This window comes from Bufo bufo, chromosome 6 (assembly GCF_905171765.1).
Source record: "Bufo bufo chromosome 6, aBufBuf1.1, whole genome shotgun sequence".
In the NCBI taxonomy this organism is placed as follows: Eukaryota; Metazoa; Chordata; class Amphibia; order Anura; family Bufonidae; genus Bufo; species Bufo bufo.
This window is the reverse complement of record NC_053394.1, coordinates 258,518,446-259,095,161: the sequence shown is the minus strand read 5'-3', so window position 1 is coordinate 259,095,161 and position 576,716 is coordinate 258,518,446. Positions and strand designations below refer to the sequence as shown.

Sequence of the window (576,716 nt, the reverse complement as noted above, 5' to 3'; positions counted from 1 at the left end):
CCCCCTGCTAGGGGAAGGCGGGTGTGCTGGGCACGTCTCTGCTGGATGTGCTCAGGCTAAGCCAAGCCAGAGCACCTTCAGCTCTGCTGGATGTGGAGGCCACAGCTTAGAGCCTGAGGAGCCAGGAGGACAGTTCCCTGGCATAATTAAGAGACAGACTACAAAGAGAGAAGTTGCAGCTACGTTAGAAGAAGCTAAGTTACACAGCAAGCCTGTCAGCACAGCAGAGCCAGAGAGCAACAGATGTAGCAGAGTTGAATTTGCCTGCCAGAGATTTAATGCCAAAGCCTGCTGGGACCAAGACAAAGTTTGAAGATTGTGTCTGATGAAAGTCTATCAAAGTAAAGCTGCTATTCAACTTCATCACAAGGTCTGGACTCAATTCTTTCTTTCAAATCCCTCAATTATTCCCCCTATTTGTCTTCTTCAGAGCCAAAGCCTGGGGTCCAACCGTATCCAGGTAGGAGCACCGTGACACTCACTTACACTAGAAGGGACATTTTAGGGCCACCCTATACCACTCGGCCATTCCTACACCTGGGTATCGACACCATTACAAAAGGGGCCCTGGGAGTTTGCCGCTTCTCTGCAGGTCTTAGAAGTTGTTCTTCTCATGATCAAACCTCTATACCTAATAGTGAAGTTGATGCCCATGTAAAGACGTCCAGACATACAGGCTGAGCCATGTAAAACTGTGTGTCTGCCCCTGTACACAGCTAAACATCAGTGAGACTAGTATTTAAGAATGAGTGATGGTAATATCCACAAAAACTGACAATCCATCCTGTGAAAACGTATCGGATTATTGGCCGCGTCTGCAACTGACATGCTGCACAACGTGCATTAAATCATGACCTATTTCACACTGGGCACACGCTCTCTCACTTATAAGTATTTACCCAAGCCTCATTTACTCAAACGGAAGCTTCCTTCCAGAAAATAATTACATCTTTTAAGCTATTCACCGATCATTGAGCACATACATCAATATATTTTTTAGGCTGATCCTGAAGTTGCTAATGGAAGACTACTGTATGTAAAAAAAAAATAATAATAAAAAATTGTTACTAAAATTCATAGTCACAAAAATTGATAGTGCTATGTGGAGTTGGCACGGTTGCCATATGCAAAGTGTCGTCATCAATAAATGTCAAGCAGTTAAACATGACATGGGTCTAACAGCTATCTCTTCTCTTTGTACAGGTATATATGCATCTTAGTAACTCTGCTTGCTGTACATACCATGCTTACTTATGATATGCATCTTAGTAATTCTGCTTGCTTGCATCTTAGGGCTCATGCAAACGACCATTGTTTTGTGGTCTGCAAAATAGTGGATCTGCAAAACATTGACACTGGCCGTGTAAATATATGGGAAAGATCAGCACCTGTTCTGTGTTTAGAGAGGCTCCTGGTTTTGGCTCAAAATCACTGATGGAAATCACTGACCAAACACTGACTGTGGGAATAAAGGCGGGTTTACACCTCCCGATGTTATAGCCGATTGTCAGGAACGTTCATTCCTGACAGTCGGCTGCTTGTTTAGTGAAGGAGACGGCTCAATTTACATGCAGCAATCACCTCCACAGTATGAAGACGAGTGATCACTATCACTCCTCCCCATACAGAAGCATTGTTTCTGGGCAGCAGATCGCTGTTTAGACAGCACGATCTGCTTCCCAGAAATAATAATTGGTGGCCCTGTACAAACCACAGGATCACCCGATGAACGAGCCTTTTGCTCCATCATCGGGTGATCGGCAGCACATTTAAACGGGAAGATTGTCGGGAAGAAGTGTTCACAGGAACGTTCATTCCCAATAATCTGCCCGAATATTGGGCAGTGTAAAACCACCTTTAGGCCTCTTTCCGCGCAGGTGCAATGCGTGACATGAACGTATTGCACCCGCACTGAATCCGGACCCATTCATTTCAATGAGCGTTGTTTATCACGCATGGTCTCTGTAGTCTGTGAAAATCGCAGCACTTTCTAGCCTTTGCTTTTTTCACACAGCCTTTCCTCCATAGAAGTGAATGGGCTGCGGATGCAATGCGTTGCGTTTTTAACGCAAGCAAGTTAGCAACAGTGAAGGGATTTTCAACAGGAAGTAGTGTTTTTCTGTGTGTGGCTCCAGGTAGTGCAGTGAGGAAAGTATATTTGGAGAGGTTCCTGCCCTAGCAGAGCAAATTTCATAATGTCAAAGGCCACAAAAGCCATGGATGTGGAGAGGTTGATTGTCCTAGTCTAGGAGAGGCCCTGCATTTGGGACACATATTCTGAGGAATATCACAGCCGCTACAAAAAAGATGCCGCATGGTTGGAAATTACCCAGTAGCTGTTTGCCAGTGTATGGGCCAAAACTAAAGACCAGAGCCGCCAGAGTTTGGGTAAGTGGCCAATCTATACATGTGTGATCCTTGCTGTCCTCCCTAGCATAGCACATGACATACGATGTCCTCCCTAGCATATGTTTTTTTGTAAAAGTTTCCTTTGTTGTCATTTTTTTTTTTAAGTGGATGAAGTCACGAATAGTTGGCGGAGAATAGAGCGCTCCGCACCACTCAATTACATGCGAGGAGGAGAGTGGTGAAGGACCTCGCACCACAGTGGCCTCTCTCCCCGCAGCTTCGGGAGTTGATTCCTCCCCACTTTTACCTTACCTACAAAGTGACAGAAAACGCCATATGCCTACAGCCGAAGCATTGGTCAATACGCAGGTGCTAGACTATTTGTCTAGAGCCCACCAGGAAGACCACTTCGAGCTGTATGGCAGGACTCTGGTGTCTCATTTGAGGAACCTGCCTCCAGAACGATTGTTGCGAACACAAGCTGCTATAGGAATCCTTCTGGAGGCAACTCCTCCTAATGACCCCACAGAAATAATTGTGCCACTTGAAAATTGGCGCACCCATGGGCACCTGACTGGACCCCGGCCAATGACAACTCCCCCGGTTTACCAGCGGCCGACACAATACCCTCCTCCAAAGGAACATTATGGCCCACAAAGTCGGCCATATGGGCAAACCTATCATGGCAAGACTGCCTATGCCTAGCTTATCCCTTCCGCATCAAAACCAGGCTCATCTCAACACTCAGTTCCCCCATCACAAACCACTCAGTTTTAGGGTCCACTGTCGCCACCTGGGCATTTTTTCAATTTGTAATTATTATTTTGTCTTTATTTATTTTTTGTTACCTTAGAAAAAAGTCAAGTTGATGACTCTGTATAAACAGATTTTTATCTTTATGCATTTTATTTTGTTTTCTTTATTATATACAGTGCCTAATGATATTTATGTAGGACAAACACATTAAACAGATTAATATTTTGCAACGTTTAAAATACATTAATATAACCACACAATAAGACACAATATAAACATGATTTTTTAAAAATTTACACACAATATAACATTTCTTAAAAACAATATTAATCAATTTGTAAACTTTATTAAACATATATTTAGTTATAATACATATCTGACTCAAACAATACAAATCCAACCACAAAGGCTGTTGCACTTTCAAGACCAAATACAGTCCAAGCAGACTACCGCAGTAAACAAAACCATTGTTTGATGCCACATGCAATATGGGACGCCATGTATCGCTAATGGCCTTGATCGCATGTAACAGTACCCTCACCTTGTAAGGGGTAATATATCCGGAGGTGCGACCATACATTCTCCAGGACGGCTACATCGGGGACTAACCAGCCCATATAGATGTAGCACTAGCCTCGTGTCCCCTGATGAATCTGGGGCTATATAAATAGATGAAACGCATAGGGACACATATATCTATTTATCTGAGCACTTATGTTTAGGTTTCCTAGCACTCTTTAACTATCAGTGGTAGGGCTCTACCCTTCTGCCCTTTCTGCAACATTATACACACACAGACCAGACGGTGAGAAGTCGGTGTGGCCACAGATTGTGGAATACAGCAGAATCCCCATTTTTCTGTGGGAATGGGAACAACCTGATTGGGTGAGAGATTCAAGCAAGGCCCTACCTGTACACGTTCTCCGGTAAGAAGTGTATACCTTTATGAATGCTGGTTTATCCTTTTTAGGCATAAGCACACTTTCATGGTAGGGAATTGTTTGTGGTACTGGCCCGTAAGGGGTGGTGTCTATGAATAGTATTTTCTGGGCTTTTGAATTTTAAGGTATAACATTAAAAGTTACATTTTACTACTGCACTTTTTATAATACATATCTGCCACCAAAATAACAATGAGTTCAATGTTTATTATCCACACGATAGTATACACAATACAGATGGATTTTATTGACATGACACATGTAATGATAGTGTTGAGGAATTATTAATGAGGCCAACTAACTTTATTAATGATGATGCTGATACTGGCATACATATAGTTCCAAAATTTGAACATTATATTAATGAGGTATTAGTACATATTTCACATTCCGTGTTCAAAACAATATATGTCAGCAAAATATGAAAGCACGCAACCACGTCAAGGGTCCTCATTATCTTGTGAGTCCCTAACTAAAAAATGCAAAAAGTAACAAAAAAAAAACCATCCAGGTTTTAAAAAAATAAAAAAAACAATATCTGGCAATTACAACCTTCCATGTGTCGAGTACTGCTGCTGGAAAGGGACAGAACCGAGAGGGGACATAAAATAATCAGAAAATAACTCCCTTACTCTCAGTCCAGCAGATCCTGATCCTCCAAGGTGGAAAGGGACTCTTTCAGATGCCGACCTATCCATTTGGGCGTCTTCATCAGGAGAAGACTCATAGGTACGTATGTAGTTGTAGAGCACTACACACGCTTTGATGACAACATGCACATTTTTGTAAGCCGTGTACCGGGGTGGGCTCCCCAGGATACAGCGAAGTCATGAACGTGGAAAGCAACTCCAACACCAGCTTTTGCCAAAACAAAATTTTACTAATATGTGATAATAAACACAACCACAAATGCTGAGAACATAAAATACATTTACATGCACCCAGCCTAGAGGATGAGACCCCTGTGTTGCACAGCAAGGCTCCCTCTGATGGATGCCGGAGGAGATTTTTGGTAATATACCTACTGGCGGGCACAACTAAAACTGCCTCGCCATACCTATTATTACCCTAAAGCTAACACAAACAATTGTTTGCGTGCTTAGTACGGGCTGGCCTGCGGTGCAACACAACAGTTTACAATCTTACCGTGCTCTATATTACTCCCCCTCCCATAACTAGTCCGGTAGCACGTACCTGATTATAAAACCTGAGCAAAACACTGAACTGGATAGAGTTCATGGGGGTGTTTATCAGCTCTCAAATGTGCCATGTCCCTATAGTACCAGTAGCAACTCTTTAGACCTGACACAAAGCAGAGACTCTAACTAGCTAACTACAGGCCTGGTCTCTGTTCTAGGCACCAACACTGCAGTGTGATGCGTGCACGATCTTACCGACCCGGATCTGTTCTTTATCCACTGATGTCTATGAACTGAACAACCAGTCTCTCCAGAAAACATGAGGTCCCTCAGGGTATGCAGCTTTGTTCCTTAGCTCTTGTCAGCCTTCCTGGAAACAACCCTCCTTTCTCTGGACAGGATCTGGGTCTTGGACAATGATCGGCTTCACTCAGCTGCAGCTGTGGTCACCAGGGGCGTTGCTACGGTCTCAAAGGATCCGGGGCCCAAGCCCCAATAAATATGGCCCAGTTCTCTAAGGCTACTTTCACACTGCTCTGGCGGGTGAACAGCCTGACAGATCCATGCTACTGCTAGTGCACCGTGCCGCCGGATGTCCGCTCTGGCCCCATTCACTATAAAGCTGCATACCCTGAGCACAGCAAACATGCCGAGAAGCAGCCCACCTCTTTGCATGTTTGTCGTACCCAATTATAGTGAATGGGGCCAGAGCGGACTTCCGGCAGCACGGTGCACTAGCGGTAGCACGGATCCGGCAGGCTGCTCACCCGCCAGAACAGCCTGCCGGAGAAGGCTACCTCTAGTGTAAAAGTAGCCTAAGTTGACCCTCCCCCCATATGCTGCACTCACTATACAGCAGCACATACCTGTCACATCCGGTGCCTCCAGGTGATGTCTCCTCTGATGTAGATCTTCTCTGTCATCATCTTCTCCACTCAGTCCAGACAACTTCTTTCAGCTGCACCTCGTCTCTGCAGAGTGTGACACACAGACATCTTAGCTTCTTCACATTTCTATCATCATCCCCCAACCTGGAGTCCCTACAGTGTTCTCCTGCTGCTCGCTGTGCTGCCCAATACCCCCAAATACTATCCTGAAGTGAAATGAGTGCTGTACAGATAGCCCCCCCCCCATAGTAATTGTGCTCCTCATAGTCCCACCAATAGTAATTCCCTTCTAGAGTGTCCTCATTAGTAATACTGACCTCTACAGTGCCCCCAACAGTGATAATGCTCCCCAAGAGTGCCTCTATTAGTAGAAGAGCCCTCCAGTATTAATAATGCCCACACAGACCCCTCAGTAGTACTAAGGCCCCCATAGTGCTCTTTTTAGAAATAAGGCGGATCTATAAATTACTCCTACAGAGCCCCCAGTAGTAATAAGAACGCCTAATGTCCCCTGGATTTAAAATGCCCCCACTGTGCCCCCAGCATTTATATTGCCACCTCCTGTTATAATGCTCTCCCCTGCAGTGCCCCCTGTAGTTATATTCCTCCTCTTAGTGTCCTCACAAATTATAATTCCTCAGCCCCTCCACCATAGAGTCCCATGTAAATAACACCACCATCAACATACAGTCCCATGTAAATAACATCACACCATCTCTCCAGCCCCCTCCAATATACAGTCCAATGTAAATACCATCCCTCACTGTCTGTCTACAGCCCCCTCCAATATACAGTCCCATGTAAATAACATCAGCCGCTCTCCAGCCACCTTCAACATACAGTCTCATGTAAATAACACCACCCCCTCTCCAGTCTCCTCCAACATACAGTCCCATATAAATAACATCACTGCCTCCCACAGCTGGCATTAACATAGAGTCCCATGTAAATAACATCACTCCCTCCCACAACCACCATCAACATACAGTTCCATGTAAAAATCCCTCCCTCCACAGCCGCCATCAACACACAGTCCCATGTAAATAACATCACTCCCTCACCCAGCCACCATCAACATACAGTCTCATGTAAATAACATCACTCCCTCCCCCAGCCACCCATCAACATACAGTCCCATGTAAATAACATCACTCCCTCCCCCAGCCACCATCAATATACAGTCCCATTTAAATTACATCACCTCCTCCCCAGCCTTATCCAACATACAGTCCCATGTAAATCACTCCCTCCCTCAGCCACCGTAAATAACATCACTCCTGAACATTTAGTCCCATGATAACATCCCTCCCTTCAGCCCTAACATACAGTCCCAGTTAAATAACCACAACTCCCAGCATTGCTCTGCCTCTCCCTTCACCCCATAAGTATTGATAAAAACTTTTGTTATTGACCAAATACTTATTTTCCACCATAATTTGCTAATAAATTCTTAAAAAAATGGACAATGTGATTTTCTGGATTTTCTTTTCTCATTATGGCTCTCGTTTTTGAGGTATACCTATGATGAAAATTACAGGCCTCTCTCATCTTTTTAAGTGGGAGAACTTGCACAATTGGTGTCTGACTAAATACTTTTTTGCCCCACTGTATACCGTATATAGATAATACTATTACGTACTTATACATAGAACAGGTAATGTTCAGAATACACAAGCCATAGACCAAACATCCTACGGTTGGCAAACAGTGGGTCATTCATGTATGAGTCTGATAATATAGTCTTACCTTAAAGTAATAATGAGACATTCTTCAGGTGACACACTCCGCCGCATGTTGGTGTCCTGGAAAGTCAAGGAAGGCCACAACTCCCCCAACAGCCGATCAAAGGTAGCCACTGACATGCGTCAATAATTGAAAAACTTAACAGGGTGCCCACGGACATCAGAATACAAGGGAACAAATTGACCTTTGCAGGCCCGGTGTGAAATGATAGGCTGCACCCACATCCGCTTCCTCCGCGGTTCCTCCTCTATCATTTCTGGCAGCTCTCCAAAACAACGGAAGACCAGTGCAAGAACACATGATCAGTTGACGATAAGGGGAAAGTAGAGATCCTGCTAAGGAAAATCCAAAAACCCAACACACAAACAAGACAAACAAACCAATCTCCACCAAAAAGTGAACTTTCCCACCCCAACAAAATGCATGATAGGGTTATTTATGTGTTTACAGTGACCAGGTGACTCCAGAGGATGGTTGGAAAAAATGCAATAACGCAATGCAATCGCATACAAAACAGACAGCACACGCAAGCAAAATTGCGCAATTATCACTGAATGCATCCGGACCTAATCCTTTATGCTCGTGTGAAAGAGGCCTTAGGTATCTCTGCTTGCTGTATATCCCATCCTGCATAATTATCAAACACTTACTCATGGTATGCATCTTAGGCCACATGCACATGACCGTATGTATTTTGTGGTCTGCAAAAAACGGATCAGCAAAAAATACGGATGACGTCTATGTGCATTTCGTATTTTGCAGAACGGAACAGCTGGCCCCTAATAGAACAGTACTATCCTTGTCCGTAATGCGAACAATAATATGACATGTTCCATTTTTTGTGGAACGGAAATATGGAAATACGGAAACGTAATGCACACGAAGTAACTTCAGTTTTTTTTTTTGCGGACCCATTGAAATCAATGGTTCCGTATATGGTCCGCAAAAAAAAATAGGACGGACACGGAAAGAAAATACGTTCGCGTGCATGAGGCCTTAGTAACTCTGCTTGCTGTACATTCCATCCTGCATAATCATCTAACACTTAAGGCCTCTTTCACACGACCATTTTTTTTTTCTGTTTACGGGTCGTTTTTTGCGTTCAGTATACGCTACCATTCATTTTAATGGTTCCGCAAAAAAAATGGAATGTACTCCGTATGCATTCCGTTTCCGTATTTCAGTTTTTCCGTTCCGTTTAAAGATAGAACATGTCCTATTATTGCCCACAAATCACGTTCCGTGGCTCTATTCAAGTCAATGGGTCCGCAAAAAAAAGGAACACATACGGAAATGCATCCGTATGTCTTCCATATCCGTTCCATTTTTGCGGAAACATCTATTGAATTTTTTTTTGCCCAGCCCAATTTTTTATATGTAATTACTGTATACTGTATATGCCATACGGAAAAACAGAACAGAAACTGAAACACAATGGAAACAAAAAACGAATGCGTGAAAAACGGACCGCAAAGCACTGAAAAAGCCATACGGTCGTGTAAAAGAGGCCTAAGGCTGTATAAGACAGGCAGATTGTCTGCCAGATGATCGCTAACGAGTGTTTGTGATAGGATTTACATTGCACGGGTATACTATATTATTCTTGCATTATGTTTTATTCACTTTTCATGTTACCTTGTACTGGTTTTAATCCCTGTAATATAAGATTTTGGATCGCTTTCCGATCATGTGATTGATGTTTGTAGGCGGCCGGATTGCAGAGGTGTCTCTCTCTGCTCGATCATGATGATGACGGGGTCTCTTGCGTGATGCACTGTCACGTGATGGTGGGCACAGTCCGGATTACGTTATTACGTACGCCGGCTGTTCCCTGATGAATGTGGTGTTTGGGAGTGTCCCCCAGGAGTGATGCGGCATTATCAATTTGGCACCGGCCTTTGGATAGGTTGTTGCAAGGTGGGTTGAGAGTATATAGGGCTAGTTTAATGGCAGTTGCATTGTGCCCTTTGAAAAAGCGTGACAGCGAAACGGACGTCGGGCCGTTCCTCCAGCCAGGTCTGGTATCATCATATATGTTCATGCTGTTCACTGTTGTCTGTGTTTTTGCCACCACTACAGCTGTTATTCAATGTATGGTAGGTGGCCCTTACCCTGTCTGATTTTTTTGTTTTATACATGCCACTATTGTGGCGTACCTATATACATGTATGTAGGGCCACACTTGGCACATTTCCTTTTCTGGTGTATTGCACATACAACAGTGATCTTTGCAATATTATTCATAACTGCATTTTCCTTGGATCTGGAGGTTTTATCCTCACTTCTCGGCATTTCTTGACTTTTTATCATGTATGTCATTGTATCTGTTACAATAAAGATGGATTTATTTGCTATTTGCGTGTTGGTTTAACTTTATATAGGAGTTCATCATTCTACTGGAACTACCCTCACCAAAGTGACAAACAACCTCTTGACAGCCAAATGCAACAGTGACTACTCTCTACTAATTCTTCTGGATCTCTCTGCAGCATTTCCCACTGTAGACCATCATCTCCTGCTCAGCATGCTCCAATCTACCCGCCTTAGGATAAGAACACCGCTGTCTCTTGGATTTCTTCATATCTCTCTGGACACTCTTTCAGTGTATAATTTGCTGGTTCCACTTCCCTTTCTCACCCTCCGGGTTTCTCAGGGTTCAGTCCTAGGTCTTCTCCTCTTTTTTCTCTACACACCCCTTATTGCACATGCTATGAGCTGATTTGGTTTTCAGTACCATCTCTATACTGATGACACCCATCTATAAACTTCAACCTGTGACATAATCTCTGACGTACTTCAGAACACCAGAGTCTGCTGTCTATAACATCATGTCTCTGTCTGAAATAGAATCTTTAAAAAACTGAACTACTTGTGCTTTCTCCATCTACTAACTTACCTAAAACTGATATTTCCCTCTCAGTGTGTGGCACTAACATAACGCATGCACACCACGCCTGCTGTCTCGGTGTGTTTCGACACTGATCTTTTCTTCACCCTTTATATTCAATTGTTTGCCCGCTCATGCCTCCTGCACATCAAAAACATTTCTAGAATCCATCCTTTTCTTACTGTAGATTATTGTAGCTCATTACTAGTTGGGCTCCCCCTCACCAAACTTTCCCCTCTCCAATCTATCCTTAATGCAGCAGCCAGGCTCATCTACCGCTATTCTGATGCCGCAGCCTTGTGCCAGTCTTTGCATTTGTTGCTCATACAGTACAGGATTCAATTTAAAGTGCTCGTTCTCACCTACAAAGCTCTCCACAGAGTTGTACCTCCCTATATCTGCCCCTCATTCATATATATCACCCTACCTGTGCCTTACATTGTGTACCATATTTCAAACCTCTCACTCCTGTCTTTAAGACTTCTCCTGAGCTGCAGCAGTTCTCTGGAACACCTTACCCCAAATAATTGGGTGAATTCACAACATAAACAAATCACAGAAAAAAAAATATAAAACATCCTGCACGATATAATGAATGTTGCGGATGTACATGGCTACATTTATACACTCACAGAAAATAATGCACTATAATAATAGATGCAAGCATAACATATGGACTAAGCCCTACCTCTATTGATAAAATCTGAGACACTTGGTCAATACATTTTGATCAAAACACATCTAAGCCCACCTACCAAGCGACAAGGTGGTCTCAGTTCATGCGGGTCCTATGCCTAACCTGCCAATGCCGTTATGCATTTATGTTCAGGAGCGCAGACCCCGCACATATAGTGTGTTGCTCCTAGTTACCTCCATGTGCAACAGCAACCGGTGGGAGGAGGAGCACACACACCTATATGTACCATCTTATCAAGGTCATCTATTAGATAGGTGGGACAAAAGTGCACATGAATACTACTCCCAAAATAGGAGCGTATTCACAAATGAAGGTTCCACTCCTTCAAGACAAGTTAAACAAATCACAGAAAAAAATAAATAAAACATCCTGCACGATATGATAATGAATGTTGCGGATGTACATGGCTACATTTATACAATCACAGAAAATAATGCACTATAATAATAGATGCAAGCATAACATGTAGGTTAAGGCTGACATGTCAGCCTGCATTTGTGGGAGGGGCGTAGGCGCCCTTAAAAGGAGGCATGCCCTCTCCCCATTTGCGTGTGTTTCTGGTGCCTTTTCCCGCCTGACGTCACGCCCCGTCCTGCTGTGCTGCTGTGCAGGTAAGTTTGCAGAGGGTTCCCCTCCAACGCTTCCCGCTTAGCTGTCGGGGTAAGTTTCACGTTCCGCCGCACCCCTCTCCGGCGTGTCCAACCCACCCCCCCCCCCCCGGTCCGGTCCGCTCGCCACCCACCTCGCATCCCGGTTGGTACGCCCGGCTCGTCCTTGCTCAGGCGCCGCCCTGAGCAGATCTCGCGGGACGCCGGCAGCGCTTCCGTTGCCTTGACAACGGAGCTTGCGTCCCGGCCGGCCTCTGCTGTCGGGCTCTCGTCCTGGCACCGGCCGCCACAGCAGCTCAAACCCCCCTCGTCTGGCTGGTCCTGGCGCTCTCCCCACGGGCGGGTCCGTCTAGACCCAGGGGTGCCGCTTCTTTCCACGCAGCCACTGGCCGGCGGCCGGCTGCTGTTCACCAGCAATAAAGTTATAAATAAAAAATAAAAAAGACAGCATTGGTTTACACACACTGGTTCTTCACAATAAGCCCCATCACAGGCCCTCGCCAGCACACACATATCATAGCTGCTTGCCAGGGTCATGGCACACCACTAGCTCCCACGTGCCCTCCCCTGTCTTGCTAAGCAGCAGACCAGTCAACCCTCCACACCCCACGGCAGCGGTTCCGCTACCTCACACCTCAGCTCCCACAAACACAGTCTCATCAGTTCACAGGGACACGCAGTTCCCTGGTTCAAGGGTCGTACAATGGCGTAGCAGGGGCCACCCCCCCGCTACTGGTTATTGTTGCAGACTCTGGTTACTCTGCCGTGCTTGCCATCCATCGTCTGCCAAGGTTCTCAACGAATTCCACCCGCTGCGAACACCGCCATTCTGCTCTGCCACATCTACGGACGTTGTTCGGTAAATACTTATTTTTTCTATGTCATATCATGCTCCGCCATGTTTGGGGCCTATTTTGTGTTAGGTTTACGTATTACTTGTCATCTCATTGCCCTTGGCGCTACGGGCTTACGTTTTCCCTCATACCATACCGGTTCCCGGTCGCGCTTCAGGCTCACGTTTCAGTTTCGCCAGAGCCGGGGTCAGGGACAATCAGTTAAAAAAAAAAAAAAAAAAGGGGGCTTATTCTCATGTTTGCTGTCTGTTTTCCGTTTGCAGGCTCACTTGTTGTGTTCTTTCTGTTGCCAGTTATGTTTCTGGCTCACGTTTCTGTTATAACATGTCTGCTGCCTGTTACGTTTCAGGCTTACGTTTTTCTCTGTCTAGCGTCAGTCACTTTCCTGGCTCACGTTTTCCGTTATTTCATGTTTGTTGCCCGCCACGTCTGCATGCTTACGTTTTTCCGTTTCTCTTGCCGGTTCCTCTCCGGTTCACGTTTTAATATATGTCATGCTGCCTGTCACGCTTCAGGCTTACGTTTTTCCAATTGTCGCCTGTTACGCTTCAGGCTTACGTATCTACTGTACCCCGTCTGTTGCCTGTCACGTCGTCAGGCTTACGTTTCTCCCATGTTTTTATTCCCTGTCACGCTGCCGGTTTTACGTTTTCCATTACCGGTTAGAGGTCAGGATCATGCGGTTAATCACTATTCTTTGTCGCTATCATTGTTTTTCAGGTTCGATCGATATTATTTTCTACGGTACGACCCCAGGTTTGGTGTTCTTTCCATGTGTTTACTCCCCTGTCAATGGCCACGTCCTCGTAGCGCTTACGTCTTGTTTTCACTTTTAGGTTGGTAAGGTCTTCCACAGTAGTACCCCCTTCATAGCTCTAGGCACTCGCCCGCCCCAGTTCGCTCTTCATCACCATTCACGGCTCGGGTGTCGTCGTTCTGTCACGTGGGGTCTCCAGCTCAGATGTTAATTTTTTGTTTATCACCTCACAGCCACGATATGTCGCAGATTTCCAATATCGAGGAAGCCCTGTCCATCCCGGAGACACCCGCATCCGAGCGGCCCAGCTCCTCATCACTGAGGAGTTGGACGATCGCTAAGTTAATTGCGGAGCTTAACAGAAGAGGGATCCAACACCCCGCTTCCGCCCGGAAAGCCGAACTATTCAGGCTACTCACGGCGGAGCCAGCAGCCCAGGACTTGGAGCAAGTCTCCATGTCCACTCTGCAAGTGTCTCTGACACAACTGCACGCCATGATGAACACTATTGCCTCCTCAGACGTGCAGTCCAGACTCCTGGCCGTCGAGTCTCACCAGGGACTGACATCCGAGCGTGTCGCCTCTCCATTGCCGGTTGCCCCCGCGGCAGGGTTGGTTCCCCCAGGTAGGGTTCTTGGCGCACCCGAGGTAGCTCCGGCCCACTTTATCCCCAGCAACATCAAGAAGGACATTTTAGAGGGCAAGGACGTCAACCTGGCGTCTATTTTGATAGCAACCCATGACACAGTAGAGAGCAAGACCATTGCTTGCGGCGACATGTCCATCGTCCTCAAAGCGAGGGACCCCTGCCTCAACAGGAAGCTAACCTGGCGTTTAGCTTATACAGGGACGTCATCTGCTCCGTCCACCCTGAGAGGCGGGAAGAGTTGGACACTTACCTATACAGGGTCACGGATTTGGGCCACAAGTACGGTGGGCAGGCTTTTTACGATTATCATCGCTCGTTCTCAGCTAAAGCCGCTGCCTCGCTGGTCCAATTCCAGCACCTCACGAACTGGGCGGTTATGGACATGGAGCTTTTTTGTCGACATTTCGCGTGCCTCAGGGCACCGGCATGTACGTCATGCCAGTCCATTACTCACTCGTCGGATTGGTGCCCCAACTCAGGTCCCTCCACATCCCAGGGCAGATCCCTCCGTAGTAGCTCCGGGTCCCTCCAACGACCTGGCGCTACCACGGATAAGTTAGGCCGGCCAATAGTTTTCCTGGGCAACAGCCAGGTCTGCAATAATTTTAACCAGGAGGCTTGTTATTATAACAAGTGCAGGGCTCTCCACGTCTGCGCAGGCTGTTTCAGGGCTCACCCGCAGACGGCGTGTCCTCAAAGAACAAGGCCATCCTGACTAAGCGGGGTCAACGTGGTCTTGTTAGAGTCCCTGTTGCGCGAGCACCACATTGGGTGCAGTTCCTGGTCTCCGGGTTCACCACCGGGTTCCACACGGGGCTGGTAGCTCTCCCACAAACTTCCTGGGAAGGGCCCAATCTACTGTCAGCAAGCAGGGACCCTGAGCCGGTGGGGACCCTGATCAAGTCAGAGTTGGAGAAGGGGTTTCTCATCGGCCCCTTCCCCTTCATTCCATTCGACCTCTGGAGGATCAACCCTATCGGTATTGTGACCAAGCAGTTCACAAATAAAAAACGTTTAATCTATGACTTGTCGGCACCTCATGGCTCCAGTGTACCCAGTCTTAACTCCTTAGTGCCATCTGAGGAGTTCTCCATGAGCAACGCCACCATAGACGAGGCCATACAGCTGATCCTCCAAGTAGGTCGGGGGGTGTGGTTGGCAAAGGCAGATATCGCCGACGCCCTCAAGCTGCTGCCCATTCATCCACGGCTCTGGGGGTTCTACGGCATCAAGTGGCAAGATCAGTACTTCTTTGCCAATCGCCTGACGTTCGGGTCCAAGAGCAGTCCCTGGCTGTTCGACCAGTTCGCTCAGGCATTGCATTGGATCCTGGTCAACCACTGCGATTGCCCTATGACCATCCACTACTTGGATGATTTTCTCATTATCGAAAGCCCAGACCGCCAGCCTTGCAAACTCCAGGCTCTGCTGCAACTGTTCGGCCGACTCAACGTTCCGGTGGCAGCTTCAAAAACCGAAGGGCCCGCCACGGTAATCACCTTCCTAGGCATAACGCTAGATACAGGGAAGATGGAGGCCAGGCTTCCAGCTGAGAAATTGGCAAAGATCAAGGCAGCCATTTCAACTGCGGCGGGCTGCAGGACCTGCACCAAGGTCGAGTTGCAGTCCCTTTTAGGCATGCTCAACTTTGCCACCAAAGTCATGCCCCAGGGCAGGGCCTTCATGTCCAGGCTTCTCCAATTGCTCCCCTCAGCCCCAGAGCAGGACACCCTCGTCACCTTAGACGCCCAAGCCATGGCCGACTTGTCCATGTGGGAGAACTTCCTGGCCTCTTGGAACGGAGTCTCGTTGTTTGTTCCTCGGCTAGGGCCAGAGTCCACCTTGATTTTCTCGGACGCCGCCGCCTCCGGGGGGTTCGCGGCGATCTGTGGGAACCAATGGTTCGCGGGCCCTTGGCCACCCGAGGTATCAACAGCCAGAGGCGCTTTGCAGTCATCCCCTTTGCTGGAGTTCTACCCAGTCGTGGCGGCAGCCCAGGTGTGGGGCAGCCAGTGGGCCAATTCTTCTGTGGCGTTCATCACTGATAATCAAACAGTGGTGGACATCATCACCAAGGGCAGGTCTCAGTCACCCCAGATCATGTCATTCGTCCGCAGGCTGGTCTGGCTCTCGCTGGTGTACAATTTCCACGTAGCATGCAAGCACATCCACGGGGTTCACAATGTGGCCGCAGATGCCCTATCTCGTTTTAATTACGAAACTTTCTTCCAGGTCATGCCAGAGGCAGACCGTGTGGGGCTTCCTCCTCCGACGTACCAATTGCTAGTGTTGGATTAAACCCTTTTATTAATTCAGCAAAAACATTGATGCAGAAATCTTTGTCTCACAACACTGCCAGGAACTACAGGACCGCCTGGAACACCTTCAACAGGTTCAGGGGCCTACACCCAAGTCAAGACACCAACAAAACCACGTACATCACAGCTTTCATAGCCTTCTGTCATTTCGATCTCAAGCTGTCCTTCAACACCATTAAATTGTATTTGGCCGGAGTCCAACATTTTTCCATGTTGGAAGACCCCGAAAGCAGGTCGGTTTTTCTATCCCAAGCAGTCAGGGCAACCCTTAGTGGGGTTCAGAAAAGTAGTATCACAGCCATCCCGAGCAGGCAGCCCGTATCTGGGGAACTATTTAGGAAACTCTCAACCTCCCTAGATAGTCTTCCTTTTGGGCTCCTTCCCAGCACAGTCATCAAGGCTGCCATGTACCTTAGTTTCTATGGGTTCTTAAGACCCGGCGAAGTCACCCGCACTTCAGCTAGGTCCAAGGGCCTCACCAGGGGTCAACTAGTCTGGCACCACGACCATTTCTCCCTGCACCTCCTTACTTCCAAAACCTCGCAGGTAGGTCCACCAGTGGAGGTGGATTTCTTCCCTTCTGCCAACTCATGGTGCCCGGTCCAGGTACTCAAGCGTCTGCTGTCGGCTCTGGGGGACTCCGCCCCTGACCAACCATTGCTCCCGTTTCAGGCTGCAGCCCTCACCGCTTCGCAATTTATCTCACACGTCCGCACTCTGGCTATGGGTTGGGGTTTCGACCCCAAGGCCATTTCAGGGCACTCATTCCGCATTGGAGCTGCATCCGCAGCTTCAAAACACAACGTCCCCGGCCACATCATCCGAAAAATGGGTCGCTGGCGCTCCTCATGCTTCACACGATACATACCTAACCCCCAGGTCGAGATATCCCAGGCTTTCCACAAGTTGGTTTTGTAATTCGGTTCACTGCCAATAAAGGTTTTTTCCTCCCTACCTGTTTGTCTTTTTGCCCCCTTTTAGGCTTACCCGCGGCATGGCTAAGGGCACCTCTCCAGCCATATCAGGTAGGCATGGTGGTTTTCCTCTGTCAGGTTCGGCACGTTCAGGCACGAGCTCGGCCGTAGCCTTGACCACAAGTAGGTTAAGGCTGACATGTCAGCCTGCATTTGTGGGAGGGGCGTAGGCGCCCTTAAAAGGAGGCATGCCCTCTCCCCATTTGCGTGCGTTTCTGGTGCCCCACCCACCCTCCCCTTTTCTCTTTTATACTCATCAGGGTATGCCCCCTTTTAGGCTTACCCGCGGCATGGCTAAGGGCACCTCTCCAGCCATATCAGGTAGGCATGGTGGTTTTCCTCTGTCAGGTTCGGCACGTTCAGGCACGAGCTCGGCCGTAGCCTTGACCACAAATGGACTAAGCCCTACCTCTATCGATCAAATCTGAGACACTGGTCAATACATTTTGATCAAAACACATCTAAGCCCACCTACCAAGCGACAAGGTGGTCTCAGTTCATGCGGGTACAACGCTAAACCTGCCTATGCCGTTATGCATTTATGTTCACAACATACACCGTTTTAAGCACGCCCTAAAACATCTTTTTAGGGAGACCTGTCACATCATTATCATTCTTCTGAACCTGATCCATCATCAAACACTTTCCACCATACCCCAAGCACTCAGAAGCACTAGAGATATCAGCTGGTGGCTGGCTCATGCAGCTTTATATATAATCCCCCATTTTGTTTAGATGGCTGGAACATTATACTTGTTTTAATTGTTGATTAAGGCTGTATCCACTGCTGCTTTCACACTATCTTCTTTGGATATTTTTTAAGGGATCGCTCTCTCACAGGGTGTCACAATCACAGACTTCTCTGACAACGGGGTTCAAGTCCACAAGGTGCTTCATTTTGGCACTTCAGCACCATTGCACACATAAACATCGAGAATAAAAACCTGCCCGTCTGAGCTCTACCTAATACACGTGTTGTCTCTACCTCACCTATTGTCATGGTCTTACCTGCTTGCTGCTCTCCTTCGTTTGACATGTGCTGGCGGCCTCCTCCTTCCCCTGGGAGGAGCTGGATGCCTAGCTCATATATATAGGAGGTCTGTGGCTTCAGTTCCTTGCTTGGTCCTCTTGTGTTCACATGCTTCTAAGACTGCTGCTGCTTCTGGTTCCTGATCCTGGCTTCGTCTGACTACCCTGCTGGTTCCTGATCCTGGCTTCGTCTGACTACCCTGCTGGTTCCTGATCCTGGCTTCGTCTGACTACCCTGCTGGTTCCTGATCCTGGCTTCGTCTGACTACCCTTCTGGTTCCTGACCTCTGGCTTCGCAAAGACTCTGCTCGGTTTCACCATCCGTTTGGACTTTTGCCTTACAGCTTTATTTTCAATAAAGCCTTCTTATTTTCACTTATCTCTTGTTGTACGTCTGGTTCATGGTTCCGTGACATTAGGACCAAGCCATGAATTCTGACGGTACAGGGCCATCCTCGCTACCCACGCTGGTTGCCAGACTTGATCAGCAGGATCACCTGTTGGGTCGGTTCGCTGTGGCGTTGCAAACCCTGCTTGAACGCACGGCTCATTTCGCTCCCGTTGCCGATGGGTCGGTTGTCGCTCCTGGGCTCGCTCCTACTGCCGCTCCGGTTGTTGCGCCAGAGTCTACCCCGACACCTGTTGTTGCGCCTGCGGTGTTTCGGGGTATGACCGGTTCTGCCCCTCTTCCACAGCGCTTTGGGGGAGAGCCAACTCAGTGCCGAGGTTTCCTTAACCAGGTGGGCATTTATTTCGAGTTGCTGCCACATGCCTTTCCTACTGAGAGATCAAAGGTGGGCTTCTTGATCTCGCTGCTCTCGGACAAGGCCTTGGCCTGGGCCAGCCCTTTATGGGAGAACAACAATCCGGTGGTTGCCGAGTTTTCCGGTTTTGTTGCTTCTCTTCGGAAGGTATTCGAGGTGCCGGCTCGTGCTGCCTCTGCTGCGAAGCTCCTTATGTCCATCAGACAGGGTTCACGATCCGTAGCTGAATACGCCATTGAGTTTCGTACCCTGGCAGCAGAGGTGGGCTGGAATAATGAGGCTCTGGTCGCTGCTTTCTCTCATGGTCTCTCGGATGCCTTGAAGGATGAGGTTGCAGCTAAGGACCTACCAGTTGAGCTCGAGTCTCTTATTTCTTTCCTGATTTTGATTGACACCAGACTCAGGGAGAGACCTTCCTTTAAGGAGAACCTGCGGAGGTCTTCTAACAGATTGGTGCCTACGTTTGCTGTCCCACCCGTGCCTCCCTCTCCTCCCACGCCTCCTGGGGATGACTTGTCTGGGGGTGAACCCATGCAGCTGGGGTTTGCTCGCCTGTCCGAGGGGGAGAGGGCACTCCGGAGACGCGAGGGCCGATGCATGTACTGTGGTCTCGGTGGGCATTTTCGGTTGGCATGTCCGAACTGTCCGGGAAACGCTCGTACCCTGAGATCCTGTCGGGGGCAGATCTTGGGTGGAGTCTCCTCGTCCCCGGTTTCCCGTGTTGACAAACCACTGATCACTGTTGTCCTCTCCTGGGTCGGGGGCTCGGTGACGACCCAGGCGTTGGTGGACTCTGGTGCTGGTGGTTTGTTCATTGATAGTGTGTTCGCTGCCGCCAATTCCATTCCTCTGCAGGCTCGAGGTTCCCCACTGGCTCTTGAGGCGATAGACGGCAGACCCCTTCTGCCGCCACACGTGACTCATGAGACCCTTCCAGTGGGGATAGCCATTGGTGCCGTTCACAGAGAGTCGGTCTGCCTCCAGGTTATTTTGTCTCCACACTACTCGGTGGTCTTGGGGTACCCCTGGCTCCAGAAGCATAATCCGACTTTCGATTGGAGATCGGTCGAGATCCTCTCGTGGTCACCGCAGTGTGGGGCTAGTTGCATCCATGGGTCTGTCAAGTTGCTGTGTACTTCCTCGGACTCTCTGTTGCCTCCTGAATACGAGGAGTACCGGGATGTATTCGATAAGGTGCGCGCGGTTGCCCTACCTCCGCACCGCCCATACGATTGTGCCATAGAGTTACAATCTGGTGCCGTTCCTCCTCGTGGCAAAGTCTATCCACTGTCGGTAGCGGAGAATGAGGCCATGGAGGAGTACGTGAGGGAGGCGCTTTCACGCGGACACATTCGCAAATCTTCGTCCCCGGCAGGGGCTGGATTTTTCTTTGTGGAAAAGAAGGGCGGTGAGTTGAGGCCTTGCATCGATTACAGGGGTCTCAATCGCATCACGATCAAGAATGCTTACCCAATACCCTTGATTTCCGAGCTGTTCGATCGCCTTAAAGGGGCCACGGTCTTTACCAAACTCGACCTGAGGGCGGCATATAACCTGGTAAGGATCAAGGCGGGCGATGAGTGGAAGACCGCGTTTAACACCAGGACCGGTCATTACGAATCCTTGGTTATGCCCTTTGGGTTGTGCAATGCGCCCGCAGTCTTTCAGGAATTCATCAACGATGTTTTCCGTGACCTGTTGCAGCAGTGTGTGGTAGTCTATTTGGATGACATCTTGGTATATTCTGAATCCATGGAGGCCCACATTCTGGATGTCAGACGAGTGTTGCAACGGTTACGAGAGAACAAGCTGTTCGGTAAGCTTGAGAAATGCGAATTTCACCGATCCCAGGTAACCTTCTTAGGTTACATCATTTCCGCTGAGGGGTTCTCCATGGATCCTGAGAAGGTTTCGGCTGTCCTACAGTGGCCCCAGCCCAGTGGTCTTCGTTCCCTGCAGCGCTTTTTGGGCTTCGCCAATTATTATCGGAAGTTCATCAGGGACTTTTCCATGCTGGCCAAGCCTCTCACGGATCTGACCAGGAAGGGCAGTAATTCCCAGGTCTGGCCGCTCGAGGCCATCCGAGCTTTTGAGGCCCTAAAGTCCGCCTTTGTGTCGGCTCCGATTCTGTCGCATCCCAACCCTGGGTTGCCCTTTGTCCTCGAGGTGGACGCGTCTGAGACGGGAGTAGGCGCCCTTCTGTCTCAGCGTAGAACACCAGAGGGTCCTCTGCTTCCTTGTGGGTTTTACTTCCGGAAACTGTCTTCCGCGGAGTGCAACTATCAGATTGGTGACAGGGAGTTATTGGCCATCGTGCAGGCCCTTAAAGAATGGAGGCACTTGCTCGAGGGTTCGGTGGTTCCGGTTCTCATCCTGACGGACCACAAGAATCTGACCTACCTTTCTGAGGCCAAGAGATTGACACCACGTCAGGCCAGATGGGCTCTGTTCTTGTCACGTTTTAATTACGTGGTCTCCTACCTACCCGGTTCCAAGAACATCAGGGCGGATGCCTTATCACGGCAGTACTCCGAGCTGTCCAGGGAGGAGTCGATTCCGACTTCGGTCATACCTCCGAATCAGATCCTGGCCGCCATTCGCACCAGCCTGACCTCTCCCCTGGGTGAGCAGATTTTGGCGGCTCAATCTGGTGCTCCCTCTGGGAGACCCAACGGCAGATGTTTTGTGCCTGAGGAGTTGCGCACTCGGTTGTTGCGAACCTACCATAACTCCAAGACCGCGGGGCATCCTGGAAAGAATCAGCTGTCCTGGGCTGTTTCACGTCTGTTCTGGTGGCCTTCCCTACGTTCCGACATCGCCGCATATGTAGCGGCATGCTCCGTTTGTGCCCAGAGTAAGTCCCCTCGGCACCTTCCGTTGGGCCTTCTGCAACCCATAGCCACCGGGGAGCGCCCATGGTCACACCTGGGGATGGATTTCATTGTGGACCTCCCTGCATCCCGAGGCCATACGGTCATTCTCATGATTGTGGATCGGTTTTCCAAAATGTGCCACTGTGTTCCTCTCAAGAAGTTACCCTCTGCACAAGAGTTGGCCACGATTTTTGCCAGGGAGGTCTTCCGGTTGCACGGTTTGCCTAAGGAGATTGTGTCGGATCGGGGGAGTCAGTTTGTGTCCAGGTTCTGGCGCGCCTTTTGCTCCCAGTTGGGGATTCATCTCTCCTTCTCCTCGGCCTACCACCCTCAGTCCAATGGGGCCGCAGAACGATCCAATCAGGCCTTGGAGCAATTCCTTCGTTGCTATGTCTCCGATTACCAAGACAATTGGGTTGACCTCCTGCCTTGGGCTGAGTTTGCCAGGAACACGGCGGTGAACTCTTCCTCTGGGACGTCTCCCTTCATGGCCAATTATGGGTTCCAACCTGCCGTGTTACCGGAGGTATTCTCTCCCCAGGATATTCCGGCTGTGGAGGATCACCTTTCCGTCCTACGTGCTTCTTGGGTACAGATCCAGGAGTCCCTTGAGGTCTCTGCGCAGCGCCAGAGACTCCAGGCTGATCGCAGACGAGCGCCTGCTCCTTCCTACCAGGTCGGAGACCGTGTATGGTTGTCCACCCGCAACCTCAACCTTCGAGTGCCCACTCCCAAGCTGGCGCCTCGCTTTGTTGGTCCCTTCCGAGTGCTTCGCAGGGTAAACCCGGTAGCCTATGCCCTTGCGCTTCCTCCTGGCATGCGGATCTCCAACGTGTTTCATGTCTCCCTGTTGAAGCCACTGGTGTGTAATCGTTTCACTTCCTCGGTTCCTCGGCCTCGTCCGGTCCAAGTGGGCAATCGTGAGGAATATGAGGTGAGCAATATCCTGGACTCACGCCTGGTCCGCGGTCGGTTGCAGTTTTTGGTCCATTGGCGTGGTTATGGTCCAGAGGAGCGTTCCTGGGTTCCCTCCGCAGATGTCCATGCTCCTGCCTTGCTCCGAGCCTTCCACGCACGCTTCCCTCAGAAACCGTTTTGTGCTCCGCGGAGGAGGGGCCCTTGAGGGGGAGGTACTGTCATGGTCTTACCTGCTTGCTGCTCTCCTTCGTTTGACATGTGCTGGCGGCCATCTTGGTTTCTGGGTTTCTTGTAGCCTTCCACCCTGCGGCTCCTCCTTCCCCTGGGAGGAGCTGGATGCCTAGCTCATATATATAGGAGGTCTGTGGCTTCAGTTCCTTGCTTGGTCCTCTTGTGTTCACATGCTTCTAAGACTGCTGCTGCTTCTGGTTCCTGATCCTGGCTTCGTCTGACTACCCTGCTGGTTCCTGATCCTGGCTTCGTCTGACTACCCTGCTGGTTTCTGATCCTGGCTTCGTCTGACTACCCTGCTGGTTCCTGATCCTGGCTTCGTCTGACTACCCTTCTGGTTCCTGACCTCTGGCTTCGCAAAGACTCTGCTCGGTTTCACCATCCGTTTGGACTTTTGCCTTACAGCTTTATTTTCAATAAAGCCTTCTTATTTTCACTTATCTCTTGTTGTACGTCTGGTTCATGGTTCCGTGACACCTATAGAGTGCCGTTCACACACGGGATTAGATTTGGCTTCCTCAGCCATATACGGTCCAGCAGCCTCCAGGCTGTGACCACACCAGCACCCTTGGGGGAGATGGTCCAGTGATCCTCCCGACTTTCACCGTGCGACCGTCTTTCCGTAGGCGACACTGGGCAACCCAAACTTCAGACTTTACAAAGCATTGTGGCCCCTCAGCCTCCTGGCTGAGACCACACAGAGCCTCTCAGGCTCCCCTCTCTCTCAGGCTTCCTCCCACCTTTCTCCTTCCAAGTCATACACAGAGGGTTGTTTCATCCCTCCTTGATTACAGCAGCAGGCCTCACCTGCGATCACCACCGGCAAGAGACAATACATGTAGTGGAAGGGTGTGGACTGGCAGATCCCACTACCAAACCTATCCCCCAGTCCACATTAAATCAACATCTAGACAAAACTGTCTCAGCAAACTACACTTAGCTGAAACCACCGCAGCTTTCTGGATCTCAGTTATCTCACCCAGCTGAGGTATCTGGGTGGGATATACATGCCTCCCAGCACTTATACTGTACACATCACCACGATATATATATCTATAATCAGGCATTAGATTGGATATTTTATTGTAAGATACCTGACACCTCTTGCCTCATATAGTTATGACACCTCCTGCCAAAGAATACCTAGTATAATAGTATTATTTGCCATTTGATGGCCCAATAACACTGCTATACGGTTATCTAAATAAGCAAGCTATACAATGTCACCACCAACATACACTGCAAAAATGATATATTTACTTAAGTAGCAGTGTCACACATACATGCCACTTTATACTGCCCAAATACCAGTTCCAAACAAAATAATTAAATCATAATGTTATGTAATAGTCAAAATAGTCTAAATAATGTAGTAAATAATTATAATTATATATTTAAATCATTTTCACAAGCCATCGCTGCGTGGCCAGCTGAAGTGCCCCCTTCAGCAGAGATGACTCCTACATGCTGTGCGACCACACAAGTTGCTTAACCCATAAGACCAGCCCTGAGTGTATATACAAAAGTATATAAACTCAAAATCAAATGTTAATGCTGGTTGTATCAGATAGTTGCCAGATGAATGCTTGTTTGGTGGATCCCCACATATACACATGTATGCTCTACTTAGTTAAACATGACATGCCTGCTTTAATGATGAAAATGATGATCAGCCGGCACTCCGTAACCAATGGCGTGGTGCTCGCGTCCGAGATCACGATCTCATAAATATAGTAAGGAAAGACCGGCACTCACTGTAGCTTGAAGAAAAGGAAATCTTTATTGTCACATATAATCCGTGACGCGTTGCGACTCACATCTGGAGCCTTCCTCAGACGTATAGGATATGGTACAAACAGAAATAAGCACACGGCATTTAAATAGCCTGCCAAGGCGGAAATGACATCACATTACCATGGTGACGATACCAACAAAACAATTAAACAATTAAGATGTAGCAGGTGAAGAAAATGAAGAAAGGATCCCAGCCGCAATCAATTGACAATTCAAATAGAAAGTATTCCATAATAGCAGTGATAGGGTTAAATGAAGTTTCAAAATAATGATGCCGCTGGGATGTCTTCAAGTTTTCTAAAAGTAAAAAGAAAACAAGTTATTTGATACATTGGTTTGCAACAATGGTACATGTTATTCTATACAAAAGGGTTATACAACAAAAAAAATATATATATATATATCTCACGGGAACTGGAGATTCACAAAAAGCTGTGGAGGTCGTACTCGCGGTTCAAGCCCTTGGGTTCCAATGTTTGCAAAGTGTGAATCCAATAGGACTCACGCTTTTTCAACATCTTAACCCTGTCACCACCTCTACGGGGTTGTGAAACATGTTCTATTATCTGGAACCGCAGTTGCGAAATATTGTGGTTACAACGTTCAAAGTGGTGCGGTATAGGTAGAAGCAGGTTCTTTTTCCGTATGGTAGATTTATGTTTGGAAAAACGATCCTTCATGCGCATCGAGGTCTCGCCTACATATAATAAGCCACATGGGCACTTTAGTAAATAAACAATAAAGTTGCTATTGCAAGTGTAGAAACCCTTGATGGGAAATTGTTTGCCTGTATGTGGGTGTGAGAAAGACTCACCTTTAATCACGCTGGAACAGTGTATGCAGCCTAAACAGGGGAAAGTGCCATTTTTAGGTGTAGATAAAGTCATTTGTCGTTGTATCTTGTGAACACTGCCAATATCAGCCCGCACCACCATGTCACGTATATTTTTGTTCCGTTTAAAACAGATCAACGGACGATTCTGGAATTCCTCAACTGAGGGATAAGCCCTAGATAATATATTCCAATGATGATTAATAATTAATCTGCATTTGTGGATCCAAGGGTGGAATTTTGAAACAAAAGGGATGCGGGATTTTTTTTATGGTTTTATCAACTGTAGGAAGGGCCTTATTCCTCTCCTGATTAAGTAAAGAAATGGGGTAACCGCGATATCTAAACCTATCGCTCATCTCGCTGAGGCGAGTTTCCTTGATATCAGTCTGAGAAACAATTCTACGGATCCTCTGAAACTGCGAGTGAGGTAATGCTTTTTTTAAAGTGGGGGGATCGTTGCTAGAATAATGTAGAAGAGAATTTCTATCTGTACTCTTAATATGCAAATCAGTTACTAGCGATCCATCTTGCCCTTTTATAACCACCGTATCAAGGAAACTAATCCTATTGACATCATAGTGTAGAGTGAATTGAAGTTCACTCCACACTGAATTTAAATAATCAGCGAATTGAAGAAGGGTTCCAATGCCGCCCCGCCACACGCAAAACACATCGTCAACAAATCTTCGCCAAAAAATACAATGGAAATTGAATAAATCATTAGGATAAATATATTTGTCTTCGAACCATGACATATATGTGTTTGCGTACGGCGGTGCGGCATTCGAACCCATCGCGGTCCCACAGCATTGTTTGTAAAATGTATCTTGGAAAAGAAAATAGTTCTCATGTAGAATAATTTCTAGTAAATCCAGAAAAAAAGATTTTTCACGTATATTGTAAGTAGAGAGGGATAATAGCCAATCAACCGCACGTATACCCTTAGAATAAATAATAGAGGTATATAGCGAACATACGTCAAAAGTTACCAGCAAATCGTCATCCTGTAATGCCAGTGTCATAATTTGTTTAAAAAAATCCTGAGTATCAAGGAGGAAAGAAGGCATGATTTTAGTCAGGGGTGTCAAAACCTTATCAAGCAGAATAGCTGGGGGGGGACAGAATAGAGTCGGTCAAAGCAACAATTGGTCGACCAGGGGGCTGATTAAGGGACTTGTGTATCTTGGGAAGTGTATAAAACACCGGCGTGACAGGATGATGATTGATCAAGAATTGGCCCAACTTTGGGTCTATAGTTTTATCCTGTAGATATATGTCCACTACGGTACAAAGCTTATTTTTAATAGCAAAGACAGGATCCCCTGGTAATGGTTGATAAACCTCAGTGTTAGCTAGTTGTCCCAAAATTTCAGAGGTATAATACTCTTTGTCCATAAGGACAAGAGCCCCTCCTTTATCTGCAGGTTTAAGAATCAAAGTGTTGTCCTGTATTAAATCATGAATAGCTTGTTTCTTAACCTGTGAGAGATTATGGGTTAAATGACACCCACTTTGTCTCAAATCCCGCAAAGCTTGTGAAATATCACATTGGACAAGGGCAATAAATGTCTCAACAGGATGGTAGGATTTTGGCGGTTGAAAAGTACTTTTCAGCCTTAAACCAAAATCCTGTAACTTAAGTAAAAATTCATCAGCATTAACATTCACATTAGCAGTCTTGTCAGGAGTAGAAAAATGTGCCTTAAGTCTAATATTACGAAAAAAACGCTGGCAGTCCATGTCTAGTTCAAAACTATCAAGTGGAGCTGTAGGACAGAAGGACAGGCCCTTTTCAAATACATTAAGTTGCACAGGACTCAAGTTTTTAGAAGAAATATTAAAGACTAAAGTTTGATGTGAGTCTGTACCTGAGAGCGTGTTGTCCTGGGGGCATCGAGACCGCCGATAATGACGTCCTGCTCTTCTGGTATTCTTCTTGATGGGGGTCGTTGTCGGCGTCTTCCTAAAAAAGTAGGCCGTTGGGTTCCGGTAGTAGAATCGCTGCCAGACCCAGAAAACATGGAACCAGTGCGACGTTGTGGGCGAGTAAATAGAGGAGTTGCAGTACCTGACAAGTCCTGCCATTTGTAGATACGCTTATTCTGATAATCCTCAGAATCCCTGATGAACTTCTGACGTTTATTTGCTTCAATATCCTTCCTTAGATCAGTGCAGATTTTTTCAACCTTTAGTTTCAAGGTAGTTAATTCATCCGCCGGCAATGCGTCTTTTAATTGTGTTTCAATAGACGCTATTTTTTGTTTGCTGGTAGCAATTGCCTCTGTGAGGAATTCAATAGTTAGAACCATAAGGTCCGTGGAGCATTTATTGAGGATGTTGGCAAAATGAGTACAATATTTAATATTGTCGCAAAAGAAAGTGGGTCGAAGATGGACCCTTAATCCACGTGGAATGCGCTGTAAGCGGCAGTATTCAGCCAGGGTGGAGACATGCAATTCCCAGGAGGTTAACCTCCTCAGCTCTTTCTCCAGTTCTCGCCCCCGAAATTCAGTGGGAGGAATCTTTAGAAAGTCCACATTAGCAGTAACATTGGACACGATTTCACGTGCCCTTTCATCCGTGTAAGAAAAGGAACTCATGAAGGAAAAATCCACAGGTGCTCGCGCTGAAGACGGAATGAATGATGAAAATGATGATCAGCCGGCACTCCGTAACCAATGGCGTGGTGCTCGCGTCCGAGATCACGATCTCATAAATATAGTAAGGAAAGACCGGCACTCACTGTAGCTTGAAGAAAAGGAAATCTTTATTGTCACATATAATCCGTGACGCGTTGCGACTCACATCTGGAGCCTTCCTCAGACGTATAGGATATGGTACAAACAGAAATAAGCACACGGCATTTAAATAGCCTGCCAAGGCGGAAATGACATCACATTACCATGGTGACGATACCAACAAAACAATTAAACAATTAATTAAGATTTCCTTTTCTTCAAGCTACAGTGAGTGCCGGTCTTTCCTTACTATGCCTGCTTTCCCCATGTAATAACTGTTCTGGAGCTTCTATTCTTTAGTGTTGAGCACGAATATTCGAAAAGCGAATTTTTATAGCGAATATCGGCACAATATTTAGAATATAGTGCTATATATTCGTAATGACAAATATTATTATTATTTTTAATTTTTTTAACACAGTACACATCAGGTAATCTACCCTCCCTTCTTCTAGCTTGTGGGCCATTGAGAAGGCTTTGTCACAGCTTAGCAACATCTCTAGCAACCAATAGAAAAGTTGCCTGCCCCTTACTATACAAGTTGCACGTATTGCGAAAAAATATGCGCATCATAAATTGCCGAAAATTCGCAAGCCCAAATATATTGGAGTACTCTATCTGCATATAAAGCTATTATAATATTCTGCCGTGTCAACCATTTTCTCCAGTCTCAGGAAACTTATACCAGCTTGAAAAATGTAGCATAAGTGACCCACGCCGGTATTTCCAGTTGGGGGGGGGGGGGGGGGGGGGTAACTTCTAGTCGAAATAATACAGGAATGGCACAATATAGAGCTATAAGAATAGATGCTTCAGAATTGTTATTACATGGGGAATGTATGAAGCGATTAAAGAAGGCATGTCAGGAGCGATGAAAGGTCCTCTTTAAGCATGCAGGCATTCTCTATTGGGAGAGGGGAGCAAGATGCTGCTGTTTATCTCCCTGAGAACAAAAAATCAGGTATGTTGAAATCCAAGAGCCTGATCCTTCTTTGCTAACGGGAGAGAGTTGGGAAAGCCCATACAGTTTGATTGGTCAGCCGATCTCAGCAGGATTGGTGGAATCAGCCATCATTAATATCATTAATCTAGTCAGCAACTGTGTTGTGCAGTTTTGTACTGAAACTAGTGTGGATTATGAGATTTTCTGGAATATCAGATAAAGGATTAAAGGAATTTATATAAAATGAAGTGGCATGACATGAGCGCTTTTTGAAATGAAAATATCACCTGAATATTTTTGCCAATATATTTAATATCATGGCACTGAAAAAGGCCAAATCATACTAGACCAGCAAATCTGCAGTAAATCAATACACACCAGCAAAGAAAGAAAATGTCACAGCAGCTTGACTCTTACTATCCCTGTGGCATGCAAAGAGTCATAGTTCTTTGGTCCGGTCAGCAGTGCGAACTGCCATTCTTGATTAGGCTTGTGAGATGAATACCATTATAACTGTATTTATAAGGTGTCCATAAGGTTATATAATGACATTATATAAGAATATTTTCCCAGACAACACCATTGAGATGAACTGATGTTTTTTGACCCTATGTACGCCATCCACTGGCAGGAATGAGCACAGTTTTTAGTATTGATAAGCTTCCGATACATTGTGGTTTCTATAGTGATGATGAATCTTTCCTTCTCTCCACTTTGCTGTTAGGCGCTGATTGTGAGAGAGAAGTTGTTGCCATGACAACCTACTTCATGTAAATAATTTCTAAGCCTTTTTTTCCCTTATAATAAATCAGAGCACCTCTGTATGTTTATGGGACATCCTTTATGTGATTTCAACATAGGAGAGTAATAATATTCCCAAAATATGCTATCATATTTGCTTTTGGATATACTGTTGTATTTGGAATTTATTTATTTATTAACTATATATATATATATATATATATATACCGCAGTGCTTTATTTTTTATGACATTAGCATCACACTGTCCCCAATGGGGCTCACAACCTAAGGTCCCTATCAGTATGTCTTTGGAGTGTGAGAGGAAACCAGAGTTCTCGGAGAAAACCCACGCAAACACGGGGAGAACATACAAACTCTGTGCAGATGTTGTCCTTGATCGGAATCGAACCTCGGACCCCAGCCCTGCAAGGCACCATTTTACAAATATTTTGTTTATTTTCTTATCTGTATCCATTAACCTCTGACGTCTCTGCCCAAAAATGAATGCTAAGTTATGGTTCTGAGCTTACAATTATTTAAAGTTTACAATCTACATCATGTTAAGAGATCTGCTGCAATCTGAAGACACTATGGTTCTTGAAAGAAAAAAAGAAAAAATAACCAAGGGAGAATTATGTGAGGATTAGGATCCACAAATGTCCTAAACAGAGACAGTATCCAATGGAAGAACACAGCAGCACTCACCATCTGGCATTAAAACCTTGTTATTCGGCAATTTGTCATGTTGTAAACACAGCCCACAACCATTTCACGCACTTCCATGTCTAGTCAAGGCCACGCATTAACAGTAGCCCCACCCCCAATAAATGCACGGAACGTGGCACTTGTGACCAACAGGAGCGTCCACACTCCGTGCAGTATCTTCAGAAAGACTCAAGTCAAGACACGAATCCGTAGTCCAGTAATCTGGGTTCCATGACTGATTCTGTGTCTTCTCCCTTTTCTTCACTCCTAAGAAAGATGCGACCATTATCAAAGTCTTTTTTTCCTTAGAAACGCATCCTTTTTCTGTTCTTTTCTTTCAGCATTAATCAGTATTTCTTTACTGGACATCCTACGTCTGCACTCAAATGGGTTTAAGCCCCCTAACTGCAACTAGACAGAGACAGGTTAATATGCAGTAATAAGCAGTAATTAATTAACTTAATGATGCAGTTTCATCAGTCACTTTACCTGCTCCACTGCCATCTCCTGGACTGAACTGGGGCACATGCCACAGAAACAAATTTGCAACGCGGCCACATAGACAATGTCTTCACCCTTGATGAGAAATTACACACTGGACATACTACATTGACCTCTATTTTCCATAGGATATTTGAATATTGTCTTCTGTCCCATGCCTGAACACTGCTTTTTAGGTCCTATTTCTGACTGAACCACTGTAGGACATCATTCCGAAAAACGAAAATTTATTTATCTAAAATTTAATTTCCCCTAGTGTGTAAGCAGCACAACTTTCCCTATCTTTAATAAATTCAGTATTGCTATATAAAAATGCACTGGCTCCTTCCTCCTGCTCAGCTTTATAGGGTCCATAATGATTGGTTAATTGGTTAATTGATTGAATGATCATTACTGTTTATTAGCCTGTCCCTATCTAGTTGTACCTATGTAGCTTTAACCAGTTCCTGTCTGTGCTGCCTACGGACTACAGTAAATTAAAATTTAATGTAAATAAATTCTAGTTTGATCCACTTTCTTCAAAAAGTTTTTAAATTGCTACTCTGTCAGACGAGTTTTTAGCTCCATTTTAGATTTTTTGAATTCCTCTGTGACCTGAGCATATTCCTTTTTCGTCCATATCAGAATCAACCCCATTAAGTTTAATGAATGTTGGATACGTACTTGTTTCCATTCAGCTACAAAGTTAATGTCCTCTTGAAATTGAGAAATCTGCTAGTACATCTGTAACCCTTGCGGCATTCGGTTACTATCCGTACACGTTTGGAAGGAATTAACAGTCCAGAACAATTTCACCTCCTTTTCAGACTGAGACATTATGTTGTATTCCAAATTGCTTGTTGTTCCCACAATACTTCCCCTCCAGAGACATATGAAATATAGGAAAAGTGTACAGAAAATGTACAGAAAATGTGTGTGTATATATAGGAGCTTGGTCATAGTATAAAATCTATCTATCTATCAATCACCTTGATTCATATAACTGAATTGCGTTTCTGGGACTTTCCACCAGAGCAGTCCCGCCAGAAGAGGCTGTGTCTTCATCGCTGCATGCTTATCATGGGACCACACCGGACCAGGTGAGTGGAGACTGTCCTCCCCTTTCCTGTTCATGTGCCATAACACTGATCCCTGACCATAGCCTTATTACTATTCCTAACCCAAATATTAATTCTAACCCTAATAGTGTTGGGCACGTATATTCGAATCGCAAATATTAATCGTGAATATCGGCACTTCGAGAATTCACAAATATTTAGAATATAGTGATATATAGTCATAATTTCGAATATTCTAGATTTTTTTTCATCAATAACCTCCTTTCTTTCTTGTGGACTAATGAGAAGGCTGCAATGTCTTTGTCTGAGCTTAGCAACATCCCTAGCAACCAATAGGGAAGTTGCCTATCCCTTACTATATAAGAACCTCCCCAGCAGCCATTGTATGTAGTATTTTGCAGTTCTGAGAGAGACAGCAGTGTTATTGCTATGCCCTCTGCTTTCCTTTGTCATTACATTAGATAGTTAGTTAGCTTTTATATATATACAGTACAGACCAAAAGTTTAGACACACCTTCTCATTCATAGATTTTTCTTTATTTTCATGACTATGAAAATTGTAGATTCACACGGAAGGCATCAAAAATATGAATTAACACATGTGGAATTATATACATAACAAACAAGCGTGAAACAACTGAAAATATGTCATATTCTAGGTTCTTCAAAGTAGCCACCGTTTGCTTTGATTACTGCTTTGCACACTCTTGGCATTCTCTTGATGAGCTTCAAGAGGTAGTCCCCTGAAATGGTTTTCACTTCACAGGTGTGCCCTGTCAGGTTTAATAAGTGGGATTTCTTGCCTTATAAATGGGGTTGGGACCATCAGTGGCGTTGAGGAGAAGTCAGGTGGATACACAGCTGATAGTCCTACTGAATAGACTGTTAGAATTTGTATTATGGCAAGAAAAAAGCAGCTAAGTAAAGAAAAATGAGTGGCCATCATTACTTTAAGAAATGAAGGTCAGTTAGTCAGCCAAAAAATTGGGAAAATTTGGAAGTAAGGGCTATTTGACCATGAAGGAGAGTGATGGGGTGCTGCGCCAGATGACCTGGCCTCCACAGTCACCAGACCTGAACCCAATCGAGATGGTTTGGGGTGAGCTGGACCGCAGAGTGAAGGCAAAAGGGCCAACAAGTGCTAAGCATCTCTGGGAACTCCTTCAAGACTGTTGAAAGACCATTTCAGGGGACTACCTCTTGAAGCTCATCAAGAGAATGCCAAGAGTGTGCAAAGCAGTAATCAAAGCAAAAGGTGGCTACTTTGAAGAACCTAGAATATGACAAATTTTCAGTTGTTTCACACTTGTTTGTTATGTACATAATTCCACATGTGTTAATTCATAGTTTTGATGCCTTCATAGTCATGAAAATAAAGAAAACTCTTTGAATGAAAAGGTGTGTCCAAACTTTTGGTCTGTACTGTATATATATATATATATATATATATATATATTACAGATAGATAGTGGGAGATAGTCAGTGTAGGTTAGATAGTGATATATTGTAACTGATAGGTGTAACGGGGTGCCAAAGGCACACTCGGTCTCCCATCAGCCGCAGACCTGCTGCTTAGCTTCGGGAGCGAGGATCTGTGTTTGGCCTCGTTCCCAGGGCGGCTTTGCTAGCTGGGAGGCTCCCTGCTCCTAGGTCTGCCTTGAGCGCAGAGCTGATCACTCGGTGCTCAATTTGTCTGTCTGTCGGTCATGTGACGCTGGCCACGTCACATGACCCTCACTCCCCACTATAAATACAGGCAGCCTGCTGGCCACAGGTTGCCTGTTAATTTTAAGTATCTGGTGATTGTTTTGTTCCTGCATACTTACCTGATCCTGTGTTCCCTGACGATTCTCTGCCTGCTCCTCCTGTACTGCGCATCTCTCCTGGTATTCTGACCCCGGGTTCCACCTGACGATTCTTTGCGGACTCCTGTTGTACTTCGTTTCTCTCCTGGTATTTGACCTCGGCTTTTCCTGACTATTCTCTGCTCATTCCTTAGTACTGCGTAGCTCTCTAGGTATTGACCCGGTCCGTTCACGTTCCGTTATTTGTCTTGTCTGTCTTCCCAGCACGTATCCTAAGTTAGGGACTGCCGTCTATTTTTCCCCTGTAATTAGGACTTGCGAGGCAAGTAGGCAGGGCCAGGGGTGAGGGGGGAGCGCAGTGGTCACTATCCTCCCACCTGTGTGTAGTATACGTTACCATCACAGATTAACAGGCCGTAACTAGGGATGAGCGAAGCCGAACTGTATAGTTCAGGTTCGTACCGAATTTTGGGGTGTCCGTGACACGGACCCGAACCCGAACATTTTCGTAAAAGTCTGGGTTCGGGTTCGGTGTTCGGCGCTTACTTGGCGCTTTTTGAAAGGCTGCAAAGCAGCCCATCAACAAGCGTCATACTACTTGCCCCAAGAGGCCATCACAGCCTTGCCTACTATTGGCATGGCTGTGATTGGCCAGTGCAGCATGTGACCCAGCCTCTATATAAGCTTGGGTCACGTAGCGCTGCACGTCACTCTGCTGATACAAGCGTAGGGAGAGGTTGCTGCTGCGACGTTAGAGCGAGATTAGGCAGATTAACTCCTCCAAAAGACTTAATTCAGTGATCGATCTCCAGTTGTGGATCATTGAAGTGCTGATATTTAATTGCTCACTTTTTTTAGGCTGCCCAGAGCGTTTTTATATCACTTTTTTCTGGGGTGATCGGCGGCCATTTTGTGGCTTGTGGTGCGCCAGCACAAGCTACCACCAAGTGCATTTAACCATCAATAGTGTGGTTATTTTTTGCTATATCCTACATCAGGTGCAGACTGAGCCTGTGTCACCCAAGTGCATTTAACCATCAATAGTGTGGTTATTTTTTGGCCATATACTACATCAGGTGCAGGCTGAGCCTGTGTCACCCAAGTGCATTTAACCATCAATAGTGTGGTAATTTTTTGCTATATCCTACATCAGGGTCAAGCTTTCATCAAGTGCATTTAACCATCAATAGTGTGGTTATTTTTTGGCCATATACTACATCAGGTGCAGGCTGAGCCTGTGTCACCCAAGTGAATTTAACCATCAATAGTGTGGTTATTTTTTGCTATATCCTACATCAGGGTCACGCTTTCATCAAGTGCATTTAACCATCAATAGTGTGGTTATTTTTTGGCCATATACTACATTAGGTGCAGGCTGAGCCTGTGTCACCCAAGTGCATTTAACCATCAATAGTGTGGTTATTTTTTGGCCATATACTACATCAGGGGCAAGTTGAGCCTGTCACCCAGCGCCTAAAAAATAGGCCTGACATTTCTATTCCTCCAAATCAGTACAGTTTTAGCTGGTCAAATTATTTGTAGTGACCGTAAAAGCACAGTTTTTGTTCTGGGTTGAAAAACTATTCCCAAATTTGCCATTCTCAAAATTAGTAGTTTCTGCTATATCAGGCCTACTTTAAATCTATCCCAAAAAGGATATCTTAGATTGAAGGTGCTGATAGTGTCATTCTGAAAAACTTAACACACACGCTACCGTGCAGATACCAGTCTAATTCTGTGATTAAAGGTATATCTGTCACACAGCGCGTAAAAAATAGGCCTGACATTTCTATTCCTCCAAATCAGTACAGTTTTAGCTGGTCAAGTTATATTTAGTGACCGTAAAAGCACAGTTTTTTTTCTGGGTTGAAAAACTATTCCCAAATTTGCCATTCTCAAAATTAGTAGTTTCTGCTATATCAGGCCTACTTTAAATCTATCCCAAAAAGGATATCTTAGATTGAAGGTGCTGATAGTGTCATTCTGAAAAACTTAACACACACGCTACAGTGCAGATACAAGTCTAATTCTGTGATTAAAGGTATATCTGTCACACAGCGCGTAAAAAATAGGCCTCACATTTATATTCAACCAAATCTGTCATTACTTGTGTGCCTGTATTAGTGTAATACGGTACCTAAATAGATAGCCAGACAGTGTTAGGTGTCTGTAAAAAAAGGCCTGAATTTTAATTCAATACATTGGCCCGAATAATATTTTTCTTATTGTGGTGAACGGTAACAATGAGGAAAACAACTAGTAAGGGACGCGGACGTGGACATGGTCATGGTGGTGTTAGTGGACCCTCTGGTGCTGGGAGAGGACGTGGCCGTTCTGCCACAGCCACACGTCCTAGTGTACCAACTACCTCAGGTCCCAGTAGCCGCCAGAATTTACAGGGATATTTGGTGGGGCCCAATACGGTTCTAAGGATGGTAAGGCCTGAGCAGGTACAGGCATTAGTCAATTGGGTGGCCGACAGTGCATCCAGCACGTTCACATTATCTCCCACCCAGTCTTCTGCAGAAAGCGCACAGATGGAGCATGAAAACCAAGCCCATCAGTCTGTCACATCACCCCCATGCATATCAGGGAAACTGTCTGAGCCTCAAGTTATGCAGCAGTCTCTTATGCTGTTTGAAGACTCTGCTGGCAGGGTTTCCCAAGGGCATCCACCTAGCCCTTCCCCAGGGGTGGAAGAGATAGAATGCACTAACGCACAACCACTTATGTTTCCTGATGATGAGGACATGGGAATACCACCTCAGCACATCTCTGATGATGACGAAACACAGGTGCCAACTGCTGCGTCTTTCTGCAGTGTGCAGACTGAACAGGAGCTCAGGGATCAAGACTGAGTGGAAGACGATGCAGGGGACGATGAGGTCCTAGACCCCACATGGAATGAAGGTCGTGCCACTGACTTTCACAGTTCGGAGGAAGAGGCAGTGGTGAGACCGAGCCAACAGCGTAGCAAAAGACAAAGAGGGAGCAGTGGGCAAAATCAAGAGCACCCGCCGCCAAGAGACTCCGCCTGCTACTGACCGCTGCCATTTGGGACCGAGCACCCCAAAGGCAGCTTCAAGGAGTTCCCTGGCATGGCACTTCTTTAAACAATGTGCTGACGACAAGACCCGAGTGGTTTGCACGCTGTGCCATCAGAGCCTGAAGCGAGGCATTAACGTTCTGAACCTTAGTACAACCTGCATGACCAGGCACCTGCATGCAAAGCATGAACTGCAGTGGAGTAAACACCTTAAAAACAAAGAAGTCACTCAGGCTCCCCCTGCTACCTCTTCTGCTGCTGCCACCTCGGCCTCTTCTGCTGCTGCCGCCGCCTCGGCCTCTTCCTCCGCCTCTGGAGGAACGTTGGCACCTGCCGCCCAGCAAACATGGGATGTACCACCAACACCACCACCTGCGTCACCAAGCATCTCAACCATGTCACATGGCAGCGTTCAGCTCTCCATCTCACAAACATTTGAGAGAAAGCGTAAATTCCCACCTAGCCACCCTCGATCCCTGGCCCTGAATGCCGGCATTTCTAAACTACTGGCCTAGTCATTTAGGCTGGTGGACACACACAGCTTCAAACAGCTCATGTCGCTTGCTGTCCCACAGTATGTTGTTCGCAGCCGCCACTACTTCTCCAAGAGAGCCGTGCCTTCCCTGCACAGCGAAGTGTCCGATAAAATCAAGTGTGCACTGCGCAACGCCATCTGTGGCAAGGTCCACCTAACCACAGATACTTGGACCAGTAAGCACGGCCAGGGACGCTATATCTCCCTAACTGCACACTGGGTAAATGTAGTGGCGGCTGGGCCCCAGGCGGAGAGCTGTTTGGCGCACGTCCTTCCGCCGCCAAGGATCGCAGGGCAACATTCTTTGCCTCCTGTCTCCTCCTCCTCCTACTCAGCTTCCTCCTCCTCTTCTTCCACCTGCTCATCCAGTCAGCCACACACCTTCACCACCAACTTCAGCACAGCCCGGGATAAACGTCAGCAGGCCGTTCTGAAACTCATATGCTTGGGGGACAGGCCCCACACCGCACAGGAGTTGTGGCGGGTATAGAACAACAGACCGACGAGTGGTTGCTGCCGGTGAGCCTCAAGCCCGGCCTGGTGGTGTGCGATAATGGGCGAAATCTCGTTGCAGCTCTGGGACTAGCCGGTTTGACGCACATCCCTTGCCTGGCGCATGTGCTGAATTTGGTGGTGCAGAAGTTCATTCGCAACTACCCCGACATGTCAGAGCTGCTGCATAAAGTGCGGGCCGTCTGTTCGCGCTTCCGGCGTTCACACCCTGCTGCTGCACGCCTGTCTGCGCTACAGCGTAACTTCGGCCTTTCCGCTCACCGCCTCATATGCGATGTGCCCACCAGGTGGAACTCCACCTTGCACATGCTGGACAGACTGTGCGAGCAGCAGCAGGCCATAGTGGAGTTTCAGCTGCAGCACGCACGGGTCAGTCGCACTGTGGATCAGACACACTTCACCACCAATGACTGGGCCTCCATGCGAGACCTGTGTGCCCTGTTGCGCTGTTTCGAGTACTCCACCAACATGGCCAGTGGCGATGACGCCGTTATCAGCGTTACAATACCACTTCTATGTCTCCTTGAGAAAACACTTAGGGCGATGATGGAAGAGGAGGTGGCCCAGGAGGAAGAGGAGGAAGAGGGGTCATTTTTAGCACTTTCAGGCCAGTCTCTTCGAAGTGACTCAGAGGGAGGTTTTTTTCAACAGCAGAGGCCAGGTACAAATGTGGCCAGACTGTCACGGCCATGCCCATGACCGTGACTCCTTTACCGCATGCAGTTGCCTGCGGTTTTGTATGGGTGTTCAACCACGGGTGAGGGCCGCTTGTCTGTGGCCTCACTTGTGGTTGCCACGGGCAACCAGTGTTGTATTTTGCAGCAGAGCAGCCTGAGCGTCGCTAGGCAGCTTGCTGCCCTGGCATGCGGTCACACCTAGCAACATTTATGTTAGGTGTGTGTATGTTATGCACGTTGTATGTATTGTGTGCACTTCCCATTTATGTGTCTTTCCTTTCTGTGGTACTGGAAGGGTTAACTTCCTTCCCAGTGTGTGTGTGATGTCACTGGGTGTGGCCACTTGGGCCTATATAGACCCTCTCTCTAGCAGGGCTCAGTAGGTTGCTTCAGTCTTGCTAGCTGAAGCAGCCGCCTGTGTTTTCCATCCGCCTGTGAGAGCCACCACTGTGGTCATAGTTTATGTTTATGTCTTCTTGTATGTCATGTTGTTTGTGATGTTCTGTTGGGACCTTCCTTGTTACTTTGTGCAGTTTACGGTTCTGGATTCCTGTTGCACAGGGATCCAGTCAGCAAGGCTGTGGCAGGTTGGTGGAACCTCTAGTTCGCCTGCCATACCCGTAAAGCTGTTTGTGTTCCCCTTTTTCCCAACAGCTTGGCCAGTGAGACTCCTGCTCCTCCGCGTCTAGGAGGAGTAGGTCGTCTTACCCTGACTCCTAGCGCAGGGACCGGACGGAGGGTGAGTTAGGGATCCGAGGTTCCTGCGCATGGGTCCTCCTACCTTTAAGGTCGGCCCATGCAGTTAGGAGTTAGGGTCAGGGTAGGGACGCTGTTAGGAGGTGACCTGCTCCCTATCCTGTTCTCCTGGCCGAGTAGGCCAACAGCATCTGGCATCGCACGGCTGAGGATTTCCCCCATCCTCAGCCGTGACACAGACAGGGCTCACTACTGGAGGACGAGGAGGACGAGGATGAGGAGGAGGTGGAGGAGGACGAGGATGAAGCATGTTCACAGCGGGGTGGCACCCAAAGCAGCTCGGGCCCATCACTGGTGCGTGGCTGGGGGGAAACACAGGACGATGACGATTCGCCTCCCACAGAGGACAGCTTGTCCTTACCTCTGGGCAGCCTGGCACACATGAGCGACTACATGCTGCAGTGCCTGCGCAACGACAGCAGAGTTGCCCACATTTTAACGTGTGCGGACTACTGGGTTGCCACCCTGCTGGATCCCCGGTACAAAGACAATGTGCCCACCTTACTTCCTACACTGGAGCGTGATAGGAAGATGCGCGAGTACAAGCGCACGTTGGTAGACGCGCTACTGAGAGCATTCCCAAATGTCACAGGGGAACCAGTGGAAGCCCAAGGCTAAGGCAGAGGAGGAGCAAGAGGTTGCCAACGCAGCTGTGTTACGGCCAGCTCCTCTGAGGGCAGGGTTAGCATGGCAGAGATGTGGAAAAGTTTTGTCACCACGCCACAGCTAACTGCACCACCACCTGATACGGAACGTGTTAGCAGGAGGCAACATTTCACTAACATGGTGGAACAGTACCTGTGCACACCCCTCCACGTACTGACTGATGGTTCGGCCCCATTCAACTTCTGGGCGGCCAGCGTTTTGTCTGAACGTGTATTCAGCACGGCAGGGGGCGTCATTACAGACAAACGCAGCCGCCTGTCTACAGCCAATGTGGACAAGCTGACGTTCATAAAAATTAACCAGGCATGGATCCCACGGGACCTGTCCATCCCTTGTGCAGATTAGACATTAACTACCTCCCCTTAACAATATATTATTGTACTCCAGGGCACTTCCTCATTCAATCCTATTTTTATTTTCATTTTACCATTATATTGCGGGGCAACCCAAAGTTAAATGAGCCTCTCCTCTGTCTGGGTGCCGGGGCCTAAATGTGTGACAGTGGCCTGTTCCAGTGGTGGGTGACGTGAAGCCTGATTCTCTGCTATGACATGAAGACTGATTCTCTGCTGACATGAAGCCTGAATCTCTGTTATGGGACCTCTCTCCTCTGCCTGGGTGCCTGGGCCTAAATATGTGACAGTGGCCTGTTCCAGTGGTGGGTGACATGAAGCCTGATTCTCTGCTATGACATGAAGACTGATTCTGTGCTGACATGAAGCCAGATTCTCTGTTACGGGACCTCTCTCCTCTGTCTGGGTGCCAGGGCCTAAATGTGTGACAGTGGCCTATTCCAGTGGTGGGTGACGTGAAGCCTGATTCTCTGCTATGACATGAAGACTGATTCTGTGCTGACATGAAGCCAGATTCTCTGTTACGGGACCTCTCTCCTCTGTCTGGGTGCCTGGGCCTAAATATGTGACAGTGGCCTGTTCCAGTGGTGGGTGACTTGAAGCCTGATTCTCTGCTATGACATGAAGACTGATTCTCTGCTGACATGAAGCCTGAATCTCTGTTATGGGACCTCTCTCCTCTGCCTGGCTGCCTGGGCCTAAAAATGTGACAGTGGCCTGTTCCAGTGGTGGGTGACGTGAAGCCTGATTCTCTGCTATGACATGAAGACTGATTCTCTGCTGACATGAAGCCTGAATCTCTGTTATGGGACCTCTCTCCTCTGCCTGGGTGCCTGGGCCTAAATATGTGACAGTGGCCTGTTCCAGTGGTGGGTGACATGAAGCCTGATTCTCTGCTATGACATGAAGACTGATTCTGTGCTGACATGAAGCCAGATTCTCTGTTACGGGACCTCTCTCCTCTGTCTGGGTGCCAGGGCCTAAATGTGTGACAGTGGCCTGTTCCAGTGGTGGGTGACGTGAAGCCTGATTCTCTGCTATGACATGAAGACTGATTCTGTGCTGACATGAAGCCAGATTCTCTGTTACGGGACCTCTCTCCTCTGTCTGGGTGCCTGGGCCTAAATATGTGACAGTGGCCTGTTCCAGTGGTGGGTGACTTGAAGCCTGATTCTCTGCTATGACATGAAGACTGATTCTCTGCTGACATGAAGCCTGAATCTCTGTTATGGGACCTCTCTCCTCTGCCTGGCTGCCTGGGCCTAAAAATGTGACAGTGGCCTGTTCCAGTGGTGGGTGACGTGAAGCCTGATTCTCTGCTATGACATGAAGACTGATTCTCTGCTGACATGAAGCCTGAATCTCTGTTATGGGACCTCTCTCCTCTGCCTGGGTGCCTGGGCCTAAATATGTGACAGTGGCCTGTTCCAGTGGTGGGTGACATGAAGCCTGATTCTCTGCTATGACATGAAGACTGATTCTGTGCTGACATGAAGCCAGATTCTCTGTTACGGGACCTCTCTCCTCTGTCTGGGTGCCGGGGCCTAAATGTGTGACAGTGGCCTGTTCCAGTGGTGGGTGACGTGAAGCCTGATTCTCTGCTATGACATGAAGACTGATTCTCTGCTGACATGAAGCCAGATTCTCTGTTACGGGACCTCTCTCCTCTGTCTGGGTGCCTGGGCCTAAATATGTGACAGTGGCCTGTTCCAGTGGTGGGTGACTTGAAGCCTGATTCTCTGCTATGACATGAAGACTGATTCTCTGCTGACATGAAGCCTGAATCTCTGTTATGGGACCTCTCTCCTCTGCCTGGCTGCCTGGGCCTAAAAATGTGACAGTGGCCTGTTCCAGTGGTGGGTGACGTGAAGCCTGATTCTCTGCTATGACATGAAGACTGATTCTCTGCTGACATGAAGCCTGAATCTCTGTTATGGGACCTCTCTCCTCTGCCTGGGTGCCTGGGCCTAAATATGTGACAGTGGCCTGTTCCAGTGGTGGGTGACATGAAGCCTGATTCTCTGCTATGACATGAAGACTGATTCTGTGCTGACATGAAGCCAGATTCTCTGTTACGGGACCTCTCTCCTCTGTCTGGGTGCCAGGGCCTAAATGTGTGACAGTGGCCTGTTCCAGTGGTGGGTGACGTGAAGCCTGATTCTCTGCTATGACATGAAGACTGATTCTGTGCTGACATGAAGCCAGATTCTCTGTTACGGGACCTCTCTCCTCTGTCTGGGTGCCTGGGCCTAAATATGTGACAGTGGCCTGTTCCAGTGGTGGGTGACTTGAAGCCTGATTCTCTGCTATGACATGAAGACTGATTATGTGCTGACATGAAGCCTGAATCTCTGTTATGGGACCTCTCTCCTCTGCCTGGCTGCCTGGGCCTAAAAATGTGACAGTGGCCTGTTCCAGTGGTGGGTGACGTGAAGCCTGATTCTCTGCTATGACATGAAGACTGATTCTCTGCTGACATGAAGCCTGAATCTCTGTTATGGGACCTCTCTCCTCTGCCTGGGTGCCTGGGCCTAAATATGTGACAGTGGCCTGTTCCAGTGGTGGGTGACGTGAAGCCTGATTCTCTGCTATGACATGCAGACTGATTCTCTGCTGACATGAAGCCAGATTCTCTGTTACGGGACCTCTCTCCTTTGCCTGGGTGCCTGGGCCTAAATATCTGACAATGGACTGTTCCAGTGTTGGGTGACGTAAAGCCTGATTCTCTGCTATGACATGCAGACTGATTCTCTGCTGACATGAAGCCAGATTCTCTGTTACGGGACCTCTCTCCTCTGCCTGGGTGCCGGGGCCTAAATATATGACAATGGACTGTTACAGTGGTGGGTGACGTGAAGCCAGATTCTCTGCTATGGCATGAAGATTGATTCTCTGCTGACGTGAAGCCAGATTCTCTGCTATGGGACCTCTCTCCAATTGATATTGGTTTATTTTTATATATTTTATTTTTATTTTAATTCATTTCCCTATCCACATTTGTTTGCAGGGGATTTACCTACATGTTGCTGCCTTTTGCAGCCCTCTAGCTCTTTCCTTGGCTGTTTTACAGCCTTTTTAGTGCCCAAAAGTTCGGGTCCCCATTGACTTCAATGGGGTTCGGGTTCGGGACGAAGTTCGGGTCGGGTTCGGATCCCGAACCCGAACATTTCCGGGAAGTTCGGCCAAACTTCTCGAACCCGAACATCCAGGTGTTCGCTCAACTCTAGCCGTAACCTAACCACTGTTTCATGAATCCTCTGGTGACCCTAACTGACCATGTCTCTAACCTGACACAGATGGTGCAGGAGCTAGGGGAGAAACTCTGTTCTTTTGAGCTAGGACAAGGTACTTCCATCCCTCAGGCCTCCAGTCCACATTTAGAGCCCCAGATTAAGCTTCCTGAGCCCTTTTCTGGAGATCGGAAGAAGTTTCTTTCCTTTAAAGAAAATTGTAAACTTTTTTTCCGTTTGTGCCCCGTATCCTCTGGCCCCGAGAGTCAACGCGTGGGCATTGTCATTTCCCGGTTACAGGGTGATCCCCAGGACTGGGCATTTTCTTTACCTGCTGACGCCAGTTGTTTAACATCAGTGGAGGTTTTTTTTCAGGCTCTGGGTACCCTGTATGATGAACCAGACAGGACACTGGTAGCCGAGATTGCTCTAAAGGTTCTGGTTCAGGGCGATCCACCTGCGGAGGAGTATTGCACCCAATTCAGAAGGTGGTGTGTTCCCTCAGGATGGATTGAACCAGCACTTAATAGTCAGTTCAGGTCAGGTCTGTCTGATAACTTAAAGGATCTTCTAGTGAGTTATCAGCTTCCAGAGACTCTAGAGGAGATGATGACCCTTGTAGTCCGACTTGACCGACGGGTTAGAGAGAGACGACAGGAATGACAGTTCTCTTCTCAGATGGTGGTCCAGCCTGAGGTCTATCCCAGAAACAATGCTGAGATCTCTACCGAAGAATCCATGCAGGCCAGCATGACTCAAGGGAATCTGCGCCGCAGATGTGGAGTGTGTTTTTACTGCGGAGATCCTGACCATTGGATCAACCAGTGTCCTATGAAGGCCCTCTCCGTTAAGTCTCCCAAGGCAAGGCAACCTAAAGACCAGGTACACCCTGATATTACGAAATGTAAGCTTTTGGTACCTATAACAATATCTCTGGGGGTTAATAAATGGCCGGGTAAGGCCTTTATTGACTCTGGTTCAGTGGCCAGCTTTATTGACTCTGAGTACGCCATTAGACTGGGTATTCCAATTTTTTCTCTTCCTACACCTATCCATTTCATGGCTATTGATGCCACTCCCCTGGTAGGTGGTATGGTGAGGTCATGTACCTCAGAGATTTCTTTAACCATGGGGGTGTGCCACTCTGAGAAACGTTCCCTCTTAGTCCTGGAGAACTTACCGGTCGAGGTGGTACTAGCGTTGCCTTGGCTCCGATTACACAACCCCACTATTGATTGGTCCATGGGGGAGTTGGTGAAATAGGGACCAAAGTGTGACTCGTGCTTGTCTGTGGTACAAGCTGGGGTCTCAGTAGAATCTGATATATTACCCACAGTAATTCGGGAATATTCTGATGTGTTCTCATCACCTACCCCGGAGGTTCTACCACCCCATAGACCTTATGATTGCGCCATAGATTTAGTAGAAGGTGCCAGGTTTCCTAAGGGGCGTATTTATAATCTCTCTAAGCCCGAACGCAAGGCCATGGAGGATTATATTAAGGAAAGCCTCGATAAGGGGCACATTAGACCTTCTGTCTCTCCTATGAGAGCGGGGTTTTTCTTTGTTAAGAAGAAGGATGGTGGTCTTAGGCATGGGCGTCCGCAGAAATTTTTCCAGGGGGGGGCATAATTTTATTGACATTGAAACGGGCATGTGTATGAAGCCTAACTGCAGATATAAGAGGGTGGAACGGAACCCCGTTTGTGTACAGGGACTAAACTTTAAAATAGGAAGCCACCACAAAAGGAAAGACCAATTCTTCTTATTTCACTTGAATGTCTATTAATTCTATATTATTTTTGCACCCTTTGTTATAGTCTCAGCAATATGTTAATTTGCATTTTGTCGCCAACAAATGAAATGTTGTGTTCTGTACCTGAACGCTTCCAGGCTTTTGTCATATGTAACTTACAAGCAGATGGTCTGCAGAATACCAGGCCTACCACCAGTATTACCGCCTGCCTGCCTGGTCACCCTGACCAGGCGGGCAGGCGGTATATGATTGAAGGGGCAATACTGCCTGGTATATGGACAGCAGAGATGGCCAAGTAGGTGGCAGTCAGGGTGCTTATGAAGGATGAATTGACCATAGACAGTACTGCCCAGAGGATGCCATATCTGCTGTCCATATAATACCAGTATTGCCCCTTCATATACCGCCTGGTCACCCCACACCTAACACTCAGGGAGTACTCTCATCAATAAAAACAATAATAGGTTTAATCGTGGCTGGCCCACACATCTGGTTCATCAATAAAAAATACAAAAAAGAAAAGTCAGTCCTGTGTCCCAACACGGACAATTACTTGCGCTGCTGCTGGTCCCGGAATAGTGTGGTAGGTCGTTCACACCGGTTTATACAAATCAAGGGGTTTTGGAACCGCTCTGCTAGAGACTATGTCTCCCGGTCAACAGTGGATGGCATAGGGTATCAGCCCCTCTCCTCGACACCCAAAGGATCCGATCTTCCCCAGACCTCCTCCTCTACAGGGTTTAAAGAAAATAGGCAGAATAGTGAAGCACCCTTTGCAATCTTTTTATAAAAGGTTTTATTCTACTCACAAGAGTCGGTAGACAAAAAGCATATAGTACAAATCAATCGTCACGTTCCTGCCCGACCCGGGTTTCGCTGCCTCGCTTCTTCAGGGGCGATAACTGCGCATGCTTGCAGTCGGGCCCTTTAAATAGCCCAGCTGATCTCATTACATAAGCCGGTATAGTTCCGGACCGTATACTAAATTTTCAAACAACGGTTGCAAATCGTACATAATAAAAATACAATTAATGATCCTTTATACATTCATACTTAAAATAAACATTAGAATAACAATAAAAAGAGAGTTTCTCTCGCTGTTACAAATTCATTTGCATATATACCCTTTCGGGTTACCGCAATTACATACACTCAGTACATTGTTCCAGCCTCCTTTCCAAAATTACTATCCCACATCATAACGGTACCATCTAATCTCCTAGATCCCTCCAACTTTGTCTATAGTATTCATAATGCCGTCCCCTAGGCTCCGCCCACTCCTGGAACGTCATTCAGGTATTCTCCACCCACTCCTAGAGCGTCATTCAGGTACTCTCGACCCCGCCTCCACCCCTTGACGCCCACATCACGAAGCACCACCGCCCAATTGGACGGTCAGGACAACATGACGTCGCTCAAAGGTCCTTAAGATGCCAGGTCAAGAAAAGCCGAACGACGCTACCGGTGAGAACACTTTACAGTATGCATGGCTTCAAATCAAATTCAATGTTCAGCCCACTTGGTTGTAGGGTCCCTAGCTGATAGATCCACTCTACCTCTTTTTTGTTAATCTGTGCCAGCGAATCCCCTCCTCGCCAGTGTGGCTTGACAGTTTCCACTCCAGCAAATTTTAAGCCCCGCAGATTTTTTCCATGCATCAGCTTAAAATTAGCTGATACACTGTGGGTCATCAGGCCTTTTTTGATGTTCCGTAGGTGTTCTTGTATCCTAACCTTCAACTTCCTCACCGTCCTACCCACGTACTGGAGCCCACATGGGCACTCCAGCACGTATATGATGCCCTCATTTTCGCACGAGCAGTTCCCTCTTATGCGAAACTCCACCCCATTCTTTTTGGATACCATATAGTTAATATTTTTCTGCCGTTCTTTTGAGTTCCGATTTTTACACCCTGCACAAAATCCGCACCAGGTAAATTTTCCTCCTTCTTTATTCATCTTTATATTCACTGGGGGGATGGCACTGTGTACAAGTTTTGTTCTAATGCTAGCCGCTTTCTTAAAAATAAAAGAGGGGTTTGCAGGTATTGTTTTTCCTAATATTCGATCGTTCTTTAATACTCCCCAGTTCTTTTTCACCATTTTCTTAATATTGTCAGACATAGAGCAAAATTTGGTAACAAAAGAGAACCTGTAGTCCCTATCTACCTTTTTCATTTTTCCTTTCATGTGTTCCTTTCCTCCCCCTTTTTCTATCTCCACATTTTGTATACACACGTCCAGACTAGCCTTCATCATAACCTCTTTCCACAAATCTGTCTTTTAACACCCTACATTGTGTTCTATAGTCACACACTTCTGTACAATTACGGGCCATGCTCTTGAACTGACCCTTCGGTATGTTCTTGAGCCAAGATCGGATCCTTTGGGTGTCGAGGAGAGGGACTGATACCCTATGCCATCCACTGTTGACCGGGAGACATAGTCTCTAGCAGCGCGGTTCCAAAACCTCTTGGTTCATCAATCAGTCTGGAGATTTAATTTGTGGACGTTCATACAGAAGAAACTGTATATTGTGTGGCACAGTGTATGCTGTATGTGTATAACATAAATATATTTTACATGAAAACTTACAGTTACTTGGCTTGGCCCTTGGGGATCTCGGACGCCACTTCCACACTTTGGCCGGGGGCTCGGCGGAGCTGATGGGTTTTATCCTAATGAGAAAGATTTCATAATAAGGATTTGGAGAAGGGGCAGAGGGATAGCAGAGCAGGGAGAGGCTGGTGCTGCTACTAGGGGGTCATACCATGGGGGAGTAATAAAGCCCACCATAATACCCCCCAGTAGAAATAATTCTCCTTATAATGTGCAAAAAATACCCCCTTGTAATGCCCCAGGTGAGCTAATGTCCCCATAGTGCCCCCATAATGTACCAGTATAAAATACCTCTATATAGTGCCCCCAGTAAATGCCGCATAGTGCTCCTCTCCCCCCTTCCTCCTAGTGCCCCCATAATGTACCAGTATAAAATGCCCCATATATAGTGCCCCAGTAGATTCCCCTCAGTGTCCCCCATAATTTGCAAGCATAAAATACCCCTTCTTAGTGCCCCCCATAGTATTCCTCTCCCCCTTCCCCATAGTACCCACCATAATGTGTCCCAGTATAAAATACTACTGTACAGAGCCCTCCATATAACATACCACTTCTTTGTAGCTTCGCCCTCAGTAGATGCCCCTATAGTGCCCACCAATAATGTGTTGGCAAGAAGTGCCCCCATAGTGCCCCCAATAATGTGCCAGTAAGAAGTGACCCCATAGTGCAACCTAATAATGTGCCAGTAAAAAGAGCCCCCAATGATGCCCCCCCGGGCCCCTGCCTTAATGTCACATTTCTCCCCCTCCATGTCACGTCACGTCACATTATTTCTCCCCCTCTCCATCATGGCAGCACACTTCCCACCCGTGACCCTCCACAAGCCCCCCCACCCCCCCCCCCTCCATGGCACATTTCCCCCCTCAGGCTCGGGCCCCTCCATGGGCCAGTGTCAGCAGCACATCTCTCCCCCCCAGGCACATTTCTCCCACACTCCATCACATGGGCCAGACCAGTGGCAGACCTGGGATCCATCATGGATCCCATGTCTGCCACTGGTCTGGCCCATGAGATGGAGTGGGAGAAATGTGCCTGGGGGGGGGGGGGAGAGATGTGCTGCTGACACTGCCATCACCCACCATGTCATCATGATCCATCATCATCCATCCACTTGTTGATATGATGTACTTATGTTGTGAATCTGATTTAGCTTTCTTTTTCTTTGTACAATATAAAGGCTGTAATAATGTTAACTTACTACTTCTGTGACTGTTGGACAGTTGGAATAGGAAACTTCTTCACTTGTCTTGGAACTTGTTGGAGCCGTTACTGAACTTGGCTCAAGGTCAGTGACAGGCAGCTCTCTTCTGGGGGCGGAGCTCACTGGCAACATCACGTTCAGTGCCTGTGCTATGCGGCAGCTGCTCCAGCAGCCACTGTCTGAGTCTAGAGTCTAGACAGGCAGGCCAGGCAGCGGAGCTCAGGCCGAGCGTGCGCTCAGTCAGTGTGCTATCAGCTGTTGTTAGCTGGCCGGCGGCCGCCCGCACCCCGCAAGGCCGCAACTAATTAGTAGTAACTTTCTTACTTAATAGTACTGGGTTAGTTGCGGCGCCAGGGGGGGGCACTTGCCCCCCCTTGCCCCCCCCTGCGGACGCCCATGGTCTTAGGCCTTGTATCAATTACCGGAAATTGAATAAGATCACTATCCAGAATAGATACTCTCTCCCATTGATTCCGGATTTATTTACCAGGTTCTGGGGGCAACCTGGTTTTCTAAGATTGACCTGAAAGGGGCATATAATCTAATCCGAATCAAGGAGGGAGACGAATGGAAAACGGCGTTCAATACTCCGCCAGGGCACTTTGAATATCAGGTTATGCCTTTTGGACTCAGCAATGCCCCAGCTGTGTTCCAAAACTTTATGAATGATATTCTTAGAGAGTTTTTAGGTAAATTTGTCATTGTCTATCTTGACGACATTTTGATATTTTCTCCTGATTTCAAATCTCATGTTAGACAAGTATTAGAGGTGTTGAGGGAGAATCAGTTGTCCACTAAACAAGAGAAATGTGTCTTTGGTGTACAGGAGATACTGTTTCTAGGGCATGTCCTGACCCCTCACGCCTTCAAGATGGATCCTGGTAAAGTACTAGCTATTAAGGAATGGGTAAGGCCTTCATCCTTAAAGGCCTTACAACGGTTCTTAGGTTTTGCCAATTACTACCGTAAATTTATTAAGAATTTTTCAGTAATTGCTAAACCGTTGACCGACCTTACTAAGAAAGGGGCGGATTTGGAGAACTGGTCTACTGAGGCCATTACTTCGTTTGAAACACTAAAAAAGGCATTCAGTAGCGCTCCCATTCTGATCCAGCCAGATCAGGAGAGACCTTTTATTGTGGAGGTGGATGCGTCTGAGGACGGCGCAGGAGCAGTCCTTTCACAAGGTCCTGCTAGTCTAACTAACCTGAGACCGTGTGCATTCTTTTCCAGAAAATTTTCTTCCACAGAGAGAAACGACGACATAGGGAATCGGAAGTTGCTGGCCATTAAGTGGGCATTTGAGGAGTGGAGGCATTTTTTGGAAGGGGCAAGGCATTGTGTAACTGTTGTCACTGACCATAAGAACCTTATGTTTCTCGAATCTGCTAAGAGGTTGAATCCCCGTCAGGCTAGATGGGCACTGTTTTTTACTCGTTTTGAATTCTCCATTACTTTCAGGCCTGGAAGTAAAAACGTGAAGGCTGATGCATTATCTCGGAGCTTCCATGCTTTTCAGCCTACAGAGGCACCGCCTGAATCCATCCTACCAGCAAATATCTTCGTAGCAGATCTAACCCAGGATATCTCGGCTCTCATTTAGGCTGAACAACATCTGGCACAGGCACCCACCCCAACAGATAAGTTGTTTGTCCCCATACCATTTCGTCTCCATCTGGTGAGTCTCATCCTCGGGTGAGTGTCATGATTCTGCCTTTTGTGGACATCCTGGTTTTGAGGGCACTAGAGAGCTGGTTTCTAGATCCTATTGGTGACCCACTCTATTTAGGGATGTCAAGTCCTACGTGTCAGCCTGTGAGGTTTGTGCTAGGTCTAAGACACCTAGGACTCGCCCTGCTGGTAACCTATGACCCCTACCCATTCCCAATAGACCCTGGTCCCATATCTCGATGGACTTTATTACTGACCTGCCGCCGGTGGAGGGTAAGACTGTGGTTTGGGTAGTGGTCTATAGGTTTAGCAAGATGGTTCATTTCATTCCTCTGTCTAAACTCCCGAATGCCAAGACCCTGGCATCTATTTTTGTGAAAGAAATTGTACGGTTACATGGTATATCAGAAAATATTGTATCTGCCAGGGGTGTGCAGTTTGTGTCCAAATTTTGGAGGGCTTTCTGTCAAAGATGTCAGATTTCATTGTCTTTTTCCTCCGCCTACCACCCTGAGAGTAATGGGCAGACTGAACGCCTTAATCAGTCTGTGGAACAATTCCTGAGGTCGTATGTTGCTGATGACCAGCAATTATGGGTTAAATACCTTCCGTTGGCTGAATTTGCTTTGAATAACCATGTTAATTCTTCTGCTGGGGGTCTCCCCTTTCTTTTGTAACCATGGTTTTCATCCCCGTTTTCATTCTGGGTCATCTGTCTCCTCCTCTAACCCTGAGGCGGATAGGCTCTCTTCTGAACTGTGCACAGTTTGGGCCCGGGTTCAAATGAACCTAGAAAATGCTCAAAGTTCTCAAAGACTCAAAGCCAATAGGAAACGTTCAAGGGGCGCAAATTTTCTGGTTGGGGATAAGGTGTGGTTATCCTCCAAGAATCTCTCTCTCAAGGTAGATTCTAAAAAATTTGCTCCTCGTTTTATTGGACCATATAAGATCATGGAGGTGATTAACCCAGTATCGTTTAGGTTGGAGCTGCCCGAGTCATTCCACATTCATAATGTGTTCCATAAATCTCTACTTAAAAGATATGTTGAAACAGTAGTACCATCAAAAGCCTCGCCTCTGCCGGTTCTTGTTAATGATGCTGTCGAGTATGTGGTGTCAGGGAGGTTCATGCTCCTAGACTTGTTCGAAAATTTCATTTAGAACACCCTGAAAGGCCATCGCCTGAAGTCTTGGGTCCGGTGGTCCCTCGTAAAAAGGGGGGGTACTGTAACGGGGTGCCAAAGGCACACTCGGTCTCCCATCAGCCGCAGACCTGCTGCTTAGCTTCGGGAGCAAGGATCTGTGTTTGGCCTCGTTCCCAGGGCGGCTTTGCTAGCTGGGAGGCTCCCTGCTCCTAGGTCTGCCTTGAGCGCAGAGCTGATCACTCGGTGCTCGATTTGTCTGTCGGTCATGTGACGCTGGCCATATCACATGACCCTCACTCCCCACTATAAATACAGGCAGCCTGCTGGCTACAGGTTGCCTGTTAATTTTAGGTATCTGGTGATTGTTTTGTTCCTGCATACTTACCTGATCCTGTGTTCCCTGACGATTCTCTGCCTGCTCCTCCTGTACTGAGCATCTCTCCTGGTATCCTGACCCCGGCTTCCACCTGACGATTCTTTGCGGACTCCTGTTGTACTTCGTTTCTCTCCTGGTATTTGACCTCGGCTTTTCCTGACTATTCTCTGCTCATTCCTTAGTACTGCGTAGCTCTCTAGGTATTGACCCGGTCCGTTCACGTTCCGTTATTTGTCTTGTCTGTCTTCCCAGCACGTATCCTAAGTTAGGGACTGCCGTCTATTTGTCCCCTGTCATTAGGACTTGCGAGGCAAGTAGGTAGGGCCAGGGGTGAGGGTGGAGCGCAGTGGTCACTATCCTCCCCCCTGTGTGTAGTGTACGTTACCGTCACAATACGTTCTGCTGTCCATACATAGATGCTACATACATAGTGCTGTGATGTCACAAGTTAACAACAATACTGCACCAATCACTAATAAGTAGTCAGACCTGTTAAAATGTGAAGTTGCACGTATTGCACCAAAATATTCGCATCATTAGTGTCGATTTCGCAATCGCAAATATATTGGAGCACTCTATCTGCATATAAAGCTATTGTAATGTTCTGCCGTGCTAACCATTTTCTCCAGTCTCAGGAAACTTCTAGCAGCTTGAAAAATGCAGCTATAGTGACTCACTCCTGTATTTCACGCGCATTACGTGAATATTTCATTGCCGATTTTTCGCGATCAAGAAAATAATCTCTAATTCGCAAATATATGACGAATATTCTACCAAATATTCACGAAATATTGAAAATTCAAATATTGCCCCTGCCGCTCATCACTAAACCCCAATACTGACTCCTAACTGTAATACTAACCCTAATAATGACCGTAACCTTAATACTGACCCGAATATTGTTTCTAACTGTAATAATGACACTAATCCTAATACTGGCCCTTATTTACTAACCCTAATAGTAACTTTAAAACTATTGCTAATACTAATCCTAACCCTAACACCAACCCTAACCTTATTACTGACCCTAACACTGCCCCAACCCTAATACAACCTTAACTATAACCCCAATACCTCATGTACCTCACATAGTGACCATAATATATGACTGTCCAGGTATAGCTGTACCCACTGCATCTATTATACCTCATACCTGACACACAGTATATAGCAGTATATAGAGCAGTGTACTGATACATCAGGTATGAGTTATAATAGATGCAGTGTGTACCTCGTACCTGACGTATCAATACACTGCTTTATATATCTGTAAAGAATAAATCAAGGCAACTGGATTTACTGTAGATTTCTTGAAAACATTTCACTCGTTCTTCCAACGAGTGAAACGTTTTCAAGAAATCTACAGTAAGTCCAGTTGCCTTGATTTATTCTTTACAGATATACCATGACCTGGATAAATGAGAACCTTCACAGACATACTGCTTTATATGCTATATACTGTATCTGCACCCACTGCATCTTTTATATCTTATAGCTAATGTATCAATACACTTGTATATGCTAAATGTCAGGTACAAGGTATAACAGATGCAGTGGGTACAGATATATAGTATATACAGAAGTGTACTGACATGTGAGATATGAGGTGTCATTTACAGTCAGGTCCATAAATATTGGGACATTGACACAATTCTAACATTTTTATCTCTATACACCACCACAATGGATTTGAAATGAAACGAACAAGATGTGCTTTAACTGCAGACTGTCAGCTTTAATGTGAGGGTATTTACATCCAAATCAGGTGAACGGTGCAGGAATTACAACAGTTTGCATATGTGCCTCCCACTTGCTAAGGTCCCAAAAGTAATGGGACAATTGGCTTCTCAGCTGTTCCATGGCCAGGTGTGTGTTATTCCCTCATTATCCCAATTACAATGAGCAGATAAAAGGTCCAGAGTTAATTTCAAGTGTGCTATTTGCATTTGGAATCTGTTGCTGTCAACTCTCAAGATGAGATCCAACGAGCTGTCACTATCAGTGAAGCAAGCCATCATTAGGCTGAAAAAACAAAACAAAGCCATCAGCAAGATATTAAAAACATTAGGAGTGGCCAAAACAACTGGAACATTTTTTAAAAGAAGGAACACACCGGTGAGCTCAGCAACACCAAAAGACCCGGAAGAACACAGAAAACAACTGTTGTGGATGACCAAAGAATTATTTCCCTGGTGAAGAAAACACCCTTCACAACAGTTGGCCAGATCAAGAACACTCTCCAGGAGGTAGGTGTATGTGTGTCAAAGTCAACAATCAAGAGAAGACTTCACCAGAGTGAATACAGAGGGTTCACCACAAGATGTAAACCATTGGTGAGCCTCAAAAACAAGAAGGCCAGATTAGAGTTTGCCAAACGACATCTAAAAAAGCCTTCACAGTTCTGGAATAACATCCTATGGACAGATGAGACCAAGATCAACTTGTACCAGAGTGATGGGAAGAGAAGAGTATGGAGAAGGAAAGGAACTGCTCATGATCCTAAGCATACCACCTCATCAGTGAAGCATGGTGGTGGTAGTGTCATGGCATGGGCATGTATGGCTGCCAATGGAACTGGTTCTCTTGTATTTATTGATGATGTGACTGCTGACAAAAGCAGCAGGATGAATTCTGAAGTGTTTCGGGCAATATTATGTGCTCATATTCAGCCAAATGCTTCAGAACTCATTGGACGGCGCTTCACAGTGCAGATGTACGATGACCCAAAGCATACTGCAAAAGCAACCAAAGAGTTTTTTAAGGGAAAGAAGTGGAAGGTTATGCAATGGCCAAGTCAATCACCTGACCTGAATTCGATTGAGCATGCATTTCACTTGGTGAAGACAAAATTGAAGGGAAAATGCCCCAAGAACAAGCAGGAACTGAAGACAGTTGCAGTAGAGGCCTGGCAGAGCATCACAAGGGATGAAACCCAGCGTCTGGTGATGTCTATGCGTTCCAGACTTCAGGCTGTAATTGACTGCAAAAGATTTGCAACCAAGTATTAAAAAGTGAAAGTTTGATTTATGATTATTATTCTGTCCCATTACTTTTGGTCACTTAACAAGTGGGAGGCAGATATGCAAACTGTTGTAATTCCTACACCGTTCACCTGATTTGGATGTAAATATCCTAAAATAAAAGCTGACAGTCTGCAGTTAAAGCACATCTTGTTCGTTTCATTTCAAATCCATTGTGGTGGTGTACAAAGCCAAAAATATTAGAATTGTGTTGATGTCCCAATATTTATGGACCTGACTGTATATCTTGTACCTCACATATCAGTACACTGCTGTATATACTATATATACCCGCTCCATCTATTATCACTTTTACCACGTAACCATCGGCAACATGTGTGACATCACACCTTCTGTTCCCCACTCTATTCTAAGTTCTACCGAGTATTATAATACAGTATGTACACACTGTATTCAGGGAGCGCAGCAAAGAGGTACTATGCATAAAGGGGGCACAGATAATAGGCACTATACCTAAAGGGAGCACATATAAGAGGCACTATACATAAAGGGGGCACATATAAAACACATAAGAGTCACTCTACATAATTGGGCCAAGTATAAGAGGCTCTGTACATAAAGAGGGCATATATAAAAAGCGCTTTACATAAAAAAGGCACATATAAGAGGCATTTTACATAAAGGGGGCACAAGAGTTTTTTTTACATAAAGGAGCACATGTAGGAGTCTATATATATATATATATATATATATATATAAATACATTGCTCAAAAAAATAAAGGGAACACAAAAATAACACATCCTAGATCTGAGTTAATTAAATATTCTTCTGAAATACTTTGTTCTTTACATAGTTGAATGTGCTGACAAACAAATCACACAAAAATTTGAAAATGGAAATCAAATTTTTCAACCCATGGAGGCCTGTATTTGGAGTCACACTCAAAATTAAAGTGGAAAAACACACTACAGGCTGATCCAACTTTGATGTAATGTCCTTAAAACAAGTCAAAATTAGGCTCAGTAGTGTTCGTGGCCTCCACGTGCCTGTATGACCTCCCTACAACTCCTGTGCATGCTCCTGATGAGGTGGCGGACGGTCTCCTGAGGGATCTCCTCCCAGACCTGGACTAAAGCATCTGCCAACTCCTGGACAGTCTGTGGTGCAACGTGACGTTGGTGGATAGAGCAAGACATGATGTCCCAGATGTGCTCAATTGGATTCAGGTCTGGGGAACGGACGGGCCAGTCCATAGCATCAATGCCTTCGTCTTGCAGGAACTGCTGACACACTCCAGCCACTTGAGGTCTAGCATTGTCTTGCATTAGGAGGAACCCAGGGCCAACCGCACCAGCATATGGTCTCACAAGGGGTCTGAGGGTCTCATCTCGGTATCTAATGGCAGTCAGGCGGCCCTCCAAAGAAATGCCACCCCACACCATTACTGACCCAATGCCAAACCGGTCATGCTGGAGGATGTTGCAGGCAGCAGAACGTTCTCCACGGCGTCTCCAGACTCTGTCACGTCTGTCACATGTGCTCAGTGTGAACCTGCTTTCATCTGTGAAGAGGACAGGGCGCCAGTGGCGAATTTGCCAATCTTGGTGTTCTCTGGCAAATGCCAAACGTCCTGCACGGTGTTGGGCTGTAAGCACAACCTCCACCTGTGGACGTTGGGCCCTCATATCACCCTCATGGAGTCTGTTTCTGACCGTTTGAGCAGACACATGCACATTTGTGGCCTGCTGGAGGTCATTTTGCAGGGCTCTGGCAGTGCTCCACCTGTTCCTCCTTGCACAAAGGCGGAGGTAGCGGTCCTGCTGCTGGGTTGTTGCCCTCCTACGGCCTCCTCCCTGTCTCCTGATGTACTGGCCTGTCTCCTGGTAGCGCCTCCATGCTCTGGACACTACGCTGACAGACACAGCAAACCTTCTTGCCACAGCTCGCATTAATGTGCCATCCTGGATAAGCTGCACTACCTGAGCCACTTGTGTGGGTTGTAGACTCCGTCTCATGCTACCACTAGAGTGAAAGCACTGCCAGCATTCAAAAGTGACCAAAACATCAGCCAGGAAGCATAGGAACTGAGAAGTGTTCTGTGGTCACCACCTGCAGAACCACTCCTTTATTGGGGGTGTCTTGCTAATTGCCTATAATTTCCACCTGTTGTCTATCCCATTTGCACAACAGCATGTGAAATTGATTGTCACTCAGTGTTGCTTCCTAAGTGGACAGTTTGATTTCACAGAAGTGTGATTGACTTGGAGTTACATTGTGTTGTTTAAGTGTTCCCTTTATTTTTTTGAGCAGTGTATATACAGTGCCTTGCAAAAATATTCACCCCCCTTGACTTTTTTCGTATTTTGTTACATTACAGCCTTAAGTTCAATGTTTTGTTAATCTGAATTTTATGTGATGGATCAGAACACAATAGTCTAAGTTGGTGAAGTGAAATGAGAAAAATATATAAATTAAACTATTGTTTAGAAATAGAAAACAAAAAATTGGTATGTGCGTATGTATTAACCCCCTTTGTTAGGAAGCCCATAAAAAGCTCTTGTGCAACCAATTACCTTCAAAAGTCACATAATTAGTGAAATGATGTCCACCTGTATGCAATCTAAGTGTCACATGATCTGTCATTACATATACACACCTTTTTTGAAAGGCCCCAAAGGCTGCAGCACCTAAGGAAGAGGCATCACTAACCAAGCACTGCCATCCCAAGGAACTCTCCAAACAAGTAAGGGACAATGTTGTTGAGAAGTACAAGTCAGGGTTAGGTTATAAAAAAATATCCAAATCTTTGATGATCCCCAGGAGCACCATCAGATCTATCATAACCAAATGGAAAGAACATGGCACAACAGCAAACCTGTCAAGAGAGACGGTCGCCCACCAAAACTCACGGACTGGGCAATGAGGGCATTAATCAGAGAGGCAGCACAGAGACCTAAGGTAACCCTGGAGGAGCTGCAGAGTTCCACAGCAGAGACTGGAGTATCGGTACATAGGACGACAATAAGCCGTACGCTCCATAGAGTTGGGCTTTATGGCAGAGTGGTCAGAAGAAAGCCATTACTTTCAGCAAAAAAACAAAAAGGCATGTTGGGAGTTTGCGAAAAAGCATGTGAGAGACTCCCAAAATGTACAGAGGAAGGTGCTCTGGTCTGATGAAACTAAAATTGAACTTTTTGGCCATCAAAGAAAACGCTATGTCTGGCGAAAACCCAACACATCACATCACCCAAAGAACACAATCCCCACAGTGAAACATGGTGGTGGCAGCATCATGCTGTTGGGATGTTTTTCAGCAGCTGGGACTGGGAAACTGGTCAGAGTTGAGGGAAAGATGGATGGTGCTAAATACAGGGATATTCTTGAGCGAAACCTGTGATTTGAGGCTAGGACGGAGGTTCACCTTCCAGCAGGACAATGACCCCAAACACACTGCTAAAGCAACACTTGAGTGGTTTAAGGGGAAACATGTAAATGTGTTGGAATGGCCTAGTCAAAGCCCAGATCTCAATCCAATAGAAAATCTTTGGTCAGACTTAAAGATTGCTGTTTACATGTGCAAACCATCCAACTTGAAGGAGCTGGAGCAGTTTTGCAAGTAGTAATGGGCAAAAATCCCAGTGGTAAGATGTGGCAAGCTCATAGAGACTTCTCAAAAGCGACTTGGAGCTGTGATTGCTGCAAAAGGTGGCTCTATAATCTATTGACTTTAGGGGGGTGAATAGTTATGCACATTGACTTTTTCTGTTATTTTGTCCTATTTGTTGTTTGCTTCACAATAAAAAAAACATCTTCAAAGTTGTGGGCATGTTCTGTAAATTAAATGATACATATCATCAAACAATCCATGTTAATTCCAGGTTGTGAGGCACCAAAATACGAAAAAAGTCAAGGGGGTGAATACTTTTGCAAGGCACTGTATATACAGTCAGGTCCATAAATATTGGGACATGGAAACAATTCTAAATTTTTTGGCTCTATACACCACCACAATGGATTTGAAATAAAACAAACAAGATGTGCTTTAACTGCAGACTGTCAGCTTTAATTTGAGGGTATTTACAGCCAAATCAGGTGAACGGTGTAGGAATTACAGTGTAGGAGTGTGTATATACAAATTCCTTTTAGGAGGGCATTTTTAGACATTTGGATTCCAGACTTCTTCTCACGCTTTAGGGCCCCTAAAATGCCAGGGCAGTATAAATACCCCACATGTGACCCCATTTTGGAAAGAAGACACCCCAAGGTATTCCATGAGGGGCATGGCGAGTTCATAGAAGATTTTTTTTTTAGCACAAGTTTGCGGAAATTATTATTATTTTTTTTTTCTCACAAAGTCTCCCTTTCCACTAACTTGGGACAAAAAGTTTAATCTTTCATGGACTCAATATGCCCCTCAGAGAATACCTTGGGGTGTCTTCTTTCCAAAATGGGGTCATTTGTGGGGTGTTTGTACTGCCCTGGCATTTGAGGGTCTCCGCAATCATTACATGTATGGCCAGCATTAGGAGTTTCTGCTATTCTCCTTATATTGAGCATACGGGTAATGAGATTTTTTTTTTCCGTTCAGCCTCTGGGTTGAAAGAAAAAATGAACGGCACAGATTTCTTCATTCGCATCGATCAATGTGGATGAAAAAATCTCTGCCAAAAAAAAAAAGAAGGAGGGGAAAGGCGTCTGCCAGGACATAGGAGCTTCGCCCAACATCCAAACCCACTCAGCCCGTATGCCCTGGCAAACCCGATATCTCCATTCACATCAATCGATGTGGATGAATAAATCATTGCCTGGATTTTTTTTTTATATACAAAGTGTTTGCCAAAGCATATGAACACCGCCCCTCAGCTCATATGCCTCGGCAAACGTATCTTTTTTACTGCAGAGGAGAAATCTCGTCTTGCAGCGCCGCATACACCGACTTTTGTGTAATCTGACAGCAGCGCAATGCTTCTGTCAGAATGCACATCAGTGCTGCAGCTCGTTCATCGGTTGGTCCACCTAGAAGGTAAAAAAAAAAAAAAACAGGCCGCAACGCAATAAATTTATTAACATTAAGTTTATATAACATTTGAATGGAACATTAACTTTTATAAACTTAAACTTTTTGAACAGAACATTAACTTTTTTGCTTACCGGTGATTTTTTTTTGTGTTTTTCTTTACCTTTATAGGACAAACCTTTCCTTCCCCATGGGACAATGTGCAAAGCGCAAATCGCCCAGAGATGTGGCGAAGTACATTATGCACTTTGTCCCAGGTGAAAGGAGAGGTTTGCAGCAGCTGTGAGTGAAAGGGCCCTAAGAGCCCTGTGTGCCTGTCCTGTGTAACGCAATCCCTATGCTAAGTGTACCTGTGTGTGGTACTTCCGAAAACACTCCCCTAAGCATAGGGCAGGGTGGTCAGGGCAGTCAGGACAGAAATAGCGGGTGTCACGCCTTACTCTTCCTGAAATTTGAGGAAGGATCCTGTTCTCCCAGCCTTACTGTAGAGAACAAAACTATTATATACAGCCAATTGAATTATATATACAGACACCTTCTTATACCAGCGTCTGGTGCGGCGGGATACTAAATAAGGAGCCAACATCTGGTCATTGAAGTCCACCCCTCCCATGAGAAAATTATAGTCATGGACTGAGAGGGGCTTTTCAATGACACTGGTTGCTCGTTCTATTTGGATTGTCGTGTCTGCGTGAATGGGGGAGAGCATGTAAACGTCACGCTTGTCTCTCCATTTCACTGCGAGCAGTTCTTTGTTACACAAGGCAGCCCTCTCCCCCCTTGCAAGACGGGTGGTAACGAGCCATTGGGGGAAGCCCAGGCGACTAGGTCGCACGGTGCCACAGCAGCCAATCTGTTCTAGGAACAAAAGCCTGAAGAGGGGCACGCTTGTGTAGAAATTGTCCACATAAAGATGGTACCCCTTGCCAAATAAGGGTGACACCAAGTCCCAGACTGTCTTCCCACTGCTCCCCAGGTAGTCAGGGCAACCGACCGGCTCCAGGGTCTGATCTTTACCCTCATAGACTCGAAATTTGTGCGTATAGCCTGTGGCCCTTTCACAGAGCTTATACAATTTGACCCCATACCGAGCGCGTTTGCTTGGGATGTATTGTTTGAAGCCAAGGCGCCCAGTAAAATGTATAAGGGACTCATCTATGCAGATGTTTTGCTCAGGGGTATACAAATCTGCAAATTTGGTGTTAAGGTGGTCTATGAGGGGCCGAATTTTGTGGAGCCAGTCAAAAGCTGGGTGGCCTCTGGGACGAGAGGTGCTGTTGTCGCTAAAGTGCAGGAAACGCAGGATGGTCTCAAATCGTGTCCTGGACATGGCAGCAGAGAACATGGGCATGTGATGAATTGGGTTTGTGGACCAATATGACCGCAATTCATTCTTTTTTGTCAGGCCCATGTTAAGGAGAAGGCCCAGAAAAGTTTTAAATTCGGAAACTTGGTCGGAAGCTTCCCGGGTTGGCGGCTATAAATTGAGTGGCATACCGATTTGTTTCTGCCACGACTAAGTCCAAGAGCTCCGCAGTCAAGAACAGCTGCCGATCCGATCTGAGCTGTCTCAACCTGAACCTTAGACTGGGTGGTGAAAGGGGGAACTACTGGTGCGGCTGAAGTTGGGGGCTGCCAATCAGGGTTTGCCAGCACCTCAGGGACTCTAGGGTCTCTACGGGCCTGTCTGTGCGGTGGCTGCGACGGGGGAACTAATGCACGTGCCACCGTACCAGTTTCAACTGCCCTTCTGGTGCTCGCCACTTCACCATGTTATACGGCAGTGCTGGTACTAGGTCCAGGATGGGCTGCGCTGCTGGTGTATGCCTCACCATGTAATCCGACCGCGTAAGCCCCACTCTGCTGCCCTTGAAGTGGATCCTGCGCAACCTGTGGTCTAGCAACACGGGGCCGGGTACGCCTGGTGGTATCAGGGACCTCAACCTCATCGTCTGAACTTTGGGTCAGACTGCCACTGCTTTCTACGGGTTCGTATTCTGACCCGCTGGATTCGTCAGATGAGGGTTCCCATTCCTCATCCGACTGGGTCAGAATCCTGTAGGCCTCTTCAGAAGAATACCCCTTATTTGCCATTTAGTCAACTAAATTTAGGGGGTATTCCCTGAGACTACCCAAGAAAAAAAGCAAGCCTGTCTTACAAATGGGAGGCTAGCAAAGTACCGGAAGCCGCTGCGATTGATAAAAAAGATCAAAACTGATTTTTTTTATCGCCGCAGCACTTGTAAAGCGATTGTGCAGTGATAAAAAAAAATTAAAAAATTGTCACTGCGGCGGGGCGGGCGTGGGTGAACGCACGTGTGGGCGACCGATCAGGCCTGATCGGGCAAACACTGCGTTTTGGATGGAGGGCGAACTAAGGTGACACTAATACTATTATAGATCTGACTGCTAACTACCTAACAAAGGGGCCTAAACTAACCTAAAACCTAACCGTCAATACTAGTGGAAAAAAAAAGTGACAGTTTACACTGATCACTTTTTTTCCCTTTCACTAGTGATTGACAGGGGTGATCAAGGGGTTAATTGGGGTGGTGAGGGGTGATCTGGGGCTAAGTGTAGTGTTTGGTGTGTACTCACAGTGATGTGTGCTCCTCTGCTGGGACCAACCGATGAAAAGGACCAGCAGAGGAGCACAGAAGCCATTTAACACATTATATTTATAAATATAATGTGTTAACTGGCTTGTGATTAGATTTTTTTTAAATCACCAGCCTGCCAGCGATGATCATTGGCTGGCAGGCTGGTGACGAAATACTCCTTTAACTTTTGCCGGGCCGCAATGCGCATGCGCGGGCCGGCTGTGAGCGTAATCTCGCGTCTCGCAAGATGACGCAACGACGCGTCAAGGAGGAACAAAACGACCGCCTCGAACGCAATCCTGCGTTAGGCGGTCCGGAGGCGGTTAAAGATGTGGCACTAGTTTGTCCTTAGCATACACAGTACTGATGTGTTGGTAAAGCGAGAAGTTGAAGAGATCTGCTCCGCAAAATCTGTAGAGACAAGTGATGGCCGGGAGATGTTATCAGGGTTGTCTGAGTCGGATGAAGAAGAACTCAGGAGGAGACGTCACCCTTAAGTCACTAAATGCAAGTGTTTATTCTGCCACTGACTACATATGATGATCACCTGGATGTTCTACAGCTGATGATGGGTGGTAGCATGCAGTTTTATGAAACAACTCCCTGCATACCTTTACACCTGTTCAGGCCATGCTGGGATCTGTATTTTAACATTGTACAAGCTTATATGACAAGGGCTGACCTGACTACTCAAATGGTATCTCTACTGAACTTTTTAAATCTGGTGATGTATATATGTACTGCACATGGTTCTGGGTACTGCATTTATGTAGTGAACTTGGTTCTGGTGCTGTACAGATGTAGTACAGTTAGCACACATGCTTGTTTCAAGATAACGCGATGAGTTAAGAAATTTGAGTTAAGAGTTTGTGTATTAACCCTGCTTACATCTGTATTTGACTTATGGGTTTGGTTCTGGTGCTCTATTTATGTAGTGAACTTGGTTCTGATACCGTTATGACTTATGGGTTTGGTTTTGGTTCTGTATTTAAATAGTGAACTTGTTTCTGGTGCTGTATTTGTGTTATGAACATGGATCCGGTGCTATATTTTTGTAATTCACTTGGTTCTGGTGCTGTATTTGACTTACAGACTTGGTTCTGGTGTTGTATTTATGTACTGAACTTGGTTCTGGTGCTGTATTTGTGTTATGGGCAAGGTTCTGGTGCTGTATTTATGTAGTTGGTTCTGGTGCTGTATTTGACTTACAGGCGTGGCTCTGGTGCTGTATTTATGTAGTGAACTTGGTTCTGGTGCTATATTTCTGTGTTAAACAGGCATCTAATGCTATACTTTGAAGTAATACCATACATTCACATCTGCGTTCGGGCCACTGTCACAGATTCTGCCCTGCATGCAAGACGTTTTTGTCCAGTAAAGAAGCAGCATCCTGAGCACCCCTTATTATAGGCAATGAAGTCTGTTCATTGTGACCTCTTTCACTATATGAGCAGCAGAATGTTGGGAAGGGAGACTTCCTTCCCGACAATCAGCTGCTTAGGGCTCTTTCACACCTGCGTTATTGTCTTCCGGCATAGAGTTCCGTCGTCGGGGCTCTATGCCGGAAGAATCCTGATCAGGATTATCCTAATGCATTCTGAATGGAGAGAAATCCGTTCAGGATGCATCAGAATGTCTTCAGTTCCGGAACGGAACGTTTTTTGGCCGGAGAAAATACCGCAGCATGCTGCGCTTTTTGCTCCGGCCAAAAATCCGGAACACTTGCCGCAAGGCCGGATCCGGAATTAATGCCCATTGGAAGGCATTGATCCGGCCTTAAGCTAAACGTCGTTTCGGCGCATTGCCGGACCCGACATTTAGCTTTTTCAGAGTGGTTACCATGGCTGCCGGGACGCTAAAGTCCTGGAAGCCATGGTAAAGTGCAGTGGGGAGCGGGGGAGCAGTGTACTTACCGTCCGTGCGGCTCCCCGGGCGCTCCAGAGTGACGTCAGGGCGCCCCAAGCGCATGGATCACATGATCGCATGGACCACGTCATCCATGCGCATGGGGCGCTCTGACGTCATTCTGGAGCGCCCCGGGAGCCGCACGGACTGTAAGTATACCGCTCCCCCGCTCCCCGCTCCTACTATGGCAACCAGGACTTTAATAGCGTCCTGGGTGCCATAGTAACACTGAAAGCATTTGGAAGACGGTTCCGTCTTCAAATGCTTTCAGTACACTTGCGTTTTTCACCTCCCTTACTGACACCCTGGGAGGTGCTTTTTGCCAGCATGAGTACCTCCAGCTGTTCTCACCTGTGGTGGAATAGGGGTGTGGACCGCACTATCAACCCTTCCTTGCCGCTAACCTGTGTGAGACCTGTCACTGTCTCACAACCTATATAAGTGGTGCCTGAGCATCAAAGGTCCTTTTGTCCTGCAAAGGTTGCAGTTGTTTGTGCCTATATTCTTGCATCCTTGACCTGTGCTTGGATTCTGGTCTTTGTTTCCTGTTTGATTCTTATCTGTCCTGTTTTATTTTTCCTGCTGCTGACAAGGATTGCCTAACCTGTACCTGAGCCGCCTTCCCTGACCAATTGCTGGTATGACTTCACCTCTGCCTCATCCTTTGGTCCTGCACTGTTTCTCCTGGTTACGACTCGGCCTGTTGACTATGACTGTACCTCTGGTACCACCTGGACCAGCTGCTTTGTGTGCCAATCAGATCAGGCCAATTGAATTGAGTGGTGCTGATCTGCAATATTAAGCACAGTTGCCATGCAATGTACAGTGCTTAGGGTGGCCATTCAGACCACCCTCAAAAGCTGGACTTTAGAACCCTGACTCCGCTAAGCGAGGGTCCTGCGAATCCAGGAGATAGGTCAGCAGAGGAAGGAGGAAAAACAAGGGTGCACATAGTGGCTTGGTCCTGCTCTCTGTGCACTGAACTGTTCATTTCAACATGGATTAAAAGTACAGTACTTTTTCTCCAGAATGAAGCAATGGATTGCTAAAGTGAAAGGTATCATTACATACAGCTGAGTTAGCCCTACAAGACATTATGCATAGGTAACTAAATCTTTGATGAAAAAATTAAGGGGCAGCAGCGATTTGCTCCTTCATCTTTCATCGGCTCTGCGAAGTATATGGGATGTGTGTACTGCACTCTCCAAAAAAAAAAAAAAAGACAGAGTGCAAGGCACAGAAGTATTTTTTGCTACTGGTGGTTTTGTTTATTAGGTGACTTTTTTTGTCTTTCTGACTTCTTTTCAAAAGCTAATTACAGAACCGATTATAGTGGGTCAGACTGCAGTAACTAAATAGTGGGCTAAACCCTTTTAGTCTAGAGAAAATTAACAAGTAATCGGTAGCTTATTTTACTTATTTAAAACTTAACATTTAATTTATGTCAATAGGTAAAAGATAGGCCCTTAAATATTAAACACTCAAAGGAAAGTATATAATTGTTGTAACCACTGGTTACACTAGTCTCCTGAAAAAATGGACGGAGATGGGAAGGGACCATATATAGGGATAGCGTTTATAACAGATAGGGTGAGGGGTACGTAAGTACCAAGATAGAGAGACACACTGCTGGGTCCAAACCCTAGATGTCCCTATCTCTGTCTATTCTCCCCACTGTCTGATGCAAAATCCCTAGATTCACCCTCCCTGAAGGTGGACTGCCCAGCTTTGCCCGATAGACAGAATAAATGGTCCTGTGATGACCTGGATCTCTACCGGGTGTGGGCACTAAAGTTGGCAAAAAGAACGTGGTGATTAGAGTCCAGGTGAAGATACAGTGCTGATGTACGAAGCCTGCGACTCCTGGTCTAAACCATACACGTGTAGATGTAGTTATCAGAGAGATACAGTGACCCGACGCGTTTCCTCAATGATGTCTGATTTATCAGGGGACAAGATTGAATCTAAGAGGCTCCCTGGTATAGGGGTGCCTCTTTCAGCCAATACACGTGACCCAGGATAATTCCTAATTAATAATCTTGAGTCCTGTATAGACTCCGACTATATATGAATTGCCATCCGGTTATGTGTCACAACCCGGATAGCAAATCAAGAATAATCACAGCCGTTATAAAGGTGCATAAATCGGTGTGACTTTAATCCAAATATAGTGAGCACACCACATATAAAGTTACATACATATCACATTAGGTTAAAGTGTCAGTTTAGTTTGTACTGTAACAGACCTCTGCTAGTTGTAATCACCAGCATAGATTGACGATCTGTGCAGTGCTAGAAGCTTAACAATACTGAGTCATTGTGATAAACAAGTATGTCAGCGTGGTACACTTATCTGTCCAGTTCTAAATGGCAACTGTTCCCAGATGTCGGTAGGTTGAAGGTGCTCCTTGGCGTCCCGCGTGTAGCAGTGGCAATGGAGCCGCATTCGCGGGTCATTTAAAAAGGCTAGGTAGCTCCGCCCCCTCAACGTCATGCAGCGCCGCCGTCATGTGGTTTCTCAGCTGTTCGGCTTCAAGTCACATGACCGCACTTCTTACTATGATGCTATGTATAGAGGCGTGTACTGTCGCCAGGCAACCATCAGGGTAATCGGCCTCCTTGATGAAGCCGAGATCCAAGCATTTCAGGTAACCCAGCAACCCGCCGTCTGACTAATAGCTGATCAAACGACGAACACTCTCTTGCGCATGTGTGAGGCGGGTATGTTGTGGTGCAAAGGTGAGGTCAAAGGGCAAGTTTGCTAAAACTTTGCTACCACCGAAATACAATGTAATTTCCACCTGGCTGCCTAGTTTACAGTTCACATAGTGGAATGTCAGAGTTTATAAGGTAGTTCCTCAAAATTACTGTCGTCCCTAAGCAGTAGCTATAGCACCCTTTCAACGAAGGGGCTCATCCTTCATAGGTGTCCAAACCAAGTTTAGAGTAAAAAAGGCTTATTATATCCCCCAAAGCATATTTATTGTTAGTGCTGTGCGAACACAAGGGGCGGAGAATGTGATCGGATTATGTATCCTGTTTGTCAGAGAGAGATGCTACGGCTCTATATAACAACTGAACGACAATTGTTCGTTCAAACCCGTAGGCACCACTGTCTGAAGATGGAAAATCCACCATGTCTCTCTCTGCAAAATCTTCTGATCCCAGTCTCCTCCCCTGGTTGGTCTTGCAATGGTTTCAATTCCCATAAATTTCAAAAATGACGCATCACCTCCATGCATCATATTGACATGTTTTGCCAGGGATGTGTCTCACCCACCCGTCGTCGCAGTTCACGGGTGGTTTTCCCTATGTATTCAAGGCCACATCTACAGTTTGCTCTATAGATCACTCCTTTAGTGCGGCAATTGATAAAATGTCTAATTTGATAGGTTTTGCCGGTGACATTAGCGCGGAATGACCGTCCCTGTGTAATGTATCGACACGCCACACAGCCACTACAGTGAAAGCAGCCGATCGGGCGCTGGAGCCATATCTCTTTAAGATCACGTGCCTCACTGTAGTGGCTGTGCACTAAGCGATCCTTAAGGCTAAGGCCCCTACGATAGGTGACCTGTACCCTCTCGGGGAGCACCTTTTTGATGTCCGGATCAATTAGGAGGACCTCCCAATGATTCCTCAGTATCTGTTTAACCTCGTTTAAGGCATCATCAAAAGTGCCTATAAGGCGTATACATCCACCCTCAGTTTTTTTCGGTTTAGGATAAAGGAGATCCTCTCGCTTGCTCTCACATGCTCTCTTGAAGGCCAATTTAAGCACTCTATCAGGGTAACCCCTCTCCCGAAATCGACTTCTCAAGTCATTGGCCTGCTCTTTAAAAGCCTCCCAAGTGGAGCAGTTCCTCCTGATACGCAGGTACTGTCCCACCGGTATTCCCTTTTTCAAGGGAGAGGGATGATGGCTACTCCAATGTAGGAGTGAATTGGTGGAGGTGGGTTTCCTAAAAGTGCTTGTTTGTATCAAATCTTCCTTGTCCCTTGAGATCAAGATATCAAGAAAGGGCAGAGTGTCCTTTTCAAAAACTGAGGTGAATTTCATGTTGATGTCATTCACATTTAAACCTTTGACGAAGTCATAGAAGTCTTGTTCTCCCCCTTTCCAGACAACAAAGACGTCGTCGATAAACCTTGCCCAAGTAATGATACATGGGGTGTATATGCTGGGAACATCACCGAAGACCAATGTCCTCTCCCACCAGCCCAGGAACAAGTTAGCATACGACGGGGCACATGAACTCCCCATCGCGGTGCCCCTGATCTGGTGGTAGAGGACCCCGTCAAACAGGAAATAATTCCTTGTGAGGACAAAGTTTAACAGTCGCAGGACAAAGCCATTATGTGGATAAAACTGTTGTCCCCTAGTAAGGAGGAATGATTGCACTGCCCTCATACCTAGTTCATGGGGTATTGAGGAGTAGAGGGCCTCAACGTCGATTGAGGCCAATGATGTCTCCGCCTCTAGACTGATTCCCTCTAGACGACCAAGAAGGTCACTCGTATCCCTTAGGTATGAGGGCAGTGTTTTGACAAAAGGCGCCAGGATGTGATCTAGGTAGATCCCCAAATTTTGGGTCAGGCTATTCACACCTGATACAATTGGGCGCGCTTTGACCGGGGTACCCCCCTTATGAACTTTAGGCAAGCTGTAAAATGTGGCTACCGTGGGGTGTTTTTTATATAGGTATTCAAATTCATCCCCAGATATCAGATTTTCAGTCTTGGCCTGTCGCAATATACCAACTAGATCCTTCTGATAGGCGGCAGTAGGATCACCACCCAGTCTCTCATATGTCTCTTTGTCATCAAGTAAGGTCTGGCACATGTTTCTGTAGTCATTAGTGTCCATCAAGACAATATTGCCCCCCTTGTCTGAGGGTTTGATAGTGAGATTCTTCTTTTTCTCAAGATCTAACAATGCTTTATATTCACTTATACTACAATTAAAGCCACCATGCAAAGAGGTAAGATTAGATAGATCCCGGCAGACTTGGTTGACGAAAACGTCAATACATGTAGGATCCCCCAGAGGAGGCATTTTAATGCTCTTGTTTTTGAGCCCAGTAAAGGGACCTTTACCCTCATGAGGGGTACTATCACTCAGACTGTACAGGAGGCGGACATCTTGAAGGATATCAGGTGAGATACCCATCTCTTTGCTCTCTCGTTTTGCAATAAGCGCAAAGTGTTTCCACCATCTGAGTTTTCGAGCAAAGAGATGGATATCTCTAACCCAATTGAAGAGGTTAAAGCTAGGGGTAGGAACGAACGAAAGGCCTTTACAGAGTATGCCCATTTCTGAATCCTGAAGTAGCTGGTTAGAGAGGTTAATTATTTGGTTGCGTTGCCTAGCGGCCTGTTGGTCTGAGGGGGCGACTTTTGAGACCCTCGAATGCGCAGAGGGTATGGTGCTTAGTTCTGTTTTTTTTTTGTTTTTTTGTCATGGTTACATCTATTTAACTATACAGAAAAAATGGCAGAAGAGAAAAAACAGTACACAGAGCCATTTAGAAAGAAAAAAGCCACTTAAATATGCCACAAAAACAGCACCAAAAACCAAAGGTGCCCTAAAAAAAACACGAGCTTATTCTGACTTTTTTAATGATAAAAAAAATGCTAGTTCAGAATTCATGGGTGTTAAGATTTTCATAATGAATTATTTTGTTATGGTCTTTCTAAGTCTGTTTGATAGTTCTGATGGATATTGATGGAAGATGGATATCTGGCTAGTGCCTTATACTCTCTACTTGACTAAGCCTATATTTATTATGTGTATGTGACCTCTGACCACTTGACATTTGCTATTTTATGAGTGGATTTTTAACCTGCTTATTTTTTTTATTGGTTTTAATATTTTTGGGGGGATATTTAATAAAACCTTGGATTTTCTTTTTGGCTTTATGGTGTTGTGTGCCATTTCACTGTAGAAGGTGCGTTTCTAATTGGGTTACACAATTGAAATACATTGATTGATGCCTAGGTTTGTAGGTTTACTAATACTCAAATATGGTTATAATAATATTTGTTCAGTTATCTCCTTCCATATTAAGAGACACTAATTTCTAAAATGACAAAAGGCCAAATAGATCTAGTAAATGACCAAAATTTTTTTATGTATATAGGAGCTAGTATATGTATGTGATCAGCTGTTGTGCCATTTTTTCTCAGTAAAGCTATTGCGTTCTTAGCATTAGAGCAGCAGGGAGCAGATTGTCTGAGAATATTAAAAGTGGAGAATTTAAATATATTTAGAAGAATCTCTCTCATGTGTTTAATAGATCTAATACCATTAAAGGGGTTGTCTGAGTGTTTAATACTGATGACCTATCCTTAGGATGATCCGTGGGGTCCTGATCCCATCCTTACCATGCCAATTTTTCTGTTTTAACAAAATGCCTATCTAACAGCAAAAAACTATCTAATTTCTGAGCCAACCTATATGTATTTAATATTTCACGGGACACCATAGACCTTTCTTTTGTACTTTTAGATGACAAATATATAAATATATTTTTAATATTTAAGAAAAATGGAACATTATGAAAACAATGTATATTTCTCTTCTCTTTTTTTTAACAATAATTTTTATTGAATAGTTTTCATAAAAATAGGTTACAGAATGAATGAATAACAATCACATGTACATGTTTGAAACAAGGAAAATTAAGGCACTTGTGAAGCATCTAAAGTTAGAAGTTATTGCACATCATATGACAGGGAATATTATGCCAATAAGGGAATAGATCATATCAGGTACATATATAATGAGGTAAGTACTTGCATGCAGAAATATTTATCAGAGAGCAGAAAACTTATACTCTAATGGATGCGTTAGGAGGTAGTTTACAATTACTATGATTTAGCCACACGTTCCAGTTCTTTAGGAAAGAAGATTTCGAGTTCCTAGATGATGCCCATAAACCTTCATATAAGCAGCTGTTATCCAGAGTTCTAAAAATTCTGTTAATATTGGGGAGGTTTCCAGATTTCCAGCAAGCAGCGATTTTTAGCCGGGTGGCAAATATTAAGTGGCTGGCTATAGACCTGAAGTGGTAAGGAAGGTCTATAAGACCAACAGAAAGAAGAGCCATCTTAGATGAAGGTCTAATAGAATAACGTATATAGTGAAGGACCGGCACTCTACATCTATCAGTAATGTTGAGTAAGCAGTATACACAGATGGTATTTAAAAATATATATTTATTTTTATAAAAATACGTTTAAGAATGGAGCATAAAAATATAGAAGTTCTAAAGATGTAGAAGTTCTAGAAGATGAAATTCGAAAAATATATATGGATCTTCTGAGGGATAAAGTTCAAAATAAAAATATATAAGATAAAAATGTTGGTTTGCAATAGGCAGCGGTGGAGGTGCACAGTAAAAAATGCGCAAGGGAGAGTGTGAGAATGCGGTGATTGTCTGGTGGTGACAATACAGTAGTTGTCTGGTGGTAATTTTCACCTTCTGTAGGTACAATATATGGCTGTGTCCATTTGTGTACAGTTCATCACATAAAAAAAAATAAAAAATTGTGGAAGTAAATATATATAAGCAGACCGGAAAGAGATAAATAGTAAAAAAATATATCTAAGCGAAAAAATATATATAAAAATTTTGTAACAGTCAGGTGCTGAGCTTAGTGTGGCGTCCCACACATTGGAAAAAGCTGCACCCTGACTGTGTACCTTCTTTGTGAGGTTTTAGATGTCCTGGCTAGAGTTGAGCGAACACCTGGATGTTCGGGTTCGAGAAGTTCGGCCGAACTTCCCGGAAATGTTCGGGTTCGGGATCCGAACCCGATCCGAACTTCGTCCCGAACCCGAACCCCATTGAAGTCAATGGGGACCCGAACTTTTGGGCACTAAAAAGGCTGTAAAACAGCCCAGGAAAGAGCTAGAGGGCTGCAAAAGGCAGAAACATGTAGGTAAATCCCCTGCAAACAAATGTGGATAGGGAAATGAATTAAAATTAAAATTAAAAAAATAAAAATAAACCAATATCAATTGGACAGAGGTCCCATAGCAGAGAATCTGGCTTCACGTCAGCAGAGAATCAGTCTCTTCATGCTATAGCAAAGAATCTGGCTTCATGTCAGCAGAGAATCTGTCTCTTCATGCCATAGCAGAGAATCTGGCTTCATGTCAGCGCAAAATCAGTCTTCATGTCATAGCAGAGAATCAGGCTTCACGTCACCCACCACTGGAACAGACCACTGTCACACATTTAGGCCCAGGCACCCAGGCAGAGGAGAGAGGTCCCGTAACAGAGAATCTGGCCTTATGTCAGCGCAGAATCTGTATTCATGTCATAGCAGAGTGCAGTGTACTCAAGTTAGGTTTAGAAATGTTCCTGGGTGTTGTAGTGCAATAGACACTAACCTGAGACGGCTGACTCTCTGCAAGGGCAGGTGATGATGAAAAGTGTTCGTGACGCCAGTGCCAATTAAACGGTGGCACGCCGTTTGCTGATAGCAGGAATAACTGAGGAACCACGTGATGTTAAAGCAGAACTCAAACTTTAGTAGTCATCATATAGGGACATTAACGGAAACGCAGTTCCTTTGCAGACAGTTGTTTTCAGTACATTTGATGCAGGCAATATATGTATAGCAAGGTGACTTCAGAGTGTTAAACACAGGATTTGTAGTACAGGCAGCTTGCACTCTATTCCTGACTGATCCTGGAACATAGAAAATCTTCTCCAAGGCCCAATACCCTAGCTCTGGCATATATCCTTGGTTTTATCTTTATCAAGTACCTCCTCTGTTGTCTTGAGTACCTCTTGCTTTTCTGAGCTTTGCCTCTGTCTCTCTCTCAGCTTCCTCAGGCTCTTTAATTGAGGTGTTCCTGCTTCTGCATAGGTGAACTCAGGAGGGGAACCTTCTCTTTAAATCTGGAACCCGGTTACAGGGACTGCAATACCCTCTCCTGGTCTGCAGGCTTCAGGCCTGGACTTGACTCAGACATTGTCTAGTCTCCAACTACCACTCTAGACTGTAGACTCTAGACTGACTTTCCTTTCCCTGACTGGGCCTTATATAAACTAGGGCTCCCTAGCTCCCTCTAGTGACTAAGAGCTGAAATGACACCCCTAGCAGGCCTGTACATGCAAGTTTCACAGTAACAGGGAAATACATAGCATTACATTACATTTTATAAAGATGACTTATACCAACTTCCCCATAAATAAGGGGACACGACAGCACAACAAGTGACCCTTTTGTAGTGACGGGCATTACAGTCCCCGTACACTACATACCCCACTGCTTTAAGCTGAGTACGACCTCGTACTCCATCAGGGCTCGCCCAACTGGAATCTCTACCTGAAACAGAAAAAGAGACATGCAGGCATACATATATGTAATTCATCTGCATTTACATTCATATCAGGTCCAATTGGCAAAGGTGAAGGTTGGTGACAAGGGGCGTCGTTCTCTTCTTCTCAGGATAGTAAATGGAACTGGGGCGCTGACCTGGCACAGCGTAACATTATAACCAGGATAGTCCATGACAATGAATAAGTCCATAATAGAACAGCAAAATAGATAAAACAGTATAAAAGTTCTTGGAGGCTCAAAGAACAAACATGAGTCCGTACCCAGGTTATTTTCCTATTAAATCACAGAGGCTCTCGTGCGGTGGAGTCCATCTCTGGGCACATTCACTTTAAAAAGAGTAAGAATCTCAGATGCTCAGGTTCTTTTGAGTCTGTCTCCGGGCACGGTTCCTTAGTATCAAGTTGCACAATATAAAACAAGTGTTGTAATACCCCTGATCAACCTGAAAAGGGGGTTAAGGTAAAAGGTGCAACAAAGGAACAGGCACAACTTGGCGTGGGATAGCAAAAGCAGGCAGGAGATCCTGGAAACAAACTTGGCTTTGTTGACCTTGTGATTTCAGTGGTTAACACCTACCACTGAGCCGTGGATGAACTGGCAGCAGCAACAAACGACCAGGAAACATAGGACTCCTGTCCTGGAAGGGTTAATAACATCATTCTTTGGTGAAATAAATCAAAGGCCTAGCAGGCTGATTCACAGGGGTATATCGTCATTACCCGGCTCTGCTGGCAAATACGGCCTGTAGTAGTCCTCTACAGGAGGATGGGCCCACATAACGGTGTTAGGGGGCAGCTGCAAGGTAAAGGGGCCCCTAATAGGTATTGGCCCCATGGGCCTAGGGGTAAACCCTTGGGTGGACCGTACTGGTCCCGGCATGATAATTGTGGGATGTAAGACAGTTGGTATCGCCGCCGCAAGCGGTCCGGTGGGCTCGGTGTAGCAACTCACAGGAATAACGGGTCTTCCTTGGGGCCTTGACGGAGCAACATTAGCAGACGGTGGTTTACGGGTGGTGACAGGCACCCTTACCTCGTCCTTCTTTGGCGGCGTCTGGATCCTGGTGGTCGCGATCTTGCGCAGCTCCCGCAACTTCTCCTCCAGCCGGACAATCTGTTCACCGATGCTCTCCGTGTCAGAGTCGCTGTCATCTGCTGGTGCCGCCTGCGCAGGTACAGTCAACGATGGCGCGGACTCGGCCTCTGCAGGTTCTGGTGATGCATCGGGTCTCCGACCCCTCCGGATGTTCTCAAAGGTATTGCGAAGTCCTTTTAAGTTTTCCATATCTTGTATGGTCTTCTCCCGACGAGGCAGCTCGGGGGAAGGATAGGGGCTCACCCATTTTTCCAACACGGTTGGCTGCCAGAAGACGTTAGGCCCAATGAAGGAGCTCCGCTCCTGGAAGGCGTGATGGGCCGGCTCTGGAGAGCGTTCCGGTTCCCGCTCGCAGCCAGAGTAGTCTTCTTCTTCTGCCTCCCAGTCCTCAGGTTCTCGCTTGGGACGGGTCACAGCAGTTGCATAAGGGCCTCTCAGGCTCTCGGCAGGGGTGAACTCCACTTCCTCTCCCTCGCGGAGGCTGTGCTGATAGGAAGGGAGGTAGTCTCTCTTGACAGATCTTCTGTTAACATATAGGTCTCTGCCAGTCAGGTAATCTTGTATGAACCCGTAGCCACGGGCTTTGTCAAAGGACACCACCAACCCCTTTCTCCTTTCCAGGCGGGGTTGGGTGTTGGTGTGTCGTTCATGGATAGTCTTGGTCAGTTCCTCATAATAGATTTTGGTCTTTGTATTCCGCTTTATAGCGGCCTCCCGGATCTCTGCCATTAGTGAAGACCACTTGAAAGAGGGCTGAAAGAAGTCTCTCCAGGAGCCATAGCAGGGCTCCGGTTCTTTCTCCCGTGGCGGGCAGGCGGGTTTCTCCGGTCCCGGAGAGTAGGCCGGTGGAGCCTCTTCTGGCTCTACACCAATATCATTAATTTTTGGTATTTCAGGCGCGGACGTTGCAGCAAAGCGGTGCTCACTCTCCAACATGCTCGATCCTTCTCAGGAGAGCGATAGGGTGGCGCCCACAAGTTCAGCCAGCTCCTCCCATTGCACTGGGAGGCCGCCCCCCAGGTATTCCAGTATGGGGAAGGCGGCGTCCATGCTGGCAGACATGCAAATGTCCAGATAAGCAGTGGCGCCTGACCTTGAACTCCTTCCCGCTTTTTCATCAGAAGGGCGCCAACTTTTCCCGCTTTTTCGGGATGAAGATGACGCAGCAGCTATTTCAGTAGCCTCAGCGGCCATCTTTAGCAAAATCCGCTGTCTATTCACTGACAGCAAGCAGGATGATAAAAAGTCCATAAAACCACACTCCGGTGTGGCGATTTCTTTCCTCTTGATAGCGCAACACTGCACAGCGCTTTTTGGAGGTTTTAGGCACACTTTGGGTATGTTTTTCAGTCCACAAAGTCCACTTTAATAAAACAGGCAATTTGTCACTTTGGTCACAGGGCAACTGTATAAGGCACAAAGTTCACGCTTCTTGCACTAGAAAGCGTGCGTATCCTGTTCGTGACGCCAAAAGAGAGGTGCAGCGTACTCAAGTTAGGTTTAGAAATGTTCCTGGGTGTTGTAGTGCAATAGACACTAACCTGAGACGGCTGACTCTCTGCAAGGGCAGGTGATGATGAAAAGTGTTCGTGACGCCAGTGCCAATTAAACGGTGGCACGCCGTTTGCTGATAGCAGGAATAACTGAGGAACCACGAGATGTTAAAGCAGAACTCAAACTTTAGTAGTCATCATATAGGGACATTAACAGAAACGCAGTTCCTTTGCAGACAGTTGTTTTCAGTACATTTGATGCAGGCAATATATGTATAGCAAGGTGACTTCAGAGTGTTAAACACAGGATTTGTAGTACAGGCAGCTTGCACTCTATTCCTGACTATCCTGGAACATAGAAAATCTTCTCCAAGGCCCAATACCCTAGCTCTGGCGTATATCCTTGGTTTTATCTTTATCAAGTACCTCCTCTGTTGTCTTGAGTACCTCTTGCTTTTCTGAGCTTTGCCTCTGTCTCTCTCTCAGCTTCCTCAGGCTCTTTAATTGAGGTGTTCCTGCTTCTGCATAGGTGAACTCAGGAGGGGAACCTTCTCTTTAAATCTGGAACCCGGTTACAGGGACTGCAATACCCTCTCCTGGTCTGCAGGCTTCAGGCCTGGACTTGACTCAGATATTGTCTAGTCTCCAACTACCACTCTAGACTGTAGACTCTAGACTGACTTTCCTTTCCCTGACTGGGCCTTATATAAACGAGGGCTCCCTAGCTCCCTCTAGTGACTAAGAGCTGAAATGACACCCCTAGCAGGCCTGTACATGCAAGTTTCACAGTAACAGGGAAATACATAGCATTACATTACATTACATTTTATAAAGATGACTTATACCAACTTCCCCATAAATAAGGGGACACGACAGCACAACAAGTGACCCTTTTGTAGTGACGGGCATTACAGTCCCCGTACACTACAAGAGAATCAGGCTTCACGTCACCCACCACTGGAACAGGCCACTGTCACACATTTAGGCCCTGGCACCCAGACAGAGGAGAGCGGTCCCGTAACAGAGAATCTGGCCTTATGTCAGCGCAGAATCTGTCTTCATGTCATAGCAGAGAATCAGGCTTCACGTCACCCACCACTGGAACAGGCCACTGTCACACATTTAGGCCCAGGCACCCAGGCAGAGGAGAGAGGTCCAGTAACAGAGAATCTGGCCTTATGTCAGTGCAGAATCTGTCTTCATGTCATAGCAGAGAATCAGGCTTCACGTCACCCACCTCTGGAACAGGCCACTGTCACACATTTAGGCCCAGGCACCCAGGCAGAGGAGAGAGGTCCCGTAACAGAGAATCTGGCCTTATTTCAGCGCAGAATCTGTATTCATGTCATAGCAGAGAATCAGGCTTCACGTCACCCACCACTGGAACAGGCCACTGTCACATATTTAGGCCCAGGCACCCAGGCAGAGGAGAGAGGTCGAGTAACAGAGAATCTGGCTTCATGTCAGCACAGAATAATACTTCATGTCATAGCAGAGAATCAGGCTTCACGTCACCCACCACTGGAACAGGCCACTGTCACACATTTAGGCCCCGGCACCCAGACAGAGGAGAGGTTCATTCAACTTTGGGTTGCCCCGCAATATAATGGTAAAATGAAATTAAAAATAGTATTGAATGAGGAAGTGCCCTGGAGTAGAATAATATATTGTTAAGGGGAGGTAGTTAATATCTAATCTGCACAAGGGATGGACAGGTCCTGTGGCATCCATGCCTGGTTCATTTTTATGAACGTCAGCTTGTCCACATTGGCTGTAGACAGGCGGCTGCGTTTGTCTGTAATGACCCCCCTGCCGTGCTGAATACACGTTCAGACAAAACGCTGGCCGCCGGGCAGGCCAGCACCTCCAAGGCATAAAAGGCTAGCTCTGGCCACGTGGACAATTTGGAGACCCAGAAGTTGAATGGGGCCGAACCATCAGTCAGTACGTGGAGGGGTGTGCACAGGTACTGTTCCACCATGTTAGTGAAATGTTGCCTCCTGCTAACACGTTCCGTATCAGGTGGTGGTGCAGTTAGCTGTGGCGTGGTGACAAAACTTTTCCACATCTCTGCCATGCTAACCCTGCCCTCAGAGGAGCTGGCCGTGACACAGCTGCGTTGGCGACCTCTTGCTCCTCCTCTGCCTTCGCCTTGGGCTTCCACTGGTTCCCCTGTGACATTTGGGAATGCTCTCAATAGCGCTTCTACCAACGTGCGTTTGTACTCGCGCATCTTCCTATCACGCTCCAGTGTAGGAAGTAAGGTGGGCACATTGTCTTTGTACCGGGGATCCAGCAGGGTGGCAACCCAGTATTCCACATACGTTAAAATGTGGGCAACTCTGCTGTCGTTGCGCAGGCACTGCAGCATGTAGTCGCTCATGTGTGCCAGGCTGCCCAGAGGTAAGGACAAGCTGTCCTCTGTGGGAGGCGTATCGTCATCGTCCTGTGTTTCCCCCCAGCCACGCACCAGTGATGGGCCCGAGCTGCTTTGGGTGCCACCCCGCTGTGAACATGCTTCATCCTCATCCTCCTCCACCTCCTCCTCATCCTCGTCCTCCTCGTCCTCCAGTAGTGGGCCCTGTCTGGCCACATTTGTACTTGGCCTCTGGTGTTGCAAAAAACCTCCCTCTGAGTCACTTTAAAGAGACTGGCCTGAAAGTGCTAAAAATGACCCCTCTTCCTCCTCTTCCTCCTGGGCCACCTCCTCTTCCATCATCGCCCTAAGTGTTTTCTCAAGAAGACATAGAAGTGGTATGTCATCGCCACTGGCCATGTTGGTGGAGTACTCGAAACAGCGCAACAGGGCACACAGGTCTCGCATGGAGGCCCAGTCATTGGTAATGAAGTGGGTCTGATCCGCAGTGCGACTGACCCGTGCGTGCTGCAGCTGAAACTCCACTATGGCCTGCTGCTGCTCGCACAGTCTGTCCAGCATATGCAAGGTGGAGTTCCACCTGGTGGGTACGTCGCATATGAGGCGGTGAGCGGGAAGGCCGAAATTATGCTGTAGCGCAGACAGGCGAGCAGCAGCAGGGTGTGAACGCCGGAAGCGCGAACAGACGGCCCGCACTTTATGCAGCAGCTCTGACATGTCGAGGTAGTTGCGAATGAACTTCTGCACCACCAAATTCAGCACATGCGCCAGGCAAGGGATGTGCGTCAAACCGGCTAGTCCCAGAGCTGCAACGAGATTTCGCCCATTATCGCACACCACCAGGCCGGGCTTGAGGCTCACCGGCAGCAACCACTCGTCGGTCTGTTGTTCTATACCCCGCCACAACTCCTGTGCGGTGTGGGGCCTGTCCCCCAAACATATGAGTTTCAGAATGGCCTGCTGACGTTTACCCCGGGCTGTGCTGAAGTTGGTGGTGAAGGTGTGTGGCTGACTGGATGAGCAGGTGGAAGAAGAGGAGGAGGAAGCTGAGTAGGAGGAGGAGGAGACAGGAGGCAAAGAATGTTGCCCTGCGATCCTTGGCGGCGGAGGGACGTGCGCCAAGCAGCTCTCCGCCTGGGGCCCAGCCGCCACTACATTTACCCAGTGTGCAGTTAGGGAGATATAGCGTCCCTTGCCGTGCTTACTGGTCCACGTATCTGTGGTTAGGTGGACCTTGCCACAGATGGCGTTGCGCAGTGCACACTTGATTTTATCGGACACTTGTTTGTGCAGGGAAGGCACGGCTCTCTCGGAGAAGTAGTGGCGGCTGGGAACAACATACTGTGGGACAGCAAGTGACATGAGCTGTTTGAAGCTGTGTGTGTCCACCAGCCTAAATGACAGCATTTCATAGGCCAGTAGTTTAGAAATGCTGGCATTCAGGGCCAGGGATCGAGGGTGGCTAGGTGGGAATTTACGCTTTCTCTCAAATGTTTGTGAGATGGAGAGCTGAACGCTGCCTTTTGACATGGTTGAGATGCTTGGTGACACAGGTGGTGGTGTTGGTGGTACATCCCATGTTTGCTGGGCGGCAGGTGCCAACGTTCCTCCAGAGGCGGAGGAAGAGGCCGAGGCGGCGGCAGCAGCAGAAGAGGCCGAGGCGGCGGCAGCAGCAGAAGAGGCCGAGGCAGCAGCAGCAGAAGAGGTAGCAGGGGGAGCCTGAGTGACTTCTTTGTTTTTAAAGTGTTTACTCCACTGCAGTTCATGCTTTGCATGCAGGTGCCTGGTCATGCAGGTTGTGCTAAGGTTCAGAACGTTAATGCCTCGCTTCAGGCTCTGATGGCACAGCGTGCAAACCACTCGGGTCTTGTCGTCAGCACATTGTTTGAAGAAGTGCCATGCCAGGGAACTCCTTGAAGCTGCCTTTGGGGTGCTCGGTCCCAGATGGCGGTGGTCAGTAGCAGGCGGAGTCTCTTGGCGGCGGGTGTTCTGATTTTGCCCACTGCTCCCTCTTTTGCTACGCTGTTGGCTCTGTCTTACCACTGCCTCTTCCTCCGAACTGTGAAAGTCAGTGGCACGACCTTCATTCCATGTGGGGTCTAGGACCTCATCGTCCCCTGCATCGTCTTCCACCCAGTCTTGATCCCTGACCTCCTGTTCAGTCTGCACACTGCAGAAAGACGCAGCAGTTGGCACCTGTGTTTCGTCATCATCAGAGACGTGCTGAGGTGGTATTCCTATGTCCTCATCATCAGGAAAAATAAGTGGTTGTGCGTTAGTGCATTCTATCTCTTCCACCCCTGGGGAAGGGCTAGGTGGATGCCCTTGGGAAACCCTGGCAGCAGAGTCTTCAAACAGCATAAGAGACTGCTGCATAACTTGAGGCTCAGACAGTTTCCCTGATATGCATGGGGGTGATGTGACAGACCGATGGGCTTGGTTTTCATTCGCCATCTGTGCGCTTTCTGCAGAAGACTGGGTGGGAGATAATGTGAACGTGCTGGATCCACTGTCGGCCACCCAATTGACTACTGCCTGCACCTGCTCAGGCCTTACCATCCATAGAACGGCATTGGGCCCCACCAAATATCGCTGTAAATTCTGCTGGCTACTGGGACCTGAGGTAGTTGGTTCACTAGGACGTGTGGCTATGGAAGAACGGCCACGTCCTCTCCCAGCACCAGAGGGTCCACTAACACCACCACGACCATGTCCACGTCCGCGTCCCTTATTAGATGTTTTCCTCATTGTTCCCGTTCACCACAATTTTGAGAATGGCAAATTTGGGAATGGTTTTTCAACCCAGAAAAAAAAGTGTGCTTTTACGGTCACTACAAATAACTTGACCAGCTAAAACAGTACAGATTTGGTTAAATAGAGATGTGAGGCCTGTTTTTTTTTGCGCTGTGTGACAGGTATAGGTTTAATCACAGAATCAGACTTCTATCTGCACGCTAGCGTGTGTCTTAGGTATTTCTGAATGAAACTATCACTAGCTTCAATGTAAGATATTCTTTTTGGGATAGATTTCAAGTAGGCCTCAAATACCAGAAACTAGTTAATTTGAGAATGGCAAATTTGGGAATGGTTTTTCAACCCAGAAAAAAAAGTGTGCTTTTACGGTCACTACAAATAACTTGACCAGCTAAAACAGTACAGATTTGGTTAAATAGAGATGTGAGCCTGTTTTTTTTTGCGCTGTGTGACAGGTATAGGTTTAATCACAGAATCAGATTTCTATCAGCACGCTAGCGTGTGTCTTAGGTTTTTCTGAATGACACTATCAGTACCTTCAATGTAAGATATTCTTTTTGGGATAGATTTCAAGTAGGCCTCAAATACCAGAAACTAGTTATTTTGAGAATGGCAAATTTGGGAATGGTTTTTCAACCCAGAAAAAAAAGTGTGCTTTTACGGTCACTACAAATAACTTGACCAGCTAAAACAGTACAGATTTGGTTAAATAGAGATGTGAGGCCTGTTTTTTTTTGCGCTGTGTGACAGGTATAGGTTTAATCACAGAATCAGACTTCTATCTGCACGCTAGCGTGTGTCTTAGGTATTTCTGAATGAAACTATCACTAGCTTCAATGTAAGATATTCTTTTTGGGATAGATTTCAAGTAGGCCTCAAATACCAGAAACTAGTTATTTTGAGAATGGCAAATTTGGGAATGGTTTTTCAACCCAGAAAAAAAAGTGTGCTTTTACGGTCACTACAAATAACTTGACCAGCTAAAACAGTACAGATTTGGTTAAATAGAGATGTGAGCCTGTTTTTTTTTGCGCTGTGTGACAGGTATAGGTTTAATCACAGAATCAGATTTCTATCAGCACGCTAGCGTGTGTCTTAGGTTTTTCTGAATGACACTATCAGTACCTTCAATGTAAGATATTCTTTTTGGGATAGATTTCAAGTAGGCCTCAAATACCAGAAACTAGTTATTTTGAGAATGGCAAATTTGGGAATGGTTTTTCAACCCAGAAAAAAAAGTGTGCTTTTACGGTCACTACAAATAACTTGACCAGCTAAAACAGTACAGATTTGGTTAAATAGAGATGTGAGGCCTGTTTTTTTTTGCGCTGTGTGACAGGTATAGGTTTAATCACAGAATCAGATTTCTATCAGCACGCTAGCGTGTGTCTTAGGTTTTTCTGAATGACACTATCAGTACCTTCAATGTAAGATATTCTTTTTGGGATAGATTTCAAGTAGGCCTCAAATTCCAGAAACTAGTTATTTTGAGAATGGCAAATTTGGGAATGGTTTTTCAACCCAGAAAAAAAGTGTTCTTTTACTGTCACTACAAATAACTTGACCAGCTAAAACAGTACAGATTTGGTTAAATAGAGATGTGAGGCCTGTTTTTTTTTGCGCTGTGTGACAGGTATAGGTTTAATCACAGAATCAGATTTCTATCAGCACGCTAGCGTGTGTTTTAGGTTTTTCTGAATGACACTATCAGTACCTTTAATGTAAGATATTCTTTTTGGGATAGATTTCAAGTAGGCCTCAAATACCAGAAACTTGTTATTTTGAGAATGGCAAATTTGGGAATGGTTTTTCAACCCAGAAAAAAAGTGTGCTTTTACGGTCACTACAAATAACTTGACCAGCTAAAACAGTACAGATTTGGTTAAATAGAGATGTGAGGCCTGTTTTTTTTTGCGCTGTGTGACAGGTATAGGTTTAATCACAGAATCAGACTTCTATCTGCACGCTAGCGTGTGTCTTAGGTTTTTCTGAATGACACTATCACTAGCTTCAATGTAAGATATTCTTTTTGGGATAGATTTCAAGTAGGCCTCAAATACCAGAAACTAGTTATTTTGAGAATGGCAAATTTGGGAATGGTTTTTCAACCCAGAAAAAAAGTGTGCTTTTACGGTCACTACAAATAACTTGACCAGCTAAAACAGTACAGATTTGGTTAAATAGAGATGTGAGGCCTGTTTTTTTTTGCGCTGTGTGACAGGTATAGGTTTAATCACAGAATCATACTTCTATCAGCACGCTAGCGTGTGTCTTAGGTTTTTCTGAATGACACTATCACTAGCTTCAATGTAAGATATTCTTTTTGGGATAGATTTCAAGTAGGCCTCAAATACCAGAAACTAGTTATTTTGAGAATGGCAAATTTGGGAATGGTTTTTCAACCCAGAAAAAAAAGTGTGCTTTTACGGTCACTACAAATAACTTGACCAGCTAAAACAGTACAGATTTGGTTAAATAGAGATGTGAGGCCTGTTTTTTTTTTGCGCTGTGTGACAGGTATAGGTTTAATCACAGAATCAGACTTCTATCTGCACGCTAGCGTGTGTCTTAGGTTTTTCTGAATGACACTATCACTAGCTTCAATGTAAGATATTCTTTTTGGGATAGATTTCAAGTAGGCCTCAAATACCAGAAACTAGTTATTTTGAGAATGGCAAATTTGGGAATGGTTTTTCAACCCAGAAAAAAAAGTGTGCTTTTACGGTAACTACAAATAACTTGACCAGCTAAAACAGTACAGATTTGGTTAAATAGAGATGTGAGGCCTGTTTTTTTTTGCGCTGTGTGACAGGTATAGGTTTAATCACAGAATCAGACTTCTATCTGCACGCTAGCATGTGTCTTAGGTTTTTCTGAATGACACTATCACTAGCTTCAATGTAAGATATTCTTTTTGGGATAGATTTCAAGTAGGCCTCAAATACCAGAAACTAGTTATTTTGAGAATGGCAAATTTGGGAATGGTTTTTCAACCCAGAAAAAAAAGTGTGCTTTTACGGTCACTGCAAATAACTTGACCAGCTAAAACAGTACAGATTTGGTTGAATAGAAATGTCAGGTCTATTTTTTAGGCGCTGGGTGACAGGCTCAACTTGCCCCTGATGTAGTATATGGCCAAAAAATAACCACACTGTTGATGGTTAAATGCACTTGGGTGACACAGGCTCAGCCTGCACCAGATGTAGTATATGGCCAAAAAATAATCAGACTGTCGATGGTTAAATGCACTTCGGTGACACAGGCTCAGCCTGCAGCTGATGTAGTATATGGCCAAAAAATAACCAGACTGTTGATGGTTAAATGCACTTCGGTGACACAGGCTCAGCCTGCAGCTGATGTAGGATATAGCACAAAATAACCACACTATCGATGGTTAAATACACTTGGTGATAGCTTGTGCTGGCGCACCACAAGTCACAAAATGGCCGCCGATCACCCCAGAAAAAAAGTGATCTAAAAACGCTCTGGGCAGCCTCAAAAAAGTGAGCAAGTCAATAATAGCACTTCAATGATCCACAGCTGCAGATCGATCACAGAATGAAGTCTTTTGGAGGAGTTAATCTGCCTAATCTCGCCCTAACGTCGCAGCTGCAACCTCTCCCTATACTGATCATAGCAGAGTGACGTGCGGCGCTACGTGACTCCAGCTTAAATAGAGGCTGGGTCACAGGCTGCACTTGCCAATCACAGCCATGCCAATAGTAGGCATGGCTGTGATGGCCTCTTGGGGCAAGTAGTATGACGCTTGTTGATTGGCTGCTTTGCAGCCTTTCAAAAAGCGCCAAGAAAGCGCCGAACACCGAACCCGAACCCGGACTTTTACGAAAATGTTCGGGTTCGGGTCCGTGTCACGGACACCCCAAAATTCGGTACGAACCCGAACTATACAGTGGTGACCTCCCTCTAATACATGCCAAAAGAACTCTACCCTGGAAGCGCTTCCTAACAACCGACAAAGACCACCAGCGAAAATCTTCAACCAAGTCCGGCAAGGACAAGCGAGACGCCAAAGAAGTGACGTCATACCCACGCGGCACGCCGAGAAGACCGGGAAACAGACACAACAGAGCGCATCGAGATCGCTCCAACAGCCAGGACATCTAAAACCTCACGAAGAAGGTACACAGTCAGGGTGCAGCTTTTTCCAATGTGTGGGACGCCACACTAAGCTCAGCACCTGACTGTTACAAAAAAAATTTATATAAGTTTTTTTATATATATTTTTTCGTTATATATATTTTTTTTACTATTTATCTCTTTCCGGTCTGCTTATACATATTTACTTCCACAATTTATTATTATTTTTTTTTCTGTGATGAACTGTACACAAATGGACACAGCCATATATTGTACCTACAGAAGGTGAAAATTACCACCAGACAACTACTGTATTGTCACCACCAGACAATCACCGCATTGTCACACTCTCCCCTGCGCATTTTTTACTGTGCACCTCCACCGCTGCCTATTGCAAACCAACATTTTTATCTTATATATTTTTATTTTGAACTTTATCCCTCAGAAGATCCATATATATTTTTCGAATTTCATCTTCTAGAACTTCTACATCTTTAGAACTTCTATATTTTTATGCTCCATTCTTAAACGTATTTTTATAAAAATAAATACATATTTTTAAATACCATCTGTGTATACTGCTTACTCAACATTACTGATAGATGTAGAGTGCCGGTCCTTCACTATATACATTATTGTTATAAACCGCCTTTCTGACCGGGTGAGTCAGTTCAGAACCAGAGCACCTACCCATTGTATAGATCAGGTGAGCCACCAATAACCCACCTTTCTTCTTCTCTAATAGAATAACAAGCTAAAGATGAGATGAACTTAAATATTGAGTCCCATAAACATTTGACTGTAGGGCAGTCCCACCACATATGTAAATATGAGCCAGGAGCTTGGCCGCATCTCCAACACTCTGGAGAAAACTCAGGGAAAATCCTATTTAAGTAGAGAGGGGTTCTGTACAATCTATATAATATTTTCCTTGCCCCTTCTAAATGATCAGAGCATTTAGAGAGTTTAGATACGGAGGTAAAAGCTTCTTTCCAATCTGAATCCGTGAGGGCAGAGCCCAACTCAGAATTCCAAAGCTCCAAGGTATGTTGTAAGGGGTTTTTACTTGATTCTTTAATAGTTGATAGCCTTTAGTGATTCCTTTGTCCAGGTTTTGGGACATATGTATCCAATCCAGCAGTGCGTCGTTATGTGAGATACAGCTAAAAATTCTTGGAGATTGCAGTAAGTGTCTTATCCTTAGATACTTATAGAAATCTGAGTTTGGGATATTAAAATCTCTGTGCAATTGAGCAAATTCAACAAAGATACCATCCTTCCTCAGTTGTTTAACATCAGTGATACCTGAGGCCACCCAATTATTTATCCGTAAATCTGGGATGGCTAACTCACAGATTTCCAGAGGCATTGAGGAAACTGAAGTGGGAATTAGCTTTTTTATTCTAGCAATGGAATACCAGGTGTTGTGTATTGCAGTCAGAGTTGACAATGAAGAGTTATTTTTGATACCAAAGACCGCTGTAGCGGAAAGACGTAAACTTATATCATGAGATCCCATTAAACTTTTTTCTAATGAAACCCATTTTTTTGAGATGTCATCTTTAATTAGATATCTCAATTGGTCGAGTATAGAAGAGGCGTGATAATGTTTAATAGAGGGGACATTGAGACCACCTGTTTTGAGTGGTTTGCTAAGGATAAGTGCTTTCACTCTGGGTTTAAATTTCCCCCAGATGTGGCGGTTAATTAAGGATTGAAGCTTGGTTATATAACCAGTGGGGATGGTAATTGGGATATTACGGAACATATAAATAATTTTGGGAAGGATGACCATTTTAAGTGCAGCTATTCTTCCTAACCATGAGAGAGAGTCCATCCTTAGGTTATTTAAAGAATCACTAATTTTATTATATAGAGGCCAGAAGTTAACCTTGAATAGTTTGTTGGTAGGGAAAGCAAGTTGGATGCCCAGATATGTCAAAGATCCATCAGCCCAGGGAAATTTATATGAATTGGAAATTAAACGTTTGGTAGTCGGAGATAAACCTAAGTCAAGTATTTGGGACTTGTTGATATTTATTATATAGAAGGATGCTTTGCCAAACTTGGAAATAATGTCATTAATAGCAGTTAGTGCAGTAGTTGGATTTGATGTTATAATTAAAACATCATCTGCGAAAAGACCTATACGATGATCTGTGTTTCTAACCCTTTAATAAGCGGGGAGGATCTAATATGTTCCGCAAAGGGTTCCATTGCAAGAGCAAATATCAAGGGTGACATAGGGCAGCCTTGTCTGGTTCCATTCTTGATATTGAATGGGGCAGACAGAAAACTAGACGAGTATATAGAGGCACTTGGATTAGAATATAAGGACATAACTGCGGATAGGAAGAAGTCCCCAAATCCAAACTTTTTTAAAGTTGCATAAATATATTCCCAGTGTATTCTATCGAACGCCTTCTCCGCATCCAATGAAAGAAGCAGAGAAGGCATCCGGGTGGCATATGCCACGTCTAAAAGATCTATAAACCTTCTAGTACCATCTGATGATTGTCTGTTGGGGACAAAACCAATTTGATCATTGGAAATTAAAGAAGGCAGGATGCTAGATAACCTTTTTGCCAATATTTTCGCAAAGATCTTTATATCAGAATTTAAGAGAGATATAGGTCTGAAGTTAGCCGGTTTATCTGCAGGTTTACCGGGTTTTCAAAGCGTAATAATCAATGCATTTAGCATGTCTTTTGGGATTGAGTTTTGCGCTGCTATTAAATTAAAGGTTCTATTCAGGAAGGGATTTAAAATGTGTGAGAAGTTCTTGTAATATTCATTTGTAAGTCCATCTGGACCAGGGGATTTATTATTTTTGAGGGAATGGATTGCCTCAGAGATTTCTGAATGCGTGATTTTAGAATTAAGGGATTGGTTTTGGGTTGGGGATAAGGACGGGAGGGAGATGCCACTAAGGAAGTCATTGATATATTCAGTAGTAGGTTGGACAATGTCAGTTGATTTTTCCAAGTTGTATAGATTTTCGTAATAATTGGCAAATTCCTCTGCTATGTGTTTTTTGCCTTGAGTATCATATAGAAAGGGAATTCTTGTCTTGACTTCTCTTTTTTAACTCTATTTGCTAAAATTTTTGAGGCTTTGTTACCTTGAGAGTAGTGATCTGATTTAATTTTACGAAGATGGAATTCATGTTTTTCATGAAGATGAAGGTAGAGGTGATGTCTGGCTGTTTTCAATTTGCTGAAAATTTTAGGGTCTAGAGAAGATTTAGAAGATTCCTCCAGGGTCTTAATGTCAGCTAGTAATGTGCTAAGATTTCCCTTCTATTTTTCTTCTGAATAGCCGCATGTTTTAGCAGTACACCTCTTATAAACGCCTTGTGCGCGCTCCATAATGTGGTATCTGATACCAAATTATTATCATTAGTCTTAAAATATTCTTTTAATGAGTTTTCTACATCCGTACGTATGGAGGAGTTTTGGAGCAAGGAATTGTTAAGTCTCCACGGAGAGTATACTCTATTATTGTACATGTCGTCTGAAAGTTATAAACGCATGGTCAGACCATGTTATATTGGAAATAGATACCTCCAACACTTTTTGAAGAAGCCACTTATCTGAAATAAAGAGGTCAATTCTAGAGTATGTGTTATGTGGATGTGAGAAAAAGGTGAAATCCTTTTCATTGGCATGATGGACCCTCCAAATATCAAGGAGCCCTTCCTGAAATAAAAAATCTTGAAGGTGCGAGTTTTTAAGAGAAGGAGGGTAGCTTATCAATTGAGGAGTCAGGGCACATGTTAAAGTCGCCACAGATCAATAAAGATCCCTGTTTGGAGTCTTGAGCCAGTTTAATAGTTTGTTTGATGAAATTTATCTGATCGGAGTTAGGAGCATAAAGGTTCACTATTGTGTATCTAGAGTTGTTTATGTCACATATAATGATAATATATCTATCCTCTTTATCTGATATTATAGTATGACATTGAAAGGCAATAGTATTCTTAAAGCCTATAATCACACCCTTCCTTTTTTTAGTAGCTGGAGAAAAAAAAGTGTGCGGAAAGGAGGGGTGACAGAATCTGTAGCAGTCCTCCTCATTAAGGTGAGACTCTTGAATACAGATAATGTCAGCTCTCTGTCTTCTCACCTCATTCCAACATGTGGAACGTTTAAAGGGACTATTGAGACCCTTAACATTTGCTGAGAAGATCTTTATACCTTTACTGGCCATCTTAAAGTTTCAGAGCAACATGCTAGAGTCTCTGATCTGAGTAAGCTATATAGAAGTACATGTATAAAAAAATAAAGTACCCAGATGTTACCGTATAGTAATTGTGGGGACCGTAGAATTGTACCTTTGTTTTCAAGTATTTGAGGAGATAGAGGTAGGCCTCTTGTGTGTAACCTTGTAAAACAATAAATTAAAACACAAAAAATAAGGTAAGTAATAAATAACAATAACATAATAATGGTCTAACAGTGACCACAAATTGTGATGTTTATCACTTAGTATGAGAGGCGTAAAGGAAACAGTGGATTAGGGAATATGAACACTTAGATGGAATATGTGTTCTGAGAGGTAGAGCAGCAGGGTGTGGAACCCCGTAAGACTAGTATAACATGGTAATAAGCTTAAGATACTATAGTTACTGTTCAGAATGGAAGTCACGGAGGATTTCTTCCTACTTTGGTCCACTCTGGTGTTAGGTTCAGATGATTTCTATCAGAAGAAGACCTATTAGAAGGAGAGTTCATTGCTTTGTCTTTGTCTTTGGTGCCCTCTGGTGACACAATGATGTTCCATTTGGAAAAGGCTTCTGATGCTTCCTGAGGAGAAACTAGAACAGTTGATGAGTTTTGATATCTCACAATCAGCTTAACAGGGAAACCCCATTTGTAGGGGATATTGTTATCCCTTAGTGCTTTGGTGTAGATTTGGAAATCACGCCTCCTGCTTAGTGTCGTTGGTGAGAGGTCGGTGAATAGGAGGACATTACAGAATCTTTCAGGAATATCTTTCCTCTTTTTTTGAGCTTCTCTCATCAGGGAATCTTTTAGATGATAAAAGTGGATTCTGGCAAGGACGTCCCTGGGAATAGAGGCTGGTAGCGCTTTAGGTTTAGGAACCCGATGTACCCGGTCAATGATTAACTCTGATCCAGGGGTATCTGGTAGATATGACACGATAAGGTCTGAAATAAATTCTTGTAGCTGAGAGTCCAGAAGAACGCTTTCAGGAATGCTTTTGAATCTGATGTTATTTCTTCTGGAGTGATCCCCCAGATCAGCAATTTTAAGTTTAATGGCTGCTATGTCATCCTCAACCACATTGTGATTATCTACCAGAGAATTAGGAGCTGTAACAAATTACTAAATTTTTTCTTCTAAATGTGCGGTTCCTTCTCCTATAGCCACTATATCTGCATGGATAATAGAGATTGTCTCTTTAAAATCTCCATGAATAGATCTTTTCAGATCTGCAAGCATGTCCTGCATTGTGGCTACTGTTAGACCAGGTTCTTTGCCTGGAGAAGCATTGTAAGTATCAAGGGGAGGATTATATGGTTGTTGGTCACTCACCCTCTTTTAGGTTCCTGTGATGCTGGAGGGCTGGAGCCTGCTGAAGAGGGAGACCCAGAAGATCGCTGGTCGCCTGTGGCTGCAGAAGAACGGAGTTCTCCTTCTGTGTGGCGGGAATCGGCGCCATTTTGAGAAGACCCGACGGCTGGATGGAAGAAAGTCGTCATTTTCTGAGGCTGTGCTCCCTTCTTCCTCCCCCTCGTCATCATCAGCAGTGCTGCAGGATCCAAGGGTGTCCAGGGGCAGGTAAGTATGAGAATTGTCGCTGTAAATTGTTTGCTTTGTGCCGCTGGACGGAGTTCCACAGACGGAGCTCAGGCACTATGCGTCCTCTCCTCCAGGCATCCAGCCACGCCCCCCTTCTCTTCTCTTTTTAATTTTCTTTTCTTTTACAAAAGATTTCAAGACAAAACTTTCTAAAATCATTACTGTGTGTTTATAAGTTGTTCATAAGTTGTAGGCAGACAGTAGTCCCATATCTGGTGTTGTATGGGGAGCACTTGCAATAAATCAGTTCTGCTTTATGTCCAATGGAGATATAGGACATAATCTCTCGTTCTCTCTAGTTGACTTGTCTGTTAGATGCATACTGTATGTGTATTCCAGGTAATATGTAGTGGCAGTTCAGATAATTCTGCTGTTAGCAATAATGTAGCCCTTGAATCTCTTCTCACCACTCTGGGCGCTGTTGCTCTTCTTGTCTCTTTATGAATTAATGTGTCTTGCAGGATATGTCTAATATGCCATCCTTGTGGTCAGCTCTGCGAGAGGTGAAAGAAAAGGTAAGATGAAATTAGTTTGACTCTTCAGACCGCCTTTTCCAGAAACACCTATGAGGAAGGAGCTTGCCCTTTTGTACTGGATGCCAGGCAGTTTCCTTTTTTTTTCTTAGCGGGAGATCTCTGGATTAAAAAAATTACCTTTCAAATGTAAAGTGCGTCCAAACAGTAATTGGTATGCGTGAATAACTCAAACACATTTCAAAGCTTTCTAAACTCCATCCACTCCATTCTGCATAAATATACACTGCCTGTCCCCAAAAAAAGTTGCCACCAAAAAAAATATAAAGATTCTCAATGGGGTTAAGGTCTGGACTCTGTGGTGGTCAATCCATGTGTGAAAATGATGTCTCATGCTCCCTGAACCACTCTTTCACAATTTGAGCCTGATGAATCCTGGCATTGTCATCTTGGAATATGCCCGTGCCATCAGGAAGAACAAATCCATTGATGGAATAACCTGGTCATTCAGTATGTTCAGGTAGTCAGCTGACCTCATTCTTGGAGCACATACTGTTGCTGAACCTATACCTGACCAACTGCAGAAACCCCAGATCATATCACTGCCCCCACAGGCTTGTACAGTAGGCACTAGGCATGATGGGTGCATCACTTCATCTGCCTCTCTTCTTACGCTGATGCACCCATCACTCTGAAACAGGGTAAATCTTGACTCAGCAGACCACATGACCTTCTTCCATTGCTCCAGAGTCCAATCTTTATGCTCCCTAGCAAATTGAAGCCTTTTTTCTGGTTTGCCTCACTGATTAGTGGTTTTCTTACGGCTACACAGCTGTTCAGTCCCAATCCCTTGAGTTCCCTTCGCATTGTGCGTGTGGAAATGCTCTTACTTTCACTATTAAACATAGCCCTGAGTTCTACTGTTGTTTTTCTTCGATTTGATTTCACCAAACGTTTAAGTGATCGCCGATCACGATCATTCAGGATTTTTTTCCCCGTCACATTTCTTCCTCGAATACGATGGATCCCCACTATCCTTCCAGTTTTTAATAATGCGTTGGACAGTTCTTAAAGGATAACTGTCACATTTGGACCCTAATTTAAATTTTCATATATGTAGTTAGTAATAACATGATATTCCAGAATAAGTTACTATTAGACTGACTTACCCCATATTTAATAAGATTCAGCCCTTAGCAACCAGTCTGCATAAAACTGCAATCTCACTATTCAGTTAAGATGGCCGCCACTGCCCTCACCCTGAGGCTAATCCCGCCTGCCCTCACTAGCCAGTAACAATAGCCCCCCAAAAGTGTCAGTAACCAGAGCCCTCCCCCTAAAGGGTTAATCTCCTGCAGCACAAAGGGGTCCTCTTACCACATGTTGCTTTCATTTATACACTGAGCAGATGGCAGATCTCTCTTCCCTGTTGTGCGCTGATTCAACTCTGCCTTCTCCAGCTCTGCTGAGTGAGGGAGCGTCTGCCAAGCACAGGGACAGGGAGAAGTGCACACAGCCCAGGCACTGTTATTAGCTGCTGGGGAGGACCTGGCTTTAATCATTTACTTACAGTCCCTGGCTGTCAGTAATGTGACCTTGCACGCAGCCTGCTTCTGAGTCCTCCGTCCTTCAACAGATAGACGGACCATGCCTAGCAACCCTATTTTAAGCACAGGTAAAAGTAGGCAGTACAGGGGAAAAAAATGTGGAATTAAGGGGTAATTGAATACACAGTGAAAAGTTGAAATAGGGCCACCAAGGAGATATTAATCACCACAATCCAATACTCCAAAAAATAATAATATGACAGTTATACTTTAACCGAATTTTAGTAGTTTCTGCAATCTCCTTAGATGTTTTCTCTGCTTGATGCATGCCAATGATTTGACCCTTCTCAAACAGACTAACATCTTTTCCACGACCACGAGATGTGTCTTTCGACATGGTTGTTTAAGAAATGAGAAGCAACTCATTGCACCAGTTTGGGTTAAATAACTTGTTGCCAGCTGAAAGATAATCGCCCATGCAGTAATTATCCAATACGAGGCTCATAACTATTTGCTTAGTTAAAACTACATGGTGACTTTTTTTTTTGGACAGGCAGTGTATATAATAAGTTTTTTCTTGTTACTTTTTGTAGACCAGGGTATCCCTAAAAAGTTGACCAGAATGGATAGTGCAGCATAACATTGCAATCTCTACATATGTATCCTTATATGTTACCCAGATGGATACTACTGGCATGATGTTTATATCCAACTTCAGGATTTGTGACAATGTAGATTATAGAATAGCAACATCCAATAAAACATGAATCAGTATACATTCATTGTGGTGAGGGCTCTTTTTTGTGGGGCAATAAGTAGTTTTTATTGATACTATTTTGGGGTGTGTATGACTTTTCTATCGCTTTTTAGTAAAAAATTTTGGAAGGGTTTCTGTCACTCCAATTTTTGCTATCAAACAGGCTGACATTATAGACCTGAAAATGTCACCTGAATTTAACTCTGCATTTCTTTTATTTAAGTATGCCCCCGTTTTCGTGTAATTTTAACTTTTATTATATGCAAATGAGCCTCTAGGAGCAGGGGGGGGGCATTGCCTCTAGGAGCGGGGGGGGGGGGGGGGGGGCATTGCACCTGCTCCTAGAGGCTTCGTTCGCCCACCTCATTTCCACGCCCTTCTGTCTTGATTGATAGGGCCAGGCCAGCTTTGGTTCTCCTGCTGGCCCCGTCTGCCGTGTAAATCTCGCGCCTGTGCCGTCCCGTTCAGTATTTGGCCCAGGCACAGTGGGAAAGCTGGCAGATGTTGGACCAATTGTTAGAAAATGCCAGAGGCTAAAGATGACTGTCAGTCTCCCTAGGACTGGGGCTCCATGCATGATCTCACCTCGTGGGGTATCACTGATGATAAGAAAGGTGAGGAATCAGCCCAGAACTACAAGGGAGGAGCTGGGACCACAGTTTCAAAGGTCACTGTCAGTAGAACACTACGCCGTCTGGTTTCAAGTCATGCATTGCACAGAAGATTCCCCTGCTCAAGTGATCACATGTCCTGGCCTGTCTGAAGTATGCCAATGACCATCTGGATGATCCAGAGGAGGCATGGGAGAAAGTCATGTGGTCAGATGAGACTAAAGTAGAACTTTTTGGTCTAAACTTCACTCGCCGTGTTTGGAGGAAAAAGAAGGATGAATTTCAGACCCCTCCATGATTTCTAAGTGGGAGAACTCTCAAAATCGCTGGGTGTTCAAATACTTCTGTTTCTCACTGTATGAGTTAACTAACTATCTGTTGTAATTGAATAAGGAATCTAGATGACTCAGCAAAGCACAGAGCACAGCAATGACACTGCTCTCTCTCTAAGAACTGCAAAAAAACTGCAGAAAATGGCTGTTGGGGAGTTTCCTATATAGTAAGGGGTAGGCAACTTTCCTATTAGTTGCTAGGGATGTTGTTTAGCTCAGACAAATATATTGCAGCCTTCTTATTGGCCCACAAGCAAGAAGCAGTGAAGGTACTGATGAAAAAAAAAAATCTAGAATATTCGCGATTACGAAGATAAAGCACAAATTTCTAGATCTTCGCGAATTCTCGAAGTGCCGATATTCACGATAAAAATTTGTGATTAGAATATTCGCGATCAACACTATTCCCTATTCAAACATGTCTGCTGCCTCCGATGGAGATTGGAATGTCAGGATGGTTCAGTCTGGTTGGAACACTCTAAGTATAGCAGGGTATATAAAAGCATATATATAGCATTATATAGTCACGAGCACAGAGGAGAGAGTGCTTTGCGTCTTTTCGTAACTTCTGCTGAGAACTCACCAAAGATAAATAGGCAATGTCCCTTGAAGATAAAACCATTATTTCAGCTTTTGAAGGCTCTCAGAATGTCTGTCTTGCCTGTATAATCTAGATACCGAACTACGACAGGGCGAGGTCTTCCCTCCAGACCCACCGAGCCCGATGACTTGTCAGATATCGTTGGTCTCAGGTCTGGGCCCTTCTGTGTGTCTGTTCAACAGTGCACTGCCTTTGTATGCCCAGAAGCTGGTGTATCGTTCACATATCTTTCCCCGCTGTTGGATTGATTCAGGAAAACCTAGGATCCTGAGATTTTTTCAGCGTCATCTATTCTCTAAAGCTTCTATAAGTTCCCATAGACACTTATTCTCCTGTACCACTATTTACAGAGGCTGTTGCCTTTCCCAGTTCATGCTCCAGAGGTTGCACTGTAGATTCTACAGCCTACAGGCATTCTCCTTTCACATAGATATCTGCTTGCAGCTGCTTCAGAGAGGCCCCCACTGTGGCTGCAACTATGCTCTGGATGTCAGTAGAAATAAGTTTGGCCACCTCAATAGAGATGGCCCGAATAGTTCGCCGGCGAATAGTTCCCGGCGAACATAGCTTGTGTCACAGCCAGTCAGCTGAGAAGCTCTGACAGGAGCCTTTCAGATCCTCCTCCTTGAATTTCTTTGTTTTGGTTGAGTTCCTCATCTCGTTAGTCTATCTCAGCTGTCATGCAGTTGGACTGATTGCTGCCCTTTAAGTTCCTCCCTAGAATGCAGTAGTGTGCGGCTTATACAACTTCCTGGAGTGTGTGTGCATGCTGTTCCTAGTTCTCAGTCCACAGTCCCCAGTCGTCTGCAAGATAAGTGCTGTTTATGTATTTATGATTTTCTGTTTTCTGGATCCAGGTGACCCTGACTCCCTCCGTGTCTGTGTAGGGAGCCGGTGGTCGTATCCTCTCACTATTGTAGGGTCTTCAGGTGTAAGATAGTCGAGGTACGTGGATATGCGCCCATCCACCTTTGGGGTGGTCGCATAGGCTGAGCAATAAGGGAGATCGGCAGGTCTCATGCAGGGGTCTCCCTTTTGTTCCTTAGTTGTGGATCCAGTGAGTCATTGTTTATATTGTATTGTCTTGTTTCCTGTACACCATCCGTGACATTATAAGCCGCCAAAACCGTCTCAAGCATGGATCAAGTTTCACTTTTGGCTGAACGCCTCCAGGGTCTTTCATTGGAGGTAGCTGATCTCCGTAGGATTTTTTCTCAGTTTCAAGTGACTGGTTCAGCTTGCGTTCATGGAGTTTGTGCTGAGCCTAAGATCTCGCTCCCGGATACGTTCTCTGGGGGTAGTGAGAATTTTGTGCGTTTTAAAGAGGCTTGCAAACTCCATTTTCGCCTTCTTCCCCATTCCTCTGGTGATGAAGAACGGAGGGTGGGGATCATTGTATCGCTGCTCAGGGGTAACGCTCAGTCTTGGGCCTTTTCGCTACCAGAGGGGGCACGGCCCCTCCGCTCAGTGGATGAATTCTTTTTAGCCCTGGGTCAGATATATGATGATCCGGATCGTATTGCTCTGGCTGAGTCTAAACTACGTCTGTTATGCCAGGGTAAACAATCCGCAGAGATATACTGCTCAGAATTTCGGAGATGGGCAGCTGATACTGGTTGGAATGATGCTGCACTCCGAAGTCAATTTTGCCAGGGTCTTTCAGAGGGATTGAAAGATGCATTTGCCTTTCATGAGAGGCCAATCTCCCTGGACTCTGCTATGTCTCAGGCTGTTCGTATTGACAGGCGTCTTAGTGAGAGAGGAGAGATCTCTCCTTCCTGTCATACTCAGTCCCGGGACAGTGCAGCGGTCTCATTCTGTGCGCAGGGGTCTCAGTCACTGTCAGCCCCTTCTGAGCAGGAACCCATGCAGCTGGGGTTGATTGCCTCAGACAATAGAAGATTCAGCCCGCATGGGAGGGTTTGTTTTTGTTGTGGAGGTATAAATCATTTGGCAAATGTTTGTCCCTCTAGGAGATTCAGGCAGTTTTCTGGGAGTAATAAAGAGACAAAAAGGAAAAAATCTTTTAAAAATGTTCCGTCTGTTACTATTGGCAGGGTTGAGGCGGAAATTGAAGGTTTTCCGTTTGCTTGTAGTTCTCGTTTTGTCCTACCTGCTAGGGTGGCGCTAGAGAGCAAGAGCATTTTTTGTGAGATTTTTGTGGATAGTGGAGCAGCTGTCAATCTCATTGATAATCAATTTGCAATAACTCATGGTTTCCAGGTATGCACTTTGGGAAAGGATATTCCTGTTTTTGCTATTGATTCCGCTCCACTTTCTCAGAAATCATTAAAGGGCATAGTTCACAATATCCGTTTAATTGTGAGTGATGCTCATGTTGAGGATGTGTCATGTTTCGTCCTTAGCGGTTTGCCTACTCCTCTAGTGTTGGGACTACCCTGGCTCACTAAACATAACCCCACCATTGATTGGCAAGCGAGGCAAATAAATGGTTGGAGTGACTTTTGCAGAGAGAATTGCCTCATAACATCTGTTTCTGAGGTTTCTACTAAGACTGTACCACCTTTCCTCTCTGAATTTTCGGATGTCTTCTCTGAGAGTGGAGTTCAGGATTTGCCTCCGCACAGGGAGTATGATTGCCCTATTAATCTCATCCCAGGCGCCAAGCTGCCTAAATCTCGTTTATACAATCTCTCCCAACCTGAGAGGGTCGCTATGCGTGCTTATATCTCTGAGAATCTGAGAAAAGGACACATACGACCCTCGAAATCACCTGTTGCCGCTGGCTTTTTCTTTGTTAAGAAAAAAGATGGTTCTTTAAGACCTTGTCTGGATTTCAGGGAGCTGAACAGTATCACTATTCGTGATCCTTATCCGCTTCCTCTGATCCCGGACCTGTTTAACCAGGTTGTTGGGGCTAAAGTCTTTTCCAAATTAGATCTAAGAGGGGCATACAACCTGGTCAGGGTCAGAGAAGGAGACGAATGGAAGACGGCTTTCAATACCCCTGAGGGCCATTTTGAGAATTTGGTTATGCCTTTTGGTTTGATGAATGCCCCAGCCGTTTTTCAGCATTTCGTGAACAGCATTTTTTATCATTTAATGGGAAAATTTCATTAGTGTATTTGGATGACATTTTGATTTTTTCTCCTGATTTCAAGACTCATAAGAAACACTTACGTCAGGTCTTGCTCATTCTGCGGGAGAATAAATTATACGCAAAACTGGGAAAATGTGTGTTTGCAGTTCCAGAAATTCAATTTCTGGGGTTTCTTCTCTCCGCTTCTGGTTTTCGCATGGACCCCGAGAAGGTCCACGCTGTGCTTGAGTGGGAGCTTCCTGAGAATCAGAAGGCGCTGATGCGTTTTTTGGGCTTTGCCAATTATTACAGGAAATTTATTTTGAATTATTCCTCTGTTGTTAAACCACTCACTGATATGACCAGAAAGGGGGTAGATTTTTCTTCCTGGTCGGTAGAGGCGCGTAAGGCCTTTTCTAATATCAAGGAGAGTTTTGCTTCCGCTCCCATCCTGGTACAACCTGATATTTCCTTACCCTTCATAGTTGAGGTTGATGCTTCTGAGGTAGGTGTGGGTGCGGTCTTGTCTCAGGGTTCCTCTCCTGCCAAATGGCAACCGTGTGCCTTTTTCTCAAAGAAACTCTCCTCCGCAGAGAGAAATTATGATGTGGGAGATAGGGAATTGTTGGCCATCAAGTTGGCTTTTGAGGAATGGCGCCATTGGCTGGTGGGAGCCAGACACCCTATTACCGTGTTTACTGACCATAAAAATCTGGCCTACTTGGAGTCAGCCAAGCGTCTGAACCCGAGACAGGCCAGATGGTCTTTGTTCTTTTCAAGGTTTAATTTTGTTGTCACGTTCCGCCCTGGGGTTAAGAATGTGAAGGCAGATGCCCTGTCACGTTGTTTTCCGGGAGGTGGGAATTTTGAAGACCCGGGTCCCATTTTGGCTGAAGGTGTGGTGGTCTCTGCTCTTTTTCCTGAATTGGAGGCAGAGGTGCAGGCAGCCCAGTCAGAAGCTCCTGATCTTTGTCCTCCTGGGAGGTTGTTTGTGCCTCTCGCTTTGAGACACAAGATTTTTAAAGAACACCACGATACGGTCCTCGCTGGGCACCCGGGGGCAAGAGCCACACTGGATCTCATCGCTCGGAGATTCTGGTGGCCTGCGCTTCGTAAGTCGGTTGAGGGTTTTGTGGCAGCTTGCGAGACTTGCGCTCGTGCCAAAGTCCCTCATTCACGGCCATCAGGTCCTCTCCTCCCTTTGCCCATTCCTTCCCGTCCTTGGACACATCTGTCCATGGACTTCATAACGGACTTGCCTCGTTCCTCAGGGAAGACTGTGATTCTGGTGGTGGTGGACCGTTTTAGCAAAATGGTGCATTTTATCCCTTTTCCTGGTTTGCCCAATGCTAAGACACTGGCGCAGGCATTTATTGACCACATTGTCAAATTGCATGGTATTCCTTCAGACATAGTCTCTGATAGGGGCACGCAGTTGGTTTCCAGATTCTGGAAGGCTTTCTGTTCTCGCTTGGGGGTTCGGTTGTCATTCTCTTCTGCTTTCCACCCGCAGTCGAATGGCCAGAGGAGCGCGTCAATCCGAATCTGGAGACATATCTGCGCTGTTTTGTGGCGGAGAATCAGGAGGATTGGTGTTCTTTTTTGTCCCTTGCTGAGTTTGCTTTAAATAACCGTCGTCAGGAGTCCTCTGATAAGTCACCATTTTTTGGTGCATATGGGTTTCATCCGCAGTTTGGGACTTTCTCGGGAGAGGGGTCTTCTGGTTTACCTGATGAGGACAGATTCTCCTCGTCTTTGTCATCTATTTGGCAAAAGATTCAGGATAATCTAAAGAGCATGAGTGAGAGATATAAGCGTGTGGCAGATAAGAGACGTGTGCCTGATCCGGACCTGAATGTTAGTGATCTGGTGTGGTTGTCTACCAAGAATATCAAATTGAAGGTTCCCTCCTGGAAGTTGGGTCCTAGGTTTATTGGGCCTTACAAGATCCTGTCTGTCATCAATCCTGTTGCCTACCGTCTTGATCTTCCTCAGACTTGGAAGATCCATAATGTTTTTCATAAGTCCTTATTGAAACCTTATGTTCAACCTATTGTACCCTCGCCTTTGCCTCCTCCTCCGATTATGGTTGATGGAAATCTTGAATTTCTGGTCTCTAGGATTGTGGATTCTCGTCTTGTCCGCGGTTCCCTCCAGTACCTCGTTCATTGGGAGGGTTATGGTCCTGAGGAGAGGATGTGGGTCCCAGTGACGGACATTAAGGCCTCTCGTCTCATCAGGGCTTTCCATAGGTCCCATCCTGAGAAGGTGGGCTCTGAGTGTCCGGAGTCCACTCGTAGAGGGAGGGGTACTGTCACAGCCAGACAGCCGAGAAGCTCTGACAGGAGCCTTTCAGATCCTCCTCCTTGAATTTCTTTGTTTTGGTTGAGTTCCTCATCTCGTTAGTCTATCTCAGCTGTCATGCAGTTGGACTGATTGTTGCCCTTTAAGTTCCTCCCCAGAATGCAGTAGTGTGCGGCTGATACAACTTCCTGGAGTGTGTGTGCATGCTGTTCCTAGTTCTCAGTCCACAGTCCCCAGTCGTCTGCAAGATAAGTGCTGTTTATGTATTTATGATTTTCTGTTTTCTGGATCCAGGTGACCCTGACTCCCTCCGTGTCTGTGTAGGGAGCCGGTGGTCGTATCCCCTCACTATTGTAGGGTCTTCAGGTGTAAGATAGTCGAGGTACGTGGATATGCGCCCATCCACCTTTGGGGTGGTCGCATAGGCTGAGCAATAAGGGAGAGCGGCAGGTCTCATGCAGGGGTCTCCCTTTTGTTCCTTAGTTGTGGATCCAGTGAGTCATTGTTTATATTGTATTGTCTTGTTTCCTGTACACCATCCGTGACAGCTTGTTCGCATTCGCCGCGGCGGGCGAACATATTCGATGTTCGGTCCGCCCCCTATACATCATCATTGAGTAAACTTTGACCCTGTACCTCACAGTCAGCAGACACATTCCAGCCAATCAGCAGCAGACCCTCCCCCCAGACCCTCCCACCTCCCGGACAGCATCCATTTTAGATTCATTCGGAATCTGCATTCTCAGTGAGAGGAGGGACAGTGCTGCTGCTGATTCAATAGGGAAAGCGTTAGCTAGGGCAGTGATCTGTGTCCACAGACTCATGTGCTGTAAGGACAGCGTCCTGACAGCACCCCAAAAAGCCCTTTTCAGGGCTGGTACATCAGTCTGCTTTTTTTATTTTATTTTATATATACATATATTGCAGTTGTCTGCCCGTGTGTGAGAGGCTGCAGGCTCAGTCACAGACAGTATTGTGTGCACACCATTCATACAGGGTGACAGAAAATACCTTGCAGATAAAAAAAATTCTATTTTATATTTTTCTGTTATCTAATCCCATTTGCAAGCCCGTGTGTGTCAGGCCCACACAGACTGTATTGTGTCCGCTGGCTAGTGGCTAGACCTCCACTTATACCGTTACAGGGTGTCATTTACTCACAAATACCTCGCAGATAAAAAAAAAATTATATTTAATATTTTTCTGTGATCTAATCCCATTTGCAAGCCCGTGTGTGTCAGGCCCACACAGACTGTATTGTGGCCGCTGGCTAGTGGCTAGACCTCCACTTATACTGTTACAGGGTGTCATTCACTCACAAATACCTCGCAGTTAAAAAAAAATTCTATTTAATATTTTTCTGTGATCTAATCCCATTTGCAAGCCCGTGTGTGTCAGGCCCACACAGACTGTATTGTGGCCACTGACTAGTGGCTAGACTTCCACTTATACCGTTACAGGGTGTCATTCACTCACAAATACCTCGCAGATAAATAAAAATTATATTTAATTTTTTTCTGTGATCTAATCCCATTTGCAAGCCCGTGTGTGTCAGGCCCACACAGACTGTATTGTGGCCACTGACTAGTGGCTAGACCTCCACTTATACCGTTACAGGGTGTCATTTACTCACAAATACCTTGCATATAAAAAAAATATATATTTAATATTTTTCTGTGATCTAATCCCATTTGCAAGCCCGTGTGTGTCAGGCCCACACAGACTGTATTGTGTCCGCTGGCTAGTGGCTAGACTTCCACTTATACTGTTACAGGGTGTCATTCACTCACAAATACCTCGCAGATAAATAAAAATTATATTTAATATTTTTCTGTGATATAACCACAGTTGCAAGCCAGTGTGTGTCAGGCCCACACAGACTGTACTGTGCCCACTGCCCACCACTTATATAGGGTATATACCTTGCACGCATAGTAACACTTATCTAATAAAAAAATGACAGGCAGAGGCAGGCCACGCTGCAGGGGTCGTCGTGTTCGTGGTGCTGTGATTTCCACTGGCCCTGGAATAATGCCCAGTGTTCATAGGCCACGCACCCTGAACCCAAAAAATTCTGAGAAAATAGTTGACTGGCTTACACAGGACATCCAATCTTCAACACACCATCCTCCTCCAGCTCAGCTTTGGTCACTTGCTCTCAAGTTACCACTCTCCCGCCCGCCGCCGCCACCACCACCACTACCACCACAGCCACCACAGCCGCTTCACTTGATCCCTCAGAGGAGTTATTTACACATCATTTGGATGAAATTAGTGATGCGCAACCATTATTGTCAGAGGATGGAGATAAGAGGGATATGTCACAGTCAGGCAGCATTACACACATGGACGTACAGTGTGATGATGATAATGATGTTGTACCCGCTGCTGCTTCCTTTGCTGAGGTGTCAGATACAAGTGAAGTGGTTGATGATGACGATGTGTCCGTGGATGCCACGTGGGTGCCCGCTTGAAGAGAAGAAGAAAAGGGGGAAAGTTCAGAAGGGGAGACAGAGAGATGGAGGAGACGAGTTGGAAGCAGGGGGAGGTCGTCGCAAGGAGCTAGTGGCACAGTCAGATAGCATGTATCGGCACCCAGGGTCAGCCAGACAGCACGCCAATCAACACATGCTGCTGCCACCACCAGAATGCCGTCATTGCAAAGCTCAGCAGTGTGGCATTTTTTTTTGTGTATCTGCCTCTGACAACAGCGATGCCATTTGCAACCTGTGCCAAAAGAAACTGAGTCGTGGGAAATCCAACACCCACCTAGGTACATCTGCTTTGCGATGGCACATGATCGCACATCACAAATGCCTATGGGATCAACACATGATGACGAGTAGAAGCAGCACACAACCTCAAAGCCACCATCCTCCTCCTAGTCCAGCATCTTCAGCCACGTCAACCACTGCTGTCCTCCTTGCCCCCTCTCAACCACCCGCCACTCCGCCTCTCACCTTCAGCAGTTCCATCTCATCTGACCACAGTCAGGTGTCTGTAAAGGAAATGTTTGAGCGTAGGAAGCCAATGTCCCAGAGTCACCCCCTTGCCCGGCGTCTGACAGCTGGCTTGACGGAACTCTTAGCCCGCCAGCTTTTACCATACCAGCTGGTGGAGTCTGAGGCCTTCAAAAAATTTGTTGCTATTGGGACACCACAGTGGAAGGTACCCGGACGATTTTTTTTTTCAAAAAAGGCAATCCCAAACCTCTACTCAGTGATTGAAAAGAAAGTCATGGCATCTCTGGCATACAGTGTTGGGGCAAGGGTCCATCTGACCACTGATACCTGGTCTTCAAAGCACGGTCAGGGCAGGTATATCACCTACACTGCGCATTGGGTCAACCTGCTGACGGCTGACAAGCCTGGAATGCGTGTCTCTACAGCGGAGTTGGTGACACTGCCACGACTTGCAGGCAGGCCTACTGCCACCTCCCCTACTCCTCCTACTCCATCCTCTTCCATAACCTCCTCGGCTGAGTCCTCTTCTGCTGCGGCGTCTGGCTGCACATCAACTGAATCCCCCCAGCTCCCCAGGGGCTATTCCACATCCCGGATACAACAGTGTCAAGCTGTCTTGGGGTTGACTTGCCTGAAAGCAGAGAGCCACACCGGACCAGCACTCCTGTCCGCCCTGAAAGTACAGGTGGATCAGTGGCTGACCCTGCACCAACTGGAGATCGGCAAAGTGGTGTGTGACAATGGAAGCAATTTGTTGGCGGCATTGAATTTGGGCAAGTTGTCACATGTGCCGTGCATGGCACACGTGTTGAATCTCATCGTACAACCCTTTGTGTCTAAGTACCTAGGCTTACAGGACGTCCTCAAGCAGGCCAGGAAGGTGTGTGGCCATTTCAGGCGTTCCTACACGGCCATGGCGCACTTTTCAGACATTCAGCGCCGAAACAACATGCCAGTGAGGCGCTTGATTTGCGACAGCCCGACACATTGGAATTCAACACTCCTAATGTTCGACCGCCTGCTCCAACAAGAAAAAGCCGTCAACGAGTATTTGTATGACCGGGGTGCTAGGACAGCCTCTGTGGAGATGGGAATTTTTTTGCCACGTTACTGGACGCTCCGAAGGCACCATCAGTCGCACCGAAGGCACCATCAGCGAAGTCATCCCATTTGTTTTCTTCCTGGAGCGTGCCCTGCGAAGAGTGCTGGATCAGGCTGTAGATGAGCATCACCACCAGAAACAGCCTTGTCATCATCGCTTGCTGGACCTGTGGGAACGCTGGAAGAGGAGTGTGAGAAAGAGGAGTCAGAGGAGGAATGTGGCTTTGAGGAGGAGGAAGACCAACCACAGCAGGCATCCCAGGGTGCTCGTTGTTGTCACCTATCTGGGACCCGTGGTGTTGTACGTGGCTGGGGTGAAGAACAGACCGTCAATGACATCAGTGAGGACGAGGAACGGGAAATGAGTAGCTCGGCATCCAACCTTGTGCAAATGGGGTCTTTCATGCTGTCATGTCTGTTGAGGGACCCTCGTATAAAAAGGATGAAGGAGAACGACCTGTACTGGGTGGCCACGCTACTAGACCCCCGGTATAAGCAGAAAGTGGCGGAAATGTTACCAACTTACCGAAAGTCAGAAAGGATGCAGCAGTTCAAAACAAAACAAAAAAATATGCTTTACACAGCTTATAAGGGGGATGTCACAGCACAACGGGAATCTAACAGAGGAAGAGGTGAAAGTAATCCTCCTCCTACCACGACCACGGCGGCAAGGCCAGGACGCTTTACAGATGTGTTGTTGATGGAGGACATGCAGAGCTTTTTCAGTCCTACACATCGCCACAGCCCTTTGGGATCCAGCCTTAGAGAACGACTCGACCGACAGGTAGCAGACTACCTCGCCTTAACTGCAGATATCGACACTCTGAGGAGCGATGAACCCCTTGACTACTGGGTGTGCAGGCTTGACCTGTGGCCTGAGCTATCCCAGTTTGCAATAGAACTTCTGGCCTGCCCCGCTTCAAGTGTCCTGTCAGAAAGGACCTTCAGTGCTGTCACTGACAAAAGAAGTCGCCTCGGTCAAAAAAGTGTTGATTACTTCACCTTCATTAAGATGAATGAGGCATGGATCCCGAAGGGACTGACAGTGGGGGATACGTTTGACTAACAAAGGGCCTGATGACATACCTTGGCCTCAAAATGGTCCCCACTCTGCTGTATTTAATGTCTGCATACCGGATGACTTTCGTGAATTCTCCGCCACCAACTAGGGTTCAAGCCGCAATGTTTTAGTCACCTTTCTGCCTTGAAAACATAAATTTTTCCGGCCGCTGCTACAACAGCGGCTGCAACAATAACATTATTTTTCAGGCATGTGTACATGCCTAATTTTTCTGGCCTCTGGTGCTGCACTGTGGCTGCAAAAACAAAAAAACACATACAAGTGTCAATTCCCCTTCGTGATCGTTACCTTGTTGTGGTGAAGGGGCTTGCATATCACAATGAAGCGATCATCACCTCTATGAGTGTGTTGGCAATGTTGCCACACCCCAGATGATAAGGCCGTTGCTTCATTATGATCAGACCAAAAGCGATCGGCTGGATAATTTTTCATAGAAAAAACATACATTTTTTTATATAGTTTTTTTAAGTTGTATGGGTGGGTTTTTAATACATAAAATAAAAAAATCATAATAAAGTCTCTTAATAGTTTATTAGAAATAATGCATACAATTTAAAAAATCCCCATCAATTCCAATACAAAGCAAGTACAAAGCTCAGAACTAAATTATTCCAGGATGTCGTAATGGTTCGTTAATTCGACAATTGTTAATCAATTCGACACACGTCCCCGGATAGGGGACGTAACAGGGATTAAACTGATAAGGAATAGTACTAGTTAAGACACCACTCATATAGGGTGTCACAGCACATTGCTCCGTGCACGCGCAGAGCCCCAACTTGGGACTGAGTAAGAGGACCGACCAAGCTGCTTTTTTGCATCTCCCGGTTCCTAAAATCAATTCATTTTGGTGTATCAGAGTTTGGTCTGTCACTGTGAAGGCAGTCGAAGGTACCCGGCCTGATATGGGACGTAACAGGGATTAAACTGATGAGAATAGTACTACAGAAGATAGCACTCATATCAGGTGTGACAGTAAATTGCACGGCGCAGACGCAGTGACCGTGGTGTGGATTCAAACAAAGAGGAGGGAGCCAGCATTTTTTTTAACCATCTCCCCGTTCGAAAAATCTATTTAATAATTTGACCCCAGATTGGGGACGTAACAGGGATTAAACTGATGAGAATAGTACTACAGAAAATACCACTCATATCAGGTGTGACAGTAAATTGCACGGCGCAGACGCAGTGACCGTGGTGTGGATTCAAACAAAGAGGAGGGAGCCAGCATTTTTTTTAACCATCTCCCCATTCGAAAAATCTATTTAATAAATTGACCCCATATTGGGGACGTAACAGGGATTAAACTGATGAGAAGAGAGAACTACAGAAAATACCACTCATATCGGGTGGGGCAGTAAATTGCACGGCACAGACACAGTGACCGTGGATTCAAACAAAGGGGAGGGAGCCAGCATTTTTTTAACCATCTCCCCGTTCGAAAAATCAATTCAATTCACCTTTCGGGGACCCTTGGTGTTGTACGTGGCTGGGTGGAGGAAGAAACCTTCAATGACATCAACGGGACATGGTTAGCTTGGTATCCAACCTTGAACAAATGGGGAGTTTGCGGTTGGGCAAATGGACTGTTTGCGGTTGTTTGCGGTGCATTAAAAGGGGAGTTTGGTCTGTCAATGTCTGTGAAGCGGGCGTAACCCTTACACTACCTGATCGATACAACATCATACCTGATCGTATACACACACTGGATGTTTTAAACCACGTTGTTCAAAAAAAATTGGATTGTTAGGTGATTTATGCCCTTTATGGATTAAAATCCCATTCTGCGTCAACTACATAATTTTCCATGGGAGTTTTGCCATGGATCCCCCTCCGGCATGCCACAGTCCAGGTGTTAGTCCCCTTGAAACAACTTTTCCATCACTACTGTGGCTAGAAAGAGTCCCTGTGGGTTTTAAAATTCGCCTGCCTATTGAAGTCTATGGCTGTTCGCCCGGTTCGCCCGTTCGCGAATATTTGCAGAAATTCGCATTCGGCGTTCGCGAACAGAAAATTTTATGTTCGCAACCTCTCTAGTCAGGACATTGGTGGTCCAGCATGACTTTGTCACCGAGGGTAAGGGTACGAGTGAAACCGTACTGTGTGCCAGAGGCCCAGAGACAAGTTATTAAAGAAGAGGTACAGAATATGCTTAGCCTAGGAGATATCAAGGAATCCAAGAGCGAGTGGGCTAGTCCCATTGTGTTGATTCCAAAGCCGGACAGATCGTTACGATTTTGTAACGATCTCCGGAAATTGAATGAAGTGTCGAAGTTCAACCTTTATCTAATGCCCCGGGTTGACAAGCTGATTGAAAGACTGGGCCAGGCCCAGTACTTCACAATGCTGGATTTAACCAAGGGTTATTGGCAGGTACCTCTGACAGAGTCAGCAAAAGAAAAGACCGCCTTTGTCACACCGGATGGACTTTACCACTTTGTCGTTTTGCCTTTGGGTTACATGGGGCCCCCGCCACTTTCCACAGGCTAATGGACATAGTCTTAAAACCTCATTGGAAGTACTCATCCGCCTACTTGGATGATAAAATTATCCATAGTAGCGACTGGCAGTCTCATTTGTCCCATGTGCAGGCAGTCTGGACTCACTCCGAGATGTGGGCTTAACTGCAAATCCTCCAAATTGTACCACAGGGCTAGAGGAGACTCGTTATTTGGGGTACATGATTGGCTGTAGGATCATCAAACCTCAAATAAACAAAGTCGAGGCCATTCAAAAGTGGCCCCGACCTCTCACGACAAAGCAAGTTAAAGCATTTCTTGGCATAACTGGGTATTATAGGCAATTTATACCTTATTTTCGCCGGGAGGGCTGCACCCCTGACCGATCTGCTGAAAGGAAGAAAGTCAGTCAGGATTCGGTGGAATCTTTAGGCAGAAGAAGCATTTCAGGCCCTGAAATTGTCCCTACTGTATGTGAACAGCCCATTCTGTCCAACCCCAACTTTAAGGACGCGTCTGAAGTAGGGCTAGGAGATGTTCTGTCTCAAAAAGTGAACGGAGATGAACAATCCATCACTTATTTCAGTAGAAAGCTTACCCCAGCAGAACTATAGTGTAGTGGAGAAGGAGTGCCTAGCCATCAAGTGGGCCTTCGAGTCCTTACGGTACTACCTGCTGGGGCGACATTTTCGCCTGGTGACGGACCATTCACCATTGGTTTGAATGAGAAATTCCAAGGAGAGAAATGCTCGGGTCACCAGGTGGTTTCTCTCCTTACAGAATTTTTATTTCTTGGTGGAACATCAAGCTGGAAAACTACAGGGTAATGCGGATGCCCTGTCATGCCCATATATGAAGGAAGGTATGTATCTCCCAGAATGGTGCTGGAAACCTATTAAGGAGATACATATTGTGGTTTGCTGTGGTGCACCTGAGACGTGCCTTCAAGGTACCCAGCCTTGGTGGAGTGGAAGCCAGAAGCTAAAGTGTCCAGTAAGATAGATAGTAGACTATCTAAAATTTTAATAGGTATACAATTTCAAGGGCTAGACCAAGAGTCCACAATATGTACCACACTTTGAAAAGTTGCATGTCTCCTAAATGTTGCAGAAATGTTGCAAAAAAAGTCACAACTGGCCTTCATGCAATGTTTTTATACTAAAAACCTGGCGTATCTGCTTTGATAAATGTCTCCCTAAGTATTTTAAAGTAATCTTGTACTGTGTAAAAATCACTCTGAAGATATACTTTTGAATTGTTTTATTAGACAGTATCAAAGACTTTCTCTAATTGTGAAATAATGCACTATTTCTCTGTTCACCTCTGTACACCATCTTCACAATGACCAGTATGACTGTTTTAATAGAGACATGATTTTAGTTAGGCAAAAGTTAAATTAACAACAAAAGAGACAAAATAGAATACAAATTCATATCCGTAAATGAGTAGACTGTAGTCCATATAGTCCATATTGCATTTTTTTACAATTGTTGAGGTCGAACATTTTTATCCTCAGCTAATGATACAGATTTTATAAGGGGTTTCCCTGTGTACAATGTATTTTCATCTTAGAATGTTATAAAAATATTGCCAGGAGACTCCTTACATTCTAATAGGTGGAGTTCTGACCTCTGGAAACCAACCAAGCCCAAGAATATAGAGACCAGGGTCCATTTGACCTTTTCACTGCACAGTGGCGCTCTTATTCACCTTCTGCACAAGGAAGAGTAATACAGCCACTTTTATATAGTAGTGAAGTCATGAATTACCGTTTATTCTACAGTGGTTACAGATTTCCTGCTGTATTTGATGCCAAAGAGGAGATACTTTCTCCTTCTAGGTGGAAGCTTTATCAATGGCTAAATCATTGCAAAGGGAATCCTGACAACGTTAAGCCAGAAGATAAAAGCTGGGAAGCATACTTGCCATGAGAATTTGACTCTACTCAGATCTATTCATTGTAAGTAATTGCAATGCATTTGTGCTGTGGTTATACTGACTGCATATATGAGTGTCATAAAGTGCATACAACTCCATGCCACAAGTGAAGACTACAGAGGTTTCTTTATTGGTAGTATGGTTGTATATCCACACCAGATCTTTCTAATTACTCTTATTTAAAATGACCTATCCAGGTTGGAAAACTATGATAGCTGGATGATCTTATTCTATGCCTTAAAAGGGGTTCTGTGGGATTTTCATATTAATGGTCTTATGATAGGTCATCAATATGAGATCGAAGGGTGTCTGACACCTGGCACCCCCACCCCCGATCAGCTGCTTGAGGAAGCCACCGCACTTACTAGAGCTCTAGTGAGTGCTGCGGCCACCTTGGAGCTTATCAAGCACAGCAACGTCCAATGGATAACAGTTGTGCTTCATATGGCAGCTCAGCCCCTTTCACTTGAATGTAACTGAGCTGCGCCTGCGTTTTTGATGATCTATCCAGAGGAAAGGCCATCAATATCAAAATCCCAGAAAACCTCTCTAATCATCTAAAACAATGGTCCCCCACCAATGGACTGTGGACCATCTGGTAATAGTCTTCAGGGAGTGCTGGCGTTGAATGGCGGAAGCAGGAACTATTGGTTCCTGTGCCCTGCCATTCAGCCTTATTGGCTGAAGGCCTCTAGGATCCTGCTAAGGTGCAGGATTGTTGCAATTACATCATCGCGACATCCTGCCCCGGGTCACAGGTGCATGACAATGTCATCACACCACCATAGACCTGGCACAGGGGGATGCAATGTCGTTCGTGGCCACCTGTACCATAACGGAGGCATCTAGGTCAGCAGGCCGGAAGAGGCCTGCATAGCAGGCATCCTGAGGGAGCTAAGTATTTAGTTTTTTTGGTTTGTGAGCACTAGGGGGAGGGGTTAGTGCATTATACACTGGGGGGTTCTATATGTAAGGAGGCACTACTGAGGGAGGGGCTATATTTAAGGCGACCACTACTTGGGAGAAGAAAGGGATACAAATGAACTCTTAACAAGCTCTGCCTTTTTCTTTATAAAACATTATTTAATCATTAATTTTACCACTTACATGTATAAGTTCCACAAGGTGACTTTACTCTGATTGCTTCCACTGTACAACTTATATAGTGCAATATACTGTATTTTGCTGTCAGTAGGAAAATAACAGTAAATCTATTATGCTGAACCTCTGGCACAGCCTAATAGCCATACACAGAAGGCAGACTTGGGGGACTTCACTGGACCTCAGCCACCATATGAATACATTGACACCCCACTTATTCTCGCTGGTGTCAATAGGTGACAGATGGAGCCCCTCCATCTAAAACCACTTAGAGGAATATAAATGGTTAAATGGCAGGGATCAGCGGTTGCGCTGATCTGAGCCATTACAGCAGGAGCCCAGTTGCCATAAGACAGTTGAACTTCTGCTCTTCCCTGCACAGGAAACCCATCTATTGCTTAGACTAGACTAGAGTAGGCTTGGTCTAGGCCAGGGGTACTCAACTGGCGGACCGCGGTCCAAATACGGACCGCGGCCGCCAGTTGTCCGGACCCCGGCCATCCTTCAGAGCGCTCCTCCTCTCCTGCACACTGTGTGTCACTGTCCCGCCGCGATCCTGCGCAGCCTAAGTTCCCTTCAGTAGCACAGCACAGTGGAGAAGGAAGGAGTCCCTCCCTCTCCACTGTGACGCGGCCACCACTACCACCAATGGGGAGATAGCAGGGGAGGAGGAGGGGAGGAGCTGTCGCCACTGCGCCACCAATGAATGTAAAACATAAGTATAGGCAGCGGTATCACAGACCCGGAACGCAGGGCATGCGATACGCGGCAATTAACCCCTCAGGTGCCACAGATCGCATGCCCTGTTATTGAGGCCGGGTGCCGGGTCTGCAGACAATTGTATGAAGGAGTTAAAGAGGACCTTTGGTGGGTCCAAAGAATATGAACTTAATAGCAGGCTGCATAGAGCGGCGCCCAGGGATCTAAGTGCACTTACTATTATTCCTGGCCGCCGCTCCGTTCGTCCTCTGTGGCCCCCGGTATTTTCAGCATTCAGAGCAAGGAGGAGGAGACGCCAGTGTCTCTCCTTCTCCCTGACAGCAGCGCTGTCCAATCACAGCGCAGAGCCAGGGAGGTTTTTTTTCTCCCTGGCTCTGAGTTCTGTGCTGTGATTGGACAGCGCTGCTGTCAGGGAGAAGGAGAGACACTGGCGTCTCCTCCTCCTTGCTCTGAATGTTGAAAATACCGGGGGCCACAGAGGACGAACGGAGCGGCGCCCAGGAATAATAGTAAGTGCACTTAGATCCCTGGGCGCCGCTCTATGCAGCCTGCTATTAAGTTCATATTCTTTGGACCCACCAAAGGTCCTCTTTTTAATTACATTCATTGTTGGCGCAGTGCTCCCCCCCCATTATCACTGGCCACAAGTCGTCGCCCCCCCCTTCCCCCCCTTCATTGTTATATGGTGGCCACAGGGTCCCATCCCCTCCAGTGGTGGCAGTGGCAGATTACACTGCTGGGGCTCAGATCGTTACCATGGCAGCCAGGACACTACTGAAGCCCTGGCTGCCATGTTCAGCTCCCTGCTGCTGTGTGTACAGAGCACAGGGCAGCAGGGAGAGTGTGAGCTCCTATTCACCCTGATAGAGCTCTATCAGGGTGAATAGCACAAGGGATGAAAAGATCCAGGTTCTAGTCCCTAAGGGAAGAAATGGTTATTAAATAAAAAGTAAAAAAAAAAACACCAAAATACTAAAAGTTTAAATGGCCCCCTTCTCAGTTTTACATATAAAATTTACAAACAAAGAATAAACCTATTACATATCGCCATGTCCCAAAAAGTGTGAGCTATTAAAATAATAAAAAATATTCCCGCTCGGTGAAGGCCGTAACAGAAAAAACAAACTCTAAACCACGCAATTCGCCATTTTTAGTCACCTTGTCCCCCAGAACATGTCCCTGGATGTGAGAGGCATGTGGTGCTGTTTTTTCCTATATGTAGTGCTGGCTCACTACTGGGACCTGCGTCTCATCTTCTCAAAGTCCTTTTTTTTTAAATTATATACATTTTAAATTTGGCGACTAATAAATTGTAATTTGGCTCCTAAATTTATTAGTTTAGGAGCCAATGGCTCCTGGTCATTTTTTTTTTGTCTGGAGCACTGCACATGTAGCGCTCCTCCTCTCCTGCACACTCTGGTACGTGCAGGAGGAGGAGCTTACCGGCGCACTTCCTCCTGCCCCAGGGGCGCAGTGAGACAGGGCTCCCTCCACATGTAGCGCTCCTCCTCTCCTGCACACTCTGGTACGTGCAGGAGGAGGAGCTTACCGGCGCACTTCTTCCTGCCCCAGGGGCGCAGTGAGAGACGGCTCCCTCCACATGCAGGCACCAGCGCTTTCTCCCTCAGTGCGCTCACAGGTCCCTCCTCCCCTGCAGCAGCGGCAGGTAAGGGAGCTTCAAGCTCCAAAGGACACTTACGTGCTGCTGGAGAGGGAGGGACATCACCACTGCCACCAATGAAATAAATGTCACATTTGGGAAGGAAGGGGGGCGTGGAGAGGGCTACAGAGAGGCGGGAACACGTCACTGACTGCAGGAAAGGACTCCAGTCAGTGTCGTGTTCCCATCTCTCCTGGGCCATCTTCTTTAAAATTAAAGGTAATCTGATTAAATAAAGTGATTAAGCCCCATCAAACCATGATAGTTTTGTTCCGCATCAAATTCCCATTATTGGGGCATTGCATGCGGACCCCTTAGTTTCAATGGAGTGGAAAAAGATGCAGACAGCACACAGTGTGCTGTCTGCATCTCTTGTGGCCCCATTGTGATTAAGGGGCCGCATCCAATCCCCCAATAATGGGAATTTGATGCGGAACAAAACTATCATATGTCTGTTCTGTGGCTTGGGTTGCCACCCGGCCAGTAGTTCACCAGCAAGGCTGGTATTTTAGTTCCCTTGCCGGTGCCAGAATTTTCCTGTAAGGACTGTTAGGGTACTTTCACACTTGCGGCAGGACGGGCTGCCACTCCCCATTGACTATAGCGGGAGTGGAGCTACGGCGCAGCATGGCAGTGCACGGCGTGAGGCCGCCAGGCGAAAAAGTCGGACATGTAGTACTTTGTCTGGCGGCCTCTCACCGTGCTGCGCCGTAGCTCTGCCCTCATCCCCATTATAGTCGATGGGCACAGAGCAGCGGCACGGCGAAGTAGTGGCAAGATGGATCTGACAGGGTGAGCAGCCTGTCGTATCCGTCCTGCTGCAAGTGTGAAAGTACCCTTACTAATGAGCACTTCCATCATAGAACGCCCATTAGTACAGCCTTTACCTCCACCGCTACTTGTGCTAGTAAAAAAATAAATAAAATTACGGTACCTCCATTTGCTGACACTGGAGAACACTCCCTGCTGACTAGAAGCTCAGGACAGGACCTACAAGACGTCACCACGTTGGAGCACCGGTCCTGAGCTTGCAGTCAGCAGCGAATGTTCACCGCAGCCAGGTGAATGCTAATTCTTTATTTTTTTTGCAAAAGCAGAGAATGGGGGCACTAATGGGGACATTATTCTTACTGGGGGCATTATTCTTACTGGGGCACTAATGTGGCCATTACTAATTCTGGGACTTACCCGGGGCGCTCCACTATAACGTCAGAGCGTCCCACGCGCATGGATCACATGATCGCATGGCATCTTTACTGTTGGCGTTCAGCTCGGACCTTCACCTGACTGCAGACCCAGGTATGTGGACCTTTAATAAAACTAGTTGAGTACCCCTGGTCTAGGCTAAGACAACACTATAAAAAGAGTGCCGCCTAGCCTCAGACCTTTAATGAACTTCATAAAAAGTAAAGGTGGGCCGAATCCAATTTTTCCAAATCCGAAAAGGTTCTCGAATATATTGAATCTTCCGAATCTCGAATCCTACGAATCCTGTACATAAGAATTGTGTGAACGGTGTATGAAACAAAGTGATCCAAATTCTATATTCTTTTAATATGAAAAAATAAAGAGTCCTTACTTTTTTAACAAAGTATTCGTCAACACAGTTCACGGGTAGGGAAATAGCAGGAGTCTCGGGAGGCGCGGGGACGTGACGTTGCGACGGGATTATTCGGATTCGAATTTCGTAAATTACATCGGGATTCCAGTCCACGAATCCCATGAATCCAGCAAAATTTGAGGGATTCGTGGATTTGACGGATTCGTCATCCCACCTCTAATAAAAATAAATATTAGCGATTATTAAGGGCAAGGACGCTGCAAATTTTTTTTTTCATTTTTTCATCCCCACATTTCAAAAGCCATAAATTTTTCTGTTGCTGTACTATATGAAGGATTTATTTTTATTTTTTGAACATAAGTTGTATTTTAATAACAACTTATCTTCAAAAAATAAAAATAAATCACAATGCACTAATGTATGGTATAATTCTTTTTATAACTTATTTGGGTTGACGGTGTAAAAAACACTGCAAATCAGCCACTGTTTTTATAGTTTCATTTTTACAGTGTTCACTCTTAGGTAAAAATAACATGTTAATTTTATGATCTTAATACCACATTATATAGTTTGTGTGATTTATTTTTAATTTTTTTAGGACTCTAGCTTTTGTCTAATTTTTGGATATATGTGGCCTTTTATTATAATTATTTTTATTTTTGGGAAATTTTGCAGTGGGGACGTCTATGGCATTTACTGCCCATGATAAACAACATTATTTTGCAATATTTTGGACAGATATGATACCAACTATGTTTATATAAAATTTTGAATTTTATTTATTTATTTATTATTTTGGAAAACTTTAGTCCCCTAAGACGACTAGAACATGTGAGCATACAGTTTTATTAGCATTCTATTATATCCTGCTAGAGGCAGAATGTAAAAAATTCTGTAACATGGCATTGTGTCCCCCTGATCCATCAAAGGGGTCCCAACTGGGGGACAGAGCAAACCCCATCACACTGTCTAGGAGCTCAAATGCTGTAGTCACTATTGACCATAACGTTTCATGAGTTAAACTGCTGGGATAAGAGTTCTCTCTGATCCTGATAGTAATATCAAGTGATGGCACAACCATAGCTCTTAAAGGGCTTTTCTGGTAAAAAAAGATGTTTTAACAAGTTCCCACAGCATGGCCCCTAAACATACAATTCCTACTTACCTGCTACATGTTGCTTCGGTTTTCTCTCTCCATCTTCCGGTCCCAGCACTGTTTACATTCGGCGCTGCATGGGCATGGTTATATGCACCAACCATGATTGGCTTCAGCAGTGACATGCTGTTTGGGGCCACATCACCGCAGAAGCCAGTCATTGGCTGGAGCAGTGCATGTGACCATGCCGATTGACAGCTGAACATAGAAGATGGAGAGAGTGGAGGCAGCAGCGAGAATTGGAACTGTGTGAAACAGGTGAATATGAATCTTCTTTTTCAGTGGTCATGCTGTAGGAAATTTTAAAAATATTTGTTACCAGAAAACCCCTTTAAAGTCCATGCCAATGCCACTGTGCTGTACCATTACATTATTCAGGCCAACTAGATACCTGTAGTGATGTAATAGTACATTTCAGGCTGGAAAGGGGTTGCAAACATCTGGACTGGACACAAATTTCCTAGAACTGCTGGTAAAAGTAATATCCCACATAAATTCCTTTTCATGTGACACTTTTAGGATGCATTTATAGTGAATGATGATTCAGTGAATGATTTATGTTAGTGAGAATGGTTATAGCAGAAGTAGCTTTTTTGCCATATTTATAACCTATTAAATTTATTAAATTTGCACACAAAAAAAACTACATCCCACCAGCATAAAATGTAAGCAGAAAACCTAAACAAAAAAGCATCACATCTTTTCCAAAAAATATGCAAAAAAATGTGCAACAATTTAAACAAATGATGTGTGACAATTGATAAATTTGTCTAAAAGAATATGAATGACAAAGAATAAACCATTATTGATATACAGTCAGGTCCATAAATATTGGGACATCGACACAATTAAAAATTTTTTGCCTCTATATACCACCACAATGGATTTGAAATGAAACGAACAAGATGTGCTTTAACTGCAGACTGTCAGCTTTAATTTGAGGGTATTTACATCCAAATCAGGTGAAAGGTGTAGGAATTACAACAGTTTGCATATGTGCCTCCCACTTGTTTAGGGACCAAAAGTAATGGGACAGAATAATAATCATAAATCAAACTTTCACTTTTTAATACTTGGTTGCAAATCCTTTGCAGTCAATTACAGCCTGAAGTCTGGAACACATAGACATCACCAGACGCTGGGTTTCATCCCTTGTGATGCTCTGCCAGGCCTCTACTGCAACTGTCTTCAGTTCCTGCTTGTTCTTGAGGCATTTTCCCTTCAGTTTAGTCTTCAGCAAGTGAAATGCATGCTCAATCGGATTCAGGTCAGGTGATTGACTTGGCCATTGCATAACATTCCACTTCTTTCCATTAAACTCTTTGGTTGCTTTTGCAGTATGCTTTGGGTCATTTTCCATCTGCACTGTGAAGAGCCGTCCAATGAGTTCTGAAGCATTTGGCCGAATATGAGAAGATAATATTTCCCGAAACACTTCAGAATTCATCCTGCTGCTTTTGTCAGCAGTCACATCATCAATAAATACAAGAAAACCAGTTCTATTGGCAGCCATACATGCCCACGCCATGACACTACCACCACCATGCTTCACTGATGAGGTGGTATGCTTAGGATCATGAGCAGTTCCTTTCCTTCTCCATACTCTTCTCTTCCCATCACTCTGGCACAAGTTGATTTTAGTCTCATCTGTCCATAGAATGTTGTTCCAGAACTGTAAAGGCTTTTTTAGATGTCGTTTGGCAAACTGTAATCTGGCCTTCCTGTTTTTGAGGCTCACCAATGGTTTACATCTTGTGGTCAACCCTCTGTATTCACTCTGGTGAAGTCTTCTCTTGATTTTTGACTTTGACACACATACACCTACCTCCTGGAGAGTGTTCTTGATCTGGTCAACTGTTGTGAAGGGTGTTTTCTTCACCAGGGAAAGAATTATTCAGTCATCCACCACAGTTATTTTCCGTGGTCTTCCGGGTCTTTTGGTGTTGCTGAGCTCACCGGTGCATTCCTTCTTTTTAAGAATGTTCCAAACAGTTGTTTTGGCCATGCCTAATGTTTTTGCTATCTCTCTGATGGGTTTGTTTTGTTTTTTTCAGCCTAATGATGGCTTGCTTCATTGATAGTGACAGCTCTTTGGATCTCATCTTGAGACTTGACAGCAACAGATTCCAAATGCAAATAGCACACTTGAAATGAACTCTGGCCCTTTTATCTGCTCATTGTAATTGGGATAACACACACCTGGCCATGGAACAGCTGAGAAGCCGATTGTCCCATTACTTTTGGTCCCTCAACAAGTGGGAGGCCCATATGAAAACTATTGTAATTCCTACACCGTTCACCTGATTAGGATGTAAATACCCTCAAATTAAAGCTGACAATCTGCAGTTAAAGCACATCTTGTTCGTTTCACTGCAAATCCATTGTGGTGGTGTATAGAGCCAAAAATATTAGAATTGTGTTGATGTCCCAATATTTATGGACCTGACTGTATGTGGGCCAGTTTGCTAAAAAATTTGGATAAATATGTATACAATGCAATAAATAAATGAATAAAGCTGATGGACTTCATAATATCTGTAAAGGTATGAAAGAAATGTAAAGTGTCAGTGAACAAAGGGCTTGTCCCATGACAAACACTTATCCCTTGTCTTCACAATAAGGGATAAATGTCTGATCAATGGGGATTTGTCTGCTAGGGCCCCTGTCAATTACATGAATGGAGGTCCGGTGTTCCCCTTTCTGAATGGAATGGATGGGCCGAGCTTTTATATCTTTTCTCCTGTAGATTAGGGATAAGCGTTTACCATGGGACAACCCCTTTAATATATATAAATTTTGAGCAGAAACTTACTTCTGAAGTTTCCAAATCTTTATATTAGCAATTAGAGATGGTCTTGCGATTTGCCCAGCGATCGTTTCGCGGCAAAATTTGCTCGTTCGTGATTCGACGAACATGCAAACATATGGCGATATTCGCACGCGCCATATTTCTTTACATAGCGCCAAACTTTTACCCATGACACATCCATTAGGAGGGACAGGACAGCCAATTGAGACATTTCTGCACATGGACACACCCCCAACCCTATAACAGAACCTGATCTGTCAGCCATTTTACATTCTGTTTTTTGCCAGTGTAGGGAGAGGTTGCATTTTGGAGCAGGGACAGTTAAGGACACCAAATGCTAGCTAATAGGGCCACAAAAGTCCTTTTAAGGACTGGTATAGGTTTTTCATCGATAGGTGTGATATAGAGGGGTGTGATATACTTATAATATACAATTTAAGTACTATATAAGTATATAATTGGTATATAACACCCCTGCTTCAATCAGTTTTTTTGGGGGGGCAACTGGTATATCACACCAGTAGAAATTATTTGTTTCAATGGCGTTTGTCACTGTGTAGCTGAGGTAACACAGCTAAGCCGCAAACAAATGCTGCACTACCCAAATTCACTATAAAGAAAGTATATTTTTGGTATATCACACCCCTGCTTCAATCAGTTTTTTTAGGGGGCAACTGGTATTTCACACCAGCAGAAATTATTTATTCGAATGTCGTTTGTCACTATCTGTAGCTGAGCTAACGCAGCTATACCGCAAACAAATGCTGCACTACCCAACCATACTATATAGAAAGTATATAATTGGTATATAATACCCCTGCTTCAATCCGTTTTTTTGGGGGGCAACTGGTATATCATACTAGTAGAAATTATTTGTTCCAATGTCGTTTGTCCCTATCTCTAGCTGAGGTAACGCAGCAAAACCGCAAACCAATGCTGCACTACCCAAATGCACTATATAGAAAGTATATTTTTGGTATATAACACCCCTGCTTCAATCAGTTTTTTTTGGGGTGCAACTGTATATCACACCAGTAGAAATTATTTGCTCCAATAGCGTTTGGCACTCTGTGTAGCTGCAGTATCGCAGCAGAACTGCACACAACTGCTGCACAATACAAATGCACTATAATATACTTTCTATGTTAGAAAGTATATTATAAGTATATTACACCCCTCATTAAGTCACACCTATCGATAACACATCTATACCAGTCCTTAAAAGGACTTTTGTGGCCCTATTAAATTAGCTAGCATTTGGTGTACCTAACAGTCTGTCCCTGCTCCACACAGCAACCTCTCCCTACACTGGCAAAAGACTGAATGTAAAATGGTGGCCAGATCAGGTTTATTTATAAGGTAGGGGGTATGTCCATGTGCTGAAACGTCTCAATTGGCTGTCCTGTACCACATGATGGACGTGTCATGGGTCAAAGTTCTTCACAATGTAAAAGAATATGGTGGCGGCGGACATCGCGATATGTTCGCCCATTCAGCAAACCGCGAACGAGCAAAGTTTGCCACGAAACGACCGCCGGGCGAACCGCAAGGCCATCTCTACTAGCAAACACGGGCAGAGAAAGTACATAACTTTTACTGCCCACTGGGAGAACCTTCTGACAGTCATCAAGCATGTAACCCGAGGCACCCGTGTGGATTTGGTGTTACCACCACGGATTGCATGCAGGCCTGCCTCTTCTTCTCCTCCTCCTACTCCATCCTCTGTCTCCTCATCGGCTAACTCCATCTTTTCCACTGCTAACGCCTCTTCCGCTGCACCACCCAAGCTCCCCAGAACCTATTCGATTTGCCAGGTGAGACATTGCTATGCTGTGCTGCGACAGTTGTGCATGGAAGCCAAACCACACCGGTCCTGCACTCCTTTAAGCTCTGCGGTCACAGGCCGATCAGTGGCAAACCCTGCTCAATTTGACAGTTGGTAAAGTAGTGTGGGACAACGGTGCCAATCTGCACTGGAACTCCATCTTGTATATGCTTGATAGGCTGCTCCAGCAGAAACATGCCATTAACGACTACCTGTACGAACTCTGCAGCAGGACAGGTTCTAGGGAGCTTGTTTTTTTTCACTGCGCCAGTAGCTGCTCATGCGCGATGCATGTAGACTTCTGCGGCCATTTGATGAGACCACCAAACTGGTCAGTCACAGCCAGGGCGCCATCAGTGACATCGTACCTTACGCCTTCTTTCTGGAGCGTGCATTGCGTCGTGTCATTGATCAAGCCGTCGAGGAGCAGGAGCTTGAAGATGAGGAAGTCGCAATGCTGAATGAATTCCGGGGGGGGGGGGGGGGGGGGGGCTACTCCATCTGAGTCAAGTCAGCAGGAGTCTGAAGAGGAGTCAGAGGAGGATGGTGGTTGGGGGGAGGAGGAGCAAGAAGAGCAGTGTTTAAACTTTTCGGGGATCCCTGGTGTTGTCTATGGATGGGGGGAGCAGACTGAGGTCGACATTCTGTTGGGCAATGAGCTGGAGCCAGGGCGCTCTACAACTTCCAATTTGGTGCAAATGGGAGCCTTCATGCTCCATTGTTTGAAGAGGGACCCCCATACTGTACTGGGTGGCAACATACTTAGACCCCCGGTACAAACACAAAATGGCGGACATGTTACCACCATCACAGAGGGCTGTCAGAATGCAGCATTTCCAGGCCTTGCTGCGAGAGATACTGCATTCTGCTGTTGCGGGCACTGGCAGAGGAATTTCCACCCACAGCGAAACAGGTGCTGGTACCAATCCTACTGTGCCTGCAAAAAGAGGGCAATTTGAAGATGTGTTGGTCACTTCGGGTATGAGATCATTCTTGCAAACAACCCATCGACAGCCGCCCTCCGGATCCAGCCTCAGGGCACGCCTAGACCGACAGGTGTCCGACTACATAGGGTTAACGTCTGATGTGGATGCTCTGAAAAGCGAGGAACCCCTTGACTACTGGGTGTACAGGCTTGACCTGTGGCCAGAGCTGTCCGAAAGGGCGTACAGCGCAGCAGGGGAGATCGTGACCGATAAGCGCACTCACCTGGCTCACGACAGTGTGGACTACCTCACATTTTTAAAAATGAATGAGGCATGGATCTCGGAGGAATTCAACATCTGTGATGACCACGTGTAATTGAATTTCCTCATGCCAGCCCACACATATCCGTCACCACCCAGAACAAAAAATGGTCCTTGCCTTATGTATATACAGGGGCATAAAAGGCCTTTTATGTCAGGTGAATGCCTAATTTTTGGGGCCTGTACTGGCCGACAGTTACATATTTATCCTGTGATTGCCTAATGCACCTCCAGCCACAGAATCCAAAGTTCTGTGCTGTCAGGTGAATGCCTATTGGCTAATTTTTGGGGCCTGTGCTGGCCGACAGTTACATATTTATCCTGTTACCGCCTAATGTACTTCCAGCCACAGAATCCAAAGTTCTTTGCTGTCAGGTGAATGCCTATTGCCTAATTTTTGGGGCCTATACTGGACGACAGTTAAATTTTTTTATCTCTAGCCACATAATCACACCCCTTTCTCACTCCTCTGCCTCTCATTATGGTGACGTATGAACCGCATTCACCATAAGGACCTTCTAATGTCACAGGGTCATGTGACTGTGCCCCACCCTGTACTGTGCCCCTCACTCCTTACTGTGCCCCCTTATACCCTGCATTTTGTGCATTTTGCCCTCTTAACACACCCTGTGCAGTGCCCCTAGTCATTCCCTGTACTGTGCCCTCTTATACCCTTTTATCCGGTCACGGTATGGTGGTGCTATCCAGTCACTGTACAGAGGTGTTATTCGGTCAATGTATGGCGGTGGTATCCAATATCTGGATGGCCATAACTGTATCCCTTTCCCTGCCCACGCCATTCTTTTTAAGACCTGGCATGAGCGGGAAAAATATGCAGATTGCGGTGCTAAGGACCTTTGCGCCGCAATCTGTGTCAGAAATACGCCTAACATAGACGTATTTCGATATAATAAATGACCACCTAATTGTATTATTATTCGGGGGTAGGGCTAATATCTTTATATTATATAGATTCTAGTGTATTATACTGTGCCCTGTATTTCCCAGTAGAAAATGATCCTTGGGAAACACAGTCCTCATTCCTTACCACCAGGACCAGGTAGTGCTCTGTCAGTACATAGCTGCCTCCCCTCTCCGCCACGGTGCTCTGCTGTGTACTGGTGCTTATTCTGACACTAGAGCTGGGTTCACATGCAATTTTTGCCACCCATTTAATGCATACCAAAAATGTATACGTTAACAGATGCCTCAGACTGATGCCGTACAGTGGTGTCCGTTCACCATACAGTTCCATGGTAGAAAAAAAAAATACGTTAATGTATGCATTTTTTTAATGGACTCTGCAGGATACAAAAACGTGGAATGCTGCACATTTGTATACATTAAACCGATAGAAAATAAAAAATTTCTAGGCTCCAGCAGGGCACATTTTTGAGAGTTTCCCTTTAAGACGCATAAAAATGGCCCCTGATTTTTGCCAATGATCCTCTTCTGGTATATCACTGTCCATGTTGTGGGACTATTTGTGTACTTCTAGTAAGTGTTTGCTGGTGAATGGGGCCCGCTGCGAACGCGCGGTTCGCGAACATTTGATCGCGAACGCGCGAACGCGAATCTTCCCGGCCAATGTTCGTCCATCACTATTCACAATGTTCTATTCTAAAAGCTCTGTGCCCTTTTATCAACCATTAAAAGAAAATACACATTCAGAAACATTTGCACCTTATTTTGAAAAAGTGTTCAGGTACTTTAGTATCTCAAAACAATGCGGAAGTGATGACATGTGTGACACCTAGTGATTAGGTCTGATGGTTTAAATCTCAAGGTTAACTTCTTAAGCTTTGCCTTTAATGTGTTGATTTCCTTATCTTGCCAACCTGGAACATCTCATGAAATTTCAACTATTACAAAGAACCCCCTCCATTATATTATGTTCTTACATCAACCGTACGTTTTCCTTTTCATGGAAAAGCAAAATAATTAGCAGAGGCAACCTAATGAAAAAGGTTGTGTCACTTGTTGTAGATGCCTCACATACATTCAGAAAGGTCATGGGCACTCTTAACAGAGGGAAAACATAGAGCAGCAAAACTATTAAGCACTGCTTAATTTATCCTAAATTGTTTCTACAAGTGCAAAGAAAAGCACTCCTGAGAAAATGTTTTACACAACATCACAAAATGGCTGCCATTCCTCCAAGCATCATAGGGCAGCCTTTCTAAAAGAGTCTTCCTATATTATATTTAGTGTGTTCATAGTAAGTACTGTGCACTATCAATGCTTCATCTGTTTGTTTTTTTTTCATTTTGTTCTTCATATTTTCCTTCGGGAGTTTCCTAAACATGATTGTTGTACAAGCCGTGCTGTAGCGTTCGACAATCCATAGAATAATATCTATATTATCAGAAGTTTTTGTCCCATCCTGATAGCTCATCTGGTGGATCTTCAGCTTCAGGGAGAAAATTGTCAAAATAGCTGTGATCTGTGATTCCCTTTATCTAGTAGAATAAGGACAAACATTAGTGATGCATGGATAATGGTCTTCGAAGACCTATATACTGAAAGTTACAGCAGAAAATATTAGACCTGGAAGCCAAATCAGAGGATTAGTTTGCTACTCTGTCTAAGGGTTTTTCCAGAACTCGGTGAGGGGGTCCCACAAATCAACTTTACTTACATATAACTTTTAGGTTGAAGAAAGTTTGCAATACACTTGCTATCCTCAAGTTGCGTAGATCGTCTGCTTGGGAACCTGGTCACATGACCTACATACATCAGGTCCTTTACCAGTATGCTATTCTGGGCTGTGGATGGGATTACTTTCCCTGGCATATGGACAAACTACTGAATCCACTTAATCAGCATACGTGCCAGGGAGTGGAATAGCTCTGGCCCCTTCCACAGCAGAAGTGATGTCCATAGCCTAAGCCAGAATCCTAGTAAAGGATGTGACATTGGTGGAAACAGGATTTTCATAAGAAGAGTATCACATGACTGGGTTTCCTAAGCAGCCGAGATCCACCTAACTTCGGGATGGTAAATATATAACAAACTACATGACACAAGTCTGGGCTATTTAATGCTTTCTCTGCCCTCACACTGAATATCTCTGATCATGCTGAGGCAAGTGCAATGCACAATGTGGTTAAATTGGCTCAACATTAAATAATACGTGAAATGTGAAAAGTTTGTGACTTTTATCCATGGGAAAATGTTTTGAAGGCATTCCTTCATGACAAAAAGATTGGCTTCATCATAGGAATGTAGAATAGACATAAAGAGATATTCCCATCTTAGACATGCATGATATATCTACAGGATATGCCATAAATATCTGATAGATGACTGATACATGCAAGCATGCTCATCTGTTTTCGAAGCTCCCACAGAAGTGAATGGAGCGAGCTGTGCGTGCACATCTGCTTCATCATTCACACATGCTCAATGTGCACTCCTTCATTTCGGAGCCCTGATCTGGAGATGAGTGGTTCCCAGATGTGGGACCTACACCTACAGTATTTGACATTGATGCTATATCCTAGTGATAGACCTTCAATGTCTGAGATGGGCCAACAACTTTAAGAGAAAAAACACAGGGAAAGTTAGCGCTAATCCACCACTGGATGCAAAAGGAAGATCCATTGTAGTTTCCAATTCTACATGACCTTTCCATAATGCACTCATGATGGTAATATGGTCATATTCATATTTGAGAACTACTAGGCAGACCACAGGCTCATATTAATGTTATGATTATTATCAGAGATCACATCAAGAATAAGAGGTTTCCCAATAGTCCAGAGAGCAATAAAAGGTCAGTAGACAGATGCATCAGCATTGGTTGGACTTTGTGTTCAATTAGAAATAAACTAATTACACCACAAAGAACACAGATGCCATGACTGAAGCATCAATAAAACGGCTTATTTTCCCTCTAAATATATTAGGAAAATGAAAAATAAGTTGTTTTGTGTAAATTTAATTTGGCACCAGCTTAGGAATTGATTTTAGTTTAGGAATAAATTCATATTCTATTTGCAATGCAGCATATTCTTTTATGTTTTTTGAATTAGAAAATAATGTCTACATTTCATGTCATACATATCTCTACAATCACCACTCCTTTCTATGGCCTTTGAATTAGCAAGAGTAGCACATAAGCTTTTTAAATTTGTAGCAGTTTTATATTATTTTATACATAATTTGTCATAACATATAGACCCACCTCTCTTTTCAGTGGTGACAGTAGTTTACGGTTACGTAGTCCTTCCCAGTTAAATCCTTGGAACCATCTGTAAATAATAAGACATTATTGCAATTATACATTATACACTGCAAAATTCATTAATTTGCTTTTCATTTCATTAAGCTCATCCTCAAGTTAACCGTTCATCTTCGGAACCATTTTTTTATTCTATCGTCCAGTGCATCTTCAATAATAAAAAAAAAATTATGCAATTTTGCAAACCATCTTAATTAAAAAATGACATGGTAACAATAAATAAACTCTACCTAGTATTATTCTGCAGGCTAATTGTCATCCATTGCCTCCTAATTCTTACCAATATACTAACATTTGATAAGGTAAGCAAACAGTAGAGGACAGATGGAAATGAATATGCCTGCAGAACAGACTACACAAGGTAGGTTAGTTTGTTGTCTGCCTCCATGGAAACATATAGATCTGTTAATGAGCTATAGACACAAAACAAATGGAAATTGATAATTAAATGAATTTGCAAAGTTGCTTCATTTTTCATGTCAGATGCACTTAAAATACAGAAAATTGGTTGGGAAGGTGAACATAAGGGTGTGGGAATGGATAAGTGATATAAGATATTGTAAAAAAAACATTTTTTTTGACAAAAAACAAACAAAACACAAAACAGACTGACAATATACAAAATCTATTAGAAATACCATTGGCACATCATTCCTAGTTTGCCTTAGATATAAAATGAATAAAATGCAGCTGGATAAATAACATTGCAATTACCTATAGTCATTCACATGTATTAGTAATATTAAAAAAATAATTATTGCAATATTTATACTTCAGAAGGGTTCTTAGGATGTCATCAATATCTAATTAGTGGGGGGTTCAACTCCTGGCATCCCCGCTGATCAGCTGTTAGAAGGGGCTGCACATTCAGGTGAGTTTTATGCACCTTCCATGAGCCATGATGTCACGTTGATCAGTCACATGGTGTCACAGTCGTTACCTCTGGCTGTGACCTTCTGTCTATGCTCTCGCTGCAGCTCCGTTTCTGTGTGTTCTTTGATTCCTTATGGGTTAACTCCCCTGTGTGCCTATTAGGAGTTAATCCTCTGTCTGCTCCATGGGTGTGGCTTCTCTGCTGCACCCATGGAACCTGTATATAAGGCCTCTTTCACACTACCGTTTTTTTTTTCCGTTTTGCGGTCCGTTTTTTGCGGTCCGTATACGGTCCGTATACGGAACCATTCATTTCAATGGGTCCGCAAAAAAACGGAATGTGTTCCGTATGCATTCCGTTTCCGTATTTCCGTTTTTCCGTGCCGTGAAAAGATAGAACATGTCCTATGTTTGTCCGCAAATCACGGTCCGTGGCTCAATGCAAGTCAATGGGTCCGCAAAAAAAACTGAACACATACAGAAATGCATCCGTATGTCTTCCGTTTCCGTTCCGTTTTTTGCTGAACCATCTATTGAAAATGTTATGCCCCGCCCAATTTTCTCTATGTAATTACTGTATACTGTATATGGCATACGGAAAAACGGAACGGAAAAACGGAACAGAAACGGAGACACAACGGAACCCAAAAACGGGACAACGGATCCGTGAAAAACGGAACGCAAAACACTGAAATGGACATACTGTAGTGTGAAAGAGGCCTAAGGCTGAGGTTTCCTCAGTTCTGTGTCAGCTCTCCTGGTGTGTGTTGTCTTGTCCTGCTCCTGGTTTGTACTCCCTCTCCCATGCTGCTGACCCATGGGATCCGTGTCTGTCTGTCTGTGCTCTGTGGGTTTCCTACTTGTTCATTCCCGTCCTCTTTGATGTCCTCTTTCCTGTGTTTCTGTTATCTGTTCTGCCAGTTATGTTTTAGTTACCTTGTGTGTATTCATGTCTCTGTTCAGCAAGTCCTTGCTGCACCTTTCTTTGCAGCAGAGTGCCATGCGCAAGGCCATGCAGTTTACTATTGGTGGAGCAAGTCCTTCTCTGCTCATTGTCACTCCTGTTTCCTTGCTATGTATTCCTGCTTGTGTTATTAGTTGCCCTGTTTGTATTTGCCTGTCTATGTTATGTATGCCTATGTGCTGTCGGTACCTTCTGGTACCTGTTGTCCATTCGTTCCTGCTGTCACTGTCTAGTTCACGCTCCGGAGTGGACCCTGGCAACTTCCTGCTGCAAAGCCTAACCCTACCATCTGGGGCCCTAGTGAATACCAGGAGTTGCTTAGTCACGCCCCTCTGGAGTATTACTAGACAGTGGTACATAGAGCTCATGTTTTGTCTGTGCTGCCTTCCCTGGTTTTTGTTTGTGCAATAAACTCTTGTGTGTCTGTACCTGATTTCAATTTGTTTATTGCTTGACGATGCGGTGGTCTCTCCTGGGACCTCCTACTCGTGACACATGGCTTTTGCGCAGCTCAGTCCCATTCCTGTGAATGAGATTGATTGATTGAGCCATAATACCAAGCACAGCCACTATACAAAGTATGGCACTGTGCTTGGCATACTATGAAGAGCCTGCACCCCTTGGACAAGGGTTTGCGGTTCCTTCAAACAGCTGATCGGTGAAGGACCCGGGATATAGACTTCCATAATAAAACGATTTGTCATCAATAGTTAATTTCCAGAAAACCCCTTTAAAAAGAATTTAATTTATCTACTGTCATGTTTGCATACAATCATTTGATGTATTCCTCTAAAATAAATATATTGCTGCTAAGAAAATCCATATTACCTATAGTCTGTCAATGGGACAAAGACTACATTAAATTGCTAAAAACAATTCAGACTATCTAGTCACCAAACTATAGTCATTTCATAGGTTGAATTATTAGGTTGCATACAGATCAATCAACTAAATAACTGACAATATTGCGCATAGAAAACTGCTATTCCGCAATGATGCTGAAAATAGTGGTTTGTTCCCACCAAATCTTACTTTCTTGAAGACAGAAATCCATTACATTATTAGAATGGTAGAATAGGGAAAACTACATAAATTATTTAGGTCTCTAATTGAGAAAACTTTATTGAGGCTGAATCCTTACAAAGCCATAGTTTGTAAATGATTTTTTAAATCTCAATTTATAGTGCCTTGGAAAAGTATTTATACCCCTTGAACTTTTCCAAATTTTTTCACGTTACACCTACAAACCTAAATGTATTTTATTGGGATTTTATGTGATTGACCAACACAAAGTAGCAAGTACTGTATGTGTGAAGTGAAAAAAAATAATGATACATGGTTTTCAACATTTTTAATTAATAAAAATCTGAAAACTGTGGTGTGGATTTGTATTCAGCGCCCTGAGTCAATTCTTTGTAGAACTACCTTTCGCTGGAATTACAGCTGCAAAATATGTCAAGCTCAGTCAGATTGGACGGAGAGCAATTTTCAAGTCTTGCCACAGATTCTCAATGGAATTTAGGTCTGGACTTTGACTGGGCCATCTTAACACAAGAATATTCTTCGATCTAAACCATTCCATTGTAGCTCTGGCTGTATGTTTAGGGCTGTTCTCCAGCTGGAGGCAAACTTCTGCCCCAGTCTCAAGTCTTTTGCTGCCTCTTCCAGGTTTTCGTCCAGGATTGCCCTGTATTTAGTTCCATCCACCTCCCCATCAACTCTGAACAGCTTCCCTGTCCCTGCTGAAGAAAAGCATCCCCTCAGCATGATGCTGCCACCACTATGTTTCACTGTCGGGATAGTGTGTTCAGGGTGATGTGCATTGTTAGTTTTCTGCCACACATAGCATTTAGACCAAAAAGTTCAACTTTGGTCTTATCTGACCAGAGAACTTCCTTCCACATGTTTGCTTTGTCCCATACATGGCTTGCGGCAAACTGTAAACGGAACTTCAAAAATGGCTTTCTTCTTGCCACTCCTACACAAAGGCCAGATTTGTGGAGTACACAACTAATAGTTGTCACAGTTCCCCTGGCCGGTGCTGCCTCAATGCAGCAGCGGCGTCCGGTTGCCAGGGGAAACAACATTGTGATGCAGCCCTCTCAGCTTGGGGCCAATGAAGGAGCACATATGAGCATTAGGGCATAAGTTTGTTCAGCTCACAGCTCCACCCGGTGTGTAGGGAAGCCAGCTGTAGATCATTCCCAGCTCTCTATAAGTCTGGCTCGGCTGTCACTGCTATATGACTACATTTTCTGGCTTTTGGTGATTTGGTCATGTATTGCTCTCCAGGTTTTTTACTTCTGTGTCTGGCTCTCATTTGCTTCTGCAGCCAGCCAGTAGCGCAGGGGCAACACGTGAGGTGCACGGTGGACCGATGAGGGGCCAAATGATAACACACAGTTCATCAGTTTACTCATGGTTAGCAGAAAGCCTCCCTTGGCTGGCAGCACAGTGTTGAGGTGGACAGCACGAAATCCTCCGGGGCACGCTCTGTGGTAGGGAAGCATCAGCCTAGATGGTGGTTAAGGTGCCCTTGATGTTATGGGTGCTTAGGGTGCTTGTTGTGGCTGAGGCTCTTGATGGTTTTTGTCGTGACGCCAGTACCGTTAATGGTGGTACAACCAATAGTGGTAATAATGAGGTAGACAGTGGTAAGATGCAACTCACAACTTTTACTGTTGATGACTTTGGTTGCAGCAGTACAAAAATGCAGTCTCTTGATGGTACAGAGTTGATTCTGCAAATCCACTGTCTCTAGGCTGTTCAGCTTTTAGTTTGGAGTAGTGGGTTAGGTGTACCTTGTTCCTATTGATGTGCTGGGTCCTATTCCTTGTCTTTCCCTACAAGCTGAACATTTGGACAGGAAAACTCAACTGTCTCTCAGAAGTATGGTGTGGCTGCCAGAAGCTATAAATCCTCCACCATGCAAAGGTGTCTGTGGCCCTCAATAATGGCTCTTATCACCAATGATTCCTTAGGAAGCTTGTTTCTATTCCAGGGAGGCAAACTCTTCTCCTACTGGTCAGGGATGCAAGTCTATAGTCCGGCCACAGAAGGAAAACGCTCTTCTGCGCCTCACATCTTAGTACAGCCTCATAGCGAAGTTGGCTCCACTCACTAATCTGTGTCATGGAGTCTTCACTCTACATTTTCTCCCACTAATCTGATCTGACCTCCTCAGATCTGCTCTCTTCTCTGACTACATTTTCCCATCTGCTATGATCTGAACTCAGATCTCCTCCCCATCTAGTGGTGGGATGTATAAATTACACCTAATCTGCCTGGTAACAGGGATTTTGCAGATACATAAATACAAAGTCATACAATACAACATAATACTGTTGACAAGGTAAAAAGTGCATTTAAGAAGTGCCCACACACACATAGTGGGACGCTGCACTTCCAGTGTTTTTGGGACTTTGTTGACCGACTGGCTTTTCACCCTGGTACCGTACGACTACTGTAATTGTGTCTCTTTGTTTATACCCTGTTTGTTTGTCGCTCCCTCACATACGTAGTGTAGGGAATGTAGGCCAGTTGTGGGGTCACCATATGGGGTGACTGTGCAAGTAGCAGGGATAGTGGGTCTGGGGAGTTTTAGGGCTACGCTTTCCTTGTGTGTGCATGCTACATTGCAGTCATATTTCGACAATAGGTCTCCTGTGGACAGATTCTCCCACCTGAGCTGTGGATCTCTGCAGCTTATACAAAGTGACCATGGGCCTCTTGGCTGCTTCTCTAATTAGTGCTCTCCTTGCCTCAGCTATCAGTTTAGATGGATAGCCATGTCTTGGTAGGTTTGCAGTTGCAGCTGCTTCCATTTTTGGATGATGGATTAAACAGTGCCTGTGAGATGTGAGATGTTCAGAGCTTGGAATATTTTTTTTTATAAACTAACCCTTCTTTACACTTCTCCCCAAATTTATCCCTGACCTGTCTTGATGAGTTCGTTGGTTTTCGTGATGCTGTTTGATCACTAATGCTTTCTAACAAACCTCTGAGGCCTTCACAGACCAGCTGTAGTTATGCTGAGAATAAATTACAAACAAGTGGACTCTATTTACTAAATAATTTACTTTTGAAGTCAGTTGGTCACACTGGCTGAGCTTCATATATAACCATGTACTTTTCTACCTTAAAAAAAGTATTAAAACATCACCTGAACCTCTTAAAGGAGCTGTCCCACTTTCAGACTCTTTAGGGCAGCCCCCCCTCTCCTTCAAGACCTGTGAAGCATACTTACCTGCTCCCTTACGCTCAGTTTCTGCTCTTTCAATTTGGCATGCTCCAGTCTCCTGTTTGTCAACTTCCATAGTGGACTGGGTCATGTGTGGTGCTGCAGCGAATGACTAGCTGCAGCAGTGACATGTCCCCCAAGCAGCACTCCAAAAGGTGACAAGCAGAAAATCAGAGCATGACAAACCAAAAGGAACCTGAAACCACGCAGTGAGATGCAGGTATATATGCTTTCCTCCACAGGTCCGGTGGGTTGAAAGCTGGACAAATACTTTAAGTAGGGTGAGGCAGCTCTTTATCTCAGTGTTGTGAAGTAACTTGTTCTCCTGTGTGATTAGGACATGTTTTGTGTGTACTAATAGGACAGCGGCCATCTTGTTTCTCCTAATAATTGCTCCCCAGACAAAACAAGCCATTATAAATAAAGGTATTTGGGAATATATTTATAATGAAGTAATATTTTAATATTTTCATTTTCTTAATTCCAGGAGAACCCCTTTAAGGATGGAGCCAAGACTCCTGGCTATAACTGGTGATCACAAGGGGGTTTTAGAAGCCAACCTACTGAGTTCTTGTCAATTGTATCTATTCTTGCTGATTGTAGCTCACATTTACAGTAGAACCTTGACATCCATGCAAAGAAGCAGATTATAAGATTATCCTAATTATAACCATAAACATACGACCTTTACCCTCCTTATAAGGTGACCCAAATGGATGAGTATAATAGTAGTAAATACAGTGTACAGTTATACTTACTTGTGTTTCCTTATGTCACTGATGCCATTTTTACGATTCCCAAGTCTTTCTGCAGGGTTTATCCTACAATTAAAAGAACACCGATTTAGACATTAGAAAATGCATATAATTAAAAGTTTTTGGGGGATCAGCATGATGATGGCATATCCTTAGGATTGGCCATCAATATAAACTGCTTGAAGGAGCTGATCAATTATATAAAGGGCCTATGATGCTTGTGCGAGTTCTGCAGCCTATTCGATGTATACCATGGCCTATCTACTTGCACATTATCTACTCAGTAGTGGTGGTGTAGGGTATTTCAGTTTCATCCTATTCAAGTGAACTAGATGAAGCTGCACTACCTTGCACTACACTATTACTACATATACATAGTACAGAAAGACAGGCTAAGGGAAACAATGAAGAGGCCATAAAGTGCTTGCATGAGCACCATATCTAGTGTTGAGCGAAACTAAGTATTTTAGGAAAAATTTGATTCTAAACAAAGCCGAATGTGTCGTCACAAATCATTTTCCAAAAATGGCAGCTGGAGTTGTCTTAGAAAGAATGGGAAAAAACAAAAAATACTCACCTCATCCACTTGCTCGCGCAGATGCAGTCCGCTCCTCTCTTGATTGAAACTGCCGAAGGACCTGTGCGGAGCGTGATAACACACCGCGTACTCCTAGTGTGATCACATGGTGACTAAAGTTCAGCGAACCTGCCTTTTGGCAGGTTCGGGGTTTAAGTGAATTACGTAATGGATTCCATTCTCACAGAATCCATAATGTAATTCAATGCCGGCATGCCAAACGGAATGTGGAATCTAAGTGGCTGTTAAAAATGGTCCCATTGATAACCGTAGCCCTTTCAAACACCTGATTGGCATAGGCGCTGAGAGACAAACCCCACCAATCTGATATCCATATGCTGTCCCAGGAAGACTCTGTTTACCCAAATTACATGTAAAATCTATGTAAATCCATACTTGTTATGGTATGATGAGCCGATATTTAGCAATGTTCCCCAAATCTGGCAATCAGAATAAATCCTTGCCCCTTCTCCAGAAGTCTAGTACCCATCACTTGTAACATTACTTTGAAGAAAAGTCTCCAGGCCCAGGCTTGTTTCACATCTCCGTCTGTCCTGTTCTATGCTGAAACAACTTGATGGATACTGCTGCCCCCCAGACCTTATTGACTATTATGGGGTTCAGTAGAGATCCTGCCGCTAATTGGCAAATATGCCTGGAATTGGCAATAAAAATAGCCTCAAATGTGTTCAATCAATCAACATCTTGCGGCAAAGAGTTCTATAATCTCAATGCTCTTACAGTAAGCAATCTATGTTTCTGTTGAAACAGGTGATAATTTCCAATGGAAAGTGTATTTCTTGACTCAACCCAATCTGCTAAAAACTATCATGCTGTCTTCTCTATGCTTAAACTGGAGATAGATATGAGATATACTATATGTTCCTTTGGATAGCAGTTATTTCTCTTGTCTTTGCCATAAACATGCATGCTTAGCAAGCGTGCCAGTTTTATTTCAGTGGGGAGAAGGAAAGAAGCTCTTGCCTGACCATTCTGGTAGCAGTCTACATCCTATGGAAAGTAATAAATCCAGCCCCAATGCACAACCGATCTTTGACCAATCCCACCAAACCACCATATTGAGATGGCTTCTATCTTAAGTGTATGGCAGTTTAGGATACAGCCAAAAAGGGTGGCCCTGACGTGGCCACCATACAGGCAAGAACCACATGGCTATGTAAGTCATGGTGGTATTCTATTAGCCCATTATAGGAAATGTGTCACCAAAAATTTTCTCAGGCAGTTAAAGCCAGATAGTAACACATTTTTTAAATATCTTTTTATTTTCTGATTGCAGAATTATTTTTCCTGAACATGGTTATGTGGGCTGCCATCTTGCCTGAGCTGTTCTTAAAGGAAATGTGTCACCAAAAATTTCATTGGGCAGTTAGAACCAGATAGCGACACATCTCCTTTTTTTCTAATGGTTAGCACATACAGGTTACAAAACATTAAGATCAAATATGAGCCCAAATATAGTACAGGGCACTGCCAAAGACCCTAACCAAAACCTACTCAGTATACAATAAATATACCTACACAGAACAGACTGAGATTAAACAGGCTTCAAATAAAAAAAATGTACTTTATTAAATACACAAGTAAGGGTGGGTTCACACTAGCGTTAGGGATTCCGTTATGGCTTTCCGTTATAACAGGGTTATAACGGAACATAACGGAATTCATAGGATGGAATGCAAAACGGAAGCCTTTAAGAGGCATTCCGTTTTGCTCCATCCTAATAGAAGTCTATGGGAAAACATAACGGATTCGTCTGAGTCCCGTTATGCAAGACGGAAAACAAAGTCCTGTCGACAGGACTTTGTTTTCCGTCTTGCATAACGGGAACCAGACGGATCAGTTTTGATTCCGATAGACTTCTATTAGGACAGAGAGCAAACGGAATGCCTTTTAAAGGCGTCCGTTTTGCATTCCGTCATAATGCAAGTCTATGGGCAGCAAAACGGATCCGCCCTTCCGTCTTATGGATTCCATTATGTTAAGCCATTACGGAATCCCTAACGCTAGTGTGAACCGACCCTAACATAAATAAAAAGAGACATGATGCACCAAATGTAAAGTGCGGACTACCCCTGAGGAGATTGTATTAATATACAGTACATGTATGAGGAAAATAACAGGGATCATATAAATACAATATCCACAAAAAGGGAACCGTAATTAGTAGAGTAAGGGTACTTTCACACTTGTGTTAGAGGATTATCCGGAAATCCATATGCAAACGGATAGCATTTGTTTCCGGATCCGGATGCAGATCCGGCTGACAAATGCATTGAAATACCGGATCCGTCTCTCTGGTGTCATCTGGAAAAACGGATCCGGTATAAAAAATTTTCCCATTTTTAAAGGTCTGCGCATTCGCAGACCGGGAAACCGGATCTGGTATTTCGGAACACTTGGTACCGGATCCGGCATTCTAGCAAGTGTTCCGGAAGCATGCTGCAGTATTTTCTCCGGCCAAATACTGTAAGAGGGACTGAACTGAAGACATCCTGATGCATACTGAACGGAATGCTTTCCATTCAGAATGCATTAAGATGAAACTAAAGCGTTTTTTTCCGGTATTGAGCCCTTTTGACCGAACTCAATACCGGAAAACTTTAACACTAGTGTGAAAGTACCCTAATACCCCAAAAACATGAATACATATATGGAAAAGCATAAATGCATGGGCTCCACTACGGTAATAATATTAACCACTTAAGGACCACAGGTTTATACCCCCCTAAAGACCAGGCCCTTTTTTACAAATCGGCACTCCACAACTTTAGCGGTTTATTGCTCGGTCATGCAACTTACCGTACCACCCAAATGAATTTTACCTCCTTTTCTTCTCACTAATAGAGCTTTCATTTGGTGGTATTTCATTGCTGCTGACATTTTTACTTTTTGTGTTAATAATCGAAATTTACCGATTTTTTTTTGCAAAAAAATGACATTTTTCACTTTCAGTGACATCCATATATAAATTTTTCTCTAAATTTATTGTTCTACATGTTTTTGATTAAAAAAATGTTTGGGTAAAAAAAAAAAATGGTTTGGGTAAAAGTTATAGCGTTTACAAACTATGGTACAAAAATGTGAATTTCCGCTTTTTGAAGCAGCTCTGACTTTCTGAGCACCTGTCATGTTTCCTGAGGTTCTACAATGGCCAGACAGTACAAACACCCCACAAATGACCCCATTTCGGAAAGTAGACACCCTAAGGTATTCGCTGATGGGCATAGTGAGTTCATAGAACTTTTTATTTTTTGTCACAAGTTAGCGGAAAATTATGATTTATTTATTTTTTTCTTACAAAGTCTCATATTCCACTAACTTGTGACAAAAAATAAAAACTTCCATGAACTCACTATGCCCATCACGAAATACCTTGGGGTGTCTTCTTTCCAAAATGGGGTCACTTGTGGGGTAGTTATACTGCCCTGGCATTTTAGGGGCCCAAATGCGTGCGAAGTAGTTTGAAATCAAAATCTGTAAAAAATGGCCGGTGAAATCCGAAAGGTGCTCTTTGGAATGTGGGCCCCTTTGCCCACCTAGGCTGCAAAAAAGTGTCACACATGTGGTATTGCCGTACTCAGGAGAAGTTGGGCAATGTGTTTTGGGGTGTCATTTTACATATACCCATGCTGAGTGAGAGAAATATCTTGGCAAAAGACAACTTTTCCCATTTTTTTTATACAAAGTTGGCATTTGACAAAGATATTTATCTCACCCAGCATGGGTATATGTAAAATGACACCCCAAAACACATTGCCCAACTTCTCCTGAGTACGGCGATACCACATGTGTGACACTTTTTTGCAGCCTAGGTGGGCAAAGGGGCCCACATTCCAAAGAGCACCTTTAGGATTTCACCGGCCATTTTTTACAGATTCTGATTTCAAACTACTTACCACACATTAGGGCCCCTAGAATGCCAGGGCAGTATAACTACCCAACAAGTGACCCCATTTTGGAAAGAAGACACCCCAAGGTATTCCGTGAGGGGCATGGCGAGTTCCTAGAATTTTTTATTTTTTGTCACAAGTTAGCGGAAAATGATGATTTTTTTTTCTTACAAAGTCTCATATTCCACTAACTTGTGACAAAAAATAAAAACTTCCATGAACTCACTATGCACATCACGAAATACCTGGGGGTGTCTTCTTTCCAAAATGGGGTCACTTGTGGGGTAGTTATACTGCCCTGGGATTTTAGAGGCCCGAATGCGTGAGAAGTAGTTTGAAATCAAAATCTGTAAAAAATGGCCGGTGAAATCCGAAAGGTGCTCTTTGGAATGTGGGCACCTTTGCCCACCAAGGCTGCAAAAAAGTGTCACACATCTGGTATTGCCGTACTCAGGAGAAGTTGGGCAATGTGTTTTGGGGTGTCATTTTACATATACCCATGCTGGGTGAGATAAATATCTCGGTCAAATGCCAACTTTGTATAAAAAAATTGGAAAAGTTGTCTTTTGCCAAGATATTTCTCTCACCCACCTTGTGTATATGTAAAAAGACACCCCAAAACACATTGCCCAACTTCTCCTGAGTACGGTGATACCAGATGTGTGACACTTTTTTGCAGCCTAGGTGGGCAAAGGGGCCCACATTCCAAAGAGCACCTTTCGGATTTCACTGGCCATTTTTTACAGATTTTGATTTCAAACCACTTCTCACGCATTCGGGCCCCTAAAATGCCAGGGCAGTATAACTACCCCACAAGTGACCCCATTTTGGAAAGAAGACACCCCAAGGTATTTCGTGATGGGCATAGTGAGTTCATGGAAGTTTTTATTTTTTGTCACAAGTTAGTGGAATATGAAACTTTGTAAGAAAATTTTTTTTTAAAAAAATCATCATTTTCCGCTAACTTGTGACAAAAAAAAAAAAAATTCTAGGAACACGCCATGCCCCTCACGGAATACCTTGGGGTGTCTTCTTTCCAAAATGGGGTCACTTGTGGGGTAGTTATACTGCCCTGGCATTCTAGGGGCCCTAATGTATGGTAAGTAGGTAAATGACCTGTGAAATCCTAAAGGTGCTCTTTGGAATGTGGGCCCCTTTGCCCACCTAGGCTGCAAAAAAGTGTCACACATGTGGTATCGCCGTATTCAGGAGAAGTTGGGCAATGTGTTTTGGGGTGTCTTTTTACATATACTCATGATGGGTGAGAGAAATATCTCGGCAAAAGACAACTTTTCCCATTTTTTATACAAAGTTGGCATTTGACCAAGATGTTTATCTCACCTAGCATGGGTATATGTAAAATGACACCCCAAAACACATTGCCCAACTTCTCCTGAGTACGGCGATACCAGATGTGTGACACTTTTTTGTAGCCTAGATGCTCAAAGGGGCCCACATTCCTTTTATGAGGGCATTTTTAGACATTTGGATCCCAGACTTCTTCTCACGCTTTAGGGCCCCTAAAATGCTAGGGCAGTATAAATACCCCACATGTGACCCCATTTTGGAAAGAAGACACCCCAAGGTATTCAATGAGGGGCATGGCGAGTTCATCGAATTTTTATTTTTTTGGCACAAGTTAGCGGAAATTGATATATATTATTTTTTTCTCACAAAGTCTCCCTTTCCGCTAACTTGGGACAAAAATTTCAATCTTTCATGGACTCAATATGCCCCTCACGGAATACTTTGGGGTGTCTTCTTTCCAAAATGGGGTCACTTGTGGGGTAGTTATACTGCCCTGGCATTCTAGGGGCCCTAATGTATGGTAAGTAGGTAAATGACCTGTGAAATCCTAAAGGTGCTCTTTGGAATGTGGGCCCCTTTGCCCACCTAGGCTGCAAAAAAGTGTCACACATGTGGTATCGCCGTATTCAGGAGAAGTTGGGCAATGTGTTTTGGGGTGTCTTTTTATATATACTCATGCTGGGTGAGAGAAATATCTCGGCAAAAGACAACTTTTCCCATTTTTTATACAAAGTTGACATTTGACCAAGATGTTTATCTCACCTAGCATGGGTATATGTAAAATGACACCCCAAAACACATTGCCCAACTTCTCCTGAGTACGGCGATACCAGATGTGTGACACTTTTTTTGCAGCCTAGATGCTCAAAGGGGCCCACATTCCTTTTATGAGGGCATTTTTAGACATTTGGATTCCAGACTTCTTCTCACGCTTTGGGGCCCCTAAAATGCCAGGGCAGTATAAATACTCCACATGTGACCCCATTTTGGAAAGAAGACACCCCAAGGTATTCAATGAGGGGCATGGCGAGTTCATAGAAATTTTTATTTTTTTGGCACAAGTTAGAGGAAATTGATATATATTATTTTTTTCTCACAAAGTCTCCCTTTCCGCTAACTTGGGACAAAAATTTCAATCTTTCATGGACTCAATATGCCCCTCACGGAATACCTTGGGGTGTCTTCTTTCCGAAATGGGGTCACATGTGGGGTATTTATACTGCCCTGGCATTCTAGGGGACCTAAAGCGTGAGAAGAAGTCTGGAATATAAATGTCTAAAAAATTTTACGCATTTGGATTCAGTGAGGGGTATGGTGAGTTCATGTGAGATTTTATTTTTTGACACAAGTTAGTGGAATATGAGACTTTGTAAGAAAAAAAAAAATAATTTCCGCTAACTTGGGCCAAAAAAATGTCTGAATGGAGCCTTACAGGGGGGTGATCAATGACAGGGGGGTGATCAATGACAGGGAGGTGATCAGGGAGTTTATATGGGGTGAACACCCCCCTGTCATTGATCACCCCCCTATAAGGCTCCATTCAGATGTCCGTATGTGTTTTGCGGATCCGATCCATGTATCCGTGGATCCGTAAAAAACATACGGACGTTTGAATGGAGCCTTACAGGGGGGTGATCAATGACAGGGGGGTGATCAATGACAGGGGGGTCATCAGGGAGTCTATATGGGGTGATCACCCCCTTGTCTTACAGGGGGTGATCACCCCCCTATAAGGCTCCATTCAGCTGTTCGTATGTGTTTTGTGGATTTGATCCATGTATCCGTGGATCCGTAAAAATCATACGGACGTCTGAATAGAGCCTTACAAGGGGGTGATCAATGACAGGGGGGTGATCAATGACAGGGGGGTGATCAGGGAGTCTATATAGGGTGATCAGGGGTTAATAAGGGGTTAATAAGTGACAGGGGGGGTGTAGTGTAGTGGTGTTTGGTGCTACTTATTACTGAGCTACCTGTGTCCTCTGGTGGTCGATCCAAACAAAAGGGACCACCAGAGGACCAGGTAGCAGGTATATTAGACGCTGTTATCAAAACAGCGTCTAATATACCTGTTAGGGGTTAAAAAAATCGCTTCTCCAGCCTGCCAGCGAACGATTGCCGCTGGCAGGCTGGAGATCCACTCGCTTACCTTCCGATCCTGTGAACGCGCGCGCCTGTGTGCGCGCGTTCACAGGAAATCTCGGCTCACGCGAGATGACGCCAATCGGCGTTAGTGTAGCCTGGGAGCCCTGCAGCGATGACGCCTTTCGGCGTTAGCGTAGCGGCAAGTGGTTAAAGTGTATGTGCAAATATACACCCAAAACGTTCCCTCATGTTTTTGGGACATTACTCTACTAATTAAGGTTCCCTTTTTTTGGGATATTGTATTTATATGATCCCTGTTATTTTCCTCATACATGTATATTAATGCAATCTCCTCATTTGGTGTATCATGTCTCTTTTTATTTGTAACTTGTGTATTTAACTTCTTAAGGACTTATGACGTACCGGTACGGCATGTTTCCCGAGTCCTTAAGAACCCATGACGTACTGGTACGTCATAACTTGAAAACTAGATTGCGGCGTGGCGGGCGTTAATAGGAACAGGATGTCCGTTGAAATAATTCAGCGGGCATCCCTTCACAACGCCGGGGGAGGTCATGTGCCCCCCCCCCGTATCGGCGATTGCAGCAAACCGCAGGTCAATTCAGACCTGCGGCTGCGTTTCCGGTCCATTCGGGTCTCCGGTGAACCGATGAACCGGAAAAAGGACGATGATCGGTGGTGTGATTACACACCACCAATCACAGTCCGAGCATTTGGGGGCGATGGTGCTGTCCTCGGTGCTGATTGGTGCGGGGAGAGAGGCGGGAGATTCAAATTCCTGGCGTTCCTCTCTCCCCTCCTCCTCGTGCTGGTGCTCCTGTACTGTGAGGACTGTTCTGCACCAGCTCCTGTGACCCCCCCCCCGTCGGCACCCATCACCCTCCTGCACCCATCACCCTCCAGGTAGGTTAGGGTCAGTGAGGGAGAGGCACGATTAGGCAGGGATAGAAGGGAGAGTTAGTTAGGGGGGAAAAAAAACTAAAAAACTTTAACTGATTCAGTGTTTCTGGTGGTTGGGGTCCACAGCACTTAGCTGTGAGACCCTAGACCCACCCAGGAGGAGTGCTTCACTGAAATTGATTTTTCTAGTTTTTTTTCAGTGACCCATTTGTGAATCTGATGATGGAGCACATGAACCTGTACGCCCAACAGTTCATTGATCAGCACCCGGGCTCCTTTTTGGCTAGACCCGTTGGCTGGACGCCGGTCAGTGCAGCCGAGATGAGGACGTTTTGGGGCCTCATGCTGCACATGGGTCTAGTGAAAAAACCGAGTGTCAGGCAATACTGGAGTGGGGACCTCCTCTACCAGACCCCACTCTACAGTATGGCCATGACACGCCGCCGGTTTGAGGCCATCCAGAAATAGAGAGGTCGCAGTTGATGGGTCTCTCGTTGCTTTCAAGGGGAGACTCAGTTTCCGCAAATACATTCCCACTAAGCGGGCGAGGTATGGCGTGAAAATATACAAAATTTGTGAGAGTCGCCCCACTCTGGGTGTTAGCGGGAAACTTGTGTGAGACCTTATGCACCCACTGATAGATAAGGGTTACCACTTGTACATGGATAACTTTTATACTAGCATTCCCTTGTTCAGGTACCTTGCCGCCAGATCCACGTCCACTTGTGGGACCGTGCGGAAAAATCAGCGTGGCCTCCCTGCCCACCCCCTCCAGGTACCTATCCCCAGAGGTGAGACCCGTGCCCTTACCAGTGGAAACCTGTTGCTGGTCAGGTATAAGGACAAGAGGGCAAGAGGGATGTCCTTATACTGTCCACAATCCACGGTAACAGCACCACCCCCGTCTCTGTGCGAGGTACTGCGGCAACGGTCCTCAAGCCCGATTGTATGGTCGACTATAATCGGTAAAGGGGAGGAGTTGATCTCTCTGATCAAGTCCTCAAGCCATATAATGCCAGGCGCAAAACCCGGGCATGGTACAAAAAAGTTGCGGTCTACTTGATACAGGTTGTCTTGTACAATGCTTTTGTACTATCCCGAAGCGCTGGCAGCACAGGGACATTCCTCCAATTCTATGAGGCAGTCCTCAAGGACCTGATTTTTTCAGACCAGGAAAGAGCAGGCCGGATTACCTCGGGAATTGGAGGCGCCCAGGTCATCCCTGGCCAACATTTTCCAGGTGTGGTCCCCCATACTGGAAAGAAGGGACGAACCCAAAAAAGATGCAGAATGTGTCACAAGAGGGAGATACGGAAGGACACAACCACTCAATGTGACACTTGCCCCGATCATCCGGGCCTCTGCATTATCGATTGCTTCAGGGAGTATCACACTTCCATGGAGTACTAAATTTCTATAATCCCCAACAGTCCCCTAGAGAATATAGAAAACTATGGCTCTCAGACTTTGGAGACACGGAAACAATTTTTTTTCCCCAAAAAATATTAGTTTTAGTGCTGGCATCCTCAAACTGCGGCCCTCCAGATGTTGTAAAACTACAACTCACAGCATGCCCAGACAACTTACAGCTATCACCAGGGCATGGTGGAAATTTACAACATCTGGAGGGCCGCAGTTTGAGGATGCCTGCTTAGTGTCTCCAAAGTCTGAGAGTCATACATATTGGGCATAGCCGCATCCGTAAAAATCTTCTCTATAAAAATACCCCATAAACTAGCCCCTCGATAAACGCCGTCAAAAAAATCAAATAAAATCTACTTATGTAAAAAAAAGGCCATTTTTATTGTCACCTTGGATCCCAAAAAGTGTAATAACAAGCCATTAAAAAGTCATATGCACCCCCAAATAGTGCCAATCAAACCGCCAAAAATGAGCCCCTACATTAGATAGTCGCCCAAAAAAAAAAAAAATGTAGCTCCCAGGCTATGGAGATACTAAAATAATTTTTTTTGTTCCTCAAATGATAATATAGTGTAAAATCTAAATAAATTTAAAAAAGTAGACATATTAGGTATCTCCGCGTCCGTAAGAATCTGCCCTATAAAAATAACATTTAACCCAACCCCCCCGGATGAACAGCATAAAAAAATTAAATAAAAAACTTGTAAAAAAAAAATATTTTGTCACCTAACATCACAAAAAGTGTAATAGCGAGCGATCAAAATGTCATATGCACCCCCAATTAGTGCCAATAAAACCGCCATCTCATCCTGCAAAAAATTAGCCCCTACATTAGATAGTCGCCCAACAAAAAAAATAAAAACTGTAGCTCCCAGGCTATGGAGATACTAAAATAATTTTTTTTTTGGTTCCTAAAATGATAATATAGTGTAAAATCTAAATAAATTTTAAAATGTAGACATATTAGGTATCACCACGTCCGTAAGAATCTGCCCTATAAAAATAACATTTGACCAAACCCCTTGGATAAACAGCGTTAAAAATATAAGATAAATATGGTGTCAAAACACCAATTTTTTGGCAAAATTTCCATTTGAATCCTTTTTTTTCGGTAATAAAGCAAGGGTTAACAGCCAAACAAAACTAAATATTTATTGTCCTGATTCTGTAGTTTTCAGAAACACCCCATATGTGGTCGTAAATGGCTATATAGCCACATGGCAGGGCATAGAACGAAGGGAACGCCATATGGTTTCTAGAAGGCAGATTTTGATGGACTGGTTTATTTACACCATGTCCCATTAGAAGCCCCCTGATGTAGCCTAGACTAGAAACTCCAAAAAAGTGACCCCATCTAAGAAACTACACCCCTCAAGGTATTCAAAAGTTACTTTACAAACTTTGTTAACCCTTTAGGTGTTCCACAAAACTTAATGGCGAATGTAGAAACGATTTTAGAATTTAAATTTTTTGTTACCTTGCCTCAAAAAAGTGTAATATAGAGCAACCAAAAATCATATTTACCCAAAACAACAACCACCTTATCCCGTAGTTTCCTAGATGGGGTCACTTTTATGGAGTTTCTACTCTAGGGGTGCAGCAGGGGGCTTGAAAGGGTACATGGTGTAAATAAACCAGTACAGCAAAATCTGCCTTCCAAAAACCATATGGCGTTCCCCTTCTTCTGTGTCCTGCCGTTTAACCATATAGTAGTTTACGACCACATATGGGGTGTTTCTGCAAACTACAGAATCAGGGCAACCCATATTGAGTTTTGTTTGGCTGTTAACACATTTTTTACAGTAATAAAGTAAGGCTTAAAATTGAATATTTTCCAAAAAATAGAAATTCCAAAAAAGGACATTAACTCTTGTGGAACACCTAAAAGGATAACAAAGTTTGTAAACCCAGTTTTAAATACCTTGAGAGGTGTACCTTCTTAGATGGAGTCACTTTTTTGGAATTTCTATTCTTGGCGTGCAACGGGGGGCTTGAAATGGGACATGGTATAAACAAAGCCAGTCCTGCAAAATCTGCCTTCCAAAAAACATATGGCGTTCCCCTTCTTCTATCTCCTGCCGTTTAGCCAAATAGTAGTTTACGACCACATATGGGGTGTTTCTGCAAATTGCAGAATCAGGGCAACCCATATTGAGTTTTGTTTGACAGTTAACCCTTACTTTATTACTGAAAAAAATGGAAACATTTCCAAAAGTTCGAAATTCTAAAATTGTTTCTCCATCTGCCATTAACTCTTTTGGAACACTTAACCACCTCCGGACCGCCTAACGCAGGATCGCGTTCCGGAGGTGGCAGCCCTGCGCAGAGTCACGCATATATGCGTCATCTCGCGAGACGCGAGATTTCCTGTGAACGCGCGCACACAGGCGCGCGCGCTCACAGGAACGGAAGGTAAGAGAGTTGATCTCCAGCCTGCCAGCGGCGATCGTTCGCTGGCAGGCTGGAGATGTGTTTTTTTTAACCCCTAACAGGTATATTAGACGCTGTTTTGATAACAGCGTCTAATATACCTGCTACCTGGTCCTCTGGTGGTCCCCTTTGTTTGGATCGACCACCAGAGGACACAGGTAGCTCAGTAAAGTAGCACCAAGCACCACTACACTACACTACACCCCCCCCCCCGTCACTTATTAACCCCTTATTAGCCCCTGATCACCCCATATAGACTCCCTGATCACCCCCCTGTCATTGATTACCCCCCTGTCATTGATTACCCCCCTGTCATTGATCAACCCCCTGTAAAGCTCCACTCAGATGTCCGCATGATTTTTACGGATGCACTGATAGATGGATCGGATCCGCAAAACGCATCCGGACGTCTGAATGAAGCCTTACAGGGGCATGATCAATGACTGTGGTTATCACCCCATATAGACTCCCTGATCACCCCCCTGTCATTGATTACCCCCCTGTAAAGCTCCATTCAGATGTCCGCATGATTTTTACGGATGCACTGATAGATGGATCGGATCCGCAAAACGCATACGGACGTCTGAATGAAGCCTTACAGGGGCATGATCAATGACTGTGGTGATCACCCCATATAGACTCCCTGATCACCCCCCTGTCATTGATCACCCCCCTGTCATTGATCACCCCCCTGTCATTGATCACCCTCTGTAAGGCTCCATTCAGACATTTTTTTGGCCCAAGTTAGCGGAATTATTATTTTTTTTTCTTACAAAGTCTCATATTCCACTAACTTGTGTCAAAAAATAAAATCTCACATGAACTCACTATGCCCCTCACGAAATCCAAATGCGTAAAATTTTTTAGACATTTATATTCCAGACTTCTTCTCACGCTTTAGGGCCCCTAGAATGCCAGGGCAGTATAAATACCCCACATGTGACCCCATTTCGGAAAGAAGACACCCCCAGGTATTCCGTGAGGGGCATATTGAGTCCATGAAAGATTGAAATTTTTGTCCCAAGTTAGCGGAACGGGAGACTTTGTGAGAAAAAAATATCAATTTCCGCTAACTTGTGCCAAAAAAAAAAAATTTCTATGAACTCGCCATGCCCCTCATTGAATACCTTGGGGTGTCTTCTTTCCAAAATGGGGTCACATGTGGGGTATTTATACTGCCATGGCATTCTAGGGGCCCCAAAGCGTGAGAAGAAGTCTGGTATCCAAATGTCTAAAAATGCCCTCCTAAAAGGAATTTGGGCACCTTTGCGCATCTAGGCTGCAAAAAAAGTGTCACACATCTGGTATCGCCGTACTCAGGAGAAGTTGGGGAATGTGTTTTGGGGTGTCATTTTACATATACCCATGCTGGGTGAGATAAATATCTTGGTCAAATGCCAACTTTGTATAAAAAAATGCAGCCTAGGTGGGCAAAGGGGCCCATATTCCAAAGAGCACCTTTAGGATTTCACAGGTCATTTACCTACTTACCACACATTAGGGCCCCTGGAAAATGCCAGGGCAGTATAACTACCCCACAAGTGACCCCATTTTGGAAAGAAGACACCCCAAGGTATTTCGTGAGGGGCATGGCGAGTTCCTAGAGTTTTTTATTTTTTGTCACAAGTTAGTGGAAAATGCAGATTTTTTTTTTTTTCATACAAAGTCTCATATTCCACTAACTTGTGACAAAAAATAAAAACTTCCATGAACTCACTATGCCCATCAGCGAATACCTTGGGGTCTCTTCTTTCCAAAATGGGTTCACTTGTGGGGTAGTTATACTGCCCTGGCATTCTAGGGGCCCAAATGTGTGGTAAGGAGTTTGAAATCAAATTCTGTAAAAAATGACCTGTGAAATCCGAAAGGTGCTCTTTGGAATATGGGCCCCTTTGCCCACCTAGGCTGCAAAAAAGTGTCACATATCTGGTATCTCCGTACTCAGGAGAAGTTGTGGAATGTGTTTTGGGGTGTCATTTTACATATACCCATGCTGGGTGAGAGAAATATCTTGGCAAAAGACAACTTTTCCCATTTTTTTATACAAAGTTGGCATTTGACCAAGATATTTATCTCACCCAGCATGGGTATATGTAAAAAGACACCCCAAAACACATTCCTCAACTTCTCCTGAATACAGAGATACCAGATGTGTGACACTTTTTTCCAGCCTAGGTGGGCAAAGGGGCCCATATTCCAACGAGCACCTTTCGGATTTCACTCGTCATTTTTTACAGAATTTGATTTCAAACTCCTTACCACACATTTGGGCCCCTAGAATGCCAGGGCAGTATAACTACCCCACAAGTGACCCCATTTTGGAAAGAAGAGACCCCAAGGTATTCGCTGATGGGCATAGTGAGTTCATAGAACTTTTTATTTTTTGTCACAAGTTAGTGGAATATGAGACTTTGTAAGAAAAAAATAAAAAATAAATCATCATTTTCCGCTAACTTGTGACAAAAAATAAAAAGTTCTATGAACTCACTATGCCCATCAGCGAATACCTTAGGGTGTGTACTTTCCGAAATGGGGTCATTTGTGGGGTATTTGTACTGTCTGGGCATTGTAGAACCTCAGGAAACATGACAGGTGCTCAGAAAGTCAGAGCTGCTTCAAAATAGCGGAAATTCACATTTTTGTACCATAGTTTGTAAACGCTATAACTTTTACCCAAACCATTTTTTTTTTACCCAAACATTTTTTTTTTATCAAAGACATGTAGAACAATAAATTTAGAGCAAAATTTATATATGGATGTAGTTTTTTTTGCAAAATTTTACAACTGAAAGTGAAAAATGTCATTTTTTTGCAAAAAAATCGTTAAATTTCGATTAATAACAAAAAAAGTAAAAATGTCAGCAGCAATGAAATACCACCAAATGAAAGCTCTATTAGTGAGAAGAAAAGGAGGTAAAATTCATTTGGGTGGTAAGTTGCATGACCGAGCAATAAACGGTGAAAGTAGGGTAGGTCAGAAGTGTAAAAAGTGGCCTGGTCTTTCAGGGTGTTTAAGCACTGGGGGCTGAAGTGGTTAAAGGGTTAACAAAGTTTGTAAACCCAGTTTTTGTTTTTTTTGTAAATTCTTTATTTAGAAAGAGTTTTCAATTTAGAAAATAGAAGTAACAAGACGAGTACAATCAAATATTTGCAAGTTAGATTCACAGCTTGCCTGAGTATACTCAAATGGACAGTCCCCATTCAAGTAATAGCAAATATGCTTCAATAGGTTATTACAAGTAAAGAAAAGCAAGAGTGTAAACATTATCATATTATAGTATCAGGGCTACAGATGATTTAGAACTTGTTGAAGCCAAGTCACTGAGGATTCTGTAAAAGAGGCGAACTGTAAACCTTCAGTTCTCATATGGCAGTCGTACTCTTGAATAGCGTGAAAAGAAAAATAACAGCAAACAGAACAGACGGATGGGTCCGAACCTGGGCCTTGAAATTTGCGTGGGAAAGTGTACTGGAGGTAAGTTAGGAAGTGTTATAGGTGAGTAACCTAATACCGGTTGAGACAGAAATTGTTGGGATGTGTTTGACTTATACATGGGCACTAAACGTAAAGTGTTTGGAAGGGTTAAAGGTATTCCGCTGTAAATAGACCTGTATACATTGTATCTGGTAAGTGAGGGCACGAGGGTGAAATGACCAAACTCAGGGGAGAGTGCACTAGATCCTAAGTCTCTATATAAGTTCTATAGAAGTCTAACCATGGTTGCCAAACTTTTAGAAAGGCATCTCTTTTGCCCTTTTCCCATCCCACCATTTCTTCCATGAGGCAAATTTGATGAGTCTTATCTAACCATTCTTTAATGGTTGGTGGTTCTGAACTTTTCCATTTGGTGGGTATAATATATTTAACTGCTGAGATCATATGTGTGGCCAGGCTGTTAGTGGATGGTCTGAAATCACTCTGTGGCAACCATAGTAGGATGAGAGCTGGGGATAATGAGACAAGAGAACTGCAGACTTTATTAATGATATGTTCTACTTCCTTTCAAAAATTTGAAATTTTATTACAGAACCACCAGATGTGAGAGATGAAGCCTCACTCTTCTTGACATCTCCAACACTTATCCGAAGGGGAGAGGTGAGCTGTGTGCAAAAAATCCGGAGTTTTATACCATCTTGACAGAATCTTGAAAGAGTTTTCCTGAATGCGGATACACCTAGAGAAGCCATGAGAATGCTTTAATATTACTTTAACCTCTTCTTCTGACAAAGAAGTCTGCAGTTCTCTTTCCCATGCTCTTAAATAAATGGGTTTTCCACAGGAGGAGTCTAACATCAATTGGGAGTAAAGCCTTGAAAGGGTTTTAGAGGGGGAATTTGGAATTAGAGTATAGTTTTCAAGCCAAGTGGGATCATTTGGGATTGCGCGTTTAATTTCTTATATTTTTTGCAACAAAGCTCGAGGTCCATCTCTACAAGCATGGACCTTAAATGACTAGGTATGTAGGTTTGGTCAATCTTTAGGAATTCCGAGAGATCTGTGGCTCTAGCTAGGTCAGAAATCTTAAGGTCTGTTTGATAAAGCCATGATCTGTGGAAATCACCTCCATCTTTGTTGAGGTAGTATGGGAGGACAGACAGAGGGGCTATGGGAGATAATTTGTTAGAAGACATTGACAGGGCCTCGGATCTACCACAATATTGAAACATGCAACGTGTTAGGGCACTGAGGGGAAATTTTTTCTTCTTGGTGGGTGCATGAACCCAGAGATAGCGGATAGTATTATCGTCTAATAGGGCTTTTTCTAGGTCAACGTGTAGGGCCTTGTTGTTGGGTCTGGCCAATTCGATCCACCTTTCTAACTGTATGGCATGAAGATAGGTCTTTAAATCGGGAAGGGATAATCCACCTTTATTAATTTTCCAGATGAGCAGGGGATATGCTAGTCGTGTTTTTTTGTTAGACCAGAGAAAGTTACTAAATAATATGCGAAAATCTGAGAAATATCTGTTTGATAGTGGTATGGGTAGACACCTTAAGGTATATAAAATCTGTGGCAAGACATATGTGGATAACAGATTTTTCTTACCCAACCATAAAAGGAAGGGGAGTTTAATTGAAGCCAAAAAGGACTTGATTTTACTAAACAGAGGGGCGTAATTAAGTCTAAAAAGATGTAAGGGATTCGCTGGGATCATGATTCCCAGGTGTTTAATAGCCTCTTTCGGCCATTGGAAAGAGGTACAAGATTTAAACACTGTCATGTGTCTTTCCGAGGCGGAAATATTAAGTATTTCGGATTTGTCATAATTGACTTTGAAATTGGAGATTTCTCCAAAGTCCGAGAAGATTTTGATCACCTCTGGAATTGCGTCTTTAGGATTTGTTATAAGGAGAAGCAGGTCGTCCGCAAAGGCTGCCAGTGAGTGAGTTTTCTCATTCACTTGGAGACCCTTTATAGCCTCAGAGGTTCTTAGTTTGCATAGTAACAATTCTAGGGTAAGAATGAATAATGCTGGAGAGAGAGGGCAGCCCTGTCTCGTTCCGTTCGAGATATGGAAAGGCGGTGAAAGGGTACCATTAATAAGAACTCTAGCAGAGGGTTGTTTGTAAAGTGAAAAGATGGCTGAGATAAATAAGGTCGGGAAGCCGAAATGGCGTAGCGCACTGTCTATAAAAACCCAGTTGACCCTATCGAATGCTTTTTTCAGCATCAGTCCCCAGGAGTGTTAGTGGGATTTTGTGTTTTTTTGCGTAATATATAGTATGCAAGACTCTGCTAACATTATGTTTACTTCACGTCCCTTTACAAAACCCACTTGTTCTTCGCCAATAAGTCTAAGGAGTAACTTCGCTGACTTAATAGCTTGGCCCATAATTTAATATTAACATTAAGCAAGGAAATTGGTCTGTAGCTGCTACATTTAGTGGGGTCTTTTCCTTCTTTAGGAATAACAGTTATGTGAGCATTTAGTGACTGTGGGGGGAGGGAATTCCCTTTTAATAAGGAGTTGCATAAGTCCACAAATTGTGGAGCAAGGATGTTTTTAAATAGGTATACTTGCTAGAACTTCTAACACCTCCTCTTCCGTTACTGGGGAGAGCAGCATGTCCTTTTCAGATTTTTCCACTTTCGGGACTTTAACCGCTTCTAGGAAGGTATTTATTTTAGCAAGTGTTTGGGCTGGGTCGTCAGAATGTAAGTTGTAGAGAGATGAATAAAATCCAGCAAATTCTTCCGCTATTGAAGGAGTATTGGTGAGCTGATGACCTTTTTCAGATTTAATGTTGGAGATGAAAGCTTTCTCTCTTTGACCTTTAAACATCTGTGAAAGAAGTTTAGAACCCCTGTTACCATGAATGTAAAACTTATACAAACCGGATTCCAAAAAAGTTGGGACACTAAACAAATTGTGAATAAAAACTGAATGCAATGATGTGGAGATGGCAAATGTCAATATTTTATTTGTAATAGAACGTAGATGACAGATCAAACGTTTAATCCGAGTAAACGTTGATTCCAATTTTCACGGTGTCAACAAATCCCCAAAAAGTTGGGACAAGTAGCAATAAGAGGCTGGAAAAAGTAAATTTGAGCATAACGAAGAGCTGGAAGACCTATTAACACTAATTAGGTCAATTGGCAACATGATTGGGTATAAAAAGAGCTTCTCAGAGTGGCAGTGTCTCTCAGAAGCCAAGATGGGTAGAGGATCACTAATTTCCACAATGTTGCGCAGAAAGATAGTGGAGCAATATCAGAAAGGTGTTAACCAGCGAAAAATTGCAAAGACTTTGCATCTATCATCATCAACTGTGCATAACATCATCCAAAGATTCAGAGAATCTGGAACAATCTCTGTGCGTAAGGGTCAAGGCCGTGAAACCATACTGGATGCCCGTGATCTCCGGGCCCTTAAACGACACTGCACCACAAACAGGAATGTTACTGTAAAGGAAATCACAGAATGGGCTCAGGAATACTTCCAGAAACCATTGTCAGTGAACACAATCCACTGTGCCATCCCCGTTGCCAGCTGAAACTCTACAGTGCAAAGAAGAAGCCATTTCTAAGCAAGATCCACAAGCTCAGGCGTTTTCACTGGGCCAGGGATCATTTAAAATGGAGTGTGGCAAAATGGAAGACTGTTCTGTGGTCAGACGAGTCACGATTCGAAGTTCTTTTTGGAAATCTGGGACACCATGTCACCCGGACCAAAGAGGACAAGGACAACCCAAGTTGTTATCAACGCTCAGTTCGGAAGCCTGCATCTCTGATGGTATGGGGTTGCATGAGTGCATGTGGCATGGGCAACTTGCATGTCTGGAAAGGCACCATCAATGCAGAAAAATATATTCAGGTTCTAGAACAACATATGCTCCCATCCAGACGTCATCTCTTTCAGGAAAGACCCTGCATTTTTCTACAAGATAATGCCAGACCACATTCTGCATCAATCACAACATCATGGCTGCGTAGGAGAAGGATCCGGGTACTGAAATGGTCAGTCTGCAGTCCAGATCTTTCACCTATAGAGAACATTTGGCGCATCATAAAGAGGAAGGTGCAACAAAGAAGGCCCAAGACGATTGAACAGTTAGAGGCCTGTATTAGACAAGAATGGGAGAGCATTCCTATTTCTAAACTTGAGAAACTGGTCTCCTCGGTCTTCAGACGTCTGTTGAGTGTTGTAAGAAGAAGGGGAGATGCCACACAGTGGTGAAAATGGCCTTGTCCCAACTTTTTGGGGATTTGTTGACACCATGAAATTCTGATTCAACATATTTTTCCCTTAAAATGGTACATTTTCTCAGTTTAAACTTTTGTTCCGTGATTTATGTTCTATTCTGAATAAAATATTAGAAGTTGGCACCTCCACATCATTGCATTCAGTTTTTATTCACGATTTGTATAGTGTCCCAACTTTTTTGGAATCTGGTTTGTATTTAGCTGATCTAAGGGCTTTCGCCGATTTAATGTTTAGTAGGTCTTTCAACTGGCATCTTAATTTAAGGATATCACTATAGTCTGAGGGAGTGCTTTTATTAATGTTTTCTAGGGCAGAAATTTGGGCTATTATGGAATCTATCGTCGCTGACCTTTGTTTGCGCACCCAGGTTCCTAGGGATATAAGTTCTTCTCTAATAAATGCCTTATGAGACTCCCATATCATGGCCTTATCCATAAGGGGGGTGTTGTTTAATTTGAAAAATGTTTCAAGTTTTTTCTCTAGCCTACTCCTATCCTTTTCATTCTCTAGAAGGGTTTCATTGAGTCTCCATGACCAAGCTTTAGGGGGGAGACCTTTCAGCTGAACCACCAAAGAAACAGGGGAATGGTCAGAAATCGTGATCTGTCCAATAGTAGAGGATTTTAGTCTCTCTAGTATGTGGTTGGAGATGAATAGGTAATCTAAAGGCTGGTAGGATTTATGGACAGCTGAGAAGAATGTATAGTCCCTGTCTCCCGGGTGAGCCAGCCTCCAGGTGTCCGTTATCTGATGAGCAGATAATGCTTTTCGTAGTTTACGAAGTTGCCCAGGTGAATATTTAGGGGCACTGGAGGTGGAGTCCATGGCTTGATCTAGTACTAAGTTCAAATCTCCTCCTAGTATCAATATTCCCTCTCTGAAATCCTGCAGAGAACTTAACATCTTAATTAGCCAAGGTATTTGTTTGGAGTTGGGGGCATATACATTAACTAAGGTCATTTTGTTACAAAAAAGTGTACCTTTTAGGAATATGTACCTGCTCTCCGGGTCTATGAATTGCGCCTGGGTTTGAAAGGGGACATTGGCACCTATTCCAATAGAGACTCCCCTAGAGGCCGAAGAGTGTGTGCTGTGAAACCATTTTGTATATTGTTTAGAGAAAAGGGCGGGAACATGGTTATGTCTAAAGTGCGTCTCTTGTAGAAACAACAGGTCTGCCCTCTCTCTCCTAATCATTTGAAAGACCTGGCTTCTCTTTTGGGGAACATTAAGCCCATTTACGTTTAGTGAGGTTATCTTTAGAGGATCCATAAGGTATAGGGGGTTTTCATAGCAATACAAGAAGCTACCTTCCAGTAGAACAAGTGTTTCACGACATAAGACTCATTCTAGAGAACTATATACAGGGTAATTAAGTACAGAATTGAGCATGTTAGTGCTCATTTAAATAGTAACACAGGATAGGAACCTCCTGCAAGGGAGAATATACAGAGAAAAGGAGGGGGGGAGGGTAAAGAAGAGAAGAAGGAGGTAGTGTAGAATAGTATGCTGAAGATCGGGAAAACTCCCCCCCAGTACCATCAACAAATGACTATGTACATTTGTGTTATATTGTTATCCTAAGCCCATAGTTTCCAACCATTTCTGTACCTCTTGTGGAGAAAAGAAAAAACTAACTTTATCATTGTGCACCACTCTAAGTTTTGCCGGGTACAGAAGGGAGTATTTAATCTCAGCCTGGCGTAGGGGGAGAGGGAGGGGGGGAGGGGATACGGAGTATACGCCAGTTGGGTAGGATGTTCAAGCCCCTTTTGGGTCGACGGCATCATGTGAGGGTTGGGGGGGGAGGGATCTGGGAGAGGGGGGGTGGATAGGGGAGGACAAGGAATATATATATATATATTTTTTTATTTTATTTTTTCTACCACTGGTACTTGGATATACACTATGAGAAGTAAAAAAATATGATCCATACTAAACTTTTATGTTGGAATGTGAGAGGCCTTGGGGAGAATTTTTTTTTTTTTACAGTATTTTATATCATTGGAGATATTTTCCAGCGCTTGTTTGTCTGGTAGAGACTCATATGGTTAGAGACAGACTAAAACTTGTTTAAAAGAAAATGAATAGCTCACCAATTCCACTCTGTATTCAGTGGGTATAGCAGGGGGGTTAGCATTATTATCCATAAGGATATTATGTGTTCCATAATCTCGACGAACATTGATGTGGAGGGACGGTATATATTCTTATACGGATATTTTGAAAATGTAAAATGTGTACTGGCTGGGGTATACATTCCCCCACCTTATAGACACGAGGTGCTCTTAAAACTATATGAGTTTCTGTTAGACAAAGGTGACTCTTTATTAATATTAATGGGGGATTTCAATTGCACAATGAATAATGACTTAGATAGAGTAACAAAAAGTGAAAATCCCCAAAAAACGGTAGTTACTCCGCTGAAAAAACTAATACAAGAATTTGGGTGGGGGGACATATGGAGGATTCAGAATCCAGAAGCAAAACAGTACTCGTGTTATAGTAAGAGCTACGATTCTTTGTCAAGAATAGACTTGATATTTGGTAATCAGTTAACACTACAAAAAAATATAAAGGTCTTGTATGAACCGAGATGAATCTCAGATCACTCTCCAGTATTGGTAAAGGTGGGTTTGAAAGTCGAGAATCTGAAAGGGAAGCGCAAAAACTACATGATAAATCCCATATGGCTTAATTTAATAGGTAAAGAAAATCAAATATTAAAGGATTTGACTTTCTTTTTTCAAATTAATAAGGATACAGCTGGAGTGAATGTGGTTTGGGACACTGCTAAGGCCTATGTAAGAGGACTGATAAATAAAAAGATTATTGAGCTTAAAAAAGGATATAACAATAAAGAGGAAGATTTAAGAACTAAGGTGATAAATAAGGAGGCACAGATGACAAGGGAACAAACACAGGAAACCAGTGGATAAAGACGAGTGGATAAAAGAGGTTAATAATTATGAGAACTACATCAAGGAAAGGGCGCAGAATAAAGAATTATTTGTCAAAACTAGGAATTATTGGGAAGGAGGTAAACTGGGTAAAGTCCTATCCAAGATAATTAAGAACATGGAGGCGGTTGAGAATATCACCGCAATCAGAGGAAAAGATGGCCTACTATATAATGATCAGGAAAAAATACGGGATATATTCAAGACCTTTTATAAAGAACTGTACTCAGCAAAAACCCAGATACATGGAGAAGAGATGATAAAATATGTGCGAGAAATAGGAACCCCAAAACTCAATGATGATCAACAGACAGCATTAGACCGCCCTATATCCGTAAAGGAGATATTAGTAGCAATAAATGAAGCACCATCTGGTAAAACACCAGGCCCGGACGGTATTCCAAATGAATTATATAAAAGAGATAAAGAATTCTGGGCAAATAGACTTATGGAAGTATTTGAATACTCAAAAGGTACAGGATGTCTCCCAGAGTCTATGGGAGATGCGACGATTATTTTAATCCCAAAAAAAGATAAGGACCGATTGGATCCCATATCATACCGCCCAATTTCACTCATGAATAATGACTGTAAAATTTTGGCTAGGATTTTGGCGAAAAGGTTGAGGAAGGTCATAGTACATCTGATCCATCAGGACCAAAACGGATTTATTCCGGATAGATCTACAACAATGGGCTTGCTTAGGGTCTTTGCAAATATCCAGTTTACAGAGAATAATAAGGAGTTGTGCTCTATTCTATCATTAGATGCGCATAAAGCATTTGACTCTGTGAACTGGGACTTTGTATGGGAAGCTATGACAAAATTTGGTATTGGCCCAGGCTTTATAGACTGGATGAAGATTATATATAAAGATTCCAAAGCCAGAATATCAGTTAATGGTATATTATCTGATAGCTTCTGTATAGAACGAGGGGTGAGACAGGGTTGTCCTCTCTCCCCCTTGGTTTTTGCCCTGACAATAGAAATCCTGGCTATAAAGGTCAGGCAGGACGTGGATCTGCGGGGCTTTGGACTAGGGGGGAGTGAGGACAAAATCTCTCTATATGCAGATGATCTGCTCTTCTTCCTGGATGATACAAATAAGGATCTGCAACGTGTCATGTTGTTGGTGGAGGAATTTGGTAGACAATCGGGTATACTAATTAACTGGAATAAATCGACTCTGTTTCCTCTGAATGACAAGAATGTGATCTCAGAGGCAAAATTTAAGATTCTTAGTCCCCAGGACAGTTTCAAATACTTAAGTCTGGAAATATCTAAGGACCCTAATAAATTTATAGCATTGAACATTAAACCATTACTTGATAAGATGAAGGAGAGGATTAAAGTCTGGAATAAACTACCAATAAACAAAGCAGATAGAATTGGACTAATTAAAATGATACTGCTACCTCAGTTGCTCTACGTCATTAGGAACAGTCCCATTTACTTGGGGGAATCGGTTTTTCATGACATAGAGAAATTATTCAATGTCTTAATCTGGTCAAACAAAAGGGTAAGGAAAAAGATATATTGGCTTACAAGATCTTACGAACAAGGTGGACTAGAGGTCCCAGATATCAGATTGTACTATATGGTAGCTAATATTGCAACAATGATGAATTGGGCACAGGTGGACTTTCTGAGCCATCTGGTACATAAGAGTCAGGGTGGCCTACCGGATATATTCACATTACTCGAATCAGGACAACTGGAAAGTACGCACCTATATAAAATCCCATTGGAAAAATTATTGGTGAGGGTATGGAGTAAAGTCAAAAAGTCACTGAATTTAGAGGGGCAGATTAAAGTCACACCATTATGGTAATGCTACCTTTTAGAAAGAGCCCAAATATTGGACTGATAAAGGTTTATGGCATATTTCGCAATATTTTCAAAATGAAACACTGAAGGATAGGGACACATTATTAATGAATGTAAGGGAAGATAGACAAAGTTATTTTAGATATATTCAGTTGGTGGACATTGTCAAAACGGTTATAAAAAAAGGAAGATATAGTGATAAAACCACATGAGGTGATTAATTATATACTAGGCTGGAAAGGTAAGCACAAATTGGTGTCAAGCTTGTATAAAAAGATACGAGAAACTAGAAGTGAGGGATTTATTTGTAATAGTAAACCAAAATGGGAGAATGATATAGGGATAATAACAGACGATCAGTGGGGAAAATTTTGGTGTTTTAAACCATATCTGAGGAACCCCTCTCATAGGGTAACTCAGTTTATGATATTACACAAAATGGCTCAAGAAAGTTTCAGCTAAAACGCCTGGACTATGTCCTAGATGTATGAATGTTAAAGCGGACATTATCCATATGTGGTGGAGGTGCCCAAAGATTCAACTATTCTGGTGCAGTCTGATTGAACTAATCGGGGATATTTTTAGTTTCAAAATCCAATGGACGGCTTCTGTATGTATTTTGGGTGAAATTTTCTGTGAGCTATCAAAGGACAACAAAATTATGTTATATAAATCATGTTTTATAGCTCGTTTATTGATAGCAAGAAGATGGATGCGCCCTGAGGTACCAACAATAAAAGAATAGGAAAATTTGATGAACTTCAATTGTATAATAGAAAGAGTAGGATATATTAAGAGTAACAAAGGTTATAGACATGAGAAAATTTGGGCTCAGTGGTTAAAACATATAAATAAATAGATATAGATATATATATATATTTTTTATTTTATTTTATTTTATTTTACCTGTTTGTTTTTTGTCCTCCCCCCTTCCTTTCCCGGTGGATATAGGGTGGGGGGATACGGGTTTGGGAAGGGTGGGATGGGGGGAGGGGGGAAATAAGGAATAAAGGTTTAAAGGTAATATAAGTAATGTGCTATTTACTGTAATGTACTGGATGGGTTAAGTATCTCCATGTAGGGGATGTTTTAGTGGCAGGGGAATGAATACACTACTACTCTTATCGGTGTAATTGTATTAAGCACTCTTACTTCCTCTTGGTTGATGCCTGATGTTTTTATTATGTAATTGTTAAATGTATTATTACAGTTCTTTTTGTTCTTTGCTGGATTAAATGAAAAATAAATGGAAAAAAAAATAAAAAGAAGATCAGGAAAACTAGTGAAAGGATAGGAGTGAGGGTGGAGAAACTGTGAGGTAGACAAAGCCTGTGTGAGCTCTCACAGCATTCAGCTTATTAAGACAATCTGGGAGGAGAGGGAGGGAACAACAAACAACATGCGCTTGTATTTCAAAAAATTACTCCCCCCCCCTCCCAGCGTCACCCAGTGGGTTCCCACAAAGGAGATAATTGAGTCGTCCATTCTTCTCATGGACAACCCAACCAGCACAGTGTAATGGGGAGAAAGATCTCAAATAAACAACTAGTAATGTCAGAGAGACTGAGCACATTATAACATATACAGTCGTGGCCAAAAGTTTTGAGAATTACATAAATATTGGAAATTGGAAAAGTTGCTGCTTAAGTTTTTATAATAGCAATTTGCATATACTCCAGAATGTTATGAAGAGTGATCGGATGAATTGCATAGTCCTTCTTTGCCATGAAAATTAACTTAATCCCAAAAAAAACCTTTCCACTGCATTTCATTGCTGTCATTAAAGGACCTGCTGAGATCATTTCAGTAATCTTCTTGTTAACTCAGGTGAGAATGTTGACGAGCACAAGGCTGGAGATCATTATGTCAGGCTGATTGGGTTAAAATGGCAGACTTGACATGTTAAAAGGAGGGTGATGCTTGAAATCATTGTTCTTCCATTGTTAACCATGGTGACCTGTAAAGAAACGCGTGCAGCCATCATTGCGTTGCATAAAAATGGCTTCACAGGCAAGGATATTGTGGCTACTAAGATTGCACCTCAATCAACAATTTATAGGATCATCAAGAACTTCAAGGAAAGAGGTTCAATTCTTGTTAAGAAGGCTTCATGGTGTCCAAGAAAGTCCAGCAAGCACCAGGATCGTCTCCTAAAGAGGATTCAGCTGCGGGATCGGAGTGCCACCAGTGCAGAGCTTGCTCAGGAATGGCAGCAGGCAGGTGTGAGCGCATCTGCACGCACAGTGAGGCGAAGACTTTTGGAAGATGGCCTGGTGTCAAGAAGGGCAGCAAAGAAGCCACTTCTCTCCAAAAAAAACCATCAGGGACAGATTGATCTTCTGCAGAAAGTATGGTGAATGGACTGCTGAGGACTGGGGCAAAGTCATATTCTCCGATGAAGCCTCTTTCCGATTGTTTGGGGCATCTGTAAAAAGGCTTGTCCGGAGAAGAAAAGGTGAGCGCTGCCATCAGTCCTGTGTTATGCCAACAGTAAAGCATCCTGAGACCATTCATGTGTGGGGTTGCTTCTCATCCAAGGGAGTGGGCTCACTCACAATTTTGCCCCAAAACACAGCCATGAATAAAGAATGATACCAAAACACTCTCCAACAGCAACTTCTTCCAACAATCCAACAACAGTTTGGTGAAGAACAATGCATTTTCCAGCACGATGGAGCACCGTGCCATAAAGCAAAAGTGATAACTAAGTGGCTCAGGGACCAAAACGTTGACATTTTGGGTCCATGGCCTGGAAACTCCCCAGATCTCTAATCCCATTGAGAACTTGTGGTCAATCCTCAAGAGGCGGGTGGACAAACAAAACCCACTAATTCTGACAAACTCCAAGAAGTGATTATAAAAGAATGGGTTGCTATCAGTCAGGAATTGGCCCAGAAGTTGATTCAGAGCATGACCAGTCGAATTGCAGAGGTCCTGAAAAAGAAGGGCCAACACTGCAAATACTGACTCTTTGCATAAATGTCATGTAATTGTCGATAAAAGCCTTTGAAACGTATGAAGTGCGTGTAATTATATTTCACTACATCACAGAAACAACTGAAACAAAGATCTAAAAGCAGTTTAGCAGCAAACTTTGTGAAAACTAATATTTGTGTCATTCTCAAAACTTTTGGCCATGACTGTACATTCCCTTAGTCGGTGGAGGGGATGAGAGGTCTCTGCACATTACCATTACCATTACCTCATTGCTAAAGACAAAGTAAACCCTGTAGTAGATGCAAGTACAGGATTATTTGTGATCTATCCCTATGTAGCTCTGAACTATAAGGAAGCCTGAGAAGATACAGAGGACTTCCTTAGCCTGAACTAAAGGTTGTGATATAGTTTAGATAGAGGGCATTAAAAGGTTAAAGAGGCAATGGCAATGGTGAGGCGGACAAACAATAACTATGTATTTCAACAGCAACATGTCATACATATTGGACTCTAATAGGATATGATGGAGGTCAGAACTGGCACCGTGTTACCCGTATTCTGCCCCAGAGAAAGAGCAGGAGAACAGATTAAGGTGATACTCCACTTTCAAGTGTCCTTAACCCCTTAAGGACACAGCCTTTTTACACCTTAGGACCAGGCCATTTTTTGAAAATCTGACCAGAGTCCCTTTAAGTGCTTATAACTTTAAAACGCTTTGACTTATCCAGGCCGTTCTGAGATAGTTTTTTCGTCACATATTGTACTTCATGACACTGGTAAAATGGAGTCAAAAAAATAATTTTTTTTGCACCACAAAATACCTAATTTAACAAAAATTTGGAAAAATTTGCAAATTTCAAAGTTTCAGTTTCTCTACTTCTGTAATACATAGTAATACCCCCAAAAATTGTGATGACTTTACATTCCCCATATGTCTACTTCATGTTTGAATTGTTTTGGGAATGATATTTTATTTTTTGGGGATGTTATAAGGCTTAGAAGTTTAGAAGCAAATCTTGAAATTTTTCAGAAATTTACAAAAACTCAATTTTTAGGGACCAGTTCAGGTCTCAAGTCACTTTGCGAGGCTTACATTATAGAAACCACCCAAAAATGACCCCATCTAAGAAACTACACCCCTCAAGGTATTCAAAACTTATTTTGCATACGTTGTTAATCCTTTAGGTGTTGCACAAGACTTATTGGCAAATGGGGAGGAAATTTGAGAATTTCATTTTTTTGTCTAATTTTTCATTTTAACCCATTTTTTCCACTAACAAACCAAAGGTTAACAGCCAAACAAGACTGTATCTTTATTGCCCTGACTCTGCCGTTTACAGAAACACCCAATATGTGGCCGTAAACTACTGTACGGCCACACAGCGGGGCGTAGAGGGAAAGGTGCGCCGTATGGTTTTTGGAAGGGTGATTTTTATGGACTGGTTTATTTACACCATGTCCCATTTGAAGCCCCCTGATGCACCCCTAGAGGAGAAACTCCCTAAAAGTGACCCCATCTAAGAAACTACACCCCTCAAGGTATTCAAAACTGATTTTACATACGTCGTTAACCCTTTAGGTGTTGCACAAGAGTTATTGGCAAATGGCGATGAAATTTGAGAATTTCATTTTTTTGCCTAATTTTCCATTTTAACCCATTTTTTCCACTAACAAAGCAACGGTTAACAGCCAAACTAGACTGTATCTTTATTGCCCTGACTCTGCTGTTTACAGAAACACCCCATATGTGGCCGTAAACTACTGTACGGCCACACAGCAGGGCGTAGAGTGAAAGGTGCGCCGTTTGGTTTTTGGAGGGCTGATTTTGCTGGACTGTTTTTTTGGCACCATGTCCCATTTGAAGCCCCCCTGATGCACCCCTAGAGTAGAAATTCCATAAAAGTGACCCCATCTAAGAAACTACACCCCTCAAGGTATTCAAAACTGATTTTACAAACTTTGTTAACCCTTTAGGTGTTGCACAAGATTCAATGGAAAATAGAGATACAATTTCAAAATTTCACTTTTTTGGCAGATTTTCCATTTTCATATTTTTTTTCCAGTTACAAAGCAAGGGTTAACAGCCAAACAAAACTCATTATTTATGGCCCTAATTCTGTAGTTTACAGAAACACCCCATATGTGGTCGTAAACAGCTGTATGGGCACACGGCAGGGCGCAGAAGGAAAGGAACACCATATGGTTTTTGGAAGGCAGGTTTTGCTGGACTGTTTTTTTGACACCATGTCCCATTTGAAACCCCCTGATGCACCCCTAGAGTAGAAACTCCATAAAAGTGATCCCATCTAAGAAACTACACCCCTCAAGGTATTCAAAACTGATTTTAAAAACTTTGTTAACCCTTTAGGTGTTGCACAAGATTTAATGGAAAATAGAGATGCAATTTAAAAATTTCACTTTTTTGGCAGATTTTCCATTTTAATATATTTTTTCCAGTTACAAAGCAAGGGTTAACAGCCAAACAAAACTCATTATTTATGGCCCTGATTCTGTAGTTTACAGAAACACCCCATGTGTGGTCGTATACTGCTGTACGGGCACACGGCAGGGCGCAGAAGGAAAGGAATGCCATACGGTTTTTGGAAGGCAGATTTTTCTGGACTGTTTTTTTTGACACCATGTCCCATTTGAAGCCCCCCTGATGCACCCCTAGAGTAGAAACTCCAAAAAAGTGACCCCATTTTAGAAACTACGGGATAGGGTGGCAGTTTTGTTGGTATTAGTTTAGGGTACATAGGATTTTTGGTTGCTCTATATTACACTTTTTGTGCGGCAAGGTAACAAGAAATAGCTTTTTTGGCACCGTTTTTTTTTTGTTATTTACAACATTCATCTGACAGGTTAGATCATGTGGTAATTTTATAGAGCAGGTTGTCACGGACGCGGCGATACCTAATATGTATACAATTTTTTTTATTTATGTAAGTTTTACACAATGATTTCATTTTTAAAACCCAAAAAATGTTTTAGTGTCTCCATAGTCTAAGAGCCATAGTTTTTTCAGTTTTTGGGCGATTATCTTAAGTAGGGTCTCATTTTTTGCGGGATGAGATGACGGTTTGATTGGCATCTATTTTGGGGTGCATATGACTTTTTGATTGCTTGCTATTACACTTTTTGTGATGTAAGATGACAAAAAATGGCTTTTTTTACACCGTTTTTATTTTTATTTTTTTACGGTGGTCATCTGAGGGGTTAGATCATGTGATATTTTTATAGAGCCGGGCGATACGGACGCGGCGATACCTAATATGTATACTTTTTTTTTATTTATGTAAGTTTTACACAATGATTTCATTTTTGAAACAAAAAAAATCATGTTTTAGTGTCTCCATAGTCTAAGAGCCATAGTTTTTTCAGTTTTTGGGCGATTATCTTGGGTAGGGTATGAATTTTGCGGGATGAGATGAGGGTTTGATTGTTACAATTTTGGCGTACATGCGACTTTTTTGATCACTTTTATTAACTTTTTTGGGAAGTAAGGTGGGCAAAATTTCAATTTAATCATAGTTCTTTATTAGTGTTGAGCGAACAGTTCGAGCATAGTTCGGGTCCGTACCGAATTTTGGGGTGTTCGTGACACGGACCCGAACCCGAACTTTTTCGTAAAAGTTCGGGTTCGGGTTCGTCGTTCGGCATGTATTTTGGCGCATTTTGAAAGGCTGCAAAGCAGCCAATCAACATGCATCATACTACTTGCCCTAAGATGCCATCGCAGCCATGCCTACTATTGGCAAGGCTGTGATTGGCCAAGTGCAGCATGTGACTCAGCCTCTTTATAAGCTTGTGCGCACGTCGGGACGTGCTCACTCCCGATGTGAATAGAACAGGGATAGACGCAGCTGATGCTAGGGCGAGAATAGGCAGGGATAATTGAATAACTGGAAGCAAATTTCTCTCCTCCACCTGTGATTCATCTGAACAACTGCAGCTGAGCTGCTTTTTTGATAGGGATTGGCTATTTTTAGAGTGGCCAGAGTGATTTTTCCATCCACATGTACCTGGGCTGACCGCCGGCCGCCATTTTGCGACTTGTAGTGCTGCAGCAGAAGCTGCCACAGTGTGCATTCCAAAGCTCCAAACAAGTCAGACATCTACACCTGGGATTCAGACCAATAGCGATTTAGCAGCACAGTCCAAGGCTATTTTTTTTAAAGGTTGTGCAGACCATTTTGTGGCACATGTTACTGGGCTGATAGGCGGCGGCCATCTTGGGACTAGTGCTGCAGCACAATCTCTCCCAACGTCCATTAATCACTTGTAATAGTGGTCTGTGCCATAGAAATCCTACATCAGGGACTTGGGTGTGCTTGTGTCACCCCTACTAATACCAGTCCACCTGTAATCCATACAGTGAAAAGCCATAAAGTATTCCAGTGAGGGAATTTTTTTTTTATTTAAAAAAGGCCAAGTTAGTTTATCTGGCGTTCAATATACTAGATACAGTTAGGCCTGCGTTTCATACATCTGGAATTAGCAAACTAATGTGCTGGGGTTGGGAAAACATATATGTACCCATACTAGAATCTGTCAAAGAAAGCGGTACTCACATATAACAGTCATTCCATCTGTAATCCATACAGTCAAAAGACTGAAAGTATTCCAGTGAGGGAATTTTTTTTATTTAAAAAAGGCCAAGTTAGTTTATCTGGCGTTCAATATACTAGATACAGTTAGGCCTGCGTTTCATACATCTGGAATTAGCAAACTAATGTGCTGGGGTTGGGAAAACATATATGTACCCATACTAGAATCTGTCAAAGAAAGCGGTACTCACATATAACAGTCATTCCATCTGTAATCCATACAGTCAAAAGACTGAAAGTATTCCAGTGAGGGAATTTTTTTTATTTAAAAAAGGCCAAGTTAGTTTATCTGGCGTTCAATATACTAGATACAGTTAGGCCTGCGTTTCATACATCTGGAATTAGCAAACTAATGTGCTGGGGTTGGGAAAACATATATGTACCCATACTAGAATCTGTCAAAGAAAGCGGTACTCACATATAACAGTCATTCCATCTGTAATCCATACAGTCAAAAGACTGAAAGTATTCCAGTGAGGGAATTTTTTTTATTTAAAAAAGGCCAAGTTAGTTTATCTGGCGTTCAATATACTAGATACAGTTAGGCCTGCGTTTCATACATCTGGAATTAGCAAACTAATGTGCTGGGGTTGGGAAAACATATATGTACCCATACTAGAATCTGTCAAAGAAAGCGGTACTCACATATAACAGTCATTCCATCTGTAATCCATACAGTCAAAAGACTGAAAGTATTCCAGTGAGGGAATTTTTTTTTTATTTAAAAAAGGCCAAGTTAGTTTATCTGGCGTTCAATATACTAGATACAGTTAGGCCTGCGTTTCATACATCTGGAATTAGCAAACTAATGTGCTGGGGTTGGGAAAACATATATGTACCCATACTAGAATCTGTCAAAGAAAGCGGTACTCACATATAACAGTCATTCCATCTGTAATCCATACAGTCAAAAGACTGAAAGTATTCCAGTGAGGGGATTTTTTTTATTTAAAAAAGGCCAAGTTAGTTTATCTGGCGTTCAATATACTAGATACAGTTAGGCCTGCGTTTCATACATCTGGAATTAGCAAACTAATGTGCTGGGGTTGGGAAAACATATATGTACCCATACTAGAATCTGTCAAAGAAAGCGGTACTCACATATAACAGTCATTCCATCTGTAATCCATACAGTCAAAAGACTGAAAGTATTCCAGTGAGGGGATTTTTTTTATTTAAAAAAGGCCAAGTTAGTTTATCTGGCGTTCAATATACTAGATACAGTTAGGCCTGCGTTTCATACATCTGGAATTAGCAAACTAATGTGCTGGGGTTGGGAAAACATATATGTACCCATACTAGAATCTGTCAAAGAAAGTGGTACTCACATATAACAGTCATTCTATCTGTAATCCATACAGTCAAAAGACTGAAAGTATTCCAGTGAGGGGATTTTTTTTATTTAAAAAAGGCCAAGTTAGTTTATCTGGCGTTCAATATACTAGATACAGTTAGGCCTGCGTTTCATACATCTGGAATTAGCAAACTAATGTGCTGGGGTTGGGAAAACATATATGTACCCATACTAGAATCTGTCAAAGAAAGCGGTACTCACATATAACAGTCATTCCATCTGTAATCCATACAGTCAAAAGACTGAAAGTATTCCAGTGAGGGGATTTTTTTTATTTAAAAAAGGCCAAGTTAGTTTATCTGGCGTTCAATATACTAGATACAGTTAGGCCTGCGTTTCATACATCTGGAATTAGCAAACTAATGTGCTGGGGTTGGGAAAACATATATGTACCCATACTAGAATCTGTCAAAGAAAGCGGTACTCACATATAACAGTCATTCCATCTGTAATCCATACAGTCAAAAGACTGAAAGTATTCCAGTGAGGGAATTTTTTTTTTATTTAAAAAAGGCCAAGTTAGTTTATCTGGCGTTCAATATACTAGATACAGTTAGGCCTGCGTTTCATACATCTGGAATTAGCAAACTAATGTGCTGGGGTTGGGAAAACATATATGTACCCATACTAGAATCTGTCAAAGAAAGCGGTACTCACATATAACAGTCATTCCATCTGTAATCCATACAGTCAAAAGACTGAAAGTATTCCAGTGAGGGGATTTTTTTTATTTAAAAAAGGCCAAGTTAGTTTATCTGGCGTTCAATATACTAGATACAGTTAGGCCTGCGTTTCATACATCTGGAATTAGCAAACTAATGTGCTGGGGTTGGGAAAACATATATGTACCCATACTAGAATCTGTCAAAGAAAGCGGTACTCACATATAACAGTCATTCCATCTGTAATCCATACAGTCAAAAGACTGAAAGTATTCCAGTGAGGGGATTTTGCTTATAAAAAATAATATATTTCATTGTGGTGCGAGTTGAATCGCAACAATGAAGAAAAATACTATTAAGGGACGAGGACGCGGTCGTGGTGGTGTCCGTGGAGCCTCTGTTGCTGGTAGAGGACGTGGCCGTTCGGCCCCAGGCGCACACAGTAGGGAACGAACTCCCTCAACTAGCCGGCAGAATGTACCGCAATATCTCGTGGGGCCCAATGCCGCTCTTAGGATGGTAAGGCCTGAGCAGGTACAGGCATTAATCGATTGGGTGGCCGACAGTGCTTCCAGCACGTTCACCACATGGTCTTCCACCCAGTCTTCTGCGGAAAGCGCACAGGTGGCACCTGAAAACCAAGCCCATCAGTCTGTCACATCACCCCCAAGCATATCAGGGAAACGGTCTGAGCCACAAGTTATGCAGCAGTCTCTTCTTCTGTTTGAAGACTCTGCTTCCAGGGTTTCCCAGGGGCGTCCACCTAGCCCTTCCCCAGTGGAGGAAGACATACCATGCACTGACGCACAACCACTTATGTCTCCAGATGAAGAGGACATGGGAATACCACCACAGCAGAGTCACCGACTCTCTGATGATGACGAAACACAGGTGCCCACTGCCGCGTCTTTTTGCAGTGTGCAGACTGAACAGGAGGAGGTCAGGGAGGGAGACTGGGTGGAAGACAATGCAGAGGACGATGAGGTCTTAGACCCCACATGGACTGAAGGTCGTGGCGATGACTTTCACAGTTCAGAGGAAGAGGTAGTGGTGAGACCGAGACAACAGCGAAGCCAAAGAGGGAGCAGGGGGCCAAAGCAGACGAGCCGCCGCCCCCAGAGTTCGCCTGCTACTGGACATCGCCAACAGGGACCCAGCCCCACAAAGGCAGCTTCAAAGAGTTCCCTGGCATGGCACTTCTTTAAACAATGTCCTACCGACAAGACCCGAGTGACTTGCACGCTCTGCCATCAGAGCCTGAGGCGAGGCATTAACGTTCTGAACCTCAGCACAACCTGCATGACCAGGCATCTACATGCAAAGCATGAACTGCAGTGGGGTACACACCTTAAAAACCAGGCACTCGCTGAGGCTCCCCCTGCTCCCTCTACCGCTGCTGCCTCGGCTTCCGCCTCGAGAGGAATGTTGCCACCTGCCGAGCAGCAAACAGAGGATGTGCCACCGACACCACCACCACCGCCACCGTCAACTAGCGTCTCCACTATATCACACAGCAGCGTTCAGCTCTCAATATCTCAAACCTTAGAGAGGAAGCGCAAATTCCCCCCGAGTCACCCTCGAGCCCTTGGCCTGAACGCCAGCATTTCTAAACTGCTGGCCTTTGAAATGCTGTCATTCCGGCTGGTGGACACAGACAGCTTCAAACAGCTGATGGCCATGGCTGTCCCGCAGTATGTGGTTCCCAGCCGCCACTACTTCTCCAAGACAGCCGTGCCTTCCCTGCACATGCAAGTGTCCGATAAAATCAAGTGTGCACTGCGCAACGCCATTTGTGGCAAGGTCCACCTAACCACAGATACGTGGACCAGTAAGCACGGCCAGGGACGCTATATCTCACTAACTGCACACTGGATGAATGTAGTGGCGGCTGGGCCCCCGGCGGACAGTTCCTTGGCGCACGTCCTTCCGCCCCCTAGGATCGCAGGGCATCATTCTCTGCCTCCTGTAGCCTCCTCCTCCTACTCGGCTTCCTCCTCCACTGCTTCCACCAGCTCATCCGGTCAGCCACACACCTTCACCACCAACTTCAGCACAGCCCGGGGTAAACGTCAGCAGGCCATTCTGAAACTCATATGTTTGGGGGACAGGCCCCACAGCGCAAAGGAGTTGTGGCGGGGTATTGAACAACAGACCGACGAGTGGTTTCTGCCGGTGGGCCTCAAGCCAGGCCTGGTGGTATGCGATAATGGGCGAAATCTCGTGGCAGCTCTGGGACTAGCCGGTTTGACGCACATCCCTTGCCTGGCGCATGTGCTGAACTTGGTGGTGCAGAGGTTCATTCACCACTACCCCAACATGTCAGAGCTGCTGCATAAAGTGCGGGCCGTCTGTGCGCGCTTCCGCCGTTCACATCCTGCCGCTGCTCGCCTGTCTGCGCTACAGCGGAACTTCGGCCTTCCCACTCACCGCCTCATATGCGACGTGCCCACCCGGTGGAACTCCACCTTGCACATGCTGGAGAGACTGTGCGAGCAGCAGCAGGCCATAGTGGAGTTTCAGCTGCAGCACGCTCGCGTCAGTCGTACTGCCGAACAGCACCACTTCACCACCAATGATTGGGCCTCCATGCGAGACCTGTGTGCCCTGCTGCGCTGTTTCGAGTACTCCACCAACATGGCCAGTGGCGATGACACTGTTATCAGCGTTACAATACCACTTCTATGTCTCCTTGAGAAAACACTTAGGGCAATGATGTTAGAGGAGGTGGCCCAGGTGGAGGAGGAGGAGGAGGATGAGGGCTCGTTTCTAACACTTTCGGGCCAGTCTGTTCGAAGTGGCTCAGAGGGAGGTTTGTTTCAGCAGCAGAGGACAGGTTCACAAGTCGCCAGCCAAGGCACTGTACTGGAGGACGAGGAGGATGAGGAGGAGGAGGTGGAGGGGGACGAGGATGACGCAAGTTCACAGCGGGGTGGCAGCCCAGGCCCATCACTGGTGCGTGGCTGGGGGGATACGGTGGACGATGACGATACGCCTCCCACAGAGGACAGCTTGTCCTTACCCATGGGTAGCCTGGCCCACATGAGCGAATATATGCTCCAATGCCTGCGCAACGACAGCAGAGTTGCCCACGTTTTAACGTGTGCAGACTACTGGGTGGCCACCCTGCTGGATCCCCGGTATAAAGACAATGTGCCCACTTTAATTCCTGAACTGGAGCGCGACCGTAAGATGCGCGAGTACAAGCGCACGCTGATAGAGGCGCTCTTGAGAGCATTCCCACATGTCACAGGGGAACAGGTGGAAGGTGAAGGCAGAGGAGTGGCAAGAGGTCGCCAACGCAGCTGTGTCACGGCAAGCTCATCTGAGGGCAGGGTTAGCATGGCAGAAATGTGGAAAAGTTTTGTCTCCACGCCACAGCTATCTGCACCGACACCTGATACGGAACGTGTTAGCAGGAGGCAGCATTTCACTAACATGGTTGAACAGTATGTCTGCACACCCCTCCACATCCTGACGGATGGTTCGGCCCCATTCAACTACTGGGTTTCGAAATTGTCCACGTGGCCAGAGTTAGCATGTTATGCCTTGGAGGTGCTTTCCTGCCCGGCGGCCAGCGTTTTATCTGAACGCGTATTCAGCACGGCAGGGGGCGTCATTACTGACAAGCGCAGCCGCCTGTCCACAGCCAACGTGGACAAGCTGACCTTCATAAAGATGAACCAGGCATGGATCCCACAGGACCTGTCCCTCCCTTGTGCAGAGTAGTCCTTATTAACTGCCTAAAACATGTCTTGTTGTGCTACGGGCCACTTCTTTATTTGATACAAATTTTATGAAACCCACAGTTGAATGAAACTCTTCTCTGTCTGGGCGCCGGGGCCTAACCAGATGAAAGTGGCCGGTTAAACTAACGGGTGACATGAAGCCATAACCTCTGCCATGCTACCTCTGTCTTCTGTCTGGGTGCTGAGGCCTAAGTCAAATAAAGCGGTCTTCTGCTGTGCTGGGGGATATGAAGCTAATCTCTGACCTCTCTCCTCTGTCTGGGTCCAAAGGCCTAAATCACTGAAAGAGGCCTTCTCCTGTGGTGTGTGATATGATGCCAGAATATGTGCTGTGGGGCCTCTCTCCTCTTCCTGGGTGCAGGGGTCAAATAAACTAAATTGTGGCCTACTCCTGTGGTGGTTGATATGATGCCTGATTCTCTGATGTGGAACCTCTCTCCTCTGTTTGGGTGAAGGGGTCAAAGTAACTAAATGGTGGCTTCTCCTGTGGTGGCTGATATGATGCCAGAATATGTGCTGTGGTGCCTCTCTCCTCTTCCTGGGTGCAGGGGTCAAAGTAACTAAATGGTGGCTTCTCCTGTGGTGGCTGATATGATGCCAGAATATGTGCTGTGGGGCCTCTCTCCTCTTCCTGGGTGCAGGGGTCAAAGTAACTCAATGGTGGCTTCTCCTGTGGTGGCTGATATGATGCCAGAATATGTGCTGTGGTGCCTCTCTCCTCTGTCTGGGTCCAAAGGCCTAAATCACTGAAAGAGGCCTTCTCCTGTGGTGTGTGATATGATGCCTGAATATGTGCTGTGGTGCCTCTCTCCTCTTCCTGGGTGCGGGGGTCAAAGTAACTCAATGGTGGCTTCTCCTGTGGTGGCTGATATGATGCCAGAATATGTGCTGTGGTGCCTCTCTCCTCTTCCTGGGTGCGGGGGTCAAAGTAACTCAATGGTGGCTTCTCCTGTGGTGGCTGATATGATGCCAGAATATGTGCTGTGGGGCCTCTCTCCTCTTCCTGGGTGCAGGGGTCAAAGTAACTCAATGGTGGCTTCTCCTGTGGTGGTTAGTATGATGCCAGAATATGTGCTGTGGGGCCTCTCTCCTCTTCCTGGGTGCAGGGGTCAAAGTAACTCAATGGTGGCTTCTCCTGTGGTGGCTGATATGATGCCAGAATATGTGCTGTGGTGCCTCTCTCCTCTTCCTGGGTGCGGGGGTCAAAGTAACTCAATGGTGGCTTCTCCTGTGGTGGCTGATATGATGCCAGAATATGTGCTGTGGGGCCTCTCTCCTCTTCCTGGGTGCAGGGGTCAAAGTAACTCAATGGTGGCTTCTCCTGTGGTGGTTAGTATGATGCCAGAATATGTGCTGTGGGGCCTCTCTCCTCTTCCTGGGTGCAGGGGTCAAAGTAACTCAATGGTGGCTTCTCCTGTGGTGGCTGATATGATGCCAGAATATGTGCTGTGGTGCCTCTCTCCTCTTCCTGGGTGCGGGGGTCAAAGTAACTCAATGGTGGCTTCTCCTGTGGTGGCTGATATGATGCCAGAATATGTGCTGTGGGGCCTCTCTCCTCTTCCTGGGTGCAGGGGTCAAAGTAACTCAATGGTGGCTTCTCCTGTGCTGATTGATATAAAGCTGATGGTTGTGCCATCTGACATGGTTGCCAGGGTCTGATTCAATGGGGGCCTACTCCTGTGGTGGGTGATCTAAATGCCTGATTCTCTGCTGTGAAACCTCTCTCCTCCGTCTGGGTGTAGGGGTCAAAGTCTTTCAAAGTCGCCTTCTCCTGTGCTGATTGATATGAAGCTGATGGTTGTGCCATCTGACATGGTTGCCGGGGTCCCATTAAATTGTGGCCTACTCCTGTGGTGGTTGATATGATGCCTGATTCTCTGATGTGGAACCTCTCTTCTCTGTTTGGGTGAAGGGGTCAAAGTAACTAAATGGTGGCTTCTCCTGTGGTGGCTGATATGATGCCAGAATATGTGCTGTGGGGCCTCTCTCCTCTTCCTGGGTGCAGGGGTCAAAGTAACTCAATGGTGGCTTCTCCTGTGGTGGCTGATATGATGCCAGAATATGTGCTGTGGTGCCTCTCTCCTCTTCCTGGGTGCGGGGGTCAAAGTAACTCAATGGTGGCTTCTCCTGTGGTGGCTGATATGATGCCAGAATATGTGCTGTGGTGCCTCTCTCCTCTTCCTGGGTGCGGGGGTCAAAGTAACTCAATGGTGGCTTCTCCTGTGGTGGCTGATATGATGCCAGAATATGTGCTGTGGGGCCTCTCTCCTCTTCCTGGGTGCAGGGGTCAAAGTAACTCAATGGTGGCTTCTCCTGTGGTGGTTAGTATGATGCCAGAATATGTGCTGTGGGGCCTCTCTCCTCTTCCTGGGTGCAGGGGTCAAAGTAACTCAATGGTGGCTTCTCCTGTGGTGGCTGATATGATGCCAGAATATGTGCTGTGGTGCCTCTCTCCTCTTCCTGGGTGCGGGGGTCAAAGTAACTCAATGGTGGCTTCTCCTGTGGTGGCTGATATGATGCCAGAATATGTGCTGTGGGGCCTCTCTCCTCTTCCTGGGTGCAGGGGTCAAAGTAACTCAATGGTGGCTTCTCCTGTGGTGGTTAGTATGATGCCAGAATATGTGCTGTGGGGCCTCTCTCCTCTTCCTGGGTGCAGGGGTCAAAGTAACTCAATGGTGGCTTCTCCTGTGGTGGCTGATATGATGCCAGAATATGTGCTGTGGTGCCTCTCTCCTCTTCCTGGGTGCGGGGGTCAAAGTAACTCAATGGTGGCTTCTCCTGTGGTGGCTGATATGATGCCAGAATATGTGCTGTGGGGCCTCTCTCCTCTTCCTGGGTGCAGGGGTCAAAGTAACTCAATGGTGGCTTCTCCTGTGCTGATTGATATAAAGCTGATGGTTGTGCCATCTGACATGGTTGCCAGGGTCTGATTCAATGGGGGCCTACTCCTGTGGTGGGTGATCTAAATGCCTGATTCTCTGCTGTGAAACCTCTCTCCTCCGTCTGGGTGTAGGGGTCAAAGTCTTTCAAAGTCGCCTTCTCCTGTGCTGATTGATATGAAGCTGATGGTTGTGCCATCTGACATGGTTGCCGGGGTCCCATTAAATTGTGGCCTACTCCTGTGGTGGTTGATATGATGCCTGATTCTCTGATGTGGAACCTCTCTCCTCTGTTTGGGTGAAGGGGTCAAAGTAACTAAATGGTGGCTTCTCCTGTGGTGGCTGATATGATGCCAGAATATGTGCTGTGGGGCCTCTCTCCTCTTCCTGGGTGCAGGGGTCAAAGTAACTCAATGGTGGCTTCTCCTGTGGTGGCTGATATGATGCCAGAATATGTGCTGTGGTGCCTCTCTCCTCTTCCTGGGTGCGGGGGTCAAAGTAACTCAATGGTGGCTTCTCCTGTGGTGGCTGATATGATGCCAGAATATGTGCTGTGGTGCCTCTCTCCTCTTCCTGGGTGCGGGGGTCAAAGTAACTCAATGGTGGCTTCTCCTGTGGTGGCTGATATGATGCCAGAATATGTGCTGTGGTGCCTCTCTCCTCTTCCTGGGTGCAGGGGTCAAAGTAACTAAATGGTGGCTTCTCCTGTGGTGGTTGATATGATGCCTGATTCTCTGCTGTGAAACCTCTCTCCTCCATCTGGGTGTAGGGGTCAAAGTCTTTCAAAGTCGCCTTCTCCTGTGCTGATTGATATAAAGCTGATGGTTGTGCCATCTGACATGGTTGCCAGGGTCTGATTCAATGGGGGCCTACTCCTGTGGTGGGTGATCTAAATGCCTGATTCTCTGCTGTGAAACCTCTCTCCTCCGTCTGGGTGTAGGGGTCAAAGTCTTTCAAAGTCGCCTTCTCCTGTGCTGATTGATATGAAGCTGATGGTTGTGCCATCTGACATGGTTGCCGGGGTCCCATTAAATTGGGGCCTACTCCTGTGGTGGGTGATCTAAATGCCTGATTCTCTGCTTTGAAACCTCTCTCCTCCGTCCGGGTGTAGGGGTCAAAGTCTGCCAAAGTCGCCTTCTCCTGTGCTGATTGATATAAAGCTTATGCTTGTGCCATCTGACATGGTTGCCGGGGTCTGATTCAATGGTGGCCTACTCCTGTGGTGGGTGATCTAAATGCCTGATTCTCTGCTGTGTAACCTCTCTCCTCCGTCTGGGTGTAGGGGTCAAAGTAACTAAATGGTGGCCTACTCCTGTGGTGGGTGATATGATGCCTGGTTCTCTGCTGTGGGACCTCTCTCCTTTGTCTGGGTGCTGTGGTCAAAATAATAGTAAGTGACCTTCTCCATTGGTGGGTGACTTGAAGCCTGATTCTGTGCTATGGGACCTCACTCCAATTAATATTGTTTAATTTTTATTTATTTTATGTTAACTCATCATTTCCCTATCTACATTTGTTTGCAGGGGATTTAACTACATTTTGCTGCCTTTTGAAGCCCTCTAGCCCTTTCCGGGTGTGTTTTACAGCCTTTTTAGTGCCCAAAAGTTCGGGTCCCCATTGACTTCTATGGGGTTCGGGTTCGGGATGAAGTTCGGGTCGAGTTCGGATCCCGAACCCGAACATTTTTCGAAAGTTCGGCCGAACTCGTCGAACCCGAACATCCAGGTGTTCGCTCAACTCTATTCTTTATTTTTTATTTTTTTGGTGTTCACCGTTCGGGTAAAGTAACATGACCGTTTTATAGATCAGGTCGTTACGGACGCGGCGATACCAAACATGTGTAGGGAATTTTATTTTTTTCATTTTTTATCAGTGATAAATGTGTTTTTTGATTTTTACTTTTTTTTCACTTTTATTCACTTTTTTTTGACCCAGACCCACTTGGTTCTTGAAGATCCAGTGGGTCTGATGTCTGTATAATACAGTACAGAACAATATATATTGTACTGCACTGTATTTTACTTACACTGAACAGATCTATGCCTTTCAGCATAGATCTGTTCAGCACCATGGACAGCAGGACGCCTGAGAGGCGTCCTGTTGCCATGGGAACCTTCCCCGTCTGCTCAGAACTTCGCAGACGGGGAAGGGTAAGGAGGGGATCTCTCGGGGGGCTGTCTGGGGGCTCTCTCCCTCTCCATCGGGGGGCTGGGAGAGGGAGGGAGCTCCCTGCGCTGTTAACCTTTTCCATACAGCGGTCCATACGGACCGCTGTATGGAAAGGGTTAAACGGCTGACATCGCATCGCAGATGTCAGCCGTTTATACCAGGGTGCCAGCAATGTGCTGGCACCCTGGTATACCCACTGAACACCAATGAATTTTCAAGGGGAGGCGGGCGGGGGATCGCGATCCCGCCTGCCGCACCGCCCGCCTCCCGCACCGCCCACACCGCCCGCAACCCTCCCCCTGCACCTCCCGCCACCATAAAAATCATTCGGGGGTGCAGGGGGGGGGGTGAATAAAACTTTTTTTAGGCATATAAAGTTTCTGATCCCCGCGGTCAGGGACCGCGGGGACCAGAAACTGCAGAAATCGCAGCAAACCGCAGGTCTGAATTGACCTGCGGTTTGCCGCGATCGCCGACATGGGGGGGTCACGGGACCCCCCCCCGCGCATTTAGCCTAGGTGCCTGCTCAATGATTTGAGCAGGCACCGGGTTCCGATCACTGCCAGCCGCACGGCAGTGATCGAAAATACACAGGGCGTACATGTACGCCCTGTGTCCTTAAGTACCAGGGCACAAGGGCGTACCTGTACGCCCTATGTCCTTAAGAGGTTAAGTTCTGCTTGGCGTTTCTTTGCTTGAGGAGATTTGAATTTCTTGACGACCCGCCAATCCTCAATTACAGGCAGAGATGGCATCTTCAGATCCCTGGCTAAAGGTAGCCACGAGGGAATGTCCAGAGGTTCTATTTGTAGGGCGTCCCACATTTTGGAGAGATCATCTGGATGACAGATTATAACTTGTTTTTTGTTTATAGTGGCACATAAGCCGAATGGAAAAAGCCATCGCAGTGGGTGATGTCTCTCCCTGAGGAGGTCTGTTAGTGGCTTGAATAGCCTCCACTTAGCTAGGGTGCTTGCTGCTAGGTCTTGGAAAAGCTGGATTTTACAACCTTCGAGCAGTATATCACCTTTGTGCCTGGCGGCAGTTAAGATGGCGGCCGTATCCACGAAGCTCAGTAAGCCACAAATAATATTGCGTGGCGGGGCATCTGGCGATGGTTTGGGCCTAAGGGCCCTGTGGGCACTTTTAATGACTACTGTCTCTGGCCTCTCTTGGCCAAGTAGAGAAGAAAATATTTGACTGTTCTCCTGGTCTTCCAGGTGCAGGAAAGCTGTGTTCATCTGTTCACGTACCTCCTCAACATTAGTCTGTAGCGCACGGCTATATTTAGTTAGCGTAGCATGAGAATCTTCTAAGGCCCCGTGCCCCGTTTGTTTAAACTCTGTCTTAATGGCAGAAAGTTCTTTCAGGACAGGTTCGAAAGTGAGGGCCAGAGACTCCTTGAGGAAGGCTCTAGTGATGGGTATCGAGCCTTGTTCGCTGTGTGTCTCAGACATAGCGTAAGAACCCTCATCATCGGAGTCTTCTGTGTAGTTCATGGCGGCGGCAGCTTCCTGCGCCATCTTGGATCTGGCGGCCGGCGAGGACAACTTCTTTTTCAAGTATTTGTCCAGGTCAGATTGTCCTCTAGCGTGTCTAGGAGTTATCTGGGTCTCTTTGGACTTATCTTTAGTGAGTTTCCACATAGTAAAGCGAGGTGGGAACCCGTAGAATAGCTGTATTCAAGGCTGCTGTGAGGAGCACTCGGATCAAGCGGCCATTTCCTGACGCGGCTAGCTCCGCCCCCCTATAAGCCCAGTTTTGAATACCTTGAGGGGTGTACTTTCTTAGATGGAGTAACTTTTTTGGAATTTCTATTCTAGGGGTGCAACGGGGGGCTTGAAATGGGACATGGTATAAACAAAACCAGTCCTGCAAAATCTGCCTTCCAAAACTCATATGGCGTTCCCCTTCTTCTATGTCCTCCTGTTTGGCCAAACAGTAGTTTAGGACCACATATGGGGTGTTTCTGAAAACTACAGAATCAGGGCAACCCATATTGAGTTTTGTTTGGCAGTTAACCCTTACTTTATTACTGGAAAAAATTTATTAAAATGGAAAAATTTTCCAAAAAATAGAAATTCCTAAATTGTTTCTCCATCTGCCATTAACTCTTGCGGAACACCTAAAGGGTTAACAAAGTTTGTAAACCCAGTTTTGAATACCTTGAGGGGTGTACTTTCTTAGATGGAGTCACTTTTTTGGAATTTCTATTCTAGGGGTGCAACAGGGGACTTGAAATGGGACATGGTATAAACAAAACCAGTCCTGCAAAATCTGCCTTGCAAAAACCATATGGTGTTCCCCTCCTTCTATGGCCTTCCGTTTGGCCAAACAGTAGTTTAGGACCACATATGGGGTGTTTCTGCAAACTAAAGAATCATGGCAACCCATATTGAGTTTTGTTTGGCAGTTAACCCTTGCTTTGTTCCTGGAAAAAATGGATTATATCGGAAAATTTTCCCAAAAATCGAAATTCTTAAATTTTTGACCATTTGCCATGAACTCTAGTGGAAGACCTAAATGGGTAACAAAGTTTGTAAAATCAGTTTTGAATACCTTGAGGGGTGTAGTTTCTAAAATTGGGTCATTTTTGGGTGGTTTCTATTACGTAAGCCTCACAAAGTTACTTCAGACCTGGACTGGTCCATAAAAAGTGGGATTTGGAAAATTTCTGAAAAATTTCAAAATTAGCTTCAAGCTATGTAACATCCCCAAAAAATAAAATGACATTCCCAAAATGATACAGACATGAAGTAGACATATGGGGAATGTAAAGTCATCACAATTTTGGGGGTATTACTATGCATTACAGAAGTAGAGAAACTGAAACTTTGAAATCTGCAAATCTTTCCAAATTTTTGGTATTTTTTAATCCAAAAATTTTTACTTTTTTGACCCAATTTTAGCAGTGTCATGAAGTACAATATGTGACGAAAAAACTATCTCAGAACGGCCTGGGTAAGTAAAGGCGTTTTAAAGTTATTCACACATAAAAGTGACACTGGTCAGATATTCAAAAAATGGCCAAGTTCTTAAGGTAAAATAGGGCTGATTCCAACCCCTTAGTGACCAAGCACATTTTTAAAAAATTGCATTCCAAGAGCTAGAACTTTTTTGTTTTTTCATAAATGTACTTGTAGGTGGTCTTATTTTTTGCAGGACAAGTTATAGTTTTTAATACACCATTTTAAGTACATGTAATGATTGATTAAAGCCAGCCGTTTAGCTAAAACCCCCTTTGTTTACGTCAGTAAAAACACGTATGGGTGGTCACTAAGAGGGTTATTAAAGTTATATATTTTTTTTAAGCCTGTTTAATCTCAGTCTGTTCTGTGTAGGTATATCATTTTTTTGTAATCCGATTTTATTTTCTGATTACATTTTTTTTTTCTGTTTTCTGAACTTGTTTGAGCTGTTTTAGCTGTTCTTACCATTTACAAAACATTAAAAAAATTGCTTTACGGCAGCTCCATGGTTCATAGACACAATGGTCAGGAGGGGACCTCATTGACTTACATGAGAGAGTTTTCTAGTTATGCTCTGTGACCTGTGCAGAGGTCATTGTAAAGGAAAGAATACTGTGACAATCACCTATTATGAATTGTGAATTCTGTCTCGTCAGTCATTCTAATCCTGCCTGTAATGATATCACATCTGTGTATAGATAAGCAGGTAACTGCAGTGTACAGATCAAGAAGTGGCACCTATTATTATTCTTAGTGGCAAGTGGGAAAACTGCAGGATATATATTTTTTTTAATTAAATATAGATATTAACATGGAAAATTAAAAATGACATCACCAAAAATTCTTTAAAAATATGTTAAACATAAAAATGTGATTTGAACAATAGGTCAGTTTGTTAGTTTGGTGTTCATTGTTAATGGCCGCATGGTTTTGCATGCAACTTCCAGGTTTCTGATGTAACATGTTCTGTTATGGTGTGGAGAGGTCATTGTGTGTTTTATGACACCATTGCCCAGGTGCAACCGTAACCATAATTTTTAATTTTGTTTTATATTATTGGTCCTTCATATGGGGAAGATGCAAATTCAACCTCTGTGCACCCATAGATTACTGTTATGATCTGAAACTGCTATTTGAGTGATTCAGGGAACATTTTGCCATAAATTGTCACAAATAGAATTATATGTATAGACCGAGACAATCTCAATTCTTTCAAGGAAATCTGTCACCAGGATAATCGCTATTGAAGTAAAGCCATGGCCTAATAGCACTTAGTACCTTATTTTCAGATGTGCATTTGTTCCAGCAATAGATGTTTTCTATCCTCTGAAAATCCAGTTTATTTGGTATGCAAATTAGCCAGTAAGGTGCCCAGAGGGGCGTCACTCTGGCAGAAAGGAGCCCAGGCACGCCTCTTGCCACAATGTGTCCATCCACCCCCTATATCACATTCAAGCCATAACTCTGCCCCCCTTTTCCCTGCTCCCAGCATGAGGGCGGGCTTGGGCACTAGCAGCAGCCATGCCTGGGCTCCTTCCTGCAAGAGTGACTCCCCTCTGGGCACCTTACTGGCTCATTTGCATACCAAATTAACTGGATATTCAGAAGATAGAAAACATCTATTGCTAAAACAAAGGCACATCTTGAAATAAGGTTTTAAGTGCTATTAGGCTATGGCTTTACTTCAAAAAAGATTATCCTGGTGACAGATTTCCTAAAAATTTCTCTGCTGATATATGTTACATAATCTTTGGATTTTTTTCGTGTTCACTGGTTACAAGCGTCTAAATTCTGTTTACGTGTTATTAGTACCCCTGTGGTGATGCAGAATTTTCCACACCAAATTAGTAAAATCCATTCAGTCCTCATTAAAGCATACAAGGAATGAAAGAAGACATGACAATGAGTCAGAGTTCTCTCCTTTCTTCAATACAAGGATAAATTCCCATGAAATATCTTTTCACTTAGCACTTCCATATTGATTGCTCATTACAAGTAGTGTGATGACTCATTTTTAAGTCATGTCATCTTTCCATGCATCTTATTTTATGAATTAAATGAGCAGATATACACTGATGAATTGTTCAGGCAGTTCTAGCCTAAATGAGCTGAAAATACGTGGCAAAGAATGATACATTTTTATAGTTTGTGGAATATAAATTAGAAGTTCTCATCAATGTCGCTAAGAGCTCTGATAACTGACAGGCTCTCCTTCTGAAGAGTCACCTGTACATCGTTTTCTAAAGAACACAGTTGTTAACAGGACCATTCAACACATTCTCACAGGGGCTCTCCTATGTGAAAAGGGTTGGAAATAGAGTTGAGCAAACCCGAACTGTAAAGTTCGGGTTCGTACCGAACTTTAGGATTTTTGGACCCCGGACCCGAACCCAAACTTTTCAGTAAAAGTTGGGGTTCGGTGTTCGGCGAGTTAATGGCGCTTTTTGAAAGGCTGCAGAGCAGCCAATCAACAAGCGTTTAACTCTTGTGCCCTTAGAAGCCATCACAGCCATGCCTACTAATGGCATGGCTGTGATTGGCCAGTGCAGCATGTGACTCTGCGCTGCACGTCACTCTGCTCTTATTAGTGTAGGGATAGGATGCTGCTGCTGTGAAGGAAAGAATAGGAAAGAATCAGTTATCAGAAGTGCTTGTTAACTCAGCGATCTACAGCGATTTTTTTTTTGTGGGCGCAGTGCACAATTTTTTTACCCTGCTCTGAGCCCAGTGACACAGGAAAATAACTTTTATCCGTCTATTTGTTAGGTGGGCGTTGGCGGCCATTTTATGCAAGTTCAGTGCACCAGAAAAGCATATTTGCATTTGTGACAGTCAAATACAAGGTTTACATACTGCAGTTATATTCAGGGTTTAAAAAAACACCTATTTTTGCAAGAAAATATATTTTGGGTCCTTTGCTGAATTTGTGACAGTCAAATACAAACTTTAAATACTGCAATTATATTCTGGGTTTAAAAAAACACAAATTTTTTGCAAGACCCTACATCTGGGGCCTTTGCTGCATTTGTCACAGTCAAATACTTGTGTTAGATACCGCTGTTATATTCTGGTTTTAAAAAACACCCATTTTGGGCAAGACCCTACATCTGGGGCCTTTGCTGCATTTGTCACAGTCAAATACTTGTGTTAGATACCGCTGTTATATTCTGGTTTTAAAAAAACACCTATTTTGGGCAAGACCCTACATCTGGGGCCTTTGCTGCATTTGTCACAGTGAAATACAAGCTTGAAATACTGCAATTATATTCTGCGTTTTAAAAAAACACCCTTTTTTTGCAATACCCTACATCTGGGGCCTTTGCTGCATTTGTCACAGTCAAATACTAGTGTTAGATACCGCTGTTATATTCTGGTTTTAAAAAACACCAATTTTTAGCAAAACCCTACATCTGGGGCATTTGCTGCATTTGTCACAGTGAAATATAAGCATGAAATACTGTAATTATATTCTGGGTTTAAAAAAACACAAATTTTTTGCAAAACCCTACATCTGGGGCCTTTGCTGCATTTGTCACAGTGAAATACAAGCGTTAGTGCTGTTATATTCTGGTATTAAAAAAACACCCATTTTGGGCAAGATAATAAATTTGCGGCCTTTGCTGCATTTCTGACAGTCCAATACAAGCGTGATATACCTTTTTTATATTCTGGTATTAAAAAAACACCCATTTTGGGCAAGATAATACATTTGTGGCCTTTGTTGCATTTGTGACAGTCAAATACAAAGTTTAAATACTGCTGTTATATTCTTGGTTTAAAAAAACACCCATTTTTTGCAATACCCTACATCTGGGGCCTTTGCTGCATTTGTCACAGTGAAATACAAGCTTTAAATACTGCAGTTATATTCTTGGTTTAAAAAAACATCCATTTTGGGCAAGACCCTACATCTGGGGCCTTTGCTGCATTTGTCACAGTCAAATACTAGCGTTAGAAACTGCTATTATATTCTGGTTTTAAAAAACACCCATTTTGGGCAAGACCCTACATCTGGGGCCTTTGCTGCATTTGTCACAGTAAAATACAAGCTTGAAATACTGCAATTATATTCCGGATTTAAAAAAACACCCATTTTTTGCAAGACCCTACATCTGGGGCCTTTGCTGCATTTGTCACAGTCAAATACAACCAGTCAATACTGCAGTTACATTGTTGGTTGTCAAATTAAAAAAATTTGTGACAGTGAAGTAATTGTATAAAATTATCCGGGCTGTGTGACCTCAAGACATTTTTCCTCTTTATGACACCGGCACTGCCTTACTCTCAGTGAACTAAAATTGTTGAAAATTGGTGGTTACATTGTCGCCTGATATAAACCATTTGTTAGTTTGGTGGGTGACCACAAAGAATGAGAAGAGCGTCAAATAAGGGACGTGGCCCCGGTCGTGGTGCTGCTGGTGGAGCTCCTGTTGCAGGGAGAGGACGTTGTCGATCTGTGCCAACTACACGCACCTTCCTCGGGTGCTAGTAGGCGACAGAACCTTCAGCGTTATTTGGTAGGGCCGAATGCGGCTCTACGAATGGTGAGGCCAGAACAAGTACAAGCGATAGTAGATTGGGTGGCTGACAGTGCCTCCAGTTCCTTCACATTGTCTCCCACCCAGTCTCCTGTTGAAAGATCAGAGTTGGCACCTGCAGCCAATGTCCATCAGTCCTTCACCTCACCCCTTGCAAATCAGCCAAGCAGTCTGAGCCCCAAGTCATGGAGCAGTCTTTTCTGCTTTTTGATGAATCTGCTAGAAGGGTTTCCCAAGGCCATCCACATAGCCTTGCCCCAGAAGTGGAAGAGATGCCCAACCACTTATGTTTCAGGATGAGTTCATGGGAGGACCGGAACAGCACGTTTCGGACGAAACACATATGCCAACTGCTGTGGCTTTCTGCAGTGTGCAGACTAACAAGGAAGGCAGGGGTGAAGACTAGGTGGAAGATGATGTAGAGGATGATGAGGTCCTCAACCCCACATGGAATCGAGGTCATGGGAGTGACCTATGTAGTTCTGAGGAAGAGGCGGTGGTCGCATAGAGCCACCAGCACAGCAAAAGAGGGAGCAGGGTGCAAAAGCAGAGCGGCCGTCCCTTAGACAGTACGCCTGCTACTGCCCACCGCATCTAACAGCGACGCCACCACCTGGGTCACCAAGCATCTCCACAATGTCCCATGGAAGCGTTCAACTCTCTATCTCCCAAACACTGGAGAGAAAGAGGAAGTACCCCCCTACCCACCCGCGATCCCTGGCCCTGAATGCCAGCATTTAAAAATGACTGGCCTTTGAAATGCTGTCATTCCGTCTGGTGGAGAAGGAGTGTTTTAATAGCCTTATGGCGGTGGCTGTCCCATAGTACATCGTGCCCAGCCGCCACTACTTTTCCAGACGAGCCATCCCTTCCCTGCACAACCAATTGGGGGACAAAATCAGGTGTGCAATGTGCAACACCATCTGTGGCAAGGTCCACCTAACTACGGATATGTGGACCAGTAAGCACGGTCAGGGACGTTAAATCTCCCTAACAGCACACTGGATAAATGCAGTGGCAGCTGGGCCTGAGGCGGATAGCAGTTTGGCGCATGTCCTTCCATCACCGAGGATTGTAGGGCGCTTCTCTTTGCCTCCTGTTGCTTCCTCCTCCTACTCCACTTCCTTATCCTCTACCGCCTCCTCATCCGGTCAGCGTAACACCTTCACCACCAACTTCAGCACAGCCAGGGGTAAACGACAGCAGGCAGTTTTAAAACTTATCTGTTTGGGGGAAAAACCCCACACCGCGTAGGAGCTGTAAATGGGCATGGAACAACAGACCGATGAGTGGTTGGTGCCAGTGAGCCTCAAGCCTGGCCTGGTGGTGTGGGATAATGGGTGAAATCTCGTAGCAGCTCTGGGACTAGCCGGTTTGACGCACATCCCTTGCCTGGCGCATGTGCTGAATTTGGTGGTGCAGAGGTTCCTCAAAAATTACCCCGATATGTCAGAGCTGCTGAGTGGCCGTCTGTGCGCGCTTTTGGCGTTCTCACCCTGCTGCTTGCCTGTCAACACTGCAGGGTAATTTTGGCCTTCCGGCTCACCGCCTCATATGTAACATGCCCACAAGGTGGAACTCCACCTTGCACATGCTGGCCAGACTGTGCGAGCAGCAGCAGGCAATAGTGGAGTTTCAGCTGCAGCACGCACGGGTGAGTCGCTCTGCGGAACAGCACCACTTCACCACCAATGAGTGGGCCTCTATGCGAGACCTGTGTGCCTTGTTGCGCTGTTTCGAGTACTCCACCAACATGGCCAGTGCCGATGATGCCATTCTCAGCGTTACTATCCCACTTCTATGCCTCCTTGAAAAAATGCTTCGGACGATGATGGAAGAGGATGTGGCACAGAAGGATGAGGAGGAAGAGGGATCATTTCATAGGGTTTCAGGCAAGTCATTCACAAGTGGCTCCCAGGCAGGGGCGGATTAAGTGCATGATAGGCCCGGGGCTTTCTACCCAACTCGGGCCCCCCCCCCCCCTCCATTTTAGTTTTGGCTTTTTTTCAGTATGAGGAGGCTGCGGTGCTTCGTAAGCACCACAGACTCTTCCTAGGCCATATGACATCGCTCACATGATCTTGGTGCAGCTCTGTCCCATCTGAGTGATTGGGTTTAGCTGCAATACCAAGCACAGTGCTATCAAATGGACAGCGCTGTGCTTGGTAAGGAGCAAAGAGACTGCGGCGCTCACTAGAACATCACGGTCTCCTCACACAGCTGAATGGTGGGGGTGCCAGGAGTCGGACCCCCACCATCTCATAACTCTCTGAGTACAGATTTCATAGATGTTACCTGCAGTCCTATGTAACACCCCACATAAGACAGTGAACTATTGTGTTATGTGGGGTGTTACATAGGACTGCATGGAACATCTACTACATTGTACACAGAAAGTTAGCACTGTTATCTGGGCTGTTACATAGGACTGCAAGTGACAAATTTAAATTTTAGTTGCCAAATTTAAAATACATATGATTATGATAAAAAAAGACTTGGAGGAGAAGATGAGACGCAGGTCACAGTGGTGAGTTAGCTCTACATATAGGGGAATACAGCACCATCTAGTGACTTCTCCTGTCATGTAGATCTTCTCTTTCCTCTTCTCCTCCGTTTGACCCAGAACGCCATGACAAATTCTTTCAGCCGAATCTTGTCTCTACAGAGTTTGTTAGACAGACACGTTAGATTTTCTCATAATTGAGGTCATTTATCAAACTGGTGTAAATTAGAACTGGCTTAGTTGCCCTAAAAAACAATCAGATTCCACCTTTCATTTTCCAAAGGAGCTGTGAAAAATGAAAGGTGGAATCTGTTGCTATGGGCTACTAACCCCAATTACCCCAAAGGTCCCTATAGTGTCTACAGCAATTATAATGTCCCCTAGAGTGCCCCCAGTAATAATAACCCTATATTGTGCTCCAGGTAATAATGCCTGTATAGTATCCCCAAAAATAATGTCCCCTAATAGAAACACCCCCACACTGCCCCATATAGTAATTTCCCCCACACTGCCCCATATAGTAATTTCCCCCACACTGCCCCATATAGTAATTTCCCCCACACGGCCCTCACATAGTAATTTCCCCCACACTGCTCCATATAGTAATTTCCCCCACACTGCCCCTAATTAGTAATTTCCCCCACACTGCCCCCACACTGCCCCATACAGTAATTTCCCCGACACTGCCCTTACTTAGTAATTTCCCCCACACTGCCCCTGTATAGTAATTTCCCCCACACTTCCCCATATAGTAATTTCCCCCACACTACCCCCATATAGTAATTTCCCCCACACTGCCCCATAGAGTAATTTCCCCCACACTGCCCCATATAGTAATTTCCGCCACACTGCCCCATACAGTAATTTCCCCTACACTGCCCCATACAGTAATTTCCCCCACACTGTCCCCATGTAGTAATTTCCTCCACACTGCCTCCCATGTAGTAATTCCCTCCACAAAGTAATTTGCCTCCACACTGCCCCATCAAGTAATAACCCCACACACTGCCCCACATTAGATAATTTGCCCCAACACTGCCATCCATTAAGTAATTTGCCTCGCACAGTATTAATTCCCTACATGGTAGTAATTTGCCCCCACAGTATTAATTGTCCCCCACACTACTAATTTCCCCACATAAGTAATTTGCCCCCACGTAGTAGTTTTCCCCCCACTGTCTCTTCAGTGATATTCTCCTGTGCCCCCCAGTAATGTCCCCCAGAAAAGGACAGTGGCAGGTTGAGGACAGGTGAGGGCACAGGATCTGCTCCCGGGCCATGCCAACTAAGGGTTGTGTCTGACGAACCCACCGACTCTTGGCTGGGGGTGTCTGATGTCACTTGGGACGAAGTGGATGACCGAGTCAACCATTCTAGAATCACTGGGTTGATGGTCAAGACACGACCGTTAGATGACACCGGGAGCTCAGGCCTCTCGCTTAGACCCCTGCTGCCACGCCCCCTTTCTCTGTTGCGACCTGTGCCAGAAACATTTAGGCCTCTGCCACTCCCCTGTGCAGGTCCAGGCACTTCTCTCTCTGACATACTGTTAGATCAAATAAATAAAAAGGAACTTTAAACACCACAAAGAAGTCTGTAATTTTACACGTCAAAGAAGGCTTTAGAACATATAACTGCACTTCAGAATGCCAAATAGGCCCTTAGTTTTTTCCACTTATACACACCACAAAAGGCTTCAGAAGATATAACTGCTCCGCTGAACGGCAAATAATATATATTTTTTTGCCACTAATACACGCCAAAAAGGGCTTTAGAACATACACTGCTCAAAAAAATAAAGGGAACACAAAAATAACACATCCTAGATCTGAATTAATTAAATATTCTTCTGAAATACTTTGTTCTTTACATAGTTGAATGTGCTGACAACAAAATCACACAAAAATAAAAAGATGGAAATCTAATTTTTTAACCTATGGAGGTCTGGATTTGGAGTCACACTCAAAACTAAAGTGGAAAAACACACTACAGGCTGATCCAACTTTGATGTAATGTTCTTAAAACAAGTCAAAATGAGGCTTAGTAGTGTGTGTGGCCTCCATGTGCCTGTATGACCTCCCTACAACGCCTGTGCATGCTCCTGATGAGGTGGCGGACGGTCTCCTGAGGGATCTCCTCCCAGACCTGGACTAAAGCATCTGCCAACTCCTGGACAGTCTGTTGGTGGATAGAGCGAGACATGAGACATGATGTCCCAGATGTGCTCAATTGGAATCAGGTCTGGGGAACGGGCGGGCCAGTCCATAGCATCAATGCCTTCGTCTTGCAGGAACTGCTGACACACTCCAGCCACATGAGGTCTAGCATTGTCTTGCATTAGGAGGAACCCAGGGCCAACCGCACCAGCATATGGTCTCACAAGGGGTCTGAGGATCTCATCTCGGTACCTAATGGCAGTCAGGCTACCTCTGGGGAGCACATGAAGGGCTGTGCGGCCCTCCAAAGAAATGCCACCCATCACCATTACTGACCCAATGCCAAACCGGTCATGCTGGAGGATGTTGCAGGCAGCAGAACATTCTCCACGGCATCTCCAGACTCTGTCACGTCTGTCACATGTGCTCAGTGTGAACCTGCTTTCATCTGTGAAGAGCACAGGGCGCCAGTGGCGAATTTGCCAATCTTGGTGTTCTCTGGCAAATGCCAAACGTCCTTCACGGTGTTGGGCTGTAAGCACAACCCGCACCTGTGGACGTCGGGCCCTTATATCACCCTCATGGAGTCTGTTTCTGACCGTTTGAGCAGACACATGCACATTTGTGGCCTACTGGAGGTCATTTTGCAGGGCTCTGGCAGTGCTCCTCCTGTTCCTCCTTGCACAAAGGCGGAGGTAGCGGTCCTGCTGCTGGGTTGTTGCCCTCCTACAGCCTCCTCCACGTCTCCTGATGTACTGGCCTGTCTCCTGGTAGCGCCTCCATGCTCTGGACATTACGCTGACAGACACAGCAAACCTTCTTGCCACAGCTCGCATTGATGTGCCATCCTGTATAAGCCGCACTACCTGAGCCACTTGCGTGGGTTGTAGACTCCGTCTCATGCTACCACTAGAGTGAAAGCATCGCCAGAATTCAAAAGTGACCAAAACATCAGCCAGGAAGCATAGGAACTGAGAAGTGGTCTGTGGTCACCACCTGCAGAACCACTCCTATATTGGGGGTGTCTTGCTAATTGCCTATAATTTCCACCTGTTGTCTATCCCATTTGCACAACAGTATGTGAAATTGATTGTCACTCTGTGTTGCTTCCTAAGAGGACAGTTTGATTTCACAGAAGTGTGATTGACTTGGAGTTACATTGTGTTGTTTAAGTGCTCCCTTTATTTTTTTGAGCAGTATATAACTGCACAGCTGAACGGCAAATATATATTTTTTGCCACTAATACACACCAAAAAGGGCTGTAACTTTCTCACTTCACCACACAACTGCAAATACTTTTTTTGTGCCACTAATACACACCAAAAAGGGCTTTAGAAAATATAACTGCACCTCTAAATGTCAAATAATATATATTTTTTTGCCACTAATACATGCCAAAAAAGGCTTTAGAACATATAACTGCTCCACTGAACGACAAATAGGCCCTTACTATTTTCCACTTATACACTCCACAAAATGCTTTAGAACAGCTAATACACGCCAAATGGGCTTTAGAACATATAACTGCAACTCTGAACGGCAAATAGGCCCTTATTTTTTTCCACTTATACATGCCACAAAAGGCTTTGGCCTCATGCACACGACCGTTCAGTTTTTTGTGGTCCGCAAATTGCAGATCCGCAAAAGACAGAAGCCGCCTGTGTGCCTTCCGCAATTTGCGGAACAGAACCGGCGGCCCATTGTAGAAATGTCTATTCTTTTCCGCAAAACTGATAAGAATAGGACATGTTATATTTTTTTTTGCGGGGCCACAGGACGGAGCAACGGATGTGGACAGCACATGGAGTGCTGTCTGCATCTTTTTTTTGCGGCCCCATTGAAGTGAATGGGTCTGCACTCGATCCGCAAAAACTGCGGCTCGGATGCGGACCAGAACAACGGCCGTGTGCATGAGGCCTTTAGAACATATAACTGCACCGCTGAACGGCAAATAATATTTATTTTTTTGCCACTAATACATGCCTAAAAAGGGCTGTCATTCTCTCACTTCACCACACAACGGCTAATAAGCACTTTTCCCCCCCCACTAATACAAGCCAAAAAATGCTTTAGAACATATAACTGCACCGCACTAGGGCAAATAAGACATAGAAATATTTCCTTGTAATAAACCCTGTTAATGGCTGTATCAAACAGCACTTGCACCCCAATGACAAGAACGGTTTGCTGGAATTACAGAGCTGTATAATGGCAATTTGGATTCCCAGTCAGTTCAGCAAGGTGTAATAGAATTGTTCTTATTACCCAGGCTGTGACCTCCCCTACTAAACCCTGTTCTGGTTCAGTAATGTGGAATGATTCCTCCCTATCTTTTACCTGAACTTCTATACAGCAAAATAAAAGTTTTAAAGTCTTTTCTACCACTGTCCCTAGTGCCTGCTGATGTCTCTCCCTGCACTAAGTACACTGGAAAATGGCTGAATCCAAGATGGCTGAGGCTATTTATAAGACTGTAACATCACAGGGCTGGCTGGCTGCTGATTGGCTGCATGCATGGGATAGTGGGGGATCCCTCGTTCCCAGAAGCATTAGGAAATTCAGATTCAGCGTGAATAGAATTTTTCCTGAAATTCAGATCGAGTTCCACTTCTTCAACTTTGATTCGCTCATCTCTACTTACTTTAGTAATAGCTACAAAGTATCCAGTTATCTAGTCCACATATGGAGCAAGCAACAAGAGACAAAAGGGTAATTTTCTCTCTCATGCTCTGTTTAATGGCCTATACTTCAAGAAGAAGCCCAAAATAAATGGAAGGAATATGTTTTTGTTCTTTTTAAGAGGTTTAAAACGGAAAACTCTTTTTGATTGAAAAGCTTTTATAGATCAGACTGCACCAGATTTTAATAGTTGTTTTGAACATAGCTCACCAGGTTTCAAGACTAAATTACTAATGGATAAAGATGCTGGCTAATGTCCCTTGGGTTCCTTTGTTGCCAAGAGTATTCCTTGTGTACTTCACTCAAAGAGGGGAATTGAACTATTTTTCAATTGAAATGTTTAAATAATCATTATATTAATATAAAACACAGAAGAAAATAAATTGCAGTCAAAATAATGGAAATATAGTAAAAATGCACTGTATGATATGAAAAAATACCAGGACCTTCCCATATTTGCTTTAAACGAAATATTCAGTTTACTTTCAAACATTTTATGTTTTTCAAATCCAACGTAAGACACAGCTGCAACATTGTAGCGAACCTAGAATTGAACAATACTGTTTAAACTTTACCATTTGAAATACATATTGTTTTTTTTTATTATTAAATATTTTATTTTCTTCAATAGTGATTACAAAAACTTTTCAACAGAACCAGAAACACAAAAATACCAAAAGAGGCTTATATACACATATAAAAAAACATATTACTATAGTTTCAACATCATTACAAACAATACCATTAGATCCATCTCTATAGACTGAAACCTAGTACCTTTGAGCCCATCCATTCCCCCCCTACCCTTCCCTTAGTTGCTGTCGCTGGTAGCCCGAACCCCATACCCCCCCATACCCGTCCTAATGGTCCGCCCATCAAACCAAAATAGTCAATCCATCTCGCCTCTACAAAACATAAAAGAGACGCATGCCCAACCTTCTCCGCCTCTCAACCTCCTCATAGATCTTTATTTGGGACATAATCCGTCTCCACTCCTCAAATACCGGGGAAATGGGGGATCCCCCATCTCTTAACTATCAAAGCCTTAGCGATCAGACAACCCTTCAGCCAGCTCAATTGATATATGGAAGAGTTAGAATTTTCTGGTATACAGAATTACGGAGATCATATCCGGTGCACATGATTGGGGGAAATCCCCCTGCAATGCTGTAAATACCTGCTCCCAAAAGCACTTTATCACACTAAATTCCCATAAAAGATGAGTGTATCCAACATTGGGGATACCGCACTTTTGACAGAAAAATTCACAACCTCTGTTGTTAGCAAACTTAGCCTGCATTTGCGGTGTGTAGTATAGCCTGTGTAAGATCTTAAACTGAATCAATCTATAGCTGGATGCCGATACTACCCTTTTGATGTTTTTAAAAATCTGTGGCCAGGGGAGGTTTTCAGTTCCTGCTCCCATTTATGTACAGTCGTGGCCAAAAGTTTTGAGAATTACATAAATATTGGAAATTGGAAAAGTTGCTGCTTGAGTTTTTATAATAGCAATTTGCATATACTCCAGAATGTTATGAAGAGTGATCAGATGAATTGCATAGTCCTTCTTTGCCATGAAAATTAACTTAATCCCAAAAAAACCTTTCCACTGCATTTCATTGCTGTCATTAAAGGACCTGCTGAGATCATTTCAGTAATCGTCTTGTTAACTCAGGTGAGAATGTTGACGAGCACAAGGCTGGAGATCATTATGTCAGGCTGATTGGGTTAAAATGGCAGACTTGACATGTTAAAAGGAGGGTGATGCTTGAAATCATTGTTCTTCCATTGTTAACCATGGTGACCTGCAAAGAAACGTGTGCAGCCATCATTGCGTTGCATAAAAATGGCTTCACAGGCAAGGATATTGTGGCTACTAAGATTGCACCTCAATCAACAATTTATAGGATCATCAAGAACTTTAAGGAAAGAGGTTCAATTCTTGTTAAGAAGGCTTCAGGGCGTCCAAGAAAGTCCAGCAAGCGCCAAGATAGTCTCCTAAAGAGGATTCAGCTGGGATCGGAGTGCCACCAGTGCAGAGCTTGCTCAGGAATGGCAGCAGGCAGGTGTGAGCGCATCTGCACGCACAGTGAGGCGAACACTTTTGGAAGATGGCCTGGTCTCCAAAAAAAAAACATCAGGGACAGATTGATCTTCTGCAGAAAGTATGGTGAATGGACTGCTGAGGACTGGGGCAAAGTCATATTCTCAGATGAAGCCTCTTTCCGATTATTTGGGGCATCTGGAAAAAGGCTTGTCCGGAGAAGAAAAGGTGAGCGCTACCATCAGTCCTGTGTCATGCCAACAGTAAAGCATCCTGAGACCATTCATGTGTGGGGTTGCTTCTCATCCAAGGGAGTGGGCTCACTCACAATTTTGCCCCAAAACACAGCCATGAATAAAGAATGGTACCAAAACACCCTCCAACAGCAACTTCTTCCAACAATCCAACAACAGTTTGGTGAAGAACAATGCATTTTCCAGCACGATGGAGCACCGTGCCATAAGGCAAAAGTGATAACTAAGTGGCTCGGGGACCAAAACGTTGACATTTTGGGTCCATGGCCTGGAAACTCCCCAGATCTTAATCCCATTGAGAACTTGTGGTCAATCCTCAAGAGGCGGGTGGACAAACAAAAACCCACTAAGGCCTCATGCACACGACCGTATATTTTTGCGGTCCGCAAAAACGGGTTCCGTTTTTCCGTGATCCGTGACCGTTTTTTCATCCGTGGGTCTTCCTTGATTTTTGGAGAATCCACGGACATGAAAAAAATGTCGTTTTGGTGTCCGCCTGGCCATGCGGAGCCAAACGGATCCGTCCTGAATTACAATGCAAGTCAATGGGGACGGATCCGTTTGACGTTGACACAATATGGTGCAATTTCAAACGGATCTGTCCCCCATTGACTTTCAATGTAAAGTCAGGAGTTAATATACCATAGGATCAGAGTTTTCTCCAATCCGATGGTATATTTTAACTTGAAGCGTCCCCATCACCATGGGAACGCCTCTATGTTAGAATATACTGTCGGATTTGAGTTACATCGTGAAACTCAAATCCGACAGTATATTCTAACACAGAGGCGTTCCCATGGTGATGGGGACGCTTCAGGTTAGAATATACTAAAAGAACTGTGTACATGACTGCCCCCTGCTGCCTGGCAGGTGCTGCCAGGCAGCAGGGGGCAGTCCCCCCCTATAGTTAACACATTTCTGGCCAGTGCGGCCGCCCCCCCCCTCCCCTGTAGTTAACTCATTGGTGGCCAGTGGGCCCCCCTCCCTCCCCTGTAGTTAACTCGTTGGTGGCCAGTGGGCCCCCCTCCCTCCCCTGTAGTTAACTCGTTGGTGGCCAGTGCAGCCGGCCCCCCTCCCTCCCCTGTAGTTAACTCGTTGGTGGCCAGTGGGCCCCCCTCCCTCCCCTGTAGTTAACTCGGTGGCCAGTGGGCCCTCTCCCCTTCCTCCTCTGTAGTTAACTCGTTGGTGGCCAGTGGGCCCTCTCCCCTCCCTCCCCTGTAGTTAACTCGTTGGTGGCCAGTGGGCCCCCCTCCCTCCCCTGTAGTTAACTCGTTGGTGGCCAGTGGGCCCTCTCCCCTCCCTCCCCTGTAGTTAACTTGTTGGTGGCCAGTGGGCCCTCTCCCCTCCCTCCCCTGTAGTTAACTCTGTGCGGCGCATTGCTTAATGACCTGTCACTTACCAGTAGGAGGAGCTCCCGGCCGGACGCAGACATCGCAGCTAAGTATAATGCTTCTTCAAATTGCTAAGTAACCATGGCAACCGGGACAGCAGTAGCGTCCTGGTTGCCATGGTTACCGATCGGAGCCCCAGCGAATAAACTGGGACTCCGATCGGTATTCTCCGCTGCCACCAATGATAGGGGGGGAGATTTTAATTAGGAGGGGGAGGGAGGGGAGAGGGCACACTGGCCACCAATGAGTTAACTACAGGGGAGGGAGAGGGGCCGGCCACACTGGCCACCAACGAGTTAACTACAGGGGAGGGAGGGGGGGCTCACTGGCCACCAACGAGTTAACTACAGGGGAGGGAGGGGGGGCTCACTGGCCACCAACGAGTTAACTACAGGGGAGGGAGGGGGGCCCACTGGCCACCAACGAGTTAACTACAGGGGAGGGAAGGGGCCGGCCGCACTGGCCACCAACGAGTTAACTACAGGGGAGGGAGGGGGGCCCACTGGCCACCAATGAGTTAACTACAGGGGAGGGAGGGGGGGGGCGGCCGCACTGGCCACCAATGTGTTAACTACAGGGGGGGGGGGGCTGCCCCCTGCTGCCTGGCAGCACCTGCCAGGCAGCAGGGGGCAGTCATGTGCACAGTTCTTTTAGTATATTCTAACCTGAAGCGTCCCCATCACCATGGGAACGTCTCTGTGTTAGAATATACTGTCGGATCTGAGTTTTCACGAAGTGAAAATTCAGCTCTGAAAAAGCTTTTATGCAGACGGATCTTCGGATCCGTCTGTATTAAAGTAACCTACGGCCATGGATCACGAACACGGATGCCAATCTTGTGTGCATCCGTGTTCTTTCACGGACCCATTGACTTGAATGGGTCCGTGAACCGTTGTCCGTCAAAAAAATAGGACAGGTCATATTTTTTTGACGGACAGGATACACGGATCACGGTCTCGGCTGCAAAACGGTGCATTTTCCAATTTTTCCACGGACCCATTGAAAGTCAATGGGTCCGCGAAAAAAAACGGAAAACGGCACAACGGCCACGGATGCACAAAACGGTCGTGTGCATGAGGCCTAATTCGGACAAACTCCAAGAAATGATTATGAAAGAATGAGTTGCTATCAGTCAGGAATTAGCCCAGAAGTTGATTGAGAGCATGCCCAGTCGAATTGCAGAGGTCCTGAAAAAGAAGGGCCAACACTGCAAATACTGACTCTTTGCATAAATGTCATGTAATTGTCGATAAAAGCCTTTGAAACGTATGAAGTGCGTTTAATTATATTTCACTACATCACAGAAACAACTGAAACAAAGATCTAAAAGCAGTTTAGCAGCAAACTTTGTGAAAACTAATATTTGTGTCATTCTCAAAACTTTTTGCCACGACTGTATACTTTTAAAAGGGAACACAGTGGACAGTGATTCTGGCATTTTCAAATAAATCTGTGCCATTTTAATCTTTTTCCCTAAGTGAAGGAAACAATAATCAAAGAATGAATGTTGTTGACTGATCATATATGTTTTATTAAGTGTGGCTTCGTGTGCATGTTTTAAACGTGCATACAGTAATCGGTCTAAGAAAGTGTTTGTGAAATTAAAGTCCCCTAAAACTTTAAAGCGATCTCCAACAAACAAGTGTGCCACTCTAGAAATACCCCTACAACTCCAATAAGTGTAATCCGTTATTTTCAAAAATTCCAGTAAATTTTGATTATCCCACAACGGGGTGAAATGAAAAGCATGTAACACCTGCAAAATCGTTTTCAATGTAACCCAGACCTTCTGTAGAGTTCTAGGGATTACACATCTAGTGTTCAAAACACCAAATTGTGCAGTTTCTAAGTACATAAAAATATTCTCAATTGACCTACCTGTTACCCTAGTTAAATACTGCCCTAGTGCATTCTCTCCAGAATAACAACATCTTTGTACCTGCGCAGAAAAAAAATACCCTTGAAAAAAAGGGAGTGACAGTCCCCCTTCTGACTCAGCCAGCCATAGATACCTCTGCTTTATTCGGACCCTCTTCCTCCCCCAAATTAGATCATTTATTAAAGCTTCCAATCTATAAAAAAAGGCGTCCTCTATCCAAATGGGGGAGGCGCAGATCGGATATAAAACCAGAGGTAGTATGATCATTTTTACTAGTGCCAGTCGATCAGATTGCGATATTAGCAATTTTTGCCAGGCTCTAATTTTCCCCTTTACTTTGTCCATTACCGGGGAAAGATTTAATTCATAGAATCTACTTATAGGGACACCTATCTTTATCCCAGATAGTCGAGAGAGTCATCCAACGATAGTATCCGGATCCGGGAGCCACCGTCGGGGACATTTCGATTTAGCGGGATGAGTGAGGACTTAGCCCAATTAATTGAATAATCAGACAATTGGCTAAACTCCTCTATCACCTGCATAACATAGGGGACAGCGTTCCAGCCCTGATCCAAAAAAAGTATAATATCATCGGCATAAAGCCTGATTTTGTCACTTTCTCCCGCTACCCCGAACCCCCGAATCTGACCATCAAAGCTAATCCTACACGCCAACGGCTCCAGAAATAACGCCTGTCCCTGTCTTGTGCCACGTTGGAGCTCAATCATAGAGGAGTTAACCCCATCAATTTTAACTCGGGCAATTGGTTGAGTGTATAACAGTTGAGTCATTGCAATAAAAGCATTCCCCAATCGAAAATGTGCCATGATCCGCCACAGGAAGGACCACTCCACCCTGTTGAACGTCTTGGCAGCGTCCAGAGACAGGATGGAGTGGTCCGGGCCCCCCCCCCCCCACCGACGGGTTCAAATACACCCCATATAGATTCGCCTGAATCTGTCTCCCAGGTATAAATCCTGTTTGGTTGGAATGAACCAGGGCTGCAATTACCCGTTTAAGACGGTTTGCTAAAGATTTTGCGAAGATCTTATAGTCTGTATTAAGGAGTGATATGGGCCTGTAGGACCCAACCTCACTACCATCCTTATCTTTTTTTTTTTATTAAAGTAATAATTGCCTCCCTGAAGGATGGGGGGAGAGAGCCATAACTACATGATTCATTTAAAACCTGCAACAGAATAGGGAGGAGTACTTTAGCATGGTATCTATACAGTTCAAATGGCAAGCCATCCGCCCCAGGGGAAGAATTATATTTAACGGAACGCAGGGCGTCCTCCAAATCTGCCTGTTGTATAGGGTGATCAAGCATTCCGGTTTCCTGAGGCGAGAGAAAAGGCATTTCGAATTGGTCCAAGTAGTCATCGATTTCAGAAGGACTACATATCATTTCAGATCTATATATAGTGGAATAGTACTCGACAAATTCCTGTCTGATCTGATCTGGATCATTAACTATCTGGCCCCGAGTGTTCCTAATATGCCTAATTTTTGTCCCACCCCTTTGATTGGCGACCAATGCAGCTAACAGTTTCCATGTTTTCTCCTCCCCACTAAAGCGTCTCTGTCATTGAAAAAAAAGTTTATGTTGGACCTTATTTACCATAAGAGTCCTATACTGTAGATTAGCGGCTTTCAATTGTATGCGAAGAGGGTCCGAAATACATATTGTTGAGTATATCTATTTATGTGTGCTGTGCAAACAATAACTTACATTATTGATATATGTAATAAAAAGATAATAAATATAGAGAAGAGACAGAAAGTGAAGAGTATGGGGGATGAATAAGGAATAGTGAGATATGTCACTCAAGGTAGAAGCGGATGGTGTACTGTTGTTGGTGGGAATAGGCATTCCACAGGGCCTAGGTCTTGAAAAACTTTGAGTATTGGTTCAGTGATGATACTGGGCTTATTAGAAAGAGGTGAAAATATGGTCAGCAGAGATGAGCAAAGTTTTTAAAAAATTTGATTTGGTCGCTTGGGTGAATTCTTCCAATAAATTTGCTTTGATCCAAATTAATTCATCATGAAGTGCATTAAATCAGTTCTATTCTAGCCTGTAGTTAAACTTTAGAGAGAATGTATCCTGGTGTACACCACTTTGCAGTGCAGCAACATGCATGCCAGTCCTTTCTGTTAGCGAAACAGTCACTTTCCTTCTGAATGACAGGCAGGTCACCTATATGGCCATGCACATCATTGTGCAGGCCAACATTTTTAGCTAACCCCTCGTTAACACCCCCCCCCCCAAAAAAAAAACAACAAAAAAAAAACATACAGCATCCTTTAGTAAAGAAAAAAAAATGTTGCGTGACCCAACGGGTGTCCCATGGACTCTTTAATGGAACAAAATAAGACATGGAGGCGGCACAAAAAAAAGTAGTGGAGAAGAAAAAGGTTCAATCACATGCATTTGAATAACTTCTGTTACAATGACCGTGCGTCACTATTAGGCTTAATTTACACTTCACTTATTTGGTCAGTAATTGTCAGCCCAAAGCCGATGCTGGCCAAACCCACAGAACAGGTGCAGACCTATTTATGATACCTAATCCGAGAGTAAGCTTGGCTCCTGAATTTGCCTCACATTAACTGATGGAAATAACTGACCAAATAACAGAAGTTTGATCTCTTGTAGTTTGAGCATCCACCTTCACATGTTCAGTATTTGGTCAGCATTTGATCAGTATTGGTAAGGGGAAAAAAAGGAGTGGGCCCAAAACAGAGATAACATGTGATTGAAATATTTGCATGTCTTCTGGCATAAGTTTTGGCTATTTGCCTCTAAAATCAGCTTTATTTAGATGAAAAAGAAGTCCTGCATGCAGGATATTAATCACACGGTGTAATGCAAGGCACCAACAAACAGACCAGTGATGAAAGCAAAAAGGTGTTTATTCACCAGAAACATAAACGTCCAGGACACTTGCTGGTAACAAGGAATAATAACAAAAACCAGGCAAGGAGATTCCAGGAATAGTCCCAACCTGTGCTGAATGATGCTGTGCACTTGGCAGTCGAGTCACTCCAGATCTTGGGTCCGTTGCAAAGGACAAAGTTCCTGGCAGTCTTCAGTCACTAGCAGTTGTGACCTATACCTGGTTGAGGGAAAATAACAGTGGGCACTGATCACCCTGAGAGACCTCCTTTTAAATGCCTGCTGACCAATCCCAGGGTGCCAAGTGTCCACTACCATAGGTGAACAAATTGCCCTGCACCTGAGTACATGGCCTAAGGCAATCACAAGTTGATTAACCCATGGCTGGCTCCCTAATCCACTTTGCTCTTGTGAGTCAGTATATTATGCGCCACTGGTCGACGAAGCGCATAAGAAGCGCGTACTCGCGACCGTGTATCCCTTTGCGAACCTGCCCTCGTGCGTACGCACGGACGCATGATTGACTCAGCGCGAGTATGCGAGCGGTTGGACCCAGATGCGGAAACGGAAGTCGCAGGAGACACCGGAGACAACCCTGGCCGCGGCGTCTTGTCACTCGCCTGGCCACTCTGTCCCCGGGACTCCGACGGTCCTCCCCTCCGATGTCCACGCGAACGCATCCCCGCACTGGTTCGCAAAGGGGTCAGCGCTGGTGCATCAGAGACACGCATAACCTGTCCCGCAACTCCACGAGGACCCCTCTTGGTTCCCCTGGAGTGCAAAGCAGGTGAGGATCTTACATTACCCCCCCCTCGAGGAGGCGGCTCTGAAGACTCCAAGCAAGCTTTCCCCGGATTATCCCGGTGAAAGGCTGCCACCAACTCATCCGCATGCACCTGGAAAGCAGGTATCCAACATCTCTCCTCTGGACCAAAACCCTTCCAGTCCACCAAGTATTGAAGAGACCTTTGGACAAAACGAGAGTCCAAAATTCTGTTCACCTCGAACTCCGGTACCGCTTGGACCTCCAGCGGGGATGGGGTCTGAATGAAGGGAGCGGAGTCGGCTGCCGATTTGAGAAGTGAAACATGAAAGGTGTTCACTCCTCGGATCGACGGTGGAAGAGCAACCTTGTACGTAACTCGGTTGATCTTTTGTGTCACTGGGTATGGGCCAATGAATCGAGGACCCAACTTGGAAGATGGCTGACGCAGCGGAATGTTCCGGGTGGAGACCCACACCTGATCTCCCACCTTAAACTTTTGCTCTACGGTGCGATGACGATCAGCAAATTTCTTCTGTTGCGCCACCGCACTGCGGAGATTCCGCTGGGCCGACGACCAAATGGGACGTCTATCCTCGAACCATTGATCCACCACCGGTGAGTCAGTGGAGGGTCCGGCCAAAGAAGAGAGTCTTGGATCCCTGCCCCCCACGCACCTGAACGGAGACATCTTAGTGGAAGCATGCTCAGAGTTGTTATAAGCCACCTCCGCAAAGGGTAGATACGCTGCCCATTCCTCCTGGCAGTCTGACACGAAGCACCGGAGATATTGCTCCAGGGTCTGGTTAGTCCTTTCCGTCTGACCGTTGGTCTCTGGGTGAAAACCAGAAGAAAAAGACAAATTAATACCCAATCGGGAGCAGAAAGAACGCCAGAAGCGAGAGATGAATTGCACTCCTCTGTCTGAAACAATGTCATCCGGCGCTCCGTGTAATCGAAAGACATGATTCAAGAACAGATCTGCCAATTCTCTGGCCGAGGGCAATCCAGGGAGTGGGATAAAATGGGCCATTTTACTAAAACGGTCCACCACTACCCAGATTACCGTACTTCCAGAGGACCTTGGCAAATCTGTGATGAAATCCATGGAAATGTGAGTCCATGGAGCCTGGGGAATTGGCAGTGGGAGTAAAGTCCCAGAAGGGGCAGACCGGGACGGTTTACATCTGGCACAAACAGTACATGCCTGGATATAGGCCTTAACATCCACGGACATATTGGGCCACCACACGTGACGTTTAACAAGGGCAAGTGTTTTCTTAACACCCAAATGCCCGGCAGACTTTGAGTCAAGAAGCTGTTGGATGACCTTCAATCGAAGGTTAATGGGTACAAACCATCGACCCTCGGGTTTGTCAGGTGGACTCTCTGCCTGTGAAGGCTCAAGAAGAGAGGACAAGTCCTCCATTACTTCTGCGGCCCCCAGGGCAGCAAGAAAACATTTAGTTGGGAGAATGGTTTCTGGCTCAGAGTCCAGGACGGAAGCAACCTCAGGGAAGCAGCGGGACAGGGCATCTGCCTTCACGTTTTTGGAACCTGGTTTATAAGTGAGGCGGAAATTGAAGCGGGTGAAAAACAATGCCCACCGGGCTTGTCGGGAGTTGAGTCTTTTGGCACTCTCTAGGTACTCCAAATTTTTGTGGTCAGTGTAAACCGTGATGGGATGTTCTGCACCCTCTAGCCAATGTCTCCACTCTTGAAAAGCCAATTTTACTCCCAGAAGCTCTCTATTGCCGATATCATAATTACACTCGGCTGGAGAGAGCTTCCGAGAGAAGAAGGCACAGGGATGTAACCTCTCAGGGTCCCCAGAATACTGTGAGAGAACTGCCCCAACACCGACCTCTGAGGCATCGACCTCGAGAACAAAAGGTCTGGAGGTGTCTGGATGAGTAAGAATTGGTGCCGTGCAAAAGGCCTGTTTCAGCGTCTCAAAGGCTCTGACTGCCTCTCTCGTCCACTTAGAAGGATTAGCTCCCTTCTTAGTGAGGTTGGTGAGAGGTACTACTATCGCAGAAAAATTCTTAATAAACTTGCGGTAGAAGTTGGCAAAGCCTAAGAAACGCTGCAACCCCTTAAGATCCTTAGGCTGAGGCCAATCCAAGACAGCAGAAAGTTTGGATGGGTCCATAGCCAATCCCTTTTCTGAGATAATGTACCCCAGGAAAGGCAATTCCTTCACCTCAAACAGACACTTCTCAAGTTTGGCATAGAGGCGGTTCTCCCTCAGCTTCTGGAAAACCTGACACACATGTCTCCGATGAGAGACCAGATCCGAAGAGTAGATTAGTATGTCATCTAGATAGACAACAACACATCTATCCAAGAAATCTCTGAGAACATCGTTGATGAACTCCTGGAAGACCGCGGGAGCATTACAGAGACCGAAAGGCATCACGAGATACTCGTAATGCCCGTCTCTGGTATTAAAAGCGGTCTTCCATTCGTCACCCTCTCTAATGCGAACTAAATTATAAGCACCCCTTAAATCAAGTTTAGTGAAGACTCGGGCCCCTGCCACCTGAGAAAACAGATCATCAATCAGAGGCAGTGGATACCGATTCTTCACCGTAATCCGATTAAGGGCACGATAATCGATGCAAGGTCTCAAGCCTCCATCCTTCTTCTCCACAAAGAAGAATCCAGCTCCAGCAGGGGAAGTGGATGGACGAATGAAATTCTTCTCAAGGTTCTCTTTAATATACTCCCACTGAGCCTGAACCTCAGGCCCAGTGAGATTATAAAGATGCCCTCGTGGTGGCATGGTACCTGGCAACAGGTCTATAGGACAATCATATGACCTGTGGGGAGGTAACACATCAGCCCCCTGAGGACTGAACACATCTCGGAAATTATGATACTGCTGTGGTAAAGTACTTAATACTTCCATGGAGGCTAGTGACAGGTCGGGACGAATGCACTTAGTAAGGCATTCCGTACTCCACTGACAAATAAGACCCGAGCGCCAGTCCACTACTGGATTATGGAGCCTTAACCAAGGGAGACCCAAAATCACGGGAGTGGATGGCATGTCAAGGACAAAAAGGCTTAAGGTCTCCCGATGATCAGCCCCCACCATTACCTGTATTCCCGGAGTCATCCACACTGCACGACCATCTTGAAGAGGGGAACCATGAATCGCGGTCACTGACATGGTGGTTTTCGGCTGGATCAACGGGATGCCAAGTCGACGAACCAAGGTTGAGTCCACAAAATTCCCAGCGGCCCCAGAATCGATTAGTGCTGAAAACTCATGGACCTTGTCTTGCCACCGTAAGGATATGGATACCATCACCCGGCTTGGAGGAGGGATAATAGCACCTAGGGGGTTCTCCTCTATGCCCCCTAGGTTCATTCGTTTCCCGCCGGCAGGAGGGGACAGGTTTTAACGAGGTGTCCAGACTTTCCGCAAAATAGGCACAGGCCTTTCTGTTGGCGACGAGCTCGTTCTGCCTGTGTGAGATGGGAGGATCCAACCTCCATTGGCTCTTCGGCCGATTTAAGAGGCCCTGGATGTGGTCGAGAGGATGAAAACCGAGACGACCGTTCCACTCGCCTCTCACGGATTCGCCTGTCGGCATCGATTGCCTGAGAGATAGCCATTTCCAACGAGAAGGGGGTAGGCAAGGCCAAAAGAAGATCCCGGACCGCATCCGAAAGTCCCAAACGGAAGCGATGGCGTAGGGCTGCGTCGCCCCAGGTGGTGAAAGCTGCCCATCGCCTGAATTCTGCAGCGTATTCTTCAGCTGGGCGGCGGCCTTGTTGAATATGCTCAAGATTGGTCTCTGCGGTGCGAGTACGATCCGGGTCATCGTAAATAACAGCCATAGCCTCGAAGAAGGCGTCCACTGACGAAAAAGCTGTATGGTCTTGCGGCAAATTAAAAGCCCAACGTTGGGGGTCTCCACGTAGCAGTGACATTACAATCCCAATTCTCTGCCTGAGAGTGCCAGAAGCCATCGGACGCAACTGGAAATAAAGGAGACAGGAGTCCCTGAAGTTTAAGAACTCCTGTCGCTCTCCTGTGAAGGGGTCAGGCAAAGGGATCTTAGGTTCTGTTTGATGCCTTGCGATAGTGATGGGTAGTGCTGAGGCTCCCTGGATAAGCTGCTGAACCTCCTCCATCACAGTTGTCAGTTGCACTTGGATTTGCGCTGCAGCGGCTGCTGGTATATTTGGGCGTCGTTGGAACAGCAGGTTAACGGCTCCTGTTAATTCACTCAGCTGCTGCTGGATATTGTCCATGGCAACTGTTAGTTGGGCCCACTGTTCTGTAATGCAAGGCACCAACAAACAGACCAGTGATGAAAGCAAAAAGGTGTTTATTCACCAGAAACATAAACGTCCAGGACACTTGCTGGTAACAAGGAATAATAACAAAAACCAGGCAAGGAGATTCCAGGAATAGTCCCAACCTGTGCTGAATGATGCTGTGCACTTGGCAGTCGAGTCACTCCAGATCTTGGGTCCGTTGCAAAGGACAAAGTTCCTGGCAGTCTTCAGTCACTAGCAGTTGTGACCTATACCTGGTTGAGGGAAAATAACAGTGGGCACTGATCACCCTGAGAGACCTCCTTTTAAATGCCTGCTGACCAATCCCAGGGTGCCAAGTGTCCACTACCATAGGTGAACAAATTGCCCTGCACCTGAGTACATGGCCTAAGGCAATCACAAGTTGATTAACCCATGGCTGGCTCCCTAATCCACTTTGCTCTTGTGAGTCAGTATATTATGCGCCACTGGTCGACGAAGCGCATAAGAAGCGCGTACTCGCGACCGTGTATCCCTTTGCGAACCTGCCCTCGTGCGTACGCACGGACGCATGATTGACTCAGCGTGAGTATGCGAGCGCGTGGACCCAGATGCGGAAACGGAAGTCGCAGGAGACACCGGAGACAACCCTGGCCGCGGCGTCTTGTCACTCGCCTGGCCACTCTGTCCCCGGGACTCCGACGGTCCTCCCCTCCGATGTCCACGCGAACGCATCCCCGCACTGGTTAGCAAAGGGGTCAGCGCTGGTGCATCAGAGACATGCATAACCTGTCCCGCAACTCCACGAGGACCCCTCTTGGTTCCCCTGGAGTGCAAAGCAGGTGAGGATCTTACACACGGTCAGTATTTGGTTAGTTTTTTGCATCAGTATTTAATCAGTATTGGTAAGATAAAAACAGAAGTGGGTACAAAACATAGATAACATGTGATGGAAATATTTGCATGTGTTCTGTGTTTTGGACCCACTCCTGCTGTAGGCTTCCAAATGATGATCAAATACTGATGCAAAAATACTGACCGTGTGATAGAGGCCTTCTGGATGCTCAAATGACTAGACACTTTTTTTTGCTTTTTTTTGTTCTTCTGAATGATTAGAAGAACGGAAAAATAAACAATGATGTCAACATGACTAAACAGGGACACTAGTTGCCCTGTAACAGACTGGTGAGGGTGGCAACAGCATAAAGACTCACAATAGTGGCCCTGGAACAGAGTGGTGAGGGTGGCAACAGCATGAAGAGCCATATGTTGGCAGATCACAGTAGGGTCAGATGGCAGTAGTCATGTCCGTCTGTATCCTCAAGAAATCGATCATGCGTTTCCTCTGCTCATATATTAGTTCCAAAATGTGGCGAGTGGAGTTCCAACGTGTGGAAATGTTGCATATGAGGCTATGTAGGGGAACACCATTCTGTCTTTGCAGCTCAAGGAGGAAGTGTTTTGCTTGGTATGAGTAGCTGAAGTGCACAGTTTCCTTGACATTTCAAGATGTCTTGCAGTTGGGTAGAAGACTTCAGGAACTGGGTGACAAGTAGATTGAAGACGTGTGCCATGCAGGGCACGTGGGTCATCCCTCCCTGATGCAAAGCAGAAAGAATGTTCTTCCCATTATTGGTAACCATGGTTCCTATGTCCAGTTGAGGAGGAGACAGCCAGGATTCAATTTCTTGGTTGATGTTGTGGAGCAGTTCCTCCCCGGTATGACTCTGTTCGCCCAGGCTGGCCAGGTGCAGAAACGCGTGACAACACCATGCTTTGCATAGGTGGTATGCTGGAAGACCACTCCAAACTGTGCCTACAGTGGGGGCTGAGGACAAGGTGGAGGATAAGGAGGCAGAGGAGGACATTGGTGCAGAAATCCCAGTATTACAATGTGGAAGCAGCATTGCAGTCACCTGGCCAAGTTGCTGGTGTGCCTGGGCTAGAACCACATTTACCCAGTGGACTGTAAAGGACATATATTGTCCTTGGCCATAGTTACAGCTCCAAATGTCAGCAATGGCATAAACTGTACCAGACACTGACAGGCTCAAGGACTGGCCCACCTTCAGCTCAACATACATTTGCAGGGCTGGTACAGCTTTTTTTTAGAGAAGTAATGATGGCTTGGGACTCTCCACCTTGAGTGGACACAAGCCATTAGTTCTCTGAAATGTTCAGAGTCCACAATATGGAAAGGGAGGGGCTGTAGTAGCAGCAACATGACCAGGTGCATATTCAGCTTCTGCACCGTTGGAAGAGTGTACGGATACTATAGTTTTTTTTGCAATCGCCTTAGTGATCAATTGCTATGAAACATGATGAGCAGTGGCGTTGCTAGGGCTGGTGTCACCCGGTGCGGTACAAAATGGTGTCACCCCCACCCGTAGCAATAATTTTTTAGCCATATATGGGGGCTATGGTGGTGCTACTGCCATAGGGGGCATCCGTTAGCTCAGCAGACCCCCCCTAGCAGTCAGAGCCTGGTCTCGGGAGGGGCACTTCCAGATTATTTTCTGTCCGCCGCCACAAAACAATGGTGCTTATAGAACAGACTACACAGTGTAGAGGTATACTGTATATTGTGTGGCACAGTGTAGAGGTGTACTGTATATTGTGTGGCACAGTGTAGCGGTATACTGTATATTGTGTGGCACAGTGTAGCGGTATACTGTATATTGTGTGGCACCGCGTAGAGGTATACTGTATATTGTGTGGCACAGTGTAGAGGTGCACTGTATATTGTGTGGCACAGTATAGCGGTATACTGTATATTGTGCGGCACATTGTATAGGTATACTGTATATTGTGGGGCACAGTGTAGAGGTATACTGTATATTGTGGGGCACAGTGTAGAGGTATATGGTATATTGTGTGGCACAGTGTAGAGGTATACTGAATATTGTGTGGCACAGTGTAGAGGTATACTGTATATTGTGTGGCACAGTGTAGAGGTATACTGTATATTGTGTGGCACATTGTATAGGTATACTGTATATTGTGTGGCACAGTGTAGAGGTATACTGTATATTGTGTGGCACAGTGTAGAGGTATACTGTATATTGTGTGGCACAGTGTAGAGGTATACAGTATATTGTGTGGCACAGTGTAGAGGTATACTGTATATTGTGGGGCACAGTGTAGAGGTATACTGTATATTGTGGTGCACAGTGTATGCTATGTGTGTATAACATAAACATATTCCACATGAAAACTTACAATTACTTGGCTTGGCCCTTGGGGATCTCGGGCGCCACTTCCACACTTTGGCCGGGGGCTAATTCTCCTTATAATGTGACAATGCAAAAAATACCCCCTTGTAATGCCCCCAGTTGAGCTAATGTCCTCATAGTGCCTCCATAATGTCCCAGTATAAAATACCCCTATATAGTGCCCCCAGTAAATTCCCCCATAGTGCTTCTCTCCCCCCCTTCCTCCTAGTGCCCCCCATAATGTACCAGTATAAAATGCCCCATATATAGTGCCCCAGTAGATGCCCTCAGTGTCCGGCCTCTGATAGGCTGCCAGCCTAGTGTCCCCCATAATGCCCCCTATCATGTGCCAGTATCAAGTGCCTCTCTCCCCCCCCCCACATGTCCCAGTATCATAGTGCCATCCCCCCCCAATGTGCCAGTATCAAGTGCCTCTCTCCTCCCCCCCACATGTCCCAGTATCATAGTGCCATCCCCCCAATGTGCCAGTATCAAGTGCCTCTCTCCTTCCCACCCCCATTTGCCAGTATCATAGTGCCAACCCCCCCCACATGCCAGTATCAAGTGCCTCTCTCCTCCCCCCCATGTCCCAGTATCATAGTGCCATCTCCCACCCCCCAAAAAAAGTGCCAGTATCAAGTGCCTCCCCCCCATGTGCCAGTATCAAGTGCCTCTCTCCTCTCCCCCCAATGTCCCAGTATCATAGTGCCATCTGCCCCCCCCAAAAAGTGCCAGTATCAAGTGCCTCTCTCCTTCCCCCCTTGTGCCAGTATCATAGTGCCAAACCCCCCCATGTCCCAGTATCATAGTGCCATCTCCCACCCCCCAAAAAAAGTGCCAGTATCAAGTGCCTCCCCCCCATGTGCCAGTATCAAGTGCCTCTCTCCTCTCCCCCCAATGTCCCAGTATCATAGTGCCATCTGCCCCCCCCCCCAAAAAAAGTGCCAGTATCAAGTGCCTCTCTCCTTCCCCCCATGTGCCAGTATCATAGTGCCAAACCCCCCCATGTGCCAGTATCAGGTGCCAACCCCCCTCCCCCCCATGTGCCAGTATCAGGTGCCTTTCCCCCCCCCCCATATGCCAGTATCATAGTGCCAACCCCCCCATCTGCCAGTATCAGGTGCCAACCCCCCTCCCCCCCATGTGCCAGTATCAGGTGCCAACCCCCCTCCCCATGTGCCAGTATCAAGTGACTCCTGCTCCCCCATGGCAGTAACAGTCGTGTATTAAAAAAAAAAAAACACTTATACTTATGGCACACTCAGCTCTACTATATCTCTATATATGACAGCTGCCCCAGCACACACAGCTCTGCTACATCTATATATCTCTAAGAATTGCTATACAGTAGATAGATATATAGAGATATAGCAGAGCTGAGTGTGCTAGGGCAGCTGTCATGTGTATAGATGTAGCAGGCTGGGTGTGTTTGGGCAGCTGTCATGTGTATAGCTGTAGCAGAGCTGGGTTTGCTGGGGCAGCTGTCATATATAAAGATATAGTAGAGATGAGTGTGCTGGTGCAGCTGTCATGTGTATTAGATGTAGCAGAGCTGGGTGTGTTTGGGCAGCTGTCATGTGTATAGATGTAGCAGAGCTGGGTTTGCTGGGGCAGCTGTCATATATAGAGATATAGTAGAGCTGAGTGTGCTGGGACAGCTGTCATATAGAGATATAGCAGTGCTGGGTGTGTTAGGGCAGCAGTCATGTGTATAGATGTACACTTAGCCAGCTATAACAGTAGAAGTCTCATATTTTTTCAATCAGTGTCAATGCATCTCTTATGGCCGTGTGGTTAGGTGCTTTGCCTCTGATACAGAAGGTCCCAGCAGAAAATTTTCTGAAATACAGGCTAAATTAGAATACACAAGCACTGACTCCATATATGGACATACAGGAAGAGGTCGTGGGTTCGAATCCCAGACACATCTCTCCTGAGGTCGGCAATACAAATTACTATGATTCGTAAATGCCAGCCCTGCTGGTGTCACCCCCATCACTGGTGTCACCCGGTGCTGCCCACACCCCCCGCACCCCCCTTGCAACGCCACTGATGATGAGGAGTAGGAGAAGAATCAGAAGCAATAGATGAAGGGAAGGAATAACAGCTTCCTTCTGCTGAGGTTGAGGAGCCCTGACTGCTGAATAAGGTGTGCTTGCTGCTGGGAGATGCAGCAGTTGCTGCGTCAGGCTGTACCACTACATTAGTGACAGAGTTTTCCCAGGCCATTTTATGGTGAAGCCATATGGCCAATTTACAGTATGTGTTGATGCAGGGTCGTGGTGCCAACATTAGCACCCTGCATACTGCCACAGTAACGTCCTCTAGTGACTTGATAAAACAATTCCCACACTGCCAAGTATGGGATTTTTACCCCCAACACTCCGTACTGACTGCCTGCCGCTGCCTTTATGAACCTGTGCACTACTAGTTGCTTCCTGACAGATAGGCTCCTGAGTAGCAGACGGTCTATCCGGGCACGTTTGGCTACATCTCCCACTGATTCCACCCTGCTGGCTCATCTGCATGCTGCCTGCCTGATGCTGTCTCACGGGCCTGCTGCCACCCTCACTCCCTGATGATGATGCCCTCTCTTCACTCGGCTCCCATGTGCAATTAGCTACATCCAGTAATGACCGCTCGCAACACGTGCTTCCACCAGATTGTCATCATCGCTATTTGCACACCAAAGGGAGAATGCAACAAACCTCTTCTCCAAGTCTGTATTGGCCTGTAGCTGCTGACTGTCCTCACTAAGCTCGTCCTCGCTGAAAAGTGGAGCAGAGCTGGCAGCATGCATTACTTTCCCAGCAGAGGGAGCAGAAAAAGAAAGAGGCAGTTGTAGGGCACAGAAGTTGTTCCTAGGCCATGCCAACTAAGTGTGGTGTCAGAGGAACCCACCGATTCCTGGCTGTTTATCTGCTGTCACCTGAGGTGATGTTGAAGAGTGAGTCAACCATTCCATTACAGCTGCATTGTTGCTTAAAACATGACTGCTGGATGATGGTGGCAGCTCTGGCCTGTTGCTGTGGCTGCTGCTACCACTATCCCTTCTTCTGCTGCTACTTGTGCTGGCTACAGCAACATTTTTGCCTCTGGCTATTTCTTTTGAGGGCACAGGCAACTTTCTGTTGGCCATAGTGTATAGTAACCGAACCAGTAATGTAACAGATGAAGTATGAATGACAGCAGATAGACTAGAAAAAAACACCTATACATTACACCGCCTGTTGACTATGAGTCTGATGCACTGTACGTCTATGTATAACTGAACAGATTAATTATTAATGTAGCAGCAGAGTAACTAGGTACACAGTTAACCTACAAAAACCTCTCTGTCTAAACTAGACAGCAAAACATTCCACCTGTACTGCATCCAATATAGTATCAAACAAGCAAGTGGAGATAATATATCAAAGTATCAATTTATTATCAAATATAAAATATGGGGAAAAGACAGGATGGTATACAGTATACAGAGAAGCAAAGGGCAGTAAATACAATTGCATTCACATGTATATCCACAAGGCAATAAGCACTAAGTGGTTATCAGGTAAAAAAAAGGGCTATAAATCAAGGGCAACCAGATCTGCATAACAATAATAGTGATCACCCCGTATGGGCTATATGATATATTGCAGAAAATAGTAAATAACTGGATGTCCGTGAGTTATCCCATAGCGTCCAGGGATCATAGACAGCCAAGACTGATAAGTATAATACAAGAACAAAATATCTCAAGTCTGGTTAGTGACTACATCCCAAGGTATAGCAATGGTCTGGAAATTATCTAAGACCCAATATGGATGTGTGGAAATGCCACGTCACAGGTGAAACGCGCGTCGAGGTCTCGCGCTTAGGGTCCAGTACTCTTGTGTTCACCATGTCTTCAGATACGTCCTGTGTTTGGTATAGCTTGATACCTCCATATGGCATTTCCACACATCCATATTGGGTCTTAGATAATTTCCAGACCATTGCTATACCTTGGGATGTAGTCACTAACCAGACTTGAGATATTTTGTTCTTGTATTATACTTATCAGTCTTGGCTGTCTATGATCCCTGGACGCTACGGGATAACTCACGGACATCCAGTTATTTACTATTTTCTGCAATATATCATATAGCCCATACGGGGAGATCACTATTGTTATGCAGATCTGGTTGCCCTTGATTTATAGCCCTTTTTTTTACCTGATAACCACTTAGTGCTTATTGCCTTGTGGATATACACTCACCTAAAGAATTATTAGGAACACCATACTAATACGGTGTTGGACCCCCTTTTGCCTTCAGAACTGCCTTAATTCTACGTGGCATTGATTCCACAAGGTGCTGATAGCATTCTTTAGAAATGTTGGCCCATATTGATAGGATAGCATCTTGCAGTTGATGGAGATTTGAGGGATGCACATCCAGGGCACGAAGCTCCCGTTCCACCACATCCCAAAGATGCTCTATTGGGTTGAGATCTGGTGACTGTGGGGGCCATTTTAGTACAGTGAACTCATTGTCATGTTCAAGAAACCATATTGAAATCATTCGAGCTTTGTGACATGGTGCATTATCCTGCTGGAAGTAGCCATCAGAGGATGGGTACATGGTGGTCATGAAGGGATGGACATGGTCAGAAACAATGCTCAGGCAGCCCGTGGCATTTAAACGATGCCCAATTGGCACTAAGGGGCCTAAAGTGTGCCCTGAAAACATACCCCACACCATTACACCACCACCACCAGCCTGCACAGTGGTAACGAGGCATGATGGATACATGTTCTCATTCTGTTTACGCCAAATTCGGACTCTACAATTTGAATGTCTTAACAGAAATAGAGACTCATCAGACCAGGCAACATTTTTTCAGTCTTCAACAGTCCAATTTTGGTGAGCTCGTGCAAATTGTAGTCTCTTTTTCCTATTTGTAGTGGAGATGAGTGGTACCCGGTGGGGTCTTCTGCTGTTGTAGCCCATCCGCCTCAAGGTTGTGCGTGTTGTGGCTTCACAAATGCTTTGCTGCATACCTCGGTTGTAACGAGTGGTTATTTCAGTCAACGTTGCTCTTCTATCAGCTTTAATCAGTCGGCCCATTCTCCTCTGACCTCTAGCATCCACAAGGCATTTTTGCCCACAGGACTGCCGCATACTGGATGTTTTTCCCTTTTCACACTATTCTTTGTAAACCCTAGAAATTGTTGTGCGTGAAAATCCCAGTAACTGAGCAGATTGTGAAATACTCAGACCGGCCCGTCTGGCACCAACAACCATGCCACGCTCAAAATTGCTTAAATCACCTTTCTTTCCCATTCTGACATTCAGTTTGGAGTTCAGGAGATTGTCTTGACCAGGACCACCCCCCTAAATGCATTGAAGCAACTGCCAATTGATTGGTTGACTAGATAATTGCATTAATGAGAAATAGAACAGGTGTTCCTAATAATTCTGTAGGTGAGTGTACATGTGAATGCAATTGTATTTACTGCCCTTTGCTTCTCTGTATACTGTATACCATCCTGTATTTTCCCCATATTTTATATTTTATAATAAATTGATACTTTGATATATTATCTCCACTTGCTTGTTTGATAACTAGGTACACAGGCCTATATACTAGACCAGCTGTTGAGACTAATTCTGAACAGTGAGTCTATGTATAAAAGAACAGATTAAGTATAACTAGCGCAGCAGATGAACTACAGTGGCGAAAATAAGGTAAACTTCAACTGTGAGAAACAGAAACTAAAAAAAATAATCCAGAAAATCACGTTGTATGATTTTTAAAATAGTATTCAAATTAATTATTTAAAAATCATACAATGTGATTTTCTGGATTTTTTTTTTTTAGATTCTGTCTCACATTTGAAGTGTACCAACAATAAAAATTACAGACCTCTCCATTCTTTGTAGGTGGGAAAATCGTCAGTGTATCAAATACTTATTTTCCCCACTGTATATAAACATGCCTATATATTAAACCGCCTATGGACAATGAGTCTGATGCACCATATGTCTAGGTATAACTCAACAGATTAATTATTAATGGCACAGCAGATTAACTAGGTACACATGCTCATATATTAAACGGCTATTGAGACTAAGTCTAATGCACAGTCAGTCTATGCGGTCACTGAAGAAGGAGCATCTCCGCTCCGCAACGCGTCTGCTGAACAAACAGTGACACAAGCAGATCTCGATACATCATCCTTCTTTTGGGTACTACAGAAACTTTTGGAACGCATACAGCGCACAATAACTAAGTAGCCGTCTTCCTGAATTTTTCAAATAGCCCATTTCCGTGGAACCAATAGCGGTCTACTCCCGGCATCTCGTGGGACGCCACGTAAGACACCAGAAACACGTGGGACGCAACGTGGGATATACGAACTCTGCAGCAAACTATCAAGCATAGCAGAAGGGCTACAGGAGTGGTAAAGTACCTGACAATCTAAGTTGTTATTTGATGAAACGTGATGTAATGGTACAATACAGTAGCTAACCTCTGAGATACCGCAGGATAAGTGAAACTAACTGCTAAATACCATTGGCTTTTTTCCATTTCCTCTTTTCAATTGCATACTATTGCTCTACGATTGCTTTCATACTATACATATGGTGGACTCTAGATCAAGTGGTACCACATCAAATGACTACTAACCAAATGTGCCATTCTTTTTGATAAATATATAAGCATTTAAACAGCCACTATATTGAACTCTATGTTGAATTACATAATTCCTATATAGACCATTCACAAACGTTTATTCTATGTTCCTATCTATCTGGTTGCATTTTTTCCTATCAGCATTGTTAATCATAGGGGGTATTGATCACCATATAATTTGTATGCTTTCAATATATTTTGTATATATTTTTTGATAAATTTGCCACATTTACTTCACTTGCTCATATTGTATGAATCTATCTATAACCAGATAATCAAGTGCCCCTCTCTCCTACTTTTGTTTCTTCCAAATTTTTGACATATATGACAAAGGGTGTGTCGTGGGGAGTGCACCGTCCCATCGTCGGTTATAATAGTTTAAGCCACTAATATCTTCTTGTTTGTACTAGAGTATGGAGGTGGCAGCAGTATGAGGAGGCCACTGAGTGGCACAATGACAAAGTCTGGAGTTGGCAGCAGTATGAGGAGGCCACCAAATGGCACAATGACCGAGTCTGGAGTTGGCAGCAATATGAGGAGGCCACCGAGTGGCACAATGACCGAGTCTGGAGGTGGCGGTAGCATGAGGAAAGGACAAAGTGGCCCAATGACAGAGTGTGGAGGTGGCAACAGCATGAGGAGACCTCAGAGTGTGGAGGTGACGGCAGCAGCAGCATCAAGAGGAGGCCACAGAGTGGCACAATCACAGAGTCTGGAGGTGGCAGCAGTATGAGGAGACCACTGAGTGGCTCAATGACAGAGTCTGGAGTTGGTAGCAGTATGAGGAGGCCACCGAGTGGCACAATGACCAAGTGTGGAGGTGGCGGCAGCATCAAGAGGAGGCCACAGAGTGGCACAATGACAGAGTGTGGAGTTGGCAGCAGCATGAGGAGACCACAGAGTGGCCCAATGACAGAGTCTGGAGTTGGCAGCAGTATGAGGAGGCCACCGAGTGGCACAATGGCCGAGTCTGTAGGTGGCTGCAGCATGAGGAGCCCACAGAGTGGCCCAATGACAGAGTGTGGAGGTGGCGGCAGCAGCATCAGGAGGCCACAGAGTGGCACAATGACAGAGTGTGGAGTTGGCAGCATCATGAGGAGACCACAGAGTGGCCCAATGACAGAGTCTGGAGTTGGCAGCAGTATGAGGAGTCCACCGAGTGGCACAATGGCCGAGTCTGTAGGTGGCTGCAGCATGAGGAGCCCACAGAGTGGCCCAATGACAGAGTGTGGAGGTGGCGGCAGCAGCATCAGGAGGAGGCCACAGAGTGGCACAATGTTAGCATGCACAAGTTAACATACACAAGAAAAACCCACATAAATGTTGGGCAAAATTGTCTGACCCTAAAGAAGCCAGCTCAGCATCATGAAGTAATCCTAAAAAAGCAAACTGAGACTAAACAGGCTACCGCCACCTCCACAATCTGTCATTGGGCCACTCTGTGGTCTCCTCATGCTGCCACCACCTCCAGACTCGGTCATTGTGCCACTCGGTGGCCTCCTCATACTGCTGCCAACTCCAGACTCTGTCATTGTGCCACTCTGTAATCCTAAAAAAGCAAACTGAGACTAAACAGGCTAAAATAATCAGTAATTTTATTAAATACATAAATATGACAAAAGACAAAAAAAATACATCAAAACATGTGGTACGAATCACTCCTGAGGAATAGTATAACACAGATATATATATAAATGGAGGCTTGTAATAAAATGCTAAAATATCCCTGGAGGTTAAAGGGAAGATAAGTGATCAGGTGGGGCTGCCACAAAAAAAAAAATTGCACCAGAAGTTGTCTTGTTAGTGTTAAATCGCAAGGTAGCAATACAATGAGGTAGTGCAACACAAAGGTAAGATATATATTAAACCCTAAAATAAGGGAAAATGTCAAAAAGTGCATGCAACTACCTAAATTGTATAATTTTTTTTTTAAAAAAAGACAAAAAACAATAAACTGCCAGTCACAGTGAATCACTATCTTCCCTTCCACCTCCAGGGACGTTTTAGCATTTTATTACAAGCCTCCATTTATATATTTGTGTTATACTATTCCTCAGGAGTGATTCGTACCACATCTTTTGATGTACTTTTTTGTCTTTTGTCACATTTATGTATTTAATAAAATTACTGATTATTTTAGCCTGTTTAGTCTCAGTTTGCTTTTTTAGGATTACATAGTGGCACAATGACAGAGTCTGGAGTTGGCAGCAGTATGAGGAGGCCACCGAGTGGCACAATGACCGAGTCTGGAGGTGGTGGCAGCATGAGGAGACCACAGAGTGGCCCAATGACAGATTGTGGAGGTGGCGGTAGCAGAAGCATCAGAAGGAGGCCACAGAGTTGCACAATGACAGAGTCTGGAGGTGGCGACAGCAGCAGCATCAGGAGGATACCACAGAGTGGCAAGGTGACATAGTGGGGAGATGGCAGTAGCAGCAGCATCAGGATACCACAGAGCGGCAAGGTGACATAGTGTGGAGATGGCAGTAGCAGCAGCAGCATCGGGATACCACATATGGTGATGCTGCATATGTTGACGCAGGGCTGTTGTGCCAACATTGGCCCCCTGGCCACGCTTCACCTTCTGCCCACATTTTCTACATATGGCCATTTTAACCTCCTCCGGCGGCTTAACAAAAAACTGCGACACCGCCGACTAGGTGATTTTTCCCCCATCAGTCCACAATGACTAATTGCTACCGCCGTTGCTTCCGTGAACCCCTGCACCACTACTTCCTGGGCAGGTAGTCTGCTGAGAAGCAGGTATTCTACCCTGGGCACAATTGGCTCTCGACCTCCCACTGTTGCGACCCTGCTGACTCCCAGCCATGCTTTCAACACATATAACCGCCAAAGTGAACTGAGATCATATTTTTGTATTGAAATAGGCCACTAAACACTGTCAACACATATAACCGCCTAAGTGAACTGAGAATATATTTTTCTTTTTGTACTGAAATACGCAACTAAACGCTGTCAACACATATAACCACCAAAGTGATCTGAGAATATAATTTTCTTTCAGTACTGAAATAGGCCACTAAACGCTGTCAACACATATAACCGCCAAAGTGAACTGAGAATATATTTTTCTTTCTGTACTGAAATAGGCCACTAAACGCTTTTTCCAGAAATAAATGTACTAGTGAAGTGCGTATATATTTTTCTATTAGTAATGAAATACGTCACTAAATGCTTTCACTGCAAATAACTTCAACAGTGAAATGTAAATATATTTTTCTTTTTGTACTGAAATAGGCCACTAAATGCTTTCAAGACATATTACTGCCGCCGACGTGAACTGAGAATATATTTTTCTTTTTGTACTGAAATAGGCCACTAAACGCTGTCAACACATATAACCCGCCAAAGTTAACTGAGAATATATTTTTCTTTTTGTACTGAAATAGGCAACTAAACGCTGTCAACACATACAACCGCCGAAGTGAACTGAGAATATATTTTTCTTTCTGTACTGAAATAGGCCATTAAACGCTTTTGGCACAAATAACTGCACCATTGAAGTGCGTATATTTTTTTCTTTCTGTACTAAAATAGGCCACTAAACTCTTTCAACACATATAGCTGCAGAAGTGAACTGAGAATATATATATTTTTTCTGTATTGAAATAGGCCACTAAACTCTTTTACCAGAAATAAATGCACCAGTGAAGTGCGTATATATATTTTTCTTTCTGTACTGAAATAGGCCACTAAACGCTTTTTCCCAAAATAAATGCACCAGTGAAGTGCGTATATATTTTTCTTTCTGTACTGAAATAGGTCAATAAACGCTTTCAACACATATAACCGCCGAAGTTAACTGAGAATTTCTCAGTTAACTTCGGCGGTTATATGTGTTGACAGCATTTAGTGGCCTATTTTAATGAAGCCGTGTGCTGTCCGCATCAGTATGTCCGTTCCGTTGCCCCGCAAAAAAAATTGTGCATGTCCTATTTTTTTCTAGTTGGCGGACAGTGATAGGCATTATTACAATGGATGCGCAAAAAAACGGATCCGCAAAAAAAAAAGCATGCCATACGGATGTCATCCTTTTTTTTGCGAATCAGCAATTTGCGGACCGCAAAACACATACGGTCGTGTGCATGTAGCCTAATATGCATGTTTGAATCTGCACAAAACCACAGGGAAAATCTTCTCTGTGACAAAAGTTATTCCTCACTAATGAGCAGTTCCTTTTATGTCAGGGGAAGTGGGAATTATACTTACTGCATTGTATTAGATCTAGGTGATGTACTAACCAATGTGCTAAGTTTATAGCAAGACCTCTTTTTCTAGCCAGATTAGAAACTGGGTCTCTCAGTGTAAATTGACCAGTATAGAATGGCTTAAATTGGTTAAAAAACTGAATTCAAAGCTAAGTCTAATAATAATACTACACTACTACTACTACTAATAAAATTAACTCCTGTTCTAATGCTTTTGACCTACAGGTGAGATTATTTGCTCTACTTCTTATGTATGGTACTTGTTTTGTATAAATGTAAATAAAGAACAAACAAGCAAAAAAAAAAAAGACTACCGCATTACTAGCTGCTTGTTGGAGAGATGTATCAAAACTCTTAGGCCTCTTTCACACGGGCGTTGCGGGAAAATGTGCGGGTGCGTTATGGGAACACCCGCGATTTTTCCGCACGAGTGCAAAACATTGGTACCCAAATGTTTGGTACCCAAACCCGAACTTCTTCACAGAAGTTCGGGCTTGGCATCGGTGTTCTGTAGATTGTATTATTTTCCCTTATAACATGGTTATAAGGGAAAATAATAGCATTCTGAATACAGAATGCATAGTAAAACATCGCATGATCTTTTACCATGGTGATGGATCATCTGAGGACCGGAATGACGTCACCAAAGGTCCTGTTGCTGCACAGAGATCAGATGAAGACAGAAGGAGATGCCGGCTACGCGATCAAGTGGACTAAGGTGAGTTAAATTATAATATATTTTTTTTAACCCCTCCAGCGATGTTTTACTATGCATTCTGTATTCAGAATGCTATTATTTTCCCTTATAACCATGTTATAAGGGAAAATAATAATGATCGAGTCTCCATCCCGATCGTCTCCTAGCAACCGTGCGTGAAAATCGCACCGCATCCGCACTTGCTTGCGGATGCTTGCGATTTTCACGCAACCCCATTCATTTCTATGGGGCCTGCGTTACGTGACAAACGCACAAAGAGGAGCATGCTGCGATTTTCACGCAACGCACAAGTGATGCGTGAAAATCACCGCTCAAGTGCACAGCCCCATAGAAATGAATGGGTCGGTATTCAGTGCGGGTGCAATGCGTTCACCTCCCGCATCGCATCCGCGCGGAATACTCGCTGCGTTGCGTGAAAATCGCAGCATGCTCTATATTCTGCGTTTTTCACGCAACGCAGGCCCCATAGAAGTGAATGGGGTTGCGTGAAAATCGCAAGCAAGTGCGGATGCGGTGCGATTTTTACGCACGGTTGCTAGGAGACGATCAGGATGGAGACCCGATCATTATTATTTTCCCTTATAACATGGTTATAAGAGAAAATAATAGCATTCTGAATACAGAATGCATAGTAAAACAGCGCTGGAGGGGTTAAAAAATAAATAAAAAAAATTTAACTCACCTTAGTCCACTTGATCGCGTAGCCCGGCATCTCCTTCTGTCTCCTTTGTTGAATAGGACCTGTGGTGAGCATTAATTACAGGAACAGGACCTTTGATGACGTCACTCCGGTCATCACATGGTACGTCACATGATCTTTTACCATGGTGACGTACCATGTGATGACCGGAGTGACGTCATCAAAGGTCCTGTGCCTGTAATTAATGCTCACCACAAGTCCTATTCAACAAAGGAGACAGAAGGAGATGCCGGGCCGCGATCAAGTGGACTAAGGTGAGTTAAATTTTTTTTTATTTTTTTTTTAACCCCTCCAGCGCTAGTTTACTATGCATTCTGTATTCAGAATGCTATTATTTTCCCTTATAAATATGTTATAAGGGGAAATAATACAATCTTACAGAACACCGATCCCAAGCCCGAACTTCTCCACCTGGTGCCCTAGACCGATCCCAAGCCCAAATACTGCAACTCCACCTGGTGCCCTAGACAGTCAAATATTCTGGATGCCCCTCACTGTGCTGCAATGTAAGGAAGAGAAACTATTCGTGGTTGGAAGAGAAGGTGAGAAGTTGTGGTGTACTTATAGCTGTAAGGGTGGGTTCACATCACGTTTTATGCCTCCGTTTGAAATGTATGTTACAAAAAAAAGGATACAATAACACAGCACACCATGTTCTTGTATCCCGCACAGTCCGGTAAAAAAAAGTATATGCTTTTTTATAATGGTAAAAAAACTTAAATGTATTTTTTTTACAATGGAACTCTATGGTGAACGGATGCCACTGTATGGCATCAGTCTGAGGCATCTGTTTAGCATATACGTTTCTTGTATACATTAAGAAAATGGGAACAATGTGATGTGAACCCACCCTAAACTGTATATTTAAATCAAACTCATTGAAATACCCATTTTAGATCTGCAAATGCAATAAAGATTGTGAACACATATTGGCAGGCACCTAATGTATGTCGTTTTCTGTTTGCCTTTATTGGTTTGAAATGTGTTATATGCTGCATTGTCTTTATATTATTGTTATGAATGTTTACTATCTTGAAGAAGAAGATGATGATGACAGAATATCATTTCATTTCTAGTGCAATTAACTTATCCAGTGTAACCAAGAGATACAGAACAGAAATAATTACCTTTATATTTTTATGGGAATGTGTCGCCGATATTTTATTACTGCCAGTTAAAATCAGATAGTGACACACATCCTTTTTTCTAATCAGTTTTTATTTTCTGATTACAGATTTTTGTATTCTATTGTTTAAATATGATTATTAGTGTTGAATAAATATGTCAACTTTGTTTGTTTCAGTTTTACATAATAAAGCATTTTTGAAAAAAAATGTTTTTGTGTTTCCATATTCTGAACACCATATTTTTTTAATTTTTTTGCCAATAATCGTCTTATGCAGGGGCTTGATTTTTGTAGGAAAAGTTGATGTTTTTATTGGTACCATTTTTGTGTACTTATGATTATTTGATCATTCATTATTACACTTTATGGGGCAAGGTGATCAAAGAAATTGTAATTGTGGCACAGTTTTTATTTATTTATTTTTCCAGCGTTCACCTGAGGGGTTATATCATGTGATATTTTTATAGAACAGATCGTTATGGATGTGGCAATACCTAATATGTATACTTTTTCTTATTTATTTAAGTTTTACACAGTAATAGCATTTTTGAAACAAAAAAAATGATGTTTTAGTATATCCATAGTTTGAGAGACATATTTTTTTTATTTTTTGTGCGGCTTTGAGAAAAAGCCAAAAAAGTCCAGTGGCACTCACCATTAGTTGTAGTTCTTTTTTATTGTAAATTCCACAAGAACCCGCCCCAGTGTGGAGACAGGCATTGGGAGCTACTGTCACTGCCAGTTCTGTGAGAAGGTCTGACAGACGTTCTTCTCTACTTCTTGTATGACGTTCTTTGTTTTGGTTTCACTTTGTCATCTCCTTTCCCTCTGCCAGGTGTCACTTATTTAGACTAATCGTCTTCCTTTATATTCCCTCCCATACTGCCTCACTTTGCGGTTTATACTACTTCCTGGATGAAGTGTTCACTGCTGGAGGCTGCTGCTGCTGTTTGCTCAGATAAGTCTTTGCCTTTATTGTGTTTCCTTGCTGGCTTGATTCTAGGTGACCCTAACTCCGTCTGTATTAAGTGCAGGGAGCCGGTGGTCGTGTCCCCTCACTATTATATGGTTTTCAGGTGTCACACAGTCTTAGGTACGTGGGCATGCAATCGTCTACCATTGAGACCCTTGCATGTACATAGCAGTCAGGGAGAGCTCTTAGGGTTTTATAGGGCTCACCTATATGCTCCTTACTTTGGGATCAAGCCAGTCGGTCGTTTATTTATAAGTTCCAGCTATCAGCAAATTCATCCGTGACAGCTACTTAGAAGAGAAAACAGGTGGATACTGCGCACCGATGCCATGGGTCCCTTGGGATTGAATAAAAAAATAGATATGGGAGTGTTCCTGTAGATTTGTTTTGGTCTATGTTCCTTTATATGTGTTTCTGTTTTCTGGTTTTAATGAAATGCAGACAGTCTCTGTATGGTGAGCACACCCTAGTCTGACCTCACAGGTAAGCGCCACATCTGGGCGGCGTCCAGTGACGTCAGACAAGGGGTGTGCGCACAGGCATTTCTTTGCCGCTGATATTCTGGCCTGACGAAGCGCTGCGCGCGTGAAAAGGCCCTCGCCGCAATTCCTTTGCACTACAAGTACATTGTCCACACGCTGCTTCTTTTATACTTCACCTCAATTGTGGAATTTACAATAAAGAAGAACTACAACTAATGGTGAGTGCCTCTGGACTTTTTTTTGCTTTTTCTCAAAGCCTCACATTCATTTCCTTAACAGTCTATTCAGTGGAGCACCGCCAGGTTGTGAATACATGCACCCATATGGGAGTTAGGCCTCATGCACACGACCGTTGTTTGCTTCTGCGTTCGTTCTGACGATTTTAGCGTTTCAGGTGCGGACCCATTCATTTCTATGGAGACGTTGAAAATGCGGATAGTGCACCGTTTGCCATCTGCGTCCTTGATCCGTGGTTCCAGTCCGTCAAAAAAATATAACCTGTCCTATTATTTTCGCGGAAAACGGTTCGCGGACCCATTCAAGTCAATGGGACTGCAAAAAAACGCGGAGGCACACAAGATTGTCATCCGCGTCCGCACATCCGCGTCCGTTTTATTCCTATCATTTGCATGGCAAACCTGTATTTTTTTTGCATTCTTTTATGTCTCGTGGTCCTCCAAAAATAAAGGAAGACACACGGAAACAAAAACGGAAACGGATCACGGAACATCGGAACCCCATTTTGCGGAACGGAACACAACAACGGTCGTGTGCATGAGGCCTTATATAGAGGAAATCAGTGTGTAGTGCCACTTTAACTATTTTTCTTGTTACATTTTTTTTTTTGAACGATTGTCTTAGGTCTCCTTTTTTGCAGGATGAGGTGACGATTTTATCGTTACTATTTTGGGGGGCATACGCCTTTTTGATTGCTTGGTGTTGCAATTTTTGTGATGTAAGGTGACAAAAAATGAAATTTTTGGCACTATTTTTATTTTTTTATTTTTTACGGTGTTCATCTGAGGGGTTAGGTCATGTGGTATTTTTATATAGCAGGTTGTTATGGACTTGGCAATACCTAATATGTCAACTTTTTTTATTTTTTCTCACTTTAGCACAATAATAGCAGTTTTGAAGCAAAAAAAAATCATATTTTAGTGTCTCCATTGTCTGAGAGTGATAGCTTTTTTATTTTTTGACCGATTGTCTTAGGCCCCTTTCACACGGGTGAGATTTCCGCGAGGGTGCAATGCGTGAGGTGAACGCATTGCATCCGCACTGAATCCGGAACCATTCATTTTTATGGGGCTGTGCACAAGAGGGGTGATTTTGACGCATCACTTGTGCGTTGCGTGAAAATCGCAGCATGCTCTATTTTGTGCTTTTTTCACGCAACGCAGGCCCCATAAAAGTGAATGGGGCTGCGTGAAAATTGCAAGCATTCGCAAGCAAGTGCGGATGCGGTGCGATTTTCATGCACGGTTGCTAGGAGACGATCGGGATGGGGACCCGATCATTATTATTTTCCCTTATAAGATGGTTATAAGGGAAAATAATAGCATTCTTAATACAGAATGCATAGTACAATAGGGCTGAAGGGGTTAAAAAAACATAAAAAAATAATTAAACTCACCTTAATCCACTTGCTCGTGCAGCCTGGCTTCTCTTCTGTCTTCTTCTTTGGATGACAGGCCGAACTGGATGGACAAATGTCTTTTGTCGGCCTTATGTACTATGTTACTATGTATATGTTACTATGAATAGGACCTTTGATGACGTCACTGCGCTCATCACATGGTCCATCACATGATCTTTTTACCATAGTGATAGATCATGTGATGGACCATGTGATGAGCGCAGTGACGTCATCAAAGGTCCTATTCCTATGCACAGCAAAGATGAAGACAGAAGAGAAGCCAGGCTGAGCGAGCAAGTGGATTAAGGTGAGTTAATTAATTTTTTATTTTTTTTAACCCCTCCAGCCTTATTGTACTATGCATTCTGTATTAAGAATGCTATTATTTTCCCTTATAATCATGTTATAAGGGAAAATAAAATCTACACAACACCTAACCCAAACCCGAACTTCTGTGAAGAATTCCTGGTTCGGGTTTGGGTACCAAACATGCCGATTTTTCTAACGTGCGTGCAAAACGCATTACAATGTTTTGCACTCGCTCAGAAAAATCGCACATTTTCCCGCAACGAACCCGCATCTTATCCGGGCAAAAAACACGACGCCCGTGTGAAAGAGGCCTTAGGTAGAGTCTCATTTTTGGCGGGATGAGGTGAAGGTTTGATTTGTACTTTTTTGGGGGCGTACGCCTTTTTGATCGCTTGGTGGGGACATTTTTGTGATGTAAGGTGACAAAAATGTTTTTTTTATACAGTATTTATTTTTTTAATTTTTACGTTCACCTGGGGGTTTAGGTCTTGTGATATTTTTTATAGATCTGGTGGTTAATGATGCGGAGATACCTAATATGTATACTTTTTTTTATTTATTTCACTTCAACACAATAATAGCATATTTGAAACCCAAAAATGATGTTTTAGTGTCTCATGTTCTGAGAGCTATAGTTTAAAAAAAAAAATTGTGATATTCTTATGTAGGGGCTCATTTTTTGCAGGATGAGGTGACGGTTTTATTGGTATCATTTTGTGGGACATATGCCTTTTTGATCACTTGGTGTTGCACTTTTTGTTATGTAAGGTGACAAAAATTGCTTTTTTTGACACCGTTTTATTTTAATTTTTTTTATGGTGTTTATCGGACGGGTGGATCATGTGATATATTTATAGAGTCGGTTGTTACAGACGCGATAATACATAATATGTGTTTTTCTTTTTTTTCAATTTTCGATTACAAAATCAGCGGAAAGGGGGAGTTTTTTTTCTTTTTTTTACTTGAAACTCACCATATTTACCTTATTTCTGACTTTAACTTTTGGGGATCTGATCCCCTCTGCAATTCATTACAATACATCTGTATTGTAATACATTGCCTGTTAGTGTATTACACAGAGTAATACACTAACAGGTTGCCTAGGAGACCCTGCCTAAACCTGGATCTCCTGTGCACCCATAGAAGGCAGGTCCCAATGCCGTGCAAGGCATTGGGCAGCCTCTGCACAGTATCAGGCTGCCTTCTCACCCATCGGGTCCCCGCCACAGCAGTGTGGGGATCCGATTGGCTCCCTCACCAGCATCAAACCCCTTCTATGTCGCGGTCAGCGCTGACCGCGTCATAGAAGGGGTTAATGCGCCGGCATCTGTGTTTTCACCAATGCCGGCGCATATAGCAGGGGCCCGGCTAATGGGAACAGCCGGTCCCCTGCAGCTGATAAGGCGGGTGAAGCTCCTGCACCCGCCCGATCAGCAGGCCGTAATAGTGCGGCGCTAGGCGGCAAGTTACGTCCAGCTGCACCATACTACTATGGCGCTGGTCGGGAAGGTGTTAAAGACTCACTGTACTTTCACACAATTTCATTTCATTTAATAGAGAATGGTGTAACTAGCAAATTTCTAAATCACTACATTTAAAACAAAATGCCTCACGACGGTCTCACTTCCACCTAAGTTGCAGTCCTGTTGTAAGGGAAGATCCGTTCCAAGTAACATAGACTCAGAAGATGGCCACGTGTCAAAGATAGCTGAGATACAGTACTGAGCCTGATAAAACAACTGCTTTTACACCGCTTTTGAATATTATAGGAGCCTTCTGTGTGTCTGTAAAGGCTCATTTAGATGGGCTGAGAAGCAGGCAATTGTCAGGAAGAAAGTATTCCTTCCCGACAATTGGCTGCTTGTTAAGTGAAGGACTGCATTTACATGCAGCAACCACCGCCAAAGTATGAGGAAAAGCAGTTGCTATTGTGATTGCTTGTCCTTATAGAAACGCAATGATTCTGGGCAACAGATTGCTGTTTAGACAGCACGTTCTGCTACCCAGAAATGATCATTTAGGTGCCTGCACGAACGACTGGATCACCCCATGAACAAGCAGTTTGCTCATTCATCAGATGATCGGTGGCACGTTTAGATGGGCATTCACAGAAACATTTGTTCACAATAATCTTCCCAATTACTACCCCATATAAATCCACATTAAGTGTGATTTCCCCCTCCATATCTGTTCTATGTGCACTGGAGCTGAAAACAAACATAGTGGGAAGTAAAGGAAGGGACAGTACAGTGCTGGCAGACTTTACAGAGCTGCTTCTGAGCGAAATGCATATAGCTGTGCAGATGAAACAGGAATAATGTGGCTGAAAAAGTCTTTAGGGAAGCCCAAAAAATGCATGCTCCTTCCCACAGTTATGGTTGTACAAGGAAGTACAGCCAGTAATCAAACTTTTATTGAAAACTCAGGTACGCTTTAAGCTTCATTTACATGCAGTGATCGAGCACACAATTGTCGGGAAGGTGGCGTTCCGCACCTTTACACAAGCTGATTATCTGAAACGGGTGTTCATACAAACGTTCAGTCCCGATAATCGGCCAGAGTATCCTGCCTTTAGTGGCCTATGTGAAAACTGCAGGATTTTATGTTTTCTATTTAAACATAGATTTTGACATGGAAAATTTAAAATAACATCACCAACATTTTTTTTTAAATATGTTTAAAAAAGATGATTTAAACAATATGTCATTTTCTGATGACAATTCCCTTTAAACAACTTTGTCAAACTTTCACAATTACATTTTATTCATTTTTTGCTTATCCCTAGACCTTTTCTTTTCTCCTAACTAAATACTGTCAGTATGGAACATTTTCGTATCTATTGGCTTGAGTCTTTCTTCATCACCTCCTGGTAGAGAACCTTTGAAGCAACCATTAACCTTTCAGTGAAGCACTATCTGTATTTCCCATGGGTTTAACACCCCCTCCAGCCTTATAGTACACAAAAATGTCAGATCTTCATTACCTGCACAGCCTACGGATAAGGTCTTCAGAACGACGTCCAATGCGGTGTGGGAAGTCTACCTTTTCAATGCCTTTTAACACCATGTTATAAATCTTGATGGGATCTGTTCCAGAGAATGGAGGGCTAAGAAAACAGATAATTTTGACAGAGGATTTGCTTGTCTTTTTTCATTCACATGGATATTGTTATTGTCTTTTGCTTTATGTCTATGTATGGTTATTTTAAATCAGACTTTAAACAGTATTTGAATGCTGACAAGATAAAATCATTTCACATGTAAATTACTTTTGTATGGTGGTCATTGATCAATTTTTGCATGATAGTTTAGGCTAATAGTCTGTCTGTAGGAGTTTGATGTCAGGTATTGTTATGGTTGAAGCAGTACATCCATGTGTATTCTACATGTTTATTGTGACTATGAAAAGGAAAGAATAAAGAAATATTAGTGTATTTTAAAAAATGTAATCTGGTCAGCCACATTTTGTCATTACTTTATATATCATGCTCTACAGAAGTTTCTGTTAGATTAGTACAGTACTATAAGCAATATAGGCTCCAGACACTTTATCAGGCTCTGTCAGACTCTGCAGGTTTTCCTCTAGAAGAGGTTCTGAGAATATCTCTGTACATACACAGTCTGATAGAACATTCTACAATATTGTGCTGTCAGATTTAAACAGAGTTTAATAGAAAAAAATATAGTTCCATCTTTTCTTTGCCAAAAGGTTTGCTGAATCACACTATATAATGTTTTAAGAATCATATAATATCATGAGCTATTTTATGTTTATCATACGTTGAATGCAGCTTCACAGCTTTAACTTGTTTCAGGAAGGAAACAAAACCCTCTAATTCCCAGTAATAAAACAAAAAATGCGTTGAATGCTTCATCAGCTTTGTTTCATTTTTACATCTTTTATCACTACCTGTCTTTGATTATCTAACAATCTACCTATATAATTATTGTGCCAAGAATATTTATTTCTAGAAAAGCATTTACAGTTACTTGGCAGGTCAGGGTGGAAGTTGATTCATTTCAGTATGCTTCATGAGATTTATTGTTGGTTTAAAAATATACACATATACGATACGTCTTCCATTATTATAAACTATAATGCTGACAAAAAGTCCATCCTACCCCTAACAACAATGAAAACATGGTGTATGACAGAAGTGCAAAAACTAAATTATGGTTTTCATGACATTTTTCAAACTTACAATTTATATGACCAACTTTTGGCAATCCATTGACAAGTTAATTCCAAAATATTCAGCATAAAATTATTACTTACCTTCCAGTTAAGAGCTCATAGATGAGTATGCCAAGTGACCAGTAATCTGCCCCAAAGTCATGTCCTCGGTTCATGATGATCTCTGGAGCCACATACTCAGGAGTTCCACAAAATGTCCATGTTTTTTTTCCTGCCCCAATCTTTTTTGCAAACCCAAAATCTACCTAAAAAACAACAAGAACATCAATTTAAAATAAAATATGTGTCATAAAACTAGATACTCCCGTAGCAAACCACAAGCTTTAAAGACAACAATTATGAGTTCTGCTTGAATTCTTGTAACCATTCATAATTCATACCCAAAGCAATTATAATATAAACTCTAATAAATAAATATTGCAAGAATGTAAAATTCTAATATATATATACAGTATAATTCTATTTCCGATAGGGGTCCAACTCCAGACATTCCTGACAATAAATTGTTGAAAGGAGCTGTGGCAATTGGTTGAGCACTGCAGCCACTTCCTTGGCTGGTGAGCTCATGTCCATAGGTTACATGGCATTTGTGAAGCTCAGACCTATTCAAGTGAAAAGGATTAGGTTGCAGTACCAAGTACAGCCATTTTAACGGGTGCAGTGCTGTATTTAGTATAGTCTGAGGCGCAAAACAGCAGTGCCTCATCTATTGAGGACTGTTTGCTAGAGGCTATTGGAAATGTGCATAAGTGCAACATTTCCTACATGAGAATATGTGTAAAAAAATGTCATAGATGTTTTGTAAATATGGAGCGCCAGTATCACCCCATGTCTACTCAAACTGTTTTTCTGAATGTGCAGGCCACTTCCATGCAAAATTTTACTACTAACCATCTTTATATACCCCTCAGAATCAAGAAGAAGATTCTCTGGTTTTAGGTCTCTGTAGACTATCCCTCGATTGTGCAGGTAGTCATAAGCTTCAAGAACACAACCAATGCAGAAGCGAGCAGTCCCTTCCTCAAAAGAGCCCCTGAGATTTAAAAAATAAAATAAAAATGACAATGGATAAATTACGGGGCAGATAATGCAGAAAATTAACACAAGGAAATCATCTTATCTAAAAACATTTGATAATAGATGGTATGCATAAGGTAGCTAAGTTAGAACATCTAATTTATGTACAGAGAATAGCAATGCAGCAAAATACAAAAAATAAGATGGTAGCATTCCAAAAATGGTTGGTTCTTCGTTCACCCTTATGTACCCAACATTTCAGCTCATACAGAGCCGTTTTCAAACTTGAAAATAGCTAATTGCATATGGAACTACTGAGATCACATTCAAGCTTATATACAATGGAAAATTGAATAATTATCTTTTGACTTCATTTGTGTAATGTTCCAATGACCAGATGACAATATTGCATCCCTTGTTGGATTGCTTTATCACTACTGTTGCCTGTTTTTTTGGGTTTAGCTTTTTATTCTGCTCTGCAGAAGATGTCTATGGTGACCAAATTTACAAAGATCTCCAGTGACTGACCCAAATCAAACTAGGAATGGATTAGTTTTGTTTTAGTAATTTTGTTACTTGTTCCCTGGAGATATTTTTTTCTTCTCATTTTAGCATTCTTTTAGGGATTCAATGGCTTTAGTCACTGCTGAGCAACAGTGAATGTGATTGGCTAGCTCTTAGACTCATTTGTGTAGTCTACTGTATGTAGAATAGAATTACTATAAATGTACTTCTGTACCATAGAGAAAATGAAATTTTAACTGGAATAAATTTATATGCTGTTTAAGTCCCAGTACCCTTTGTGATATTTATTGCATGTCACAAACCAGCGGGTGTGAACCCACTGTGCCACGTATCCTACCTACTCCAAGGGTGTTGTCTAAGTGAACCCCTCTATCTTCACTGTATCCCTGATGGTGGGGATAGACTTTCCCAAGGGGAACACCAGGTCGCTACCTCTTGAGGAGGATTGAGTGGTAATCAGGAGCAACAGTGCAGGACCGAAGGATGAGGCAGAGGCAAAGTCAAACAGGCAACAGGTCAGGTCAGGCAGCACAGGTACAGGTAAGGCAATCCAGGTCGGCAACAGGAGAATCAAGGCAAGCAGGCATCAAACAGGTAGCAGAGTCCAAGAATGCAAGTACGAGTCAGGAACACAAGCAGATATCAGGAATATCAGGAACCTTAACAGGACACAAGGACCTTGACACTGAGGCATCTGGGAAGGGGACTGAGCCACTTATATATGTGCAGGAGGGCTAGGATTGGTCAGCGAGATCACATGATCCAACCCATAAAGCACAGGAAGTGACGCGCGCCGGCCCATAAAGGGAACCTGTTATCAACTTTATGCCGACCTCACTGAGGGCACCATAAAATGGTGAGAGAAATGCTGATTTCAGCGGTGTGTCACTCATGAGCTAAAAGTAAGTGGTTGCTGAAATCCAGCATCATAATTATTGCAGCCTCAAATCTACTTGTGAAGGGAAGATTGACAATCATCAGCAGGTGGGCAGGGAGAGCAAGAATTCATGAATAACCATGACTCTTCTCAGGTGGCCGTGACTCTTTTACAGGCTCAGTCTGCAATGTTTGTGATGTTGGTTCTTGGCAACCACTTACTTGTAACTTTTAAATGACAGACCGCTGCAATCAACTCACCTGTCTCTACTTTATGCTCTGTTAATATGGGCAGCATAAAGTTGATGACAGGTTCCCTTTAAGGAAATGCTGCAGGAAACAAGCAGCAAGCATGATGTGGCCAGGGCTGAAAGGAAACACTGGCAGCAGATCACCGCTGAACATGGCACCCAGGACCGCGGCGGTAAGCAGGGGAACAGCGGAGCACAGCAGCCGCTGTTACATTACAGAACCATTTGATAGTAGAGGTGAGCGAACCACTAGAGATTCAGTTCGGTTATAGTTTTCTAAATTCCTGAAAAATTTGCTCCAATTGCCCTGAAAATTGGTATATAATCCCTTCTGGCCTCCTAGGACTCATCATTTTTTTAATGAATTTTTATCTCCCCTTCCCCCCCAAGCTCTCAAAGACAATGACAGCAATAGTAAATTATGACTTAATGCCACTGACAAACAAATGGTCTTTTGAAGGCGTTAACATACAGCATGTTTAACCGCTTGCCGCCACGCTAACGCCGAAAGGCGTCATTGCGGCGGCTCCCCCAGGCTACGCTAACGCCAATAGGCGTCATCTCGCGTGAGCCGAGATTTCCTGTGAACACGCGCACACAGGCGCGCGCGCGCTCACAGGAACGGAAGGTAAGAGAGTTGATCTCCAGCCTGCCAGCGGCGATCGTTCGCTGGCAGGCTGGAGATGTGATTTTTTTAACCCCTAACAGGTATATTAGACGCTGTTTTGATAACAGCGTCTAATATACCTGCTACCTGGTCCTCTGGTGGTCCCCTTTGTTTGGATCGACCACCAGAGGACACAGGTAGCTCAGTAAAGTAGCACCAAGCACCACTACACTACACTACACCCCCCCCGTCACTTATTAACCCCTTATTAGCCCCTGATCACCCCTGATCACCCCATATAGACTCCCTGATCACCCCCCTGTCATTGATTACCCCCCTGTCATTGATCACACCGCTGTAAAGCTCCATTCAGACGTCCGCATGATTTTTACGGATCCACTGATAGATGGATCGGATCCGCAAAACGCACACGGACGTCTGAATGGAGCCTTACAGGGGCGTGATCAATGATTGTGGTGATCACCCCATATAGACTCCCTCATCACCCCCCTGTCATTGATCACACCCCTGTAAAGCTCCATTCAGACGTCCGCATGATTTTTACGGATCCACTGATAGATGGATCGGATCCGCAAAACGCATACGGACGTCTGAATGGAGCCTTACAGGGGCATGATCAATGACTGTGGTGATCACCCCATATAGACTCCCTGATCACCCCCCTGTCATTGATTACCCCCCTGTCATTGATCACCCCCCCCTGTCTGGCTGCATTCAGATGTCCATATGATTTTTACGGATCCACGGATACATGGATCGGATCCGCAAAACACATACGGACATCTGAATGGAGCCTTATAGGGGGGTGATCAATGACAGGGGGGTGATCACCCCATATAGACTCCCTGATCACCCCCCTGTCATTGATCACCCCCCTGTCATTGATCACCCCCCCTGTCATTGATCACCCCCCCTGTCATTGATCACCCCCCCTGTCATTGATCACCCCCCCCTGTCATTGATCACCCCCCCCTGTCATTGATCACCCCCCCCTGTCATTGATCACCCCCCTGTCAGGCTCCATTCAGACATTTTTTTGGCCCAAGTTAGCGGAAATTATTATTTTTTTTCTTACAAAGTCTCATATTCCACTAACTTGTGTCAAAAAATTTAATCTCACATAAACTCACCATACCCCTCACGGAATCCAAATGCGTAAAATTTTTTAGACATTTATATTCCAGACTTCTTCTCACGCTTTAGGGCCCCTAGAATGCCAGGGCAGTATAAATACCCCACATGTGACCCCATTTCGGAAAGAAGACACCCCCAGGTATTCCGTGAGGGGCATATTGAGTCCATGAAAGATTGAAATTTTTGTCCCAAGTTAGCGGAAAGGGAGACTTTGTGAGAAAAAAATAAAAAATATCAATTTCCGCTAACTTGTGCCAAAAAAAAATAATTTCTATGAACTCGCCATGCCCCTCATTGAATACCTTGGGGTGTCTTCTTTCCAAAATGGGGTCACATGTGGGGTATTTATACTGCCCTGGCATTCTAGGGGCCCCAAAGCGTGAGAAGAAGTCTGGTATCCAAATGTCTAAAAATGCCCTCCTAAAAGGAATTTGGGCACCTTTGCGCATCTAGGCTGCAAAAAAAGTGTCACACATCTGGTATCGCCGTACTCAGGAGAAGTTGGGGAATGTGTTTTGTGGTGTCATTTTACATATACCCATGCTGGGTGAGAGAAATATCTTGGTCAAATGCCAACTTTGTATAAAAAAATGGGAAAAGTTGTCTTTTGCCAAGATATTTCTCTCACCCAGCATGGGTATATGTAAAATGACCCCCCAAAACACATTCCCCAACTTCTCCTGAATACGGCGATACCACATGTGTGACACTTTTTTGCAGCCTAGGTGGGCAAAGGGGCCCATATTCCAAAGAGCACCTTTAGGATTTCACAGGTCATTTACCTACTTACCACACATTAGGGCCCCTGGAAAATGCCGGGCAGTATAACTACCCCACAAGTGACCCCATTTTGGAAAGAAGACACCCCAAGGTATTCCGTGAGGGGCATGGCGAGTTCCTCGAAGTTTTTATTTTTTGTCACAAGTTAGTGGAAAATGATGATTTTATTTTTTTTTTCTTACAAAGTCTCATATTCCACTAACTTGTGACAAAAAATAAAAACTTCCACGAACTCACTATGCCCATCAGCGAATACCTTGGGGTGTCTTATTTCCAAAATGGGGTCACTTGTGGGGTAGTTATACTGCCCTGGCATTCTAGGGGCCCAAATGTGTGGTAAGGAGTTTGAAATCAAATTCTGTAAAAAATGACGAGTGAAATCCTAAAGGTGCTCTATTGGAATATGGGCCCCTTTGCCCACCTAGGCTGCAAAAAAGTGTCACACATGTGGTATCTCCGTATCTCCGTAGTTGGGGAATGTGTTTTGGGGTGTCATTTTACATATACCCATGCTGGGTGAGAGAAATATCTTGGCAAAAGACAACTTTTAGCATTTTTTTATACAAAGTTGTCTTTTGCCAAGATATTTCTCTCACCCAGCATGGGTATATGTAAAATGACACCCCAAAACACATTCCCCAACTTCTCCTGAATACGGAGATACCACATGTGTGACACTTTTTTGCAGCCTAGGTGGGCAAAGGGGCCCATATTCCAAAGAGCACCTTTTGGATTTCACCAGCCATTTTTTACAGAATTTGATTTCAAACTCCTTACCACACATTTGGGCCCCTAGAATGCCAGGGCAGTATAACTACCCCACAAGTGACCCCATTTTGAAAAGAAGACATCCCAAGGTATTTGCTGATGGGCATAGTGAGTTCATGGAAGCTTTTATTTTTTGTCAGAAGTTAGTGGAATATGAGACTTTGTAAGAAAAAAAAACAAAAAAAAAAAAAAACATCATTTTCCGCTAACTTGTGACAAAAAATAAAAAGTTCTATGAACTCACTATGCCCATCAGCGAATACCTTAGGGTGTCTACTTTCCGAAATGGGGTCATTTGTGGGGTGTTTGTACTGTCTGGGCATTGTAGAACCTCAGGAAACATGACAGGTGCTCAGAAAGTCAGAGCTGCTTCAAAAAGCGGAAATTCACATTTTTGTACCATAGTTTGTAAACGCTATAACTTTTACCCAAACCATTTTTTTTTTACCCAAACATTTTTTTTTTATCAAAGACATGTAGAACAATAAATTTAGAGCAAAATTTATATATGGATCTCGTTTTTTTTGCAAAATTTTACAACTGAAAGTGAAAAATGTCATTTTTTTGCAAAAAAATCGTTAAATTTCGATTAATAACAAAAAAAGTTAAAATGTCAGCAGCAATGAAATACCACCAAATGAAAACTCTATTAGTGAGAAGAAAAGGAGGTAAAATTCATTTGGGTGGTAAGTTGCATGACCGAGCAATAAACGGTGAAAGTAGTGTAGTGCCGATTTGTAAAAAAGGGCCTGGTCTTTAGGGGGGTATAAACCTGTGGTCCTTAAGTGGTTAAAAAGACACAACCCCGGCACATATGTTAATCTTTTTAATATTCCTAAGCTTCCAAATATTTGCCCTTATCAGGGGCAGATGATATTTAAACACACACGGTGTTATGGGATAAAAAATAAATAAATAAAAAAGTGGCTTGGGGGACCAAGTGTCCCAAAATGATGCCTTGACAGGTTTAGAATGCCTGCCCATATGACAAATTACTAATTGCAAACGAGCCTAAAAAAATCTCTCTTTTAATTGGGAGCAGCAACACTGAAGTGTGGATGTGGAAAGGGTATGGACATAGTGGCATGCAGCTGCAATAGTAGCGGCAACAGAAGCAACATAGCATGAAGGCGGCAGCAGCCATACAGAAAATGATGGTTGGCAGGTAGCAGCAGTGGCATGATTGAAGAAGCAGCAGCATCCCACAGAACATGATGGTTGCCAAGTCCCAGCAGCATCATGATGGTTGGGGCGGCATGATGGATACGGCAGCAGCAGCTATACACAACTTTATGGTTGACATGTTGCAGCAGTGGCATGATGGTGGCAGTGGCATGATGGTGGCAGTGGCATGATGGAGGAAGCAGCAACAGCAGTACAGAACATAATGGTAGGCGGGTTGCAGCAGTGGCATGATAGTGGCAGTGGCATGATGGACGCAGAAGCCATACAGAACATGATGGTTGGCAGGTCGCAGCAGTGGCATAATCGTGGCAGTGGCACAATAGAGGCAGTAGCAGTGGTAGCTATACAGAACATAATGGGTGGCAGGTCACAGGAGTGGCATGATGCCAGCGGTGGCATGATGGAGGCAGGCAGGCAGCAACAGTGGCAAGATGGGGCACCGCCAGCCAGGCTAGATCTATTCTGAAAATCTTCCTGAATCCAGGCTTGATTCATTATGATATTTTGATATCATTATGATAGTGATGTTTTGGACATTGGCGGGGGATAGAGATGAGCGAATTGAAGCTGTCAAAGTGGAATTTGATCCGAATTTCAGGAAAAATTCATTTTGCGACAAATGCAAATTTCCTTTCATTTCGTGGTAACAAATCGCAATTCTCCTAAAATGGTGGCTACACATGTGAGGACTAAGGACATGGGGCAAGGAACTCTGGGAAGGCAGGATTACCCAGATTCACATGCCTGCATGCAGCCAATCAGCAGCCAGCCAGCCCTTTGATGTCACAATCCTATAAATACGGCAGCCATTTTAGATTCTACCATTTTCCAGTGTTCAGAGTGCAGGGACAGACGTGTGAAGGCGCTAGGGACAGCAAATGGAAAAACTTCTATGTTTAAAAAAAAAACTGAAAAAAGGATTTATAAGTGCAGGGAAAGGATAAGGAGGAATATTTTCACAGCATCTTAGTGAAGGTAGAGAAGTCAGAAGGCGCTAGGGACATTGATAGGAAAGTGATTTACAAGTGCAGGGAACGATTATTTGGGGATCCACATAGTCATTAAACAGTTCTGTCATTACAGCTTTTTATTATTTGGCTGCAAGTGTTATGTTGGAAAGACTTTAGCGGCTTATATTTTAGTATCTTATTCAGTACGACAAGAAAAATATATACGCATTTCACTTCTGCAGTTATTTCTGTTAAAAGCGTATAGGGGCGTATTTCAGTACAACAAGAAAAATATATACGCACTGCACTGTTGCAGTTATTTCTGGTGAAAGCGTATAGGGGCGTATTACAGTAAAAAAAGAAATATATATATGCACTGCACTGTTGCAGTTATTTCTGGTGAAAGCATATAGGGGCTTATTTCATTAAAATAAGAAAAATATATACACATTGCACTGTTGCAGTTATTTATGGTGAAAGCATATAGGGGCGTATTTCAGTCCAACAAGAAAAATATATACACACGGCACTGTTGCAGTAATTTCTGGTGAAAGCGTATAGGGGCATATTACAGTAAAAAAAGAAAAATATATACGCACTGCACTGTTGCAGTTATTTCTGGTGAAAGCATATAGGAGCGTATTTCAGTACTGCAAGAAATATATATACCCGCTACACTCTTTAATTTTTTTCTGGTCAAAGCATATAGTGGCCTATTTTAGTCCAACAAGAAATATATATTCTCAGTACATTGGTGCAGTTATTTCTGGTGAAAGCATATGGGAGCTTATTTCAGTACTGCAAGAAATATATATACCCACTACAATCTTTAATTTTTTTTCTGGTCAAAGTGTACAGTGGCCTAATTCAATCCAACAAGAAAAAATATATTCTCAGTTCACTGCTGCAGTTATTTCTGTTGTAAGCGTATAGGGGCGTATTTCAGTACTGCAAGAAATATATATATGCACTTCACTCTTTAATTTTTTTCTGGTCAAAGCGTATAGTGACCAATTTCAGTGCAACAAGAAATGTGTATTCTCAGTTCACTGCTGCAGTTATTTCTGGTGAAAGCTTATAGGGTCGTATTTTAGTACAACAATAAAAATATATTCTCAGTGCATTTCAGCAGTTCATTGTGGTGAAAGCGTTTAGTGGCCTATTTCAGTACAAAAAGAAAAGATATTCGTCGCTTTTAGGGGTGTTTTAATTTCCATTTCATTTGTTTAGTTCAGCTACAAGTATGTCAGGCAGAAAAGTGCCAGGCCATGCACAGAGGAGTGAAAGAGGCCGGAATGTTTCTGGCACAAGCAGAGGTCTCAGCAGAGTAAGGGGTCATGGCAGCAGTAGTCACAGTGAGAGACCTGAGCTCCCGGTGTCATCTAGTGGTCGTGTCTTAAGCAGCAACCCTGTGGTTCTTGATTGGTTAACTCGGTTATCCCCGTCATCCCAAGTGACATCCGACACCCCCAGCTAACAGTCGGTGTGTCCATCAGACACAACCCTTAGTTGGGATGGCCCGGGAGCCTGCCCTGTGCCCTCACCTGCCTCTGGCATTTTCTGTTCCATCACTGCAAGAAGTACTACATGCAGTGGGCTCAGCTTGACTTTTCAGCGAGGATGAGCTACTAGAGGACAGTCAGCATCTACTGCCCAGCCAAGATGTGGAGGAGACCTCCGCTATTTCCTCCACTAGGTGGGCAAGTAGTGATGAGGAGAGTAGCACGGGAGCTTGTGTTGAGAGTGGTCAGGCTCAGAGAGAGTCCCAAGCCATCATTTCTTTTTGAAAAAGGCAGTACCAGCCCTGCACAAATATGTAGAACTGAAGGTGAGCCAGTCCTTGAGCCTGTCAGTGTCTGCCAATGTGCACGGCAGCGCCGTCGTGTGGAGCTGTAACTGCAGTCAGGGAAAATACATGTCCTTTATGGTCCACTGGGTGAATGTGGTTCCTGCACAGCCACACCAGCAACTTGGCCAGGCCACGCCGCTTCTGCCTCCACGTTGTCACGTCGTTGGTCCGGCGACAATGTCCGCCTCTGCCTCCTCATCCTCCACCATGTCCTCAGCCTCCACTGCAGGGACAAGTCACAGTGTCCCTCCAGCATACCACATGTGCAGGGCTTAGCGGGGTCACGCTGTTCTGCACCTGGTTTGCCTTGGCGAACGGAGTCACACAGGGGAGGAACTGCTCCGTGTGATTCATCAAGAAATTAAAGCCTGGCTTTCTCTGCAACAACTGAAAATCGTAACAATGCTGACTGACAACGGGAAGAACATGGTGTCGGTGCTGCGTCAAGGAAGGCTGAGCCATGCGCCCTGCATGGCACACGTGTTCAATCTGGTTGTCAAGCGGTTCCTGAAGTCTTCCACCCATCTGCAAGACATCCTAAAAATGGGAAGGAAACTTTGCATGCACTTCAGCCACTCGTATACCGCAAAGCATTCCCTCCTTCAGCTGCAGCGGCAGAACGGTGTCCCCCAACATAGGCTGATATGCAACATTTCATGAACGACGTCATTCCACTGCTTCATGTCCTGAACAGATGCTGGTAACAATAGCTGGTCAGGGGACAGGAGACGTGGTGCCTAGATCTCACAGCCACATAAGCCCTGTGGGGGCTGAACTGGAAGAGGAGGAGGAGGGGGAGGAGGACATTGGAGCACAAGCAATGTGTAGCCAAATGGGTGGTTTTTGTACTCAGCTGACAGGACAGGCGATGCAGGAGCAGCCAGAGTGGCTACAGGGCGATGAGGAAGACGAGGACCTGGACACACCGTGGCAGTATGCAGTGGAGATGGAGGCAGAGAGTCCCTACGAGTCACTTGCACAAATGGCACGATGCATGCTCACTTGCTTGCGTAGTGACAGACGAATTGTCACCATTCGGCAGAGGGACCTTGTTGGACCCTCGCTACCGGTCTAGAATGGGGGCCTTTTTTACACACACCGAGAGGGAGCACAAACTGAACTACTACAGAGACAACCTATGTAGTCAGTTGGCCGCTGCCTATCTGCGCCATCGTCCATCCTCTTGCAGGTCTGACTGGGGGGCCCTCTGCGCTCACGTTCCACTGCAATGGCTGCTGGGAAGGGGTGGGGTGGCAGGAGCATAGTGAAGAAACTACTCACCAGCAGCAGCAGGTAGACCTGGAGCAGGACCTGAACCAGCAGGTGGTGGCATACTTGGACAGCACCCTGCCACTAGTGTTGATCACAAATATTCTTATCGCAAATTTTTGGCGCGAATATTGGCAATTCGAGAATATCTAGAATATAGTGCTATATCTTCGTAATTGCAAATATTCTAGATTTTTTTCATCAGTACCCATGACCCCTTACTGCTCCTTGCTTGTGGGCCAGTAAGTAGGCTGCAATATCTTTTACTTTAGGAGTAGTGTTGATCGCGAATTTTCGTATCGCTAATTTTTATTGCGAATTTTCCGATTGCTGATTTTCGCAATTAAGAAAATAATGACGATATGACGAATTCTCGAATTCACGAATATATGATAAATATTCACCCAAATATTCGCGAAATATTGCCCCTGCCGCTCATCACATTGAAGATCCGCTGGACTACTGGGTAGCCAAACTGAATTTGTGGCCGCAACTAGCAGAGTTTGCCCTGGAAAAGATGTCCTGACCAGCCAGTAGGGTGGCATCAGAGCGGGTGTTTAGTGCGGCGGGGGCCATAGTTACCCCAAGGACAACTCGCCTGTCCACCCAAAATGTGGTGAGACCGACCTTTGTCAAGATGAATCAGGCGTGGATCAGCCAGGATTTCCAACAACCAATTCCTGATGCATTGGACTACATCATCCATGGTGCCACACCAACACTTTTATAAAAGAGACCGATTTCTTCTGACTACCTGCCTCAGCTACTACTCTGATGCTGCAACCCGACTGATGCCATACATCTGATGCCAAGTGCTCTTTCTTGCACCCACCTTCATCAGCGGGTACTGGTATTGCCACCCACCGCCCCACTCTGTTACCGGGTCACTTTGTGGTCTCCTGATGCAGCTGCTGCTGCCATCTCCAAACTATGTCACCTTGCCACTATGTGGCCTCCTCATGCTGCTGCCATATCCACACTATGTCACCTTGCCACTCTGTGGCCTCCTGATGCTGCTGCTGCTGCTACTGCCATCTCCACATTATGTCACCTTCCCACTCTGTGGCCTCCTGATGCTGCCGCTACTTACAAACAATGTCACCTTGCCACTCTGTGGCCTCCTCATGCTGCTGCCATTTGCACACTATGTCACCTTGCCACTCTGTGGTCACCTCATGCTGCTGCCATCTAAACACTATGTCACCTTGCCACTCTGTTGTATCCTGCTGCCATCTCCACATTATGTTACCTTGCCACTCTGTGGTCTCCTCATGCTTCTGCCATCTACACACTATGTCACCTTGCCACTCTGTGGTATCCTGCTGCTGCCATATCCACACTGTAACCTTGCCACTCTGTGGCCTCCTGATGCTGCCGGCACCTCCAAACGATGTCACCTTGCCACTCTGTGGCCTCCTCATGCTGCTGCCATCTCCACACTATGTCACCTTGTCACTCTGTGGTCTCCTGATACTGCTGCCATCTCCACACTATGTCACCTTGCCACTCTGTGGTCTCCTGAGGCTGCTGCTACTGCCATCTCCACATTATGTCACCTTGCCACTCTGTGGTCTCCTGAGGCTGCTGCTACTGCCATCTCCACATTATGTCACCTTGCCACTCTATGGCCTCCTTATGCTGCTGCCATATCCACACTATGTCACCTTGTCACTCTGTGGTCTCCTGATGCTTCTGCTGCCATCTCCATACTATGTCACCTTGCCACTCAGTGGTATCCTGCTGCTGCTGCCATCTCCACATTATCTCACCTTGCCACTCTGTGGTATCCTGCTGCTGCCATATTCACATATGTCACCTTGTCATTCTGTGGTCTCCTGATGCTGCTGCTGCCATCTCCACACTATGTCACCTCTCCACTCTGTGGTCTCCTCTTGCTGCTGCCATCTCCACACTATGTCACCTTGCCACTCAGTGGTATCCTGCTGCTGCTGACATCTCCACACTATGTCACCTTGCCACTCTGTGGTATCCTGCTGCTGCCATATTCACACTATGTCACCTTGTCACTCTGTGGTCTCCCGATACTGCTGCCATCTCCACACTATGTCACCTTGCCACTCTGTGGTCTACTGATGCTGCTTCTGCTGCCATCTCCACATTATGTCACCTTGTCACTCTGTGGTCTCCTGATGCTGCTGCCATCTCCACACTATGTCACCTTGCCACTCTGTGGTCTCCCGATGCTGCTGCTGCTACTGCCATCTCCACATTATGTCACCTTGCCACTCTATGGCCTCCTCATGCTGCTGCCATATCCACACTATGTCACCTTGTCACTCTGTGGTCTCCTGATGCTGCTGCTGCCATCTCCACACTATGTCACCTCTCCACTCTGTGGTCTCCTCTTGCTGCTGCCATCTCCACACTATGTCACCTTGCCACTCAGTGGTATCCTGCTGCTGCTGACATCTCCACACTATGTCACCTTGCCACTCTGTGGTATCCTGCTGCCATATTCACACTATGTCACCTTGCCACTCTGTGGTATCCTCATGCTGCTGCCATCTCCACACTATGTCACCTTGCAACTCTGTGGTATCCTGCTGATGCTGCTGCCATCTCCACATTATGTCAACTTTCCACTCTGTGGTCTCCCGATACTGCTACCACCTCCAAACTATGTAATATTGCCACTCGTTGGCCTCATCATACTGCTGCTATCTACAGTCTTTGTCATTGTGCCAATCGGTGGCCTTCTAATGATGCTGCTGCTGCATCCGCCACCTCCAGACTCTGTCATTGTGCCACTCAGTTGCTTTCTCCTGATGCCGCCACCTCCAGACTCAGTCATTGTGCCACTCGGTGGCCTCCTCATACTGCTGCCAACTCCAGACTGTCATTGTGCTACTCGGTGGCCTCCTCATACTGCTGCCAAATCCAGACCCTGTCATTGGGCCACTCTGTGGTCTCCTCATGCTGCTTCCACCTCACCACTATGTCATAGGTCCACTCTATGGACTTCTCATGCTGTTCCCACCCTCCCTACTTCATGACTGGCCCACTATTTTGGCTTTCGGCCTGGCTGACATCATCATTTATTTGACTTTTCTTCTGATCTGTCAGAAGGAAGGAAAAATGAGATGCACAATGGATTCTGTCTGTGTAGCAGCTGTAAGGCCTGTATGGTCCCATTAGAGTTGGCTTATGATTTGGTAGCCATAAGCAGGAGTGGGTAGAAAACACAGAAGACATGCAAATATTCCATTCACGTGTCGTTTTATATCCACTCCTGTTTTTTTTGGCTCCACAGACAGGATCCGTTTTTTGTGGGTTATTGTTCTGACGGATCATAGGAAGGGCAAATTAATCAGTGACTCTGTCCAGGGGGCTCTACTTGTATATGCGTTTAATAGAACAGGTTCTGATAACATCTACAGTTGGGTCCATAAATATTGGGACATCAACACAATTCTAAAATTTTTGGCTCTATACACCACCACAATGGATTTGAAATGAAACAAGCAAGATGGGCTTTAACGGCAGACTGTCAGCTTTAATTTGAGGGTATTTACATCCAAATCAGGTGAACGGTGTAGGAATTTCAACAGTTTGCATATGTGCCTCCCACTTGTTAAGGAACCAAAAGTAATGGGACAGAATAATAATCATAAATCAAACTTTCACTTTTTAATACTTGGTTGCAAATCCTTTGCAGTCAATTAAAGCCTAAAGTCTGGAACGCATAGACATCACCAGACGCTGGGTTTCATCCCTGGTGATGCTCTGCTAGGCCTCTACTGCAACTGTCTTCAGTTCCTGCTTGTTCTTGGGGCATTTTCCCTTCAGTTTTGTCTTCAGCAAGTGAAATGCATGCTCAATCGGATTCAGGTCAGATGATTGACTTGTCCATTGCTTAACATTCCACTTCTCTCCCTTAAAAAAACTCTTTGGTTGCTTTTGCAGTATGCTTTGGGTCATTGTCCATTTGCACTGTGAAGCGCCTTCCAATGAGTTCTGAAGCATTTGGCTGAATATCAGCAGATAATATTGCCCGAAACACTTCAGAATTTATCCTGCTGCTTTTGTCAGCAGTCACATCATCAATAAATACAAGAGAACCAGTTCCATTGGCAGCCATACATGCCCACGCCATGACACTACCACCACCATGCTTAACTGATGAGGTGGTATGCTTAGGACCATAAGCAGTTCCTTTCCTTCTCCATACTCTTCTCTTCCCATCACTCTGGTACAAGTTGTTCTTGGTCTCATCTGTCCATAGGCTGTTGTTCCAGAACTGTGAAGGCTTTTTTAGATGTCGTTTGGAAAACTCTAATCTGGCCTTTCTGTTTTTGAGGCTCACCAATGGTTTACATCTTGTGGTGAACCCTCTGTATTCACTCTGGTGAAGCCTTCTCTTGATTGTTGACTTTGACACACATATACCTACCTCCTGGAGAGTGCTTTTGATCTGGCCAACTGTTGTGAAGAGTGTTTTCTTCACCAGGGAAAGAATTCTTGGCTCATCCACCACAGTTGTTTTCCGTGGTCTTCCGGGTCTTTTGGTGTTGCTGAGCTCACCGATGCGTTCCTTCTTTTTAAGAGTGTTCCAAACAGTTGTTTTGGCCACGCCTAATGTTTTTGCTATCTCTCTGATGGGTTTGTTTTGTTTTTTCAGCCTAATGATGGCTTGCTTCACTGATAGTGACAGCTCTTTGGATCTCATCTTGAGAGTTGACAGCAACAGATTCCAAATGCAAATAGCAGACTTGAAATGAACTCTGGACCTTTTATCTGCTCATTGTAATTGGAATAATGTGGGAATAAAACACACCTGGCCATGGAACAGCTGAGAAGCCAATTGTCCCATTACTTTTGGTTCCTTAACAAGTGGGAGGCACATATGCAAACTGTTGTAATTCCTACACCGTTCACCTGATTTGGATGTAAATACCCTCAAATTAAAGCTGACAGTCTGCAGTTAAAGCACATCTTGTTCGTTTCATTTTAAATCCATTGTGGTGGTGTATAGAGCCAAATATGTTAGAATTGTGTTGATGTCCCAATATTTATGGACCTGACTGTATGTGGAATCAGCTGGCGACCGTGTAAAGGGAGTGTGCTTCTTCTTGGCACTAATATCGACCTGTAAGGCTGAGTTCATACTTGAGTTATTTGGTCAGGTTTGGCCCCGTGACTGCCCTAATAAGTTAAGTATGCAGTGATTCTAAGAGCGATGCCTGTCATCTGAATGTCATACTGACAGCCAGGAAATAGCCATTTTTTAACGTGATTCGCCGCGAATAACATCGGATCGAAGTAAATTTTTCCAAAAAATTTTGCAACCGGCCGAATCAAATTTTTATTTTTTAAATTTGCTCATCTCTAGTGGAGGATAATTTGGTCTGTTTAGCTGTCACCACGCTCCCAGCCAGAGGTGGACTGGCCATAGACCCTACAGGGAAATGTGGGCTGATGCTCTGGGGGCCGCCTGAGCCCTCCTCAAGCCACCGACCAGATACATATTGATCTGATGCTCTCAGCATTAGTTAATGCTAGAAGTATTAGTTACTCATGCACCTGTCCGGCAGCAGTGGGTGCCCTCCTGCATTTAACTATATCATCATTCTCAGGACTGTGAAACAGTTGAATACTGTGGCAAGGCTGGCAGTATTTTGTTCTGCACTGTGTATTGCTGGCCCTGTCTTTCGTCATTTTTAACTTATCTATAACATGGGGCCAACCGTTGCCGAGATGACACTGGAGGCTGGGCAAGAAACAGAGTGTGCTGTGCCAGTTCAGACCACTATTCCAGTCTGTCAGCCCAGAAATCCATGGAAACACCAAATATAGCAATCCAAGGGGACTGCAATATGTGATGAAATGTATAACAAAACACCAATTCAAAAACACACATATGATATTACACAAAAATGTATTAGTAGAACAAATCATACAACAAACAACATATTATAAATAAAATAATTAGCAGCAATACATGAAGGTACTATGACAGTATTGGTTCACCCTGGTCATTCAAGGCCGCATTGTCACATCTACATAGGGTATACTGTGCCAGTAATACACATATCACTAAAATCTTTAAAAGTGCACCTATGTACCCATCTAGCTACAAAAATATTGCACAAGTCCCATAAGTAGCCATACCAGTAGCTACTATAACCTTGCAGAGAGAAGTCCCAACAGGAATTAACCTGATAAGTTGGAATACTATCCCGCATACCCAGTGTTGAGGAAGGGTTGAGAGGTATGCATATATATATATATATATATGCATGCAAACACGTGCGTGCATGTATAATATATATGCATGCATTAACAGACACATTATAGGATGATGTGCGCAGATGTGCCCAGCATCTGCGCACATCTGCCCTTAGTGGTCCACAGGGGCTCATTGTGGCCCCTGTGGGGAATATGTGCCCCCTTATATGTCCTTTTTTATATATATATATATATATATATATATATATATGTTAAGAATCTCCTGACACCCCGACTGCGTACCTCCGTTGATGGCTGCTCCCAGTGCCTCCCGAGGACTTCAGGCACTCCGCTCAACACCGATACCACCACAGGAACCAGGAACAGGAACAGCTCTTACAAGAGCTAGGAGTTATAGCCAGGGGAGTATACAAGTATAGCAATCCCCACACACATGAGACGAGGCTCTATGTTGAATGTAAAACAGGAACTCTTTATATAGGGCTACCCGCCCGTATTTATGCAGGTCCCCATCTGGTGGACACTCCCCTAGGGGACCAGATGGAAGACTGTGACACAGGACAGATATGCAGCAATTCAGGATACACAGACACAATACATCCCCACAATGCATCATGGTTTCCTCCTCTCTGCCCTGGAGACACCCAAGGAGCAATTCAATTATCTCTCAGGACAAAGGGAAATCGCCAATACACATGTGGGGACAACAGGACAGAAATCACCATTTAAACATACAATGTCACAACCCTTACAGTAAACACAGACATTTAACATATCCCCAGATAGCTCAAGTCTGAGTGCATATTATTAGGTGAATGGCACTCAGACTACATGAATACAATAAAATCGACATGAAGTTTAAGTTTTGCATGGGCTGATGAGAGGGCCCATAATCCTGGGGCAAGAGGCTGGCAACCAGGCCCCTCCAAAACCCAGTGGCGAGGTTAGTTTCGCCACAATATATATATGCCCTTTTTATATATATATGTACCCCCTTATAGTTAGCATCATACATCCCCTTATAGGCCCCATTGATGGGAAAAATGTCACCAAAACCAGAGGTATCAGTGTGAATGTGCCCCAAGCATTCACACTGATGCCACCTGGTTAATTGCATCAGAATGACCGGACAAGAGTCCGGTCATTGTCACGGCTGAGGATGGGGGAAATCCTCAGCCGTGTGCAGCCAGGTGATGGTATGGCTGCTTGACCCAGGAGAACAGGATAGGGAGCAGGTCACCTCATAACAGCGTCCCTACCCTGACCCTAACTCCTAACTGCATGGGCCGACCTTAAAGGTAGGAGGACCCATGCGCAGGAACCTCGGATCCCTAACTCACCCTCCGTCCGGTCCCTGCGCTAGGAGTCAGGGTAAGATGACCTACTCCTCCTAGGCACGGAGGAGCAGGAGTCTCAACGGCCAAGCTGTTGGGAAAAAGGGGAAACAAACAGACTAACGGAAATGGCAGGTGAACTCAGTAGCTCAACCAACCTGCCACAGCCTTGCTGACTGGATCCCTAACACAAAGAATCCAGAACCATTAGCTGCACAAACCAACATAGGAAAATCCCAACAGACCATCACCCAGACATGACACATACAGGTAAGCATAAACTTAATAAGACATAAAACCTGAACTTAAACCTATGACCACAGTGGTGGCTCTCACAGAGGAATGGAAAGCACAGGAGACTGCTTCAGCTAGCAAGACTGAAGCAGCCTACTGAGCCCTGCTAGAGAGAGGGTTTATATAGGCCAAAGTGGCCACACCCAAAGGTTGGACACACCCAGTGACATCACACACACACTGGGAAGGAAGTTAACCCTTCCAATGCCACAGAAGGGAAAACACACATACATTAAGGGAAAGTGCACACAATAACATACCACACGGTGCACACAACACACACACCTAACAAAAGGTTGCTAGGTGTGACCGCATGCCAGGGCAGCAAGCTACCTAGCGACGCTCAGGCTGCTCTGCTGCTAAAAACAACACTGGTTGCCCACGGCAACCACAAGTGAGGCCACAGACAAGCGGCCCTCACCCGTGGTTGAACGCCCATACAAAACTGCAGGCAACCGCATGCGGTAAAGGAGTCACGGTCATGGGCATGGCCGTGACAGTCATCCTGTATGCTTCAAAAAACTCTGATTCAATAGAATCAGAGTCCTTTGTATTAATTATCTCCCGCGCCGCTGGAGATAATTATGCACAATAGGAAGAGGGGAGAAACCTCCCCTCCTTCTATTATGTGCATTCCAGCAGCGCGATTAATATCGCGCTGTCCGGAATGCGAAATGTTGCAGGCGGGAGATCAAAGGTTTCTCCCGCTTGTCAGGTGGTGCGGCCCGGACGCGCGGGCTGGCGCAGTGACGTCATCTCACTGCGCCGGGCCACGTGTCACTGCGCCGTCCCACATTGTGGGCGGTGCGGCAGTGCGGGCCGCCGGAGATAAATATCCGGCGGCCCCTGCACTAAGGGGAAGAGCCGAGCCCCCTCCCCCCGAAGAGGATCCCCCCTGGACAACGAGCATACCTGGAGGGCTGAGAACCACTATCCCAACAACGATTAACCCTTATTTTATCCTATTCCCCAGACCACTATCCCACCAACGATTAACCCTTATTTTACACCCTTATTTTATCCTATTCCCCAGACCACTATCCTACCTACGATTCTTATCACATATCCCTACCTATACCCACTACCTGCCCATATTCCTACCATTAACCCCCACCATTTCCCTATCACCCCTACCTCTGCCCACTCTCCCTGATATACCCTTATCCCTGCCACCTGCACTCTTGTCACAATTAACCCCTACTATTCCCCTGTCTGCTGTACCCCTACCCTTTACCCCTGGATCACCAACACCCTACCCTAACCCTATAGGGACATCTCTGCTCCTTATACTGGGTTAACCCCTGTAACCCTGTGTCTGTGGCCTGCATTTACCCTTGCAGCGCCACTGAAAACCCGTCTTTCATAGGGATAGTTTTTAGTTCAGGTTGGGTGGGCTGCTAATGTATGTGTGTGTGTGTGTGTACTGTATAGTTAGTTTGTGGGTGGAACTTGGGATTGTGTAGTGTAGTTTAGTACTGTATATTTAGTGCTGTATTGTTAGTATTGTATTGTTAGTGCTTTGCATACGTTGTGAACTGTAGGTTAATAAATACTGTGTGTTATTTGTACCTACTGTGTAACATGTTGTTATTAGCTGTAGCTAGCTCAGTTAGGCGCTTGCAGCTAGCTTAGTGATTAGCATAAGGCAAAGTCAAATTAGTACAGTGCTATTAATATATAAAGGTATAAATAGGCGGAGTCATCACTAGATGACCCCTCCAATTTATGAATATTAATTATCGTTATTTGCATAAATATTGGTAATTAATATTCTCCCTTTACACCCTGGAAAGGACAAAACCATCATCAATTGAGAAATAAGTGCAAAAAGTAGCATAAGAGAGCAATACAGACCAGAGGCCAGGAGTGACCAAACCAACTCTGACGCGCGTTTCGCCTTGCTTCCTCTAGGGGGCGTATCATACCATCCAACCCACTCATCATTTCAGAAATCCATGGAGTCAGGGAACAAGGTTTGCACCAGAGGCTGGCCAGAGTTTAGTTAGGTCTGAGCATAGGTCTTGAGGAGGATGCTCTTGGCTTGCTGACTGAGACTGAAATTGCTGCTATGGCTTCTGCTGCTTGTGGCAACAAGCTATGTACACAGTGTTTCCCGGTAATAACATAATTTGTCCTCCCTTTCTGCGGGGCGAGAAAACATTCCACCATTTTGCCTTGATAGCGGGGTCTAAAAGCATGGATATCCAGTAATCATCAGACTTCTTGATGTCAACTATATGCATGTCACTGCATAAGCAAGCGAGCATACAGGTCACCATTCTTGCTAGCGTGCCCAAGGAGCCTGTTCTTTCCAGCTCCACCATCACTAAAACAATTGGGTGTCCTGGCTAGTGCCATCGTCATCATTGTCCTCTTGCTCCTCCAGCTCCGACTCCTGCGCCACCTCTTGTAGTGGCAGATCCTCACCCTTCTCCTCCTCCATGTCAGATTTCCTTTTGTGTGTCCCCGAAAGCTATAAAGTGAACAGCAAGATGCCTTAGCTGTTCTTTCGCCTCTGTTCCCTGCTGCATGATCGTCAGTATCTGTTCTAAAATAAATATGAGGGATGACACCCTTCATGCTGCAGTTGTCCCTGCTGACAAATTCTGTGGCCTCTTCAAAGGGCTTCAGCCCCCAACAAGCATCTTGGATGAGCTGCCAACACCTGACCTTGAAGCAACACATGTTCCCTACTGCTAAGGATGTCTGGTGCATGAGAAAATCATTCATGGCTTTCCACCTCTCTTGCAGATGCTGAAGCATATGCAATGTTGAATTCCAGTGAGTTGGTATGTCGCAGATTAAGCGGTGTAGTGGCAGGCCATTCTATTGCTGCTAGTCCAGGCCTCGGCACGTAAGAATGACTGAAGTGCTTGTGCAAGCTAATGTACTTATTTCGAAAGCATTGCACCACTAGGTTGATGATATGTGCTATGCAGGGAGCATGTGTTATTTTGCCCAGGTTCAGGGCGGCCAGGATGTTGCGCCCATTGTCACTGACCACCTTGCCCAGTTGGAGTCAGTGAGATGACATCCAGCGGAATGTTTGCTGCTTGATTCAAATAGGATTTGCAGATGCCCCTGATGAAGTGGAGCGAAACCCGGGTTGGGCAATCGGCGAGTGGAGTGCCACTTATTTTATATGACTGAGATTTTATGGAATTTGTGAGTATAATAAATGATTTTAAGATAAAGGACTTGCGGGACTTCACTATGTTGGGGCGTCTCCTTTAATATTATAGGGATTAAGAGCACCAATGAACTTTCTGTGTGTCTGAAAAGTTTTACTTTTTTTACTGCTGGAGCAGCACAGTTTTACTACTTTACATGGACGGTGTGTGAACAATACCCACCTCATGATGAAGCTGCAGCGCTCCAAGTGTAACATTGACTTGGGATTTAAAGACTTTAAGCCTTTTTGTTTTTGTTTTGATGGTATTTTTAAATCTTTATAGTATCAAAAGGATCTGGCCTTGTTGCTGAGTTGCTGCCTCGCAGCTGATGGAAAAAACATTGACCCAGTGGGCCATGAAAGACATGTACGGTCCCTGCCCATAAGATCTACTCCAGGTGTTCACAATGGCATGAAACTTGCCACATAGCAAGAATTACAGGGGGCGGCTGATGTTATCCGCCACTTGAGAGTAAAAAGCAGGGATGGCTTTTTGAGAGAAATAATGCCAGCTAGGTATCTCTAGCGATGCTGAGCTCACGCAAGGCAGCAGACTTATGGTATAGCAGCAACTGCCCCAGCAGCAACTTGGCCAGATGGGAATTAAGCTTGCGCACCATCGGATTACTGGGCGTGTAGAGTTGTTTTCTGGCCATGCATTCCATTATCAATAACTGATGATGGAGCGGAGGAGGAGTCTGAGCAAGAGAAGTGGAAAAGGATGATGACAATGTAAAAGACACCATGCTGCCTGTGGATACGCCTGGCTTCTGCAAGAGGAATCGAGAGAAGGAGAGATCTGCAGTAGAATGTGGTGGTATTGTCTTGCCACTTCTCAGGAAAAACAAAGGCTTCCCAGTAGGAAGGGGTAGTGCAGACTGAGTGAACTGCACTGAAAGCCTTCTCTGGGGCTGCAAGGAGGCAGGGGCCAATTAAGTGCATGATGGGCTGGCTACCCAACTCGGGCCTCCCCCTCCCCCTCCATTTTAGTTTTTGTTTTTTTTTCTGTATAAAGAGGCTGCGGTGCTTCGGAAGCGCCAAAGCCACTTCCTAGGCTATATGACATCGTTCACATGGTCTAGGTGCAGCTCTGTCTCATCTGAGTGAGTGGGTCTGATCTGTAATACCAAGCACAGTGCTATCAAATGGACAGAGCTGTGCTTGGTAAGGAGCAAAGAGGCTGCGGAGCTCACTTTAACATCGCGGTCTCCTCAAACAGCTGATTGGTGGGGGTGCCAGGAGTCAGACCCCCACCATCTCATAACTCTATGAGTACAGATTTCATAGATGTCACCTGCAGTCCTATGTAACACCCCACATAACACAGTGAACTATTTGTGTTATGTGGGGTGTTACATAGGACTGCATGGAACATCTACTACATTATCTGCACACAGAAAGTTATCACTGTTATCTGGGCAGTTACATAGGACTGCAGGTGACAAATTAAAATTTTAGTTGCCAAATTTTAAATATATATGATTATGATAAAAAAAAGACTTGGAGGAGAAGATGAGACACAAGTCACAGTAGTGAGCCAGCTCTACATATAGGGGAATACAACATCACATACCTGTTACATCCAGTGACATCTCCTGTCATGTAGAACTTCTCTTTCCTCTTCTCCTCCGTTTGACGCAGACCTCCATGACAAATTCTTTCATCTCGTCTCTACAGAGTTTGTTACACAGACACGTTAGATTTCTCATTATTGGGGTCATTTATCAAACTGGTGTAAAGTACAACTGGCTTAGGCGCCCATAGCAATCAATCATATTCCACCTTTAATTTTCTAAAGGAACTGTGAAAAATAAAAGGTTAAATCTGTTGCTATGGCTAACTAACCCAGTTCTACTTTACACCAGCATGATAAATTAGCCCAAAGGTCCCTATAGTGTCTACAGCAATTATAATGTCCCCTAGAGTGCCCCTAGTAATAATAACACCCTATATTGTGCCCCAAGTAATAATGCTTGTGTAGTGTCCCCAAAAATAATGTCCCCTAATAGAAACGCCCCCACACTACCCCATATAGTAATTTCCCCCACACTACCCCCATATAGTAATTTCCTCCACACTGCCCCCATATAGTAATTTCCCCCACACTGCCCCATATAGTAATTTCCCCCACACTACTCCCATATAGTAATTTCACCCACACTGCCCCATATAGTAATTTCCCCCACACTGCCCTCATATAGAAATTTCCCCCACACTACCCCCATATAGTAATTTCCCCCCCACTGCCCCATATAGTAATTTCCCCCACACTACCCCATATAGTAATTTTCCCCACACTACCCCATATAGTAATTTCCCCCACACTGCCCCATATAGTAATTTCCCCCACACTGCCCCATATAGTAATTTCCCCCACACTGCCCCATATAGTAATTTACCCCTCACTGCCCCATATAGTAATTTCCCCCACACTGCCCTATGAAGTAATTTGCCCCCATACTGCACTCGCATGAAATAATTTTCCCTCCCACTGCACTCCCATAAAATAATTTTCCACCACACTGCACTCCCATGAAGTAATTTGCCCCCACACTGTCCCCCATGAAATAATTTGCCCCCACACTGCCCCATGAAGTAATTTTCCCCCACACTGCACTCCCATGAAATAGTTTGCCCCCACACTGGTGCCCATAAAGTAATTTGCCCCCACGCTGCACCCCCTGAAGTAATTTGGCCCCACTCTGCCCACCATGAAGAATTTGCCCCCACACTGCACCCCCTGAAGTGATTTGCCCCCACACTGCCCCCCATTAAGTAATTTCCCCCCAAGTAATAATCTGCCCCACATGAAGTGATTTGCCCCTATTTAATAATCTGCCCCCCGAACTGATTTGCTACCACACTGCTGATTTACTTACCTGTGTCCGGCATGGTGAGGCAGGCGTGCATTCTTCATTGTGCTGCGTCCCTCTGGACACAGGCGCGTGATGACGTCATCACGCACGCCTGCGTCGGGATTTCACTACCGCATAGGCCTGAAGCCTATGGCGGTGATCGGCGGCGGGGCCTATTCGCTTCTGTGCCCCGCCCCAGGGAACGACCCTATAATAATCCGCCACTGCAAGGAGGAGAAGCAGGAGGAATGCTGTGACCTCTGGCTCCACATCACGGTGTCAGACTCTGAAGTCATCTCCATGTCATCTTGCTGTGGCTGAGAGGAGGAGTGAGCCATCCAATGCACAATCTCATCCTCTTTCTCCTCAAAGATAATGTTGCGCCTTTTTGAAGCCAGCAGGGACAACTGCAGCCTACTACTACTTCTGGCTGGACAGCTGGTGCTGCTACCACCCACATTCTGACTCTTGGACTTTTATTTGGAACCCTTCGGTAGCCCTAAAATATTTGGGCCTCTCTCTACACTGTGCATTGGTGTAGTAATCACATATTTATTTGGTTTTAATCATTTCAACAACCCAACCCCCGAAAAAAAAAAAATTTGATTGGAAATGTGTGGAGACAGAAATAAACAGAAATTGATTTAGGCCTAAATTCGTTACCACTTACAGATAATTTTGTGCTCTACCCTGTGTATTGGTGTAGTAATCACATATATGCTGTTTTAAATATATTTAACAACCCCCCTAAAAAATTTACACCCTGTGGAGAAATTAAGCCTAAATTCATTATCACTCACAGATAATTTGGTGCACTACCCTATGTATTTGTGTATTGATCACCTATATGCTGGTTTAATTAAATTCAACAACCCCCCCAAAAAATATATATATATAATTTGGAACCGTGAAAGGATGCCACTATATGGCATCAGTCTGAAGCATTTGTTTAACGTATATGTTTTTGTGTACTTTAAACGGATGAGAAAAATATGATGTGAACCCACCCTATTTTCTCTATCGCCTCTGAATAATGGGGTAATTGTGGTGATGTAATGATGTTATATAAATGTTTTTATGTATGATATTGATTATTACTATTGATTTGCTATAAATTTCTCACCTTCTCTTCCTCCCTCATACATGAGTGAGGGGGCATGGTCTCCCGAAACGATGTGCAAAGGGTAGGAGAATGGAGGGATATATATCTCAGTGTCCCTCATGGTGTATGCTCATAATGACAGTGTATGATTTTGGATATATTGAATAAAGGAAAGATGAAGTACCAGATGTCTGTGAGTATGGATTGAAAAACCACACTACAATATATGCAACACTGAGAGGCTACAAATACCAGAAGTCTGCTAGTATGATTAAATTGTGAATTATGGGGAGGAGTGAAGGTGTAGATGATGCTGTTTTGCAGGTGACGTTTTCTTGTTTTGAGTCTTTAGAAGGGGAAACCCCACCTGTACAATATGTTTTTGTCCCTAAGTACGGACAGAAGTGGCTTCAAAGCTTTCCGTAGAAGAAAAGTCCTTCTGGCCAGGTCTAGGAGAATAAGCAATGGAGCATCGCGTTAAGTCAGAGGGGCAGACCCTCTAATATTTGTCAGGATAGTGTCCTTTTCCTTAAAGAAATGGATCCTATAAATGGCATTCCTAGGAAGTGCTGTATCGGATGGCTTGGGGCCCAGAGAGCGGTGTATACGGTCAATCCCAATCTTTTTACCAGGAGATGTTTCTACTTCTTCGCTTAAGTCTCTAATACGAGACTGTTTCTCATATTTCTATTTTCTATATCATCCAAATGGTTCTAGAGCTCAGATATTTGTCACAAATGAGCAGGGAGTATACATGCCTGAGCCTCTAGAGACCTGTGCAGTTTTACATGGGTGTCCTCTAGTTTAGCAACTCTGCTGCCAATATGATAAATACATTTTTTGTGGGAGGCCTCTAAACACTGGAATAGAGCATCCATTTCAATTCTGATGTACGTTTTCCAATTCCATGCCTTCTCATCTCTCTATTGACTTTTCTTTTTCACTGGTGGGTAAGCAGGCAAGGAGCCCAGGGAGGAGGAACCCCAGGATTGCGACTGGGCTGCAATGTGTTGCACTGAGGGCTATTCAGGGCAGTCACCACAAGAGAGAGGCTAGGACCTGCCTCAAACCCTCCACTAAGGCTGGGGTCCGTAGGGGATATTGTCTGACCTGATGGAGTGCATTGATCTCCTGAAGAGACGGATGGATCGCTATCTGGGCAGCTGCTGAAGAACTGGCACACAAGGAGGCTGTGTCTGGCACCATCTTGGAATGACGTTCCAGGTCTGCTCCAGCATCAGTAGCCTTCCTCTGGAGGGCTATCACCCTGGTTCAGTGGGTATAAGGTGCCTGTATTGGCGGTAATTAGCTGAGGGGTGCAGGAGTTCCTGAACACAGCTTCCTACTCTGCCATGAGCTAGCCACGCCTCCCAGACAAGCTCTTTTTAAAGGGACTGGTAGCTAAGCCTTATAATTGGTGCCACTTCTTGGTCTGTATAGCCCACGCTTCAGCAGTCATATCATTATGACAGACACTTTCAGGGTGACATATATCACCTGTATATAGCTAACATAGGACCCACAATTCACAGTAGGTGATTGTCAAAGCTTATCAATTCTTTTCTTGTACAATGACCTCGGCACAGGTCACAGAGCATGCCTAGAAAACTTTCCCATAGAGGTCAATAAGGTCCCCTACAGACTATTGTGTCTATGGCCCATGCTGGCTGCTGAATAGCATATTGGTGGGTTTACATGCCCCAATAGTTCAGTAGATTATCTGGTATGAACATTCCTGCTCATACTGTGGATGTGATTACTGCATGTGAATGTATCTCTTCACCTCCACTGAATGAACAGCCAGCTGTCAGAAAGGAACGCTTCCTTCCTGATAATCGGCTGCTCCTCGGCACGTGTAAGTTCACCATATCGCTAAATGCTGTTAACAACAGCACAGGCAAAATGGCAGATGTCCTGGAAATGTAATAAAAAATCTTCAATTAGAAAATAAAAACTGATAAAAAAGGATATGTGTCACTATCTAGTTTTAACCGGCACAAAAAAATTATGATGACACATTCAGGTATTCTGTTTCGCTAACATAAAGAAATTAGTATGTGATTTGTACTAGTTTTCTGGCTTAAAAAAGTAGAAAATTTTGAAGCATGCCAATTTTTTACAAAAATGATTGACTTATTAGGACTTTATGCTGCTCCCAATAGGAGTGGAGCTGCAGAACTGGTGTAAATTGTAGTACAAATCTACACTAGCTTATTGATGCTTTAGGTTTAGTTTTCTGGGTCACTGACTACTAGAAGGTGTGTCTAATGTTATTATGAGGCTTTTGGCGTATCTTACTCCAGTGCACCTCTAAGCACACTTCAGATTAAGACTGTTTTCTCATGGACTGATGACAAAAGCATGGGATATTTGATGATCCAGCTTATAAAATCTCTAAAAATAGAAAACCTTACAAATATTAACTCCTTTACACAACTCACGTGTCTCTGAGGATAGTCCAGAGCTCACCACCAAGACACACCTCCAGGAGCATGTAGACATATTTGGCATCCCTGAAAGTTCTGTAGAGCCTACAAAGCAAGGAGAAACATCCAACATCTGTCACTGAAATCAAGCTGCCAAGTAACTAGATCAGCAATGCATAGCACTGTTTCAAACTATTAATAGCGCACTGTGTCTGTTATATTCACAAGCCATATTGTATATGTACTATAGAAAGCTATCAATATTGAGGATGTCTATTAGTAAGAGCACCTGAATGGGCTGATATGGAATAGTTCTATCCAGGAGAAGACTAACAATGCCTACATCTGGGAAAATAACATTTGACAATTCTTTTATTGTTTGACAGCCTGATCATCCGCATAAAATCACAACTCATACAAATGGAAGAGTAGAAACAGTACATTATGATTGCATCACTGATTTATCCAGACATGGTATAATACCCTTATGTCTCATCAAGATAATCTCTTCTCTGTGTTTATTTAAATTGAACCCCTTCCTGGCGCTCCACAAAAATATGCTTGTGTAATACAGCTGACACCTAGCCGCAGACTGAGATAGGGAGATATAGTAACTATTATGCCAGCCATTTAAACCCTATGATACCGTGGTCAATAGTAACCATGGCACCTAAGAAGGTGGACAGAGGGAACAGGGTCCCTCTTACCACAATCAACACTATTATAGTGAATTTATGGGATGCTGATTGGCTGGTATGGCCTCCCAGGCCTGTCATGGTAAACTGCCTATTAAGCCCTGCCTGCAGCATGTAGAAATCCTATAGACTGCCATAGTATACTATGGAAGTCTAAGGTATAAGCAATTGAATGATTGCATGTTTAAGTCCCCTAGAAGGACTAAAAAACTAATTAAAAGAAAGTTATGAATTGTTTTTAAAAAATATTAGAAAAAGCAAAAGAATTAAAAATTCTAATCCTTTCTCAATTTTACATATAAAAATAAAATAGAAAACATTTTGTATCACAACATCCAAAAATGTCCAAACTATTTAAATATAAAAGTATTTATTGTGTACAGTGAAAGCCATTAAGAAAAAAAGCAAAAAGCAAGGCCTCATAAAGCTACATAGACGGACTATAAAAAAGTTATTGGTGATGCAAAAACAATATATATAAGTTTTTCAAAGGTTTTTATTTTTTTAAATGCAGTAAAAATATATATATAAAAAAAAAATTCTATTACAGTAATTGTACCATCCTACATAATAAGGTCACCATGCCATTTTTTAAAGAATGGTGAACTCTGTAGAAGCAGTGGCGGAATTTATAATAATTTTTTTTCACCCCATAAAAATTCTTTCCCATTGTTCAATACAAGTTGTGGTTTTAAATGCTATTTAAAAACACAAATTGTCTCACCAAAAAGAAGCGTTCATACAGCTTTGTAGATAGAAAAGTAACAAAATTATTGCCCTTGGAAGGTAGGGAGGAAAAAACAAAAATGAATAAATTAGAATTAGGCTGCTTATCTTTGATACATATGAAAAGTAAAACATATACAGAACAAAAGGTGACATCGTTATTAGAAAATGCTATTAGAGTCTCAAAGCGCACTCATTTATAAACACTGGTCAAGATGAGACCTTTCTCAAAGGGGTTATCCCATGATTATTGTAAAAAATGAAAATCAGACATCATATAGTACATGACAGTCTCTTCCTAACAAAGCTAGAACCAGACCTGTACCTCACATAGATCCAGATATTTCCCCATTCATTGCTCTGCTAGAGTTATATCAAGCTGGCAGCTTAAGTGGAGTGTCTTTTCTGCTACAGCTCAGGGAAGGGGGGTCTATTCTGCTGGAGTTCTCTCATTGTCACAGCTCAGGAGGCAATTGAAAGATGAAACTGAGCATGTGTGGCCTTCTCAGTGAGCCGGACAAAGAAATAAGAAAAAGAACAAACAGCAGGTGGCGCTATAGAGATGTATTTTATTGAATAACTCAGTGGCTATACAAAATTTTATTTTTAATAACATGCAATTACAAAAGTATCCACATCCAGGTGCTGGTTTGAAAACTGTAGAATATCTTTTGTGGGACAACCCTTTTAATGGTTTTATGCCAGGAAATAAAACTATCTAGCTTCATTTCTCCATAACCATTATATCTAGTTAACGTAGCTCCACACTGACGCTCATATTGGCAAAATGTATTAAAATGCATCACATTGGAAAGTATTCCATAATTTTCCTGGAGAAATAAAAACTCTGCTAATCCCTATTTTACCTGATGATGAAAGAGCAGTTGATCTGCTGCAATATATTCTTCTCCCAGTACACATGTTCTTGTTGATGTGTATCCACAATGTGCTTTTTCTTAATGCACTTTAGTGCAAAAGTCAAATCTTCATCCTTTAATTTCACCTGAAAGTGAACCAAACATGTTGAGGATTGTGTTATACATACCAAGTTTTTAGGTATACAGCACCAGTTAAAAGTTTGGACACACCTTTTTATTCCATATTTTTTTCTACATTGTAGATTCATATTGATGACATGAAAATTATGAAGGAAGACATATGGAATTAGGCAGTAAACAAACAACTGTTAAACAAGCATGAATATGTTTTAGATTTTAGATTTCTCAATGTATCCTTCTTTTGCTTTGATGACAATTTCCTCACTCTTGCCATTCTCTTCACGAGAATGAGGTAGTTGCCTGGAATGGTTTTTAATTAACAAGCATGCCTTGTCAAAATGTAATTATTGGAATTTCTTGCCTTTATAAGGTGTTTGAGACCATCAGTTGTGTTGTGCAGAGGTAGGATTGATGCATAGTAGAAGAGTCATGGTTATTCATGAATTCCTGCTCGCCCGCCCACCTGCTGATGATTGACAGTCTTCTACCTAGTTTTCTCCCTCTCTCTCTAGGAGAGAACTGCCAATCATCAGCAGGTGGTGGAGAGCAGGAGATTATGAATAACCAGGACTCTTCTCAGGTAGATTTTCAAGGCCTGGGCTGCAATGATTATGATGCTGGTTCTCAGCAACCACTTCCTTTTAGATCATGAGTGACACACCGCTGAAATCAGCATTTCTGTCACAATTTTATGCTGCCCTCAGTGAGGTCAGCATAAAGTAGATGACAGGTTCCCTTTAAAGGGATTCTGTCACCAGGATTTCACTTACTGAGCTGTTAACATGACCACATCAGTCTCCGTGTTTTATATTACAATATACAGGTAAAACTCGAAAAATTAGAATATCATGCAAAGTTCATTTACCTGTACTAGTATTACTGCCCTGTGTCTTGTAATTGGTCTATAAAATCGCTTTTATTAATATGGAAATTACCTAAATAAGGAGCCCAAGGGGCTGTTCCTCTGTCCGTTGGAGCCCAGCCGCACCCCTTCTCCTTGAGCCCAGCACCTCCCCACTGCTAATTTTTTCACTCCTCATCGCCGACCTCATATGCCTGGTGCGCTGTAATCTCGCGCATGCGCCGTGGAAAGACTTGTCAGCGCCCATGCGGTGTCCTGGCATTTGCCTTAACAGAACACATTTCACATGCACTGACTGGTCTTTCCACAGCGCATGCACGGGATTACGGCGCACCAGGCATATGAGGTCGGCGATGAGGAGTGAATAAATTAGCAGTGGTGCGGTGCTGGGCTCAAGGGGAAGGGGTGCGGCTGGGCTCTAACGGACAGAGGGACAGCCCCTTGGGCTACTTATTTAGGTAATTTGCATATTCATAAAAGTGATTTTACAGACAAATTACAAGACACAGGGCAGTAATACTAGTATATTGTAATATAAATCGTGAAGACTGATGTGGTCATGTTAACAGCTCAGTAATCCTGGTGACAGAATCCCTTTAAGACATGACAGTAAGTCAATCTGGAAAATTACAGAAATTTAAAGGTATCCTTAATGGAAAATCACCATGATGAAACAAGCTCTCATGAGGACAGCTCCAGGAAATGAAGACCAAGAGTTATCTCTGCTGCAGAGAATAACTTCATTATAGTCACCAACCTCAGAAACCACCAATTAACAGTACCTCAAATTAGAGCCTACATAAATGCTTTACAGATATCAAGTACCAGACACATCTGAACATCTACTGTTCAGAGGAGACTACGAGAATCTGGCTTTTTGTGCTGAATTGCTGCAAAGAAGCCACTACTAAGAAACAACAACAAGAAAATGTTGTGAGACACAAAAAACGTGAGTGGATGGTTTCTATTTGCATGGTTCCCACCACGTAGCATGGACGAGGAGGTGGGATTGTGTGGAGGTGCTTAGAAGATGGCACTGGTCATGTATTAAAAATTCAAGGCACACTTAACCAGCATGGCTACCACAGCATTCTGCAGCAACATGCCATATCATCTGGTTTGCGCTTAACACCATCATTTGTATTGTCAATAGGGCATCATTTGTTTTGTCAATAGGACAATGACCTCAAACACAGTTTACGTGAGTGCTTTTTGACCAAAAAAAGAGAATAATGGAGTGCTATGTCAAATGACATTGCCTCCACAATCACCTGAACTTAACAATTGAAGTGGTTTAGGATGAGTTGGACTGCAGAGTGAAGGAAGAGCAGCCAACAAGTGCTTAGCACCTTAGCAACTTAACTCCTTCAAGACTGTTGGAAAACCATTTCAGTGAGACTACTGTATGGAGCTGACAGTAAAGGCTGTAAAAGCAAAAAGGGTCTACTTTCAAGAATAAACAATATAAAATGGCAGTCTTTGATACCCTCTGAACTGCTGGAGCATGCGCCTAATTTATGGCAAGGAGCCTGGAGTGAATGCTGCTCCAGCCCCTGACTGGTGTAGATTTCAAGTATAATGTACTCAAGTTTCCTGGGATAAATAAAAGTGAATTTGCCAAGGCTGATGTCCCTGGCCCTAAATGCCCTCTACCCACTTCCCAGTGTCGATAATGGGCATTAATAAGGTGCAAAAATGGGGCTTGTCGTTAGTACATGACTCACATTCTGGTTTGTTTAACATATTTTTGTTTAGTACTTAATTCCATATGTATTCCTTCATTGTTTTCATGTCTTCAATATGAATCTACATGGTAGAAAATAAAAACTGGAAAAAGCATGGAAATATATATATATCCTAAAATAATTACATTGTCTGTCAGTTAATCTTACCAGCTCTACGCGGCCAAATCCTCCGGTACCAAGAGTTGTGATAACATCCAAGTATCGGAATGGAGAAGTACTGGAGAACCTGGATACTACCTCCCTTAGCTGATTGACCTCTGAGTTATCTCGTGAAATTGAATGGTGAAGGCTCTTTTTTCTGCAAGATAAACATATTCATCCTGTAAATCATTTTTAATCAGATAACCAGATACATTATTCTCTTTATTCGGATCCTTTTGTGTCTACTAGCAACTACTACTAAACTATAGATTAATTGCATTATGTGATTGTATACTATAAAGGAAATCTAAAGGGAGTTGGGTGAATTTGTAAGGTCTGGCCATCATGTTTTTGTTGTAGTTATTGCCCACTGACTTCATAGGAGAAAACAATAGGCCAAGTGAAAACTGAATTCAGCATAATATACATTGACACAATTCAGTATCCAATATCTGTGTTCAAGTCTATATTTGTCTAATGTGTATGGGACTAAAGGTTGATTTAGATGGGCGACTGAGCGCCCAATTGTCGGGAAGGAAGCGTTCTTTCCAAACAGTCGGCTGCTTATTCAAAAGCCATCATATATTCTAAACTACTATCAAGCCATCATATTATGACCTTTTGTTATGTTGATATGTTGCTATGATTAAAAGTGCAGGGATTGGATATTATCCCCAATGATCTATATTCAAGATGTGTGATATAATTATTGATATTATTATTATCTTTATTCTTTTTTGATTCTGATATTAATTACATAAATCATTTGCGTATTGAAAGTACTATGCGTTTCTGTGCACTTCTAGATGTAGATGTCCAATGTGAACGATGATTCACAAGAAAAAACATGGATAACGCAGGTGCGGTTTTATGTTCGTTCTTTGTTCTTTATAAGAAAAAGTGTTGCTGATTGGTTTTTGGATATATATTGTATGCAACTTACATATATGTCTATATGATGATCTACTAATGGAAAGGAAAATCACCCGTTAGGAGGATATTCTATCGCAAATGCTTGCCTCCATTCTACATGTTATTTTTTACTAAGACCACACCCCCTTTGTAATTGATGCTCTACTTTAAAAGCCTTCCAAGAATGTATACTGTCGACCACTGATAAAGGAGCAGTATGCCCCGAAACGCGTATGGTGAAAGACAGTATACCGGAATAATCACATCCTTGATTATTAGGATATTTAATTTTACTTCCTTTTTGACTTCAATATACTGAAAGTGGAAGCGCTTCCTTACTTCACCTGACCCTCCACATACAAGCACAATAGGAATCGGCGAATCTCATATCACGTGGGACGCCACGTGAGACACAAACAGAGTGTAATTCTCAGAGACTGTTGCGATATATCCACATGCCGACAGCATACATCTGAACCAAGTGGATGGGTAAGGTAGCCAGTGTGGCACCAAATATAATATGAGCATGATGTTACTGTGAGGTGTGAGACGCCGATTTAACGCATGGAAGCGGTGAGCTGCACAAGTTATATATATTTTTTGAAAGTAGTTGCGCCGTGTTAATACATTTGATTAACAGGTGTGCAGACCCCGGCCTTATTCAAATTGGGACATATATCGGTATGTTTAATTGTGTTGTATATACATAATAAGATATCTTTGTATGTTTTTTATATAATCCTTTTTTATATAACCTTATTTTACACCTAAGTGTTTATAATTTTGTGTTTTTTAGATATATTGGGATCTTGAATAAATTATCATATAAGAAACATAATGGTCTATACTTCAATATATTATCCAGAGATTTATGTTATGTTTTTGCCTGTTCAAATCTGTATCTGTATCTGTCCATAGCTTAGCAGAGCTGTATCTGCGTCTGTGCGCTTAGCAGAGCGTATCCTCGTCTGTTTCTGCAGTCTTGTTTGTGGCAGTTTACTCTGCTTCTGTTCATGTTTGTTTGTCCGCCTGCGGAAGTGGGTCCCTGGCTTTCCGGAGGGGGAATCGCCATCCGTGTGCAGCTCTGCCTGGGGCCACTTAGCTCCCACTGCTTGCGGCGCAGGTAACTGCTTCTGGCTTTGTCCTGTCTATTCCTGGTTTCTTGTAGTATATATTGAGGGTAGCACCTCTTTTAGACTGAGCAACACCCATCTGCCTGGGGCTTCTGAGCAGAGTAAAAATGTAGCTGGTTCCTACACTGCCCTGAAAATGTAGGCTTAGATAAGTCCAAGAGAGGCGTTAATTTGTGTTAGGTACCCGTCTGGGGAAGCCACCTTGACGCCTGGTAGATGGGCCTTACACAAGTTTGATCAAAATATGCGCTAAGAGCTTCCATTTTTCCATTTATAGTAGGTATAATACCACTTTCATTTAGAATGATCCCCATTTTTCAGCTCTGTTGTTTGTATGTGTAAAGTTGTGCAGTCATTTTTTTTTATCAACCATATTCCTGGTTTCTGTCATGCCTGTAGTTCTGTTCATGCCTGTACTACTGGAGATACCTTCGTAGGTATCCCCTGGTCCTCCTGACCAGTTGCTACTGTAAGGTTGCGGCTCTGGAGTGGCACCTGGCAGCTACCCTAACGGCAAAGTCTATCGCCACCATCAGGGGCTCTAGTGAAGTCCAGGTAGATGCTTAGTCACGCCCCTTAATGATACATACCGTCAGTAGCACAGTGGGCTTTCACCCGCTGATCTGTACAGTACTCTGTGGCATGTCTATCATTGTCATGTGCTTCTGTTACCTTGCATTCAAGTTTCCATATTCTGTAGCCTGTTTTGCAGTGTCTTGCCTTGCCTGATGTCCCGGGGGTTCCTCACGGGATCCCCCGCATGTTACATTTTTATTTACATGCAATTACAAAAGTATTCAGATCCAGGTGCTGCTTTGAAAAGTGTATAATATTGTTCATGGGACAACTTCTTTAAGGTTTGGAGCAACATCTGGCTCTTTTTCCTAGTGCACTGAACTAAATGGTATATTACATGTTGTACCATAATTATTTTTTGAATTTCCCATTGCTTAGAATTGAATGGGTTTACCAGGGAGTAACTTTTTTTTAAAATGATTATAAAAAAATAGTCAAAATGGCTTAAAGTTATACTCATTTCACGGATCCCCTAGTTCTTCCGCATCAGTCTCTACTTGCTAGTACCTCTTAACATGAGACTGCTCATCTATTCACTGGCCACAGCGCTCATCCGCCCCATCCAGTGATTGGTGAGTGGTGAGGAAGCAAAGACTCGAGCGGCGGGAGATCAGTGAATTGAGTTTGACACTTTTTTATAAGCAAGAAACTTCTTTAAGATATGGCTTGATGGTCAGTATGTGTACAAAGAAAATCAATGATACAACATAAAGAGATATTGAAGTCTTGTGTACACATATTAACATAACTGAGGCAAGTGGAATGGTCATAAGTAATCAGATGGGTCATACAATGCATATAGGTTCAGTAGGCCATCTATGTTTGTCGGTAGGATTTTTTTTTTCTAGGTTATTAGAGAAGCCTGAAGCAAAATGTGCTTCATTCTTGTAGTTGTCAATCATCCAGATCCACACACATTGACATTTATCTGTCCAAGAAAACTCAATTTACCAGCACCTACACATATTCTAGCCGTCATACACTAAGAACCCATGCTCCACTGCTCCTAGTAGTCCCAGCACACCAGTATGTAGGCTGAAATGGAGCTTAGGGATATTAACAACATGTGAAAGACATAATCATCATTTCTTGAACTGAATCTTAAAGAGTCAAATTTAGTTCACTAATAATAGCTGGATGGCTATACATTGCATTGCTCTTTTTAAAGGGTTTTAACATACAGAAGCTTTATTCAAGTGTTAGAAGAAGTAACTTATTGAAATGCATATTATTATGCCCACCTTGAAGTACGGTTTGCGGGCCCCTGGATAATTGCGTCTTGGAGCACTCTTCTGTACTAAATGAGATACTAAACACCATTCACTCCCAAGTGTATAACATCTAGGATGCAATTTTCAACACACAGTGTGCTAGATGTCGAATGAAGCACAAGACATGACAGGAATATAAATGTCTTCATATTATAGCTCCTAGGGGGTCCTTGTAGGGACACTACTTGTCACGGTATATATTAAGTTATTAACAGAGATACTGGTATACAGAGCAGCTATTACTGGCAGTATAATCCTCAACAGACATCTGTGATGATCATATTAAAGCCTTCTTGTACCCAACCAACATTTGCAGTTTACAGAAAAATCTATAGATTACATTCTTTATATTTACAAAGCTATGGGGAGCTTCTTCTTTAAAGTAACATCCTATAAATTAACGTTTTTAGGAAACGAAGAAGTAGACTATTACTCTATGGAAATAAAATCGAAATAAGAAACACTTGACATGCTGTCAGCATTAATATAACATATCCAGCGGCCAAAATTGTAATTAGAAATATGACGTCCTAAAACGTCTTTCTAGAAGGTGTGAATAGACAGTGATAAGAAGCTTTTACTATTAATTGGTTCTTGGTATGAGAGAATATCTGTGGCTGTGAATGCATAGATTGATTCTTGAGATGTAATTTAGGTATCAGAGGATTAAGTTCTCTATGGGAGTCATGAAACATTTTTCCATATAGAATCATTTCATCACTGATGTAGTGCTCCACAATTATCTGCCTTTATAGAATGATACAGGAATACTAATAGAATATGTCAAATGATAATCATATAGGGGAAAGCAGCTGTATAATGTGGAATCAAGGTAGGTGGTGATACTATATTGATGGCAGCCCTTAAAGGGAACCTGTAATGCTATATATGCATATCTGTGGATAGCATCTTGGGTCTGCATCTGATCCGCCAAAAATCCAGACCGAATGCATACCGGACAAGCGGTCGTGTGCATGAGCACAAAAATTATATTATCAGCTTTCAAATACCTAGTCCCCTATGGTCCTATTGAATCTACTGTATACCCCATATTTGGTGGGACCCTGTAGAATAGGGAAACAGAAGACTGATGTGGGCTTATGAAGTTTTATTTACAAATAACTATATGGGCCACACTTTACATATTTAAATAGGGCCATCATGCAAGTTTCATGAGATGACTACTAGGTGGTAACAGGAAAAGGTGATTGTCAGACCTGTACCGATACATACATGTTTTTTACTTAAATGAGCTGCTCTTTAGTAATATCGCTGATGAGATCCAACAAAAGCCCAATGTTGGCTAATAAACAATTCACTCAAGTGGCGGTTTAATACAATCCGCTTCCTCTGAATGGAACACTTATTAATGCATTAAAGGCAGAAAGAGATGCAGGTTGTTGCCATGTAACTGGGTGGATGGTGTTGAGCGATGAATTTTTAATGTTGTTCATAAAGACTCATTAAATCTCTCTGAACATTATGGCCAGCAATGGAAATGAAAATCTGTTGGCAGCAATTGAAAAGCCAGCTTTTGTCCATTTAAGTCAATTTCAAATGTGTATTGTGGAAAATAATCATCGACATGGCAGCAAATGGGATTTAGCTGAAAGTTTATTACCCACTTATCTATACTCAGATTGAATTAGTTAGGTTAGACTGTTTTTGGAGAACCTGTTTGATGTACAGATGGGAAATACACTGGGAAATATTGTTGATGTGTAGTTCTGACTGATGCGTCCAACATATGCAACTATAATGACTTTAGTTATTAAAAAATTTTAAGTACGTTTTTTACAAGACACCTCCAGTCAGTATTGAAAATTGTAGTTAACTGCTTTTCAATACAATTTATTTTAAAAAAAGTCAATCCTCTTTGCATACATGTTAAGCTCAATGGGGCTTTGCACACCAGTGCTTCCTGAACTTTTTCCTATATTGTTCAAAACCATTTATCAAAAGGACCTTTTTATCCAATGTACAGTAAGTGAAATGCTAACTGCACAGAAAGATATTTATGACAGGCAAAGCAAGATCAGTAAAAAAATAGGAGGCAAACAATATGTCAGATGGAATAATCTTGTTTTAAACAGCTAGCGCGCACAAAACAGTTTGTACTGAATAGTCTTTATGTAATCTTTATGTCATTTCAACACATTTTCATCTTTAATTTATTCAATTTCATATATATATATATATATATATATATATATATATATATATATATACACACACATATATATATATATATATTTTTTTTATAGGAAATTGTTCAGTGTCTAATTATTTGTTTTGCAGAGCAATTTACTCAAACTTGGGAAACACTGCTTTAAACATACAAGTAAGTCCAGCAATAAATGCCAGAAAATATGGAGGGTTCTTGAATGACCAAATATAAACAGATCTAAATCCAGCTGAGATGCTAGAGAAAAATTTGAGCCATCATCTTGGAATCATTGACCAAAGTTCCTTTTTCTTACTTCAGACTCAAGCTTTCCCCTGTGGCTGTGGCTTGGGATTGAGGGTTGGTGGGTGGGTTAGAAGGGGTGGTTACTTTAGGACTAGGGTTAGACCACATTGTCTGCCTCTATGGTAGGTTCACACTTGAAGTGGAAAACATATAAGCTAAAGTACACATATTAATACAAAAGAATTATAACTATGGTTGTTTTTCACAGTATTATACCATTTATACCTGGGGTGTCGGTCATGTGTTATAACATGGTAGACAGACATATCTTATAGCATGATCAATGGAGTCTCCACCACATTTAGGCTAGTAATATATAAAAAATGTATTATTCTGTATGTGATTTGTATGTTATTTTATATTTAATCACACTTAGTAAATATTTTTATTCACTTAGCTTGTGTAAGCTTATTCATTCTCAAATCTTTTGAATTCACGTTATGTTACACTTGGTGTCAGAAGTGGGATTTGAGCAAAAGAATATGCTTATCGTTAATAGGGTGTTACATAGAGAGAAGACCTGCCACTCCGAATGGGAACCCGGGCATTTACTGCAATTAATAATCTGCAGGTAGATTATTAGGATTGCACATGTTGTGAAACTCTGCTACGAGCCATGAGTGTGGCTGTAATAGGCTTGGTAGAATCTAGCAACATTCTTTTTAAAATTGTAGAACTGACCAGATTTTAATGAAAATCTTTAAGACTCTGTGAAGTTGCAGCTTGCAGATTGTGGACATCAGAGCTGCTATGGTGTTGCGGGGATACTGATGAGTTGGAAAACAGAGCAGTGTCAAAATGTTAATTTATGGCACCAGCAAAAGAGAAAGCGCTGACGTGTCTGCAATGATCAGAACGGCACGTGTGTTAAATGTTCAGAAATGTTGGTACCCCGGTGTGGCTTTAAGTTGCAGTTGTGTTGAAGTGGAGTTGTGTGTGCAGTCTGTACTCCAGGAATAAGGCATGGTTATTAGCTGTATGTGGATATGAATAATTGATGCTGCAGCAAGAAATTAATAAATTAAAACGTAAATGTGTATGGAGTACTATATACAGTTGTAAGAAAAAGTATGTGAACCCTTTGCAATGATATGGATTTCTGCACAAATTGGTCATAAAATGTGATCTGATCTTCATCTAAGTCACAACAATAGACAATCACAGTCTGCTTAAACTAATAACACACAAAGAATTAAATTTTACCATGTTTTTATTGAACACACCATGTAAACATTCACAGTGCAGGTGGAACAAGTATGTGAACCACTAGACTAATGACATCTCCAAGAGCTAATTGGAGTGAGGTGTCAGCCAACTGGAGTCCAATCAATGAGATGAGATTGGAGGTGTTGGTTACAGCTGCCCTGCCCTATAAAAAACACACACCAGTTCTGGGTTTGCTTTTCACAAGAAGCATTGCCTGATGTGAATGATGCCTCGCACAAAAGAGCTCTCAGAAGACCTACGATTAAGAATTGTTGACTTGCATAAAGCCGGAAAGGGTTATAAAAGTTTCTCCAAAAGCCTTGCTGTTCATCAGTCCACGGTAAGAAAAATTGTCTATAAATGGAGAAAGTTCAGCACTGCTGTTACTCTCCCTAGGAGTGGCCGTTCTGTAAAGATGACTGCAAGAGCACAGCGCAGACTGCTTAATGAGGTGAAGAAGAATCCTAGAGTGTCAGCTAAAGACTTACAAAAGTCTCTGGCATATGCTAACATCCCTGTTAGCGAATCTACGATACGTAAAATACTAAACAAGAATGGATTTCATGGGAGGATACCACAGAGGAAGCCACTGCTGTCCAAAAAAAACATTGCTGCACGTTTACAGTTTGCACAAGAGCACCTGGATGCTCCACAGCAGTATTGGCAAAATATTCTGTGGACAGATAAAACAAAAGTTGAGCTGTTTGGAAGAAACACACAACACTATGTGTGGAGAAAAAGAGGCACAGCACACCAACATCAAAACCTCATCTCAACTGTGAAGTATGGTGGTGGGGGCATCACGGTTTAGGGCTGCTTTGCTGCGGCAGGGCCTGGAAGGATTGCTATCATCGAAGGAAAAATTTATTCCCAAGTTTATCAAGACATTTTGCAGGAGAACTTAAGGCCATCTGTCCACCAGCTGAAGCTCAACAGAAGATGGGTGTTGCAACAGGACAACAACCCAAAGCATAGAAGTAAACCAACAATAGAATGGCTTAAACAGGAGAAAATATGCCTTCTGGAGTGGCCCAGTCAGAGTCCTGACCTCAACCCGATTGAGATGCTGTGGCATGACCTCAAGAAAGAAATTCACACCAGACATCCCAAGAATATTGCTGAACTGAAACAGTTCTGTAAAGAAGAATGGTCAAGAATTACTCCTGACTGTTGTGCACGTCTGATCTGCAACTACAGGAAACGTTTGGTTGAAGTTATTGCTGCCAAAGGAGGTTCAACCAGTTATTAAAGCCAAGGGTTCACATATTTTTTCCACCTGCACTGTGAAAGTTTACATGGTGTGTTCAATAAAAACATGGTAACATTTAATTCTTTGTGTGTTATTAGTTTAAGCAGACTGTGATTGTCTATTGTTGTGACTTAGATGAAGATCAGATCACATTTTATGACCAATTTGTGCAGAAATCCATATCATTCCAAAGGGTTCACATACTGTTTCTTGCAACTGTATATATTTTTTTTATATCATATGTGCATTGGGGATTTTTATTTTTTCTTGGGAGATTTTAGATTTTTATTGGTGACAAAAGTTTTGATTGAGCTCTACATTTTCTTTTATTGAATTCAATGAAACATTTCCTGTGGGCCCTTCATGTGTCCGTGTCTATATAGTCAGATTTGTTTGTTTCTATGTTTGCATTATATGTCAAATATAACATGTTAAATGTGCTAACATGAACAGTTGAGAGTAGACTGACTGAAAGAGGGAGGATTGCACTGTTCGACAAGAAGGGGTGGACTTATATGACCTAGAGGGGATGGAAGAGGACAAGGTGAAAGGCACAGACACAAAGACAGCCCTTGTGCCCATCCCCTAGTTACAAGACACCCCCATGAAAGATGAGAATTCCTGTGTTCCTTCATGAAAAAAACTGTCTATTAATTTCAACATCAAAAAAAGCTAGGTACTTCTGCAAAATGCCAAAGGGTATTAACCGCAGAATACATAATACAAAACTTTAGTAAACCACAAAACAACATTTGGTATCTTGGAAGTTTCACAAATAAATGTGATTTTAATGGTGTTGTGTTTTATTATCTACAAGCGACATTGGAAAAGATACCCATGAATTGCTACTGTTTAATGTGTTGAACGATGAAGACAAGGATCTATATTACTTGTAAAAACGATATGTATGTTTGTTTTGAAGGGGTTTTCTTAATATACAGAAAATAAGATGAGGTTTAGTGTTTTATCAAAGTTTATTTTGCTTGGCAGAGGACCTCTATGGTACCATTGGAAAATGTAATTTAAATAGAGTTTTGGATCAACAAAAGTTCAAGGACTTTTTTTTGTTTTGGTTTTGATCTATTTGATGCAGGGGTGGAGAGGAAACCACTAGTGTTGAGCGAGCATGCTCTGCCGATCTGCTGTGTGGCTCAAGCATTGCTATGCTCGGCACATCGCAGTGTCCGGACGAATACTGCGTGTGCTCGAGTACAATTGAACACAATGAAAGTCAATGACCCAAGCATCAAACCATGCACCCCCTGCTCTGAAGAAGAGAGGGTGTCTGGTTCACAAAAAAAAAGTTAGAAATTGATGGAAACCTATCAAAATAGTTTGGAAACAGCATTAGGAGGATGACTTGGTGCATCTTGGACTCCCATTATCTATGACATACAATAGACAACCACACAAAGGCTAGATGCCAAAAGCCACGTATGTACAAGCCAGCAATCTATCCATGAGACAGATATAGTCAGCATACCTTACAATGGCAGCCTTGTGCATGAGACATTACAAACGATCTGACTGAGAGCCAGTAAGCCTCAAAGTTGCTTCATATCTGTTGTATGGCGTGGGTGGACCTGCGCACCTAGATCATCATCATTAGGGTGACAAAAAGTTTTCTGATTGTCCTAACATATTATTCAATAACCTATTAGTGTTGAGCGCGAATATTCAAATCGCAAATTTTAATTGCAAATATCGCCACTTTGACATTTCGCGAATATTTAAAATATAGTGCTATATATCAATGATGAGTGGCAGGGGCAATATTCGAATATTTGGGCAAACATTCGTCATACATTTGCGAATTCGAGAATTTGTGATCTCGTCATTATTTTCTTGATTGCGAAAACCGCCAATCGGAAAATTTGCGATAAAATTTGTGATCAACACTACTCCTACAGGCAAATTTCCTATTGGTTGCTAGGGATGTTGCTAAGTGCCTATATTCGCAATAAATTCACAATAAATTCGCAATAAATTCGCAATTAGAATATTCGTGAATATGAATATTTAGCACTATATTCTCAATATTAGCGAATTCTCGAAGTGGCGATATTCACAATTAAAATTAGCGATCTGAATATTTTCGCTCAACACTACTATATATTCATATTCACGAATATTCTAATCGTGAATTTATTACGAATTTATTGTGAATATCATCACAATAGCAACATCCCTAGCAACCAATAGGAAAGTTGCCTATAGGAGTAGTGATGATCGCGAATTTTCGTATTGCTAATGTTATTGCTGATTTTCAAAATCAAGAAAATAATGACTGGAGATCACGAATTTGCGAATTTGCGAATATATGACCACTATTCGCCCAAATATTCGCAAAATATTGCGAATTTGAATATTGCCCCTGCCGCTCATCACTGCTTTCTATACAGTATTGTCATGTAAACTCATTTGCATAAACATGGGTATAGGGGAAAGACATGAAAATTAATAGAATCTGTCTTGTTTTTCAGCTGAAAAACCATTTGCATGGAAAATTAGCGATAAAATTTTGCAATTAGAATATTCGCGACGATCTACACTACTTATGAACAGCGCCATCTATTGTATTCATAGTCTTGTCATAAGACTATGAAACCAATAGATGGCGCTGTTCATGAGTCATGAACAGCGCCATCTATTGGTTTCACAGTCTTATGACAATACTATTAGTCTTGTCATAAGACTAGGAAACCAATAGATGGCACTGTTCATCTTGTTGGGGCACTATAAGCTTGCTAGGGTGTATCTGAGGACAAGCAAGCTTATATTACCACAGATAAAGTGCTAGAAGATGTGGGAATGATGGCAGCAATCCGATATACACCTCAGTGTTAGCGCAGGCTATTATAGGCTGAGTGCTACACAGTGTGTGGACTCTGTTGAGCAGGGTGCCCCACTTACTAGCGCCCCAACAAGATGAACAGCACCATCTATTGGTTTCATAGTCTTATGACAAGACTATGAATCCAATAGATGGCGCTGTTCATGAGTAGTGTAGACCACGAATATTCTAATCGCGTAATTTTATCTCAAATTTTCCATGCAAATGTTTTTTCAGATGAAAAACAAGGCAGATTCTAGACATTTGCATGTCTTTCACATATGCCCATATTTATGCAAATTAGTTTACATGACAAAACTGTAAGGAAAGGTTATTGAATATTATGTTAGGACTATCAGAAACCATTTTGTCACCCTAATGATAATGATCTAGGTGCGCAGACCCACCCAAGCCAGCCATCAGATGTGAAGCAACTTTGAGGCTCACTGGCTCTCAGTCAGATGAGAGCCGGTTTGGAATGTCTCATAGTGCACAAGGCAGCCATTCTAAGGTATGCTGACTTTATCTGTCTCATGGATAGATTGTTGGCTTGCACATACCTGAATTTTGGCCTATAGCCTTTGTGTGGTTGTCTATTGTATGCCATAGGTAATGGGAGTCCAAGATGCACCAAGCCATCCTCCTAATGCTGTTTCCAAACCATTTTGATGGGGTTTCCATCAATTTCTAACCTTTTTTTGTGAACCAGACACTCTCTTCTGAGCAGGGGGTGCCTGGGGTTCTCCCATTGACTTCCATTGTGCTCGGGTGCTCGGTAGAGCACACAAGCACTTTGGTGCTGGATCAACACTAGAAACCACTTCATCAACGGCTTTCTCTGACATGGACTTAGTTTAAAATGATGGACTAGGAACAGTTTTTTTTAACTGTTCTAAGTACATCTTCCTTAAGTGCAGGTTGTATCAGCTGTTAAACAGAGCCAGGACTGGCAACCTCAAAAGTGTCCAGGGGCTGCCCAATTCAATGACACCAGGTGTGGTAAGACACAGTTTTCGGTGACCTTACTGTCACCTAAAAAGAAAAGACTTCAATCACTGGTCTGCCGTGCTGAATGATGCCTTGCTGCTTGTACTATATGTCCAGGGGAGGACCTCAAAGGTAATTGTCTGCCCAAGACTTCCTGACCAATCAGCAGGACTGATGCAATGATCTACAGACCAGTGGGGGGAGGAGGTCTTAGTGTCTACGCTCCTCCCACAGACAAGGTAATGGACTGTCTAACACCCACTGATAAGAGGCTTTGAGCCCTGCACTGTCATTATATCTGCAAAACCCCTTCACATAAATAAGTAGGAGTAATATACTGAACTTTGTAACAATACAAAAAAGGTCATGCAGGTGCGCAGAACATCAAGAAATGAACGATTGACTTTGCACCAGAGACTTTGATATTCGAGAGGATCAGAAGTGAAGAAGACCTCACTGAGCTACTTCTTGTTAGTCTAACACACAGTTTTTTAATTTTGGTTTTTAGGAGATCAATGGTTCCAAAGTAGTTTTCTATCAAATGACATGGGTATATACTGTATATAGAATAGGTCCCAATGTTGGGTGTGGAAAATGAAGTGGAAGAACCAGAGGTGGAATATATTGTAAGGATATATTTAATTACTTTATTTCTGTTCCCTTTAATTATTAACCTTCTTTGTAATGATGTGCCTTGTCATCTAGTACCCATCCCCCATTGTGCTGATAAGGCTACATTACTCAGTGATCTCAGACATGTGTGCTGCACAATGGAGGAGGGGCTAACAGGTTTAAACTCTGTGGCACACATACATTACGGGATACTCCGGTTTGAAAATTCATCCTAGGTAGGATGTAAGTATTGATTGTCCTTATCTCTGGAACACCCTGGGGTGTCAGTCATGTATTATAATGATGTAGACAGCCATGTGTTATTAATAAACGGAGTCTCCACCCCATTTAGGCTAGTAATATATTTACTTTTTATTATTCTGTATGTAATTTGTCTGTGTTATCTTATTTAATCACATTTTGTAAAAATATTCATTCACTTAACATGTGTAAGCTTATTCATTCTCAAATCTTTTGAAGTCACATTATGTTACACAGTTAAAACCCAATAGCGACACATATCCTTTTTTTTTCTAATCTCTTTTTATTTTCTGATTGTAGATGTAAATTCCATTCCCCGAACATGACTATGGGGCTGCCATCTTGCTTGAGCTGTTCTTAACAGCATCTAGATAGTTGCTTTACACTACAGCAGCCCCATGGTCCATAGGCATAATGGTCAGGAGGGACCTCATAGATTTTTATGGAGAGTTTTCTAGGCATGCTCTGCGACCTGTGCAGAGGTCATTGTACAAGAAAAGAATAGATAAGCTTTGACTATCACCCATTGTTAACCACTTCCCATCTGGGCCCTTTGCCCCCTTCCTGACCAGGCCAAATTTTGCAAAACGGACATATCTCACTTTATGTGGTAATAACTTTGGAACGCCTTTATTTATCCAAGTCATTCAGAGATTGTTTTCTCGTGACACATTGTACTTCATGATAGTCATAAATTTGAGTCAAAATATTTCACCTTTATTTATGAAAAAATCCCAAATTTACCCAAAAATTTAAAAAAAATCGCAATTTTCTAAATTTCAATTTCTCTGCTTTTAAAACAGAAAGTGATACCTCATAAAATATTTATTATTTAACATTCCCCATATGTCTACTTTATGTTGGCATCATTTTGGAAATGTCATTTTATTTTTTTAGGACGTTAGAAGGCTTAGAAGTTTAGAAGCAATTCTTCAAATTTTTAAGAAAATTGCCAAAACCCACTTTATAAGGACCAGTTCAGGTCTGAAGTCACTTTGTGGGGCCTACATAGTGGATACCCCCATAAATGACCCCATTGTAGAAACTACACCCCTCAAGGTATTCAAAACCGATTTTACAAACTTTGTTAACCCTTTAGGCGTTCCACAAGAATTAAAGGAAAATGGAGATCAAATTTTTAAATTTCACTTTTTTGGCAGATTTTCCATTTTAATCAATTTTTTTCTCTAACACATCGATGGTTAACAGCCAAACAAAACTCAATATTTATTACCCAGATTCTGCGGTTTACAGAAACACCCCACATGTGGTCGTAAACTGCTGTATGGGCACACAGCAGGGCGCAGAAGGAAAGGAACTCCACATGGTTTTTAGATGCCATGTCCCATTTGAAGCCCCCTGATGCACCCTTACAGTAGAAACTCCCAAGAAGTGACCCCATTTTGGAAACTAGGGGATAAGGTGCCAGTTTTATTAGTACTATTTTTGGGTACATATGATTTTTTGATCATTCAATATAACACTTTATGGGGCAAGGTGACCAAAAAATTGGTTGTTTTAGCACAGTTTCTATTTATTTATTTTTACAGCGTTCACCTTAGGGGTTCAGTCAAGTGACATTTTTATAGAGCAGATTGTTACGGACGTGGCGATACCTAATATGTATACTTTTTCTCATTTATTAAAGTTTTACACAATAATAGCATTTTTGAAACCAAAAAATTATGTTTTAATGTGTCCATGTTCTGAGAGCTATAGTTTTTTTATTTTTTGAGAGATTTTCTTATGTAGGGGCTCATTTTTTGCGGGATGAGGTGACGGTTTTATTGGTACCATTTTGTGGGACATACGCGTTTTTGATCACTTGGTGTTGCACCTTTTGTGATGCAAGGTGACAAAAATTGCTTGTTTTGACACAGTTTTTTTTTGTTTTTTTTACGGTGTTCACCCGAGGGGTTAGCTCATGTGATATTTTTATAGAGCTGGTTTTTACGGACGCGGCAATACCTAATATGTATACTTTTTTTTATTTGTTTCACTTTAACACAATAATAGCATTTTTGAAACCAAAAAAATGATGTTTTAGTGTCTCCATGTTCTAAGAGCTATAGTTTTTTTATTTTTTGAGATTTTCTCTTATGTAGGGGCTCATTTTTTGCGGGATAAGGTGACGGTTTTATTGGTACCATTTTGTGGGACATACGCGTTTTTGATCACTTGGTGTTGCCCCTTTTGTGATGCAAGGTGACAAAAATTGCTTGTTTTGACACAGTTTTTTTTATTTATTTTTTACGGTGTTCACCCGAGGGGTTAGGTCATGTGATATTTTTATAGAGCTGGTTTTTACGGACGCGGCAATACTAAATATGTCTATTTTACTTTATTTTTTCTATTTTTAATTTATTTTTTTTATTCCTAACTTGGGAACTTTTTTTTTTTTTACATGTGAAACTTTATTTTATTTTATTTTTTCAACCCTTTATTTTTTTTTACACTTTTCGTCCCCCATAAGGTCATACAAGACCTCTGGGGGACATTTACTTCACTTTTTCATTTTTTTTTCACAGTTGATTTCTCCTGTAACTGGGGCTGAGATAGTAGCCCCAGTTACAGGACAAATGCACCCCTATAGAGGCTGTACAGCAGCAATCCTGCGCTGTACAGCCTCAGAGCAGGGCTGATCGAGGTCTCTGAGAGACCTCACACAGCCCCTGCACACTCCGGTCCCGGCGGTCACATGACCGCCGGGCCGGAACAGGAAGCGCACAGCGCTTCCTGCTCTGCAGACACAGCGCTCGGTGAGCGCTGTGTCTGCAGCGATCGTGAAGGCAGGGACACCTGGGCACTGTCCCTGCCTTGTCTTAGGGTTGCCCTGCTGTCACTGACAGCGGGCAACCCGATCAGCAGCTGCACGATTAGCGTGCAGCTGCTATTTCTGACAGGACGTTTTAAAACGTGCTGTCAGAAATAGACGTCCACCCATAGGACGTTTATATCCTATGGGCGGACGTGAAGCGGTTAATGGCGAATCCGGTCTTATCTGTCATTCTAATTCTGCCTATAATAATAACAACACCTTTGTGTATAGATAAACAGATAACTGCAGTGAAGTGATCTATGCAGACCAACAGATTGCATCTATTATTTTTCCTGTTGGCCAGTGCAAAAACTGCAGGATTTTATGTTTTTTTGTTTAAAGAGAGTCTGTCACCAACATGACATTATTTAAACTTATAATATAGCTCTGTTGGACCCAAATACATAACACTGATTGCATATCTTTAAAACTAAGTTTCAAAGATATGCAAATTAGTTATCGCAAGTTCCCAGGGGCGGCGAGTGTACTATAAGTGCCCAGTGCTAGACGCCTTACTTGCACCTGACTCCTCCCCTCTGTATCGTCTGGCCATCCCTGTAGCGGGCAGGCGCTGGATTACAAATAGAGATTAAAATGATGACACAAGGATACAGGGCTGGCCCATGGAGCTATATTATTAGTATAAATCATGTCATGTAGGTGACAGTCTCCCTTTAAATACAGATATTGAAAAGGAAAAAAATTAATAAAATAAAAATCACAAAAAATTCTTTAAAAATATGTTAAATATAAAAACGCAATTTAAACAGTGGGTCATTTTCTGATGACACATTCCCTTTAAATCCTTTAATGTACTTCCACCACCTCTGACACTTTCTTTTTACAGAGATTTTATTAGAGGTATAGTACTGTATGTTTGATAAAGAAATAAAACGGACCATACAGAGACTATCCAAATACCTGATTTAACAGATGTAAATGTACAATACACAATAGGACAGATGAATCTAAAGATAACTAAAATTTGCAAAAATCTTTTATACTAATATCATACCTGGCATTCCTCCTGTCGTGATCATTGAGTGCCAGTTGGTACACGTATTCCCGCAGATACGTCTGTAACTCCTGGTAAGTTCCGACCATTTGATTGAAAGTGCTGGATGTGAAAAGTGAATATACACAATGAAGATACAACTATAAGGCAATATTATTTTAACAGAGGTCAATATTAAAGGTAGATTATGAATAAAGGCCATTTAACAAACACGAGAAGTATCTGATTGTAAATATGGAATTTTCTATCATTATACATATTTTGCCATTTTTTTAACACACATTGGATCAGACCAACTTTTTTTTTTCTTTGTGTGTGCGCAGATACTTTTGATCAACAGTAACTTTATTTATCATTATTTGATAATATTTTTGTGCATGTACACTTTGCTATCACTACTGATCATAAGCTAACAAATCATAATAATTATTGCTATGTATACAAGGAATTTAGACAGAGGTGCTGTCAACTGTTATTTGTGCCCATAGAAATTTATTATGACAGAGCAAAACAGAAAGCCTCTTAAAGTGTTCCGTTTTGCTTTCCGTTCTAAAATTCCATTATATTCTGCTATAACTCTGTTATAACGGAACGCTATAATGGAATTTCTAACGGTAATGCGAACCCGCCCTAAGCTACATATATTTTGTAAGTGATAGAGGAAAAATTGCCTTTCAAAAAAATGCTGAATTAATGGTTGCTTAAATGATCTATTGGGATTTATCTGAAGCTGCACAGTACATTTATAAACAGCACATTTCATATAAAAAAAAAGTATTAAGCTTTGGTGATAAGTAGTTGAATTTAGACATTTAAAGAATTATTCCCGACTGGACTTTTCATGGCCGAAATGGGAATTAGCACAGTAAGTACCGGATGGGGTTAGGGCTAGTTATGGAAATGGCCGAACGACCTGGGCTCCTTCTGTAATTTCCATAGCATTGAATGGGAGCTATGTACAGAGTGCACCACAGCAAGCTAATCTGTTTCCGTAACCCCTGAGTTATGGAAACAATGTAGCTTGATGTGCTATGATGCTTCTGTAGCTACCATTCACTGCTACAGGATTTACAGAAAGAGCGAAGCAATAGCTGCTTGGATGTTTCCATAAATTCAGCGACCTCCAGCCAGTGCTTACTGTGGTTATACCCATCATGGCCATAAAAGGATGAGATGGGAATATCCATATAAAAAGGTTATCTGGGACTTACATAATATTAATAACCCAATTTTTTGTATAGGTCATCAATGTTCAATTAATAGAGGTATGGTCATGGCAGATCACCAAAATGAATGGGCCATGTCATTGTTAACACAAACAGAGTAACTTATTCATACTATACAGGTGGCTGTGTCTAGTGCTTCAGCTCTGTACTATTTAAGAGAATTAGACTTAGGTGCAGTATGCTGCACAGTTACATTCGCTGATGGCTTATCCTAAATGCTGCCATACACATTCAATATTTGTCATTTGGCCAACAGCTGTCACACCCTACTTCCTGGTACACATGCACATTCAGCTTGGCTGAATGTATATGTGTATTTAACAGGGAGGGGGGAGAAAGCCACTGCCAGACATGTCTGGCTGCAGCTTATCCCCAGGAGAACAAAACGATTGGGTGAAAATATTAATTTTGCCCAATTCTTCTCCCACCTGCCGACTTCTGTTTGGGGAGAGTCAGGAGCTCCCATACACATTAAACTTTTGACCGAACTCACCTCAGTAGGTTCGGTGAACAATACACTAGTGTGTATGGGGACCTTTAGCCATAGTAAAATGAAAATGTAGAAAATAAATCTTCAAATATGACATAAAACGAATATTTATTTACCAAATGCACATTTGAATAATAAATGCAACATATAAAAATATGAAAAAATATAAAAATATAAGACTTTCAGAGATTTCCTCCTTTGGAAATGCTTAGAGATTTTTAAGGCCTGATACATCATTTGAAGTAGTGGGCCAGTTACATCAATGGCGTATTTTAGAATGTTGGGTCAGATTTTCAGATGTAAAAAACACACAAAATGGTTTGAGGGCAAGGAGCCACAGAATGCAGGGCAATTCTTGACCACAATAATTGAACAAGTGTTTGTACATTTTTGTTTATTTTTACTTAATATTTGACTACTGTAGTTAAAAAGATATAGAATACAAAACAATCTAACATAATGTAAAGGGATAAAGCAAAAAGCTACCTCAGATCTTAACTGAAAATTTATTATACAAAACCTTCCAATCAGGTCACCTAAGATTACAAAATTGGACACTATTGTCAATAGACTATGCAGAGTAACAAGTCAATGACATTGAGCTGGAATACTAGACACATCCCAGAACTGAAATTCATGCAACAAGGAAACAGTAATGTCCAAAGAAACACTTACTCTCTGTCTATGACAAGGCACTGTGTGTCATCCTCTTCAGCTATGATGTTGGCCGAGCGGACATCCTCGCTTAAGGAGAAGGACAGAATGAGAAATCAGCATTGGACACTTCATTAGTCTTTTTGGTATCTCATGTCATTGCTTCACTCATCTGGTTATGATCAAATGAAAAGAGTGCAATGGAGAGAATGTGACATAAAAACAATACCATTGCACTGGTCACAAAATCTAACTGCATAAAGCATTATCTAAAGAATTTTACATTCTTGTAATTTTATTTTTCATGTAAGTTATTTGATATCATACTACTATATTCAATTAAATGACTCTTTTGACTACTATGTATATAATAGTATTCTTCTCTATCTAGGGCTCTTAGGTAGCACCAGAGGGATTACATTGGTCTAGTTCCCTTGGTGTCCCTCATCTTGAAGATCAAGCGGGTCTTGACCATTCATCGGAGAGATAGTCATGCATGTGGCTTCAAAAGAGTTGCTCTCTTGGTTGTCTCCATAACTCCCATAAACTGCAGCCATGCATGTTCACCTCTGCTAAATGTGACTATAATAGGGGTAAAGGTGGGTTCCAAGTCCCATAGGTTGGATGGAGGCCCATCAAGTTTTAATCTTTTCCTGCTTCTAGAAGAAAAAGGCCAAGATAAAAGTTAAGAAAACAACTGAACAAGTGTATGGCTGTTTTATAGAGAAATTACTCATTAGAATATTCTTAATAAAAAGCTATTAAAACATGTACAAATGTATTGGTTATGTTTCTAGCTCCCTCCAGGTTAGGGACCGAGAAGCACAGAATAATCTGTACTGTATGATCTGAAGTTCCCATACTCTTATTCAGAAAATCCAAGCTGTGTTCCTCTGAAAACTTCTGACGTCCACCTACTACTGTATACAGTATATTACAGTATTTGTGGATATACCATATACAAAAATTAAATAACCCTGCATTGCCTTGTTAATACATCCTTTAGGGTCCATTCACATGACTGTATTTCTGGGTCCGCGCCCCATTAATTTCAATGGGGCCGCAAAAGATGCGGACATCTGTTGTTCCGTAATGTTCCTGCAAAAAAGATACAGCATATCCTATTCTTGTCATTTCTATCATAGGGATAGCCTATGACACTTACGGTTGTGTAAATGGTCCCTAAATGTGATTGGTATTTCCAGTTGCCATCTGACTCTGAGTACCCTTAATCAGTCTAGGGCCATTACACATAGATAAGCTAGCCATTCCAAGCAGGAACATTGAGAAATATTGGGGACATTGAGAAATAATTATACTTTCAGATTGTTAATTTGAAAATTCTACTTGGGCTTCTTGTAGATCAATGTTTGATTTCCAACCACACTTTCTATATTGACAGTCCTAGAAGGATCTATGTACTCATTTCTAACCCGTCTCTCTTTACAAGACTGATGACAACATGTAAGACTAGGTCCATTTACAAAATATTTTGCCTATATGGAATAAAGGGAGTTCAAAAATAGTCAAGCATACTTACTCAGCTATTTTCTGAACTTCCATAGAAGTTATTGGAGAGAGGCACACATGCTCAGCCACCTCTCCATTCACAGCAGCGGCAAGATGGGATTTCAGATTATGCAGCTATGGGTCCCAGAGAACATCCTGTGGATTTGCCATCCATGTCCAACATAGAGATACCTCTTTTTAGAAAGATAACATATGATTCCCAACGTGGGGAAGAACAGTTACACTATATACAGCGCTGTGATTGGTGTGCTGACAGAATGCTGCAACGCCACTGCAAGTGCCGGTGCCTTCTCAGATACTGATGACCTTTCCAGAGAATAGGTCATCAAGTACAAAAGTCTCAGAAAACCCCTTTAAAAAATCAATGTTCTGAAATATGGCCCTAATGAAACATGTTTGAGGTGAAATATTCCTTTGCATAAGAATATACCCACAATTTACGTCTAAACTGTACCTAATTAATGCTTTTTCTCCAAAGTAATCACCAACTCCTAAGGTTTTGATTTCTTGTGGTTCCTGAGATCCTTCCACAGCTTGTGTCACACACACCTAGATAAAGGAAAGAATAATATCATTAAATTTATCAACACCACCCATCAGCTTATATGTATTCCGTCCTATGATTGCAATAGTTGAGGTGCACAACTCATAATCTTTTTGGCTTGCTGCCTTGCAATGAATCCATAAGAAGGTCTCAGCCAATTGGGCAATGGCACCCCTGAGAACTCTATGTTGTTTTCAAGGTGGAAGCATTAATAGCATAAAAAGGATGTTTCACTAGTTCCTGCCCTCCGTTTGTTCAGCTGTTTTGTTCTTTAATGAGCTGACTTTATATTTCATCGAGAAAATCAGCTTCTATGAGAACAGAGCAGTTGCCAGATGAGCCTGCAACATATTGTTTACAAGGAATCCCGAGGGCCAGCACTTGCAGGTCTGTTCATGCCTATTTTGATCTTTTATTTTCATCTAGAAAACCTCCTCAAATGCAACCAGACTCCTAATTACTTAAATGAGGAACTGGCGGATCACTGGCAGAAGTGAGAGCCAACCACATTTAATTTGTATCAACACCAGAAGGGGGTGTGTTTTAATATGAACGGCTTATAAAGTCAGCTAAAATTCATATCACTGCCAACAAATAGGTCTGCAGGAAAGAAGGAGATTGCTATCTCATCTATTGTAATGATTAGCACAGCCGGAGCAGTATGTTAGCAAACAAATAGTGGCTTGAGCAGATGAAATCCTGTTGCTTCTGTACCGAGACTATACCAAATCCACTCTATCTGGAAACGGCAAACTGTCATTTTATTTGCTGCCCTGCCATCTACTTTCATCTGTATCATGTAGAAGCAGAAAAAAATGAGCTATGTTTTAAAGTCTTCTTTTAAAATATCTAATTTAAAAAAAGCTTCTAGTGGTTGTAACATTGCTCAGCAGTGTACGCTGGCAATATGCAGGGACAGGAGGTTGGAAAGCATATTCAAAAACATATAGGATACCCCACTTTAAGATCCTTTTACACAGACTAATTTTGCAGGCAATTTTCGGGAATGTTTTGTTCCCTTTTTGTCAGGGAGATGAGAGCTGCATTTGTACTCAGCAATCATTTCCTCTTTATGAGGAATGATAGTGATCACAGAAATGAGCTGAATTTCAGGGCATAAAAGAGCAATAATGATGCCCTCATTGCAGCAAAGGCCTAATTTGCATATTAAGAAAAAGTATCAAAACTAGGGAACAGAACCTCAAATGAGGTGAACCACAGCTATGTGTTACGATCACTGTGGGGGGAAATGACCACACTGAACACAGGGGGGAAGGGGAACAGTAACTGGGCGTGGAAACTAGGGAAGGAACGGGACTCTAATAAACAACCCTGATCTGGGCCCTTACTACCTATAAATATGAATAGACCTTGAAGGTAGGAATATTCCTATGCAGGATATCTAGGCCCTAACTTCCCTATAAGGCCCTGGAATAAGGTTAGGACCAAAGACAACCCATTTGAATGGAAGTCTCTGTCTCAGGCCCAGATACAAACAATAGGGAATAATGCAAAACACAAACAAACACGACACTTAACTTCTGAGGGACGAGCAGGAACACCAGAGACAACCTCACACAAGCTCAGCCAAAACCCAAATTAAGCTATCTACTGCATAGTCAGAAGGGAGGGGTCAGACTATAAAGGGTAGAAGTGATGACCACTGAGAAACAGCTCAGAAAAGGGAAGTGGTCATTAACCCTGTCAATACTGAATCAAGAGAAATCAAGGAGGCTGTTAGATTCTTCCTCACTCAGCCAGTCTTCTTGATCTCCTGACATCAGTCACCTGAGGGACAGTGACAGTACCCCCTTTTACCGGTGACCTCTGGGAACCCAGGACAAACCTTTTCAGTATGGGCTCTGTGAAAGGCCTTCACCTGATGATTCGTATTAACATCGGCCGCGGGAACCCATATCCTCTCCTCTGGTCCGAAACCCTTCCAGTGGACGAGATACTGGAGGGATCTACGGAGAACTCGGGAGTCTACAATCCTGCTGATTTGAAATTATCGTCCTCCATGACAGGAGCAAGGAGGACGGCTCAACAGGTTCGACACATTTCTTCAACAACGACTTATGAAGTACGTTATGAATTTTCAAAGCCTGAGGAAGTTCAAGACGGAAGGCTACATGGTTAACAATGGCAGTGAACTTATATGGACCAATAAATCTTGGGCCCAACTTCCAAGAAGGTACCTTAAGCTTAATGTTTCTTTTGGACAGCCACACAGAATCACCCACTCTCCGGACCATTCATGCATCTCCTGTCAGCCACACGCTTATACCTGTTGCTTATCTCTTTCAGGTTATTTTGAATTTTCTGCCAAATCGAAGACAAAGAAGAGGAAAATCGTTCCTCCTCAGGAATACTGGAAGTTTGAAAATCAGAAAATGTGCCAAACTGCGGATGGAATCCATATGCCCCAAAAATGGCGGCTTATCAGTGGACTCCTGTCTATGGTTATTAATGGCAAACTCAGCTAACAATAGGAATGAAGACCACTCCTCCTGGCTCTCCGAAACAAAACATCTCAAGTAAGTCTCCAGATTCTGATTAGTGCGCTCCGTCCGTTCATTCGATTGAGGATGAAAAGCCAAAGAAAAGGACAATTGTACCCCCAGTCCAGTACAGAATGCTTTCCAGAATCTGGAAACAAACTGAGTTCCCTGATCAAACACCACATCAGAGGGAATGCCATGTAGTTTTACGATGTTATCATCAAACACCTGTGCAAGAGTTTTGGCATTAGGTAGAACAGGCAATGCTATAAAATTAGATCATGACTAAGAGCCGGCTGGCTCGAAACATGTCGGTCTGACCAGGGACATGGAGGGACATTTTTCACTGCACCGCGTGTACGTTTGGAATATTGCAAGATTTTATCTCCGTGCTGGAAATATATTTATTTGAAGAATGCTATAAAATGCTCCATTTTGCTAAACAGATAAACTACCACCAGGAGCACGTTTTTTCTCAAAGAATTCGGTAAATCCGAGATAAAATTCATGGACAAATGCGTCCAAGGTCTGGGTGAGATGATTAATGGAAGAAGAGATCCAGAAGGCAGAGTATGTGTCACCTCAGCACTGGCACAGGTACAACAGGCTGACACATAGTCCTCAACACACTTATGCAGCCCTGGCCACCAAAATCTACGCGGGATGAGATCGCCAGTGGATCTACTCCCAGGGTGTCCAGCCAAGACAGTACAGTGATGTTACTCAAATACCTTGTGACTTAAGTCTGAGGGAGGGGGTTACCAAATTGTTACCGGACAGAAAAAAATCGCAAAGAATTGCGGATCCACAAGGAGCCTTAACTATCACCAAAGGAATTGCACAAAAATCTTTGCATAGTAAATATAAATAAACTTTATTGACAATGTAAAATACATACATGAAGATAAAAAAAGGCAGCACAAAGGTGTAACACAAGGGAGAGGAATAGGACCCAAGGAGGGGCTGGGAGGTCAGCACACCAGGAATCAGGGAAAAATATATTAGAATAATCAGATGCTAGTCACCAAGACACCTCAAGACAATAAGCCCCAAGCAATAGCAAATGGAGACAAATGTGAGGATAAACAGACTTGGTGATTAAAAGAAAAGGATAAGCATACCCTGAGTGGTGTGTCGATCTCTCAGCCACCTCCTGACCCAACGCCGTTTTGCCAGTGATCTGGATTCTTCTTAAGTCTGAGGGAACAAACAATCTCCCTGGAGGACAAGAGTCTGGTGCATCCTCTTGGGTTCCAACACCTTAGCCTCAAGATCAGAATATAGGGCAGATATGACTACTGCTTCAGACAAAGTGCTAGGATCTTTATGTTTATAATCACCCCCCAGGAAAGCTGCGCGACAAAGCATCTGCCTTGACGTTCTTAACCCAAGGGTGGTAGGTGACAATTAAGTTAAAACTGGTGAAAAACACCGCCCATCTGGCCTGGCTTGGAATTAGTCGTTCAGCCGACTCAAGGTAAGCCAGATTTTTGTGATCATTAATTACAGTAATAGGATGAATTGCTCCTTCCAACCAATGGTGCCATTCTTCAAAAGTCAACTTAATGGCCAGCAATTCCCTATTAGACATGTCTTAATTTATTTCAGCAGTCAAGAGTTTTTTTTAGAGAAAAAAGCACATGGGCGCCATTTACTAGGGAAAGGACCTTGCGACAAAACTGCTCCCACCCCTACCTCGGATGCGTCAACCTCTACAATGAATGGCTGAGACACGTCCGGTTGCACCAGAATAGGGGCTGAAGCAAAACATTTCTTCACGCCAGAAAAGGCTTGTAATGCCGCCTCAGACCAAACAGAAAAATAGACCCCCTTCCTAGTCATGTCTGTTAAAGATTTAACCACAGTAAAATAGTTCAAGATGAATTTACGGTAGTAGTTGGTGAATCCCAAAAACCACATAAGCGCTTTCAGATTTTCGGGTCGATCCCAGTCCAACACCGCACGGACTTTCTCGGGATCCATACGAAAACCTGAAGATGAGAGCAGGTAACCCAGGAATTGCACTTCCTGAACAGCAAAAACACATTTTTCCATCTTCGCATACAATATATTCTCTATGGGGATCTGTAACACCAGTCTCACAATATCCTGATGAGTCTCCATGTCTAGAGAATAAATTAGTATGTCATCCAGATATACAAACAAACAAATCTCCCCATCAGATGATGAAAGAGGTCATTGACAAAGTGTTGGAAAAACGCTGGAGCATTGGTTAAACAAAAAGTCATACCCAGATTCTCAAAATGAGTATTAAATAGAGATGGCCTTGCGGTTCGTCTGGCGGTCTTTTCGCGACAAACTTTGCTTGTTCGCGGTTCGCCGAACGGGCGAACATATGACAATGTCATATTCTTTTACATTGTGAAGAACTTTGTCCCATGACACATCCATAAGGTGGTACAGGACAGCCAATTGAGACGTTTCAGCACATGGACATACACCCTACCTTTTAAATAAACCCGATCTGGCCACCATTTAACATTCAGTCTGTTAACAGTGTAGGGGGAGGTTGCTGTGTGGAGCAGAGACAGACTGTTAGGGACACCAAACGCTAGCTAATAGAGCAACAAAAGTACTTTTAAGGACTGGTATAGGTGTGCTATCAATAGGTGTGACTTACTGAGGGGTGTATTACACTTATAATATACTTTTTAACAAGAAAGTATATTATAGTGCATTTGTATTGTGCAGCAGTTGTGTGCGGTTCTGCTGCGATACTGCAGCTACACAGAGTGCCAAACGCTATTGGAACAAATAATTTCTACTGGTGTGATATACCAGTTGCCCCCCGAAAAAACTGATTGAAGCAGGGGTGTTATATACCAATAATATACTTTCTATATAGTCCATTTAGGTAGTGCAGCATTTGTTTGTGGTTTGCTGCGTTACTGCAGCTACACAGAGTGCCAAATGCTATTGAAACAAATCATTTCTACTTGTGTGATATACCCGTTGCCCCCCAAAAAACTGATTGAAGCAGGGGTGTTATATACCAATAATATACTTTCTATATAGTGCATTTAGGTAGTGCAGCATTTGTTTGCAGTTTTGCTGCGTTACTGCAGCTACACAGAGTGACAAACTCTATTGGAACAAATAACTTCTACTGGTGTGATATACCAGATGCAACCCAAAATAACTAATTGTTAAATCGTTCCTCCTCAGGACCACCCCCAGAAGGTGGAGGACAAACTGGTGTCCACCAGGAGATTGCCCCGCGCCGGCCAGCGCCACATCGATGACATTTAAATCATAGTCATGTTCAATTACAAGGTAAAATTGTGTAGGTACCCGGATCTCTAGTAATTTTGTCAGGAAATGGCTAGTGTCTCTTATGTAGGAGGGAGCATTGGTCGCATGGACACATAGCAATTTGTCTAAAAATATTGCAATCGTGCTGAAAATTTAGCCCCTGCCAGACACAATAGGTCTGCCCGGGGAATCAACCAGCCTCTTATGTATCTTTGAGAGCACATAGAACAGAGGGGTGATGGGATGTTGAATCTTGAGATACTCTCTTAAATTCTCATCAATGAGGCCCACCTCAAGGGCTCCATCGATAATCTCATTCAAAATCTGCATAATCTCCCATTTGGATCTCCTGTTAATACTGTATATACAGTACAGACCAAAAGTTTGGACACACCTTCTCATTCAAAGAGTTTTCTTTATTTTCATGACTATGAAGGCATCAAAACTATGAATTAACACATGTGGAATTATATACATAACAAACAAGTGTGAAACAACCGAAAATATGTCATATTCTAGGTTCTTCAAAGTAGCCACTTTTTGCTTTGATTACTGCTTTGCACACTCTTGGCATTCTCTTGATGAGCTTTAAGAGGTAGTCCCCTGAAATGGTCTTCCAACAGTCTTGAAGGAGTTCCCAGAGATGCTTAGCACTTGTTGGCCCTTTTGCCTTCACTCTGCGGTCCAGCTCACCCCAAACAATCTCGATTGGGTTCAGGTCCGGTGACTGTGGAGGCCAGGTCATCTGGCGCAGCAACCCATCACTCTCCTTCATGGTCAAATAGCCCTTACTTTCAAAGTTTTCCCAATTTTTCGGCTGACTGACTGACCTTCATTTCTTAAAGTAATGATGGCCACTCGTTTTTCTTTACTTAGCTGCTTTTTTCTTGCCATAATACAAATTCTAACAGTCTATTCAGTAGGACTTTCAGCTGTGTATCCACCTGACTTATCCTTAACACAACTGATGGTCCCAACCCCATTTATAAGGCACGAAATCCCACTTATTAAACCTGACAGGGCACACCTGTGAAGTGAAAACCATTTCAGGGGACTACCTCTTGAAGCTCATCAAGAGAATGCCAAGTGTGTGCAAAGCAGTAATCAAAGCAAAAGGTGGCTACTTTGAAGAACCTAGAATATGACATATTTTCAGTTGTTTCACACTTGTTTGTTATGTATATAATTCCACATGTGTTAATTCATAGTTTTGATGCCTTCAGTGTGAATCTACAATTTTCATAGTCATGAAAATAAAGAAAACTCTTTGAATGAAAAGGTGTGTCCAAACTTTTGGTCTGTACTGTACATCACCATCACTCAACTGTCTATGTATCTCCTCATTGTACTTACATGTGTCCATCACAACCACGGCTCCCCCCTTGTCTGCCGGCTTTATAGTAATTGCCTTATTTTGTTCCAAATCTCTCACCGCATTCTAGACATATTCTGAAGAGACATCACCCTTGTCTTCATTGATTAGTCTGTATATATCATCTTCAGTATATAAACACGCATTCAAACTGGCAGTCTCTTTGGTCTTACCCGGCCCTTGGGGTACTTACATCCCAGGTCATGCTGATTGGTGATCTATGTTAGGAAAAGAATAGCATACCGAGGAGATTGGTTCACCAATAGCATGGGAGTAGTTTTATGCACTATATAGGAATATGGATATCACTGTGTACCAGGCTTAATAAAGGCTAAGATGTAGCCGAAATGTAGTTGTCTGGTTTTTACAGCATTCTGTAAGGTTTCTCCAATAAAAGGAATACACTAGAGAGGCTGCTGTCACCTTTTGTTTTATTGATAACTGAACTGGCCCTTAAAAAGTAAGTTTTTCTTAAAAATTTGAAATTGAAGAATTGCTTCTAAAGTTATAAACCTTCTAATGTCCTAAAAAAAAAAATGACATTTACAAAGTTAAGCAAAAACTATTTTATGAAGTATCACTATATGTTTTAAAAGCAGAGAAACAGATTTTTTTTTTAAATTGTGAAATTTTCAAAATTTTGGGTAAATTTAAGATTTTTTTTATAAATAAAGGTAAAATACATTGACTCAAATTTACCACTGACATGAAGTACAACGTGTCACAAGAAAACATTCTCAGAATGGCTTGGATAAGTAAAAGTCTTCCAAAGTTATTACCACATAAAGTGACACATGTCAGATTTGCAAAAAATGGCCTGGGCAGGACGGTGAAAACTGGCCCTAGGTTGAAGGGATTAAAGGGAATCTGTCAGCTTTCTGCACATCACCTTGTATTACTCATAAAATACCTATTTTAATGCATCTTTTCTTAAAACTCAGTTTTTCCATTCCTGTTAATAATCCTAGAAATTTATGAATAAATTAATCAGAAGTTACTAGATGTTGGCATGTACCAATGCAGTCTAATTAGTGCTGTCAGAGTGAGTAGGAAAACACCCCTTTAATAATGGGGGAATGGTAACACCAGTTACAAATTTATTCATAAATTTCAAGTAGAAATAACAGAGGAATGACATAATATATAGTTAGCAGACAAAAAGCTCCACAATTGTTATGTTTGGGGAAATGTAAATATTTACTAAAGACAATAGACATGTCAGGAGTGGTGACAGGTCGTCTTCAATACAGAAATACAGAGAACACCAAAGAAATCCCTGTTCCCTATTGTGATGCACTACAAATAACATCAGTGTTGCCTTGGGTGTTCCTTTCATAAAAGACACCTGGGGAGTCATTTATTAAGACCGGCGTTTTAGACAGGCCTCTACATGACTTCGGCACATTGAGCGCCAGTCTAAATGTAAGCCAGCTTCTTAAAACAGGTGTAGAAAATTATGAATTTTCCCCATCAACGACCACTATTTTAGACCTGGCATGAGCAGGGAAAGGTCGCAGCTTGCGGCGCAACTAACCGTTGTATCACAATCTGTGCCAAAAATATGCCTAATATAGGCATATTTCTGGATAAAAAATTATCTCCCTGGTTGTTATTTTTAGGCAGGTCCCACAAGTCATGTACCACACCATTTAGGCCATTTTACAGCATTGTCTGATTTTTGCAGAATTTTTATTTTGCAGTGAAATAATTTTTTTTTTTATCCTACTCAGTTTGGTTATACAGTAAAGTTGAGCGAACACCTGGATGTTCGGGTTCGAAAAGTTGAGCCGAACTTCCCGGAAATGTTCGGGTTCGGGATCCGAACCCGACCCGAACTTCGTCCCGAACCCGAACCCGAACCCCATTGAAGTCAATAGGGACCCGAACTTTTCAGCACTAAAAAGGCTGTAAAACAGCGCAGGAAAGAGCTAGAGGGCTGCAAAAGGCAGCAACATGTAGGTAAATCCCCTGCAAACAAATGTGGATAGGGAAATGAATTAAAATAAAAATAAAAAAAATAAAGATTAACCAATATCAATTGGACAGAGGTCCCATAGCAGAGAATCTGGCTTCATGTCAGCAGAGAATCAGTCTCTTCATGCCATAGCAGAGAATCTGGCTTCATGTCAGCAGAGAATCAGTCTTCATGTCATAGCAGAGAATCAGGCTTCACGTCACCCACCACTGGAACAGGCCACTGTCACATATTTAGGCCCAGGCACCCAGGCAGAGGAGAGAGGTCCCGTAACAGAGAATCTGGCTTCATGTCAGCAGAGAATCAGTCTTCATGTCATAGCAGAGAATCAGGCTTCACGTCACCCACCACTGGAACAGGCCACTGTCACATATTTAGGCCCAGGCACCCAGGCAGAGGAGAGAGGTCCCGTAACAGAGAATCTGGCTTGATGTCAGCACAGAATCAGTCTTCATGTCATAGCAGAGAATCAGGCTTCACGTCACCCACCACTGGAACAGGCCACTGTCACATATTTAGGCCCAGGTACCCAGGCAGAGGAGAGAAGTCCCGTAACAGAGAATCTGGCTTCATGTCAGCACAGAATCAGTCTTCATGTCATAGCAGAAAATCAGGCTTCACGTCACACACCACTGGAACAGGCCACTGTCACATATTTAGGCCCCGGCACCCAGACAGAGGAGAGAGGTCCTGTAACAGAGAATCTGGCTTCATGTCAGCACAGAATCAGTCTTCATTTCATAGCAGAGAATCAGGCTTCACGTCACTCACCACTGGAACAGGCCACTGTCACATATTTAGGCCCAGGCACCCAGACAGAGGAGAGGTTCATTCAACTTTGGGTTGCCCCGCAATATAATGGTAAAATGAAAATAAAAATAGGATTGAATGAGGAAGTGCCCTGGAGTACAATAATATATTGTTAAGGGGAGGTAGTTAATGTCTAATCTGCACAAGGGATGGACAGGTCCTGTGGGATCCATGCCTGGTTCATTTCTATGAATGTCAGCTTGTCCACATTGGCTGTAGACAGGCGGCTGCGTTTGTCTGTAATGACGCCCCCTGCCATGCTGAATACACGTTCAGACAAAACGCTGGCCGCCGGGCAGGCCAGCACCTCCAAGGCATAAAAGGCTAGCTCTGGCCACGTGGACAATTTGGAGACCCAGAAGTTGAATGGGGCCGAACCATCAGTCAGTACGTGGAGGGGTGTGCACAGGTACTGTTCCACAATGTTAGTGAAATGTTGCCTCCTGCTAACACGTTCCGTATCAGGTGGTGGTGCAGTTAGCTGTGGCGTGGTGACAAAACTTTTCCACATCTCTGCCATGCTAACCCTGCCCTCAGAGGAGCTGGCCGTGACACAGCTGCGTTGGCGACCTCTTGCTCCTTCTCTGCCTTCACCTTGGGCTTCCACTGGTTCCCCTGTGACATTTGGGAATGCTCTCAGGAGCGCGTCTACCAATGTGCGCTTGTACTCGCGCATCTTCCTATCACGCTCCAGTGTAGGAATTAAGGTGGGCACATTGTCTTTGTACCGGGGATCCAGCAGGGTGGCAACCCAGTAGTCCGCACACGTTAAAATGTGGGCAACTCTGGTGTCGTTGCGCAGGCACTGCAGCATGTAGTCGCTCATGTGTGCCAGGCTGCCCAGAGGTAAGGACAAGCTGTCCTCTGTGGGAGGCGTATCATCATCGTCCTGTGTTTCCCCCCAGACACGCACCAGTGATGGGCCCGAGATGCTTTGGGTGCCACCCCGCTGTGAACATGCTTCATCCTCATACTCCTCCACCTCCTCCTCATCTTCGTCCTCCTCGTCCTCCAGTAGTGGGCCCTGTCTGGCCACATTTGTACCTGGCCTCTGCTGTTGCAAAAAACCTCCCTCTAAGTCACTTCGAAGAGACTGGCCTGAAAGTGCTAAAAATGACCCCTCTTCCTCCTCTTCCTCCTGGGCCACCTCCTCTTCCATCATCGCCCTAAGTGTTTTCTCAAGGAGACATAGAAGTGGTATTGTAACGCTGATAACGGCGTCATCGCCACTGGCCATGTTGGTGGAGTACTCGAAACAGCGCAGCAGGGCACACAGGTCTCGCATGGAGGCCCAGTCATTGGTGGTGAAGTGTGTCTGATCCGCAGTGCGACTGACCCGTGCGTGCTGCAGCTGAAACTCCACTATGGCCTGCTGCTGCTCGCACAGTCTGTCCAGCATGTGCAAGGTGGAGTTCCACCTGGTGGGCACGTCGCATATGAGGCGGTGAGCGGGCAGGCCGAAGTTACGCTGTAGCGCAGACAGGCGAGCAGCGGCAGGGTGTGAACGCCGGAAGCGCGAACAGATGGCCCGCACTTTATGCAGCAGCTCTGACATGTCAGGGTAGTTGTGAATGAACTTCTGCACCACCAAATTCAGCACATGCGCCAGGCAAGGGATGTGCGTCAAACCGGCTAGTCCCAGAGCTGCAACGAGATTTTGCCCATTATCGCACACCACCAGGCCGGGCTTGAGGCTCACCGGCAGCAACCACTCGTCGGTCTGTTGTTCTATACCCCGCCACAACTCCTGTGCGGTGTGGGGCCTGTCCCCCAAACATATGAGTTTCAGAATGGCCTGCTGACGTTTACCCCGGGCTGTGCTGAAGTTGGTGGTGAAGGTGTGTCGCTGACTGGATGAGCAGGTGGAAGAAGAGGAGGAGGAAGCTGAGTAGGAGGAGGAGGAGACAGGAGGCAAAGAATGTTGCCCTGCGATCTTTGGCGGCGGAGGGACGTGCGACAAACAGCTCTCCGCCTGGGGCCCAGCCGCCACTACATTTACCCAGTGTGCAGTTAGGGAGATATAGCGTCCCTGGCCGTGCTTACTGGTCCACGTATCTGTGGTTAGGTGGACCTTGCCACAGATGGCGTTGCGCAGTGCACACTTGATTTTATCGGATACTTGGTTGTGCAGGGAAGGCACGGCTCTCTTGGAGAAGTAGTGCCGGCTGGGAACAACATACTGTGGGACAGCAATCGACATGAGCTGTTTGAAGCTGTCTGTGTCCACCAGCCTAAATGACAGCATTTCATAGGCCAGTAGTTTAGAAATGCTGGCATTCAGGGCCAGGGATCGAGGGTGGCTAGGTGGGAATTTACGCTTTCTCTCTAATGTTTGTGAGATGGAGAGCTGAACGCTGCCGTGTGACATGGTTGAGATGCTTGGTGACGCAGGTGGTGGTGTTGGTGGTACATCCCATGTTTGCTGGGCGGCAAATGCCAACGTCCCTCCAGAGGCGTGGTAGTGCCGGCTGGGAACAACATACTGTGGGACAGCAAGCGACATGAGCTGTTTGAAGCTGTCTGTGTCCACCAGCCTAAATGACAGCATTTCATAGGCCAGTAGTTTAGAAATGCTGGCATTCAGGGCCAGGGATCGAGGGTGGCTAGGTGGGAATTTACGCTTTCTCTCTAATGTTTGTGAGATGGAGAGCTGAACGCTGCCGTGTGACATGGTTGAGATGCTTGGTGACGCAGGTGGTGGTGTTGGTGGTACATCCCATGTTTGCTGGGCGGCAAATGCCAACGTCCCTCCAGAGGCGGAGGAAGAGGCCGAGGCGGCGGCAGCAGCAGAAGAAGCCGAGGCGGCAGCAGCAGAAGAGGTAGCAGGGGGAGCCTGAGTGACTTCCTTGTTTTTAAGGTGTTTACTCCACTGCAGTTCATGCTTTGCATGCAGGTGCCTGGTCATGCAGGTTGTGCTAAGGTTCAGAACGTTAATGCCTCGCTTCAGGCTCTGATGGCACAGCGTGCAAACCACTCGGGTCTTGTCATCAGCACATTGTTTGAAGAAGTGCCATGCCAGGGAACTCCTTGAAGCTGCCTTTGGGGTGCTCAGTACCAGATGGCGGAGGTCAGTAGCAGGCGGAGTCTCTTGTCGGCGGGTGTTCTGATTTTGCCCACTGCTCCCTCTTTTGCTACGCTGTTGGCTCGGTCTCACCACTGACTCTTCCTCTGAACTGTGAAAGTCAGTGGCACGACCTTTATTCCATGTGGGGTCTAGGACCTCATCGTCCCCTGCATCGTTTTCCACCCAGTCTTGATCCCTGACCTCCTGTTCAGAATGCACACTGCAGAAAGACGCAGCAGTTGGCACCTGTGTTTCGTCATCATCAGAGACGTGCTGAGGTGGTATTCCCATGTCATCATCATCAGGAAACATAAGTGGTTGTGCGTTAGTGCATTCTATCTCTTCCACCCCTGGGGAAGGGCTAGGTGGATGCCCTTGGGAAACCCTGCCAGCAGAGTCTTCAAACAGCATAAGAGACTGCTGCATAACTTGAGGCTCAGACAGTTTCCCTGATATGCATGGGGGTAATGTGACAGACTGATGGGCTTGGTTTTCATGCGCCATCTGTGCGCTTTCTGCAGAAGACTGGGTGGGAGATAATGTGAACGTGCTGGATGCACTGTCGGCCACCCAATTGACTAATGCCTGTACCTGCTCAGGCCTTACCATCCTTAGAACGGCATTGGGCCCCACCAAATATGGCTGTAAATTATGGCGGCTACTGGGACCTGAGGTAGTTGGTACACTAGGACGTGTGGCTGTAGCAGAACGGCCACGTCCTCTCCCAGCACCAGAGGGTCCACTAACACCACCACGACCATGTCCACGTCCGCGTCCCTTACTAGATGTTTTCCTCATTGTTACCGTTCACCACAATAAGAAAAATATTATTCGGGCCAATGTATTGAATTCCAATTCAGGCCTTTTTTTACAGACACCTAACACTATCTGGCTATCTATTTAGGTACCGTATTACACTAATACAGGCACACCAGTAATGACAGATTTAGCTGAATATAAATGTGAGGCCTATTTTTTAAAGTAGGCCTGATACAGCAGAAACCACTAATTTTGAGAATTGCAAATTTGAGAATAGTTTTTCAACCCAGAACAAAAACTGTGCTTTCACGGTCACAAACAATAACTTGACCAGCTAAAACAGTACAGATTTGGTTGAATATAAATGTGAGGCCTATTTTTTAGGCGCTGGGTGACAGGTAAACATTTAATCACAGAATTAGACTTGGATCTGCACTGTAGCGTGTGTGTTAAGTTTTTCAGAATGACCCTATCAGCACCTTGAATCTAATATACCCTTTTAGGGATAGATTTAAAGTAGGCCTGGTACAGCAGAAACCACAAATTTTGAGAATTGCAAATTTGGGAATTGTTTTTCAACCCAGAACAAAAACTGTGCTTTCACGGTCACAAACAATAACTTGACCAGCTAAAACAGTACAGATTTGGTTGAATATAAATGTGAGGCCTATTTTTTAGGCGCTGGGTGACAGGCTCAACTTGCTCTGATGTAGTATATGTCCAAAAAATAACCACACTATTGATGGTTAAATGCACTTGATGAAAGCTTGACCCTGATGTAGGATATAGCAAAAAATAACTACACTATTGATGGTTAAAGGTACTTGGTGGCAGCTTGTGCTGGCGCACCACAAGCCACAAAATGGCCGCCGATCACCCCAGAAAAAAGTGATATAAAAACGCTCTGGGCAGCCTAAAAAAAGTGAGCAATTGAATATCAACACTTCAATGATCCACAGCTGTAGATCGATCACTGAATGAAGTCTTTTGGAGGAGTTAATCTGCCTAATCTCGCCCTAACGTCGCAGCTGCAACCTCTCCCTACGCTTGTATCAGCAGAGTGACGTGCAGCGCTACGTGACCCAAGCTTATATAGAGGCTGGGTCACATGCTGCACTGGCCAATCACAGCCATGCCAATAGTAGGCATGGCTGTGATGGCCTTTTGGGGCAAATAGTATGATGCTTGTTGATTGGCTGCTTTGCAGCCTTTCAAAAAGCGCCAAGAAAGCGCCGAACACTGAACCCGAACCCGGACTTTTACGAAAATGTTCGGGTTTGGGTCCGTGTCACGGACACCCCAAAATTCGGTACGAACCCGAACTATACAGTTCGGGTTCGCTCATCCCTATTATACAGTACTTATTGTTATACTAATACATTGAGCTACATGATTATGAGCTCAATGATCATGATTTTAACTTAGCTTGATGCTGTGAAGAGCAGGTTCAGAAATTTGCTTTACAGCACATCTGGACACAAGAGAATTAAAACAGAAAATGGCTCATTAACTTATAAAAGGGCGATGTGAGCATGCTCTGTGACCTTTGTAGAAGTCACAGTACAGGGAGGGGAAGGAGATGAGCTGTATCCATCACCTACTGTATTGTTATTGGTGTGCTCTTTCTTTCTCCTTTCTGCTAATAAGGTTGCTACTTTTTATTGTAATATTGCTTATGATGAGTTCTCAGGGTCTAATGCTGCAATATTTCAGGATTTTTTCACACAGACAGTAAGATAATTCTTGAGAATGCTTTAAGGTCACTGCAGCCAATCACTTGTTGTAGCTGGTCACCACTAAGACCAGGTAATTGGCTACAGTGTTAAATGTCTGTGTTGAGAGGGAGCAGGAAGTAGAGACCCGCTGTATTTGTATTCTTTTGTATTTTTTAAAGCATTTTCAGGGTGTTTTTTTTTTTAAATGACTGGACAATCCCTTTAAGGCAGGGAATATATCTATAGAGAGTTCAAAGGTTGCAGCCACACCTAGGCCCTATGCCAGAAGAAGACACCAGTATTATACATTTTTTTATAATTTTATAAAAAAAATTTCCATTGGAGCAACTGACCTTAGGGTTATGTCTTGGCTTTAAAGGAGTTGTCCGCTATTTTCATATTGATGAGCTCAGGATAAGACATCAATATCAGATCGGCAGGGGTCTGACACCTGGCACGCTTGCCGATCATCTGTATGGAGAGAAAGCAGTGCTCCTGTGAGCGCTGCCGTCTCTTCTTTGTTTACATGTTCGCCGTTGCAACTGCAGAGGAGAGTAGGTGTAATTACATCTATGCCGTCCCATTCACTTCTATGGGATGGCTCCATCCTATACACTTGAATAGGAAAGAGCCTTTCCATAGTAGTGTTTATCACAAATATTCGAATTGCGATTTTTTTTTCCGCGAATATCGGTACTTCAAGAATTCGCGAATATTTAGAATATAGTGAATGAAAATATTCAAGATTTTTTTTTAATCAGTACACATGATCCCTCCCAGATTCTAGCTTGTGGGCCAATGAGAAAGCTGCAGTATCTTTGACTTTAGGAGTAGTGTTGATTGCGAATTTCCGTAATGCAAATTTTCGTAATGCGAATTTCTATCTCAAATTTTTCAATTGCCGATTTCCGCAATCAAGAGAATAATAACTGGAGATAAATTATTCGCGAATTCACGAATATATGGCGAATATTCGCCCAAATATTTGCGAAATATCACAAATTTGAATATTGCCCCTGCCGCTTATCACTATTCCATAGAAGTGAATGGGACTGCTTACTTGTAATTAAACCTGCTCACCTCTTCAGTTGCAACGGCGAACACGTAAACGATGAAGAGAAGGCAGCGCTCGCAGGAGCACCGCTTTCTCTTCATGCAGCTGATCGGCGAGGGTGTCGGGAGTCAGAACCCCGACAATCTGATATTGATGACCTATCCTGAGGATAGGTCAGCAATATCAAAATGGAAGACAACCCCTTTAATGCACTGACACGCAGGAGTTAGAAAATAGTGATGGACTAACATCGGCCAGGACGTTTCGCAAATGTGAAAGCGAGTTCACAATCAAATGTTTGCGTTTGCGGCGGGCTACATTGACTTTAATGGCAGGCAAACCTGAAAAATCTTCAGCTCATATTTGCAGCCACCAAATACTTACTAGAAGTGCACAAATAGTCCCACAACATGGACAGTGACATACCAGAGGGGGATCATTGGCAAAAATTCCCACAAAAAATATGTATTTTAATCAGGGGCCATTTTTATGCATCTTAAAGGGAAACTCTCAAAAATGTGCCCTGCTGGATCCTAGAAAATTTTTATTTTAGGCAAATGCCTCAAAAATTAGGCATTCACCTGATAGAAAAGAACTTGTGCTGGAGGTACATTAGGTGGTCACTGGATACAAATTTTACTGTTGGCCAGTACAGGCCCCAAAAATTAGGCATTCACCTGACAGAAAAGAACTTGTGATGATGTGGCTGCAGGTACATTAGGCGGTCACTGGATAAAAATTTTATTGTAGGCCAGTACAGGCCCAAAAAATTAGGCATTCACCTGACAGAAAAGAACTTATTATAATGTGGCTAGAGTACATTAGGCGGTCACTGGATACAAATTTTACTGTTGGCCAATACAAGCTCCAAAAATTAGGCATTCACCTGACAAAAAAGAACTTGTAATGATGTGTCTGGAGGTACATTAGGCTGTCACTGGATAAAAAATTTATTGTAGGCCACTGGAGTACAGGCACAAAAATTAGGCATTCACCTGACAGAAATGAACTTGTGATGATTTGGCAGGAGGTAGATTAGGCGGTCAATGGATACAAATTTTACTGTCGGCCAGTACAGGCCCCATAAATTAGGCATTCACCTGACAGAAAAGAACTTGTGATGATATGGCTGGAGGTACATTAGACGGTCACTGGATAAAAATTTTACTGTAGGCCATGGGAGTATAGGCCCCAAAAATTAGGCATTCACCTGACAGAAAAGAACTTGTGATGATGTGGCTGGAGGTATATTAAGCGGTCACTGGATAAAAGTTTTACTGTAGGCCACGGGAGTACAGGCCCCAAAAATTAGGCATTTAACTGAAAGAAAAGAACTTGTGATGATGTGGCTGGAGGTACATTAGGCGATCACTAGCTTAAAATTTTACTGTAGGCCAGTACAGGCCACAAAAATTAGGCATTCACCTGACAGAAAATAACTTGTGATGGTGTGGCTAGAGGTTCATTAGGTGGTCGCTGGATTCAAATTTTACTGTTGGCCAGTACAGGTCCCAAAAATTAGGAATTCACCTGACAGAAAAAAACTTGTGATGATGTGGCTAGAGGTACATTAGGCGTTCACTGGATACAAATTTTACTGTAGGCCAGTACAGGCCCCCAAAATTAGGCATTCATCTGACAGAAAAGAACTTGTGATGATGTGGCTGGAGGTACATTAGGCGGTCACTGGATACAAATTTTACTGTAGGCCAGTACAGGCCCCAAATATTAGACCCCGGGTTATTTGGCAACAAATCACTGCACGACTAAGTTCAGGCCATGTGCCATGCATGGCACGTGTGTCATTTTGCCCTGTTTCAGTGCACTCAGCAGATTGGCACAGTTGTCGCACACCACTTTGCCAACTGTCAAATTGAGCGGGGATAGCTACTGATTGGCCTGTGACCGCAGAGCTGAAAGCAGTGCAGGACCGGTGTTTCTCTTGGCTTCCAAGCAGAACAGCCGCAGCACAGCATGGCAATGTCTCACCTGGCACGTCGAATAGGTTCTGGGGAGCTAGGGGGGCGCAGCGGAAGAGGCGCTAGCAGTGGAAAAGGAGGAGACGGAGGATGGAGTAGGAGGAGTAGAATAAGAGGCAGACCTGCATGCAATCCGTGGCGGTAACACCAAATCCACACGGGAGCCACGGGTTACATGCTTGACGGTCGTCAGTAGGTTCACCCAGTGGGCATTAAAAGTTATGTACCTTCCCTGCCTGTGTTTGCTAGACCACGTATCTGTGGTCAGATGTATCTTGGCACCGACACTGTGTGCCAGAGATATATTCACTTGCCGCTGAACGTGGCCATATAGCTCCGGGATGCCCTTCTGGGAGAAATATTTCCTTCCGGGGACCTTCCTTTGTGGTGTGCCAGTTCTGAAGGCAAAAGGGGGTCCAACACCGTATTAGTATGGTGTTCCTAATAATTCTTTAGGTGAGTGTATATATATATTACCTTCATTTTCAAAACCCATATATAACCCACCCCAAACCCCTCCCCATCCCACCCCCTGATGTGTCTTCGGCACCAGCCCTCCGTAACCCGACTGAGGAAAGATGTAGAAGGATAAAAAGCGGAGGAAGATCTATCTATTCCAATCTCTCCAGATTTTACTCCATTTTATCTCAGTATCTCTTTGTTTATATAAGATGTGTTCATATCTCTTATTGGTATTTACCAAGTTTAACCATGTATTAATACTTGGAGCCTCTCGCGCAAACCAAGAGCGTGCTATTAGGAGTCTTGCCAGGAACATTATCTTAAACAAAAGATTTTTTTTTATATTGATAACAAGACCCCCCGACAAGATCCCCCAATACCCAAGAATCAGCAATAAAAGGAATCCGCACGTTCAGTTTTCTCTAAATATATGCATGAATAGACCACCAATAATGTTTCAACTTTGGGCATGACCAAAACATATGCAAATAATCTGCATCAAGCGCCTCACACCTGGGACAATTCAAATGATTCCTAATACTACATCTATTAAGCCATAGCGGAGTAACATACAATCTATGTAGGATATTAAACTGCACCAAAACGTGATTGAAATGATGTGAAACCAATCTAAGATCCTGAAATAGTTTCTCCTGATCCTGCAAGTGAATCTTTGAGCATTTATTTTGCCATGCCCTCTGTCCAGGAGACAAAATATCACTGAATCGTGCTATAAGTAAACTCTTATAAAGTTGAAAAATCTTCATCCTTTGCCCCAAATTCTCTATCAATTGATTAAATTGTGTAGAAACGTGAATTTCAAGCCTATTTTTTCTTTAATATTTAATAGTGCCAACCTTAACTGTAAATACCGAAACCATGTTAATTTGTGTACATTTTGTCTTTGTGATAATACCGTGAATGAAACAATGTCCCCATTTCCTATTACCTGTGTCAAATACAGAATATTACCTTTTTGCCAGTATAAATCTCTATTTAATTCAGCTAAATTTGGAAAATGCTTATTATGCCATAATGGAGTACATCCAATTGAACCTTTCACTCCACACCAAAGTCTGATCGAATACCATGACTTCATAAAAAGGTTCCTGGCGGATTTAAATTCTCTATCGGAGTCGGACAGTTGACCAGACTCTAATAGTGTAAAAAAATTATCATAAGGAGATCTATTAACTAAATATTTACAGAGTGGGATATCAGTCCACTCACGGAGAAGACAGAACTGTGCGGCTAAAAAGTAGCCCCTGAAGCAAGGGAGATTAACTCCTCCTCTCTCCAAGGGCTTATACCAATGGTCTAGTTTAAGTCTTACGCGTTTCCGCCCCCAAAGTAGATCCCTAATAATTCTTTCTATTAATTTAAAAAATCTATCCCCAATCCAGACTGGAGAATTCTTAAAGAGATACAATAACTGGGGGAGACTCACCATCTAAATTAAAGATACTCTGTCAGCCTTCGATAAAGGTAAGCGGAGCCAAGTTGTTATTTTAGATCTTAACTTATTTATCAATGGAATCAAGTTGAGCGGAATAAAGTCCTCCACCCTTGGGGAGATTATAATTCCTAAATACTCAAAAGAGTCGGCGATTTTTAAAGTATTAATGGGGACTTCAATTTGGAATGAAAGCCTTCTGCCTGTCATTTTCAAAATGACCCTGTGCCTAAGTCCCTAGAGAAGAGGAGTATTTGTGGAAGCAGGTATATCGCAGGTCTTAATCAATAATTGGTGGAAATAGGTATATCAAACCCCTTAATCAGTATTTTGTGGAAGCGGGTATATCGCAGGCCTCAATCAATATTTTGTTGAAGCAGGTATATCAAACCCCTTAATCAGTATTTTGTGGAAGCAGGTATCTCGTAGGCCTCAATCAATATTTGGTGGAAGCAGGTATATCAAACCCCTTAATCAGTATTTTGTGGAAGCAGGTATATTAATCTCCTTAATCAATATTTTGTATAAGCAGATATATCAATCCCCTTAATCAGTATTGTGTGGAAGCAGGTATATCGCAGGCCTCAATCAATATTTTGTGGAAGCAGGTATATCAAACGCCTTAATCAGTGTTTTGTGAAAGCAGGTATCTCGCAGGCCTCAATCAATATTTGGTGGAAACAGGTATATCAATCCCCTTAATTAGTATTCTGTGGAAGCAGGTATATCGCAGGCCTCAATCAATATTTGGTGGAAACAAGTATATTAAACCCCTTAATCAGTATTTTGTGGAAGCAGGTATATCGCAGGCCTCAATCAATATTTTGTGGAAGCAGGTATATCAAACCCCTTAATCAGTATTTTGTGGAAGCAGGTATCTCGTAGGCATCAATCAATATTTGGTGGAAGCAGGTATAGCAATCCCCTTAATCAGTATTTTGTGGAAGCATGTATATCATAGGCCTCAATCAATATTTTGTGGAAGCAGGTATATCAAATCCATAATCAGTATTTTGTGGAAGCAGGTATATCGCAGCCCTTAATCAGTATTTTGTGTAAGCAGGTATCTCACAGGCCTCAATCAATATTTGTTGGAAGCAGATATATCAATCCCCTTAATCAGTATTTTGTGGAAGCAGGTATATAGCAGCCTTCAATGAAAATTTGGTGGAAACAGGTATATCAAACCCCTTAATCAGTATTTTGTGGAAGCAGGTATATCACAGGCCTCAATCAATATTTTGTGGAAGCAGGTATATCACACCCCTTAATCAGTATTTTGTGGAAGCCGGTATCTCGCAGGCCTCAATCAGTATTTGGTGGAAGCAGGTATATCAATCTTCTTAATCAGTATTTTGAGAAAGCAGGTATATTGCAGACCTCAATCAATATTTGGTGAAAACAGGTATGAAAACTCCTTAATTTGTATTTTGTGGAAGCAGGTATATCAATCCCCTTAATCAGCATTTTGTGGAAGCAGGTATATCACAGGCCTCAATCAATATTTTGTGGAAACAGGTATATCAAACCCCTTATTCAGTATTTTGTGGGAGCAGGTATCTCGCAGGCCTCAATCAATATTTGGTGGAAGCAGGTACATCAATCCCCTTAATAAGTATTTTGTGGAAGCAGGTATATTGCAGGCCTCTATCAATATTTGGTAGAAACAGGTATATCAAACCCCTTAATCAGTATTTTGTGGAAGCAGGTATATCACAGGCCTCAATCAATATTTTGTGGAAGCAGGTATATCAAACCCCTTAATCAGTATTTTGTGGAAGCAGGTATATCGCAGCCCTAAATTAGTATTTTGTGGAAGCAGGTATATCAAACCCCTTCATCAGTATTTTGTGGAAGCAGGAATATCGGAGGCCTCAATCAATATTTCATGGAAGTAGGTATATAAAACCCCTTAATCCGTATTTTTGTGGAAGCAAGTTTATCGCACCGTCAATCAATATTTGGTGGAAGCAGGTATATTGAACACCTTAATCAGTATTTTGTGGAAGCAGGTATATCACACCACAATTTTTATTTTTTTTGCCACAACAGTTAAATCACACCAACCTGTTTATTTGGCGCAACAGGTATATCGCAGCTGTCAATCAGCATTTTGTGGAAGCAGGTATATCACACCCCTCAATCAGTTTTTTGGGGGGCAATAGGTACACTGCGTGCAGAATTATTAGGCAAATGAGTATTTTGACCACATCATCCTCTTTATACATGTTGTCTTACTCCAAGCTGTATAGGCTCGAAAGCCTACTACCAATTAAGCATATTAGGTGATGTGCATTTCTGTAATGAGAAGGGGTGTGGTCTAATGACATCAACACCCTATATCAGGTGTGCATAATTATTAGGCAACTTCCTTTCCTTTGGCAAAATGGGTCAAAAGAAGGACTTGACAGGCTCAGAAAAGTCAAAAATAGTGAGATATCTTGCAGAGGGATGCAGCACACTTAAAATTGCAAAGCTTCTGAAGCGTGATCATTGAACAATCAAGCGTTTCATTCAAAATAGTCAACAGGGTCGCAAGAAGCGTGTGGAAAAACCAAGGCGCAAAATAACTGCCCATGAACTGAGAAAAGTCAAGCGTGCAGCTGCCAAGATGCCACTTGCCACCAGTTTGGCCATATTTCAGAGCTGCAACATCACTGGAGTGCCCAAAAGCACAAGGTGTGCAATACTCAGAAACATGGCCAAGGTAAGAAAGGCTGACACACAAGCTGAAACGTCAAGACTGGGCCAAGAAATATCTCAAGACTGATTTTTCTAAGGTTTTATGGACTGATGAAATGAGAGTGAGTCTTGATGGGCCAGATGGATGGGCCCATGGCTGGATTGCTAAAGGGCAGAGAGCTCCAGTCCGACTCAGATGCCAGCAAGGTGGAGGTGGAGTACTGGTTTGGGCTGGTATCATCAAAGATGAGCTTGTGGGGCCTTTTCGGGTTGAGGATGGAGTTAAGCTCAACTCCCAGTCCTACTGCCAGTTTCTGGAAGACACCTACCAAGCAGTGGTACAGGAAGAAGTCTGCATCCTTCAAGAAAAACATGATTTTCATGCAGGACAATGCTCCATCACACGCGTCCAAGTACTCCACAGCGTGGCTGGCAAGAAAGGGTATAAAAGAAGAAAATCTAATGACATGGCCTCCTTGTTCACCTGATCTGAACACCATTGAGAACCTGTGGTCCATCATCAAATGTGAGATTTACAAGGAGGGAAAACAGTACACCTCTCTGAACAGTGTCTGGGAGGCTGTGGTTGCTGCTGCACGCAATGTTGATGGTGAACAGATCAAAACACTGACAGAATCCATGGATGGCAGGCTTTTGTGTGTCCTTGCAAAGAAAGGTGGCTATATTGGTCACTGATTTGTTTTTGTTTTGTTTTTGAATGTCAGAAATGTATATTTGTGAATGTTGAGATGTTATATTGGTTTCACTGGTAAAAATAAATAATTGAAATGGGTATTTATTAGTTTTTTGTTAAGTTGCCTAATAATTATGCACAGTAATGGTCACCTGCACACACAGATATCCCCCTAAAATAGCTAAAACTAAAAACAAACTAAAAACTACTTCCAAAAATATTCAGCTTTGATATTAATGAGTTTTTTGGGTTCATTGAGAACATGGTTGTTGTTCAATAATAAAATTAATCCTCAAAAATACAACTTGCTTAATAATTCTGCACTCCCTGTATATCACACCAGTTGCAAATAGTTGTTCCAATAGCGCTTGTCCCTCTTTATAGCTGCGGTATCACAGCAGAACCGCGCACAACTGCTGCACAATACAAATGCACTATAATATACTTTCTATATTAGAGTATATTATAAGTATATCACACCCCTCAGTATATCACATCTATCGATAGAACACCTATTCCAATCCTTAAAATGACTTTTGTGGCCCTATTAGCTAGTGTTTGGTGTCTCTAACAGCCTGTCCCTCCTCCACAAAGCAATCTCTCTTTACACTGGCAAAACACAGAATGTAAAATGGCTGCCAGATCGGGTTCTGTGATAGGGTGGGGGTGTGTCCATGTGCTGAAACATCTCAATTGGCTGTTCTGTCCCACCTGATGGATGTGTCATGGGTCAAAGTTCGGCGCAATGCAAAATAATATGGCACCGGCGGACATCGCCATATGTTCGCATGTTCGGCGAAAGCGCAAAGTTCACCGCAAAACGACCGCCGGGCAAACCGCAAGGCCATCTCTATTAGTTAACCTGCATTCATGTACTAGCCATGCATTTCACATCAAACTGTTTGTTTCAACAAGGCAGATTTTTACCTTTCCTTTGGCAATGATGAAGAACGTGTTGCCCTCTTCCCCTTCTCTGATGATATAATCTCCTTTGTCATAGAAGTCCTGTAGAATAAAAAAGATAAGATTTGATTCAAAGAAATGCAATCAAGAATAATGAGCGAAGGTGATAATCAGGGACACAAAAGTGCTGCTTGCAGCACTGTGATTATGTCCAAAACCTTTTGCCCTAGACTGTCCAGCTGCATAGTTCTTGACAACAGATTCATGATAGTATGCTTGGTGCCAAGCACCGACAGCAATCAGCTCACATAATTATGCTGATTACAGTAGTCATCTATTTTGTCACTTATAGTCCGAAAATAATGTATTTTGCAGATATTATAATTAACAGGCATTGAAAGTGTAATTGTTAGAACGTCTAAAACTTTTATGATTCCACCTAGTCCCTATTCATAAAAGCTTACCATCCATGACACCTTCATACAACTTTGATCTTGTTACTGTTTTTTTCCTGTATTCATTAATATATAATTTTAATTAAATATAAAAAAAAATAAAAAAGTGAAATATAAAAAGAAAACTTACTAATTACTACCTTAACATAAATGTCCCCATTCAGAGGGGTTATACATACAAAGTGACATCATATCTGTTGCATAGCTGTCTCCCATGTCTAGGAATACAGTATGTATGTTAATGCATCATCTTCTAAACAGTCATGAGTCAAGAAAGAGGACTGAGATGTGGGCTCCAAGTCAAGTTTAAGCTTATATCAGACACACACACAATGGGCAATTTCATAAAAAGTTAATTAAAAGGGTTTGGCAGTTAGGTATTGATGACTTGTGCTGAATATAGGGCATATAATATCTGTCGGTTTTGATCCCTCCTGTGCTTGCTTTAGATGTGCCACAATTATGAAGATGCGTTTGCCTCTTAAAATTTGCGGCACATCTTTGCAGGTTTGTGCAGCAATGCCTAAATCTAAACCAGCAAAGCAGATGGTCTAGATCTCCACTATAATCTAGGCCAATTTCCTATGGTAGATTATAACACATGTGGTGGACCGCCTACTCTGGCCCCTCACCGCTAGCCACTTTGAAAAGTGGTGAGTTGGAAGTAAAACCCCAAAAAATTTGCAACATTTTTCATATAACAGCATGCGCCAAAGTTTGCAACTTTTTGTTGCCACTTTTCTGGCGCAAAGCGGATGATAAATGTCCCCCTTAAAAGGTAAAATAGGCTTGGAAAGCATACTTTGGAATTATATTGAAAATTAGTTGAAGGACTGAGTCAAGAGCATTGAGGTCAATGATTCCTATACTCTGAATGGTCTCCAGGTACTACAGTGGTGTACCTCGAAGTTCAGTGTTGGGTCCTTTATTATTTAATTTAATTAATAATGATATAGAGGATGGGATTGATAGCACTGTTTCTATTTCTGCAGGTGATACTATGCTACGTAGTAAAATGCAGTCTATTTTTTGGCATCCAATTGGTCAATGAGACTCAATGTGGATAAATGTAAAGTTATGCAAAGGCCAGTATAATACTGTCATGTAGTAAAATGGACATGGACTTGCGGGACAGGTATGTAATATTTATGTGGCTTCATCTGGAATGCAGTTCAGTTCTCTGGAGACCGGAAAAATACAAAGTGGCAAATAACCTGATAAGAGCCATGGAGGGTTGTAGTTATGAGGAAAGAGTTAAAGACTAAGGGGGTCATTTACTATCTGAAATTCACCTATATTAGGCGTATATCCGGCGCAGATTGCGGTGCAAAGGTAATTTGCACCGCAATTTATGACTTTTCCCCGCTCACGCCAGGTCTAAAAAAGCGGGCATGGTGTGGGTGGGGAAGGGGATGGGATAGGCCGTTAAGCCCCTCTCATTCATAATTTTCTAGAAAATGGTCTAAATTTAAGCCAACCGCCAGCTAAAGAGCTTATTAAAATTGGTGTCAAAAAGCCGGTCTTAATAAATAATCCCCTAAATGCCCATACAAAGATATGGTGAGTAGTTGTTACATGTAAAATCCCCTCAAAAGACAAGAAAGCACTGCCTCCGTGTGGAGAAAAAGTTAATTCTCGAGAGGCAGCAAGGCTTCTTCGCCATAAGAACTGTAAATCTGTGGAATAGTCAACTCAGGTCATGGTCACGGCAGGAACAATGGACAATTTTAACCGCCTCACGTCCGCCCATAGGATATAAACGTCCTATGGGTGGACGTCTATTTCTGACAGCACGTTTTAAAACGTCCTGTCAGAAATAGCAGCTGCACGCTAATCGTGCAGCTGCTGATCGGGTTGCCCGCTGTCAGTGACAGCAGGGCAACCCAGAGATAAGGCAGGGACAGTTCCCAGGTGTCCCTGCCTTCACGATCGCTGCAGACACAGCGCTCACCGAGCACTGTGTCTGCAGAGAAGGAAGCGCCGGGACCGGAGAGTGCAGGGGCTGTGTGAGGTCTCTCAGAGACCTCGATCAGCCCTGCTGTGAGGCTGTACAGCACAGGATTGCTGCTGTACAGCCTCTATAGGGGTGCATTTGTCCTGTAACTGGGGCTACTATCTCAGCCCCAGTTACAGGAGAAATCAACTGTGAAAAAAAAAAGTAAAGTAAATGTCCCCCAGAGGTCTTGTATGACCTTATGGGGGACGAAAAGTGTAAAATAAAATAAAAATAAAATAAAGTGTTGAAAAAATAAAATAAAAAAAAGGTTCACATGTAAAAAAAAAAAAAAAAATCCCAAGTAAGGAATAAAAAAAAAAAAAAAAAATAGAAAAAATTAAATAAAATAGACATATTTAGTATTGCCGCGTCCGTAAAAACCAGCTCTATAAAAATATCACATGACCTAACCCCTCGGGTGAACACCGTAAAAAATAAATAAAAAAAACTGTGTCAAAACAAGCAATTTTTGTCACCTTGCATCACAAAAGGTGCAACACCAAGTGATCAAAAACGCGTATGTCCCACAAAATGGTACCAATAAAACCGTCACCTCATCCCGCAAAAAATGAGCCCCTACATAAGAAAATCTCTCAAAAAATAAAAAAACTATAGCTCTTAGAACATGGAGACACTAAAACATCATTTTTTTGGTTTCAAAAATGCTATTATTGTGTTAAAGTGAAACAAATAAAAAAAAGTATACATATTAGGTATTGCCGCGTCCGTAAAAACCAGCTCTATAAAAATATCACATGACCTAACCCCTCGGGTGAACACCGTAAAAAATAAATAAAAAAAACTGTGTCAAAACAAGCAATTTTTGTCACCTTGCATCACAAAAGGTGCAACACCAAGTGATCAAAAACGCGTATGTCCCACAAAATAGTACCAATAAAACCGTCACCTCATCCCGCAAAAAATGAGCCCCTACATAAGAAAATCTCTCAAAAAATAAAAAAACTATAGCTCTCAGAACATGGACACATTAAAACATAATTTTTTGGTTTCAAAAATGCTATTATTGTGTAAAACTTTAATAAATGAGAAAAAGTATACATATTAGGTATCGCCACGTCCGTAACAATCTGCTCTATAAAAATGTCACTTGACTGAACCCCTCAGGTGAACGCTGTAAAAATAAATAAATAGAAACTGTGCTAAAACAACCAATTTTTTGGTCACCTTGCCCCATAAAGTGTTATAATAAATGATCAAAAAATCATATGTACCCAAAAATAGTACTAATAAAACTGGCACCTTATCCCCTAGTTTCCAAAATGGGGTCACTTCTTGGGAGTTTCTACTGTAAGGGTGCATCAGGGGGCTTCAAATGGGACATGGCATCTAAAAACCATGTGGAGTTCCTTTCCTTCTGCGCCCTGCCGTGTGCCCATACAGCAGTTTACGACCACATGTGGGGTGTTTCTGTAAACCGCAGAATCTGGGTAATAAATATTGAGTTTTGTTTGGCTGTTAACCATCGATGTGTTAAAGAAAAAAATTGATTAAAATGGAAAATCTGCCAAAAAAGTGAAATTTAAAAATTTGATCTCCATTTTCCTTTAATTCTTGTGGAACGCCTAAAGGGTTAACAAAGTTTGTAAAATCGGTTTTGAATACCTTGAGGGGTGTAGTTTCTACAATGGGGTCATTTATGGGGGTATCCACTATGTAGGCCCCACAAAGTGACTTCAGACCTGAACTGGTCCTTATAAAGTGGGTTTTGGCAATTTTCTTACAAATTTGAAGAATTGCTTCTAAACTTCTAAGCCTTCTAACGTCCTAAAAAAATAAAATGACATTTCCAAAATGATGCCAACATAAAGTAGACATATGGGAAATGTTAAATAATAACTATTTTATGAGGTATCACTTTCTGTTTTGAAAGCAGAGAAATTGAAATTTAGAAAATTGCGAATTTTTCAAATTTTTGGGTAAATTTGGGATTTTTTCATAAATAAAGGTGAAATATTTTGACTCAAATTTATGACTATCATGAAGTACAATGTGTCACGAGAAAACAATCTCTGAATGACTTGGATAAATAAAGGCGTTCCAAAGTTATTACCACATAAAGTGAGATATGTCAGTTTTGCAAAATTTGGCCTGGTCAGGAAGGGGGCAAAGGGCCCAGATGGGAAGTGGTTAATAAAGGCTTAGATAAATTCATGGCTTAGATGAACATTAATTCTGGTTCAGACTCTCCTTCTCTTAAGTCACATCCTCTCCTATCCCTTGGTTGAAAGTGATGGATGTGTTTTCTTTTCAACTGTACCATACTACACTATACCATACTATAGAATTGAGCATTTATATTTTATTTATCTAGCTTACACAGCGCCAACATATTTTGTATCACTTTGCAAACATTGTCCTTGCTCACTGTCCCCAGAGGGGTTCTCAAACTGGAGTACATACAAATTCCATGCAGATGTTGCCCTTAGTCAGACTGAACCCAGGAACTCTGAACTAGTGTTTATTACGAATATTCTAATCGCGAAATTTTATCGCGAATATCGGCACTTCGAGAATTTGCAAAGATTTTTAATATAGTGCTAAATCTTCCTAATCGCAAATATTCTAGTTTTTTTTTTCATCAGTAACCTCCTGCCTCTTGCTTGTGGGCCAATAAGAAGGCTGCAATATCTTTGTCTGAGCTTAGCAACATCCCTAGCAACCAATAGGAAAGTTGCCTGCCCCTTACTATATAAGAAACTCCCCAGCAGCCTTTTTCTGCTGTTTTTTGCAGTTCTGAGAGAGAGAGAGAGAGAGCAGTGTCATTGCCGTGCTCTGTGCTTTGCTGAGTCATTTACATTAAATAGTTAGTTAGCTCATATATATATATTGTAAGCATGCAGTGGGTGACATCATAGATGGTAGGTATGTGTCACTGAGGCTGCTACGCTCAGTGATGTAAATCCCGGAGGTAAGTAGTGACCAGTGGTGGTAGATCACTGAGTTGGTGGTAGCTGGAATTTGGGTCCGGGATTTAGGAGTGACTGAAGAGCTTGGGTGGGAAGGTCACTCCCATACTCCATCTCGGGTGTTACCGCCACACACACAGGTGCGAGGGTGATTTTAAAAAGACACTCTGCCAGAGAGCAGGGTGTGTGTGGATGGTGGTCTGAGAGGAAGACTACTGAACCAAACCTCTTGGCAGTGAGGATTTGCTGGGAGAAAACTACAGCTGGTGAGAAGCCTGTATCACTGTGTTTTGTTATTTCATTTGGACTGTTCTGTTATTTGAAGAAAGCAAGCCTGTACTGTACTGTGTGCCTAATAAACCCTGAAAAGAGACTGTTTGAGTGGTCCCGTCTCACATATGGTGGAGGATGCGGGCAATTAGTTGCTAGGAGCAACGACATGAAAACCTGTCAGTGGTGAATGTCGTGGGTTAAGGCAGCAGCAGGATTGCAACAAGAATCTGTTGAAATGGAGGAGCTCCTCAAGCAGATGGTGCAGAGCAATCTGCAGCAGCGGCAGGCACTGGAGCAGCAGCAAAGAGCCCATGCAGAGTCTTTACAGGCTCAACGGCAGGCTAATGTGCAGCAACACGAGACTAACCGTCTATTGACTGAGCAAATTGCGGCCCTCAGAGATGCTGTGACAGCACCACAAGTGGTGCATATGGCTGGACAAGCTTCAGGTGGTGTGCGGAAAACTGTGCAGTCTGCTTTACAGAGAATGACAAATGAGGACGACGTGGAGGCTTATTTTACTGTCTTTGAACGTATTACAGACAGAGAGAAACTGCCTGTAGATCAGTGGGCTGAGGTTCTGGCTCCATATTTGACTGGGGAGCCGCAGAAAGCATACTATGACCTGACCTTGCAGGATTCGAGAGACTACCGCAAATTAAAAGCGGAAATACTGGCTCGCATGGGAGTCAGTCCTGCACTCCAGGCCCAGCGGGTACAACAGTGGATCTTTTGCCAAGACAAACCACCGAGGTCACAGATGTTTGATCTGTTCCACTTGGTACGGAAGTGGTTGCAACCAGAGTCGTCGTCCCCAGAGCAGATGGTGGAAAAAGTGGTAATGGATCGTTACCTGCACTCTCTTCCCGGGCCAGTACAACGCTGGGTTGCCCAGGGAGATCCCCAGAATGCTGACCAGCTGATAAACCTGGTTGAGAGGTACACTGCAGCGGAGAACCTCCTTGCAGGAGCTGAGAAAATAAAAATAACTCCCGGTAACCCCAAGGTTTATGCGGAACCCAGTAAGAGGGGGTTTAAACCCAGGGGAGAGCGGGGACAAGTGCCCGTGGAAACGAAAAAAGAATCACCAGAAACTGGTTCTAGACCTCCACCCCGCCGTCTTGTTTGTTAGAGGTGTCATAACCTGGGGCACATTGCAGCTCACTGTCCCATGACAAATGAACATATGGATTGTGATATGGCACGACGGTGCTCCCTGTTTGCCCATCCCGCCTGCAGTGCCATCCAGTACCAGGCAACTGGGCCTCATATGTGCCAGGTGACTGTCAATGCTAGCCCTGTGACTGCACTACTAGACTCAGGAAGCCTGGTTACACTTGTTAGAGAAAATCTTGTTCCCGTATTGCCGGCACCTGGACAGGGCATGGGGGTGATGTGTGTGCATGGGGATGTTAAGAACTATCCAGTTGCTCAGGTCACCATAGCCACTGAATGTGGGACTGTATTGCATACGGTGGGCATGGTGAAGAACTTATTGCATGCCATGATAATAGGGCGGGATCTTCCGTTGTTTTGGGAACTGTGGGGTAAAATGTCACCCAAACAAGTAAAATTTGCACCTGCTTATGATGTGTCTCAAGTTAAGGGATTTCCGCTATCTGTCTTGGTGGGAGACGAGAGTGAGACCGTAGAATCTGAGCAGACCATACCCGTTCTGGATATCCCGCAAGGGAATTTTGGGACGGCCCAGGCGCAAGACCCCACTCTAAAAGGGGCTTTAGCAAATGTGACTGTTCTAAATGGTGTTCCCCAAGAGCCGGGTGCTGACCACAGGTATCCGTATTTTGAAATGCACAATGACCTCTTATATCGGGTTACCAAAGCTCACAATGAGGTGATAGAACAGTTAGTGGTTTCCGGGCCCTATAGAAAAATGGTCCTAGAAATGGCTCATACTCATGTGTTAGGGGGTCACCTAGGTACAGATAAAACCCGCGAACGAATATTTCAGAGGTTCTATTGGCCGTGGTGTTATAAAGAAATAGACGAATACTGCAAATCCTGCCCTACATGCCAATTAAAGGCCCCGCTGTCTCATTTTAAAAGTCCGTTGGTGCCACTTCCTATTATTGAGATACCATTTGAAAGGATCGCCATGGACTTAGTGGGACCATTAGACAAATCAGCTAGGGGACACCAGTATATTCTAGTAGTGCTGGATTATGCTACCCGGTATCCAGAGGCCGTGCCGTTACGAAACTCCTCCGCTAAAACTATTGCTCGGGAGTTGTTTCATATATGCACGAGAGTGGGACTCCCCAAAGAAATCTTGACTGACCAAGGGACCCCATTTATGTCCAGGGTCAAGGTCGAGCTGTGTAAACTACTGAAAATTAAACAGTTAAAAACTTCAGTGTACCATCCCCAAACTGATGGCCTTGTAGAAAGGTTCAATAAAACCTTGAAAGCCATGTTGAAAAAGGCCATTGAGAAAGATGGCAAGGATTGGGATTGTTTGTTGCCATATCTGTTGTTTTCAATCCGGGAAGTTCCTCAAGCTTCTACAGGGTTCTCACCTTTTGAGTTGCTTTATGGTAGACACCCTCGGGGTTTGCTTGATATAGCTAAGGAGACATGGGAGACTGAAGTTACTCCATACAGAAGTGTCATTGATCATGTGGTACAAATGCAAGAGAGAATTGCCAAGGTGATGCCCATAGTGAAGGAACATCTCCAGAGGGCCCAAGAAGCTCAGAGAAGTGTGTACAACAGTTCTGCCAGAATTAGAGAGTTCAAGCCAGGGGATCGGGTATTAATTCTGGTACCTACGGTTGAGAGCAAGTTATTGGCTAAATGGCAGGGACCTTTTGAGGTGATGGAAAAAGTTGGGGAAGTAAATTATAGAGTCCATCAGCCAGGGAAAAGGAAACCAGTGCAGGTTTATCATGTAAACTTAATGAAACCTTGGAGAGAACGGGAGTCCTTGTCAGCTACGCTCTTATCTCCCACTGTTTCCGGTCTTGAGTTTGGAAAGGTGACAATTGCTAGTTCCTTATCACGTCCCCAAAGACAGGAAACTAAAGAGTTGTTGCAACGTAATACGGACATATTCTCTAGCTTACCAGGTTGCATTAATGTGGTGGAACATGATGTCATCACTGAACCCCACAAAAGGGTTAAAGTAAAACCGTATCGCATCCCAGAAGCCCGTAGACAAGCAGTCTCAGAAGAGGTTCAGAGGATGTTACAATTAGGGGTAATTGAAAGGTCCAAAAGTGAATGGTCCAGCCCAATTGTATTGGTCCCAAAACCAAATGGAAGCTGGCGCTTTTGTAATGACTTTCGGAAACTTAATGAGGTTTCCAAGATGGATGCTTACCCTATGCCTAGGGTGGATGAACTGATTGAAAGGTTGGGTCCCGCCAGGTATATAACCACATTAGACCTCACCAAAGGGTATTGGCAAATACCATTAGCAAAAGAGGCCCGAGAGAAAACAGCCTTTTCTACGTCAGAGGGATGTTTCCAATATGTGAGGATGCCATTTGGGTTGAAAGGGGCCCCTGCTACATTTCAAAGGGCAATGGATGACATTTTGCTTCCCCACAGGGAATATGCAGCAGCCTACTTAGATGACATTGTTATCTACAGCCTGGATTGGAAAAGCCATTTAAGTAAAGTCCAGGCCTTTCTAGACTCACTCAGAGAAGCAGGATTTACAGCCAACCCAGAGAAGTGTGCCATAGGTATGGATCAGGCCAAATACTTGGGTTATGTTGTGGGAAGAGGCATGATTAAACCCCAGGCCAACAAGGTAGAAGCCATACAGAGTTGGCCCCGGCCTCTTACAAAAAAACAAGTGCAGGCGTTCTTAGGGATAGTCGGGTATTACCGGCTATTTGTTCCCAACTTTGCCAGTATTGCTGCTCCTTTGTCTGACCTCACGAAAGGGAAAAAGTCAGTTATGGTTCAGTGGTCCCCGGAGGCAGAAAAGGCATTTGTAGAACTAAAGTCCAATCTTTGTAGGCAACCAGTGCTAATAGCGCCAGATTTCTCCAAGGAATTTATAGTACAGACAGATGCATCAGAGGTGGGACTAGGGGCTGTTATGTCCCAGGAGGTTAACAGAGAAGAGCATCCTGTCATGTATCTAAGTAGGAAACTGAACCCCTGTTAGAGGAATTACTCGATTGTGGAACGGGAATGTCTGGCAATAAAATGGGCCCTAGAGTCCCTAAGGTATTACCTGCTAGGCAGAAAGTTCAGACTCGTCTCAGACCATGCCCCACTGAAGTGGATGAGTCAAAACAAGGGAAATAATGCTAGGGTAACAAGGTGGTTCCTGGCATTACAGGATTTTGACTATGTGGTGGAACACAGGCCAGGTAAATTGCACATCAATGCAGATGCCCTGTCAAGAGTCCATTGTTTGGTTATGGAAGGTGCCAAGCCCCCCAGCTTTAGGCAGAGGGGGGGGGGGATATGTAATCATGCAGTGGGTGACATCATAGATGGTAGGTATGTGTCACTGAGGCTGCTACGCTCAGTGATGTAAATCCCAGAGGTAAGTAGTGACCAGTGGTGGTAGATCACTGAGTTGGTGGTAGCTGGAATTTGGGTCCGGGATTTAGGAGTGACTGAAGAGCTTGGGTGGGAAGGTCACTCCCATACTCCATCTCGGGTGTTACCGCCACACACACAGGTGCAAGGGTGATTTTAAAAAGACACTCTGCCAGAGAGCAGGGTGTGTGTGGATGGTGGTCTGAGAGGAAGACTACTGAACCAAACCTCTTGGCAGTGAGGATTTGCTGGGAGAAAACTGCAGCTGGTGAGAAGCCTGTATCACTGTGTTTTGTTATTTCATTTGGACTGTTCTGTTATTTGAAGAAAGCAAGCCTGTACTGTACTGTGTGCCTAATAAACCCTGAAAAGAGACTGTTTGAGTGGTCCCGTCTCACAATATATATATATATATATATATATATATAATACAGATAGTTAGTGGGAGATAGTCAGTGTAGGTTAGATAGTGATATAGTGTAGCTGACAGGTTCCAGTGCAGGGTGTTAGGTAGTGTGATAGGAATTACTGTACTGTGCATTTTCTCCAGTTTCAGGAAAGTTCTAGCAGCTTGAAAAATGTAGCAAAAGTGACCCACGCCTGTATTGCGTGCGCAATACGCACATATTACATTGCCAAGTTTCGCAATCAAGAAAATAATGACTGGAGATCACAAATTCTAGAATTTGCTAATTTATTGCGAATATTGGGCCAAAAATTCACAATCTACCGTGAAAGCGAATATTGCCTATGCTGCTCATCACTACTCTGCACTGTGAGTCACCAGTGCTAACCACTGGGCCACCATGCTGCATACCATTTTAAAATCATGTATATGACTGTCCAACTCCAGAGCACATAAAAATATAAATATATAATAAAAATTCAGATCAGCAACCCATTCACTGGATTATGCGCAAGTTTCTGATAGAGAATGAGTCATTTGCTCAGTAAGGAACAAACAATTAGTAAAGCAACATTGCTCTCACCAGCTACTAAATCGTGATTGTTCTTTATTCTTCATGAGGAGTTTGCCAGTATTGTGCCATGTCAGCACAGCCTTGCATCTTCACTCTATGAACACTGAAATTTTAATCACACTTCTTCCTCCAGTTTGTTAAATAACCTAATTGACTAATGACTTGGAGACAACTGGGGCTTATAGGTGTCTGCTTCTACCCCACAGAGAACAGAGGCTACTTTGATTAATTACACTCATTTTGAGGGAACCTTGGAGAATTCAGCATGCGCTACAACCATGCAAATATGCATTGTATAAAGGGATTTAAAGGGAGTCTGTCACCAGTCTGGACCATTTGTACCCGTTTTATGGCACGTTAGCTCTCCTATTGCTCTGCTATTGTCATTTATGTCCTAATCCCTTTTATTTAGCCGCTGAAAAGCAGGTTTTTATAATTATGCTAAAAGAGCCCAAGGGGGCTGTACTTATCAGTGCTGGAGGCCAGCCACACCCATCATAACAGAAACCCGCTTCTCCTCTCTTCTTCTCTCCATCTCCTAGGCTGGGTGATCATCATGATACCCCTGCAGATCTCCCTCCTGTGAGCGCTGGTGCAATCTGTTACCTCCTATGGGCAGCGGCTTCGTTAACTGAACTGTGCATGTGCCAGCAGTGTGCACAGTTTAGTTGACCTAGAACTTGCCATCTTTGTGGCTGGAAAACCAAGGCCAGAGCCGGAAAGGCCAGATGGAAAGTTAAATGTAAAAAAAAAAGGCTAAAGGTAGCATGAAGGAGATGTGCATCTGCATAAGATTTCCAGTGGCGTGATGATGTCAACGAGCCTAGGAGGTGGAAAGAAAAATAGGAGGGATGAATGAGCTTCCATTCTAATAGGCACCCCTTGGGCTCTTTTTACCTCATTAGCATAATTATAAAGGCCTGTTTTTGGTGACTAGAGAAGACTGATTATGACTAGAGATGAGCGAATCGAAGTTGACGAAGTGGAATTTGATCCAAATTAAAAAAAAAATTCAATTAGCACCGAATCCAAATTTCCTCACGCTTCGTGGTAACGAATCCTAAAATGGGTGCTGCACGCGTGAGGACATGGAGCAAGGAACTCTGGGAAGGCGCGATCACCCATAATGCCATGCATGCATCCAATCAGCAGTCAGCCAGCCCTATGATGTCACAGCCCTATAAATAGCCTCAGCCATCTTGGATTCTGTCATTTTCTAGTGTACTTAGTGCAGGGAGAGACGTTAGAAGGCGCTAGGGACAGTGCTAGAAAAAACTTCATTGTGCTAAAAAAACCTATTTACAAGTGCAGGGAAAGATTATTTAAGGTGTAGGGAAAGGATAGGGAGGAATCATTGCACAGCATTTATGTTGAACAGGGTTCAGAAGGGGAGCTTAGAGCCTGGGTAATAGTACCAATCCTTTTACACCTTATTGCACTGACTGGGGACACAAATTACCATTATACAGCTCTGTAATTCCAGCAAACCATTCTTGTTATTGGGGTGTTACAGCCATTGACAGGGTTTATTACAAGGAAATATTTCTACGTCTTATTTGCCCTTAGGTTATATGTTCTAAAGCCTTTTGTGGTGTGTATTAGTGGCAAAAGTAAAATATATTTTCCATGCAGCGGTGCAGTTATATGTTCTAAAGCCTTTTGTGGCGTGTATTAGTGGCATAAGTAAAATATATTTGCCATTCAGAGGTGCAGTTATATGTTCTAAAACCTTTTGTGGCGTGTATTAATGGCAAAAGAAAAATATTTTTGCCATTCAGCGGTGCAGTTATATGTTCTAAAGCCCTTTTGTGGCATGTATTAGTGGCAAAAGAAAAATATATTTGCCGTTCAGCGGTGCAGTTATATGTTCGAAAGCCATTTTTGTCATGTAATAGTGGCAAAATAAAAATATATTTGCCGTTCAGTGGTGCAGTTATATGTTCTAAGGCCTTTTGTGGCGTGTATTAGTGGCAAAAGTAAAATATATTTGCCGTTCAGCGGTGCAGTTATATGTTCTGTAGCCTTTTCTGGCATGTATTAGTGGCAAAAGTAAAATATATTTGCCGTTCAGCGGTGCAGTTATATGTTCTAAAGCCTTTTGTGGTGTGTATTAGTGGCAAAAGAAATATATATTTGCCGTTCAGCGGTGCAGTTATGTGTTATAAAGCCTTTTTTGTCGTGTAATAGTGGCAAAATAAAAATATATTTGCTGTTCAGAGGTGCAGTTATCTGTTATAAAGCCCTTTCTGTTGTGTAATAGTGCCAAAACAAAAATATATTTGCCGTTCAGCGGTGCAGTTATTTGCGCTAAAGCCCTTTTTTGTGTGTATTAGTGGCAAAAGAAAAACAAATTTGCCGTTCAGCGGTTCAGTTATATGTTCTAAAGACCTTTTTTGTTTGTATTAGTGTGAAAAAAGGGCTTATTAGCCATTTTGTGGTAAAGTGATAAAATTACCGACTCTTTTTGTGGTGTTTTAATTTCCTTTTTATTAATTTATTTATTTGATCTAACAGTATGTCAAACAGAGAAGTGCAAGGCCCTGCACAGAGGAGTGGCAGAGGCTTAACTGTTTCTGGCGCAGGCAGAGGTCGCAACATAGTAAGGGGCCATGGCAGCAGGGGTCACTTCGAGAGGCTTGAGCTCCCAGTGTCAGCAAGCGGTCATGTCTTGACCAGCCACCCAGCGCTTCTTGAATGGTTGACTCGTCGCAAGTGACATCAGACACCCCCAGCCAAGAGTCAGTGGTTTTGTCAAACGCAACCCTTAGTTGTCATGGCCCGGGAGCAGGCCCTATGCCCTTACCTCTGTCCTTTTCTGTTCCCTCAGCCAGAGAAGTATTGTATTCTGTGGGCTCAGCTCGACTATACAGTGAAGACGAGCTACTAGAAGACAGTCAGCAGCTACTGGTAAGCCAAGATGTGGAGGAGACATCCACCGCTTCCTCCGCTAGTTGGGAAAGTAGTGATGAGGAAAGTGGCATGGGAGCTGGTGTTGCGAGCGGTCAGGCTCCTGACCCAGAGACTGTTGAGGAGGACATCAGTGACGTGCAGACAGTACTCGATGATGATGATGTAGCTGATCGCACTTGGGAGCTAGGTGACGAACAGGCTTCATCATCATCGGGAGAAGAGGGTGGCAGCTTGCCCGTGAGGCAGCAGCGGAGCCAGCAAGTCGCTAGCGTGGCCGGGAGTCAGCAGGGTCGCAGCAGTGGGAGATCGGGAGCCAAACATGCCCCAGGTAGACCACTCCTGTTTTTTTGGCATTAGCAATACTGATGGATTACTGACCAAATCCTGACCGAGTGAAGGCGGATGCTCAACAGACACGATCCGTTTTTTTGGTGTTATTGTTCTGACGAATCAGAGGAAGGGCAAAATAATCAGTGACGTCAACACAAACTTACTGCTGACACCCTCTCCACTCTGTCAGGGGAGCTCTACTTGTATAAGCGTTTAATAGAACATGTTCTGTAGACATCTATATGGAATCAGCTGATGAAGGTGTAAAAGAAGTGTGCTTCTTCTTGGCGCTAACATCGACCTGTAAGGCTGAGTTCACACTTGAGTTATTTGGTCAGTTTTGGCCATGTGACTGCTCATATAAGTCAAGTGTGCAATGATTCTAAGAGTGACGCCTGTCATCTGCATGTCATACTGACTCACAGTTTCAAAAAAATTTGCTCATCTCTAATTAGGACATACAGGTACAGTATATTTAAAGATGACAATTGGAGAGCTAGAGTGCCATAGACATGGTACAATCGGTCCAGAGTGGTGACAGATTCCCTTTAAGTTTTGTTCATTAGATGTGTTTGTGTTCAGAAGTAATTTTAAAATGTTTTTTCTTTCTGTATTGTCAGTTTAGACAGGGAAGTAAGGTGTGTACATTTTATGGCAACTGCAATTAACAGGAGTCAAGACAGAGAAATGTCATAAATTATTAAAGGAAGTGACCAGAGACCAGAGAGAGAAAGGGGAGATGCATACAGAGCCTTATCGGTGTGATTAGTGCCTTAATGAATTATTGCCTTAATTTTGTCACTAAGGGTGGGTTCGCATTAGCTTTAGGGATTCCGTTATGGCGTTCCGTTATAACATGGTTATAACAGAAAATAACGGAATGCCCAGACAGAATGCAAAACGGAAGCCTTTAAAAGGCATTCCGTTTGCTTTCCGTCCTAATAGAAGTCTAAGGGAAAGCATGACGGATCCATCTGGGTCCCGTTATGCAAGACGGAAAACAAAGTCCTGTCGACAGGACTTTGTTTTCCGTCTTGCAAAACGGGACCCAGACGGATCCGTTTTGATTCCCATAGATTTCTATTAGGACGGAAAGCAAATGGAATGCCTTTAAAAGGCTTCCGTTTTGCATTCCGTCATAATACAAGTCTATGGGCAGAAGAACGGATTCGTCCTTCCATCCTTCTGTCTTATGGATTCCGTTATTTTCCGTTATAACCATGTTATAACGGAAAGTCATAACAAAATCCCTAAAACTAGTGTGAACCCACCCTAATTCACATGCCCTCTAATAATAATTAGATGATTCTGCTGACCCTGCTACAGTCTTTACAGCAAAGCTGATAAATGAGATCTGGGAAATACAAAATGTCAGTTAAGCTATTGTGACTGCTTTAGTGGCCAGCATAAAACTACTTTATTTAAAATTATCAAATAAAACATGTGCAATCTCCACTGGAAGGTTCATTACAAAAACACAATTTTAATAATATGTCATTTTCTGTTGATACATTCTTTTTCAGAATTTACATTTTATCAGAACATTGCCTAAGGCCTCTTTCACACTTGCGTTGTCCGGATCCGTCGTGCACTCCATTTGCCGGAGGTGCCCGCCGGATCCGTAACAACGCAAGTGAACTGAAAGCATTTGAAGACTGCGTTCAGTGTTACTATGGCACCCAGGACGCTATTAAAGTCCTGGCTGCCATAGTAATAGTGGGGAGCGGGGGAGCAGTATACTTACAGTCCGTGCGGCTCCCGGGGCGCTCCAGAATGACATCAGGGTGCCCCATGCGCATGGATGACGTGATCCATGCGACACGTCATCCATGCACGTGGGGCGCCCTGACGTCACTCTGAAGCGCCCCACGAGCCGCACGGATGGTAAGTACTGCTCCCCACTACACTTTACCATGGCAAACAGGACTTTAGCGTCCTGGAAGCCATGGTAACCATTCAGAAAAAGCTAAACGTCGGATCCGGTAATGCGCCGAAACGACGTTTAGCTTAAGGCCGGATCCGGATTAATGCCTTTCAATGGGCATTAATTCCGGATCCGGCCTTGCGGCAAGTGTTCAGGATTTTTGGCCGGAGCAAAAAGCGCAGCATGCTGCGGTACTTTCTCCGGCCAAAAAACGTTCCGTTCCGGAACTGAAGGCATCCTCATGCATCCTGAACGGATTTCTCTCCATTCAGAATGCATTGGGATAATCCTGATCAGGATTCTTCCGGCATAGAGCCCCGACGACGGAACTCTATGCCGGAACCCAACAACGCAAGTGTGAAAGAGCCCTAATACTTTGAATTTAAAGAATGTTAATGGCTATACACTCAGTTGATGATATGGGTGTAATAGGACTAATATTCCAAGAAGCTCATATATACTTACATGGAGTCTGACTATAACCTGATCAAATAACTTACAGAGGGGAAATACATTTCTGAGGAGTATTTTATTCTTACTAAGAAGCTCTGACTGATCATATTTAAATTCTTAGTACCTGTTATCACCCTAGTTGACCTTCCAGTGGTTTTGCAAGAATGTGAGATTTTTGGCAACCTCTTCCTCATTCTGCTGGCCCAGCATTTCTGCTGCTTGAGTTGAAAATTGAAACATGGCCTCCCCCCATGCCAAATTCTCAACCTAACCTGTTCCCTCTTAACACTATAGATAACACTACAAAACATACAAGGTAATACAGTGCTACATACCTCTTACAGTGCCTTGCAAAAGTATTCACCCCCCTTGACTTTTTTTGTATTTTGGTGCCTCACAACCTGTAATTAACATGGATTGTTTGAGGATTTACATCATTTCATTTACAGAACATGCCCACAACTTTGAAGATGTTTTTTTTTTTATTATTGTGAAGCAAATACCATATAGGACAAAATAACAGAAAAAGCCAATGTGCATAACTCCCCCTAAAGTCAATACTTTGGAGAGCCACCTTTTGCAGCAATCACAGCTCCAAGTCGCTTTGGATAAGTCTCTATGAGCTTGCTACATCTTACCACTGAGATTTTTGCCCATTCCTCCTTGCAAAACTGCTCCAGCTCCTTCAAGTTGGATGGTTTGCGCTTGTGAACAGCAATCTTTAAGTCTGACCACAGATTTTCTATTGGATTGAGATCTGGGCTTTGACTAGGCCATTCCAACACATTTACATGTTTCCCCTTAAACCACAAAGTGTTGCTTTAGCAGTATGTTTGGGGTCATTATCCTGCTGGAAGGTGAACCTCCGTCCTAGCCTCCAATCCCTGTATTTAGTACCATCCATCTTTCCCTCAACTCTGACCAATTTCCCAGTTCCGGCTGCTGAAAAACATCCCCACAGCATGATGCTGCCACCACCATGTTTTACTGTGGGGATGGTGTTCTTTGGGTGATGTGATGTGTTGGGTTTGCTCCAGACATAGCATTTTCTTTGATGGATGAAAAGTTAAATTTTAGTCTCTTCAGACCAGAGCACCTTCCTTCATACATTTTGGGAGTCTTCCACATGCCTTTGTTTTTTGCTGAAAGTAATGGCTTTCTTCCGAGCACTCTGCCATAAAGCCCAACTCTATGTAGCGTACGGCTTATTGTCGTCCTATGTACAGATACTCCAGTCTCTACTGTGAAACTCTGCAGCTCCTCCAGGGTTACCTTAGGTCTCTGTGCTGCCTCTCTGATTAATGCCCTCCTTGCCCGATCCGTGAGTTTTGGTGGGTGGCCGTCTCTTGGCAAGTTTGCTGTTGTGCCATGTTCTTTCCATTTGCTTATGATAGATTTGATGGTGCTGTTTATAACCTAACCCTGACTTGTACTTCTCAACAACATTGTCCTTTACTTGTTTGGAGAGTTTCTTGGTCTTCTTGGCAGTGTTTGGTTAGTGATGCCTCTTGCTTAGGTTTTGCAGCCTCTGGGGCCTTTCAAAAAAGGTGTGTATATGTAATGACAGATCATGTGACACTTAGATTGCTCACAGATGGGCATCATTTCACTAATTATGTGACGTCTGAAGGAAATTGGTTGCACCAGAACTTTTTATGTGCTTCCTAACAAAGGGGGTGAATATATACGCACATGCCAATTTTCTCTTTACTATTTCTAAACAATAGTTTTATTTATAGATTTTTCTCATTTCACTTCACCAACTTAGACTATTGTGTTCTGATCTATCACATAAAATTCAGATTAACAAAACATTGAACTTAAAGGGCTTCTGTCACCCCACTAAAGTGATTTATTTTTTTGGGGGCTAGTTAAATTAGTTATATAGCGATATATGAAAATATAATTGTGTTACTTACATTGATCCAGCAGTTTATTCAAAAAACGAAGTTTTATCATATGCAAATTCGGTCTCTACCAGCAAGTAGGGCGGCTACTTGCTGGTAGCTGCTGCAGAAATCCGCCCCCTCCTCTTGTTGATTGACAGGGCCAGCCGGGATCTCCTCCTCCGGCCAGCCCTGTCGGCATTTCAAAAATCGCGTGCCTGTTTTGATTCGGCGCAGGCGCTCTGAGATGAGGAGGCTCGTCTCCTCAGAACTCCCTCAGTGCGCCTGCGCCGATGACGTCTTCTATTTCGGTGATGTCATCGGCGCAGGCGCACTGAGGGAGTTCTGAGGAGACGAGCCTCCTCATCTCAGAGCGCCTGCGCCGAATCAACACAGGCGCGCGATTTTTGAAATGCAGACAGGGCTGGCCGGAGGAGGAGATCCCGGCTGGCCCTGTCAATCAACAAGAGGAGGGGGCGGATTTCTGCAGCAGCTACCAGCAAGTAGCCGCCCTACTTGCTGGTAGAGACCGAATTTGCATATGATAAAACTTCGTTTTTTGAATAAACTGCTGGATCAATGTAAGTAACACAATTATATTTTCATATATCGCTATATAACTAATTTAACTAGCCCCAAAAAAAAAAATCACTTTAGTGGGGTGACAGAAGCCCTTTAAGGCTGTAATGTAACAAAATACGAAAAAAGTCAAGGGGGGTGAATACTTTTGCAAGGCAGTGTACATTCAGTGTAATCTCCTCTGATGTAGATATTCTCGTTCCTCATCTTCTCGATTCAGACCAGACAGCTATGATGATTTATTTTTAACCATCTCTTGTCTCTGCAGAGTTTGACAAGCAGACATCTTAGTTTCCTACTTTTCCATCATCCTCCCACCTTCTCAATACCGCATCCTGCCACACCCAATACTGTGCTGGCTGTCCTCCCCAATACTATACTGCAGAAACAGTCCACCTGAAAGCACTAGCATCACACAAGATAGTGTCCCATTTAATAATTATTGTTACTCAGTACCCTAAAAAATAACTGCACTAAGCAAATAGTGTCCTTGGCACTAATAGTGTTGCAAATATAATGTCCCCCAAAAATAATTGTACTAAGCTGATACTGTTCCAGGGTGCCCCTCACAGTAATAGTGCCCCCAAAGTCCCTACAATAATAATAATTCTCTGCCAGTGTGCACTTAGTAGTAATAGTACCCCTACAGTGCCCGCAACAGTAATAATTTCCCCAGTGTGTCCATACTAGTAATCATGTTCTCCATAGTCCCCCAGTAGTAATAAAGCTAACCATAATGCCCCCTGGTATTGATCATTCTCCTTACCAGTACAAAAAATGGCTCTTATAAAGGTCACCATTACAAAAAATGTCCCCTTACAATGTGCACCAGTACAAAAATACCACTTTAAAATGTGTGCTAATACAAAAAATATCCCTTATAATGTGAGCAAGGACAAAAATATGCCCTCTTATAATGTACGCTAGTACAAAAAAATTCCCCTTTATGTGTGCCAGTACAAAGATGCCACCTTATAATGCATGTCAGTGCAAAGAATACCCCTTTATATTGTGTGCCAGTGCAAAAAATACACCCTTATAATGTGTGCCAGTATAAAAGAATGTCCCCCTTAAAATGTGCACCAGTAGAAAAAGACACCTTATAGTTTGTGCTAGTACAAAAAATGCTCCCGTTCTGTGTGCAAGTACAAAAAATAACTCCTATTAATGTCCCCAATAGAGCCCAATAACATGCCAATTTCCCTATTGTGTGCCAGTACAAGAAAAAACACCTCTTAATGCCCCTGGTAGTGCTAATGTCCCCATAGTTCCCCTATAATGTGTGCCTGTACAAAAAAAATGCCCCCTTCTGTGTGCCAGTACAACAATTATCCCCTCTTAGTGCCCCCAGTTTAGCTAATGTTCTCATAGTGCCCCCATGATTTGTGCCTATATAAGTGTCCCCAGTAGATGCCCCCATAGTGCTCTTCTGCACCCTTCCCTATACCTTTGGCACTAACAGCATGGTGCCAAATGAAAAAATTAAACTAAAATACCCCCATGAGGCTGTCAACGATGTGGTGCAGGCCTCTTCCGACCTATGTCCTACGATGTATGCTGTCTGGCTAAGGCCTCTTTCACACTTGCGTTGTTGGGATCCGGCATGCACTTCCGTTGCCGGAGGTGCCTGCCGGATCCGGAAAAACGCAAGTGTACTGAAAGCATTTGAAGACGGAACCGTCTTCCAAATGCTTTCAGTGTTACTATGGCACCCAGGACGCTATTAAAGTCCTGGTTGCCATAGTAGGAGTGGGGAGCGGGGGAGCAGTATACTTACAGTCCGTGCGGCTCCCGGGGCGCTCCAGAATGACGTCAGAGCGCCCCATGCGCATGGATGACGTGATCCATGCGATCACGTGATCCATGCGCTTGGGGCGCCCTGACGTCACTCTGGAGCGCCCGGGGAGCCGCACGGACGGTAAGTACACTGCTCCCCCGCTCCCCACTACACTTACCATGGCTGTCAGGACTTTAGCGTCCCGGCAGCCATGGTAACCACTCTGAAAAAGCTAAATGTCGGCTCCGGCAACGCGCCGAAACGACGTTTAGCTTAAGGCCGGATCCGGATCAATGCCTTCCAATGGGCATTAATTCCGGATCCGGCCTTGCGGCAAGTGTTCCGGATTTTTGGCCGGAGCAAAAAGCGCAGCATGCTGCGGTATTTTCTCCGGCCAACAAACGTTCCGTACCGGAACTGAAGACATCCTGATGCATCCTGAACGGATTTCTCTCCATTCAGAATGCATTAGGATAATCCTGATCAGGATTCTTCCGGCATAGAGCCCCGACGACGGAACTCTATGCCGGAAGAAAAGAACGCAGGTGTGAAAGAGCCCTTAGGCAGTTTGATGATAAGCTTTAAGCCTAGTGCCTGAAGCCTATCAGACAGAACGGGGCAGGGAGATGTCACCCCATGCCCCACTGCAGGATTCAACTGTATCACCGTCCTGATGTGAGCAATATAGTTGGAGAGAGATGAGCATTTCCACAATGGAAGGGCTCATTTCCCTTGGCCCTGCCAATGTCCCCACTTGTTTGCGGGGTCATGCCTATTGCAGTAATCACCATGAATAATTGGAGATGCGGCCCTGCTTACCTGCCTCCTGGCATCGGCTCCCTGCTCCTTCTCCTACAGGCATGTGATGATACACATCCAGTTTGACATCGCTGCAGCCAATCACTGGTTGCGGCGGTAACTGGATCCTCTTGCATCATTTAACTATTTCTCATGATGTATGGGAAGCCGGACACCACCGCAAGCAGTGATTTGCTTCAGTGATTTCAAATGGGATGTTTACATTGATGGAGCCCAGCAGAGCATCGCAGGCCTGTAGAAGGAGCCAGGAAGCACGTAAGTCAACTTCCCTTTGCAGGTCCAGCAGACTGGGTGGGTTTGCCCCCCCCCCCACATTTCTCGCATAACCCATTTAAGCCCCATCATATTTAGTAGCTGCATCTGTTTCCATGTCACACTGTGTACCATGTTTAGTTATTGAACAATTCAGAATATAGCTCGATTTTCTTACATAATTTTGGAAAATTCAGTGATTCAAAGTTGCCTTTGGTTTAACATGAAGGCTGTACTGGGAAAAGGTTCTCCATCTTTTCTGCCTATAAACACAGTCCTGTCGACTCTGAAGTCAGACTTTATCATTAGGCACCAGCGCCTAGATTGGCCTAGAAGGAAAGGATGTCTTCTCTTTAAGTGCCAAGAATTGGTTACTGTACATGTTCTGTGCTGTAACTATTGATTGAAGAAGACCTACATTTTCTGCACTTGACCATGTTTATGGGGTCTATCAATTTAAAATGATTTCTGATTACTGTTTTATCTTTATTAAGAAAGGTATATTTTACGGTTTCGTCTTTCCTCCTTTTTTCTATTCTCTTATTATCTCTCCCCCAACATGAACACACTGAGGAGGAGGTTAACACTACCTTGTATATAAATTTTATTTTTGGATAGACTTTAAATTTCAAATCACATTCACATTCAGTCCTGTTAGGCCATCTTTTCTCAGAAATGCTCTTAACCTTAGGGCTCAATTGTTTGTGAGAACTCTCAGAGTTGGAACAATGAACGCTTGTGCACATAGACTTATTTGAACTCTGCGCTTGAGCTGTATTATTTATATCATGAACACAATTGGATCCCATCAGGAGATATCAGCAAAGACTTTACCAGATAAAGATTTTCCTGATCTCCCAATACGGAATCAAATCCCATCTTTGGCACAATACGATTAATGCACTCAGCTGTAAATAGCTGTATGAGTGACCCGTAAGATCCTAACCAAACAACATGTGATATCATAAGGAGTAACAGTATTTAAGGTGGACATTGATTTGACAATAATTTTTGACAATCTGTTATATCTTTAGTACACGTGAAATATTTATTTCACATATTTCTCAAATATTACTTATAAATTATAATACCACAATCTGCTATTACAAAAAATGGGCGGCAGCAGCACAAAATGTGAAAATTTTCCAATGACAAATAATTCCCATGAGTGCTGTTCCCACCTCTGCTTCATTTATTTCATCAGTTTTAAAATTAACAGTAATTCAGTAGTGGAATTTGAACATATATTATATATATCCAGCTTTGCACAGATTTATTGAGTCTATTTCGTTTGTTGTTTGTGTGTGCGGCTAAAATATATCCACAGTGCTCCCATAACAGTGTCATCCACAGTGGCACTCTATAACATTGACATACACATTGTCCTCATAACAGAGACATCCACAGTGGCTCCCATAACCGTGCCATTCACAGTGGAACTCTATAACAGTGACATACACAGTGTCATCATAATAGTGACATCCACAGTGCTCCCATAACAGTGACATGCATAATGCCTCTACAACAGTGACATCCATAGTTCCCCCATAACAATGACATCCACAGTGACCCATAACAGTAATGAAAACTGTGACATTCCGCATGCTCCCACAACAGCGATATCCACAGTGGCCCAAAACAGTGACATCAACAGTGGCCTTATAACAGTAGAAAATAATGGCTAGGTAGTTATGGAAACCTGGTGTAAAACTGTGTGTGTGTCAATGAGGCAATGAGTCATTGAGACTTGGGTGTATGGCATCTATGAAAAGAATGTAGGACCTGAGAGCTTCTATTGGCTAATACGGGTCATGTGATGGTTCCATAATCACTTTTTTCTCAAGAGGAGTACGACTTAGGAAGCTGAAACCCCAAAATTTCTAAAAATTTTGAAGCACTTGATTTAGCTATCTGCCAAATTTGGTGCAGATCGGTTCAGTCATTTGGCCATGCATAAAGAACAGACAGATAGACAATTTTTATATATACAGTACAGACCAAAAGTTTGGACACACCTTCTCATTCAAAGAGTTTTCTTTATTTTCATGACTATGAAGGCATCAAAACTATGAATTAACACATGTGGAATTATATACATAACAAACAAGTGTGAAACAACTGAAAATATGTCATATTCTAGGTTCTTCAAAGTAGCCACTTTTTGCTTTGATTACTGCTTTGCACACTCTTGGCATTCTCTTGATGAGCTTTAAGAGGTAGTCCCCTGAAATGGTCTTCCAACAGTCTTGAAGGAGTTCCCAGAGATGCTTAGCACTTGTTGGCCCTTTTGCCTTCACTCTGCGGTCCAGCTCACCCCAAACCATCTCGATTGGGTTCAGGTCCGGTGACTGTGGAGGCCAGGTCATCTGGCGCAGCACCCCATCACTCTCCTTCATGGTCAAATAGCCCTTACTTTCAAAGTTTTCCCAATTTTTCGGCTGACTGACTGACCTTCATTTCTTAAAGTAGTGATGGCCACTCGTTTTTCTTTACTTAGCTGCTTTTTTCTTGCCATAATACAAATTCTTACAGTCTATTCAGTAGGACTATCAGCTGTGTATCCACCTGACTTCTCCTCAACGCCATTGATGGTCCCAACCCCATTTATAAGGCAAGAAATTCCACTTATTAAACTTGACAAGGCAAACCATTTAGGGGACTACCTCTTGAAGCTCATCAAGAGAATGCCAAGAGTGTGCAAAGCAGTAATCAAAGCAAAAGGTGGCTACTTTGAAGAACCTAGAATATGACATATTTTCAGTTGTTTCACACTTGTTTGTTATGTATATAATTCCACATGTGTTAATTCATAGTTTTGATGCCTTCAGTGTGAATCTACAATTTTCATAGTCATGAAAATAAAGAAAACTCTTTGAATGAGGTGTGTCCAAACTTTTGGTCTGTACTGTATATATATATTTTTTAAATAGAACCAACATATTGTTCAATCACAGTGTAAGTACATACAATTTCCAGGCAGTCTACTATCTTGGAAAGCTTCTCTTCAGGTAAATCCTTCAATAATGAAACACTGGGGAGGGGAAGGGGGGGGGGGGAAGAAATATAAAAAAAAAACTGTAATTTTCTTGGAATAAGCATTTCAAATATACTTAGACAGCTCTTTAATACATTTGCCATTTCTTGTCTCTGTTAATAAAGATTTTCTCCTAATCTTGCCCAGTAATGAAAGTTACCCACACTTCTTAATGACTTCCTTAGAGTCACGGCTGTGGACCATGAGAAACAAAGTTACGGTACATCTAGGTAACAACTTATTTTGTCCCAGACATATAAAGATTATCCTTAGCCTCCCCATGTTCAGAGTGTCCTTTTGATTAAGAGTACCTTGAAATAGTCTGAAGTCTGTTTAGGGAATTGTTTTTTTTTGCCTGTGGGGGTCATTTAAGTAACTGCCATGTAGTGCGATGAAAATACCATTCCTCAGCCTTAGATTTGCATTAGTGTACTAATAATGGAAGGACCAGGCTTCCTCGTTCCTCAAAGCCTGGCATTGATAGCATAAAGATGGTGGTATGATTAATATGTCCTCTGACAGTTTACAGATAATGGCAGCTATGAACTGCTACCGCGTGAAGCTAGAAAAAGAAGTATGCATAAGAATCCATTACCAGATGCACAGGCAGCAATATCAGAAGCTATATTTAAGCTACAGCTATAATGCAAGCAAGAACTTACAGTGTAAATCTAGCCTCTGTAAAACTATATTGATATATAGCTATTCCCTAATATCTGATAATATAACAAGGCAGTAGAATGTATTCAAACTCCACCAGCTTGCTAAGACAATTTTTGCCATATCCTATAAATTAAAGGTTATGTCCACATTTTTTACCCGAATGCATCTAATATAAATAAAAAAACTTTGAATATTTGAATCAATGCCAATTGATATTTTAATACATTTTACATTCTTTTCCTTCTACAGCTTCCAAGAGACTATTTTGCCTGATCATGCTCTTCTATCTGTCTCTTACTTTTTGCTAACTTGGATTTCAAAGGCTAACAATAAGAAAGGCACAGGTGGGGACTAGTATGGCTGCAGGATCTGACTACAAAGGTTTGTTTGTGGCCTGTTACCTTGAAGATAAACAGAGCTTCATAAAAGCAGTGGAAATAAAAATGGGAACTTTTTAATGAAGACGATATGAATAGTTGCTTTATTTTTACTGTAGCAATAAAAAAAATGGGGTCGCTAAGGTGCCTTTAACACCTTAATGCATAATCATGTACATGCACATTCTCATGCTAAGTATACTCCATGCATGGCAGGTTCTGGCTGTATAATTCAGCAGACACCCACTGGGATTAACTGGGATCTGCAATGACACCAATCCTGGTCATTTAACTCATCAGATGCTGCTGTTTGACAGAGGGAGGGAACTTCCTCTGTTCCCTGATCGAAGCCCCTACAATGAAATAGTGGTGCTCCAAATGATTTCTATAACAGCCTTGTGAAGGCACCCAGCACTGTCATAGTGAGGCGCGTGAAAAGCCACACCCAAGGCACGGCCTGACACGAGGCCTGTGAAAATCCTATCGACTGCAGTAGTATTCTATTGCAGTCTGTTGGACATGCAATCAGAAGATCATGTGCAAGTTCTCTAATGGGACTAAAACGTACAATAAAAAAGTGAAAAAATTGTTCTAAAAATACAAAAAACACAAAAGCATAAAAAATTCTAATAATTATTTTTTCTCAATTTTACACCTAAAATTATACAATACAAAAATAAACATAATAAGATTTGCCACGTATGAAAATGCCAGAACTATTAAAATATAAGTGTTTATCTTGCATGATGAATAAAATTAATAAATAAATTTAAAAAAAAGTAACTAATCTGCTGTTTTTTTGGTCACACCATACATGCAGGGTAAGCTGTCATTTTTAATAGGGTACATATGACTATTTGATTGCTTTTTATTTAATTTTTTTGAGAGATAATGAGATAGGGGATAACTTAATTTAAGTGGAATAACCCTTAACGGGTGACATGTAATTTTTAGTGCACAGTGAACGCCATAAATGCACAAAAAACAATCGTGGCAGAATTTTTTTTTTTTTTTTTTCAGTTTCATCTCACAAAAAAAGAACTTAACAGAAATTAAAAAATAAAGTTATGGCTGGGGGAAAAACATGCAAAAATAAAAATTGCTAGGTCCTTAAGAAGTTAAATGCAATTATCTCTGGACGACAAATCTTGTTCATTAAATATATGAGCAGAAGTGGGTCTCTTTGTGTACCAGAATGGGGACCCACCCTATAAAAGCAGCTCCCGCTTTGGCAGAGACCTGATACATCCATAAATTACATGGAATGCCATTCATTTATTGTCCACCATATATGTCTAGAAGCAGTTTCCCACAGCTAAAACCACTGATCAGTTATAGAAACTGATCTCATAACAGTCAAATGATCACAGAGCCAGCATAATTTCAAAAAGGTGTTGTCTTCATAAGACTATTCATTTAGCCCCATTCACAGACTATAGACATATTTATGGGTGGTAGGTATGCTGCCACAAATGCAATTTTGGGGAATTTCAAGTTCAGGTTTTCATATGTTGAAAGGCAAAGAGTACAATAAGGGTGTGGCGACACGGTCAAGTTGTCTAACGCAATTTTGGAAGCCAAAACCAGGAGTGAATTAAAAAAAAGGGAAGTTATATCTGTCCTTTATCCTTTCCCTCCTTATATGACCTAATTTTGGCTTCCAAGAGTGCATGCAGAGACCTGTTTGTGTGGATGTACCCTAACACTACATAATGAACTGTAATTTAACTGATGGATTAATATACATATATTTTACAGATTTGTTAGCGGGGCATTCAATTTAAATAACCATGCTTTTTTGGAGTTTTTTGGATGCCTATTTAGTAGATTTTTGTACAATATTATTATTTTATTATGCAAACACAGAAAATGCAAGGTTTTTGTAAAAGTAATGTTTAAAATTACCTGCGGAGAAAGCTGAAATATTCCTGATGTTGAGCTTGTGCTGAACTCATCATAATGTTCTGGAAAACCTGCCTATCCAAGACCCAAATCTTGGAGTCTGTTACAGCTGAAAGAAATGTCCAATATATTGGTCAGATAAAAAAAACTGTCCTTAGTTGCCAATGTAATATATAAATACATTGCATATTTCTTTAGGATGAGTAACTAATGGTAATATATTATATCAAATACCATTTTGTTTAGATGGAACCTTCCAGTTATAACTGAAGACACTCTTATAAGTTACTAGTATACTAACATCACGGCTTCTACATTTTATAATGCTGGAGTATTTGTGATCATAGACACACTGGGGCAGATTTACTATTAGTGTCATACTTTACACTGTCTAAGAAAGCAAATCACAGTCTTAATATTAGACAAATTTACTATTCATGGAAATGTAAATTTTGATCATCGTAAATCCTGTGGCAGATTTTTGCTAGGATTTTATTCATACACCAAAAATTTGTCCATAAGCCAATTTTGTCTGTGCACCAAAAACTGCCTACGTTTACACTACACCTATAAGTTTCACTCCAAAAATACACCAGAATTTTGGCATTTGACAATTTTTGTACTGGAGTTGCATATAGACCACATACCTTTCCACATTCCAGAATGTTTCCATTCAACTATACCTTAGATTTGTAGTTCAGAATAAATTCCCAACTATTATTTCTATCTAGAATTGATAAATGGTTCCTACACTGCCCTGAATATTGTAGGCTTAGGTAAGACCAAGTGAGGCAGTTCCGTTAGTGTTAGATACCCATCTGCAGAAGCCACCTTGACACCTGGTAAACATGTATCAGCGCTAGCGATCACAGTAGAACGCGTGAGCGCAGAACGATATCCTGTTTCATTACAACGCGTACGCATAAAAAGAGTAGTGAGAAAATTCAGGGTGCAATTTGGGTTTGTAAACAGTGGATGGCGCATGGAACTGCAGTTTCATACCGTATTATTTGTACATAATGAAGTAATGAATGAATGGCCCCCTGTGACTTCCCCATCTGAAGCTACTGTACACCTCATTTTATGAGATAATGTATACGGCAGCCGCAGATACCGCTTCCCAGCGGGCAAGCAGGCACCATGGCGTTACCTTAGGGGGGGGCTTTGGATGGGAGGAATAAGTGGGCACCGTGGTGTTACCTGGGGGAGGATGAACAACAATAGGCAGGTAGGTCCCTATGCTGACCTAGAAGAAGTGCCAAGCTTTATTCAGCTTCTGACCTGGAATGTAGTGCGATAGGAACACTATAAGGAGAGATAGAGATATACAGTGGGATGCGAAAGTTTGGGCAACCTTGTTAATCGTCATGATTTTCCTGTATAAATCGTTGGTTGTTACGATAAAAAATGTCAGTTAAATATATCATATAGGAGACACACACAGTGATATTTGAGAAGTGAAATTAAGCTTATTGGATTTACAGAAAGTGTGCTATAATTGTTTAAACAAAATTAGGCAGGTGCATAAATTTGGGCACCACAAAAAAGAAATGAAATCAATATTTAGTAGATCCTCCTTTTGCAGAAATTACAGCCTCTAAACGCTTCCTGTAAGTTCCAATCAGAGTCTGGATTCTGGTTGAAGGTATTTTGGACCATTCCTCTTTACAAAACATCTTTAGTTCATTCAGGTTTGATGGCTTCCGAGCATGGACAGCTCTCTTTAAGTCACACCACAGATTTTCTATTATATTCAGGTCTGGGGACTGAGATGGCCATTCCAGAACGTTGTACTTGTTCCTCTGCATAAATGTCTTAGTGGATTTTAAGCAGTGTTTAGGGTCGTTGTCTTGTTGAAAGATCCAGCCCCGACGCAGCTTCAGCTTTGTCACTGATTCCTGGATATTGGTCTCCAGAATCTGCTGATACTGAGTGGAATCCATGCGTCCCTTAACTTTGACAAGATTCCCAGTCCCTGCACAGGCCACACAGCCCCACAGCATGATGGAACCACCACCATATTTTACTGTAGGTAGCAGGTGTTTTTCTTGGAATGCTGTGTTCTTTTTCCTCCATGCATAACGCCCCTTGTTATGGCCAAATAAGTCAATTTTTGTTTCATCAGTCCACAGCACCTTATTCCAAAATGGAGCTGGCTTGTCCAAATGTGCTTTAGCCCACCTCAAGCGGCACTTTATATGCTGTGGGCGGAGAAAAGGCTTCCTCTGCATCACTCTCGCATACAGCATCTCCTTGTGTAAAGTGCGCCGAATGGTTGAACGATGCACAGTGACTCCATCTGCAGCAAGATGATGTTGTAGGTCTTTGGTGCTGGTCTGTGGGTTGACTCTGACTGTTCTCACCATTCGTCGCTTCTGTCTATCCGAGATTTTTCTTGGTCTGCCACTTCGAGCCTTAACTTGAACTGAGCCTGTGGTCTTCCATTTCCTCAATATGTTCCTAACTGTGGAAACAGACAGCTGAAATCTCTGAGACAGCTTTCTGTATCCTTCCCCTAAACCATGATGGTGAACAATCTTTGTCTTCAGGTCATTTAAGAGTTGTTTTAAGACCCCTGTGTAGTTACTCTTCAGAGAAAATTAAATACTCTTTCTCATAATTGGATTCACCTGTGTATGTAGGTCAGGGGCCACTGAGCTTACCAAGCCAATTTGAGTTCCAATAATTAGTTCTAAAGGTTTTGGAATCAATAAATTGACAACAGTGCCCAAATTTATGCACCTGTCTAATTTTGTTTAAACAATTATAGCACACTTTCTGTAAATCCAATAAACTTCATTTCAGTTCTCAAATATCACTCTGTGTGTCTCCTATATGATATATTTAACTGACATTTTTCATCGTAACAACCAACGATTTATACAGGAAAATCATGACGATTAACAAGGTTGCCCAAACTTTCGCATCCCACTGTACCTATAATTGTGTAGATTTTAGGGAATTTGCTCAGGGAAAGCTTTGAGAGAATGAGTTGGTCATACTGTGCTTAATGCAGCAGGAGCTCAGCCTGAAAATTCTGCATTATAAAACCCCTTACAAGAAAAAGCGCACCAATAGCATTTTGTAGCAAATGCTGAACAATTGCACACTTTTTTCCACATGCATTATATCCGTGTTATTAAAGACTTTGCATTATATATAATACTAGCTGAAGGACCCAGCTTCGCTCGGGTATATTTAATCTATTTCATTTATTGTTTGTGTGTCGTTAAAATATATCAACACTATCCACTATAACAGTGACCTCCACAGCCCCCACCCCTTAACACTGACCCCCACAGTGCCCCGTCCCTTAAAATTGGACCTCCACAGGGGCCCGCCCCCTTAACAGTGGCCTTTACTGTATCAGGGGCGTGTCCTTTTGAACAGCTCACTCTAAGACAACAGCACTGTGCTGTTTGAGTGTGAGCTGCAGGAAGAAAATCACCCTCCCTCCTACCCCTGCAGCTGACAGAAGTTGATTTCTACCTTCATTTTTTCAATCTCCGTCGGCTCAGGAGTGGGAGGGGCGTGGCCTAACCAGATCTGGGCATGGCTTAGTGGGACCGAGAAGTTGATTTTTAACTTAATTTTTTTAATCTCAGTCGGCTGAGGAGCGGGAGGGGGCGTGGCCTAACCGGATCGGGGTCGTGTCCTTTTAAACAGCTCACTCTAAGACAGCAGCACTGTGCTGTCTGAGTGTAAGCTGCAGGGAGAAAGTCAGCTGCAGCTGACAGAAGTTCATTTTTACTTTTATTTTTTCAATCCCCATCAGCTGAGGAGTGGGACAGATAATGGGTGTGGCTTAGTGGGACCTGGGGGTGGGGTTTTAAGTCTTTTGAGGGTGGACACATTGTGGCAGGGGCGTGTCTGGGCTCCTTCCTGCAAGAGTGACACCCCTCTGGGCACCTTATTGGCTCATTTGCATACCAAATAAACTGGATTTTCAGAGGATAAAAACATCTATTGCTGGAACAAAGGCACATCTTGTAATAAGGTACTAAGTGCTATTAGGCCATGGCTTTACTTCAATAGCAATTATCCTTGTGACAGATTTCCTTTAAAGCTCTCCTACAGCAGTGAAGACAAATGGCTGGGTTGTGATGGAAACCTGGAGTAATACTGTGTATGTGGAGGCTGGAGAACCTGCGAGCTTCTATTGGCTAATAAGGGTCATGTGACCAAGTTTCTATTGGCTAATGCATTTTTTGGGAATATCTCAAGAATGGTACGTCCTAGAGAGCTGAGACCTGGTCTAAAACCTTCCCGGGCACCTGATGTACCTGTGTGCCAATTTTGTGATTGTAAATGCGACGGTACGGATTCCTTTAGCGGACATACACACACACATACACTCAGCTTTATATATTAGATAAAGCACTTTATGGCAGTAATGCCATTTGTATACCCGTGTTATTGAACGCATAGTTCAAAGGCAGTTTACCACAAACACTGCATTGTTATATCCATGTTAACAGATGAACTACTGCATCAAACTTTGTTAGACGTTTTGGTACAAACATTTTATTGCTGAACCAGCGATATTATGAATAGTTAAAAAAAATATAACCACAAAAACTGCATTGCTATATCCATGATAGTGGATGGATTACTGCATCAGACTGTGTGTTTCAAATAAATAGGTCTCATAATAAATAGGTCTCATAATAACATTTCTAGGTAATGGAAGAGTGTAAAATGAAAGTAGTAGCAGCAGTAGCCAGTAGTAGTAGAAGGCCACAGTTCTCCCTGGCATCCGAAAGGCGTAACATTATTATTGAGGACAAAAAGGATGAGATTGTGCAGCATACGGGTAGGTTACCCGACACTGCTAGAATGTAATGTGTGTTTCCCTTTAAGCCAGTTAGGCCTGGTGCAGGCAATCTTTATTCCAGCCAGCAGAGGGAGCCCCCCAGTTCAGTATAAATAGGCTAGGGCCTAGCCAGAAAGTCAGTTCAGAAGTTTCTAGAGCCTGGGGAAGCTGAGAAAGAGACAGAGGCAAGTCAAGAAAAGCAAGAGGTACTCAAGACAACAGAGGAGGTACTTGATAGAGATAAAACCAAGGATATACGCCAGAGCTAGGGCATTGGACCTTGGAGAAGAGTTTCTATGTTCCAGGATCAGTCAGGAATAGAGTGCAAGCGGCCTGTACTGCAAGTCCTGTGTTTAACACTCTAAAGTCACCTTGCTATATATATATATATATTGCCTGCATCAACTGTATTGAAAATCAACTGTCTTCAAAGGAACTGCGCTTCCGTCAATGTCCCTAAATGATGACTACTAAAGTTTGAATTCTGTTTTAACATCACGTGGTTCCTCAGTTATTCCTGCTATCAGCAAACGGCGTGCCACCGTTTAATTGGCACTGGCGTCACGAACATTTCTCATCATCACCTGCCCTTGCAGAGAGTCAGCCGTCTCAGGTTAGTGTCTATTGCACTACAACACCCAGGAACATTTCTAAACCTAACTTGAGTACGCTGCAATTGTGGACTGGATGGCTCACTTCTTCGCTCAGTCACAGTGGGATGATGTGAAGTTCACCTCTGAGTCTGAGTCACAGCATTCTTTCTACTCCTCCTCCTTGCAACCCAAGAGAAGCCTTTCAGTTGCATCCTGTTTTCACTACCCCCTCCTAATGGGACACCTTTTTTTTCCTAAGAAGAGGCAACAAAACCCCCCACATGCTATGTGGTAGTGACAGTAGAACTTGGGGCAAATACAGAGCAGGGAATTGGGAAGGGACCAAGGAGCCCATGCAGACATATCACAGTCTGATAAAAGTAGCATGGAGGGTGAGGATGATGTTGACAATGATTGTGTGTTGGAGAGCTACTGGAAGCCGGACTAGGGTGCTAAGGAGCAGGTGACATCAGAAGAGGAGGACTGTGGTCACAGGGGCAATAAAGAGTGCAGGCAACTTATGGGCAAACCTCCCACAAAACTACCAGGGCCAGATCTGCATCTATTGTGGTCAGGTCGGGAATTGGTGATGTTTCTGGGCGGGCACATGTTCAAAATGTGCCTGTGCCCGTATGGTACTTTTTCTCCACAAAGCCGGCACACAACAGCCATGTGCAAGACCTGCAGGATTAAAATAAGCCATGGGCATTCATAGAAACATTAATACCAGGGCTCTATTGCAACACATGAAGCAGCAGCACCAGGTGCTGTTGTAAAATAGATATGGCCAACATTCTGAATAAAAATAAGTCTGTCCTCCTTGTACAGGTCTTCTTTATGGTAGCCAGCCCATCCACTTATCTAAGAAGTACAGTGTACTTGTCATAATCATCAGCTGCTTCTTATGCTGCTAAGACTCCTCTTCCTTGTCCTCCACACCATTGTGAAACATCCATAATGGAAAGAGTGGCCATAAAAAGATTATTCACGGCCAGCAATTAACTAGTACACAACCTGAACTCCCACCTGGCCAAGTTGTTAGCGTTGAAGTTGCGTCCATACCCCTGTGTTGTAGTAATGGTGGCAAAGTCCTGCACCTTCAACAAAATAAAATTTTGCTGTGTAATATTCATACTTCTGCCTAGGTATCCATTTTTTTTTCAAAACAATTGTTTAAAATTGCAATTATTTCTGTGCAGTTAGGTGCATACCACCGTAGACACCTGGAGAAGCTGTTATGGGCAAAGAAAGTACATGTCTTTCACGGCCCTCTGGGTCAATGTTTTGTGCTGCAGTGGTAAGGTAGCACCGCAGCAAGAAGGCCATGTCCTATTGACTCCTCCTCGTTTGGGTCAGTCTGGTCCCCACATGTGCTTGTCTGCCTCCTCCATGTCCTCCTCCCATCCCCAACCGCAGCAGTGCAGAGAATTGCTCCCTCTCCCCCTTCATCCTATCGTATGTGTAAAGTGAAGGGTTGATATGGTGTGTTACAACTGATTGGGGCTGTTTCCCCACCAATCCCAACTGGGCAAGGTGGTCAGCGACAATGGCAGTAATATCATCGCCATGCTGCATTTTAGTAGAAATAACATGGCGTGGTGCATGTGATAAATCTAGTCATGCAATAGTTTTAAAAAAGCACAGTGGCTTGCAAAGGGTCCTGGCCATGTCCAGGAGACTGTCCTCACATTTCAGCCATTCTTATGTGACAGAACGGTCTGCCATTGCATTGCTTGATATGCAAAGTTCCAGTTGGTGGATTTCCACCTTGCATATGCTAGAGTGTCTGTAGGGAAAGCTGTGAATGATTTCATCATGCACCAAACCACCTCAGCAGGGAGCATGTGTTGTTTTGAGGTCATGCAGTGGTAGTTCATCTGGGATGCTTGTCTCATGCTCAGACCCTTCAAAGATTCCACTAGATTTGTCAGTAGGGACAACTGCGGCATCAATTTTGTCATCCTCCTGATATTTATAATAAAGCAGACGTTCTCATTGATGCAACAAGGGACAGCAGAAGAACTACAGATGGGGAGCTACCACTGTACCACTGGGAGAGGAGTAGGAAGAGTCAGTGGTGGAGGAAGAGCACGAGGCTGATAATGATCATAATACCAGCCATGATGACCAATTATCTCAGTGGGGGCAGAGCCAGAAAGAACTGGGTCCTCAGGTATTATGGCCAGAATGGCAAGCTATATGCTTGCTTGCTTATGTAATGACATGTGTATCTGATGATTACTGGATAGCCATGTTTTTAGACCCTCACTATCAAAGAAAAATGGGAGGATACAGTGTAAAAAGCATCACTTTTATCAAAGTTAACAGGAGATGGATCCATGAGGATTCCTCCCGCTGACGCTGATGAATAGATCTGCCCTTGGTAATGGTGCCCCATCATGGCACTGCAGCTGTCGGCCTACTCATTATCATGTTTTGTGCCATATGGCTTCTGCTGCCACCACCGCAGCTGCTACTGTCTGCTGCTAATCCCCCTTCTGCCACTTCCATTGCAACTACTGCCACTACTACTACTTTGCCACACAGACATCTACTGTCTCATCAGTTCAATGCTATTCTGCTACTGCTGCCACTACTGTTGCTGCCACATGACACTATTACCATACAGTACCCTTTCCAAATCCACACTGTACTGCTGCTATTCTCTATTAAGAGGGACAATTTTTCCAGTCACGTTCAGAACAAGCCACTCTTTCTGCTGACAATTAACAGTTGTCTGTGTATAAATGGGCAAACATTTTTGGATACTTATGCAGAACAAGCCACTTTTTCTTATGACAATAAGATGTGTTTATAAACAGGGGCAGGGATCTTCCCCCTTGGAGGCAAAATTTGTGGATGCTTGGTCCCAACAAGCGTTTTTTCCCCCCCCATAAGACTGTGCATTTTAAACACTACCTGATTAGGGACAATTTGTGGAAGCTTTCTAATATGAAAAAGCATGACACATACAATGGCACAGTGTGCTTTTAAACATGCGGTTTGTTAAAAACGTCAATCATGCGTTTACCCATAGCCATATGTCAGTGTCATTCTGACATTATTTGCTATTGCTGTCATTGTGTTCAAGAGCTTAAAGGGAACCTGTCACCTGCAAAAAACACCCCAAACCACCAGCTTCAAGTCAAGGTAACCGCTCCCCTTTCCCTGCCCATTTGCCTGTGACTGACAGACGGCTGTTTGGCAAAGCAAGCCGAACTCTCTGCATAAGCGCTGTCCATCAAAGGCGAAGGGGCAGGGAAGGGGCATGGTTACCTTGACTTGAAGAAAGGAGGCCCCTGCCCCCTTGACTTCAAGCGTGACTCGAAAATGGTGCGCTCAGGGGATATAAGAATGTTTTTTCTGCTTTTACTGCATCTGACTGCAGGAAGAAAATCATCATTAGAAACACACTGCCGGCTACTTGAAGGTACTGGGGTGGTTTTTGCCGCTGACAGGTTCCCTTTAAAAGGAGGGGTGGAGGACAGCAAAAATTCAGGAGCTGCTGTACGTGCGTGTTCTCATGGTCCTGAGCACCAGAAGAGAGGCTGGTTCTTTTTCCTATAGTTAGCAAGCATGGCCACTGTTGCTGGATTGCAGCAGTGGCCGTAACCCATGGATATGAGCAGTGTATAATGTGACTGAAAAATGAATCCTGCCAGAAAAGGAGGCAATATGGACAATCACAATACATTAGTTAGTGCCTTGGAGTAACTTTGTCTACATGATAAATACTTTTTGCTGAAGTGAGACAAACCCTTTAACAAAAAGAGTGAACATATTTTTTTTTAAAGTCGTCAGATTGTCATATACCAATTTTCAGACCAATAGGAGCATATTCAATTCAGGCCCAAATTAAATTTTTTTTTTAAATTTGCCAAATTGGACAAGAACAAAATTCAAGAAATTTGATCATCTCTAATTTTAATGCTACAGTATAATACATATCCATAAGACAACAAAACTGTGCTCTGCTTTATAATGCTATCTAGAGTTGAGCGAACCCGAACTGCAAAGTCTGGGTTTGTACCGAAATTTGCGAGTTCGGACACTCGGACCAGAACCTGGATTCTTTCACTAAAGTTCGGGTTCGGGATTCAGGTCATTTTATTGATCGCGCAGCCGGTATCTTCTTTTCTTCAGGACCTGCGAAAGGCCCTGCGGTGACTTCACCGCACTCACCATGTAGTGAGCACGGTGACGTCACCGCAGGTCCTGCTGAATGAAGATAGAAGGACCTTCTATCTTCATTCAGCAGGACCTGCGGTGACGTCGCCACAGGTCCTTTTGCAGGTCCTGAAGAAAAAAAGATACTGGCTGTGCGATCAAGTGGATGAGGTGAGTTTTTTTTTAAAACTTTTAACCCCTCAATAGACATTTTATTTAGCATTCTGTTTAAATAATGCTATTATTTTCCGTTATAACCATACTATAACGGAAAATAATAAAGTAAAGTTCGGGACCCCATTGACTTAAATGGGGTCCGGGTTCAGGGTGAAGTTCGGGTCAAGTTTGGGTTCCGAACCCGAACTTTGACCTGAAGTTCGGCCGAACCCGGCGAACCCGAACTTCCACGGGATCGCTCAACCCTAATGCTATCCTTCATTGTATAGAAGCTACAGTGCATAAAAGCTCCAGTGAAGCATTTTTACTATGTGTCTTACTGGCAAAATCCATGTTTTGTTGCTCTGAGAAGGTTAATTAAAATCAAATAAGACACGATGAACAATGTTATGGGAATTACAACTTAATGAAAAAATTAAGGGATACAAGGCATATATATTCCTGATATATTGTTTATTGTCTTTTTTATGTGGAGTATGATTATGGTTAGCCGTGTTGATGACTCATACCTTTCACAGTGGCTGTTCTCTTGCAGTTATAGAGAATTGCTAATTCCCCAAAAGCAGTCCCAGGATGCATTTGTCCTAGCAGCCGACTGTTCTGAATAACGTCAAGCAAGCCCTCTGAAAGGATAAAATAATCACATTAACTGTCAAGTATTTTTCAACCATGATATGCATATATTCTTAAAGAGAAAATATTCAGCAACGGAAACTAAGCATGTTATTATGATAATACCATAGAACTATATACAGTCTCACATAAGGCCACAGATAAGACATTGTGAGATCGCTGTTATGCTTATATATATAAAGCTACCCCAAAAGTCCGATAATTTATTATACTCATGTTGAAGGGCACATCTGAGTAGATACATTTTGTTAAAAATCTCATGTGCTATGGGTGCCTATATCCACACTCATTAAGACAAACCTACACAGTACAATTGTACATCAAGGAAGTATAAGCCCTACAAGTGAAACTTGAAAAATTAGAATATTGTGCAAAAGCTCATTTATTTCAGTAATGCAACTTAAAAGGAGTTGCATTAATGCAACTTAAAATTAGAATATTGTGAAAAGGTTCAATATTCTAGGCTTAAAGTGTCACATTCTAGTCAGCTACCGTAATTAATCCATACCCCCTGAGCAAAGGGTAACTGAGCTTGTGACTTTGGGGTTTCATAAGCTACAGTTGCAAGAGAAAGTATGTGAACCCTTTGGAATGATATGGATTTCTGCACAAATTGGTCATAAAATGTGATCTGATCTTCATCTAAGTCACAACAATAGACAATCACAGTCTGCTTAAACTAATAACACACAAAGAATTAAATGTCACCATGTTTTTATTGAACACACCATGTAAACATTCACAGTGCAGGTGGAAAAAGTATGTGAACCCTTGGATTTAATAACTGGTTGAACCTCCTTTGGCAGCAATAACTTCAACCAAACGTTTCCTGTAGTTGCAGATCAGATGTGCACAGCGGTCAGGAGTAATTCTTGACCATTCCTCTTTACAGAACTGTTTCAGTTCAGCAATATTCTGGGGATGTCTGATGTGAATCGCTTTCTTGAGGTCATGCCACAGCATCTCAATCGGGTTGAGGTCAGGACTCTGACTGGGCCACTCCAGAAGGCGTATTTTCTTCTGTTTAAGCCATTCTGTTGTTGATTTACTTCTATGCTTTGGGTCGTTGTCCTGTTGCAACACCCATCTTCTGTTGAGCTTCAGCTGGTGGACAGGTGGCCTTAAGTTCTCCTGTAAAATGTCTTGATAAACTTGGGAATTCATTTTTCCTTCGATGATAGCAATCCGTCCAGGCCCTGATGCAGCAAAGCAGCCTCAAACCATGATGCCCCCACCACCATACTTCACCGTTGGGATGAGGTTTTTATGTTGGTGTGCGGTGCCTCTTTTTCTCCACACATAGTGTTGTGTGTTTCTTACAAACAACTCAATTTTGGTTTCATCTGTCCACAGAATATTTTGTCAGTACTGCTGTGGAACATCCAGGTGCTCTTGTGCAAACTGTAAACGTGCAGCAATGTTTTTTTTGGACAGCAGTGGCTTCCTCTGTGGTATCCTCCCAAGAAATCCATTCTTGTTTAGTGTTTTACGTATCGTAAATTCGCTAACAGGGATGTTAGCATATGCCAGAAACTTGTGTAAGTCTTTAGCTGGCACTCTAGGATTCTTCTTCACCTCATTGAGCAGTCTGTGCTGTGCTCTTGCAGTCATCTTTACAGGACGGCCACTCCTAGGGAGAGTAGCAGCAGTGCTGAACTTTCTCCATTTATAGACAATTTGTCTTACCGTGGACTGATGTACAACAAGGCTTTTGGAGATACTTTTATAACCCTTTCCAGCTTTATGCAAGTCAACAATTCTTAATCGTAGATCTTCTGAGAGCTCTTTTGTGCGAGGCATCATTTACATCAGGCAATGCTTCTTGTGAAAAGCAAACCCAGAACTGGTGTGTGTTTTTTATAGGGCAGCACAGCTGTAACCAACACCTCCAATCTCATCTCATTGATTGGACTCCAGTTGGCTGACACCTCACTCCAATTAGCTCTTGGAGATGTCATTAGTCTAGGGGTTCACATACTTTTTTCACCTGCACTGTGAATGTTTACATGGTGTGTTCAATAAAAACATGGTAACATTTAATTCTTTGTGTGTTATTAGTTTAAGCAGACTGTGATTGTCTATTGTTGTGACTTAGATGAAGATCAGATCACATTGTATGACCAATTTGTGCAGAAATCCATATCATTCCAAAGGGTTCACATACTATTTCTTGCAACTGTATAAGCCATAATCATCCAAATTATAACAAATAAAGGCTTGAAATATCTTGCTTTGAATGTAATGAGTCTATCTCATATATTAGTTTCACCTTTTAAGTTGAATTACTGAAATAAATAATGTTTGCACAATATTAAAATTTTTAGAGTTTCACCTGTACATCTTCAATTTATGTCTAATTCCAGGTAAAATAAATGTAAAAATCTAAAGCAGACCTAAAGATTCTGTGTATACAATATAACAGTACGTCTGCTCAAAATTGGGTATGTTTTAAATGTAAACACTGAAAATTCAACAGGAAGTAGTTAACTCCATTAATCATTTTTCCCTGTGTCAGACTCACAAGGGAGTTATAGCTATTTGACAGATCCCTACCACTTGAGAGCTAATTTAGTTGCTCATGTGGTTATCTGTGCCAATTTGAGTATGACATGGGGGAGTTGACCATACAGTGAGGAACAGAAGTATTTGAACGCCCTGCGATTTTGCAAGTGCTCCCACTTAGAAATCATGGATAGGTGCATTCCCACTCTGAGAGACAGAATAAAAAAAAAAATCAGGAAATCACATTGTATGATTTTTAATTATTTTATTTGTCTTGAACTGCTGAACAAAAGTATTTGAACACCTGAGAAACAGCAAGAATTCTGGCTCTCAAAGACCTGTTACTGTGCCTTTAAAAAGTCCACCTCTACTCCACTCATTAATCTAACTTAGTAGCACCTGTCTGAGCTCTTTAAAGACACCTGTCAAACCCACAGTCAGTCAGACGCCAACTACTACCATGGGCAAGACCAAAGAGCTGTCAAAAGACACCAGATACAAAATTGTGGACCTCCACAAGGCTGGAAAGGGCTATGGGGCAATTGCCAAGCAGCTTGGTGAAAATAGATCAACTGTTGGAGCAATTGTTAGAAAATGGAAGAGGCTAAAGACGACTGTCAGTCTCCCTCGGACTGGGGCTCCATGCAAGGCCTCGTGGGGTATCACTGATGATAAGAAAGGTGAGGAATCAGCCCAGAACTACAAGGGAGGAGCTGGTCAATGACATGAAGAGAGCTGGGACCACTGTTTCATTCAAGGTCATTGTCGGTAGAACATAGTGTTGAGGGCGAATATTCGAATATCGAATTTTTTTCGCGAATATCGGCACTTCGCTAATTCGCGAATATTTCGAATATAGTGATATAAATTCGATATTTCGAATATTCTTTTTTTTTTTTTTTGTTATATTTTTTTCTTTCCCACTTCCCTAAAGTTGTTCTTACCTGTCCTTTGGATTCCTGGCTTCCTGGCTGCTCCAGTCAGTGCCCGTTGCCGCTTCTGCCGACTTCTGTGCTCATGGAGCGTCCCCATCACCATGGGAACGTCTACATATACTAGAATGTACTGTCGGATTTGAGAATTACGTTGAAATAGCAATTCGATTATTTCAAGTTATAATAATCGAATTTCGATTTTAACTTAGCACTGCTATATTTAATTCTAGCCTAATATGGAATATAGCACTGCTAAGTTAAAATCAAAATTCGATTATTATAACTTGAATTAATCGAATTGCGATTTCAACTTGGACCTGGTTTACTATGGTTGGCTTGGTAGAATTAGCGAATATGACGAATGTATTCGTCATATTCCACAAAACGAATATAACGAAGTATTCTGCATCTTCGTTTTAGCTACCTATTCATCAACTTCGCTAATTCTAGCAATCATATAGGAAAGTTTACTATAGAGACAGCTAAGTTTAATTCGCTATGCGATTATATGACTGCTTTTTTAAAAAAAAAATAGAATAATTATAATACCTGATAATTATTATAATTATTCTATTTATTTTAAAAAAGCAAAGTAATATAATCGCATAGCGAATTAAACACAGCTGTCTCTATAGTCAACTTTCCTATATGATTGCTAGAATTAGCGAAGTTGATGAATAGGTAGCTAAAACGAAGATGCAGAATACTTCATTATCTTCGTTTTGTGGAATATGACGAATACATTCGTTATATTCGTTTTGTGGAATATGACGAATACATTCGTCATATTCGCTAATTCTACCAAGCCAACCATAGTAAACCAGGTCCAAGTTGAAATCGCAATTCGATTAATTCAAGTTATAATAATCTAATTTTGATTTTAACTTGGCACTGCTATATTCCATATTAAGCTAGAATTAACGAATATGGAATATAGCAGTGCTAAGTTAAAATCGAAATTCGATTATTATAACTTGAATTAATCGCATTGCTATTTCAATAGGAGAGTAGCCTTTAAGTTAAAATCGCATATTAATCGCGATAACAAGAATAATGACGAATATTCAATTTCAATTTCGACGAATATAAAACGAATATTCTATCGAATTTTCGCGAATTTCGTCGAAATCGAATATGGCACCTGCCGCTCATCACTGGTAGAACACTACACCGTCATGGTTTCAAATCATGCATTGCAAGGAAGGTTCCCCTGCTCAAGTCATCATTTCTCCAGGCCTGTCTGAAGTTTTCCAATGACCATCTGGATGATTCAGAGGAGGCATGGGAGAAAGTCATGTGGTCAGATGAGACCAAACTAGAACTTTTTGGTCTAAACTTCACTCGTCGTGTTTGGAGGAAAAAGAAGGATGAGTTGCATCCCAAGAACATCATCCCTACTGTGAAGCATGGGGGTGGTAACATCATGCTTTGGGGGTGCTTTTCTGCGAAGGGGACAGGATGACTGCACTGTATTAAGGAGAGGATGGATGGGGCCATCCCCTTAGTCAGAGCATTGAATATGGGTCGTTGCTAGGTCTTCCAAAATGACAATGACCCGAAGCACACAGCCAGGATAACCAAGGAGTTAGCCAGTCTCCAGACCTAAATCCAATAGAACATCTTTAAAGGGAGCTGAAACTCTGTGTTGCTCAGTGACAGCCCCGAAGCCTGACATATCTAGAGGAGATCTGTGTGGAGGAGTGGGCCAAAATCCCTGTTGCAGTGTTTGCATACCTGGTCAAGAACGACAGGAAACGTTTGACCTCTGTAATTGGAAACAAAGGCTTCTGTACCAAATATTAACACAGATTTTCTCAGGTGTTCAAATACTTATGTTCAGCAGCACAAGACAAATAATTCTTTAAAAATCATACAATGTGATTTCTTGATTTTTTTTTAATTCTGTCTCTCAGAGTGGGAATGCACCTACAATGTGAATTTCAGACCCTTCCATGATTTCTAAGTGGGAGAACTTGCAAAATCAAAGGGTGTTCAAATACTTCTGTTCCTCACTGTATAGTTATGCTTGTCTACTTTTGCAAATGGGAATCAGGGAAACTAACCAAACAGCTCCTTTTTAAGACTTCAGAATTAAAGAGAATGTGTCATGAAATGACCTATTGTTTAACCCCTTGATGCAGCTACATCCAAACTGTTAATGGGGGCTGTGACACATCACTAGAGTCTCCGCTCTCACCGAGAGCAGAGACACGGGAGAAGCCAACAAGGGGTCCCTGCACAGATTAACCAATCAGAGCGTAGTAATGCCGGTTTTAGGCTCTGATCTCCATTCTCCACTCAGAGCATGAGATCAGGCATGGCCTCCAATGCCCATTTGGCCCTCAAATGCAATGTCCCTATGCTCCACATGCCCCCTGCAGTCTTCCATGATGTCCCCCAGTATTGTATGTGATGGTGGCAGCTCAGGAATGGAGCCGCCACCATCATCAGTGATGCACACAGAGTCATTTCCGTTTTTTTGCGGCCCCATTGAAGTTTGCATATGGGACACAAAAAAAAATGAATGGACACGGACAAAAAATATGTTCATTTGCATGAGCCCTTAGTGTCAATGTAAAACTGACAGTAATATACTCTGCCATAGAGGTGTATTGCATAATATAGTGCAGCCATCAGCCCCAATGGAATAGAATGAAATAAAAATGTAAATAAAAAAAATAAATTGCCATCTTGCCTTATCTGCTCATTTATAATTGATTAAAAAAGGAAAAAAAATAAAATGGTGATGTAAAATATATTTTATTATAATGCAAAAATGATTTCATGCTGGAAAAGTAGCAAAAAAACAAAACATACATGAGTTTGTTGGAGAACTTCATAAAAAATAAAAAACACTGACAGAATTGCAATTTCTTCCCACCTTACCTCCCAAATAATGGCATAAAAAGATAAAGAGAGAGATTAAAAAGTCACATGTAACCCAAAATTGTATCAATAATCAATGTCCCACAAAAAATAAGCCCTCACATAGCTCAGTCAACAATAAATACAAAAATTATGGCCCTTAAAAGATTACAGAAAATTCCATGTTAGAAAATCCAGGTATGGCTCATTCCCTTTTGAATGCTGCCATGTCCCCAGCAGTTTACGACTATTTATGGGGTGTTGCTAAATTCAGGAAAAAATTCATAAATTGTGGGGTGCATTTTCTCCTGTTACCCCTTGGGAAAATGAAACATTTGGTGCTAAAGCAAAATCTCTTATTGTAAAAAAAGTAATTTTACATTTTCACAGGCAAGTGTTTCAAATTTTTTTGAAACGTTAGCTGAGTCATATCGTTCACTGCATCCCTCCATAAATTCCTTGAGGGCTGTAGTTTCCAAAATGGGGTCACTTTTTCAGAGTTTCCACCATTGGGATGTCTTAAGTAGAGTTGAGCGAACACCTGGATGTTCGGGTTCGAGAAGTTCGGCCGAACTTCCCGGAAATGTTCGGGTTCGGGATCCGAACCCGAACCGAACTTCGTCCCGAACCCGAACCCCATTGAAGTCAATGGGGACCCGAACTTTTGGGCACTAAAAAGGCTGTAAAACAGCCCAGGAAAGAGCTAGAGGGCTGCAAAAGGCAGCAACATGTAGGTAAATCCCCTGCAAACAAATGTGGATAGGGAAATGAATTAAAATAAAAATTAAAAAAATAAAAATGAACCAATATCAATTGGACAGAGGTCCCATAGCAGAGAATCTGGCTTCACGTCAGCAGAGAATCAGTCTCTTCATGCCATAGCAAAGAATCTGGCTTCATGTCAGCACAGAATCAGTCTCTTCATGCCATAGCAGAGAATCTGGCTTCATGTCAGCACAGAATCAGTCTTCATGTCATAGCAGAGAATCAGGCTTCATGTCACCCACCACTGGAACAGGCCACTGTCACACATTTAGGCCCCGGCACCCAGACAGAGGAGAGCGGTCCCGTAACAGAGAATCTGGCCTTATGTCAGCACAGAATCTGTCTTCATGTCATAGCAGTGAATCAGGCTTCACGTCACCCACCACTGGAACAGGCCACTGTCACACATTTAGGCCCCGGGACCCAGACAGAGGAGAGCGGTCCCGTAACAGAGAATCTGGCCTTATGTCAGCACAGAATCTGTCTTCATGTCATAGCAGAGAATCAGGCTTCACGTCACCCACCACTGGAACAGGCCACTGTCACACATTTAGGCCCCGGCACCCAGACAGAGGAGAGGTTCATTCAACTTTGGGTTGCCCCGAAATATAATGGTAAAATGAAATTAAAAATAGTATTGAATGAGGAAGTGCCCTGGAGTAGAATAATATAATGTTAAGGGGAGGTAGTTAATATCTAATTTGCACAAGGGATGGACAGGTCCTGTGGGATCCATGCCTGGTTCATTTTTATGAACGTCAGCTTGTCCACATTGGCTGTAGACAGGCGGCTTCGTTTGTCTGTAATGACGCCCCCTGCCGTGCTGAATACACGTTCAGACAAAACGCTGGCCGCCGGGCAGGCCAGCACCTCCAAGGCATAAAAGGCTAGCTCTGGCCACGTGGACAATTTGGAGACCCAGAAGTTGAATGGGGCCGAACCATCAGTCAGTACGTGGAGGGGTGTGCACAGGTACTGTTCCACCATGTTAGTGAAATGTTGCCTCCTGCTAACACGTTCCGTATCAGGTGGTGGTGCACTTAGCTGTGGCGTGGTGACAAAACTTTTCCACATCTCTGCCATGCTAACCCTGCCCTCAGAGGAGCTGGCCGTGACACAGCTGCGTTGGCGACCTCTTGCTCCTCCTCTGCCTTCGCCTTGGGCTTCCACTGGTTCCCCTGTGACATTTGGGAATGCTCTCAGTAGCGCGTCTACCAACGTGCGCTTGTACTCGCGCATCTTCCTATCACGCTCCAGTGTAGGAAGTAAGGTGGGCACATTGTTTTTGTACCGGGGATCCAGCAGGGTGGCAACCCAGTAGTCCGCACACGTTAAAATGTGGGCAACTCTGCTGTCGTTGCGCAGGCACTGCAGCATGTAGTCGCTCATGTGTGCCAGGCTGCCCAGAGGTAAGGACAAGCTGTCCTCTGTGGGAGGCGTATTGTCATCGTCCTGTGTTTCCCCCCAGCCACGCACCAGTGATGGGCCCGAGCTGCTTTGGGTGCCACCCCGCTGTGAACATGCTTCATCCTCATCCTCCTCCACCTCCTCCTCATCCTCGTCCTCCTCGTCCTCCAGTAGTGGGCCCTGTCTGGCCACATTTGTACCTGGCCTCTGCTGTTGCAAAAAACCTCCCTCTGAGTCACTTCGAAGAGACTGGCCTGAAAGTGCTAAAAATGACCCCTCTTCCTCCTCTTCCTCCTGGGCCACCTCCTCTTCCATCATCGCCCTAAGTGTTTTCTCAAGGAGACATAGAAGTGGTATTGTAACGCTGATAACGGCGTCATCGCCACTGGCCATGTTGGTGGAGTACTCGAAACAGCGCAACAGGGCACACAGGTCTCGCATGGAGGCCCAGTCATTGGTGGTGAAGTGGGTCTGATCCACAGTGCGACTGACCCGTGCGTGCTGCAGCTGAAACTCCACTATGGCCTGCTGCTGCTCGCACAGTCTGTCCAGCATATGCAAGGTGGAGTTCCACCTGGTGGGTACGTCGCATATGAGGCGGTGAGCGGGAAGGCCGAAGTTACGCTGTAGCGCAGACAGGCGAGCAGCGGCAGGGTGTGAACGCCGGAAGCGCGAACAGACGGCCCGCACTTTATGCAGCAGCTCTGACATGTCGGGGTAGTTGCGAATGAACTTCTGCAGCACCAAATTCAGCACATGCGCCAGGCAAGGGATGTGCGTCAAACCGGCTAGGCCCAGAGCTGCAACGAGATTTTGCCCATTATCGCACACCACCAGGCCGGGCTTGAGGCTCACCGGCAGCAACCACTCGTCGGTCTGTTGTTCTATACCCCGCCACAACTCCTGTGCGGTGTGGGGCCTGTCCCCCAAACATATGAGTTTCAGAATGGCCTGCTGACGTTTACCCCGGGCTGTGCTGAAGTTGGTGGTGAAGGTGTGTGGCTGACTGGATGAGCAGGTGGAAGAAGAGGAGGAGGAAGCTGAGTAGGAGGAGGAGGAGACAGGAGGCAAAGAATGTTGCCCTGCGATCCTTGGCGGCAGAAGGACTTGCGCCAAACAGCTCTCCGCCTGGGGCCCAGCCGCCACTACATTTACCCAGTGTGCAGTTAGGGAGATATAGCGTCCCTGGCCGTGCTTACTGGTCCACGTATCTGTGGTTAGGTGGACCTTGCCACAGATGGCGTTGCGCAGTGCACACTTGATTTTATCGGACACTTGTTTGTGCAGGGAAGGCACGGCTCTCTTGGAGAAGTAGTGGGCTGGGAACAACATACTGTGGGACAGCAAGCGACATGAGCTGTTTGAAGCTGTGTGTGTCCACCAGCCTAAATGACAGCATTTCATAGGCCAGTAGTTTAGAAATGCTGGCATTCAGGGCCAGGGATCGAGGGTGGCTAGGTGGGAATTTACGCTTTCTCTCAAATGTTTGTGAGATGGAGAGCTGAACGCTGCCGTGTGACATGGTTGAGATGCTTGGTGACGCAGGTGGTGGTGTTGGTGGTACATCCCATGTTTGCTGGGCGGCAGGTGCCAACGTTCCTCCAGAGGCAGAGGCCGAGGCGGCGGCAGCAGCAGCAGATGAGGCCGAGGCGGCGGCAGCAGCAGAAGAGGCCGAGGCGGCAGCAGCAGAAGAGGCAGCAGGGGGAGCCTGAGTGACTTCCTTGTTTTTAAGGTGTTTACTCCAATGCAGTTCATGCTTTGCATGCAGGTGCCTGGTCATGCAGGTTGTGCTAAGGTTCAGAACGTTAATGCCTCGCTTCAGGCTCTGATGGCACAGCGTGCAAACCACTCGGGTCTTGTCGTCAGCACATTGTTTGAAGAAGTGCCATGCCAGGGAACTCCTTGAAGCTGCCTTTGGGGTGCTCGGTCCTAGATGGCGGCGGTCAGTAGCAGGCGGAGTCTCTTGGCGGCGGGTGTTCTGATTTTGCCCACTGCTCCCTCTTTTGCTACGCTGTTGGCTCGGTCTCACCACTGCCTCTTCCTCCGAACTGTGAAAGTCAGTGGCACGACCTTCATTCCATGTGGGGTCTAGGACCTCATCGTCCCCTGCATCGTCTTCCACCCAGTCTTGATCCCTGACCTCCTGTTCAGTCTGCACACTGCAGAAAGACGCAGCAGTTGGCACCTGTGTTTCGTCATCATCAGAGACGTGATGAGGTGGTATTCCCATGTCCTCATCATCAGGAAACATAAGTGGTTGTGCGTTAGTGCATTCTATCTCTTCCACCCCTGGTGAAGAGCTAGGTGGATGCCCTTGGGAAACCCTGGCAGCAGAGTCTTCAGACAGCATAAGAGACTGCTGCATAACTTGAGGCTCAGACAGTTTCCCTGATATGCATGGGGGTGATGTGACAGACTGATGGGCTTGGTTTTCATGCGCCATCTGTGCGCTTTCTGCAGAAGACTGGGTGGGAGATAATGTGAACGTGCTGGATGCACTGTCGGCCACCCAATTGACTAATGCCTGTACCTGCTCAGGCCTTACCATCCTTAGAACAGCATTGGGCCCCACCAAATATCCCTGTAAATTCTGGCGGCTACTGGGACCTGAGGTAGTTGGTACACTAGGACGTGTGGCTGTGGCAGAACGGCCACGTCCTCTCCCAGCACCAGAGGGTCCACTAACACCACCACGACCATGTCCACGTCCGCGTCCGCGTCCCTTATTAGATGTTTTCCTCATTGTTCCCGTTCACCACAATTTTGAGAATGGCAAATTTGGGAATATTTTTTCAACCCAGAAAAAAAAAATGTGCTTTTACGGTCACTACAAATAACTTGACCAGCTAAAACAGTACAGATTTGCTTGAATAGAAATGTGAGACCTGTTTTTTTTTTGCACTGTGTGACAGGTTAAGGTTTAATCACAGAATCAGACTTCTATCTGCACGGTAGCGCGTGTCTTAGGTTTTTCTGAATGACACTATCAGTACCTTCAATGTAAGATATCCTTTTTGGGATAGATTTCAAGTAGGCCTCAAATACCAGAAACTAGTTATTTTGAGAATGGCAAATTTGGGAATAGTTTTTCAACCCAGAAAAAAAAAGGGCTTTTACGGTCGCTACAAATAACTTGACCAGCTAAAACAGTACAGATTTGCTTGAATAGAAATGTGAGACCTGTTTTTTTTTGCACTGTGTGACAGGTTAAGGTTTAATCACAGAATCAGACTTCTATCTGCACGGTAGCGTGTGTCTTAGGTTTTTCTGAATGACACTATCAGTACCTTCAATGTAAGATATCCTTTTTGGGATAGATTTCAAGTAGGCCTCAAATACCAGAAACTAATTATTTTGAGAATGGCAAATTTGGGAATAGTTTTTCAAACCAGAAAAAAAAAAGTGCTTTTACGGTCGCTACAAATAACTTGACCAGCTAAAACAGTACAGATTTGCTTGAATAGAAATGTGAGGCCTGGTTTTTTTTGCACTGTGTGACAGGTTAAGGTTTAATCTCAGAATCAGACTTCTATCTGCACGGTAGCGTGTGTCTTAGGTTTTTCTGAATGACACTATCAGTACCTTCAATGTAAGATATCCTTTTTGGGATAGATTTCAAGTAGGCCTCATATACCAGAAACTAGTTATTTTGAGAATGGCAAATTTGGGACTAGTTTTTCAACCCAGAACAAAAAGTGTGCTTTTACGGTCACTACAAATAACTTGACCAGCTAAAACAGTACAGATTTGGTTGAATAGAAATGTCAGGTCTATTTTTTAGGCGCTGGGTGACAGGCTCAACTTGCCCCTGATGTAGTATATGGCCAAAAAATAACCACACTGTTGATGGTTAAATGCACTTGTGTGACACAGGCTCAGCCTGCACCAGATGTAGTATATGGCCAAAAAATAATCAGACTGTTGATGGTTAAATGCACTTCGGTGACACAGGCTCAGCCTGCAGCTGATGTAGTATATGGCCAAAAAATTACCAGACTGTTGATGGTTAAATGCACTTCGGTGACACAGGCTCAGCCTGCAGCTGATGTAGGATATAGCACAAAATAACCACACTATTGATGGTTAAATACACTTGGTGATAGCTTGTGCTGGCGCACCACAAGTCACAAAATGGCCGCCGATCACCCCAGAAAAAAAGTGATCTAAAAACGCTCTGGGCAGCCTCAAAAAAGTGAGCAAGTCAATATTAGCACTTCAATGATCCACAGCTGCAGATCGATCACAGAATGAAGTCTTTTGGAGGAGTTAATCGCTGCCTAATCTCGCCCTAACGTCGCAGCTGCAACCTCTCCCTATGCTTCAATCAGCAGAGTGACGTGCAGCGCAACGTGACCCAAGCTTATATAGAGGCTGGGTCACATGCTGCACTGGCCAATCACAGCCATGCCAATAGTAGGCAAGGCTGTGATGGCCTCTTGGGGCAAGTAGTATGACGCTTGTTGATTGGCTGCTTTGCAGCCTTTCATAAAGCGCCAAGAAAGCGCCGAACACCGAACCCGAACACGGACTTTTACGAAAATGTTCGGGTTCGGGTCCGTGTCACGGACACCCCAAAATTCGGTACGAACCCGAACTATACAGTTCGGGTTCGCTCATCCTTAGTCTTAAGGTCTCTTCAAATGCAACATGGTGTCCGAAAACCATTCCAGCAAAATCTGCCCTCCAAAAACAATATTTGTGTGTTCCCTTCTGTGCCCTGCTGTGTGCCTATTCAGCAGTTTACAACCACATAAGGGGTGTCTCTGTAAACTGCAGAATCAGGGTAATAAATATTGAGGTTTGTTTTGCTGTTAACCCTTGCTGTGCAACAGAATAAATGGATTAAAATAGAAAATCTGCACCCCCTGATTTTCCTTTAATTCCTTGGAAATACCTAAAGGGTTAACAAAGTTTTAAAAATCCATTTTGAATAATTTGAGGGGTGTAGTTTCTATAATGGGGTCATTTGGGTGGTTTCTATTATGTCAGACCATGACTTCATAATTGAATTGGTCCTCAAAAAAGTTGATTTTGAAATTGCTTCTAAGCTTTCTAATGTCCTAAAAAATAAAATGACGTACAAAATGATGCCAACATGAAGTAAACATATGGTGAATGTAAAGTAATAACTATTGTATTAGGTATCACTCTCCGTCTTGAAAGCAGAGAAATTTTAATTTGGAAAATTGCTAATTTTTATCAAATTTTATGTAAATTTGGGATTTTGTTTTTATAAATAATGGTAGCCCATATCTACTCAAATTTGCCACTAACATGAAATACTATGTGTTACGAAAAATAAATTTCAGAATAGCTTAGCAATCCAAAGTTATTACCACATAAAGTGACAAATGTGAGATTTAAAAAAATAGGATTTGGTCATTAAGGCAAAACTGTCTGCAGGGGCAAAGGGTTAAACCACATCTCTATATTAAGATTTTTTTTTATTATTGTTTGGTGATTTTCTTTTTAATTTTCCATGTTACTATCTATATTTAAACAACAATGATAAAATCCTGTAGTTTTTCCACTGGCCACTAGACCTTAAATATATTAAGACTTCCTGTCTTTTGAGAGCAGCTACATGGGCCATAGACACAATGGACAGGAGGGGACTCCACTGACCTATTTGGGAGAGTTTTGTACGCATGCTCTGTGCAGAGGTCAGGAGGGGGCTGATAAGCTGTGATATCACCTATTGTGAATAATGGAGCCTGTGTTATCTAATCAAAAATGTTACTTGTCATTGTAAGTTTGACTGTGGGGATAATGAGAATAGTTACTGAAAAGTTACCTGTACAGAACAGGAAATCATGACCTATTATTAGGCTTAGTGGACAGTATGAAAATACCCTTGGTTCCCCACCACATGTTCTGTGGTACTGTATGTCCAAGACAGCATCATGTGCGGCGGTGTAGCCAATGACGGTTCGCAGAGGTTATGTATCCCCTATGCACCAAGTCAATGGGTTACATGACGCACGGGGACATGTCACCACTGTGCCCAGCAGTATTTGAGTGGCAGCAGGGGACCACAACATGGGGGGAGGGTCAGGCTGAAAGTCCTCCAAACATGAACAACTCCTTTAGCCTGTAGTTCTTATTGTGTAGTAACTAATGGTTTATTGTGTTACTGTGAAAAACAGAAAATTGTACTTCTTCCTTACCTGCTAGAACATAGAGATGGTTTCCTGCCGCTCCTTCCTGAATGACCAGCTGTGACTGGCTGTAAACCCTCTCGTACATACAGTCCACCATCCTCCGAACATGGGAAGCTTCCAGCTGACTTAAGAAGTCATTACTCATGATGGCTCCAGTAATTAGCTTCTTAGCACTAGGGATAAAAGTACATGGTTCATGCCTACTTTCTTCACACAAATTAGCAAAGTAGTTATTATACTGCCTGAGCGGCACAATTAATAAGCGGCATCTGTTTAAGATATGAGTAATCAATGCATTGGAAGGCCTGAACATTTCTCCACAGCCCATGTAAATATTTGTGCCATTCCTCTCACGCAGCAGAGGATAAATGTCATTGCAAATATAATTTTCTCAACAGTCTGCCTCAGGATGAGGAGAGGGATAAATTTTAATGTGTCTCCACATGGGAGATGGTACCCAGTAATCATTTTAAAACAAAGACTTTTATAATCTGTTCCGTATTTCACAGCGATATGAGAAAATAGTTTTGTTAGCCACTGAAATAATTCCAAATGGTTTCCTCGTGGGAGTTTGATGGTCTGGCATTTTAGAAGATGATCATTAATGTCATATCTGAAAAGCTCAGCAGTACTGTAACCTTTTAGCATAGAGCTAATTGTTTTTCAATTGGGAGGGCAGCAGTTTGACAATGTATGATGGGAGCTGCTGGGAAATTGGTGCCTTAATGTACGTCAGGCGCAGAATCATTTTCACTGAACATTTTGTTTTGCCAATCTACAACATTTCTCTGTAAAAAAAATTAAAAAATATTCAGTTGTTAATTAAAGCGCTATTTCCATTGAAAAGCCATAGGTGACAAGGGACTTTTCAAGGGCCTTTAAGGTATCAACAGTGTAGTTTCTGCATTCAAAACTACAAGGTAAGCTTTGGCATTTTAGACAAAGCAATGATTAACTGTACATATAGTAACCTTATTAATACACTTGGCAGTTGCTGCTGATGATATCATTTAAACAGGGCTAGTATGCTACTTACAACTGCAATTCCAATATGGAAAAAGTTAAATGGGAATTCCAGGTTTTTGTTATTGATGGTCTATCTTCAGGATAGGTCATCATTATCGGATTGGCCAACATCCCGCACTCCCACAATCAGCTGTTTGCAAGTAGCTCTGGTGCTGGAAACTCGGGAGCTGTGCTTTAGTAACCAGCTCTGTCCACTTCACAATGGAGACAGCTATGTATTTTCAGTGCCAGAGCTACATTGAAACAGCTGATCAGCTGGGGTGTAGGACACCTGCAAATCAGACATTGATGGCCTCTCCTGAGCATAACAAAATCCTGAAATACTCTTTTAAAGGAAATGTGTCACCAATTTTTTTTTATCTGAGTTAAAATCAGATAGAACTTATCTCCTTTTTTAATCTCTTTTTAGTTTCTGATTGTAGTTTTTTTATTTTATTTTATTTCCTGAACATGACTATGGGGGCGGCCATCTTGTTTGAGCTGTTCTTTACAGCATTACATAGCAATAAAAAAAATTGCTCTATGGCAGCTCCATGGGCCATAGACACAATGGACAGGAGGGGACCCTATTGACTTACATGAGAGTTTTCTAGGCATGCTCTGTGACCTGTGTAAAAGTCATTGTACAAGGAAAGAATAGATAAGCTCTGACAATCACCTATTGTGAATGGTGGATTCTGTTTTATCTATACACAAAGATGAAATCATTATAGACAGGATTGGAATGAGTTAACTGCAGTAAAGTTATCTGTACAAAACAAGAAGTGGCACTAATTATTAGATATAGTGGCCACTGAGAAAACTGCAGGATTTTTGGTGTTAGTTTAAACATAAAAAGTGACATGACAAAAATAACATCTTCAAAAATTAATTAAAAATATGTTAAATATAAAAAAAGTGATTTAAACAGCAGGTCATTTTCTGATGACACACTCCCTTTAAGATGTATAAATGCCAATGACTAGAGATGGCAAATGCGGTTCGCCCGCTGGCGCCATATTCTTTTACATTTTGAAGAACTTTGTCCCATGACACATCCATCAGGTGGTACAGGACAGCCAATTGATGTTTCAGAACATGGACATACCCCCTACCTAATAAATAAACCCGATCTGGCCGCCATTTTACATTCAGTCTTTTGCCAGTGTAGGGAGAGGTTGCTGTGTGGAGCAGGGACAGACTGTTAGGGACACTAAACGGTAGCTAATAGGGCCACAAAAGACCTTTTAAGGACTGGTATAGGTGTACTTTCGATAGGTGTGACTTACTAAGGGGTGTAATATACTTATAATATACTTTCTAACATAGAAAGTATATTATAGTGTATTTGTATTGTGCAGCAGTTGTGTGCGGTTCTGCTGCGATACTGCAGCTACACAGAGTGCCAAATGCTATTGGAACAATACTGGTGTGCTATACCAGTTGCCCCTCCAAAAAACTGATTGAAGCAGGGGCGTTATATACCAAAAATATACTTTCTATATAGTGCATTTAGGTAGTGCAGCATTTGTTTGCGGTTTTGCTGTCTTACCTCAGCTACACAGAGTGACAAACGCAATTGGAACAAATAATTTCTACTGGTGTGATATTCCAGTTGCCCCCCAAAAAAAACAGATTGAAGCGGGGTGTTATATACCAATTATATACTTTCTATATAGTGCATTTAAGTAGTGCAGCATTTGTTTGCGGTTTTGCTGCGATACTGCAGCTACACAGAGTGACAAACGCGTTTGGAACAAATAATTTCTACTGGTGTGATATTCCAGTTGCCCCCCCCCCCAAAAAAAAACTGATTGAAGCAGGGGTGTTATATACCAATTATATACTTTCTAAATAGTGCATTTGGGTAGTGCAGCATTTGTTTGCAGTTTTGCTGCGTTACCGCAACTACAGATAGTGACAAACGCCATTGGAAAAAATAATTTCTACTGGTTTGATATACCAGTTGCCCCCCCAAAAAAACTGATTGAAGCAGGGGTGTTATATACCAATAATATACTTTCTATATAGTGCATTTAGGTAGTGAAGCATTTGTTAGAGGTTTTTGCTGCGTTACTGCAGCTAAATAGAGTGAAAAACGCTATTGGAACAAATATTGAAAAAGGGGTGTTATATACCAATAATATACTTTCTATATAGTGTTGAGCGCGAATATTCGAATAGCGAAATTTTTTATCGAATATCGGCACTTCGCTAATTCACGAATATTTCGAATATAGTGCTATATATTCGTTATTTCGAATATTAGTTTTTTTTTAATTTTTATTGTTACCCTAGCTTTTCCATAAGCAGTACTTTTAAAAGAGCATTCCCTGCTCCCTGCCCGCTCAAGTCAGTGCCCGTTGCCGCCTCTATCTACGTGCTCATGGAGCGTCCCTATCACCATGGGAACGCCTTCATGCTAGAATGTACTGTCGGATGTGAGAATCAAGTTACAATTGCAATGCGAATAATATAACTTGACTAAATCGCATAACGAGTTTAACTTGTACCTGGTTTATAATGGTTGGCTTTCTTGAATTGGCGAAGATGGAGAATATTTTGTTTTGACTAATAAATATATTCGTCATACTCGCTAATTGAAAGTAATTTAGTAAACCAGGTCTAAGTTGAAATCCCAATGCGATTAATTCAAGTTATATTAATCGCATTGCGATTTTAACTTGTAGCTGCTGCTGGGTCTCTAATGGAATGGGTCAGCTTGCTAGAATTAACGAAGTTAACGAAGTTAACGAATATGGGATCTAGCAGTGCTAATTTGTAATCGCAATGCGATAATATTTGCTATTATTATTAACCGCATTGCGAATCCAACTTTTATAATCCACTATTCTTACTTTTGTGGAGGATTTCAATGCTGTATTGGAACAACATAGGAAGATATATCGCTTTACTCGATAATTACGTAGTTGTCATCACGTAATGCGATAATAACTTAAATTGAGGAAGATGTAGAATACTTCGCTATCTTCGTTGATGTAGAATACTTTGCTATCTTCGTTGATGTAGAATACTTCGCTATCTTCGTTGATGTAGAATACTTCGCTATCTTCGTTGATGTAGAATACTTCGCTATCTTCGTTGATGTAGAATACTTAGCTATCTTCGTTGATGTAGAATACTTAGCTATCTTCGTTGATGTAGAATACTTAGCTATCTTCGTTGATGTAGAATAAAGAATACTTCGCTATCTTGATTCTTTTTTTAATATAAAGACATAGAATATAGCGCTATATTCGTGTTAAATCTAGATCTCCAAGATTAAAGAATAGGAAAGTTGCCTTATTATTAAGTTATAAGGCAATTAGAAGTTATAATTTATAACTTCTAATTCTAAGCTTAAAAATCGCAAAATGCGAATGATTAAATCGCATATTAATCGCGATAAATACAATAATGACGAATATTCGATTTCGACGAATATAAGACGAATATTCGCGAAATATCACAAAATCGAATATGACACCTTCCGCTCAACACTATTTCTATATAGTGCATTTGGGTAGTGCAGCATTTGTTTGTGGTTTTGCTGCGTCACCACGGCTACACAGAGTGCCAAACACTATTGGAACAAATAATTTCTACTGGTGTGATATACCAGTTTCCCCCCCAAAAAACTGATTGAAGCAGGGGTGTTATATACCAATAATATACTTTCTATATAGTGCATTTGGGTAGTGCAGCAGTTGTTCGCGGTTTTGCTGAGTTACCGCGGCCACACAGAGTGCCAAACGTTATTGGAACAAATAATTTCTACTGGCGTGATATACCAGTTGCCTCCAAATAAAAAACTGATTGAAGCAGGGGTGTTATATACCAATAATATACTTTTTATATAGTGCATCTGGGTAGTGCAGCATTTGTTTGCGGTTTTGCTGCGTTACCTCAGCTACACAGAGTGCCAAACACTATTGGAACAAATAATTTCTACTGGTGTGATATACCAGTTGCCCCCCCAAAAAACTGATTGAAGCAGGGGTGTGATATACCAATAATATATTTTTTATATAGTGCATTTGGGTAGTGCAGCATTTGTTTGCGGTTTTGCTGGGTTGCCTCAGCTACACAGAGTGACAAACGCTATTGGAACAAATCATTTCAACTGGTTTGATATACCAGTTGCCCCCAAAAAAAACTGATTGAAGCAGGGGTGTGATATACTAATAATATACTTTCTATATAGTGCATTTAGGTAGTGCAGCATTTGTTTGCGGTTTTGCTGTGTTACCGCAGCTACATATAGTGACAAATGCCATTGGAACAAATATCTACTGGTGTGATATACCAGTTGCCCCCCAAAAAAAACTGATAGAAGTAGGGTTGTGTTATACCTTCCTCCACAGATACTGCTCTTCTATAGGGACTTTTGTCACAGGGTCATTTTGAAAATGAAAGGCAGAGGAAGAAGCAGGCCATTCCCCAGGGTTGGTAGGGGTCGGGCAGGTGCACCAGGCCGGAGCCTAATTCGGAAGTTGCAGAAAGTGTGTGCGATTACTTCAAAGGACACACCAGACATGGCTGAGTGGCTTACTCAGCCTTCCACTCCTGCACCCTCCTCATCCTATTTATCTGCACCCTCTTCACTCTATGCTGTTTGCACCCCCAAAGACACCACCACCACCACCACCACCATATCCCCTCCGCTCGAGTCAGAGGAATTATTTTGCTATCCATAACAAGACCTTTCAGATGCGCAGCCATTCTTCGCATCGGATCAGGAAGAGGAGGTATCAACGGTCGCCACCCAGCAGTCTGACGACAGTACCCAGACCAGCCCAAGGAGGGTGGTCCCCGCTGTTGCTGCCTACTCCCAGATCTCTAATGTCAGTGGTGGTGAAGAGGACGATGATGACATGTCTATGGACGTCACGTGGGTTCCCACAAGAGAGGAAGAGGAGGGGAGTTAAGAGTGAGAGATGGAGCAGCAGATAGGGAGGAGAAGCCGGCAGAACTTACAGTGCACAGGAGGCAAAAAGCAGACTGCTAATGTATCTAGAACAAGGCATCCACCATGCACGGTCACATCTGGCGCTCCCAGAATGCCGGCACATGGCTCTGCAGTGTGGGCTTTTTTTAAAGTGTCCGCTGCTGATAATAGTGTTGCCATCTGCAGCCTGTGCTGTCAATGCATAAGTCGCAGTAAGCCTAACACTCATCTAGGCACGACCACCTTAAGATGGTACCTGGCCTCCCATCACCAAGCCCAGTGGGGGCAACACCATCAGAACTCACAAAGACACACTCCTGGCGCTCCACGTCCTGCCTCTTCTCCTTCTCCTCTCTCCTCCCATTTGTCCTCCATTCCACCTTCTACTGTGCCGTCGTCGCATTCATCTGGCAAAAGGAAAGCTTCCATGGCACCAAATGTTTGAGCGAAAAAAGATGATAATGCCGGATAACCCTCTTGCCCAACGGCTGACCGCTGGCTTGTCGGAACTGCTAGCCCACCAACTACTGCCATATGAAATGGATGGACTCGAGGGCCTTTAGAAAATTTGTGGCCATTGGCATAGCGCAGTGGAAGGTCCCCGGAAGGAAATATTTCTCCAAGAAGGGCATCCCGGAGCTATATGGCCACGTTCAGTGGCAAGTGAATGTATCTCTGGCACACAATGTCGGTGCCAAGATACAAGTGACCACAGACACGTGGTCTAGCAAACACGGGCAGGGAAGGTACATAACTTTTACTGCCCACTGGGTGAACCTTCTGACTGCTGTTAAGCATGCAACCCGTGGCACCCGTGTGGCTTTGGTGTTACCACCACGGATTGCATGCAGGCCTGCCTCTTCTCCTCCTACTCCATCCTCCATCTCCTCCTCGGCTGACTCCTCCTTTTTCACTGCTACTGCCTCTTCCGCTGCGCACCCCAAGTTCCACAGAACCTATTCAACGTTGCCATGCTGTGCGGCGGCTGTTGTGCCTGGAGGCCAAGAGCCACATTGGTCCTGCACTCCTTTCAGCTTTGCGGTCACAGGCCGATCAGTGGCTAACCTCGCTGAATTTGACAGTTGGTAAAGTGGTGTGCGACAACGTTGCCAATCTGCTGAGCGCGCTGAAATAGGGCAAAATGACCCAAGTGCCGTGCATGGCACACGTCCTGAACTTAGTCGTGCAGCGATTTGTAGGCCATCTCTAGAAGATCTTACACGGCCATGCCCGTCAGAGGTCTGATTTGTGACTGCCCGATGCGCTGGAACTCCACCTTGTATATGCTTGTTAGGTTGCTCCAGCAGCAACGTGCAATTAACGACTACCTGTATGAACTCTGCGGCAGGACAGGTTCTGGGGAGCTTGTTTTTTTTTTCACCACGCCAGTGGCTGCTCATGCGAGACGCATGCAGACTTCTGCGGCCATTTGATGAGATCACCAAACTGGTCAGTCACAGCCAGGGAGCCATCAGTTACATTGTACCTTACGCCTTCTTTCTGGAGCGTTCATTGCGTCATGTCATTGATCAAGCCGTCGAGGAGCAGGAGCAGGAAGATGAGGAAGTCGCATTGTTGGATGAATTCCCAGGGGGGGCTACTCTATCTAATACAAGTCAACAGGAGTCTGAAGAGGAGTCAAAGAAGGATGTGGTCGGGGCAGAGGAGGAGCAAGAAGTGCATGCTTTAAACGTTTCTGGGATCCCTGGTGTTGTCTGTGGCAGAGGGGAGAAGACCGAGGATGACATTATCCTGGACTATGAGCAGGAGCCAGGCCACTCCACCGCTTCCAGTTTAGTGCAAATTGGGGCCTTCATGCTCCAGTGTTTGAAGAGGGACACCCGCATAAAAAGCATAAAAGACAAGGACCAGTAGTGGGTGGCAACGTACTTAGACCCCCGATGCAAACACAAAATGGCAAACAGGTTACCAGCATCACAGAGGGCTGGCAGAATGCAGCACTTCCAGGCCTTTCTTCGAGAAATGCTGCATTCTGCTTTTGCAGGCGCTGGCAGATGAATTTTCACTCACAGAGAAACAGTTGCGGGTACCAATCCAACAGCGCATGTAAGAAGAGGGCGGTTTGAAGATGTGTTGGTCACTTCGGATATGAGATCATTTTTGCACCTAACCCATCAACAGCCGCCCTCCGGATCCAGCCTCAGGGAATGCCTAGATCGACAGGTGTCCAACTACATCTGGTTAACTGCCGATGTGGACGCTATCAGAAGCAAGGAACCCCTGGACTACTGGGTGTGCAGGCTTGACCTGTAGCCAGAGCTGGCACAATTTGCCATGGAACTCTTGATTAGCCATGTTTTTAATCCAATTTTATATTTTCAGTTCTTTAAAACATAAGTATGTGACCTGTATTTGTACTGGCCTTCAGTAAAATTAATATCCATTGACCGTCTGATAGACCTCCAGCCACATACTTACTTGTTCTGTTATGTACGCTGACTGCATAATTTTTGGGGCCTGTAGTACACTGGTCTGCTGTAAAATTGATATCCAATGACAGTGTAATCTACCTCCAGCCACATAATTATTTGTTCTTTTATGTACGCTGAATGCATAATTTTTGGTGCCTGTAGTACACTGGTCTGCTGTAAAATATATATACTATGTCTGTGTAATCTACCTCCAGCCACATACTTACTTGTTCTTTTATGTACGCTGATTGCATCAGTTTTGGGGCCTGTAGTACACTGGCCTGCTGGAAAATTGATATCCAATGACCGTGTAATCTACCTACAGCTACATACTTGTTCTTTTATGTACGCTGAATGCATAATTTTTGGGGCCTGTAGTCCACTGGCCTGCTGTAAAATTGATATCCAATGACAGTGTAATCTACCTCCAGCCACATACTTACTTGTTCTTTAATGTACGCTGAATGTATAATTGTTGCAGCCTTGGAGGAATTTAACACCAGTGACGATCAGTAAAATTTATATCCATTGACCGTCTAATAGACCTCCAGCCACATATTTACTTGTTCTTTTATGTACGCTAAATGCATAATTTTTGGGGCCTGTAGTCCACTGGCCTGCTGTAAAATTGATATCCAATGACCGTGTAATCTACCTCCAGCCACATACAGGACAGGAATCAGGGAGCAGGTCACCTCCTAATACGTCCCTAATTCTAACCCTGTCTCCTAGCCGTATGAGCCGACCCTGATGGTGGGAGGGCTCATACTCTGGAACCTATAATCCCTACTAGTCCTCAGGGTGGCCCTGGACTAGGAGCAGGGTAAGACGACCTGTTCCTCCAAGACACAGACGAACAGGAGTCTCACTGGCCAGACTGCAAAGGAAGGGGAACATAAACAGCATATGGCAATGGCAGGTAAATGAAACAAGTACAACACCTACCTGACACAGACACACAGCCTGGAACCCATGTACAAGTGCTGCAGTCCACAACTATACAAACGGACACAGCCCACAACACACATCACACAGGAACCCAGGAAACCATAGCTGCAATAAACCAAGAGACCAAAGAAACATCTTCCTAACATCATACATAAACTTATGACCACAAGGGTGGCCCTCACTGGCAGGTGGTATATAACCAAGAGGATGACTCCAGCTAACCATGGCTGAAGTACCCCTCAGAGTCTGGCATCCATCCGGAGCTAAATAGCCCCAAGTGGCCACACCCACACACAGACACACCCAGTGTTCACACACGAGGAAGGCAGTTAACCCTTCATACACCAGGCAAGGGAAGACTGCCACTTAAAGGGGAAGTTTACAAACAACAATCAAACAGCAGCTGTTACCGCAGGCAATGACATGCGTGGCAACCATGTTCTGGGAAACAGCCAGGAGGCCGAGACACTGCCACCACATGTATACAACACCACACATTGCCACGGGCAGCCACAAGTGAAGGGAAGTGTCACAGTGCACACATACATAAACCTAGTGCACACCAGACATAAAAAGTGCATACATCCACACACATATAGCCAGAGGCAACCGCACGCATCAACAGTGAGACGCCTAGCAACCAGCTCAGGCTGCTACACTGCCAGCAAACACCTGTTGTCAGCGGCAACCGCACTTGAGGCAAACTACTAACAGCCCCAAGCTGCGGTTGACAAAACACCCAGACTGTGGGCAACTGCATGCGGCTCCCAAGGAGTCACGACCATGCACATGGGCGTGACACTCCCACCCCTCAAAGCCCCCCCACCAAAAAAAAAGGGGAAAGTAATGAGGAACTCAAAAAGGGATGGGAGAAGGGAAAAATGGGGGAATCAGTGCCAGTACATGCGAGTCTCCCCAGGACTGCTGCCGGACCCTGGAGCAACACACAGGAACCGACTGCCAGGCTCTGGAGCAACACACAGGAGCCAGAGACCAGCAAAGAAACAGCCCGGGGAGACCGCACTGACATTGCGTCCACTCTCTACACACGTTCCCACTCCAGTCGCTGCCAACAGACACTCCTAACTAGCACAAAGCTGGAACACTAATGGAATGCTGCCAGCAGACGACCAGAGATAGGAACATAGAGAGGGACAAGGGATCACCAACACGGACACGGAAGGCAAGGTGGCGGGGAAAGCCACCAACCGCGCCATTAACGGTGAACCCAAAAACGCTCTCCCTCCGGAGAACGTGCATGCACCCCACAAACAGATGGCGATGCATGCTGCACCCTCTTCCGAAGGTCACCACGTGAGGAGCCATTGTGGTCATACTGTCACTTAAAGGGGAAGTGTACAAACAACAATCAAACAGCAGCTGTTACCGCAGGCAACGACAGGCGTGGCAAACATGTCCTGGGAAACAGCCAGGAGGCCGAGACACTGCCACCACATGTATACAACACCACATGTTGCGACGGGCAGCCACAAGTGAAGGGAAGTGTCACAGTGCACACATACATAAACCTCGTGCACACCAGACAGAGAAAGTGCATACATACACACACATATAGCCAGAGGCAACCGCACGCATCAACAGTGAGACGCCTAGCAACCAGCTCAGGCTGCTACACTGCCAACAAACACCTGTTGTCCGCGGCAACCGCACTTGAGGCAAACTACTAACAGCCCCAAGCTGCGGTTGACAAAACACCCAGACCGCGGGCAACTGCATGCGGCTCCCAAGGAGTCACGACCATGCACATGGGCGTGACATCGGTTGGACCATTGTAATTCCTTGTACATGGGACTCCCTAAGAAGAACTTGCATAGACTTCAACTTGTGCAGAATGCCGCAGCAAGGCTACTAACGGGTGTTGCCCGCCGAGAGCATATCACTCCCTCTCTTAATGTCTTGCACTGGCTCCCCGTCCAACAACGGGTGATGTCCAAGATTGGATGTTTCATGCATAGGGTATTCCATGGTGTGGGGCCCTTGTACCTGTGACGTAAATTCACCCCGTTGAGGACATTGAGGTCTAGTAACTCTGTGAATTTTAACATCCCACAAGTTAATAAGATCAGACGTGGAGGTAGATCCTTTTTGGCTCAAGGAGACAGATTTTGGAACCACCTACCTCTGGCCCTGAAAATGATTCCCAGTCTTCTCTCATTCAGACGTGCACTGAAAACCTTACTTTTCAAACAGGCGTTTGATCTTCCTATATAATACTTATTTTTGGTTCATATAATTTTGGGTGTTTTCCTAAATCTTAGTCTATAAATTCACGGTTGGTAATGTCCCTTCTATTTTAAAGATACCTTTTCCTCACATTTATTAATTTTGTTCTCTTCACATTCTCTATATCTCGTCCGAACCCTTTGAACCTTGAGATCCCCCTACCTTCCCTCCCTTTTTCTTGATTCTCCATTTGATAAATGCTAGGAAATTGGTCTCTGGAATAGGTGCCTTATCCTTTAGGCCTTTGCGGCCCATGTTAAAGTGTCATGCCTTCTTCTTTTTCCTCCCTTGTTGAATGAGCCAGCTAAGCGCATCGAGCCCCTAAGGGTAAGACTGCATGTACACAAGACTATACATCATCATCATCATCATCATCATCATCATCATCATCATCATCATATGTATTTCATATGTACTGGCCTGCAGTAAAATTGATATCCATTGACCATTTAATCTACCTCCAGCCACATACTTACTTGATCTTTTATGTCCGGTGAATGCCTAATGTTTGGGGCCTGTAGTCTAGTGGCCTACAGTAAAAATTTCATCCATTGACCGCATAATGTACCTCCAGCCATATAATCAATGTTTTCTGTCTAGTAAATGCTTAATGTTTGGGGCCTGTACTCCCGTGGCCTAAAATAAAAAATTTCTAGGCTCCAGTAGGGCACATTTTTGACAGTTTCCCTTTAAGATGCATCAAAATGGCCCCTGATTAAAATACATATTTTTTGTGGGAATTTTTGCCACTGATCCCCCTCTGGTATGTCACTGTCCATGTTGTGGGATGATTTGTGCACTTCTTGGTGGCTGCAATAATGACCTGAAGGTTTTTCAGGTTCGCCTGACATTAAAGTAAATGGGGCCCGCTGCGAAATTGCAGTTCGCGAACATTTGATCGCGTTTGCGAACCGTCCCGGCCAATGTTCGTCAGTCACTACCAATGACAACGGTTTCTAATTTTCATGGCATGACCCTTAAAGGATTTTCCCTTGTCCATGTCATTTTTTTTTATATTAATGCAAATAGCCTTGGTCCTCATAAAATAATGAAAACTTTTCCATGCACCTTCCCAGACCTTCCAATCCAGTGCTAATTCTTCTTCCTTTCCCCAGGCTGCATCCAGTAACACATTGTTGTGGATTCATTGGCGACGTTCCATGTACTGCTGCAACCAATTGATGGGCTCTATGGCCCGCTGAGGCCAGTTATTGGCTGCAACATTGTATGGGATGTCACCTCTGTAGCCACAACAATATGTCAGTGGCTGCCTGGGGAGAGGAAGGAGCAGCAGCGCTGGATTGGAGGATCTAGGAAGGTAAATGTGGTAAATAAAAAAAATGTGGACAACTCCTTTAAGAGAATTTCCAGTCATAGCAATATGCCATTATTTGATTAATGATGGTCTGACCCCTGGAAACCCTTTCTGTGCTCTGGCAATGTGACTGTCCTCCAGGCATAATTGAGGTACATTAAAATGGGATTAGTTGAACCCCCACAGTCAAGTAAGTGACAGCATAGCTTTATAATATGCAGTCACTATTTATAACTATAGTGCATCTCCAAACTGACATTTGTGTATTAAGAAGTACAATAACCAGCATTACTGCTGACTCAATTACTGGGCTGAAAAATGTCATATGTGAACAGTTAATTTAGAATATATGCTGTGATGGCAAAAACTGATGCACAAAGCCTTTACAATGCTAGACATATAAGTACTGTGTCGTGGTTGATTTTTACATTTCTTGTATTAGTTAATTGGAAATCAAGCACGTTTTGAAGTTTTCCCTGGGGCACATGTTCATCAATGAATGTACATGACCAATAACTAGTACAGATCACCATCCACAGTAAATCTCAATATTTTTCTAGTGGACCACAAATAATTTAGCAAAGTAAATGCTTCCATTGAGGCCTTACCTAGAATCTTTACGGATGCAGGTGACATCAGGGTTCTGACAACTGGGATTGTAATAATGGCGTGAAGTTGGTTCAGCAGACACTCCTTCCTTGGCTTTCTGACGTCTATGGGTGTCAGTGGCTTTTTCATTGTTCTGAGCAGGCCCTTGGTTTATAACACTTAGAAGCTTTTTCCTTTGACTTCCCTTTGGAGACAGCTGGACGTTATAGCCAATAGCATCCTGTAATTTGTCTATCTGAATGGATTTAGTTTCCAGCTCCTTCTCCAGTTGTCTGATTTTCTCATCCTTTTCTTGCAGCTCTTTCCATCTCTGCCTCAGTTCTTCTTCAAGAACCAGCACTGTCTCCTGCAGTTTAGTAAAGGCCCCAGAGGAATGTTCTCTCCTCCTCGAGGAGAGGCAGCTATCCTCTCTTCGTGGGGCTCTGATAGTTCCATTTCCCATGCTGTTCTGATTGTACATCCCGGAGGAATGGTACTTTGCTCAGTAACTGCTACTTAGATTTCTGCTCTTTTCATGATTTCCAAAATGTTGGTTATAACAAAGCACACATGTAGATTAAATTGTCATTTTCAGAATGGATGTAGAATCTTATCATAGCCTAAATGATGAAGAAAAAACAATTATTCAAAACCACATTGCTTATATTTCAGTATACTTTACAGAACTACTAATCCTGTATAATATTTAGACAGTGTAAACTTAGACTAGACAGTCTAAAGATGTGCCAAATTAGTGGCTTAGGCTGGATGTTAAATTTGGCGTCTCTTTAGACACTTTTGTTTAAAGGGGTTATCCCATGATTAATGAAAAAAATGAAAATGAGACATCATATAGTACAGGACAATTGACTTATAATAAAAATAGAACCTGTACTGCACATGGATCCAGAGCTTTTTTCATTTATTATTCCAATTGCTTTGCTAAGTTTATATCAACTGGCATCTCAGAAGGAATGCTCTTTCTGCTTTAGCTCAGGGGGTGTGTTCTTTCTGCTGCAGCTATTTCCATCTCACAGTTGAAGGATGGAACTAAGCATGTTTGTCCACCTCAGCAAGGTGGACAAAGAAATACGAAAAAGAACAAACAGCAGGTGAAGATATACAGATACCTTTTATTGAATAACTCAGTGGCTATATTAAATGTTTAATTGTATGCAATTATAAAAGTATTTAGATCCAGGTGCTGGTTTGAAAACAAATATTTGTGACACACCAAATATTTATAAAACACCATTTTGTTGACCTACTTTGCACCAAAATATTTGTGCAAATTTAGTGCATGCTGCTGAATCGTGAGTAATGCCCATTGTAGGGCAAGGCACAAAAAGTGTCTAAGACATAAATGTGGTGACAAGTATGCAGCATTTTTTTTGGAGCAAATTAATGCCTGAATTTTTGGTGCATTGCACTTAATAACTCTTTCCCTATATTTTGTTAGCATTCAATTTTGACAGTGTTATAAATAGTCCTGTATGAATTACAGCTTGTTTGTGTAAATTGTGTTATGAATCGTATTGTATCATTTTGTTTCTATAAATCCAGAACCCAATACACATTCCTGCACAGAGCTAATTTTCAGTAAAATAATTTAATTTGTTCAGGTAAACAAAAAGACCAAGATGAACCCTTGCCAGGGTCTGCAGTGACTTGGATGCTAATCAAGGGAAACAAAACATCCATCTCTTCAAACCGCAGGGCGTGGATAAGATTTAGGCGTTTTGTACAGGACCAAAAAACAAATAATATTTGAAAAACACAGTTATAATATTTATTTTGAATAATGCACTGAGATATTCAGAATCAGGAGGCACTTCTCCGGTCACGAGTCCTCTTGGACTCATGAACATTAACATTAGCTAATGTGAGAAAGGACTTTAGTTGCATAGAAGTTACCTTGGGTAACTTTGTGATCTCGCAGACTATTTCACACTTTGTTTTTGGCTTGATCTCTGTTGGTTGACCACTCCTGGGGAGGGTACTAATGGTCCTGAATTTTCTCCATTTGTACACAATCTGACTATGGATTGACAGAGTCCAAACCCAGAGATGGTTTTATAACATTTTCCAGCCTGATGAGCATCAACAACTCTTCTTCGGAGGTCCTAAGAAATCTCCTTTACTCATGTCATGATACACTTCCACAAAGATGTATTGTGAAGATCAGACTTTAAATACTTGGTCTTTAATCAAAATAGGTCAACCATTCACAGAGAGAAGGTAGACAACACGTGCACACTGCGCCCGCCGTCTCCTCATACAGCTTATCGGCGGGGGTGCCGGTTGTCAGCCCCCCACTGATCTGATATTGATGACCTATCCTTAGAAAAGCCCTTTAATAATTAAATGACCAAGTCTCATATTTTTCACTGATTTGTTTGATTTGGTTATCTTTGTCTACTTTTAGCATTTGTCAATTTTAGGTAGTTTTAGGTCAAATTTGTGCAGAAATATTGAAAATTCTGAAGGGTTCACAAACTTTTAAGCACCGCTGTATGTCTGCATTGGTAGTGATTCAGTGACTTTATCAACAGTGCATTCAAAAGGCAGAGCCTAAGCTATCCTCAAAATAGACAAGTATTGATTTCCATATTGAATGCATTGTCTATATTCAATTGACATTGTACAAACACTGGGGCAGATTTATCAATGTCACTGCTCCTGGACAGTGTTTTGATTTGATCCAGAATGTGAGGGGAATACTTTTTTCACCAAATATATAAAGTGTATGATCTACAATTGTGTTTCTTTTATGACATGACATGATAGACACAAGTTTTTTTAGACAAACTTTGCACTGTTTGTCTAGTCTAATTTTGCACTTTGCTTTGGTGCAGTCTTAAACATATGCTTTGGACAAAATTTGTACCATCTACAAGATGGTATAAAAAGTGGGGTACAACTCGGATAGTATAAATCCCTGTAGCAAACTGTGTGTATCTTACCTTTCACATTGCCTAAAACAACAATGCAGATTTAGACACATTTAACAATGCACATCATAAATTTGGCACAAATGAAAAAATAGGGTCAGGTAAAATTTTCAGGTGCAAAATAAATTTATCTTAATATATCTGCCCCACTGATTGTAAGCTGTAATTTGTGAGCATCAGTGAACACAATTCTAGGTAATGTATCACAGGAGTACCAAATAGGTAGTGCAAGAGAGATTCTTTTGTACCCTTGAAGAGCTTCAGTGACAATATGATTGACAACATGTGATCAATCATATGTGGTAACCCCAGATTTGATATGACACATAGTACCCTGCCCAAATTATGCAGCCATTTAGTCTTCACATCACAGTGATACAGATTATTTATAGGAAAGCTATCACCACAGAAAACTGCCCTAAACTACTATAATAGCTGGACAGCTTAAAGTGTAACTGTCATGCTTTTTTTTTTATTTCTGTAATTTATAGGGGCACTGATGCTGACCATTTTTGTAATATACTTTAATTACTGAAATAATACATTTCTATTAGAAAAATAGCTCTAAAGTGGCTCATTTTGAGCCTTAGCAATGCTCCTCTGTCTTCTGTTTACATAACTCTGGAGACTTGCTCAACACTGACTGTGCTATGTAAACAGAAGATAGAGGAGCGTTGCTAATGCTCAAAATGGGCCACTTTAGAGCTATTTTTCTAATAGAAATGTACAATTTCAGTAATTAAAGTATATTACAAAAATGGTCTATATTGCTGCCTCTATACATTACAAAATAAAAAAAAGAATGACAGTTACACTTTAAAAGAAACAGAACCAGAAAAATATATAATTATCCTTCCACTCACCTGAGTTACCCTATGTCAAGTCTGCAAAGGGTCCTTGTACTGTATGACAATGCATACCGAGGATTCCTATTAGAGATGAGCGAATGGAATTCAATCAGAATTTCAGGATAAATTCGATTTGCCTTGAAGACGAATTTCCTCATGCTTCATGTCAACAAATCGATTTAACTTGAAATAGTATAAAAAACAAAAAAAATCTAACTTACCTCCTCCATTTGCTCGCGACGGGCCATCAGCCTCCATCTTGCTTGAAGATCTCGGCCGAAATCCCGTGCGGCGTGAGATTACATCATCAAGCCGGCCGGCGTGATGACGTCATATGTCACCACACCAGTCGGCGTGATGATGTAATCTCGCGCCGCACGGGATTTCGGCCGAAATATTTAAGCAAGATGGCGGCGGCCGGCCCGTCGCGAGCAAATGGAGGCGGTAAGTTTGATTTTGTAAGTTAGAATTATTGTTAATTTTACACTCCCATGAACGCGGCATCTGAGGGGTACAATGACGGGGCAGCGCTATCGCAGCTCCCTGTCATTGCACCCGCTACTTACAAAAAAATGCGCTTTGTGACAAAGTAATTCGTCACAATGCAAATTTTTTTGTAAAATTCGGCGAAGCAGCCGAATCAAATTTTTTATAAATTTGCTCATCTCTAATTCCTATGCTCTGTGATATGATGAAGAGGAGTCCTAAAGATCCCCATACACATTATCATATTGTCAGTAAAACCCACAGAGAGCCAACACTCTAATGTCTAATGTCTGACTGTACCCATGATCATTTTGTTCTCCCAGGACATAAGCCCCCACCAGAAGTGTCTTTCAGCAGTTTTCTCCTTTCTTCCCATTGGATACACATACACATTAGGGCAAACCGAATGTGGACTTTTTTCAGTGCCAGGCAGTTCATAGGATGGATCAGAAGGATGAACATGGATGAACATAGTTCTATCACTCTATAAATCACTAGTCAGACCACACATGGAATAGTTGCACCAGCACCTGTACACTAGTCTTGATATCCCCTTGCACCGCTACTGCTTAATTTATGGTGAGGCGCATACTATCTGTGCACCTAGATTGAACATTGTACCAGCTCATGGCATAGAAAACTGGCATAAATTATGATAAATTAGCATGGGCTGATGGCCATGCCTACACCCCATCACAGCCCCTTTTTGGAAAGTGTCGGGCTTGGCGTTAAAATGCCACTTGCCCCTAAATTTGAGTGCAGTGTCATTTAAAAAGCTGCATACTCATGGTTTGAAATTTTTTTACACCAGTTTCTGGAGTAGATGGTTTTATTAAATTACCCCAAGTGTGTACATGTTATAGCACCAGCGCACAAGACAGACATATTAGAGTTTGAGCAGGTTCAAAAAAATAAATGGAATGTGTACTACAGTACGATATGCAGAAAGATTATTAAAATTAGTATTATTTACTTTAGGCTTCAATCACATCTCCGTTCTGAGATCCGGGGGCTGTTCCGGCACAGAGCAGCTTGCCAAATCCTTTACTTCATCTCCAGATCCCATTGAATGCAATGACGTCCGGCAGTGATCAGGGCAATTTCTGGCATATATGAAATTTTTCGGCTGGACAAAAACATTGCATGCAATGGTTTTTTGTACGCCCGACAGCCGGCATTTGTGCCGGATCAGGCAGCCGGATCTCTGAAACTGAGATGGGAACACAGCTTTAGAAAAAATGAGAAGTTTGAGTCCTTGTTCATTTTGACAAATTGTACATTCTATGGGCACTGTTTGATATTGCATTTGACGTAATGGGAAGCTGGAAAAAAATGGTGTTATGCTAGTTTTATGGGTAAAATTTTTGAGACATTCCCTATAAGGTAAGGTTAGTTGCACACTAGCGGAGGCGTTCCAGTGGACTGTTCCAGCAGGGACAGCCCCATTCACTATAATGGGGACCGGGTGGACATGCAGCCGCATTCTGGCAAATATCGGTCGGAAGAAAACCATATTTGCCAGAATGCCGCCAGATCTCCGTTGGTCCCCATTATATTGAAAGGCGCAGGAGGGAGTCTTACAAACCTCCAGCAATTCTGGAGTGTGCAGAGATCTGGCAGAACAGCCTTCCATATTGACGCTGCTAGTGTATAACTAGCCTAAAACTGCTTTTTTACCTTCAATCTCCCAGTCACTACAATTACAACTATTCCAATTTTTTTTATAGTTTTTCTTGTATTTTAATATTTAAAAAAATCATAAAAACTTTAAAAACTTTTTTTTCTTTGCATCACCATATTCTGATCCTCATAACTTTTATATAGATATGTCTATGTGCTGCTTTTTTGCAAGGCAATCTGTCATTTTTATTAATACCCTTTTGAAGTGCATATGATTTTTTGATCACATTTTATTTTATTTTTTGGGAGGTGAAGAGATGAAAAAATTGCCATTTTGATAGTATCTTTCCATTAGAGAGTTTGCCATATGGGATAAATATGTTTATATTTTAATAGTATGAGCATTTTGAGACATGGTAGAGCAAATTATCTTTTTTTTTATTTATTTTTATTACAGGGAAAGGGGATTATTTTATTCTTTTTTTTACTTCATTTATACGTTTTTTAAAGCCTTTGTTAAAGACTTGAACTTGCGATTGTTAGATTGCTTCTCCTGTAGACTGCAATGATTTACCAATGCAGTCTTTGGGAGATTCAATACGTTCCTATGGAACCCTGCATTTACAAGGCTCAAGGTTACCAGCATGGGGGAACTGTTTGGGCCCCGGGAGTTCAGCACTCCTGGGTAAGGCCGATTTAAATGCAAAGGTCACAACTGACCATGGCATCTGAGGGGTTAAACATCTGTAATCAGTGTTATTGCTGATCACAGACAATATCTCCGAGTTTCTATTGTGTAAAACGGCAGGCGCTCAGTTGCTATGTTGGCTGCCTCAGCAGGAGCGGTTGCCATCTTTTAAAACCTGACATGTACGACAGAGATCTGGAAGGGTTTAAAAATGTCTCACTTTCTAAATGACTGAGCCCTTTCTCCTGCACGTACTCTGTTCCCTGACCCCATGAACTTCTGGAGAGGCAGACTGTAACAGTAGCTGGAACTGGACCACTTTGCTATTGTTGTATTGCTTTGTCCAGCCTTCAATGTCATCTCAGAGAGGGTTTAAAGTGTAGCAGGTAATGTCTTTACACCCAAACCAGCAAAATTGCCTTTGATCAAAATAAATCAGGCACATAAATCCATGAGGATTTCCACACATCTCCAGCTGATGACAATGAACAGATCTGCCAGTGGCTGTTTATCGCCGGCTCAGCAATGTAACTGAAGCTTTGTGCCTGTTTATTGTGTTCCATACTGTACTGCAGGTGCTGCTGCCACTACTATTAGCCTTAAATGGCTGAATATCTCCCCTGCCTTGGCTAGGTCATCACCTTTTAATGGTGGCCCAGTCTAAGCGCTGCATGGGTCTCCTGTGCAGTGTAGAGCAGGAACCTGGCTCTCACACGATCGTTGGGCTCCTACTCTAATGGCACAGGTTAGCAAAAGTGCCGATTTGGGACGTTTAATCCCTTAGATTCCGCTGTCAATACTGACCGTGGCCTCTAAGTGCTTTAAAGGGCGGGGGAACCTCTCTAAGTCATCGGCACTGCTGCGATTGAGATTGTGGTGTGCTGATGTCTGGGTATGGTAGCCAGGCGCCTAAAGAAGGCCTCTAGTCTTGTCATCAGTGATTGCCTTTCAGGGCTGCACCAGAAGCAGTATAGTACTGTCAGTATAATACACTGGACTGCATGAGCAGTAAAGTGTATTATAGAAGTAATCAGAAGATCGCTTGTCAAAGTCCCCTTGTGGGACTAATAAATTGTGAAAAGAAAAGTTAAATAAATCTCCAAGTTAAAAAAACACTTCCCATTGAAAAACATTTTAAAAAAATGCCAGGGCCCCTCACACAGGTTGTACTTACATTACCCCCCAGCGACACGGGTGCCTGGGAGCAAGGTAAGTACAGCCTGTATGAGGGGCCTGGTCATTAGAGGGGGCATTGGCAGGGGTTGGATAACCTCTTTAAATGAATAAAAAAACAAGGTATACTGAATCTTTTCCCATAAAGCTATATATTAATCTGCTTAGCTCCGTCTGCAGATTTTATCATTTGTTTATGCTAATACCGTAGGTTACCTTTAAGTCATAACAGGAAAAACCTCTCCACTCAGGAGACATACATTTACCTAAATGAATAAAGATCCAAAACATGCAAATTAAACTCAGCATTGAGTGATTGTGGTTATTTGATGTCACTAGAGATTAGCTAAGTTTAGAAAAATTTTATTCAGCAACTTCGCCGAAGTTAGCAAGAAATTAGATTTGTTATGAATTAATTTGCCATGAATCACTATAAATCAGGTATATCCAGGTAAAGAACCGCACGGCCAATTATCCAGCAGCTGACTTTGATTTAATAATGAAGACTACAATGTATAGTCCTTCTTCATTGTTAATGGATGCATAGCACCTTTAAACAGGGGCCGTTGCTGGTATAGGGTTTGGCTGGTTAGGTGGGGACACAATTTGGAAATGATTACCTTTCTGGCCAGCAATCTCCTGTATGTTATTTGACAGTAAACACAGAATATTAATTAGCTCTGGCATACCCACTTCTCCAACCCCAGCGCTCTCCTGCCCTACAGGTGGGAGACCTTCTTCTGCCATCTGCTTTTCTTCCTTTTCCATATCATCTAATATTGATGAGAATATGTCATCAGGAACATCCAGCTCCTCCTCTCTCTGCATCTTACTGACTTTTCTAGGACATGGAGACTTTGAAGGATGATTTGAAAGAAGTAAAGCCAGCAAAAGATGAGAATGGTCATCATTAAGACCTGGTCCCCCTAAGGGGTGCAGAACGGATGGTATTGGTTGGCACGTTGGCAGTGGAATAATAAAGACTTCCATCTTATTGGTATTGAATTACATTTACAGCTGATGTAGAAATAAGTAAATGTAGGAATAAATAAATAAAACTGACGCAGAATAAGTCGCCCTGCAGTCTCCCAGCACTCTCCCATTACAATATTCTCCTATTAATTGTTTCCAGCAACACTATCCCTACCGCATGAGCACTTGTCACGTCTCTCCCTATGCTCAGCTCACAGGATAATGGCAAAGACTGCACGGGATGAGGGTTTTATAGAGCTGTGAGATCACAGAGGATGCCTACCTGCGGATTGGCTGGCTGCACTGCATTGTGGGTAATCTTGCATTCTCGGACTTCTTACTTTCACTTGGTAACACGTGCAGCCGCCATTTTAGGAAAAACTGATTCGTTACCATGAAGTGTGAGGAAATTCTGATTCATTGTGAATCCAAGCTTTCCTAAATTTCGGACTGAATCCAGCTTTGATTGCTTTGCTTCGCTCAACACTAACTGTCATCATAGGCACACTGGGCCATGGGTGGCATTGTCAGACAGCAGGTTGATGTTTGACTCCCGGGTCCTGCCGCCCACTAGGACAGTGCCGCTTTGTCACCGCAGTGTGATTTTTTTTTTTGTCAGGGTAGGTCCCACTCAAAGAGGCGACCTTGGCGTAGTAAGTGGGCTTATGCCTGTTGATCAAAATGTACACTAATGCCTCTTGTACAGCATGCAGTATAGGGGGCTGTACACCTTTATATTGTGCTGAGAAGCAAATTTAATTAGATCTAAGCATAGAATTGTGGATGTGCGATCCAGTTCTGTTTTTTTCTGCTTGATATATACAAGCTTATTAACACTTGAATACACATTGTGAGCATCCGTGGGATGTCCGTGTATAAAGAGCATCATGTGTTAATGAGACAGCCTTTACTGGATATTCATACATGCAATCATTACAAAGAAACTAAACCCTTAAGAAGGATCTTCCGCAGCAGCTATCCTGCTTGTTAACAGTTTCTAGGATGTAAAAGAATTTTCATGCACTGCACTGACTGAAAAATGAACTGGATAATAAGAAAAATCTGCAAAACAAAAGGTAATGATTCATTATAAAGATCTAGGTTTTACAGTTTTGCTTTTAGCTTCTAAAACATTAGAGCAGTTGTAGCAACTAATTTTGACTTTGTGCGCCTCTTCACGGTCGTATCATTTGTTCTCATTATTTGTCACTTTCTTCTCCTCATTGTATATAGCTACAGAATAGGTTTATCACAGTAATATCACAATACAAGGCACACAGAGATGTCACAACACAAGTATAATCCACCCAGTCAGATTGCAGAACAGGCATTATGCAACCAGTGATGATGCACAAAGGAATATCACAGTTCAGGAATCATGCCCACAGCAGGGGTCTAGCAAGTAACCTTTTCCCATGTAGCCTCCCTATAAGCTGGTCAGCAGTAACAAGTGATTTTACAACAGCCTGTATGACACATAGTGAGAATAGCAGAGAATGAGGATGGTTGCAATATTAGATACATCCCCTGGGCGTAATTCGAACGGTTTTTGGAAAAAAAAGTAGCTATATTTTTCTAATCCCACAATCTCCTTTCAGTCTACTGCTCTTTTTGTGTTATTTGATGTCTTCTGTTTTCTATAAATGGTTTTAGTACATATTTAGTGTCTTTACAGGGCAAATTATTTTAGGTTTGGGATAAGGTAGGGCTCACACTAGTGATGAGCGAGCATGCTCGGCCGAATACTTGTTCGGCTCGAGTATCGCTATGCTCGGCACATGGCGGTACTCGGCCGAGTACCACATGTGCTCGAGCGACATGCTTGGGTCTCCTCCCCGCACGTTTTGCGGCTGCTAAGCAGACAATAAACGTACAGGTAAGTACTGCCATCACTGTAATGCCAGTAGCCATGTTGGCTGATGGCATTACAGTGATTGGCTGGCCAGAATGCGATATAGCACCCGATGACGTGGGTTCGGCTCATTACTGCGCTTAGGAAGGGACAGATAGTGCAGGGAGTTTGTGATCGCAATTTATTCAATTTTAAAACATTTCAAAGACCCAAAAGTCCTTTTAAGGACTATTGTGTGTGGTGGCAACAATTTAATTGTTCAAAGTTGTACTCAAATTTTTTCTGCAGTGACTTGTGACATCTGTGCAGCAATACCTTCTGTATGTCAGGTGCAGAGATAAGAAGAATATTAGTGAAAACAATAATTTTTTTTTCCCATAATCCACATTTTTGCTGTCAACGGCGTAATCCTTGAATTGTGTGATCTGCGCTTCAATATATTTCGTGGTTGTCATGCCCAGATATAGGGAAAAAATTATAATACAGAAAACACAATTTTTTTCCCCCATAATCTATACACTTTTTTGCTGTCAATGGTGCAATCCGTGAATAGTGTGATCTGCACTTCAATACATTGTGTGGTTGTCAGGCCCAGATATAGGGAAAAAATTATAATACAGAAAACACAATTCCCCCCCCCCCCCCCCCCATAATCTATACACTTTTTTGCTGTCAATGGTGCAATCCGTGAATTGTGTAACATATACTGTCCTGTATCCGAAAACTGAGTTTGTATTGCAAATTCCAAAAATCTGGACCTAATCTAGTGTCCATATTCTGTGTGTTTCTGTGACATATACTGTCCTGAAACAGAAAACTGTGTCTTTAGCAGACTGTAAAACATTCTGCGCCACATCTAGGGACAAAACCATTAATATGAAGAAGGGGAGCACTAAGGGACGGGGAAGTAAGCGTGATGCTGATGGTGCACGCAGAAGCCGTGGCCCTGGGCGCAATGAAACTGTGCCTGCTGCCAGTGCACCAGAAAAAAAAAAACATCCACCGTACCCAGCTTCATGTCCAACTTAGCTGGGCGGCGCAGGACAACACTGTCCAAGTCGGACCAGTGCAAACAGTTGGTCGGTCGGATTGCTGAAGATAATGCTTCCAGTTGGTTAAGCACCACCCTCTCTTCCACCAAGTCCAGTCTCTGTAGCCAAGAGTCTGGTCAACCAAATTCTCTCTCTGATCATCCTCCCTCCCACCTGAGGCTTGCCAAACGAGTGATCCCACACTCAGATATTCCGAGGAGCTCTATCCAGCGGCACTATTACATTTTGCCCTCGCGCCCAGCACGCTTGATGAGGGACCTGAGATATTGTGCCCTGATTACCAACCACTTGGGCCTTCACAGTCTCAAGAGGATGACAGTGGTGAATGGTAATCATTCGTTCACGAGGTGGATGATGATCAGACACAGTTACCAATCACTGAGGTTGTGGTTAGGTCAAGTCAGGAGGATGAGCAGAGTCAGTAAGTGGAAGAGGAGGCGGTTGACAATGAGGTCACTGACCCAACATGGGAAAGTGAAAAGCCGAGCGAGGATAGCAGTACAGAGGGTGAGGGATCCGCAGCACCGCAACAGGCTGGCAGAGGCAGTGGGGTTGCAAAAGGGAGAACTCGGCCAACACCAAACAGACCCGCAACCGTTACACCGAGCACCCCCATGTGTAAATCTACCTTGCCAAGGGGTAGGTGTTCTGCAGTATGGCTTCTTTTTGAGGAAAGTGCAGACGACAAAAGAGTGGTAGTTTACAACCTGTGCTGTACCAAAATGAGCCACAATGTGCACAATGATTTCTACTAGAGATGAGTGAATAGATTGTAAATTAATCAGATTTGTCATGAATTTCACTAAACAAATTGCATAACAAATTGGGCAAATTCAGAACACTAGTGAGGGAAACCAGGCAGGAATGAAGACAAAAGATTACATTACCTCAGGTGGGGCCCTGGCCAGAGGGCTTACCCATAATGCTTTGCAGTCAGTTTGACAGCCAATCAGGAGGGAGGATATTGACTGGTCTATGAGGCTCTAGGTTAGCTCTGAAGCACAGAGACCATTGTGAGTTTAGCTAATGATGTGATAGGACATGACTGCCATGGCTCTGACAGGCACCAATCAGACACACAAGCTAACTATTTTACGGTCTTGCAGGGAGAGTGTAGAGATTGTGAAGAAGATATATTTAGTTAGTTAGATTAAATTACTAGGTATTACTAGATAAACAGTCAGGTTTTATCATTAGGGAGAGTATAGGGACAGTTAGTGAACTGTGTGTACTTAGCCAGGGCATGTGTTTCACTGCATGAGATATGGGCTTTTAAAGAGACACTACTCTTTCTTATGTGCAGGAATCAGACTTTTTTGTCCAAGTATTACCATCAGCATACATTTTGCTGCATATACTGCACAACTGCACCTTAATTTCAAAAACCTGTTGCAAAGCAATGAGCATAGTTTAGTGCATCAACCACAACATAATAGCATTTATTTTTGCTGTTTTCCAAAAACCTGTCACAATTTTTCTACCAAATAAAAATATTTTAGTGCCTTAATAGCACTGTATATTTTTATCATACCAAGTGGGCATCCTATCACACCTGTGTTTATTTTTCCCCAAAAAAGTCACAAAATGTAAATTGCCTTTCAAAAAAATCAATTTATCATAGTCAATTACCTGACCCTTAACATACATTGTTTTGGAATCTGTCAAAGTGGCTATTTTTCTTTACAAAAAAGTAGTTTTATTATCTTCCAAAACCCCATAACATACATTGTATCGAGCTCTATCCAAGTGCCAATGTAAATTGACTTTTAAAAAAATAATTAATCCTTATAACAGTCATGTTCCTGACCCCTGAAATACATTGTATTGGACTCTGTCCAAGTGCCCTTTTTTTTTTCAAAAAAAGTAATTGTCTTCAAAAAAATCCATGTATTAGGGTTGTGTACTTGACCTGTTATATACTGTACTGGACTTGGTCCAATTGAGAATAAAAAAAAAAAATTGTATATACCTGCATACTAAATCATTGTAAAATCTGTCTGCAAGCTCTAATGACAGACAATAAGTTGAGGTCTGTTTAGGTACAAATGTAGGTACTATGGCTCTCCAACACACAAATTGCCATCACTGGCTCATGTTGAAAAATCTATTTATCAGAGTTGTGTGTCTGACCTAATATACATTGTATAAATAATTAGATAAAAGATTGTCCTTGGTCTTCACCAAAAGTGTTTAAAATTGTCTTTCTTGTCCTCAAACAAATGAATAAAGGGTAAATTCACACATGACTGATTAGCTATGGAATTTCTGCAGCAGAAAGAAAGCAAACCCCCCTTCCCCATGTCGAAGCCAATTTTCCTCATTTTAGGGGAGAAAATTCCTTCCTGGCTCCAATCAGGCAATCAGAATAACTCCCAGATCAACAAACTTTTCCAAATTTCTAGAAACTGTTACCTGTAATATTATTACACTCCAGTAAAACATCCAGGCCCCTATTGAACTCTTAGTGAGCTCACAATCACAACCTCCTCTGGCAACGAGTTCCATAGTCTCAAAGCTCTTACAGTGGAGAATCCTCTTTTATGTTTGTGTACAAACCTTCTTTCCTCTAGTTGTAGTGGATGTCTCCTCGTCACAGTCCTGGGTATAAATAGATGATGGGAGACATCTCTGTACTGACCCCTAATATATTTATACATTTTTATTAGTTTTCCCCTCCCTCATAAATTGACATGCTGCAGATTTAAAATGTGTGTGTTTTTTATATGTGTTTTTAAGTAGGATGTTTTTTAATACATTTACCCATAGCTATATATGTCAGTGTCACCCTGACATTATTTACTATTGCTGTATTTGCATTAATGGGGTCGTTTTGCTAAATACCGCTGGGACCCCCACTAATCACGAGAACGGAGTTTACTACCTGCAGCCTACCTGAAATGAACAGATCAGCCGGTCGCACATGCGCATGGCCGGTTCAAGAAAAAATATTTGTAAAAAAAGAGAAATACAAGAGAGAAAAAATATGACACCTAGGAGACGTCATACACCAATTTTTATGCCAATTAGAGCACGGTTGATATTGGTAGAACTTCTAATGTCTACCACTCTACATGCTGTAATCACATTATACATCTTGTTGCAGATTTTTTTGCTGTGGATATTTATACAGAAAATCACCTTGCGTAAGCATACACAGCTTGAGCTTGTATAGAATATAAATTTAATACAAGTTGTACATTACACAGATCTTATATAAGGGAAATTCAAGTCATTTCATGCAGAATTACAACTATAATACAATATATGTAATAGTAGAAATTAGAATAAGTATAACTGAGTGATGCAGAGTCATTTAATTTTCAATGTGTGAATTAAAACTGAGGAGACATGAAAAGTGTGAATCACAGCAATGTTGCACACAGACATATCTATCATTTTATCTTGTGAAGGAAAGAAGGATAAAGAACAGACTAAGCAATAGCCCCTGTCAGGAATGTATCTATCCCCTTTCAAGCATTTTAACGCTAAGACAGCATTAGTGAATAGTGGTTTTGGGCAAAATGGATGGTAGCCAGTGGTAAAAACACAATTTTTTGTAGATTTGAGCATTTTGCACGGACAAATCACAGAAGTTTCAAATTCACCAAAATTCACACATTTAGGGAAATTTGTACTGAGATTCATATAGAAATGATTCATTTATCTCTACTTGTAATCCTTTACTGATTCGGTTGGGGTTCTAACCTTGCCATTGATCAACACCAGATGTTGTTGTGACCCATGTGAACAAATATGTGTTCATGGGTGCCTTGACTGCGTACTTTGCCTAAAACCTTTGGACTGGACTTTTGGCTTCCTAGTCATTCAGTTGGCTACTACTGTTGGACACAGTTATGGGTTTTGCAATTTAGGTATCTTGCCAGGAAAGAATAAGCCTAATTTGGATAATCTATTATACTTCTGCAGAAGCGAAGTTTGGGGTGGTCCCAACGTTACGCTGGATCTCACGGACACCGTTGAGATGTCACCAATTGTTGCTAATCTCTGGAAGGGATGATAAGGTGTGGTGCACACCAATGGGAGATAAGTCCATAGAGTCAGAGTCTGCAGTGAACAAGTGTACTTCTTTACTGCAGGAATTCAGGTACAAAACAACACAGGTGAGGCATGGGGCTGGCTTCACCAGTCTTTTCCCTGTCAGAAGAAGGGTTTAAGGCTGAGGAAAGGTCTGAGCTAGTTCCCCCCCTCTTTCTCTCAGAAGGCTGGTACCCTGGACAAAGGCTGGAAGCCCATGGTCTGTGGCTCAGTAGTATAGCTGGCTCCTTGGTCACAGGGCTGGTGACCCATAGTCTGTGGCTCAGCATCCCCATCTCAGCATCTTCTTCTGGTCACTCATTTGCAGTCTGGCATATATCTATTTTTCTTAGCATTAATCCCTAACTGCAGGACACTAGGGGCTCTGACTGCTCTCCTTATATAAAATTTCTGGCTGAACCAGAACCATCTAGTGGGAGGGGTGGAGTGGAGAAACACAACCCAAACAAATGCAATGTTACAATTCTGGTCTATCATAGACTTGCATTAGAGCTTCAATGATACTCAATGGCAATGACACAGCAGTTTAAGACAAAAAACGTTATTCAGATATAATACAATAGTGGCTTTTTCCCTCCAAAACATGCTCCTCTTTATACCTCGTGGTAGCTGTGGAAAATTACCGGCTTCTCATTATTAGCTAGAAAGTCTCAAAGGTCGCTCAGTGTTCATTGCACAGTGCAAATAAGGATATATATATATATATATATATATATATATATATATATATATATATATAACTGAATAAATCAATGCAAGTTAACCCTTTAAAGTTAAATAAAGTGAGGAGTTGATGACTTTGTGTAGGGAAAACAGGCAAATGTCCACAAATGTTCAGACTTCAAAGATACCCATGTAGTACAAGGACAGGTTCAATGACTTCAGTGCCAATTATACTTTTCGCAAGACTAATCTAATAATTCACAACTAGTGGGTAGCTTAATAAAACTTAACGTTTAATAGTATCAAATAAAATAATAGGCCCTTTTGAATTAAAAAATGTTGCATTGAATACAACTAGAAAGTGTCTACAACTGCAGTGTCTACAACTGCAGTATAATCACAAAAAAGGAAGGGACCAAATGCAGGGATAGCGGCAATAATAGAGTGGGAGGAAAAAAATAAGACAGAAGGACACAATGCTGGGTCTCAAGCCATAGGTGTCCCTAAATATCTGTCTCCTTCCCCCCTCCCTCTCTTTCTAGCCCTGGAGTCACCCTTCCTAAATATAGACTGCCTAGCTTCGTCCGACAGATAAGAACAGGTCCTGTAACTCCTGACCCACTATTAGTCGAAAAAGCAAAAAAATAAATAAAAACTGACAGAAAATAAGATTGGCTATACAGTGTCTCTGCCTGGCTTGTTCAGGCCTTGATGGTTCAACACTAAAATCACTCAACAAGCTAGGGACCTAGTGTTATCCCTTATTACAATCATCAAACATGGCCCGACGCGTTTCATTAGTAGTTACCAATTCCTCAGGGGACTAAACTATGTACTTATGACCACAAGGTATCAGGTCACTATTCAAATCAAGTGTATAAAGTAAACACAAGTCAGTTATAATCCAAGCTGATACGGTATAATCAGCCCAAATCCTTGTGACCACAAGATATCAGGTCACCAGTCAGGTCAAGTGTATCAGATAAACACAAGTTAATTATAATCCAGGCTAATACAATGTGATCAGCCCAAATCTAATTCCATTCAATGCTCAAAATTCATAAGGTGTTCACTCCCATACATTGAATCAGCCATCATGGTCAAATATTACCAATAGATATTATCAGCTGTTCAATGAAGTGTGCACAAAGCACTCAACAGCGGTGTTACAAAGGCACAGAGTCACCATTTATTTTTACTTATCTGCTCAATGTTAGATGATCATTGTGCACAGACAGGTGATGCGGATGTCTTTCCTCGGCGTCCTGCGTGTGGCAGCAGCGACGGGAATACATTGGCGGCTCGTTTAAAACGCTGCGTTTCTCCGCCCATTTCCCGCCCATCCATGCCCCTTTGCGTCACGTGACCGGATCACATGTAAAGACATGTGTTCCTCTCCTGGTCACATGACCAAGCGGTTCCAAGAAGTATTCAGGATGTAAGCATACATTCATTACCAGGCAACCATTCAAGCATACAGACGTCACCAATGGGCGGGATCATCGTGATGCAATGGGTTAGTGCTCCGGATGCCGATACCTATTCACTAATCTACTAATATGATTACTAGTAGAATACTAAGTGTATAAATACACACAATGATTTGGCAAAAGGAAATTCAATGCAAAATAATAGAAAAGTATAAGGTATATAACATAGAGTAGAACACTTATATGTTGTAAAACTAGTTGTGCGTGGGAAGTGCAAACCTGCAAAGAAATGAAAAAATGCTTTCAAGGCACTCGGCTAGCTGCACAGGGAAATGTCATGAAGTTTAACATTGAGACAGAGTGTTATTAGAATGGATGTTCCTGGAGCTGGTCCTGTTTGTTAAAGAACCTTTCCTGCCATTTGTATTTTGTCCTTTTTTTTTACTACTTTATATTGTAGAAATACAATATGGCAACATACATGCTAAAGAGAACTTGTTGAATCAATATTTTGGTGCATGATTATGGCATATAAGTGGTTTTCCAAGATTACTATGGTTGTTCACAGATATTCTCTTGTAGTTATCTCATGTATATATGGGTTGTTTTTTTTTTTCAATTTGGACTCTCCTGAACATTTTTCTCCACATAACAAATCAATCTGGTTGCTGTATCCAACCAAACCCATGATGCACCTCCTTTCTCTACCACAGCTCCAGCACCAACCTTAGCTATGCCAACTAGTTTACAGCCCCTCCCACCCAGGTAGTTTCATAGATACTCCCCTATCACTGCTGTGACATGCTGTGACATGCCGATGCACATCACATCACATGAAATGGTCCAGAACGGAAGATAAGAACAATAAAGATAGAAGAAAAACAACACAAAATTGCAACTACCTTCATGAATTATTATTTTAAAGGGGTTGTCCAGGAATGGATAATGATGACCTATCCTCAGGATAGCAATAAACAAAATGTAGAAGCAGCACCACTCGGACCTTGTTGATGTATCCAGATAGATGCAACAGCCTCACCGATGGCCTTGGAACCAACGGCCAGAATATGTAGAAAAATGCAGACGGTATCAGCAGCATCTCACGTCATCGACTTTATTCGGACTTCAAAGCAGTAATACAAATGGCAACGTTTCGGCTGATACACAGCCTTTGTCAAGCCTATTCACATTGTGTTACATACATCAATTTATAATAAAAAACAAGTGCGCCACCCCCATCCAGATTATCCAATTGCAGGCAATGGCACAAATATACCAATGAGAATGTGTGTTCACTTCGTCTAATTCACCTATATGCCTCACCTGAGTCTCCAACAATTCTCCTGAAGGTTAACCCCATCATCGCATAACGTCTGTAATTGCTAAATCTCAGATATAAAAGAAAATAACACTTGCCATGTCTGGCATTCCTTACTGCTCAGTGCGCATGTATACCCAGCTGTCTAATCATTCACATCATCATTGATGGCCTACGTACTACGTCCGTCGGTCCGCCCCTAAGCGTCATGTTGCTCCGTCCTCTACTGCCGACGTCATCCGGTCGCGACAAGCGCTCCAGATTACATCATCCTGGCGTCGACGCGCAACTTACTGACCTCACAAAGGGGGTCATCCGGGCCCTTTGTGAGGTCAGTAAGTTGCGCGTCGACGCCAGGATGATGTAATCGGGAGCGCTCCAGATGGTGTAAACACCCGTATTCTAAGAGAATTAAGTAATGTCATAGACAGACCCTTATTTCTGATATTTAAGGACTCTATATTGACAGGGAGTGTTCCCTGTAATATAGACAGGGAGTGTTCCACAGGATTGGCGCTTAGCTCATGTGGTGCCAATATACCTAAAAAGGGGTAAAAACCAGAGCCCAGAAACTATAGGCCGGTAACTTTAATGTCTGTCATAGGTAAACTGTTTGAAGGTTTTCTAAGAGATGCTATTATGGAGTAACTCAATAAAAATAAGCGTCTAACACTGTCTCAGCATGACTTCATGAGGGATTGGTCATGTCAAACTAATTTATTCAGTTTCAAGGAGGAGTTCTAGTGAATGTCATATATCTTGACTTCTCCAAAGTATTTGATACTGTGCGACATAAAAGTTTAGTATAAAAAATGAGAATGCTTGGACTGGGAGAAAATGTGTGTATGTGGATAAGTAACTAGCTCAGTGATAGAATACAAAGGGTGGTTATTAATGGTACACACTCAGATTGGGTCACTGTCACTAGTGGGGTACCACAGTATTGGGCCCTATGCCCTTCAATATATTTATTCATGATCTTGTAGAAGGCTTGCACAGTAAAATATAAATTTTTGCAGATGACACTAAACTGTGTAAAGTAATTAACACGGAAGAGGACAGTATACTACTACAGAATGATCTGGATAGACTGGAGGCTTGGGCAGATAAGTGGCAGATGAGGTTTAACACTGACAAATGTAAAGTTATGCACATGGGAAGGAATAAAGCAAGTCACCCGTACATACTAAATGGTAAAACACTAGGTAACACTGACTTAGGGATTTTAGTGGACAGCAAACTTAACTGAAACCAGTGTCAGACAGCTGCGCCAAGGCCAATAAGATTATGGGGTGCATCAAAAGGGGCATAGATGCACATAATGAGAACATAGTCCTGCCACTTCACTTGTCAGACCACACATTGAGTATTGTTTACAGTTCTGGGCTCCTGTGAACAAGACAGACATAGCAGGGCTGGATAGGGTTCAGAAAAGGGCAACTAAAGTAATAACTGGAACGGATGGACTACAGTACCCAGAAATATTATACAAATTAGGGTTATTTAGTTTGAAAAAAAGACGACTGATGGGAGATCTAATAACTATGTATAAATATATATCAGGGGTCAGTACAGAGATCTCTCATGTCATCTATTTATACCCAGAACTGTGACTGTGACGAGGGGACATCCTCTGCGTCTGGAGGAAAGAAGATTTCTGCACAAACATAGAAGAGGATTCTTTAAGGTGAGAGCAGTGAGACTATGGAAGTCTGCCTGATAGAGGATATATAGATTACAGAAACCGAGGGTTGTGGTTAGAAGCTATGGTTTTAGTTGTGGTGTTTCTTGTATTTTTTTTTCTTTATTTTGTTTTATACAATGTGCGCCTATAAGATCATACAAGGCCTTTGAGGGGCATTTTATCTTTTTTTATTGCTCATTTCTCCTGTAACTGGGGCTGACATATTAACTCTAATTACACGGGAATACATCCACTTAGGCGTCACTGCCAAGCTGATCTAAGCAGTTCCTATAGTTATCCAGCAGCCAGCGATCACATCGCCAGGACGGGAGTAGGACGTGTCATGGTCATTTCCTGAATTGTACGCATGGTGCTCGTTGAGAGATTTAGCTATTATACCAAGTACACCGGCTATATAATATATGGCGCAATGCTTGGTATACTATAAAGGAGTAGGAGCACTCATTTGAGTGCCACAAAGTTAAACTGTTGGGGTGCCAGGAGTTGGACCCCCACCAATCTGATATTGAGGATAGGTCAGGAATATTTCATTCTGGATAATCCCTTTAAAGGGTTTGTATCACTTCAGCAAATGGAATTTATCATGTAGAGAAAGTTAATACAAGGCACTTACTAATGTATTGTGATTGTCCATATTGCTTCCTTTGCTGGATGGATTCATTTTACCATTACATTATACATTGCTCGTTCCCATGGTTACGATCACCCTGCAATCCACCAAAGGTGGCCGCGCTTGCACACTATAGGAAAAACTGCCGGCCTCTCTGGTGACCAAGGCTGTGGGAGCTCACATAGGCTGGTGTGTTTTTTTATAGTGTACAAGGTGGTCATAACCATGGAAACAAGCAGTGTATAATGTGATGGAAAAATAAATCCAGACAGCAAAGAAGGCAATATGGACAATCACAATACATTAGTAAGTGCCTTGTGTTTGCTTTCTCTACATAATAAATGCCACTTGCTGAAGTGAAACAACATCTTTGTATGCAGCATTTTCGGAGGTAATCTTTTGAAGGCAACATGATATTTAGTTCACTGTATCAACAAACTATTAGCTTTCTTGTCAGGTTGATGTTCATTACGTTGTCCATTTTTCACTTGAAGCTTGGCTTTACAGCTTGTATTTGTTTCTGTTTCTAAACATCCCTTCCAATTTTCATTCCAATGTCTTCACATTTGTGTAATACAGTATAAGCCGCCTACTGCTCTGAGATTAGTGAGTAAGCAATCATGTCTTAATACATGTCTTGTATTAATGTTGTCAGATTAGTCTTAAACCACCAGCGACATTCACATGGCAAATAAAGCCATTTAAGGTATACAGTTGCAAGAAAAAGTATGTGAACCCTTTGGAATGATATGGATTTCTGCACAAATTGGTCATAAAATGTGATCTGATCTTCATCTAAGTCACAACAATAGACAATCACAGTCTGCTTAACCGCCTCACGTCCGCCCATAGGATATAAACGTCCTATGGGTGGACGTCTATTTCTGACAGCACGTTTTAAAACGTCCTGTCAGAAATAGCAGCTGCACGCTAATCGTGCAGCTGCTGATCGGGTTGCCCGCTGTCAGTGACAGCAGGGCAACCCTAAGACAAGGCAGGGACAGTTCCCAGGTGTCCCTGCCTTCACGATCGCTGCAGACACAGCGCTCACCGAGCGCTGTGTCTGCAGAGAAGGAAGCGCTGTGCGCTTCCTGTTCCGGCCCGGCGGTCATGTGACCGCCGTGACCGGAGAGTGCAGGGGCTGTGTGAGGTCTCTCAGAGACCTCGATCAGCCCTGCTGTGAGGCTGTACAGCGCAGGATTGCTGCTGTACAGCCTCTATAGGGGTGCATTTGTCCTGTAACTGGGGCTACTATCTCAGCCCCAGTTACAGGAGAAATCAACTGTGAAAAAAAAAAGAAAAAGTGAAGCAAATGTCCCCCAGAGGTCTTGTATGACCTTATGGGGGACGAAAAGTGTAAAAAAAAATAAAAAAAATAAAGGGTTGAAAAAATAAAATAAAATAAAGTTTCACATGTAAAAAAAAAAAAAGTTCCCAAGTTAGGAATAAAAAAAAAAAAATTAAAATAGAAAAAATAAAGTAAAATAGACATATTTAGTATTGCCGCGTCCGTAAAAACCAGCTCTATAAAAATATCACATGACCTAACCCCTCGGGTGAACACCGTAAAAAAAAAAAAAAAAAACGGTGTCAAAACAAGCAATTTTTATCACCTTGCATCACAAAAGGTGCAACACCAAGTGATCAAAAACGCGTATGTCCCACAAAATGGTACCAATAAAACCGTCACCTCATCCCGCAAAAAATGAGCGCCTACATAAGAAAATCTCTCAAAAAATAAAAAAACTATAGCTCTTAGAACATGGAGACACTAAAACATAATTTTTTTGGTTTCAAAAATGCTATTATTGTGTTAAAGTGAAACAAATAAAAAAAAGTATACATATTAGGTATTGCCGCGTCCGTAAAAACCAGCTCTATAAAAATATCACATGACCTAACCCCTCGGGTGAACACCGTAAAAAAAAAAAAAAAAAAAACTGTGTCAAAACAAGCAATTTTTGTCACGTTGCATCACAAAAGGTGCAACACCAAGTGATCAAAAACGCGTATGTCCCACAAAATGGTACCAATAAAACCGTCACCTCATCCCGCAAAAAATGAGCCCCTACATAAGAAAATCTCTCAAAAAATAAAAAAACTATAGCTCTCAGAACATGGACACATTAAAACATAATTTTTTGGTTTCAAAAATGCTATTATTGTGTAAAACTTTAATAAATGAGAAAAAGTATACATATTAGGTATCGCCACGTCCGTAACAATCTGCTCTATAAAAATGTCACTTGACTGAACCCCTAAGGTGAACGCTGTAAAAATAAATAAATAGAAACTGTGCTAAAACAACCAATTTTTTGGTCACCTTGCCCCATAAAGTGTTATATTGAATGATCAAAAAATCATATGTACCCAAAAATAGTACTAATAAAACTGGCACCTTATCCCCTAGTTTCCAAAATGGGGTCACTTCTTGGGAGTTTCTACTGTAAGGGTGCATCAGGGGGCTTCAAATGGGACATGGCATCTAAAAACCATGTGGAGTTCCTTTCCTTCTGCGCCCTGCCGTGTGCCCATACAGCAGTTTACGACCACATGTGGGGTGTTTCTGTAAACCGCAGAATCTGGGTAATAAATATTGAGTTTTGTTTGGCTGTTAACCATCGATGTGTTAGAGAAAAAAATTGATTAAAATGGAAAATCTGCCAAAAAAGTGAAATTTAAAAATTTGATCTCCATTTTCCTTTAATTCTTGTGGAACGCCTAAAGGGTTAACAAAGTTTGTAAAATCGGTTTTGAATACCTTGAGGGGTGTAGTTTCTACAATGGGGTCATTTATGGGGGTATCCACTATGTAGGCCCCACAAAGTGACTTCAGACCTGAACTGGTCCTTATAAAGTGGGTTTTGGCAATTTTCTTAAAAATTTGAAGAATTGCTTCTAAACTTCTAAGCCTTCTAACGTCCTAAAAAAATAAAATGACATTTCCAAAATGATGCCAACATAAAGTAGACATATGGGGAATGTTAAATAATAAATATTTTATGAGGTATCACTTTCTGTTTTAAAAGCAGAGAAATTGAAATTTAGAAAATTGCGATTTTTTAAAAATTTTTGGGTAAATTTGGGATTTTTTCATAAATAAAGGTGAAATATTTTGACTCAAATTTATGACTATCATGAAGTACAATGTGTCACGAGAAAACAATCTCTGAATGACTTGGATAAATAAAGGCGTTCCAAAGTTATTACCACATAAAGTGAGATATGTCCGTTTTGCAAAATTTGGCCTGGTCAGGAAGGGGGCAAAGGGCCCAGATGGGAAGTGGTTAAACTAATAACACACAAAGAATTAAATGTTACCATGTTTTTATTGAACACACCATGTAAATATTCACAGTGCAGGTGGAAAAAGTATGTGAACCCCTAGACTAATGACATCTCCAAGAGCTAATTGGAGTGAGGTGTCAGCCAACTGGAGTCCAATCAATGAGATGAGATTGGAGGTGTTGGTTACAGCTGCTCTGCCCCATAAAAGAATATTCTAAAAAATGAAAATATAGCACTATATTGAATATAGTGCTATATATTCGTTTTTTAGAATATTCGGAATTTTTTTCCATCTGAAGTCATGATTCCTCCCTGCTTAAGTTGCTTGTGGGCCAATGACTCATTGGCCCACAAGCAAGAAGCAGGGAGGAATCATGTGTTCAGATGGAAAAAATGACGAATATTCTAAAAACAAATATAAATATATATATTCATTTTTAACCAACGCCTGTATTGAGCGCGCAATATTCGCATAGTACACGATCATTACATTGCCGATTTTCGCGTAAAAAAAAAAAGTAGAATATAACGAATATACAAATTTGCGAATATATGACAAATATTCTACAAAATATTCGCAAAATATCACGAATTCGAATACGACCCCTGCTGCTCTTCACTAATGATTAGTGCTACACACTGGTTACAATGTATCAGCCCCATTTATCACGGGTGAGAATTCCATGCGGGTGCAGTGGGTAAGGTGAACGCATTGCACCAGCACTGAATCCGGACCCATTCACTTCAATGGGGCTGTGCAGATGAGCAGTTATTTTCACGCATCACTTGTGCGTTGCGCGAAAATCGCAACATGTTCTATATTTGCGTTTTTCACGCAACGCAGGCCCCATAAAATGAATGGGTCTGCGTGAAAATCGCAAGCATCGGCAAGCAAGTGCGGATGCGGTGCGGTTTTCACGCATGGTTGCTAGGAGATGATAGGGATGAAAGCAACCCTGGACCCCATTAAAGTCTATTCACTGTATTATTTTTCCTTATAACATGGTTATAAGGGAAAATAATAGCATTCTTAATACAGAATGCTTACAAAAATGTGGATTGAGGGGTTAAATTTTTTTTTTTAATTACTCACCTCATCCAATTGATCGTGCAGCTGTCATCGTCTTCTTGCTTCTTCTTTCAGGACCTGCAAAAGGACCTTTGATGACATAATCGTGCTCACCACGTGGTGAGCGCAGTGACGTCAGCGCAGGTCCTGCTGAATGAAGATAGAAGATTTCTTTGATTGCGTCATCAAAGGTCTTTTTGCAGGTCCTGAAAGAAGACGCAAGAAGACGATGCCAGCTGCGCGATCAATAGGATGAGGTGAGTTAATTATTATTATTTTTTAACCCCTCAATCCACATTTTAGTAAGCATTCTGTATTAAGAATACTATTGTTTTCCCTTATAACCATGTTATAAGGGAAAATAATAAAATGAATAGAACACCTAACTCAAACCCGAACTTCAGTGAAGAAGTCCGGGTTCGTGTCTGGGTACCACATTTTTTATTTTTACGCGCGTGCAAAACGCATTGCACTTGCACGGAAAACTGAACATCGGAACGCAATCGCAGTCCAAACTGACTGCAATTGTGTACCTACTCGCACGGTTTTCCCGCAATGCACATGCAAAGCATCCGGAGCAAATCCGTGACGCCCGTGTGAAAGAGGCCTAAGTGTCTTATTGCAGGCTAATCAAACCAATAGTGCAAATAGATACATAGTGTGTTGCTGGAAATCATGGTTAATGGTGTAAACCAACATTAGACTAATAGATGTCGCATTGATTTTATGCTGTGCATCTAGCAGTAATCAATTAGATCAATATTGCAGCACACACTGGGTCTCCACAAGCAGGCTCAGTCAGAGCAAAGTGTTGCTGATAGACGCAGTGAGAGGCACTCAACCTATGGCTGAACACATGCCAATAGCCGAGGACCCCTGTTAATAGGTGGTACGCTCAAGCCTGTATTAGGCTCCATTCACACGTCCGCAAGTGTTGTCCGCACCTGTTCCGCAATTGTACGGAACGGGTGCGGACCCATTCATTCTCTATGGGGACTGAATGGATGCGGAGAGCACACTATGTGCTCTCTGCACTTCCAGAGCGCGGCCCCAATCTTCCTGTCCGCAGCTCTGGAAAAAAATAGAGCATGTCCTATTCTTGTCCATTTCTATAGGGGTGCCGACCGGGTGTATTGCGGATCCACAGCATACACAGCCAAACACCAGCGTAAACAGGCTCGAGTGCACAAGTTGAAATGCTCAACGCGTTTCTGTGCGCAATGTGTAGGCACTTCCTCAGGAGAACATTAATTTCGCACCAAAGAACTATATTGTAGCACCTGCCTAAGCCGAGCTACTCTAGTATGAGAGCCGATGTACTAACAAACTGCTCTGGTATGAGCCTCGGCACTATGAGGGCCGCAAAGCGGCCGCGAGTGTGCCGAGATTTAAAGAGCCAACACCCACTCCCAGGATGTGCCACCGCTCGCACAGCCAACCAGTCGGGAGACTGGCTTTGACAACGCCGGTCAGCTGGCGAGTGGGAAAACAAGTATACTCCCTGGGTAACCGCAGCAGCTCTCAAAATACAAGGGGGATATATTACAGCGGCTCGACAAAGGAAACAAAAAAGTATACAAAGGGTGATCCAAGAACAAGGATGTGCAGATACAGATAAAATGTATAAAATGACCCTATACAGATCCCCCTTATAAAATACCCCTTCTTTGTGGCCTCAGTAGAAGCCCCCATAGTGTTCCTCTCCCCACTTACCCCATATAAAATACCTATTCTTTGTGGCCTGAGTAGATGCCCCCATAGTGCCCCCAAAAATGTGCCAGTAAGAAGTGCCCCCATAGATGCCCCCATGGTGCCACCCAATAAAGTTTCAGTAAAAAGTGCCACCAATAATGTGCCAGTAAGAAGTGCCCCCATAGTGCTCCCCAATAATGTGCCAGTAAGATGTGCCCCCATAGATGCCGCCCAATCATGTGTCAGTAACAAGTACCCCCATAGATGCCCCCCATTCATGTGCCAGTAACAAGTACCCCCATAGATGCCCCCAATAATGTGCCAGTAACAAGTACCCCCATGGATGCCCCCCAATCATGTGCCAATAACAAGTGTCCCCATAGATGCCCCCCAATCATGTGCCAGTAACAAGTGCCCCAATAGATCCCCCCAATCATGTGACAGTAACAGGTGCCCCTATGGATGCCCCCCAATCATGCGCCAATAACAAGTGCTCCCATAGATGCCCCCCAATCATGTGCCAGTAAGTAGTACCATATAAAAAAATAAACACTTATACATACCTCCATCAGGCTGGCAACGATGCGATGCAGGCCTTTTCTGGCCTGTGTCCCACGCTGTACAGCTCAGGCGGCGCGATGACGGCCTCTGATAGGCTGCAGAAACTAGGCCTGCAGCCTATCAGAAAAACGGGGAAGGGAGACGCCTCTCCCTCCCCTGCCCCGCCGCAGCACAGCTATCTGTATTGCTGTCCTGAGGACAGCGATACAGATGACTATGGAGATGAACGCTTCCACAATGGAAGCGCTCATCTCCCTGTGCCCTGCCGCCACCCCCCACTTGTCACCAGTGCCGCGCTGCCTGGGGCAATCGCCTCACTTTGCCTAATTGGCGGTGCGGCTCTTCTAGCGCCCCCCTAGAATTTTGTGCCTGGGGCAACGCCCCCCCCACGCTATGCCACTGGCCAGAGGGGCTCAAGAGGCAGCTGCCTTGGGCCCCCCAGGAACAACTGGGCCCCTTTTTCCCTGCAATAAAGACGGCCCTGTTAACCCCAATTTGAGTATCAAGGTGTAATAGAATAGCTTATCTATTAAACAAGGTGGGCACCCCAAAAACAGTTACATTATACAGCTTATTCACCCCAATTTGAGAATCAAGGCCTAATGGAATTGCTTAACTATTAAACAAGGAGGGCAAAGTTAAAATTAGATAGCTCTGCGGTCTACACAGGGATTGATGCAAAGTTGGCTGTCTCCTATGGATCAATAAAAACCATCAATGTGGAAAATACCTTAGACCCAATGCAAAGACAAACAATAATTATCAGAAAAAATCAACGGATGGGGTAGTGGATAAATCTGCAGTCAGGGGACCTTGACTACCCCTCAATACAGAGAAGCACCCTAATGGTGGATGCACTCACGATCACGATCACGATCAAGTTTAGGAATAAAGTAGGTTCACAATCCTACTTTGTTTCTGAACTTTATTAACAAAAGACCTCAATGATTAACAGGCTCATGCATAGTTATTCTACTGTCACTCAACCATCATACAGCACCTATACTAAAAACGAGGGTATAAGATATACTTATAAACGTCATTACCAGATGTTGGCAATGATCAAATACACCAGGGTGATTACTTTATGTTGCTTCTTGCATCAAAGGCTAGAGACACTTATTTAATTGATAAAACAGACAGCTAAAGCTGAATTTCTGAAAGAGAGCATAAGTGAATTATGTGTTTTTCTATTCAGAACATAGCAAAAGATCATATTTACATGAAGCAAGAAAAGGTCAGTCTTTCATTCAAACCCCTGGGTGATTGGGATCTAAAGCGATAGATCCACTCAGATTCCTTCTAGAGGGTCTGCTGATCCCAGTCCCCTTACTGAGGAAGTATAGACCACCTTGAGTGCCGAAAATTTTAGCACTCGTGTATCTCCATTGTGGCAATCCAACACGATTTGCCATTAGGGTATTATTCTTTTTAATTACGTCATTGACATGCTCACAAATCCTACGCCTGAGTTCCATGAATGTTTTCCATATATAGTCCCGTGGGAAAAGGCACTGGCAAAGATAAATTACCCCTTTGCTTTTACAATTTACATAGTCCCTAATCATATATCTACAGTTAATCACCAAACAGAAGTAGCCACGAAGTCGCAGGCTTTACACCCACCACAGTGGAACATCCCAAGGGGTTTCCGGTCCAGCCATGTGCTGTTTTCTTTAGAGCAAGAATAATGGCTATAAACCAACCCGACATAGAGGCTTCTCCCTTTTTGGTATGTAATGTTGCGACAGGGGAGAACAACATCAGAGCGATCAGGGTCCATTAATAGTATGGGCCAGTATTTATTCATAATCTCCCAGTTGGCCACATCATAGGTAGAAATATGCCTAATGATGCCTTGCCCTTGCTTGGATGATATTTTGGGAATAAGAAGATTATTCCTGTCTTGGGAACATGATTACTGGAATGCATCTTGCAGAATTAGCTGTAGGTAACCCCTTTGTAAGGATCTCTTATATAGCTTCCCAGCCTTTATGTGAAACTTCTCTAAATCAGAGCAGTTTTCACACATCCTCAGGTATTGGCTTTTTGGAATCCCTGTCTTTAGGGCCGGTGGATGATAACTGCCCCAGTGAAGTATATTATTAGTGGCTATGGGTTTTCTGAAGACTGTTGTAGATAGCCTATCAGCCTATTGATGGATGTCCACATCAGCCTATTGATGGATGTCCAATTGTGTCAACAAGTATTTCAAACATACAGGAGAGGCCATTCTGATTAGTGTTGAGTGTATCGACAAAGTTTTTAAACTAAACCAGATTACCGTTCCAGGTGAGGAAAACGTCATTGATATAATGTGCCCAAAATAGGACCTTGTTGTTCCACCATGGCTGATTATCTGGAAACACTATATTATTCTTCCACCAGTCTAGGAACAGATTAGCATATGTAGGAGCACAAGGAGCTCCCCATAGAGGCCCCCCTGAGCTGGTGGTAAAAGCGTGTGTAGAACAAAAAATAATTATGCGTCCGAATAAACTCCAAAAGGGCCAGAACAAAGCAATTATTGGCTTTTAAATGGATCCCTCGGGTTTTTAGATAATAGCAAACAGTCCCTTATCATGTGGGATTAAGTTATACAAAGACTCCACGTCGATACTAGCAAGGAACCGTAAAAAGTCCATGGTGTCACGAGTGAACGATGGAAGTGATGATACAAATTGCCTCAAATCTTTATCAATATATACACTGCAATTCTGCGTTACCAAGTCCACCCCTAACACAATCGTCCAACCCTTCAAGGTGGTAGTCCCCTTGTGAATTTTGGATACTCCATAACATGTTGCACTCTGGAGTGAGCTTGGTAAGGAAAACCGACATTCTGCCTCATTAATGACACCCTCCCTAATCTCTCCATTTCTCCTTTAGATAAGTTATGAAAATGGCAACCACTAGCCTCTAGCTTCTCCAAGCCGGATAAAACCATTTGGAGGAAGATATCACCATGGTCAGAATTAACTGGAGGGGGCTGCCTGGTACCCCTCAGACATAGAACTATAAATGGGCCTTCTCCAGGATTCCTGGAGCCCTGTTCCCATAGGTCCATAAACAGCTGAAGATCAGGAAAATCCATCTTGTGGATACCCAGTTGTTCACAGGTGTGTCTACTCATGTTCCTAAATAACTTGTGCCATTTAAGCTCTCTTGTAAATAGATATAAATCCTTAATCCAGGTAAAGTTTAAACCCAGTAGTGGGTACAAACAAAATCCCTTTTTGTAAGAGGTTAATCTCAGTAGAGTTGATTATATGGGATGACAGATTGATGATCTGCAGGTTGTCCCTCATTAAGGCCCCATTCACACTTCCGCAAAAGGGTCCGCAACTGTTCCGCAATTTCGCGGAACGGGTGTGGACCCATTCAATCTCTATGTAGCTGGACGTGAAGCAAAGAGCACACTATGTGCTCTCCGCTTCCGCATTTGCGGAGCGCGGCCCCGAACTTCCGGTCCGCAGCTCCGCAAAAGATAGAACATGTCCTATTCTTGTCCGCAGCTGCAGAAAAGAATAGGCATTTTCATAGGGGGTGCTGGCCAGGTGTGTTGCGGATCCGCAATTTGCGGGTCCGCAACACACCACGGACGTGTGAATGGACCCTAATGGTTCTCTCTCCCCCAGGGAGATCCTGTGTTGGTATGGAGGTGGCCCTCTGGCTAAAAAAATTTACTTGGTTTGCTGGGGCTGAGGCTAATGGCAAAGAAGTAGAAGAGGATACTGATTCCCCTGATTACCTTTTGTTTTCCCCATATTTGCCATTTCTTCCCCTGCCCTTTCAGTCCTAACCTTCCCCTTCCGTATCCTCCTGTCCTAGAGGATTGGACAAATTAGGAATCTGAAAAATCTTAATCTGATGAAGAGATCTCTGATTCAGTGAGGGCAGTGGATCTAGATTCCAACTGATAGACCCTGTTCTCTTTAAATTCACACAGATATTTTATGATCTGCCTATGCTTTCTCTCTTTTATAAGATTCTGGAATCTATACACTGAAGTTTGAAGTGATTCGCATTTGTTAAAGTCAGGGTCTGACTTAAATTTAAGGGCTGTTATCAATAAGTTCTTTCAATCTAACATGATTTTTTAAAGAAGCTTCTTTCCTCCTCAAGAAGGAGTGTCATCAGATTAACGGAGCTTTGTATGAGCTCTGGTTCTCACTGATTGATGAGTCGGGGGGAGCGTATGGGAGTGGCAGACACATTGGGGATGCGCAGTCCCCTGGGAACTATTTTATGTTCCAAGTAACTCTCTAGGGACCTAATCTCCCACCATGGTTTAATATTATCCTTAAACCCTGTATATCATTCTTTAAATGACAATTTACAAATGGCAGAGGTAGAGAAGCCCAGTATCTCCTTCTCTGAAAGTATATCTTTTGCTTCAGGGAAACGCATCAGGATGACATATGGTGTACTAGGTTGGATCAGGGGTAGGATCGTGAACAGAGTGCATCCACCTTATGGTGCTGCTCTGTGTTGAGGGGTAGTCAGGGTACCTATAGGGAAAAATGTCTCATCCTGACTGTATATATCTCCACTACCCTGCCTATTGATTTACTCTAGTTATTATTGTTTGTATTTGCGTTGGGTCTAAGGTATTTTCCACATAAGTAGTTTTTATTGGTATGTATTAAAAGTTATGTTTTAATCCATCTGTGCTCTGGTTTTTGATTAGCATGACTCATGTCATCAATTTTTGACCATATATATACTTTTGGGTCTCCTATAGACCCCTTCAGCTTCAGATTACAGAGCGTGAACTGTCCCTGCAGTATCCCTATGCTCTCCCTATGCTTACCCTACAGTGTGTAAAAACTCTCCCTATGATCTCCCTACACTGTCTCTGCACTGTCCCTGCAGTGTCCCTATCCAATATTCCACAATTAAAGGCTTCTTGAACACAGTGCCTAGTGCTTGTCATATTGCTATCTATGCTCAAATCACAGTGAAATGGCAGAGACCGAGCGGGATGAGCCTTTTAAAGGGCTGTGACATCACAGCGGAAGGCCATCTGCTGATTGGCTGGCTTCACAGCATTATGGGTCATATTGTGTTCAAGGGCTTCTTGTTTTCACTTTGTAACATGTGTAGCCACAATTTTAGGAAAAAAACGATTCATTACCACGAAGCACGAGGAAATTTGGATTTGTTGCGAATTTTATTTTTCCTAAACTTCAGATCAAATTCCACTTCGGAGGTTTCGATTCGCTCAACACTAGTAATAGTAATTGCTAATGTGAGAGCATGCCTAAGTATGAAGCAGTGCAGTAAATTCATTACTCCTTAGGGGAGTATCCCAGTGTTAACACTAACCTTATGTAAGGGCTTATTTATGAAATCACCCCTGCACAATGCACAAAGAAAAAAAAATCTATTTGAATTGATAGTTCCATCCAATTTAGTGCTAAATTGTAAAATAATATTCTTAGGGAGAAGGGTTTTCTGTATATAAAAACAAAAATATCAGCTAATTTAGCTTTATTAATTGATATATGATATGTGCTGTTAGTATATTTCTCTGTTCCTTATTGGTAATCAAAATATGATTTCCCAGTCTGTGACCTTTCATGAATAAAGTGCACAGAGATATCTCATGGGGTAAACATCGCCCAGGTTCCGTGGTAGTTCTAATCCATCACTGGGCAGCCAGCAGCACTCTCATCTCCTGCTGCTGTGAACATTTTAAAGACGTCATTGTCTATAGATTGATCTATTCAAGCCACTCCATTGCAGAGTTCTCATCAATGTACAGGAATGACTTGTGGAATATATCTCAGTCATGACCTACAGTATACAGAATATATACATAAAATAAATCAACAAATGTAGATAAAATTTGTTTTCCCTATTACCATCACAGTTTTCTACCCTCAGCTTCCTGATGAAACCTGTGCAATTACACTGTAGAACATGCAAGCTGCAGAGTTGATATTACTCTGTTACACGTTCTATCCTCCAACACCCACATATCTCTCACGTTTGGTAATCATTAAAAATATTGTTACTGTTGGCAGCAAGTACAAGCAGATGAAAACAGTATGAATGTAGTAATATATATTTTATAAAAAAAAAGGCTATGACTTATTCTACACTATGTAGGAGGAAATTTAAAAATAATTGTAGCTAATGAATGTGCACATATATCGGTACATTTCTGATTTCTGTTATCTGTTACTTATTTCATGAATATCTCAGGGCCCTGAGCAACAAGAGGTTATGGGCAATACGGGAGGGGGGAGATGTTCAGTATAACTACTGTGGACACTAGATGGGGGCACTAAAACTGCTGGGGGCACTACAGGAGGTCATAAGTACTGGGGCACTACATGGGGACATTATAACTACTGGGGGTACTACCAGGGGACATTATAACTACTTGGGCCACTACAGGGGCACCATAGGGGGCATTACAACTACTAGGGATAATACATCAGAACATTATAACTACTGGTTGTACTACAAGGGTGCTTTTTAACTACTTGGGGCACTAATGGGGGACACTATAACTACTAGGGCAATACAAGATGGCCTTACTACCACTTAAGGCACTTTATGGGGCCTTATCTCTACTGGGGGAATGTTAGAGGGCCTTATTACTACTAAGAGCACTTTGGGAAGGCTGTAGAACTACTGACTATGTACTATGAGGCATAATTACTATTGGTGGTATTATTATTGGGAAAAATATGGAGGGTTCTACTACTAAGGGGGACTCTCAAAGGGATCATTATAACTGTAGGGGACACTATTAGTAATGAGCGTATTCTGGGAGAGAATTAGAATTGGTGGGACTTTTGGAAGCACTATTAGTATGTGGGGGCTATCTGGTACAGTTATTTTAAAAGATTGTTGCCATATTTTATATTTTTGTCCGATAGTCGAATGAAAGATCTTATGTTCAAAGACAATCTTTATTTGAAAGAATGTTCCCAGAAAGATGTTTTGTCCATCGCTCCGGCTTCAATAAATTTGTATGGCCAATTTGAACAACTGCAATGGCCAATATGGACTAAAGTGTGTATAACTGTGTATGTAAAATTAACATTTACCAGATGAGTGTAAGAGGGGTAAATATGTCTGTAGTATACAGTGTACTGCACCCTGTCCTATTATTTGTATACCCTGTATTCCAATGTTTACTATATTTAATACTGTATGTACAGTAACTGAGGTTGGTTTTAAGTTATACATCTATCTATGTAGAATGAATATATTACTATATGTGACTGAGTGTACTGAGCTTGCTCAGACAGCTTGTATCGGACACTGTAGAATGCTTTTATTTCATTACTAAAGTAAAGTTGTGTAAAATCTTCCACGTGCCTGGTTCCTGTGCTTGCATAATACATTGGTTTTGCCACCCTTACATGTTTGTTTGTTCAACTGCTGTTCAACTATCAACCAACTTCTATTTAGGGATATAAAAGGCAAGAGCAGCAGTCTGCTAGACAAGTCCGGGGTATTCCCAGCTCAAAGGTAAAGACCTCTCTAAGACACAAAGAGAGGAAAGGAGAGCACAGGAGACCCACTGCCTAGCTGCCAACTGATGTGAACGGGGTTGCTGTTGGAAATTTGTTGACCTCTGTACTGTGCAGAAGAAGGACCTGTTAAATTGCACCATGCCTCTCTGGGACAATAATATCTCAAACATCTGAGGGCTGCAGTACACATCACCCAACCTAGAAAGCAACAATAAAATGAACATTTGCAAAGGCTTCACAATTTTGTTGATGTGTCAGTGCCCTGGAAAGGAAGAGAAGGAATTGTCCAACATGAGGGACGTTCTCTAGCCTGTCTGTTCCTGCCCAAGCACCTGCTTCCTTCAGGTCCTGATTATCAAAATTATGGCAAATGTAAATAATGCCTCCATGTGCTAATTCAGCCTCCAAAACTCCAAATGTTCATTTACCCCATCCAATCCATGGTTCCCCCTATTACTGAAGACTAAGTGTTAATTCCTCCCAGTCATATTCTTCGGCTGGTTGAGAGCTACTTATGTTTCCTCAGGCTGACTCCCTGTACTGTTGAGGGTCAAGTGTGGATCTACTCCATTTTATCCTAAAGGCCTCTTAACACTGTTCAATTTTGCAAGTGATTGTCGGGAAAGAAGCGTTCCTTCCGGGCAAGTGCCTGCTCATCAGTAAAGGAGACCGCTACATTTACATGCAGTGATTTTCTCCACAGTGTGGGCAGAAGTGATCGCTAATGCCATTGCTCATCCCCATATACACTCTTTGTCGGCATCAGAGGCTGTTTACACAGCGTGATCTGCTGCCGGCAAATGACAATTTAGGTGCCTACACAAACGATCCAATTACCCAACGAACAAACATGTAAAGGGCCCTTAAGTCTTTATCTAACCTCTTTTTGGTAATAGAACTACACTCCTCAACATGCAAATTGACACATTAGGAAAGACAAGCTGTTAGTTTATGCAAATCGATTATATAGCAGGTTCTGCCAAGATCTGCAGATAATCACATTTTCATAAAAGCCAGATTGAAAGCAACATTTTTTAGTGACATGAAACCTCAGAATGTGGATTGAGTCATGTGGGATGATTGTTCAATGCCTTGTGTTCATCAACATAACAGTTAGCACTTCTTGTCACAAACTGAGAGGGACAGAATCCTTGAACTGAGAGACCTTGGTTTATTACTCTGGCAGATCACTAGGTGCCTAAGCCCAAATGCCAGCACTGTTCAACATTGTGTGTTCTGGTGGTTGGGAGAACAATAATGAACTGGAGTGACAGCAAGAAGTGCACAGAGGTGAACCTCTGCATAGAGGGATTACATGATTAGAACATTGGGGGATAGTGATCCATTCTATGCTGCAAATGAATTTGGTCATCACATCCCAAGCCTAGGGTGGCAAACAGTGTCTACACAAATCATCAAAAGGTGTTTGCATGACATTGGGCTACGTGTCAGACATGCATTTACAAGTTTTCAACTGACCTAATGCAACTGCTCTCAAAGGCCATCATGGTGTATAGCAAGAAGGCAGTGGAGGCTGGAATGGAGTTCTGTCCTCTTTAATGATGGGTCCTGCTTTTATCTCAAATGCAATGATAGCCAGAGATTTGTCTGGAGACCAGGTGGACAATGCCATGAAGAGGACTGCACAGAAGAACATCACACCAGTCTTATTCCTGGGATTATGGTGTGGGCTGACATAATATGGTAGCCGGGCCCCTCTAATCTTTATCTCAGGTGTACTACCAGCTCGGGATAAAATTGATTTGGTCATGAAACCAGTGGTACGGCCATTTCTACAAAGTGTCCCAAAAGCTGTGCTTCAACAGTGCAATGCCATGCCACACATTGTTCACGCTACTGTTATCAGCCTGTGTGGCCTAAATGTCCTACTGTTGCCTGCAGCGTCTCTGGACTTGTTTCCCATCAAGCACTTTTGAGACGTCATTGCAGTTTAAGAGTGAGCTGCCAGCAGCGGATCTTGATGATTTGTATTCCCAAGCGCATACAGTGTGGCAGAACATTCCTCAGACAGTCATTAATAATGCCATTGATAGCGTGCCAAGGCATGTATGTGCATGTATATCTGTCTGTGGTGCTCAAACTCAATACTGAAAAACGAGATGTTTTAAATATTTTGGAGGTCATTTACTTACAGAAATACATCTAAATTAGGCATACTTTTGGTGCAGAATGCGGAGCAAAAAATTATTTGTGCCCCAATCTGCAACTTTTCCCTGCTCACGCCAGTTTTAAAGAAGTGGGTGGGGAAAGGGGACAGGACAGCAGGCCCATCTCATTCATTATTTTCTACGCCTCTTTTAGGAGTAGAAAATGGTCTAAATTAATGCCAGCAAGGGAGCTGGCATAGATTTAGAAGTGGAGGTGGATCCGCCTAAGTTATGTAGAGGCCTGCGCCTCTACATAACTATGGTGGATCCACCACCAGCTCAGGGCCTTGTTACACTGACGTCTAATAAATGACCTGCTTTGTTTCTATTTTTTGGTCATTTGCATATTAAAAACATGTCATCAAGCTTGTGTTTTCCATAATTCTATGACTTTTCCTTCTTGGTCTTGCAATTTCAATGTTGAGGAGTGTATAATAAAGAAGAAAGGAGCACTGCACGTTTTCAAAATTACTTTGGGGAATGGGGTATCCACTAGTGTTGAGCGCGAATATTCAAATAGCGAATTTTTATCTTTAATATTGCAACTTCGAGAATTCGCAAATATTTTAAATATAGTGCTATAAAAAATGAATATATAGAGCAATATAGCTAATATAGTGCTATATTCGTTTTTCAGAATATTTGCAATATTCTAAAACAAGAATATATAGCAATATATAGCGAATATTCGAAAAAACCAATGTAGAGCAATTTAGCTAATATAGTGCTATAATATTCTTTGTCTAATAGTTGTAATTTTTTCAGATTGGAAAATAATTACGACTATAAAAAAAAAATTATAGCACTAGCTAAATTGCTCTATATTCATTTTTTTTGAATATTCGCTATATTGCTATATATTCTTGTTTTAGAATATTACGAATATTCTGAAAAAATGAATATAGCACTATATTGCTCTATATATATTTGTTTTTTAAAATATTCATCATTTTTTTGCATCTGAATTCATGATTCCTCTCTGCTTAAAGGGAACCTGTCACCGGGATTTTGTGTATAGAGCTGAGCACATGGGTTGCTAGATGGCCGCTAGCACATCCGCAATACCCAGTCCCCATAGCTCTGTGTGCTTTTATTGTGTAACAAAAACAACGATATGATACATATGCAAATTAACCTGAGATGAGTCCTGTATGTGAGATGAGTCAGGGACAGGACTCATCTCGGGTTATTTCCATATGTATCAAATCTGTTTTTTTACACAATAAAAGCGCACAGAGCTATGGGGACTGGATTTTGCGGATGTGCTAGCTGCGATCTTGCAATCCATGTCTTCAGCTCTATACACAAAATCCCGGTGACAGGTTCCCTTTAAGTAACTTAAGCAGGGAGGAATCATGACTTTAGATGGAAAAAAAATCACAAATATTCTAAAAAACAAATATATAGCACTATATTCTATAGTGCTATATATTTGTTTTTTGACCCACGTCTGTATTGATCGAGTAATATTCGCATATTACGCTATCATTACCTTGTTGATTTTTTTAGTAAAAAAAAAGTAGAATATAATGAATATTTGAATTCGCGAATATTCGACAAATATTCTACAAAATATTTGCGAAATATCGTGAATTTGAAAATGACCCCTGCCGCTCATCACTAGTATCCACAATAATATTTTATCTATAATGCTTGGTTAGCTCTGACTCACACTTTCTGATAAGGGATTGTGGCTAAAATCATAAGATAAGATAGGCCTGTTATACAAGTTTAAGAAAGGGTTTCCAAAGGGCTTTACTGATGTCATATACTGTCTATCTGTGCAACTTTTCTGCCAGTCTGGAGCATGCCACTTAACGAAGTGAGCCATTTTGCCATTGAAAAATGACAAAATGACAATTATTGTAAATGTGTCCCCTCCAAAGCCAATCAGTAATGGAATCAGATGGGGCTGCACAACATTGCTCCCAGTATTCTTTAGGCCATTTCAGTATTTGGTCACTATTTTTCATCCATATTGGTATGCCAAAAACAAGAGTAGATCCAAAAAAACAGAAGCACACGTTTTTCCATCATATTTTTTATAAGTAGGTTCCACTCCTGGTTTTGATATACAAAGGCCTTATGCACACGGCCGTTGTTTTGGTCCGCATCCGAGCCGCCGTTTTGGCGGCTCGGATGCGGACCCATTCAGTTCAATGGGGCCGCAAAAAATGGCCCCGCTAAAAAAATATAACATGTCCTATTCTTGTCCGTGCTTTGCGGACAAGAATAGGCATTTATATTAAAGGCTGTCCGCGCCGTTCCGCCATCGGACGCCATCCGTGTTTTGCGGATCCGCGATTTGCGGACCGCAAAACACACCACAGTCGTGTGCATGAGGCCAAACACTGATGAAATATACTGATGATTACTAAAAGCGTGAGGGATCATATGGTAACTTAAGCAGGACACATACCAAGAGCAGGACATTAAAATCTTAAGCAATAAAAATTGGAATAAAAACTGTAGCCAGACCAAACAAACTTTTACTTACATAACAAATTTGCCAAATTGACTGCTGCTAATAACTCATACCAAAGAGGAGAAGCGGAAAAGAACAAGCCACAAGCAAAACACTTGTAATTATATCAAAATGTAAAAGAAAATTGATTAAAATAAATACCAAATGCAAATTTATAGGAGTCAGTGAGAGCACTCACTGAAGATTTTACACCCAAGATTTTGACTGACAGGAATAAGCATTCCACTTTATAAATTCTAGCATTCAACCATAATTAACTATATAATAGAGGTTCTTCAGTGAGCTTTGCATAATTTAACAGTTTACTGATTTTATACCCGTTTATCTAGTATTATATAATAAGGTTATTTGGCAATGAAGAATAACTGGGATTGTTGCTTCAAAGGGATACTCATATATTTCTTCTATATGAGTTTCATATTCTACATTACATAATTTTAAAATTATTGCCATTAACTTTTTTTTTGGCCTCTACTGAAAAAAAAAAGAATTATATATTATATGATGTGAGAGTGCAATTGCGAAACACTGTAAATTTACATTAAAAATATACAGTAGGTGTTCTCATATCGTTTCTATAACTTGGAACTTTCTGCAGGTAAAATGTGTGAAATGTCTCCATAGAAAAAAAGGTGTGAAATGACTCCACATATGGAACAGTATTGATGAATATTCATCTTTCCATAATCTACATATACAATTAACCTACCTAAATAGTTGACTGATGGTAAATACATAGGGGGAATTTATCAAGCCTTGTACGCCAGAAAGTCACAATTAAGGGCTTTTTGACGTTTTGGGGTCACGTGCACAAACATTTTGTGACTTTTCGAGCGCTGCGCCTTCGTGCTCCACCTACAGGTTTGGAGTGAACATTTTGTCACAATTTCAGAGTAGATCACATTTGTGATACTTTTTAAAAAGTTACACTTCATAAATGTAACAACTCCATGCCAGGCATCACCCAGGAGTATTTTTACTCAAGTAGGCACTATTAGATTGCGCTTGCACCCAATTTTTTATTACTATGCACTATTTTAATAAATTTGGCGCAGGTGAGCATAGCAACTCCAATTTAAAACCTAAATACATCTACGATGATAAATTCCCCCCATAGTATTCCTTGTCTTGCTCTTGTCCTGATAAAATCTGTGTTCGACAGATAATAATTAGCATTATGGCAAGTGTCAATCTAATCCAGTGTAAGTTTTTTAAGGTGGAAATGTTCAATAAAAGGGTTGCCTGACAAGGACAGCCCCATTTTGAGTAAGGTCAGGGCTACACGTCACGCGACAAAAAGAGTACAACTACTTTGTGACTAGTGATGAGCGGCAGGGGCAATATTCGAATTCGTGATAGTTCACGAATATTTGGGCGAATATTCGCCATATATTCGAGAATTCGCGAATTCATGATCTCCAGGCATTATTTTCTTGATTGCGAAAATTCGCATAAAATTCGCCTAAAATATTCGCATGAACTGGTATTTAAAAAAAAATAGAATATTCGCGATTACGAATATATTTTGCGATATTCTAAATATTCGCGAATTCTTGAAGTGCCGATATTCGCGATTAAAATTCGCAATTTGAATATTCGTGATCAACACTATTCATGACGCACCAATGTCGTGCAACATTTTTTGTAATGATAGTCAATAGTGTCGCGATATGCTGCGACTGTCGCATAAAAATCCAACTTGGATGGATTTTTTGCAACTGTCGTGTCACAGTCACAGCATGTCGCATGTTGCAGTGCTACACCATTGACTATCATTCTAAAAATTGTTGAGCGACTTTTGTACGACAAGAAGTCGCGCAACAACTGTCGCCGTGTAGCCCTAGCCTAAAAGCTGGCCTATTGATTAGTTGATCGCTGCAGGTCTGGCTCCTCAATTCCCCACAGATGAGTCAGGTCAGCTGCAGATGGTGCCTCTGTTATACAGAAGCTCTCTATTCTGGTTCATAGAGGTAAAGGGATGATAAAATAAAGGCTCAATCAAATCCTTAAGAAAGCTGCTGACCTGATGTAATGTAAAAATACTCATATAATCCACTCTGGAGTAAAATGGAATTACTTCTGTTCCTTCGGTTTGGAGCTGTGATCAGTGTTCCTCAACTCCGTGACTCAGGGCCGACTTGCCCGCCATGTTTTCAGGATTTCCTTAGTATTGTGCAGGTGATATAATTAGTGACTTATGACAGGTATTCATTCTGTGGGATATTCTCAAATCAAGACCGGTAGGTGGGCCCTGAGGACTGGAGTTGAGTAACATTGATCTACACAATTTGCCAACAGAAGTGTAAAACTCCTTTTGCCGTGTCGCAGATTGAGGCTCAAATAACCATTGTGCTGCAATTTGTGTCAGAAATACACCAAAAATAGACAAATTTCTGTCAGTACATGTCCCCCATAGTGTGGCAGCAGCCTTATACAGTCCCAAAAGGATAACTCGTTCCCCGAAATGCAGCATCAATTCTTGAAATACATCATTCTTGTAAGGCAATCAATAAAGCATCTTCTTTGAATGAACTCTTGAGATTGTGGAAATCACTTCTCAATAAAAGTTGACAGTGCTATAAAAGATGTCAAATGGATTTTTCATTTCATTTTTCTCATACAAGGGAGGTCAGAGCAGGGGACCCGTGTCTATGACATCTATATACCCTAATGGGGCACATGGACTAAAACCTCTGATATCAAGCTTAGTGTCAAAAAAGCTATTCCGCATGCATTTTTTGCCCATAATATGACATTCAGTTTTACATCTATATATATAAAAAAGGACGTTTGTGTGTATATATGTGTGTATGTATGCTCCGCGAAAACTCAAAAACGCAACCATCCATTTCAACGAAACTTGGTATACACATCCCTTGCTACTTGAAAAAGAAATCTTGCGGGGGTCTCAGCTCTCTAGGATGTACCGTTCCTGAGATATTCCCAAAAAATGACCTGCATTAGCCAATACAAGCCTGCAAGTCTTTCTCTTCATATCCTAACCACATGTCCCTTATCAGACAATAGAAGCTCGCAGGTCCTACTCCAGGCTGCCATAACAACTGATCACAGGTTTTAGCAGTTCGCAGGTCCTGAAATATTCAGTCATATGACGTATGACGGCACAACTACACTGCTACATGCATGGGGGGCAGGGGCCACTATTAAATGGATGGACACTGTGGAGTTCACTGTTAAAGGGGCGGTCACTGTGAAAGACACTGTTAAAGGGGCGGTCACTGTGAAAGTCACTGCTAAAGGGGCGGTCACTGGAAAAGTCACTGTTAAAGGGGAGGTCACTGTTAAAGGGGCGGTCACTGTGAAAGTCACTGTTAAAGGGGAGGTCACTGTTAAAGGGGCAGCCACTGTGAAAGTTACTGTTAAAGGGGCGGTCACTATAAAAGGGGCAGCCACTGTGAAGGTCACTGTTAAATTGGTGACCCCTGTTAAAGGGGCAGCCACTGTGAAAGTCACTATTAAAGGGGCGGTCACTGTGAAAGTCACTGTTAAAGGGGCGGTCACCGTTAAAGGGGAGTCCATTGTGAAAGTCACTGTTATTTAATATAAAATTGCAATAAATAAATACCCGAGCAATGCCGGGTCATCAGCTAGGGGAATTATAAATGATACCACTAACAGTGCTATTTTTGTTCCTTTAGGTTCTGGGGCGCCAGCTTCCTTTCCTGGCAAAATCAATCCCTATTAAGGGGATTGTCCTATCGGCACAACCTGTGTCCATATGCTCCATTAGGTCATATTCTTGTCAGAGATGAATTTATCCTCCACTTTGCCTTATAAGCCTTGCAAAAGAAATTAACAGAAGACAGAAAGCAAATTTTAATGGGGGTTTTGGAAGCCAGTCCCACAGCAGTTCTAATAAAGTGCCTTGCAAAAGTATTCACTTCCTGTTGTGTTACATTACAACCTGGAATTACAATGTATTTTAATTTAGATTTAACCCATTCCTGATACATTACGTAATAGTACGTCATAGTGGCAGGTGACTTGCCGCAATTTGACGTACTATTACATCATGGTGATCGGACAGGCACCAGAGCGATGCCCGCCCGATCACTGCATGGGTCTGGCAGTCACTGATAGCTGGGGCCCTGTGTATCTGGCGGCATTATTGTAAAAGCCGATGCCAGCGGATTAAACCCTTCTATGGCATGATCATACGTGGCATAAAAGGTGTTTACGGTCACTGAGTAATCCCTTTCAGTCCCCGCTCTGCGTTGACTGGGACCCGATGGGTGAGAAGGCAGCCCGATCACTTGCAGAGGCTGCCCAATGCCTTGCAAGGCATCGGGACCTGTGTTCTACAGAAGCCTAGGAGATCCAGCCCAGGCTACGACTCCTAGGCAACCTGTTAGTGTATTACTCAGTGTCATACACTAACAGGCAATGCATTACATACAATACAGATGTATTGTAATGCATTGCAGAGGGGAGCAGACCCCCAAAGTTAAAGTCCCAGAGTTGGACAGAAATAAAGTAAAAAAAAGTAAAAAAAAAAAAGTGTTTTTAATAATAAAAAATAATGCTTCAAGTAAAAAATAAAAATAAAAAAACGCCCCTTTTCCCTGATTTATAGTGATGAGCAGCAAGGGCAATATTCAAATTCGCTAATATTTTGTAAAATATTTGTCATATATTTGCGAATTCGAGATTATATTCTTGATTGCGAAAATCGACAATGTAATATTCGCGTAATGCGCGTGAAATACAGACGTGGGTCACTTATGCTACATTTCTCAAGTTGGTAAAAGTTTCCTGAGACTGGAGAAAATGGTTGGCACGGCAGAGCATTAGAATAGCTTTATATGCAGATAGAGTGCTCCAATATATTTGCGCTTGCGAATTATACGGCAATTAATGATGCTCATATTTTTTCGCATACGTGCAACTTGTGACATCACAGCACTATGTCTGTAGCATGTATGCATGGACAGCAGAACCTATCACATTATCTAACACCCTGCACTGGAACCTATCAGCTACACTATAGATCAATCTAACCTACACTGACTATCTCCCCCTAACTATCTGAATTATATATATAAGTTAACTGTCTAATGTAATACAAAAAAACACAGAGCACAGCAATGACACTGCTGTCTCTTTCATAACTGCAATAAACTGTAGAAAATACCTGCTGGGGAGGTTCTTATATAGTAAGGGGTAAGCAACTTTTCTATTGGTTGCTAGGGATGTTGCTTAGCTGTGACAAAGCCTTCTCATTGGCCCACAAGCTAAAAGAAGGGAGGGATGATCACTTCATGTGTACTGTGTTAAAAACAAACAAAAAAACGAATATTAGATTTTACGAATATATAGCGCTATATTCTAAATATTCACAAATTCACGAAGTGCCAATATTTGCGATTAAAATTCGCTATTCGAATATTCGTGCTCAACACTACTGATTTTATGATTAAAAAAAACACACAGGTTAGGTATTGCTGCGTCCATATGACCGACTCTATAAATATATCACACCGTCAAAAAATAAAATAAAAACTGAGCCAAAAAAACTTTTTTGTCACCTTACTTCACAAAAAGTGCAACACCAAGCGATCAAAAAGATGTATGTCCCCCCAAAAGATACCAATCAAACCGTCACCTCATCTCGCAAAAAATGAGCTCCAACATAAGATAATAGCCCAAAAAATGAAAAAAAATATAAATCTCTAAATATGGAAACACTAAAACATATTATTGTCTTGTTTCAAAAATGCTGTTATTGTGTTAAAGTGAAATAAATAATAAAAAGTAGACATATTAGGTATTGGCGCATCAGTAACAACCAGCATTATAAAAATATCACATGACCTAACCCCTCAGATGAACACCGTAAAAAAAATAAAACTGTGCCAAAAAATAATTTTTTTACTACTTTGTATCACAAAAAGTGCAACACCAAGCGATCAAATAGGGGTATGCCCCCCAAAATAGTACCAATCAAACTATCACACCATCCCTCAAAAAATTAGACCTTCCCTTTAGACAATCGGCCAAAAAATAAAAATGAACTATGGCTCTCAGACTAAGGCCTCCTGCACACGACCGTATGGCTTTTTCAGGGTTTTGCGGTCCGTTTTTCACGGATCCGTTGTTCCGTTTTTTTGTTTCCATTGTGTTTCCGTTTCTGTTCTGTTTTTCCGTTCCGTTTGGCATATACAGTATACAGTAATTACATAGATAAAATTGGGCTGGGCATAACATTTTCAATAGATGGTTCCGCAAAAAACGGAACGGAAACGGAAGACATAAGGATGCATTTCCGTATGTGTTCCGTTTTTTTTGCGGACCCATTGACTTGAATGGAGCCACAGAACGTGATTTGCAGGCAATAATAGGATATGTTTTATCTTTAAACGGAATGGAAATATGGAAATACAGAAACGGAATGCATACGGAGTACATTCCGTTTTTTTGCGGAACCATTGAAATTAATGGTTCCGTATACGGACCGTATACAGAATGCAAAAAACGGCCAAAAAACGGGGAAAAAAACGGTCGTGTGCAGGAGGCCTAAGGAGACACTAAAACATAATTTTTTTTGTTTCAAAAATGCTGTTATTGTGTAAAACTTAAATAAATAAGAAAAAGTACACATATTAGGTATCGCCACATCCGTAACTACCTGCTCACATTTTTTTACCTGCTCACAAAAATATCACATGACCTACCCCCACAGGTAAACGCTGTAAAAACAAGTAAATAAAAACGGTGCCAAAACAACAAATTTTTTGGTCACCTTGCTCCATAAAGTCTAATAATGAATAATCAAAAAAATCATTACCCAAAAATGGTACCAATAAAAATGTCAACTCTTCCTGCAAAAAACGAGCCCCTGCACAAGACGATCGACAGAAAAAAAGATGCAAAAACAATTTTTTTTTTCAAGAATGTTTTATTATGTAAAACTGAAACAAAAAAACTAAGAAAGTAGACATATTTGATATAATCGCATCCGTAACAACCGGCTCTATATAATTGTAAAAAACAAAAACAAAAACAAAGTACAGCCATTTTTTGGTTACCTTGCCTCACAAAAAACTTAATATAGAGCAATTAAAAATCATATGTACCCCAAAATAATACCAATAAAACTGTCACCTCTCCTGTAGTTTCGAAAATAGGGTAAATTTTTAGGAGTTTCTACTGTAGGGGTGCATCAGGGAGGCTTCAAATGGGACACGTTGTCGAAGAAACCAGTCCAGCAAAATCTGCCTTCCAAAAACCATATGGCGCTCCTTTTCTTCTGCGCTGTGCCGTGTACCTTTACAGTAGTTTACGACCATATGGGGGGTGTTTCTGTAAACCACAGAATCCGGGTAAGGCCTCATTCACACGAACGTGTGCTGCCCGTTGCCGTATTGTGGACTGCATTTGCAGATCCGCAATACACCGGCATGGATGCGGACCCATTCACTTTAATAGGCCCGCAAATCCGGAGATTCGGATGGAATCACGGAACGGAACACTATGGCAGCACTACGGAGTGCTTCCTGGGGTTCAGTTCCGTGCCTCCACACCGCAAAAAAATAGAACTTGCTCTATCTTTTTGCGAAACGGACGAATCAAAGACCCATTTAAGTGAATGGGTCCACGATCCCCATGCGGCTGGGCCATGGTCGGTGCCCATGCATTGCGGACCGCAATTTGCGGTCCACAGCACGGGCACTGGCTTCACACGGTCGTGTGAACAAGCCCTAATAAATATTGAACTTTGTTTGGCAGTTAACCCCTTTAATTCTTGTGGAACACCTAAAGGGTTAACAACGTTTGCAAAATCAGTTTTGAATAACTTGAGGGGTGTAATTTCTAAAATGGGGTCATTTATGGTCATACTATGTAAGCTTCACGGAATGATTCTAAGAGGGCACATTGGGAGAGATTTTATTTGCATAATGGCACAAAAAAGGGCATCACTTTTTGCGTGGGTGCACAAGGGAGGATTATTATTGTATAGGGGCATTACTACTGTGTGGAGGCACAAATACAAAGGGAGGCACTACTATGTAAGGAGCAAAAAGGGGGTATAATTACTTTGTGGGACACTGTTACTGTGTGGATATACAAATAGACATTATGACTGTGTGGGGCACAACGGAGGGTATTATTACTGCCTGGGGCACAATGGAGAGTGCGCATAGAGGTGGGAAGGGTACTGTAAAGTAATATCTGTGCATTATGCTCTGCAGCCACAAGTTGTGGTTGGCAGATGTCTTCATAGATGTCTGGTCTGGATAGAGAAGAAAAGGGAAAGTGAGTGACTCTAATCACCTGTAAGTCACTGGATATTACTGAACTGTAATCACATAGCCAGCAGATTGCCAAAGTATTGCCAATGCGTTTTGCACAGGCGTGAGAAAAAACGGAATGTGGTACCCAGACCCGAATCCGGACTTCTTCACTGCAGTTCGGGTTTGGGTTAGGTGTTCTTTTCATTTTATTATTTTCCCTTATAACATGGTTAAAAAGGAAAACAATAGAATTCTTAATACAGAATGCTTACTAAAATGTGGCTTGAGGGGTTAAAAATAAATAACTAAATAAATAAATAACTCACCTCATCCACTTGTTCGGCCAGCCGGCATGTCTTCTTCCTTCTTCTTTCAGGACCTGCAAAAGGACCTTTGATGACGTAATCTTCTATCTTCATTCAGCAGGACCTGCGCTGACGTCACCGTGCTCACCACGTGCTGAGTGTGATTACGTCATCAAAAGTCCTTTTGCAGGTCCTGAACGAAGAAGGAAGAAGACATGCCGGCTGCGCGAACAAGAGGATGAGGTGAGTTTTTTTGTTTTTGTTTTTTAACCCCTCAAGCCACATTTTAGTAAGCATTCTGTATTAAGAATGCTATTATTTTCCTTTATAACCATACTTGCTTGCGGATGCTATGCGATTTTCACATTTTCCGCGATTTTCCGCGATTTTCCGGCGGCCATGCGGGAATCAGGAGCGACACGGGTGCCAGGGATCGGGGTAAGTATACTCTATATGAGGGGCCCGGGCATTGGGGGCCTGTCATATAGTTTGGATCACTCCTTTAAGGGCTCTTTCACACTTGCGTTCTTGTCTTCCGGCATAGAGTTTCGTCGTCGGGGCTCTATGCCGGAAGAATCCTGATCAGGATTATCCTAATGCATTCTGAATGGAGAGAAATCCGTTCAGGATGCATCAGGATGTCTTCAGTTCCGGAACGGAATGTTTTTTGGCCGGAGAAAATACCGCAGCATGCTGCGCTTTTTGCTCCGGCCAAAAATCCGGAACACTTGCCGCAAGGCCGGATCCGGAATTAATGCCCATTGGAAGGCATTGATCCGGATCCGGCCTTAAGCTAAACGTAGTTTCGGCGCATTGCCGGAGCCGACATTTAGCTTTTTCTGAATGGTTACCATGGCTGCCAGGACGCTAAAGTCCTGGCAGCCATGGTAAAGTGTAGTGGGGAGCGGGGGAGCAGTATACTTACCGTCCGTGCGGCTCCCCGGGCGCTTCAGAGTGACGTCAGGGCGCCCCAAGCGCATGGATCACGTGATCGCATGGATCACGTCATCCATGCGCATGGGGCGCTCTGACGTCATTCTGGAGCGCCCCGGGAGCCGCAGGGACTGTAAGTATACCACTCCCCCGCTCCCCGCTCCTACTATGGCAACCAGGGCTTTAATAGCGTCCTGGGTACCATAGTAACACTGAAAGCATTTGGAAGACGGTTCCGTCTTCAAATGCTTTCAGTACACTTGCGTTTTTCCGGATCCGGCGGGCACCTCCGGCAACGGAAGTGCATGCCGGATCCCAACAACGCAAGTGTGAAAGAGGCCTAAGGCAATATTATCTGATATTTCAATTACTGTTTAAAGCAGAGTATACTTTTATGTCAATAACACAGGCATCAATTTTGTTAGTTTCAAATTTCTAAAATTATATTAAATTTACACCCATGAAAATACAAAACAGTTTTGCGTTATGGCCATGGCTCAGATATAATTATGTCTCAGTTACTACATATGCATGAGTTAGAAAGATCAGGAAAGCATGGCCATTTTTTTGATCCCTGTGGATCTAAAGTAGCCTATTTCAAGTCTGCATTCATGAGTGAAAAGCTTATTTCACCGCTGGCAAATTCCATTCCCTTAGCAGTAGCTACCAGTTTTCCAGAAGTTACCCAGCTGTCCGCAGTGACACAGGGCTATATATAAGGCTGACCTATTTATTAGACGCATGGGATTTCAGCCATGCCCTCTCTGGTTGTTTAATTAATTATTGCAGTGCCATTGAGAAAATGAACTTTTGTCATTTGCTGATAGCATTATTCGAACTCAATTTGTTTGAATACTCATTTGCCAGTGATTTGGGACTGCAGTTTTTGTGCTTGGGGCACAATAATTTGTAGAATAGAGTCTTTTTGTGGGTGCTTTGAGGTTTTAGCAGATAAATTTCAACCATTTATTTATTACTTTAGATAAGGCAAGCTATTATAGTTTTACTGCACAGCAGGTCCTCTGTGCTCGACTGTAGAACATGCAGCCCTCACAGAAAGCTGTTAACTGCAAGTTATATCACCCAAAACCGACTCCGGGGTAAACGTATATTGCTGTGTAGGCTTAACAAATGGACATGGCACAGAAGGGGTTATGACTATAAACATCTAATTGTGAAGTCAGCAGTCTTAACATGCAGAAAATGGGTAATGTTTCCTGCTATACGTTTAACCTAAAACTGCACTTTTCTGGGCTACACCAGCAAACTATACTGCCAAGGAAACTGTATTTTTACCCCTTCCTGTCCTGTTCCTTATTGCCCAGAAAAGCGCATGGAGGTTTCGAAGTTTCAAAATTTTGGGTGGATTTTTTTATGCCTATATTTTTTACATACCTTTTTAAAATTCTTTAGGGAAGTCTATGTGAAAACAGCTGAATAAAGCCGGCACTAGATCATGTTGAATTAAAAAACGAATAAAAAAAACACCAATGATGCAGAAACACAGGCACAGACTGGCCCACAAGGAGAACAAGCAAATCCACTGGTTGTCTAGAGAATAAGGTGGGCCACTAGTCCCCCACCCTCTGCACAAGTGGCACATGGCAAAGAAAGCTGACTGTACTACATATAGATAGGCAGCACATAACATGTCAACCATCCTATGTTAACATAAAAAACTGGGTACATTATTTGACAAACTACCCAGTTTATTATAGATGCATTGGATGGCTCAAGTGACTTCTTTCATCAGGGACCTGCCTTCTCAAACCCCTGTAAATGAATCATCTTTAGGGTCTTGCTGCAGCCTGCCTGTGTGAGCAGATACTTTAATCAAGCTGCATAGTAGACTCCCATAACACATTTTACTGGTGTGCCCTAAGCACCCAAGTCTGTCACTGCACAAACGTACCGACAGTGAAGAAAAATGGCAGGCACAAAAACCACTAGGACAGATTTATTAAAGCATTCACGTCAAAGGTAGAGTAAAAAAGTAAATTACGGCATACGTCAAATTTGTGCCATCATTTGCGACTTTATGTGCTTCTTCAGACTTTGGAAAAGTGGCAAGAAAGGGGTGGGGCTTAATGGATGGGGTGGGGCAAGCTATGGCCCCACAGATTTACTATAATTTACTTAAATTTTTTTCATAAACTAGAGTTTAAATCAGAAGATGGACCACATTTATTGAAGGTCTTGTCTCTTAATAAATACAGTCAGGTCCATAAATATTGGGACATCGACACAATTCTAAAATTTTTGGCTCTATACACCACCACAATGGATTTGAAAAGAAACGAACAAGATGTGCTTTAACTGCAGACTGTCAGCTTTAATTTGAGGGTATTTACATACAAATCAGATGAACGGTGTAAGAATTTTAACAGTTTGCATATGTGCCTCCAACTTGTTAAGGGACCAAAAGTAATGGGACAATTGGCTTCTCAGCTGTTTAATAGCCAGGTGTGTGTTATTCCCTCATTATCCCAATTACAATGAGCAGATAAACGGTCCAGAGTTCATTTCAAATGTGCTATTTGCATTAGGAATCTGTTGCTATCAACTCAAGATGAGATCCAAAGAGTTGTCACTATCAGTGAAGCAAGGCATCATTAGGCTGAAAAAACAAAACAAACCCATCAGAGAGATAGCAAAAACATTAGGTGTTTGGCCAAAACAACTGTTTGGAACATTCTTAAAAAGAAGGAACGCATCAGTGAGCTCAACAACACCAAAAGACCCGGAAGACCACGAAAAACAACAGTGGTGGATGACCGAAGAATTCTTTCCTTGGTGAAGAAAATGCCCTTCACAACAGTTGGCCAGCTCAAGAACACTCTCCAGGAGGAAGGTGTATGTTTGTCATAGTCAACAATCAAGAGAAGACTTCACCAGAGTGAATACAGAGGGTTCTCCACAAGATGTAAACCATTGGTGAGCCTCAAAAACAGGAAGGCCAGATTAGAGTTTGCCAAACGACATCTAAAAAAGCCTTCACAGTTCTGGAACAACATTCTGTGGACAGATGAGACCAAGATCAACTTGTACCAGAGTGATGGGAAGAAAAGAGTATGGAGAAGAAAAGGAACTGCTCATTATCCTAAGCATACCACCTCATCAGTGAAGCATGGTGGTGGTAGTGTCATGGCGTGGGCATGCATGGCTGCCAATGGAACTGGTTCTCTTTTATTTATTGATTATGTGACTGCTGAAAAAAGCAGCAGGATGAATTTTGAAGTGTTTCGGGCAATATTATCTACTCATATTCAGCCAAATACTTCAGAACTCATTGGACAGTGCTTCACAGTGCAGATGGACAATGACCCAAAGCATACTGCAAAAGCAACAAAAGAGTTTTTTAAGGTAAAGAAGTGGAATGTTATGCAATGGCCAAGTCAATCACCTGACCTGAATCCGATTGAGCATGCATTTGACTTGCTGAAGACAAAACTGAAGGGAAAATGCCCCAAGAACAAGCAGGAACTGAAGACAGTTGCAGTAGAGGCCTGGCAGAGCATCACCAGGGATGAAACACAGCGTCTGGTGATGTCTATGCGCTCCAGACTTCAGGCTGTAATTGACTGCAAAGCATTAGCAACAAAGTGAAAGTTTGATTTATGATTATTATTATGTCCCATTACTTTTGGTCCCTTAACAAGTGGGAGGCACATATGCAAACTGTTGTAATTCCTACACTGCTCACCTGATTTGTATGTAAATACCCTCAAATTAAAGCTGACAGTCTGCAGGTAAAGCACATCTTGTTTGTTTAATTTCAAATCCATTGTGGTAGTGTATAGAGCCAAAAATGTTAGAATTGTGTCGATGTCCCAATATTTATGGACCTGACTGTATGGCTCATTTTGTACCAACAGATTTTAGACTAAGACTGGCATATGAAATGCTAGCCTTAGGGCGGGTTCACATCAGCGTAACGAATTCAAAATGGAAACCTTTAGAGGCATTCTGTTTTGATCCGTCATAATAGAGGTCTATGGACAAGCATAATGGATCCGTCTGGTTTCCGTCTAGTAGACCTTTATTATGACTGATGAAAACAGAATGCCTCTAAAGGTTTCCGTTTTGAATTCCATCTTACAAATTCCATTATTTCCAATTATAGACATATTAAAATGGAAAACAATAATGAAATTCGTAACGCTGATGTGAACCCGACCTTACTATGTCTGTCCTTTGGTTTGTAGTGTGTTTTATATTTCATTATTGGCTTTTAACAAACATTCGTCCATAGTAAGTTTTCTTCCACAAAAAAGTATAGAAAAGAAAATGTATAAGTTTTCCTTAAAAAACGTGCTATGTGTGAAATTACCCTGATGGAGTGGTGATCATTTAGGCACAGTGGTTATGCATGTGCAATGTGGCGGCAATGTGGGAGGCATCTTTAATCGAAAGCATCAGATAAAACAAAAAACTTCAGTTCTGGCTGTTTATTCCTTGTGATATCAGTGGGGACTCCAGTCATTAGTCCCCATGACAGCTATCATCAAGATCACAGTTTTTAGGAGTAGCTAGTACAGTGGATCAAATTTTCCAAAGCTTCTCAGTCACTAATCAGTTTACAGGATGAAATAACATGACCAGGCTTGGACAAATCAGTTCAGTTAACTATTAACTATAAGCAGTTTAATAAAGGGCAGGGTTGGGGATTCAAATTTTTAACAACATGTTCCCTACTCAACGGCGTCACAACACATGTTTACATATACATACACCATATATATGCAACACACATAAATACACCATATACATGGTACACATACATAAATACACCATATATACACTACACACATACCACATACATTTTAAAAAGCCTAAGGAGCTAAACTATGGAATGGAAGCGCTCATCTCCAGCTGCCGCTGTAATTTTAACAACCGTATCTGGAGAACCTTAGGTAACTGGTTGCATCCCATGCCTGGTTAAGGGGATCCCTGAAGGCCCTTTTACATGAGCTGACACTGCAGGCAATTTCCGGGAACAAACAATTCATTTCCAATAACTGTCTGCTCATCAATGAAGGTGATAAGCACCAATCATCTCCTTTCTATGGGGACCAGCAATTGTCAGTGTGATCACTCAGCCCCATACAGATTTATTACTTTTGTGTTCGCATAAGGCCTCCTGCACACGACCGTATGGCTTTTTCAGTGTTTTGCGGTCCGTTCTTCACGGATCCGTTGTTCCGTTTTTTGTTTCCATTGTGTTTCCGTTTCTGTTCCGTTTTTCCGTATGGCATATACAGTATACAGTAATTACATAGATAAAATTGGGCTGGGCATAACATTTTCAATAGATGGTTCTGCAAAAAACGGAACGGAAACGGAAGACATATGGATGCATTTCCGTATGTGTTCCCTTTTTTTGCGGACCCACGGAATGTGATTTGCGGGCAATAATAGGACATGTTTTATCTTTAAACGGAACGGAAAAATGGAAATACGGAAACGGAATGCATACGGAGTACATTCCTTTTTTTTTGCGGAACCATTGAAATGAATGGTTCCGTATACGGACCGTATACGGAACGCAAAAAACGACCAGTAAACGGGGAAAAAAACAGTCGTGTGCAGGAGGCCTAAGCGTGTTCTTTTACCTGATGAACAAGTGTTTACTCACTCAGTAGGTAATTGGCAGCGCCTTCACACAGAGCTATTAATCGGGCCTTTACACTTTATAATATATACTGTGTTAAAACTTTGGCTCTGTAATCAGCCACAAAATGGAAGGGAAGAAGAAAAGACAACTCCCTACAGAATTTTAACACAACATATACTACAAAGTTACATAGCTAGTACGGCTTGCTAAATCAAAATAAATGAAATTATTTATTAATAAGATCCTCTATGGCCATTTTCAGTTTAGTTTCTCTTCTGTGTACCTTTTCTAACTCCAGGGCATCTTTTCTGCGATTGTGCTGGCAATAGATATCCCTTTAAAAGCTCATGCATACATTGCAACATTGCAGCTTAGTTTTGTGCAGAGCCATAACAGGGTTGCCATGGGGAAGGTGTGAGCCCTCTACTGTACCTCCATATACCTCCGATTTTATGTTTAGGCATAAAGTTTATTATGCATACTATTATAGCATACTAATTACTAATAAGACCATTCATGAAGTAAATCTCCTCTGAATGCCATGTTAACCCTATCAAAAAGATCTACTCCCACTTCTAGATTTGGCTGAAAAAATGCTCCAAAAACTGTGTGAACAGAAGTGATCATTTCTAATGGCAGTAACCATATGTTTAGACTTGTATCTTCTATACCATAGAAGCAAATAGCTACTTGTGACAGTATGTACAGTATGTGGTTACACATGTAACTGGTTGCTGAGCAGCAGGATGGAGGCGAAACTGGAATAAAATATTTGGTGCAGCAGACTTCAAAAAGTGCAGACCAAAAGTTTTGCATTACAATATTTATTCTGGAATTAAAGGGGTTTTCTGAGATTTTCATATTGATGATTGACTATCTTTAGGATTGTCCAGCAATTTGCGATAGGTGGGGGTCCGACTCCCGGTAATCCCGCAGAGTAGCTGTTTGAAAAAGCTGGAGCGCTCCAGTGAGCACTGCTGCCTCTTCCTAGGCTGGTGACATCACATCATTAGTCACATGGCCTAGGCACAGCTCAGTCCCATTCAAGTGAATGGGACTCAGTTGCAATACCAAGCACAGTTGCTATCCAATGTATGGCTCTGTGAAGTCATGGGAGATTCGGTTTTGTCCTACTTTGGGTTAATCCGAATCTTTTTTCTGTTTACAGTAATATTAGGAGTTCCTGATTGCCATATGTAAATTATACCGTATCTGTTCCCCTTGGGGCCGAATGAACGTGGCTGCTAGGAGTGTCACGCATGTGCCGTTACTGTAAATAGTGGTGCATGCCGAACTGTATTACAGAATAAATGTGTTAACAGATGTGGCGCAATCACAGCTCTCATTTAAACCAGTCACAATGCCTTGCAGGCCTAGCTTAGCTGAATGTAATGATACCTTTCAATTCGTTGCTTCATTCTGGATAACATCCATATGCAAATAAGCCGTTAAATGCACTGAGGGCGGGCACAAGCCACCTTTACTCCTCCGGCTTCCTCTGCCGGCCCCTCCCTCTGTTTCTTAATTGAGACTCGGGCCATGTTCCTGCATGGTCACCTCACCTGCCTGTCACGGCCATGGCTATGACCGTGACTCTTCAACCCTACACCAAAAAACACCACGGTGAGGGGATAAAAATAACAGGGGACGCCAAACGAACACGGTGAGGAAGTGGCGGGGATAAGCCACTCACCGTGCCGTCAGCGGCGAAACCCCCCATAACGCTCTCCCTCCGAAGAGCGCGCATGTACCCCTTCCACAGACGGCGGTACATGCTTCACCCTCTTTCGAGGGAACGCCACGCGAGAAGCCTCTGTGTTCATACTGTCATGGCTGAGGATGGGGGAAACCCTCAGCCGTGTGCCGAAGGATGATGGTCGCTGCTTGACCAGGACAAACAGGATTAGGGAGCAGGTCACCTCCTTCAGCGTCCCTAACCTGACCCTAACTCCTACCTGCATGGGCCGACCTTGAAGGTAGGAGGACCCATGCGCAGGAACCTCGGATCCCTAACTCACCCTCCGTCCGGTCCCTGCGCTAGGAGTCAGGGTAAGACGACCCACTCCTCCTAGGCACGGAGGAGCAAGAGTCTCAATGGCCAAGCTGTTGGGAAAAGGGGAACTCATACAGCCTTACGGGAATGACAGGCGAACTATTAATTCCACCAACCTGTCACAGCCTTGCTGACTGGATCCCTGCGCAAACAGGAATCCAGAACCGTAAGCTGCACCAAACACATAGAAAGATCCCAACAGGACATAACATACAACATCAACACACAGCAGACATAAACATAAGGACAATATCTTTATGACCACAGGGGTGGCTCTCACTGGCAGATAGTATCACAGGAGGCTGCTCCAGCAAGCATGGCTGAAACAACCCACAGAGCCATGCTAACAGTGAGGCTATATAGGCCAGGAAGCCACACCCCACAGTCGGACACACCCAGTGACACACACACACACACTGGGAAGGAATTTAACCCTTCCAACACCCGGGAAGGGAAAAGACAAGATTAAAGGGAAAGTGTCCAACAGTAGCAAGCCACTGTGGTTGTTGCCGCTGGCCACGACATGGGTGGCAACCGTGTCCTGGGGAATAGCCCGGAGGCCGAGACACTGCCACCACATGTACAGACAGCCAAACGTTGCCACGGGCAACCACAGTGCAGGAAAAGTGTCAGTGCACACAACACACTACACAGAGTGCACACAGACAAACACAGTGAACACAATACACACACACCTAACATAGGGGTTGCTAGGTGCAACCGCATGCACAGCAGGAAAGCTGCCACAAGCAAGCGTTGCCAGCGGCAACCACAGGCGAGGCAAATACCACTGCCCTCACCTGTGATTGACAACAAAACCAAACCGCTGACAATCGCATGCGGTTGAAGAGTCACGGTCATAGCCATGGCCGTGACACTGCCCCTGTCAATAAAGAAGGAGATGGAAGAAGCAGGGATGCACAGGGGGTCTTAAGCCCTCCCTCAGTGCACTCAACTGTTGACTTGCATATGGATCAAAAGCACTTTGCATTATGCCTGGTTTAACAGTAAATTTATGTTGCACTTGACCACTGCAGTCAATCACTGGCCTCGGCAGTATATGGCAGTGATTGACCTCGGATTGACCTTGGAAGCCAGTGATTGGCTGCAGAGGTCATATGCGGTATACAGACAAGCCATATATGCAGTCATAACAAGAAAGCACAGTTAGAGGACACAGTATCAAGAAAGAACAGAGAAGGCTCAGGACCATAAGTATCCATGTACTTTGTAACAGAAAAAACATCTTGGAAACCCCATTAATAGCTATTTTAACATATATGCATTTTTCTAGCATAAAAATACCTGTTTTGTTATTTTATGCTTCCAAGTGCCTTTCTTTAGTGCTGCTGCTAATCTGTGCCGCTGTGGTTGACTCTGGACAGAATCATGCTTCAAGCTATGGAGAGGGCAATTGGAGATGTTCATACTAGGGTACAGATCCTGTAGGGAAAGTGGGGTGTTTTTCTTTTATTATATTCTTTACCTATAGGCTTGTGTCATAGATGCAGTTCTGATGCAGTTTTTGAACCAAAGACAAGAGTGGATGCGGAGAGAGGAGGAGTCTCAGTTTTCCCTTTATACTTTCCTTTTTTATTTGGTTCCATTATAGTCTTTGGCTCAAAATCTGAGTGTGCCATTCTAGCCTAAGGGTCCATTCACACTGCAGAATTTTCAGGCGGAATTTCGGAGCGGCACTGCGCCAAATATCCAGCAGTGGTCTCATGGTGTCTGTTTCCTATTGTTATCAATGGGAGCCAGTGCTGTAGTCTGCGAGACGGAGGTTTAAAGCCACAACCGTGCCAAGTCCCTTCTTGGTTCAGTATCCAGACGGACACCGCTTGAAGCCATGGCCGGTGTCCGCTTGTGGCTTATCTCCAATCAGTGGAGCTAAGCTACAAGAGGCTCTGCAGAGATAAAAGTGAGCAACTGCAGCAGAAACCGCATGATTTTGACAGCGCCACTGTGTGAACATATGTACCTTAAAGGATTTTTCCTTTCACAGAAAACGATGGTATATTGCTACGATAAGCCACCACTTTCTACTACGGTCCGTTCATTCTCAAGTGCATTTTTATCTACTGTATTTCTTTTTTATCTGCTATTTTTCATACAATACATTTTCCAAAAGGGAGGCTTTTAAAGCTGGATTTAGGCAGCCTGCATTTGAGAACATACATGGTCTAGCTGTCACATCCAATTCTCCTTGCAGCTGCTCACTCTGTATGATGTTCAAGATCTTGGACTAGTGACTTTGTATGTGGCATAAGGGCCTCTAGTCGCTCGCAGGCACCAACGCCTAGGTATGACTGCCAGCTGTGTACCTCCTATAGCCTGAAGCTAATAGACTGTTAGCTCTATGGCAAGGTACACTTTCATGTCCAATAAAATGTATTTTACAGACATATTCTATATAACGGTACAAATGTTACCTTGATCCAGGTGCATTGAAAAAAATACAGCCAGATTTATACAACTAAGAGTCAAAACACAGGTTCTTATGACATTAGAAATGTATAATGCTTTATAAGTGGATGACTATGGAAAATGCAGCTGTGCTTACTCCTGTTCAAATATTAACATGTAAATAGTCTGAATTAATGACATGCTAATTAGTCATTAATTGCCTTTATGGAAATTATATTATAAATATGCAACAGTAATCATAGCAGAAATGTGCTCTAAACGTTCATTATTCCCATATCGTAAACATGTTATTTTGTACAATATATGTAGCCCTCAACAGTAAGTTATAAGCATATTATGTCACCATAGAGTTCTAGGACCATATACTGTATAAGCATAAGGCAGCAGGTCAATCTGAAACTTAAAAAGGCACTCCTACTAAATATTTTTTATCACTGGACTGTTAGAAAGGTGCATGATGTCAATTGTAACAAAGGTAATCTTCTAACCAGGGACTGTATTTTTGAGTTATCCACTCCCTTCTGATGCTCAGCTGTGTCATGAGACCAAAACTCTGACTCTTTCCTTTTGTAGAAAGGAAGTTTGTTTTTCTTTTCATCCGTATGACACCCACATCAAGATGTTGTGTTAGACTAATTTCACACTTACGTTAAGCTTGTCCAGCAGGTTGTTCTGGCAGGGGAATAGCCTTCCGGATCCGTACTAATGTTTGCACATGTGTGCTGCCGGAAGTCCACCCCGGCCCCATTGATTATAAAGGGGACCGGCCGCAGCACGGCAAACATTCCGAGAGACGGCTGGACAAAAACCTCAGTGTGAATGGGGACAGGGTGGACTACCGGCAGCACACGTGCCAGAACAGACTTCCGGGCAAGCTTGATGCAATTGTAAAAGTACCCTTAGCTGGAGCGTCAGATTGTCAGTCACATGACACAGCTGAGGACCAGAAGGGAGGGGATAACTCACAACTACAGTCACCACTAAGATTACCTACACTACCATTTACATTATGTTCTAACAGGCTACAGAATAAAAAGTTTTGTGGGAGTGCTTCTTTAAAAAAGGTCTGCAGCATGTATTAAAATAGATCTTGACACAAATCATGTGTCATATCACTCCCATATAAGTGAAAAGAAAGCCTACGGTCATCTCACCAGGCAAGACCAGGGACCCCCATTGTCCACATTAGTGTGGGTCCCATAGATTTAAACAATTATATCATTTTTTTGTTGGATATGTCATAAATATTCATACTGGGAACACCCCTTTAAAGAGGACCTGCCAGATCTTCTGACATGACTATTTTAGTAAATGTATTCTTCATGAAATAATTTGGGGGCATATTTATTCTCTTAAAAATCAGTGTTTTACTGTTTCTCTGTTATACCTCCTCGAAATTTCTGAATAAATTGACAATTGGGTATTACTGGTTTGGGGATGGGTGGGTGTCACTCCAGTCTCACACTGTCCAATCAGTTCTAACAATATTAGGCTGTATACCAACACACATTTGGTGAGGGAATAGTAAAACCTAATTGCTAATCTATTCATAAATTTATAGAAGCAATAATAGATAAATGGTATATACATAGCAATAAAAAATATGCTGAAGAATTCTTATTTCATGGGAAAACAAGGTTTTACTAAAACTGACATGTTAGGAGTGGTGACAGCCAGGTCCTCTCTAAGTCTAGCCAGGTATCCTCATGCCAACTGTTTCTTAAAGATAGATCCAGCTAAAAACTGACCAATAGAATAGCGTGGGGAAGGAACTAAACCTAACTTTGTATCAGAAAAGTCCACCATATAGTTCTACTGTAGAGTTGTAGGCATCCTGCATAATCTTAAAGGGAACCTGTCATCGGGATTTTGGGTATAGAGCTGAGGACATGGGTTGTTAGATGGCCACTAGCACATCCGTAATACCCAGTCCCCATAGCTCTGTGTGCTTTTATTGTGTAAAAAAACCCGATTTTATACATATGCAAATTAACATAAAAGAGTCATATCTTACTTGTGTGACCAGAGAAGAGTCATATTTTCAAGCTCTGACTCATCTCAGGTAATTTGCATATGTATCAAATCGTTTTTTATACACAATAAAAGCACACAGGGCTATGGGGACTGGGTATTGCAGATGTGCTAACGGCCATCTAGCAACCCATGTCCTCAGCTCTATACCCAAAATCCCGGTGACAGGTTATCTTTAAAGGGATTGTGCAGGCAATATATAGTATATACCTCAGGATAGGTCATCATTATCAGATCAGTGGGGTAGGACACCTGGCATCCCATGATCAGCTGTTTGAAGAGGAAGCGGCACTCCATGTGAGCGCTGCTTCCTCTTCATTACCCTGTGCATTGTCTGCTTTGTAGCGGTGGCACAGTGTAATTACAGGTACTCGCTCCATTCAAGTGAGATTTTAGAGATGACGGGCAGTGTAATGAAGAGGAAGAAGAGCTCACATGGAGTACCACCTCGTCTTCAAACAGCTAATTGATGGTGATGCTGGATGTCGGACTCCTGCCGATCAGATATTGATGACCTATTTTGAGGATGGGTCAATATAGATCGCCTACAGAACCCCTTTAATTTCCGCATAATTTCAAATCAATACTCTGTAAAGATTTATAATTGGAGCAGATTTATGAAATGTATAATTTGGAGGTTTGTAAAAAATAAAAATAAAAAAAGTGATGGTTCAAAAGTGGGCAATTATTTAATCTACATTTTCCACTTTTTCATTTTCCACAGCACCTGTGGAGATCACATGCTGATGCAGGTTCTCACACCCCATTAAAATAGACACTAGGTCAATCTGAATTAAGACCCTTCTCTTCAGGGACCCCATAGCTAGCATGGGCTGCCTCTAAGGAACATGTCTTTTACTCCATGCCTAATACATTTATGTCAATTGCTAAGCATGAAAGTGGCGATACCATGTTCTAGCTTTTATAAAATGTATACATGTGTCTAAAAAAAAATTAAGAACATACAAGTATATGAATAACAAGAGGAACTTGAATGTTAAATGCTTTGTACAGATAAATCCGTTCATAAGGGTAATTGCAATGTGATACGCAAACAATATTTTCAAATCAAATGCACTTGGCCCACCGTCCTGGTTAAAGTGATGGTTCCAACTCAAGACTTTCAGGTGAAGGCACACTTTCATACATTTATGAGCCCCACCAGTTTCAAAAATGATCGCATATGCCATAAATTTTAAAGGAGCAGTCCATCAGCACCACTTGGACGTCCAAAGATCTCCAAAGGGCAAAAGGCACAGGATGCTTTAAAGGTTCCTTCACTCTAGAGATAGGTGGCCCTAGCTTATAGGCCCCCACTAGGGTGTCAGTGAGCCTTGTACATTGTAAGCAATTCTCTAACATTTTCTGATTGGCATTTTGCAACTTTCCTTAAAAAAGACTATTTTCCTTGCACATTTCTTCATAAGTAGATTAGGTTTCACTGTTAACCAGCCCTGTGTATAATTTGTTACTGGCATATGATCGGCATATCACTCCTTGTAGAAAATATTTCTCTCCTAGTGCTACTGAAAAATAGATTTTTAATGCTTTCATAACTAATCTAATGTCTAGAAGTCCATGAAGCTATTATTTCTGCCTCAGACTGTACTGCACTATACTTACAATTTTCTATTATCAGAGCAGTCATCCACCAACCCTATGGACATCTTTCTAAATTTGAAGATTCTAGACTGAGAATGTATGATTGTTATTGCAGAACGGCATTCCTTATGGAATTATATTGTGTAAGCCATGATGAGGTGTGAGGCTAGCAGTGAATATGTTGATTCTCACTGCCAGGAATCACTTCCACCTGCACTGTTTCAATATCTGTGACGTCATCACAGAAATAATTGGTTTGCATGTTGTTCATGCTGATCTTTAGCCTTCTAAGTCTCCTGTTCTTGGGGAGGTTAAGATCTCAATGACCTTCTCTTGCCATCCTTTTCCATTTGCCTGTGTCTATGGCAAGCAAACACTTTTCAGGTGATCTCATGAATGTGTTTCTTGCATAAAAATCCCTCTCATGGATAGTTCCCTTGCTTGTTTGGCCATCAACTATTCTTGCTGACTCCCTCATATACATGTAAGTTCAGTTTAGTTGACTGTGCATACAATCTCAATAGGGAGAGAGGAATAAGCTGCTTCTAGACACTTCAACTTGTGGTTTATTTCCTTTGAGAGCAAAAGGATCAGGCACTGAAATTCAAAATGCTCATTCCCTCACCACATCCCTGGACACATTAGATAGTCATCTGGCCCCTCCGAAATGGACAGGTTTATCTGACTTTACTCATACCGTATATATGTCCATATTTAGACTCGCACCAAACTCAGGGCATATGCTTTGTATGCATCTTTAAAATGTGCCATTGGATGTATGTCACCGGTGTATGCAACTGTATGCATAAAGTTGCATATGTCTGCTATGGACTGCTTTGTAAAATAAAATTTTAAAAAAATGACAACTGAAAATACACATAAATAAAAGGTACAAAGGAACAGCATATGCCAAAATGACCACTCTTTTCACTCACATATTGCCAAGGAAGTCTATGGGCAATTCACCGTTTACGTCATGAAATGCTCCCTACATACAGTATATGACAAACGTTCATCTCCGACATGATGTATACACAACCTTATATGGTTTCCTCAGTCATTAATTGAGAACTGTGCATTTATATATACCTTATAGAGAGACCCTACGCATCTGCTAAGTGCTCATAGCAGAGTTGTAGCTGGGCATTTGCCCTGAGTGCCCGGGAGGGTACCAAAAGTCATTCTGACATGGCCAGGATACTTAGATACAGAACCAGCAAAGTAGACTGTTACACTAGGAGATAAAATAGATTCTGAAGGGGAAAACTGGAGCTGAATTCAGAGGTAGCATGATGGAAACATCAGCAAAACCCATTAAGTCAATGAGCTTGGCACCACTGGTGTCAGTAGTGAAACTGATGGATTTGGCAATTTTTAATGGAAACCATGATACAGATGTAAACAGAGGCTCAATCAGTTTGAGGGTCATGTCATAAAAAGACTGGAATCCAAAAAGTGATGTAATGAATCAGAAAAGTCATGGACCCTCATGTCTCACATTTCAAAAGGGGGGTGTGTTTCAAGAGCCCACTCCAGGAAGACAAACTATTTAAACATTATTTTATTTTTTTGCTATGGCACCTTTCCGTATGGACACACACACAATTTCTTGTATTTATTGACTTTGAGACAATTTGAGCATTTGTCCCAGTAAACATCTCCTTTGCATCATACAGCATTAGGCAGTAGTGTTGCCTTCACTGTAAGTTACATAGTAATACTGGAAACTTGGACATTATTTGTGACAATGAGCAGCTTTTTACCTTGTAGGCTTAGAGTTCTATATTTTATGTGTCATGTACTATTACATTATCATAATACGATGTGTAATGTGGGGCATGAGACGATAGTGTTAAGTGGTGGTGGTGGGGGTGTTATAAAATATGCAATTTTCTAGATTATATTTAAACTTTTCTCTACACTGAGTGTTTATTAAAACCTAAATTATTAATAGCATGCTACAACAGAAAGCACTCAACATGACACAGTGGAGAGACGTCGGTATACGCATATACAGACCCAACATTAGTCATGCACTGGCTGCTTTAAACTGTTCCACAACAGCATAAAGGAATGCTAGGGCACATAACACATAAGGCACATGATAAAATGCACGTATGGCGTCCCTGTATGTTTCAAGAATAAAAAAATAAAAAAAGATATATATATTCAGTCACTTTAGATGGTTTTCTACTAAAATAAAATAAAAAAATGAAATAAAATAAAAAACACATCACAGTAATTCCCTTAACGGTATCCTAAGCAATAGGGCAAGCGATATTACTCACGACCTTATCATGCATAGATTAAAACGTAGAGGTGTCAGCTTTAGACAGAGGGTGCACTCGTATCTGAATCCCCGGCAAAGACATTGTCACTCAGAACAAAATGAATGGAGGGAGTCAAAGCAGTGTGTAATCACTTGTCACACATGAAAAGAGATGTGCACTGCTGCCTGCCTGGACGGTCACAGAGAAAGGGATGCTGCAAGTTGCTGTAGTCAATGCAGATGGACCTGAGACAAGACAATACTGTACAGGAAGTTTGCAAGCCAGATGAGCTGCAGAATGAAGCGTATGGTCTACGTGACCAACCCACCTTAGACTCCTTGAACCAGGTGTAAATCCAGCCTGGTGGCAGGTGCAAGGGTCAACGTATGGAGTCTTGCTTGAAGGAAACCCCTTTGGTGCTGATGTTTATGGCTGCAGGTCCCTCTCAGGATACTGCACTGAATGGGCATTCCCCTGGCTGTTTTACATCTTTGCTTTCAGAGTAAATCCACCTTGACTGGCATTTCTGCAGTCACCTCTGGGTAGCAGGCAAGGAAGCAGTAAGGCAAAGGCCACAAATGCGGTTTTAATCCGTAGCATTTTCTCTACTCCTAAGACAAGTGTAGTTACTATCAGGGCTTCCAGCAACTGGAGAGGCTTTACAGCAGCTGTGATAATGTGAAATGCAGAAGGGGGGTATGGGATGGGGAACAGAGACTGTGAGTGCCATCTGCAGGGAAACATGAGGCAGCAGAAGACGCGTAACCCTTTCATTGTGCCTGCAATGCTCTGCAGAAGGGGTTAAACCTTTACAATGCAGCAGATCATCCAATTTCTGCAGACGGAAAATGCATTGCATACGTATTTTTTTATACCCTGTAGAATATTTTTCCATGACTACAGGTCTGTGCAGCTGCGATGCAAATGCTGCATTGCTATAAGAGATGGTATGGAGAAACAGGGCTTAAAAGAAGTAAATTCTGACTGCAAGGATTGATCGTGTATAGAGAACAGATTGTTTTTTCCAAGATGCTATAAGCAGGGCTGGCGAACAGTAAACTAAGCATTAAGCTACCATCAAAAGTAATCGTTAATGCTGTCTCCTAGATTTAAGAATTTCTAGAGTAAAACAAGTTTTGAATTTATGAAATAGATCCTGATGCTGCAGTTTAAAGAGGCTGTATGCTTTCCTGATATTGATGACCGATCCCCAGGGCTACTTTCACACTTGGTTGTTGTTTTACGATATTGAGATCCAGCAGACGATCCCAATACCGGAATTAAATGGGTCCGTTTTGATTTTGCACATCAGGATGCATCCGTTCCATTAGGATGAGGTTGTGTGAAATCAAAAAGTCAAAAAATGGATCCGTCACTAAATACATTTAAAGTCAACGGGTGACAGATCCTTAGGGCTTGTTCACACGACCGTTGGTGTCCCGTGCCCGTATGGCGGACCGCATTTGCGGATCCCCAATACATGGGCACGGAAGCATGCGGAACGGAAGCACGGAACGGAACACTACGGAAGCACTATGGGGTGCTTTCTGGGGTTCCGTTCCGTGCCTCAGCACCGCAAAAAGATAGAACATGCTCTATCTTTTTGCGGAACGGAGGGATCGCGGACCTATTCAAGTGAATGGGTCTGCAATCCCCATGCGCTTGCCGCTCGGAAGGTGCCCATGTATTGCTGACCGCAATTTGCGGTTCACAGCATGGGCACGGGACACCAACGGTCGTGTGAACGAGCCCTTAGGCTCCTAAAAAACGGATCCATCACCATTGACTTACATTGTTTTTGGTGACGGATCAATTTTTTTCCGTTTTTATGACCGGACACAAAACCTCAGACAAGAGGACAAGAATAGTACATTTTCTATTTTTTTCGGGATCGGAATTGCGGACCCGGAAGTGCGGATCCGCAATTCAGGATCCCGGCAGCACATCGTGCTGCCCCATAGAAATGAATGGGTTCGCAATTCCGTTCCGCAAAATGCGGAACGAAATTGCGGATGTGTGAATGGACCCTAAGTCACATTTACACGCAGTGGATTTCATCTTCCACTGAAAAGCTCCATTCCATACATGTGAATGGAGTTTTTCTCTGCAGCAAGCTTGTGGATTTCTGCAAGCCCCATCCATATAGTCACAGAAATTCATGCAACAAATCTTTTGATGTTCACTGGAAGCAAAGCCCTTCCTTAAAACATAACCTTTATTCTAATCCAATTAAAAACCGCAAAAATACATAAATCAGTAGATAAAAAGCTAGATATCAAGGTGCCATATAGGGTACTATTATGTATTGAGCAAAACACAACATCCAAGTGTGTGGAAAAGGCTCAGAGAGCATGCATGTGAGTTTGCACTAATGTCCCGTGTAGAGGTGAGCGAAGTTTTGAAAAATTTGAGTTGTCCGACGTTCACCAAGTAATCCAATTTTTTCCGTATTAATTTGTCATTAATTGCAATAAATCAGGTATTAGCCAGGCCACTCTGTCTAATCATATTCTTCCCACTTGGCCCAATCTCAGTGTGAAGGCTTGGAAGGAAGGCTTTCCCCACCGCCAACAGTAAATTTTCATCGGCGGCCGGGCATTGGGCACCATGGCCGCCGGTTATCTGCTGTTTTAAATATCCATGACCAGCGGTAATGCCAGTCGTGGACTTTTAACCCTTCAGATGCTGTGGTCATCCAGGTGTGCTCCGGCTCCCCCCAGCAGGGATCGGGGGAGCCATAGTGTGTATGCAGCAGCCCCTGTCCTCCTGTGTAATGGCACCAGAGATGGTACAAAGCATTTAGGCGGAAAAACCTTCCTCAAAGCAAAAAAATGTAGGGATTTACAACAGGGATGACCATAATCCCATGTGGATCCCTCCATAAGGTCCAGGATCCCTCCCTACTATGAACCTAATGGTATTTCACTTTTAAAATGATTAGGTTTAAACCAGATGCCGAACATAAAGGATGGATCAAACATGGCTGCTGGATTATTGGAGCAATACTATCTCTAGTGCTTGCCAGGTTTCTCCTCAGCTCACAGGACAATGACGGTCTAATGAGAGCCCTCATTTATTATTAATCTATACAAATAGAGTGAGGAAAAGGAGAGAAACTGACATTAGCATACATAGCGTATGTAATACATACATACATTAGATTATATAGGTGCCCAGATAGTCCTTCCCCCTACATAATAATAATTTTCGGTTCCATCGTCAAAAAGGCTGGCTATAAAGGGATACCAATGTTGATTAGCAACTAGTGTTTCTGGACAGTTTATCAGCCTAAAATGGCACAGAAAAAAGAGCAGAAGGGGGGAAACCAGAAGAGGAAATCATTCTACATAAAGCTCACAAAAACGTTAATCCACTCAATTTCTTTCTGTAAGATCTTTTTGTCTTAGTCACCTCTTGGTGATCGATGTATTATTTCTGTCGCAAGAAACTTAAGTGATCTCGGCTCACCCATATGCATCTCATGGACATGCTTCGAAATATGGGTATCCTTCTTCTATATGACATCACCCATATGATCACCTCTATGTCAGCATAGATCCCTCTTTGTTTTACCTACATAGTTCAGGGTGCACAAGAGCACATGTATACCACTGCAGAGGTCTTATAATTTCTCTGATGAAATAACTTTCTCCAGTCAAGGCAACCGTAAAGATCTTAGTTATGGCAATAAAAGGGAATGCTATGCAGTTACTGCACCCAAACATGTCTTGGAGTTTTCTGTCTAACCAGATCTCGCTTTTTCTCTGGGTGAAAATGGCTGTGCACTAAACAGTCTTTTAGGGACCTCTTCCTCCTGTAAGTGACATCCGGGTACTGATATACCATTACTTAAATCTGGGTCACTTCTCAATATGTTCCAGTGTGTAAAAATGATACTCCTAATCCTTTTGCTCTGAATGTCAAAGGTCCCTATAATACCTATGGGCTCTCTGTTTGGTTTGCCCTCCACTATCCCATTCTGGTCATTGTTGGAGTTCACACTTCCTATAGCTAAAAGCTCTGAGCATTCACTATACAGTGCTGATTTGGATGCTCTCCCCAGGGTATCTTGTGGCTAGCCCCTTCTCTGAGAGCATCTTTGAAGGTCTCTAGCCTGGTGGCAATAATTGGCTAGGTTACAGTAATTTCTGTGTATATGCAAATATTGTCCTCTGGGGATGCCTTTATTCATGGTTGGGGTATGATAACTCTCCCATTTAAGTAAGCTACTGGTGGCAGAGCTGGTGGAAGAACGTGGCGTTGAAGAGGAAATAATTAAGTTCTAAGATAAAGGTATTATGTGCTGCATATTCAGTCCCTCTTGTTTAGAGAAAATAGTGGGCCATATATAGACCGCACTGGTGTGGGATATTACTGTACAGTGCCTCCACATCAATAGATGCCAACAAGATGTCCCTTTCCTGTGTCATGTCATCAAGTTTTCAAAGTAGGTTAATGGCATCTCTGAGGTATGAGGGAAGTGCTGTCACAAAATCCCTCAGTACATGGTCTATATATGTGCCTGCATTCTATGTAATTGAGCCAGGCACAGTTCAACACCCTTTTAGTAGGGTGAGTCTTTTATGGATCTTAGGGAGGGTATGGAAGATAGCGATCTGGGGAAGAAAATTCTTCCTTACTAAGGGTGCCGAACACCGTAAAGTTCGGTACGAACCCGAACTTTACAGTTCGAGTTCGCTCAACCCTATTCCTTAGTTATTATCCTCTTATCAAGTGCCCCTATTAGGACATTCTCAAATGTAGTTTGGAAGATACCTGTGGGGTCTAACCCTGGGTCTAACCCTGTAGCATACTGGATCATCTAGGATCACATTGCACATCATCGCCCATTTCAGGGTGATTACTCTGCTTTTAGGCAGGGATAGTTGGTCAGTAATAGGGTTATTAGTCCCATGACCCGATGTCTAATAACTGGAAGCCACAACCCATATACTTGTCTACTCCTAGGACCAAGACAAGAAAAACACTCTATCACATACACTCACCTAAAGAATTATTAGGAACACCATACTAATACTGTGTTGGACACCCTTTTGCCTTCAGAACTGCCTTAATTCTACGTGGCATTGATTCAACAAGGTGCTGATAGCATTCTTTTGAAATGTTGGCCCATATTGATAGGATAGCATCTTGCAGTTGATGGAGATTTGAGGGATGCACATCCAGGGCATGAAGCTCCTGTTCCACCACATCCCAAAGATGCTCTATTGGGTTGAGATCTGGTGACTGTGGGGGCCATTTTAGTACAGTGAACTCATTGCCATGTTCAATAAACCATGAAATGATTCGAGCTTTGTGACATGGTGCATTATCCTGCTGGAAGTAGCCATCAGAGGATGGATACATGTTCTCATTCTGTTTACGCCAAATTCGGACTCTACCATTTGAATGTCTCAACAGAAATCGAGACTCATCAGACCAGACAACATTTTTCCAGTCTTCAACAGTCCAATTTTGGTGAGCTCGTGCAAATTGTAGCCTCTTTTTCCTATTTGTAGTGGAGATGAGTGGTACCCGGTGGGGTCTTCTGCTGTTGTAGCCCATCCGCCTCAAGGTTGTGCGTGTTGTGGCTTCACAAATGCTTTAGTGCATACCTCAGTTGTAACGAGTGGTTATTTCAGTCAACGTTGCTCTTCTATCAGCTTGAATCAGTCGGCCCATTCTCCTCTGACCTCTAGCATCCACAAGGCATTTTTGCCCACAGGACTGCCGCATACTGGATGTTTTTCCCTTTTCACACCATTCTTTGTAAACCCTAGAAATGGTTGTGCGTGAAAATCCCAGTAACTGAGCAGATTGTGAAATACTCAGACCGGCCCGTCTGGCACCAACAACCATGCCACGCTCAAAATTGCTTAAATCACCTTTCTATCCAATTCTGACATTCAGTTTGGAGTTCAGGAGATTGTCTTGACCAGGAGCACACCCCTAAATGCATTGAAGCAACTGCCATGTGATTGGTTGACTAGATAATTGCATTAATGAGAAATAGAACAGGTGTTCCTAATAATTCTTTAGGTGAGTATATATGCAACCGCTGTGAGTTAGGAGCTTCTATTCTGATAGGCAGAAAGGTGAATTGGATGGACTACATTTCTAACAAAAGCGTCACCTGATCATGAGTAACGCCTTTTTTGATGGCCGATAGTAATCGATTTTTATGAAACTGTGTATGTGACATCCTTGGATGTTGTGTTTTGCCCTGATATATAATAGTACCATATAGGGTTGTGCTCCCATTTAGCTTTTTATCTATTGATTATGAATGTTGTGGGGTTTTAATTGAATTAGAATAAAGGTTATATTTTAATGTAGGGCTTTCATTTCCAGTGAACATATTTGGACCCTACTAACAATATTGAAACAACAAATCTGTGTGAATTCACCCTTATCGGAAAAAGATTGGAAAAAATAGATCTTTCAAATTTTTTTTTTAGCCCAACAAACTCTCTAAGAAACTACTATTTAAAGAGAACCTGTGGATTACCAAATGGGCCGTCTTTTCCTACAAATCTATATATCAATCTGCTTGGCTTCTTCAGCTCTAAAACATGCTGCCTGCAGATTGCATTGCATTTCATGGTGACAGGTTCCCATTTAATCAATCTTCTAGTGTTCCCTACAAAGAGGAACTACAGATGAAGAATATATTATGACTCTGGCAACTCTGCGTATCTGACGCATCATCTACCCTATCTAATCACTTGTCAGTATCAGAGACATGACAATGCTCAAGGTAATCAACCATATTTGTTTCTTTTCTCTAATCAAACATTATTTATTTGCTAGTCTACATAACCTATTGACTTGCAAATAAGAGTTTAAAATTGTGGCCATGTCAAGAAAGCAATGTATTGTGACTGCAGGTAGGAATATCACACAGACTTCTGCTTTGTATGCATGGACTAAAGGTGGACATTTACCATCTTTTCTTTTTAGGATGATGTTCAGACAAATTACATTTTAAATTAATTTAGACCACTTTAACATAAATATACTGTATACAGATGTAGCAGGGTTAGCACTCAAGCTCTTAACTCAAATTTCTTAACTCATCACGTTATCTTGAGACAAAAGCCATTGAAAAGCAATTGAAGGTGTTTGCTTAACGCATTTAGTTTAGATAACACGTCTCATAAAGCATGAGTGTTAACTCTACTACATCCGTATATCATATACCATATACATTATATTTTGTCTTATCAAACAATCTCTGTTACCTTAGAGGGAACATGTCATTAGGTTTGGGATCACTGAACCACCAGCATGTCACTGTACAGCTGGGGTTTAGCTTTCTAAACATTCCGCTGTCAAAATTGGTCATGTCAGAATTAATTAGTAAAAGGATAAATCCAGCATCAATGAACACCTGCACGTTGCACAGATGAAATGGAAGACAGTACATCTCACTTTACTAATGACATGGTGGTTTAGTGGTTCAAACCTAGTACCAGATTCCCTTTAAGGTGGACATACACCTTCAATAACTGTTGACTGACCTCCCCATACAAATGCAACCTCAGTTCAGCTAAGGGTACAGTGTTCTCAGTGGGGATAGGGGCTTAAGCTGCTATCAGACTCCTCTGCTAGTGGCTTATTGCTCTTGAGAACAAATAATTGGCCATGTTGAAATATATCTGCTAGTAGAGAGTTGGTACACACCATGCAAATGAGATTCACAAATTGTACAGTCGTGGTGGAAAGTGCTGAAAACCCCCATATGGTTACATTTCTAAAAGCATTGATATTTTCTATGAACATTGCTGGGGGCTGTTGTGAGAGTATATACCACCAGTAAATTCTGGAGATCATCTACAATAGAGACCCCAATAAAAAAATAAAAAAAGCAAGCATACAGGCTGAATGGCATCTGAATCTAAAGTGAAGCAATATTTAATATTGCACAAATGTATTTCTTTATATGGGGCTGATTCTATATAAAAAAAATTGCAGATCCCCCCTTTAAGTTATAGTTTCCTTTTAGATGTGTTCCAGAGATGTGGTCAAAGAACACTATTAAATTAATTTTGATTTATAAATCGGTGTATATATACACACACACACACACACACACACCAAATGAATCCTTTTCTAATTTGAACTAATTTTGTAACAAATGCATCTCTCTTCATCCTCTAAAACACATGACAGTCATAAGAACAAAGCCAACATGCAGGAGTATGGATCATGTTAATCTGTTACTGTGAGCACCTTTGTGGGAATCTGAATCACGGATACCAGTGACAAGCAGAGGACATATTGTATGCTAGCAAATTATCAGAACAGGTAAGATAATCTTTCTTCCTTTAATTGCTAAATATAATGAAATAGAAATTGACAATTTTAAAAGTTAAACTTCATTGCCCTTGAAATAGCTCACAGATGAATGGATACTCGTATTGGCATTTCTGAGTAGGACAGATCACGGTAGGGTTTAAAAAACAACAACTTTAAAACATAACCTTTATTAGTAAATTAGCTATATAAAATGGGTCTTTTTCCCAAAATAGGCAAAAGTAGCTAAAACTGTAGGTACACTTTATGGATACTCAGGATTACCTATATTCACAGGCAGCCGCTGAGACATTGGTTTGAACCAGGCATTAAATACAAACACTGGTTCAGACTATTCCTAGCACCACTAGCTCACTAATATACTGTGGGGCGTTGTGCCATAGGTCAGCTAAACAAGCAAAAAAGGGGGCTTGTAGTCCAACAAACTACCTTCCATAGATTGTTTATTGATTCAGGAGGGATTGTTATTTTAATATTCCTTCCCCCCTTTTAAATAAGTACCACCCTGAACGTATTTCTATGATCTTCCTGGTGTCTGGAGAATTTCATCATGAGCCTAGTAAAAATGAAAGCTGCCAATATAGCAGCTTAGGAGCCTCACAGACAGTCATCCATACCCCTGCTGAACCTACTAGCCACTTAGGTTGTTGTGACTGTGGTGTATACATAGCTTCTAATAACGGTTTACCACTGCTGGAGGCCCTGCCTGATCTACCCATCGCCTAGTTTGGCGTGTGGTAGCAGCACCTCCGATGCTAGTATGGCCTTGAAACAGACACATAACTAGATTTCCTCCACTGAATTGTAGTACAAAAAATTATTTATTTAATGGAGTTTTCTGCGTTACAAAAATCTGTATCTAAAGTAGAGATGAGCGAATCATAGCTGACGAAGTGGAACTCGATCCGAATTTCAGGAAAAATTTGATTTGGAACGAATGCGAATTTCCTCGTGCTTCGTGGTAACGAATTACATTTTTCTTAAAATGGGTGCTTCACGTGTGAGGACATGGAGAAAGAAAGTCTAGAAAGGCGGGATCACCTAGACTGACATGCATGCAGCCAATCAGCAGCCAGCCCTGTGATGTCACAGCCCTATAAATACAGTGGCCATCTTAGACTCAGACATTTTCCAGCGTTCTGAGTGCAGGGACAGACGTGAGAAGGCTCTAGGGACAGCAATTGGAAAAACCTCATTGTGAAAAAAAACCCTGAAAAAACAATTTATAAGTGCAGGGAAAGGATAGGGAGGAATCATTTCACAGCATCTTTGTGCAGGGAGAGACGTCAGAAGGCACTAGGGACAGTGCTAGAAAAGCAATTTACAAGTGCAGGGAAAGTATAGGGAGGAATCATTTCACAGCATCTTTGTGCAAGGAGAGACATCAGAAGGTGCTAGAAAAGCGTTTTAAAGGTGCAAAATAGCCATTATAAAGCTCTGTCATTCTAGCAATTTGTACTTGTTATTGGGGTGCAAGTGCTATGTTGAAAAGCCTTTAGTGGCCTATTTTAGTGCAAAAAGAAAAATATATACGCACTTCACTGTTGCAGTTATTTGTGGTGAAAGCGTTTAGTGGCCTATTTCAGTCCAGAAAGAAAAATATATATGCATTTCACTTCTGCAGTTATATGTGGTGAAAGCGTTTAATGGCTTATTTCAGTACAAAAAGAAAAATATATGCGCACTTCACTGTTGCAGTTATATGTGTTGAAAGCGTTTAGTGGCCTATTTCAGTACACAAATAAAAATATATTCTCAGTCAACTTCTGCAGTTATATGTGTTGAAAGAGTTTAATGGCCTATTTCAGTACAGAAAGAAAAATATATACGCACTTTACTGTTGCAGTTATTTGTGATGAAAGCGTTTAGTGGCCTATTACAGTACACAAAGGAAAATATATACGCACTTCACTGTCGCTGTTATTTGTGGTAAATGCGTTTCGTGGCCTATTTCAGTACAAAAAGAAAAATATATACGCACTTCACTGTTGCAGTTATATGTGGTGAAAGCGTTTAGTGGCCTATTTCAGTACAAAAATAAAAATATCTATGCACTTCACTGTTGCAGTTATATGTGTTGAAAGAATTTAGTGGCCTATTTCAGAACAGAAAGAAAAATAGATACGCACTTCACTGTTGCAGTTATTTGTGGTGAGAGAGTTTAGTGGCCTATTTCAGTACAAAAAGAAAAATATGTATACGCATTTCAGTGTTGCAGCTATTTATGGTGAAAGCATTTAGTGGCCTATTTCAGCGATCAGCTTCATCATCATCAAGTAGTGTATGCACGTCACTGATGTCTTCCTCAATGGTCTCTGAGTCAGCCTGACCGCTCACAACACCACCTCCCACGCCACTCTCATCACTACTTGCCTGCCTAGCAGAGGAAGCGATGGATGTCTCCTCCAGATCTTGGCTGAGCAGTAGCTGCTGACTGTCCTCTTGTAGCTCGTCCTCTCTGTATAGTGGAGCTGAGCCCACAGCATACAATACTTCTGTGGCTGAGAGAACAGCAAAGGACAGAGGCAGGTTGAGGACAGGTGAGGGCACAGGGCCTGCTGTAGGCCATGCCAACTAAGGATTGTGTCTGATGAACCCACCGACTATTGGTTGGGGGTTTCTAATATCACTTGGGATGAAGTGGATGACTGAGTAAACCAATCAAGAACCGCTAGGTTGCTGGTCAAGACATGACCACTAGATGACACCGGGAGCTAAGGCCTCTCGCTTTTTTTGAAGAACATTGTGTTTGCGCTGCGTCAAGGAGGGCTGATCCATGCACCCTGCATGGCACACGTGCTTAATCTGGTTGTCAATAGGCAGGAAACTTTGCATGCACTTCAGCCACTCGTACACCACAAAGCACACCCTCCTTGAGCTGCAGCGGCAGAACGGCATCCCCCAACATAGGCTGATATGCGACTTCTCACCCATTGGAATTCCACCCTCCATATGTTGGACAGACTATACGAACAGATAAAGGCCATAAACAATTTCTTGATGATGCAAGCGGATAGGACTACTCCCCTGTGTAAGTTTGATGTCAGCCAGTGGCAGCTCATGTGTGACACCTGCTGTTTGCTCAGGCCCTTTGAGGAGGCCACGTTATTTGTCAGTCGCCAGGACTATGGGATGAACAACATCATTCCACTTCTTCATGTTCTAGAACAGATGGTGGTAACAATGGCTGAACTGGTAGAGGAGGAGGAGGGGAAGGAGGACATTGGAGCACAGGCAATGTGTAGCGAAATGGGTAGTTTTTCTACTCAGCTGACAGGAGAGGAGGATCAGGAGCAGCCAGAGGAGCTACAGGGCAATGAGGAAGACAAGGCAGAGGACCCAGACACACCGTGGTAGTATGCAGTGGAGATGGAGGCAGGGAGTCCCTCCGAGTCACTTGCACAAATAGCCCTATGCATGCTCACTTGCTTGCGTAGTGACAGCCGAATTGTCACCATTCAGCAGAGGGATGACTTCTGGCTCTCCACCTTGTAGGACCCTCGATCCAGATCCAGAATTGGGGCCTTTTTTACACCCACTGAAAGGGAGGACAAACTGAACTACTACAGAAACATCCTATGTAGTCAGTTGGCCACTGCCTATCTGCACCATCGTCCACCCTCTCGCAGGTCTGACCGGGGGGGCCCTCTGTGCTCATGTTCCACTTCCATGGCTGCTGGGGAGGGGTAGGGTGGCAGGAGCAGTACCAGCTCCATCAGCAGCAGCCTGAATCTATAGTCGCTGATGAGTAGCTTTCTTCACCTGCATAGTGAAGAAACTACTCACCAGCAGCAGCAGAAAGACCTGGAGCAGGACCTGAAGCAGCAGGTGGTGGCATACTTGGACAGCACCCTGCCAACTCACATTGAAGATCCGCTGGACTACTGGGCAGCCAAACTGGATTTGTGGCCGCAACTAGCAGAGTTTGCCCTGGAAAAGCTGTCCTGCATGGCCAGTAGTGTGGCATCAGAACAGGAGTTTGGTGCGGCGGGGGCCATAGTTACCCCAAGGAGAACTCGCCTGTCCACCCAAAGACTGTGGAGAGACTGACCTTTGTCAAGATGAATCAGCCAGGATTTCCACCCACCAATGCCTGATGCATCTTATTAGATCATCTATGCCGCCTCACCCAAACCTTGAAAAAAGAGACCGGTTTCTTCTGGCTACCTGCCTTAGCTACTGCTATGATGTTGCCACCCACCTGATGCCACACATCTGATGCCAAGTGCTTCTTCTTTCACCCACCTTCATCAGCGGGTACTGGTATTGCCACACACTGCCCCACTCTGTTGCCGGGTCACTTTGTGGTCTCCTGATGCTGCTGCTGCCATATCCACACTATGTCACTTTGCCACTCTGTGGTATCAGGCTGCTGCTGCTGCCGCCATCTCCACACTATGTCAACTTGCCACTCTGTGGTATCCTGATGTTGCTGCTGCAATATTCACACTATGTCACCTTGCCACTCTGTGGTATCCTCCTGAAGCTGCTGCCACCTCCAATTCTGTCATCGTGCCACTCGGTGGCCTTCTCCTGATGCTGCTGCTGCTGACCCCACCTCCAGACTCTGTCATTGTGCCACTCGGTGGTCTCCTCATACTGCTGCCACCTCAAGACTCTGTCATTGTTCAACTCAGTGGCCTTCTTCTGATGCTGCTGCTGCCACCTCCAGACTCTGTCATTGTGCAACTCGGTCGCTTCATCACACTGCTGACACCTCCAGACTCTGTCATTGTGCCATTCGTTTGACTCCTCATACTGCTGCCACCTCCAGACTCTGTCATTGTGTCACTCGGTGGCCCTCTCCTGATGCTGCCAACTCCAGACTGTGTCATTATGCCACTCAGTGGCCTTCTTCTGATGCTGCTGCTGCCACATCCAGACTCTGTCATTGTGCAACTCGGTCGCCTCCTCACACTGCTGCCACCTCCAGACTCTGTCATTGTGCCATTCGTTTGACTCCTCATACTGCTGCCACCTCCAGACTCTGTCATTGTGCCTCTCAGTGGCCTCATCATACTGCTGCCACCTCCAGAGTCGGTCACTATGCCACTCGGTGGTCTTCTCCTGATGCTGCCAACTCCAGACTCTGTCATTGTTCCACGCGGTAGCCTTCTCCTAATGCTGTCAACTCCAGACTCTGTCATTTGTGGCACTCGGTGGCCTTCTCCTGATGCTGCTGCCACCTCTATACCCTGTCATTGTGCCACTCGCTGACCTCCTCATACTGCTGCCACCTCCAGAGTTGGTCACTATGCCACTCGGTGGTCTTCTCCTAATGCTGCCAACTCCAGACTCTGTCATTGTGCCACTCGGTGGCCTCCTCATACTGCTGCTGCTGCCATTTCCACACTTTGTCACCTTGCTACTCTGTGGTATCCTGATGCTACTGCTGCTGCAATATCCACACTATGTCACCTTGCCACTCTGTGGTATCCTCTTGATGCTGCTGCCACCTCCAGACTCTGTCATTGTGCCACTCGGTGACCTCCTCATACTGCTGCCACCTCAAGACTGTCATTGAGCCACTCGGTGGCCTCCTCATACTGTTGCCAACTCCAGACTGTGTCAATGTGCAACTCACTGGCCTTCTCCTGATGCTGCTGCTGCTGCCGCCACCTACAGACTCTGTCATTGTGCAATTCAGTGGCCTCCTCATACTGCTGCCACCTCCAGACTCTGTCATTGTGCCATTTGGTGGCCTTCTCCAGATGCTGCTGCTACTGCCGCCACCTCTAGACTCTGGCATTGTGCCACTTGGTGGCATCCTTATACTGCTGCCAACCCCAGACTCTGTCATTGTGCCACTCGGTGGCCTTCTCCTGATGCTGCTGCTGCCGCCACCTCCAGACTTTGTCATTGTGCCACTCGGTGGCCTCCTCATACTGCTGCCACCTCCAGACTGTGTCATTGTGCCACTCTGTGGTCTCCTCATGCTGCTTCCGCCTCACCACTATGTCATAGGTCCACTCTGTGGACTTCTAATGCTGTTCCCACCCTCCCCACTTCATGACTGCTCCACTATTTTGGCTTTCGGCCTAGATGACATCATCATTTTTTTGACCTTTCTTCTGATCTGTCAGAAGGAAGGAAAAATGAGAAGCACAACGTATCCTGCCTGTGTAGCAGCTGTAAGGCCTGTATGGTCCTATCAGAATTGGCTTATGATTTGGTAGCCAAAAGCAGGAGTGGGTACAAAACGCAGAAGACATGCAAATATTCCTATCACGTGTCATCTGTTTTAGATCCACTCCTGGTTTTTTTGGTATTAGCAATACTGATGGATTATTGAGTGAATGCTAACCGAGTGAAGGCGTATGCTCCACAGACAGGATACGTTTTTTGTGGGTTATTGTTCTGACAATCAAAGGAAGGGAAAATTAATCAGTGATGTCAAGACAAACTTACTGCTGACACTCTCTCCACTCTGTCAGGGGGGTTCTACTTGTATAAGCGATTAATAGATCAGGTTCTGTTGACATCTATGTGGAATCAGCTGACGACGGTGTAAAAGGAGTGCGCTTCTTCTTAGCGCTAACATATACCTGTACGGCTGAGGTCATACTTAAGGTATTTTGTCAGTTTTGGCCCTGTGACTGCCCAAATAAATGAAGTGTGCAGTGATTCTAAGAGCGATGCCTGTCATCTGCATGTCATACGGACTCACAGTATTATTTTACTACCAAAGCAGACTCCCTATGCGTGCTACTGCAAGGCACAGTGTTCTACACCACTATAAAGGCTCTCTGCAGCCAGGAAATAGCAATTTTTTAAATGTAATTTGCCGCAAATATATTCGGATCGAACCAAATTTTCCCCAAAAAATTCGGCAAACCGGCTAATCGATTTTTTTTTTTTTAAATCTCTAGTTATGAGCCAATATAAACAGCTTTTCACATCTTTAGAAACTCCTTAAAGTACGATTAACATACTGTGAACTGTTTTAACTTTTATGTAGACATTGCTTGGATAAGTGTCTAATGTTCTACTGCTTATATATTGAGGCCAAATGGAAAATAAAAAATAATGCAGTATGCTCACCTAGTTGACATGAAATCAATTGCTGTCAGCCTTTAGAAATATAGTTTGAGTAAGTTCCCATCTAATTTATTTCCCATGCTGGCAAGTCAACTCAACCATGTCTCCTAAGGATCTTGCATGAAACTGCTTTACTGAAGTCCTTGTGAGTGACCGTAGCCTGTTACTTTTAGGGAAACTGAAGATGCTTCAAAACGGTAACACCTCATGCCACATAACAAAAAACAAATGAACAGAATGTCCTCATATTTAATTGGATGTCCAACTACTCAAGGTGATGGCTGCAGTACCATATTAAAACAGTCAAGCATTAAACCTAAATGGGGTTGTCCGAGATAATTAAAAATGGTCCTCCTTGCCACCGCTGGTTTACAAACTGCAGCAAGGATGTGCCAGTATATGACATGTGAACGCTGCAGCCAATCACTGTCCTCAGAGGTTTCACACTGAGGACATTCTTTGGCTGAAGTGGTCACTTGCTGTATACCGGCACATCTTTGCTGCAGTTTGTAAATAAGAAGCAGAATTGGTATCTCAGAAAATGGCATTGGAAAAAGGGGTGAGAATGCCATGAGTTTTTTAATTTTCATTATCTTGGTCAACCCCTATTTACTAGATAGATAGATAGATAGATAGATATTTTAATTGCCTTCATTAGACAGCACGTCACCCCAACAGTAATTATAGAGCTGACAACAGGAAGATCTGGGGGTCCCGGTTACTGGCTACATCAAATAAAATAAAAAGTCTATTAACTATTTCATTTTCAGTTATTTTTTTATTAAGCAACTGCATTCCCATTATTTAAGATGATAGTGGCTAAAAATAGGGGGTCCTTATTCCAGCCTCCATTATCTTAAATGGGTCAAATCCAGTTTTCAAAGAATATTTGGTAAATCAAGAAATCTGTGAGTTTTCATCTCCAGTGAAGTTATGGGGGAGGGGGGAGTCCGATAATAAATTGGCAAAGCAGAAAAGAAAGCCAATTCCCTACCCCTCAAAGCATTGTCAGCAGAAACCAAATGCTCCCATGGACATTTTCAAGATAAATATAAAACATTTTAAGAGGTGTTAATCCTACCCTGAAGTTGTTTTATGTCAAACATTATATGCAGAATGATTTTTTTCTGTTAAAGATCTCCAAATTCCCAGCATATCCTTAAAGTTAAAAAGTAAAGGGGGATTTATCATCCCTCTATGTCTTGGTTTTGGCTTAAAACCTTAAAGGTGTTCTACAGTTTGTTTTAACTGATGGATAGATCATCAGCATCTGACCGGCGGGTGTCCAACACCCGGGACCCCCGCCGATCAGCTGTTTGAGAAGGCCCAGTGACGTCACGACTAGTATTAACTGGCCTGGAAGCGGCTAAGCTCTGTTCACTTGAATGTTCAGGCATTTCACTTGAAGGTTCAGGCATGAACCTTTAAGGGATTCCTTTTTTTGACATCTTTGCAATTCCTTTAAATGGGAAGGCATTTAATTTACAGTACCTTCTCGGACAGCAGAAATGCTAGGGGCACCCCTGGCTTAGTTACAATATGCTGTTTTATGAATACATTGTGTAAGTTGCATGCAATAAGCTCCCCCTAGTGGAGGGTTAAGGAAGGAGGCGTTGATCACTTAACTCTATGGCCATTTCGACATTTGGAAAATTATTCATAGTGCTTCTGAGAATAACTACGTAATTTGGTACCCCAGCAAACATGGGCTCTCCCAGACACTATAGGACAGGCTCATATAGCCGTCTTTACACTTTTCCTTTGGCAAGAGTTTTTGCATCTACTTTTTTATTCTATTCAAACCAAAGCTATACTTCCCTGTTGACTGGAAAACTAGACATTAAAGTGGTTATCCAACCCCTATAATGCCCCCCAAAATGCCCGGGCCCCTCATACTGGTCATACTTACCTGATCCCCCCCATCCGCTTCACTTCTGATGCCCACACGGCCGCCGCTGCATCTCCCCCCCCATCACGCGCCGAGTGGGTGAAGCCAGTTGCAGGCCGCAAAGAGAACGACCATCCCTAGCTTCTAATGCCCGCAGCCGTGGCTGTGCGGGCATAAGAAGTGATGCGGATGTCAGGGAGTGGGGTAAGAATAACCACTAGGAGGGGCCTGGGCATTTTGGGGGGCATTATAGGGGTCTGATAACCCCTTTAACCCTTTCAGCTCCCAAGGATTTTTTGTTTTTTTGTTTTTCACTCCCTGTTTCTGTTCACATAGACATATAACAGCTTGTTTTTTGCTGGACAAGTTGTACTTTCTAATGGCACCATTTATTGTTGCATACAATGAAGTGGAAAGCTAGAAAAAAATTTCCAAATGGGATGTGTAACGGATCTCCTGGCACCCCGACCGGGTACCTCCTTCGATGGCTGCTCCTAGTGCTTCCCGAGGACTCCAAGCACTCCACTTGACACCGTAAGCGCTGCAGACCCCACGAACCGCCGAAGCTTGGTTGAGGTCTCACCGTCTCCTACCCACCCTGGACCTACGACAAGGCTCCAGGCTCCAGTGGGTGATCGTCTCCTAAATCCGGAGAGCAGGAACAGCTCTTACAAGAGCTAGGAGTTATAGCCAGGGGAGTATACAGCGTATAGCAATCCCCATACACATGAGACGAGGCTCTATGTTGAATGTAAAACAGGAACTCTTTATTGAACACACAAGCATTGACTTATACACATTTTCCAACAAGGTTACCACCCCCGTGGACCTGGTTGGGAACTGAGGACATGACCTAGCAGCCAATCCTTTACAGCTTTACAGTTTAAACACTCCCATACAAAATCCTCCCCTCTGCCTGTGATACAATTACCTTACACAATGGGTTGATGTAATTATCACAGGCAGGAGAATACATAGTTTTTAAACAATGTCTTCTGTCCTGGAGACAACCGAGGAGTAATTCAATTATCTCTCAGGACAAAGGGAAATTGCCAATACACACGAGGGGACAATAGGACAGACATCACTATTCAAATATACAATGTCCTGACCATTACAGTAAATATAGACATTTAACATATCCCCAGATGGCTTGGATCTGAGCGCTCAATATAACCAAACAGCGCTCAGATGCCACAAACACAGTCAAATCGCCATGGGGTTTAAGTTTAGCATGGGCTGATGAGAGGGCCCATAATCCTGGGGCAAGAGGCTGTCAACCAGGCTTCTCCAGCACCCAGTGGTGAGGTTGGTTTCGCCACAGGATGGAATTGGAAAAAAAATTCAATTCTGCCACAATTTTATGGTTTTTTTTTTTACGATGTTCCCTAGGTGGTAAACCTGACCTGTGCCCTTCATTCTCTGGGTCAGTACAATTACTGTACAGCAAGCCCACATTTGTATAGTTTTTCTTGTCTTCTGATACTGAAAAAAATAAATAAAAGCTTTGAAAAAAAATACATTATTTATATCTATTGCCATATTGTGACTATTATAACTTTTTTATATTTATGTCTACAGAGTTGTGTGAGGGCTCATTTTTTGCAGGCTGATCTGTCGTTCTTACTGATACATTTTAGGGTGTGCATGACATTTTGATTAATTTATTCAATTTTGTTTTGGAAAATGTAGCAACGAAAAAATAGCAAATGTTTTTGGGCACTACGAAGCGTATTATGTTTATTTTTTGATTGTTTATCTTTATTCTGGAGAAAAGACCTGATTTGAATTTTTATTATTTTTTCTTTTTTTAGATTTTTTTAAACTTTTTTTTTAACCTTTTTGAAGTCACCCTAGGTGACTATAACATGCAGTTATTACTCAATATAAAATTCTGTATATTCCCACGCAGTGCTGCCACCTGCAGGCCTGTATTGGGATATACCTGTGATGGGCATCAGACCCTCCAGCAGGCTCCAGCCTATAGTTACCAGGCAACAGCTTCCCAGATTTCAGTGAGGGGATGCTGTTACTAGTCTGGGAGTGCATAGCTCCCCCATTTTCACAACTCAGATTCTGTGGTCACATTTGCGATCGGCGTTACATGTATGGTGGTGGTTGGGATAGGGTTAACAACAAGCATGTCTGAAAAACATTTATTTATTTTACTCTCTTATATAGCGTTTACATATTTCACACTACTTTACAGACTATAACCACTCTCTGTCCCCAGTGAGGCTCACACTCTAATGCTATGGCTACACGGCGACATGTCACTCGACAAAAAAAGTACAGCTACATTGCAGACATTCATGTTGAACTAATGTCACATATAAGAATAAATCCACACTACTTTCCTGGCACCAGATAGCGCCCGTACTTCAGGTGTTTGTCACCCCCAAACTTTTTCTTCATTTTCCACCTAACTGCGGCTTAGTGTCTGATGAAGGCCTGTGAGCCGAAAAAGTTTACACGTATTGCCGCATTTCTTACTGTTCCGAAATAAATGAGAAACACAGTGTGAACAAAGAAAGAATTGTTGCTGTGATTTATTCTTATTCATGACTGGGGTGGGAACCCTATACACAGCGAACATCACACAGGGAGCGATAAAGTTCACTATTTGAACTAATGTCACATGACATTTTTTATAATGATAATCAATGGTGTCACACTACGACATGCTGCGACTGCGACATGACAGTCGCACAGAAATTCAACTTGGATGTTTTTTGGCTACTGTAATGTTGCAGTATGTTGCATATCACAGTGCGACACCATTCACTATCATTATAAAAAATGTTGCACGACTTTTCTGCAACAAGAAATCGCGCACTAGCCTAGTTCTCTATCACCTTGTCTTTGAAGTGTGAGAGAAAACATAGAAACGACATGCAGATGTTGTCCTTGGTTGTATTCAAACCTAGAACCCCAGCGCTGCAAGGCACCAGTGCTAGGTATCGAGTCACTGTGCGGCACAAATACATTCTGCAGATATTTTCTATATTTGATATTGGGTTCTGCAAAATTGAGTGAAATTCTTTGACTTGATGACTATTAGTATTGGCCACAAAGTGGCTTTATTTTATTGACTGGTTAACTTACAAGAACCCCAAAACACAATAGATGACTTTTAATGGACTCGGAAATTGCAGTGCAGTCCATTTAGCGATCTTTTATAAAATTTAGCGTCAACCCAGGATCATTTCGAAATAAAACGATTGAGAATTTACTTTACTCTGTAACACAAATTCTATGTACCTGTGCTGTCATCATCTAGCACAATAATGGATCCATAATCCTAGTGTCATATATCTCATTGTTCAGTCTGTACCAGCTTGTCTAACCAGCTCAAGTCATTTTGCAGCAGTGACACTTTATGTACAGCTTCTTAATTATACCAAAACAGGTATAAATGGCGGAAAGCCCTCTGTGTACAAATTATAAGAGCAATGTTCCTATGCCATCCATCCTAAATAATATATTACACAGCGCAGGCAATGCTTAAGTGGCTTGTACAGCAATACTGCAGGTATTTACAGGCAGCATTTTTCAACTTGTGTTTGCACTTGACATCTCCTTAGAGCTCTCTGGCAAGAGGCCCAGGAAATTTCCCAGCAGGCTTCCATCCGGAGACAAGACAATTATATGATATCATAGATTTGGCTGGAAGCTTCCAACATAGGATCCAATAACCTGGTTGGTACTGTGAACTGTGTTTGAAGGACGGCTGTTTGCACAGTGGTGGGTAACCTTTTTCCTTTGTATTTTTAATTTTATTGTACTTTTTTTTTAAGTTAACGGTCCAAAGTCGAAACCAGTTGACAACTATGTAAATTAAAAATTTAATAAGGATTTGAATTTATTAAGACTCTGCTCTTAATATTCTAGAATATGTGCTTTCTATAATGAACAGAAAGCAGAACAAGTTCACACTTAAAAGACTCCCAGGATAATTTTTACCGACCTGTCAAATTACTATGCTAAGCTTTGCCGTGACTGGCAAGAGCTCTGTGATAGGTGCTTAGAAACGTACAGATGGCAAAATGTGAAATAGTGATGAGCGGCAGGGGTCATATTCGAATTCGCGATATTTCACGAATATTTCATAGAATATTTGTCGAATATTCGCAAATTCGAATATTCGTTATATTCTACGTTTTTTTTTACAAAAAAAATCGGCAAGGTAATGATTGTGTAATATGCGAATTTTGGTATTTGAATTTTCGCATTTTTATTGCAAATTTTTCAACTTTTAGACAAAGAATATTATAGCACTATATTAGCTAAATATTCTTTTTTTGTATTGCCATAACTTTGTTTTTTCGAATATTCGTAATATTCTAAAACAAGAATATATAGCAATATAGCGAATATTAAAAAAAAATGAATATAGAGCAATTTAGCTAATATAGTGCTATAATCTTCTTTGTCTAATAGTTGTCATTTTTTTTCTCATCTGAAGTTCAGATTGGAAAAAAATTACAACTATAAAAAAAGATTATAGCACTATATTAGCTAAATTGCTCTATATTCGTTTTTTTTTGAATATTCACCATATTGCTAAAACAAGAATATATAGCAATATAGCGAATATTCGAAAAATAAAGAATATAGAGCAAAATTCGCAAACAACACTACTCCTAAAGTCAAGTATATTGCATTCTTCTTATTGGCCCACAAGCTAGAAGCAGGGAGGGATCATGTGTACCGATTAAAAAAAAAAAATCGAATATAAAAATAAAAAAATAAAAATCGAATATTCGAAATTACGAATATATATCACTATATTCGAAATATTCGCGAATTTTTGAAGTACCTATATTCGCGATAAAAATTCGAAATTCGAATATTCGTGATCAACACTAGTGAAACATACAAAAATGTACAAAACATAGCATATGGTAATTTAAAAAAAGTATCCAGGGAGAAAACAAAACTTAGTATAACTCATTCTGTAAGGCCAATATCCTAGCAGTCCACTGGTATTCATCCTTTAACCCCTATACAGAAATCTGGATTTGGTTGCAGGGGAGCCACCAGGCTGCCACCTCTTGGAGTAGTCCCAGTGTCACGGTGAGGAGTGGGGAAAACTCCCCATCGTATAGTGGGAACTGTTACTAGGCCAGACTACAGAGAAGGGAGCAGGCCACAACCTATAGCCGCCCTAATCCTGACACTGATCTCCTGACCACATGAGCGAATCCTGAAGGTGGGAGGGCTCATGCACTGGAACCTGGATCCTGCTGACCCTGACGGTCCCTGGCATAGGGGTCAGGAATAGGAGACAACAGGTTCCTCAGGGACAATGACGAACCAGAGTCTCCAGCTTGCTAGTAACAGGTGGAAAGGAAGAGACCATATGCAGCAACTGGATCGGCAGGTAAGAACACCGGAAAACTCACTTACCTGCCGCTGCCACCACGACTGGAATCCGTGCATACGAACCAGAGTCCACACACCAAACAGGGCACAACGCAAACAACGCATACAGGAAACCAGCATACCAGTTACTGCCTGGACGCCCATGCAGCAAGGTGCACGGCAGCCCCAGGCAGCTCTACATACTGGCTTATGGTTCACCCCTCTGGGAAACCAGCCCCCTCACGGAGGTACAACATTCAACAGGGGAATATCTAGCAGACATGCTGGAAACATAAACAGACCAGACAGTCACAACACACTAGACATAAATACACCCTGGACAAAACCCACACCAATCAACAATTCATTGGCCCACAAGCAAGATGGGAGGTTACTGATAAAAAAAAAAAAAGTTGAATATTCGCGATTACGGATATATTTCACTATATTCTACATCTTTGCGAATTCTCGAAGTGCCGATATTCATGATAAAAATTTGTGTTTAGAATATTCGTGATCAACACTAGTCAGGACTTAGTTGAGACACCTTTGGCACAGATAGGGGATCACTATGGGGGCATCTACTATGGGGCATTATTTACTGGCACACATGGGGGAGGAGCACTATGGGGGCATCTACTAGGGGGCATTTACTGGCACACATGGGGGGGAGCACTATGGGGGCATCTACTGGGAGCCCTATATATTAGAATTATACTGGCACTATGGCAGGGAGAGAGGAGTCATATGGGGGAATCTACTGGAGCCCTATATATTGGCATTATATACTGTCACACATGGGGGGCACTATTGAGAAGTGGGGGAGATGAGCACTATGGAAGCATCTGCTGGGGGCTTTATATAGGGGCATTTTATACTAGCACAAACTATATGTTCAATATGGGGGTGGGGATGAGTACTATAGTGGCATTTTATACTGGCATACATTATAGAGGCACTATGGGGAAGGGGGGAGAGGAGCATTATCAGGGCATCTACTTGGGGCACTCTATAGGGGCATTTTAAACTAGCCTATTATGTCAGACACCATGGGACGGGGAGGAGCATTATGGGAGCATTTACTGCAGGCACTTTATAGGAGTATTTTATACTGGTGCAAATTATAGGGCACTATGGAGACCTTAGCTCAACTAGGGGCACTAAGAGGGCTTTTTTGGGCACACAGTAGGGGGCACTGGCACATATTATGCGGGCACTATAGGGACACTGGCTCTACTGGGGTCACTAAGAGGAGTTATTTTTTAACTGCCACACAACAGGACATTTTTTGTATCATTTTTGGAGGACATTATGTTTACACTATTAGTGTTGGGGACACTGTTTCCTGGACGCAGTTATTTTTTAGGGCACTGTGTGCCAATAATTATTGAAGGGGCACAATCTGGTACCAGTATTTTCATGGGGTTTATCTGTTTCTGCAGTATAGTATTGAGGAGCACAGCGGGCACAGTATTAGATGTGGCAGGATGGCATGCTCAGAAGGTTGGAGGATGTTGGAAAAGTAGGAAACTAAGATGTCTGTCTGTCAAACTCTGCAGAGAGAAGAGATGGCTGAAAGAAATCATGGTGGTCTGGTCTGAAAGGAGAAGATGAGGAAAGAGAAGGTCTACATCTAAAGAGATGTCACTGGATGTACAAGGTATGTGGCGGTGTATTAGGCTACTTTCACATCAGCGTTAGTGATTCCAGCAGACCGTTCCAGCAGAAAACAGCCTGACGGAATTCACTGTTGGATGCCGACAGAATGCCCACCAGCCCCATTAACTACATATAATCGGGTACGGCAGAGATCAGGCCACAATCTGGCAAAAATGCAGAGAATCAGTGGGACATAAACCGCTGCATGCTATGGTTTGTGTCCGGATGAATCATAGTGCCGCAGGTGTGAAAGTAGCCTTACCCTGTATGTTTTGTATTGCTGTATGTAATGTTAGGAGGAAATAGGTTAGGTTAAGAGTTTGGCATGGGTGGTGGAGGGGCCCAGGTACATTCTTTGCACGGGGGCCCTCTGCTGTCTGTGTCTGCCCCTGCAGCAGAGCAGGAGAAGCTGAGCAAATTAATATACTGTATAGTTATGTGGGAAAAGATTCACTAAAACTTGGAATTTATACATTTATATTCCTGGGCTTCAAAGTAAAGGCGGTCCCTATCAGTGATCAACTGCTATCTCTGTATACACTTTCATTCAGGGAAGGCTATCAATCACTGGTAGGACCACCTTCTTCAAAGCCCAGAATTGTATAATCCTTCTCCAAGAGTCACTGTATACTGGTTAACAAAATGTATGTTTTAATATATAATATCTGCATATTTGCATATATATGTATGTGCACATGGTAACACCAGGCCATGTCCATAACCACGACTAAATGGAGCTGCTGTCATTATCTATGTAGGCTTCGTTCACATCACCATTCAGCCTTTCCGTTCTCCTGCTCCGTTTAGGAGCAGGAGAATGGAAAGGACGGATAAGGCACATAACTGACGCTAAACTGAGCCAAACTGAGCCATTAGGCCCCCTAGACCATAATGGGGTCCGTTATGTTTCCGATCAGAAGATAATTTTGAAGTGGAGACAAAAGTCCTGCAAGCAGAACTTTTGTCTCCGCTTCAAGATCATCTTCTGAGCAGAAACATAACGGACCCCATCATAGTCTAGGGCTCAGTTTGACTCAGTTTGGCGTCAGTTATGTGCCTTTTCCGTCCTTTCCGTTCTCTTGCTCCTAAACGGTGATGTGAATGAAGCCTAAAAAGAGGAGATAGAACATTCCAGTCAACATAGTCTAGCCTAGGTAGGGCTGGGAGAAGGAAGCATATGTGTAATGCTGACACTTAAGCTCATCCTGGACCAGGTACCACCCAGGGCAGAAAGTAGACCAGGCCCATCTCAGTCATCATTTTCTATGCTTGTTTTAGGCGTAGAAAATGGTCTAAATGTAAGCCAGCTAGGAAGATGTCTTACATTTAGAAAGTTATGAAGAGGGTCTTTATTAAGACCAGCGTCTAAATTGCCGATATTAATAAATGTGTCCCCAAGTAGGTTTCAGCCTTTCTGTATTAACTTTTCTGGAAAAAAATAAAGTTATTGTTTTGGACTATTCTATTAACCATACTGCAAAATGCTCTCTTTTGACCACCAGAAATGTATATTATTAATAGAAGAAAAACATCATGACAAAACTGATATAATTAATTTAGGGAAATAAACTGGCCTATGAACAGACAATTAACATTTTCAGTTCACAGTTACCTTAAATGGGCTGTGCAGTCATATAACTATATACAGACATAATAATGTTATTACAATACAATTTACTTACTAGTAATGAAGTGTTAGCAGTTTGGCCTTCAGCTCCTTTTTCTGACGCCCAGTCATGTGACCAATATCCAGTGTACACTGATGCCTGCTTAGATGAAACGTGCTCATAATTTACGCACTGCACAGTCAGTAGACAGGATGTCTTGCCACATAACTGATGCTTCGCCCCCTAGACAGAGCTTGTTTGAGCAAGCGCCTGCTGCACTGCTATCAATGTGTCTCAAGCGATTCTATCTCATTCCCTTGATAGCAGTGCAGTGCAGCAGGAGCTTGCTCTGAGCTCACACATGCTCGGTCTAATGGTCTAGTCACATGTTCGTAAGTGTTTTGTGGTCTGCAAATGGCGGATCCTCAAAATACGGATACGGGCCCTGTGCATTCCGCATTTTGCGGACCGCACATGGCCAGCCCTATGTTTGAAATGAGTGTTCTTGTCCGCAAGAGTTGAGCATGCTCTATCTTTTTTGCGGGGCCGCAGAACGGAACTATGGATGCGGACAGCACATGGTGTGCTCTCCGCATGTTTTGCAGACCCTTTGAAACTAATGGGTCCGCATCTGTTCCAAACAAATGAAAAAATGGCATGGTGTTACGCAGGAAATGTTCAAACCCATTTGCAGTTGTGCATGTATATACAGGGGAGAAAATCCTGCACTTGTGGCCCGTGGATGTGATAACCAGTATAGGAAAATAATAATATTAGCAAAGACAGGTGCACTCTACGTTCTTCCTAAACCCTCAGACATGTCTGAGCCCGAGCACCGCGCAAATCCTGCACTTTGGCGCGGTGCTCGGGCTCAGACATGTCTGAGGGTTTAGGAAGACCGCAGAGTGCACCTGACTTTGCTAATATTATTATTTTGCTATACTGGTTATCACATCTACATAATTGCTATCTTGTGTAGGATGTTTATTGTGGTACTTGTGGTAGATTTTTGCTGGGGATCGCCATTAGCAATGGGCCATAGGTGCAGGATTTGCTCTCCTGTAGATACATACACAACTGCATATGGGTTTGAGCACTTTCTGCCTGTAACACCACACCATTTTTTCATTTGTTTGTATTTAGAGATTCTTGGAGGTGTATAAACTCCAATTTAAATGAGCCTGTTTTCCATCTACAGGCTACATTTAGATGCACATGTGAGGCTTGGGCCACATCAGCCAGTCTTGAGTGGGACTCGCAGACTCCTCCCTCCTCCCATTGAAAGCATGGTTACATGCTGGAGGTAACTGGTGAGTTGTCTGTAAGTCGGACCTTACGCTCCTGTAATTTGCCCACTGGCCCCTGATATTGCCCATATGGCACAGGTAAGTGAGTTTTAGGACTCAAGCTACTTGAGAAACCTTGGCACGGTGCTTGGGCTCAGACATGTCCTACACCGTAGGATATGTTGACTAACCTTTCAGTTTTAACATCAGTTTGAGGGTTTGGAAAGACCGCATAGTGCACCTGTCTTTGCTAATTTTATTATTTTGTTATACTGGTTATCACATCCACATGATTGCTATCTTGTGTAGGATGTTTATTGTGGTACTTGTGGTCTGCTGCAGGCATCATCCACTGTATGCATTTTTGCTGGGGATCGCCATTAGCAACGGGCCATAAGTGCAGGTTTTGCTCCCCTGTATATACATGCACAACTGCATGTGGGTTTGAGCACTTCCTGCCTGCGTAACACCACACCATGTTTTCATTTGTTTGTATATAGAGATGCCTGAAGGTGTATAAACTCCAATTTAAATGATCCTGTTTTCCATCTACAGGCTACATTTTGGTGCACCTGTGAGGCCTGGGCCTTATCAGCCAGTCTTGAGTGTGACTCACAGACTCCTCCCTCCTCCCATTGCTAGCATGGTTACAAGCTGGAGGTAACTGGTGAGTTGTCTGTGAGTCGGACCCTACGCTACTGTAATTCGCCCACTGGCCCCTGGTATTGCCCATACGGCACAGGTAAGTGATTGTTAGAACCCAAGCTACTTGAGAAACCTTGGCGCAGTGCTCGGGCTCAGACATGTCCTCCACAGTAGGATATGTTGGCTAATCTCTCAATTTTAACATCAGTTTGAGGGTTTAGGAAGACCGCAGAGTGCACCTGTCTTTAATATTATTATTCCGCATCTGTTCCGCAAAATTGCGAAACAGATGCAGACCCTGAAATACGGACATGTTAATGGATCCTTAGGGGGCTAGGCATTTGTAATGTGGCAAAACATCCTGTCTGCACACCGGGCTATGCACTGTGCCTGTGCTAAAAATAGTAAGACGTTACCTGACTTCAAAGGACGGGCATGCTTTGTCTAAGGGGGATAAAAAGGGGAGAAAATCATGCTGTCCATGCTTCACATGGCTGTTACTCTGGATATTAGCTGGTGATCATAATAATGTGACTCAACTGTGCATATACTCAGCAGCTTCTTCAGAAGCAGGATTTGACATGTTCAGCTTCTTCTTTCATATTACTTGTATAAATGTATAGGGATGGGTGAAATCTGACAAGATCTTGGGGTGTGGGAACATGCTCTCCCATAAAAAAAAATAAACTATCTTTGGTATTATTCATTATTATAAAGCACAAGATTTCAACTTCTTTGAAGAATAAAATGTAAGCAAGTTGTCACGTTCGGGTGTGGGAGGGAAACACCACACCGAACATAGAAGGGAAAGGGGTGAGGGAATAAGGCCTGGGAACTAGGGAAAGGAGATGGACACCTCCTAGTAAAACCCTAATCAAAGTCCTGACTAACTACTAGTATGAACTGACCCCAGAGGTAGGTGAGTTCATACACCCTGGAACCTGGTACTAATGTCAGGACTGAGACAACCTGTTCCTCCAAAAGGAAGGACGAACAGGAGTCTCCCTTAGGCCTTAATACAAATGACAGGGAAATGCAACACACAAAATAACCCAAACAAAATACAAAAGGGAAAGAAAACACTTAACTTCAAATAGCTATGGCAGCAACAGGAACTCAGCTGACATCCACACACCAGCTATCCACAACTCAAACTGAAGCTATAAACTGCACAGCATAGTGGGAGAAACAACAATAAATAGAGAAGGCTAAATGACCATAATAGTCACACCTGGGGAAAGAAGGTGTGGCAAGCACCACAGACATTATTTGATCCAAACAGAAAACATGTCAGATGAAACCACGTGTTGCCAGTCTTATTGATCTCCTGCCGCCTGTCGTGGAAACGTCCATGACACAGGTTTTCAGGAAACTGTAGCAGTATGGTTAGAGGGATTCTCTGGGAGTGAAAATGACCTATTCTCAGGATAGGTTATCAGTAACTGACTGATGGGGATCCGACTTCTGGCACCCCCCACTGACAAACTGTTTGAAGAGGACAGTCCAGTAAGCATTGCAGCCTTTCCAAAGCCGGTGACACATGTTCATTGGTCACATGGCGTATTTGTGACTGTCATTGAAGTGAAACATGTGCCTAGGATTCTATACCAAGCACATCAACTATTTAATGTATGCCATTGTACTTGGTATGCTGTGAGGAGCACCGTGGTCTCTTCAAACAGCTGATAGGAGAGTGATTGATATTGATGACCTATCCTGAGGATTGGTCTTCTGTATTGAACTCCTGGAAGACCACTATAATGCATTTGGTTGGTACTCCACAATGGTGGAAATGTCTTTAGTCAAATATTAGTTAATATAAGTTAATATATTTTTGAAAGAACCCCAAATCATAGATTAGAAAATCTATTTCTGCACATTTAATGGCTTGAACTTGTGTCACTGATGTGCTAACATAAGATCACTAGAATTTATCAGGGATAGGATGTAAGCAGCTGTCAGGTGGCATTTTCCTTTTTATGCGTTTTAAGTTCTAGAACTACTCGAATTGATCACACATTCATTAAACGGTTTGTGCAGTCTCACTTTCAATGTGAATGCTGTGGGAGTAATCGCTTTATGACTCATCTTTGCTTACACCTCTAAAATTTTTATAAAATCATCACCGCTCAACACTGCACTGCACTATGTAATTAATAGCACATCGAAACTGATTCCATTTTTTACAAAGTTTAATTGTTAAACCTTAGAGGTCTTGTCTGGGTCTACATTTGTTTAGGGTCTGGTCTGGGGTATAGGTTTCTTTGCAGTAATATACACTATTTGTTTAATTTAAAATTAATTAAAAATCTGTGCCAAACATTCGTTAAAATATGTTAAACATAAAAATGTACTTTAAATAGGTCATTTTACTGATGACACATATCCTTTAAGGCCCCTCTAAACTGCCTGAAAATTGGGCAGATCATTCGTAGGAACGCTCGTAAGCGATAATCTGCCAATGTAAAGGTGCTGCCAATTACTCGATGAACGAGTGAAATAAGCAGATAATTGCCAGGAAGGAATCCGTCCTTCCTGATAATTGTCTGCTTAAATGAGTAGTGTAAAGGGATCTTAAGTGTACCAGTGTGGTGGACCTCAATCTATGATCACAGTTTACCATAACTATACAGATGAGCAAATGATAAAGCAAGCAGAGATAGAATGATACATTCTATGACATATCCTACTAAAGTTATTATAATGAAGAAACATAAGCAACTAAACCTATTCTTAGCAAATTAGATCTCCTACAGATGGAAACAAGCTGTCGCCTTAATGTTGTCTATAGGTAGCTGTTTTATAGAAGAAAATATTAGACTATTTAAAGGAAATGTGTCACCAAAATGTTTATCTGTCAGCTAAAATCAGATAGCAACACATCTTTTTGCTAATGTTTTTATTTCTGATTGCAGATTTTTTTCTTCTATTTTCAGAATGTGATTATGGGGGTGGCCATTTTGCTGGAGCTGTTCTTAACAGCATTTAGAAAGCATTAAGAAAATTGCTTTACAGCAGCCAAATGGGCCATAGACACAATGGTCAGGAAGGAACCTCATTGACGTCTATGGGAGAGTTTTCTAGGCATGCTCTGTGCAGAAGTCATTGTGCAAGGAAAGAATAGATAAACTTTGACAATCACTTGTTGTGAATGGTTGATCCTGTCTTATCTAAACACAGAGGTGATATAATTACAGACAGGATTAGAACAACAGATAAGCAGATAACTGTGGTAAAGTAATTTATATAGACCAATAAGTGGCGCCTATTATTAGGCTTAGTGGCTGGCGCTAAAACTAAATGATTTTATGTTTTTTGTTTAAATATAGATATTGTCATGAAAAATTAAAGTAACATTGTCAAAAATTCATTAAAAGTATGGTAAACATAAAAATTTGATTTAACCACCTCAGCTCCCCTAGCTTAAACCTCCTTAATGACCAGACCACTTTTTACAATTCTGCACTACACTAATTTCACGGTTTATTGCTCGGTCATACAACTTACCACCCAAATGAATTTTACCTCCTTTTCTTCTCACTAATATGGCTTTCATTTGGTGGTATTTCATTGCTGCTGACATTTTTACTTTTTTTGATATTAATCAAAATTGACCGAAATTTTTGCAAAAAAAATGACTTTTTTCACTTTCTGTTGTAAATTTTTTCAAATAAAACTACATTTCTATATACATTTTTCTCTCTTTATTGTTCTACATGTCTTTGATAAAAAAAAATGCAATAAGTGTATATTTATTGGTTTGGGTAAAAGTTATAGCGTTTAAAAACTATGGTACAAAAATGTGAATTTCCGCATTTTGAAGCAGCTCTGACTTTTTGAGCACCTGTCATGTTTCTTGAGGTTCTACAATGCCCAGACAGTAGAAACACCCCACAAATGACCCCATTTTGGAAAGTAGACATCCTAAGGTATTCGCTGATGGGCATAGTGAGTTCATGGAAGTTTTTAATTTTTGTCACAAGTTAGCGAAAAAAGATAATTATTTTTATTTTTTTCTTACAAAGTCTCAAATTCCACTAACTTGTGACAAAAAAATTAATTTTACATGAACTCTCCATGCCCCTCACGAAATACCTTGGGGTGTCTTCTTTCCAAAATGGGGTCACTTGTGGGGTATTTATACTGCCCTGGCATTTTAGGGGACCTAAAGTGTGAGAAGTAGTTTGGAATCTAAATGCGTAAAAAAAATGCCCTGTGAAATCGTAAAGATGCTCATTGGAATTTGGGCGCCTTTGCGCACCTAGGCTGCAAAAAAGTGTCACACATGTGGTATCGCCGTACTCAGGAGAAGTAGGGCAATGTGTTTTGGGGTGAATTTGTACATATACCCATGGTGGGTGAGATAAATATCTCTAAAAGACAACTTTTCCCATTTTTTTTATACAAAGTTGTCATTTTACATAGATATTTCTCTCACCCAGCATGGGTATATGTAAAAATACACCCCAAAACGCATTGCCCTACTTCTCCGGAGTACGGCGATACCACATGCGTGACACTTTTTTGCAGCCTAGGTGCACAAAGGGGCCCAAATTCTAATTTTTTTTTGCGGTGTCTCCGTTGTTCCGTGATCCGTGACCGTTTTTTCTTCCGTGGGTCTTCCTTGATTTTTGGAGGATCCACGGACATGAAGGAAAAAGTCATTTTGGTGTCCGCCTGGCCGTGCGGAGCCAAACGGATCCGTCCTGACTTACAATGCAAGTCAATGGGGACGGATCCGTTTGACGTTGACACAATATGGTGCAATTGCAAACGGATCCGTCCCCCATTGACTTTCAATGTAAAGTCAGGAGTCCCTATTATACCATCGGATCTGAGTTTTCTCCAATCCGATGGTATATTTTAACTTGAAGCGTCCCCATCACCATGGGAACGCCTCTATGTTAGAATATACCATCGGATTTGAGTTAGATCGTGAAACTCAGATCAGACAGTATATTCTAACACAGAGGCGTTCCCATAGTGATGGGGACGCTTCAAGTTCGAATATACTGAGAACTGTATGGATATGTAGAGAGAATCTCTAAATCGCACATCCTCATACCTATGCTTCTGATATACAACTGTTTTCAATTATCAGCATTTATGATAAAACATGGCTATACAGCGATGTTATCAATCATATGCTGTGCACTATAAAGAGACAATTAGTATACAGTTTGATCAAAGCGCATAGGCCCACTTACCGCGACAAGGTTGCCTCTTGTTTAAGTGGGAACCTACTCTAACCATGGCGCAGAGCCGTGCGGCGACCACCGCGCCTCCACACCGCTCCAGCAGGCAACGGGATCCAGCAGCCGCACAGCAGCCCCACTGTACAGTGAGGCCACATGGGCCCCGGGTCCCATCACTCCAGCAGCACGGCACAGAAGCAGAGACGGCCGCCGTCCAGCGCCGCATGTGAACTGGTGCAAATGGCTCACCTGTTCACAGCCTCTCAGGAACTCCAACTGAGATGTGGTAGGAATTTATAGACCCTTTGCAGACTTCTGCTAATTAAAAAGCACCTGAGCCACATGGGGAGGAGTGCTGATTCAGGGGAGGGGGGAAAAGAAGTTTATAGCATAAATTGTATGGATATGTAGAGAGAATCTCTAAAATCGCACATCCTCATACCTATGCTTCTGATATACAACTGTTTTCAATTATCAGCATTTCTTATGATAAAACATGGCTATACAGCGATGCTATCAATCATTTGCTGTGCACTATAAAGAGACAATTAGTATACAGTTTGATCAAAGCGCATAGGCCCACTTACCGCGACAAGGTTGCCTCTTGTTTAAGTGGGAACCTACTCTAACCATGGCGCAGAGGCGTGCGGCGACCACCGCGCCTCCACACCGCTCCAGCAGGCAATGGGATCCAGCAGCTGCACAGCAGCCCCACTGTACAGTGAGGCCACATGGGCCCCGGGTCCCATCACGGCACAGAAGCAGAGACGGCCGCCGTCCAGCACCGCATGTGAACTGGTGCAAATGGCTCACCTGTTCACAGCACCTCAGGAACTCCAACTGAGATGTGGTAGGAATTTATAGACCCTTTGCAGACTTCTGCTAATTAAAAAGCACCTGAGCCACATGGGGAGGAGTGCTCTTTGATCAAACTGTATACTAATTGCCTCCTAATAGTGCACAGCAAATGATTGATATAACCGCTGTATAGCCATGTTTTATCATAAGAAATGCTGCTTATTACATACAGTAGTCAATAGTATAGGAATGAGGAGGTGCGATTTAGTTTCACTCTACAAACCATGATTTATTCGTTCTATAGTCTTTCTCCCCCCATACTAAGTCAGCACTCCTCCCCATGTGACACAGGTGCTCTGTACTTAAATTAGCAGTAGTCTGCACAGGGTTTTAATTCCTACCACATCTCAGTTGGAGTTCCTGAGAAGCTGTGAACAGGTGATCCTTTAGCACCAGTTCACATGCGGCGCTGGATGGCGGCCGTCGTTGTTTCTGTGCTGTGCTGGTGGAGCTGTGGGATCCGAGGCCTAGGTGGCTCCGCTGTACAGCGGGGCGGCTGGTTGGCTGCTGGATCCCATTGCCTGCTGGAGCAGTGTGGAGACACGTTGATTGCCACATGGCACTGCGCTACGGTTAGAGTAGGTTCCCACTTAACAGGAGGAAACCTTGTCGCGGTAAGTGGGCCTATGCTCTTTGATCAAACTGTATACTAATTGCCTCCTAATAGTGCACAGCAAATGATTGATATAACCGCTGTATAGCCATGTTTTATCATAAGAAATGCTGCTTATTACATACAGTAGTCAATAGTATAGGAATGAGGAGGTGCGATTTAGTTTCACTCTACAAACCATGATACTGAGAACTGTGTAATAACTTCCCCCTGCTGCCTGGCAGCACCCGATCTCTTACAGGGGGCTGTGATCCGCACAATTAACCCCTCAGGTGTTAATTGTGCGGATCACAGCCCCTGTAAGAGATCGGGTGCTGCCAGGCAGCAGGGGGCAGTCATGTACACAGTTCGTAGTATATTCTAACTTGAAGCGTCCCCATCACTATGGGAACGCCTCTGTGTTAGAATATACTGTCTGATCTGAGTTTTCACGAAGTGAAAACTCAGATCTAAAAAGCTTTTATGCAGACGGATCAGCGGATCCGTCTGTGTGAAAGTAGCCTACAGACACGGATGACGGACGCGGATGACAATCTTGTGTGCATCAGTGTTTTTTCACGGACCCATTGTCTTGAATGGGTCCGTGAACCCTTGTCCGTCCAAAAAAGGTCATATTTTTTTGACGGACAGGAAACATGGATCATGGACTCGGATGTACAACAGTGCATTTTCCGAGTTTTGACTTTCAATGGGTCCGCAGAAAATCATGGGAAAACAGAACAACGGACACAGATGCACACAACGGTCATGTGCATGAGGCCTAAAAGACAACTTTTCCCATTTTTTTTATACAAAGTTGTCATTTTACAGAGATATTTCTCTCACCCAGCATGGGTATATGTAAAAAATACACCCCAAAACACATTGCCCTACTTCTCCTGAGGGGCCCAAATTCCAATGAGTACCTTTTAGGAGGGCATTTTTAGACATTTGGATTCCAGACTTCTTTTCACGCTTTAGGGCCCCTAAAATGCCAGGGCAGTATAAATACCCCACATGTGACCCCATTTTGGAAAGAAGACACCCCAAGGTATTCCGTGAGGGGCATGGCGAGTTCATAGAAGATTTTTTTTTTTTGGCACAAGTTAGCGGAAATAGATTTTTTTTAGTTTTTTCTCACAAAGTCTTCCTTTCCGCTAACTTGGGACAAAAAGTTAAATCTTTCATGGACTCAATATGCCCCTCAGCGAATACCTTGGGGTGTCTACTTTCCAAAATGGGGTCATTTGTGGGGTGTTTGTACTGCCCTGACATTTGAGGGTCTCCGCAATCATTACATGTATGGCCACATTAGGAGTTTCTTCTATTCTCCTTATATTTAGCATACGGGTAATGAGATTTTTTTTTTTCGTTCAGCCTCTTGGCTGAAAGAAAAAATGAACGGCACAGATTTCTTCATTCGCATCGATCAATGTGGATGAAAAAATCTCTGCTAAAAAATGTCCAAAAAAAAGAGGGGAAAGGCGTCTGCCAGGACATAGGAGCTCCGCCCAACCTCCAAACCCACTCAGCTCGTATGCCCTGGCAAACCCGATTTCTCCATTCACATCAATCGATGTGGATGAATAAATCATTGTCGGAATTATTATTTTTTTTTATATATAAAGTGTTTGCCAAAGCCTATGAACACCGCCCCTCAGCTCATAAGCCTCGGCAAACGTATCTTTTTTTACTGCAGAGGAGAAATCTCGTCTTGCAGCGCCGCATACACTGACTTTTGTGTAATCTGACAGTAGCACGATGCTTCTGTCATAATGCACATCAGTGCTGCAGCTGGTTCATCGGTTGGTCCACCTAGAAGGTAAAAAAAACAAAACAAAAAAAAAACAGGCCACAGCGCAATAAATTTATTAACATTAACTTTATATAACATTTGAAACAGAACATTAACTTTTATAAACTTTATTGAACTTTTGAAACATTAACTTTTTTGCTTACCTGTGATTTATTTTTATTTTTTTACCTTTTATAGGACAAACCTCTCCTTCCCCATGGGACAATGTGCAAAGCGCAAATCGCCCAGAGATGTGGCGAAGTACATTATGCACTTTGTCCCAGGTGAAAGGAGAGGTTTGCAGCAGTTCTGTGTGAAAGGGCCCTAAGACCCCTGTGTGCCTGTCCTGTGTGACGCAATCCCTATACTAATAGTGTACCTGTGTATGGTACTTCCGAAAACACTCCCCTAAGCATAGGGCAGGGAGGTCAGGGCAGTCAGGACAAAAATAGTGGGTGTCACGCCTTATTCCACTCCTGCTACAGACACGACATCTTTTTCGGGGTGGCGCTTGGTTTGAGGTACCAGCAACAACATTGGGGAAATGTCGCTCGTGTAGACGGCTCACTACACTGGTGGTTGGGGCCACGGAACCTCCTGGATACAGGAGGTTCTCGATGATCTCTTCCTGAAATTTGAGGAAGGATCCTGTTCTTCCAGCCTTACTGTAGAGAACAAAACTATTATAGACAGCCAATTGAATTAAATATACAGACACCTTCTTATACCAGTGTCTGGTGCGGGGGCACACTAAATAAGGAGCCAACATCTGGTCATTGAAGTCCACCCCTCCCATGAGCGAATTATAGTCGTGGACCGAGAGGGGCTTTTCAATGACACTGGTTGCTCGTTCTATTTGTATTGTCGTGTCTGCGTGAATGGAGGAGAGCATGTAAACGTCACGCTTGTCTCTCCATTTTACCGCGAGCAGTTCTTGGTTACACAAGGCAGCCCTCTTCCCCCTTGCAAGACGGGTGGTAACAAGCCGTTGGGGGAAGCCCTGGTGACTAGGTCGCGTGGTGCCACAACAGCCAATCTGTTCTAGAAACAAATGCCTGAAAAGGGGCACACTTGTGTTGAAATTGTCCACATAAAGATGGTACCCCTTGCCAAATAAGGGTGACACCAAGTCCCAGACTGTCTTCCCACTGCTCCCCAGGTAGTCAGGGCAACCGACCGGCTCCAGGGTCTGATCTTTACCCTCATAGACACGAAATTTGTGCGTATAGCCTGTGGCCCTTTCACAGAGCTTATACAATTTGACCCCATACCGGGCACACTTGCTTGGGTCGTATTGTTTGAAGCCAAGGTGCCCAGTAAAATGTATTAGGGACTCGTCTATGCAGATGTTTTGCTCAGGGGTATACAAATCTGCAAATTTGGTGTTAAGGTGGTCTATGAGGGGCCGAATTTTGTGGAGCCGGTCAAAAGCTGGGTGGCCTCTGGGACGAGAGGTGCTATTATCACTAAAGTGCAGGAAATGCAGGATGGTCTCAAATCGTGTCCTGGACATGGCAGCAGAGAACATGGGCTTGTGATGAATTGGGTTTGTGGACCAATATGACTGCAATTCATGCTTTTTTGTCAGGCCCGTGTTGAAGAGAAGGACCAGAAAAGTTTTAAATTCGGAAACTTGGATGGGTTTCCACCGGAAAGACTGGGCATAAAAGCTTCCCGGGTTGGCGGCTATAAATTGAGTGGCATACCGGTTTGTTTCTGCCACGACTAGGTCAAAGAGCTCCGCAGTGAAGAACAGCTCAAAAAAAACAGTGCCGATCCGATCTGAGCTGTCTCAACCCAAACTCCAGACTGGGCGGTGAAAGGGGGAACTACTGGTGCGTCTGAAGTTGGGGGCTGCCAATCAGGGTTTGCCAGCACCTCAGGGACTCTAGGGGCTCTACGGGCCTGTCTGTGCAGTGGCTGCGACGGGGGAACTAATGCACGTGCCACCGTACCAGCTTCAACTGCCCTTCTGGTGCTCGCCACTTCACCATGTTCTACGGCAGTGCTGGTACTAGGTCCAGTATGGGCTGCGCTTCTGGTGTATGCCTCACCACGTAATCCGACAGCGCCTGCCCCACTCTGCTGCCCTTGAAGCGGATCCTGCGCAACCTGTGGTCTAGCGACACGGGGCCGGGTACGCCTGGTGGTATCAGGGACCTCAACCTCATCGTCCGAACTTTGGGTCAGACTGCCACTGCTTTCTACAGATGGAGAATACTTTGTTATCTTCGTTTTGAGGAATATGACGAATACATTCGTCATATTTGCTAATTCTACCAAGCCAACCATAGTAAACCAGGTCCAAGTTGAAATAGCAATTCGATTAATTCAAGTTATAATAATCGAATTGCGATTTCAACTTAGCACTGCTATATTCCATATTAGGCTAGAATTAACGAATATGGAATATGGCAGTGCTAAGTTGAAATCGCAATTAGATTATTATAACTTGAAATAATCGAATTGTGATTTCAACGTAATTCTCAAATCCGACAGTACATTCTAGTATGGAGACGTTCCCATGGTGATGGGGACGCTCCATGAGCACGGAAGTCGGCAGAAGCGGCAACGGGCACTGACTGGAGCAGCCAGGAAGCCAGGAAACCTAAGGACAGCTAAGAACTACTTTTGGGAAGTGGGAAAGAAAAAAATATAACAATAAAAAAAAAAAAAAAAGTATAGCACTATATTCGAAATATTCGTGAATTATCGAAGTGCCGATATTCGCAAAAAAAATTTGATATTCGCATATTCGCGCTCAACACAAGTCCGATTACAACATCTGTTCATATACCCTATTAGGGCATATAGGCTTCATATGAAAGTAATCTCAATGCGATACTACAAGTCTGTTTGTGGCTTCCCCTGGCAAAATCAGTTGTTGGCTGGAGGTGTCGGCAGCTAGACCCTGACGAGAAGCTTGCAAGGAGGTAATTCTTCTTCTTAGAAAATGCACTTGAACTTAACCTATGTGTTGGCAACCTAAAATGTATAGATACCAGTGTGGCTACTTGAAAACCTTTGCTAGACTATAAATGATGTACTGTGGTTATGTCTTTGTTTTATAGGTGTTATATTATCAAATGTTATGTTTGCATTGCAGAGGGTAGGTTAGCAATGGTCTCTTGTCATCTATGTGGATGCACAAACATTTAGCCACATGGGCATTGCACCACACTAGGTGAAGCCAGAGTATATTGGGAGGTGTTTTTGTATTCCTCATGGTCCTGGAGTAGTGAGCAAAAATTTTGAAACTAACACAAATTATGGTTTTAACTTTGCTGCCTCCGTGTTTTTAGATATTATTGTCAAATGGTTATATAGTATACAGAAGTACATGTTTTTTTTCAATTTTGACTAATACTATTGTACATCAAATTTATGTAAAGACTTGGGGGGGTGGGGTCATTTATTAAGACTGGTGTTTTAGCCACTTGCACTGGCGGTGGATCCGCTGAAGTTATGTAGAGACGCCAGCCTCTTCACAACTTCAGCTCATCCACCATCTGTCTAAATCTATGTCAGATTCCTTGCTGGCATAGATTTAGAACATTTTCTATGCCTAAAACAGGCATAGAAAATTATAAATGAGAATAGCCTGGTGGACCACCCCCTTCCCTGCCCCCTTTTTTGGACCTGGCGTGAGTGGGGAAAAGTTGCAGATTACGGCGCAAATAACCTTTGCAACACAATCTGCGACAGATATACACCAGAAAACTGGCTTATATCACTTAGTAAATGAACTGCTTAATTTTACAGTGTTGACCCTTCTTTTTCAAGACTTTTGCAATTTGGCCTGACAAGCTAAATATCAGCTTCGGGGCCAAATTCTGACTGATGTCAACCCATTCTTGCCTAATCAATGCTTGGAGTTTATCACAATTTCTGTGTTATTGTTTGTCCACCCATTCTTTGAGGATAGACCACAGGTTCTAAATGGGATTGAGAGGGGAGTTCCTTGGCTGTGGTCCCAAAATATCAATATTTTGTTTACTGGGAAATCTTCCAAAAGCAACTTCTTTCAATGATCCAGAAGAAATTTGGTGATGAACAATATTTTTCCCATCATGATGGAGCACGATGTCACAAAAGAGATAACTGGATCAGTAAAAAAAAACAATGAAGTTGAAATTTTGGGTCCATGGCCAGGAAACTCTCCAGATAGATTGTGATAAAGTTCAATCACTAATTAAGCAATAATGGGTTGCCATCAATCAGGATTTGGCTCTGAACCTGATATCCAGCATGCCATAGTGAATTGCAGAAGTCTTGAAAAAGAAGGGTCAACACTGTAAATATTAAGTCTTTGCATAAGGCCTCATGTACATGACCGTTCCGTTTTTTGCGGTCCGCAAAAAACGGAAGCCGCCCGTGTGCCTTCCGCAATTTGCGGAACAGAACAGGCGACCCATTGTAGAAATGCCTATTCTTGTCCGCAAAATGGACAAGAATAGGACATGCTATATTTTTTTTGCGGGGCCACGGAACAGAGCAACGGATGCGGACAGCACATGGAGTGCTGTCCGCATCTTTTGCGGCCCCATTGAAGTGAATGGGTCCACACACGAGCCGCAAAAAATGTGTCTCGGATGCGGACCACAACAACGGTCGTGTGCATGAGGCCTAAACGTGATGTATTAATAAAAGTTTAAAAAAAAGTAAGAAATGCTTATAATTTTACTTCAGTATACCTTAGAAACATCGGACAAAAAACAGTGAAGCACCAAAATTTGTGTAGGTCTCAAAGCATTTGGCCACAACTGTAGACTGTAGTACAGAACCGCTGTCAGACGGGAGATCAAAACAAGGAAGTGGCAGTGCTACAAAGAATCAACGTGGATCTGTGGAGTGAAGTGAAGTGCAGCCAGCATGCATTGCTGAAGAGATGGATGCATGAGAATCCTGCTGAACAGTTGTGCCCACCAGGGATGGTACTCTGGGAAAGTTGAAGAAGACCCTATGTATCCTGCAAGTTGGTGTGGAACAGTTGCAGTATGTTGCTATGTGGATAATGGTGGTAATTGTGCTATCTGCTTTTTTTTAACAGACTTCACAGAGTAGTCAGACCCACCATGTTACATAGTAACATAGTAACATAGTAAATAAGGCCGAAAAAAGACATTTGTCCATCCAGTTCGGCCTGTCATCCTACAAGTTGATCCAGAGGAAGGCAAAAAAACCCTGTGAGGTAGAAGCCAATTTTCCTCACTTTAGGGGAATAAAAAATTCCTTCCCGACTCCAATCAGGCAATCAGAATAACTCCCTGGATCAACGACCCCTCTCTAGTAGCTATAGCCTGTAATATTATTACACTCCAGAAATACATCCAGGCCCCTCTTGAATTCCTTTATTGTACTCACCATCACCACCTCCTCAGGCAGAGAGTTCCATAGTCTCACTGCTCTTACCGTAAAGAACCCTTTTCTATGTTTGTGTACAAACCTTCTTTCCTCCAAACGCAGAGGATGTCCCCTCGTCACAGTCACAGTCCTGGGGATAAATAGATGATGGGATAGATCTCTGTACTGCCCCCTGATATATTTATACATAGTAATTAGATCTCCCCTCAGTCGTCTTTTTTCTAACGTGAATAACCCTAATTTTGATAATCTTTCAGGGTACTGTAGTTGCCCCATTCCAGTTATTACTTTAGTTGCCCTCCTCTGGACCCTCTCCAGCTCTGCTATGTCTGCCTTGTTTACAGGAGCCCAGAACTGTACACAGTACTCCATGTGTGGTCTGACCAGTGATTTGTAAAGTAGTAGGAATATGTTCTCATCACGGGCATCTATGCCCCTTTTGATGCAACCCATTATCTTATTGGCCTTGGCAGCCGCTGCCTGACACTGTTTTTTGCAGCTTAGTTTGCTGTTTATTAAAATTCCTAGATCCTTTTCCATGTCAGTGTTACCGAGTGTTTTACCATTTAGTATGTATGGGTGACTTGCATTATTCCTTCCCATGTGCATAACTTTACATTTCTCAGTGTTAAACCTCATCTGCCACTTATCTGCCCAAGCCTCCAATCTATCCAGATCCCTCTGTAGTAGTATACTGTCCTCTTCAGTGCTAATTACTTTACACAGTTTAGTGTCATCTGCGAAAATTGATATTTTACTATGCAAGCCTTCTACAAGATCATTAATAAATATATTGAAGAGAATAGGGCCCAATACTGACCCCTGAGGTACTCCACTAGTGACAGTGACCCAATCTGAGTATGTACCGTTAATAACCACCCTCTGTTTTCTATCATTAAGCCAGTTACTTACCCACTTACAGACGTTTTCTCCGAGTCCGAGCATTCTCATTTTATATACTAACCTTTTATGAGGTACAGTGTCAAATGCTTTGGAGAAGTCCAGATACACGACATCCATTGATTCGCCGCTGTCAAGTCTAGTACTTACCTCCTCATAGAAACTGATTAAATTAGTTTGACATGACCGATCCCTCACGAAGCCATGCTGATATGGCGTTATTTGCTTATTTCCCATAAGATGCTCTAACATAGCATCTCTCAGAAAACCTTCAAACAGTTTACCCACAACAGATGTTAAACTTACCGGCCTATAGTTTCCAGGCTCTGTTTTTGGACCCTTTTTGAATATTGGCACCACATTTGCCATGCGCCAATCCTGTGGGACATTCCCTGTCAGTACAGAGTCCGCAAATATCAGAAATAAGGGTCTGGCTATGACATTACTTAATTCCCTTAGGATACGGGGGTGTATGCCATCCGGTCCTGGCGATTTGTCTATTTTGATTTTTTTAAGTCGCTGTTGTACTTCTTCCTGGGTCAGACAGGACACTTTTAATGGCGAATTTATTTCAGCATTCAGCATTTCATCTGACAGTTTATTTTCCTCAGTGAATACATTGGAGAAAAAAATATTTAACATCTTTGCTTTCTCCTCGTCGCTCTCTGTGACTCCCCCTTCATTACTCTTTAAAGGACCGACACCTTCAGATTTATACTTTTTAACATTTATATAATTGAAGAACATTTTAGGGTTAGTTTTACTCTCTTTGGCAATTAATCTCTCGGTCTCTAGTTTGGCCGCTTTTATTTGTTTTTTACATGTTCTGTTTTTTTCCTTATAGTTTTTCAGTGCTTCCGTGCTACCCTCCTGTTTTAGGGTTTTATATGCTTTCTTTTTGTCATTTATTGCTTTCTTTACAGTTCTGTTTATCCACATTGGTTTCTTTTTGTTCCTTAACCTTTTATTCCCATACGGTATGTACCTCTCACAATGAGATTTTAGGATGTTTTTAAAGATATCCCATTTTTTGGCTGTATTTTTATTTTTGAGGACTTTGTCCCAGTTAGTTAGGCCTATGGCCTCTCTTAGTTGGCTAAATTTAGCTTTTTTGAAGTTTGGTATTTTTGTTTCTCCCTGTAGAAACGCTCTTTTGAATGATAATTGGAAGGTTATTACTTTATGGTCACTATTTCCCAGGTGTTGATCATACTTACCTGGTCCTCACCACTAGATCACTCTAAGGCCGCCTCCACAGGTCACATGTCTCTTGGAATCAACATTCTGTTGACAGAGGTCACATGACTGCTACAGCCAATAACTGACCGCATTGGTGACCTGTCATCCATGCAGCATATGACCCAGTGACATACCTTATGATTGGTCACCGCTGTGGCCACTGATGGGCTGCTGCGGTCACATGACCTCCATCAACAGGATGTTGATTACAAGAGACCTGCAGATGCATAACTCCTTTAAGATGCATAACTCCTTTAAGCCGAGTGCCACTGTTTGCTACTATTACATTTGTCTCCCCAAATTGAATAAAATTCTGTTTCTTTGAACTGTGCTCTGTCTGCCTACATTACTGCACCTTCCTCCAGTGGGGTGCCGTATTTGGGCCAAAACCTGACCGTCTTAAATCTAACTGCAGTGCTGACCCCTATTTGAAGCTTCTTCAAACAAAATTCTGTACCAGGAGAGATAATGCAAATATAGAATTTTTAAAGCTAATGTTAAAATAGAGATTATTGCATGCTTTTCACCATAATGCCTACACTGCATGTCACTAAATGTGACACCAGCATCTGTCTTATCAGAATTTTAACCACTAGTGATGATCACAAAGTTTACTAGCATGAGGATTATATTTTGTTGGTGTAGCAGCTTCTTGTGAATTGTTTAATTCATTATACTTCTTAAAATAATGCGTTATGACCCATCTCCTCATGCACATAAAATATTCTGCACAGAGAACTAACTTGTCCTAGATGCAAGTGTTCCGTGGCAAGCCAACTGCAGGTTAATGAGCATAATGGAATATATGATGGATAAAGTAAAGCAATTGTTTAAATATTCACATTACCTCAAACAACATCCTAAGAATCGACAAGACCATCAGATGTTTTTATAGAAGCACTTTACAAACCACTCCTCCTATCCCTTGGCAAGTATACCTATCTATTTTAAGTTCATAGCGTAAGGACAATAACAAACCATTTCTATCTGAGCGCTCTCCAAGGAGCCAGTATGCCGCGAGGCAGAGATTTTATCATTTCATGAAACTAAATATAATGAAGGCAAGAACTAGCATATAAACTTAAATACTATAGACTAGGGCTGGACAAATAAAGAGAAATACATGAAACAGACTCGTCCAATCAATGCTGTCATACCCACCCCTGGGGTCTGAGCCACATTGGTCTGTATAGATTTTTTTTATGTATTCCCTGATTAACTTTAACCCCTTAAGGACACTGCTATTTTTCTCCTTAAGGACCAGGCCATTTTTAGCAAATCTGACATGTCACTTTATGTGGTAATAACTTTAAGGCTACTTTCACAGTTGCGCTTGGGGTTCCGCTTGTGAGATCCGTTTGAGGGCTCTCACAAGCGGCCCCGAACGGATCCGTTCATCCCCAATGCATTCTGAATGGATAAGGATGCGTTCAGAATGCATCAGTTTGGCTCCGTTCCACCTCCATTCCGCTCTGGAGGCGGACACCAAAACGCAGCTTGCAGCGTTTGGGTGTCCGCCTGGCCTTGCAGAGCCAAACGGATCCGTCCTGACTTACAATGCAAGTCAATGGGGACGGATCCGTTTGACGTTGACACAATATGGTGCAATTTCAAACGGATCCGTCCCCCATTGACTTTCAATGTAAAGTCAGGAGTCCCTATTAATATACCATCGGATCGGAATTTTCTCTAATCCGATGGTATATTTTACCTTGAAGCGTCCCCATCACCATGTTAGAATATACCATCGGATTTGAGTTAGATCGTGAAAACTCAGATCCGACAGTATATTCTAACACAGAGGCGTTCCCATAGTGATGGGGACGCTTCAAGTTAGAATATACTAAGAACTGTGTACATAACTGCCCCCTGCTGCCTGGCAGCACCCGATCTCTTACAGGGGGCTGTGATCCGCACAATTAACCCCTCAGGTGCCGCATCTGAGGGGTTAATTGTGCGTATCATAGCCCCCTGTAAGAGATCAGGTGCTGCCAGACCCCCCCTCCCTCCCCAGTTTTAAATTCATTGGTGGCCAGTGAGGCCCCCCCTCCCTCCCCAGTATTAAATTCATTGGTGGCCAGTGTGGCCCCCCCTCCCTCCCCAGTATTAAATTCATTAGTGGCCAGTGCGGCCCCCCTCCCTCCCCAGTATTAAATTCATTGGTGGCCAGTGCGGCCCCCCCTCCCTCCCCAGTATTAAATTCATTGGTGGCCAGTGTGGCCCCCCTCCCTCCCCAGTATTAAATTCATTGGTGGCCAGTGCGGCCCCCCCTCCCTCCCTCCCCAGTATTAAATTCATTGGTGGCCAGTGAGGCCCCCCTCCCTCCCTCCCTAGTATTAATTTCATTGGTGGCCAGTGCGGCCTCCCCTCCCCCCATCATTGGTGGCAGCGGAGAGTTCCGATCGGAGTCCCAGTTTAATCACTGGGGCTCCGATCGGTTACCATGGCAGCCAGGACGCTACTGCAGTCCTGGCTGCCATGGTTACTTAGCAATTTTAGAAGCATTATACTTACCTGCGCTGTCTGTGGCCGGCCGCTCGTTCCTCCTACTGGTAAGTGACAGGTCTGTGCTATAAGCAATGAGCCGCACAGACCTTTCACTTACCAGTAAGAGGGACAACCGGCCGGCCACAGACAGCGCAGGTAAGTATAATGCTTCTAAAATTGCTAAGTAACCATGGCAGCCAGGACTGCAGTAGCATCCTAGCTGCCATGGTAACCGATCGGAGCCCCAGCGATTAAACTGGGACTACGATCGGAACTCTCCGCTGCCACCAATGATGGGGGGGTGGGTGATTTTAATTAGGGGGGGGAGATGGGAGGCCGCACTGGCCATCAATGAATTTAATACTGTGGAGGGAGGGAGGGGGGGCCGCACTGGCCACCAATGAAATTAATACTGGGGAGGGAGGGGGGCCGCACTGGCCACCAATGAATTTAATACTGGGGAGGGAGGGAGGGGGGGCCGCACTGGCCACCAATGCTTTAATACTGGGGAGGGAGGGGGATCTGGCCCCTGCTGCCTGGCAGCACCCGATCAAGGGGCTGAGATCCGCACAATTAACCCCTCAGGTGTGGCACCTGAGGGGTTAATTGTGCGGATCACAGCCCCCTGTAAGAGATCGGGTGCTGCCAGGCAGCAGGGGCAGTTATGTACACAGTTCTTAGTATATTCTAACTTGAAGCGTCCCCATCACTATGGGAACGCCTCTGTGTTAGAATATACTGTCGGATCTGAGTTTTCACGATTGTGAAAACTCAGATCTGAAAAAGCTGTTATGCAGACGGATCCGTTCTGAACGGATGCAAGCGCTTGCATTATAGGTGCGGATCCGTCTGTGCAGATACCAGACGGATCCACTCCTAACACAAGTGTGAAAGTAGCCTAAAACGCTTTTACATATCCAGGCCATTCTGAGATTGTTTTCTCGTCACATATTGTACTTCAAGACAGTGGTAAAATGGAGTCAAAAAATTTCATTTTTATTTATAAAAAAAATACCAAGTTTACCCCAAAAATTTTAAAATTAGCAAATTTCCAAATTTCTATTTCCCTACTTTTATAATAGATAGTAATACTTTCAAAAATAATAATTACTTTACATTCCCCATATGTCTACCTCATGTTTGAATCATTTTGAAAATTACATTTTATTTTTGGGGGACTTTAGAAGGCTTAAAGGGGTTGTCCGAGTAAATTTTTTGTTCTTTCTATGTTTCTAACTAGGCAAATGTAACAGCTTTCCAATTAACTCACTTTATCTCCAGTGGCTGGTTTCTCAGATTTCACTGAGAGTCACATGACACGTGATGTCAGCTTCTCTCCCTGCTCTGATAAAGTTTGTTTTACAGGCCTGTAAACGAGACGTCACTGTGCTGGCTACGCCCCCCCCCCCCCCTTCACTGCCGTCTGCTCTTTCCTAGGATTCTTAACCCCTTCAGCTGCACAGACTGGGCAGCAGCAGGCAGTGACAATTCTGGGCACAGGAGCTTACAGACTAGAGAGAGCATTGCACAAGAAGGTAGGGGGAAGATCCTGTGTGTATTAGCAGTGTCATTTTACAGTTGGAACTTGTAGTTCTACACTTACAAGTTGCTGTTGAGTCTCCCAGCACTCAGGGCAGCTCTTGTATCCACTCCCTCAACAATGTCATTATACAGCTGGGACTTGTAGTCCTACACATACAACATGCTGCTGATTCTCCCAGCAGGCAGACATGTTACTCAGGGCAGCTCTTGTAGTCACTCCCTTAGCAGAGCAGGGGGAGGGGCAGAGAGTGTTTTTATAGCATGTAAACAAAGGGCCAGAAAAGAACCAGGGAAAGGAGGAAATATATATTTTTTTTTTTGCATAAAACTTGCTTAGCTTAGTTATATATTGCTGCCCATCAGATTTTCAGTGTTATATATATTTTTTTTCATAACTCGGACAACCCCTTTTAAAGTTTAGAAGAAAATTTAAAAAATTTTAAGAACATTTCCAAACCCCAATTTTTTTTATGACCAGTTCAGTTATGAAGTCACTTTCTGAGGCTTACATATTAGAAACCACACATAAATCACCCCATTTTAGAAACTACACCCCTCAAGCTATTCAAAACTGATTTTACTAACTTTGTTAACGCTTTTGGTGCCCCACGAGAATGAAATAAAATGGGAATGAAATTTCAAAATTTCTCATTTTTTTTGCAGATTTTAAATTTTTATCAATTTTTTCTTCAACATATTAAGGCTGGTTTCACACGGGCGTTGCGGGAAAATATGCGGGTGCGTTGCGGGAACATGCGCGATTTTTGCACTCGCACGAGAAAAATCGCGCATGTTTGGTACCCAAACCCGAACTTCTTCACAGAAGTTCGGGCTTGGGATCGGTGTTCTGTAGATTGTATTATTTTCACATATAACATGGTTATAAGGGAAAATAATAGCATTCTGAATACAGAATGCATAGTACAATAGGGCTGGAGGGGTTAATAAAAAATAAATAAATAATTAACTCACCTTAATCCACTTGTTCGCGCAGCCAGCATCTCTTCTGTCTTTAACTGTGAGCAATAGGACCTTTGATGACGTCACTGCGTTCATCACATGGTCCATCACATGATCCATCACCATGGTGATGGATCATGTGATGAGCGTAGTGACGTCATCAAAGGTTCTATTGCTCACAGTTAAAGACAGAAGAGATGCCGGCTGCTCAAACAAGTGGATTAAGGTGAGTTAATATTTTTATTTTATTTTTTTAACTCCTCCAGCCCTATTGTACTATGCATTCTGTATTCAGAATGCTATTATTTTCCCTTATAACCATGTTATAAGGGAAAATAATAATGATCGGGTCTCTATCCCGATCGTCTCCTAGAAACCGTGCGTGAAAATCGCACCGCATCCGCACTTGCTGGCGGATGCTTGCGATTTTCACGCAGCCCGATTCACTTCTATGGGGCCTGCGTTGCGTGAAAAACGCAGAATATAGAACATGCTGCGATTTTCACTCAACGCACAAGTGATGCGTGAAAATCACTGCTCGTGTGCCCAGCCCCATAGAAATGAATGGGTCAGGATTCAGTGCGGGTGCAATGCTTTCAACTCACGCATTGCGTCCGCGCGGAATACTCGCCCGTGTGAAAGGGGCCTAAGGGTTAACAGCCAAACAAAACTTAAAATCTATTACCCTGAATCTGGAGTTTACAGAAACACCCCATGTGTGCTCAAAAACCGAAGTATGGGTGCACAGGCCTCATATGGTTTTTGGAGAGCGGATTTAGTTGGAATGGTAATTGGGAGCTATGTAGCATATGAAGACACCCTGAGGTGGCCCTACAATGGAAAACCCCAAAAATGGACCCCATTCTGGAAACTACACCCCTCAAGGAACATTTCAAGGTGTGTAGTGAGCACTTTGACTCATCGGGCGCTTCACAGAATTAGGAAACGCTTGGCTGTGAAAATGAAAAATGGCAACTTTTTGCTGAAAAAGTTGCTTTACACCCACATTTTTCACTTTCACAAGGAGTAACAGGACAAAATGCACCACACATTTTGTTACCCATTTCCCCCTGAATACACCAACACACAATATGTGCTAAAAAAATGATGTATGGGTGCATGTCAGGGTCCAAAAGGGAAGTAGCGCCATAGGGCTTTTTGAGGACATATTTTGCAGGGATTTGTTTTTGTGAGCTATGTCGCATATAAAGACACCTTAAGGTACCCCTAGAGTGGAAATCCCCAAAAAGTGACCCCATTCTGGAAACTACACCCCTCAAGGAATATTTCAAGATGTGTAGAGATAACTTTGTCCTTAAAAGTAAATCATGGAATTTGGCTGTGGAAATGAAAAATTATAATTTTTTCCAGAAAAATTTACTTTAGGCCCACATTTTTCACTACTTAATTTATTGCCCATTTTCTCCTGATTACAGCAATACCCCATATGTGCTTGTATACTGCTATATAGGCGTACCAGAGGGGTCAGAAGGAAAGGAGCACCAAATGGCTTCTGGAAGGCAGAATCCACCAGAATAATTCAAAGGCGCCATCTGTCAATTGAGCACACCCTGAGGTGCCCCTAAAATGGAAAACCCCAAAAAGTGACCCCATTCTGGAAACTAAACCCCTCAAGGAATATTTCAAGGTGTGTAGTGAGCATATTGACCCATCAGGCGTTTCATAGAATTAGGAAACGCTTGGCTGTGAAAATATAAAATGACAATTTACACCCACATTTTACACATTCACAAGGGGTAAAAGGACAAAATACACCCCACATTTTGTTACCCATTTCCACCCAAATATGCCAAAACCCCATATGTGTTAAAAAAATGATGTATGGCCGGCAGGCTTCAGAGTGGAAGGAGAACCATATGGCGGTTAGGAGAGAGGATTTAGCTGGATTGGTAATTGGGAGCTAAGTCGCATATGAAAACACCCTGAGGTGGCCCTATAGTGGAAACCCACAAAAGTGACCCCATTCCAGAAACTACACGCCCATACGAACATTTTAAGTGGTGGAAAGGGTACTTTTTATCAAACAGATATCTCACACAAGGCAGAAATACCTCTAGTATTTCTGCCTTCTGTGAGATATCTGTTTGATAAAAAGTACCCTTTCCACCACTTAAAATGTTCGTATGGGCGTGTAGTTTCTGGAATGGGGTCACTTTTGTAAAATTGTATTGTATTTCAAAGCACACATTTGTAAAAATGAAAAATTACTAGCAGACCCCAATTTTTCACTTTCACAAGGGTTTAAAGGAGAAAATGCACCCCAGTATATCTTCCCCATTTTACGAACACACGATATGTGCTTGTAGCCTGCTGTTTTGGAGCACAGCAGGCCTCTACAGGCAAAGTGTAAAATATGGTTTATGCAGGCCTGAATTGGCAGATATGGATTTTAGCTGCCATGTTGCATTTTAAAAATTTCTTAAGGTTCCCAGAAATGAAAAACCCCAAGAAGTTGCCCCATTTCGTAAACAACACCCACGTACGAACATTTTAAGTGGTGGAAAGGGTACTTTTTACCAAACAGGTGTCTCACAGAAGGCAGAAATACTAGAGAGAGGATTTCAAAGCACACATTTGTAAAAATGAAAAATTACTAGCAGACCCCAATTTTTCACTTTCACAAGGGGTTAAAGGAGAATGTGCTGTCTTCACTATTGCATACTGTTTATTTGTGTGCCTTCAGCACCATCTAGTGACCTTTATCTGTAAGTGCATCTTTTGCCTTGTTAAGTTATGCATATTCATTAGGTCACCTGACTTCCTGCTCACAGTGCTTTCTGGGAAAGAGACAGGCTCCTGCTTCCTTTTCTCCTCACCTCATGGAAGGAGCAGCTGCACATTGTGTGTCTCCTACTAAGCATCGTCGGTAAGGGATTAATTCATGTTTTTGTATTAGTTTTGTGTACACTGTACTGTATACTCAGTTCTTGTATGTTCATTTTCCTATAGTTTACCTTATCTACTGCCGGTTAATAAAAACCACAGACTACAGAAACAAGTCTCATCTTATTAACTAGTAGAATGGTGATATCTGCCTGTTGAACTGCATACAGACCCCGGGGGTACATGTTGTGAGAACAGGACAGTAAACGACGACTTCTAGCGAGAGAGACGCACCTGACTACACAGAAGTCTGTTACGGTCCACGCAATATCTGCAAACGGACACCACAGCGACTTCTATACAGTCCAGTGCTGCAAGGGGATAGCCTCTTCAAGCAATGTAGACACATTTGATTGCATACTGTGACCGCTCTCTAAGCACAGCGACCGGCATTCCACAGCACAGTAGTCTGCACGCAGTTAAGTGTCTTCACCAACACCATGTCGCGTAGCACAGTATCAAGCTACAAGACAAGATCAAGGAAGGATGGTTCCACTAAGTCGTCTTCCATTAGCAATGCGGCTGCCATTGCCCGCGCAAAAGCAGAAGCCGCGAAGGTCAAAGCAGCCTTTGCCGAACAAGAAATGAAGATAAAAGAAGAAAAGGTCCTCTTAGATGCGAAGCTAGAGAAACTCGCCATAGAGAAAGAAACGGCAGCCGCCATAGCTGAAGCAGAGTTCTTGGAAGCAATGGAATACAAGAAAACCGGAAGTCACCACAGCGTGCTTAGCCAAGAACTCGGCCAGCAAGATCCTGTACAACGCACTTCAGAGTACGTCCGTCAACACTCTAGACCAAACAGCAATGCTGATCCATTCCCAGGAACCGAAGACGTCACCTATGCCACAGAAGAATCATACCGTCCAAAAGAAAGAGTCACGCTCGGAACCCAGTCTTACAAACAAGAGAGCCCAGAGCCACGTGACAAAACTCCAGCTAACTTCCCTGCACACCGAGGAAGCCAGCTTCCAGTCCAGCCTGCAGAGCCACCTTATCCCACAAGACGGTATGATATGGGCTGGCCTAAGTCAGAGACTCCATACAGGTATGATCGCCCACCACACTCTCACTGTGACTTTCCACCTCCAGCCAACCTTAGTAGTAACCAGAGCACAATAGACTTTGCCAGGTTCTTTACTAAACGTGAGCTAGTTACAAAGGGACTGGCGAAGTTCAGTGATCGCCCTGAAAACTTTAGAGCATGGCGGGCCTCCTTTTATAACATTACAAAAGACTTGGGTCTGTCACACAGTGAGGAGATAGACTTCCTTGTAGATCGGCTTGGAAAAGACTCTGTAGAACATGCCAAGAGAATCAGGGATATTAATATAAACTACCCAGAGACTGGCCTAAAAATGATCTGGGATAGACTTGATGAATGTTATGGTTCTGCAGAGGTCATAGAGGATGCGTTGTTTAAAAGAATTGACGAATTCCCTAAAATATCTAGCAAAGGGTTCCAGAAACTTAGGGATTTAAGTGACCTACTGATGGAATTACAGGTTGCCAAAGCTGAAGGGGATTTACCGGGGCTTGCTTTCCTCGACACTGCCAGAGGTGTCAAACCGATTGTATTAAAGCTTCCCCACAACCTGCAGGAGAAATGGGTCTCCCACGGGTCAAGGTACAAACATCCACAATGTGCCATTCCCTCCCTTCAGTGTGTTTGTTGACTTTGTAAGGCTAGAGGCCAATATTCGTAATGACCCTAGCTTTGATCTATCACAGTCTTGTGCCACTCCCTATGACCACAGACCACACAAAGGATCAGTGGCAGTGCACAAAACTAACATTTCACCTGCAGATTCTTACAGGCATTACAGCTCCGCCAGCCACGAAACAGTCAAAGATCCTGGTAAGCAGTGCCCTCTACACAAGAAGCCACACCCTCTTCTGAAGTGCAGAGCCTTTAGAGAAATGTCCATAGGAGATCGCAAAGCCTTCCTCAAGGAGAACCGCATCTGCTACAAGTGCTGCTCATCAACATCACATATTGCCAAAGACTGTCAGGTTAGTGTAAAATGCACTGAATGCAACAACTCAGATCACAACACGGCCTTACATCCTGGGCCTTTCCCATGGACCTCATCACAGAGTAACGGTGCCAGAGAGCATGGCGGGGAGGAAAGTAACTCTGAAGCTAACCCACCAGCAGTTACTTCACAATGCACTGAAGTCTGTAAAGGACTCATAGGCGGCAGGTCCTGCTCAAAAATCTGCCTAACAAAAGTATACCCAAAGGGCTGCAGAGACAAAGCCATCAATGTTTACGCTATCCTAGATGACCAAAGTAATGCGTCCCTAGCCAAATCTACTTTCTTTGACATTTTCAACATCAAAGGGCCTAACACTCCTTATTCTCTAAAGACTTGTGCGGGTACTGTAGAAACAGCGGGGAGGAGAGCTAGTGGCTACCTAATTGAATCCATAGATGGTAAAACGTGTCTTTCCTTACCAACTATTACTGAATGCAACCAAATCCCTGATAATAGACACGAGATCCCTACACCAGAGGTAGCCATACATCACCCCCATTTAGAGCGTATAGCCCATCTCTTACCAAAACTCGATCCTAACGCTCAGATAATCCTACTCCTAGGGAGAGATATCTTACAAGTTCATAAAACTAGAGAACAGATTAATGGCCCACATCATGCTCCTTATGCCCAAAGGCATGACCTAGGATGGGTCATAGTAGGAGATGTCTGCTTAGGAAGCATACACAAACCAACCTCCATTAATAGCATGCTTACAAGCACATTAGATAATGGACGTCCCTCTATCTTCCAACCATGTAAAAACAATTTCCTCATAAAGGAATTGCCACATAGTACTCACCTACCTTGTTCCTTCATAGACTCTGTAGACCACGACATAGCTTGTGACAGTGACGAAGACCACTTAGGTTGCTCAGTGTTCCAAAGGACCAAGGAGGACAATCAGGTAGCAATGTCCCACGAAGACAGATTGTTTTTAGAAACCATGCAAAAGGAAATCACTAAGGATGAGACAAATAGTTGGGTCGCACCCCTTCCCTTCAGGCCTCAAAGACAACGTTTACCTAACAACAGAGAGCAAGTCTACAGACGTTTTGTTTCTCTAAGACGTAGCTTCCACAAGAAGCCAGAAATGAAAGATCACTTCTTTACTTTCATGAGGAAAATATTTGAGAATGGTCATGCTGAGGTAGCTCCCACCCTTAAAAACGCAGAAGAATGTTGGTATTTACCCATATTCGGGGTTTACCACCCAAAGAAACCAGGTCAAATTAGAGTAGTGTTTGACTCCAGTGCTAAATATGAAGGCGTCTCCCTAAACGACGTCCTGCTCTCAGGTCCAGATCTTAACAACAAGCTCCTAGGAGTACTGCTTCGTTTTCGTAAAGACTCTGTTGCCTTCATGGCAGACATTCAGCAGATGTTTCATTGCTTTCTCGTTAAAGAGGAACACAGAAACTTCTTAAGATTTCTTTGGTTTATTGACAATGACCCCACAAAAGATATCGCGGAGTACCGCATGCGGGTACATATCTTTGGTAACAGCCCCTCCCCTGCAGTTGCAACTTATGGTCTCAGACACTCTGCTCAGGAAGGCGAACTAGAATATGGGTCAGACGTCAGACAATTCGTAGAGAGAGACTTTTATGTAGATGACTGTCTAAAATCACTACCCACTGTTGAGGGCGCAGTAAGTCTCCTTAAGAGAGCTCAAGAAATGCTTGCATGCTCAAACCTGAGACTCCACAAAATAGCCTCCAATAGTAAGCAGCTGATAGAAGCATTTCCCTCTCAAGACCACTCAAACGACCTACAGAGCTTAGACTTAGGGACTGACTCCCTTCCTATACAACGTAGCCTTGGTCTCCTCTGGGATCTAAAATCAGACACGTTTACCTTCCAAGTCAGCCAGGAAGAGAAGCCCTTTACCCGTAGAGGTCTCCTGTCTGCCATAAACAGTCTTTATGATCCCTTGGGATTCACGGCCCCCGTTACAATCCAGGGCAAATCACTACTTAGAGACTTAACTCAGGAGACATTGGATTGGGATCACCCACTTTCCCCTGAAAAAAGAAACATATGGATAGAGTGGAGAAACTCCCTAAAGACTTTATCTAACCTGCATGTTCCACGTTCTTACGCTCCTGTGCCATCCACAGAAGTAAAAACACAAAGACTTTACGTATTCTCTGACGCGTCCGTCAAAGCAATTGCCGCTGTAGCTTATCTTAAAACTATAGACAACAAAGGTCAGTGCCACATAGGGTTTGTCATGGGCAAAGCAAAACTCGCACCACTTCTCGAACATACAATACCCAGGTTAGAACTCTGTGCCGCTGTTCTAGCCGTTGAACTAGCTGAATTAATTACATCAGAGATAAACCTAGAGATTCGAGACACCGAGTTTTATACAGACAGTAAAGTGGTCCTGGGCTACATTTACAACCAAACTAGGCGTTTCTATGTCTACGTTAACAACCGAGTGTTAAGAATCAGGAGGTCCACTTTCCCAAAGCAATGGCACTTTGTACCTACTGACCATAACCCAGCAGACTTAGCAACCAGGTCAGTTGCTGCCAGTCACCTTAAGGACACAGTTTGGTTCACGGGTCCTGCTTTTCTATACAACTCAGAACTTCTTCTGCCTGTGACTCATATGAGCTGTTAGATGCAGATTCTGACAAAGAAATCCGCCCCCAGGTATCTGTGCTACTTACTGAAAGTTCGTACAATCAGCTTGGTAGCCACCGTTTCATCAGGTTTTCCACCTGGAAGTCACTCGTGCGAGCTATCACCTGTTTAGCACACGTAGCCCGTTCCTTCAAGCATGCCCCATTTGTTATGGAATGTAACTGCAAAGGTTGGCACCATTGTAAGAATGGATACTCAGTAAGTGAGCTAGAACAATCGAAAAATCTAATTATTTGTTCCATGCAACAAGAGACATTCGCCAAGGAACTCTACTGCATCAACAACAAAAAACCTGTGTCAAAAGACAGTGTGTTAGTGAAGCTCGATCCAGTCCTTGACGAGAATGGTCTGCTAAGAGTGGGAGGGCGGCTTAAAGAGGCCAAATTAGGGTTTAATGAGAAACATCCTATCATAATACCTGGTCATCATCATTTAGCTTCCTTGCTTGTAGAGCACTACCACTGTAAGATAAAACACCAGGGCCGACTATTCACCGAAGGAGCATTACGAGCTGCTGGGCTGTGGGTCGTTGGTGTAAAAAGGTGTATTAACAAATGTATATTCAAATGTATCACTTGCCGCAAGCTACGCGGGGGTTTACAAACGCAAAAAATGGCCAATCTCCCATCCGACAGGGTTAACATGGACCCTCCATTTACTAACGTGGGCCTTGACGTGTTTGGTCCCTGGTCCGTTATCACACGCCAAACAAGAAGTAGCCATGCTAGCTCCAAGCGATGGGCAGTCATTTTCAGTTGTATGTCAATTCGAGCCGTCCACATTGAAGTTATTGAGTCTATGGACACTTCTAGCTTCATAAATGCCCTCAGGCGCTTTATAGCAATCAGAGGTCCTGTAAAACAAATCCGCTCTGACAGAGGCACAAACTTTGTTGGAGCTGCTAATGAGCTAAAGATTCTCTCCAACTTGGATAATAACAGTGTAAAAAGATTCCTTAGTGAGCAAGGATGCACTTGGATTTTTAATTTCCCTCATTCTTCTCACATGGGAGGAGCCTGGGAAAGAATGATTGGTATAGCCCGCAGAATCTTGAACTCTATCTTCCTACAAGTGGGCAATGCTAGACTCTCTCATGAATGCCTTACAACCTTTATGGCCGAAGTCTCAGCCATTATCAATGCCAGACCCTTGGCTCCGATATCAAATGACCCAGGAGATCCAATACTGCTTACACCTGCCTCTCTACTTACCCAAAAGACTGGTATAGTGAGTGCTCCTTCTGGAGAGTTTGGCACCAAAGATCTCTACAAACGCCAATGGAGACAAGTGCAAGGCCTTGCCGATACTTTCTGGAATAGGTGGAAGAAGCAATATCTTCCCACCTTACAGACAAGAACCAAATGGCACACAGTTAAGCCCAACCTAAAACCTGATGACATTGTTCTTGTTAAAGACTCTCAGGCCCAAAGAAATCATTGGCCTTTGGGCCTCATTACTAAAGTGTTTCCAAGTGAAGACGGACATGTCCGTAAAGTTGAGGTCAAGATTTTCAAACAAAATGAGACCAAACTGTTTATCAGACCTACTTCCGAACTAATCCTACTGTTATCTGTTGAGGACTCTAATAGTTACATCGGCTGATGTCAAGCGGGGAGTGTGCTGTCTTCACTATTGCATACTGTTTATTTGTGTGCCTTCAGCACCATCTAGTGACCTTTATCTGTAAGTGCATCTTTTGCCTTGTTAAGTTATGCATATTCATTAGGTCACCTGACTTCCTGCTCACAGTGCTTTCTGGGAAAGAGACAGGCTCCTGCTTCCTTTTCTCCTCACCTCATGGAAGGAGCAGCTGCACATTGTGTGTCTCCTACTAAGCATCGTCGGTAAGGGATTAATTCATGTTTTTGTATTAGTTTTGTGTACACTGTACTGTATACTCAGTTCTTGTATGTTCATTTTCCTATAGTTTACCTTATCTACTGCCGGTTAATAAAAACCACAGACTACAGAAACAAGTCTCATCTTATTAACTAGTAGAATGGTGATATCTGCCTGTTGAACTGCATACAGACCCCGGGGGTACATGTTGTGAGAACAGGACAGAGAAAATGCACCCCAGTATATCTTCCACATTTTCTCCCCATTTTGCAAACACCCGATATGTGCTTGTAGCCTGCTGTTTTGGCGCACAGCAGGCCTTTAGAGGCAAAGTGCAAAATATGGTTTTTGCAGGCCTGAATTGGCAGACATGGATTTTAGCAGCCATGTCGCATTGAGAAAATTTCCTGAGGTCCCCATAAATAAATAACCCCAAGAAATGACCCCATTTCGGAAACAACACCCACGTACAAACATTTTAAGTGGTGGAAAGGGTACCTTTTACCAAACAGGTGTCTCACAGAAGGCAGAAATACTAGAGAGAGGATTTCAAAGCACACATTTGTAAAAATGAAAAATTACAAGCAGACCTCTTCACTTCCACAAGGGGTTAACTGAGAAAATGCACCCCAGTATATGATCCCTTTTTCTCCCCATTTTGCAAACACCCTATATGTGCTCGCAGCCTGCTGTTTTGGCGCACAGCAGGCCTTTAGAGGCAAAGTGCAAAATATGTTTTTTGCAGGCCTGAATTGGCAGACATGGATTTTAGCTGCCATGTCGCATTGAGAAAATTTCCTGAGGTCCCCAGAAATAAATAACCCCAAGAAGTGACACCATTTCGGAAACAGCACCCCCGTACGAACATTTTAAGTGGTGAAAAGGGTACCTTTTACCCAACAGGTGTCTCACAGAAGGCAGAAATACTAGAGAGAGGATTTCAAAGCACACATTTGTAAAAATGAAAAATTACTAGCAGACTACAATTTTTCACTTTCACAAGGAGTAAAAGGAGAAAATGCACCACAGTATATGTTCCGCATTTTCTCACAATTTTGCGAACACCCCATATGTGCTCGTAGCCTGCTGTTTTGGCCCACAGCAGGCCTTTAGAAGCAAAGTGCAAAATCTGTTTTTTGCAGGCCTAAATTGGCAGACATGGATTTTAGCTGCCATGTCGCATTGAGAAAATTTCCTGAGGTCCCCAGAAATGAAAAACCCCAAGAAGTGACCTCATTTCGGAAACAGCACCCCCGTACGAACATTTTAAGTGGTGGAAAGGGTACTTTTTTACCAAACAGGTGTCTCACAGAAGGCAGAAATACTAGAGAGGATTTCAAAGCACACATTTGTCAAAATGAAAAATTACAAGCAGACCCCAATTTTTCACTTTCACAAAGGGTTAAAGGAGAAAATGCACCCCCGTATATGTTCCCCATTTTCTCCACATTTTGCGAAGACCCCATATGTGCTTGTAGCCTGCTGTATTGGAGTATAGCAGGCCTATACAGGCAAAGTGCAAAATATGTTTTTTGTAGGCCTGAATTGGCAGACATGGATTTTTGCTGCCATGTCGCATTTAAAACCTTTCCTGAGGTCCTCAGAAATGAAAAACCCCAAGAAGTGACCCCATTTCGGAAACAGCACTCCCGAATGAACATTTTAAGTGGTGGAAAGGGTACTTTTTACCAAACAGGTGTCTCACAGAAGGCAGAAATACTAGAGAGGATTTCAAAGCACACATTTGTAAAAATGAAAAATTACAAGCAGACCTCTTCACTTCCACAAGTGGTTAACATAGAAAATGCACACCAGTATATGATCCCCTTTTCTCCTCATTTTGCAAACACCCTATATGTGCTCGTAGCCTGCTGTTTTGGCGCACAGCAGGCCTTTAGAGGCAAAGTGCAAAATATGGTTTTTGCAGGCCTGAATTGGCAGACATTGATTTTAGCTGCCATGTCGCATTGAGAAAATTTCCTGAGGTCCCCAGAAATAAATAACCCCAAGAAGTCGCCCCATTTCGGAAACAGCACCCCCGTACGAACATTTTAAGTGGTGGAAAGGGTACTTTTTTACCAAACAGGTGTCTCACAGAAGGCAGAAATACTAGAGAGAGGATTTCAAAGCACACATTTGTCAAAATGAAAAATTACAAGCAGACCCCAATTTTTCTCTTTCACAAGGGGTTAAAGGAGAAAATGCACCCCCGTATATGATCCCCATTTTCTCCCCATTTTGCGAACACCCCATATGTGCTCGTGTCCTGCTGTTTTGGGGCACAGCAGGCCTCTACAGGCAAAGTGCAAAATATGTTTTTTGCAGGCCTGAATTGGCATACATGGATTTTAGCTGCCATGTCGCATTTAAAAAATTTCCTGACATCCTCAGAAATGAAAAACTCCAAGAAGTGACCCCAATTTGGAAACAGCACCCCCGTACTAACATTTTAAGTGGTGGAAAGCGTACTTTTTACCAAACAGGTGTCTCACAGAAGACAGAAAGACTAGAGAAAGGATTTCAAAGCACACATTTGTAAATATGAAAAATTACTAGCAGACCACAATTTTTCACTTTCACAATGGGTTAAAGGAGAAAATGCCCCCCAGTATATGTTCCCTATTTTGCGAACACCCCATATGTGCTTGTAGCCTGCTGTTTTGGCGCACAGCAGGCCTCTACAGGCAAAGTGCAAAATATGGTTTTTGGAGGCCTGAATTGGCAGACATGGATTTTAGCTGCCATGTCAAATTTAAAAAATTTCCTGAGGTCCCCAGAAATGAAAAACCCCATTTCGGAAACAGCACCCCCGAACGAACATTTTAAGTGGTGGAAAGGGTACTTTTTACCAAACAGGTGTCTCACAGAAAAGAATATGTAGAGGTTGTTGGAAAGTGGATATTTAAGCGAGGTGGACTAAATCAGATATAAAGTGGAAATATTTCAGGGAGAATAAAAATTTATATTTGGTGAATGAATGGTAGATTCTGAAGCAGTCTTGTATGCACAGGCCACGTTTTTCAAGTCAGGTTTCACATTGGTAAATGGTGTCTTTCCTTATCCCTCTTTTGTGACACACCCTGCATTTGGGTCCTTCCCTTCCTTGCTGTCTGGGGGACTTGACCCGGAAAATTTTGCCCTGGTACAACTCGGGCATCATGACTTCCTGAAGTACTGGGACACTCTCCGGCCCGGGTTTGAAAAATTAGGGCCTTGATTACCACCTCTTGTATCTTAAGGAAAGTTCCTGTGTGGCCTGCAGATTGAAATAATATGTACGCAATGTGTACTGCCAGCTTTTTGTACCACACTTTTGTTTTTCGTGTGGGCTTCATAAGTTGATCTGCAAGAACCATGCCTCCCATGTGCCTGTTGTAATAAAGGATACAGTCTGGTTTAGGGACAGTGGTAGTGGTGCCTCGTACAGCGGCAGGGGAGCTGGCGTTAGTGTGAATGATGGTCAGTACAAGGACATCCCTCTTGTCCTTGTACTTAACCTCCAGCATATTCTCATAGTGAAGAGCCCATTCTCATTGGTTGCCCTACCAGGGATCTAGGGAGGCCTCTTTGATTTTTGCATACTGTGCCGCAAGACACAGTACCCCTGGCAGTTAGGGACCTGAATAGGGGGATACTGGTATAATAGTTATCCACATAGAGGTGGTAACCCTTATCCAGCAGTGGGCGCAGTAATTCTCACACAATCTTCCCACTAACTCCTAGGACAGGGAGGCATTCTGGGGGTTCTATTCTGGAATCTTTCCCTTCGTAAACGTGAAATTTTGTGGATGTACCTGGATCTACTCTCACAGAATTTGTATATTTTTATGCCATACCTCTCCCGTTCGCTAGGCAGGTATTGGTGGAATCTAATCCTCCCTTTGAACAATAATAGGAACTTATCTACAATGACATTTTTCTCTGGGCTGTACACCTCAGCAAACTTGTTGCTTAAATGGTCAATGACAGGCCTAACCTTGAACAGTCGGTCAAATGTTGGGTCGTTTTGGGGTGGGCACTGTGTATTGTCATTGTAGTGTAGGAATTTTCGGATTGATTCAAATCGCTTCAGGATCATGGTCTGACTGTAAATTGGAGTATGGTAGAAAATGTCAGACCTCCAATATTGCCAACGTTTGGCTTCTTTACTACGCCCATAAGCAGCACAAGTCCCCAAAACTTCTTCATCTCTGCTGCATCTACTGGGGTCCAGAGTTTGGCGAACTAGGGTTCTGAGCAATGAATTGTTGGGCGTACAAATTGGTTTGGGCCACCATTAGATTTACTAAATCTTCAGAGAAGAAGATTTTGAAAAAATCTAGCTCAGTGAAGTCCGCACAATCTATTTGAATTCCTGAGTTGCCCACAAACTCAGGAATTTGGGGCTGATAATCGTCAGGGGGTGAGGTCCATGTGGGCTCACTCTGGGGGGCTGCCTCCACTGCTACCCTGGGGCGCCTTCTAGAGGGTCCCTCATCAGCGGATGTGGATGATTATGAGGGGGTAGAGGAATAGAGGAAACTGGCATCTTCTTCTCCCTCACTGGCAGACTCTGTATCAGAGGCAAGGATGGCGTATGCCTCTTCAGCTGAGTACACTTGTTTGGATGAATGGGACATTTAAATTTTATTGGGGTGTGATGTATGAAACGTGTAAACCTTTATTTAGTGTGGGGTGTGTATGTAGTGTTTCTTACACATGAAGGGGCTTGTAATAAATTTGAAATAAAATGTAGAAGTTGTAAAAAAAAAAAAAAAAAGTTTTCTGCACAAAAAGAAAACCTGATCGGTGCTCAGTGTTTGCAAAATGCACGTATGCTGATGGTGCATTCGTCCAAAATCTAAACTGACACTAACTGAAATTGAGATAGTTAGAAAAATCAGCCCAAATAATCTGCAGGTGCTGATCAGGCAGGTACGCACTGAAATGCACTTGGCGGTAACAGCTCGCACGCAGAAAAAGTGATGCAGAGCTGTAAAATATTAAAAAAAATAAAAAATACCCAAAAGTGCACGGACCAAATGGCGTCCGTAAAAAAAAGAAAGGATGGGGTAAATCTAGAACAGCTGCAAATGAGAAATTTTTTTTTTTTATCTGTGCAGCTATTCCAGATGTGCTGCACCACAAGTACCAGCAGCACAGAACCTCTCTGCAAGCAGTCACCACCTAGAATGGCTGCTTGCAGGGAAGTTCTGCCTCTTCCTGTACAGCTAATAGCACTGCCATTGGCTGGAGCGTTGTTCCAGCCAATCGCAGCGCTGGCAGGGGACTAAAAACACTGGTGTCCCCTGCCTCACCTCGGATGTGACCGATGCTGACCAGTTCAGCACCGGGCACTGACCTCCTCCCGACCCTCCCCGCAGCTGCTGACAACTTCCTGCACTGCGATGTGACCCTCACATTGATCGGCCAAATGCAGAGCTTATAGCTGCAGGGGGGTGCAAGAGCAGCCATTCCACCCCGATTTTCCCCCAGACCTCCTGAAGTACATGTACATCATGGGTCTTTAAGTCCCGTCAAGATATGACATGCATGTACGTCATACGTCCTTAAAGGGTTAAATGTTATTTATTGCACATAGCACTTTTGCCCCCTTGTACTGAAGGCTACGGGTTTGCATTATGCAGGAACAAATTGTAATGCTGCAGAACCCCAAGCAACCAGGCAAAGATTTGAACAAACGTGGATTTATTGAAAAACACAGCAGTAAAGTCCAAGCCAGAAATCATACAGAAATAACATAGTCCAAATAATAACCTCTGTGGGAAAACGTCAGAGAAAAGCCAGACCAGGCTAAAGTTCATACATAAGAGTCAGTGAAACCAGGTACCTAAGTATGAGACGGTGAACTATCCAGGGTCCGAACACAGAATCCAGGGTCCGAACACAGAGTTCATGCATGGATCAAACTCAGTGAATCTGAACCAGCATACTCCCAGGTTGTAGAGACAACAGTGAGCATTGATCAGCTAGGGAGATCACCTTTTAAACACCTGCTGGCCAATCACAGAGTGCTGCTTGTCAGAACCTCATAGGTCATGCGATGATCCTACTTATTAGCACCTGTGCAGCAAATCCCTAATCAACTCTGAATTTGTGCACAGATGCTTTACCTGCCAGTGGCCGACGTAGCGCATAAGATGCATGCACACTCGGCTGCAAATTCCTTTGCGAATCACCCCTCGGGCGTGCACGGGATCGCGCCAGCATGGACGCCGGATTGGAACCCGCAGGAGACACCGGAAGCAGGACCGGCCGCGACATATTGCCATCAGCCCAGCAAGTCTGCCTCCGGGATCCCTGAGGTCCTCCTCTCCGGCGCCCATGCGGATGCTCCACCGTATCTGCCTGCAAGGAAACCAGAACCGCAGACTCCCTTACATGAATATTATTGTTTTCTAATCCCTTTCAAGGGAGGCTCCATACTATATGTGGGGTTTTGCTCTGGTAGACAGGCTAGCGGACACAGTATAGAGGCAATCACAAAGTCTTTAACTTAAACAGTTCGGTGTTTATTCACACATAAAGAAAAACAAAATGACCGCTCACAGTCTTGGTGTTTGTTCACAACATGCAATGTCCATAGAACAAAGTCTTCACCTGGTTAGCAGTTATCACACGCAGTCCACAGCAGGCTTTAGGGGCCTGTATCCCAGCATGCGGCTCTCAGCCCTTTAGCATGGCACAAATTCACAGGTTCCAAAACACAGAGACTCCCAGCTTTTTTGTCAGATGGAGGATAAACCACACCAGCCTTCCTAAGGGAGTCCACTACAGTCTGTACTTTAGGTAGGTGATTTTCCCAGTCGGTGCTGTGGATAACAATATCGTCCAGGTACGTCGAAGATTACCAACGACGTGGAAGGAGTACAATATCCATTAGCCTTTGAAACGTGGCTGGAGCGCCATGTAGACCAACGGGTAATACCTTGTGCTGATACAGCCCCTCTGGCATAATGAAAGACGTTTTTTCCTGCCAGTACCCTTTAGTGAGGTCGAACACAGAAAAATACTGGGCTTTGCCCAACTTTTCAATAAGCTCATCCACTCGGGGCATGGGATATGCGTCAAACTTGGACACCTCATTCAGTTTACGGAATACGTTACAGAACCGCAATGTCCCGTCCAGCTTTGGTATTAAGACTATCGGACTGGTCCATTCACTTTTTGACACCTAGCTGTAGCATTAGCTGCACTTTCTCCGCGATGGCTTGTCCCCGAGCTTCGGGTACTCGGTATTGTTTTAATCAGAATTTTGCCTGAGGCCCAGTGATAATGTAATGTCGGACTATGGAAGTGCGTCCAGGGAGGTCTGAGAACACATTCGTGTTCCGACTAATGAACTCCATGGCTTCCTGAGCCTGTTTGGAGGAGAGGCTGTCAGCAATTTTCACTGTGGCAGCCGCTTCCCTTGCTTCATACAGAGGGGCCGAAACCACTTCCCCTAGGAACCCTGGTCGTGGGCTGTCTTCCGTACAGGTTTCCCTTTCTTTCCAGGGTTTGAGCAGATTCACATGGTACACCTGCTCTGGCTTTCACCTCCCTGGCTGGTGTACCTTGTAATCTAGCTCTCCAATTTCTTCAAGCACCTCGTAGGGTCCCTGCCACCTAGCTAGGAACTTACTGTCTACGGTTGGTACCGGAACCAATACCTGATCACTCGGGTTAAAGGTCCGGACCTGAGCCAGCCGATTATAGATCCTACTCTCGGCTCGCTGCGCTGCCTCCATATGCTTCCTAACCAGAGGTAAAACTGTTTCCATCCGTCCTTTCATCTGGGTGACGTACTCAATAACACTTCTGTGCGGTGTGGGTTGTTGTTCCCATGCCTCTTTGGCCACATTCAACAGACCGCGAGGGTGTCTGCCGTATGGCAGTTTGAATGGCAAGAACCCAGTAGAGGCCTGGGGCACCTCTCGCACTGCGAACATGAGATAAGGCAGAGGAAGGTCCCAGTCCCTCCCATCCTTAGAGACTACTCTTTTTAGCATATTTTTTAATGTTTGATTAATCCTCTCTAACAGTCCATACGTTTGACGATACACGGACGTCCGTAGCTGTTTTATGTGGAGCAAATGACAGAGTTCCCTCATGACCTTAAACATAAACGGGGTCCCTTGGTCAGTCAGAACCTCCTTAGGCAGACCCACGTGAGAAAACTTCTCCATTAACTCCTTAGCTATGAGTTTGGCTAATGTATGCAGCAGCGGCACCACCTCTGGGTACCGAGTGGCGTAATCGAGGACAACCAAGATGTGTTGGTGCTCTCTCGGAGACTTCTGTACCGGGCCTAGGAGATCCATAGATATTCGCTCGAAAAGGACCTCGATAATCGGGATAGGTACCAGTGGACTATGGAAATGTGGCTGGGGGCTCGTTATCTGGCAGGTCGGGCAAGACTTACAATATTTTTCTACCTCTCTGAACACACTGGGCCAGTAAAACCGCTGTAGAATCCGGTCCTGTGTTTTCTGCATTCCCAGATGCCCCCCAAGAACATGTTGGTGGACTAACTATAACACGAGTTTGCGATAAGCCCGGGGCACCACTAACTGTTCAATATGTTAACCCCGCAGCTGGTTTAACCGATACAACATCTCTTGATGAACCACAAAACGGGGAAACACCGACTCTGCCCCCAGTTGTTGTGGTTCCCCATCTATTATTACCATCTATTATTAATACATTTTCCCAGGCTCGGGATAGGGTTGGGTCCTGATGTTGTGCAGTACCAAAATTATCCCCGAAGACATTGAGGTCAGCTAGCTCCGGACCTGGCGACAAGTCCTCCATGTCTCCCACCATCACACTTAGCGGGGTTGTCTCCCCCTCTTCCACTGAAGTTGCAGTCACCTCTAACGCTGTCCCTTTAGACTCAGGTTTCCAGGGTTCTGGTCTCCCCCCTGAGCCGGGCCACTCTGCTAGGGTGACATCTTTATAACGGGTATCAGTAACTTTCATGTCTGGCCACATGGCCGGGAAACCAGAGTAGTCTCTCCAAATTATTAGTTCATACGGTAATTTTGTGATGACGGCCACCTCATGAGTCCACCTGCCGACCACCGTTGATATAGAGACCAGGGCGGTGGGATAGTCGTTTAAGTCCCCATGAATGCACACAACGCCGACCCTTTGGCCAGTATACTTGACGGGCGGCACCAGGGCAGCTCTTACCAGGGACACCAGGCTCCCTGAATCCAGCAGAGCCACCGGCCAGATTGTCCCCCACTTCCACCTGGCACAGGTGGCTAATGTCTATAGTCTTAGAGGTACCTGTGGCACACAGCTTCCGGGCATACAATGAGTGGCGGTAGCCATAGTTGGTATCCATGGGTTCACCCCGATGGGGACAGTCGGCCCTTATGTGTCCAGGTTCGTGATACCGCCAGCAAACCACCAGGGCTGGGTCTGCAGGGGATACGTCCCGGACGGGTGTGGCTGGCACTGGCCGCCGGGTCTGGGGTGGAGATTTCTGGGGTTTGACTCGCCCCCTCCCAAAAGAACCCCCCTGCAGATTTCTGGTGGCCTCATAGCGCTCCACCTAAGGCATTACCAGGAGACAGCTGGCCGATCCAGTCCTGGAGAGGGTACGGCAAAGCCCTCCAAAACACATCCGCCAACAGACGGTCCAGCATAGCAGTGGGAGTCAATATGTCAGGCTGCAGCCATTTCTGCAACCTGTGTAGCAGATCATAATATTGTGGTCTGGCGGGTTTAGCCAAGTTAAATTCCCACTGGTGCACCCGCTGAGCCCGGACCAATACATTCACCCACAGTCTTGCCCGGATCTTACCTTTCACGGTCGGGTAGTCAGCCGCTTGATCATTGGGGAGATCAAAAAACACTTGCTGGGGTCCAGACGCCAGGAACAGAGCGACAACCTCAGCCCACTGGTCTCGGGGTAACTTCTCCCTCACGTCCACCTTTTCGAAAATCACCAGATAGGTCTCGACGTCATCGGAGGGGGACATCTTAGGGATTGCCTCACAGACAGCTTTCCGTGCATCGTGGACGTTCTAGGACACTCCGCCGCTTGCAACGACATTACATTTCAGACCTAGAAATGACAATACCTAATGGCAATCTTAAAATGTAACTTTCATGGAAATCATCAGATTAGCTATACTGTATGCAATTTAAAGTCTCCTTAAGCAGGAAATGGTAATGCCTTTTTTTTCTAGTTTACAATGTAATTTCCTTAAGTGTAAATGATTATTTCTCGAAGATTTCTTGAATGACATTAAGATGCCTATTAACCATAAAGACTGCATGTATGTGTTGACCAAGTGACAGATTGTAATCTGTTGCTAAGGTATGTATTGTAACAGGGGTCGGCAACTAGCGCTTCCGTCGCAGCCCCGCCAGATTTCCTGTGGGCAGGATCCACAGGATGGTCATTAGCTCTGTATTATAATGGTGTCCTTGAGCAAGGTGCAAGCAAGGGTAATGACCAGAGACCCGTTGATGTAGTTGGGGTTTAGTTTGTGGAAATTGTGTAGCACACATCTAAAATCACACAGTGATGGAAAAAAAAATATCAGAGGAGGTACTACAATAACGTCAGTATATTGTGTTGTACTATGGTATTGCTGATTCTGCCCAGGTATGTTGGCTTTATGTACCTCTGTTGGCCCTGCCTACTTGTGCTGCCCCACCTTCTGTCAGTTTGGACCCGTCTACAACATGGGGCCACTTTTAAGTTTTCTTCCAGGGCCACTTTAAGTTCCCAGTCAGCCCCTGGAAGGAGCCTGTAAATGTAGGTAGGGTTTCTTTACAATAGAAGCAACATTCATAAACTCACAGAAAACCCATCCATATTACTTGAGTTCTCTCCTAATCAAGGTTCTAAATTTCTTAGTGTTGGATCACATGAAACTCACTGCATAGTGTCCATCCCATGGCATTCAGTAGTTAATAGGGCTGTTCTTTGTGTACAGCCCAATACCTAAACTAATCAATGTGATCACCAGAAAGCTGCAGTTATCTTGACTAAATTAATATTATCCCAGTATCAGTAAATGTGGTAAACTAACAATGTCATAACACTTTTCTTCCCTGATGCTTTCTGTGCCATGCTTTGATTTATCACACCAGTTTTTGTTTTCCTGGCTGCAGAGGTGATGTTCCGCACACACCAAGTCGCCACCATAGCCAGTCCCTGGGCACCAGCAGTCATGTACCATACTTTGCTGAAGACAGTGATTGGCTGCACAGTGATGAGGTATATACAGAATCTCCTACCGCTCCTGAGAAAACATTCCTTTAAAAGGAATCTGTTACCTCAGGCCAACCCTATAAAGTATGAAAATGTGTGTTTGCTGCTGACTCTAGATTAGTAATCTGTACTTTATGTCAATACTCACCCCTATTCCCCCACAAATTTGCAGTGGAATAGATAGAAAGGACTTCTCCTGAGGTCCTCTCCATTATGTGCTCAAGCACTGGAGTCCTCTCAATGCATTCCATTGATAAGGACAATAATGTTTTGAACAAACACTGTTCAGGAGCTGTATGGCTACAGAAGGGAGGCACTTATGAGAGGCTGACTATCCAATCTGTTAAACAAGACAGTGTCAATTTTTAAGGCCCTGACACATTGCAAGGTACAGGCCTTAAAAATGGGTTCCAGTGAAAACTTTCATTCCCAATCCAAATTCTAATAGCGGTATCTCCCCATGTGTCTCACCTAGGAAGGATCTCAGTCTTGTTTAAAATGTTAGATTGTCAGCTTCCAAGCAAGACCAGGCTCACATCTGTAGGTGCTACCCAGCCTAAGATATGTAGGGTTAAAGCAGTGCTTGCTGTGATATCAGCCAGCCAGAAGGAGTGAAGGCATTGGGGGAGCGCTTACAGGCTGCAGTAGGAGAGAAAGAGAAGATCCTATCTCCCTCTTTTACCTGTACTTGTCCCAGGGGATAGTTATATAGACTTCTGTGCATGTTATAAATTCCCCTTCATCTATTTTCAGTCACATTTTCCAATTTTGATGTGACCGTTGGGGGAGTTAAAGGCCATTTATCCTCCAGAGAGGAGAGCAGTTATGAAGCAGTTTATTCTAGTGGATGCATAGAAAGTACATGTCTTCTAGCTGGTCCTGTGGTTAACCCATCATTGCCATGGTAGTTCTCTGAATCCTGCATTTGCTACAGTCTTTATCAACGTTCAGAAAAGGCTCATTTGCGCTATCTTGATGTATGTTACTGCCCTATATGTGGGGAGCCTGCGTAGAAGGCAAAGAAAATGTAAATCAAGTTCAGCTGTATGAATATTATATCTGCCAATAAGGAGGGAGATACGGTTAAAGAAATTAAATACACATAATAGCAGCTAAAACAAAGCAGATAAGATCTACACTGGATTGAGTATCAACAATAAAAGCCACATACAAACTGGCAATATGGGAATCGAGGCTAGAGTAGAGAATAAATATTGCCTCATTTCCTCCAGCGTCCACTATGAGGCAGCAGAGCATCAGAATTATAGCACTAATGGCAGTTTTGCTATGCATCCCTTTATAATGTTACATCTTGACTTTTTTAAACAATCTTAAGTATTTTCCAGATGTCTCCTAGATTTACATATTTGTCATGCTGAATGTTTTTTTTTTTACATTTATTTTACAAAGACAACCTGAGTAAACATGCGAGAATACTGAATTATTACTGCATTAACATTTATTTACACAGTACATCACGTATGTGGAAAAGTAACTGTCCCCTTAAACGGAAAGACTTTCTCCACCATGTACATACAAAGTAACATAGTAACATAGTACATAAGGCCGAAAAAAGACATTTGTCCATCCAGTTCGGCCTGTTATGCTGCAAGTTGATCCAGAGGAAGGCAAAAAAACTGTGAGGTAGAAGCCAATTTTCCTCACTTTAGGGGAATAAAAAATTCCTTCCCGACTCCAATCAGGCAATCAGAATATCTCCCTGGATCAACGACCCCTCTCTAGTAGCTATAGCCTGTAATATTATTACACTCCAGAAATACATCCAGGCCCCTCTTGAATTCCTTTATTGTACTCACCATCACCACCTCCTCAGGCAGAGAGTTCCATAGTCTCACTGCTCTTACCGTAAAGAATCCTCTTCTATGTTTGTGTACAAACCTTCTTTCCTCCAAACGCAGAGGATGTCCCCTCGTCACAGTCACAGTCCTGGGGATAAATAGATGATGGGATAGATCTCTATACTGACCCCTGATATATTTATACATAGTAATTAGATCTCCCCTCAGTCGTCTTTTTTCTAAAGTGAATAACCCTTTGATAATCTTTCAGGGTACTGTAGTTGCCCCATTCCAGTTATTACTTTAGTTGCCCTCCTCTGGACCCTCTCCAGCTCTGCTATGTCTGCCTTGTTCACAGGAGCCCAGAACTGTACACAGTACTCCATGTGTGGTCTGACTAATGATTTGTAAAGTGGTAGGACTATGTTCTCATCACGGGCATCTATGATGCAACCCATTATCTTATTGGCCTTGGCAGCAGCTGCTTGACACTGTTTTTTGCAGCTTAGTTTTCTGTTTATTAAAATTCCTAGATCCTTTTCCATGTCAGTGTTACCCAGTGTTTTACCATTTAGTATGTATGGGTGACTTGCATTATTCCTTCCCATGTGCATAACTTTACATTTGTCAGTGTTAAACCTCATCTGCCACTTCTCCGCCCAAGCCTCCAGTCTATCCAGATCCCTCTGTAGTAGTACTGTCCTCTTCAGTGCTAATTACTTTACACAGTTTTGTGTCATCTGCGAAAATTGATATTTTACTATGCAAGCCTTCTACAAGATCATTAATAAATATATTGAAGAGAATAGGGCCCAATACTGACCCCTGAGGTACTCCACTAGTGACAGTGACCCAATCTGAGTGTGTACCGTTAATAACCATCCTCTGTTTTCTATCATTGAGCCAGTTACTTACGCACTTACAGACGTTTTCTCCCAGTCCAAGCATTCTCATTTTATATACTAACCTTTTATGTGGTACAGTGTCAAATGCTTTGGAGAAGTCCAGATATACAACATCTATTGATTCGCCGCTGTCAAGTCTAGAACTTACCTCCTCATAGAAACTGATTAAATTAGTTTGACATGACCGATCCCTCACGAAGCCATGCTGATATGGCGTTATTTGCTTATTTCCGTTAAGATGCTCTAACATAGCATCTCTCATAGCATACCAGACAACGAATATTGCTGACACAATCTTAAAATGAAAACTCAAATTCTGAAGCATCCCTTTCATAGCTCATTGAACCACCTTTACTAATAATTACAACTGTTTCCTATCATTCACGTGAAATTCTGCAAAAGACTTGGGTGCCTTCACACACCGCAGATTTTGTTGCCGAACTCAGTTCCATTCATCTGAATGAAGCTTGCAGACATCCATTTTCTTTCTGCTAAAAATCTGCCAGGTGGGAAGGCATCCATACAGGCTTATTCAGATTCACAATGTTTGGTGTTTACAGGTCGTTCTTTTGTGATGATGCTGCGTCGATAATGTGGCCCAGATTTACTAAACCTATAGATGGCATAGGCTTAAACAGGCTGTCTAGACCTGCACCAGATCTATCAGTGGCTCAGGCTGGATAATGAATCTGGTGCATGGCTAAACACTTCTCTCTGACGCTGTACCAATTATTGACTGGCTTACTTTGAGACAGAATTTTATGCCAGAATTATGGTGTATTGTGGTGCAAAATACATTTTAAGTCCCACCTCTTCCTTGCCAAGCCTGATCCCTTTTCAAGCAGGTTGGAAAAACTGATTATCTGACCAATAACCAATATCTGTTCAATAAAACCAATAGTTGGTGAGAATAACAAAAGATCTGTGTGTGTAATAGGCCATCTGACCAATGATTGGTAAGAAAATCTGTCAGATAATCTGTTGGTGTAATATAGGCCTTAGTGTATGTAACTGACCCTATATACCAGTGGTGGTAGACCTATGGCACGGATGCCAGGGGTGGCACTCAGAGCCCTGTCTGTGGGCACCCACGCCCTGGAAAAAGTCTATAGTGAACCAATATGCTTTAGACTTTTCTTGCCATTCATGCCTATGAACAGCACAGGCAGCACATTGAATGTAGGCAGGCTGTTATGGCTAAATGATAAAGTACATGGAAGATATACTATATTGGACTGTAGTATTCAGGTTAAATTGCCGTGTTGGAACTTTGCGATAAATGGGTTTTGGGTTGCAGTTTGGGCACTCGGCCTCTAAACGGTTCGCCATCACTGCTATATGCTGTAGAACAGTTTCTCCCTGCCTTCTATACTTACAGTCAAAGGTTAGCACTGACCGCCCACTGTCCTGGATCTTCCTGGCGGCTTCTTAGTGAATGAGTGCCCTGGGGATACAGAGCATATATAGATTGTCTGTGCTTACCGCTTACAGTGTAGAGATGTCAGGGAGACAGGCCAGAGGTATTTCTATAGTATATAAGGTTAGATCTGACTGTATAGGAAGGAGGCAATAAGGGCAGCAGGACAGCTCTGCATGCAAGAGTGAGCTGGAGTGTCTTCAATACTGCGTTAAATGCTGAAGACGGATTAGGGGCAACTTCAGGGCCAGATTTTTAGTTTGAAAAAAAAGTACAAAATCACCTAGTAAAGTATATTGCAAAAATAAACTCTTCCCCTACACATTTTTTAAAAAAAAGGTACAGTTACTTTTTAACCCCTAAACGACCACCCGCTGTCTTATGACGGTGGGCGGTGCAGGTCTCCAGTTTTCAGCAATGGAGGTTAAATGGCTGCCAGTGCACTCCAGCACTAACAAACAGCTGTTACTTTTTGTCTGGACTAGTTTTTAGCTGTGGTTAACATTTTTCCCATGGCACAAAATAAGAATAGGATATACACAATATACAGAATAAGATATACAATAGAAAGTCGGTGCAATGGTTTCATGATGACTTTCTATAATTTTATAGAACATACAGTATATGATATAAAGCCTGCATAATAACAGAACAAAGGATTTGGGAACTGATGTGGATGGCAACTGGGGACGAGAAGTGTTGTCATGAGGACCACTGATAAAAGACAACTAACTAAAAAAGAACTTTCACATTTTTCTTGTGCACTTAAATGGCCTTTTTAAAATTTGCTTTGGCAGTGCCATTCTAAGCTATTTTAAGATTTTCCTTGCTCACTTTTGCCGCTTAACAGATTAAGATATTAATTATCTTCCAAGTGATTATGCAAATACACAAAGCACATCTTCACAGATGCTCAGTTTATACAAGGTTTCACTTTTCAGTATGGAGGGTAATTTATCACAGAAGTGTGTTTCTCAGACCACGTTCTCTACTGACAGCCTGGAGGTTTGGGATTTCTCTAATTAACACATAAGTACACATATATATATAGATATATATTCGGTAGGTATAAACACACATATACATACATACATGCACGAGTGCTAATTAGGGAAACAGGATATAACAGCATAAAGATATATAATTTTTCATGCGACTGTCAGACTGCTTTATTACTAATGGAAAATTGTAGACAGGTTCTAGGACCTTTTTTTCAGTAAAGAAATAGCCCAGGCTGATCTGAGCTACATGGAGATTTTACATATCAGTTTTAACTATTGAGCTACTGCTGCAGTCCGAAGGAATATGTGCACTCCTATGGCCTGCAGCTGTATCCTAAAAGTCTGAAGCCCCCATCTAAATAATGATACAGTATATTGGAAAGACCTATAGTAGGTTACATTCACATAGGAGTGAAAAGCTGTGGATTTGCCACCATTGATTTATATTTGTGTCTGGTAAATCTACAGCATTTTATAGTGTCTGCAAACACACTACAAAAAAACATAAATCATCAATTCACCTGTGGTTGCAAAACCCAAAATACCGCCACGTGTAAATTTTGCAGCTCAAAACTACATCCCATGTAGACACTCCCTAAAAGTGTTTATTTTTAGCAGGGAGAACATATTGCTTTACAAATTAAATGCATACTTGAAACACCTTTTTTGTAATCTGACTTTATCTACTTATTATATTTTTTATAGTTTTTTTTCTTTACAGGATTATGAGTCGACTGTCTTTCCTAAGCTGCAAGTGCAAGAGAGCTCAAAAGCCTGAGTTTTACAGAACCATAATACAGAATCTACAGGAAAGAAAAAAAAAGAAAAAAAAGAAAATACACAATAATGCCATAATACTATTGTGTGCAGGACAAACCAAGAACCAAAAAAAAAACTGTACATGTGTTTTTTCATTGCGTTTTCTTGTGTTGCATTTTCTTTTTCATTGACGGTAAGGAGAGAATAAGTTAACATCTGTATAATCCAATTAAAAAATAAAATATGCACCATATCATGAAACAAATACAGGATGATCTGAAAAACAAGAAAAATGGACAAAGTAAAATACAAATATAAAATAAATAATATATTCTACTCGAAATTACTGACGTTATAAGCATTTTTTGGAGGGTAGCATTAAAATGAAAATGAAAGAAACTTTGCACTTGGTCTTAAATTTAAAAAAATAGTCTCATTTTGTTTCTGCAGTTCCCATGCAAGACCTATACATCTCCATGGTAACAGTCAACACCCAATTTGTGAAGTCTGTTCCTGCTGTCAAACTCCCTTAGATCTATCTCCTACATACAGTACATTAGCAAGGTAGATACATGGGAGAGACAAAAATCTCTACTAAATCAACCACTGGATCTTCAACTGTACTAACGTCCATTAAGCTGATGGGACCACTATAAATGATTAATGTCTATGCATCATAAAATCTGAAGAATTCTCTATTTATCAAGAATTGTGTGTCTATTTGCGTATTTCAACAATTTTTTCTGCTTGCTAATATGATCATCTTGTACAAATGTTTGGTGGAGATATCCATACATCCGTACATTTACACAGTCATATCTGCAGTTCGTGTTCCATCTACATAGACTGCTAATCCTCTTGCTTGGACCCACTCCTATTTAAGACAAGAAACATACAAATTGAGTGCACGGACTGTGACAAACATTTTTTTTTGCTTTTTTCATACGGTATATTTGTTTTTGTCTTTTCTCCTGTTAATTTTCAAAACTGAACAGACTATTGAAAGGACGTGTGAATGTCTAACCTGTACTTTTCGGTTAAATACAATAGATCCAATCCCCTGCAAAGGCATACAGGTAAATAATAAAAATCTGGTTGCTCGTAGGGCCATCCTACTAAATATACATACACATCCAATGTTAAGCAGTATGCAATAAGCTCCTAGATTACCATTTGTGCTAGCTGCAGGCCGACTGAACATTTACATTGTAAAGGGAGTCTGTCAGCTGTTTTGACACAGAAAAAAATTGCTGCCAGAACTAGGTAGGAGCTATGAAAACAGGAAGAAAAAATGTCTTTATTGGTACTTTTTATAGTGACATCACTGTATAATTGAACTTTTATTCCAGAGGGTGCTGCTCGAGTAAATGCTCTTCGCAACTCCTCCTTTCTACTCTAAGAGATTGCTGTAGCTTCCGACAAGGTGACCTCTACAATCCTCACTTCAGGCCGAAAAAAACTTGCAGGAACAGCACTCAGTGGAATAAAAGTCTTATTTCTCTGTGATGCTGCTATTAACATCAGGAATAAAGGTATGTTTGTTCTGTTCTCCATATGCCCCACTAGCACTGTCAGCTGTGTAACACCCCGGAGTGGTGTTACTATTCTTTCACTTCGCTACTGTCTTTTATTGTTAAAGCCTATGTCATCTGTGTATTTATTTCCAGGTCCTTCTCAAGTGTGCATTGATATTACTTTTATGCAACTGTTTTGTTCATGTAATATGCCTGGTTCACCAGCAGGTGGCAGCGAATATGGCAGAGAGAAAGTCCTGTTTCCGACCAGAAGGGAGGGGTTGCAGTTCTAGATAATTCCAGCTTAGACTCCATAGTGGAGCTGATAAAACCTGAAAGTAGTAGCAGCCAGAGGAAATTATTAGCTGGAGCAGGAGACACCAAAGGGAAGTAGCTTGTAGAACACCCAGACTCCATGCTAATTAACTTTACTGAGCATCAGGAGGGGCACAACAGCTGAAGACCCTAATCCAAGAATACCAGAACCGCCCAAAAGTCCAGTAACCAGACCCAAGCAGAATTTAGCACAGCAGAGAGAAAGAAAGCAAAGTAATTAAGCTTGCCTGTCAGTAAAGCAGAGAGAAAGTAAAGCTATCAAGTTTGCCTGCCAGTTTATGCCAAAGCCTGCTGGAACCAAGACAAAGCTTGAAAATTGTTTGGATGCAAGTCTACCCAAGTACAGTTGCTGTTGAACTTTATATCAAGGTCTGGACTCTGGAGTTATTCTTTATCCCTTAACTCAACTATTCCCCTTTATTTGATTCAGAACCTAAGCCTGGGGTCCCACTGTATCCAGGTAGGAGCAACGTGATACATATAGGGGGCACCATACCACTTGGCATTCCACTAAACCTGAGATGCGATAGGACCCTGGGGGGGGGGGGGGGGGGGCGGCACATTGCAAATTGGCATCACAAACAGGATTCAAATGCTTCTGCACCTTGAAGGCCCCCCATCTGTAAAACCCCCTACAAGAGACTTTATAGCATCAAATTACTGCTGGAGTGCGTGAATCTGCATCATGTGCAGCACTGTGGCAAAACAGGGGTTAATTGGCCATCTTTGATTTGGGCATTGTGTGTTGAGAGGAAGGACATCCACCCAGCAGAGGGGTGGGAACCAAATAGCCCGCCTCCACAGATGAACCATTCTTGCGGCAGGAGGCACTAAAGTACTAAGTTCAAGTTCCCAGGAGTATAAAGAAACCAACTGCACCCATACAGGAAGTAGAAGCCGTGTCCATCTTGGAAAAGGAAAAATACAGTTCCAGCTTCCCCTGATCCTGATAAGCAATGTCCAGAGGACTGAGTGAGTACTGCTGGGAAAACTAACCTTGCTAGAGACTGTTAGGGCCCATGATCTGCCTGCCAGAACATCATACTTCCCAAAATTGAGCCATTGCAGTGACTTTTAAAAGAGCCATGCAACAATTCTGCTGCCGTTGCCCATTGCAACACACACTTAAAATGCAGTCTAGCTTACATTGAGACCTCTAGTCTGGTAAAGGGTATCAAGAGCCATATCTGACAGTGAGGATAGAACTCACCAGGACTGCAGCGATCCACCAGCAGCTGCAGCCACATGCATCATGCCTCTTACTATGCCATACTACTTTGGGGCACCTTGGCTCCCACGTTATTCAGGAGAAGCCCACCATGAACATCTGCAGTATGTCAGTGATCCACTTAAAGAGGAGGATGACACATGGCAGAATGACCTTGCCCGATGAAAGACTCACAGGAGGAGTGCATTGCAGGACTTGATAAAGAAAGAGGAAGAAAGGAAAAAGACAGAGCAGATGCTTAGTGGAGAAGATCACATCAAAAAGATGAAAAAGTATAAAAACATATAAAGAAATTGTGGAGGAAAAAGAGCGCAGAAAAAGGGAATTGCATGAAACCTACAAAAACGCCAAGACCGCCTGGTATGACACTACCAGATCCTCTAACCACTTAAAGTGACCTATCCACCAGTGAGGAGTCCACTGAGGAGCTCCATGCACTCCGGAACCACCACAGAATGCGGAGCTCCTTGCTATGAAAGACCAAGGGTATATCCTTTACTGCTGTCCTGAGCATCTGTCACCTACCAGGAAAAGGTCAAGTCTTACAGAGGATCCTCCAGAAGAGGGTGATCCTGCAGTTCCAAGTTCTGCTACAGAAGGCCACCAGGAGATCGCAGATTACGTTTTTGCTGGAGTTACAGTTGCAGAGAGCACCAGAGCTAGCAGTGACAGCGATAAAGATGCCGCAGAGCTTAAAGAAGGACTTTTGCGCCCTCAAGTATGGGACCCAGGAGGCGGACTTAAGGTCTCCTCAGATCAGGGACCTGAAGCTAAAAGAAGAAAAACCATGAACACTAGAATTAACGGGTGAGGAACATTTGCCCTTGTTTTGTGTTTATATTTTGGCCCTTTTTCATCCACCCCTTTTGTGTCTGGACTTCAAGGACTCCATCCATTATCCAAGAACTGTCTACAAGTTGAGCTCAACAGTGCCAAATACCCTTTTTCCCCTTCTAAAGTTAAGAGGGAACTCCAACTGCCTTAAAGGTTTTCACAAAAATTCCAATGACACTGCAGTGATTTGTAACTTCGTACTACCTCACAAGATCAATAGTGGGAGCCCCGCTGCAGTTTTTCAAGCCCATACCATTTACCATCCATGGGTCGGGAGCCTTCCATATTTTTGAACTATTTTTTCACTCACATTTACTATTTAGCAACGTTCAAGCACTTTAGCCCATTGTATGGACTCTTTTATGGGTACCACATTGTGACCTCTTTTGCATTTTAGATGGACTTTGGACTTAATACTGTTAGTTAGTATCCTTACGCCATTGCTCATATGGACATCCTCTGAGGACACCTAATACTAATGGTACCACTTTGCCTTGTGTTAGTTCAGAAAGCCTAGGCATTATATTGAATTATTTGCATATGCCCTTAACCTTTTTCTCGCCACATACTTGGGAGGGGAAGGAGCCAGAATGTCCAGTGTCTTTGGGAACATGTGCTGTTGCTACACAGGGAGAACCAAGTGGTAAAGTCACAAGCAGTCCCAACACCATAAAGGGTAACCCTGCTGATAAAAATGGGAGTTAAGAGGTGGGCTGGTTCCTTCTCCTACTTCTAAGTGCCCTAAGGCACTGTGCACAGCCTTAAAGGATAACTGTCACATTTAGATCCTAATTTCAATTTTCATTTATGTAGTTACTAATAACATGATATTCCAGAATCAGTTACTATTAGACTGACTTACCCCATAGTTAATAAGATTCATCCCTTAGCAACCAGTCTGCATAAAACTGCAATTTCACTATTCAGTTAAGATGGCCACCACTGCCCTCACCCTGAGGCTAATCCCACCTGCCCTCACTAGCCAGTAACAATAGCCCCCCAAAAGTGTCAGTAACCATAGCCCTCCCCCTAAAGGGTTAATTTCCTTCAGCACAAAGGGGTCCTCTTACCACATGTTGCTTTCATTTATACACTGAGCAGATGGAAGATCTCCCTTCCCTGGTCTGCGCTGCACCAACCATGCATTCTCCAGCTCTGCTGAGTGAGGGAGCATCTGCCAAGCGCAGGGACAGGGAGAAGTGCACACAGCCCAGGCACTGTTATCAGCTGCTGGGAAGGACCTGGCTATAATTATTTACTTACAGTCCCTGGCCATCAGTAATGTGACCTTGCACGCAGCCTGCTTCTGCGTGCTCAGTCCTTCAACAGATAGACAGACCACGCCTAGCAACCCTATTTTAAGCACAGATAAAAGTGGGCAGTACAGGGAATAAAAATGTGGAATTAAGGGGTAATTGAATACACAGTGAAAAGTTGAAATAGGGCACCAAGGTGGTATTAATCACCACAATCCAATACTCAAAAAAATAAATAAAAACAACAGTTATCCTTTAAAGGGAATGTGAATGTCACGGCTGAGGATGGGGAAAACCCTCAGTTGTGCGATGCCAGAAGATGGAAAGGTCACTACTTGGCCAGAACCACAGAATTAGGAAGCATGGTCACCTCCTAGAGCTTCCCTAATCTGACCCTGACTCCTAGCTGCATGAGCCGCCCTTGAAGGTAGGAGGGCTCATGCTCAGGAACCTCGGATCCCTACTGAACCTCCGTCGATCCCTGAACTAGGAGCTGGGTAGACAGCCCGTTCCTCCTGGACGCGGAGAAACAGGAATCTAAAGTGGCCAAGCTACAAGGGGAACAGAAACAACTTATGGCAATGGCAGGTAAATGCAACAAAGTCAGAAGGCCGAGACACTGCCACCACATGTACACAATACCAAACGTTGCCACGGGCAGCCGCAGTGAAGGGAAGTGTCACAGTGCCTACCTACATAAACCTCGTGCACACCAGACATACAAAGTGCATACATACACACACACCCAACCAGGTGTAACCGCATGCATTTGACAGCAAGCTGCCTAGCAACAGCTCAGGCTGCTATACTGCCAAGTACCAAATCATGTTGCCAGCGGCAACCACACGTGAGGCAACATACCAGCAGCCCTCACCATGTGGTTGACAATAAAACCAAACCGCAGGCAACTGCATGCGGATCCTGAGTCACGACCATGACCATGGTCGTGACACTCCCACCCCTCAAAGCCCCCCCACCAAAAAAAAAATGAAAAAAGTGAGGAACTAAGAACAGGGATGGGAGAAGGGAAAACATGGGAGAAACAGCGCCAGTAAATGCGAGTCTCCCCTGGACTGCTGCCGGACCCTGGAGCAACACACAGGAACCATGGATCCGACTGCCAGGCTCTGGAGCAACACACAGGAACCAGAGAACAGCAAAGAAACAGCCCGGGAAGACCGCACTGACACTGCGTCCACTCTCTACACACCCAACCAGGTGTAACCGCATGCACTTGACAGCAAGCTGCCTAGCAACAGCTCAGGCTGCTATACTGCCAAGTACCAAATCATGTTGCCAGCGGCAACCACACGTGAGGCAACATACCAGAAGCCCTCACCATGTGGTTGACAATAAAACCAAACCGCAGGCAACTGCATGCGGATCCTGAGTCACAACCATGACCATGGTCGTGACAGTGAAGCTACCAGTTCAGACATCAAGGTGACGAAGCGTAAAGCATGATTAGACCTTGCTGCTGGAAGGGATTAAAGGATAAAGCCACCCTTCTATTTGCGGGCTTTTATGGTATCGTGGAGGGATTACAGTAGATGATACTCCCACACTTCCTGTGGTACTAGAGCTCGGTATCCACAAAAAGAGAGTATATGATAACTTGGTGCAGTCTTTTTGTTTTCTGGTTTTACCGAGAGGGAATCAGGAAATAGACACACTACTTACATGGGCAGAGACCTATGGGTAGCCATTGCTATGTCAGTTTGTATATACAGTAACAGAAAATTTATTTGTTTTCAGGTCCTTCTCAAGTGTGCATTGATATTACTGTTATGCAACTGTTTTGTTCATGTAATATGCCTGGTTCACCAGCAGGTGGCAGCGCATATGGCAGAGAGAGAAACAGATACTTAGATAGAATGAAACTCACCATTCCATTCTCCCCCCTTTGGGCAGAAGTGGGCCAGTCCTGTTTCCGACCAGAAGGGAGGGGTTGCAGTTCTAGATGATTCTAGTTTAGACTCCATAGGGGAGCTGAGAAGACCTGAAAGTAGTAGCAGCCAGACGAAATTATTCTTTGGCTGGAGCAGGTGCCACCAAAGGGAAGTAGCTTGCAGAGCACCCGGACTCCATGCTAACTTTACTTTACTTAGTATCAGGAGGGGGAGAACAGCCGAAGACACCCCAATCTAAGGATACCAGAACCAACCAAAAGTCCAGTAACCAGACCCAAGCAGAATTTAGCACAGCAGAGAGAAAGAAAGTAAAGCTATCACGTTTGCATGCCAGTTTATGCCAAAGCCTGCTGGAACCAAGAAAAAGCTTGAAAATTGTTTGGATGCAAGTTTACCCAAGTAAAGCTGCTGTTGGACTTTATATCAAGGTCTGGACTCAAGTTATTCTTCATATCTTAACTCAACTATTCCACTTTATTTGCTTTGAAGCCTAAGCCTGGGGTCCCTCTGTAGCCAGGTAGAGCACCGAGGCACATATAAGCCGCACCACACCACTCGGCATTCCACTTAAACTGAAACGCGATAGAGCCCTGGGGGGGTGGCACGTTTCAGCTGTTTTGTAGGATCAAAACTGACAGAATCCTTCTAATACAAACATATATTCTTTTTATAGGACAGGGGATAAGTATTTGATTGATGGAGATCCAACAGCTTGAACCCCGACAATCATGAGACTGGGGTCCCATATCCACATGTGAATGGAGCGATAGGTCAAGTGTGAGGACTGCTGCTCTATTCACTCTCTACTGTATGTGACCACTGTAAATAGCCAAAGACTGTACTCTGCTATTAGAGTTGAGTGAATCGAAGTGTCCAAAGTGGATTTCGATATTTCAAAGAATATTAGTTTCACCACAAAGCCGAATTTCCTCGTACTTTGTGGTTTTCTTGATTTTCTCTGAAATGGGGTATAAAAAAAAAATCATATTCCCCTCATCCATGAAAAGCCCATTTCTGCCATCTTGATTGAAGATTCCATGCGAAAACTCATGTGCAGTGACGTATGACATCACCAAATCGGCTGACGTGATGACATACTACTACTATTAATCACCAAACAGATATAATCAGCAACTGAGCCAATATCAATTTACCCATAAAAACAGTCTTTATTAAATATACAATAAAAATATTTATAATGACCGTATCATGTGATACCGTGTTTTAGTATCACATGATGGATGTTTAGTCAGCTGATTGGTTAAGTCTCCCTTTTTTAGGAGCATTAGGAAGTCCAGCCTCTTCCTTCTGACGAAGCGGTAACACACAAAATGCGTGTCGAGGTACCTGGGTAGTACCACATATACCGCTCCATTTTAGAACATTGATTGTTTCACCGACCCTTATTCTGAAGTAGGCTTTAGTACTGTTATATGAATAGGTATTTTTGGTCACGGTTATGCAGGCTTCAGTATAGATGTCATTTTGGGAAGTATTTCCTAAGTCACAGTGCCATTGGTAACAACATGGTGTAATTCCTTGCCATGTATTTATGTCAATAGGATGGGTTGTGGTTCTACCTTGTGTTGGTATTCCATCTCCTTATTTATTGGGGTTACTTTGGTCATTATAAATATTTTTATTGTATATTTAATAAAGACAGTTTTTATGGATAAATGGATATTGGCTCAGTTGCTGATTATATCTGTTTGGACCTGAATATTAATTTCATATGCCACGATCAGCGCTGAATGCGGAATCTGTGGGGTACAATGACGGGGACCGGCACAATTGCCGTTTTCTGTCATTGCATGCACTACTTACAAAGAAATGCACTTCGTGATGAAGTAATTCGTCAGAAAGCAAATTTTTTGGTAAGTTTCGGAGAAGCAGCCAAATCAAATTTTCAAGAACTTCGCTCAACACTATCTGCTATCTCCAGCAATCCCACACAGAGTGATTGGAGTGGCAGCTCCCATGCTCGTTCTGCTTCTTCACTCATGATCAGTGAGGGAACCAGCATTTGGACCCCCACCAATCAGATACTTATCCTCTATCTTGCGGCAAAAACTCTTTTACTCTCCAGTGCGTAGTGGATTTGGAGCTCTGTATCAGAAATGTGGAGCTCCCAATACTGCAAAAGAGATACCCCAAAAAGAGAGTTAAACAAGTTAATTTCAACACAGAGCAATTTTGATTATTCCTAAAAGAAATCTTGAAATGCAGCAATGCCAAACCTTTGCTCTGTATCTTTACAATATAATTGTTAATTGTTTTACAGTGAATGTGGATCTACTGTGCCACTTGAACAGATTTGGCTTTTGGCTATTCCTAAGGGTGTTATCTAAGTGGTTCCCTTGATATTCACCCTTTAACCCCTCTACAGGGATCTGGATTTCATTGCAGGGCAACCACCAGGCTGCTACCTCTTGGAGTAGTCCATGTTCAGGTGACCCACAGGGGTCGAGAGACACTGATGCGGAGCACTGAGGTATCAGACAGAACCGTACTGAGAGAAAGGATGAGGTCAGGCCAGGCAGAGTTTGCACAATTCCATAAACATTTCAAGGTGAAAGTGGGCTACTTTAGGTCAGTACAGAAATCAAGAAGAGGTCAGATCAGGCAAGTGTCAAATTTGGGAAACAGGCAGAAGTCAGTACATCAGCAGACAAATTGAGAACAGTGTCCAATAGGACAGTAGTGGACTAGAACCTATTGCTCAACTACCACAGGAGAAGGTGCATAAAGTACCCTTGGATGAATTTCCATAGACAGTAGAAGCTTAGGGTGTGCACATGCGAGCCCAGAGGGTGGGTGATGCGCATAGCTTACAGGCAATGTGACACTGCTGACAAGATGCAGGCTATAGCCTGCAAGCAGGATCGGCCAGCTACTTCAGCAGCCAGGCCCACCAAGAAAAAGGCGAGGGAGACTGGTGGGTCCGAGTTACCAGGCCATGGGAGTGGAAGATCAGGTGAGTAGTGTGGTGGCCACCAGGGAGAACAAGGTGGCGGCGGGCACAACCTTAATATTTATTAAAGTTACACTGCAAAGCGAGACATTGTAATGAATTTTCAAGTTATGTGAGTTTATATCTATTGGAAAATGCAGTTAACACAAGATTTTAAGAGAGTAATGAACATCTAAATCAATGTCATAGTAGGTCCTCATGTAAGGATGTGGGGCAAGAGAGCTTAAATGTATTACTCTGCTATGTTGTAAATTGTATAATTACTGCAACATCTCACTTTGGTCAGTAGATGGCAGCAAAGGATAAGATGATAAAAGTCTAAGAGCTGCCTATCAGAGGAATACTAATAGCCTATTTAGTTTGCAAAGTTGGAAAATAGCTAATTTATGGGCTGTTTTGGACCCTTGAAGTGTGATAGCAAACTGAATATGCAGGTTTGACACTGCACTTAGCAAATTACTTATTGCATCACACTCTCCCTGTGTAAGGGGAGGAGGTTCCTCTAGAGACAGGAAGTGAGCAGACGGAGGCTGTGCTTGGTGCTGCTGGAAACCACAAGGGATCATCTCTGCTGAATCTGGAAGGGAATGGACCGGCTCACGGTGGAGACTGGTGACAGCACGAAGGGGAGGTTTGTAGCGATGACCCCAGGAGTGTATTATCTGTAGGATCCAGTTCTGGAGTGGACCAGGAAATAAGAAAAAGCACTAAGAACCTGCTCAAGGAACTGTAAGTGCGGCTTTGCCACGTCACATTACACCACACTGTTAAAGTGGCATTTGGACATACATAAACGCTCCAAGTACAGTTACATTGCGGTGTATGGGCTGCACGCTAATGCATAGCCCTAAGGGACTCATACACTGACACCTTCCTAGCTCACTGGCTACTCATAGGGTGTTATATGCTGTGGAGTAAGGATTACAGCTACAAAATACAGACATAATTTCCCTGTGGATTACAAATAGTATTACGCAATACTTAGGGTGCACCCCAATGAGGAACTTGTCCAGGAAGATACAAGTGCAGCTAGGCTGTTTAATGGACTTTGGGGAAACATCACATTTACTGATTTATTGTTAGACAGTGTTACATTTACTGTTGGTTTATTCTCTGTGTACCAATCTGTTTTATATATTCTCAACTTCTTGTTCACTACATTGTTCAGTAAACTCAACTGCTGGGAAAGAACCGTTGTCTGTGTCTGTGTAGCATCGTGTACCCTCTGTACCTGTGAGCCGAGCCCTCGGTATTCTTTCACTCGCAGTTCACAATAACTTCAGGTACGGGTTAATGTAATTAGTTAGATTAGGTGAAAGTCCTTTTAAATTCCATCTCTATTTAGTGTGGATTATCATTTTGTTCAAGCCTAAATGCTTCTCTCTCATTCTGTGTATTTTATTAAGCAGGAAGCTGTCATGTTAAAAGAGCAGGAGGTACACATGGAGGTTAAAGCCTGCAGGGCTCTATTGTTTCCACTAAGCACTTTTGATGGTACTTGAGTTTATGGCTTTGTTGCATTGCATAAACAGGAGGAACTTCAAATTGCTTTAGATTTACTAAGAATGATGAGCTGCCTCACCAGCCAGGAATTTTAAACCAACTCTAGTGAGCCAGGATGCAACACACACATCCGCACAATGCTCTAACAGGCTAGCTTGGGAGTAAAGCTGCTTTATATTGCAAGACATTTTCCAAAATATCTCCGGAAGGACTTTTCCTCTTGAGTCTTTTTATAATGTTGAAGTCTCATTAATTAACCAAGATTTCTGCCTGTTCGATGACAAGTGCAAGATCCATACTAGCTGTATTTGACTTATTAATAAAGTTGCAATAAGCTTCAGCATGAGGAATTACACAAAGCAGCTGAATATTACAAAAATGACCAATATTAATTTATTGTAAGCCTAATGCAATACATAGCGGAATACATTCAGAAAACGTTACGTAAATATTATTATTATTTGCACAGTACTGAAGAGAAAACCATTCACATACCCCAGGGAAGGATGGTGCAGCATTGAAGATGGACACAGCAGAGTTCAAATGAACCAAACTTTACTCTAGTTGGGGCAATAACTGTACTGATTAGAAATAGCATCACTAAGCTTGACAGTTACAGTCACAATTGGGCACAGATCTTGATGGTTGCAGCCTCTAATGGGCACACGGCATGGCAGCTACAGTTTCTGGAACACTACTTGACGGTTCAATCTCTAATGAACCCTCTGCTTATTTGTTACAAATAATGGCATACAGCGAGACAGAGAATGGCCCATGCGAATTGGTGTTTGGTCACACCTTCAAGCTGAGGCAGTACAGCTACCATCCACTTTGGTACAAGAACATGTTAGAAGTCAACAACCATTGCAGGCTACACAGGGCCTTTTTTTCCAGTTACTGAAAATGCAATCACATTGTAGCATATTTCTTAAATATCCCAGCAGCAATAAACAGGTTTAAAAGGCGTTTTCCAGACTTTAACATTGATGACCTATCCAGCTCTTGAATCCTCACAATCAGCCATTTCAAGGAGCTACCATGCACTTATCGGTTCTCTGGACCAGCACAGCTCCATACACTGTGCAGAGCCATGCCTGGTTACTGCAGTTATGCACCCATTCATCTGAATGATCAGTGAGGTCGGACCCCTGCCGCTTTGATATTGATGACCTTTCCTAAGAATGGGAAATCTGGAAAACCCTTTTAAGCAGTCTTTTCTGCCCTTTCTTTCTAGAAAAAACTGACTTCACCAATATGATCTTCTCATATATGTTTGTAACACATAAAATTTGACTTTAAACAAAAAGTCATTCTGGTCCATCACACCACTTTAAAAAACATGTGGAGATAGGGAAGCAGGAGATGGAAGTGAGCTATTAGAACCTTCTGTGTTACAGCAAGTATCACTTCTGGTCTACACAATGTGGAAATCATGTAGTGTTACCCACTAAACCTGAGCCACAACTCAAACATATTCCAGCCGGTACTTAAAATTAAACATACTCAAAAAGAACACATAAAAGTTTGAACACCATAGTGGGAGCCCAGGGGAGGGTGTATGATACCATAATAATACTCATAATTACTTAGCCTCCATGCCTCCATTTCTGGCCATGCCTGCAAGCATAGTCAAAATGTTAAGCCTCCAAGGTGTTAAAAAGCGGCATCTCATTCTAATGACGTCAGGCAGTAATGCAGGATAAAGAGGATCATGGGATCATGGATGTTAAACAAACTTAACACACCATTTGCATTGGTCATAACTATTCTCTGCAGTCTTGTAAAGACTCTATACTTAAAAATAAACTACATTGTTAAAGTGTTTGTCATCCATATACTAATGATAGGCAGAGTCTTACCAATCCTCCCATTATGCAAAAATTATTTTCAACATGTCAAAGCAGCACAAAATAAAAACCTGGACATAAACTGTAGCTGATCTCATTTTGAAGCATCAGGCAGTGTTTTAAATTAAATTAAAATATAAATCAAGCCTACAAAAACATATATACTTAAATATAAGTTTTCAAAGCAATGACCTTCAAAAATGAATTGGTACACATGGGCGCTTTTTTCCAGTATCAGCAAATAAATGTTGTTCTTTGGATAAAATTTTCCATTAGGAACTTTTGTTTACACCCAGGTAGGGATGAGGGCACTGGTGTTTTCAAGTTTGGCGTACAAGGTTCGGGTTATCTAAGAATTCGATTATGGATTCTGCTACCAAGCTTGGATGAGAATCGTCATCAATATAAGATTGGCATAGGCCCGACTCATTAAATTTAATGGAAGCAGTGCTGCAGGAACCAGGTACAGTCACTAGAGCTGTGCTGTTGCGGTGTCCAAAGCACAGTGGCTACCTCAAACAGCTAATCAGTGGGGGTGCTGGAAGTTGAACCTCCACTGATATTGATTACTTGTTCTGATGATAGATCATTGATAATTAACAGAATACACCATTAAAATAGGACACTGGCTTTGCATAACAGCCATTTTCCTGTTCCTAATTGACAGTGACATTTACCCATGCGATCGGAGTACAGTAATAGTATGTGTTACTAGGGCCCGGCGACGCGCGCCTTCTTTGCAGCATCGCCGACACCCTTCTTGGGATGAGGAGCAAGAACGCGAGCTGCGTCCTCGTTCCCATGACAACGGTGGGGCGGGGAGGACCTGGCCGCGCACACTTCCTCAGCATGGCCAGCATCCTTTGTTGCCCAGGAGACAGGAGGCAGGGAGACTGAGCGCCGAGGTTGATGACTCGGCGCTCAGCTACAATAGACCTGGAGGGACGGGTCACGTGACGCTGGCCACGTCACGTGACTCTATTACCTCCGGTATTTAACAGGCAGCCTGCTGGCCACAGGTTGCCTGTTATTGGGTCTGTATTACCTACCTGCTACGTTTGTGTACTCTGCATTCGTTCCTGACCTCACTCCTGTTTATCCCCTGGTTTTTGACTTGACCTCCTGGCTATTTCACCTCAGCTTGTTGTTTACTCTCCTATTGGTTATTGCTTGTGTCCTGATGTCCTCTTCTGGTATTGACCTCGACTTGCCTTCCCTACCATGGACTTACCCAGGTTAGGGACTGTCGTCCAGTTGTGCACCGTTACCTAGGACGGATCATGCAAGTAGGCAGGGAGAGAGGCGTGGGTGGCAGTCAGGGGTGCACGCTTCCCTACCCCCTCGTGACAGTATGACTCAGAACCTCTTCAGTAGCAGTCTAGGTTTCACACAGTTTGACTGGATTCACACAGTTTTCTTTTTGAATTTTTCCCACACACCAGTTTTTTTAATGCAGTTTTTGTACATGCCTTTTGGTGCATTTTTTTGCTGAAAACATTTGCTTATATGTTAGCTGAAAGTCTATAGGAGTTATGAAACACAGGACACAAAAATATATTTTTTTCAATGTGGGGGCTTTTTTATGTCTGGCGTTTATTTTTAAAACACAGCATGCTGAAGCAATGGGGATGTTTTAAAAGCATTTTTCCACCTTCCATATAAGGAAAAAATAGCTTAAAAAAATGGAATTCACATGTTTTTGAAAATGAAAAATAAGCCATTGAAAAAACACCATAAAATGCATGGAAAACACCTGAAGAAAGGGTGAATTGAATAAAAAAAATGCCACAAAAATGCACATGATATTAAAAAAGGCAAGTATTTTCATGGCTTTTTTGACCAAATTTTTGTTTGAAGAAGGTGTTTGGGTGGTTTTACACACAATTTTTTGGGGGATATGCTTGTGTCACAAACTCACCTGTTCAGGATCCAGCGGCATGATCTCCGGCTTCAGCATGGCAGCACCAGGAGAGAAGTGCTGTTAAGCCACATCCCCTCGTAATGCGACAGCATCCTTATCAACAGGATGCAATGCTCTGTTTCTCCTCACAGTGGGCGTGTACTGGAGGAGATTAGCAGTGGGCTGATTGCTCAGCTGCTCTATTACTTTGTGCTAGTGTTTCTGACTAATAGAGTCATGACCTATCAGGTTCTGATCTTTGAACTTGGTGTTCTAATTCAAGCCCTTTCTGGTCCTACACCAGTGTCAGTGATAGTCTCTGACTCACTAGCTGTGTTCCTGGTTCTCGTCCTTTTTGGATTGCTTGTTCCTCTGACCACAGCTTGTCTTCTTACCACTCTCTGTCTCATTGGGTACTGCATAACCTGTCTGGTTCTAACCCATTTACATACAACCCTGTTTTTTCTGTTGTTTTGTCTCTTGATGTTTGTCTGTCGGCACGTAATTAGCGCAGGGGCTGTCGACCAGTTGTGGTCTTGCTACCAAGGGTTTGTACTGCAAGTAGGTAGGGAAAGCGGGCTGAGTTCTAGGTCAGGGCTCACTGTCTATGTCTGTCCCTATCTACAGGCATTACAGCTTGCTATTTTGTGTGGACAGATGTTATTTTATAGTCTGTAGTGCTTTATGAAATGCACTGTATATAACACTTTTGGGGGGCTTTGTTTAGTGTTCTTAGCATTTTTTTTTCAGAATGTAGCATACTCTAGGTATGGTGTTTTTGTGGCATTCCCACAGACTTCTGTATGGGGCCTAAAAGGTCAGAAATATGCAGGTTTAAAGTGTTACAAGTAAAAATGGCAATACACATTGTATAAAAAATGTAAAAAAAAAAAAACAGCCTGCTCAAACTATGTGTGAAGAAAGCTTTAGGGGGCTTTACATGTGGTACATTTTGTTACAGAAAATGTTCTGTGACCAAGGGCAGACTAGCAACTTAATGTGGAAAAAAACTAAAAGTGGCCCCTTGTTGTAGGTGCGTCTAAATTGACAGAACGCAGAGCAACACAAGTATTCGGGGACCTAAAAAGTAGTAGAGGCCAGGAATATCTTAGTGCAGCACAAAATACCGCCCCAGCAAAACCAAGTACCACAGTGCCACAAAAATATTTCTGCTCCCGCTGCAGTACTAAACTGTACAGTAAAAATCAGGAGGGCCACTGGCCTGGTGTATAAGTAGATGATGTCCCTAGCATTAATTAATGATAAGATCATCAGATCGTTATGTACCTGGCTGGAGGCCGCGAGCATCGGTGCACCAGGAAATTTCCCTGTAGCATGTATAGCCAGTCCGTCCTCTGTCTATGACTGAAAATCAGTTCCTTTCACCTGAATGGACTTGCAGAAATCCATGTGCTTACTCTCATGCCTCTGACTTTTTCAGAAACCTGGTTTCAATGTGTTTCAATCGTTTGCATTGAGCTGCATAAGGTATAATGTTCATGTATATTATTAAAGAACATACATATGGACTATATTTTTTATGTGGTATATGTGCAAAAATAAAACTGTTGAATACATAAAAAATAATTTTGTGCTGGCTCAAAAATTCGCAAAAATGTTATCCAATTTCCTTGCATATTACCCTGATCGTTAACCTGAAATAAAGCTAAGCTAGATGGATCTGAGACACATCACCATCCTAACACTGTATAAACACAAGTCTATTTTACACCTAAGAAGTGATGAATTTGTTGAGCTGTCTAAGGTAAATCGTTCAGACTGATTTCCACGTACTGGTAAATTAAAAGCATTAGTCTGAAGCGGAAGAGACAAAAGGTTCTTTTAGCACCCCAAGATTAATACATGGAAAACCCATCACACTGAGACATCCGCCTCCAGAACTCGTCTGGGAGGGAAGCTTGTAATGAGACGTGTTTTCTGTCACACTGGTCATTATGGATTGAGACACAATATTCATCTTACGCTGCTCTATATAGAAAGTACAGTGGTTTTATATACCTGCCACATTTCCCCCATCAATCAAACTGTGATTATTGTCTTTGTCATTTCCCATTACATGCAACCAAAGGGCCAGATGTGAAATAAAAAATGACTCTGATTTAGCCGCAAGTGACAACATGTATACAGGAGGTCAAACAGTTTGTATAAAGTCAATGATCTGAAGGAACCCACAATATTCAAAGGTAAAGAGCACAAGGTGAGATTACATACGTTTCCAAATATATAAGTTAATTTATTTAATTGATATGATCTTAGAAACTAATGTTCTGACCAAGAAAAATTACAGATGAGCATTTTGGTTCTGTGAGTCAACTTGGGAAAAATTATGATTATTAAAAAATTTATTGACAACCATAGTTTTTGAAGGCAAATTAGACAACTTTGAAAGAGCAGTTATATATAGTCCTGAATATAATATTAGCAAATCGGAAGCATTTACAATTAGTGTTGATCAAGCATGCTCGGCCGAACACCAGTTTGACTCGAGCATCTCGATGCTCGGCACATGGTGGTATTCGGCCGAATACCGCATGTGCTTGAGCGCAATGCTCGAGTCTCCTCCCAGCACGATTGTTGGCTGCTACTCAGACAATAAATGTACAGGTAACTACTGCCCTTTACTTTAATGCCGTACCCATGTTGGTTACTGGCATTACAGTGATTGGCTGGCCGGAACACGTCTATATAGCACCCGATGACACGTGTTTGGCTTAGTGTTAGTCAGGGAGAGCTGTGCTGAAGAAGGGAAAGATAGAGTAGGGAGTGAAATAATTTTTTTTTAAGTTGAAAAACTTGTCAGAGACCCAAAAGTCCTTTTAAGGACTATTGTTGTGTGTGGCAGCAGCAATATATATTTTTATCGCAACCTGCGCTAAATTGCTAAAACTTTACAGACCCAAATGTCCTTTTCAGGACTATTGTTGTGTGTGGCAGCAGCAATATATATTTTTAGCGCAACCTGTGCTAAATTGCTAAAATTTTACAGACCCAAAAGTCCTTTTAAGGACTACTGTGTGTGGCAGCAATATCTATTTTTAGCGCATCCTGCGCTAAATAGCGTGCAATAGTTAGGCGGCTGCAGACAGCGACACTATCTGCGCTACATCTCCTGTGTAACATGTGCGCATCCCAAAAATATCTGTGACATCCAGTGTACTTTTTCCGTACACAGTGTCCGCTGCGGACAGTGACATTACCTGGAGTACATCTCCTGTGTAACATTTCCACATCCCAAATACCTGTGACATTCCCTCAAATTTTTTATTAGCCACTGGTGACATCAGCGACATTATCTGCGTTATTTCTACTGTGTAATGTTTCCACATCCCAAATACATGTGACATTCCCTGTAATTTTATATTAGCTACTGCTGACATCAGCAACATTATCTGCGGTATTTCTCCTGTGTAACGTTTCCACATCCCAAATACCTGTGACATTCCCTGTAATTTTTTATTAGCCGCTGGTGACATCAGCAACATTATCTGCGGCATTATCTGCGGCCACCACAAACAAGGGTATATGGTTGAATCTTCCTTTTCTTATCCTCCTCTTCCATCATATTAACATACTTAGTCGTCACATAAAATGCCCTCGCATATATGCCCTTCGCATATAATGTTTTACAGGGTCAGCTCACATGCAGGCCCTCGCATATAATTTTTTAGAGGGTCAGCTCACCAGCAGGCCTTCACCTACAATCTTTTACAGTGTTAGCTAACCAGCAGGCCCGCACCTCAAATCTTTTACAGGGTCAGCTCACCTGAAGGCCCTCACATTTAATATTTTAGAGGCTCAGCTCACCTGCAGGCCTGCAAATAAAATCTTTTACAGGGTCAGCTCACCAGCAGACCCGTACCTCAAATCTTTTACAGGGTGAGCTCACCAGCAGGCCCGCACCTCAAATCGTTTATAGGGTCAGCTCACCTGAAGGCCTTCGCATTTAATGTTTTAGAGGGTCAGCTCACCTGAAGGCCCGCACCTAAAATCTTTTACAGGGTCAGCTCACCAGCAGGCCCTCGCATATAATTTCTTACAGGGTCAGCTCACCAGCAGGCCTTCACCTACAATCTTTTACAGGGTCAGATCACCAGCAGGCCCGCACCTAAAATCTTTTACAGGGTCAGCTCACCTGCAGGACCACACCTAAAATCTTTTACAGGGTCAGCTCACCTGCAGGCTCTCACCTAATTATACCTAATCGGTCATTTGCACACTTGCACTTTATATACAAGTAAATATACAGGAAAGAATGTTTCCTATAATTTTTTCCTCTAAAATCGATTTTTTTTCTTCTGTTTTGTGCGTATCATTGTCAGTCTGCAAAAGTGGCGTACTATTCGGACAACATCGATCACAGCAGCGACCTGCGAGTACAAGATGCATCCAGACATCCTCCCCATGCTGTTCCAGAACCATTTCGGTGGTGTTTCCATCAATTTCTGACATTTTTCTATGAACCAGACACCGTCCCCTCTTCAGAGCAGCCAAGCACTACGGTGCTCAATCAACACTAGTACAGATATTATTTGAGTAGTCAGGCAAGCCCTTGTCATATAAGCTTGTACAATGTGAAACTACAGCTCCCAGTATGGCCTAGAAAGTAGTAAAGGTATGCTTGTGAAATAGAATTCTGCCACCCATCATCAGCTATAGATCAAACAGGTGACTTAAGCACTGATCAGACGCAGTCAGTAGCAGTATAAACATTTGCATTTAGTAACCTAAAGGTAATGTCTCCTCCAGAGTTCTTCATCCAGTCCAGACCATCATGATGACATCTCCTGGACACGACTCATCTCTGCAGATTTTGCCGAGAAGATGTTTATAGCTTCTCACTTTACCAACACATTGGCACCCTGTATACTAACACAAACTCCTCTTACTGCCACATGTAATAGCAGCATACGCTGTACCCCTCAATAAAATCATGTCACACACTATGCTTTCTGAAAATAAAGTGCCACACACAGTGCCCCTAATGGTATTGCCACAATCTCAGTGCCTCATATATATAGTGCCACACACTCTGTGCCATCTGTATACAGTGCCCCTAATGGTAGTACCACATGACCTTTTCCTCCTGTATATAGTGCCATATGATTGGTGCTTCATATATATATATATATATATATATATATATATATTTGTGGTCGTGGCTACCGAGATAATGCACCCTACCCCACCTGAAACTACCTTACACCTAAGCAGGGACACCAGAAAGAGGGCATCCCCTCCATGAGTAACATGAGTAACAAGAGTAAGGGCGGGTGGGAGGGAAAAAACGCTGAACGACGTACAAAGTGGGAGGGACGCCAGCCGAACATAAAGGCAGCGGTGCCCCTCCCACAAATACAGGCCAATGAATCGACCTTTACACTTGTGGTCGTGGCTACCGAGAGAATGCACCCTACCCCACCTGAAACTACCTTACACCTAAGCGGTTAGAGTTGTGCCGCAACCGTGATGTAGCAGGGACACCAGAAAGAGGGCATACAGAGTAGCAAGAATAATTTATTACAACATGATCACAAGACCAAACTTTGGAAAGCCAATGACATCTCGGTTTTGGGATGAGGGATGCAGCGACTAAAGCAGGAGGAGCGCCAGCGGCCCAACTTCTGGATAACATGCGCTGGCACCTGATTTCTGGAGGTCGCAGACGCCTCTCCTATACGGAATAATGACCTGAAATCGAGGCGGGGTCGCCGCCCAGACTCCCAACTAATGAGCATATGTGAGACACAAACTGGCGAGTACTAAGTGGCGACACCCCAAAAGGCAACAGTGGACTATCTGGCCTGTGACCTACCAAGGCTGCCTGCAACTGCTGAAGAACCCTGACGGGGCACCACCGGTGGGACGTGGGGAAGTAGGACACTGGGATCGGGGGACCTGTCTGAGAGGTCTTGGATGTCCTCAGTAACAACGTGAAACCCTCAAGATGTGGAACCAGTTGGCTAACTGTGACGAACTTTCTGCTATTAGGGGGACAAGTAAACTCAACAGGCCTCAAGAAACAGTAAAAGGCTAAATAAATAGCCGCTTTAAGCACCAAGCTGGGCAAAACCCCGAAAGGATTCTTATCCAGAACGTCAGACAGGTTACGGAATAGCCTACCAGTAACGACTTGTCTGCGTACCTGGCCTCCTGGGCCACATCTGCTCAATCCCCTCAGCGTTGCTTTGACTGCATGAACAGAAAACAACAAACCCCGTTCTGGATGACTAACAGAAAGGAAATGCTGCACCCCTGACAGGTAGGATTTAACTGTGTTGTGAGATAGCTTAAGTACCGAGTGGCAGTAACCTATAAAAGCTAGAATGTACTCAATGAAGCTGGACTCCCCTTGAGGGCATTCCTCCAGGAATTTGCAATATACGGCACACCCGGTGTTCGGAGAAAGTGACTTGGCTAATAAGGTATGGGCTGTGGCCAGGTGACTAGTCAAACCAACATTAGCAACTCGTGGGAGGGACAGCAGAGCCCGTAACATCCGCCTCTGGCATAACCTGCGAAAAAAGGGGAAAATTAGCCCTCGATAAGGCGTCAGCTACCACATTTTGAGAACCTGGTACATGCGTACTAGTGATACAGAAATGATGTTGCAACGAGAGTTGAACTAGACGCCTCATGAGACACATGACATGAGAAGACTTAGACAAACCACTGGTTATAATATCTACCACTGCGGCGTTGTCTGTTACAAATAATACAGTGAGATTTGTCCAGCGGCTGCCCCAGATAAAGGCGGCCGCCACTATGGGGTACAGCTCGAAGAGTGCTGAGGTTTGCAGGAAACCCGGGACCTGTCTAACCTCAAGTGGCAACTCACCTGCGACCCAGTGGGTGCCAAAAATAGCAGCAAAACCTGTGCCAGCAGCCGCGTCCGAGAAGATTACTGGAGACAAGCTAGACAATTCGGGAATAAACAAGGACACCCCATTCCACTGACTGAGGAAGTGGTTCCACATGTGTAGGTCAGATAAGACCTGACTATCCAGGCGTACCGGGCTGTCCTGATTTGGAGCAGTAGCGAGAAGGGCCAACAAGCGGGAAATGAATGACCTGCCTTGTGGAATGATCCTCATCGCAAAATTTAACATGCCCAGTAACGACTATAAATCAGCCTTAGAGATCACGGTGGTCACTGAGAACCTGTGAACAATTTCCCTGATACTAACTAACTTGTCTGACGGCAATCTGGCTAACATGTTCCCCAAATCTAACACTATGCCTAGGAAAGTGATGACTGTGGATGGCCCCTGAACTTTCTTGGGGGATACAGGGACGCCCATCTGAGAAAAGCAACTCAAAAGTTTTCCCAGACCCTGGGGGGCCGGCCCTGGCCTCTCGATCAGCAGGAAGTAATCCAAGTAATGGATGACGTGCTCACAGTGGATTTTATTCTTAAATACCCAATGGAGGGCCTGAGCCAACTGATCGAACAGCCACGGGCTGCTCTTAGAACCAAAAGTGAGTTTTGTGGAAAAGTAGTATTGGTCCCTCCACTTAATGCCGTGCCACTGCCAGAGAGCAGGCACAATAGGGAGTAACTTAAAGAAATCAGAGATATCGGCTTGGACAAAGCTGCTCCGGGACCTAACCGATTGATGATGGCGATAGCCTGGTCAATGGAAGAATACCTCATGCCCACTTCCTCTGATGGAATAAGGGAATTGAGGCTAGGGACATGGGAACCATGTGGGGCTGACAGGTCTATGATCAGAAGAGCACCCCTCAACCAGTACGCTGTGCCACCTGACTTCATTACACAGTAGGTCTATGATCAGTCTCTCCTTCTTACTAAACCTACCTGTGACCACCCCTACGGGACTAACTCTCCACCGCTGGAAAGGGGGGACCTTAAAAGGACCGATCAAAAAACCCTTATCTAACTCTGCATTTATCAACTTGTCTATGGCGCTAGGATTCTTGCCGGGTGACTGGAGATTCTTACATTCATGGGTAAACTCTGGAACGGTGACCAACCCGGTATGAAAACCTTTGGAAAATCCTGAAATTAAAAACTCCACGAAACCTGGATTAGGATGACCCACCAAGAACCCCCGTAAGCAACCAGTATCCACGACACTTATGTAGGCTTTGATCACTTTAATGTACAAGCGACTTTGGGGTGGGCCCTGAAGCAATTAGAACAAATGTGTAGCAAGCGGCATTGACTGAAATTACACGGAGTAGTTGTAATTTTTACAAATCTGGGCCCTACCCAACTGAACAATAGGCCGACCCAACTTGTCAACTGAGCTGGAAGACCTGAAAACGTCTAGAAGTCCGGCCGATGAACCAGAAGGGTTGGACAGCGCACTGGTGGCTGACTTGTGGCACCACTCAGCTGAGTGAAAAATCGACTGACATAACGAACAGGAAGGAGCTTTCAAACTAGAAAAATGCCTACAAAATAACTCAGTGTCTAAATTGGACCAATCTATGATGAACTGAAACTGCGCTAAAGCAGCCGCTGCCTTGGCGGAAAAGGAACAGTGATAATCATAAAACGAACACCTGCCATACTTATAACGGGCGAACCGCCATAGACTTCAATAGGCAGGTGAATTTTAAAACCCACAGGGACTCTTTCTGGCCACAATAGTGATGGAAAAGTTGTTTCAAGGGGACTAACACCTGGACTGTGGCATGCCGGAGGGGGATCCATGGCAAAACTCCCATGGAAAATTACGTAGTTGACGCAGAGTCGGGTTTTAATCCATAAAGGGCATAAATCACCTAACATTCCTAAATTGTTTGGAATAACGTGCTTTAAAACATCAGTTATGATGTTGTATCGATCAGCTAGTGTAAAGGCTACGCCCGCTTCACAGTGACAGACCAAACTCCCCGTTTAACGAACCGCAAACAACCGCAAACTCCATTTGCACAACCGCAAACTCCCCATTTGCACAAGGTTGGATACCAAGCTAGCCATGTCCCATTCCTTGTCCTCACTGAGGTCATTGAAGGTCTCTTCCTCCACCCAGCCACGTACAACACCAAGGGTCCCTGAAAGGTGACAACAAGCCCCCTAGGACGCCTGCTGTGGTTGGTCTTCCACCTCCTCAAAGCCACCTTCCTCCTCTGACTCCTCTTCTTCAGACTCCTCTCTCTGCGTTGCCGCAGGTCCAGCAATCAACGACGACAAGGCTGCTTCTAGTGGTGATGGTGACCACAACTCTTCTTCTTCATGCTCATCTACGGCCTGATCCAGCACTGTTCGCAGGGCACGCTCCAGAAAAAACGCATATGGGATGAGGTCATTGATGTTGCCTTGGGTTTGACTGACCAGGTTTGTCACCTCCGCAAAAGGACGCATGAGCCTACAGCCATTGTGCATGAGCGTTCAGTAACGCGGCCAAAAAATACCCAGCTCCGCAGAGGCTGTCCTCTTTTTTTTTTTATAAAAAAAATCTATTCTTTCCAGTTTAATCTCTGTTTTGTCCCCTATCAGGGGCCGGTGTATGGAAAAGATTTTAGGAACCGGGAGATGGAAAAAGATGGTTGGTCGGTCCTCTTACTTCCAATTTGGGGCACTGCGCGTGCGCCGTGCAATGTACTGTGCGACCCTATATGAATGGTATGTTAAGTAGTACTGTTCCTATCAGTTTAATCCCTGTTACGTCCCCTATCAGGGGCCGGTGTATGGAGTAGATTTTAGGAACCGGGAGATGGAAAAAGATGCTTGGTCGGTCCTCTTACTTCCAATTTGGGGCACTGCGCGTGCGCCGTGCAATGTACTGTGCTACCCTATATGAGTGGTATGTTAAGTAGTACTATTCCTATCAGTTTAATCCCTGTTACGTCCCCTATCAGGGGCCGGTGTATGGAATAGATTTTAGGAACCGGGAGATGGAAAAAGATGCTTGGTCGGTCCTCTTACTTCCAATTTGGGGCACTGCGCGTGCGCCGTGCAATGTACTGTGCTACCCTATATGAGTGGTATGTTAAGTAGTACTATTCCTATCAGTTTAATCCCTGTTACGTCCCCTATCAGGGGCCGGTGTATGGAATAGATTTTAGGAATCGGGAGATGGAAAAAGATGCTTGGTCGGTCCTCTTACTTCCAATTTGGGGCACTGCGCGTGCGCCGTGCAATGTACTGTGCTACCCTATATGTGGTATGTTAAGTAGTACTATTCCTATCAGTTTAATCCCTGTTACGTCCCCTATCAGGGGCGGTGTATGGAATAGATTTTAGGAATCGGGAGATGGAAAAAGATGCTTGGTTGGTCCTCTTACTTCCAATTTGGGGCACTGCACGTGCGCCGTGCAATGTACTGTGCCACCCTATATGAGTGGTGTGTTAAGTAGTACTATTCTTATCAGTTTAATCCCTGTTACGTCCCCTATCAGGGGACGTGTATCGAATAGATTTTAGACAACCGCAAAGAGTTGTCAATAGTTGACACACTCATGACATAAATTTTATTCCTCTATGTGTCAATCTTGGTGTAGTGATGACTGTGCTCGTGCATACGTTTGGGAGATTGCAGGCGATGGCGGTTTTTCAAAGCCTATAGTCGTGCTGAGGTAGTTCAGTGACAGTTAAGTGACCCTGAAAACAATGATTCTGCAGTGTGGGCCCATTGTTGGCCTAGTAGGCTTTAATGATCACCTTAGATGATCACAAAGAAAATTAATGTTTTTTCTATGCAAAATTATCCAGCCGATCGCTTTTGGTCTGTTCACAATGAAGCAACGACCTTATCATCTGGGGTGTGCCAACATTGCCATTGCCAACACACTCATAGAGTTGATCGCTGCATTGTGATACGCAAGCCCCTTCACCACAACAAGGTAACAATCACGAAGGGGAATTGACACATGTATGTGCCTTTTTTTTGTTTTGTTTTTGCAGCCACAGTGCAGCACCAGAGGCCAGAAAAATTTGGCATGTACACATGCCTGAAAAATTAGGTATTGTTGCAGCCACAGAAAGTGCACTAAAACATTACGGCTTGAACCCTAGTTGGTGGCGGAGAAGTCACGCAAGTCATCCGGCATGCAGAGATAAAATACAGCAGCGTGTGGATCATTTTTAGCCCAAGGCATCTCATCAGGCCTTTTTTAGTCAAATGCATCCCCCACTGTCAGTCCCTTCGGGATCTATGCCTCACTCATCTTAATAAAGGTGAGGTAATCTAGACTTTTTTGACCTAGGCGACTTCTCTTCTCAGTGACAATACCTCCTGCTGCGCTGAAGGTCCTTTCTGACAGGACACTTTGAACGGGGCAGGCCAGAAGTTCTATCGCAAATTGGGATAGCTCAGGCCACAGGTCAAGCCTGCACACCCAGTAGTCAAGGGGTTCATTGCTCCTCAGAGTGTCGATATCTGCAGTTAAGGCGAGGTAGTCTGCTACCTGTCGGTCGAGTCGTTCTCTGAGGGTGGACCCCGAAGGGCTGTGGTGATGCGTAGGACTTAAAAAGCTCTGCATGTCCTCCATCAACAACACGTCTGTAAAGCATCCTGTCCTTGCCGGCGTGGTTGTGGTAGGAAGAGGATTACTTTCACCTCTTCCCCTGTTAGATTCCCGTTGTGCTGTGACATCACCCTTATACGCTGTGTAAAGCATACTTTTTAACTTGTTTTGGAACTGCTGCATCCTTTCCGACTTCTGGTAATTCGGTAACATTTCAGCCACTCTCTGCTTATACCGGGGGTCTAGTAGCGTGGCCACCCAGTACAGGCCGTTCTCCTTCAGCCTTTTTATACGAGGGTCCCTCAACAGGCATGACAGCATGAAAGACCCCATTTGCACAAGGTTGGATGCTACTCATGTCCCGTTCCTCATCCTCACTGATCTCATTGAAGGTCTGTTCTTCCCCCCAGCCACGTACAACACCACGGGTACCAGATAGGTGACAACGAGCACCCTGGGATGCCTGCTGTGGTGTCACGGATGGTGTTGCAGAAAACTGGAAGTTATAAATAAACATCCGACTGACTTGATCCCAAACTAAGGAACATATGGGTGAGCCCTATAAAACCCCTAGAGCTCTCCCTGACTGCTATGCCCATGCAAAGGTCTTTATGATAGACGATTGCATGCCCTCGTACCTCGACTGTGTGACACCTGAAAACCCTATAATATTGAGGGGACATGACCACCGGCTCCCTGCACTTAATACGGAGGGAGTCAGGGTCACCTAGAATCAAGCCAGCACGGAAACACAAATAAAGGAAAAAGACTTATCTGAGGAATCAGCAGTTGCAGTGAACACAATCCAGGAAGTAGTATAAACCGCAAAGTGAGGCAGTATGGGAGGGAATATAAAGGCAGGCAATCAGTGTAAATAGGTGACAGCTGGGAGAAGGAAAAGAGATGATAAAGTGAAACCAAAACAAAGAACATCATGCAAGAGGTACAGAATAACGTCTGTCAGACCTTCTCAGAGAGCTGGCGATGACAGTACACCTCCCTCTACGAGTGGACTCCGTACACTCAGAGCCCACCTTCTCAGGATGGGACCTATGGAAAGCCCTGATGAGACGAGTGGCCTTAATGTCCGCCACTGGGACCCACATCCTCTCCTCAGGACCATAACCCTCCTAATGAACGAGGTACTGGAGAGAACCGCTGATAATGCGAGAATCCACAATCCTAGAGACCTGAAATTCAAGATTACCATCAACAACAATCGGAGGAGGAGGCAAAGAGGAGGGTACAGTGGGTTGGACATAAGGTTATAAAAGGGACCTGTGAAAAACATTGTGGATCTTCCAAGTCTGAGGAAGATCAAGATGGAAGGCAACGGGATTGATGACGGACAATATCTTGTAAGGCCCAATAAACTTAGGACCCAACTTCCAGGAGGGAACCTTCAGTTTGATATTCTTTGTAGACAACCACACCAGATCACCCACATTCAGGTCCGGACCAGTCACACGTCTCTTATCCGCCACACACTTATATCTCTTACTCATCCTCTTCAGATTACCCTGAATCTTTTGCCAAATAAATGACAAAGACGAGGAAAATCTCTCTTCATCAGGTAAACCAGAAGACCCCTCTCCAGAGAATGTCCCAAACTGCGGATGAAACCCATATACACCAATAAATGGTGACTTATCAGAGGACTCCTGGCGACGGTTATTTAACCACTTCCCATCTGGGCCCTTTGCCCCCTTCCTGACCAGGCCAAATTTTGCAAAACTGACATATCTCACTTTATGTGGTAATAACTTTGGAACGCCTTTATTTATCCAAGAGAAGATACAAGCGGCACTTCTGCTTTCAGCGGTGCGGTGCGCGCGTCCCGGGAGGAAGATCCACAGATAATGGTATAGTAAGGACCAGCACTCGCTTCAGTAATAATTTCAAATAGATTTAATGGTCACATACAAATGATAAGTGACGCGTGCGTTTCGGCTACTGTGAGCCTTTGTCAAAACATAGTGTGTACAAGTTACAGACAATTTAAATAGACCGCGATAGAGCAGGAAATGACATCAGGTTACCATGGCAACATTGTAAACAAAGGACACAACAATGCAGAGATAGTGATAGAACAGGTGGATGAGCAGCTGACATTAATTGCTTGATAGGGCACCAGGCTAGGCACTGCTGTAAGCTGTGAATCATATAATGCTGGGGATGTAATATAACATGCTGGATGCTAGTTATTATAACAAACTAATTCAGAGAAAAAAAGAGAAAAAAGAGCATAATTAATTCACAGTACACCATGCTTTACACTGCCACATTTTGCTAAACCTTGTTATATGATGCAAAATACTGAATGCAGCGGTGCTGCTATTATGCGTGGTAAACTTACGCTCTGATCAAGCACTGAATGATATATTTCCAAAGATATAATATAACATGCTGGATGCTAGTTACTATAGCAAACTAATTCAAAATAAAAAAGAGGAAAAAGAACATAATTAATGCACAGTACACCATGCTTTACACTGCCACATTTTGCTAAACCTTGTGATATAATGCAAAATACTGAATGCAGCGGTGCTGCTATTATGCGTGGTACACTTACGCCCTGATCAAGCACTAAATGATATAGATTGGAGTCAAGTTCTCTGTGGAAGAAAGAAAGAGGGAACATGTTGAGAGAGTCACTGCACAATAAAGTTTATAAAAAACTGTTTAAGTCATAATCACGATTTAATCCCTTTGGTTCTAGGGTTTGGAGGCGATGGATCCAGAAGGCTTCTCTTTTTTTTAGCATTTTACACCTGTCTCCTCCTCTCCTGGGCAGTGATACGTGCTCTATAATCTGGAAGCGTAGCTGGGAAATGGCATGTCGGTGTTCCTCAAAATGATGTGGGATGGGGAGTAGTAAATTTTTCTTTCTAATAGTAGATTTGTGTTTACAGAAACGGTCTTTCATCCTCATGGAGGTCTCACCGACATACACAAGACCACAGGGACACTTCAGGAGATAGACAACGAAATTACTATTACAAGTAAAGAAGCCATTTATTTTAAATTTTTCCCCTGTGTATGGGTGGGTGAAGTGTTCCCCTTTAATGACACTAGAGCAGTGTATACATTGAAGGCATGGGTATGTCCCATTCTTGGGTGTTGAGAGGGTGGCCTGGCGCTGGGTATGTCTGTCACTACCTACATCAGCCCTGACTAGGATGTCTCGGATGTTTTTGCACCTTTTGTAGCATATCATAGGGGGAGATTGAAATTCCGTGACATTGGGGTAGGCTCTGCTGAGAATACTCCAATGTTTGTTGAGGATAGTCCTGCATTTGTTGACCCAGGGGTGGTATTTCACCACAAAAGGGACCCGTGGCGGTTTAACACTAGTAGTGGTACTGTCTTTAGGCGGTTTCGCCTGTTGTGTATTTAACAGATCTCGCGGATAGCCTCTGTCACGGAATTTGTCTAACATTTCCTCCTGACGCGCCGTTCTCATGTCGGTGTCAGACACTATCCTATTCACTCTCTGTAGTTGTGAATAGGGAAGTGATTTTTTGACTGCAGGTGGATGGTTGCTGGTGAAGTGCAGCAGACTGTTGCGGTCAGTATCCTTGGTGTACAGGTCTGTATGTATCTGTCCCTTCTCATCTTTTATGACCCAAGTGTCAAGGAAATTAATTTTAGACATATCTGAATGCATGGTGAACTGCAGTTCCTTCCACACAGAGTTGATGTAATGCATGAATTGTTCGAGGGTTCGAATGTCGCCCCGCCACACGCAAAATATGTCATCGATAAATCGTCTCCAGAAAATGCAGTGGTCCTTATATAAAGTGTCATCATATATATATTCTTTTTCGAACCATGACATATAACAGTTTGCATAAGGCGGTGCGGCATTCGAACCCATCGCGGTCCCCCGCTGCTGGCGAAAAAAAGTGTCCTGAAATAGGAAGTAATTTTCATGCAGTATGGTGGTGAGCAAACTTAGGAAAAAGTTTTTTTCATTGTCATTATAGGTGGATAATGCCAACAACCATTCAACTGCCCTAATGCCTTTCACATGTTCAATGGATGTATAGAGGCTACATACATCAAATGTAGCCAATATATCACTTTCCAAGAGTTGGAGATCACGTATTTGTCTCAGGAAATCATTGGTGTCAAGTAGATATGATGGTGCTTTTTTGGTAAGTGGAGTAAGTGCTTTTTCTAGAATAATAGCTGGGGCTGACAAGATGGAATCTGTGAGTGCTACAATAGGGCGTCCTGGGGGGCTGGTGAGGGATTTGTGCACCTTTGGTAATGTGTAGAATACAGGTGTGGTGGGGTGTTGATGTATAATGTATTCCCCCATTTTCACATCAATGGTATTGTTTTTAATGTAGTCATTAGTGATTGCCTGTAGCTTAGCTTTAATAGTATATACAGGGTCAGAGGTCAATGACTGATATGTATCAACATCAGATAACTGTTGCAAAATCTCCCCCACATAGTACTCTCTATCCAGCACGACCAGGGCTCCCCCTTTGTCTGCAGGTTTCACTATTATAGATTTATCCTCCAACAATTGTACAAGAGCATCTCTTTCTAGAGGTGATAGATTTTGTGACATATTATAATCCCCTGTCCGGAGACCATGCATATTCTTGGAGATGTCACGTTGTACCAGAGATATAAACGTTTCAATGGGATGGTACGTTTTTGGTGGTTGAAATCTACTTTTGGTCCTTAAACCAAATTGTTGCAAGGATAGTTTTGAAACGTCCATTGTCTCATTGGTACACTGTGATCCTGTCTCAGTAGCAAAGTGCGCTTTGAGCCGCAGGTTACGAAAAAACCTTTGGCAGTCCATTTCCAGTTCAAATGTGTCTAAATGTCCAGTGGGGCTGAAGGATAAACCCTTCTGCAGCACTTGCATTTGAAGTGGACTTAAAATATTAGACGAAATGTTCAGGACTAAAGATGTGTCTGTACCTGTGAGCGCGTGGTCCTCGGTGCGTCGATTCCTCCTATGATGGCGTCCTGCCCTTCTGGTGTTCTTTTTGCTGCTTGGGTTTTCTTTCTCCCTAAAAAAGGAGCGCGGCGGGCACCAGGAGTATAGTCGCTGCCAGATCCAGAAGACTGGGAGTCCCATCGGCGTGTTGTATTCCTTGTAAGTGGTGTTGCGGTTCCAGATAAGTCCTGCCATCTGTAGACCCTTTTGGACTGATAATCTTCAAAGTCCCTGATGAACTTATTGCGTTTGGTCACCTCAATGTCTTTCCTGAGGTCCCCACAGACCTTATCCACTTTGGACTTGATGGCTGTGAGTTCATCAATGGACAAGGTGTCCTTTAATTGGGATTCGATGGAGGAGATCTTCTCTCTGCTTTCCGCTAAAGCCTGGGTCAGATATTCAATAGTCAGGACCATAAGGTCCGCAGAACATTTATTCAGAATGTTCGCAAATTGGGTGCAATAGTTTATATTGTCACAAAAAAATGTTGGTCTGAGGTTATATTACATCCCCAGCATTATATGATTCACAGCTTACAGCAGTGCCTAGCCTGGTGCCCTATCAAGCAATTAATGTCAGCTGCTCATCCACCTGTTCTATCACTATCTCTGCATTGTTGTGTCCTTTGTTTACAATGTTGCCATGGTAACCTGATGTCATTTCCTGCTCTATCGCGGTCTATTTAAATTGTCTGTAACTTGTACACACTATGTTTTGACAAAGGCTCACAGTAGCCGAAACGCACGCGTCACTTATCATTTGTATGTGACCATTAAATCTATTTGAAATTATTACTGAAGCGAGTGCTGGTCCTTACTATACCATTATCTGTGGATCTTCCTCCCGGGACGCGCGCACCGCACCGCTGAAAGCAGAAGTGCCGCTTGTATCTTCTCTTGGATCTATCGCTACTTTACTGAGCGAGCACCTGCAATACTAACCCGATGAATACCTCCAACTTCTCATACACCGAAGAACGGGCACGAGAAATAGTGTCCGGGATTACCGCGAATGCCGACTTTCTGAAGGTACCATCAGCTGAGTACAAGGGACGCGAGTGGGAGAAGGAAGCAAGGAAACAGACAGCTTGGGAGCTGCACACTACTACGCTGGCTGAATACTGCAGACTTCAACGCATCCCACGAGGCCTTAGAGTAAACCTCAGACCAACATTTTTTTGTGACAATATAAACTATTGCACCCAATTTGCGAACATTCTGAATAAATGTTCTGCGGACCTTATGGTCCTGACTATTGAATATCTGACCCAGGCTTTAGCGGAAAGCAGAGAGAAGATCTCCTCCATCGAATCCCAATTAAAGGACACCTTGTCCATTGATGAACTCACAGCCATCAAGTCCAAAGTGGATAAGGTCTGTGGCGACCTCAGGAAAGACATTGAGGTGACCAAACGCAATAAGTTCATCAGGGACTTTGAAGATTATCAGTCCAAAAGGGTCTACAGATGGCAGGACTTATCTGGAACCGCAACACCACTTACAAGGAATACAACACGCCGATGGGACTCCCAGTCTTCTGGATCTGGCAGCGACTATACTCCTGGTGCCCGCCGCGCTCCTTTTTTAGGGAGAAAGAAAACCCAAGCAGCAAAAAGAACACCAGAAGGGCAGGACGCCATCATAGGAGGAATCGACGCACCGAGGACCACGCGCTCACAGGTACAGACACATCTTTAGTCCTGAACATTTCGTCTAATATTTTAAGTCCACTTCAAATGCAAGTGCTGCAGAAGGGTTTATCCTTCAGCCCCACTGGACATTTAGACACATTTGAACTGGAAATGGACTGCCAAAGGTTTTTTCGTAACCTGCGGCTCAAAGCGCACTTTGCTACTGAGACAGGATCACAGTGTACCAATGAGACAATGGACGTTTCAAAACTATCCTTGCAACAATTTGGTTTAAGGACCAAAAGTAGATTTCAACCACCAAAAACGTACCATCCCATTGAAACGTTTATATCTCTGGTACAACGTGACATCTCCAAGAATATGCATGGTCTCCGGACAGGGGATTATAATATGTCACAAAATCTATCACCTCTAGAAAGAGATGCTCTTGTACAATTGTTGGAGGATAAATCTATAATAGTGAAACCTGCAGACAAAGGGGGAGCCCTGGTCGTGCTGGATAGAGAGTACTATGTGGGGGAGATTTTGCAACAGTTATCTGATGTTGATACATATCAGTCATTGACCTCTGACCCTGTATATACTATTAAAGCTAAGCTACAGGCAATCACTAATGACTACATTAAAAACAATACCATTGATGTGAAAATGGGGGAATACATTATACATCAACACCCCACCACACCTGTATTCTACACATTACCAAAGGTGCACAAATCCCTCACCAGCCCCCCAGGACGCCCTATTGTAGCACTCACAGATTCCATCTTGTCAGCCCCAGCTATTATTCTAGAAAAAGCACTTACTCCACTTACCAAAAAAGCACCATCATATCTACTTGACACCAATGATTTCCTGAGACAAATACGTGATCTCCAACTCTTGGAAAGTGATATATTGGCTACATTTGATGTATGTAGCCTCTATACATCCATTGAACATGTGAAAGGCATTAGGGCAGTTGAATGGTTGTTGGCATTATCCACCTATAATGACAATGAAAAAAACTTTTTCCTAAGTTTGCTCACCACCATACTGCATGAAAATTACTTCCTATTTCAGGACACTTTTTTTCGCCAGCAGCGGGGGACCGCGATGGGTTCGAATGCCGCACCGCCTTATGCAAACTGTTATATGTCATGGTTCGAAAAAGAATATATATATGATGACACTTTATATAAGGACCACTGCATTTTCTGGAGACGATTTATCGATGACATATTTTGCGTGTGGCGGGGCGACATTCGAACCCTCGAACAATTCATGCATTACATCAACTCTGTGTGGAAGGAACTGCAGTTCACCATGCATTCAGATATGTCTAAAATTAATTTCCTTGACACTTGGGTCATAAAAGATGAGAAGGGACAGATACATACAGACCTGTACACCAAGGATACTGACCGCAACAGTCTGCTGCACTTCACCAGCAACCATCCACCTGCAGTCAAAAAATCACTTCCCTATTCACAACTACAGAGAGTGAATAGGATAGTGTCTGACACCGACATGAGAACGGCGCGTCAGGAGGAAATGTTAGACAAATTCCGTGACAGAGGCTATCCGCGAGATCTGTTAAATACACAACAGGCGAAACCGCCTAAAGACAGTACCACTACTAGTGTTAAACCGCCACGGGTCCCTTTTGTGGTGAAATACCACCCCTGGGTCAACAAATGCAGGACTATCCTCAACAAACATTGGAGTATTCTCAGCAGAGCCTACCCCAATGTCACGGAATTTCAATCTCCCCCTATGATATGCTACAAAAGGTGCAAAAACATCCGAGACATCCTAGTCAGGGCTGATGTAGGTAGTGACAGACATACCCAGCGCCAGGCCACCCTCTCAACACCCAAGAATGGGACATACCCATGCCTTCAATGTATACACTGCTCTAGTGTCATTAAAGGGGAACACTTCACCCACCCATACACAGGGGAAAAATTTAAAATAAATGGCTTCTTTACTTGTAATAGTAATTTCGTTGTCTATCTCCTGAAGTGTCCCTGTGGTCTTGTGTATGTCGGTGAGACCTCCATGAGGATGAAAGACCGTTTCTGTAAACACAAATCTACTATTAGAAAGAAAAATTTACTACTCCCCATCCCACATCATTTTGAGGAACACCGACATGCCATTTCCCAGCTACGCTTCCAGATTATAGAGCACGTATCACTGCCCAGGAGAGGAGGAGACAGGTGTAAAATGCTCAAAAAAAGAGAAGCCTTCTGGATCCATCGCCTCCAAACCCTAGAACCAAAGGGATTAAATCGTGATTATGACTTAAACAGTTTTTTATAAACTTTATTGTGCAGTGACTCTCTCAACATGTTCCCTCTTTCTTTCTTCCACAGAGAACTTGACTCCAATCTATATCATTTAGTGCTTGATCAGGGCGTAAGTGTACCACGCATAATAGCAGCACCGCTGCATTCAGTATTTTGCATTATATCACAAGGTTTAGCAAAATGTGGCAGTGTAAAGCATGGTGTACTGTGCATTAATTATGTTCTTTTTCCTCTTTTTTATTTTGAATTAGTTTGCTATAGTAACTAGCATCCAGCATGTTATATTATATCTTTGGAAATATATCATTCAGTGCTTGATCAGAGCGTAAGTTTACCACGCATAATAGCAGCACCGCTGCATTCAGTATTTTGCATCATATAACAAGGTTTAGCAAAATGTGGCAGTGTAAAGCATGGTGTACTGTGAATTAATTATGCTCTTTTTTCTCTTTTTTTCTCTGAATTAGTTTGTTATAATAACTAGCATCCAGCATGTTATATTACATCCCCAGCATTATATGATTCACAGCTTACAGCAGTGCCTAGCCTGGTGCCCTATCAAGCAATTAATGTCAGCTGCTCATCCACCTGTTCTATCACTATCTCTGCATTGTTGTGTCCTTTGTTTACAATGTTGCCATGGTAACCTGATGTCATTTCCTGCTCTATCGCGGTCTATTTAAATTGTCTGTAACTTGTACACACTATGTTTTGACAAAGGCTCACAGTAGCCGAAACGCACGCGTCACTTATCATTTGTATGTGACCATTAAATCTATTTGAAATTATTACTGAAGCGAGTGCTGGTCCTTACTATACCTTTATTTATCCAAGTCATTCAGAGATTGTTTTCTCGTGACACATTGTACTTCATGATAGTCATAAATTTGAGTCAAAATATTTCACCTTTATTTATGAAAAAATCCCAAATTTACCCAAAAATTTGAAAAATTCGCAATTTTCTAAATTTCAATTTCTCTGCTTTTAAAACAGAAAGTGATACCTCATAAAATATTTATTATTTAACATTCCCCATATGTCTACTTTATGTTGGCATCATTTTGGAAATGTCATTTTATTTTTTTAGGACGTTAGAAGGCTTAGAAGTTTAGAAGGAATTCTTCAAATTTTTAAGAAAATTGCCAAAATCCACTTTATAAAGGACCAGTTCAGTTCTGAAGTCACTTTGTGGGGCCTACAGAGTGGATACCCCCATAAATGACCCCATTGTAGAAACTACACCCCTCAAGGTATTCAAAACCGATTTTACAAACTTTGTTAACCCTTTAGGCGTTCCACAAGAATGAAAGGAAAATGGAGATCAAATTTTTAAATTTCATTTTTTTGGCAGATTTTCCATTTTAATCAATTTTTTTCTTTAACACATCGATGGTTAACAGCCAAACAAAACTCAATATTTATTACCCAGATTCTGCGGTTTACAGAAACACCCCACATGTGGTCATAAACTGCTGTATGGGCACACGGCAGGGCGCAGAAGAAAAGGAACTCCACATGGTTTTTAGATGCCATGTCCCATTTGAAGCCCCCTGATGCACCCTTACAGTAGAAACTCCCAAGAAGTGACCCCATTTTGGAAACTAGGGGATAAGGTGCCAGTTTTATTAGTACTATTTTTGGGTACATATGATTTTTTGATCATTCATTATAACACTTTATGGGGCAAGGTGACCAAAAAATTGGTTGTTTTAGCACAGTTTCTATTTATTTATTTTTACAGCGTTCACCTGAGGGGTTCAGTCAAGTGACATTTTTATAGAGCAGATTGTTACGGACGTGGCGATACCTAATATGTATACTTTTTCTCATTTATTAAAGTTTTATACAATAATAGCATTTTTGAAACAAAAAAATTATGTTTTAATGTGTCCATGTTCTGAGAGCTATAGTTTTTTTATTTTTTGAGAGATTTTCTTATGTAGGGGCTCATTTTTTGCGGGATGAGGTGACGGTTTTATTGGTACTATTTTGTGGGACATACGCATTTTTGATCACTTGGTGTTGCACCTTTTTTGATGCAAGGTGACAAAAATTGCTTGTTTTGACACAGTTTTTTTTTTTTTTTTTTTACGGTGTTCACCCGAGGGGTTAGGTCATGTGATATTTTTATAGAGCTGGTTTTTACGGATGCGGCAATACCTAATATCTATACTTTTTTTTATTTGTTTCACTTTAACACAATAATAGCATTTTTGAAACCAAAAAAATGATGTTTTAGTGTCTCCATGTTCTAAGAGCTATAGTTTTTTTATTTTTTAAGAGATTTTCTTATGTAGGGGCTCATTTTTTGCGGGATGAGGTGACGGTTTTATTGGTACTATTTTGTGGGACATACGCGTTTTTGATCACTTGGTGTTGCACCTTTTGTGATGCAAGGTGACAAAAATTGCTTGTTTTGACAGTTTTTTTTTGTTTTTTTTTACGGTGTTCACCCGAGGGGTTAGGTCATGTGATACTTTTATAGAGCTGGTTTTTACGGACGCGGCGATACCTAATATGTCTATTTTATTTTATTTTTTCTATTTTTAATTATTTTTTTTTATTCCTTACTTGGGAACTTTTTTTTTTTTACATGTCAAACTTTATTTTATTTTATTTTTTCAACCCTTTATTTTTTTTACACTTTTCGTCCCCCATAAGGTCATACAAGACCTCTGGGGGACATTTGCTTCACTTTTTCTTTTTTTTTCACTGTTGATTTCTCCTGTAACTGGGGCTGACATAGTAGCCCCAGTTACAGGACAAATACACCCCTAGAGAGGCTGTACAGCAGCAATCCAGCGCTGTACAGCCTCACAGCAGGGCTGATCGAGGTCTCTGAGAGACCTCACACAGCTCCTGCACACTCCGGTCACGGCGGTCACATGACCGCCGGGCCGGAACAGGAAGCGCATAGCGCTTCCTTCTCTGCAGACACAGCGCTCGGTGAGCGCTGTGTCTGCAGCGATCGTGAAGGCAGGGACACCTGGGAACTGTCCCTGCCTTGTCTTAGGGTTGCCCTGCTGTCACTGACAGCGGGCAACCCGATCAGCAGCTGCACGATTAGCGTGCAGCTGCTATTTCTGACAGGACGTTCTAAAACGTGCTGTCAGAAATAGACGTCCACCCATAGGACGTTTATATCCTATGGGCGGACGTGAGGCGGTTAAAGCAAACTCAGCAAGGGACAAAAAAGAACACCAATCCTCCTGATTCTCTGCCACAAAACAGCGCAGATATGTCTCCAGATTCTGATTGACGCGTTCGGTCTGACCATTCGACTGCGGGTGAAAAGCAGAAGAGAACGACAACCGAACCCCCAAGCGAGAACAGAAGGCCTTCCAGAATCTGGAAACAAATTGCATGCCCCTATCAGAAACGATGTCTGAGGGAATGCCATGCAATTTGACAATGTGATCAACAAATGCTTGCGCCAGCGTCTTAGCATTGGGTAACCCAGGAAAGGGAATGAAATGCGCCATTTTGCTAAAACGGTCCACTACTACCAGAATCACAGTCTTCCCCGAGGAACGAGGCAGGTCCGTAATGAAGTCCATGGACAGATGCGTCCAAGGACGGGAAGGAATGGGTAACGGGAGGAGAGAACCCGATGGCCGTAAATGAGGGACCTTGGCACGAGCGCAGGTCTCACAGGCTGCCACAAACCCCTCAACCGTTTTACGAAGAGCCGGCCACCAGAATTTCCGAGCAATGAGATCCACTGTGGCTCTACTCCCCGGGTGCCCAGCAAGCGAGAGGCACAAACAACCTCCCAGGAGGACAAAGATCAGGAGCCTCTGCCTGGGCTGCCTGAACCTCTGCCTCCAAATCAGGATAAAGAGCAGAGACGACCACCCTTTCAGCCAAAATGGGACCCGGGTCCCGGCTCCCTGCACTTAATACAGAGGGAGTCAGGGTCACCTAGAATCAAGCCAGCAAGTAAACACAATACAAGAAAGGACTTATCTGAACAAGCAGTAACAGAAGTCTCTAGCAGTGATCACTTCAATCCAGGAAGTAATATTAACCGCAAAGTGAGACAGCTGGGAGAAGGAAAGGAGATGACAAAGTGAAACCAAAACAAAGAACATCATGCAAGAGGTACAGAAGAACGTCTGCCAGACCTTCTCAGAGAGCTGGCGGTGACCGTGCCCCTGGAGAAGGCTTAGTAACCTTGGAAGGGCTAAGTATACCCCTGCAGCAGTAACCCCTTTACTGCTGCCCTGATTAACCCCTACCTGTCTAGCCCCTACCTACCCCTCACATACCCCCTATATCCCCAACAATAGTAACCCCTTCCCTGCCACCAACACATCCCATTGCAATCCCTATCCATGCAGGCCCTGTCCTACATTACCCCTTTTACCCCTGCTGCTGACCTCCTGCAGCATTAACCTCAGAACTCTTGAGGCAGCCCCAGTTACCCCTGTAGCTGCCCTGTAATCCTTAACCCTTTCACTGCTGCCCTGCCTATGTGTTAACCCTTTGTTTCTCCCATAGGGATAGTTTAGAGCCAGGTTGGGTGGGCTGCTAATGAATGTATGTAAGTGTATTGTATAGTTAGTTTGTGGGTGGAACTTTGGATTGAATAGTGTATTTTGTGCTGTATTTATGGTGCTGTATTGTGTGTATTGTGTACTGTAGGTGATAATAAATATCTTGTATTATTTGTATCCATACCTACTGTGTAACGTGTGGTTATTAGCGGTAGCTAGCTCAGTTAGACGCTTGCAGCTAGCTTAGTGATTAGTGTAAGGCAAGGTGAAAGTATTATTCTTTACTTAAGGTATAAATAGGCGGAGTCATCACTAGACGACTCCTCTTATTTATGAATAGTAATTATTGATATTTGCATAAATATTGGTAATTAATATTCTCCCTTTACAGGAACACAATGAAACGGAACGAAATGCATTCTGGTGCACTCCGTTCCCTTCAGTACAGTTTTGTCCCCATTGACAATAAATAGGGACAAAACACAAGCGTTTTCCTCCACTATTGAGACCCTATGACGGATCTCAATAGCGGAATTGAAAATGCCTAAGAGTGGATTTCAGCCAGAACCTGCTGGGACAGATTGACAGACCTCTCTGGAGCATAGCTGGGGTGCTGTACACACTGGAGGGCTGCCATTTTTCACCTAGGACTGTTGCAGCACACTCACATGGTCCTTTTCTGTTTTCCTGTGACAACTTTCATCTTCTTGAACTCCCCATGCCTGGAGAGCCCTGATGTAGCAGCCACACACAGGAATGAGATGTATCTTCCATCTTAGGGGAGGAGCTGTGGGCTGGCTCCACCCTCCAGCGGGCCCCAGCAGCTCTGCCTCACATCTTGTCTGCTCTGTGCAGCATGGCTATGCTCTGTAGCTCTCTCCCCATTGCCAGTCCTCTTCACTCCCCAGGCTCTGTGTCGGTCTCAGCAGCATAGCCTCAGTGGTGTCTGTGTGTGGACTGTGGAACAGAAGACGGAACATGCTGCTCCACCAAGCAGTGCTGCCACTGGCTTCTCCCTGAACATAGTCCTCACCTCTCTGCCTCACTTCTGTGCAGCCCTATCTTCCTCCCCCTTCAAAATGGATGTTGGATTAGTCCAGCTGGAGACCTCATGGGGAGGGTTAAATATAAATATATATGTACAGATTTTAGTCATACTGGTGTTCATACTGGTTAGATAGGTCTGGCCCCAGAAACCAGGTGAATAAAACTGGTGACTGTAGTTCCCCTAGTAATGGTGCACTACTGCACTGCGGGGCCTGGAGCACTTGATCTACCTGCACCATTATTAATCCGGCCCTGGATTCAATGCTTATGATGGATCTGAGTTCAGAGATGAGCTGGGCAAAAATCCATAGAGGGAAGTTCAAAAGGGTTGTGTCACTTCAGCAAATGGCATTTATTATGTAAAGACAGTTAATACAAGGCACTTACTAATGGATTGTTATTATCCATATTGCTTCCTTTGCTGGCCGGATTCATTTTTCTATCACGTTATACACTGCTCTTTTCCATGGTTGCGACCACCCTGCAATCCATCAGCAGTGGTCGTGCTTGCACAGTATAGGAAAAAGTGCCAACCTATGTGAGCTTCCACGGTCCCGGGCACCAGAGAGGTTGGCACTTTTTCCTATAGTGTGCAAGCACGGGCACCACTGATGGATTGCAGGGTGGTCCTAAGATGGAAACAAGCAGTGTATAATGTGATGGAAAAATTAAGCAAACCAGCAAAGTAGGCAATATGTATAATAACAATATATTAGTAAGTGCCTTGTAGCTTTCTCTACATGATAAATGCCACTTGCTTAAAGGGGTTATCCCACTTTGCGTTTTTATACTTACCTGCTGCCACCGCGCGTTCACTTCCTGGATTCTGGCTGGGGGCGGGCTTCATCTTGATTGAAGTCTTCTCCCGGCCGGGCCGCGCGCTGGACTGAACGCGCACGCTGCCGCGCATGCGCAATGTGACTTATTTCTGGCCAGTATAGTACAGAGCCGGCGTGCGCGTTCGCATCTCTGTACTATTCTGGCCGGGAAGAAGTCACCGCTGCGCATGCGCGGCAGCGTGCGCGTTCAGGACAGCGAGTGGCCCGGCCGGGAGAAAAGAAGAAGTCTTCTGGGCAAGCGCGACCATCGGGATTTTGCGGAAGAGCGGTGGTCGTAACCAGGGGAGACCGAGTCACAACAATGAGGTAAGTGGGGATGAATTTTCTCCTAATCGGTGGGAATTTGTTAATAAAGTATATTTACAAAAATGATCACTGTCAAATCATTAACAGATTTAACAGTGATCATTATGATGGGATAACCCCTTTAACCCCTTAAGGACTCGGCCCTATTTCACCTTAAGGACTTGGCCATTTTTTGCAAATCTGACCACTGTCACTTTAAGTGCTGATAACTTTAAAACGCTTTGACTTACCCAGGCCGTTCTGAGATTGTTTTTTCGTCACATATTGTACTTCATGACACTGCTAAAATTGGGTCAAAAAAGTTAATTTTTTTGCATAAAAAAATACAATTTTTACCAAAAATTTTGAAAAATTAGCAAATTTCAAACTTTCAGTTTCTCTACTTCTGTAATACATAGTAATACCCCCAAAAATTGTGATGATTTTACATTCCCCATATGTCTACTTCATGTTTGTAGCATTTTGGGAATGATATTTTATTTTTTGGGGATGTTACAAGGCTTAGAAGTTTAGAAGCAAATTTTGAAATTTTCAGAAATCTTCAAAATCCCACTTTTTATGGACCAGTTCAGGTTTGAAGTCATATTGTGAGGCTTAGATAATAGAAACCTCCCAAAAATGACCCCATTCTAGAAACTACACCCCTCAAGGTATTCAAAACTGTTTTTTCAAACTTTATTAACCCTTTAGGTCTTCCACAAGAGTTAATGGCAGATGGAGAAACAATTTTGAAATTTATATTTTTTGGAAAATTTTCCAATATAATCAATTTTTTCCAGTAGTAAAACAAGGGTTAACTGCCTAACAAAACTCAAAATGGGTTGCCCCGATTCTGTAGTTTGCAGAAACACCCCATATGTGGTCGTAAACTACTGTTTGGCCGAACGGGAGCACATAGAAGGAGGGGAACACCATATGGGTTTTGGAAGGCAGATTTTGCAGGACTGGTTTTGTTTATACCATGTCCCATTTGAAGCCCCCTGTTGCACCCCTAGAATAGAAATTTCAAAAAAGTGACTCCATCTAAGAAAGTACACCCCTCAAGGTATTCAAAACTGGGTTTACAAACTTTGTTAACCCTTTAGGTGTTCCACAAGAGTTGATGGCAGATGGAGAAACAATTTTGAAATTTCTATTTTTTGGAAAATTTTCCAATATAATCAATTTTTTCCAGGAGTAAAACAAGGGTTAACTGCCAAACAAAACTCAAAATGGGTTGCCCTGATTCTGTAGTTTGCAGAAACACCCCATATGTGGTCGTAAACTACTGTTTGGCCGAACGGGAGCACATAGAAGGAGGGGAACACCATATGGGTTTTGGAAGGCAGATTTTGCAGGACTGGTTTTGTTTATACCATGTCCCATTTGAAGCCCCCTGTTGCACCCCTAGAATAGAAATTTCAAAAAAGTGACTCCATCTAAGAAAGTACACCCCTCAAGGTATTCAAAACTGGGTTTACAAACTTTGTTAACCCTTTAGGTGTTCCACAAGAGTTGATGGCAGATGGAGAAACAATTTTGAAATTTCTATTTTTTGGAAAATTTTCCAATATAATCAATTTTTTCCAGGAGTAAAACAAGGGTTAACTGCCAAACAAAACTCAAAATGGGTTGCCCCGATTCTGTAGTTTGCAGAAACACCCCATATGTGGTCGTAAACTACTGTTTGGCCGAACAGGAGCACATAGAAGGAGGGGAACACCATATGGGTTTTGGAAGGCAGATTTTGCAGGACTGGTTTTGTTTATACCATGTCCCATTTGAAGCCCCCTGTTGCACCCCTAGAATAGAAATTTCAAAAAAGTGACTCCATCTAAGAAAGTACACCCCTCAAGGTATTCAAAACTGGGTTTACAAACTTTGTTAACCCTTTAGGTGTTCCACAAGAGTTGATGGCAGATGGAGAAACAATTTTGAAATTTCTATTTTTTGGAAAATTTTCCAATATAATCAATTTTTTCCAGGAGTAAAACAAGGGTTAACTGCCAAACAAAACTCAAAATGGGTTGCCCCGATTCTGTAGTTTGCAGAAACACCCCATATGTGGTCGTAAACTACTGTTTGGCCGAACAGGAGCACATAGAAGGAGGGGAACACCATATGGGTTTTGGAAGGCAGATTTTGCAGGACTGGTTTTGTTTATACCATGTCCCATTTGAAGCCCCCTGTTGCACCCCTAGAATAGAAATTTCAAAAAAGTGACTCCATCTAAGAAAGTACACCCATCAAGGTATTCAAAACTGGGTTTACAAACTTTGTTAACCCTTTAGGTGTTCCACAAGAGTTGATGGCAGATGGAGAAACAATTTTGAAATTTCTATTTTTTGGAAAATTTTCCAATATAATCAATTTTTTCCAGGAGTAAAACAAGGGTTAACTGCCAAACAAAACTCAAAATGGGTTGCCCCGATTCTGTAGTTTGCAGAAACACCCCATATGTGGTCGTAAACTACTATTTGGCTAAACGGCAGGACATAGAAGAAGGGGAACGTCATATGGTTTTTGGAAGGCAGATTTTGCTGGACTGGTTTATTTACACCATGTACCCTTTCAAGCCCCCTGATGCACCCCTAGAGTAGAAACTCCACAAAAGTGACCCCATCTAGGAAACTACGGGATAAGGTGGTTGTTGTTTTGGGACTATTTTAGGGGTAAATATGATTTTTGGTTGCTCTATATTACTCTTTTTTGAGGCAATGTAACAAAAAAAAATTCTAAAATTGTTTCTACATTCGCTATTTAGTTTTGTGGAACACGTAAAGGGTTAACATAGTTTGTAAAGTAACTTTTGAATACCTTGAGGGGTGTAGTTTCTTAGATGGGGTCACTTTTTTGGAGTTTCTAGTCTAGGCTACATCAGGGGGGGCTTCTAATGGGACATGGTGTCAAAAAAAAAACTGTCCATCAAAATCTGCCTTCTAGAAACCATATGGAGTTCCCTTCGTTCTATGCCCTGCCGTGCGGCTATATAGCCATTTACGACCACATATGGGGTGTTTCTGCAAACTACAGAATCAGGGCCATAAATATTGAGTTTTGTTTGGCGGTTAACCCTTGCTTTATTACCGGCAAAAAGGATTCAAATGGAAATTTTGCCCAAAAATGAGTGTTTTGGCACCGTTTTTATTTTATATTTTTAACACCGTTCATCCGAGGCGTTTGGGCAAAAGTTATTTTTATAGCGACGACTTTTACGCACGCGACGATGCCCAATATGTATGGTTCTCAGACTTTGGAGACACTAAGCAGGCATCCTAAAAACTGCGGCCCTCCAGATGTTGTAAAACTACAATTCCCACCATGCCCTGCTGATGGCTGTAGGTTGTCTGGGCATGCTGGGAGTTATAGTTTTACAACATCTGGAGGGCCGCAGTTTGAGGATGCCTGCACTAAAACTAATATTTTTTTGGGAAAAAAAAAATGTTTCCGTGTCTCCAAAGTCTGAGAGCCATAGTTTTTTATGTTCTCTAGTGGACTGTTGGGGATTATAAAAATTTAGTACTCCATGGAAGTGTGATACTCCCTGAAGCAATCGATAACGCAGAGGCCCGGATGATCGGGGCAAGTGTCGCACTGAGTGGTGGTGTCCTTCCGTATCCCCCTCCTGCGACACACTCTGCACTTTTTTTGGGTTCGTCCCTTCTTTCCAGTATGGGGGACCACACCTGGAAAGTGTTGGCCAGGGACGATCCGGGCGCCTCCAATTCCCGAGGTACTCCGGCCTGCTCTTTCCCGGTCCGAAAAGATCAGGTCCTTGAGGACTGCCTCATAGAATTGGAGGAATGTCCCTGTGCTGCCAGCGCTTCGGGATAGTACAAAAGAGTTGTACATGGCAACCTGCACCAAGTAGACCGCAACTTTTTTGTACCATGCCCGGGTTTTGCGCATGGCGTTATATGGCTTGAGGACTTGATCCGAGAGATCAACTCCTCCCATATACCGATTGTAGGCGACGATACAATCGGGCTTGAGGACCGTTGCCGCGGTACCTCGCACAGGGACTGGGGTGATGCCGTTACCGTGGATTGTGGACAGCATAAGGACATCCCTCTTGTCCTTATACCTGACCAGCAACAGGTTTCCACTGGTAAGTGCACGGGTCTCACCCCTGGGGATAGGTACCTGGAGGGGGTAGGCAGGGAGGCCGCGTTGATTTTTCCGCACGGTCCCACAAGCGAACGTGGATCTGGCGGCAAGGGACCTGAACAAGGGAATGCTGGTATAAAAGTTGTCCACGTACAAGTGGTAACCCTTATCCAGCAGTGGGTACATAAGGTCCCACACGAGTTTCCCGGTAACACCCAGAGTGGGGGGACATTCTGGGGGTTGAATCCGGGAATCTCGCCCCTCGTACACACGAAATTTGTAAGTGTACCCTGAGGTACTCTCACAAATTTTGTATAGCTTCACGCCATACCTCGCCCGCTTTGTGGGAATATATTGGCGGAAACTGAGTCTCCCCTTGAACGCAACGAGAGACTCATCAACCGCGACCTCCCTTCCAGGTACGTAGGCCTGCTGAAATGTGGCCCCAAAGTGATCGATGACCGGCCGTATCTTGTACAGCCGGTCATAGGCAGGATCACTTCGGGGGGGACATGCTGCATTATCGGAATAATGCAGACATTTCCGGATGGCCTCAAACCGGGGACGTGTCATGACCATACTGTACAGTGGGGTCTGGTATAGGACGTCCCCACTCCAGTATTGCCTGACACTGGGTTTTTGGACTAGACCCATATGCAGCACGAGGCCCCAAAATGTCCTCATCTCGGCTGCACTGACCGGCGTCCAGCCACCGGGTCTAGCCAAAAATGAGCCTGGGTTTTGAGCGACGAACTGTTGGGCGTACAGATTCGTCTGCTCCACCATCAGATTCACCAGTGGGTTACTGAAAAAAAAACTAAAATAGTCTATTTCAGTAAACCCCACTGTGGGAATCTGGATTCCAGGATTGCCAGCAAAATCCGGAATCTCAGGCTCAAAGTCCACTGGGGGACACCAGCTAAGTTCATCGGCAGGGGGCTCCGGTGGACTTATTTGGTGGGCCGGGAAACCAGTACGAACCCCTGGGCGGCTCGTACTAGGGTGGGCCACAGGATCCCTAGCATGTGGGGCCCCTGGCTCCGCCTGGCGGCGTCTCCGCCGCCTTGGTGGCTCATCGTCATCAGATGATGATGAGGAGGATGCGGATGATAAAAGGAACGTGGGGTCATCCTCATCCTCACTGGGGCTCTCAGAGTCGGAGGCAATCTGGGCGTATGCCTCCTCGGCCGAGAACATCCGGCGGGCCATGGGTGTGTGTGCGTGTATGTGTGCGTGTGTGGAAACCTTTATTATATGTGCGTGTGTGTGGGGGCAACGGGTGTTCGCGTACTAAAAAAGGCAAAAAAAGAAAGGGCAAGTGTTAGGAAAAAAAAAGTTCAAACTTGCTGATCAGCGGTACAACGCTGATCAGCGGTCGGTGGGGTGGTGGGGCGGGCGATGCGCTAACACTGGACGGACGCTAAAAAGTGCCGGCCAGTCAGCGCACGCAGAAAAAAAAAAAGTGGTGGTAAGGGGGCTGGTGGTCAGGGGAGGGGGGGGGCTGGTGGTGGGGGTCTGGTGGTGGGGAAGGGGGGGTGGGGTGGGGTGGGGGTCTGGTGGTGGGGGGGTCTGGTGGGGGGGGGCAAGTGGCAGGGGGGGATCTGGGGTCTGATGGATGGATCAAAGAAAGTTTGGAAAGTTTGGAAATAAAAGTTTTTTTTTTTTTTTTCTAACTAACTTTTCCCTTCTTTCCCTGCCTAACGGTGCCTCTCCCTCACTGACCCTAACCTACCTGGGTGGCGATGGGTGCAGGAGGGTGATGGATGCCGATTGTGGGGACACAGGAGCTCGTTCTGGACGGTGCTGCACGGACAGGGTGCTGGACAGGAAGAGGAGGGGAGAGAGGAGCGCAGGAAGTTTGAATCTCGCGCCTCTCTCCCCTGCTCCAATCAGCACCCTGGACAGCGGCCTTCAGCACCAGGGCCAGCACCGCCTCTCCAAATCCTCGGACTGCGATAGGTGGTGTAAAATTACGCCACCGATCGCAGTCTTTTTCCGGTTCATCGGGTCACAGGACACCCGAATGGACCGGAAACGCAGAAAACCGCAGGTTTGAATTGACCTGCGGTTTTCTGCGATCGTCGATGCGGGGGGGTCAAATGACCCCCCCCTGCATTGTTACGGGATGCCGGCTGAATGATTTCAGCCGAAATCCCGTTCCGATTAACCCCTGGGGCGCCGGAATGCCGATTTCAAGTTAGGACGTACCGGTACGCCCTGAGTCCTTAAGGACTCGGGAAATAGGGCGTACCGATACGCCCTGCGTCCTTAAGGGGTTAAGTGACACAACCTCTTTAAAGGGAACCTGTCATCAACTTTATGCTGACCTCACTGAGAACAGCATAAAATACTGACAGAAATGCTGATTTCATCGGTGTGTCACTCATGGGCTAAAAGTAAGTGGACCGCAAAACACACCACGATCGTGTGCATGAGGCCTTAGACTGTCAATCATCAGCAGGTGGACATGGAGAGCAGGAATTCATGAATAACCAGGACTCTTCTCAGGTGGCCGTGACTTTTTTCCAGGCTCAGTCTGCAATGATTGTTATGTTGGTTCTCGGCAACCACTTACTTTTAACTTATAAATGACAGACCGCGGAAATCAACTCACCTGTCACTACTTTATGCTGCCGTTAGTATGGGCAGCATAAAGTTGATGACAGGTTCCCTTTAGGCCTCTTTCACACTACAGTTTTTTTTTCCGTTTTGCAGGCTGTTTTTTGCGTTCCGTATACAGAACCATTCACTTCAATGGTTCCGCAAAAAAAAACGGAATGTACTCCGTATGCATTCCGTTTCTGTATTTCCGTTTTTCCATTCCGTTTAAAGATAGAACATGTCCTATTATTGCCCGCAAATCACGTTCCGTGGCTCCATTCAAGTCAATGGTTCCGCAAAAAAACGGAACACATACGGAAATGCATCTGTATGTCTTCCGTATCCGTTCCGTTTTTGCGGAACCATCTATTGAAAATGTTATGCCCAGCCCAATTTTTTCTATGTAATTACTGTATACTGTATATGCCATACGGAAAAACGGAACGGAAAAACGGAACGGAAATGGAAACACAACAGAAACAAAAAAACAGAACAAAGGATCCGTGAAAAACGGACCGGAAAACACAAAAATAGCCATGCGGTAGTGTGAAAGAGGCCTTAAGTACATATGGTTGTAACAGTATGTCTATGTACAGTAAAGGGCGAGGTTACATGTGAAGGAACAGATAACAGGGATTATTGGGATGTGTAGAAGATTCATGAATTTTGGGTAATTGGTAAAATAGAGAAGTCTGAGTTGTTTTTTTTCATAATGTAATTTCTTACTCCTCTGCTAATAATGCCTTCTGTATATGCCTCAATGTTGAAATCCTTTAGGAGAGTGAGATGCCCCTCTAAGGGATTAGAATACAGTGGTAAACAGTAGTTAAATGGGGTTCTCCAGGGTATTAATATTGATGCCTTATCCTCAGGATAGGTCAACAATATTAGATCGGCGGGGGTCCAACACCCAGCACCCCCCAGGATCAGCTGTATGAAGGGAAGGTGCTGCTGCTACAGTATGTCTATGGCGAGCAGGAAGAGAGAAGGGAGACGGCATGTGTGCACTGGGCGCGCCTTCCCTTCATACAGCTGATCGGCGGGGTGCTAGGTGTTGGACCCCCGCCGATCTGATATTGATGACCTATTCTGGGGATAAGACATTAATAATAAAAGCCTGGAGAACCCCTTTAAGATCAGTTAAAAGCATTAGACTCTCTGCAACATAACATGACTTGTTTATAAGAGCACCCCCTCTCCCTTGTCAGCGGGCTTCACTACAATATGAATATTCTCAGATAACTACTTCAGATCCATTCACTCTCCCTTTCTTAATTTATGTGGTGGAATCTTGAAACATATGCTTATGAGTGATATGTCTAAAATCACCAGCTATCAGAGAGGCCAAAATTTCTATGTATGGACCTTTACTTTGTACTAGATAAAAGAAAGATGGTGGTCTCACATTTAGGACTCATGCACACGATCATATGTTTGGACAGCATCTGATCAGCATTTTTTGCAGATCAGATGCAGACCCATTCATTTCAATCGGGCAACGCAAAAAAGATAGAACATGTTCCTTTCTTGTCCTTCTGACAAGGATAGGACATTTCTACAGAAGTTAAAAAATTAATGGTGCCGTGTTTTGCGGATCTCCGATTTGCGGACCACAAAACTCTTATGGCTGTGTGCATGAGCCCTCATTACCTTCAGAAGCATTCTGAATAGTCTCTATGGGTTTATTGAAATTGTAACGATGACTTAACATCAATTTACGGATCTAAAAAAAGTTTGAATTCTTTGAATGATTTTCATCCTTCCAGCATCTTCATTCTTGCAGCCGCTTGCAAAAATATAACTGTAAGAACACAAATCTAAGGACCTTTTTACCTGGACTGATGCATGGACAATTATCGGGAGCAAACTGTGTGTTCCAGATCATTGCCTGATTGTTGAGCAGAGATAATAGCTGAATTTATATGCAACAATAATTTTCAATGTATGAAAGGCTAACACTACTACGATAACTCTTCCCGATACAGATTCATTGTTTACAAAGGGCAATGTCCTGCTGACAGTGACTTTATGAGCCACAAAAAAGATATTATAACCAAAAAATGAGTGCTTTGCTCATGTGTCAGGTGATCGTTGGCACATTTAGTCAAGATAATTATCAGGGATGAGCCTTTCAAGCGCTCATCCCCAAAAAATTGTCACAATCCTTGGCCCGTGTAAGGGTACTTTCACACTAGCGTTGTTAGAATCTGGCAGGCAGTTCCATTGCCAGAACTGCCTTCCGTATCCGGCAAACTGATATCCTTTTTTTCCAGATCCGTTAGACAGATCCGGTGAAATACCAGATCCATCTCATCCGGTATAATCGGGAGTAACCGATCCGATCAAAAGCGAAACCCGCTCCTCCAATATCCAGGAGCATGCGCGGACCAGAAAACCAGATGCAGCAATCCGGCGATGCAGCAATTTCTGGAACACTTCGTACCGGATCCGGCATTAATACATCTCTATTGAAATTAATGCCGGATCCAGCAAGTGCGGTATTGTTTTGGAATTTTGTCCGAAAAAAATACTGCAGCAAGCTACGGTATTTTGTCCGGTCAAATACTGTACAAGGGACGGAACTGAAGACATCCTGATGCATACTGAACGGATTGCTTTATATTCAGAATGCATTAGGACAAAACTGATGCTTTTTTTCCCCAATATTGAGACCCTTTACTGGATTTCAATACAGGAAAATAATAACTCTAGTGTGAAAGTACCCTTAAAAGGACACTAAAGTGGTTGTCCACCTTTTAGATATTGAGATAAGTCCTCTCAATCATCTGCTAATAGCAGCACAATTGTATCACAATCTAAATGAGAACTTCAGATACAAATGGCTGTTTACATTTATTTTAGTTTTTATAGGAACCCTATTGAAGTAATACCATACAGGTTATATTCTGTAGCAAATACATTCAGGATTACACAATGTAATTATGCACATGGCGGGCTTCATTGTGCGCATACCATCAGTTGCTCGTAGAATGGGTACACAAATCTAACATTCACGTGCTCTGTAATGAAGACTAAACAGCTTCTATTATTTCAGGAAGGCATGATTATGTTAATATTGTTCAAGTACACATAACAATCTCTGATTTCAATCACATTATACCCATGGAATTAACAGCTTATGTTTTTCAAAGTTCACTTTCTGCAACCATGACTAGGATTGCCGAACCCTCGTGAAATGGATTGTTTTCCCGAAATAGATGAAGGGACTTGCTGTAGACTGTATATATAAGAATTTACTGTATGGTGATTGCAGACAAACTTAATTCCCTTCTGACGGAAGGGTAATTTAATGTGGTCAGGGGTCAAAAGCTGTCTGTTAGATAATGAGATTGCTGGATTGTCCAGTACAAATGTTGAAACTGATACCTGGAGTGGTAGAGTCTAGAAAATAAATACGTATTTTGTATTTTGTAATAAGCAATTCATGTTTTCGGTGTACAAAATCTAGATGAAAATCATTGTTGTAATGTAGAAACACTTTATGATACTGTGAGCTAATTCACAATGATTTATGCCCCTGGAGTGACAAGCACGCATAACTGCTAAGGCTGCAACGGCCAAAAATGTGATCCTTTCACTTCCAGTCGGGGATAACTTGAATCCATGGTTGTAGCATGAAGGTCGTTTGAAAAGGTGAATTTCGTTTTTTTCTTCTATCACAATCCCTAAATTATACTGGACAACTCGTTTAATTCTTACAGTACTATCTCAAGTTTCTCACATTGCTACAGATACCATACTCACAAATTGAAAGAATTATTTTTATAGTGATTTGTCTTCCAGGTATGGTACACACAGGCTGGAATGTAATATGCAGCAGTTTATTAAAAAGGGTTATTCACCTATTCAGGCATCGCTTGAATGTGGTATAGACTACCCTGGTGTAAGGTCTGAACTTCTATGTAGGTATCCTCTTCCGTGGAATTGTGCTAGAATTTTGCATCCCTTGACTTCTCCTTGTGCCCTGGTGAACAAATGCCTGAAAGAAGAAAATTTAAACACGGTTGTAACTAAAAATTACTTGGCCACATAACAAATCTTTGAACAACCCTTCCCCACCCTACCTCCCCTTCCTACACCTCCATGAGCTTCAGAGGAGGAAAGAACTAGAGCAAGTGGATTTGCATTGCTACAAACAGAAATAGACAGCAAGGTAGCCCAGATTCAAGCATTCCAGACCCTGCTGCTGCAAAGGGGAAACAGGTTAAGACACCCTATGCACCCCAGATAAGTGGAAACACAGCTATTAGCCAAAGATCCCAGTCACATAAGCCCACATCTGTTTCAGAGTCAGATGACCCCGTGATATCAGAAGGTCCTTAAAGGGACACTGACAGGCCCAATAAGCATATTTAGGTATATATATGACAGTACAGGTCTTATAAAGTGTATTAGAATCATCTAAGTATCCCCCCTGTCCACCTTATAAATACAGTAAAATGAAGTTTTATAACCTGCTTGAATCGTCTTCAATCTGCCCAAGGGGCGGCGTTTCATCTCCACTTGCGCCCAGCCAGCCTCGCCCCAACTGCCGTTTTGAAGCGCCGCCCAGCTCATCAATATTCACTTCGCTGGGTGGCTACTAGTGTCCCCGACGCAAGATCCGGCGCATGCCCAATACAATCCTATGGGCATCGGCCTCCGGCTCATCTTCAGCGCATGCGCCCGGCACCCTCAGTGGCCGGGATCACATCGCGCCTGCGCACAGTCTGCATCTCAGAGGCCGATGCAGCCTCTGCTTTATGCGCATGCGCCGGGCACAGTTCATAGCAGCGCTTCAGAGCGCTGCTCTGTTACATCTCAAAAGGGGTTAATTAGTGCGCAGGCGTGATATGATTAGTGCAGATTAGTGCGCCGCCCAGCAAAGTGAATATTGATGAGCTGGGCGGCGCTTCAAACGGCAGTTGGGGCGAGGCTGGCTGTGCGCAAGTGGAGATGAAACGCCGCCCCTTGGGCAGAATGAAGACGATTCAAGCAGGTTATAAAACTTCATTTTACTGTATTTATAAGGTGGACAGGGGGGATACTTAGATGATTCTAATACACTTACAAGACCTGTACTGTCATATATATACCTAAATATGCTTATTGGGCCTGTCAGTGTCCTTTTAAAGCACAAGGGATTTAATACTCTAAATCTTCCTGAGTCCCTGAGTCGTGATGCTAACTATGACTCCTTTGTCCAGCGCTGTGCTAGAGGAGGTGATGCTGATGAATAGTCTGGATGCATGATCTTTTTTTACCTTTAATTAGCAATGCAAAGAGATACGTGTTTTGGGACTCAGCTAGTCCCTTCCTCAGTTATTACACAATAAAAGATGAGGGGTTTGGGGACATGAATATACAAATGAGAAGGACTCCACCTACATCAGTGGGTCACAGATCAAAGGTAATGTAAAAACAAACATTATTAAAATACTAAAAATAGTAATAATTGCAACCCATGGTAATCTCTGTAACGTAAAATGCTATAGACATGGATAAATAAATTATAAGATAAGAAATGATGAATGAAACGGGACTAGCTCATAGAGATGAGCGAATTTTTCAAAAATACGATTTGTTTGGTTCGCCAAATTTTCAAAAAAGATTAGATTCAAATCTATTTGTGGCGAAGCTATTTCCTGGCTGCAGAGAGCCTGTATAGTGGTGTAGAACACTGTGCATTGCAGAAACATGCACTGGGAGCCCGCTGTGCTAGTAAAACAGTACTGTGAGTCAGTATGACACACAGATGATAGGTGTTACTGTTAGAATCACTTCACATTTCACTTATTTGGTCAGTTACAGGGCCAAAACTGACCAAATAACTCAAGTGTGAACTCAGCCTTACAGGTCAATGTTAGCGCCAGGTATAAAGAACCGTGCAGAGGCCCAATATCCTACTATAGCGTGAAAGAACGCACACCTTTTACACCGTTGTCAGCTGATTCCACATAGATTTCTACAGAACCTGTTCTATTAAATGGTTATACAAGTAGAGCCCTCACTGACAGAGTGGAGAGGGTGTCAGTCGTAAGTTTGTTTTGACGTCACTGATTATTTTGCCCTTCCTCTGATCCGTCAGAACAATAAAAACCCCAAAAATGGATCATGTCTGTTTAGCATCCGCCTTCACTCGGTCAGCATTTTGTCAGTAATCCATCAGTATTCCTAAGGCCAAAAAAAATACAGGAGTGGATCCAAAATAGAGATGACACGTGAATGGAATCTTTGCATGCCTTCTGTGTTTTGTACTCACTCCTGCTTTTGGCTACCAAATCTTAACCCAATTCTTATGCAAAATAGTGACCATGTCATACAGGCCTTATAGCTGCTACATATACAGGATCCGCTGTGAGTCTCATTTTTCCTTCCTTCTGACAGATCAGAAGAAGGGTCAAATAAATGATGATGTCCACCAGGCCAAAAAGGTAAAAGAGTGGCCCAGTCATGGAGTGTTGAGGTGGCAGCAGCATGAGGAGACCACAGAGTGGCACAGTGACATAGTGGTGAGGTGGCAGCAGCATGACAAGACCACAGAGTGGTCCAGTGACATAGTGGTGAGCTGGCAGCAGCATGAGGAGACCACAGAGTGTCCCAATGACATAGTGGTGAGGTGGCAGCAACATGAGGAGACCACAGAGTGGCCTAATGACATAGTGGTGAGGTGGCAGCAGCATGAGGAGACCACAGAGTGGTGATGTGGCAGCAGCATGAGGAGACCATAGAGTGGCCCAGTGACAGAGTGTTGAGGTGGCAGAAGCATGAGGAGACCACAGAGGGGTGACATGGCAGCAGGAGGTATATTTCCTATTAATATACCCCATAAATAACTGTAGTACAATGTAACTTCACCGCAGAATGGCAATTAAGACGTATTCTTTTTACTATTAATAAACCCCTCCAAATAAAGTAAAACAATCAAAATTCACTGCAGAACATCTAATAGGATGTACATATCTTTTCTATTAATACACCCCATAAATGGCTGTAGTACAATGTAACTTCACCGCTAAACGGCAATTATGACATATATCTTTTCCTTTTTTTCCTATTAATACACCCCCCCAAAAAAAGTAAAACAATATAAAATCAACGCAGAACGGCTACTAGGACATATGTATCTTTCCTATTAATACACCCCTTAAATGGCTGTAGTACAATATAACTTCAACGCTAAACCGCAATTATGACATCATTTTTTTCCTTTTTTTCTACCTATTAATACACCCCCCTCCCAAAAAAAACAGCAATCAAAATTCAATGCATAAAGGCTATTAGGACGAGGTATATTTCCTATTAAAACAACAGTAAATAATTGTAGTACAAATGTAACTTCACCGCAGAATGGCAATTAAGAAGTATTCTTTTTACTATTAATAAACCCCCCAAAAAAGTACAACAAGCAAAATTTACCACAGAACGGCTAATAGGATTTTCGTATCTTTCCTATTAATACACCCCGTAAATGGCTGTATCACACAGAACTTGCACCCAAATCACAAGCAAGGTGTGCTGGATCATATAGTGCAAACAACCTAAAAGCAGCAGTATAACTGCAATTTGAAACCCCAATTAGTGCAGCAAGCTGTAATAGTAATAGCTCCTATTACCCAGGCTGTACACTCTCCTATTGCACCCTGTTCTCCTTTTATAGTGTAGATGATGCCTCCCTATCCTTTCCCTACACCTTAAATAATTTTTCCCTGTACTTCTAAATAGATTTTTCAGCACAATGAAGTCTTTCCTAGTGCCTGCTGATGTGTCTCCCTGCACTAAGTACACTGGAAAATGGCTGACTCCAAAGATGGCTGAGGCTATTTATAGGGCTGTGATAGCACAGGGGCTGGCTGCCTGCTGACTGGCCTTCTCCATGTCCTAACATGTGCAGCAGCCATTTTAGGAAAAAATTTGATTCGTTACCACGAAGCACGGGGAAATTCGGCTTTGGTGCAAATCAATTTTTTTCTGAAATTCGGATCAAATTCCGCTTTGTCAACTTCGATTTGCTCAGCTCTACTAGCTAGCCCTGAAAGTGTAATAGGACATTATAATTCCAAGGTGCATGTTCCAATAAATAATCTTTATTACTTATTATTTTAAATATTATTTTTATGGTGTGGGTAGTTATGCAATTTACATAACTGCTTCAACAGATAATGTATTCCTAGCAGCACAAACCTTATATCTCAGAAACCAATATGTGCTATGCTGGATCAGTTCCCTAATGCAACTTCCTTTAATGTTTCTACACAATAATGGAGAACGATTGTCAGTCATACGTTAAAAAACAATTGGACAATTCAACCGTACACTGTATAAATCATGGTTCTTCACTGTTCATAGTTCCTATAACATGTAACAAATAGAGCTGAGCGGACACCTGGATGTTTGGGTTAGACGGGTTCGGCCGAACTTCACAAAAAAGTTAGAGTTTGGGACCCGAACTTGACCCCGAACCCCATTGAAGTCAATGGAGACCCAAACTTTTGAGCACTGAAATGACTGTAAAAATGTAATGAAAAGGGCTAGAGGACTGCAAATGGCATCAACATGTGGTTAAGAGCATGGCAAGTGCTCTGCAAACAAATGTGGATAGGAAAACTACTTTAAATAACATAAAATACGTAAAAATAAAAAATATTTATCTTGATCTAGGAGGACGAGGTCCATATGGAGTAGGAGGTTGTGGATGTGGCGGTGTAGGTGGAAGCGGCGGTGGAGGAGGAGGAGGTAGTCTACACTGCTTTTTGGTTTTAAATTTATTTTTATTTTTTTAAATTAGGGTACACCCCAAAACATTGGGAAATATAACCTGTGATAACCCCTTCAGTCGTGCTAAACACACGTTCAGACAATACACTAGCTGCAGGGCAGGACAGCACCTCCAAGGCATAAAGGACAAGATCAGGCCAT

General features: G+C 43.4%; 1 protein-coding gene across 1 annotated transcript; it reads right to left on the bottom strand.

Annotated features, from left to right (window-relative positions):
* Positions 1–125,379: 125,379 nt before the first annotated feature.
* On the bottom strand, positions 125,380–444,106 carry LOC121005082 (cGMP-dependent protein kinase 2-like). Its single transcript, XM_040437617.1, has 19 exons — positions 443,825–444,106; positions 377,847–378,446; positions 364,353–364,519; positions 349,588–349,701; positions 339,332–339,437; positions 336,320–336,383; positions 311,295–311,372; positions 286,485–286,579; positions 284,522–284,590; positions 282,131–282,232; positions 264,794–264,944; positions 261,908–262,044; positions 259,636–259,725; positions 231,890–232,031; positions 231,080–231,243; positions 229,788–229,910; positions 134,907–134,969; positions 128,015–128,081; positions 125,380–126,287 (listed from the first exon to the last, which is right to left on the bottom strand). Exons 2-19 carry the CDS (start codon positions 378,305–378,307, stop codon positions 126,192–126,194), a joined length of 2,289 nt encoding a protein of 762 aa, XP_040293551.1. The 5' UTR covers positions 378,308–378,446; positions 443,825–444,106; the 3' UTR covers positions 125,380–126,191.
* Positions 444,107–576,716: the final 132,610 nt, after the last annotated feature.

Bases quoted from the DNA above. Each gene is read 5' to 3' on its own strand.
- LOC121005082 (XM_040437617.1), bottom strand. From the start codon at position 378,307: ATGTACAATCAGAACAGCATGGGAAATGGAACTATCAGAGCCCCACGA. The intron at 336,384-339,331 runs GTAATTTTAAAC...TCCCCTCCCCAG, and splicing joins TATTTCAGCTTTCTCCGCAG to TGTTTCATTATTGAAGGATT. The intron at 128,082-134,906 runs GTAAGTATAACT...TATTATTTACAG, and splicing joins AGTGACATAAGGAAACACAA to ATGGTTCCAAGGATTTAACT.